Genomic DNA, 550,546 nt, shown 5'->3' on the forward strand with positions numbered 1-550,546 from the left:
CGATGTGAAGTTCTAACAGCCCTTTCACACTAAAAAGGTTCACTCTTTCACAGGTTGAGACTTTGACAAAGATTTAACAGAAATACTATTTTGGCATTCGTGCTGCAAAACAAAGTGTTGCCGTAAACCTGGGTGGAGGTATCACAATTATATCCTTCATTCATAAGGGCTGAGGAACACAGTGACTCAGAATCTGATACCAACTCATACAACAGCTCCTGTATCAGGTGGGTCAATACAGAAAGCGTACCCAGAAGGGTTGCAAAATCATCCCTCGCTTTCAAACTTTAAATGCAGAAGAGGGAGACTACTTTATTCTCACTCTGTAAACGATAGAGTTTACTGTTTGAAGATATGACAGATTTACTCAGAAGTCCTGTACAATTCACTGATGACAATTACATCAGAGCTGCAGCAAGTCCCAATTTATAAGGTGCTTCTGACCCTGTAAACTCTACATATACACTAGTTTTATAATGTTGTCATGGCTTATTAGTGCATAAAAAGGATATTTTTAATGTGTAGTTCAGTAATTTTAATCTTTATTGTTTGTTACAAGACAAACGTAAATGTATTCTGAGAAATATAGCAATAAATTGAAAATACTGTCTTTTGCTGATATAAGTTACTGTTCAAACACCTGTCAGAATATCCAAGGCTCTTCCTGTGACGTTTTCACTCTAAGGGAAACAGTGTTACAAGTAAGGAAATCATGTTGCAATCAAGCCAGCTAAGAGTTCACGGTATGATCTATGATCTCAAGACTACTAAGCTGCCTTCCTTCATAGATCCATAAAAAAGTACCATGCTATTGATTAAGTACCTAAGAAGACAGTTTTAAGACACATTTCAAAAGTCATATGGTAAAACTTCTTTATACATTAAATATGGCAAAGTAAAAGGCAAAAATAAGTACATTCTGAATATTTGTTAACTATTCAACCTGTGAGTGCTTTTCAATTTGCATCAGGCCACTAATATAGCTGTCACGAAAATGTAGCCTCTCTGATTTGCCTTTCTGAATCATAACATATCCACAAAGTTTCTGCTTGCTTAAAGCTGTTAGCATGAATTGTTTTATTCTGTCTTCAATTGCCTCAATATTATTTGTCGCTTAGATCTTCTTTTTTGGGATATATATATCTCCACTACTGAATAATCAGATAGAATAAAGTATAAATAAGTTAAATGATGTGTCAGCTGTGGGATTGTTGTTCAATATACTTTTGTTTGTTTGTTTGTGTGTGCTTAAAGATAACTGAGTGACGGGTAGGAAAACTGAGCCAAACAAACAAGGCTGGCTTAACAATTTATCATTCTGGTACAACAGTAGATGAGCCAATTAAACTCGTGTCTGTTATTTGGTATCAGTAATCTTTAATGTGTTTACATTGATGTCATTCCAAAGGAAAGCTAAATCATAACTAAACAATAAAGTACAACATGGAACTAGATATGGTTCAATCCCCTGTATGGGCCATTGACTTCAGGGTTGGACTCAATGATCCTTGTGGGTCCCTTCCAACTCAGAATAGTCTGTGATTCTGTGAAAATAGTTGAATCACTTTTGAGGCTGTATGCCCTTTATAATCCCCTTCAGTCATTTGTATTGTTTTCTGGGACTGTTTATTAGCCCGTACCACTTATGTATATTGTCACTAGATAATTTCTTATAAAATACAGCAAAGGGTAAGCTGTTAATGGCTTAGAACCATAAAATAATACTATTTTTGGTACCATCAGTGGAAGACAATTGCAGTTCCTAAGAGACTTGTAATATCCTTAAAATGATGTAATTAAAACTTCTAACACTCTTTTATTGACATTACTTGAAAGTAACAGTTAAGATACTAATGTGTATTAGATAAAAATATAAAGTAAGAGACCTGTATATGGCAACAAAAACCATAGCAAGAACATACAAGTCTGTTCACTGTGGTTTGCTACTGTTCAAAAATCCTCAATTCCCACAATTCTTTGTAAATTTAAGATAGACACTTTTTTCCTGGGGTGGGGGATGGATTCTAAGCAAGTCTAACAGATTTTTTTAATTATCACAACTTTTGCATTTGCACGTTGATTTTGGAAAAGCATGGAATAGTCCAGCAACATTTATGCATTTATAACGCTTATAATAATGCAGCTTTTGAGGTAGTTTCCAGAGAGGTTGTGGATCTACCTTAGAAATTGTCTTAGCATTTTTGTTTGATTAACTTGTTTTAGGCAAATACCTCGAGCCAAGTCAGAACAAAAGAAAAAAGAGGTGAGGGTGGGAGGAAAGAGAGGTCTAGGAGGCACACCAGAAAGGGAAGCAAAGCCACTGTGAAGTACAGCAAGGGCCAGCTTCTCCCTAAGAACCAGGGAGACAAGGAAGATCCCACCACTTGCAAGGCAGGGACCTTTCTGGCCCAAACCCACCTGGCAGTAATTGAGCAAGGAAATCTAGAAAGGTTCCTAGAATCCTCCAAGAATCTAGATCAGGCAAGTTCACAATGATGAGGCAGGCTTGGATCAGAAGGATTCATAGCCAAATCAGGGTTGTAGCTGAGTTGTAAACCAGCATCCTACAGCATTTATAAGTGTAGTAGCCCCAGGGTGAGTTCAAATAGAGTCCAGGCCCTTGGGTGGGGTTGGTGAGTGGGTTGCAGGTGGAGTTGCTCCAGGTTTTTAAGGCTCAGTAGTGCACTCAGGGACCTAGCAGCTAGAAGACCAAGAGGAGGAATTCTAAGGCACAGTAGGAACAGGCTGCTTTATAAAGAAAGTGGAATTGAGAATGATTAGTAGTCAGGTAAGGGTCCCATATACCTGGCCAAGGTAAACAGAACTGTACGTAGACTAGATTAGTTCAGCTGGGAGTCTAGATAGCTAGACAAAACCCTGCCAATAAGGTAGGCCCAGCACCAAGCTTGAAAAGCAGTCATTAGGTCAGATCTTGTAACAGTGTCAGTGCTGACCCAGCAGTCACTGGGGAAGCCTGTGTTACCAAGGTAGGTCCAAAGTCAAGCAAGGATATCAAGTTTGCGAGCCAGGACCTGGGTATGGCTGCAATACCATGAAGGCAGACACCAGGTATAGGAGTCTCTTATAAAACACAATTCTTGCACAAGGGAGGGGAAATCTCACTTGTGGTTTCTTAGAGCTTGTTGTCAGCAGTCTGAATCCAGAGGAGTTTTGCTCTATATCAGGATGCTTGCCTGGAGCACAGGCAGACGATCTAGAAGGAGGAAGCATCCATTGTTGTCAGTTAAGAAATAGTAGGAAACAAGAAGCGCAGTTAACCTCTACTTAACTAACAGTGTTTCTCTTTGGAAATCATCTCTTGCTGCCTAGATGCTAAGAAGTAGTAAGAGTCTCAGAACTGTTTTCCAGAAGAACCTTGTGAGGCAAAGAAAGAGGTAGGACAGCCTGTTGCAGAAACAGCACATGAAGGAAATACAGCTAGTGTTTACTGAAGGAGAGCAAGCAGGTAAAGCATGCCATTGGAAAATAGCTTCTCCCACATCAAGAAAAATATGTATCAAAATGCAATGAGGTAAATAGACAAGAAATGGAAAAGCTAGTTTTTAATTCATGGATAATGTGATGTTGTAGCTAAGGAACAGGAATTTAGACAAGAAGAAATGAAGAAATGTTGTGGGGAAAATACTGTATGCCCATTCTGGAGGTTTCAGCTGAATATTTTTGGTAGCTGGTTTGTTTTCAGTAGCTAATGGAGATTTGCTTCTGGAGAAACCTGAATTTTGAAGTTGGCAGCATACCCTTGGCTTGGATGTTTTTCTGGCTACAGTGTATGTTTATACAATGAAACCTTAGTGTATGCTCAGTTCTATTTCAACTGTTCATTCCCAGATATTAGCTCTCCTAAGTATTCTCCCTTCTTATATGTCTGCTTTGAAAAAGATTCTTTCGTAACTCCCCATATTAGCTCTGTTTTGTTGGTTTACTGTGACTGAAAAAGAGACATTAGGCAGAACACCAAACTATTTTGACATAAAGCAAAGTCATAAACTATCCTGAAAGAAAATGTCATCAATGGTCTGTAGAAGAGAGCATTACTATTACTATACATCTTTTCTGTTCTCCAAAGAAGAAAAGTACTTAAAACAAGAGAAAGCAAGGCAGGTAAGGAAATGGACAAACCTTTACAGGGAGAGCAGCAAGTGAAATTATTATGCAGGCATAAAAAGTTGCAGAAATGCAGTCTGAAGTTGGAGTCACCCCTGAGATCCCCCCATGAACTGAAATTGATCTAAATCAAAAGAAAATGTGTCAATGGGAAGAATATTAAATAAGAATGTGTTGGTCAGAGGACATTGTCTTTTCTTTGCATTAGGGTTGATATGCTATCTCTTTAAGGTAATAATTTTTTGTCCTCTATTTTCTATTCCTCTGTCACAAAAATGAGTGTAAATATGTAAATCTTAGATGGTTTTATTTCATTCAAAATTCACTTAATTCTATGCTGCAAACCACTACAAGCTAGGAAACTGAAAACTAGGACTGATATTCTATGTTTTACATACCCTGTAGGCAACCTAAATGCTTAAGAGAGTGCTTTGAGAGCAATGTCACTTTTAATTTTGTATTGCATAGCTTCTGACAGTTTGTTAAATACGTAAATGAATTATTTAAAAAACACTTATGTACATATTTAAATAACAGTCTATTTGTACATCTTCAGCTTGCTGTTTCAACACGTATTTATGTACTATGTTTTTCAAGATTTTTGGATTATGGGATTTTCAGATAAGGAAGGAGTGTAGACCATGTATAATTTCTGAAATAATTACCATACATCCTAGTTAATAAAAACCAATACAAATTTCTGCTTATTTTCCCTGATACACCACCAGGTAGAACTCCAAGTTTCATTTCTGTGAGTTCTTCCTCAATAGGAATGAGTGGGTTTTGTTTGGTTGTTTTTCTCTTTGGATACTTTAAATATAAAAAAGAGAATTGAATTTAACTCCATAGTTTTTAAAGCTATTTGACAAGCTGTTTCTTTGAGTGGAAGTATTGTATTCTTTTTAAAGAAAGACTCATATTTTCAATATGTCAAAAGCAATTGTTAAGATCATAGTGGATCTAGTTTTGGTCAGTTGCAGCATTGAAATAATTGAAGAATTTTTACTGTTACAGAAGATAGAAAAGATTTGTTTTACCTGCTCTCAAGATTTCATTTAGAATTATTTCTATTAATTCATATTACTTCTGGAACTGCATGATGCTTTTTAATATTTTAATAAAAATCTGCAACAGTACCTTCCGGATAAAGCAGCTCGCTGATTTCTTCCAGTGAATTCAGGAATCTTGGTTCTCCTTGAATCTACTTCCCTTCACTTGGAAAGTCCTTTGGAAGGCAGTGGGCCAAAATACAATGTTGTTCAGGCACATGTTTTATATGGGCTAGGTAAAACCTGAGGCTTCTGTTTCTCAGGTGTCTCGTGGATGTAACCTGGAATTTCACCTTTTGAGATTCCTCTGCCATAGACAGGGCCTCAGCTGCATCACAGGCACCAGTTGGTCCACAGGCCCTCTTTTGTTGCTTCAGAATACCAAGAAGGGAAAAGCTGCAAGTCATGACTGTCACTTATGTACTGTACCTGCAGAGATTTCACTGAGGTCTCCTCAAGCATGCACTGATGCCTGAGCAATTTCTACTCAGATGTATGTCAGAAAGAAGGGAAAGACTATTGGTCTCATCAAAAATATAATTTTAGGCCTGTGCCAGATGACCCATTATGTGTGTGTGGGTACAACTCAACCCCAGAGTTTTCTCTGCATGCGGAAGTTGGATAATCCCACTATAGCCTTAGTTATTTAGCAATATGTTTATAGGAGAGGAACAGTGTGAGTAATTCGTTCCATTAAAAGAGACCTTGATAGACCTTTCTGTGGGAGTCATGAGCAGAAATTTCAAGATTTGTCTTGATGTTATTAGTATGAAAGAAATACGGAGATATCAGAAGCATCAGCAAAATGGGGGAGGGGGAAAGACCTACAACATTTTATGAGTGGTGGGAGGAAAAAACCCACCCAAAACTAATTGAAATAATAAGATTCACAAATGATTTCTAAAATAGAGCCTCTAGTTACCAAAATACCTAATTAATTTTCCTTACTATGTTGTTTATAACATTAAAATACTACTTTCTCTGAAATATCACAGCAGCAAACATTCAGAGAGCCTAGGTAGATCTTTTAAGTAAGTTGCAGTGGCTAGAGGAGTTAAATTTTGTTATTAAGAGTGGAAAAAGTAATTGAAAAGGTTTCTTGTGGTTTGGAAATGCCTTCCAAATACTCATTAAACATTTAAACGACTAAATTTGCAGAATATGTTCCTGACATTGGCACTGGTTCTGTGGTATTTCTCCCATCAGATGGAAGTACTGTGTGTTATGCAGAGTGCATTCATGCATAAACAATATCATTTTCATAAATTAAAACCTCCCCTGCAGAAGGAACATCTGTGCCTGCCTTTGAATAAAAGATGGTGGCATGCGAGTTGCCCCTTGACTGACTAGAAGAATCCTTATGTGTAAGAAGAAAGCACATAACCAAAAGGCAACCAGGCCTGGGTCAGCTTTCTCAATTTTATCTGAAAAACTGTCATTTATTTACCCCCATCTCGGGTTATCTAGGGTACATTTAGCTGTGTTGCCACTGACTGAGAAAGGTTAATCAGGTGCTTAAAATTACCTTTTGCTTTCTTTTCATATTCAGCAACAGTTTTTCAAGCTGCGGGCTCGGGCGAAACACAGGGAGATGCTGCAAAATGCATCATTTGGTGTTGTCATTAATTTTTAGAGTACTTTAAGCAGGGAAGCCTGGCAGACCGGTGTAGTGCACTACTAGGACAGGTTTGCCATCCTTACGCGTTGGATTTCCGTAGCTATTAACACCTTCAAAATAGATGTCAATGGCTTGGTTTCTCCAGGAAAAAAAGCCCTTATCCATAGGAAAGCCTGTTCACTTCCTGCTGGGTTTAAGTGAAATATTTATGAAATACCTCCTCTTTGTGGCAGGCTTCATATAAAGTGTTTCAGGTAACTTCATAAATCTGTTTCTTATGGTCGGAGGCAAAGACCTGTTGATAATTGTTCCTGGTCATTAGGGGAATTGCTCTCCCGCAGATTGTGTCTCCGGGTTTCTTAAGCCTCGGAATAATCAGTGAAGATTAAAGAAACACATGTTTCCCTTCTGGGAAGAGGAGGGGACGGTGAATCGATGTCGCTGGGTCTAGGTAGGTGTTGCAGGGAAAGGCGCACCTGCTGCCGCCGAGCCGAGCCGAGCCGGGGCCGCGGCGCGCATTCCTGGTGTGCCGATCCCGGCCGGGCGCGGGACCCCCGCGGGACGGGACGGGTTGGGAGTCGCCCCCGCGGCCCGGAGGGGAGCCCTGGGAGCGGCAGCCGCTGGGCTGAGCTGCCCGTGAGGCGGCGCGGGTGGGTGAGGAGCGCCCGGCACCGGCAGCCGCGGCTCCCGAGCGAACTGCGTTTCTGCCCCCGTTCCCCTAATTCAACGAATCAGCATTGCAAATAGTAGAGTTCGCTGTAAACAAACCAGTACCCCCGCCGCCTCCCCCTGGTGCTCCTCAAGTTAAGTAAAGAATCCGTGTCCTTTTTTGAGTCCAATTTTATTCTACAAATAGTAAATGTTGCACCTTTCATGAGCTATCCGAATAAAACAATAATCCCATAGGAATTACTTACACTAAGAAAAAAATAAATCACATTTAAGGAGAAATGCAACATTCGACCAAATGTTCAATACTATGTTGTTGCCAAAGGATGGATAATTTTCTAAAATCCCAGTGTGCATTACACCATAATATACAGGATTACAAACAAAATTCAGTACAGATTGATTCCAGTTGAACCAGCGTTACATTTCAAACAGCACTTATTCTGGACTGCATTGTACATGCAATAGCTATTGTTCTAATTACGGGTTAAATGGTTTGAATTTGTTTCAAGCTACCCTACTAATCGACTACTATAGGTATATAGCCCGACTTTAACAACCTGATTAGATTTCGGTTCCGATTTATAAAATGAGCATATGACAACCATGGATTTTGTGAACATGTATAAAATCATGCATTTATATCGCCTGGAAACATCAACATCTTCAAGTTATCTTAAAAAAAAAAAAAAAAAAGGAAAAAACCCCAACAACCAAAAAACCGGAAAAAACCAAAACCACGGAATGCCAAGGGATTCAAAGACTAAAAAGAAACAGTGCAAATTGTATGTGATAGTCAAGCAGCTTTCGATTTAAAAAGGGTGTTGGCATTTGCTTATAATCTTTATATACAAGTTTGTGCAAGTAATGTGTTGAATTAATGTGTTCTGATAGAAATTAAGTCTATCGTTCTTATATCTTCTCAAGACCTAGGGGATATGGTTCTTGTACGGGGGAAAGGAAAAAGAAGAAAAAAAAAAGAAGAGACTTGCATGGGAAAGAAATTGCCCGGATTGTGCATTTTTTTATTTCTTCATCTATTTGAAAAGGAAAGAAGTGCTAAGGCAACATAACTTCTCTAAGCACTTTTCTGCTGGTTTAAATTAGTTAAATCATTTTGTATAAATTAGATATAATTCTACCTTTCCAATATGTATAAAAATTGATGAAGCTGCATGGTTTAAAATAGGAAATTCACGTTATAAAAAGTCATTAAAAATTCTGTACAAAATCACAACAAAATAATTCAGCATGGGAAAGGTAACAAGTAGTAAAACGTTGGTTGAAAAATATAGATTTCATATATATTTTGTAGTTGGCCCATCGCTAGTTTAAAAATTGCATAGATCCTAATTATTGCTTGTGATTTTGTTATCCCGATCAGGTAATTGACGCGATCCCAATGCCCCTACCCCAATTTACAGCGTCGCTCGGAGGAGCGGCAGCAAAGACAGCGGGTGAGCGGGGGGGGACGCGGCGGGACCCGCCGGGCTGCCCCCTGTAAACAAGGCGGTGGCGGGCGGCGGGGTGCGGCGCTACCCCTGCCCTCGCTCGGCGCGGGGAGGCTCAGTCGTGGAAGATGGCGTTGAGCTGCGCGCTGAGGACGCGCTCGTGGTGCGGGTGGCCCTCGTAGGGCGCCAGCCCGTCCACGGGGATCTCGCAGCGGGAGGCGGCGGGCGGGAAGATGGCGGCGTGGGCGGGCGCGCCGGCGAGCGCGGCGGCGGCGGCGGCGGCGGCGGGGTAGTGCATGGAGAAGGCGTAGCTCTTGTCGAAGTCGGCGGCCGGCTCGTGCTTGAAGGAGAAGTTGCCGTTCACGCTGAGGGGCGGGCTGAGCGGCCCGTCGAAGGCGGGGCTGGCGCCCTCCGCCAGCCCGCTCTCGAAGAAGGGCTCCAGCGCGGCGCCGTAGGCGTGCGGCGGCTTGAGGTGGAAGAGGTGGGAGCTGTCCATGGTGCCGTAGGGAGGGCTGGGCAGGCCCGGAGACTGGTACGGGTAGGGATGCGCCGGGAAGGGCGCGCCCGCCGCCGCCGCCGCCACGTGCGGCGGCACCTCCTGGCTCTGCTCGGGAAGGAAAGTCCGCGGGTTGAGCTGCAGGCAGCCGGCCACCAGGTTGGTGGTGGGCTGTGACAGACCCTTGCAGAGGGTCTGAACAAAGGAGACCAGGTCCGGGCTCTTACCCGAGCGCAGGATCTCGGAGAGCGCCCAGATGTAGTTCTTGGCCAGGCGCAGGGTCTCGATCTTTGAGAGCTTCTGCGTCTTGGAGTAGCAGGGCACCACCTTGCGCAGGTTGTCCAGGGCCGCGTTCAGCCCGTGCATGCGGTTGCGCTCCCGGGCGTTGGCCTTCATGCGCCGCAGCTTGAACCGCTCCATGCGCGCCTTGGTCATCTTCTTCTTCTTGGGGCCCCGCCTCTTGGGCTTCTGGTCGTCGTCTTCCTCCTCCTCTTCTTCCTCCTCCTCTTCATCCAAGTCGTCCTCCTCATCCTCTTCCTCACCGTTCCGCAGCGAGTCCTCCTCGGCCTCAGCATGCAGACCCTCCAGGTCCTCCTCCTTCTTGTCCACCTCGTGCTCCTCGTCCTGGGAGCTGAGGCACTCGTCCGTCCAGCTCGGAGGGCCCTGCGGCTGGGGCTCGCCCATTAGCCCACTCTCGCTGTACGACTTGGTCATGGTGAGCCTCTGCATCGCGGAGACAGAAAAGAGACGTGTCAGCACCTAGAGCAGCGCCCGTGTCCCCGCGCGGTCGCCCACGGGGAGAAGCCGCCGGCCCCTCACTCCGCCCCGTTCCCCCCGTCCCCTCCTGGGTGAAGCCCTGGATTCCCCACCGTGCCAGGGCAAACTTTTAATTGTTTTCGAGGTCCTCTCTTATAATCAAGTTCACATATGTTCAAATGCCATTATATAACTCGGCGATATTAGCGAGGAATATAAACAGATTATGCGTGAGGGAGGCAGCCCGGGCGGCACGACGCGAGCGGACCAAGAGTAGATTGGTTTGGTTTGGTTTGGAAAAAAACCCTCAAACACTTTTACTGAGCAGAGCGGGTGGAGAGAAACACACAAGGCACCCGCAGGGACGGATGGCCGTCCGTGGCGCCTGTCCCCGTCGCTCTCCGTGGCTCGCCCTCGCCGCCTCCTTGAGCGAGGCTTGTGCTGCCCCAGCGAGAGCCGAGCACCTGCTCCCCTCGGTCCGCCTTCGGCCACAGAACTGTCGCTGGGTTCCCGCGGCGGTGCTGTGCCGGCCCCCGCCCGTGGTAACAGGTGCAGTACTGGCCCAAGCTTCACGTCTCCGTCATTCACTCCGTTGTAAAGGAGCATCATCCCCCCCTTTCCACGGGGACCTTTCGTATGGGGTTGCGACCGTCCCCTGGCAGCATCGGGCACACCGTGAAGAAACAATGCCGCCTGCCCTCTCGCAGAGGAGCAGCCTGCGATGGGACCGTGGCGACCGCACTACGAGGAGGAAAGGGAGCTGGAAGTTCGGAGGTGGCATAGGTGGAAGCACATCAACACAAGTGATATGCGTCTGTATAAATGGACGCACATATACATATGTGTGTATGGATGCACATACACATTTACATATATATATATGTATACACTTCTGCACGTGTGCCTGTACGGACGGATACAGGTGTGCCCTCACACACCGGCAGGAACGACCGCAAGTGACAATAAAAACCGAAACCGTTGCGGCAGAGGAAGATCCCGTCCGCTGCGACCTCGCAGGATCCTCTCCCACCCTGGTAGTCGCCGCCAACCCTTTTCCCGCGTGGGGAGAAAACCCGGGTTCCCGTTACCTTCGTTGCTCAGCCTCTCCTGCGCGGTGACGGTCTCATAACCCCGGCACAGCTCTCCGTGCGAGGGCACCGCGCGTGTGCGTGTGTGTGTGTTGGGTTTTTTTCCCGAGGTTGCGCAGCGCCGGGCTCCCCCCGTTATATAGCGGGGCCGAGGATGCGCGGCAGGGGGCCGGCACCGGGACCAGGGTACCGCGGCGGCCGCCGCCGCCCCGCGCGCCCGCGCCCCGCCCCGCGCCCCGCCCCGCCCGGTGGCACGCGCCATATGGCCGCCCACGTCAGGCGGCGGCGGCGGCGCCCCCCCCACGTGACGCCCCTTATTTGTATGCGTCCGCGTGCCCGCCCGCGGAGCCGCCACGCCCGCCGTGACCCGCCGGGCCGCGCCATCTGTCACCGCGCGGGACACGCCGGCGGGCGCGGGGCGCAACGCGGTAGCACCGCACCGCTCGGCACCACACGCACCCGCCACCCAGGGGCCGCCGGCCCGCGGAACAGCATTGTTCCTATTGTTCTGGATACCCACCGCCCGCCTTTCGCATCTCCTAACGGGCGCCTCCGATTCCCGGAAACTCGCCGTCCCAGTCTTACCCGCTCCCTCGCCGCCACAGACCACCCTCCCGTCCCGTCCCCGAATTTCCCGGGTGCTGGGGAAAATGAACGTCCCGGGGCTCCTGCCCCCACCACCCGCCCCCGATCTGTCCCTGACGCGTGGAGCAAACATCGGTTCGCTTTTCCCGAGTTTTCGATGGAAATACCGCCGGTTAACGGGAAGTTTGGAAGAAAGATGGCAAGAGTGGTGGTGGCTTTAAAGTCTTTAAACGCCTCGGCGGAGTTTGCAATCGCTGACCAAATCTTAGGGATGCACTTCAAGCGGGGAAATAGCCCTCTCGCATGATACCTGTGCTACAGGCTAGCGTTATCCAAATATTTAATCAATAAAAATAAAATAAAATTATTTTCGCCTCTTGAGTCTTCAAATGTAGAACAAATAATTCCGCGCTGAGGAGATGGTTTCGGAAGATATTTTTCCAGATCGGGTTATTTTTAAGATGTTTCTCCTCTTGGTGACCTACATAGCCCGGGGCCGGCGGGGCGGCAGTAAGGGACTCCGGGAGATACTCACCTTCCCAGTAATCAAATACCGAGGGCAACCGGCTGCGGTTTTTTATTTCCAAGCTGGCCGGTTCTCCGTGGGAAGAGAGGTCTAACAGCGCGGCGTGTGCCGCCGAGTCAGGAGAGCGGGGCTGGGGTGGGCAACCCCGGGTCACAGGAGGCTGCGGCCCTTCCCTGAGGGCACGGCAGGGAGGGAAGCGCCGGCTCCGTCCCACCGAAGGGCGACTCCTGTCCATGCCGAGCCCTCTCTAACCATAGAGTCGCCCCCGGGCCGGGAGCCGGGAGGATGCCCGTGCCCCGGACGACTGAGCTGGGCCTTCCACCAGGCCGACCGCCCCCTCGGGAGCGTGACCCGTTAACGGAGAGCGGCTGGGGCGGCAGCGGTCCCGGCGAGGACGCGTTTTCGTAGCTGTGAGTTTCGAACAGGTTTGGAGGGCGCAGGAGAGAGATGGGTTTGGTCCAGCACTGTCTCGGCTGCTGGAAAATGTCACCCATTTATAATTGGTTCAGTCTGGGAATTCACCCGGGAGCGTGGGGCGCTGGGGAACACCAGGCAAAAATACTGGGAGGAGGGCACTGGCAGAAAGCTTTAGCTCGGGGAGCGGTGAGAACTTTGGGATGCTTGTGTGCTTCTGGGATTGATCAACACAGTCATCTTCCCTGGGAGCAAAATAAAATCAACACTTTGTCGATAGACAGATGAGAGATAAATAAAGAGGCAGACAGTCGGACAGGGGGGCTTAAATTCGCCGAGCTCGGCGCAGGGGCTCGTTCCTCCTCGTGGACACACGTGGCCGTGGAGGACCCGGGTCGACAGGTACGAAGCACTGCGCCGTGGCGCCCGTCGGGGCCCAGAATGGACGCTGCGCTCCAGATGCGCTGGGGCTCTCTGTTGCTCCGTCGCTTCGCCACTGCTTCTCCCACGCAGTCGGCTTTGCCTTCCCTGCTCGGGCCATCCCTTGCCTGGCTCAGTGGCTCCAGTTTCCCACCTTCCCTGTCTCTCTTCTTCCAACCGCTTGATTTTATCGCTCCAAGCGTACCTTTTTTTTTTTTTTTTTACTCCCTGACCTACAGACTCCTCCTTCTCCATCTGGCTTCTAATTCAGCTTCTGGTTGTTTTTCCTCCCGAATGTTTTGATTTTCTTTTCCTTTCTTTTTTTTTTAATTTTTACTTTTGCTTTTCCTTTTTATTTTCCTTTTCCTTATCTTTTTCCTTTCTTCCCTCTCTCCCTGCCTCCCTCCGCTCTCTTTCCCCCCTTTCCCCCTCCTCCCACGGCGCGGCACGCGAACCGCACGCGTCCCAACAAAGCTCCAGCCCCCCCTGCTCCCGTCTCAGCTGCTGCCTCCCGGCCCCGGCAGGAGGAGATCCTCGGGGTCGGTTGGGGCCCAGTGGGGCGGGCGGTGCCAGCGAGAGCGGCCCCTCCGCGGGTCGCCACCGGGGCTGAACCCTGTCCCGGCCTGGCAGGAGGGAGGCTTGTTGCGAGGGGGAGCAACGCTGTGGAAACGCCTTGCGGTTGTCCGGGACGCGAAATCTGCTCCCGATGAAATCCCTTGGGTTTGCGGCATTATCTTAATTAAGATAATTGATTCATATTGCACCTGCGAGAGTGCGGCGAAAGGATGCCTTCCCAAATAGCTTAGAGCTATTGGAGAGAGGAAGCCGCGCTTATAATTGAGCGAGTGATTTACTGCTAGGGTAGTCTGGGCTGTTCGGGCTTTCTCCTTTCGCTATCACGTTTCCTGCTCCCCTTCTCTCCGGAGAGACACCCACACACACCCCGCAGGTTATCCTGAAAAAAAGAGAAGGGAAAACGTCCCTATTCGGTGTCTGTGTCCCTCCGTCCCACGCCACCATATCGCACCGGCGCGGAGTTCGGGCTAGGGAGGGACCGGCTTGGGTTTGCCCGCGGTTTTCCCCTGCTCTCCCACTTCCAAATGCTGCAGCGAGAGGAGAGGACGGAAGGAGAGGGCAGTCCCACTGCTCGGATCACTCGGAGCTGTGAACAGCCTGCTCTAGCTGCCGTGGCTCAGGAATCACCGGGGGAAAATAACGCTTTGAAGTGCCGCTTCGGTACCGGTTCGGTGCGGGGTGCATCTGTATTACATTTCGTAGTGTCTCTCTAGGATACAGTGTACAGCTGGGCTCGAAAATTGTACGACTGATTAAGGTGCATTTTCTGCTCTTTTCCCCCTTAAAACTCAGTGTATTAATTTCATTGAGCCTTTCCCCGTTAGGTAAATGCTGTTGTTTTAATTCTATAAATGTAAACTTCTATTTAGTTAATGGAAAATACATCACCACCAAGGTTTAATTATCAACCTTTAAAATTACTCTTTTAGTCAAGTGCACACAATTATGAAATCGCAATAGATTTAAAATATAATTCAAATTGATTAAAAAATCCAAATCAGAGAAGTACATACCATTAAAGCAAATGTCTAAATTGTATTGGTAGGCCGGCTACTGCCTGAGCTACAGTTTAAATAGCGTCAGCAGACTTTGCTAACAGTGTGAAACCACCTCTCTTATTAGGAAAAAGGATTCTTATCAGAAGGGATTTAGATGCTGTTATAACTGCAAAATCTAATTATTTTTGATCCAGGCATTTACCCCCAGAGTCCCACCTTGTTTAAATAAAGTGTTTTCTTTCCTCTTGAACAAATGCATTTCCATTTGAATTAAATATTGATAATTTGACCTTTTAGTTCCTTTAACTAATCAAAAGGAAAAAAATTCCGAATGTAGATCCTAGTGCCTTGCCCTAGTGGGTCTTTCCGCTTGAATAGACACTGAGATTAAATGAGTCAAACTTCCTCTTTCATTGCACCCTCTTTGCACTAATTGCTTATGCAAAAATGCAGATTTGTATTAATTAGTAACTCCACTGATTAGTTCGGTGGTATTTTCACGTAATAAATCATGCTGCAGACACGAATTTTGGCACATCCCCAGTAGTGGCTCAGGATGCAATAAGTTTTCCATATTAAATAAAATCTTAGCCTAAATCTACCTTTTCGTTGCAGGTACACTGTGTACCACCTGCTGTATGCACCTGCTACGGGAAATTACCTTCTGTCCCTGGCAAGCCTCTTTCCTTGATAATGCACTCCTCTTCACAGGGTGTAGACTTTAAAATGGGACACATGAATCACAGAATCAAAGAAGGAAAGAAATCTGACATTATTTTTAACCCTTTAAAATTAATAATGATGATTTTTAAGGGGGTGAAAGATACATATATCTGTGTAAGATACATCAATGTAGATATTTTTCTTTTCTTTGCAATGCCCAGCCACATTATCTCCTTTTACAGCAATACTTACTGCATGCTCAAATTATCCCACACAAAACCTTTTTTTTTTTTGTACATTTCTTTCTTTTTCCTTGATCTGCAGAGCTGAATTCTTACAAATATGACACTTGTTAACTGGAGTTCATGTCTTAGTAAGATACAGAGGCCTCAGCAGCCACAAGACTCCATAGCACCTGCAACGGTATCTACATAGTACCAAAAACATCTCTGCTTGCTTGTATCATGAAACCACTATAAAAACCTCCCCAGAACTCACATAGGCTGATGGAGAGCCTCCAGTAGCCGAGATCTACATCTGAAAAGTCTTTACCAAGTCTTTGCAAAATCATCCTAGATATTATTTTTCTCCCGGTTTCCCAGGGACAGAGGTGTCTATACTTCACCTTATTTCCCCACGTCAGGCAGCATAATGCATCGGTATGACTTGTGCCACAACAAATAATGCCAACCAGCACACTACATGTAAAAAATAACAAGAGGCTCCAGAGGAATATAAAAGATGATACAGTGGTATAATTTCCTCCTTGGTAACACTTTCAAGAGCAGATTCTGACAAACCTTTGCCCAAATTCTGCTAAGACTCTCCCTCACATAAGCAGGACAGTTGCCACAAACACACTAGCAGGATCTGGCCTTTGGCCTCAGTGTAAGCAGTGCAATGGGGTGGAAGAGCAGCAAATACAGGTGCCAGCAGATTATCCAAAGCTTTGCTGAGATTAAAATCTTGTCTCAATATGAGTTATTGCATATTCTCTAAATAGAAATCTCCTTAGTGGTGGCTTTAAAAGGTCCGGTTTTGTTTTTCTCTTAGAGAAAATAAAGGTTCAACCCCAGGCTATGCACCTAACAGCTTACACATTTGTTCTCTACGGCCATCCAATCTGAACATTTGGCTAATATTTTGCAGTTCCTAGAAAAAATATTGCTTCTGTTAGTGATTCTTTATTGAAGAAAATAAAAGTCAAAACACTTTTAACAGGGTTATACAAAAAAATGATCCTATTAATTTCAGAACATGGTTACTTGTTTTAGCAATGTCCCAAGAACAAAACAAGAAAGGTTAAATCAATGATCCACAGGGATGGAAAAACAGATTCAAATAATCATTAAATCTTATTATATAACACGGCTTTGTTTTTACCTCTTGGAGTGAGTTCACACCTGGCTTGTGCTTTAAGTGTTCTACAGTTAGCTGTGCATGACAGAAAAACATTTTCCTGTCACAGTACAGCATAACCTTTACAGCTGTAGAATAGAATTAGTCAGCTGAAACTCTTGCTAAGCATTTAAAGTGTATATGGGCATATTCTTAATTATGCACATCACCACATTTTAAGCGATTGCCTTCCTCTGCCATTCCTGTCACATCTCCCAGCTTACCCACATGATTGCCACTGGTATTTCACAACATTGTGTCAAATGCCCAAGAGTATGTGCTGTCACATGTGGCTACTTTTCAGAGGTGCTCCAGGAATGTTAACTACCCCAGCTATGAAAGTGCTTATCCCAACACCCTACTGACATGGTGTACTCTTCCTCCGTGTCTCAAGGAGGTGTCTCAACCTCTAATCCACAAAGCTTTGGATGAGCATCAGATAACACACTTCATTTGCCCTCTGTCAATGCAAAGATGCACAGAAGAGAGGACATACTGTAATCCAAAAGGTGTACTTGTTCTTATATCAATTCCTGTAAATTATTTGATTGCCCTCTATCAAAGGGGGGCAGTCTTAACATTCAACTAAATGAGTTATGAATATATCAAGACCCTAGGACTAGGATCAGACACAGAACAGAGATATAAAAAGCCTGCAATCATATTCCAAGGACACCCAATGGCAAGTGTGCATTAGGATAAAAATTATGTCTGAAACCCAAAATATTTTATTGTAAGCTCTTGTGCAAAAATAATTTTGTGTGGTTTTTCAGTAGGGAATATGCAAGGATCCATGCACTTGATGTTTGCAAGCCTTGTTGAGGTGCTCAGTGTAGTAGTACTGATGGCCATAAACTAAGTAATTGTGGGAGAAGGGTGGACAAGTTGGAAAAATTAAGTAGATGAGGAATGCTCTACACAATGTAGCCTGTCAGGTGCCCCTTGGAAAAAGGCTGGCTTTAGTGGAGTTAGGGCATGAGCAGCCAGTGATGCAAAGCTAAGGATGTTCTGGCTGGAGTAATATTGCAGGTGGACATCTCAAATGCTGAGCTTTAGCCCAAAGCAAGAGAGAATATTTCTGAGGTGCTGGGGCTGAATGTGCCATGACACAGACACACCTCTCTCACATACACACGTGGACCTCTCATCTTGATTTGTGATGACTCTTGCCCAGGAAAACATTGCTCTTTGTTAGTCATTGTCTGAGCCCGAAATATATCTTGAAAACCTGTAGCTCTCTCATTGGCTTAGTCCTTCTGTCAGACTTTTTTTTTTCTCATTGCTGAACCTATGCTTGGTTTATGCAGATTCCCAAGAGAGGAGGAACATGCTTGTAAATCACTGTTTTCTCTACTACTGAGCTCCAGTTACATGCCACTATAATAATATAAATATTTACTCATTTTGTCCCTCTTCACCTTTGTAAGTGGATAACAGCATCTGGCCCTTTGTTAGTAGTCCATTGTCAGCTTGCTAGAGCATCCACTTGTTTATGTTCACTTGTGCAAGAACACATAAATAACCCTCCTCTCCTCTGCTTGGCAGAGTGCAGTGGTCACTGTTGAAAGGAGGTGTTAAACCTTTCCTCCCAATGGGAGTGGGGAATTCTCATCTGATCACTCTTCAGTTGGCTTGCAGAGCTGTACTGTAAAATATGGAATATGAAGCAGTGGAGAAAAAAATCTATAATTTTTGCATTTTTGTGTATTCATCCTGACACTTCATGCTGTGATATTTGTGAGAGTATTTTGGCTACACAGAAAACCTCAAAACCAAAGACAGGGCAATAGAGAATGAGACCTAGAATCTTTTAAAATTGACTGTAAGTACTGGTGGAAACAGAAATATGGAGTACAATGTTAAGAGGTATTTTTTAAAGATCCATTTCAAACCATCATCTCTACTTCTTCTGTATCAATGCAATCTCTAGGAAGACTGATGTTCTGTAAAACTATCAATAAATGGAATGACTACATACATTTTCCAAAATTAATTTAAAGATTATAGTTGTCAAGAATTCAAAAGCAACTGTCAGCTGGTTGTTTAGTTTTTTTATGTTTTTTTAACTACAGGGTCAAACTTCACAATAGCGAGCATCTCTACCTCTGATACATTTGTATTTCTATAATAATTTATTGCTGAAAAAGATAAAATCCAGAGATAATTATAGACCCTTGGCAATGTCAGTTGATATCTCAAGGGTAATTTATTGTCCATTTCTTCTACTATAGATCCACAAGTAGTTGTTTCTTGGATCACCTTAATTGCAAATCTTCTGTTGAAATTTTTGAGCAGGTCATTCAATACCTGAAGAGAACAAATGTTGTAAGAGCTGTGAACTGGAAGCAGCAGTGGTGCAGAGTCAGCCTGCCCGCCAGGTGGCAGCACTGTTGTCTTTCCACCCTTTGCTTAAGGACATGATTCTGAGAAAAAGAGCCCGAGTGTGACAATGTGGGCTCACACTTCATTGGTAGGTCAAGCACTTGAGGGCTCAGTAAAACTGGCACGATTACTTGCACATCATCTAGTTCACAAGTCTACAGAGCTACAAGCATGTTCAGTCAGATAAATCTAACAACTTGCTGCTGTTCAGGGTGGAGGGGCTCACTCCCTTTGCCTACTTTCCTATTTCTCTGTTCCCTTTACTCTTGTCAGTGTAATCTGCTCCATCCCGTGAACCAAATCTAGTGTCTGTGAGACTCAGTTTAGAAAACTCCTTGTCACTGAACTGGTTACACTGACTCATAGAAGACCTGGCATTCACACATGCAGGGTAAGGGGCAGAAATTATAGCCAGGATCAGAATAAAGACAGGGAGAGGGGGAAAAGGGAATGGGAGAAGACTCCCAGTTTTTATGCTGCCATGTGGTTCTGCATCAACCCATCATGACTGGTGGAACTGCATAATTTTCTCCTCCTTGCTGAATCATCCAGGATGGACCTGCTGAAAATATAATTACCAGGCTGATCTGCTATGGGATCACTGTTATTATGTTTACATAATTTTGTCCTCCTCATTTTTAGATTAGTAGGAATGGTAAATGAGAAGTCCTGCCTATCCTAGTTTGGATACCTGAACAACTGATCTCTGAGATGTTTTCAGTGAGGCTGAAGTCTCTCTGGATGGCTTAAACCTGTGTCATCCTACCCACTGCACTACCCATCTGCAATGTTTCTTCTCACTCCAGTTCACCCTCATGTGTCATCTGTGCTTGTTCAGTCTGAAGAACAGACTCTTAGATTTAGATTTTCAGTTTGAAGAGATGACAACTTTCATTTATCTGGCCAATATAATTGTTTTAGTCAGAAACCAAACAAGAAACTCCATGGAAAGAAAATATCCAGTGAGATACTGATGGTCTTTAAGCCCAGGTTGGAGGGGGTTTTGTAAAACGATTCACAGTGTAATTTGGGAAGAAACATGTGAGAGTCTATATCAGACTCAGAGTAGATGGCATTCAGAATCTACTGCTAGTGACATAGGGCTTCATTCATCTACCATCAAAAGTTTGCTTTTAACAACCTTAATGCTAACATTTATTTGATGACAAAATGAAGTATAGTATTTTCTATTAATCCTTTCTACAAACAGAAGAAAATATCTTTAAATGCCTGGAATTGTTAAGTGAACCCTACGTTAAGACAATGAACTTAATCAAGGCTTTTGTTTTGTTTTGTCTTGTTTTGTTTTTTTTCTAGTGAAGTGCAAGAGAACTCATCTTCATTTCATTGCACTAAGACTCAGGGATAATATTCTTGACTGTCATGCGAGATGATTTACAACGGACTGAAAATAAGCCTTTAGTGAAATGTAGGCCTTAGAATATAAAATGAAGCAAAAAAAATTGATCAAATATTTTGTTTCATACAGGCAATAGAAAAGAAATGAAGCACCTGCACAGAAGTTCACTTGGTCGTGTTACTGCCTTGGTGGAAAGATGGATGGCAATGCAGGCAGTGCTGTGCAGATGAGTGGGAGGAGTGGGGGAGGCAATGAAACAAGGTAACTTAAAGCCATTTCTGTGCTCATTTGCCTCCTGCATTCCCAATCAACTTTCAAATTAAATTAGATAAGATGAAGAATGTCTCCAGCTTATACCAGCTGCCAGTTGCCTTGCACAATTAAAATGTGCAGAGGTACCACTGTGCTCCACAACCTGCAGTGGCCATGGACGCTCACAGCAGTCATTGGTGTCTCCTCAACAGTCTCCTCTGTTTGTCATCCAGGACTGTGCTACCCATACACAGGAGCAGGATTGGGTCTATGGAAGCTCAGTTCTGCTCCAGAACTGCAGTAATGTTTGAGCACAAGTTTCTTTTTCTCTCCACCTTTGTCCTCAGTTCAGCTCAGCACAGATGCAATTGAAGATTACACAGAGGGGTTGCTGTAAAGTCAGCAATAAAATGATGATGTATACTCAATAGAGCAAATATTTATTAAGTGGTGAAAATAAGAAAGCTAAATCCGCTCAAAAAATATATTTTCACATTTGCATTTCTTTGAAAAAAATCTTTCTCACATATTCTAGACATGAAGTAGCAATGCTCTATGTGCTCCATGTATTTGTATATAAGTAAATTCATATATATGTGTGTGTGTATGTGTGTATGTATTGAACCATAACAAGACATGGTACAATTTATACAAGTCATATGCAGAAAAAAAAATCTGCCACTGGATTGTGTCATTCCATTTTATAAGTTGCCAGAAATAAACACCTATATTGACATTTCATCTCAACCCTACATAAGCTTCACTGTCATGATCTTCCTGGTGATCGTGCCTATCAGAAGATGGCACTGAAGAACCTGTCCTACAGATATACCTTAGAAAGAAGAAAACTCAGATTCAAAACTGGCTCTGAGTTCGTGAATAAAAGTAATTCAAAAGGTATCTTTCCTGGGTAGTATTTGCTTTTAGGAAATACTTCAGACTTTTTTTTCATTTTGTTCTCAAGTACGATGAAGAAGAGGCTAAAAGTCAACCAACCCCTATACCTATTGAATGCTGTCTGAGTCTGCCTGGTCTAGCACGTTACTGTTTTCTCAAATAAGTCCTTTTATCAAACTGGGCACATGAACGTGTTCACCTCTTGAAGACTTAACTGATAAACAGTAAAGATCTCTTTGACTTCTTGCAGGATTTCAGTAAAAGCACAATCCTGTTTTAAAATGCAGAATAGTGATTTCAGATACATTCCTACTATTGAATGACAGCTGAAGGTGTGCAAGTCCTCTAGAGTCAGTAGCAGAGACATATGAAAAGAAATTTAGCATATATAATATTTTGTTATAGAAGGCTAGTTACTTAAGAAAATGTAGGGATTATAAGATGGAAACTTGTTCATATCTCTTTCTGTACAATAGCTGTAGCTTCAATGAAGATTGATGAAAATGTCTTCAACATGATCTAAATGGCATTTATGCCTCAGGGTTCACTTCATGTCTTTTGATGCGTCCCTGATCAGGCTTTGTTTTGGGAGGTGTTATGGTATAGGACCATTAACCGCTACCAGTAAGTGCTAATGTTAATTACATTAAGCAAAATCCTCCAGTTGGTCCATCTGTTACTCATTTTTTATACACTACCTATTATTGTTCAGGGTTTCTCTGCTCTCCAGGAAGAGATCTTCCAGTTTTCTTCTGGTTTTATTTAAAAGATGCTAATTTATGTATGCCTCATTGAAATACTTTTAAACATTTTTAATTTAGCTTTCACTTTCAAGAGGTTTTTTTAAGATTATTTTCTCTTATGGTTTAAGTGTTTAGTTATGGTGCTGCACCTGAGTGTTTAGCTTAGTAAACGACTTCAGCATCTTGTATTTCATATAGTGTGCTTCTTGAAAATAGTTGATCTCAATATACTTTTGGATGAATTTGGGCTGTGTTCCTCACATTTGAATATCAGTTTTGTCTTTGCTATCGTCACGTGCACACGTGCAAATAGTATTTGTTTCTGTCTCCCGTGTTAAATTTCCCCTTCATTTTCAGGTAAAAATAAACTGAAAATGTTATTTTCAGTATTATGCCTCTGCTGCTTTACTTCTTGTCGGAGCTCAGCTCCTCCACTGGCTGATACGGCAGAGGCAGGGACAGATTGCCATCTATAGCTATCAGCCCGTAGCGCTTCGTGCACCGCGGCTAGTTACTAAAAAGTCATAACCTGACATAAAGCAGTCCGATTAGGATTTAGATAATTGCAGTGCGTTCAGACTGGGGCTCCTGGCTGTTGCTGCCGCCCCCCAGGAGCGATCCCGGCTGGCAGGCACGGAGCTGGGGCATGGGCGGGCGCGCAGCTCCATCTCCTGGGCAGGCGGGGACCGGGGCGGGGGGGAAACATCCCCTGTGCCCTCGAGTATCCCACCTTTTCGTCAACCAGCTCACTGTATCGCGGCTGGACAACATTGCAGAAAATCCCAATAACTGGGTTTGGAACGGCTTTTAACCTGGAAATCTGAGCACAGAGAGCATCGTGAAAGTCAGGTTTGGGCAGACGCTTCTCTTCTTCCCTTATTTAGCAACTTTCTAGGAATTAAGCAGGAAACTGGCCCTAAGAACTTTATTTGAGGTTTCGCAAATCAAAAGGAGGGATTGAGGTTAAGGTTAAGTTTAGGATCCGGGGAAACAAGTGTTGCAGAAGCAGGTTTTCTGCTGGATTTGCAGAGCCTTGGGATTGGTACGGCCATATGTCAATGCCTTGTTAAACTTGGAGCAGTCATAGATATTCAGGCTCTTGTAGGCTGAGAGTTACCACTCAGTTGAAGGTTTGGAAAAGATATTTTGGAGGCATCTTACCATTTATATGCAAGCTAAGGCTGCCTGAGGTAAGGGCAAAGAAGGTCTGGAGATATTTAGTGGTCTTAGTCAAAGTACCTGAGCTACCAGGTAGTTCGGCTTAAGTTTTGGGAAATCAGATATCTGCAGCAGTTCCCTGTCTTGAGATGTCCTCCAAGACAGTCACACAGGAAAAAATTTGAATACCTTTGTCCTTTATTTCCAGCTAAGTCTTGTGTTCCCTCTTGTGGGCTTACAGTACAGACAGAATTAAGGGGACGTGAAATAATGACAAGCATATTTCTGTATCCCATCTGTAGGATACTCTGAGTCAAGGTCAAGGCTGAATTTGAATGTCATCCTCATACTTTGCAGGAATTGTGGGTCATCTTGAGCTTTCTTAAAGTCTAAGAGTAAGCATAGCACAAGGAGTTAGGACAGTAGGGTTTACTGTTTATTTCCTGCAATATTTGGCAAAGTTGCATGAGATCATATGGGGATTGGCTTCATGAATCTGAGTGCCTTATTCTTAATTATGAGGTAAGAGTAGTGTTGCCATGCTTTTGTGAAGGCTATAGCGGAGTATGAGACAACAAGGACTACAGGATCTGGTTTATGCTGTATTCTTGCAAGATCTCCTAAAAGATGGGAAAGAGCTGGTACAAAGTGAAGCTTTCATCTGAAGTTCTGGATACCTCTCTCCTGAAAATTAGAATCAAGGTTTGTTTTCTGGTAGCTATACAAGTAAATACCACACTAAAGAGAGGGGAACCTAATGTGATATTCTTAAATTTGGGTGTCTTGGTTTGAGATAAGCAACTGCCAACCCCCCCAAGCATAGAGAGAAAAGCCTCCCTCCTAACACCAGGGAAAGGGAGGAAAAGAGAGGGGAAAGAAAAAAAACACTTCAAACTGCATTTATACTAAATTGTGCTGGTTAGAAGGTGAACCAGCAGGGGAAATGAACTCACCACGAGAGAGATTATAAGTCAGACCTAAAATTTAATAATAATATTACAATAACAACACTGATACACAAGGGAAATTGCTTTCAACTCACAATACCCCAGCAGTATAACCCAGTGTCCTGGGGCACAAACCCAAGGGGGTTTGTTTGCCCTTGTGCTGAGACCCCTGTGGCTCCCCCAAGTCCAGAGCAAAAGGAAAAGAAAAACCTGTTGGTGCAGGCAAGGGCTGTGGTCTGGGCGAGAGCGGTGATCTCCTGCTGTCGAGGTCCTGCTGCTGCTCTGGATCCGACGAGAAGGTCCTGAGGTCTTCTTACACACCACTTATGTACCCTCAGGGAGCACTCAGTCCCTCCCCCTGGGCGGGGACTCACACAATGGGTGATTAACTCTGGGAGCCAGGGGTTGTTGAGCTGTTGATGGCCCATTAGCAGCTCCGCCCCCCTCAGGCTGGGTGTGAAGTGATAATGGCTCCCTGGGCAGCTGCTGCTAATGGCCCATTGTCCTTGGGGAATGAATAGAGGGGGTGGAATACACAGGTTTGATCACCACCACACAGGGTTAGCTGGTCCCTCCAGCTGAACTAGGACATTATCCACCCCTTATTCCACTCCATCTAGTCATTCCCAAATTAACCCCCTTTTTACCTATACATATATATACACATGTATACAATGAAACATTACAAACTCTTCTCGCTCAAAATTAGGTCCCCTTGTGGTACACAACGTGTTTCTCCATCTTTTTGCATTACCCACCAAGTGCAACCAGGTCCTTGAGCAAAGACAATCCCTCGGATGGGTTTGCCTTTGTTTGAGGTGGAACTAACCCAAACAGTCTTTCCTAACATACCTCTCATATGGACCACAGGGACTTTATCTCCATCTACAGTATTCAAGAGTTCTGATTGGGCAGGGCCAGCTCGATTGATGGAGCCCCGGGTGTTGACCAACCAGGTGGCCTTTGCCAAATGCAGCTCCCAGTGTTTGAAAGTTCCCCCACCCAACGCCTTCAAGGTTGTTTTCAGCAGTCCATTACATCGCTCAACTTTCCCGGCAGCTGGAGCATGGTAGGGGATATGATACACCCACTCAATGCCGTGCTCTCTGGCCCAGGTGTCTATAAGGCTGTTCTTGAAGTGGGTGCCGTTGTCAGACTCTATTCTTTCTGGTGTGCCGTGTCTCCACAGGACTTGTTTCTCAAGGCCCAGGATGGTATTCCGGGCAGTGGCGTGAGATACGGGGTATGTCTCCAGCCATCCAGTGGTTGCCTCTACCATGGTCAGCACGTAGCGCTTGCCTTGGCGTGTTTGGGGAAGTGTGATGTAGTCAACTTGCCAGGCTTCCCCATACCTGTATTTCGACCACCGTCCACCATACCATAGAGGCTTCACCCGCTTGGCCTGCTTGATGGCAGCACATGTGTCACAGTCATGGATAACCTGTGAGACACTGTCCATGGTTAGATCCACCCCTCGGTCACGAGCCCATCTGTATGTTGCATCTCTGCCTTGATGACCAGAAGCATCATGGGCCCATCGGGCTAGAAACAATTCACCTTTATGCTGCCAATCCAGATCTACCTGAGAGACTTCAATCCTGGCAGCTCGATCCACCTGCTCGTTGTTACGATGCTCCTCATTAGCCCGGCTCTTGGGTACATGAGCATCTACGTGACGGACCTTCACACTCAGCTTCTCTACCCGGGCAGCGATGTCCTGCCACATCTCAGCCGCCCAGATGGGTTTCCCTTTGCGCTGCCAGCCGGCCTTTCTCCAGCGCTCCAGCCATCCCCACAGAGCATTGAAGGACAAGGTGGATCAAGTCAGGTCGCAGAGCTGAAAGCTGTTCAGCTGGCTTTGGATATCGCCGAACGAGAGAAGTGGCCAAGACTCTACCTTTACACTGACTCGTGGATGGTGGCCAATGCTCTGTGGGGATGGCTGGAGCGCTGGAGAAAAGGAAAAAAAAAAGAGACAATTAGAAGAGAGTACAAATATACACTCACACAAGTCTACAACAACAAGTTCCCCACCTCAACTTCTTAACGAACACACAAATTCTACTGTCCTAACTACACATTACTTAAGAAGAAGCTTATTTCCCAGGGAGACAAACCCAAGCAGAAAGGAGAGACCCAGAACAACACATTTTACTTTCCTGAGGTACCCTGTGAGCCAGTGGTGGGCCTGGTCCTCTCCATCCCCCCTGGGACAGCATCGTGTGTCCTCCCAAGAGGAGGGCTGAGAAGCGACTGCCTTAACCACTCCCACACTGGTTCCGACTTCCCTGGAGATGATGTCATAATGTGGTATGGAATACAAACTTACTGGCTAGAAGAGGTCAGCTGTTAGCTCAGCCCAGCTCAAGTCAGCTGACAGCTTCGGCCTAGTCCACACTTCAGAGCCCAAATCTAGGCCCACCTAGGTGAACCCATAACATTGGGGTAGCTTAAACTACAATTTATCTTATCTCTTTGAAGGCTCAGGTTCAGTTGCAGAGTAGAAAGCTGTGCTACGCATTTCAAAGTCCATGTAGGGTTAGTACTGATAGATGTGAATGCCTTATGCTTCATTAATTTCTGGGCTTTGGTAAAGACTAGTCTTAAGGTTTGAAAATCTGCAGAAACAGATTAAGATTTACAGTTTACTTCAGACTTCCAGCAGGTATTAGATGAAGCCTGTTGCAGCTGGTTTAAAATCTGTAACTGGGGATTTAAAGAGCTTAATTTTTTGGGCAGCAGGTGGTGCTTGGTCTACATGATCACCAAGGGCCATTAGCCCTTGAACGGCTTGTTATGACATAGCATTTGGTAGTGGGTGCTACACGCTACTCATTTTTCACTGAGGGCTTTCAGCAGGACAAGTGATGTGATTACATGTGTTTGCTATGGCATAATTATTTGTGCGAATCACCAGGAAACGGGAATTTGTTGGAGGAGGGAATGCGTATGTGGTTGCATTTTAAGCAAATCATAATCAGGATGACTATTATCAAGAATATCAGAAATAAAAGGAGAGAGGATTCTTCCCCCTGCCTCACACAACTAGGAAGCTGGCTGACACATTCACACCTGAATCAATACCTGAAAAATGGGAAAGGGAATCCACATCCAGAAAGCACACAAACAAAAATCTGCAGGTGCCGCCGTTTTCCAGGCTCCTGTAGACATCCATTGGATGGACACCCCAAGGAAAATAAGCAGTTTCCAGCTTATCTTGCCTGGCCACAGCATTCTGAGATGGAGTTTTGTTCTCAGTGCTCTCCTACCCAGGGCCATGAGCTCTGCTACGATAATATTTTCAGACTTGTGCAAGTGACTTGGGAGCCTGCCTCTCATTTCCTAAGGTGACATAATTAACCAGAAGGACAAGGATGTGCTTCTGTGGCAGCCAGAGCAGCCCCCAGCCCAGTATGGACTGGGAAGCCATGGTAACATGGCACTCCCTCTTCTACCAGCTCTGCCAAGAAAGAGGATGCTCAGCAGGGGAGTGCACAGTACTGGCACTGGCATGAACAGCAGAGTGTGGCTGCAGTCAGGCAAGACAAATTAGGAAATGAAAATCACAGGAAAATAGATAGTGTTTTACTGTCAAAATGTGCAATGGAAATAGATGGGTTATGAGAGTTTCTTTGTTCTATCTTGAAGTGCAGTGTCTCTCCATTCCTGCTGAAGTTTTTCATTTCGGATCAATCAGAAAGGCCAGCTCAAAAAGTAGAATACTTCTTTGGTTTGTCTGGGTAGCATGTAAAGGCACTTTAGATAAATTCTAGCAGTAACAGACTGAGAATTTCAGATTACTTGGAAACCAAAAGAGCCATCAATCATATTTTTTGCTTACTATACCCTGAAAAATAAAGGTGTTGGTATCATAGATATGTAGAGCCTGACAGTTGTTGACAAAGCAGAAGCAAGTACCTGGCTTCACTGGAGCCACTGGCCACACTCTGTGTCCTCTGATCCAGAGCCCTGAGGGGACATCCTGACATTGTCAGCATGTGGCCAGAGGATGTGATTCTTGAGATGCAGGTGCAATTGAGTTCTCTCATACAAGAAGGGAGCTATATCTACAAGGTCCTGACACACTACAATAACATAACACCCTTAAACAAGCAAAAGGTTTTCACTGAAGCAGCATTCATTGGTGGTTGCTGTGTGCTATGCCTGTTCTTGTTCCATGAAGCAAATCCCCACTGGTGCTGAAGCAGTGACTCCTGCACACATTGCAGAGTACAAGTGGCTGAGTAGCTGGGGGTGTGCTTGTGCATACATAGTTAATGAATATGAACCCATTCAAAATGCAAAGAAGTTGTAAATACAAATTCCTTTTAAAAATTATTCTCTTGTTAATTTGAAATATATTTTGTTTTCTGGAAATACTAATGTTCTCTTGACACAACATAATGTATCTGGACACTTGGAAGAAGGCTTACATGTTTCAGACATTGACATAGATATTCAAAAATTAATTTTTTTCAATAATTAATCTATTTTTATTTAGATGCCAACACGTTTGGGCTTTTTGTTTTGAGTTTGTTTTGTTTTGTTTTTTTGTTTGTTTGTTGGTTTGGTTTTTTGTTTGTTTTGATTTTTTAAATGTTTGCTCTTATAATTCCTGCAGAAATGAACATTTTCCTGGTACGTGGTGTTATCAATGCTGACACTTGGTGGTGCTGCAGTTAATAGGTTCATATTTTTCTGCTCTAGTTTCTCTGCTGTGCCCGGTTCTCTCTTCCCCATCACTTTGCAGATACTGCTTGGGTCGCTGCAGTCCCTGAGAAGAAACATTCACATTCTTGAGGAACTAAACAATCCATCTTTCAGCAGTTCTAAATTTAATACGCATAACTGGAATAACAACAACAGCAACACAACTGCCTTTATGGTGCAGTTTCCTCTCTAAATGCATAAGCATTGTTCTAGTGAAAAAGTGCAAAAACAGGCAAGGTCCAGTAATTATGAATGCCAACACAAAGGGGCGGCTCCAAAAAAGGATCTGGAAAGACCATGGAGTCCATCATCTTCATGCAGGAACAAAGATAGCTGGAGGTCTGCCCAACCTTTTCTTGAATACTAGTGTAGGTTTTATGGGAATACCTCAAATGTATGTGTTTTACATGCACCTCTCCCACATGGATCCTTGCCTAAGTAAAGACATAGGTGAGGCACATGGTGTTTGGGTGTTTCAATCTGACAGGCCAGAAATAGCTGTATGTGCCAGTGGACAGCAGAACAGAGTTTTTGACTTGCTCCAGCATTTCTGTGGTGCTCATCTGTAAGTTCACAGATGCCAGAGGAACTGTAGGAGGCAAGAGGAGCTACATGGATGTCCTGCTTCATTGCTTTTTTCTGACTCCCCAGGTTTTCCTCACAAGACCCCAGAAGCCTGACATGCCCTCTGGCTTTCCCCCTGCAAGAGTGCTTAGAGATGTCCATGGCATTAAGGAAGACACTGCAGGTGATCCTTGCATGATCATCACCGAGCAGTGTTTTGCTGTGGGAAGGAGATGCATTCCTGTGTGGGAGGTGGGCAGTGCTGTGATGAGAAGCTGTCTCTCTGTTCCCACTCCTGCTGGCTCAGCCCTCCACCTTCACACAGCCCCAGCCTCTGTTTCAGGCAGGCAGTAACCTGTAGGGACAAATGATCTTAATTATTAGCACAAAGATTACTCGTTTAAGTGCAGAATCTTAGTCTTAAAACAAGAAATAATCAAGACATGTTGTTGTAATTAAATCATATCTGTTCTTTTCTCCCCAAAGATTTCACTTTAAATCTACTTTAGTATTTAGTTGGTTAATTAGTATTAAAGACCCAAAGAAATGGTAGTTCACCCAGTATAAGCCTGACCCAGAGCATGACTGCTATGAGGGCTTCCTGGGAAGCAGTCAGGTTACAGGCTCCAAAAAGTAGTGCTCCAGCTGATAAAATGCAGTGAACATGGAATGCAATGCATGGAAGCAGCAAGGTTAAAATGCACAATGAATGTGCTCCTGCTGAGAAGGAACAACGGAGGCACTAAGCTGATGTGGAAAAATTGTCTCCTTAGGCAGGAAAATATGTTCTTACTTGGTGGTACTGTGTGGTGAAAGACTCAAAACATATGGTAAGATCAATTTTGGTTTTGGACCCATGTTTTAATGCTTTTTAACACACAAGCTTCATATTTCATTGGTCTTGATACATAAAAGTGATCTGCTTGTCACATTCTGCTGCTTCACAGAGGCTGATTTTATATGTGTGGACTTTGGAATTGGGGCAGACGGAGGGAATCATGTGCCAGAAGGATAAAAAGAGATGCCCAATGTCAGATTGTGAAGGGGAGAAACTAGAACATATGCCACTTACTCCAGCTCTTAAAAAATCAAAACAACAACAACAAAAAAAGCCAACCAAGCCAAAAAAGCTAACAAAAAAAAAAAGGCTGGATGTTCCCTTGATTATTTGAACAGAATATTACTTTTTTTTCCCCTGAAGAAAATCATGTTTGTTCTCTTGTTTATTTTCTTGCTTTATACTTATTGTAGCTGTGATTCCCTCTTTCTGTTAATGTCTCAAGATTGGATACATTTTCTAAGAGAAGAATTTTTGTTTAACCTTTGCCTGAGGAATAAAGTTTGTTTTCTTTTGCACCCTGAGATCTGTCCTTTTTTACCAAAGGATTATATTACATATGATTTTCCTCTGGAAATTATAGAGCAACCCTGCCTCTTCGGGGAAGTGAGAGAGTAAAACCCAGTCTAGCTGACATATTGAAATGGTTTTGCTAAACTCTTCTTCAGAATTATGTTCTATTTTATTTTAAATCACCTTTAAAGCCAACATCAAACATTGCTTGAGTTCTTTTATTCCAGTCCACAATGTACCTAGTAAGTTGGGAGTTATTAATTTACAGATGCACTTGTAAATCCTGTTACTCTTGATGAAACTCCCTTACTGTGTTATGGGAAAACTAGGAGGATTTGACCTCTTTTCTCTAACAACATGTTTCCAGAATTAATTCCAATATTTTTCTCAGGAAGAAGTATATATATTTTTTTTTAAAGAAGAGTACTTTTTACTTTTATTCACAGAGAGATATATACCTGTTAAGCACAGGCACATAAGCACTTTTTTGTTTTCAGGAGTGTCTCATTTAGTCTTGTCAGAAAATTTGACATAGACACTCCTTGGTCTCAGGGTGGATATTGTCTCCCAGAGCTGGATGCAAGCTGGACCTTGCAAAGGAAACCAAAGCCACAAATCTCATTAAGAAAAGCAAGCAATAGTTCTTTGTACACTACATACCCTGTCCATACCTATCTTATCCCAAATCAAGCAACTCAGCAGACAATAAAAGCGGATGTTGCCCGGATCTCGCTCATCAAGCGGCCTGAGATGGCCAAGGTGCTTCTGCATTTTCCTGGTGTTGTTGTTCTGGAGAGAGCTTGCAGCTCCACCTGGGTTTGGGTGCAGACAGATTGTGTGTTTTTCTTGTTTTGTATACATTACTAGTCATATCACTGAATTAATCATTACTAATATTTGGGAAGAAAATAAGAATGCATGCTTTTAGACTTGAGAAGGTGAAAAGTATATTAAAAATCAAAGTTTATTAGAAAAAAAAATAGATAGCAAAACCAAAATCATTCAAGCTGTTCTGAATGAGACCTGTATATCAAAAGATATGATTCATCACGAATAAAGAAAAGCTTTCCTTAAACTGCCACTTAGTAATTACTGAATATAGAGTATATGCACTCAGATTTAAATAAAGATGAACAAGAAAGAGTGTGGGAAGGACCTTGGACTGAACCTTACTGTAATATTCTATATACAAATAATTTTAGTATTATTATGATGCAAGTCTTTCTTCAGAATTACAAGAAAATTGGTGTTCATTGGTAACTCAAAAAGCAGAAACCAACAGTGAAGAACTAAATCTTCTCTCAGGACAGACTCTATATTAGAGATGGTGTGGATTTGATAATCCCATCCAGAGCCAAAATGAACACTCCCTGAGGAAGCTTTGCTGACTGACAGATGATGGACATAGTGTCATGATCCTCTCAGGAAGAACAGCAATATTCAAGCCATCCTTTCCAGAGCTCCTGCATGCCTGAACACCTACATCTCTCTAGGTTGTGATCCTCTGCCCAAGTACAACATTTATGTCTCCACTTCATTCCAAGCTTTCCATGAAAAATGTAAAACAAGGCTGTAGGAGGCATCATGTCTGGGTGGACATGTAAGAAATACCTTCTGCTGCTGGAGCAGCTCTGGCAGCTGCTGACTGCAGCAGGAGCAGTGCCAGGGGTTCCCACGCTGACCCTTGCTGTGATTGCAAGCCTAGCCTCTTAATCCTGCTAAAGGAATAGCTGTGGGATACAAGGTGGGCTTTTCAATCTTGCTGGTGGTGGGGTTTGTTGGGTTTTTTTCCCTTAAAGGTAATTTCTAGCCTAGGCCCATGATTCATACAAATGGTGCTTGACAACCTCAGTTCACATCAGTACATTGATTTTAATAAATTATTCCATATAAATACATGTAAATATGGTGTTAAAAGGTTTTGGTCCCCAAGACATTACTTTTATTGATTCAAACAGAATACAATGCTCCTAAGCAGGGCTGGAAATAAAGGGGTTGACTAAAGCATATATGGCTCAGATTATGATGTTTGCCTCCTCCAGACTGTGCCAAGGCAGATGGGAATCTCTGCAGTGGATTAGTCTATTAACTGCAGCACTATTATTTTCCCATTTCCCATTTTTTTAAAAACATTCTGCTGTTGCCTTATCTGTATACCAACAACCTAAAAACTGACTTCCTGAGGGAGGTGATACTACAGTTTCAGTGAGTGGCAGCCTGAAAGACACAGAACATAGTCTGGGTGCTGCTGCTGAACAGTCAGGAGTTTTCAACAGAAAACTTTCTTTGGAAAACAGTTCTGATTATTTTAGCTTTAGTTCTCACTTCCAGACTGCTGAAGTTTACAAAGGGACTGTGGCCAAATACTTTCTTTGTGCTCTGTGCTCTGGCTGAACCTTGTAAACAAGTTATAACCCTCAAAGTAAATTTCAGTTTGCTCCAAACCTTTTAGGGTGTGAACCTTTCTGTACAATGATGGTTGGGCTGGTGCGGGCCTGTTGTTCCGATGTAAGGGTACCTGATCCCTCAGCTTGTACTGGATGCCCACTGCCCATTACAATCTCCTCTAAAAATTTGGTTTATTATAGCTTAAAAAGAAAATGTTCAGCCTTTTGTCTGTGCTGTGCTTGAAGCATATAGTATTTCCCAAAGCAAAATGAGACAACAGTGAGCCAAGACTGAGGAAACAACACATGAGAAGAAAACACATTTTGATCAAAGCTTCCTTACATACTTTCGGCAGTGAATTGCAGCTGCCAGTGCATGTGCTCAGGAACAGCTGAGGCTGCCTTTCATCCTGTGAATGGCCAAAGGGTATAGGGGTACCCAGGCTAGTTTGTGTAGAGAATTACTTGGGTCCCAGAAGAACTTTTATGCACCACCTTGGAGTCACTTTCCAGGTGACATATCTATTGGGCCAACATCTGGGCCACCATGGAGGAATTGCTACTGGTGCTGGCCCATTATACCTCTCCTCACCACAGCTGTTCCATTCCCTCCCAGAATGTCTGGGGCATAGTTTAGCTTTCTCCTCCAAGAGCTGGGCTGATGAAGCTGCCAGATCCTTTGTGACAGCGGCAGGCTGCCAGACACCAATGCATGGCATTGCCCTCCCAATGCTGAATGGAAGGAAGAGGTGGTGTGTGGGAAACACCCAGTGCTGCCGACACAGAGCGGGGGTGGTAGTGTGCACACCCCATTTCATGCAGCTTGGGGACTGAGAGGCTGCTCTCAGAAACTCTCACCGAAGTGAATGGGCAGCCCTTGCTTTTGCTGATCCCCTCTGTGTGACAATAGCCATAGTGATGGGTGTTGGATGATCCTAGGTCTCGGACTGCTTTGGTGGCTTATATGCCGTGTGCCTGACCTCAGCTCCTCTGGCTGTTTACCTGTGATCTTACAGTCTGTCCCTTCCACTTCTTCATGCAGCTATGGAAAATAGAAGGCTTTCCTCCTGAGGACTGTGATCTTCTGTCATTCAAAAATACTCATCTCACCACACATCACTTGTGCCACTGTTACCGTTGCTCATCTCAGCCCTTCTAGAGAGGCTCTGCTTGCCCAGTCCCTGCTGCTGCTTGATCTTAACTGGACAGACTTGCTGGAAAAGAGAAGGTCTGTGAGCAGTTTCTTAGACTTTTTTGTGTGCACTTGTGTCTGCTGAGCTGCAAGCTCCATTTAAAACAATTTTCCATGAAAAGGGAATTCAGAACACCCCTCTCCAGAGCGGCTTCTTGAGTGTCAAGCAAGGGGTGGGCTCTCGCTCCACCACATCTCTTGTTGAGGTCATTAATAGGCCTCTCCTCTTTCCTGTGTGGAAACTTAATTTTCTGCCCTCTTTTCTGAATGTGGCAGAAATAAGTCAGAGGCACAAAACCAGCTCAGGAAGGAGGGGAACAAGGTGATGGTGAGCACAGATCCTGGTTTCCTTAGGAAACCAGCCCAGAATCAGGATAAAGGTATATATAGAAGGACGCTTACAGTTTTATCTCCTTTATGATAAAGCAGTGCCATGGAACGTAGCTGGGTACAGGGAAAGTGGCTTTTCAGGACGTTAAGTTTCCTGCAGTTTGCAAGCAGGGACAATGTGGTTTTTAGCTGGGTAACAGGGCTGTTTCAAAAGGCCTTTCCTCCTCTCCAAAGCCTCACAACCCCTCCTGTGTTTCTGAGACTGCATCTGGAAGGAAACAAAAGATGCAAACACTATACCCAGTGTGCTAACTGAAAAAGATATTTTTTTCAGTCAAGCAGATGGTGAATAGAAACCTGCCATAGAAACCAGCTTACGCAACTCTTCCCAGCCCATGTGTGCCTGGTAAATACAAACTGCCAGATAAAACAGTGAGATAGAGCTGGGCACAACCGCTTGTGCTCTTAGAACAGTGACCCAAGGTGCAGACAGTAATTTATAATGAACTTGCAAAGCATACATGAAAGTAGGAACAAGGTGATTTAATCCAAGGGCTGATTCAAAACCATAAAGTCATGGTTTTGCTCATTTGTATGGCCCACCAAACCCTACAAATCACCACCAGTGATATGAACAAGCTGTGTGTGGAAACACCAGTACACCAGAGGTACCAGTGCGGCAGCAGCTGGAATCTGCACAGGCTGAGGTTCAGCTGAAGGCACAGAAAGTCAGAGCAAGCCAGCCACAACTTGGTTCTGCTCCTCAGTGGAGGGAAAAGCTGTAGGAGAAAAGATGAGGAGGCAAAGCTATGGGGCAAAGAAGAAGACAGTTAGGTTGCAGAGAGCACAAGGCAAATAAGCAGTGTGAAGATGGGGTTGCCCAGAGCCACGTGCCACAGTGCTGTGCAGGGAACAATTCAGAAAAGCATTTTTGGAACATGCTGGTCCCATGTGGACATCAGATGGCAGTGAAACCCAAGGCCAGGGCACAGACACTGCACCTGGTCCTGACTCCTGCAACCAGGATGGTCAGGAAATATGTGGGGGTGAGGACAGCTGAAGGAGAAGAGGCAGCCAAGAGATTTGTTAATCTTGTATGTTATAACATGTTAGAAGTTAATCATGTGGATTAAATGTCTACCACGAGGACCTGAGTTGTAAGGCAGGATTTAGCATTGGATGGCAGACAACTTCAGCTGAGGGGGTTCAGTGCATTACATTAGCTACCACCTATTTATTCGGGTCTCACCTAAAGATTTTGGGTAAATGCTGTTCAAAACAGCCTGGTTTAGCTCACCTGGATAAATATCCTCAGTTATTATGGGTAGGAAAAGATATACAAAGTTTGAATTTGTTAGATTGAAGTCTGAAATGCTAGAGGGTATTTTCTATTGCTGGAATAACAGGATTCAGTCTGGCAAAGACTGGCATTTAAGATTTACGTACTGTGAACATACCTTGATTTTACTGCTGGTTTCCTAACTCTCACTTTTTTTCTCCTAGATTTAAAAACTTTTATTTAAAACAGTCACTAGAGCCTCTCGCATGGGTTGCATATACTGACAGGAGCTCTCCCGTGTCTGCATCTTTCCTTCTAGAATCATATTTTTGATTGACTTTCATACAGCAGAAGCTCCCAGAGGAACTCGTTGAACCATATGGGTCCTATCTTTTGACATAACAATTATTGCCTGATAATAGCACAATAGCAATAGCAGCGTGTTTGGGAATCAACAGTGAAATACTAATGAATGTTAATGCATTGTTTTAATTTACTACATTTGTTTTGTTGATGTACTTATTAACCTTCAGGTCTGTGGTTAATAAGACATTCTATTTTAAGGCATTATTATCTGGGGGAAGAAGACAAAAACAGCACTGATGAAGTTAGACAAATTGTTCTTCATTTCATTCACATTTTGATTGGTAATTGACAGCAGATTTAACCACTGACCCATAGATTGAAGAGACATTGATGTTATTTTAATAGCACCATGACAGAGGGACAGTTTTAAAAAGAGACAGCATAGCTTATTTTAGCAGTACAAAGGACATTAAGGCCAGGAAATGCCACACATTGCATGAGCAGCCCAAGCACTACACTGGTCACACAAGCTCCACACTGTGGAGCAAAGCCAGTGGCCAAGATGGCCCAACTGCAGGACAAAAGCCAACAGCAAGCAGAGCATGAGGCTATTCCATAGTGCACAGACAAACACTTTCCATGGGACAAGGTTTCTTCCTCCTTGCTTTAAATTACTGCCTCACAATCCTTCTGCCATTTCATTGTCATTCTTCCTGGCTGCCATATTGATATGTAGCCCATTGGTATGCACTCAGCTTACTCTAAGCCATTTAACTGCTATGGGATTTGGGGGTTCTCAAGAGTGGACAGAGCAGTTTTACTGGGAAAAGGAATAATCCTGACCCCTTCCTCTCATCCCCCTTTCTAGAAATCTTTTATGCTCTGGATAAGATTTACAGATGCATCTAAGGGATATATTTAAGAGCACAGCTTTCACTGACAAGTACTGAGATTCATATTTCTAAAACATTCTGGCCTATTTGAAATTTTCCCTCTTAGTGACTTTTATTGCCATAGTACAGAAAGCAGTAACTCTCATTTACATGAGCAAGCAAAATGTCCTGAAAAACGAAGGATGAAGCCTGGAAATATAATTTTCCAAGGGCAAACTATGCGTATCTGTCAGAGCCGTTGCTCCACCTTAACAACCTTGATCAGCCCCATCTGTGACACCTCCTCCCCCCCCCCCCCCCCCGCCCCCCTCCCTGGGACCCTATTTAAGCACAGACAGGGAGCATTGCTCCTTCCTTAGCTAATGCTGTAGAGTGCTGGGTTTTAGGCCTGGTGGTTTCTGCCTTTGCACTGACCAAGACCCTTCCCCAGAAGAAATGTTAAAGCTCTTCAATGTCTTCTAAAGAAAATGTAAGGTAGAAAACAGCTTCACAATTTGGTTTCCTAAGTGAATCCTCTTTCTTCATGGGTATGAAGCTTGCACTTTAGGTCTTGATTTTTATACTTATGCTGTGTTTTTTGAAACAGCTAAAGCACACTTGGATTGTATTAGAATTTGGATGTTTAATACACATTAATTAATTTGGTGACCTCTCTTTGAAGCCTTCACTTTAATCAACAATATGGATTTGGTGGTTGGCTCTCAAGTGTAAGTAGTCTCTGTTGTTCCCAGGAGAAAGTTCTGTGTTTATTTTCCATTGAGATTTCTTTCAAAAGATTTCATTTCAAAGAAAGGAAAAATTCCTTGCATGTAGAGTGATAGGCCTGGATTTTATATTGCTGTTTATAAAAGTATGCATATATGCAGAACCTGCCACTTTCAGTAGCTTTCTCTTGTAGTAGAGCAGCTGAAGGAAGGGGAAGAAAAGAAACAACAAAGGTAGGAGGGCATTTCAGTTCATTTAATCTCTAAACTGTTAGGGGCACTCAATGTTCTTTTTTCTGAAATGGGAAAGCTATATTCCTGACAAATCAGGGTGCTCTGAAAGATGTTTCCCTTTTCTTTTAGTCCATATTTGGATGTTTATCTTTAGTGACCGTGACTGCACGCCCCTATTCAAACAGCACTATGGACAGAATCTGTGTCCTTGTCTTAAGTTTGGAAACTCCACCTCAAAGACTGTTCTGAGTAATAGCCTCAGATTTTATACTAAGACTGCAGAGTTCTGGGACAGAAATACACATTTGGGGCTAAATAACATGCTTTGGAAATATTGGAGCCCACCAGTCTGTTAGTGACTCTATGCATGCTAAGACTGTTGTTTCTGTTCACAAGTGCCAGCAAGAAAATGAACAGGCTAAAACAGAACCACTTTATTCATTACACTGGACTCTCTTTTTGTATTATCCCTTCTCACTCCTCTTCCCTCTGAGGCAGCTGTTTATTATATACCCTGCTGGTGCAATTAATGAGAAAAACAAGTTCCACTTGTGCTGACTAATGCAGAAACCCCACAACTTTCCAACAGTCACAGCGGGAAGGAAAGATATCCATGTGCTTTGTCTCTTGGAACAGTGATAGCTGCAGCCTGACAGTTTTGGCTTTTGGTCTGTGCTCAGGAAGTCCACCTTAATCCACAAAGGCTGCCTATGTGAAAAGTAGTTGAACTGTCAAGTTACCATTCTTATTACAAATACATTCCCTCTTCAGAAAACTTCAGACTTAATGAAACTCTGAAGAGAGAGTTTGGTACAGAGCACAACTCTAAAATACTTATTTTTTTCCCATAGAGTAATCTAAAAGGAAATGTACAAATATTTCCTTTGAAGTTTTGTCGTTTGAGCCTTTTAGGTATTTGTATGATACAACTACAACCTGACTCTTTTCAGAGGTGTGCACACAGTACGTCGCTATTTCTTCAGAACATTTGATTTCTTGGAAGTTGTATTGATCCATGGAAGGAAAACAAATACAATTCAGTAGGGTTTTCTTGTAATTCCTTATTCATTTCCACCTAGATTCCAGTGCCTGTCTCCTACAAAGCACATTGAGGACAGACCAGCACAGTGTTCTTTCATCACTGTTCAAAGTATCCTTCAGGTTTTTGAAGATCTGACCTGAAACAAACAATTGTAGTGCAGTGGCAATATTGATTTGCTCTATGATATGTCAGGAGGACTAGGGAAACATTTTAAGGGCCATTTTACAGTGCTTAGAAAACAGATAAATTTATCAGCAGACCTTGGATAGCACCAGAAATGTAGCCTCATATCCATTTTTTTCTGCTCTTAATTTTGCTGTTATCAGGACTGGAATGCACAGGCTCTTTAACTGTGATCTTTTGTGCACAGAATAATTCGTTTCCTTCTCAAAGTATTTGATAAAAATGCTAGTCCAAATCAGGTCTTGGATAACTTTGAATAAAAGGGGGTTGATGTGTGGATTTCAGATTCATTACACTGCAAGGGAAAGGTATCTTAGTGAAGATCAAAGCTTAATTTTTTCATATTTTCTTTGAAGTCTGGAAGGAAATGAGTGGTCCTGATGATTGAGACAGAATTCTGCTCTCCAGCAGCTCCTCTGTGCATTTATGCTGCTCAGTAGTTGGACCTTCCACATCTTCCCTGGAAGAAAGTGTGGAGGAAAGGATTGATCACTTGCTTGGTCCTGCTGTGTAATAGTGCCCAAGTAATTTGATTCTTTCTTATTTTTCTCACTTGAGGAAAAAATCTGAGTGCAGCTCTAAGTACAAGACAACTGATATTTCTTAAAAACCAGTAAAAGGGCTCCAATAACCCAAATGGATTTATGCATATTTAAACTTCTGACAATATTCATCTGGTGATCATAGAGAGCTTGGTAGGTAACCAAGAGTTATTAAGCACAAACCAGTATAATCATGAGGGATGTATTGTAGGCCAGAGTAAAAACTCTACTCAAAGGAACTTCAGGAGTGTTGTTATCAAACAGACTGGTAAGGCCCTTGTCCATCAGAAAGGGATGTGACTGTGTGGCACTATTTTGTCATTCGCATCTTGAAAAAGAAAAATGTGTTGTGGCAGTCCTGTGACAACTCATCACCATTGCTATATATTAAGAACAGAAGTCATTCTTTTCACAACTTTCTCTGGAACAGTCAAATAAACTGGATGTATTTATAGTGTCTTGAAGAGTACAGGCAGTGGTATTTAAAGTGCAGTTGGTGATTAAAGGAAAACTGATAAATGTTAATTTCAGAAACAATGGCATGGAACGCTCCCATTGTGCTTCCTTTAGCTGCCTTTTCTTGTATCTTGCCTCTTAGTCATACATCCTGAAACACCCAGGGATCTTCCCTGCAGTAGGATCTATTTGTGTCATGTATATCAGTAGTCTTTTCAGATTAGTTGTTTTCTTAACATTGTACTTAATAAGCTTGTGAAACAAATACTTCTGTTTCTAAAAGATTAATTTTGAACAGCTCCACAGAGATGATAGACCAGCACCATCTGAAAAATTGCTGCTATCTTAAGTGGCATCTGCTTTGGCAGTTTTAGAGAGCTGTAGGAATTTTAGACATGAAAATAGTTTTTAACCCTAGGCTGGTCTTTGGGTATTACAGCTCAGGGGTTTTTTTGCTTTTTACCCCTTGTGCTGTGTCCATCCTGAATTAATGTAAGCTAATGTAAGAATGGGCAAACCAGAATCTTTTAAGCATTTAGTGCTGTGAAAAAGATGATTGTTTTCACTTGAACTCATTTCCTGAAACATTATATAACTTTTTTGTTGAGCAAAGATAAGAGGTAAAATACAGTTGGTACTAATATTTCCTCTAAATTAAAACAATGAGGAGTGGCTCCACAGTAGAAAGGGGGGAAGTTAGAAACTGTAATTCTTCAATTCAATCATAATTTCATTCTCTGAGTTTCCAAAGAGCTGTCACTAGCTTACTCCTCTGAATAAATGATTATAGATGGGGAAACAGGTATTTAGAAAAGGTCTGTTTCTTCAAAAAATGAAAAGAATTGGCAAGGTTGTGGAGATTTGATTCACATGGGATTAGAAACCACCTTTGTGTGCAACCTGCCCAGGAACGTGGGTGCCTGGCTGATGGATGAAAGGATCCATAGGGGAGCACTGAGGGAATGCTCTTTCTGGTACGTTTTTGCAGTGTATTCTCCGATTGTATGAAGTGACCTTTCCAAATCTTGAAGAATTTTTCTGGACTCTGAACTTCCCCATGTGGTGACTAAGTGCTCTTGCTACTGAACAAGAAGACTTTTCCATTCTGTCTCTTCTGTGGTTAAGGTGTAAAATCACTCTTGTGCCAAACTCATTAGTTCCCAGCCCTCTCAGCCTCCTGACACAAAGCCTGTAAATAAAAAATATGCCATGGCCTAGGATGTTGGGTTTTTCTTTTCATTTACTTGTTACTATTGCTTCTCCTGGGTCAGTTCCAAGAAATTATTTTCTCATAACAATTTGAATCTGTCCTCTGTTCAAAATAGGTTATACAAAGGTAGTATAATTGTATCTACACTGAATATGGTGAGATGTGCTTGATACAGTTATACCAATTAAGGATGTGGCTTCTCCCCACCAGCTATATCAAGGCAGAATAGCTTTCTGATAAAATATTTCCCTGAGAAGAATACTAAGAAGATGCCAGTGAAATTGCTAGTAGGAGTCTTAGCAGGATTTGTTGGTCTTGGAACTGAAATGGCTTCCACAATGCCAGTTACTGGAGATGGTTGCACGCAAGTCCTAGGTTGTGCTGCTGTATTTGCATGAGAGGAATGCAATGATGGCTCTTTCTCCACCGCAAAGCTGGAGTTAGCAAGATGAGGAAGGAGATTATTTATTGCACATAAAACATGTGTCTTGCTTTCAGTGTGGTGTTATGATGCCAGTAAACAGGAGCTGCTAGATCATCTCGGTTAAAACTTGGTTGCAATAATGCCAAGGTCAGGGGTTCAATCCCCTGTGTGGGCCATTGACTTAAGAGTTGGACTCGATGATCCTTGTGGGTCCTTTCCAACTCAGAATAGTCTGTGATCTGTGTGCTGAAGCATGAGACTAGTTCACACCACTGGACTCAGTCAGGACTTAATGAGTAACTTCCCAAATGTTAATGAATGTAGGAATTAAATCTTCTTTTGGGTACTGCTGTGGGCTGCATTTGACTGCTTGCTCCATCTGAAAATGTACCTGTTGAGGGTTAATGCAGTCCTAGCAGTGAGCTGTGCCTGTCAACTGCAACCCTTTGCCCTCCTGAGTCTGTGCCACTTCCTGAACTTGGATCGGAAATGACAAGGAGGTAATTGTTTAAGTGAAAGCTAATTATGTTATTATTGTGTTTTCACTAGTCAATAATATGCACTGCTTGTCATAAATAATGGGGTTGGAAAGGAATGCCTGGATCAATTCAACTCACCCTCAACATCAGACAACCTACTTTCAGTTTTTGCTGTGTGTGTATATAAATCAGAAAGCTCATTCCTTGAGCACTGTTATCTCCCTCTGTGTCAGTGTCTACAGGGAGGAAAAGAGAGGGACAGCAAGACCTGCTCAAATACATGCATGGTTGTTAGGAAGGAGAAGCAAGAATCTTGTTGCATTTCAATGTGAATTGTGAAAGGAGTTATTTTTATCACAAAAGGCTTGCATAAAAATATATTTGTAAGCATCTCTATTGTTTATGAACAATAGAATACAGCAAATAATGGAGGAAAAATTATAAACAAGTGTGAAGGGTATAGGTCTTATTTCTGCTCAAATTGTGTTTTTGTTTTTTTTTAACATACAGAACTTGCATATCACAGCAGAAGAAAGTTTTTTTGTTAGGGTTTCCCACAGAAAATTAAGACTCTGTGCCAGATCCTATTGGTGATAATTCTATGGTTTAATGGCACCCACAGTTTATGGATGCCAGTTGCAAATCTGTAGTAAGCCTGATATTGAGTTTTACTCATTGGCACTGGGGAAGTCTCTTGACAAAGATGCTTTATCAGCTTGGAAGAGATCCTCAGCAGCATGACAATCCTTTGAAATTTCTGAAGTAAAACCAGGAAACTCCATCTTCAGACAATGCTAGCCACAGTCTGAAAAATAATTTCGAGTATGCAGAAGTATAAACTAAGGTATTTGCCATACCACTTGTATGTTTTCCTGCGGAGGAAGTGAAAAAGAGCTGGGAAAACCATGTCTGACTTGGATAATATATCTCTTTTGGTCATCCAGGAGTTGTCTTCCCTCTGTGCTGAAGGGATCCCAACAGCCAGGCTGAGAGGTCATAGATATTCTGGCATAAGGTAACCTCTTGCATAAGCAACTCCGTTCTCTGTCTGCAGTGTAGGGAATTCTCCCATCTTTTCCAAGTGATTTAATTATTTCCATCTAAGAACTTCACACTAGATACATGTTGCATAAAATGTACGGTACATGGATGAGGGGTAGGTGTGAGGCAGGTCTCCCAGGGGCAGTTGAGAAGACACTCAGATTTGGGGTATGCCCAGTAGTGAGGTGCAAGTGCGAAAACAGGAGTTTTGATCTCAAAAGTTTACAAGCCTCTGAAGTGGCCTTGGGGCTCTGAGGACCAGAATTCTTCACTGCACAGAAGTGTGAGAATCTCAAACTCACAAGAAGTCACCTTGATTTTTGTTGATGTTTCTTACGAACTCATTCTTGCATTCATTATCTTTAGGGAAATTCCCTTTTGTGATAGCCTTCAGTTTTGGCATTTCCCCCTTCCACTGTTGTAACCGTGGGAGACGGGTTTTTGGACCTGAGAGACGACTTCACAGGAGTCAGCAGCAACAGGCCCCTTTATTCATACGCACACACTAATATACATCTTTAAGACTGTAACCTTCTGCAGGGTGATGATTATTGGCTAACAATGTTGTTTATATTACGAAGCCCCTCATAATTGGCTGACCATGCACATCTGCTGAGAAGGTCGGCAACAGCCATTTCTGATTTCATTAATTAGTTCTTAAGGCTACAGCACTAATTTACATAGGCAGTTCAGCATATGGCTTGCTTTTTAGGTGAAATACCATATAAAATTCCAACATACTGTAATTTTTTTCTTCACTGTTTTTGGTTCTTTTCCCTATTCTTGAATAGTCTTTTAGTTATTTTTTCTATTCTTTTCCCAACTCCCAACATCAAAAGTTAACATTGGAAACATTGTAGTTAGGGTTTGCTAGCTCAATTAGGTTAACTGTATGTCCTTGCTTTAAGAGTAAATCTGGATTTATATGATGCTAATATGTTGTACCAGATACTAGTTCATGGTGGGTTATTTTAATAAATAGAAGCACCAATATCTTGTTGAGTTTGTTTTTGTCCTGTTTGGATAATGAAAGGTTAGGCTCCAAACAAGTTTTTTGGAATTAATTGAAACAAACATGAAGTAGGGCAGATACCCGATATCAGTGCCCTACATTTACAGGTGCTTGTGTGAAATCAGATATGCTGGTTCTTGAGAACACTTTTGCAATTTACATAGAAGATTAGGAAAGCAGGATTGGATGTAGTAGGCCATTTGGAAAGATATTGTTAGTTGTGGGAAGTAATGTATTTCTTCTGGTAGCTCCTGTGTTGCTTTTACATTCTATTTAAGTCATGAAATAGCCATGAAGACCTCAAGGGATTGTCTTATGTGCTGTTTGCTGCCCTGCTTCAGTTTTCTGTGGGGAGTTATTGAAGTATTGTAGATGTGAATTGGAAAAGTACTCCCAGAAGAGCAGGATTTCTGCTTGCAATCATGTTTGGGAGTGATTGCAGTCCCAGACCTGTAATAGCAGATCCTGCTCTGTTTGTTTATCCTTAAGGGGTTCAGATAGACCAGTCTGAGATACCTGCTGATGTCACGAGATGGTACAAGCGTGGTGCAATGTTCACTGCTCACACAATACTGGCAGTGAGGAAAGCAGATGCATTTTGAAGGCATGTAGGAGAGCTACATGCTAAGAAAATTGTCCTCCTGGATAAGAAACCAGTTAGCAAGATAAAAACTTTTCTGCCTGGGAAAGCCAGTTGTACAATGAGTGTGCTTTAATGTTTATATAGTGACCATCAGAAGCCAATTTTGATTAATGTAAATGGCCTGTCTTTGGTTTGGAAGTGAATTCAGCTCAAATAGCAACATACGTTCTAAGTGAATTTGTCTGCAGAGGCAGTGAAGTGTTTCAATGGAACCATTTCTAACCAGCTCAAAGTGTGAACTGCTGTTACTTCTACCCTCCATGAAGAGAATATTGCATATAGACTTTATTAAATCCAAAGATAAATAAAAGCATTGGAAACTGTTAGCCTGCCATCAGTAGGTCTAACCCTTATCCCTTCTGTGGCCTTTAATAGATGTGAAAACTAAGGACTTTCTCTCCTCTCTTAGAGAAGAGCTAGAAGTTTAACAGTTTTTTTTCTCCCCGTGGCAAATATGTCTTTTGTCAATGAAAATAAAGCCTAAAAATATTGCAAATGTACTTTTATCTGAGTGCCCCATCATAAGCATTACCCTGAATAAGTATTGAGTGCTAAATTATTGAATGCGACTGACTATGCTAAGGATGTGTGTGATTTATTTTTTTTGTTGGACTAGCATTGATGTTAGTTGACTTCTAAAGTATTTCTCAGCAAAGGTGAGAAAGGTATATGTATGTAGTGAGATAAGGAAAGGATAATCCCTTAATAGCTGACCTACATAGCCAATTGTGTGTATGCTCTCACTACCTCAGTTACAGAACAGTGAGGTACAAACATAAATAAAAAAAGTAATATTTTTCTTGACAAAAGCAGACTAAGAAACATATATCTGAATTTTTAGAATCTGACACCTGGCAAATTGTTGGAGTTGTTTATGTGCAGAGCTGAGCAAACCAAGTGTTTTGTTTGCTTGTTTTTCACTTGGGTTGGCTGACCAGATATGGGGAGGGGAAAGGATGCCTCTGGGTAGCTGAAACTCTTCACTTTGATTTTTAAAGTCTGCAGCCATTAAAAAAAAAAGTAGCCAAATTTTAAAATAAAATGTAGAATTGAAAAAGTGGTTAAAAGTGCTCTACAGGATGATAGGGGTGGGGGGGCAGGTTGGAAGATTATTTTTAAGGAAATGACTTGACAGAAATGTGTAGGGAACAGTACTGAAACTGTTTTCCACTCTCAAAGTCAAATTAAAAAAATCTTTGCTGAGTTTTAGCATGTCAGGATTTCCCTTTCTCAACATTGATTCAAGTAAACCTAAATTACTGTTACAACTGATATTTTAATTGCTTTCATGTGCTTCGGCATGTTTCAAGTTTCTTTGCTTTATCATGCAAAATCCCTGTTAAAGAATATTAAATCTAATTTGCTTGAAATAATTTCTTTAACAATAGCTACACTCTGAGAGGAAGTGTAGCAACTAATTATACTTTTTACAGCTTTTTTTTCTGTTTTCTTTATGCTGTCATACGTATGCTTTAAGACTTTTCAGTGAATTTAAGGCCTAATCTAGAAATGGCCTAATTTTCCATACCGTGGGAAGAAGGGATAGCAGAGATGTCCTGGAGTGAGAAAATAATTAAAATGCTAATGAATCTGGCCTAAGCAAAGGTGTTTACCAAACAGACATGAAGGGAAGGAATGTAGTTCAGAATTGCATTAAGAGATCAAAAGATGTCTGAAATATGATTGCAAAAGGAAATTAAAATATGTATATGTTAAAGTGTAATTAATTTAATTAAAGGTTTTGTAAAACAGATACAACAGTAGGCACAGAAATGGATGATGGAGATGAATGAGATGAGCAGATGATGTAATGTTCAAACATGTTAAAAATATGGCAGTGGTTTTCTGCCAAGAATGAGGGTTTTTTTCTGTATAACTACAAAGTGCTGATCTGTGGAGACAGAGAGGGACTGCACAGAGACACAGGGATTCTTGAGAGGTGCATTTGCCAGAGTTTCCCTCACTACTAACGTGTCTCAACTGAGATGGGGCAAACCCTTGCTGATGAAAGGACAGCTCTCCTGTCTGAATCTCTTGGTGCAGAGCTCCTTACTAGGAGCTGCTGACTCTGCTAGAAGGAATGCATCAGGAAAAATGGAGGAGGGAACATGGCTTACTAATGTCAGGACTGGAACTGGTACCATTTGACTTCAGCTCACCTGACTATGGCAAGCAGTGACCCAGCAGCTGACAACACGTTTCTGTCACCAATGAAAAGTGACCAACTGCTCTAGAGTTGGTTGTATCCAAAGTCATGACGAATGGTACCTCCTGTGCATGAAATAGCTGTGAGTATGTCCTCTTCAAATCCTCAGGGTTTAAGCCAGTATTTTGTCACTCTCATGCAGCTGTGCCCCAGGACAGGGAGTTTCTACTTCTGTGCAAGGACAAGAAAACATTCGGCCATTTTTTTGCTGTTTGCATCTCAGCAGCTATTTTCATACCAAAAATGATGTGTGCACCCTTAAAGCAAGAAGAGGTGGTTTTGCCAAAATCAACAGCAGGTTTCAAAGTCTTCCAGGTTCCCTGGAACACAAAGGCTGACTCAGAGCTGTGACTCACCATCAGGAAGCAGAAAGTGGGACCTTCTTATCTGCTTTCATATCTGGGGTGTGGGAACCAGCAGAGGGGTGGGGTAGGGAGGGGTGTGTATCGGTGGGAGAGTAGAGGAAAGGTTAAATATTATGACAGCTTCCACTTCTTTGGAAAGCAATTTGAAAACAGTCATCTTTTCTTATGCCCTTCCTTAGCAGTAACTGGAATTGTTTTGATAGGGAAAGCATGTGAGCAGTGTAGATTCACTGAGAGTTGTACAGTAAATCAGTCCCTGGGTGAATTATTTATGTGCAAAGAAACACACTAATTCTTGAAGTTTTGGAGGTGATGAGAGTAACTCCAGGCACACATGGAATTGTTGTTGCTAAGTTAGTGATGACTGGGCTCTGTCAGTCTGCTCTGCCTGGCTCTATTTGCTGTCACTGCATCTTCCTGCCAGCCCAGAGTTGACTTGGTGAAATTGTGCAGGGCTTTTGCACCTGACTTCCAAAAGGCTACTTTGGTGCCTGGATAGCAAAATTAGAACTTTCACTGAGGCTTTTTAAAAGGAAAAAGCTGCTCCGGGGCCTGGGATATTACCAGTGAATAGTGAGGCACAGCATCTCTCTTGGCAAAGGTGCTGAAGGATGCAGAGAATTTCCTGCCTTTAGGCCTGTCTGCACCATGTACTTTTTTCAATCTTCCCTGGCTTTGAAAATAAAGTTACTTTAAGCTTCAGAAGATGCTTAATGGTTTTTCCTTTCACTTCCAGTGCTAGGCAACATCATCCAATTATTTCAGTGCTATCACTGTTATTGGCTTCCTGACAAACTGGCCAGCACCTGGTCAGCCCTCTGCCTGCAGCACATGTTCCTACATCCCTCTTTAGTGGGCTGGACATCTCCTTCCTCCTACCAGTACAAATGAAGGGGCTTTCTGACCTCATTACTTATAGCTCAGGATGAATGACCCTCACTCTCTGGCATGCACCGGAATAGCTGTGAGTGCCCAAAGTTGTGTTTATGGCCTCACTTGTGTTTTGCTTGCTTGGAGCTTCCCATGCACCTGTCTCTTCCCAGATCCTTTAGCTAGTCGGGCTGTGCCTGAGGCCCATTGCTAGCCTCTGTGCAAGCCTCAGCCTCTATGCAGGCCAGGCTCTCCCTTTCTTTCTCTATCTCACATAGAACTATATGTCTGGGATAAGAGAGGATGGTGATTAGAAAAACAATCACCAAAGTAACCTTTCTTCCCTTGGCTGGGACCCAAGGAGACGGATGTTCCTATGAAATGTCTGCTGTAGGGCAATCCAAAGAAGCAACTGCAGCTTATGTAGGCACACCCAAACCAGCTCAAAATTAATTTACCTGAGCAGCAGCTGAGCTCTAGTCCTGTGTGTTTCGCCCAGGCTGCCCCACTGACTGTGCTGTTGGAGGCCAGCTCCACTGCAACAGCCCCTGGTTTGTTCCCCAGCCAGGCTGTGATTGAAATGGGCCCTTAGGCAACCTTTGGGGCAGCTGCTCCCTTGGCTACCCCTTCCAAGAGGTCTTGCTGACTCTGCTGGTGAAAATGGATGAGAAAAAATGGAGAGGAAATGCCTGCTTTGTATACAGGACTCATTCAGCACTGTGTGATGCTTTGTGCAGTTGTTTATGCTGAGACGAGCAGCAAAGGATTTACTGCTGTTTTGTTAATAGTGAGCATATTTGGGAGTGGTGTAAATGGCTTCACAGGTGAAAGTGAATGGTGACTCGGCTCCCAGCAAAGTAAACTATAAAAATTATCATCTGTGCTTTCCCTTAAGCATCAGTTTTGGTTTGACAACACTAGAATTATCAGCTCATCTTCACTTAGTGGGTATAAATGTATGTGAGAATTCTAAATTTACTTGTATGTTTGAGATTCTGTCTCTGGCAGAATTTGAAGAATAGAAGGATGTGCTTTCTAGCATGAAGTTAATTTTGTGAGCTGTAAGGAGCCCCAGGCAATGCACTTCATGCTTGGGACAGGTATGCTCTATAATCAGCCATCCCAGCTGTTTGACTCTTTTATGCCTGGAGCAGAAACTAATGTCCTGTGTCTTTTACCCCTTCTTTGAATTCAAATTTTTAACAAAAAGATATAATATTGATAGGAGTCCCGTTGGGAGCAAGAAGAAATATATGTATTAAGAAAATTAGTAAATATCTACTTTTTTTTACAGCTGTTCCAGAAAGTTCTTTCTTCAAGTCTGATTTCTTCCTTTTCTTGATCCTTTGTTGAAGGTTATAATCCTGTGTTTATATCTGTCTGTTACCATAGAAATAACTGATGTTGCTAACTAAGCTTGAAACTTCCTTGAGGGATAAAGGAAAAGGTTATTCCCTGTAATTGTTTCATCTGTGTGAAAATAACAAGTCTCCAGATGGATCTCTTTTCAAAGGTCATGAATTTGAGCTTCTCTACCATAACATGAAAGAAGTAAGGTCCTTTCAGTGGCATTTTACTTGCTTTTCCTCAACCAGCAAGTCTAACACTGTGCTTCTGCATTCTGCCTTCCCAACCTGTTCCAGCTCTGCCTTAAAGGGGCTGAAGGATGAGCCAAGCTTTCTGCTCATCCAGGGTGTGCTATTGATAGCACAAACACTTGGGTTAGCAAACTACATAAAAACAACCATACTCCTTTGAGAAGGAGTGGTCAGTGCAGTGTCAAACACTCTTAATGCTGACTCAGCATTTGAACAGGGGACCCGCCAGAGGCTGTGAGGTGTGACTGTCCTGTCCCTGAGGCCCTCATGCTTCTTTGCTTCTGAAAGTCCTTGTTTCTGTATACTGCTGTGCCACTCTGCCTTTTAAAATCTGAAGCTAATGTATTTAGTTTGCCTTAATGCTCTGTTTGTGTTACTGCAAACAACCCCACCATTTAGATAAAGACCAGTTACAGTAGGGAAACCACCATGCTACTTGTATTTAATGTCATCCTTTTTTTTTTTGTATTCAGCTTATAAAAAATAGTTTTATAAAGGAGGGGCTTCTTTAACTCTTTTCCATTGTAGGGAGAAACAAAGCAAAGAAGCATACAAAACAATGCAAATTTCAGAGGGAGTGTGAGGCCCTTGGGAAAGCTGCTTTACATCCAGTGTAGTGTGTGCAGTGTGGAATACATGCTCATCCTTGGGTAGTACAATCTCTAATTCAGCAGCTACTTAATGAAATAGAGCAGTTGTAGCTGAACTACTACTGAGTAGCAGTAGAATCTCTGCTCTACTAAGTTTGCACAATCCTTGTCACTGTAAAATATATCAAGCCCCATCCTGATGGGCACAGGCAGTTGTGGGTAGCCCATTACAACACTAGTCTTTGGAGCACCATAGCAAAAAACTTTCTTCTTCTCTTCTCCTCACTGCTCTTTCCTGAGTTCTGCTCTGTATCCTCTCCATATGTCAAATGAAACCCCATCAGTTTTTTTTAACAGTCCACCTGTTCCCCCTTAATCTACACCATCTCAATTCTTCTTTAACATTTTTTTTCCTGAAAACACTTCAGGATCCGTGATGTGATTTCCAAACACCACTAGTTCTGCACAGCTCAAGATTTTTAAAAAAAGTCTTAGGTATAAATTCCATAATCATTTAGGGCGGTAAGTAAGTATCCTATATGTGGGTCAATGGAGGAACAGAAATTTTTTTAAAGATCATAAATTATTCAAAGACAATACAAGCAAAAAAAAAAGATCCCATAGGAAGCTAAACTTCTGCCCATACTAACCCCAGGTATAATTCTCATTTTGAATTTTTTTGCATTGTAGCAACATGATTTTCATGAATAAGGGAAAGAAGAAATGTGGTCCTTGGAAAACTGTTACATTAAAAAGCAGTATTGCACCTTGGATGGGCATGATAAACTCTTTGGATATTTCTCTTCTATTTTCATCTTTATTGTGCAACTTGACCAGTCTTTAAAACAGATACTGAAGGTATATGAGTCCATGTCCCCACACCCTGTGTCTAGGATCCTGTGATGTGTGCTACTTCCTTGGGTCTGGGATGGAAAAGCTTCTGGAGGTACAGCAAGCCACAGTCAGGGCACTGCCCCAAATGTGTAAGCATTCTGTTGTTCCAGGCATACTCATGCTCTTTTTTCTTTTTTTTGTTCCTCTGTATAAATCCTGGGATTTCTGCTTGTGAAAACTCTTCTCTGCTTGTGTCATCAAATATTTGCAAAATGGCAATCTTGATAGACATTGAACATGTTCAAAATTTTCACCACATCCAGAAGTATCGGTTTTACTCTGAGTCTTTGCTTTGCTTTTGTGTCAGAATTAGGAAAAAAACCAGAATGGAGGCAAAGGGATGAGAGGAGTGTGGAGGTGACAGCAGTGGTGGGAGAAATGCACAATGCTTCTGGGCTGGTTGTTTCAGTCTGTGCTCAGAGAGACCTGTCCTTGTGCAGAGCATGACATGGTTTTGCTGCTGTGTTTGTATCCATAACCATACTGACCCTGAAATATCCAGATGCCTCCATATTTCCTTAGTCTTACATCAACAGTGTTGGGAAATACTTGTTTTAGCACATGAGAGAGAGTAACAGTTGTTTTCCATAATTTTAAGTGACTGCAGAGCCCTTTGATATGTACATGTGTTCAAGTTTGGATTTTTTTAAAGTACTGACCTCTCCAGAAGTAGCAGGATGTTGGGATCCACCCTGATTCCTAATTTGACTATCAGTCACTGATTTTTTTTCAGGAAGTTTTTCATCAGCTATGTCATAAAGAGAAATCTGCTGTGACTTGATAAAAAATGAGTCTGAACAGCAGCAAGTGTAAATGATGAAAAGCAGAGCTGGCTCGTCTCCAGTTTGCCTTCCTGTTTTCCTCATTAATACTGATTTTTGAGTCATGTCTGACTCCAAAGCAACTTGAAAACATCACAGTAGTGAACAAGTCCAACAAGACCAGGTTTAAATCTTGTCCTGCATCTAGAGAGGGACAGATTTGTCCTTTCAAAACCTGAGGTAAGTGTGGAATGAGACCGACTTGGCCTGCCTGTTCCTAATAGTCTCCTATAAAGAAAACAGATGTTGAATACAGATTTTCTTGGAAGTGTAGTCTAGCAGTAATTTAACAGGATGGAATTTGGTTATAGCATGTTGACCTTTAGCAATCCTCTCACAATTTATTGTAGCTTTCTGGACCAAAACTTGCTTGGAAGAAAACTCACTTTTTCATTACCCCTTTTGAACTGAATACCTTTAAATGAATACAAAAATAAAATTTTCTGGGGGTTTGTGCCTTTATAGATTTGGTTTTCTAAGGAGCTACAAGAAAATCAGAGACAAACTTTCCCTGAGCTGATTAAAGCCTGTATTTAAATAAGAAAAGTTCTATAAAATATGCACTTGGAAGCAAACTTTGAGGGGAAAAAATATATGTTGCAAGCCATAAAATGAAACAGTTACCTCAGCTTGGAAAGCTCTGGGAGGATGACATCTGACTTGAGAAGAAATCCTTTCTTCTGCTTCCTGGCTGGACTCAGCATTGACTTCTTGTGGAGCTCAATCCTGCCCTGTGGACCGTCCTCTGACACGCAGGTTGGTGCCCAGTTCTTTGATAGTTGGCTTTTCACAATTAGCCCTTAGGACCTCCTTCCTCTCTCAGCAGCTTCTGTCATGTATATGTGAAATTTGCAGCTGTACAGCCAGGAGCTGACTTTCAACAAGCAATGCAGTGTGGCTTTTTCCTATGACTTTGGATGTTCCCAAGGTGCTGGTTGAGCTCCACCTGTGATTCAGCAGGGACCAAATCACAAGCAGTGACCAGCATGTTGCCCCACAGATTGTGGTACTGACCCTACATGGAAAATTCTGGGAGAGAGGAAATTCTAGTAAATACTTTAACTATTTTTCATTTCTGGAGTGGTGAAATGTTTAATATAGAGTAAATATTTACAATTACTTCAGTGTGGATCACATCATGAAATACCTTAATCATCTGGATTTTCACACTGTATCAATGCAGGGCAAAGGTTTGTCCTGGCTGCCCAGATTTCAATTTTAAATTCCCCTGGGAGCTTTAATGAATGTTATTCTAAGTAGGGAGATGAGCATTGAAAATGCAGTTCTTAATAATGGAAAACCTTTATTTAATTTCAGTGGATAAGATGTACCATGCTGGTTTTTAAAGCACCATTTTCAGTGGGTACCAGAGGAGCCCTTAGCCCCTTTGACAGCTGGACTCATAACCAGGAGTACGACTTGTGCTTCTGGTAATGGGCATGGATACTCACTGACCTAAAAGTGCCAGCTGAGAGTATGGTAAAGTCAGTAATTCATTATTTTGCAAATTGTTTTATGATTGCAATTATAAGAGGCGCTTCATTCTTCAAGCCTGGGTCACTTCATCACAAAAGTACCCTGAGGTGACAGGAGGCTGAAAAAGGTGACTTTTTAACTTCCTGTGCTTTCAGCAGTGACTTCCAACCCTGATTTACAACGCACAGGAGAAAACAATCTGAGGAATGTACTCAATGGTTATTGAACAAAACCCAGCTCCTTTCAATGCAAGTAACCAAGTAACACGGAAGCCCTCAGTTCTCCCCTTCCCTGCAGGCGCATGGGAAGAGCAGTCTGAATGGATGCTCTCTGCTCCTGCTGAAACCCCTCCTCAGCACAGGTCTCTCAGAACTCATGTATCCATTCCCCTTAAAAGGGAAGGTAATCTCTCTCCCTAAATTTGAAATATTGAAGCACTGGCTACTGTTCTGCATTTATTTTGTGTTGCTACTGAAATTTTTGGGCATACAAGAGTGAAAACTGATGTTGTATAGAAATGCTGTGTTAGCTGAGAGCTGTTGCAAGGGAGCTGCTGTTTGTGCTGTTTCTGGGAGAGGAGCCTGAAACAGCAGGGCCATTGCTGTGCTGGCATAGCTACTTTGCAATGCTATGTGTAATGTGACCTTGAGATCTTAGACATATAGTGTGAGATAAACAAATTAGTTCTTTTCTCTCCCATTGTGATCCAAATTGAGATAGAACTAGGGGTAATGGTTTTAAACAAAAAGAGGGTAGAATTAGACTGGATATGTGAAAGACATTTTTTATAATGAGGGTGATGAACCAATGGCCCAGGCTGACCAGAAAGGTGGCAGATGACCCAACCCTGGAAACATTAAGGTCAGGCTGGATGGGGTTCTGAGTAACCTGATTTAGTTGGAGATGCTCTGCTCATTTGCAAAAGGGTTCCACTAGATGACCTTTAAGGGTTCCTTTTATATCTTAAGTAGAAGAAACAGAAGAACATATGAAAAGCAAACACTTCAGTACCTGAAGTTAAATTGACACTACTAGAAATATTTAGAAGGAAGGGATGAGAACACTGCACAGCATAGGCTGAGGGGGGAGGTGTGGGGTGAATTTGCATTGGCAACATGGGCAACCTTGCATGGACTTTGCCATGTGCAGTGTGGTGAGCTAGAAAAAAAGGGGGGAAAGTCTTCCTGTGTAAATAGGTGGGGTCTCTGCTCTCATAAACTGGAGCTGAATGTGGTTCATTCAAGTCTTACAGTGGAGTTGGGAGCATGTTAGGTCAGTGTGAGAAATGTAATTGAGGTGTAGGATAACAGCATGCAAGATGCACTAAGTCAGTTTACCTAACTTGGAGAATGTTACAGCCATATAACTGCACCTATAGCTACCTTCTCACAGAGCTACTGCTTCTTTTGTCACTGTATGAGCAGAACAGGATTTTCACTGTTCAGAAAGGAAATCTGGTTTCATCAAGAAGTTAACTAGAGTTAAAAAGTTTATTGTAATCAAGTGTTGGACCAAGTTGTTCCTATTAGACTACCCGTGAAACTGGTATCTTTAAGCTGCAACATTAAGCAGAGGATTCTAACAAAAAATACGGTAAACTTGTTTAATTACCTTGGCATCTTCCCCCTCATGCAGTCCCTTTGTATTATTTGCACTGCATATGTATTGGTTTACACCCAAGATATGCTCTGGAGTAAATTAACCAGACCTCTATGTGGGCAGGGAACAGGTTTTTCTGCTTTGCTTCCAAGTGTGGACAGTTAGGATAATGTGCATCAGAAACCAAGACCCACAAGAATTCCAATTGCGAGCCAGTTTGCACCACTTATTCCATGGATCACGACAGGCCACCCCCACAAATTATGAAGACAGTGTAACATTAGCCCCTTGTCTGGAGTTGTCTGTGTAAGAGCATTAGCTGACAAACAGTGGTTGTGACAAAATGCACCAGAAATTCAAATTGCCTTTAATAACACACTGAGTGTGAGTGTTAGCTTTTCACTGCATCTGCAGCACTGACATGGCAGTGACTAAGACATTGCCTTCATCAGAGGCCATGTTATTATGCTAAATAAACTTAACTGGAAACTCCAGTGTCACAAAAACAAAGCTAAGTTCTGCATCTGGATCTCCCCCACTAATGCCCTTTGCAGCTGTGTCTAACCAGTGAATCACAAAGGAGGGAAACCACGGAGGTAAGCAGAGAGCAAGAGCTCTTCCAAACTGAGCTGCCTGCCAGGGGCACGGTGCTGGAACCCATGTGCTGGGGCTCTCCTGTGGCAGCTGGTCCCAGCAGTGGTGAGTGAGCAGAGCACTGTAGCTCTCAGAGAAGTAAAGGTCAGAAAATACCATCAAATATGTGGTATCCACTGTGCTGTCTGGGGAGGGAGGAGTAGTGCCAGAGCCATAGATAGAGCCTGGACACTTGACTTCCTGTGAAATTTGTGGATGCTCCCTAAGTGGCTGCAAGAAATTGGCTCCTGTGCTACTGAACTTCTGGATAGACAGATCTTCCCAGGTGACCCTATGGGTCCTACAGGAAGAACAGTCTTTGAAAGGGGAACATGGCAGAAGCTAAATATCAAGGAAAGATGGTGCAGCACAGTTAAGCATTGGCTGGCCAAATTTCATTACTGAGACATAACAGGGAAGATAACAATACCTAATCTGTCAGCAGAGGAGAATGTATTAAAACCCACCTGAACTAACTCGTTTGAAAAACAAAAAAAAGGAATGCAGGATGCTTTTGGTTAGTACTTTTGCCTGTCTGTCCTCTACTATTTCTTGCTGCTTTGGTGTTTTGAGCATCAGAATTATTGCCATATTCTTGAAGCTTAAAAGCAAATGGGAAATTAGCAGTCCCAGTCCTGATCTTATTTCCTGTGCTACAATGCAGACACAACCCAGGGGACTTTTAAGGTTAGTAAAACAGGCATTCTTTGTCCTTCTGTTTAGAGGAGTGTTTTACTACTTACTCAGCCTCAATATTGGCAGCTGGCACTATATGTATTTTATCATCTTCATCTCTGGCCTTACCCTCCATGAGCGGTTAACTCTGTAAATCCTGTCCTCATCCTGTGCACTAATATCTGTAGTTAAAAGCAACTTATCTTTTGCTAAGTGTGAAGGAAAAAAAAAAGAAATAAGAAAAAAATAAAAAGAAAACACCTAAAACCCAGTAGTATTTCTGTAAGAGTGCTCAGGTATAACAGGAGGAGAAACTGCAGAATGGCCTCCTTTCTCTCTTCCTGTTCTATCTTACTCTCCCTTTGGCTCAATGTTCACTTGTGCCAGTGATCTGTTGCCTGCAAAGCCTGACTCAGAACCTTGTGTTTCTCTGGCCCCATGTCTGGCTACACAATATGTATCTGTGGCTACATGCAGATGGTGTGATATGGGGAATGTAGCCCCTGTCCTGAGGGAAGATATCCACTGAGAACAGCATAAAGGGGAAATGTTGTCTTATTTGCTATGGCCAAAAAGTTTCAAGGAGCTAGAGTCAGATGAATATTAACAGTCAGGAAAAAGATCTTTGACTTTTTTTCACAACAGCCATCCTAGAACAGCATAAAACCATGTTTAATCCCAGTAAAATGAACTAATGGATGAGCTAAAAATATGTTATTGTAATATGCAATAATTCTGACAAGACTGATGAAAAAGTGATTCTTGATTTAATTGAATAAACTGTGTTTTCCTCACTGGTACTATTTTGTGCTCTACTTAAGCAGAAGACAAGGAGTTCTCCAGCATTTGTCTTCATGAGTTGCACATTTATGATCAAGACTTTTGAATTCAAACTTTCCAATTGGTTGTACTTAAGTGAAACTCCATAAAACTAAAGGAAGAAGCTACCTCAACATTTTTTACAGGAAATTTTAACGGTTGCAAATGAACATTATACTGTTTTATTCAGTAAATTGTATACTTTTACCAAGTGTATTGCTACCTAATCAATTTCCTACAGGAGTGTCTGGCAAGTCCTCTGAAACAATTTGTGCAGAACTTAACCAGGTTTGAAGTGCTGCACTAACTTAATTGAATTATTTGTAGTTTGGATAATTATTTGAAATCTCATCTATCTGGAATGAATACATAGCATTACTAATTTGATAAAGGTTGTATGGTCTCTCTTGAAATAGTAATTCTTCATTGTTACTTTTAAAGTATCTCTGGTAACAGACAAACAAATACACAAATTATGAGGTCACTTAAAGTAATGTTAATCTACTGGTCAGCTTCAGATTTTAGTTAAATATGTCTGGTAGCACTGGAAAAACACCTATTTGGCAAACTGTCAACTTTCTTCTGGGTCAATGCTCATAAAAATATCTTTTATTTACCAAGATTAAACAATAATTGTTTGTTTTCCATTCACTATCATAAAACAATCATGGAATGAAATCTGGTATATTCTGCTAAGAAACATAGGTCCAATTAGATAATTTATTTCTGTCAACTCTTTGTCCAGGTCTGCTTTTACAGCTTTTGATGGTTCCAGATTTATTTTTGTGGTTTCAATTTTAACTCTGGAGGCTGGAACAATCTAGTGTACAATCTATCACTGCAGTAATATTTTTTCCAAAGATGAAGCAAGGCCAAGTAATCTATTGTATTATATATTTGTTTCCTTTTAAAGAAATGGCAATTATATATTTACCTGAATTTGATTGATTGAACATTTCTAGGTCGTTACGTTTCTGGACTGAACAAATAGTTCCACACTGTGGATCCTCAGCTGAACATTTTCTTATAACAACTGATGTTTTAAGCAAGAAGAGCCTCAATGTGATGTTAACCAGAATATTATCTGTTTGGGTTACAGATTTTTCTTACATAATACCTTTTGCTGTTACTTCCAGAGTTCGGCAGCTGTTAAACAAATATTGTTCCAGAATGTCTGCTAATTTCAGTGTTTAATTTCCCCTGGGCTATTGTTTGTCATTCAACAAAATATACGTATTGTAAGCTTGATCAATAGGAAAAGAAAGTGGATTCATTAAAACAGGATCCTAGAAAAAGCTATACATTTGTAATAAAAGTTTTTTCTAGCTTTCACTCCAAAAAGAGGCAGTGTAGGAAGCAATAGTTATTCTTAAGGTAGGAAATACTTTTTTGCTTGATGGCATAATAAAAATATCAGGAGGCTCATGGATAGGCCAGGTCCATAATAGTGTCTGTGGTGTTCTGTGAGGAGCCCAGAATAGACTCTTGATGAAGATTTCTTTCCTAGTGAAAATTTGGAACTCCTGTGCCTAAGATATTATTTAAATGCTATTTACTTAATATTGTTTTCTAGGTAAGTAATGACTTTATTGTGAATTATATTTACTTTGTCTCAAGTGAAGTGATTGCTTAGTGCAGTAAGAATTTAAAAATGGAATAAGTGTATGAAAACTGTAGCAGGCAAAGAAGCTCTAGAGTATCAAAAAGCCATTAAGTAGACTGAGGAGAGTGCATCCCTCTTGATTCTGGAAATAAGCTGCTTTTAGTTGGAGAAACGTGTTTATGAGCTCATTAGGAACATTTGTCAACTATTGAACTTCACCTGAAAGGCAAAACTCTCAGCACCTTTGGGATTTAAACCTTAAAGTGAAATGAAAGCTCTGCCTGTGAGCTTTAAGGCAGGAGTGTGAAAGTAAGTGTTTCATAAATGTGAATGGGGGAAAGGCAGAAAAAGCACAAGGAAGGGAGTAATACTCCCGATCTGTGAAAACCAGAAAATACAAATATATAAAACTATATAGCCACCAAAGATGAAACACAATGCTCTGGCCAGAATAAGCCTTGAAGACAACACTGTCAAGTGGCCTTCCTAACCTTATTGCTGCGTGTGACTATTATTGAATGCATAAGCAAGTAAATATGTTTCAGCAGAAGTTCTAATACTCTGCCTTGAATTAATTGGGGGGGGAAAAAGGTATTTTTTCTTTTTCATAACTAACTCCACAGCAAAAGATTCTTCAGAAGGGAGAGGAAGTGAAATATGAATCATGGGCTTAAAAAAGTACAAATAAAATGTGTAGGCTATTAATTAAACCAGTTTCCAAATAGACAATCTAATCTCTTGTCTGTGTAATTTCATTATCAACAATTTGAAAGGGCTCAAATATTTCCTCTAATGTTTTAACAGCAGATGTGGACTAGACTGTGTTAATTGAGGTTGTTTATCCGGTTGCCAGGAAACAGACAATTTTCTTTGGGAATGCAGTGTTGTTCTTACAGCCTCAGCATCCCCCTGTTCTCCTGCAGGGTTTAGGAAGTCCGTGTTCTGGTAGCTGTTACCCCAACAGCAGCAGAATGAGCTCAGCTCCACTAATAGGTGGAGAGTACCAACAGGCAACAGCTGATGTTTAAACATGTTGAACATCAAAAGAGAATACTTTTGTTCTGCCAAGGTCTTTATAACTTCGGGAAAGGGAATTAGATTTTTCATGATGACAAGAAGAGAAGATATATAATTAAGTGAAGATTGCTGTTAAAAAAGAAAGGCTTAACAGACTAATAATAAATCTATTTCAAGCTGGCTGTCAGGTACGGTGGATAATTTTCAGCTCATGTTGCCTGAGTGCTGTGGTCATACTTTGAGTTTGTTCCTTGATGCCAGTGATCCTGCTCTATTGTTGTTGACCTATTTCTGACATAAGAATGTGGGCCAGGAAATCTTCAATCTTTAACTCATAAGACTAACATGCTAAGAATTATGATCAACTTTGAGTTAAGAATGTTTAATTGAATGAATGATGGCTGTTTGATAACCTTTTCTGACGTGGTGTGCTTTTTTATTTTCCATTTTGTAATGGAGGTATTTGTGATTCTTAAATTGCAGTCATCAGTTTTGTCAGTCATTCGTGCCTCCAGGTTCCATCTCAATCTTCTCGCTTTCCCACTTCTAGTGTAGCAGCTTGCTGCTTAAGGTACCTCTGCTCTGAGAGTCTGTACCATGGCCTCAAGGGCTGAACAGGGGGGACATACCTTCTTAAGGTGCTCATTTCTCAGCTTAATGTGGACCTTCTGCTCTCCCAACAGTCCTGGTGTTAGCTGGTGCTAAGGAATGAGAGGTTTGTGTGTACTGAGCAAGAAACTTCTTCCCCTCTCTTCTTGCTCAGCCCAGACCTGCCTCATTCCCATGGAGATGCCCAATGCCCTGGGCTGGGGGCTGTCACTGGAATGCCCTGCTCCCTCACTCAGTACAGTGGCACAGACCCTACAGCCACTGCCCAAGATGGAGCCACCAGCCCTTGTGAGTGCTTGTGCGCCTGGGACTGCTTGCCTGGAGAGCAGGAGAGACTCACTTTACCTGCTGTGTTCTGCTGCTACCTGGATTTTCAGCAGTGATGACAAGAGAAGTTTCCATTGAAAGCATTTGGTTTGAAAAGGTTTACCATCGGTTTTAAAAATATCTTTGCTTGGCCTAGTGGAAAACATGCCATCCTCTACCTCTCTGTGTCCTTTCATGCCTTTCAGAGAGGTTAGGCTTTCTGACTGAACAGTATTTCTTTTTGTGATGTACAGTCAGCTGTAGCAATTGCCCTTAGAAAAAGATGGTTTTCAGCAAACTTTACCCAGAATGATATGGAGAATTAGTACAACAGTCTGAGTTACAGACTGTCATGCTATATAAAAAAAACCCCAAAATAAAACCAAAAAACCCAAAGAAACAAATAACCTAGAGAGCTAAAGTGCAAATTAAAGGAGAACTTATTCACCTGCATCTAAGACCAGCCACAAAGAGCTCTGGCACTTACACATGTGGACATCCATAGGTATCCATGTTTTTGCCAGACAAGCCATGTAGGCTCTGTGAGTTGCAATTAGCCTGGTCAGAACCACTGCATTTATAAATAAGCCCCTCTATCATCTGGGATCCCTCACGCAGAGCCTGCCTGTGGGGCTTGATTTGTGAAATGTCTTGTGAGCATGAGTAAGATTCAGTGATTGAGAGGAAGTCAGCAAAAAGCACAGAACTCGCATTTGCGCTGTCATGGAAAAGTACAGTAGGTTGCAGAAGGGATCACCATTATTGAAGAACCTGGAGATGAAGTGGGATGTGAGAAATGAACTCAGCACAATTTGCAGATGAAAGGAACTGCAGGTTATGTTTTTCCCAGACAGGAAAACTTTAAACTCTGTTGCCCTTCATCTAAAGGGAATCCCTTTACCCTTCTCTGTGAACACGATGCCATGTATACCAAGAAGGTATGCACAGTGCCAAGAGAATCTGGCATTGTGGTCTCACCATAAGAGACATTTCCTCTGCGGGCACATAAAGGTTTTGTTTCTCATTGCTCAAGAAGGCACTTCTACATTTTAGCTGGGTGCTGGGAAAGTAGAAGTCCATCCTAGTACTGTACAAAGCAAACTCAGAGTCCCTGTCTTGTGTGCTGTGTTGCCATTGCAGTATCAAGGGCAAGCTTATTCTTCCCTGAAAAATGATGTAAACATTTCACTCTAAAGCAGACTTGGTCTATAATTTGGTATTTGGATGGTGCTAAAATCTGGAGAAGTTTTTCAGACATTTTCCATGGGGACGTTGTGCATGGAAACCACAGGTGCTGAAGCCTTTCACTGCACAGAGGATGTAAGCACTCAGTCCAGGCTTGCAAATTCCATTCCTATAGCTGAACGCCACCTGTACCATCAAGCGGAGCAACCATCCTCCACGCCTCAGCAGAATGTAACTGGGGCTGTCTTCCTAATGCTCAAATAAACTGAGAGACAGGTTAAGGCTGTAATACAGTAGGCCCTGGAGATGTGATTTGCAAGATAATGTAGTTATTCACTATAAAATGGAAGAGCATTCTTGGCATTTTGCAGAGATAAACATTGCAATTTGGCATTCCTGAGTGATGAGTTTGTGCCTGCAAACATCTCTATGCTGTATATCTTCTTTCAATTAGCAACTACTGGACAACTCAATTGAAACTCCCTTCCTTGCATTATCAAACCACAAGTCCACTCTTCAGAAAGCACTTTTTAAATATTCTGTGTAAACTACAGAATTAAATTCTCATGTTTTCTCTTCCTCTGACAATCTGTTAATCATAACAGGTGGAGACAAATATGCCCTTCGTATTAGTAATGATGTTTGCTAGTTTTACATTTAACCAAAGTAATTTTTAAGCAGCCTGCTGTGTGTTCAAAGTGTCCATTACTGAAAATCAGACATATTTGACTTGAAACTACAGTAGCTAAATATAAAAAGTGTAATATGCTTTGTTCCTTCACAGTGCTGGGAAAAACTCCAAAGGCCTGGGTTGAAGAGATGTCTTGTCCATACATGGGGGTAAAAATAGCATGAGAGATTGAATAGAAATCATACATTCAGCCTACAGCCATGAAAGGGAAACAGTAAGTTGAAGCAAATGCCTTTTGATGCTGTTCTTATGAGACTTCTCAGAGGTACTTGTTCTTACCCTGCCACTCACTATCTTCAAGCTGGGGTTATTCTCCCAAGCAAGGGAGGGGTACTTAATGCATCCCTGTGCCTCTTTCTCTTAATGCCTGCCCACGCTTGCCTTTAGTACCCAAAAATGTAGCTTGCCTAGCAAAGAACTGTTTACTGAATCAAAGCATCTCAAAGATTGATACTGTTCTACCAGCTAATGGCATGATTTTGTCTTGTTTTACAACAAAAACGTGCATCTCCTATTCTTGCATCGTTTCTGTCTGTTGTCTTTCTTTGACTGGTACTTGGCTCTTCCAGTTCATTGCTGACTCCTGTGCATCATGTATACAGTTGTTCTCAACCTTCAGCTACAGCAAAGCTCTTCAGGGACTACATTTTGATATTCTGAGGAAACTTTTTGTTTATGACTGTCATCTTTATGGCATTCCTCTTTTTATTGTGCTTAAGATAAGTAAAATTGCATTTACTTCTAGTTTTGACACATCCGTAAACTGTGAGAGCACCGGGCTATGAAACTATGAAAGATATCCTGTTGTTCACTTGTTTGGTAATTGGTTTGTCTTTTTTTTTCTTTAGCCATCATGTTTCAGTTACTACTTTTCATGCAGTCACCCCTTCTCTAAAGTGTGCTAAATGCAGCTGTAACATGATTGTAGCCAGAGTCTTCTCTGCAACCAGCACACACAGAGCAAGCTGATCTTGGTGGTGGTTCTGCAGTGGGGTACAGCTGCAGAGTGCACCTAGCCAGGGAATACAAAGGAAACTTTTCACCTGTTTCATTTCAATGCCTGGAATTACAGGATCCTGATCCTTTTCAAACTTTAATCAAATGGCCTTGATCTTCTTAAGAAGGAGTTTTTGGGCTTTGTTGTTTTAAGTTAGTTATGTCTGAAGGGAACCACATGCTCAAGTCTAAATTAACAAGCTGCAAAAAAACTTTCACAATTATGTGCAAGTAAACAGCTGTTTAAACCACCCAAACAATAGAAAAGCCAAATCTGACAGAAATGAAGTAGCAGAAATCATATTTAGTTCATGTTTATTCAAACTCCAGAATGACATTTGATTTTTTTACATTTATTCTACCCCTTCCACTCTAGGTTGAAATGATTCAGATGCTTTCTTAGGGAGAGGGGGTGGAGACCCCTGAGAAGCACGTAGTTTATGAAGAGGTAAGAGGTCCCTGAAAAAGATAAAAGCCAGGTTGCTGTTATTCTGTTCAAGATTTGTTTGCAGTTGTGCCTTCCTGTACACGTGTCTGTGTGTGAACCTTTGAAGATTGCTGCTGTTCTGCATCCTAACTTTTCCTGAGATTGTGATTATTCAGAAAGAAATGTGGGAGCGTGTCAACGAATTTACTGTATCCCGTTATTCACAGGATAACATTGGCCTCACACTGGAGTTGCATTTGGTATACAACATGCTTTCCTCACTATGACATTTGCATATTCTGCAACATCCATTTCAGCTGTTCTTTCCTGAAATGTCCTTGCTTTGCAGAGAAAAATAGTGAGGAAAGTTGTCCTTGTGTAAGTAAAAAGAGGTTGCAGAAATAATGAGCTTTTGCATTTGTTAGCACTATGACTGAAAGGCACAGAGCCACACTGTTCCCTATGGCTCTCTGCACATTCCATGGCTCAGCCCAGCAGCTGGAGTTTGGGTCTACTTCATCCACCATGTACTTCTACTATTCAAAATTGCATGTGTGACTGCATACCTGCTCTTTCTGTGCCTGGGATAGGTCCTTGTTTGTTTTGCTGAAGTAATATGGAAAATTATTTGAAAGCAGATCTCTCGAAGCCAGGCCACATTGGGAAGAGTCACTTCGCTTGTGCTCATCTTCCTCTTCTCCTTGAAGCTGTTTCTCTGTCATAGTCAGAGGACAAGGATCTTTAAGCTTTCACAAGCATTTCTGGAAACCCTGCCTTGGTTTGCCCATATGCAATGCTTTTTTGAGAAATAGGAAATCAATTCAAGTTATTTTAATCCTGGTGCTTTCATATAAATATGTACCATTACTTAAAAAATGTCTGCAGGAGGAAAAATAGTATGTCTACAAGCACCAAAAATTGTGCCTCCAGTACAAAATACAAATCTGAAAAATAGTGATAGAAACTTGATGCTGGCACATAGAGACTGTAGGGTAATGCCACTGATATTCATGTTGCTTTTCATTGGTTCTCATTTTTATTTCTTTTTCTACGTGTGCAAAATATAGAAATGTCTATGACATCTTTTCATGGATATTACTATTTGATTTTTTTTAAGGGATGGCTGTGTTGGGTAATTAAAGAGCTAAATAGCAGAGTTCTTCATGCCCTGCATCCTTCACACTCTGGTCTGAAGCACAGGCATAATCACAGCAGGAAGTTTGTTGAGAAGAAATGAAAGTAAGAGGGTAACATAAGCAGAATTTCAAGTCTCCCACTACCATAATTTTATTCCATCCAAATGCTTATATCAAGTAACTACAGTATGTTTCACTATAAATTTTATGGGACACATTAACTGCACATTAATGGCTCTTGCATAGCTGATGTATTTGTAGCTCTAGGGAAAGGAAAAGCAAGGCGACTTTGATATCAGTTTATGTAACAGAATTTTTTTTCTTGGAAGACTCAAGGCCATTAAGAATATAAACTATACTGGAATATGTCCCATATGGCAGTTTCTCAGGTACTGTGATAGCTAATCCAAGTTAATAATTAAAACCTCTTTCCTTCAGGATGCAAGAAAGAGCTGGAGTTTTTCTTTTATTACCATATCATCTTTTCCTGTGTATGTGATCCTGTCCTCATTACCACAGCATATTTAATATTTTATTGTGTATTAGTTCATCTGGGTAAATAATCAAAGGGAAGCAGGGTTGGTTTGTTCTTTAAGATTTATTTTTTTATATAAAAAATGAGCCCACAGTGATTGATGGAGCGCTGGCAGCCTTAGGACCCTATTTCCAGAGTAGTAGTAGAAAATGACCTCTCATTCCTTTCTCCTAGCTGCACATTTTGATGTTGATTTTATCTTGGTTTGTGCAGCCACAGAGTATGCTGTCCTTGTGCCCAGCAGCTGCTGCACTCAGCAGGAAATATTTTGGGATTTGTCCATGATAGAGGGACTTTCAGAGGGTGAAGGTATAAGAGTATCCACGAAAGGGAGACTAAGCTCAAAAACCTGGTTTTGTGCCCTTGGGACATTATCACCACTTCAGTTATAAAACATGAGGGTTTTGTCTGGCTGTCTAGCAAGACTGTGATCTCCTGACTGCTGGGTGGTGCAGCCCCTCCATCATCATGGCCAGGTTTCACCAACGATGGTTTGGGAAGAGCTCTGCCCACACCTGCTGCAAGTGTGCTGGTGGCCCTTTGACTGAACTCATGGAAGAACCATCAGCATTACAACACAGGAATTATCTGTAAATACTCAGAAATCTGACCCTTAAAAATTAATGTTCTTCAGGCTTCTTTGTTGGGTTTTTCGCCCAGTAAAAAATTCTGCTAGCTAAAGAAGTCCATGAGTAAAATAGAGAATATTCCTACATTTTTCCTCAGTATATGGGGATAGGTCTTTGGTGTTCTATCACCAAACCAAAGGAAAAGGTTTGGACTGTGTTACGTAAAATGTGAAAGAAAATTATAGTAACTCCCCCACTTGACAGGGCAGCTCTTCAGCCTCTCCTCTCCTCACAGGGGCAGGTAGATCTGTAGAGGCTTGCTAATGGCAGCTGAAATCGAGTGACTCCTGGATGTGATCACCAGCTAATCTTCATACAGACCCCACAATATCAACTGTTTGCCTTTGTTCTTCAAATGCCAGACTCAAAAAGTTTAGTTCAAAAATTCCAAAGAGCTGTTGCAGGAGCGACTGGAGATTCTGGAATATCTGCTTGTAGATGCTTTCACACACTGTCAGGAGTGGCGTCCAACCTGCTCTCTGGCATGTCGGCTGATTGACTTGCCCTGTGTTAAACATTTTCAATGTTCTGTGTTTTTTCTACTACATAACTGTCAGATAGCTTTGGAGGTCATGGTGGGAGCATTGAGACGTTGTGCAGCTGTTCCTGTTGCTCCAGCAGCTACTTTAAATCCCAGACAGGTCACAGAACAGGACAAAAAGCAGCTGTGCTGCCAGTCCGTGAATCACAAAACATCTTGCACCTCAGAAGAAAACTGTTATGTTGAGAAGATTATGTATCTTAATTCTCCAAAGTTACTTGGGAGATGCTAAGCAGTGAATTTCTACTTAATTCTGTAAATTGTGCAACTAGAACTATCTCATAATGCCTTAATGGGCAATACTTCTGGATTAAAAGGTTTTATTTCTGTATTTTCCCTTTTTTTACTAACATGAGAAAATAAGGAGCTAAGTTAAACACGTTTGCTAATGAGTGTGCATCTGACTTCACAGCTTCAGCAATGTATTACTGAAGAGGACAATTAAATAACGGAAATAGCTAACCAGACAAAACAAAATTAATGCTTTTTCTTAAATAATACTAGTTGATAGCAGTGTTTTGACTTGTGATAAAAGGAAACAAATTGGTAAATTTTGAATATCATCTCCTTCTGGCACAATTTTTCAGGTATTTAAAAACAGTTGCTTTCTCCTTTCAAAACCTTGAGTGTTTGTGGTCAGAAGATCAGATTTGCTGACATATGGGACCAGGGCTACTGCCTGTCTGAGCCACAGCGCAGTGTGTGCAAATCTGCATGGGGGTCACTGGTTTGTGAGATTTATGTAAAGCCTGGGAGATTTGCCAGGTTCCTGCCCATATCCAGTGCCTATTTGAGTGGGTGAATGCTGCACCATTCTTAAAGGGGTTTTGCTGAATTTCGTCCTTCATCTTGGATTAATGCTTTATTGGAAAATATATTGTGAATCTGTATAACTGACTGGTTTGGTAGTGCTCATCAAATAGCTTAAAATTCAGAAGCAGCAAGTGCACATGCTATTCCCTCTGGGGAGCAAACCTATCTGCAGGAATTCAGCCCATTACGTTTATTTAGCGGATCTGGAAGAAAGTACATACCTTTGATTTTTAATTGCTAGAATTTTTGTATTTCTTAGAGAAAATCAATAGTAGAAATCAAGTTACCCGGCATGTTTTACATCTGCTGAAACAACAGGATGCTGTACCTGCTCAGGAACAGCAGCTTGCTGCTTCTAGTCAGGAGCAGCACTGGCTCTCCCATAGCAGTTCTCTGTTTTTATGATGTCTGGACTTGTGATAAAGTTCTGCTATGTCTTGTTGGGAAACAGTACATATATATCCATTTCTTAAACACACCACAACTCTGCAGTTTTTGTAAGCTCTAGACAATGGGCTCATCTGAACTTCAGTGGTTTTTCCCTGAAGCTGCCTTCTCCTGTGAGGAGTGTGCCTGGATCTCTGAGAAGTCTTTTTATCCCTGCTCATTTTAAAAAGACAGTGTTACTGTGCCCAAGGACAAGTATTCCTTCCCAATGTCTGTCTGGAGTGCCAGCATGCATTATGTCCCCTGGAAACTGGTGGGGGCATTCCCTGCAGCCCTCAGAGCAATGCAGAATGTTCTCTCCAAAGCAAAATGTTTGAAAAGGCCACATTACTTGAAATCCCATTCATGCAGCAGACTGGTGCAGTCAAGAAAGACCAAGAAAGTCAAGAATCTAGTTGCTTAATATATTTTTTTAAAGGATTATTTGGCAATATCTCATTTTTATGATGTTTAGCAGAGGGACATGCTGTCTTTCACTTCCCTTCTCTAATCCATTTCTTATGTTTTAGCAAAGGGTAAAAATACTTGGGTACTGCACTACAGCTGTGGTGACTTTATATGAAGACAAATTCCTGAGGCTGGAATATTGTGACTGTTCTGAAAAAATGTTGCACATTCTTTTTTTTTTCATTTAAATAGAAGAATCATGGAAAGTTTGCAAAGGATGGGGGTGGAAGAAATGTTTTCTGTTTTCCAAAAGTGGGCGAGAGGTCGAAATACAATTGAAATGAGCTTGTTTGAATGTCCTTGATGATACAGATGAAGCTTGCTTGCATGGAGTTTTTAACTACTTCTGTTGTCTTAGTCATAGTTTTGGAAACCTCTTAGAATCTACTTAGAGATGAATAGGAGTTTAGCTGGAAGTCCATGCTGTTGCAATCCCAGTATCTGATATTCCATTAAGCAGTAAACTTAGCTGATGAATGTGTTCACAGCATAAATGTTATCACAGCACCAGTTTTTAAGAACCGATACATTAGGATACACATTGATGCACAAAAGACTTCTAAGTGGCTGCAGTTTGCATGTTGTGAAAAATGGTAATCTGTATTTTAGGGCAATCGATTTCCTGTTCTGACTGACTTCTGAATTGGGAATGCTTTATCAGTCTTTACTACTAAGAGCACTAGAACATTTTTTTTTCAGTAAATCAACTCTCATCTGGCAGAACTGGGTGAGGATGTCGGTTTGGACTCGGACAGATCCTCAGTGCTGGACTGACTCTGCTGCCTTTGAAGTCAGACAGAAAACACAAACTGATGCAAAGTAGGTTTTTTGAACCATCGTTCTTTGTCAGAGAGTATCTATTCCCTAAACACCATCTGTGTGTATGAAATAAACTCCCCTGCTCTGCTTTTATTTATTGCTAATGTGCTTTGTGAAAACCAGTAAAAGGGTGTTAACAGCTTAAGACTTTGCCAAGGCAGTAAGGCGGAGTTGCATGTGGGAATGAAGCCTTGTTTAATCAGGTTTTGTAATTACTTTGATACAATTTTAGCTGAAGCATGTTGAGTCAAGCAGTTCCTGGTTTAACACTTACTCTTTAGACATCAGTTGCAGATTTCAGAATTTACCAGAGACCTATTCAATAGCCATTTTTACTGTTGCACATTGGTCATCTATAAATATGCCTGTTGCAACTGTACATCATATTTTTATTTGTTTTTACTTAAGTAACCAGTTTTAGATGTCAAATCTCCCCTGAAGTCTACTACATTTTTTTTGAATATGTTTTAAAGATGAGAAAAAAATCAATCTTCAGCTTGAACTCACAATAAAGGCACACCAGCACAGCAGTAGCAGAGCTTTTCCTTCTCTAGTATCATGGGTGTGGTTTAGTTTTACAGTGTTTTCTTCAGTCTCCCATTAGATCTAGAGAAGGAGTGTCCCCCATGGTGAGGTGTATCAGAGGCAGGGCTGTTTGAATGCAGAAGCACCCAAGGGGCACTCTCAGGTGAGCTTGCTGGGTTAGGGAGGATTGGGTGTTCCACTGCACAGCAGCCTGGAAGGGTCACAGTAGGGACAGCCTCCTGTCAGGACACGCCTCACCTACTGGGAACACACGCAGAGGCTGGACAGAGTTCATAGCAATGGAAGGTTGTTATTTATAAGCAACGGAGAAGTTTATGCTTTTTGTTTGCAAGTGCAGCTGAGCAAATATACAGCAAAACTATATTCTTTGATCATCTTCATTCAGTTGTTAAACCACCAGGTTTCTTTCCCGAAAATCATCCCTGTTACTCATGATTTCTTGATTCAACACCTCTAACCAAGGCACCTATCAATTACTCTGCAAGTTTATAGATCTGTTGTTTTTGTTGTTTTTTTTTTGGGGGGGGGGGTGTTATACTTTAAAAAACAAACCCTCAAACCCCCCCAAACTCTGAGATGTTTCTGATGAAAAAAAGATTGTTTTTGTTTGTTTGGTTTGGTTTGGTTTTTAATGAGAAGGGAACATCTTATAATTAGGAATAACAAGGCATTCATATTTGCAACAAGTGATTTATAGCCTACAAAGCGGCTTGAACTTTTTCAGCTGAAAGCTGCTTTGGAAGTTTAACAGGGGATTAATTTTTTAAGTATGCCTGGACTATCAAGAAGTTGATCAATGGAGTGTGAACCATACCCACTTAAAAGGCACGGACATGAAAATCAGTGCATTCTCCATGAGAGGCTTTTAATGATTTCCTTTCAGAGAATGTGCACACTATCTTAATTATACAGGAGCCTACGTAAAGGTACCCTTGGATTGTATCCAGTGAAAGCCAAAGCAAACAATATGACAACAAAAAGGGCACTTGCGTCATTTCACTTTAGCATTTAAAATACAAACAATAACTAGCAAATAAAAAGCTTCTAGCCTTTGGTGTGCTTACCAGTGCCAGGATACTTACTCCTTCACATGTAATCTTTAAAACAAAGAACCCTATATTAGAAAAAGGTGGGACAGGCTTTTTTTCTTTTGTCTGCACAAAAGCAAGACCACATTTCGGCAAGGAGCATGTTTCCTGCGGTGCTTTGCTGGCTTCATGTGATTAATGACCTCTGCCTTTCACAGATAAGTCTTTCTGTGTGGATGAGATCTTCTGTGTACATAAGAGCACACAGCACTAAAAAAAAAGGCCATCAGAAAGGAAGGGTGATAAAGCTGGTGGTGAGACTGAGGTGCTGGAGCATTGCCATCAGAGATGCCATTGCTTACTGTAAAGAGTAGATTTTGAAATGCCCAGTAATGGTGATTAAAATGGTTTTCCTACATGGTAAGCCTGCCACTCTGATCAAATCCACCTTGTGAAACTAAAGCTTCTGTATCCATGAGATCCCAAGATAATTGTTTTGGAGACCTTGGCTTTAACATGCGTATTTGGCTGTGGCAGTGCACTGTTAACATATTTTCTCAAACAACTATGGGGAAAAATGGCCAGATCTTTGCACAATGTTCTCTAAAATGGTACAGATATGGCTTCAAATGTCAGGCCACTCTGACATTTCTCTGATTCTCTGATTGCTTTAGGTCTATTTTGGTGATGCCAAGTGTTTCCAATATGGCCACAAAAAAAATGTATCACAATATTACTTGGCACCATGACATTGCCAAACCACCTGGATGGTGTTGAGAACTTCCTTCAGAGGATGGAAGATAGAGGAAGGAGTTTTCCCTCAGCCTTTCTTACCTTCCTCTGACCACTTTGGGAGCGGTTCCTACCTTTGAAAACTTGAGCCTTTTATGGAAGGTGCAGAGTACTGAGGTGGGTTCCAGAGCCACCCCATCCCACTTCTGGCGACTAAGACCCTAGTGCAGGGTCCTATGCTCCTTTCCAAGGACACCCAGGCCTACACTTGTTGCTTATGTGGCACTTGGTTGTGTCCCCATGTGTTTTGGGGAGTGAAGAGCACATTTTCTGTAGGAAGACAGGAGCATGCACAGCCCTTCTGCAGCTTTGCATGAGTCAAAACCTCTCAAAGGGGTATTCTTGTGGCAGGACAGGCAGAGATGGAATGACCAGATAAATAGGTGTCAGCATGACAGCAGTGGCACTCAATGCACTTTAGAGATTACTGTACAATACATCTGGTTCCTACATCCACCAGAGTATAGTACAGAGGAAGGGAGGGCCACAAATACCATGTTTTTAAGTACAAAATAGCTACCTCCTTTCATGGATGGGTTAAAATACTCTTAAACATTAATAATTATTTTTTTAAAACATAATTAATGTTTTCCAGTGATAGTGAAGCCTAACTAATATATAAGCAGTGTTTTAAAACCAATTTCTTGCTCCTATCAGGAAGCTCTAATTTAAGATGCACTGATCCATTCCTTCCCATAGTGAAGTTAAAAGTCTGTTGAAAAGAGGGACATGCACCAAATAGACCATCACAGTCCTGTGCATCCTACTCTAGCAGCAGGAATAGAAACCTTGTTAACAAAAAGTCATGTTCTTATTCTTTAGCTCTGTTCTGTATGTCCCCTAATCAAACTACTCCTTACCCAAAGGGCAGAGTCCTTTTCTTTAACAGGACATTTTTTTTCTCACCCCTCAATATCTACTGCCCCTAATTTTCTACCTGTAAAAATTGAACCATTCCCATAGTACATGACTTAGAGAGAGGCACAGGTACTATAGTAAGTATGAGAGGGCTACATAACTGCAGGGAGGTGGGAAATAGTACAGCAAGAGCTCTGTGGGTTTAATCAGCTTTGTAGGGAACATACAGTCATAGACTCTTCCAAGTGCACAGCAAGGAAGGAAAGTTTTCCTCTGGCTGTCAGCTAATTTTAAAGAGATGAATTTATATTTTTGGACACTGCACTTAGCATTACAGTTAATATTTTAATCTATTAAATGGATGTGGCAATGGAAGGCAGAGTTCAGGGGTTGGAACTATGTGAGTTTGAATTAATTAATGCTCTCAAAGGCAGTATTAATTTTGCATCCAAGAGGGCTGAACAGATAAAGCCCTCTGATGATTTAACATCAGAAGGCTTGAACTTCCTTGTAACAGAATAATTTCTCTGAGCAGGACAAATTCTGCCTCCATTTATTTTTGGTGTCACATTTACCACTACCAGCTCCTTCTGTGCTCTCTAAGGAGCTAAGTTTAAAGTTAATGGGATTTTTGTGCACAAAGGGTTGGCCAGCCATAACCGTAGACAGCAATGACGTGCCTGATTAGTAAGAAATGTGATGCTTTTGCCACTTGGCCTTCTGCCCAGTGGGAGCTGCTTCTGTTGAGCACTTCAAATGAATTCACCAAAGAACTGCAGGCCAGGAAAGGCTGTTGGTTGCTACTGGATCAGACCAGCTTCTGATCAGTGAGCTAGAGAAATATCCTGTACTTCAAACAGTGGAGTATCCATTTATAAACATTTAAAAATACATACAAGATGGAGTTGTTAGACTGGAAAATCCTCTTTAGTATGATATCACCTCACCACTAAATATCTATGGAAAAGAGTTGAAAAAGCATAGTGACTCATCAAGGAGTTACTGAACTGTGTAAATAAATCTTTCTTTAGAATTTATTGATTGGTGTGGAACAGCTTGTGAAGTCTAATATGCTATTTTTCTTTAGGCAGCTTCACCCAGGAAATCTGGCCTTTACACAATTCTTTGACTATCCTTAAATCCAGAGTAGCTACGTTATGCATACTGCAAGAGAAAACCACTATTTTATTCCTTTTATTCCTGCTTCATTTTAATCAGATTATAAACTGGTTTTTTTAATACAGTAAAAAATTTTGTTTCCTTCTGCAACAGTTTTTAGTTGACAGTCTATTGTTGGCCAAGTGTTAGCTCAAATGAGCTGTACCATCTGAATCTCCTCCCTCCCATGCTCCCACTGCCGATGATTGAGTGGATACCCATGCTCTTCAGAGCTGAATTGTTTGAGCTAACGTTTCAGCACTAGTGAATGAGATTTATAGCAAATAACATGAATTTCTCTTCTAGCCCACCTTAGCTGTGGTTTTGCTTGGGAATTCTTACTGGTTTCTGTTTAGAATTTTTCTACCACTTGCCACAGCTATAGGATAACTTGGTCAATGACTCAAAGTAAATGCTATTATCACTCTGGAACTTCTTGTACTTCCCAGAGAAAGGAAATGCACTAATTTCAAAGTTGAGTCAAGCCCAGAAATGAATTAGTATATTGGGTAAATATCTGAGAGCACATTTTTATAAGTAACTAGTCACGCACACTGAGCTGTCCCGTTTCAGATGACAAAGGGACGTGTCCTCTGGGGTCACTTATGCACAGCCTTTGTATCAGCTTTCTGCATTTGGGGTTTTTGAAATATTATTTGCTATAAAAGCAGCAGTTATATAGAATATTTTCTTCTCCTTCTTTGGTCATAATTTCTGATCTCACTGCTCAACTTCAGCCCAAATCTAGAGAGGAAAAAGGACTCAGTGATGCTAAGTATTAATTATGTTTCATGCAATAGATAGTTGGAGATCTGAGTTGCAAAGACTGCACCATGAAGTTGCTCGTTATCAAACAACAGGCAATCTGCAGAAGAGAGGCACATTCCAAATGCTCCAATGATGGAAGACTTCGTGGAAGCAAAAAATACCTGACCTAAATCCATAAGCAACTTGACTGTCTTCATTCTGGAGCTGTATGGTATGTTGGTCAGACCTGGATGTGCTGAGTCCCCTTGTTTTGTCTTCCTATAGATCACTGTGAGTGTGGACAATGTAATGACTACTCTCTACCTCAACGCATTTTAGAAAGCTTAATCCTTATAAATACACACAGTTTTATGAGGCATCCCAATGAAAGCAGAAACAGAATTAAAGTGGACAAAATAATAGCACTTTTGAATATGAAAGATAAAGATCTTTTAAGTGCAGGAAGATATATCTCTCCTTTAGTTTTCATGTGTAGTTCCTTTATCAGCCATTTGGAACACACAAGATTGAAAACATAGGAGCAGGAACAGTATTTGCCAATTAAATACCATCTTAAAGTCATTCAACTGTAAAAGTAGAGAACAGAATGCTACAGTATAGGACACAGATGTATAAACACATGGCCACAATGCCATCGCCTTGTAAGGGTGGTGTTCAGAAACAGAATGAATACAGTTACTAAATTTAAAGAGAGACAGCATTGAATGGGAAAATGTACAGAAGGGGCTTAAAAATTAAAATGTCTTAATTTCATGCATCTGTGGATTTATTTTCTTAGCCTGCTCTCAAACAACAAAAATTACAACTACTCACTGACGTAATTCAGTGACATGAAGTATATTTGCATCTTGAAGGATTTAAAGCCACTTTTACTCTTTCATCTTCTCCATGGTGGGTTTTTCCATAGATTTATGTATATTTGGCCTCAGTTCTCTCCATCTGATTTGGTGGTGCAGCTATAATCCACTTCAGTACAGATATCCGGCTCTTCCTTTAGAAACTTCCTCTTGCTATGCTATAGCTCTTGTAAACACCCTGACGGAAGTGGCTTTTTTCCTCCTTTCTACTGCTGCAAGAGGTCGTAGAAGTACAAGTCACTTAACAAGCCAGACAACATTTGGTTTGAAAAAAGTCTGGAGAGATGCAGTTATGTATTAATTTCAATGCATTTGCTTATTACCTTATAGAAACACCATGCATATCACTCATGTTTAAACAAAATCACTGACAAAGCCACAGACACTGTCCTAACACTTTAATTTATTAGAGTAATACTGCCAGATTACTTTCCATCCTTTTTACTCCACATATTTGAGAAAGAACATCTGTCTGGTGACAGTGATGGTTCCAAGTCCAGTATATGGTTTTTCCTTTACAGAGAAAGATACTTGAATGAAATTCTAGATGTAATTAACTTGCAGCATTTCACTTTAAATATGTAATTTTAAAAATTAAAATTTCTTAAAAACATGGAATGCATAATATCATTGTTTCATGGAATAATTATTATTTATCATCTTATGCCATATATATTTAATAGGATACCAGAGACACTCTATTCTGCTTTAGCAACATAGTATTCTAGTTACTCAATTTGGTTCTGGCAAGACATGATGATATGAAATAAGTGACCTTTCCATTTTTAAGTATATTAAGAAAATCCCAAAGGTCTGAAAATGCAGGTGTTATGGGCATGAGGATGTCAGCACTGTGAGAGACACAAGATTCTCAAAGAACCAAAACAATACACAATGGCCTATGAGGCAAATAAAAAAGGAAAGAAAAAAATTAGGCTTTTCTATTGATAGAGAGAAGACAGATGCTATGTAGGAGAAAGAGGTGCTGGTCAGTTTCCTACTATCACTGGAATGCAAGGACGAGAGAGATGAGATACACATGGAGAAACTGGGAAGTTGCTGAAGCAACTTGAAGAAAGACAGCAACCCCTTCCCAGCTACCAACACTTGGGAGAAGCTCTGCAAAGAATGACTTCTAGGCTTTTGCTTTCATTTGCAGATATAGGATGTGTAATGGAAAAGCCAGCAGAACAAACTGCCCATCCCTATAGTGGGCTGTCTGAATAGAATATCACAAAAGGCAGTGGTGGGCCCCTTTCTCTTGACATGGAATGGATACTACCCATTTCTGGCCAGCTTGTCTTTATTTACAGCATAACAGAGGCCTCAGTAGACTTTTTTTTAAATAATCTTGGCTTAGAAAGAAATTGCTTAATTTAACAAAGCGCGTTTACTAAAACAGAGCTGTGGAAACTTTAAAGATGTGCATGACACTGGGTTGTGTGTTTCTTCATGCATTCTCCAGCTCTCAAACACAGACTCTGCCAAAGCAAATAACTGCACAGTATTTATCATAGTTTTGTTACTATGTAGGAATATTTTTTGTTACAATGCTTGCAAAGGTGAACTACTTGTTAGCTTCTCCTCCCTTGTCTGCCAGTAACATAGAAATCCAGTTGTGGTCATGAAGCATTGCTGACTTGTAGCCGCAAGTCCCAGGACCAAGCATACATTAGACAGCAGCATGGAGTTTATCCCCTTGTCAAGAACCAGTTCTACTGACACGTGAAATTCCAACAGAAGGTTTTTGTTGTATTACACTACTCTAAAATATGTGAAATTACTCCCATTTCTTCTGTGAAAGGAAGATGCTAGGCACAGAGAGAGTTTTGCTTTTTGGTTGTGGCAGTTTTATTGTTTCATTTTTATTTTGAACTATAAACCTACTCCTAATTACTCTGTCTAGTAGCTTCTGTATGTGTTACCCACTTGGTGGTCACAGTATCTCTCCTCAGTGGTGAGATCTGCCCAATAGGTCTTCGGTGGCTAGCTGGCAGCATGTTGTCCACTTGCAGATGGTCATCCTGATGGGGTGGTCTTAGCCATCTGCTGAGCTGGAAAGGAGAGGAAACAGCTTCCAAATCTGACCTGTCCAGACCTCACCAGCACCTCTCGATCCCATTTGCTTCCATTCTGAGAGCATCCCAACATTGGTTGCCTGTAGTTCCCGAGGAAGGAACTACAGCAGCAGCAGAGGATGAAGTGCAGGCTCTCACAACACTATCAAGAGTCCAGCTATGCAGGCTGTAAATATTTCTTTGGCTTTCAGAGACTTATCCTTATCCCTCTATACTGTATGGAGGGATATAGATAAATGGTATAATACTTCCTGAGCACTGGAGGATCTCTTGATATACAGATATGTCAGTGAAATGATCTGCTCAAAAGCATGGAGAAGACTAGTCCTAATGTAGCAGGAAAATGCTACTTACAATGTACTCAGACATGGGAACAAGTTCCCATGGGAACTGGTGGAAACACCTCATTTATATCTTTGAGTTATGTAGGAATGTATTTTTTTAGACAATGCTGCATCTAAAAGAATCCTCTGCAGGCTCTTCAAAGGTTTTTGCTCTTTTAAGAACAAAAGACAGTGACTTATTGGTATTTGTTGGGCTAAATTGTATTTCTCTGTGTGTGTATTTATACACACATTCATATGTTCAGGACCAACACCCAGATGACAAATGTGAGAGTTATTATTATTCTTAAAATGTCTGTGTGTTTTTTACTGTGATGCTTGGTATTGCTGCTAATGGTGCTGGGGCTATAAGTCTTCCCTTAAGAATTTATAACATAATGTAAAGCACAATTTATCCCTTATGTAATTACTGCCTATACAATGTTTTATTTGAATGGTTTCAAAATAATTTGGGAAAAAAGAAGTTAGCCTGATTTACATGACAGAAGACTTGACATGACTTTTTTCCCAATCAGTTATTTCTTTGAAATACAACTAACAAATTATATTCTGAAACAAGAGAAGCTTTTCTTATAGAACAAACTCACTTTTTGGTTTACAAGTATTAAAAGAAATAACAAGCCAGCTATTTTCCTAGTAAGTTATGCTTAGTATAGGATCTGAATTTGCAATCCTTACTCATAGAGTCAAAAAGAATCTTGCTAGGATGGTACAAAGGTGCAAGTGAGAGCCCAGTGCTGGCAGGACTTCATTGCAAAAAGCTATTGGCTGATGTTTACATTTCAGACGTTCTCTGAGTAAATGCTGTCACAACAGACAAGCAATTATAGACAATAATGTCAGTAATTTGTGGATTAAGAACTCCTTAAGGATGTACTGGCATGGCTAGACAATAGCAGCTTTTAGCTTGCAACTGTTCATCCTCGGCTGTGCCAGTGAAACTGTAACTTCCCAGAAGCAATTGGGCTCCCTCTGAGACAGTAGAACCATGGCAGGGGTTAAACTTCTCCTGGCCCTCCCTGCCTCCCTCACAGCCCTCACCAGGCTGCTCAACCTCAAGGAGCCATTTTTAATAGATATATCTATTTATGCACACACATAAAATGGAAATATTTGCAATTATGCCAAAGTAATGCTGTGCTAGGCCCTTGCCAACTAAGCCAGAAAAATCAGATTACAAGATTTTGGTACTATAAATACATCTGTGAGGAGTTTCAGCTGAAGTCCAAGCCCCAGTTCATCCTGGTGGAGGGCACAGGACCTGTACTGATCCTCTGACTTGCCCCCCAGGACACCCATGGCTCAGGACACACTCTAATTAGTTCATACAAAATATGTGATGTGTTCATCCAAAATATGTGAGGGTGATGAGGGAGCTGGCAGAAGAGCTTGCCTAACCGCTCTCCATCATCTTCCAACAGTCCTGGCTCCCTGGGGAGGTCCCAGATGGTTGTAGGTTGGGGAATGTCCCCCCAATCCACAAAAAGGGCTGCAAGCAGGACCCTGGCAACTACAGGCCTGTCAGCCTGACCTCCGTGCCTGGCAGGGTTATGGAGCAGTTCATCCTGAGTGCAATCACACACCACCTTCAGGGTGGACAAGGGATTAGACCCAGCCAGCACGGGTTTAGGAGGGGCAGGTCCTGTCTGACCAACCTGATCTCTTTCTACGATCAGGTGACCCACCTGGTGGATGAGGGGAAGGCTGCGGATGTGGTCTATCTGGACTTCAGCAAGGCCTTTGACACTGTCTCCCATAATATACTCCTGGAAAAGCTGGTAGCCCATGGCCTGGACAAGTGTACCCTCTCTTGGATTAAGAGCTGGCTGGAGGGTCAGGCCCAGAGAGTGCTGGTGAACGGAGCTGCATCCAGCTGGCGGCCGGTCACCAGTGGTGTTCCGCAGGGGTTAGTGTTGGGTCCAGTCCTGTTTAACATCTTTATTGATGATTTAGATGAGGGGATTGAGTCCATCATCAGCAAATTTGCTGATGACACCAAGCTGGGAGGGAGTGTCAATCTGCTGGAAGGCAGGAGGGCTCTACAGAGGGATCTGGATAGACTTGAGAGATGGGCTGATTCCAATGGGATGAAGTTCAACAAGGCCAAGTGCCGGGTCCTGCACTTTGGCCACAACAACCCCCTGCAGCGCTACAGGCTGGGCACAGAGTGGCTGGAGAGCAGCCAGGCAGAAAGGGACCTGGCGGTACTAATTGACAGGAAGCTCAACATGAGTCAACAGTGTGCCCAGGTGGCCAAGAAGGCCAATGGGATCCTGTCCTGGATCAAAAATAGCGTGGCCAGCAGGACCAGGGAAGTGATCCTTCCCCTGTACTCTGCATTGGTGAGGCCACACCTTGAGTACTGTGTTCAGTTCTGGGCCCCTCAGTTCAGAAAGGATATTGAGGTGCTGCAGCGAGTCCAGAGAAGAGCAACAAGGCTGGTGAAGGGACTGGAGCACAAGCCCTATGGGGAGAGGCTGAGGGAGTTGGGGTTGTTTAGCCTGGAGAAGAAGAGGCTCAGAGGTGACCTCATCACTGTCTAGAACTACCTGAAGGGAAGTTCTAGCCAGGTGGGGGCTGGTCTCTTCTCCCAGGCACTCAGCAATAGGACAAGGGGGCACGGGCTTAAGCTCTGCCAGGGGAAATTTAAGTTGGATATCAGAAAAAAATTCTTTACAGAGAGAGTAATCAGGCATTGGAATGGGTTGCCCAGAGAGGTGGTGGATTCACCATCCCTAGAGATTTTTAAATGCAGATTGGATGTGGCGCTGAGTGCCATGATCTAGTAAATGGACTAGAGTTGGACCAAGGGTTGGACTTGATGATCTCAGAGGTCTTTTCCAACCCAATCGATTCTATGATTCTATGATTCTATGAAATATGCCCTGTTGAGAAAATGCTGATTATTTTGAGGCTCAACAATATATATTCAAGTGTAGTTTGCTCTTTTTAAAGGAAGTACTGGCATTTAAAAATACCATCCTGAAACATGTAAGCAGTGATCATTTTCAGGGACAAATGAAATACAAATATAAGTCCTTTGTGCTACTGTTCTGGTTTAATTTCCATACAAAGCATTCAGAAAATTAGGAATATGTTTAGGAAAATGACTCGCAAAGAGGGGAAATTTATCTTAGTAAGGCTGTATATATGTGAAGTAGTGGCTTGAAGGGGTTAGGAAAAAGAAATATTTTTTTCTCATCAAGTAAATTTTTTATTTTGTAGGGGAAAAGTTCACAGAAATTCCTTTTAAGGTCTTAGCTATAAGTGTGGAATATGAAATGGTATTTACTGGATACCATTACCTTGGTTCTTCCAAAGGCAGATTTGCCTTTAAACATGAGCTATCTCATGTGCCTGCCTGTCAGCACTGGTTTTAAACCTCCAGAGGACTCAGGTCCTTTTTGTTGTTAGTGCTTACTAATCAGCATCTTTTCCTGAAGATGCTGCAAAAGACCTTTAACAGAAGCTTATTTTTCCCCGGGTCCACAGCTGCAGGTGAGCTCACTGGGTGTGCAGGGTTCATTCAGCAGTGGCTGGGATGTGACCATTTGATCCCATGCAGAAAGGCAGTGGAGTCCTGCTGCCCAGGGTGGGGTCCTGCTGCCCAGGGTGGGCACCGGCTGGCCCATCATGCCCGCAGTGATTGACTCAGCCATAGCAGCTGTCAGGTCAGATGCGACCAAGGTGGGCAGGGCACCTGGCACGGCGCTCTTGCTGCAGGGGCTTTGGCTGGCACCTCAAGCAGGAGACAGTGGTCGAGAAATGGTTCTCTGTCCCTGACAGTGAAAGCAGCCTTTTGTCTGGTACCTCCCTCCCAAATATGGGCACTTGTTTGTCTTTTGCCAGGTTTTCCGTTGATTCTAGTGGCCTGAGTACATCCTGAAGGAGATTATAAGGATAAGGGTTTCAAATGCATGTAAGATTTTACCAGGCCACGTTTGGTGCTGCTGCTGTCCCTGCAGCTCCTGCCTGTACCCAAGCAGAGGCTGATCTGATTTCACACCCCTGGAAGCAAGACAGAAGGCTATGTGTGCCCAGCCAAGTCATTACTCTCCTTGTGCCATCTGTCTTCTCGGCACTCCCGTTCCACGAGGATAAAACCCTGCAAAGACGCTCTTCGCTGCTTTGCACCTCTTATAGTTTGGAAACATCCTCTGCGGGCCCAGGCCATGGGCGGCACCTCCGAGCCCGGCCAGGCCCGCGGAGCCGCACCGACCCAGCGCCACCTGGCCTGACCCTCGCATCCCTGCCCGCATCCCTGCTGGCATCGCTGCCCCGTGGGGGCGGCCCGGCCCCGGCGGGAGGCCCCGCGATGCCGCCGGCCCCGCTGCCGTCACGTGGCCGCTGACTTTTCTCCCCGCAGCGGTATGAGGAAGTCAGAGCCGCCGCCGCCGCCGCCCGCAGCCCGGGCGGGCGCAGCCTCCGCCGCCGCCTCCCCGCGGCGCGACATGTGAATACCGGCGGGCAGCCGGACGGCGGCGGGGTCGGGACTGACACTGACACCTGCGGGGCCGGGAGCGCCCGTCCGGGGGCAGCCGGCGGCGGTGAGCGGCTCTGGGGGCGGGCCGGGGTGTGGGCGCGGAGCGGGGCGGGGGGGGGCGCTCCGGGGGGCTGCCCGGACGGCGGCCCCACGCCCCCCGGCGGCCCGGCCGCGGCCCTCGGACAGACGGACAGCACGTCTTCCCTCGCCCAGCAGGCTGGCTCTCCCCGGCACTCGCCTCCGGGTGTGAGACCCCCGGCGGCGCCGCCGTCCCGATGGAGCAGCCCCCGGCGGCGGAGGAGTGGCAAGGGGCGACCCAGAAGAGGAAGGCCTGGGCTAAGAGCCGCGACTCCTGGCAGGCGTCGGAAGCGGAGGATTTCTCGGCAGCGCCGCCGGCCCGCGGCGAGGAGGAGGAAGAAGAGGAGGAAGAGGAGGAGGAGGAAGAGGATCTCGCCGGCGGGGAGCTGCCGCTGGCCGCAGGAGCAGGTCAGTGCTAGGGGGGCGGCAGCCCGCGGGACACCGGGACCCCCGGGGGGCGGCCTCGCTGTTTCTGACTGTCGGCTTCTCTCTCCTGCTCTGCCTCGAAGGTTGTCACAGCGTTCCCAACGAGAAGATCGCGATATGGCTGAAGGACTGCAGGTGGGTGCTCCCGGGGCGCGGAGTGGAGCAAGTCCCGGCACGGCCCCTCCCGCGGTTCGCGTGGGCAGCGCGGCGGAGCCGAACGGGGCACGGAACTCGCCGCGCTGCGAGCGCCCTGCGCTGTGTCCGGCCGTGGTGCGGGCGGAGCAGCAGCGCGTATCCATCCGTGCGGCCAGGGAGCTGCCGGCACCGCGCCTCTCCTCGGTGTCTCAGTGAGCCTGAAGGCTTTCAGACACCGAGGGAGGAACTACGCCGAGGGTAAGGAAGGCAGCATTATTTTGGAAGCTGCACTATTTCCGGTGTTTCCTTGCGTGCTTTTTGGTGCAGATTCCACGGCAATAGCCTCTGTGCGTCTGGAGCCTTCAGGAGTGATGGCACAGTTTAGATTAACTTGATTTACCCGAGTCACTTAATATACTCCATACCTAACTTGAGTCGCGGTATATGTAGACCGTGTTTCTGTTACTGTTACAAAATAATCTTTGGTGTTTGGAACTGGCTGAGGGCATTACTTTTTTTCATCCTCAGTCACATAAAAGCATAAATGTAGCAGCTGCTTTTGTCCCACGTTTTTCTCCATTCAGCCCTAACAGCCCTTGGAGCCAGAGTTGATGGGAAGAAGCTAGCAATTAACTTTCCAAGAGCTAACAATGACATTTTGATACCTCTCCTACTTGTTGTTGCCTTCTCCTTTTGAGATGAAAATTTACCACTGAGATTATCTCTGCCTTTGTGATCTTTTGCTCCAGTAAGCGGCTGACTACTCTTATTCTGTAACTGAAGTGTGGGTTACTTTATAGCTACAGGGTCCTTGGCATAGGACTGGTGCAGATTCTTCAGATCTTTACAGGCTGTGCCTTGGAGGGGGTGTTGGGAGCTTCAGGCTTGATATACTGTATCCCTAAAATACAATATTAAATGCTGACAGACCATTTTTCCAAAATGCTAAAACGGGAGAAGATTTTTCTGACTTTACTTCAAATCTTGTGTCCTGTTGCTCTACCAAAGTATATCCTTAAAAATAAGTATTATGAATTCAGCGCTTTATTAGCAGTATTTTTTGAGTGGGGAGGGCAAAAAATGGAAGAGTGACGAGGGGAGAGGCCTCTGAGGAAGAAATTCTTCCTAATGCTGCAGTGCCACTTCTGTCTATATCTGCAGGATTTCTGTTTAGAACCTTCCCTGGTCCTATGGTCATACAGAGTTTAAGGAATATCACAAAGCTGCAAAATGAGAACGTGAACATCTAATAGCTGTCAAAAATCTCGAGTAATAACACAAAGCTTGCAGTTTTATTCCTGTGCTTTGGTAACTGCCTGTTGTTAAAACTGGTACCACACACTTCTCTGGAATGTGTTTGCATCTTTGGCAGTTGATTCTTAAAATACGGGAATCTTATTTTACGCTCTATTTCCATATTTTACACATAAGGAAATTAAGCACAAGTTTACTCTTCTACTAATACAGAAATGCAAATTTAGGTAACGCATGTTTGTGAAACCTGTGGCACTTCCACAGAAGTCCGTTAAAGCATAGCTATTTACCGTTGTAAATCTTTTCAGAAGAATCTTGTGTTTGTCTCAGAAAGATAAGATTTTAATTTTTAAAAAAGATTTCTTCAACCAAGCTATTCAGTCAGGAGTTTACCCTGACTCTAACATGCAGGGTGCCAGCATGTACAATTCATATCTGGGAGGTGCAATCCCAGCTGCCTGAAGTGGTGCACAGTCACTTATGTTTTAAAACTGCAGAATAGTTTAATTTTTTATGTCTAATATACATGCAAGCTGTACCTATAGCATGTGTAGTAAAGTGATAATTCAATTTGCACTGTTATAAGTGACTGTATGTATAAAAACTGTATGTATAAAAGCCTTGAACTGATGGTCTCTTGATAACAATGTATATAGGCAAAGAGGACAGCATTAGCAGGTGACAGAATAGCCCTGCAGATACTCTAGTATTTTATTTATAAAAAGCAGTTGTGAAATTTACAATTCTCCTCCCTGAAAATTCTTATTTGTTTAATAACACTGGTTTTGCTTGCAGCTTTGATTGCTACAAAGTGTGGGCATACACTGACAGAGCTTCTGTTTCTGGTTCATCACACAACCTCATTCTTGCCAGTTAGCTCTTTAACAATAGCCATTAACAAATAGCCATTACTACAGATGAAGATTCAACTACTGAAATAAAATATTTTCCTTGTTACATGTTTTCTAAAAAGAGTCCTTCCTATTTTGTCTGAGTTTCTGTGTTTGTGAAATCAGAAGAAAATTGACACTTTTAAAATCTCATTTTCTGGTTTGAGTTGGCAACAGCTCAAAAAACCTTAATATCAATGCACTGCATAAATAGATCTGCTTATAAGATTTATTCCTTTGTTTGTTTCTAAAAGCATCAATAGTGTTCTAATAGGGGAAAAAGAATGACTAGCTGTCCCTTGATATTCTTGTTAGTGGTTTGGGGCTCTTTTTACTTGGCATCACTGTTTCACATCTGCTTTGGAGGAGAGGAGGTTTCCTAATACCCCTTGTTATTCACCTTGGTAGACACATTTGGTTGTTCTGGTTTTGTTTTTTGTTTGTCTGATGGGTTTTTGTTGTTATTGTTTGGTTGTTTGGTGTTTTGATTTTTTTTTCCAAATACCAACTAAAAGCAAACCACTCCCCCTCAAAAAACCCCAAGTATTTATCATACTGTGATAAGAATTATGGAGGCTTAAGAAAATGTTACCAAAGGAAAATGTTACCCAAAGTCTCTAGTTGATTCATGTTTTTTGGGAATCGTATGCCTTTGAGAAAGGCCTCCTTTGCTCTCTCCCTGGTACTTTGAAAAGGCTGTTCAAAGTAATAAGAAACTTATAAAAGTTGAAACACGAGTGTTTGTATTATACTGATAGAAAAGAAGAAATTTTTGTCAACTCTGATGGTGACGTGTATTATTTTGATTGAGTATATTTAAACTGTGCCAGTAATACAGGGGATGTGGGAGGTATTTAGGAGCCATCTCCTGTAGATATGCAGGAAGTGAGTTCTTGAAATGCCTCACAAAGAAGAGATTTTTTGCCTCAAGTTTAAAATAAACATGGCTCCTGCCCAATTAAGGCTTTAAAAGCTGAGGTTTAAACACTTTCAAGCACAGTGCAAAATCCTTGTCCCGTTCTGGAAGACCACCCGACCACAACTGGTAGCTGAGCAAACAAACCCATGGGCTGAGAGGAAGCCCTGAGACTGCCTATGATCATCTTACCTGCTCAGTGCCTATGTCCCATGGCAGTGTGGTCAGCAAGAGTTCGTTCAATTCTTCTGCAGACCAATATTGAGAGAAGTTACTGCTATATATGTTAAAATACAATAATAAATGAGTAAAAGCAGATGGAAAACCTTAGGATTCTTTGATTCAGGCACATACCCATTTGCTCTTTACTGACTGCTTGTTGCTGTTGGCCTCCCTCCTCTGTTCCTGCTTGTGTCAAGGCTGCTGGGATGTGCTGGGGACCTGCCATGATGTGCCTTCAGCTGGGAGACCCCATCCTGAGGGCTCAGTAAGTGGAAGGGTTCCCCAGCCCTGTCCAAGAGGTGGTACTTGTCCCTCGTTTAAGGTCCTGTTGTGTCTAGTTCTTAACTGCAAGAATTGCAAAGGCAGCGGGTATACAGCAGCTATGCCTCTGTGCAACAGTGTAGGCAGGACAGCAAGCGGCGTTTGACAGGGGTGCTTTTCTGGTAGCTTTAGAGGCAAGGCACTTAATTTCCAAAGGAAAATGCCAGCTTTGGTGGTTGCTTTTACTTTTTTCTGCCAGCCAGGGCATGTAGCACTGACCTGGGCTGTCAAAGTCAATGCCAGCAAGTTTCTACATCAAAAATATAGAGGCATCAGAATAGCCACCAGGGAAAGAGAGGAAGAAGGTTGGAAGTGCACCCATCAAAGCCAGGGAGTAAACAACCAGCATAGTAATTACCTCAGAACATAAAGCTCATTGTTGCGTGACAGGTTTAGACAATATACCCTGTGTTTTTTCAGGCTCTTACTGGACAGACACACAGAAACACAGTAGATACGAGTCTCAGCAGAGTCTGTCCTTTCACTTGAAAAATGCTTAAGCTCCTGGATGCTCTAGCTGGTTGCCTTGATGTCCCATTGTGGTGGGGTTTTGCTTTGCTTTGCTAAAGGTGCATCAAAGTGAGCTTGCTCCATATCAGCAGGCCACACATGGAGAGTTAGCTCTTTTCAGAGGGGAAAGAAAAATAAGGTTGTGAAATGTAAGGTCTGTTAGAAAGCAGATGCAAATTTTCCTTGCTTAATTTGGCCATGGCACCAAAATAAATACTATATCAGAGGACTGTTTGCTTTCAGGTCTTTGGGCAGGTTTATGTGTTTGTCTAATTAAAAATCCAAATGAAACATACAAAATATAGCCACATAAATCATCTGCTTTCTCTTTCTTTATGAGTATTACATTTCTGAATTTGTTTGAGCCTTGAAAGTTAATGCTGTGCTACTTAGTAGTGTCAAGTCTTTGCTTAAACATGTCTCAGAGTCAAGATGTGGAAACACCTAGCTAATGTCAACAAGTATAGTGTGAACCCAGAGAGGAATTGGATCTGTCATTTGTGTGGGTTTTGCTGCTCCTTTGGAGCACCATGGGGTTCTGCAAATCCCCTGCCCTTCAGGCAACAGCAGTAGGAGGGATTGTTTAGGAAGTTATTGCCAGTCCCCAGATGCTTGTGCTTTCTGGAGGTGGAGGGAGGGAGGGCCAACTGCTGGTATCACAAGCTTGTTACATGCTGTAAGGAATGACATGAAGCAGCAAGTTTTTAATGTAGTATTAATCTTTTCTGTGGTTTCAGAACACCTTTGGGAGCCTCCCTGGATGAGCAAAGCAATCCTCTGTTGAAGGGTAAGGAAGGTCTTAACCTGCTGAAATCTCTTTTACTGGAAACTGCTTTTGTGGACATTCATCTGAGACCTCAGCTGTTTAGTAGGAGTACAAACCACAGCATGAGCAAAGCCATTCTCACAGTGTAGCAGCTGGGCCCAGGAAACTGTAGAAGAGGGAAAGGAACCTGAATAAAATTTCTGGAGATCTTAGTAAGCTCTAAAAAAAAAATCCCCAAAATGTGCTGAACAGGGAGGTAATTTTGCCTCCAAACTTGCAAGCATTAGGCAGTCTCTGCCTCTAATAACTGGTTGCCACACCTGAAAGTTTTACTGAGCAAGTCTGAATACTAAAGTTCAAAGTACAGTGAGAAAGTGAAGGTGGTGACAGGGTGCAGAGGAATTACTTGCTGTGCCTGGAGTCTTCACTTCATCCAGTACTCTTAATCCAGTACAGAGAGTTGAGAGGCAAATGCCCAAGCAGGACTCAGACTCTGGATTCCCCTGGTAAGATTTCTGGAGGATAGATAACCTGGCAGCAGAAGGCACAGATGGGCTGACTGGTATCTCCAAGTTCCTGCTTGCAGTTAATTTTCTTACGGACTGACACAGGGATGTTTCTGAGCACAAAACTAAAGCAGTGTTATAATTCTCTTTGAAAGTAATTTTTTCTGTGTTCTGAAATCTAACTTCCTAATGCATTTTTACTGCACGAGTAATGCAGGGATTGTAAATACGTTCTGGTTATATCTTGTATCAAATGAAGTGTCTTGCTAATATCTTTAGATAAGCCACTGGAAGGAAAACACTGGAGCATTCTAGTTGTTGAACTGCTAAATGTATGTTTTCAGGCATGCTGGTGAGAAATGGAGGAAGTTTTGAAGATGACTTATCCCTGGGAGCCGAAGGTGGGTGTGGCAGGATTATGACTTTTTCTAGCAAAAAAAAATTATGTTCAGTCATCTGAGTTTTATTTTGAATGACAGCATTGGCCAGAAAATCAGGATGAAGGACATAGAAAAGTGCAGGAAATCTGCTTTTTGAAGTTATTTAGAGTATTGCTGGTGTTAAACATTCTGGGTCTCTGACGCAAAGGTCAGAGGCAGTCCTGCCTTCTCATTTGAATACCCATAGCGACAGTGTAGCCTGAAGCACTCACCAAGGCTGTGAGAAAATTATTTCTCCTACTTGTTCTTCTTGTCCGTGGGTTACTCTTGGCAGCTATGCATGCCCCACTTCCACTGAATCCCTCGGGAGTGGCATCTGCGGGCTTTTGAAAGGAGGAATGAAATTCTATCAGCCAAGAGGCAAACCCATTAAGGGCTAAGTGCTTTTAAAAATGATATACACCAAAGCTGAGTAAGTATTTTGTATCAGCCACAGTATGCTTTGCTGTTGCTAGCTGCTTGCCTTTTCTTTCTCTTCCCTTTTTATTAAGGGGAAGCAGATGTGGCTTTTCCTGGTTTACTTCTTTGTAAAAAAAAGTTCAAGCCTTTCTCTTGGTCATAGATTAAGAGTTGTCCATAAGCAGACTAACAAAAGCACTATGAATTCTGTTCTAATAGCAACAAGTAAAATAGCAAAAGAGCTGTCTCAAACTGGGTCCTGGGGTTAACTGCAGGACAGGGGATATAAGACATTATCTGTTTTCAATATTAAAAAAAAAGACAAAACTGCTCTCCTGCTTTAGCTTTTAATGTTTTCTGAACTACAGTTTTTGCAAAGTGTCAGAACTTGTATGGTGGAAAGTCCTTTTTTTGCACATTAGTCTTGCTAATGGTGTCAAAGTAGTGGAACAAGGCCTGAAGGAAGGAAATATCTTTAATTTTTAAAGATTTAAGACTTCTAAGGAAAAAAGCTTAGCTAGTAATGATCTTGATCTGATAATGGTGGAAAAGCAGTAAATGAGTCCCTTACTGCTATAGTTTGAATAGGATTAAGTTTTCTTACTGACACTCTTTTTCACTTGTTAGATTGCCTGCAGTACAAAGATTTCATAGGAAAAGTTTCGTTGTAATAATAATCCAAGATCTGAGCATATGACCAAGAATACAAGAGTCAATACATTTTAGAACATCATGACACTTTTTTCTTTTCAATTTTTCCCCTTACAATTTCCAAGGACTTCTGGTTTTTATAGGGTTTCAGCATCATTTAGCAGAGGGTAGTTTCCCTTTTTCAGATGAAAAGGTCCCAGTACTAGAACTGATGGTTGAATTTTCTGGGTAAGGATATGGGTGTTTCTGCTGGGCTTTGCTTCCCATCCAAGAACAAGGGCACAACAGAACTGCTTGGAGCAGTGCTGCATGCCCTGCTAGACAGACAGCCCCTTTGAGGCTGGTATGAATGGCCTGCCCTTGTGCAGCTGTGACTGCCTGAATCCAGATATAAGCCAGAGCCCCATGTGAATGGTACAGAGGGCATTCGGCAGGGTCCCATAACCCCATAACACTGCTGAGCTGTTAAAACCTGTGGTTCAAATTAGTTACTGGATAATCCTTATAGATACGCTTACCTTCATACTATAGGCAAGAATATTAAAAAGATGTGGGATCTGTTTCATATACATTTCAGTTTCTTTGTGATGCCTCTGAAACCAAGAGAGAGGTTGTGTGGTTTCCATGTTCTGCTCTTGGTTGGTGACTCTGTACCCTGCTGGCACAGCAAATTGTGGTGCAGGGTTTTCCTGACAGTGTGTGACATCACTTTGCTCTTTACATAGCTGATTCTGAGGGCTGCTATAACGTATGTGTGCTCCTTGCCTATCTCCTGGGGCAAGATTGTTAATGCTGAGTTGCCTCTTTCGGGTTCAGTTCTGAAAGAATAATGCTGCCTGGGTGGTGGGCCAATCCAGCAGCAGAAAGTGCTGACTTCCCAGCCAGAGGCTGGTGAGCCGGTGCTTGGTACCTGGCAGCCTCCCTCCAGAGCCCTCTCAACCCTGAGCACATCCACTGGCCCCATCAGTACTACAGGCTTTGCTGAGCTCTTGTCCATGTATTGCACAGCTCAGGCAGCCAGGGCCATGCCCCACTTTGCTTATGAAAAGGTGAACAAATACAGTCTCAGCACCTGGCCATGGGGCCAGCTGCCTTTCATGTCCTCTTTACTTTCTCTACTGGAGCAGTTCCCGCGTGCCTGCTTGTCCTCCCATTCCCACCCACAACAGCCCTGCAGCTGGTAATTGCATCTTCAGTTGCAACCAATAAATAGTTTATGTAACAACTACTAGCTTATCACAATTTAAATATCAGGTTAATATGATTAATGACAGTATGTAAACATGTGTCCATGCAAGGTTTTATTTTAAACAGAGCTTGAATAAACCAGATCATCGTTATATCTAGCCATATACTAGAATCACTTGACAATCACATTTATAAGGAAAAAGAAAAATCTGGTTTATGCAGGAATATTGGTAAACATGCTCACTATCTGCTTCTTTGTACTCATTGTGGGAAGTGTCATTATGAAGAGGTCTGGATGTAATTTCTTCTTCCTTCTCTACAGCTAATCAGCTACGGAATGATACCCAAATGGAAACATGGTAAACATCTTTTTGTGTGTTTGTTTACTTCAGAGGAATAGTTATACTGAAGGGTGGGAGGGCGAATGGGCAGTGGAAGTCATGGGGGCTACCACAGAGCTAAAGCCTGCTCATGTCTGTTTACATGAGAGGGAAGGAGAAGATCCAGATAACACAGAAACAGTCATTAAAAGATGCAAAAAAAAACAAACCAAAAAAGTAGATTTTTATTCTTCCAGCCGACCTGATGTAGATTTTGGAGTAGCAGGAGTAAAACAGAGAAATGACAAATCTTAGTAACTTGCCATGATTAACATTCTTTGCCTCACTGGTCAGCCCCATTTCAGAAATTTGAAGGGAGGATTAGTTTTATCTGTCACAGCAGATATCCTTTGGGAGTGGGGAAAAATGAGATTTTAAGAGAGGAAAACTCCTGCTTTACAGTCACAGTTTCTAAATAGAATGTGTTGAAACTAGAATCCCACTGAGACTTCAGCAAATACTGCAAAGCCTGTATGGGCAGCAGCCTCTCTACTCCTCCTGAGCCAGGCTCCATAAATACACTCTTAGAAGAATCCTGTCTTCTTTGGTTTTACAGTGGCTGTTCTGGTGGGAGTGTGTGTATGTTAGGATTTATATGGTAAAATTCACCCTGAGAAAGTTTGTCCCCCGGAGAGATTGGCAGTAAAAGTATGTTTAAGCCCAGGGTACCACCTAATACTCCAGCAGCTTCTCCAGATGCTGTGAAGAAATAGTTTGGGATTGGGAAAGAAACTGCCAGAAGTTTGGGTTAGGGTTTGTCTTGCTTTGTTTCCTCCAGTCTGGAGCCTCCTCAGCTTGCCCAGCCTGGCTGGGGAGAGCTTGCAGTCTTGCACTGCTGGTTCGTGACAGCTGGGGGTGAGGGGAAGCTGGGTACCTGAGACAGGGAGAGGGTGATCCTGCATGGAGAGGTGGTCCTGAAGGAGCCAGCGGCACAGGAAAGGCAGGGCAAGGCAGGGCAAGGACACGTCTCACCCAAGGCTAGGCTTCCTTGCTGGAGGAGGGTGGGGTCAGGGAGGGTGGGGCAGCAAGGACAGATCAGGGATTTGTTTTCTCAGCTTGCATTTGCCTTCAAGTTCTTACCGTCTATGTACATTTTTACTGAGGCGTCCCAGGGTTTGCTTTTGTTACTGTATTTCAATAAATGACATGGCTAATATAAACCAGATAACACTGAAGGGGAAAAGAGAAATTCAGCAGTGCTGTAGGGTTAGCTTTCCAGTGAGACAGAGAATCGAGTCCCCAGATGAAGCAGGTTTATCACAGGGGTCTTCTCTGTTTGTGTTGACAGCAATGGTGTACTGGCAAAGGACAAGAGGCTGCAGTTCCACCAGAAGGGGAGAAGTATGAACTCTACCGGGTCTGGAAAAAGCAGTGCGACTGTTTCAAGGTAAAAAAGTATTATGCTTTGAAGGTCTGTTCTCAGTTAAATGACTTGGCTTGTTTTATGTACATTGTTGCATTTTGTAACTGAGATGGGAATTTTCATTTGGTTGCTTGAAAAACTTCTATTTGTTTTCAGCAGTGGTTTGCTGTAAATGCTAACAAATGAATCTAAACATTAGAAATGCTTGAAATTTTAATGGCATTTAAAAATCTGAGCTCTGCAGATATAAATTACAGGATTGGATCTGTGATGTGTCTGGACCAGTGGCTCTGGTAATGGGAACCAAAACTTCAAATGCAGAAGTCTCCACAATTATTTCCAAAAAGTAGGCTAAGCTGTAGGAGTCAAAAGTTCAATAAACCAATCTGGCTACTGGGTTGAATTAGCAGTTGGATAGAGTTGGATAGTTGTATCTTAAAAGGAGACAGGTAGATGGTAAACATCTTTCATTTGTCTAGTGTTTCTGAATTACTGGAGCTTTATGAGGAAGATCCTGAAGAAGTGCTTTATAACCTTGGGTTTGGAAGAGATGAACCAGATATTGCTTCAAAAATTCCAGCAAGATTTTTTAATTCATCATCATTTGCCAGAGGGATAGATATCAAAGTGTTTTTGAATGCCCAAATACAGCGCATGGAAGTGGAAAATCCAAGTTTTGCTTTAACAAGTAAGTATATTTTTGAAGAACAGTTTATTTATAAGTTTATTAACTATATAAACAGCTCCAAAAGAAGGTGCATATCTAATATTCTGGCAAAACCCCTTTACAGCCTAAAGGGCAATTCCATTCAGAATTCATAACGAAACTCTTGCTCGGTCTTAAATATGGCAAGAACTGACCATCAGGATTGTACTCCTTGGGGTGAGTGGAAGGGGTTTATAGTGGGAGAGGGAAATGAAAGGCATTCTCTAAGGTACGTTGCCTTCTGGTTTGTATCATTCCCATCTCCTATTCCTAAGATTGTCTTCTGTTGTAGCTTTAGAGCACTGAAACAAATAGCAATATCTCGCTGCTTCTTGTGTTCTTCACTTTCTGGGTGGCAGCGACCTATTTCTGTCGTTGTTGAAATCTGGGACAGTATTTCTATTGACTTGGACAGGAGCTTTGTTAGGTCAGTAATGAGTGTTGCTGAAATGAGGGCAGAGCTGAAATGTCCTCTTGTAGTTGTAGATGGAGAGAGCAACGCGAGTAACACTTTCTTCCTAGATTTTGTAAATTAACTTACACTCGCATACCTGCACCAATTTTTTTTTTATTTTGTGACAGCTTTCCATGCTTTTCCTGAGCATTTAGCAAAGATTCTTGCACAGGTTTTTCTTTTTTTTGTTTTCATAGTATGGAGTCACTTTCTTTTTACAAGAATAGTCAGCGTTCAGCCAGCCTTTGGGGCCCTTGATACAAGTAGCAAGTTTGTAGGGGTGGGCAGAGTTTGTGATCAAAATTCCCTCTTCAGTTATGAAGAAAGAGCTGTCTTTGAGAATTCAAAGCATTGGGTGGACATAGATCAACCGGTCTTGGATGTGATGACAGCAAATGTCCTCATAACCTCTGCCTTATGTTTCGTTCTTGTGCAGGTCGTTTTCGTCAGATTGAAGTGCTTACTACTGTGGCAAATGCTTTTTCTTCTTTGTATTCTCAAGTCTCTGGGACTCCTTTGCAGAAAATTGGTAGCTTGAATTCAGTGTCTTCCAGCAAAGAGGCATCCAGCCCTCCCCCTTTAAATCGCAGCAATACAGCCAGTCGGTTAATGAAGACTTTGTCCAAGCTCAATCTGTGTGGTGTGCAGCAAGCCGATGGTAGCAGCTGCTCAAGTCCTTCCCCTGTTGAAAAAGGGAAGAGTCCAGCTGAAGCAGGGGGTGAGGAAAATGATGCTAAAAATGAATCTAAATTGACAAAATATTCCAAAAAGAAAGACTCTCCCTCTTGCCTGGCTACTGTAAAGGAGGAGAATGGCAGCAGTCAGACACGTAAACCTGCACACCTTCCTGCTGTGACTGACGATACACGAGAGGGGACTGTGCCTCCAGAGGATGTGCAAGGCAGCAGGTTGGCAAGTGCCCAGGATAGACCATGTGAAGAATCTGGTCTTTTGGACTCGCCAGGCCTCAGCAGCAGTTCTAGTACATCCGACAGCAGTGTCCTGACACAAAGACTGTCCACAGCACCGTCAGGTAGAGACCTCTGCACTCCACTCACAAACCCTTCCGTAACGAATCTAATGTTGCAGCAGAAGGACTCCTTTGAGATGGAAGAGGTGAGTGAAGATACATGACTTTGTGCATACAGTTTATATTAAGTGCTGTCTGCCAGTAGAGAATGTTCCCTCCTGTGTAGCTGACAGTGTTTTCTCCAGGAATATTTTAAATTCTCTGAGTTGTTGCACTTTCTCAGCAGTTGTAGGCTGCTCTAATTGATTCTCTTAATTAAGTAACTTGGTACTACTGCTGCTGTTTTTGTTCCTGAGAGTCAGCAGGAAAAGTTCTCATTCTTTTTTTTTTCTTTTAATCAAGTTCAGGTAATTGGAATACCTGGCATAACTCCTAGGAAGTTTGCCTGTGTGAATAGATCTAGGTTAGGCTTTGCATATATTGAAACGTTTTGGGCTTAAATTTTTACTTTACTTAAAATTTTAGCTAGAAATCATTACTTTTGTTGCTTAAAAGTAAATTTAGTTTATTAACTGCTATTGATCAAGGATAAATTTGTGAATAAACAAGAGTGTTGCAGCATGAAACAGAAAAGAGCTCTCATGCAGGGTGAGATATTCATCTTGTGCAACTTTTGGTTTTGATAACAATCTACTATAAGTTGGTTTGTTTGTTCCCTGGAAATTAGGACACTGAAAGTCACTGTTTGATGTGACTTTGGGAATGACTTAGTTACAAATTCTGTGATAGCTTCCTTTTGATATGTTCATAAATGCACACATCCATTTTTTGATTGGTAATTGTCCAAAAGAGATTTTAATTTCCAGATTCCTGTAAGTGCCTTGTTTATTAGGCTAGTAAACATGCAGTCTACAAAGTCAAAAATGAGCAGATGTTTTTACATCACATTTCAACATGAATCTTGTTAAAAGTTCAGCAGTTAATTTTCTTGTCTATGTGAAATAGATATTTAAAATGAAGGGTTGTGATTTCATTGGTGAAATGAGGGAAGAAGGCAAGTGAATAGAAAATCCTCAGAGTTTTACAGCGAATGATGATGTGATGGTTTAGTAGGTACTGTGTCCAGTGTCATTGTCATTTGAAGCTCTTCTAGATCACCTAATGTTGTAGCTGAAGGCACTCATTAAGCAGAAAAAGGTAATACAGACCCTTGTGGTTCCTGCCACTTGTTTATGCCTGTGTGTCCTCACCCACATGTTGCGTGGCCATCTATTGAACCAGAACAAAGGACTGGTCCAGTTGAGAGGGCTAAAAAGAACCCAGTATTTATTTATTTATTTATTTATTCCTGGCTTAGTTTTCAGTCAGATAATTTTCTTGATCAAGTTTGTTGTGTAGTTACACGAATGTTTGCATTGGCACAATTGGAGGGAACTAAGTAGCAATGCATTTTACTGCATATCCCAGAGGAGACATCCATTTTTTGGCACCTTAGGGCAAAGTTGAAACAATGAATAGATTTTATATATATGTATGTATATATATTAAAAAGAGGAATGGAATTTTCCTTTAGTGTAAGTTGGACTGTGAAGTCTTGCTGAATTCTACACCAGTGTAATGTGTTTGTGAAGTTTTGGTTGACACAGTTTGTGCAGTGATGCCAGGGCATAAACACAGCTGTTTTGGCAAGATGACATGTGATGTGGGATGGGATTGTGGTGAATTTTTTGTTTATGCAATATAGCATATACATATCAACTGCCTGCAGAACCTTGGAAGGGAGGAATTCAGTTTTGCTGAAGACAATTTAGAACAGTTCCTGGCAGTGTGATTTTATTTTTGTGTGTTTCTAAGCAGAGTATAATGAACAATAAACTGTATTAGAAACAGTGACAATAACTCCTCCCCTGTTTTCCCAGCTTGGCTTGGAGTGCATTCATACACATAAGAAAGATGACAGATATATCAAGGAACTCTTTCCATGCTTACGAATGCCTTGGAGGTTTGAGTGCCCTTCGGAAGTCTGTGACTGTGAAGATAACTAGTGTGGGAGTGAGTCAGGGCAGGATTTCCCCCAAACACTCATGAGGTGGCCAATTGCAGTCCTCAAGGTTGTCTACCAGCATAAGTATTGGCTGAAGGGATGAGGAAAGAGCTCCTGCGTGTCTGAAGAGCTGCACCGTGCTGCGGATGCAGCTGGAATGCTGTCCCCCAGACAAGGACGGGAGGTGGGCAGTACTTAAATGAGAAGAGGCTTAACTGTTAGAAGGCTGCAAATTTAACCATCAGAAACTTGGAGGTCTGAGAGAATCAAGTCACCCTTCCTGGAAAGCCAGTTTGAACAAAGTGTCTGTAAAACTGGCTGTTCCTTGTTTTAAAAAAACCCAAACAAACCAAACAAATTTTTCCTAAACTTAAATGGTGAGCCCCTTCTATGGTCCCCTGCATTTGGATGAAATAAGGATTTACCCCTTTGGTATAGTCTTCATCTCCTAAAGGAACAGAAGCCTCTAGATTTCTTGTGCAAGATTAATGCTGTTCACTTATTAATGGTGAAAAGTTCAGGCCAAGTACTTCTCAAAACCCTTGTAACTGAGAAAATGAACCCTTGTGGTTGCTATACACATGATATCAATGTAAATATAACTCCTTTAGCCAAGTGCTAATTTTGACTTATAAACATCAGTATCTTGATTTTACATTTTTAATTAGATAAAAATGTAGATAAATTAATTGTTTGGTTATTTTGAAATTGGGTGTGCAGCCCATTAGAGGAAATGGTTGGGGATATTTGCATTATGGAATTGTGCACATAGACTTATAGTGATTTTTTCTGGATCACACTGAAGAGAAAGCATATTCTAGGTTTTGAACTAAACAAAGGCCTCCCTGTTGAGATTTTAGGCACATTTTTATCCTTGTTTGAATGGCTGCCTGAGAACTGCTTTCTTAATAAGGCTGTGTTTCACAAAGTTATTAAGTAATAGGATTCATTTCTATGTCATTGTAAGTTTCCCAGTTGAAATCTGTGTCACTCTGAATACCTTACCTTTGTTGTCCTGTACTGGAAGGCACAAGAAGTATTTCCATGAGTAATGGCATGGTGAAGTCTGGAGTAGGTTCTGGCAGAGCCTGGGTCCTTCTGTTGGAGGATTGGTGGCTTGTGGAAAATGGTAGGGCAGCAGATGACAGTCCTTGTGTGCTGACCTATTGATACATTTTTCTAAATGTATTTTACTTGTTCTTTATATTCAAATGAAGGGCCTAGAGTTCTGAATGGAAAAAGATGGTAGTGTAAAGGTGGTCAAAGGTCTTTTCATGCAGTAATTAAAGTGTTTTGTCAAAAAGGAACTGAAGACTCTGTGTTGTCACAGGATGTGATTTCCAGGTCTTTTTGTATGGTGAGTGTAACCAGAGGGTAGTCCTGCACTGTGGGTGGGAGGTGCTGCCCAAGGATCAGTGTTTTCCTGCAGGAGCATTGCTGAATACCTGATGAAAGGAGATATGATTTGCTCCTTCAATCACTGTAGGCTGTTAGACTGGAGGAAAAACCAAACACCAAAAGCACCTCCTGCATGTGCAGTGTATGTAGCTTGGATATTCTTAAGTGCCAGAATATACTCCAGTTGGCTGACAAGATATTTTATCTGCTCTTCCTGACAGATCCAGAGTACAGAGGGGGATTTACCACATGTTCCAGCTACACTCCAGCTAGCACTGACCAAGTCAAGGAAAGGTGAGTAGATTTCAACTCCTGGGAGACAGCAGACTGCTGAGTGTCCTTCTGGCTCAGGAAGGCTGATTGAGATATTTTAAACTTCTAAAGTTTCTTTTGGGAAAAAAAATCTGGGTTTCTCTTTTAGCTAAATCATAGAACATTACTACAAAAAGGCAACCAAATTACAGGCAAGACAACAGCTCTTTAACCTCGCTGGCTGTTCTCACTTTTGTACAATTGATGATAGTTCAGATGACCTGAAATGTTAATTCAGATTGTGTGGGACCTTTTTTTCCCTAGTAGATCCTGTAATTTAAGATATCCATTTAAGCTAAAATTACATTGTTTTAAACCTAAATTGCATGATACATGTAGATTTTTCTATGCACTACTGCTCTGTCTGCAGGCTGGCTGCACAGAAGACTGATGTCTCTACACCCACGTGGAAATTTTAGTCACTCAAAGGGGAAACGCTGTGCACTGGCTCTTGTGGCTCACTTAGTTTGTACTTTCATCTCACATTCTTAATTTATGTGTTTTGTGCTTTCATCTCAAAGTCTTATTTATATGTTTATGGCTTGGAAGAGGGGAAAAAGCTGATCTTTCAGTTAATTTTATGATTGTTGTTTTGCCCCATGTTGCAAGTGAAGTCTGTTCTCTAGCTGTAAGTGTAATTGAAGAAGAAATAGAGCTTGTTGCACTTAGTGAGATGCATAGCTGTGATGGTGAAACATGACTAACACCTCTACATGCTAAGGAGAGGCAGGAAAACCTGCCTTAAGAAGAAGAGATCATCTTAGTTGTATTTTCAAAAATGAGCTGACAATCTTGTGAGCTGTCAGCTGAACTGCATTAACATGGTTGAGCATGCTTTGGATTGAGGACTGCAGGTTAATGCCTGGTTATTGGTGATAGCTTATGCTACTAGTTCATCAGTGTTTTGCACCACCCAGCATTTTTCTCACTAGGCTTGCTCTAGTACAAACACAGGCCACTAAGAAGGCCTGCCAGAAACTGCATCTGTAACTGTCCCCAGTATTTCTCCCTGAGCTATATTTTGGAGTTCATTACTATGTGCTGTGAGTACATGAAAAGAGATGCTCTCCTTACAGGGCAGGGCTCATGTTTGCCTGGCCCTGTCAGTGTCAGGAAGAGCTTTTCAAAGAACAGCATAAGGAACCAAGAGCTGCAGTCAGGGAGAAGAGAAATAAATCATTTTTCATCTTCTGAAATGATAGTTTTGTTTTCTGTTTCCAGTAGTTATTTTACCCTTTTCTTCCACTATGCAAAGGAAAAAAGTAAGATGGTCCTGTGTGCACTTGCTGAAAGGTACCAGCAGTTCCATCAACGGGACCTCAGTATGACAGAAGCAGAACCTGCTGGCTAATGTTTCCCAGGTGCAGTGTGTCCCACCCATTTCTGAATACACTTGGCATACCTTAGTGGTGACACTTTATTATCATGCCAGCATTGCCTGGAGTTTTCTGTGATTTACCTAACAAGGATATCGATGCCTGCACATTTCCTAAAAGTTTGTCTGGAAAATGTGGGAATCTTAGGACTTTTTTATGTGTAGGTTTCATTAAAATTGCCAAGAGGAAGGCCATTTGGTGGAGAACTTTGCAAAATGTTAAAAAACTGTAGCCAGTTGTTTTTTGGTTTCTTTTTGAAAGTTGTCCAACATAAGACAACATAGAGGTCTGTTTCTTCCGAGAGTGGATATTCACCAAGTTTAAAGGCAACCGAAGTTAATAGTCACTTATCAGAAATGCTGTCCATTGTGTCTGAATGTGAAATGCCACTCTCACTAGCAATCTCATGGGGTGGGATCAGCATGAAATTCAAGCACAGGTCGTCTGTTGCAATGTGATTTCAGTTGATGATCCCCATACAAACCCACCTCTTTCAGTGTCTTTGGCTCTACTGTGCATAAGCACCCAAAAACAAAAAGTTTGTTCCAGGTGATGCTTCCCCTAAAGGCATACTTTTACACTTTTTTTTTCCCTTTTCATGTGAGGGTACTAGTATATCAATTAGCAAGGTTACTGTCATTTGTTACAGACTATTGTAAACCTCACAGAGGGCTTATGGATGCTTTCCCTGACATTTACAACAGTTTGTAAGACATTTTAAGAGGGCCTTTTATATGATGTGAAGTATTCCAATGAAAAAAAAAGAAAAATTCTCCTTCCTACTGAAATAGTCTGGAAACTTAAGATATGCTTGAACAACACAGTCTGCTGATGCTTAGAGTCCCAGTTAGAGCCTGTTTCTTATTTCAGATAAACTTTGTTTATAAGTGGTAAGATTGGACTTTTCAAAGTAATTTGCAAATTATTTCTTTGCTATTAGTACTGTCTTATATGTTCAAGCCTTTACAGAGTATACAAAATATTCTGTATTGTATTGACTAGTGTTATGTAGTTTTCAGGTTGTCTTCCAAATCATATAGGACTGAACTAGTTTATACATTTTGCTCAAACCAGGCAGTCTGGTTTTTGTTGTTGCAGACCTCAAATGTAGATGTATTTTTGTAAGTGTGGGGGTTATTTTTAGGAATACAGTAGAGAAAAATGAAAAGCTTCAGTTCCTTTGCACTGTAAACATACAGCGCTGTTAAATGTTCACTATAAAGAAAAGCTTGTTGCAGTTATCTGGTAGAAAGTTTTGTTAGTTTGAAAACAACATTCTTCCTGACATAGTCATACAGCAGCACCTTTCATTCCAAAAAATTGCCCAACACACAAGACAAATAGAGGAACAATGCCTGGAAGACAGAGTATTCTCGAGGCATTGTAATTTGGATGTGTCTGGTTGTTGACATCAATGGCTCTGAAATTTTGAGTAGCCACAAGCCTGAGGTTTTTTTGAGGCATCTGACATCGATAGTGATTAATTTTGAAAATTTAGTTCTTGAAAGGGAAGAAAGCACATCATCAGCACTTCCTGTCCTTAATACATTGTTGTATTTATAGCTCTCTGTGGGTGCAGCTCCACAGGAGATTGAAGATGGAGGAGTAAGAAGAAAACATCTGGAACAGATTTATTATTTGTGGAAGTCTGTGCTTATCTGTCCAGATGCTAGGAAATACCCAGGGACTTGGAAAGTTTGTGCAGCAGGGCTTTCTCCTGCACTGGTTTTGTTAGTGCTGGGGTGCAGTGTGTGATCAATATGTGAAAAAGGAACAGATGATATTTAATCCCATAATGGAACACTTTGTAGCAAAATTGGGTGTGCTAATTTAATTAATTAATTATCTCATAAAATATGAAGTGCATTGGAGCTTTCCCAGTACTGAAGGTACAAGAAACATAAATGTTAAAGCTTTGTGGAGAGTTTCCACATATTTCTTCTTCTCCTCTGTGTGAGTGGTTGAGTGACACAGAAGAGGTGAGACTGATAGTCCATTGGTAAGTGATTATTCTATTAAAATGGATGAATTATTCAATTCTTTGTTGGGGATTCTCTGATGAATCTGTGCTCTCATGTTTTGTAAACCACAGGCTTGTTTCTTCATCATCTGTTCTTTCTTTAGAACTTTTTCAGCTTATTTAATATATTTATGAATACCCACATTTCTTCTTCACTGAAGTGCCTAAATATACTTTATTTTTTTTAAATACAGCTTAAAACAGCAGTCCAAGAGCCATTTTCATTTGTACTCTGTTTAACTAGGATAAGGGTTTGTTTGTTCCTTCTGGTTTTGCTCACTGTGGCTGGTTCCTTCTCCCCACACTTTCCATATTTTGCTGCCCCTGGCCTTCTCCCACTAGTTCAGAAGCTTTCCTCTAGGTAGTGTTGATAGCAGCTTTGGGTGGCAGAGTCAGTATTGTGTAGTGACCTTTTTGCAGAAGGTACAATTGCCTTGGTGGGGTTACACAGGGCAATGCACAATCCCAGGTTGACCCCTTCTACCCAGCCTTAGGTGCTGTTTTCTGCATTCAAGGTGAAGAGAGGGGAGCCATATCTCATTACAAACTCATAAGATCCTCCATTGAGAGGAGGAATTTTAATCAAGATCTGATTGTAACTCTGTAGCTTTTAAAAAACCGTTTTCGTATTTTCTACTTGTTTGCTTGAATCTGGGAGATATCCAGGTGCCATAGGGCAGGTTGTACGGCTCGGTTGAGTAGTTGGCAAGAAGGGTGGATGCCATTATGTATCAGTATATCCCAGCATACTGTTGGTATTTCCAGTCTTCGCAGAACTAAACCATGTCCTGTTGCTACTGAAGTAGTAGAGATTCCTGATCTTTATAAGTTTTGACTGCATTTACATCATAGTGGTACAGTGGAGAACTCTGACAACTTTCAAAAGGCAAGGGTAAGGTGTGGTAGAAGATGACTACTTATAACTTGGAAAATACGTCTTCTGTGATTTGCTTTAAAATGTTCAAAAAAATCCCAGCAGCTTTGTAACACGGAAAACAAGGGATGATTGTATTAAGGGGTTGCCTCCTTGGGTGGAACCAAGGCAATTTGAATCTGTTCAGACTATGCCAGTCTCTTGCCATGGATAAAGAGCATGAGGCAGGTGTGACTGCCTCTGCTTTATGCTGACCCCTTGACTAGCACTATCTGTGGTATAAAGCTGTCAAAATGTGCGTAAATAACAAAAGCTGTAGAAAATCATAAAATGGCCTGATTTTAACTTTAGTACAGTATCAGTGAGAAGAGGAAGAATTCATTTGAGGAAACATTTAGATGTAATTTTCATTTTTGTGGCTGAAAAGGAAATACTGATGAGGAGGAAATAGAAGGGCAGGTCAGTATTTTCCTTGAGCAGCAATAAACTCATGCATGTTAAAACAGATGCCAGTACACGCACTGGTGAATTGCTTTATCTGACCTAGCTGGAATCTCTTCCCTAAAGGAGGTTAAGGCTTTCACCAGTAGTGCTCTTTTCTCTTAAATTAAAATTCAGCAAATAGGAAAAGAGACAGAAAAGAGTCTAAACTAGGTAACTGTTCACCTTGGAGGAAGTAACAGCTTCCCACCAGCCTCAGCTGTAGTGACAACCTGTTCATGGCATGCTCTTTCAGATCTATTAATTGTACTGGGCAATTAATAATATCTAGTCCAGTTCTCAGGGAAGTAATTTCCATTGTCTTTACTGGGAGTTGGGTGGGGATGTCTGTCTTGAGGTAGAAAAGTTGTTTATCATCACAGGATATTGTGGCTACCATGATAACAGAACAGCAGCACAATTTGAAAGGCACTCCCTAAAAGCTGTGAGAAATCACTGATACAGAAGCTTAGTGGGCAGTTTGCCTCTCCTGCTGTTCACAAGTTGTGCAGGCTCTTATTTCTACATTAGCGCAATGTTCATCAAAAATAATACTAAATAAAATCAGTTAGGAATATCCAACAGTTTGAAAACAGTTTTCATAATGCATTCCAAGGCATTGAGCTGTGAACTGGGATTAATTACATGATGACATTTAAGTAGTTGAAAGAATGTGAGGCAAAATTCTGCAGTGAGCCTCTGAGAAGACAGCAGCAGGCTCTCGCCCAGGGGTGAGGGGGAGGAGGTGGCAGAAGTCTGCGGCCTACAGGCCACTGTGGTTGCTCCCTGTCTCCAAGCTTTTACACTTCTGCTGAGACCTAGAGGTGAGATAAGGTTGTTGCCTGTACTGCCTTCAGGCTAGGCAAAATGTTTATCGAGCCGTGAGATATACCCACACCTGGTGGGTGCTTCCTGTCTTCCACTGGGAGCAATATACATGCAGTAGTGTACTGCAGAGCTTGCTGAGATCTCCTTGTAGTTTTATGAGTGCAGTGCTTGCACCAGAGAAAATCACTCCTGGGAAGCACTGATTTTAGAGCCTCTTTAGGCTATTTTAACACTTACCTAATGTAAGTAGAAAGGAACAAGCAGGAGAATCTTATCTTGCATGTGTAAAATGAGCACTGGGAATGTGCTTTGGCAGATTGCCCATTGATGTGTAAGGGATGTTTTGTGTTTGTCCGCTAAACCAGCTGAGAGGACCATCTCCAGCAGTTGGCAGAGGCCTTCACATAGCTCTCCCTGCTCATGTGATGCGGTTCCTTTGGGTGTATGGGGTGGTGAGGCTGCTAGGAAAAGAGAGATCTCTTATCACTGTGATCAGAAGGGGCGTCAAATCTGTACTTGTCAACAAAAAAGCAACTCTTCCACTGCCTGCATGTGAATTAAACAGTGATGCAGTTTTGTGGAAGGAGAACTCCAGCAGTGGCACTATCTGCAGAGTGGGGTTTTTTCCACAGCGCAGGAAAGAAAAATGTAAAAGATGGTTTCTCTTCCACTGCTGCTTGAAATTTCACAAGCAGGGCTTTGTGTGAGAGAGGCTTTGCTTGAAACAAACAAGTTGTTTCTATTGTTCAAAGTGGAACTTGAAAAGGAATTGTGATACCCACTTAATGTTACTTTGATGTAAAAGGAAAGCACGTATTGAACGTGATTGAGTTTGAAAGGCTGTGATTTGGAAAGTAATTACAGTTGAGTTTTACTTGTTTTAAACAGATCAGCTGTTACGGACAGCGAGTCAGCACTCTGACAGCAGTGGCTTTGCCGAGGACTCCTCCACGGATTGTTCTCCATTTAATCAGCTTCAGGTAAGGCTGTCATGCTGTAGTTGAAATATTAACGATTATAGTGAGACAGTAGGTACCTGGGAGGACAGGAGGGATGTCGAAGTTTGACTGCTATTGTGACCGTCAGTCTAGATCCTATAAAATCATATATTTTTCAGAGCTGGACCTGCTGAGTCCTGTACAGAACTGGGTTCAAATTTGAAAGCCTTTCTGGTAGGCTAATGTGGGTGTAGTTGGGTCTGGAATAAGCTCGAAATTCAGTATGTCCTCTTTGCTGGTTTTGGTGTGTTTTTATTCACTATCTGAGGCTCCAGAAGGTAATCCATTTCTCTCATGCCTGTAGCGGGTAGAGATTAAGGTTATGAAAGGTTATAGCTGTTCTGCTGATCGTTTCATTTTGTGTCATTTTGCCATCCTATTCTTCCACCCGTCCCCACATATGTTTATTTTTTTAAAAAGTTAGCAATTGACAGAAGTGAAAACAATTTGATACTTACTTTACTGTGAATGTAGACTAATTTTAGTCAATCTAGAGTTTCCACACCATTTCTTGTTCCAGTGCCTTTGATCTTGGTCCCAGAACTTGCAGTGATACTGACCAGAGTACTGACTGCATGTCTCAGGGAAAGCATTTTTCCAGCATGGTGTTTAGGTGTCTGCTCAATACACATTTGAACAGCATTGTACCTGATATTTTGGAGCTGTTCCTTGCTTCTCCTAAAACATTCACACAATAATAGCCATGATTTGGTTGGCCTGTCAGCCTCAAGGTCATCAGCTGTCAGCAACCTAAACCACAGTCTGAAGAGAGAAATGGGTTTCTGGGTGCCTCCAGTAATTTCATTTCTATTACTTGCTTCTGCTGAACTGTTTTTATGTTACTGTATGTTTTTTCCTATATGGCACACCAAGCACTTTAAAAGCTGTTTGGCAGTTACTTGGAAGAGATTGTTCACCCTCCCCATCCATCAGTGTTGCTTTTCCATTTTGGTACTGGTATTCTGTGCTTTCCAATTTAGTAGTTTTCCAGCTGAGTACCAAAATAAAAGCCAAGACAGTGCTAGTCTTTGTGTCTCTCTTAAACATCAGCTGATGCTTTCCAAGAGCAAGAAAGTGAATTAAAAAAGTCATGAGCCTGAGTCTCTGCAAAGAGCATAGTAGTCCAAGATACTTGTTCCACTCTCTGTTAGACTGTGACTGCATTGAAGTTGACAGGAATGTTGGAAGGTGAGTCAGATTAGAGTTGGCCGCTCCTGATCTTTATATTGGTTGCAAACTCATTAATGAGGCCGTTAAAAACATGTTGCAGCTAAGTGGCCCTTCACTGGAGTACAGGTGGAGTTTATCTGTGTTGACTGTTAAGGGAACAGATTTTTCTGCCTTCTATTATGCTGTTTTGAAAAGCTGTATAGAGACTGCATGCAGTTTGTGCCATGATGTCACTAGGCTCTATTCTGCCACCTTCACTACTTTATTCAGATAAAGTGCTGAGCTGAATTCAGAATATACGGGTGGTTGATGAGGCTAGTGGAAATGAGAACTTGGCAGCTAATGAAGAGAACCTGTGAAAAGATGAAAGGGGATACAGAGGAGTTTATATTGTTTCTTAAAAATATGGTAAGTTAGTGCCATCTACTGTTAAATAATTGATTCTAGCAGCAACAACTTTTCTTTGAAACTCGGGAGAAAACTCAGAATTTGAACCTTATTATCTTCCATCTCTGATTTTCAAAAAAAAAGATTTCTGAGGCAGATTTTATTATTGAGATGAGATATTCTTCAGGGGAGTATCCAAGGAAGCTAGAAGAATTCTCTGTGTAAGTTCTTGAAGTCTTGCTTGCCTTATTCATAACTGAACAATGTGATGGAGGATTAGAGAGACAAATATACACACATGATTTCACCTAGACATTATAATCTTTAATTCTTATACTTTTAACTTGAAAAGTATCTGAACCTGCACAGTCTTTTATAATAATTTATGGCTGTCCCAGTGAGTGAGATGTTAAGTACACGCTTACGAAGATGACTTTCATGATTGAAATCTTCTAGGTGGTTGAAAAAGGAACTATTGACTGACATGCACCACAAGTAGTCTTTTGAGAAGGAACTAATATTTAATACCCTAATGGCAGTGAAAGCTGTAGAAATTAGAGATGGGAAAATTCCTAGTTCATGTGTCAACTAGGGTAAACTTTCAAGACTATACCACATACTCTTAGGAAAATGTCTTGTCCACTTGACACCAGGCAATCAGGCCAGCCTAAAGAATATGCTTTGCAATCCATAGACCTCTTTTTTCTTTCTTTCACATAGATGCTTTTCCTGTCATTGGTTATCTGTTAAATTATCAGCTCTCTTATACACATGCTCTGGTTTAAAATGTGATTTAGAATGAAAAGGAGAAGTATCAGGAAAAGGGAAGGAAGGAAGGATGGACTGATAGTACTGAATGCAGTCTTCAATTGAGATTAGTATCCTAATGTGAGATTTTCAGTCCTCAACAATTCTGTAACTTAAAACAGGCTGAGTTTATGGGTAGACTGGCTTTCACATTCTTATTGTTGTCCTGTAACACTAGTTTCACTATATTCTGCAGTTCTCCTCACTTCTCTGTATACAGTTCCTAATACCACCCTTCATTTCAGCACTTTGAACCTTTATATATGGAAGATATTATGTACCACACAGCTAGCCATTTGTCTTCACTACCTAACATACCAACATCACATGTTTCCTAGGTTCAGGAGTCTTTGCAGGGCATGGGAAGCAGTGCTGACAGCTGTGACAGCGAGACAACTGTGACATCGCATAGTGAGGAACAGAGGACACCCATAGCCAAGGAACTGACCTGTTTTGAAAAGTTTGAGGAGGAGGAAGAAGATGATGATGAGGAGGAGGATGACGATGATGAAGAGGATATTATATCTCAAGTAGAGAGACGAAAGGTAGGGGCACCTTCTGACAGCAGAAGGAGTGAAGATGGAAAAATTATTGACTATAAAACTGAAAAAAATCAAGGACAAGAAAGCAAGTCATCTCATATATTAGAGAGAGTCCAAGGAGAGGTTGGTTCTAAAGAGGAAGATACTTCCAGGAAGCAAAAAGAATTGGACCAGCAGGAGGAAGACAGTGTGTTTGAGTTTCCTCAGTACCACACACACCATATCCTCAAGTCAAGGGAGTCTCTGGAAGGTGGTGGCTCCTCCACGTCATCTGTAGATAGAGTTCAAGTTGCCTTGCAGAGAGCTGAGATGAGGATCCTCAGCTCATCTGATTCCAGGGCCAGATGCACTCTGCTTAAGTCAAAAGATCTTCTGAGGAAGCAGAGACTTTGGTTTGCTGAATCAGGCTATCCTCTAAGACGGTCTCAGTCTCTCCCAACTGCACTGCTGAATCCAGTGACAGTGGTGTCCTCTGTGAATGTCCAGTTAACTCCAGGAAAAGAGACACTGTGCAGTCCTCCTTCTTTTACCTACAAGTATACACATGTGGAGGAAGATGAGAAAGCGGCATCTGAGAATGACAAAAGTGAGGATGAGGCAGCCGTGAACCAGCCAGTGTGCAAATCCACTCTGTTTATTGCACCTTCATCCTCCAAAAAAGAAGTGCCCCAGACTGGGCCCAGCAGGCTGTCTGAGGAGCTCAGCCCTACCAGGGTACAGAGCTGCCCACTGCACACGCCGGCACACATGTCTCAGTCAATGTGCTCCCTCCACTCCCTCCCCACCGAGTGGCAGGACAGACCACTGTGTGAGCACATGAGGACGCTCAGCACCCACAGTGTCCCAAGCATCTCCAGCTCTTCCTTCAGTGCCATGCTTTCCCCTTTCAGCTGTCCCTTCTTTCCAAGGCATGCTGGAGTTCCTCATCGACCTCTTGCCATCAACCCACCTTCCACTGTGGAGATGCAGCTACGCAGGGTCCTACATGACATCAGAAACTCTCTGCAGAACCTCTCACAGGTAAGAGGAAGCCAAATTTTGCCCCTCGACAAAGGGGCTTCTTAATAGTTTATCCTTACCAAACCAAAATGATAACCCGGATATTCCTCTGTGTAGTTCAGCAGATCAGGAAAAAAAGACATTTTGTGCAAGTTTGATTTGCTGCTGTCTTAAGAGCTTCTGTTTAAAGTGGCAAATTTAAAGTGTTTAAAGTGGGTAGTTTTTTAATACTTTTTATTTTTTAGCTTTTATGGATATTCCTGGGTGGGAGGGAGGAACAGTATACTTTTTATGAGCCATTATTTTAAGATGAGAAAGATTAGCTTCAGATTTAAAAATACATATTTATGGACTCACAGATTGGTCTGATCAGTCCTTTGACCTCTCTTTTCTTTGACGTGCTTCCCATACAACTGATAGAAATGTATTTTTTCCTGGCAAGTTGCATAGATTCACTAGAAATGTATTTTTTCCTGGCAAGTTGCATAGATTCACTAATGGTGTCACTGATTGATCTCTATGTGTTTCTGTGCTGCTTCATGCCAAATTTTTGCACTTTCAACTCAAGCTAGTCAACATGTTCCTGATATCATCAGTCATTTACTAGGAATCAATTTTGTCAGAGCATGTGAAGTTTTGTCCATCTTATCACTCAGAGGAGAAATGCTTAGGAATGCAGCACATATATTTTACCAATTTCTGCTGCACCTTCTGCTCCTCCCCTCCTGATTGCCAACTGTCCCTCCCCTGACATCGCGGTACTGCTGTTCTCTTAGGTAGTGATCCAGCTTAGGAGCCTGCTGACTCCTGCAGGAGGCTGTGTGAGCAGAGCATTTCAGACTCTGTTTATGAATACATGAAGGCTATTCTGTCAACCCAAGAACAAACATGTGCCTGGCTGCACCATATTGCAGATGGTAGGCTGTAGTGGGCTTTTTTGGACCTGCTATTTTGTTAATTTTGCCACTTACCAAAAGTTAGAAGTGAGTCCAGTCTTCCTTTGCTTATGTCATCTGTCCCTGCTTCTCAGAGCAAGTTTGGTTCTGTGACCAGCTCTGCAGCAGAAAGGTGTGATCAGCTATGTTTTAAGTGTGTTTTAAGTCAGCCACTGCTCAAGGTAGTGGCTGGTGTGCCTGGGAGGAAGTGTTTCCAGAATTTAACCTTCTTTGTAGAATTCCCTCATGTGTGCCAATTCCAGCCTTGATTTGTGTAAGATTACGTTGTGCTACAGTACTTCTAACACACATACCATGGTAACTAAAGCTATTAAAGATGAAACCTCTGTATTACACCCAGAACTCAAGCTAGTTCAGTTTTAAAAAAAGAAAAGAAAAAAAAAGGCATTAGAGGGGTAATAACATCTTCTAGCCCACTTGTTCTGGTTTCTGCATATTTTGACAACATAGTTCCATTTTGGGGACTCAGCCCTTCTCATTGCAGAGATTTGTATGAAAATGTATTCCCTGCTTTTCCCTACAGCAGAGATTGAGTTTGGCACACAGCATACTCAGTGAATAAAGAAAAAGTTGAGATGTTTGAAATACATGATTGTGATTTCAGGAAGGAATAAAGAGAAGTAGATAAATTCCTTATGGAACAGGGAAGAGAGAAAACTGGCAGAAGGAAAACAAACCCATCCCCTTGATGTGATCATGTTTGAACAAAACTCCTCTGGATGAATGGACATGCTTCAAATTTTCCATAGCATATCAATAGTCTTTCAATTCTTTCAAAATTATATTAGACAAACTGTCTTTTTCGTGTTTGGAAAGGTAAAGGTAAATGTTTTTGCTCTTTCCACTGTTCTTTGTTGTGCCATGTCTCTACATGTAATAACCCCTGAATTTTATCTGTTTGCTCCATATGTTGTTGCAACATGCAAATAGAAATTCTTCAACAATCTTGTTTTCATGAGAGATCATTAACAAGTAGGGCTCTTTGGATGTAGGCAATGGAGTGAAACTAACAACCAAAATGAAAAAACCCCACTTAACTAAGAACCGAGGAAAATCCCACAACAAATGTGACCAATCATGATTTCAAAACAGGACAGTTTAATTTGCTCAGTTCTGGTTATGGAGTTGTTCTTTCTAGCTAAGACAATTGAGGCTACTGAGTTTTCAGACATAAAACACTTTGTGAAGAAAAACTTTGTTTTTGTTTCTACTCACTGTGTCAGACAGGATTAGTTTGGTTTTTTCACTTACAGCATGCTTGCATTGCAGAGCTTTGGTGCACATGCATTACTTAGGAGGTTGTTCTGCCATTTTTTAAGGTTTCCTTTCCTTTTCCTGACACAATACTTACATAGCAGAAATCTCAATACCAGAAAGGGTGTGCTTTAGCAGTGGTTGCTTTTGGAGTGTCTGCACATTTGAGAGAATGAGTTTGTAAAGGAGATGTCTGACTCTCCCATTTCACATCGTTTGTGTCTTCCCTAGTACCCAGTGATGAGGGGTCAGGATCTTTCAGCTGCTGGTGGTTACACTACTCAGAGATCATCCATTCTACCTCTCTATGAAGTAAGTGACTCTGTTTATATAGTGGTACTAATTCAAAATAAAATACCAAGGAACATCCTAAATATGTCACTTTGGGCAGTTCCTTTTCTTTGGTCTCAAGAGATAACAGATGGCTCCATCCTGCAAATAATGTTAAAAGGGAATTAATTTAAATACATAGAAACTCTTTCACATGTTTGCTTGTATGATACAGCTGAAAATGTTATTTTCTTGTGTAATTGTGAATGCACAACATGGATCTTCCATTGTATGCTGAAGTTGCTGAGGTGCTGTTAAATCAAAGGGCTCATTTGGGCAAATGTGGTTACAGGATCTGAACTTATTTTAATTGTTAACATGTAATAATGTTTTTTTCCCCCAGAATACTTTCCAGGAGCTACAAGTGGTAAGAAGAAATCTAAACTTATTCAGAACCCAAATGATGGATTTGGAATTGGCTATGTTGCGTCAACAGACCACAGTTTATCAGCATATGACAGAAGAGGAAAGGTAAAATGATCTTTAAAAAAAGAAGGAGGGGGAGGGGGAAGAGAGAGAGAGAGAGAAAATATGCTGGTGTATCAAGAAATGTGTTGCTGTTCCAGAAATCAGAGCAAGAAATCTATCAGCTGCAATTTGAACAGGATTAGAACTGACTTTTTCAAAACATTGTTTGCTCTTTTCTTTATACTTCTTTGTTCCAGAGTGTTTTACTTTGTTTCTTCTGATCTCTATTTCTATTAATGATGATTTTTTTCCTTCATCCTTTTTCAAAAGTGATTCTACAGCTGTAGATTTTAAGCACTTTTATGACAGGATACTTGAACATAGAATATTGGAGAGGAAAAAGTCTTAAAGATTTTCATCTTAGATCCTCCTCCCCCATGTAAATAAAAAATGAATATTGTAAAAGTCAGATGCTTTTCCAGCTTTCAGTGGCTACTTGGCAGGCTACAGATGGCATTCATATTCTGGCTCTGTGTGTTCATGGTCACCATAACATGCAGTAGCAGCTGAGCTGGAACAATTTTCAAAACTGCTTATTTATTTAGTTTACTTGAATCAGCTCTTGACCTCTCACTTTAAAAGTAAATATGATTGAAACCAGTTGGCCACCTTAGACGATGGCCTCCTGGCCAAAATGTAGCTGCAACTGCTGTGGAAACTCTGAGCACACAGGAGAAGGAAGATGTGATTATGTCATTGCTCTGAGGTTGTTCTTACTAGTTTTAAATTGGATTTGATTAGATATATGTATAAATGCTGATTTCTTTTTCTACTTGCACATATTTAAGCACTTAAAGCTCAAATTTTTTGAGAAATTTCTGGGATACACCATGTTATTTTGTTTTCTCCATGAAGTCATATGTATTTGCTGTCAGTGGAGAAAGACTTCTGTTCTATATAGGTGTTCACCTACTTTTGCTGTGAAATTTTTCCATGAGTTTTCTGTGTTCCATTTTGAATTCCCTTGTATGAAGTCCTTTATTTGTGGAACTGTCCTGCTCAGTTATCCCTTTACAGAGTGCAGCTGAGTGCAGTGAAAATTTGTCCTTTTTGTGATGCTCTTGGTGCAGATATGAAGCTGATCAGCTGCAGGGCCTGAGAAAGTCTGTCCGCATGGAGCTACAAGAGCTGGAGATGCAGTTAGAAGAACGTCTACTTGCTTTGGAAGATCAGCTGAGAAGTCTGCACATGTCTTCACCCTACAGACCTCAGACACATATAGTAAGTATTAGTTTTGCAACAATGTTACATGTTTTCTCAGTGTCATCACAGAGTCATGGAATAGTTTGGGTTGGAAGGGACCTTTAAAAGTCATCTAGTTCAACCCTCCTTCAAGATGCAAGGACGAATAATAACTCATAACTGTTAGATCTCTGACAGTGGGATGATATCTGAGGAATCTAATCATGCCATGTGTATTATCAGGGGTCATAGTTTCTAATTTTCAGTCAGCATTTTGTCTTGGGAAAAAGGTGTGTGACTTTCTTAGTGTCAGTATGTATAAATACATACTTTCTGAGGTTTTATGTCTGAGAGGCAGACCTGCTCTGTCAGTGCTTTCTTCTTTTTCCTTTTCCTTTTTTTTTTTCTGCAATTCTTTCATCAGTCAAACAAAAGAATCACAGACAAAAAGTATCATATGTTTTCCTGGGCTTCATTCCTCTTTCTTAGACAATCCTCTTCTGTAGAAACAGCACAGGCCACATCTTCCTCTTCAGTATTTTGTCATGGGAAAGAAATTGAAACCCAAGAACAAGAAAATATGGTAGTATTGTGATCTCAAGCCATATAAATATCCTTTTATTTTTAAATCCTTTTATAGAAGAAGGGCAGCTTTAAAAATGGCTGAAATAAACTTTCTCCTCAGTGCATTGACTTGACTTAATTTTTCAGGGTATGTATGGAAGCAGAAGTGCTGATAATCTGTCCTGTCCTTCTCCATTGAATGTCATGGAACCAGTAAGTAATTGTTGTGTACTGTATGTTTTACTAAGAAAAAGAACCAGAAGGGATTTACTTTAAAAAAGGTTGCAGGAGATTAATTTGACACGTAATTTTAGAAATACTTTACTCCCTTGAATAACTTTGCTGGGAACAGCTGCAATTTTCCTTAAGCAGATTTAACTATAGGTTAGGGGCAGAGTCTTGTTTGCTTTTAAGAGGAATATGTAGACATGTGATGTTGCTTGCATGTAGTTGATACAATGGTTACAGAGTGAATTTTCTAGGGAAAATTAACTCTTATATTTCTGTGCATTTTATGCTACTGAAAAAAAAGTAGTTCAAAACCTGCAGAAAGAGAAAAGAAAAAAAAAATCAAGCCTTTACGTGTGTCTCTGTAAATGGCTCTGGCAAGATGCATCAGTATTGCAAAAGTCGGTGGCTTGGGAAATGGCCACAATTTTTATTTACATTGGCTTTCAAAAAAGCACATTCCTTTTTATTATCCTCTTTGTTGCAGTCGTAAAGGCAAAACATATATTTATTTTATAGCTGTATTTGTTACATGGAGGGAATGAGTAAGTGATTAAAAAGATAACAAGAAAACATAGTTGTGTCTGAATGTGACTTTTGTATGCTTATTCAGGATTGCTTCTTTTCTGAATCCTTAGGTCTCTGAACTTATTCGAGAGCAGTCATTTCTGAAGTCTGAACTGGGTTTAGGACTGGGAGATCTTGGACTGGAAACTCTCCCAGCAGAAGGTACAGAGTCCGTATTCTCCCATGGAAACTCAGATTCCTCTTCAGTGTGCTCTGGTCATGCAGGTAGAAAAGCTGGTGTTGGATCCTCTGAACTAACAGGAAAGTCTAAGAGTCAAAGCAAGAAGTTGTACCGAGCCTCTGTTGCCTTAACACCAACTCCCCCAGTGAGAGCAGGCACTGGACAGCAAGTGGAAAGCTCTGAGGAGCTTGCAGACTCCAAGCCAGATGTGGAGCACCAACTTGAAAAAGTCCCTCTCATGCCTTCAGTTGAGGAAATCCACAAAACTGTGGAGCAGGAGGAGCTACAACAAGTCATACGGGAGGTGAGGAAGGGGGGATTGAGATATGGGATGTTTGAGCAGTGTTCACTGAAACCTAAACACAGGCTGGCTGTAACTCCTGTCCCCTGGGGTGTTCTCCTCCCTCTCAAGCCACAGCTCTATACTGTTACTGTGCTGTGTCTGAAGGCTCAGAACATGTCACTAGGTGTTTGAGCCATGGTTGTATTCATGTGCAAAGCAGTGGATGTTTTTTCAGTGATAGTGGTTAGCATATAAATTAATAGCTAGTTCCTACTATAGATCTGGGTGGCAAAGAGCTTTCATTTGTACTACTTGGTTAAGCAGCAGTATTTCAGATTCTCAAGGAAAAATTTCTGTCATTTTTGCTTGCTAAAATGCCAAGTCAGAGTTAATTTGAGTGGTGAAATGTTTCTGAAACAACACGGTAGTAAACATCAAACATACTTTCCCAGTGCCTCTACCCCAGCCACTAAGGACTGTAGGAGTGTGAGTGAAGCAAGCTAAAGGCAGATGAGAAGTTATTTCAGACTTTAAGACTGATGTTGGACCAATACTATTGGACTAGTTTTATTGGCAGTCAATGAAAGTGAAGAGTGCTTGGTTGTTTTTCCTGTGGGCCAGGTTAAAAACAGGACTAAAACTGCGTGCTTTGTTTGTTAATGGTGTGACTGAAAGGTTTCTGGCAAGTAATATAAATGGGAAGGGGAAGCCAAAGAAACTATTTGTTCTGCAAAGAAGTGCCTGTGAAAAAGTGGAGTGAACTCTCTGCTGTGAATACAGAAATGAGACTTGAAAACCTGTGGGTTCTATTCCTTCACCAAAGGGGGTCCACTTAGCCTTTAGCTGAGGGTCATTGGACCCTTAGCCTTTAGCTTGTCCCTTAAAGCTTTTCTATGGCTCTGCCATAAACCACTTAAAAGACTAGGCAAGGCGTCACACTCAGAAATGTACAACAGGCCAGGCTGTAACATGGTAGTACCTTCCAGATCTTCTTGTGTTCAGGCTGTGAATAATTGGAACCAGTTTTGCTCTAGCTTTGTTTTTAAACAGATGGCATGCAGGCCAGTTATTTCATGATAAAACAGAAACTGTAGTCCCAGAGGAATCTTTTGGCACACCTTCACCCCTCTTCTCTTAGGGCAGAAAGAGGCAGAGTGTACTAGACCATGAAGTAGCCTTTTACTCATCATTCGAGCACAAGACTGCCGGGTCTGTCTCTGTAAAGTGGAGATGTTTTCTTGGCTGACTCACTGTGGGCTTTGCTGTGTGTAGGTACTTTACAGTGAGATTGTGAGGCAGTAAAGTATTACTAAGGAGTCTTCTGCATAGCTGAAAGCATACAAAGATATTTACTTTGTTTACTTTTGAGTAACTATAAATAACCAGAGCTGGGAGGGCAAAGAATAATGTGTAGCCATGAGCATTAACCACCAGTCAACCGCTGGGTTTACAGGATGAAGCCTGGCAGTGAGGTGAAATGGAGATCAGCTTTTAATAAGTAGCCTCATGATGCTGAATAGTGAGTGCTTCGTCCTATCATTAGCCCCATTAGAATCAGTGAGATGAGTTATGGAAAGTGGCATTATCTTTTGGAAGGAAGGGTACTGCAACCAGCTCACAGTGAGGTACCACCAGACCAACGACCTGGCATTAGGAGCTGAACACATGGCAATCACTGACCTTAACAGTGCACCTTGTAATGCTGCAACTTTACACCTCTACTTTGAAAGCCAAGGGAGGAATGACACAGGGACAAATATTCAAATGTCTTATCTCTCCATCACCCTCCTGCTGCCATCTTCTCTAAAGTATCTAGAGTTGGAAGGAGTCTTGAAAAAGGCCTGTTTTGGAGATGTCATAAAATAGTCACAAGCATCCCAAATTCTCTCTTTCTAGACCATTCTTTCTTTCATGTCTTTTTTTAAAGAGATTCCTTGCCTAATGCTTAGAGAATTGCACATGAGATATTTATTACACCTTGCACTTTGCTGCTGATTCTGCAGTGAAGCCAGAATGGGGCATTTGTATGTGTATGTATACAGGCCATCTGTAAAATTCTGTGGGAAGGGTGTCATGGCGGAGAGTTGCTAAAGGAGAAACTGAGGTAGGAAGGAGAACTGTAATTCAAATGTACTACAGTAGCAGCAGTGAGAGTAAAGACAGCTGGAGCCAAAGGACTGAGTTACTTCAGTCAATATTTTCTCTAAGGTTAACCTGTGTGAAAGTTCCTCTTTATTCATTAACTGATAGCAAATAAAGATGTGTACTCTTTGCACAGTGATTGTTATTTGGGTTGTGTGGCACTGAGGACATTGTAATGCTGAAAGAATCCACACTGAACTGAGAGACTACTATTCAAAGATGAGCAATCAGCAAATAACTGAGCTTGACTCACTTTGTGAATGTTTGAGCACACATAGAGATTGTCCCTCAGTTTAAATTCATTGGCAGTGGGTTTTGGATCAGTGTTCTCAGCATGAGTTTTGCAGGTCAGAGTGGAGATGCATTGGCTCAAAGCACCTAGTAGATTTTGCAAAGCCAGAACGTGCTTTTAAACACTAGTCAGGAAAACCTTTTGTATTTTGTAAGAGCTAAAACAGAGCATAAATTGAAATACTCCTTAAGTAGCCCTGTTGTTAGCAAAGGAGTTCCAGTTTCATTGTCAAAAGAAATCTAGTAGAATGCATTCTTGATGTATGCGCTCACAAATATTAAACCCTTGCTTATTCCTCCCATTCCCTGTAGCTGAATGACCTTGTGTTGGGGAAAGAAAAGTCAGGCAGTGGGTGTGATATGCCTGGGTGGGCTGTAATGTGTGTGAGCTTTGACCTGTAACTATTTGCTGGCATTAAAAAAAAAACCCATGGTGTTAACTCTCAGCATTAATGGACTAACTCCCACAGAAAAGCATTCAACAACATGAAATGTTAAAATGCCAAACAGTAGCTCTCTTGTTTTGATGAAAATACAGTTTGACCTCCAGTGGAGCATCACATGAAGTACTAATGGCTGAACTTGTAGGTCACAGTGTCACTAGGACTGCCACCAGGCCCTCTCATTGTGCTCTTCTCTAGTTTAAAAGATGTGAAAGTTTAAAAAGCTTTCTGCTTAAGAGTGATGGAAGTTTTGATTTTGCTAATGGTTCTCCACTGTAAATTACACTTCATGAAGTTACATTTTAAAGGAATGTATTATTTTCCTTCAACAGCTGTTTTAAGAGGCTGTAATGAGTCTTTATGCGAGAGAGATGGTCTGGTAGAAAATCTTCCCTTTTTCATTTTCTGTTCAAATCTGTGTTAGCTCAACATTGATCCAAAGTATCTGTTGGTTGTTCATACCTCCACATGCAATGTTGGGTTCCTCATCTTACTATCTTAAGCATAAAAACTCATCAGCTGTTGCCGTGAAAAAATGGCACAGGAAGAAAATGGAGTTGAAAATAATACTTTTTAATTATAGAAAATGTACCTCAGAAGTATGAGGACCGTGAAAAGCCTCGTTCCCATTTTTCATTAGTAGGTGAAGAACACCAATCTCCAGAATGGCCACAGTGCACATTTCACTCTGTCAGTTCTTTTTTTAGCAGCAACATATTAGAATAATAATAACTCTTTCCTTGTGAGTAAGATCACTGGTTTATTGTTGTAAAGCTATGAATGTGGTACTATGTTGTCAATGCAATATTGAATATTAGTGTTGTACCAGTGTAGTTTATGTACCATAAATGAGTGGTTCTCTCCTCTTTCAAATGATCAATTTTTCATTCAGCTGCTAAAAATAACTGATTGACTGCTTTTCTGTCTTTTCTATGGAGGAAGCCTTGGCAGCGGGCTGTGTCCTCTGCAGAGCAAATAGAATGTGCACCTTGCCCTAAATCATTTGTAAGGGAAAAGACAAATATTGGCCATTGGTCATGACACGCGTGCTACTGAGTCACTGCAGGCTTCAGTGCTGCACTCGTCACACAGGAATGACCTTGCTGAGTCTGGAGCAGGGGGAGGAAGTAATGGCAGTGAAAAGAAGCGGTGGAGGGTGGCCTTGTTGCCATCCAGACAGAGAGATGAGAGGCAGAGGTCTCAAGTGATCTACCAAGGTCAAGCAAGAATTTGTTGGAAGAGCTGAGTATTGAACAGGAGCTGCTTTGCTTCCAGTCTCTTGTCACAAGACTGTCTGTCATATGATACCATTTACTTGCTAATTTGGGAAGCTTTTATCAATTTTCTTTGGAAAGTGAAGGTTATTTTTGTCTATCTGTTGAGAGAAGGGCACAGAATGACTGTTTTGTAGCATACTCACAGACCCACCCCATGTGATACTGAAGAAGAAAAGTGGAGAGAGCATGGAGGTGCAGGCTCACAACAGTCGCCTGATGGACATCTGGGGTGCTTTGTGCAGGTTTTCCTGTGCCCACATTTCTAAATCTCAGAGCCCTTACTACATTGACAGTGGTTCTAAAGCTTTGAACATCGGTGTGTATCAGCATAGACATCCCCTGGACTCTCAGCTGACAGTAAAACAGATCCTATTACACACCAGCTTCTCTTTTTTTTGCTGTTAATCAGCAAACAACCCAACTGGAAACCTGTTTCCCAATAACATTAAAGTCTCTGAATTTCTGCTTGATGCAAACTAGTAATGGAGTGAGGAACTTTGCCACTAATAGTTTAGGGATTGAATTGCCTGCCAAAGAGAACAAGGGATAAATAACCTGTCGCTAATGCTGCTGCCACCCTTCTGACGTTGTTGCTTAATCTTTTTGATGCACCAGGAAAAGGGAAGACTTACAAGAAAAAGAAAAGTGTGTTGCTTAACTGGGCTGATGAGTGCTTCTCTGTGTGACCCTGGGCCAGGCTCTGGCTCTTACCCTCCCTGTATCCTTTCACAATTGTCCTGCTCTATCCTTGGAACTGCATCTGACTTGTCTGTTTTCTTGTGTTTGTAAGAAGCCCATATTATTTTTCTTTGTCATGCCCTGCTTGTTTCCAGCATAATACACTCTTGGTAGGACTGTTTTGCTTCCTTTTCTCCTTTGTTTCCTTTACTGTAGCCATCAGTGCTCTGCTCTTCCTTTGTTCTGGTCTCAGCCACACTCAGATGCCTTGCTACTAGAAACACCTAGGTGTGTTTTATATAAAACTTGCTGGATAAATACTTTGTCACAATCCTGTGAAAAATAGCCTTTGCTTGCATAGATTACAGCCCAATGGTCAACTGACGATGTAAGCAACGTTGAAATTCTGTCTTTCCCACTGAAGGTATGCGATTAGGATTCATCTTCTTTTTAATTATATGAAAACAACAGTTCAAGAACTTTTTCAGGATCTTTTCTCCTGGGTAATCCATTTGTGAGGTAGATCAGTCCTGCCTTCCTTTTCAAGAGAATAACAACTTGTCAAAGAGTAGTGCATTGGGAGTGCTTTTGATGTATATATCCTGAAATGCTATTTTCAGAACTTTGTGTAGTTGAAATGTATTTTTTCTTAACGTAAAACCAGTTATCCTAAGTGTAAAACATATCTACCATATGGAAAAATAGAACTAGTTTGGTTTTCATTTATACGATTTGCAAGAACTTCAGAATTACTTGCAGCTATTTTCCCATTCTTCTGTTGTTCCATTTGCATTTTTTGAAAGTTGGCTTTTTGGTGGTGTATATTTTGAGATGTTGATAACATCAAACACATCTGCAATATCATTTAGTTTTATCCATTGGTTATATTACTTACTGACCTTAAAACTTTGGCTAATCCCTTTCAGATCAAGGAATCTATTGTTGGTGAAATAAGACGAGAAATAGTAAGTGGATTGTTAGCAGCTGTATCACCCCAAGGCAGATCTACAACTGCAAAACAAGATACACAGCCATGAAACTGGTACTACAGGTAATCTTTGAGCATCTGCAAGAACCAGATTTTATTAATCATATGAAATACCATTGTTAACTTAAACCTTGCTTTGTGATCAAAAGTGATCAAAATCAAAGTTCATTAAATACTAAGTAGGGGCAGTCCCATTTTGTAAAGGAGAGCACTCTGGATTCTGAATCCCAAGGACCTGAGTTCAAGTCTCAGTAGGGACCATCCCCTGGCAGTTCAATGCCTCCCTGCCATCTGATCCCATCAGATCTCAATGCCAAGCAGGGTCAGCCCTGGTTAGTACCGGGTGCTGTGACAGTCCTGAGGACTTCACTGTCACTGTCCAAGTTGCTCAGCCATGGTAAATGGACCTCAGGACTTAAACAGTGGGGCCAGTTCTGCACACGCTGTGCCTCACCTGAAAAATCCACTGCACAGGCTGGAAGGGCACACCCACATGGGGAGAGCCCTGCCCAAATCTGCATTTGCGAAGTCTGGACATACATAAATACATACAAATACAGAGAACACTGATAATCCTGAACAGCTTTAGAAAATCAGCTGGTGTGTTGTTGGTGCATTCTACTGTCAGATTTCATACTGTGGTCCTTGATTTTTAGTTTCAGTGTGCTCTGTGATGACTTTGTATATGAATGCAACATGCAAGAGGATTGCTGTAGTTTGTCTGCCTTCGACAATAATAATATAAAAATACATACTTTAACATAACAAGCAGGCTTACAAAAGTCCAATTAACATCTTCGTCTTGCTTTTTTTTTCTGTAAGGTTGGATGTAGTCGGAAATGCTGTGGGACTCTGCTTTGGGCAGCACGCACTGGTGAAAGTGTCAAGTTGGTTTTACTTCAAAAGGTGTTAAAGCTGCTGAGATAGGCTTCTGTGTTCAGCGTTTGGTTCTGTGATGTGTACCTTTCCTTGAGTTCATCTGTAAAGACTTAGACACTTTAACTAATTCATTACTCTCCTTAAAGCATCAACAAAATTGTGGCGCTCTGAAACATGTTGTATTTATTTGTATGTCCCTGTTGTAAATTTTTGTGTAGCTAATTTGTCTAATGATGCGTCATGAAACTTGAAGATTTCCAGACATAACCAATTTATAAATAACACATATGCGTTCAGCCTAGCTTTAAAAAAAGAATAGAAAAAAAAACCCACAACAAACCCTCCCCCCAAACACTGACCTCTATGAGGTATTTATTGTGCAATAACTGATCCACTTTAAGAGCTTGAAATAACCAATAATGGTTTCCACTGCTGTTACTTAGTGCCACTTCAGAGAAAGAAAACAATCCTGTTGTAAAAATTGCTGTTAATTCTTGGGGTGGTTAGTATTAGCAGAGTGGTAGAATGACATTAGGTTACTTAAAACTACTTTAAGTTCTGACACTGAAAGCCTTATCTCTGTGTAGAAGACAACTTTTAACTAACTTTATGTGCTTCCTTACTGTTTGCTCATCCCTCCATAGGAAAGTGCCTTATTTAAGCACTGGGTTGGGGGTTTTTTGGTGTTGACTGCTCCAAACAACTACTTCTTGTAGTTACACCAAGAGAAGTTCTCTTCTGCTTCATATTAACCAAAATGCAATAAAAGTACTGATCTTCTGAAAGCAATTAGGATTTGCAACTTAGAATGGATGAAGGACCTTGCTTGTATTATGGGGAAAATGGAAAAAAATCTCTTTTCCTTCTCCATCCTTCACTGAATATATATTTAGTTAGCCTGGTGAATATGCATTTGTTCCAATGGAGCAAATTGGAAGTCATTGGAATTTTTATGTGGTCAAATAGACATTTAGTGGATATGTAATATCCCTTTTGACTGTGCTTGAAATCTCTTTACTCCTTTGCCATTTCCATCCATTAAAACTCGTTACACTATGTCAAGGTCTTTAATCAAAAATGCTTTCAAATATTATAATAGTATATGAAAAAGTTTATAAAATTTTAAACTGTGTAAGGAAGACACACAAGGGCTGATTTCTTAAAAAAGGTGTATATTAAACCAATAAAATATTTATTTTGCTTATAATCTGTGTCAATGTTTTTCATTTTGCATGGTTTACTCTTAAGCAAAATAAGTAACATAGATTTGATCAAACAGTACACAGAATGGAGAACAGCAGGAAAGCTCAGGACTTGGGTTTCCAAAAGCTTTCAGGTGTTCAAGGGACCCTTCACACATAGGAAATGTGAATTGTAAATCTGAGAGCAATGTTGGCCCTTAAATGTTGACACTCTTAAAATAGTTGATCTCTCTTGTGGCTCCAAGAATTTGATTGGTCCTGACCTGCTCTTCTCAGAGTTTGTCCGTGTGAGTAGAGCCAGAGCTTTTTTGAATACCTTATTCTTCATGTTTAAAAATTGAAACATAAACCTTGACAGCACTTACACATGTCTATGAGATGGTAAGCTGCAATAGATGCCTGCTGTGCTTGGAAGCTTACATGAGTACAGTTCCATTCCAGAATTCCACAGGAGATCAGCTGGCCAGACCAGAGTGCCTGCAACCTTCCTTTGCAGGTGCCCAAACCCTAATCCTACTCAAATACTTGCATCAGAACTGCCTGTGCCCCCCAGCCAGATGAATTACACACTTGACCACTCGCGTAGGTCCTATGCCCATGTGCTACTCAAAGCAGCTTTCCAAGAAAGGTGGCAACTGTGGCTCTCATAGAGTGAAGGAGAAAAGCACTTCAGGAGCTGGTGGCAGTGGCTGCCAGCAGCATCCTCCATAGAGGCAGCAGCCTGACTTCCTGCTACTCTGACAAGACCAGTCACTTGTAGGTGGCAACCTGGAGTATCTGAGGCACTTCAACTCACAGCAAGTCAGGGCATTTGACCTCTGCTGTGCAGAGCCTAGTGTTTAATATAGATGGAGAAATTAAAAAGAGTGCCAAATTTTCATCCAGCTGATGGAAAGCAGATATCTGAGGATTGGGCATATTTTAAAATAAAGACATTTCAAAATTACATTTCTAAAAACTATACTAAAACTAATTAATGTAAAAGGATCTATTTTTCCATAATCTGGGTAACAGATTTTTGCCATTCTTAAAGACACTTCCAGCTAATATTTTCGGAGTGACATTTATGCTGATATAGGAATGTCTATAAAGTTCTGGTTTAAAAAGAATTATTTTAGTGCATTTCTGTCATATGGGTTAAGCTGAGCTGGTATCAACCTCTACTGACAATTCTGCTTGTGTCTTAGGAACAGCCATCATTATTATTGGACACTCACCTAACCTGGATGGCTTATCGTTTAGTAATATCAATCCAGCTGTAATGATTTTCTGAGCATGGACAGTTTTTCTTTTGTTTAATGACTTAAACTGCTACCTTCCTTGCAAATTAGTCTTGTCCTATTTTTCTGCCAGGCTGGAATTAGGTGTGAATTCTATGCAGATTAAAACATTTTTATTAGTGGCTGATAAATATTGGTCAACCAAATTTGCTGTGAATAAAGCCAACAGTAATTTCAGAGATATTTTGGATGCTTTTGTAAGGTTCACTATGATAGTGGTCTTTGTCATTTTTAGTTGGCTGAAGGAATAACAGGAGAGCTCACCTGATCAACATGTGGCTTAAAGATTGGTGGCGTTGATGAAATTATGGCTTTTTCAATCATGAGTTGGTCTATATGGCACCAGGCCTGCTGGAGATAGATGGAGATCACCTGTCTAAAAGGAGGAAAAGGATTCTAGCCAATGAGTTGGCAGGGTTGATTTGAGATGGCTTTAAACAAGGTTTGAAGACAGGCTTACTAGAGTCTAGGGGTGGCATGCCCATGTTGGGGGGCAAATCAATAGCCCAGCTGAAGTGCATCTACACCAGTGCATGCAGTGCTGGTAACAGACAGGGGGAGAGTGGTCATCATTCCATGTCACCATCATGGAAACATGGTGGGATGACTCACATGACTGCAGTGCAATGGATGGTGACAAGCTCTTCAGAAGGGACAGGCAAGGAAGGAGAGGCTGGCAGCAGGGTGGCTCTGTACATTAGGGAGTGTTAAGACTGTTCAGAGCTCAAGGATAGGGATGATAAGGTTGAGTGCCTATGGGCAAGATTCAAGGGAGACTAACAAGGCAGATATTGTGGTGGAAGTCTGTTACAGACCACCCAACCAGGATGAGGATGAACTATTCTATAAGAAGCTGGCTGATGTTTCATGATTGCTGTCCCTTGTTCTCATGGGAGCCTTTAATTTGCTGGATGTCTGCTGGAAGATCAACACAGTTGGAAAGAATGCAGTCTAGGAAGTTACTGGAAGTGTGGAAGGTAACCCTTGCAGAGCTGGTAAGTGAGCCTGACAAGGGTGGTGCACTACTAGACCTGCTGTTTACAAACAGAGAAGGGCTGATGGGAGATGTAGTGGTCAGAGGCCGTCTTGGACATAGCAACCGATAAAGTTTTTGATTCTTGGTGAAGTTAAGGAGGTGAGGGCCAACAAAACCCTACCTTGAACTTTCAGGAGGAAGACTTTGGCCTGTTTGGGACACTGGGTCAGAAAGTCCCTAGCAAAACAGTCCTTAATAACTATGGAGCCCAGAAAAGCTGGACATACTTTAAGAAGGAAATCTTAGAAGTGCAGGAGCAGGCTGTCCCTATGTGCCAAAAGACAAACCTGCAGAGAAGAAGACAGGCCTGGCTGAACAGGGAGCTTTTGCTGGGACACTGAAAAAAAGAGAGCCTTTGGAAGAAGGAGCAGGCCACTAAGGAAGGGTACAAGAATGTCATTAGGTCTGGTAGAGAGAAATTAGAAGGCCAAAGCTTAGCTAGAACTCAATCTGGCCACTGCTGTGAAAAATAATTAAAAAAATGTTTTCATAAATACATTGAGAACAAAAGGAGGGCCATGTACCTTACTTGAAAGACTGGAGAGCTGTGAGTTTCAGAGGAAGAGGAGATTAGACAGTATCAGTTCTTGTATGCTCAGATAAAGTAACTTTAAACTGATCCTGATTAAATCTGTACTGCTAAGAAATTATTATCTTAACTAGAAAAATTGTATAAATAGAAATACTTGCATTTTTTAACTTATCTAGATTTTATATATCCACATATATATAGTTAGTACCTTACCAAGTCCAAGCCTGATGTTCTGTGAATGAGAAGTGGTGTAGGGAATTGGGGTTAGGCTGTTATCAGGCTCTCCCTGAATGTCCTACTGGCTCTGTCACTGCTTGACAGAACTTTCTGTTCTTTTTCTTCACCTGCCTGTGGCAGCACTTAGTATTCACATGACAGATGTGATCTGCTCCCACCCTTGCAGATTTTAAATTCTTTGCATTTTCTATATATAAATAGCAGACTGTGTTTCCAGCAGCTCAGTGGGAGTCACCCTGTTTGCAATGCCTGTTGAAAGAAAAATTTCAGGATTATTTTGAATATGTTATTTTTCATTCTTGGAAGGCTTGCATCTGATTTTAGCACCTATGAGAAATGCACAGTGCAGAACCTGAAGAGTTATGATGTGCATGAAGAGTTGTGGTGGGCATAGCAAAGTCCAGGTCTGTGTCTCCCTCTCTTCTTCTCATGACCAGCACCAAGAACTGGGAAGCTGGTGCCTCTGTATAGACAAAGGCAAGGAAGAAACTGTTCATCAGTTTGTTAGAAAAAGTTGGAAGGAAGGGGCACACTGAGCTCCCTTTGGCTGCAGCAGAATGCCAATGTGCTCTGCAGCATTTCTTCCCTGCTGCTGCTGCAGCTGCCCCATGGTATGCTGAGGACACGCTGCTGTGAGGAGAGCCCAAGGAAAGCTCAGATCAGCATAGCTTTGTTAAGGCTCTCACATACCAATGACTGCAATGGGGATTAAAGTTGTGTCCTAAGAGACACACTAAAGAAGTGCCACTTTCAAGCTGAGTCCTTGCTCTGCAAAGGCAGCCTGATGGATCAGGGTACTGTAGCTTAGTGTTTCACTGCATCTGCACTGGTGAATTTAGGAGCCAAAGCCTTAAACAGGTTGGTTTTACAATGAACTCCAGCTCTCCTCTGCTCTCTCCTCTCCTTTCGAGAGTGATGTTGCAGTAGGTCCCTGACCACACCAGAGATGCTGAGGTAGATCACAGCCACAGCAGAAATTGTGTAAGAACAGTGCAGGACAGACACCCTTGAATTCCCACCTCAACAGCCTTGTCTTTGGCTGGGAACAAGATATAAACCACTCCTAAGAAACAGCCAAAATATCCTAAGCAGAAACTATGCTGTGGGTGCTCTGATAGTTCATCCAGTATGGTAGGATATATTAAAAGGCAGTGCTTCATACCAGAACATAGTGAATGACATAGGAAGGAAAGATTGTGGACAGATATTATTATTTTTAATTCCATTATAGTTTTAGCTGAATCACGAAGGCATTTGAGACTTGGTGGGGAGTGCACTAAAAACAGAAGATGAGCTAAAAGTACTTGGCAGTACTTAAATGTGTTTTAGCTCTTCCCTACACTATGATGATGTCTATAGAAAATGCAAGCACACTTTGCCCAGAGACTTCTAGTGCTGCAAATTAGGTGTAAGAGTGAGCTGAAGTAGTAATCCTGAAATTCTATATGAGTGCTCTCTGAAATATTTCTCTTATATTATTTTACAAATACTTTTTTTGTTGTAGGGCATGTGAAAATTGTTGAGCAGCCAGCTCCAAATAGGCACAGAGAGGAGAGCTGCAGAAAGCAAATACCTCCACATCACATTGTTGGTAAGCCTCTCTCCCACACACAGCAGCCCCATTAGCAATTTATCCTTGTGTCTTATTCTGTCCTGTTGTCTGGCTCCCTTTGGAACCTGCCAGGAAGAAGTTTTGTTGGTTTGTTTCTTCATAAGGTTGTTGAGCTTTTCTCTCATATAGAATTCATGGCAACGCATTTGAGACATGACTCCTTTAGACAGCAATGTCCAGCAATCTAGAGCTGAAATACGCCACTATAATATTTTCAGAAGTTAACATTTTAATAAATGTTCACTATCTGAAAGTGTTTTTTTCAAACTACTTTATCATTAACATAAGAAATTTTAAGCCTTTGTAATAATTGCTCCTGTAACGTATACTATAATTGTAATTGCACAATTTAATACATGAAGTTTCATAGACAGCTAGAATAGATATTTTATGTAACTCTGTGTATGTATGTATGTATTTGTATATCCCTGGTAAGTCTGAAGCTGTCACTGAAGGTAATGGCATGTCTGCACATGAAGGACTTGTGAAATTGGATTAGTGTGTCCTGAAAACAACTCTCTAATTGCAGTTAGTGAAAGCAGCATATGCCTCTCTTACTTTAGTGTCCTAGACAGTTGCACCAGCAGAACTGGTACTCTAATTTTCTGTGGAAGTCTACAAAGCAAATTATGTTTTGTCTTGGTAGGAATAGTGAAGGCTTAAAAGTGATCATATGAAACACTGAACATCAGTATTCTGTGCATCTCTTTGTTTTGGTAAATGAAACTGAGCATTTTACCTTAGCACTGAAAATATTCAGCACTCAAACAGAGAGGGCCCCGAATAACCTTATCCAGGTCCCTGTTTTGAGCAGCAGGTGGGACCAGGTATCTCCAGAAGGCCATCACCAAGGAGACTCTTCTGTGGTTCTACAGTTCTAAATTAATGCCACCTAAAACTATCCCAAGAAATCAAACAGGAAAATTGGCAGCTACTAGCTGTCAGCTGGAAATCATTACAGTATACAGCAGTTTTGATTTGCATGAGGAGGGGAATTTCACTGAGAATTATTTTTGATCATGGAGCCAACTGGATCCTTAATTTTTAGTGTATCCTCACCTGCTGAGCTTTATCAGGTCCTTCATAAAGCAGCTCACTAATGTGCTTGCCTCTGTCCAGAAATGCCCTGGTGTTCCAATAACATGTCACAGTTTTCATTTGTAAAAATCAAAACCAAACAAGTATTCCATCCCCGGCTTGCTGGTTTGTTCTGCTTTGTATGGCTGGTGCATTGTTCTTAGCCACAATGCTCACTCCTTCTCTTCCTCCTCCACTGGCACAGGTGGGAAAATACTCAGTGACTGAATAGGCTTATGGTGAGCTGTGAAAATTCTTGGTGCTCTCAGTGGCCTGAGCAAAGAATGCATTTTCAAATTCCTCTGAGTTTTACCAAGGAGTAGGTTAAGTCAGTGGTTGCTGTGTATTGTTTAACACACTTCTTTTGAATTAACATGAAATGATAAGTGAAAATAATTATATTCACAGAGGAGTACTATTGATATGCTTGACTTAAATATTTTCCTGGTCTTGGAAGAGGGCACAGATTTTGTGTCTGATGTAGGATTTGGCCTCTGTATTTTATTCATCTAAAACTGAGATAACTAGAATCATCTTTCTTTTTTTCTGAAGTTAATGGAGAGAAAGTGTAATCTTGAGTAAACACTGTATCCCACCTTACTAGGATGGAACGAAATGCCCATTGATGTGCTTAGCCCAGAGAGCTGGTGCAAATGTGGATGCTCTCAGTATACTGGAGCCACGTGATATGGAGCCCAGCAAAAGAAACAGGCTAGATCTGAAAACCCAGCCTAAGGTGCAAACCCACTTACCACATCAGAGAACCTTCATGGAAGTGTGGGCATCTGTGTAGTATCATCATCAAAAAATCTTCCTGTAGGATTTAGAAAATTCTAAAACTGTGAGGTTTAAAAAAGATTTGAAAGATCAAAGGCAATTGTTTGATATGTGAGAAGAGGAGAGCTGTTCTGGCATACTGTAACAGAGATTGAATTATTGCATCCACCCCTTCTGCTACCTCCACCCCCAAAATCTGAAAACTTCCTGATTTGTGTTCATCAATAATTAAGAGCCCATCAGCAATACTCAGAGGGAGCTTGCATTGCACTTCTGAGCAGCCAGTTAGTAATATACGGTGGAGAGATCCTCTTTTTCAAATCCCAGGGCTCCAGGCCGTGCAATGCTAGTATTGCATTTTCAATTAGCTTCTGAGTGAATGCTTGGCATATGTAGAAGTGAGCTGCTACACAATTAGCTTATTGTTCCTTTCAGCTTTCTGCTGAGAGGATCTAAAGGATCTGAAGGAGAGGGGAGAAGGAAAAAAAAAGCAAATAGCCAAGCTAGTGGCATCTCTGTGGATGTGGAAGAAGGGAGTTGCTCGACTCACGCAGACTCCGGTGCTAAGTTGGGAGTTACAGCTGTTCCTGTGGAGCACTCAGCCTGGCTGTGGGTACGGTGCCTGGGGACAGGCACACATTCGGGCTCAAGCTCCAGGCTCTTCCCCCATCAGATTCACCTCAGCATCACAATGGAGCCCAACAGCCCCAAAAAAATACAGTTTGCTGTGCCCCTGTTTCAGAGTCAAATAGATCCCGAGGCAGCTGAGCAGGTAAGATGAATTTCTTTTGCTGTTTTGAGGGAATGGGCTAGGAATGAGGGCAAGATGGGTGGGGACAGGTAATGCTCGTGGCCTAAATGCTTTTCTAACTTACATTAATGGAACTGTAGATTAAATGCTCTGGCGGTTATAGCGATGCCTGGATATACCTAAAGAGGAAAAAGAATATATCCTCTACCCAGAATAAGGCTTCTTCGACTTGGGTAGGTTTATTTAGCATATATTTGTTATGCTCTTCTGTAACTGCACTTGTATGTACACTTCACATGAGTACATATTCTCAACAAATCAACTCAAGTATATTAATTGTACATAAAGAAAACATGAAGCTGATAATAGGGACCTAATGGAAATATTGGGCAGAAAATATATCATTCATTTTAACAGGAGAAAACACAAGTTTTGTTTTTCATTATAGTCATTACTTCAGTTACTTCCTGTGTTTCCCATGATTTTTATACAGTCTTCTTTGTGTATATACAAATACAGAAATATGCCTGACTTATGTGTCCACATTTAAACTGTGCATGTGCTACTTTAGGTTTTGATTCACTCCCAAAATATATACATAATGATGTGTGTGTGTGTGTGTGTGTGTGTAGCAATACAGCTGTCTATTACTGTGTAGATATGCATAGATGTGCATAAAAAGAGTCACAGGGAGTCTTGTGAGAGGAATTGGATAAATCGTAATTAGGTGACCCAGTATATTTCTTTCAGTGCATGTCCTTCTCAACATTTGCTTCTATTTGTGTGAGTCTAGTTTTAGATGATACCAGGGGAATATTATAACCTTGAGTGTTCCATATCATTAGCTATGAAATTCTTTGCACCTTTAGGACAGGTATCTGGTTTCCTTCATGTTCTGATGTCATATCTCTTAAAAGGCAGATACCTTTGCCAGAAAACATTGAGTTGTGAGTGACCGATGAATGCAGAAATATCAGAAAGGTGCAGAAGAGAATTGCTGTGGGTCTTCATTTTGCCCATATGTTCTTCTGAGCTGCAAAATGTCCATACCTTATTGAGCAGTTCAGCAGTGAATTCAAGCAGAATGTGTGCTAGTATTTTTCTGAAGTCAGTGAGAACCATAGGATTAGGATTTCCTGGAATTCCCATGGCTTTTGAAATGCTGTGGCCCAAATTCTGCCTGGTATTTATGGGCAGCCCTTTTTTTGTGTGTGTGTTGTGAGTTTCATTCCAAGTGCTATACAGTTTCACTGAGGATGTGTGATGAAATAGAAATAGTAAATTTTGCTGTCAGCTACAATTCCACTAATCTGGAATAAACCCATTAACTCTGATGATGTAATTTTCCATTTACACCTCTAAAAGCAAAATTTGAATCCAGCTAAACACAGATGCTGGATCAGCAAATAAAAAAGAAAAAATGCACTGACATTGAGGTTTTCTGTCAGTATGGTTTCTAGCTTAAATACTCTTGGTCCCTCTCTTAAATTCAATAGAATATCAAGCCTGGAGGCTTTAGTGAAACAACACAAAGCTTTCAATGCAAATGTTTGCATTATAGAAGGACAGTCCAATATCATGCAGTTCAGCCACTGTTAATGGAACAAAAGTAGATACCCACACAAACTCTGAATAAGAAACATTGCATACAATTCAGGATTGTATTGGCATGTAAAGATCTGCTGTATAGTGTTTTCGGAAAAACTCTTTTGAAAGTCTTAAATACTGGAGTTTTTTTAGTTAAAGAACAATAGTAAGACTTCTGACCACAGTTTAGAAATGTAAGTTCATTGGAAGGCATACCTGTATCATCTACTCTGAAGTGCACTTGCAAAGTATTGCTAATTATTACTTGTGAGAGCTATGACAGTACCAGGTATTTGCACAAACAAGCTCACAAACTACTGCAATCATCTACCTGATACAAAGATAAATGTCAATATTTTAAGATATGACTGATATTTGTCAGCAGTATTTGTCTAAAAACTTAAATGAAAATGATTAAAAATTCTAAAGGTATTTTGGAAAGCTCTCCCCATGCCTTTGAGATCCCTGTACAAGCAAGAGCATGACCCTGATCACTGTAAGACCAAACAAACTGTCAGTAAGACAGTGATGTGTTGCTATTCTTTAAATAGTTTCTTTTTTAACTTTGCCTGGTCTATACTCAGGAGAACACCAAATGGATTTTTTGCTTTGCTTTGTGTGTGGAGCAATTAATAAACCCTAATGACTCTCCTTGCCTTATGCCTGTTACAGATTAGGAAAAGAAGACCTACACCAGCATCCCTTGTTATCATGAATGAACATGTGCCCCCAGGTAAGTGCCAACATACTTTCTAAACCATTGAACTTGTTTACACAGGATTGTCTGCAAACTGGTTTTATTAATGACATGATTTTAAAAATCCAGCATTAATTTTGTAGCACTAAATATCAAATTACAAATCTTAGGACTGTTTGGAGTAAACCCCATGAACACATATAATTCCTGGTCTTCAGATAATGTCAATACTTCCACAATTTTATCCTCCATATAAATCATTTTTATATGTATGAGGAGAACTAATATGACCCAGATCCAGTGCTTCCATCCATGAACATTTTCTTTCCCTGAGTGGAGGATTTGAAGACCCACAAAGTCCAATCTCTAGAGACGTCAGGGTGGCTCCAGGGCTAATTCAGCCAAGGGAATTACTTCTACAAAACAAGTTCTTTTGTAGTTTTCCAGTGAAACATATAATGTATGTTTTCATTACTCCTTTTCAACTTATCTTCATCCAGGGCTTCCCCTCGAAGATTTTCTGTGGGATGGGATGACTTGAGGTTGCAACATACTCTGTCATATAAATGTGACTTCAGAAAAATTATTTAATAAGATGTTTAGGGAGTATTATAAGCAAAAAAAGCTCTGCAAAAATGGAAAAATCTTCAACGCATAATCCCCTTGAGACAAAGAACCTGCTTTATGCCAAATTTTTTCTTTGTAGTGCTTTGCAACAATTTTTCCTGTCTTATCTCTTAATCACCTGAATCTTTTTTTAAAAGCAGTGCAGGCTTTTTCTCACCAATGTCTTTCTAAGGCCATTACTTTGTGCATTGGCACCTCAGTGAAACAAAACCATCTCAAGCCTTTCAGGACCTCCACTTGCTTCACGTGCTGCTGATACCCAGGTCTGATCAACATCATCAGTAGCTGAAGTTTCTCAGTAACGTACAGAAGGAAGCATTTAGAGAGCTGAGCTCTTGGAGTTTAGGTCCTTGCAGCTCAGCACAGAGATGGTCAAGTGTGTCCCATATGGCTAAAGATTTCTCCTGACATTGAGTGTAACCCATGTAACCCCAACCTCAGTTTGCAGAGTAACTTTCAGGCAGTTCACCTCTCAGTAATGGTGCATAAAAAATCTGCCTTAGACTGACTTTCCTTACCCTAATGGGATCTACAGTGTCTGTGTTGCTAGGACTTAATTCAAAGCAAATTCACCTCGACTGCTAATCTCTTTTGCAATTCACTTTGTACACTTTGTACCGTCATGTTTCCTTTTATAAACAGATACTTGGTACAATACCAAATCAAAACCAAACAGAGAATAAGAACTCTTTAATTTACAGGAAATTTTACTGTAAACAAAGTGGTACATGTCTGTTATCACCTTTCCCGCAATGTTCATAATAAATCTTTAAATAAATCATTTTTATTATGAGTCAGTATTGCTGCAAGTTTCAGTCAACTTCCATAGAAGCCCACGAATTAGTATTAGTCTTCACTTATTTTTATTTGTTTATTGAGCTACTACGTGCTCTTTCTAGATACCGGGAACTAATATTAATGAAGTTATTCTTTGGTTAAATTATAACATCGTCTTGTTTTCAAAATTTTATATGAAGTCAGATAAAAATAAAAACTTTCACAGCATCTTCATTTTCCTGCCCCTCACCACGTGGTTCATGCATGAACATCTTCATGCATATTTCTATATGGTGTGCTTGATATGGGCAGGTGTTTTGAACAGGGTGTGCATATGTAGATGTGTAAACCTGCTGAATACAAGGCCTGTAAAGCCAGGCTGGAAAGGCAGACAGAAGGTTTACAATGGCAGTGCAGATACTAAAAAAACCCTTATGGTCTCAATCTTGCAAAGTGCTGTACAGCTGGAATTATTGTATAGCTTCATCTTTCAGAGTCAGCTGGTCCTAAGGGTTCTTGATGCCTTGATGATTACACCTCGAAATGCTGATCAGTTGTTGGATTATGAATATTATTCAGTGGGATGCTGAATACAATTTGTCTCCAAAAATAAATTCATCACTGCACATGGTTGCAGTTAATATAATAATAATAATAATAATAATAATAATAATAATAATAATAATAATAGTGCTAAGTTGATGTTCCAAAAAATTGTTTTAGAAGCATGATTCCCTAGATCAACAGACAAGCCAAACAGCAGAGAATTCCAGTGGTACTGTCAAAGTCTTGGTTTTGTTTTTGTTTTGTTTTTTTTTTTTTTAATTAGAGCTGGTCTAAACGGTAATCCTGTCTCTTGGATTTTTACCCACTGGAGTACTCCACTTCCTTCCTTAGAAGCAAACAGCTAGTAAAAGATATGCTTCCAAGAGTTTGAAATGTGTGTCCTAATGCAATTCTAAATGTTTAGATGCAAAGTTTACTCTAATTATCTAAACTTCTCTTTTTTTGAAAAACAGAGACAGGCATTTTCTAAGAATCAGACTTTTCTATAGCCTCCTTTACAGCTGCTTCTGAGTACACAGAAAAAAAAAAGCAGCATTTTTGTGGTACTCTGGTCTGGATGCAGATCCATCTGGAAATCAGAAGGCAGTAAAACGTGTTTGGACATTTCAGAACTTCATAATAAATTCAGTTTGAGTTCTTCTGTACAAAGATCTAAATGTTGTTTTCTTTTAAGTCTTCTCATCTATCACTGATGTCTGCTACAGCTTCAACAGGAATATGTCTTCACCCACATAGGTCAGATCAATAGTGCTATGAAGTGAAGATGGATTATCTACTAAGGTTAAGTAATTTTTAACCAATGGCAGCTACTCAAAAACTGTAAGAAGAGTCTGCTTGACTTCCTTGCTTCCAAGGAGACAGTGTTAGACCACAATGAATGGGGATGTATGTGACAGTAGGAGCTAATGTCCAGCCTGTGGCGTCATTGACTGTTGCATTTTCTGATGTTCACTATGGTTGGCATCATGCAACAGTGATTGCAGTGGATAATGTGAGTTTATGAGGCAAGACTCTTTGGGGGTGGTCATGTGCAGCGCTGAGAGTTGGACTCGATCGTCCTTGTGGGTCCCTTGCAAATCAGCATATTCTATGATAGCAATAAATAAACCCTTCAGTCTTTCTTTAAGTGCTCTGTAAAGTGCCCTTTGATGGTTTATGTCCCATCTGAGCAGAGAAGTTAACACTAACAAACTGAGTTACGAAGTTGCTTAAATCTCTTTTGCTTCATTTGCCACCAATGGAGCTCTGTTTTCTGAGCATCTGATGTTTGATTTCATAATATCTAATTAGTTTTACTTGTATTTTAAATTATATGATGCTTTTACTATCTGTGAAAGCAAACAAAAACTATAAAGTGATGGAACTAGAAAAATGAGCAGCATCTCATCCTGTGCCGGATGCTGCATGTGATACTGGTGTAACCCATTCATATCCTGCTGTAGCCACAGGTGCTCTATGTCTTTTATAAAAGGAACATAAGCACATGTTTAGTTTTAAGAACATATTTAACTAATATGCTGCACAAGAGTTTAATCCAAAAGTTGTTAAAGCTCTCCTGCTTTCTATTTCTCTTGCAATATCATTGGAGTCAACAGAAATTGAATACCACTATACCCTAAAAGCAACCTTTTCTGTTTATGCACAGCCTCCTGTCTCCTTACCAAGCACTGCAAAATATATATGAAAATCAATTCTTATTATCTGAAATAAAAGTCTGGCCATGCTTTAAACTAGCAGAATATCATACTGCAACAACTCAGGAAAAAGCTGGTGGCAAAGCAGAGAAGTGACAGCTGAGGGAGGAAAGCATGTCAGACCACAACTCAGGTTTAATACCATTAGGGCTCGCTTTGATCAGAAAACAATGTCAGTGTTCCTACAGAGACTGGTTTTGTCACAGAGCCAACACAACATCAAACACTCTGGCTGGCAAAGGCTGTTCAACTTATGTCAAAGTGTTCAGTCTTCTTGAAGCATTAGAATATGGGTAAACATTAGGATAAACTTCTATGTTTCTAAATTTTCTACATATTCTCTGTTTTCAGCTCCTGTTTCTGCTTTGTTGCCTGTTTTTTTCTTTCTTACTCGTAATGTAAATGTTACTCAGTGTTTGGAAATCAGAAAAACATAGTAATGTGTTCTGATAACTCCTCTCCAGAGCTGACTTTTTGTGTTTTCCAGATCTTATTTCAAGGCATAAAGGGTGTATTATCACTGCAAAAGCAATATAAAACATATATTCCCAGTACAACTCAGTACATCTGAGGTTACTGAACACTGTAAATCACAACTTGTTGTACGCAAGTTGTACGTGTCTCCAGACAAGGAACATTCTTGCAGCTTGTCTTTGGGCCTTAGCAGTTTTGCTTTCTTGTTCCTATCTGATTTTCCATTATCCATAATAAGATTCATGCTTTTCAGCTTCCTGCCACTTCCCCAGAGCTCTGCTGAGATGCCTCATGAGCAGCCTGAGTATTTATTTAGTGCAGCAGCAAACAACACAGCCAGGTGGGTGGTGGGAGATAAAACTGTCCTTACACCTGTATCAATTCCATGACAACCTAAAGCAGTTGAGATTTTTTTTTATTATTATAAATTGGTTTTACACACTCCTGAACTCTCCCTGCACAATGAATCTCATTACCATATGCAGATGTGCTTTCCTGGAGATGCAAACTGTACCAGAACCATATCCTTGATGGGATAAATACGATATGCTTTGCCCAACATTATTGTTTGTGATTAATATTAATTACATGATGCTTCTAGGTGAATTAATATGTTTGTTTTATGCCTAATGGTCACATATTTTTTTCTTCCAAGACAAAATAAACTGTGGTCAAAAAAGCCCTACTAAGTAGGAGGCAGCTGTTTCTGGGCATTGTCAAGCAGTTCTGCTATATTTTCTCAGGGAAAAATCTCACTGAATCTTGAATCAGCAGTGAAGTCTTGCTCTCAGAGTTCATGAAAACTGATATGTTTTTCCAAAGCTTGAGGTTCTGGTCGGACATACTGCTTACTTTGGTTGAAGAACTAGAAAGTGAGTAAGCCAAATAGCAGCTGTCAATCACAACTTTAGGCTTCCAATGTGGTAATAAAGCACTTGTACATTAAAAAAACCTGTCATTTACTGGGGTTTGTTTGAGTCAAAACAGTAAGTCTTTCTGTATGCTGAATAAGTATACCATTAAGTATGCTGTCTCTTTTTATATCAGTCTAGGAGGTATGGCAATAAACAGTGAAAAACCTTTCTGTCCCCTCACACATGCTCAATGTGCATTCTGAATGGCACCAGGATCTTTAGAGACCAGGCACTACTTGGCAGAGCAGTGAGGACCTTCATGTTCTTTCAGCTGGAAAGGAATATCTGATACAAAGAAACAATGAAATATATAAAACAACTGTTGCATAATACCTGGTGACAGGTGATAGGGATTTCAGAAAAGAGAGGAAAATGTCTGTGCTTGTAAATATCCTGCTGTTAGCAGGCTGATTTCTGACTGCAAATGTTCAGTGGCTATATCCCTCTTTCTTACCTATATATCCTATGCTCAGATGCTCTTTCATTTGGGTTAGTCTGAGTTTTCTCTGCAGTTCAGGCTCACAGAAGTCCCTGGGGCAAACCACAGTGAAAATTCCTCACTCCTATGCAGTGTGAGTACAGACTCCATGAAAACAAAAAGAGAAATTCAAGGACTTAAAAAAAAAAAAGTCAAGAACCTGTTCTTGAGCTGTTCTTAATGCCCAGAAGAAATGGCTTGCAGCTTTCAAAAAGAAACAAAGAATTTTTTTTAAAATAGTTGTCCTTAGCATCATTAATGATTATGTGCCATTTCATGAATATGCTCCATTTCTTGAGAGAGTGAGGATTTTAAAAGTCACTGGCACCACCTGTCAGAAGAGCTGTCATGCTCCCTCCAGTACAGAGGTCAAGGCTTGAGTTGCTGGAATGCACTGGGCACTGTTTGACCTAAACTGAAGATTATCACCCAAGCAGACAGCTATATTTTTGCCATTTTTAAGGTCATAAACATGTTAATTCCCAAATAGAAACATTCCCTGTGAATATTGCAATCATTGTGTTAACCACATAGTATGAAACATATAATGCCCAAGTCTGGACTGTCTCTCTACTCAGTAAGTAGAGCTTCAACAAGGCGAAAGGTCTGACTGCTACTCAGAGAAAGTCAAAACAAAAAAGTGTTTTGCAGGTTCCGGTCAAAATTAACTTATGTTACTCAATTTTTCATATTTTTATCCCTGCTTCCTTGATTTTCAGTGTTTATTGATGCCTGCACAGGTATATTTTATATGGCACATAGTCCCTGTGAGCTTGCTTGTTTCCACTAGTTGGCTGAAGTCAAAACAAGAATGAGTCCCCCCTGTCACTGGAGGCCCCCGTCCCTCTGCAAGACTGGGCAGTGCAGGATGCAAACAGCGCCCAAGTAGGCTCTGCTGGATGGAAATAGAGGCTGGGTATTTAAAACTAGGACTCAGCTTTCTTCCTAGATTAGAGAAGTGCTGCAGCTGAGAGGACATGAAGCCAAAAACCCAAAAAGTTTACTCGTACCCAGTATGGCTGGAATTGCATTTAGTCCATTTTTCTTGTTCCAGCCCTTAATACCCAACAGATGAAAACTGACATAGTTTATCAGTGCAGCTAAGCTGCTAATGTATACCTTTAACTTTGTACTAAGTACCATGTACTTGTTCCTCCTGCTCCCTACTTCCTGTTGGTTTTGTATTGGGAGAGTCAATGTCCCTGGAACTATCTGAAAGTGAACGAGGTATTTTTAGAGCTGAACCTTGTACTCCTCATCTGTTTTCCTTGTTCCTTATACAAAAGTACCATAGAAACAGCCTTCTTCCACCCCAGGAGATTATTTGCAAATAATTTTTAATATACATGGCTTCATGTTATAGATCTCCAGCTGCCTGATCATTCAACATGAGGACTGATAAGCTTTTGGAATGTTTACACTTGTTATCACCTCTGTGTATGTAGCACGGCAGAGCTGTGCCATGGGTAGGGAATAGCGACATGCAAGGCTGCCCAACCTGCTGAGGAGGGTCGTGGGACAGATTCTAACTTATTGCAGTCAGAAGGCTTAATTTGCTAGAGTAGCTTTTCACAGATTTGCTCTCTGCCAAGTGCTTATACACCTCATATAATTTCTTTTGGTGAGAATTCTGAATAGATGGTGAGCTTTCTACTTAAAAAATGAAATGCCTAAGCGTAATAACTGCTTCTTGCAGTCAAAATACTTAAGCCATATTTAACATAGCTACATGAGCATAGTTTGATGTCATTTAAAAAAAAATGGAGAAAATATGTCCGGTTTAGCCTGTGGCAAATATTCTGTTTGTATTTTGAGGGGTTTAATTTTTTTAAATGCTAAAATATTTCAGTGGCTATTTCAAATTAAGTCCATCAGACATTGTAAGACAAAATGTTTTGAATAAGAATGTCAAGTTTGTTTGTTTTGAGATTATATTTAAATCATACTTCAATAATGGGCTAATACTGGGGGGGTTTTATATTTTCGTAGTTTACATCAGGTAATAAATTGAAATCCATTAATAGATGTTTCAGTCTTGCTGAGGGGAAAAAATACAACACAGGGTTTTTCTGACCTCTACTATTTAGTACTTAATGCAGCACTCATTTACCATGGTGACGTATGCGAAATAAATAGATAATGCAGACAGATGAGAGTGAATCCAGCTTTTAGCACTAACCTCATTATGTTCAGAATATTGGGAAGGGGTTGCACTTAAAGCATCAATCAGGGTAGCCCATTTATTGAGCTTTTAGAAACAAAATTTAACTCTTTATGTGGCATAATTGAAGTTAAAGCTTTAATTCAAAATACATCAAAAGTTGGAATTTAATGAATCTGGATCTTAAGCTATCAGAGACTAAACAAATTGAATATATTAGTCATGAAAGGTTTTGCCAACTACAGAAGGCTGCAGAAACTCATCAACAGTGCAAGGAGGTGTAGAGCTTAGCTTTGCTTTCCTGTGAATCTGAGCAGCCTGTGTCATCAGCTGGTGGAAACAAGATCAGTTGGACCGGTCAAGTCTATTTTTACAGTAACCAAAGCAGTTTGGGGGTGGAATTAGGCTGTATGTCTGTTGAGTAGAGCTCTGTTTCCTTCTTCTCCCCTTCAAAAAGCTATTCCTCTGTCTGTATCTAAAATCACTTCTAATATTTTCCTCCTGTGACTTTACTGGAGGATTTACCATAGTAACAGAATGAAGCACAGTGACATGCTCACTCTTTGTTCATGTTTTTGCTATGATACCTGGCAAGCAGATGTACCACAAAAAAATTTTTGTCTTGGTATTATTCATCTTGTGAAATCAAATTGCACTAACAGAGTTAGCAGTGTTAAGTGGATGAAGGTGCATTGTAAAGGTTGTGTTTTTCACCTGAGGCCACACCTTTTGTTCTGATGATACAAGAAGAGATAGTCACATCATGCAGAAAATGAGCTTGAGCAAGGCAGACAGTTCAATAAAGCAGTGAGCTCTATTGCACCCCACAGTACAGTTTATCCTGGTGCCTAAAAATCCCATAGCCTAAACACTGCTGCACTGAGCCTCCACCAGTCAGTGACGTGTGGTGATAGTATTACCTTCAAGTCTTTCTGAAGTTCCCTGCCATAACTGCTCTCAGGCAATGGTAGAAAGCCAAGATTTGGATGAACCTGTCCTGCTCTTTCTTTGACCAACACCAAACAGTAGCATCTCTGGGATCAACTGAAGCATTTGCCCCACATTTTTTGTTATGTTAGGTTCTCCAGGACAGGTACAGAATCAGGGAGCAACTTAACCTAAAAGCTCAGCTGGTTTGAAAGCAACATGTTTCCATTACTAAGACCTATTTCACAACCTTTTCTCTTTGAAGTGGAATCGTACTGATGAACTAAAAAGTGATTGGGGGATAGAGGAGGAAAAAAATTCCCTTTAAAGAATTGCAGCCCAGAAAATTTTTGGTCCTGACCAACATTAGGTTTTTACTGTCCATTTCTGAAATAAAGTAAGTAGACAGCAGGGCTGCAGTTGTTAAAAGTGTGCCTTCAACCCTCCTAAAATGCCAGCATTGGTGTGTGACTTCAGTTTTAATGTGTACAGCATATTCCATAGGAAGGTGTGGAACAGTTCATTCCATGGGAATCACAGCAAGGTGCTTCTGATTGTGACAGTACAGATGGAGATGTATAAAACAAAACCCAGGGTCCCCTCTGCCTCTGGTATGAAGTGACATCAGTAGAAATTCTGAAAAATGCCTTTGGAATTTGCAGCTGACTTATTCTGAGCTAACAGTGGTTGCTCTGGTCTTTTCCGGCCCACCTAGTTGTGCTGAAGGCAAGAATGAGATGATGGAACCTCATTTTGCTGACCTTTGGAAAGTTTGGAAAAGGAAAAAATGAATTTACAAGAATGCTACTTGCATCTTCTTTTTGTAAAAAGGGTCCTAAACCCCCCAAAGAACTATTACTAGTAGTTTACTTGATACACATGTAAGATGATCCATGTATGTGAGGAGCTTTCTGTATATGCCTTCTAACCACAAGCAAGCCACAAGCACTTGGCTGGGACTAGCTTTGCAACACATCCTTACTGAAATCCTTGAGGTATTATTCCAAAAGGAAGGAAACTGCTAAGGCAGCAATAATAATCACAGGCTAAGGAAGAATTTTATTGTTTTGTATGTTTTCTTCTCCCTTGGCAAATGTCACTTTCCAGAATGTACAAACACAACTGTTCAGATAGGATTTTTTTTAAAACAGCTTTATGAGCTATAGCCTGCTAAGGAACATTTGGCTGTTTGGGGTGTTTTGTGGGGTTTTTTTGTTTTGGCTGCTGCTGCTGGTTTTTATTTTAGAGCTTAGAATACTCCTACAGCTCACAGGCAAGAAAGGAACTGCTCACAGTGATAGCTATTGCAGCTGTAACACCAATAGAAAGATCGTGATCAGTAGGTCAGTTCTGAGCCATTTTCCATCACAATTGATTCCTGCACATGAAGTTATTAGGAAATGGTTTAAATGTATATCAGGGGATTGGCTTGTACTATATTCCTGGTAACCACGAATTTTACTTCATGATCTTTGCCTCAATTGTATTTAGATCTTGATCCTCTACAGTCATTTGAACACAGGGTAAACCTAAAGCAAGCCAGGAGCTGGATTTGAAAATACTTAATAAACATATTAAGTCTTTTCACAAACTAGTACACTGTTATGGCTTAGTCAATGGACAAAGAGATTCCAAACTGTTTGGAAAGTTTTTGTGTATGTTTTGGGAACATTTGGTAAAATGGTAGCAATTATTGGCAAACTTTTAGTAGTCTAGCAGTATGTTTTCCTTGGGCATATTCATTTCAGACTCCTGTTTCTGCTCTGAACCTATTTCTCTGAGTATTTGCTGGCAGACACTCGACAGATCTGGTCTTCCTCTAACCTCTCAAAAAACATCTTTATCTCCACTGCTCCCCTATTTCCTTCATGTGAACCTTTTCCTTCACTGTCAGGTTTCAGACCCGGTGAGATTATGCTGTGAGTGTGGAAACTGCCCTTAATCCATACAACAGAGATGCAATCTTTATTGACATCTGCTGTTGTGTCAGAATAGATTCTGTGTCAATGTAACCTTACAGTGAGGTGAGTTCATGTTCTACACAGCTGGACAAACTTCAAGACACCACATTGTGATTTACATCCACTTTTCAGTCCTTGTTCTTAGCCTAGTTCCATATTTCTGTGAAAGTCTAATTTTCTTAGGTTTTCTTCTGCTTCACTTTGCTCCTTCAGCACTGCCTGGGGCACCCAGAAATGATGGCTGTCAGGTTCTGTTCTGGCTCATGTCAGAAAATCAGTTTCACCCTGGTTTACATTTATTTGTTGGAAGAGTAAGGGGTTTTTTCCCAAGACAGACTGTCCTTACTCAATTTAGATAATGAACAAGAGTTTTGACTGAGTCTATTTATGTATGGCTGAAGTTCTTTCACAGTTGCACTAAATCTAGAACTATTTTATTAAATGAAAAAGTTGTCTGCCTTTTGTCTCTTCTTTTTTTCAACTCCTGTGGGACTCCTTTTGCCTGAACAACACTCTGCTCCCCACATCACCAAGCCGAGCCGGGCACAGACAAACTCTTCACCAAGAGTCAGAGCATAGTGGGCACCCTGGATTTCTGATTGAGCTTAATTTTGTTGTGCTGGAAACTGAAAGAAGTATTTTGCTGTTAAATGGTATACTTTTGGAAGGAGTAAATTTCAGGAAGCTTCAAAGCAAGCTGGAGGCAAACCCTGATCTAGAGCTTCTGCCCAGAGTTACACCCTGTGGTCCTGTTGGAGGTTCCTCCCAGCTCTTATGCCAGTAGTCCACATTGGTCAACTGCAAAGGGCATGAGAAGTTTAGCTCAGAGTAATTCCTGATAATTTAGTAAGACTTTTTTTTTGGTCCAGAAAATATCTCATCTGAGAGATCAAAAGACAGAAATAAAGATTTCTACTTACCTTCTCCTAGTTCCTCTTACTTAATCAGTTGTTCTTTGGAAGCTGTCTCCATTTCCTTCACCTAAGAGCAGTTTGTGCTGCTTAGAAAGCAACTAGAAGAAAGCATCTTCAAGGCTAGCATTGTTTATTTTGTGAATTAAAGTCCCAAACAGAATGCTTATTTCAAGCATATTTCTCACTGGGTTCATTATTTTCCTGGGAAGACCTGTCATGTCTGTTATTGTCCCCATATCATAGATCCAGGACTCCGCATCAGGAAGGTCCATTCCCTGTGCCTCACTCACCTGGCCCTCATGGAGCAGAGTTGCAGGACAGGGCCTATTCTGCCATTAGGAAAAGAAGGTTCTGCATGGAAGTATTTTTTTCATGACAGGTTTTTCTACAAAGCCTGTTTTCTGTCCTGTCATTAAAAGCCAGGACAATATCAGAAAAAGCCTTACAGAGTTGGCAGCAGCTGCAAGACCACAAAGTCAGGTGGAAGTGCAACTCCAAGATGACAAGCAGAACAACTCAGTCCTTGTTCTTAAGAAGGGAGAAAATTATTCAATTTTAATTCTCTTCCAAATCATATTTTGAGAAGATGTATTTGATTTATGGAACTTATTTAGAATTTGTTTTATATTAATATTTAGCACATATTTTAGAAAGGGAGAGTGAAAAATTGAAAACAAAATCATTAAGAGAAGGATGATTCTTGTGCTGCTTGTAATAATTCGTGACTGCTCTGTGGTAAGGCTTGAGACCTGATTCATCACTCTTAGATTCTAGTTTAATGCCAGTAAAATGAGACTGATTTCCATGAGTCTGGCATGAAGATGGAATAACAAAGTAGCTGAATCAGGCACTATAATTCCCTCTGAGATTCATTTGATGCAAACAAATACATTTAGATTCACATTTGAGGTTTGTAATGTCTCCAGTTTCTTTCAAAATAGGTTATGGTACCACAATGCATCTTTTAAAGATATTTTGATCTGTGTAATTTTGGAACGGTGGTTTTACTTCATATCCTTATGGCTGTGCAGTTTGAAGTGGGTCATCTCTGTATGATCAGAGATATAGATACTATTTCAATCACATGCTGTTGTGTGTATTGAGAGTAAAAGAATGATTGTCCTTTTCATTTAGTGGCTGACTTTGAGCACCTTTTGGAAGGATTTGGTCTAACAAAGGAGATTGCAGCCCCTACTCTCAGGGGTAGTAATGGCTACTTGAATAATGAAGGTGGGAAATACTGATTTACATGGAAAGAAATTTCTAAGTGTCAGCTTCATCTGGCCTGTAGCATTTTATTGAAGTCTGAAGGACTGGTTACAGTCAGGAGCTAGTTGAGAAAATCTGTGCTGTGATCTGTGAGATGGAGTGACAGAGGTCTCTTGGTGATGGTGTTGTCAGCACAATGTGGGATCTTTCCCACGCTGCACACCTTCACTGCAAGTGCCTGATAACATAGGCATGCAAATGCCTGTGTATATAGCAAATTCCTCTCTCCCATATGTTTTTATTAATATTTCCTATACAAATCTTTTTATTAGTGCTCCCTAAAGGACCAGGCAGTAATTTAGATGCTGATTAGTGTGTGAGATGCAGCAGAACCACCATGTACACTCTCTCTTGTCAGCACTTGAGCGAGGAGGGGAGCAGACCTTCCAGCTATGCTCGCCACAGCAGCTGCAATACGGCAGTTTAATGAGGTGCTTCTGTAAGGGGAATATTTCCAGAAACACATACTCACTCCAGGAGTGCTAACCAGGATATTTTATTGTAATTAAATGTAATGACATATAAACTTGTAGTCAAGTTTTCATTGATAGATACTGGTAGATAAAAACTAGCAAGCAAAAATCAAACAATTAACTGCATAAACACTTTTTATGTTTGTCTGTTTCGAATTTTTTCTGTTTTCTTACCTCAGTGATTTAGTAAAAAGCAATGAAATGCTACATGATGTTGTAATGTGTAGTTAGAACTCCAGAAAAAGCAAAGCAGTAAGTATTTTTTGATCTTGCTATGTCTTCTGGAAGAAAGAAAAAGTAGTTGCGATAGCATAAAAACAAAATACTATCTCAGTCAATTTCTAAATCAGGTTTCAATGAGCTTATTTTACAAATACTAATGGCTAATACAAATGGTGGTGGTCAAACACCAGTGAGGCAAACTGGTAGATTAAAAAATATCCTTTTTTTTTTCTGATAGAGAAATTGAAATGTGAAATGACTGGAACAAAATTTTCAGGAAATTTCAGATTTTCTTGCTACTAAAGGGCACGGCAATGAAGAATTATTTAAAAAATTATCCATTTCTCTTCTTAATTCCTAAAACTGCATGAGTCTGTGCCATGTAAGTGTCAGTTTTCGAAACAAGTAGTCTGTCTTGTTGCACCAAGCAAGGTTGGGAGCAGAGCTCTGCCCCCACTGCCCAAGCACACAGAAGGAAGCGAGAGCCACCTTCCTCTTCATTAAAGGGGATGACTAAGTGGACCCACATGCAGAAAAATTATGTCCCTTTTTCCAACTCAGTGTCATCATTGAGCACACTGACCAGAAGTCAGCAATTGATTAATTTCTTTCACAGTTTCTGACAGCAAACTTTGCTCATGGACATGGTACTGCTTGGCCAGCGAGATACTTCATCAAAGCCAATGAAAAGGAATTAAATGGAACTATTTCATAGCACTAGCAGTATCTGATCTGTCACTAGCTTGGGGTGCCCTGCACTCGTTTGCATGTGAAAGGCTGGATCCATGACTCTATTCATCTATTTTGCTCCCTCCAGGGACACTGTATACACAGGGTCAAGTGCAGGATTATAAAGTGGCTCCAGACTAAACATTGTGTCCCTGAAGTCTGTCACCAGGCAAATTTCTGTCAGATTCAAACCATTCTTGTTTAAATAATTCTTTAACTAACACCTGTTACAGGCATGCAACTCACAGGCTATTCCCACCATCTGAGCAGTAAGACTATTGTTTTTACTAGTTTTAAGAGAAAATTTAGACACTATGACAAAAATTATTCAAATCCAAACCTATCAGCCCCACAGTGATTTTTATCTGAAACTGCTCAACTGTGTTTTCCCAATGAAAATTCCAAACTCTCTACAAGAAGCTTTCTCCAACAATTATACCAGCCTCTTGCTGAGTTTCTTTTGTGTAAAAGCCAGCCTCTTTGATCTGTTCTATTTCTCCAGTGCCTGGCTGAAACCCAACAGAAAAGGCTCTTTTATTTACTCTTGCCAGGGGGAAAGCAAACAGGGTACTTAGCTGGATGACATAAGCCTTTGCTGGATAAGACCACTGCAGAGCCCATGGCTGATACCAGAGGCCAAGGCTTTTCAAACAGGTCACTCCTTGCCCTGCAAAGCTGCTCCAAGTGCATTAACATTATTCAGTGGGAGAAGCAAGGCAGATGAATTTTGACCTTAGTCTAAAACAACCACAAAGCTTCCCCCAGCATGGACATGCCATTTGCACAGCAGTGGGGATTCATGGAAGAGTTATCAGCACCACCAAGCAGTTGTGATCCCAGCTGTAACCAACCTCCTTCCACTCCATTTGGGAAGCTCAGCTTACTGTATCAGCTGGGCTTGGTGGATGTTCTAATAAAGATCCAAAAGAGCTCTGCTAACAAGTGTTTGGGAGACAAATCCTCTGGGGTTTCTTCCACCTATTTCAGCAACGTATTTAGGCCAAGTCTCGCAGGTTTCCCTGTGAGTGGGTGAGATTTTGCCCTGGGTAAAGACTAGAGCATCCAGATCTAATGCGGAAAGGGGTGCAGGTAGGTGGGCTTTCAGAAGTGTCTCTCCTTAAAAAAAACCAAAGCTTTGTTTCAGAAAGCCTGTGCACATATCTGGACTGAAGGAAATATTGTTTAAACTGAACTTTTCACTGACTATTTACTTTTCTGAGGATATGGACTAAAGCCTGAAACCCTGTTTATTTTGCCAGGTGTTACTCCAGTCTGCATGAGGTAAGGATCACACTAGGCTCAGACATTATTCGCCCAGCACAGGGGAAAGTCCTCATCTGCTTTTTCCTCAGCACAGGTGTCAAAAAACCTCTAAACATAGCTCCAATCTTCTTTTTAGGTACCTCCACTTTCCAATACTTAGGTATGTACAAATCCATTCTTGGCTCTTCATATGATTTCTATTACACCTCTTTAGAACAAAACCACAAAAATTGTCTAGAAGTTACTTGAGTAATTAGATCCCTGTTAGCTAATTAGAGCAGCCGAACGTAAGTTTAACTGGATAAGTCATATGTTGAGATTTGGAATACAACACAGCTGTATTGTGTTCTGTGAAAAATGTTACACTCTGTGAGGGAGGAAAACAGAACACCATTAAAATTCTTCCCTTCCAGGCCCAAAAAGAGAGCAAACCTGTAGGGAGAAGTTATCTACTAAGAACTGGGGTTTTGTTTCATATAAAAGAGCAATAGCTGATCATTTGAATTCACATTCTCTGTGGTATAATTGCCTAGTTATAAACATAACAAGTGAATTTCTCATTCTGTATAACTATTATGTTTGTGAACAGAATCCTGCCTGCACAGTAGTCAATGGGAACTAAAGGATGCTGACAAACCAAGGACTTCATCCTGCCCTGGGAATCAAGTGATATTTGTGATTTATTGTCTGATTATTTCCTGACCCTTCTCAAGAGGAATTTATGCTCTAAGAGTTCAGTAAAGAAATTCAGCTTATAATTGTTGATGAATTTGAGGGTGGGAGATATGTGACTTGTTTGGTTTCTGTAGGTGAAAATGCCTGATTTGCAGTAGCTAACTGATGATGTTTTTTCTTACCTTGTACCTTCCACTCTCATCATAAAATCTGGTTTTCTACATGGTCTCTTGATGCCAGTACCAGCCTGTTGCAGTGAGAGCATTAATTCCTACTTCCATTGACTCTCACAAGGATACTTGCTTAGTGAGACATTCTTTCATTAATTTATTTAAACTGCTTTCAAAGCATTGTAAGTTACACTGGAAAACCACTATTTGTCCAAGGACAACTGTTCACATAATTATTAATGTAATCCTTCAGTTAGGCCAAGATGGCTCTAAGTATTTCCCCAGGCAGAGAGCTCTTGACTGAGCTCCAGCCTGCACTGCACTCCAGCTCTGCTCCCTGTCATCACTAAATTCCCCCTTTCACTGCTATAATCCCACTGTTCCTGTCTCTCATTGCTACCTCAGCTACACACAAACTAGTCTGTCTTCTTTCCAAGTCCCCCTTGCCTTTCATCTTTTCCTCCTCCTCAAGGAGTTTTTGTTTATTCTCTTCTCCTTGCCTCAGTCTATGGCATTCAGGAATCTAGACTTCCTTTGTTCCCTTTCCTTATCACCTCTCCTTTAAAATCTACACTCTCCTTTGGGTCTTATCCATCAAAATGCCTGTCAAAAGTATGCATGTGGTGCTCTTTCTGTCCTCAAAAATAAATGCATGTCAAAATGTACCATTGACCAAACTGCACCTCCAGACAGCTCTACCTTTTCCTTCATCTCACTTGAAACTTCATGGCTGCTGCCTCAAGTCTGTATCTTTCACTCCTTTAGATTCATTTCTGATCTCTACTGATTTGAAAAATTGTTTTTTTTATGTGATCTTGTAAGTCACCCTTAAATGCCCATGTTATCTGATGCTTTTCATTGGCACTATTCACCCTATGGATATGAATGATTTCTCTAACTCCATATGGTGGGACCAGTTCTTTTTCCTGAAGTTTCCTGTCATATGAAAGCTCCTGGGTGAAAGGCTGGAAACTTTCCAGTTCTAGTAGTTTTAGTGTCACATCACTCAGAACACTAAATGTGTGGGCCCAGAGGGGTAGAGTTGTGTACATCCTCAGGATCAAGACCTGAAACCTGACAAAGCTGCTTTTTTTTTTCCTTATGCAAACCTCAAATTGTGTTTACAAAATATTTTTAATCTGGACAAATTTAGAGTTTCGGGAAGGAATGGGATGTAAATTACTTTTCATTGTTCTTCACTGAAAGTTCCTGATTTGTTCAAATTTCAGCCTCTAAAGTAAAACCAGGATCCTGAGCTAAAAAAAGGAGTCCAATGTTGACTCACTGAAGCCTGGGTCTGTTTGTATACAACCAATAAGAAAGATTACAAGCACATAAATAATCACCCATGGACCCAGCCTGACTTCATACCTCAAAGTGTTTTATGGAATTGAAGAGACACTGCTATACTGAAATAGGCACTGCTATACTTATTTACAGGTAGGGAAGTCAAGGAGGAGATTCGTGACCTTACCGAAGTTCACACAAATGTCAATGGCAGGAAACTGGCCTCCTGATTGTCCTGTCTAATTCTGTACTTGTGGAATCATGCCTTAGGAATCAACACTATTTTCAACTACACTTTTTAACCTTGAGAAAGAGTGGTTTGAGAGTCTTTCAGGTAGAAATAATGGGAAATACATACATTGAAAAATCCAGTAAATCAATATTTGTAAGATGCACAGATACAGTGGTGAAGAATGCAATAGAAAATGTGATTCTGCTGCCTGGACTGGCTTGTCCCCTCATACACAGCACTCCACAAGCAGCCAATAGCTAGAGAATAAGTCAGATAAAGTGATATGGCCTAGACCTTATTCTTCTCTCAGACCTGCATTTACAGTTCTGCCACACCTCGGTGAAAATTACACACTGATATCTGCAAGTGGAAAATTTTAGAAGGGGTGTTGGTACAGTGAGAGATTGATGTCTCTGTTTTTAATGGCATCCTATTTTAGAGCATCAGACTACTCTGCTCAAAGGTCCTGTGTGTTATTCATCAAATATTTGTGAAATCACTGGCAGAAGACAGACACTTTCTGGCCATTAACTACAACAGTATAAGAGTAGAAAAATAATTTAGCACATGCAATGACTGGTTACATCCCATAGTTAGGAAGATTTTTAAGCCTCCTCTCTTTCATATGATTTTACTTAGTTGTTCATACAGATTCTGAGATGCTTATTTTGTTAGAAATCTCTAGTTTTGGCAACTCTACCATGCATATAATCAAAAGCAAATAAATTCAATGGAAATAAGAAGTTCCAAGAAAAATTTCAGTCCAGTAGGGTCATGAAATTTCTGAGATGAAAGATTACTCTTTGTTAAGCTTAGTTTGTTAACTTCACATATTAATGAAATGTGCTCTTCAGTACCTTTATTGACATATTAATAACTTGAATGAGGTGAGTTTATCATTTTTATTTGAGTGCAGTAGAGCCCTTTGTAAGTCTGCTGCACACCATTTGACAACCAAGACCTTTTGAACCACAGAAGAAAGTGCAGTCCCTGGGCACAGCAGCCCTGTGCCCTGACAGCCTCACTGACAAGCACAGAGCCTGCTGGCAGTCTGGACAAGCGACCTGCTGCTAAAGGCGCTCCATTGCTTGCTGTTTCTCACACACAAAAACAGGAGTCAAGTGCTTCAGATGAAGTTCTTAAGTCTAAATGCTAATCAGGGCCTCTGGTTTTCTGAGACATACAAAAGAGAACAAAAAGCTGTAAATCAGAAGGTTAATTACTTATTTAAAACAGTGCTATAGTGTTGCAAGTATTAGCACTGAGAAACACTTCTGTTACAATTTTTTCTTTCCATATTTTTCTCTAGAAAAAGATGAGAAGAGAACAAGCATCTCACAGGCAGAGGTAAGTGAAATATTACAAAAAAGAAAACAACCAACAAAAAACCAAAAAAAACCCAACTATACATACCACATATTTATTGTTAAAATAGGTCTGTCGTTAAAGCCCCTTTGAAACTCACTGGGTCATCCTCGTTAATATTTTTGTTTACATTGTCATGCCATCTTCACTAACACAGCCTTTTAAGAACCATCGTTTTCAAACCAGGGCTGTGTAAAGCTGTGTTGTGTGTCAGTTCTGCTGGCTCTCCCTTCTCCCTGTAGCAGGGAGCTGGGAGAGGCAAGCTCCCCTCTGCCTTGCTGCCCTGCCCTGCCAAAGCACAGCAAACCTGCCCCTGCCAGCTCAACCCATCCAAGGATTGCTTTGGATCTGCAGGTCACTGCTGGTCAACAAAACATTGCAAACTCCTCTCTACTCTATCACTTGCCAAGCCTTCAGCAGGCAGTGCAGTGATGTTGTTTGCACAAGAGATAAAAGTGGGGTCCTCCCTCCAATCTTGCTTTCTAGTCTCTCTTTGAATAGTTCCTGCAATTCCCTGATCTCTTTCTCCTTCACCCGTTGCCCAGAGCAGCAGGCAGCACTTTAAATAGCAGCAGTAGGTATTGATTGGTTCCAATCTGGACTCAAGCACAGACCTATAAAGATTTACTAAGGTGGGGATCAGCAACCTGTCCCATGGTGTGTATAAATATCTTTCTCTTTCCGAAGAAGACAATATTTTATTTCTAAATCTTATCATTCAATCTAATGTGATAAGGTAATAGGATTGACCATACTTGTGTGAAAGTGGTTCTCTTAAGAGCTGTCTCAAATGTTCCATGAAGAAATAGATCTGATTAAAATTCAGTCTATATACTAGACATTTTTACAAAATATTTGGGAAAATACAACATTGTTATGATCAAATATAAATAGAAATTGATTAGAAGAGGGAAAAAAACCAAAAACCTTGTCTACATACAGACTTTCCTTAAGCTTTTTGTTAGGAATGTGACATGATGCTAGCTATGGGTGTGACCTTATGTGGCTTTATTGTCCTTTGTATGTCAACATATTTCATGTTGGTATAATATGAACACCAATTTAGCTGCTTTCATTTTGCAAAAGTGCCCTGCTTTAACACTGAATGTATTACAGTTAGATTTTGCTAACTTAACATTGGTATAATTATACTATTATTACTCTATGTGTAATTTTACAACCATTATTTTGGAATAATTTGTCTTTTGTTCATAGGTGCAGTTTTGGGGCCATAAAAAGTTTAGCTGTGTCTAAATATAACTCTCAAATCAGGCTCAGTTAAAGGCTGAGTGATTGGCTGCTGAAATTATCTTAGATGTAAAAGAAGACACTGAAAAAAAAGAAAGGGAGAGATTTTCCCCTTATGTTCAAATGTATATATTGATAATTTCAGCTCTACTTTACCGATACATATTGATTGCAACTGATTGCACTGTTTAATTGGAACAGTTAATTTAAATCTTGCAACTATTTTATGTATCTAAACATTAATTTGCCTTATGAGAAACTATTACACAGACTATTAAAAGCACAGCTATCCAAATCTTATGTTTAACTATTTTTTTAGAGTGAAGGGTAATTTTCAGTAGAATTGGGTCTGTCTTGCCTAGGAGTCATAAAGGTTGTCCATTACATACATATTTTTGTCTATCTAATCTTAGTTTTCTCCATATACATGAAAGACCAGAAGCTGGCACCAGATGTACACCATCTGTTTTTCTTAGAAACTCCTCAGATGGGTGTGTGCACCCTCTGAAAGCAGCTGCGGGGCAAGACCCCGAGCTGCTGGGAACAGAAAGTTCTCCCTGTGCGCGTCTCTTACCGCGTCTCTCTGTGTTTTGTCCCTCCCCAGTCCCAGACCGCCTCTCCCAAGCAGAGGAAGCAGAGCGTCTTCACCCCACCTGCCCTCAAAGGTACAGTGCGGGTCCCGCCGCTGCCCCTCGCGTGGCCCCAAGTCTCCTCCCGCAGAGCAAACACCGGGGCGGGAGTGGTGGCGCTGCCCGCGGGCAGCCGGAGCCCCGTGCTCAGCCATCGCTGCCTTCACACTTTGCAGTCACTGTCTGGCACTGACCATCTGCCTGATCCTGACCATCTATTTATCCTCAGCACAGAATCCTGCTGCAGTGGTGAATTTATTTGTCGAAAGAAAAATAAAAGTTTTGCTACTTTTATTAGTTTGAGAACAGGTAATTCAATGCCAAACTTTGAAAAGAACCTTGAATGTGCAAATTCTATTAGTTCTCTGTTTCATATTTAAACCACTCCCCCATATTCTGCCTCCCTTTCCAGCATGTAGTGAAAAGGAGAAAAGGCAAAATTGTGGGCTAGGGATCTGACCCTAGGAAATGTGAAATCTTTCTTCAGAAGATAAGGAAAAATGAGAACTCTTGGCAAATGTTTCAAGGGCTAACATGTATTTTAGAAATACATATAAAAGCAGCAGGAATATCAACTGGGATTAGAACAACTACACTTAGGCCTTGTTTCTCAAGTAACTGCAGAGTTTGACTTGATGGTGCTTGCAGTGAAGCAAGATCTATAGTGATTCACCAGCATTTCCAACACTTGTCAGAGCAGGATTTTCAGACTGCAGACCAAGGGCTATTCTGCCAAGTGTCTCTTGATAGCTAATGAATACATAAATTTCCCTTTGTTTGCTTAGCACAATTTATTACCTGGCAGAAAAGGTGGGATGTCTGATTTGTTGTGTGAAATACTGCCAGTGTCATTTAACTGACCATGTCAGCCACTTCTATGGAAATAATTCTGTAGCTTCAGTTCTCTAGTACTTGTCTCAGGCGCAGTTAAAACATCACTCAGCTTTTGCAAAAGACTTTTATCTGTTTGTCAAATGGGCTAAAGTTTGTGGATATTAGAAATAATCTTATTAGAGTCAATTACAATAACTTTTGTGAAAGAAAATACTCTGCATGGATAGCAATAATACCTATTGATCTTGCTGCTGTATTATTTTCCTGTACAAGTCAAAACTAAATACTGTGCAAATGAAGTGCTGTGTAAAACAGGTTCTTATATCTTCACTCAAGGACTGCAGCCAATGTAGTGTTACCTGCAACACCCTCCTGAAACCTGGGAAAGTGCCTGGCATAGTTTACTTCTACATCAACTTAATTCTCAGGGAACAGTATAAAAGTAGGAGAGGATGTGATTCAAAAAGCTTCAGAACTAACCCAAAATATTTTGTAAACTGCATAAAGCAAAGCACAAAATCCCTCTCTTCCATACCTTAACACTCTAAACTACACTATGCTCACAGATACACAGGTGGACACCTGGAAATTGATAACTTTTCCTGTAAACAGGTTGGATTGCTCCATCTTTACCATACTGTTACTGTCATATTTTTTAATGTAAAAATTACCTAGTAGAAAATTCATTACTCTTCCTCTCCACTGGTATGAAAACACAAATATTATTTTGTTTTGTTAAGGGGTCAGGAGGAAAATATGTAGCAACATGAAATGCACAGTGCTATGAAACACACAAAGGCATTTCTACTCAGAAACGCAGAGTTTTTGCAATTATTTAAATTATTCTAGTTTTATAGCAGTTGAAAATAGCACTGTTCAACAGTATTTTCAGAACAACAGGCATCATAATTGCACACTGTTCTTCAACTTTGCATATATATATAAATACTCCCAGTATATTCACGATATTCAATATATAGTAAAGAATAAAATTCTGAATGCTAAACCTCTCTCCCTTATATGTCCCTTAGCTGCTCCATAGCCTCCAAGGCTGTAATTAAAGGAAGGTGGAATAGACTGTAATCTGGTACCTTACATTCAAAACTGGAGATAATAACTGTAGTGGACAAACATTTTCATTTGTTAACTTCTCTGGAATTTTAGTAGTTTTTAGCTGCTGTTAACTCAAAGTTCCCAGAAACAGGCCAAGCTGACAGGCAGTTGCCAAGCCTGAAGCCAGGACAGCAGCTGCGTGTGGAAAGCTGTGGGAGAGACAAGGGGCCATGGCAGGATCTTTGCTCTGTGCCTGCAGCAGAGAGGGGTCGAGAGAAACCGTAGGCAGAGTTGTACTTCAGCCTGACTCCAAATCTCCAGGTAGCTCTTGCAATTGTTATTTCTTCTTTGAACTGAGAATATTTTTGCTGCAGTTTTTGTAAGTGTCTTTAAATAGTTACAAAACTGGGTGAAAGAAAGGTTGCTGGTTCCTCAAGTGACAGCTAAATAGAAGAGAGAAAGGAAGAGTAAATTAAGCTGCATGTTGTGGTTATAAGAACCTGTATAAAAGAGGAAATTTTTAATATGATTGAAAAGAGCAGAAGCATATCAGGCAACAGTGATGACTAGTTACAATACTGGAACTATAGTACATGTTACATGGAATATACAAATACATGAAAATAAATGGAAATACAATACTGCTGAGGTTCTATGTGTCATGGTGAATATGTGGAAATCGGCTTCTTAGTTTAATTGCCCAGGGAAAGGATTGACATTGCCCAGAAAATTGTGAATGCCTCATCCCTGGAATTTCCAAGGTTGGGGTAGATGGGGTTTTGAGCAACCTTGTCTAGTGGGTGGCTCTGTCCATGGCAGGGGTGTTGGAATGACATGATCTTTAACATCCCTTACAGCCCAAACCATTCTATGATTCCATGTGCATACCTCTGATATGATATACATATAGACATATTTTTCTGCTCTGCTACAGCAATTACTAAACAAAAATTCAATGTTATGAACTGTTTATATTTCAGTTCCATCATTATGGAAGCTTGCTGTAGCTCAAGGCCAGGTTGTGGCTGGTGCACACACTGTAGCAAATCTGTGTGTCTGCAGAGCCTCTGTCACATTATAGTACAACAGGCAGGTTCCTATTACTAGATATCTGTGTGTACTTTGGCTCCCACTTTTATTTTCCTAAATGAAAATGCACCAGAGTTCCTACAGACAGAATAAATAGCTGACTCATCTCAGAGCATTGTTCTTTTAACTGGAATACAGTGTGCTTTAAAAATCAATGTGAGAGCTATTGATTTAAGTGGTAATCTGGAGAGGGATGCAGCCAGCCAACCAGATAACAGCTCAATATGGTGTGCTTCTTAGTAATATATTACCAAACCTAATGGAAGTCAAAGAGGTTTTCCATTTTGCATTCAGATACTCCTTTTTCTAACCTGCCACCCAGTGATTGTTAATTCCGTGCTCTTACATAGTGTGCAAAGTCAGTGCCTGAAGACTGCACCAAACTAACCCATCCTATTTTCTGTATGTTTTGATTTACCTCATCACAGTTTTCTCTAGGTGTAGTAGCACTCTTAACTGAGGATTCATCACTTCCAGTTCCCCTGTTTGTATCACCTTTTACTTCTGAAACTCAGGCTTTTATGCCTGAACTTCAAATTCTCTCATGCTCTAAGCTCTCTTTCTCCATGTCCAGAGACTGGCTTGAACCTCCCAAAGAAAACTACCATAAAAACAACCAGAGGAATGTTTGTCAATTTGAATAGTCAGAGCTTTACTTGGTGAAGTCTTTTCCAGGCAATTCTCATTGTGTAAGGCCTTTTTCTTCTATTGACTAATCAGCTTCTTGTTCTGCATGACAAAACCAAGAAGAATTCTTTGGTTCTTTTCCTCTGTACCAAAGTAGATGTCCAGCTGTTTTAGCACAAAGATCCCCCCATCTTTACACAAACATCATCTTTAGAGATATCTTCATTATTCTGCTTGGTGGGTTAGAGTAGCCCCTGGAAGCCTTCCTGGATTCTCACCCTTTTCCCCTCACACTTGCCAGAGCAGTCTATAACGGGATGATAACCCTCACAGATAGAGAGGAACCAAGCGAAGGCATCTCAGGCTGCCAAGGTAGCAACAGATTGCACTCATCCCAGGTAACAGTGCTTCCTTGATGTCTCATTACCCCTTGAAAATCAAGAGCACATTTGAGTCTCAGAGCTGCAACTGCAGCTTTCCATCCCAAGACATACTCTGTGTTGAGCCACATTGCCTTTTACCTAGATAGTCATGTTTTGTGTGGTATCTCAGCTCATCCTTGGAAGGAAATGCAGAAGGCAGTGACAGGAAGCAAGGTTTAGAAAGACAAGTGGCAGACAGCCTGACCTGTTCCCAAACCTGCATTGTTCCCTAGAGCTCCCAAGTCTCCACATTACCTACTAGCTATTGTTATTAATACTAGGGGCTATTTAAGTACTATCAAGGTCTCCCCTTGTGAAGGAAGTGCACGTTCCCAAGAGGTTTGAGGATTTCATTAACAGTAAGACTACTAGTGTGGATGTGCTAGAGGTCAGGGAAATAGGAAACCTTCACTCATCTTAGTTCACCCTATAAGAGGCTGTTTAGATCAGATCAAGATCCTACCAATTTCATCAGGTTTTAGAGAAAGTTTTTGTAGCTGTGTTCACTGGACCCCTTTGTGAGGAACAGCCATCAAATCATAATTAAAGTCTTTCCCTACAGAAGTGAAATGTATGTTTGACTCTTTTCCCTCTCAGCTTTTTGGGAAATGCATGCTTTAAATTCCCCTCTTAATATATTTTCCTTTGCATCAAAACTAAGACTTTTTCTTCAGTTAAGCCCCAGCTATAAGATATGAAATGGGATTAAATCTGAGTTGTTATAAATCAAAGGAATTTTCAAAGATATCACTTTGGTTTGAGTCATTAAAAGAGCCAGAACTCACTGGCTGTTCCCTAAGTGTTCAGATGCTGGGATTTGATACATGCATAATTCTAGTATTTACAATGATAGTTGATATTAAATGAGCTCTTTCTAGCTTCTGCCATGAATTTCAGACGCTCGGCTTGTTTAGTGCCTGCTTATTCTTCTCTCCAAAGGAAACAACATGCAGAATAAATGATTAAAATCATGATGTCCCTTCTGAAATATGTAATTTATTAGAAGCAATTAGTACAGTATGTGGCCCTCATCCAAATTTGTAACCCCTTAGGCCAGCTTGATGATGTCTGATGCATCTCATTACTTTGTGACTGAAGATTAGCAACAAACACGGGTAGAGTCTGGAGACATGAAGGATTATTGTTAGTATGGCAAGAACTGAGTTTAGAGCCCATGAGAATCATTGTGGAAAAAAAAATCTCAGGCTAAATTTACTTCAAGTGGCAGAGGAATGAAGTTTTTAAGTTAGAAACTTGTATTGTTTTATATGCTACCTTCTTACATGGCAAAGTCTGTGAGGAGTTTCTAGTTTTAGCTGAACACATCAGTGTAAGAACACAAAGCATTATACTATACAAGAAAGAAAAACACCATGTCTTTTTGTGGTTTCTGCTTCATACACTGGCTCAATTTAATTTTTAGGAAATTAATTTTAGCTACAGTATAAGATATCTTTCAGAGTTTTCTGAACATCTAGGCTGAGCTGATGCTTTGGCTTTGACTATTACACTTTCCCAGTCTCTCCAACGATGATCCTTTTTTTCAAAGATCTCTGTACTCAGATATGAGGCCAAAACAGGGGAAAGAGATGATTTTCAACTATCCTGTCAGTCCTGATGGTGTAGTTTGGACCACCTTTCTTTTCCAGTAGGCTAAAGGGCTGCGATAACTGGGCAGGAGGCAAGGGCTACTCCACAAAAGCAGGCATTGTCCAATAGCTGGAACAATCCTCAAGGTTGGGGCAAAGACTTCCTCTAACTCCTTAGCAGAGCTGCCATGTTCCTGGAGCAATATCTGTTCTTTAGCCACCCATTCTCCAATACCTTTCTTTTAGGTGGAAGATCTATTCCACTATGTTATTTTTTGGGTAACAGAAGTCTAAGCTCTGCCTCATTATTTGTGTGTACTGATCTTGTTTCTTCATGTGTTGTAATGTGACAAAATGCCATCAGTGCATTTAGTTTCTTGGGTGGAACACACACGACTGTCTGAACCTCCTGAAGGACTGGGTGTAGAAGATTTATGCAGCAGTCTAGTATCATTGTGTCCTTTCCTTTTTCCATAATCAGGTTAAAAAAAAACCAAAAAAAAACAAAAAAAACCAAAAAAAAAACAAAAAAAAAAACAACACAAAACCAAAAAACTCCATCAGTTTTGGTTTCAAAACTAGTTTTCGTCTTCATTTATACTGTTCTTACCCACATCTTTGTCAGATGCATCTCGATGCAACCGCACCACTTGATGCAGGATGGCCTTGAACAGATTACCTGGCTGTCTTTACCAAGATGCTGCCTTCCAGTGCCTGCTGTCTTTCCTACTCACTATACCCTTCTCTCTACTTCCTCAGCCTTGCACAGGGGGATGACACCAGTAGATACAATTAAAAAAAATTAATTAGTGAATCACTGAGTTGGTGATGGGGATATTAGATTGCTGCCATCTCGAGTTCAGTTGGCTGCCACCATTATGCTACTGCCCAAAACATTGGCAGACACTGCCGTAGTCTGTATTTAATTTCTTACTGTTGGCAGCTTTGAATACATTTCACTTCACACAGCTGGCGGGTCCTGCTTCAAAATGGCTCTGGTCTTGATTGCAATAAATATTGCAGTACCTATGGAGAGACTGAGGTGTTCAGCAGAGACTAAGCTTGACATCTGTTCTACAGCAAAACTGGGGTATTTGTGTTATAACTTGTCATCTGCCACTCTTACCTGAAGTGAAAAGGAAAAGGCTGTGCCAAGCATGAATGTCAGTCCCTGAATTACCACGTGCAGTCCAACATGGACTGAAGTCTGGGGGAGTATTTCCAACGACTTCATTCAGCTCAGTGTGAAGTCCACATATCAGACAGTTCCTTCTAATCTCTGTGCAATGAATGCTAAACTTGCCCCCTCCTAAGGGTCCAATTTCATTTTTATGATAGAAGCTAATCCTAGAAATATTTACGAAACAGCATTTATGACTTGAAAACAGTGCTATTAGACATTGTATTTAATACAGAGCAGTGTGAACATCATACTGTTTCTAAGCAGTAACAGAAAACCTTAGAAAGTCAACCTTTTAAGAGATAAGAATATAAAATATTATAGAAAGAGAATGTGGGAGACATAGTACATATTTTAAAATGTTAAGTAGAAAGACCAGGAAGGGCATTATGTGCTGTTCTGGTTACTTTATATCACAAAATGTATTTATGCTGAAATTACAAAGATTCTGGCAGTGTTTTGCTGTGTGTTGAAGCAGCTTTTGAAGAAAAGATAATGTTTTTGTAGGAGAAGATGTAAGGTTCTTATGAAGCCAGTCATTTGATAGGGCATTAAATTTTATTTCCTGGCTTTAATTGTATATTCTACACTGAGCGTTAACAAGCAAGCCACATGGCAGCCACTGACTACTATTGTAATAAATAATAATTGCCTCTTTGTTTCATCTAAAGCATTATAAATCTGCAATTTGATCCCAAGCAAGATAGCAGAATGAAGACCTAGATTACATGTTGCTGCTGCTGTTAGTGTTTGACATCTCCTGGGCTCCTGGAGAGGAGGTGCAGGATCGTGTGTACAGTGAGGGCAAGCGCATTTGTAGGGTTCTCACTCCTCCCTGGCTCTGTGCCAGGAATCAGCCCCACAGGGAGAGCACACTCCTCCTATAGCATTGCCAGGGAGTCTGCAGGTGGGGAAACAGTGGGGGAGCTGGCTCAATTTGCATTGGGGTCTTCTGGAGATAGAGATAGATGCAGTGTTTAAATTCAGAGATACCTCTCCAAGTATTATATTTCTAAAAAGCCTCCATAGTATGTGGGCTGCTGTTTCGTTTAATTTACCTTTAGAAGAAAAGCTTTCCTTACATTTGTGTTTAACTGCATATTTCTACAGTTCCTTTTTGTCTATTAGTGTTTCCTCTCCATGTAGTCAGGTTTCATTTATAAAAATCCCCACCGCCAAAAGGCAAAGCTGTTGACAGAAAGACAGAATGACAAGCTACAGGCAAGCTCAAGGTTAATAGTGAATTTTTGTAACATGAATGGCACCACTGTGCATTGAGCACTGGCATTAGCCTGACACAGCAAAATCATCCCATGACCTTCCAGCTAAGGTTCCACCAGCTGTTCTGGTCCTTACGAGCATGTGTAAGTAGGTGCAGCCTCACAGCCTGTCAGCAGAGCTCCCACCACCTGCACTCACTCCTCCCGGAATCAGGGCTGGGAGGTTTGAAAATCGCTTTTTCCATAAGAGTGACTCCTGCCCACAAGCTGCTCTTCCAGGGACAGTAGCTCATCATCAGCAGTTTTACTTCCTACCATCAGGTTTCACTGTGGCCTGAGTCAATGTCCAAGTAGTCCATTAGCTTTGTGATATCTCTGTCTCTGAACAACATGGTTCTTTTTTCTGTGGTTAGGCTAACCATAGAGAAGCCATGCTTCTGGTTCTTAGGGACCACTTGTGTTGGGTTTCCTGTGATGGGGATGTCTTCTGTTTCTTTTAGTGTTTGACTTTTTTCCCCTTTGAAGTGGATGAGTATTAGTCTGAATTTATTGAAAAACAAAAATTTTCTACAGAAAGCCATGTGGTTCTACTCCCCTCCATAATTTCTCTCTTTCTTCACCCCTTGGGATGCAACATTGCCCAGTTTAGCAAGAACACAGAGTTCCCAAAACCATCCACCAGAGCTTTGGCATGGAGACAAGAACATGAGCAGCCTGAAGATTTCAACCACATCCTTTCAGGCCCACAGCTAGGACTGAGCACTCTCATGAATTATGTGTGTGCCTGTGACCAGAAAAACACAGGAAATACTGCAGCTAGCATATGGATCTGAAAAAGGATTCATTTTCCTGTGAGCTACACTGCACAGGCAAGGAGGATGTTGTTTAAAAGCTCTCATCTGGTATGGCTGCTATTTTTTCTTGAAACAGAGGGAAGATACTTGAAGTTTCTCAGTGCTCCCCCAAGCTGTGAGCCAGTGTTATTCCATGGGCCTTTTATAGTCAGAAACGATGATCACCAGGCTTTGAGAAATCTACGAAGTATTTTTAACAATACAGTTAAAGGAATTGTGGGATGTAGTGACTTCTCAGAAGGAAAGCACACACCTGAAATGCTTGCTGTGATTCTCATAGCTCAAAGTGCACCATTACTGTGTATGCTGGCACACAGCAAGAAATACACACTTGTTTGGTAAACTCTGGAAAAGGTGCAGGTTTGTGGGCTATTATCTGCCGTGGCATCTTTCCAGGTGGCAGGGACACAGGACACACAGGGTTGCACCTGACTCTGGAGAGCAGCTGGTAAGGTGTAGGAAAACGCGAAGGCATCGACCCAGCCTAGCTGGAAGCGTGGCCAGCGTGATGGAGACATCAGCCTCAAAGAACAGGTCACTTCGAGGTAGAGCAAGGGAAGCTGAGCACGCTGCGCAGGGACTGTGGCAAGGGGCGGCGGGGCTGTGCCCGCCTGTACCATCCCAGCATAGCAGTGTCCACGGGCCAGCCATCCCCTCCAAAGGCAAAGGGAGGCAGCAGGCTCTTCTCTTTATTTTTTTTTCCCAGCAATGAGGAGAAATTATGTACATTCAGCTTTCAATCTCCTTCAAATCCGAAAGAAAACGGAGTTGTTAAAAAAAAAAAAAAAGTCGTGGCATTTTTGGCATGCAGGCTCCCCCTGGTGACTCTTACGGGCAGCTCCACTGTTGAACGGCAAGAACGGTTGTAAGTGGAATTATATTAAATCTGACTCATTTCGACTTAAAACCTATCAGGCTTTAAATGCCCCTGGATTAAAAATCCCTTTGTTTGCCATCCAAAGGCCCAAACAAACACAAAGGTGGGGTGTTTCACAGTTTTCACAAAGGGAATGGACCTATTCTCCTTTGATTATGGACATTTGTTTTTTGTCATTGTTTTTTTTTAATGGAACCTAAAAATTATTTTCTCCGGAAAAAAAAGGGTTGTGGAGAGGCCAGGCTGGAGAGTAAAAAGACAGATATTATTGTTATCAGTGGTTCTGCCAGCTAATATAATTTTTAAACCCTAATGAAAAATACTATTTGAATGGAAGTCATTCAGTTTGAAGTTAAAACCTATGGCATGAAGAAAAATTCACGCTACTATTCTGTCAAGTGCAACCGTAAGTACTTCACATCCCAACTAGGTGCAAGTCTCAGCCTGCCTAAGATCCAGATCTCAGACTCCCTCAATTCAGGTTCTCTAACACAGCATTTCCACCAAGAGTTAATTGCTGAAGTCAAATCCCTTACAAATGCTTAGGCATTTGCTTTGAAGACTGGTTTGCACAGCCTCAGCAGGAGTTTGGGACAAGAATACATTCTTGGCTCTCATTTAAAGACATAAAGTCTTGAATAAAACTGCTGTAGTAAGAGAAGTGGCCAGGAGAGCAGGTCAGAGATTTCCCATTAAGAACCGGGGAAGGAAAAATAAAATTTTTAAAAAGAGAAAATGTTCTTGGTTGCCACTATTGTTAGGAACAGATTAGAGGAAATGAAACTGGTATAACAGTCAGTTCCCTTTCTCACACATAAAATACCATTTAATATATTAACATATTGGGAGCAGAGCTCTTTTTTTTATCCTCTGCAAAAAGAACAGTAGCTGTGAACAAAGCATTTGTTCCTTATTTTTATATAATTGAATCTCTGGCATAAAACACAGACTTCAACATAATTCTGCACTTGATCCATATTTCAGGTTGAACAATGGCATATATATTAGAATTCAGACATAAAGACTTCTTATGAAAGTTAAGATTTGTCTAATTATTCTTAACTTTTCCCTTACAGCAGTTAGGATGATAACTTTGTTTTATTTTGTACATAGCAGTCTATAAAATTAAAATTTGTCTTGTTGCTACCTCTTAACAGACTTACCTGCTGTAACTGAAATATTGAGTATTATTTCACGTTGTCTTCAACATCAGCTTTCCCAACTCTTCACTGATGTGATTTTCTAGCTATAAAACCTTTTCCCACTTGTAGCCTCCTGCCTTTTTTTAAGATAGTCAGCCTACAGAGTGTCTCAGACTGGATACATAAATAGTCTGGAAAAGCATGTGGTGAATCATAAGAATGACAGAATTTACCTGGGAAAATGTAAGATGGTTTAATTCAAATAAGTTTATGCTACTCATAAACTTTCAAGGCCATTGAGTTCTAACACATACTTTATGACCATAGCAGAAATTTTGGCTTCTTCTATTATGAAGCAGCTGATTCGGGTTTGAAAATGTGGCCTTTTATTTGATGCTATTACTGTAATCCTTTGACATAAGAGAACAATTCTGTCAGTCCTGTGATCTACTCTTAGGTAGACAGCTGCCTGACTGAAAGTGATGCTGGTGCTAAAGGCAAGGGCTTAGCAATTCCAGCAAATAAACACATTGCCCAGTAAAATTTGACTTCCAGACAGCTCCTTTCTCAGAGGAGATTCTGACCAACTAACGAGCTTCCCAGAACTCATCAAAGCACAGCACCTTTGAAAGTCTGCCTGTGCTGCTTGAATTCAAGCACACTTATCAACAGCACTAAACCTGTCTCTGAGTTATGAAAAATTGGCATGAAAAGTGTCAGCCAAAAAACTGTAATCCTCTCCTGATTCAGCCTCCAGCTGCCAGTCAGAGTGGGGCCATGCAGGAGGAGAGCCTTGCAGTACAGTCCGGATTCATTAGTGGTGTGGAAATCATCCTGCGTGTTTTTCTCATCAAGTTGTTATTGAGGTATTTGACCAAGAGCCATTCCCCACAGAATCAGCTAAGAAGTATTTTCCGGCTTTCCAAAGGGTAATTAGTATTGGGCTGACATTGATACAGGCTGAAACACCTGCTTGGATGCCTGACTTCAGGAGCTTCTGCTCTTCATTTGAACTCTGAAGACTGGCTGACTTCTGCAGTCTGAGGGCTAGCACGGGAAGGAAGGAAGGAAGGAGCCAGCAGGACAAGAGTGTTACATACTAGCAGAAGTTGCCTGGGCCAACAAAAGTCTCTCTGTTTACTCTTCTGGCTACTGTATAAGTGGGAGATGCAGTCCCTTCAGCCACAGCAAAGCTGACCCCTCTCTCTGGTACATGTCCTAGCCAGGCTGTGGAGGACCAACAAAAGCCTTTCTGTGCTCAAGAAGCTCCTTCACACTACTCTTATGGAGCCAGTGGTGCTTCAAGCCCCTTCCGAGAAGGAAAAATGAAGTGGAAAGTGCAGTCTGAGAGAACAAAATGGAAAGCAGCCAGGCATTTGCAACACTATTTTGCTGCTCTCATACAGTCTTCATTGTGATAGTTTAACAGTGAGTCTTTTGACTGAGAGAAAGTAGCATCAGGCCCAACATTTGTCATTAAAAAGGCTCACCATGACAACTTAGTATTGTATGACTGGAGCTAAGAGAAGAGTTAGTAGCAACCAGCAGACATTTAGAGAATTAGTCAATCCTTGTTGCTGGGTTTCCGAATGAACATTCACAAACATCTGTGGGGCCATGCTGACCTGCTGAATATGCTGATGATCTGATCTGCTGCAGATCAGGTATGTGACCTACATAAACCTATCATATTTGCCAGTGCTTCAGATCATTTGTTTTGATTTAGTCATGCACATTAAAGAAAGAAAAAACAGTAGATGAAATTGCAAGGCTGAATAATGCCTTGGTCTTATAATCATAACATACATGAGAATTTTTTTCTCCTTCTCCGCCTGAGCTTAGGTATAAAAAAGTGTAACACACATGGGGTTTTTTTTCTGATTTATAGATTGCTAAAATGTCAGCATAGCTTAAACTGCTGCACTGATGCTCTACATTCTTTTATTCCAACCATTGGAGATTTACCATGTCTGCTGGCCTTTGAAAACTCCCTCAGCTGTAAATGACAGTGATAGCTTGACTTTGTTTTTTCTAGGATTATCTAAGCAGAAGTTTGAGAATATCTAGTGCACTTCCTGTCTCTGTCAGTTTGTGTCATATATCAAACTTTAAAACCACACACAACAGTAATTTATAGTATTTTACATACATTCATTGTAAATAAACAGTAGCTGGGGTTTTTTTCTTTACAACTGGAACTTGAGATCAATTACCAAAGCTAACTCTTCTTTCTTTAAAAACAGTAAGAGAAAATCTCATTAACCTCTGGACGAGTGAGAGACCAAGCTTTGTATGTAAAAAAAGACTGTGTTTAGACTTATTGTAGATAGCAGTGAGGATGACCTTTGCATGTTGGTTATCAAGGTTCAAGTGGTTAGTTTTCCTCCTCCATGATACTTTACAGGCAAGTGTACCAATCAGAGTCCTTTGACACAGTTCCACAGTGCACCATTTTTCATTCTTTCTCAACAAAGAACAGCAAAAATTTTCGAAAACTTTCAAAGGCTGTATCAAACAGCCTGTTCAAAGTTGCCAACATCTATAAAGCAAAATTTTTCACATCCATTTACTTTTACTTTGTCTTCCCTCCCTCATGTTTTTCCTGTTCACTCCCTCACACACATGGAAATTGTCAAGGTCTGGGTCTGTGTGTTTTATTCCCGTCATGTCACAGACAACTTTCTGCTGCTCTTTGAACTGTGGGTAGCTCAGAGACACCCAAGAGAGTGCCTGCCTTTAGACATGCCAGGGCTGCCCCCGTCAGCAAGGCTGGACTGCTGCTCTTGTTGCTGGGTCTGCTTGAAAACAGGACCAGCCTCCTTCCACAGATCATCTGGTGTGAATATTGCACACGAGTGTCAGCAGATAAAATAATAGCTGACAGGTTGTCAGACTGAAGCCATTCTTCTAGGTGGGAATTAAGAAACATAAGGAAAAGTATGAAAATGCATCATCTGTTTGCATACAAATAGCAGTCATTGTTTAGTTCTCAGTTCATAGTCAGTAATTCTTCACCGATCACTGCATGCCACAGTTCTTGTCTTACCATACTAATGTTAATGAAGCATCCAGGAACCCACACCAGCAATTAGGTCTGTGCCAGATAAGCCTTGTTCAAACATGTAACAGAAGCTGGTTGTTGCACCAGGGAACTCCATTTAGGGTGTAGCCTCAGCATTCTGGCAGCAAAAATGTTCTTACAGTGTTTATGAAATTCTACAGTTGGAGACTTTGAGGATGATTTGGAAATGGCCATGGAGGTTGATAGTTGTACCTCTCCAGAACCGTGAGAGAAAGAACGAAAACCATAATTTAAAAGCCAACCAATGTGAGCAGCAAAGCTGTATCATTTCCTGATTTGGGTGCCAATGATGCTCATAATATGTGAAGAAAATTAATCTTCCTTGAAAACATAAATAGTAACCATTACTCTGAAATATCTTGGGGGAAATCAATGGAGGGAACTCAAGGGGGAAAGTAGTGACAGGAGCAAAGGTATGTTTATAAAACTTGGAGAAGGAGATGTAGCATTAGTGAAGACCCCAAGATAAGGAGAGTTTCAGTGACTGGATAAATAGTAAAGACCATGTTGGCCACATTAAAATGTGCAAGACTTAGATGAAAATTGGGTATGAGAATTCAGAGAACACTCGAAATCGGAAATGTGTAAGCTTAAATGTCAGGAAAAAAATGATGGTGTTGGTCATAGTCAATGAACATCTTGGAAAAGACTACAGATCAAGAGCTTAATTTAGACCACTTTGAGATAATGTCTTAGACTTCCACAAGCTTGCATCAAAGGTGCACTCTAGAGTTTTAATTTGGACAGAAGTAAAATACTCTATCCATCAGAATCTTTATGAAGGTGTTTAGTATTTTTGTATTTGAGAAGTACATGGCTGAAGATTGGGAGTACTTGTAAGACTAGAAAAAACCCTTCAGCCTCTTTCACCCATCCTCAGAGGCTGGAGGGTAGGGGAAATGACTGTCAGAGGATGGCAAGGGGAAAAGCTAAAGAACAGGGGAAGAAGAACCAGGGCAAAGAAGTGTCAAAGGCAAAGACATCCACAAGTTGGAAAGGATGAAGCTGAAGACCACTAGGCACTTTTGCCAGAGAGCTTTCAGACTCAGTCCAAGGGTAACTTGATCATAGGAAGCAGAGGATGGGGGCAGGAGGAGTGATAAAGTGGAAGCAATGAGAATCATTTTTTGTGAGCTGAATGGTGGAAGGAGGAGTTGGACAACTGGGGAGGCAAATAGGATTAAAGACAAGGTTAATGGTTTTTAAGCATTACTAACAAAAGTATAAGCACTGAAGTATGCCTTGCATGCAAGGAGAGCTTATCTAAACCACCCAATTAAGTAAAAGTGGATTAAAGGTTTCAGGAACTGGTTGTACAGATGAGGGAGATAGATAACAGGTCATTTATGCAAAGAGGAAACAAGAGAAAGCTCAAAATAGGTTTTTGGAAAACTGCAACATTTTTCTTACTGTTTTGCTGTCCTACTCTTGCATGGAATATATGTCCTTCTCTATTTCAGCTGTTTAAAAGAACATAAATATATAGTAGGATTTAATTTTTATGCAGCCAATCTGACTTTTTCATCAAGAAAGTCAAATGCCTGGGATGAGTGTGTACAGGGAGTAAGTTTTGAGTTTCTCCGTGACCGGTGATGACAGCTGTGTATCTGATACCTTGTCCAAGTGGGGCAGAGGGAAGACTACACATGTACTTCTTACATTTAAATAAATTTGACAGTGTAGTTGGCATGCACCTGACAATGAGCATTTGAAGATGACTAAACCTGCTTTTTCTAAACTTTTATGAAGCAGAAAACGTGAGAATGGAGGCTGATTAAGCTGTATTCTGTTGAACTGAAGAAAGTCACAGAGAGAAAAAGTGTTTCATAATTACACAGCTCCTGTCAAAGGTTTCTGCCAGGCAGATGGTCCCGTGGGCACTGATGGCCCTCAGCTTCAGCCAGAGGTGGCAAGAGAAGGAAGCATTTCATGCTTTTCACAGGGTGTGCTCCTGAAGCCAAGGCAGAGTTGTGCCTGTCCAAGCTGGACTGCAGCACTCATTTCAGAGACCGGCCCAAGGCTCCCCTGCTGGCAATGGCCAGCACAAGGGAGCATGTTCCCTCACATGGAACACCAGATGCTTCTGGAAACATCTGGCAAAACATCTTGTGAAGTGTTAAGAGTCTGTTATTTCCATTGTACAGGTGTCTAGCTGAGCAAGAAAGAGATTTCTTTTGAGACAGAGTGCATAGGATTTGGGGTTTTTACTACAGGATTTTTTTTTTAAATCTGTTACTTCTGCTGGCAGAAAGCATATTCTTTTTACTACAATACCAGTCAGCATCCTCAGGCACCACACACCAGTAGTGAGTGACTGAGACAATGATCTGCCCCTGCAGGTGCAGAGGGAAGATGAGCCATTTCAGCAGCAGGCAGTGATGTGCCAGAACTCTCTGCACAGAACAGTCAGCTCCCATGCCTCCCTCTCAGGAAAACAGATTTTTTCTGTTACATTTCTGTGCACTGGGTCATGACTGGAGTGTGATTTCTATGTGAGATTTTGTCTCATAGGTGTATCTGTGACATGTAAGAGATGCTCCATGTTCACTGATTTTGGAAATACACTGGTACTTAGTCAGATGCAACACCTTAATCCAATTATTTTCATCCCTTGTGTTTGGAAACAATATGTAGCTCACATATATGTATATATAGATCACAATGGACTACATGACCTAATTATGAGTTTGTATGTTTTCCAAAATCAGTACAGAAATACTGATTTAGTCTGGTCCCCTGGTTTTAAGGAATGAAGAGAAATCTTCCTCCTGAAATCCATCTGACTGGTGTAATTAGACACTTTGTCACTTTTCCAGAGAAAGGAGTCATTTGAAACTCCCAGCTGGGTCAAAATGTAGCCCTCAATCACACAGTTAACGTTAAGACACTATTATAAACTGTAAGATAGATTTACTGAGTTTTGATTTCATAAAACCATACAGTCATTTCTATTACAAGAAACCTTGGGAAAGCCCATGGTTCAACCTTTAGCATCAGCAGAATCAGCACCAAATTTATCCAGGTTTTCCAAGGCTGAAACAGTACTGAAAACCTCCTTAGAGAGAGACCTCACATTTTCACTAGGAAACCACACCAGTGCTTAAAAACCCTCACTGAAATAAAACCTTCTTTTATCCAGTCAGAATACAGCCTCTTCCAAATCATGACTAGACATCTCCATCTTTTGAGTGACTTTCCTTGGCACAGGCAGGCTGCTGTTAGGTACCCCAAAGTTGCCCCTGATCTGATACAGCTGTTTGTTATCCTGTACCAGAATGGGCCATCCCTGTGTCTGGAGGAGGCTGCCCTGGAAGACCTCCCAGGGCTCTCGGTCTCTGACACCTTCACAAGCGCCTTCCATTGCATCCATCTGAGCCAAAGACCTCTGGTGGATGCTGATTTTAATGACATTAGTTTGGCCTTTTTTTCTGGTTTTGTTTGCTTGGTTTTGTTTTGGGTTTTTTCCCTGTTCTTGTTTGTGGGATTTTTGAGCGGTTTGTTTGGCTTTTTGGGTTTCTTAAATCAAGAATTCTTTTCAGTTGGGGAAAAAAAATGAGATATATCAGAAAAGTCAAAACATATTTGACTGATAAATGCAAAACAAAATGTACCATTAAAAAGAATAGTCTTCTTTTTTTCTGTTTAGTTCTGTGAATATATGATGTTTCTTTTGAATTTGCATTTTTGCTGAGGGAACCAGAACATAACTCATTAAGCATTGGCATAAAATAGACATTTTTATTTGGCTGTTATTCTCTTTGAGCAGGTTTGTTTGAATGATAATTTCAAAGTGATTCAAGTTCTGAAATGCTGAAAATCAGCCTGTTTTGGCTGTGGCTCAACTTTGCCTTTCACTGCTTTCTGAAAATCTGGAAATATGATTTTGATAGAGAGAGGATCAACTCCAAACCATAAAACTAAATACCCTTCAAAGTTTAGGGAATTCAAGCTGCCAAACAGACTTCAATCGTGAGTTTGGTAAATGTCAACACTCTTCCTTGAGCAGTGAAACGGGGTGAAGGAAAAAGTGTTAAATAGGATGGGGAGCTGCCTTAATTAAGTTGTTTTGGTTTTTTTTCCCAGGAGATACTTAATTCAGGGACACTTGGTTATTTCATATCTTCTGACACTGCTTAGCTTCTAATCTGTTGCTTTGGTCCGAGAGAGAGAGAAGCAAAAAGACAGCTGTTGATGAAACAGCATGGATGTTGTCATGTGACTACAAAAATGCCAGAAAGTTGTCCCATTCACACTCATGATTTATTAATATCTAGAAATCTAGAAATATGATTTGACACAATGACTTCATCTAAAAAGAATTACCAGTTCAAATTATATTAGTGCATGGCTGCTGAATATGACTTGGAATTATAGGTTTGCTTATCACCATTAATTGGATTAAATTACCTGTTTTGAAATATAAACCCTTTGAGGAAAAACAATTCCTGCTGGCTTTAGAAGTGTTCAGACAGGCTTTGTTTTAAAGCAGCATAAGGGTGAGTTTGAACATGCTGTGTGTAAGAAATGGTTGCCAGGGAGTGGTTAGAAGGGGCAGTGTTTGGTCTGGAAAGGGGTTTTTGCTGTCTGACCTCCCAGGTGAAGAGCAGAGCCCCATCTGGGGTGTGACATTACGGAGAAGTGGCTGGGCCTGGAGCAGAGGGGATTGGGAACTGGTGGGGACAGTGGGATGGCTGGGACCCTATGAGTCCCATCCACAAGGAAGGAGAGAGCAGGGCAGGGCACCCAGTGAGAGAAACGAAGCAGTGTCAGAACAGAGCAGCCACAGTACTGCAATAAGTGGAGGGTGCCCACAAATTCAGAGTTACCCATTGCCTGGAATAAGGGACATTGATGAGACAGAGTGACTCCATGGATCAGCATTTGCAGTCCTCCCTATTTGCAACTGATAGTAGGAAAGTCAGTTTAGTTTACGTGGAACCAGTAACTTGACATTTCTAACTTGGATGTACTCTTACATACAAACAAATCTTCTAAATATCCACCACATACCCCAAAAAATATCCTGGCTTTGTTTTGCTTTTTTGCTGTGAGTGGCATCTCGCAGTCTGTGTATGATGCTTATCTTTACTGCTACTCATCAGTGATCAGAAAAACACACCAAACTCTGAGAAATCTGAGGGCATGAACTGTGTTACTCGTGTACAAAGATTGAATAGATGAGAAGGAAATATTTGTTCTAAAAATTAACATTGCTATAGTTGTGGTTGTAAAAATGGTTGGGGTGCCCTGAGTAGTAAGTTCTCACTCAGTCTCCAGAAGAATGTAACCTTTCAGCAAGCAATTCAGGTATCGCTAAACACAGATACTGGGGATGAACAGATCTAACAGTACATCTCTTCAAGCAGAGCTGCACCTCCCAACCTGTTTGTCATGTGCTTCGTATTGACAATGGGCAGGGCAGACAGCCTGAATAACCCCACTGAACCCACACCAGAGAGCCACTGTAGCAGCCTCTTCCCTTGAGCTCTGGCTGAAAGTGCCAGTGTGTTCCTGGGCAGGCTCAGCTCCAACGCCTTCTGAGCACTTTTGGCAGCCCCTGTGGGCTACAAAAAATACCATTGCAAGATGCTTCATCATAGTAATTGCATATAATATGCCTTTTTTCTGTCCCTAACATTCCCTTTCTCATTTTTCAAAAACTCCTGAAAAAATTATTCACTCTGTCTTCTAAAAATTCCTGTCTGAAGAAGAGTAGCTCTCAGATGGGTACTGTGAATTGTGCAAGAAATGGATCTGTAAGTGCAGAGGAAACAACAGGAGGCAAATTTGCCTTACAAACACAGTATAATTTGGAAGCAAATATCCATTAACCTATAGTTAGGTGAAATCATATTTAAAGTGTTTGTCTTGCTAAAGGGAGTTGCTAAAGAGGTGATGTTAAGAGCTTGGTGGTAGCTGAGCACCTAAGTGTTTCTTCCTGTATCACAGTTACTTAATTGGAAATGGTTTGATTATTGCAGGGAACATTTACAAGAATTGTGGGTTGAGAGCATTAATGTATTTGCTTGTTTTACATGTGAACAACAGTTTCCTAGGGAAGCATGTACTGTCATTTGTGTGGAGAAAAAAGAGAGAGGCCCAGCACAGGGTAAGGGGCTCCTGTTAGAAGTGAAGCTGGTTGTTGTATGACTCATTCTAAGATACCATTTTCAGCTACTTGTAACTTTGTTGAACTGGATTAACATATGTTGAAATTTTTTCCAACTGCTGTAAATGGAAAAAAATCTATCCCATATTTTGTAGTGGTGTGGGCATAAACAGTGAAGTGTAGGAATCTCCAGATTAAGTGACACTGGCACCACAACTCTCAAACATACACCATCAGCAAGTTGTCCTACTCACAGTTAGGAGCAATCTGGATCTTGCCCTGTATCCCTTAAGGGTGCACCCCTTTTTGAAAACTGTGCCCCTACAAGTGCTATGACTCATAGGGTGCACTGTGGGGTGTTTAATTTTCTAGCAGTGGTTATCTAAAGCAGCTGGGGTGTAATTTCTCCTCATCACAGACAGGAAGTGATACAAAAGGGAAGCCTTTTTTCTAACAAGTAGGAATGGTGACTAGAACAATGTATGATCTTTAATGAAACCCAAAATACTTTTATGTTATGACAGTAATGACATCAGAAAACCTAATTCAGGCTTATGTTTTGTTGAAATCATGCATTTTTGACTAGCAGTTATGTTTCTACTTTGTTTTTCAAAAACTACAGGACCCAGAAGATAATCTTGTGTATTTGTTCTTTAAATCTGTTTGAAAATAAGAACCCTTCATCTCTGGTATCTCATATCTGTCATCTTTTTATCCTGATGTTACCTCCTTTTCCTGCTCAAATTCCTCTAGCACAGCAAGGCAGAGCTGAGAAGGCAGGATCAGTCCCATTCATTGAGGCCTGCTTGCTTGTATTGAACATGGGACAGAGAAAATAACTTTGTAATTTGAATAATTTTCATAGTGTCCTACTTTACTTGTTGGCTGAAACCAGCCTGCAGTAGGTACTTCATAACTTTCCTCAGACCTGAACTTCCAAATAACCCACGATAATTATTTATCCTTTTCATCTGGCCCCACATGGTACTTCTTACACATTCTCCATGTAAGTAATGATCCAATCTTGTCAGAGCTTTGGTGTCATCAGTCTCCTGTCAGGTGCAATGCTGTCTTGGCATAAGGACAGCTCTGCAGGTGGTGGGCAGGCTGTGGGACACACGCTGGACAACACCTCTGGAGCACATGGGAAGCTGAGATCACGGGGCACTGGGTCCATGCGAGCAATGACCTTCAGCAGATCAGCCTCAGGAAGGGGCTGCAGCTGAAAGTCTGGTAGAGTAATTCCCATGTATACAGTCTGAGCTTTGAAAACTTTTCACTGGCTTTACATGGGCAACACTAATCTGATCAAGGGTTGCAAAGAAGAAGCGAGGAGCAAATACTGTTCTGAACCTATATTCAAGGAAGAGAATATTTCTGTTGTAAATGCACCATAGTATTATTTGAACTAAGAAGTTTGTGAAAACGGGAGTCAGTATGGGCATTAAACTTGCTATTATTTTGATTTTCTGTTTGTTTCTTCCTTCACAAATAGAAAAAAAAAAAGGTAAATATAAAAAAAAGGCAAATAAAAAAACTCTGATGCAAGCTAATGCAACTTTAACCATGACTTTTATATTCCAGGGATTAAGCACCTGAAAAGTCAGAGTGATTCAGTGTTTCCAGAAGAAGAAGAGGGAGTTGGTGAAAGGGAAGAGGAGTGGGGCCATTAAGGAGGGTGCAGCTGTCCCGAGCCCCGTCACGGAGCGCGATGCACTGCGGGCCGTGCGTGCCCAGACCCTCCCGCACCGCTGTGTCCGCACCGCGCGCTCCGCCTGCCGCGGCACCGGCGTTCCCCGCGGAGCGCCCTCGGCTGGGCCCTACAGACACCCGCAAACGTGTCCTGTGACCCCTACGCCCCAAGATAAAACAGTTGTTTTAAAGTCATTTTTCTTTCATTTTCTATGACTTAGAAATGTAATTTGCAAATGTGTTATCCACCTGACGTCAGTACTGCCAGAGCTTAACTACTCCGCGTGAGCTGTACTCTAAGGCTTGTTGTAAATAAAACTGATTTAAAAGGTACAAAATAAATAATACATTAATTTAGACAAGACTGTCAGTTGTACAGAGGGTTTGTCTAGCACATAGAGGAATGGTCATTAAAATGACCCTTTCAGTTAAGGGCAGTTTTTACCAGTCTTGGCAGAGTTACTTGCAGCGATGTAGATGGAAACAAGGTAACAAAGTAAGCAGAGCTGACTCTGTCCCTAGAAGGTTGCACCCTTCCCTGTGTTCCCTGGATACGTGATCCTTAAAATACTTGTCTTGCATTTTCTGAGGCTGCCGAGTCACAGCAACCAAAATGTTTTCCCTACACGAGATCATTGCTATCTGGAGGCAGTAAAAAAGGCTTCAGTTTGAAAGTCAGAGGTAATCCAGGCATGTGGGACCTGTGAGCAGGGTCCACATACCAGCTGAGCCATGGGAAACACCAATATCCATCTTCAGCACCTGCAGCAAGTACAGGCATAGCCCTCTCCGCCCTGTGTTTGCCACAGTTTCAGTCAGTAAGTGACAGCGTATCAAGCTGCAGAAATTTAACTTGTGTCTGAGCCCTAGGTTTTCGTTTAAAGTCTGGCATGATTTATACCAACCTTTTCATTTTATTAGACCAAGTAAGCTGTATGGTATAAAATGAAATAAGGTGGAGAAGGAAAACCATGTTTCTTCAAAGTCACACTTCATAGATTATTTCAAATTTTTGTTAATGGCAAATTTTTAAATTAATTCGCTGTCATTTTGCATTAACTGTTTCCCTTTGATACAAAGTTTTACCCTCAGTTTAACTTTCCCATGCTTAAAGTTTCTTTTAAAGGGTTGAGCTAACAAAGAGGTGAAAAAAAAAAAAAGAAGTATATGAAAACACAGAGCCTTTTGTGTGTGCCTTGCATGGTGATTTCACTCTCAATCTGAGGTCTTCCTTCCACGAAGACCTGCTGAGAAAAGGATCTGCCAACAAGTGTTTCTTTATATATGAGAGCCATCTTTTCCTGTCCATCTCTGTATCTTGTCCTATTTCCTTCTACTTTCCATAGAAACACTGCAAACAGGATCCATGACTCCAGCTCAGCAAGGGTCTGCAAGAAGGACTAAAAGAAAGACTCTTCAGTTATACAGAAGCAGCTATGGGACTTGGAGGACTGAGAGCTTTTTGTGTCACAAATGACAAAAAGATGGAAATGACCCTTCAGAAATCATTTGAATGGCCCAAAGTTAGAAGTGCAGTGGCAGCAAGAAGATTTGGGCTCCAGGCCCAGATTTGCCACGGCTTTGCTTTTGCACAAGCACCAGGCTCTTCACATAATTGCTCACTGCCACAGTACTCCCAAGGCATGAATCAGTCATCGGTGTTTAACCTTACACCATCTCATCTAGCTAATAAAGCACTTGGGATATTAATGCCTTTCTGCTGGATATTAGCACCCACAGGCTTCAGAGGAGACCTGTCTGGGACCTGTGGACAAATGAAAATATGTACATAGTTTATAACAGTTGATAACAGGAAAAGGTACTGAACATTTTGACATCTCAGCATTTCAAAGGCAACACATAAAACAATTGATATGAGCTTGGAGCATTCATCACTGAATACCCTGTTTCAGGATGACTGTTGGACCTGAGTATGATTACACTTTAGGGAAAAAACACTACTCAGATTTAGTTTGAACTGGATCTGAGTGTTTCCAGGATTGTAACTTCAGCAATGAGAGAAAAACCATTCTGTTTCACAGCTGTGATCTGGATGAAGTGTCATGGTCCAGTAAGAGTTGTACATGGATATGCCAGTATTTAGATTCATCTCTAAATCCAGATTTTGTCATCTCCCCATTTGTGAATATTCCACCTTTGTTTTATCATGTTAAATTCCCATTCTTTCTGTCTTTATTCACCCAAGTTTATGCAAGGAGTTTGTCATGTCTGAGTATGGGAACAGACTCATCCTTTCCAGCAAAGGGACTGGACTTCTTGCAGAGATTTTGCTATGGATCCACCCTGACATCATTTGCTGGTGGGACCTCATCTGAAGGACAAAGTTAAGATGATCATATTTTTAATAAATCAGCCATTTTACTCAAAACGGAAGTTCTGTTTACCTGATCTTCCACATGTGAGGCATACAACAAGTGGAGCTGTGAGAAAAGAATCATTAAAATATCGGAGCCCAGAAAAAAAGTGCTTGTCATGAACCAGAGCTGAAATACTGCAGTGTACTGACAGTGAGCCCTGAGACAGAAATGTCTGGGTGTGGGGAAATCAGAAAGGAAGGTCAAGAAAAGCAGTCTGTTTACTAAACCAGGTATTTTCTGGGGTTTGATGTAGCTGCTGACATTTAAGAACAGCAGCCTTAGATAGAAAGCCTCCCGTATGCCTTGGTGTGGAACTGCAAGATCTGGTTGTCTCACAGCATGGTCAGCCCCACACAGGTGCACTTGATGATGCAGATTTCTTTGTGGGAGTCTGTGGTCCATCATTGTGCAATGCGTTTATGTCACCAAAAGCACAGAATAAACAAATACAAAATTCCATTAATGTTGTCTTTTTGTTTAGTGTGAACAAATCAGGAGGGCATCGAGAAAGTAAACAAAAAGTTAGGGAACACCAAGTGCCTCAAAGAAACTGCCAATACAAAAACATCTTAAAGAAAAATTGCAATGATGTGTTCCCTGTTTGAGCTGTCTCCTCTCACAACACCTGCTCCTGCTGGGGAGTCCTACAGGCTTGGTAGAAACAAGGTTTTTATTAATGAGTTGCATTAGTTTGTTTCCCACAAATAGGCTGATAGAAAAAGGAAGCAGAAAAAGACTTTCCAGGCAGGTAGTACACATAGTTCTTTCTTAATGAGCAACTCTGATTTGTGTATTTTTCCCCTTCCCACAACCATTTTCTTAAATCTACTGCCTTTACATGCTGTGGAATGTTTGCTGTTGCTCTGGCTTTCGAGATATCACAGGACATTATCTGCAGAATTGAAAGGAAACTGTCTCCTCAGACTGATCTCAGTCTGCTTCTGGTATCCCTCAACTCATTAACGTTTAGTAGTTTAAAAGTGTTTCATTATTGCATTTCACAGCCTTGTTTCTTATGCTACACTTGTTGTTCCATGACAGGTTCTTCCCTTCAGAGAGATTAATTGAGACATTGTGCTAATAAGTTATTTGGAAACAATTCCAATGTTTGATTTTTCAGGATGGTTTATGTTGTTTATACTCCAGGTGCAGAAACAGATAATTCTTAAATAGATATTAAGATCCAAGATTCAAAACTCCTTTCCAAAGCATAGTTTCCACTGAAGTCAAAGGAATTTTCCTTGAGAAAGGCTCCAAATTTCAGCCAACAACATACTTTGAGGAAATACAATGTGTAGTGTATAGGAAAGCTTCTTCTATCCTGCTATCGATTTAATTACTGAATTTCTTGCATTTTTTTATATTTTTGTTAATATTGCTATAAATTGTATTGAAGTCTTCAAGGACTTAGCCAGTATCTTCTACTTATGTAATTATTTCTCCCCAGTAATGTAAACTGAAAAATCACCATTAGTTCTTGCACTGCTGGTGTTATTTAGCCAAAATTCTGACAGCCAACACTACAGTTCTGACTCCAAGGCAGAGCTGAAAGAAGAGGTTCTGTTGCCTGTGCTTGGGCCAGGGATTCTCACAGTGTCCAGGATCCAGGCAGTCAGTCAGGAAGGGACCTCCAGTTCATCTACACTTCCTTTAAGAGAATACGATACCAGGGGTCAGGCCAGTGATGCCTTTTGCTCCTTAAAAGAAAATGCATTAATATTATTCCAGAAGGTGGGCTGTTGGCTGGCTGTCACAGTTCTCTCCAGAGGTGACCTGGGTAGGCTGCAGTGCTGTGGGTGGTTGGGGAAGGACCTAAGCAGGGCTTCTGCAGGTCTGTTTTTGTAGGAGCCTGGCAGTTGGCACTGCACAACAAAATGTCCCCAGCTCAGTGCAGGGATCCCTTTCTCATTTTTTTTCCTCTTGAGAAATGTTTGGGGGGGTTTGGTTTTTGTTGTTGTTGTTGTTGGTTTTTATGAGGGACCTTATTCCTGAAGTACACAAGGCATTGTCTGTCCACTAACCCTGGGGGACAGTGTAAAGGGGATATTTAAGACATGTTGGCCCTCAAGACCCCTTTCCTTCTTCTCCTATTGCATACATGTTGCTGCTCAGGCCCACAGATGTTCTTTTATTTTTTCTCTAGCAACTCAGTGCAATGATGAGCTCAGAAAGAGCCTCAGTTGTTCTGAGTATTCCTGACATGTGCAATCACATGTAACCTTTTCATGCATAGCATTATACTTGGAAAAAAGTGGATGCTAAATGTTTCCTATGCTTTGCCTTATTCTCTGCTTTATCCTCCAGTGAGGGTAGCAGCACTTTGAGCAAATCTCAAGCAAGATATTTTGCACCCTCTACTAAACCTCAGGCCACTGCTACTAATCTCCAGTTACATCAAAGTGGGCTGATGGAGTTTATACAAATTCCATATCTGTATTCTGCTACAGATCTTTTTGTTTTGTTTTATTTATTAAATAATCTGGGTTTCTTAGGTCAGATTTTTGTTTTGTAATACTGTTAAGCCAAACCTACTCTTACAATTTTTGTAATGATTCATTTGTCTAGTATATACTGACCCTTAGTGGTAAGCTGAGATTTTAATTGCACTGCCAAGTTTCTCAATTTTGCTTCTCTCTTTGGCCCAACTGTTCAGAAAATGGCAGGATATTTGCTGTGCATCAGGATAGTCTATCTATGTAAATAGCCCACCGTGTCTTCAACAGACATTAACAGGCACATGAAAATAATGTTGACAGGTGTTATTAGCTCCTCTGAAGGGAGGGCTGTGGGAAGCAGGAGTGTCGAAAGGTTATTCCAAAATGCAAAACAAAAACCTTGGCATTGAGAAGCAATACTCTCCACATAATGAGAAACAAATAAGAACTCAGTATCTGGCACTAACGAACACCTCAAGCTAACTGTGGAATGAGTATTAATTAGGTTTCCAAAATAGCATCTTTCTGAAAAGCAGCTGAGGTGTAATATTGCTCCTTATTAATCAAAGCAATAGGACAATGTGAACTCTGCAAAAAATAAATGGTTTGCAGATGGCTGTGTGCATCTTTTATAATGACAGAAGAACACAAGTTACATCTTTAAATGCCAGGGAGCCTTTCTGCATCTTCTCCTTTTCAGAGAGTGATATTTGCAGTTCTCAAGGCAGTGAGGAAAGTGTGTTGGTTTCTTATTACATTTTCCCTGCAGCATAAATTCTGTTGATGTGCTTCCCTAATCATGCTAATTATTCTGCCATATGTTGCTCTCATCTTTCTTTTTCTCTCCTAATGGGACATAGATTCTCCCTTTTGAATATGTCATTTGCTTATTACATTTATCAAGGGTTTTAACATTATATGGGACTTTTAATTGCTTTTCTAAACACTCAGCAGATTGAATATTAAAAACAGACATGAAGGTCAATTATAAATAATATTTAAATTGCTCATGACATTTTTATTCTCTAATTTTACTGGAAATATCAACTCTGTAGACATGCTCCTGTACCTACTATTTACTTGAAAATACACACATGTCCTCTAGAACTACTCTGGCTGCAGCCACAGTTCTGCCCTAATGCAAAGCACCTTGTGCCCAGCAGAATAGGGGTCTTTCCCAGATGGGAATGCTAAATTAAAGATGCATTTTACATCATGTTAAATGCTTGACACAAATATGCTGCCATTAATTTCAGTTGGGAACTACTGAAGTACCCCAAACAAAAAAGGTTCATTTCTGACTGCTTAGAAAAATACAGTTCTCTCTCAAAGCTGAGCAGTCTCAAAACAATAGAAGCACAACTTCAATAAAAAAAAAAATTTAAGATGACCTAAAGTTGAATAATGCTTTGTACAGAGACATTAGACCCTTAGAGTACTTTCCACTGCACAAAACAACAGTAAACCAGCTGAATACAGAGAAAGCAAGAGACAACCAATAATGGCACCATCTCTCCTGGCTTTCATGGAAATGCACCATAAGTGAATTTGACCCTTTGGCTCAGTGAATTTGGACTGAGATAATCATATCAAGCTTTATAGAAATAATTAGCAAATACTTTTATGTTACTTGATGTTTGTATTATGATACAAGTCCTAAAGTCCTTCTTGCAGGTTCAGGGCTGTTGCCTGTAGGTGCACCAGCATTAGGTCCTATATGGTGGTGAGACAGCTTTATAACTATAGTCCAAATAACTATGAAAAAAACATCTATTCGGCTTAACTATTCCATCTTAAAGCCAAGATTGTACCTGCCATTTTGATTTTGACCACCTTATTTAGGTATAACTTTATATTACTTCAGGTTTGTGATAATGACCTATACAGGATGTTGCAAATACACAAAACACATCAGCTTCAAAGTTCGTCATCTATGTAATCTGTTAGAAAAGCTTATTTGGTTAAGATATTATCTGTCCAATCTCAGTGAATGTAAAGCTCTCCCAAAATTCTCCCCACAAAGGCTGTAAGCAAAGGACTTGTCTAAGTACAAAGAGTATTTTGCAGTAAAGCCCAAAGCAGTTAAAATCCCATTTTTTAATAAGAAATTTTTCCCTTTATAACTCCATGGTTATTACTTGCTTCTTTGTTCTCAGGGGAATACTTAGACATCACAGTTTGATAAAACTTCTGAATGTTTGCCCTGGGTCATGGAAAAGGAGTCTCTGGAGACCCATTAAATACTTAAATGACCTGGAAAGTAAAATTATTCCAGGGAAGTAGCCTAAATGTTTGCACAGTGTTTGACAAAGGAGGCTTACTTTTACTCATAATATTAATGCCATTTCCACTCATTTTTCCATATAATTTTTCAAGGATGTGATTTTTTAAAAAATTAATTAAAAGGGATGAAATCCCCTCTCAGCCAAACCTTTGTTTGCTAAAGCTTAAATCTCTTTAAGCTGTTGTTGAAGAATGTTAGTCATACTTACACTTTCCTCTTTTACATATAATAATTGTAAAGTCTGTTAAAAATATACATTTTAGGCACTTACCACTAGTGATCTTGATTTAATTTGAAGTTATTTGTGTTACAGTAGTGGCTTCTTTGACTTCTGGCATCTCTACAACAGGAGAAAATCCTTTGTGTGTATAGCTCAGATAGCACTTGGAAAAAAGGAACTCCAAAGAATGTGGAATAAAGTAATCTTGATTTATTTCTTTCCATTTATTTCCAGTCTGAGTAGGAAGGCACCCTGTTTAATCCCAGTTACTCTGAATTTGGATTATAAAATTTGCCAGGCCATGGAGGTGTCTCTGAAAGTCAAACCCTTCCTGGGAACTGTTGCTAAAAGAACAGTCCCGGTGGTTCCTTCAATTTCAACCCACAGTAAGATTTTTTATGTGTGTAAAAAATGTTCTATTGGTTATATTTTCCTTCATGTGAGGGCTATTTTAGCCATAAATGCTAAGGAAAGGCTTGCTTAAAGTTTCCAATCAGGCTATGAAGATGCAAGTGAGTTTGTGTGGCAAACTGATATAGTTATGGGAAAAAGGTGAAGTCTCAAGTGGGTGAAAGGGTTGGAAACAACCATATATGCTGTCTCTTCTCAAAGACAACCATAGGCAAAAGGACAAACAAGCTTCAGGAAAGCAAATTTGGAACTAACACTCAGGAGCTTCACAATCCTTGCCCTCAAAGCAAATTTATTTGGGAAGATCATAGGAAATATGGACATATACAGCAGAATAAAAACACACAGTTGTAGATTGTCTTGTTGAAAATTAAATAAAAAAAATACTGGCTAGATCATAACCCATAACAGAATTACATAGTATATCTGTCTGATATCGCAAGATAAAAATATAAAATAAAACTCTTGAGGGCTTATCTACAGCTACAGCCCCTCAGTGCGCTCAGTGCAGGTACATGCCCATAATGCTGTGGGAGATGCAGATACAAACACCAGTTCTTATGGCCCCATGCAGTGTTTTGGTAGCGCAGCCTTACAGGTTTCAGAGATAAACTACTGCTCAGTGAGAGCTCTCCCAAGGCCTTTCTGCCATCCAAACACAAATTTCACCCAGAGTCAAAGCCTTAACTAACACACGTTGGCTGTATCAGTCATCTCCACCAAAGAAAATTTCTCTTCATCCAAACAACACACCATGCTTTGGGTCATATCCAGGTAAAATCTTGCTAATGAAGGAAGGAAGAAAGAAAGAAAGAGAATCAGCTGGCAATAACAAAAAACTAAGGACTCTTTTTGTGTTTCAGAAACATCTACCACTGTGATTAAAACTGAATACAAATTAGCAAATAGGATTACTTATACAAAAATCATACTTCCAAATTAATGAATGAATTCTGCAGGCAATGAGTGCCTCCTGTGCATTCAGGAGTTCCTTTTAGGTTTTACAGTGGGAGATCTTGGGGCCCACTATGACAACAGGACACTGGGAGCCCCACGGGATGCTTCAAGTTCTCTGCAGAATCTGTTATGTGATCTGCTTACATTTCCAGGTGAAAATTTTTGCAGAGTAATAAATTGTAATGGGATAGAGACACAATAAAAAAAGTCAAGTTCAACTACAGCAAAAATCTGGAATTGAAAATACAATAAAAAGATCAAATTCTGATTGTTCCAGACTTTTAGTCTCAGTGAATCATAAATTACAATGTTGAAAAACAGTCAGTAACAAATACTTAACAGGCCTAGTTTTTAAAGATAATAGTCATCTTTTGTTCTTTTCAAATTTGGAGGGAACTGTAGGTGCTCAATTTATCTGAAATAAGGTCCCAAGTTCTCAAATCTTAATCAAAAAGATTTTCCACTGCATATACAACTTACAATTAAAAAACAGTCTGTTATGATCATTATGTTTCTTCTCTTGTCATAAGGACAATAAGAAGCCATAAGATGGTTTAGATTTTATTACAAAGGAAAAAAAAAAGAGTCCAACATTCCCAAAAAGAATGCAAAGGCGCACAGAGTGGTCCAGGCTATTAATGATATTAATGATTTGCTCAAACACTAGCAGAGAATATATAAATTCTTAACTCTTAGCAAAAAATATTGATTGCGTTATGACATATATGATACAAGTTCATTTGTTAACATTTCATTCATTAACTTCACTGTACAGAAACTTGTCCATGCTAAATACAAGCCCTGGACCAGAAACATAAAACAATTTAAATGCATTTTTTACATCCTATATTCACAAACATTTCTTAAGTTAAAACTATGCATACTACTTATGCATAGCACGCATATGGCTTACATAATTAATGACAGGAATTCCACCTTTTGGCATGCTCTTAGCCCATGGCTCAGAGCTTACACTGTTCCCAGCCCAATTTTGATTGCTCTGCTCTCAGAAAAGAGACAGTCAACAGAGATGGACATGTAAAGGTCCCTCAGTCCACGGTGATTGTTTTATGGTTCCTTCTTCAGTCAGGACAAAGGGTATTCTTGTTGAGGTTGTGCCTGATGCCTATTGAGCTCTGGTCAGACCCTGAAGCAGTGGATGAACGTAGGTGTCAGTCCCCCTCAGCACAGGGGGTAGTGCCACTGCCCCATGAGTCCTCTTCAGGGCAGACCATGGCTGATTATAAAGATTTTTTGGTCAGTGAGGTAAATAACCACAGGGTCCAAAGAGGGGATCTGGGAGTGCAGCAGCCCGAGACACCCAAGTGCCTATAACTTGGAGCAGAGCCTGGAAGTTTCCTGGCAAATTCCAGCCAAGGGAAATGAGGTTGGCTGCAGCCACAAGGGACACCCAGACAAGTCAGGAGGGGTCACGTGCAGCTTGAGAGGAGTGGAGATGAAAATGGAGTTTCTTTCCAGGCACAGTTTGGGCTGGAGGGCTCATTCGGAGGCTTCTTGCAGAGGTAACTGCCTGTGTGCTCTGGTTTTGCTACCCCTCAGAAAGAAATAAACACTAGCAAAGATTTTGCAGGATGTGAGCTGTCAGCTTTGCATTTGAGATAAACCATGATATAAGGCCTCAGTGTCACTTTCCAATTCTGTCTGAGAGGCAACACAGTATTTTGCTGAAGTGAAGCAATTTTCATATATTCCTGTTGATGTCTCTTCTACCTTACAGAACAATAAGCACCATTGCTGATGTCTTCCAAAATACTACAGGACTCAGAATGTTTTAATCTTTAACACTGGATGCTATTAATTAATTTTAAAGAGACATTCAAATTCTTCTTTGCTCAACACCAGTTCTGTCCATATGGCAGCCACTGCAGTTGGGAAGAAACATCATCTCTTCAGGCTGGTCAGTGCAACTCTACAACTTCCCTGTACAGTCTGTTTATTTCCAGATATTTTAAGGAAACTAACAAGTAGGACTTTTATGTTGCATGCAGTATGATTGCATGAACAGGTATTCAGAAACACATTTTATTTTGACTTTCCATTTTTGCTGCAGTGACATGTAATAGCAATCCCAGGCAGATGATAAATGTGTTTTCACATGTCTTGTGGTTAACTGGAAATGTCTGGTGTCAGTGATGCAATGCAACAAAGCAAGGTCCAACTTTGGCTGAAAAAATTGTTTTGGCTAATTTAAGAAAGCAGAATAGAAGAGGAAATAGCAACAACAAATACAACTGAAATCTTGCAAGTTGTTAAATGCCTTGAGTTACCAGCTCAGGGTTTTACATTTTACACTTTTGAAGATTTTGTCCAATAAGTCTCCACAGTAACAGGATGATCCAAGAACAAGTTGACAGATGATAGCCTCTGAGAGCACGAGGTAGGACCAGCTAGAGTTCTTCTCTTCTCCTGCAAGAGAGGTCAAAAGAAAATTCACAAACAATAAAACTTTGATACTACTACTTCAAATATTTCAGATATTTGAATTGAGGATGGTTCATTGCATGATCACTTAGTCTGACATTAAGGATTCAGAGATGTGAAAGTACTGGTTTTCCCTTCTTTATATTCAATGGGTTTTATGCTTCATAGAAAGTGGGGTATGCTGTCCCCTTATTTTCTAATAAAACCACAACTGAGATAGAACCAAGAGGTTAATAATAGCACCAAATGAGCCTTTATAATATAAAATTCTCTTAATTAAAAGAAAGAAATGACAAAATTACCTGTCCTGCCTGAAATATCAGAAGCTTTTAAGAAATAGCAAATCTAGTTTTGTACCAGTGTTTCATTCTGCTCCGTGGCTTTTACCATATCTTCTGACTTCTTACAGTGTTTAGACTCACCTGGAAGATAAACAAATGTGACTGGGAACCTGAGTGAGGAAGTCAACCAAGTTAAGAGAAACTGCACAGCTGTACACAGACAAAATCTTGATCCTTAAGACTTTTTTAAGGTTAAAATGAGGTTTCAGTCACTGCTTTCTTTAATTGATTTCTCACCAGAGTGAGAATCAGACTGAATTAACTAATCATTATGGGTTATCTACTAGGATTTTGCCTACAATGAAATCAATAAATCACAGCATGAAACAAAGCTATGAAGACATTTACATGAGCGTTAATAAACTTTCTTCCACCTTACTGAAAAATCCTTACTGTTTAAATCCTCTTTACTGTAGGCTTTCAAATCAGAGTAAACTTCTCCCAGATAAGGAAAGATGCCAGAGTCAAGTTCTAGGAATTCAATTAATTCAGTCAGATTGGAGCAATGACACAGAAAGACACAAGTAGCTTTCAAACTAAGTGATACAACATGAATTTCAAACCAACAATCATACCATTAGGCTGTTGTTTAAACTATTCTTGCAGTAACTTTGAATAAGTTCAACTGAGCAAATGATACACTGAGGTGGTAGGCCTGGGAACAGTGTAGCAAACTTACAGTTTATAGTTAGTTATTTACTAACTATATCTAGTAACTTCTCAGTTTTATCCAGTGATCCAAGTGATCCCACCATTGAGAAGAAACACTGAACTGAAAATGTGAAAAAGGAAAAGCATAGAAGTCTCAAAAGTGGAAAGGATGAGCTGGGGAAGCATAAAAGTTACAAAAATAAAAACAGAGAAGGGAATATTTTTGAAAGCCACAAAACAAAGGTACAAGTAGCGAGAGGGAAAGCAGATGATGCATGAGCTGAAAGGAAAAATGGAAAGATGATGACCAGTTGAAGTTGAAGAAGAGGTTGACAGTTTAAAAAAGAGAATGAGAGGAGAGGAAAGGGAACTCAAGAGATTGAGGTAAGAAGAAAATTAATACCTGTGAATCTATCATGGCTTCACTGTATACAAGTAAAAATTGCTACTGATTTTACCCCTGTTTCATTGCCTTGAATGGTGGCAGAGTGGGTGCTGCCCACACTGTAATTCAGCCACCAGCAGATGGGCCATATTCCCCCAAGCAGCATCTTACACCATCCCCCTAATTTTACATAAATTTAGTGTAGGTAGAATACAGACAACCAATACTTCAAAGGCTTTTAAAGTCTCAAAATTGGACTAACATGAATTAGAACCAGATCTTTCAGCCTGTGGCTGTTTTTAGAGGGATTTAGTAGAACTTTATTAGCATTATTATCCATAAAAACAAAGAAGAGAGAGAATAAGCATGAAAGCAAAATCTATTGATCTAAATATTTGAATTTTATATGTAATGTAGAGCAGTTAGTAGTTTTAGAAGTGGGATAGATGTGGTTTGTGAAGCTTTCAAACAAAATCTTTGTATGTTTAAATTTCATAAAACTAAATACTAACTTCTAAGACATATAGCTTTCTTCCTGTTAGTGCATCAGGTTTTTCGTTTGATACAATCTGCCCTTTGAATGGTTGCTAATGGTTGTTATCTTATAAACCTCGCCCTTTTTACGAAGACATTTTTATGAACATGTTTGCTTTTTTAATCTAAGCTTCCCTCCATCCTTATCCCATGCATGAGAAGGGTGCCTGACCTTAGTGCCAGCACAGCAGTCCATGCCTGCCCTGCATGGACACAAAGGGCCCCACACTCTGCTGAGCACCACAAGGCCAGCACGGCACTGAGTGGTCACTAAGCATTGGTATGGCATGGATGATGACTTGGTGTCACCTGCACTACCATAAATCAAGCTGGCATGTTGCTGGTGTGGATCTGCCCCCTGCTATTTAACCTGGTTGTTCTCCAGAGGCTCTTAGTTCCTGACTGCTGAGGATGCTGAATGTTTTGCCCACTCGATGTGACTGGACAGTCCTCTGCTGTCATAGTTACTGGTGATCTGTTTTATCACGGATTTATTATCTCCCTTACATTTTGATACTAAGGATTAATGTAGCTATCATTACAAGTGAGAAGTTAGAAGTGTGCCAATTAGCATTTATAAATCATTGAAATGTAGAGTCATTTAATTAAACATAAGCAGTTTTTTAAATTAATGTTCTAATTAATAGATCACTCAGGAGAAAAGGAAAATCATCACTTAAAAAAATCATCTTATAATAGTTTCATTTAATCTTATGCCACTGAATTAAATGAAAATGAGATGCTGGAAAGGACAAAAGTATTGTGGAGAAAAACAACAGTCAGTTACAATTGCAGTGTTTCTTACAGTGACCCTCTGGTTCTCCCTTTGCACCGACCAGGACCCAGGGCAGAGCTATTCCTGTTACTGAAACGTGATAGTCTACAAAACTACACCTAGAAAGAGATGTGATAGAAGGAGAGGAAAACAGTCCCTTTGTAATTATTTTAAATGGGGAACTCCCTAAGGCATCATATACATCCAAACATTCATTGACTGTTCCCAAGAATGCAGACACATCATTTTCGCGTGTTCCCCATCTGTGTTATGATTGAATCACTTACTTACAAAAAACTTAACTGAATTTTCTTCTTTTTATACAAGGCAGAACAATGACAGCTAATGTGAAATTTCAATCTGGATAACCATGTTGCTTTTCTTCTTCCTTTCTCATTCCCCCAGCCCCAGCACCAGCAGGTGCTCACTTCTCTGCCCTGGGAGTCAGCAATCACTCTGGACATCACTTTAGCCTTGTGCCTCCCCATGCTCTGCACAGAACACACAGAAGTAAGAGAGTCTAGCATGGAGAGTGCTAATAATGTCCTGATAGATGTATAGTGTCTCTTAGAACCCTGAAATAACTCTAATGTGTGAAACAAGTTAAAAATGTAAGGTCATGTGTATGCTACCTTCTGCTTGCTTGAAGCAACATTCCATTGAATGTGTCTGAGCTTGGTTAAAAGAGTCCTGGCTGGATCCACTGGCCACCCACAGAGGTGCAACCATGAAAAGTGGAGGTGCAGCCCATGCTATATCTCCCTTCTGTGCTGAGTACTGCACCATGCACTACACACTCACTCTTGAGCATCTCAAACAGAATTTTACAACTGCTGGAATGTGTTCAATCAATGGCATGAGCAGTAGTCTCTACTTTTTACACACTTTTCACCAGCAGATTAACAAATTCTAAGAAATCTCTGTTCTCATTAGAAAGATGGAATGTAAAGATTGACAATGTAATCAAGTGAACTAATTACATGCTGAATTGTGTCAGCATTTCTGTTGGTCAGCCATCTAAAGACCCTCAAAGACAGTTACACCACAACTGCCTTCTGCAGAGTCTGAAAGATAAAAGATGCAGCTTTTCCTACTGTGTTCCTCATCCAGGAAACAGGGAACTAACTTTTCTAAGGCACTTAAATTTCAAGTTGGGCTTTAACACAAAAACTAGTGTAAAAAAGACATGTCAAAAGATAAAAAATGTCAGTTATTAGACAACTTCAAATGCTGTGAAAATAATTTTAGTGTAAATATTTTGATGTAGGACCCTAAATTAGCCATCTGTTATTTCTGATGGAAAAAACCTGTCAACAATAAAAGCATGGAGCCCTGGAATATGAAACCCTAGAATAAGTGGGAGTTCTCCATAAAAAGCATTTATGAGAAATGTGCCAAGACATATACTCATGTCTAAGCTCAGTCTTATAAGCACTTCAGTGTTGCTGCTCAGACAATGCCATACTTCTGGCACAGTATTGCAAGGCTTACTCTCCTAACAGCATTAATGAGTTTAGCATTTTAATTAAAAGTCAGCAATAGAAATGTCATTTTATGTCTTGATTGAGTTATTACTAGCCTAATATCTCAAAGCTTATTCTAACTACAAGCAAACTCATAAAACAAAATGAAAATGCACAAAGCCTTTCTCTTCCTTGGATATCATCTATTCTTATTGCTTGAGCATCTTGTCCTTAATATTGTGTTTCAATCACTAGATACTAAACATACTCATCTTATGACATAATTCTTCCACATTAAAAAACATATTCTGACATTTTATGGATTTTCTGGCCGTTCCACTTGTCCTGCAACTACAGGCAGGTGACACAGTCCCATGACTACTACAGTTAGCAAATTCCATCTACTTAAACTTTAAGTTCACACTACATTTGGTACAAAAGATGGGGTTTATAAAATAACAATCATACGAGGTGCCTAAACTAAGGGGAGAACATTTTAATACCACAATTACTTATTAAAAGAGAAAATATGAGATAGTTCTGTTTTGAAAGTTTACCTTATTCTCCAATAACAAGCTATTTAATTGCAAATACATATCTTTAAATTACTCTAAAATCATTCTTATGGTTCAATTAAATTATAGTGTGCAAAAAAATTCTAGTAGATACCAAATAGCTGATATCAAGAAGCTGATATTTGTTTATATCAAACAGCTTCTATTTGATGGTTTTAGGACACTACTTTTCACATGCCTAAAGAAAGTGGCTGGTGGTTTCTACAACACCTTATTTCAATATTTCACATTACTGTTGCTGTTTGACGGGGAGATACCAGACACTGCTGCCACTCGCCGTGGGCAGCTCCCTTAGCCTGGCTGTGCTCTGTGCTGAGGCATTACCATTCAGTGGGTCTGTGTGCTGGGCCTCCTGCTGGGCATCGCTGAGATCCTTCTGGTTCACATCAGAGTTAGTGCATTTTTCTGAGCTGGATTCATCACTCAGAGGAGTGTCCAAAGAGACTACTTGTAGGACGATGGATCTGGGAGGACAGGTTGTACCATCACTTCCCTGACTACTCTCATTTTGTATCCTTGTTGTCTCTTCCTGTAACTGTGCATCTGTGGAATTTCTGCTTTGGTCTTTTTCCTGTTCACCAACATCTTTCCCAAGTTCTTCTACAAAGAGGGAACAAAATAGGTGAATTAGAGAAGAAGGATAAGCCACAATTTTTTGATTTCAGAGTAGTGATGGATAGAGCTGCACATGGGGACACTGCACATGAGGGCATGCCCACTGCTGTGTTTAATATGGCTCAGATTCTGCTCCTGATTGTATTACTGCCACTGAACTGCAGTGGTCCTCTTCCTGGTTTGATGTACCTCTTTTTTGGCCATAATACAGAGCAAGGAGCATCATCAGACAAACACTATTCTGAAGGATGGGAGCAGGAGGACTCCGTCTGCAGGCATGTCCCACTGCCGTAGTGTTTGCCACCACAGGACTAGGAAGAGCACATCAGTTCCACAAAAGGAGAGGGCATGGAGGGGAGCACCTTGCTAGGGATGGGGCAGGCATCAGAACTGAAGGGAAGCCCTGAAGAAAATTGGTCCATCAGCCTGGAAAAGTCCAAACTGTCAGCTCATACAGAGCTTCAGCTGGAACAAGTTATAGGGGTTACACATGTGCTATCCAGTTCTGCTCTCACTATGGAAGGGCACACACAGAACAGAAAGGAAGAAACACGGGGAAATTGTGCTTCAGGAGAGGGCAGCAATACAAAAAATACTGTTTGTGAAAGGTTCTATTTCTTGCTGTATTGCAGAGACTTGGAGAACAGTACAAATGAAGTGACCCAGAGTAAAAGGAGACAGAACAGAACAGCATAGAGAGGTAGTACCAGGGTAGCTGGAAGATTAAAAAAGGTAGAAAAAGCAGAGAATGGAAAAGGTGGAGAGTCCAACAATAAAAAAAAAATAAAAGAAGTACCATCTTCCTGGAGGCCCTATCGCTCTTGCTATTAGAATCTGCATATCATAAAGTTAAATTTTAAAATCTGTACACTACCACAGAAGATAACAAACGCTATCAATTTAAAAAGTGAAAGCATTGCAGCTCCAATCAGTTGCACAAAACAGTTGCATAAAATTTCTAACTTGGCTGTGTACACTATATTAAGGAAGGAAACAAAGTATTTGGATACTTATTGAGGTCAACTGGCAGCTTCCAGAAACTCTGATTGTGAGTGACGAGCCCAAATCCAGACCAGAAGTGAATTGCACATGACAACTCAAAGATAGCCCAGACTGTAAGCACATTTTACCACATCAGCCTTTGGCACTACCTCATTTTTCTGAATCCAGAGACAAGTTCCCCCAAAGTACAATTTGGTCTGTGAAATAGAATGGAAAGGAAAGGAACAGCTCCAAACCTGAACGGATGTGCAGAAGCATGGAATAGCTAAATAATTCCCTTCTTTATACTTCCTAGTATACTTTTCAGAGCAATACCTAAATTGTTAAGCCATTTCCCCCCAAACTTTAGAGACTTGATTGTTTTGGATTCCAAATCTTCTGAAATTTGGACAGGTACTCTTTTTCTAAGACTTCAATGCAGCTCTTACAAAGAAGAGGTTGGGCTAAAGCCAGTGAGAAATATGTATATGGAACTTGATGCAAACTATGTTCAATCTAGATATGTTAATTAAAGCATTTGTCACTCATTATATATTCTATCTACATAAGCCTTTCTTTCCCAAGAAAGTGATTTATTTATATGCCATATTTGCCTCCAAATGGCAGAGCCATAAGCACTTTTCCTTAACTTCATAAAAATCCTCAAAGAAATTAAAAGCTAAAATATTTCTGATGCTGTTCAGATGTGTCAGTAGGTTAAAGAAAGCAAAGCTGAATTATAAACACACATAAAATTGTAATATTAATGTAGCTCACCCTGGTGAGTTTTTTTAACCAGAAAGGAAGTGAGAAGAGACAGCATTTTTCTCACTGAATGTTATTTTAGAGTGATACTAAAGAGAATTCAGATTTGTCTTGGTGTAACTGGATGGCAAATGAATTTATTTCATATTAGAAGGTTCAGAATATTCATACAGGAAAAACCTACTATTATTTTTGTAGTTCATAAAGCTGAACATTTAAACTTCAAATTGTTCTCATTCACTTCCTACCAAAATTAAATTGGCAAATGAATTAACAGTTTAATCATAACAATGCTGCTGGCTGGTTCTTGACTTATGTCATGTTGGTCTCTAATTTCCATGACCGCCCTTGAGACGATTGCAGACATGTCTGCTCAAGGGCACCAAAAACAGAGCCAAACTCTAACTCAGGACTATGCACTAACTCAGGACAGACAGAGCTTTGAAATGGAGTATCACTGCACCAAGACACACTGGATAGCATACTACTTAATTGTCATGCCTATTGCATTTAAACTGGCGTGAGACTATTTCAAAAGTCAGTAGAAAGGAATATATGAGAAAAATATTATCTTTTCTAAATGTGAAAAATACTGCAGAATTCTACAATCCATGGAGTTAAAACTATTGCTAAATGTCAGTCTTTTTATGATGATAATATTTTCTGTGATTATGATTCCATGGTGGCAAACTTTTAGTCATTTTTGGTTAAAGAAGTTTGAAGAAAAGTATCTTGTCCACTTGGGAGGGCTTTGTTCAGAACAACCCTAGCAGCTCAACTACCACGAGTTGATGGTAAGAGTAACTGAGACTGAGAAGCTTCAAGTGCAAAAACCTATATAATGATATCACAGCTGTCATTGAAACCTCAAATCCTTTTTCCAGATGTTAAGTCTCTCACTTGCTTCATGTCTGACTCTATGGTCTGACTTGTTTTGCTCCACTCAGCTTCAACCCCTATTAAATCCACTGTAAAAAGATTAAAAATACCGTGGATGTCAGCCACTTTTGAAATATGCTCTATGTGCTGGAAAAAATACAGATTTCTGCTTTCTGTAACAACTAATAATTGTACCCTATATTATACAGGACCTTTATATTGCTTATCATAATTGGCATTTTCTATAATTTCTGCTGTCCTGTCACTCTGATGAAACAAAATTATCCAGCAGTCTTTAAATGAGGCTGAGATTAGGACAGTGATCAAATAACTAAAATTCAAGCAAGACACTGATAAGTTATACTATCAGTGTAAGAGAAATGGAGCTGGCATGGTGTTTAATCAACACTGCTGCACAGTAAGAATTGTAATAATTACTGTGGTAGTCTCTATCTCCACAAATGGCCAGGACCCTCTGAGGGCAGTGGCAAGGCTGCTGCCCCTCACCTGACATTTGCAACATTGCCAATATTCAATAAGAACAAATAAATGAATGAGGTATAGAAGATTAAATAACCATCCACCTTGGCCTTCAGAAAAATCCTTCTTATTTTGGGTGGGGTGAGTGGCTCAGCGAGGCACTGACCAGCTCTGGGACCACCATATCCATTCAGACAAAGGCAGGCAGAGGTGTTTTGTGCAGTGCAGTGGACTCAAGAAATGTGTTACCATTGCTACTGGTTTTGCTCTCTGTGCTATCTCAGTAAAGGTGCCAGGACCCAGGCCTGTTTACACAGATCCAACAGTTTGGTAATGTTTTCTTTACAAGAATCCAAGTGTTATTCAGTGAAATTTGTGTGAATCCATCTATAAAACAAATGGCTTCTCCTAGCTGGTCTGTTAGGGGTGACTGCATCTTGCCCCTCTCTTCTGTATTTCTGTGTCATTTCTGAACTCAAACCTCAAATCACGGTCCTTTATGAGAAGGAACAATGACATTCAACACATAAACATGATACAAGTGCTGTGGTTCTTGTGTTTAGGCTGGGCAAAATAATTGTTATGCATTGCTTTGTTTGGAAAACTGGCAGGACTTATAAGGCAACAGCCAAATTTCAGAATAGCTGGCATTCCAGTACTGTGCTATGGGACTCTCTGGTCCCTTCTGCTGCTGCAGAAGCTCTGGAGAGTCTGCATTATAAACTACAACACTGCTTTCCCCCAGCTCTGCTCTTTTACTGCCTGTGTATGCAGTAACACTTTCAAGACATGGTCTAAGGGGTGAGGAAGCTTTTCTACATTTCCAAACTTTCTCTTCTGTATATGTCCAGACATCCATTCTTTCCTCACCTTTCTGTAATAAGGAACAGAGCATTCAACTACTATCACCTGCACAGTACAGGGCTTATAAATTACCTTTCTGTTTACAGAAGCTGCATCACTTGAGCATGTACTGACTTAACAAGAGTGGAGAGGAAAAACACAGAAGCCATGTGTAAGCAGGACATCTCAACCCAGCTAATGGCAGGGACTGGCACAGCACTAAACACCAGTAAAACAAGCATTTGCTGGAGCAGATTGCTACTTTCAGTGGCTGTGTTTAAAATAAGCTATCATATCTTACCCTTGCAGAAAGACAAAATGACATGAAAGGTTTAATGATTAGAAAATTACTGGATTAATGAGGAAAGCTGTTCATCTTCATTGAGAGTTAAATTATCTGAGGACTGTAATGAAGAATGCTGCTGGATATTATGGACTCTGTATACTACCACAAACTTTGATTTCTAAGTTTGTCTGCCTTCTTTTTTACTGTAAAACAAAATTCCAGAAAGCAGTGACAACCAACCAAAACCATGACAACCTGGAAGGAACTGCACCCTTCTAAAAGACATGTTCTCACATCAGCCATTTTAAAGAGAAGGGGAAGAGACCAGGACAAAGTATCACAATTATGCAGAAAATGAGAGGACTGATGCTGGTGCCTCTGAAATTTCCAAGTCTAAAGACATGTCCTAAAGTTCCCAATCAATTGTGATTTTCCCCAAATAATCTACTACTTTCAAACCCAAGAAAGTACTGCAGCAGCCTACAGTTATTTAAACACTGATTCCTTCCTCGTTCAACTCCTCACACAAATTTCATCACGGATGTAGGAGTATATAAAACCACTGAAAACCATGTACTCCAGTGGCACTTGATGTTACAGCATTATGTCATATAAAAAAAGTAGCAAATACTTAATTAGCTACCAAAACTTTTCACTAAAGGAATTAGTTGAAAATAGTTTGTGAGTTTCTGGTTTCCTAGGGTTGCTTACCTCCACCTTTTACTTCTCTTCTGCTGTTCATCTTTAAGCATAGGGGCTTGAATGCTGGAACTTTCAGGACAGGGAATGGAAGGGACATGCTGCTCTGAGCCTACTAAAGGGAAAAGGTGCCTTAAATCATGTAGACTGGCATGTGCAGAGGTGAGCCAGCTCTATGGTGTGTACCCCACAGAGAGGTAAAACAGGTTCCATTATCAGGCCAGTTATCATTCCTTAGTCTGCCGTTTACCAGGTATTGCCAATACCAAATGTTTTTTCCTACTCTTAGCTTAACCAGTTCATTGCACATACTCAGACTATCCTTCTTTTCTCACTGATCTAACATGTTTTTGAATTAGCTCAAAAACTGCTTATGACCTAAACATTTTAGCACTGCAATTAAAATCACTGTCACTGATACTAGATGGGACTCCTTTAGACTCCTGAATTAATTTTTTTCCAATATATTAAAACAGTCCATTAGAGTAGATTTCATGTGCCAAACTGTCAGTCGGTTCCTGTGCCTGTCACACACATCCTCCCACTGCCCACCCTTCCTAGCGGCTGCTAAATCACATTAACGTGCTATCAGATCATCACTCTTGCATTTTCTCATTTCGGCAGCTGCTACTCTCTTTTATTAGTGAGTCTGCAGAGAAAATGATTCAGACAAAATGGAACTGAACCCTGCGGTTATTGTGGCTGGAAGTATGCAGGACTGAAAGTGCCTGAGGGGGGCCGGCAGGTACCATGCAGAGGTCTTTCAGAAGAGACATTTGTTATTCAAAATTGCTGCCCATGGGGAAAAAAAGTTGATCTCTACTCCAAAGACGTAATAGTTGTCATCTTTCATATTTTTACTATCAAAATTAAGCAGAGGACAGTGTGAGAGACTCATTCAGCCTCGTATTTTTCATGCCACCTGGATGAGGTCAGTCATCCCAGGCACACACTTTCAAGCCATGCAGTCCAGTGCACTGCCACAAGGTGTTGAGGACATTTGTCACTGACTGCTGCTTTCCATACAAATAATGCCAGCTTTGGGTCAGGTCCTATAGTACCTAATTCTTTAGAAGAGTAACATAAGCATATAATGAGAACAAGTAACTCTGCTGTTGTATTATCCTGAGGATGAATGTTAGCTCATTTCAATGATGGGCCCATTTGACTGGCAGCTGGACTCGTGGTGTGCACATTGAATTTCTTTATGTTATTATATGACTGTCCTTACCTGTCTGTGTCTCTTTCTGTTCACTGTAAAGTGAAAATAATGATAATTATTCACCCCTGTAACTTTATTTACAATGATATCTACTGAACAGATGGTAAGCATGATTACTAGTCCATACCACTGCACTCTCTTAAGAGTACCTGAGCTTGCCAATCACTGATCAACTTTATTAGTAAACCTTTGGAACACTTTTATAGAACAATCTAAGCATGAAGAAATAAAAATTATAAGTATAGGGAATAAACATTGCATTTAAAAATATTAAATAATTGTGTTACAATTTTTCTGTATTCTAAGAACGGCACCATAAAGTATCTTACATGATAGTTAAATTTTCCCCACAGGTTTTCTGTTTCTTACAGGTTTCTCAGTAGGTCTATAACTTTCAGACCTTAAAATCCACTTAGCAAACAACTTCTCTAATGGAAGAACATCTCATATTCATCTGAGTATATTTACTGTCTATTTGCTACAACTACCATAACTGCAAACAGCAGCAGCCATCAACAGTATGTGTTGAAAAAAGCACAGGATGGAACAGTATCTTTATCACTGTGTTGAGTTAAATTAAGACAGATTATCTGGTGATTGGGGCTTGGAATATTAATTAAACATCAAGGCTTTCAAATTAGAATCCCAGATGTTTGATCATTATGGTAATTCCCTGTTAACAGCATTCCCTGAAAGACCTGAGAAACATTCCTCTAATTCTCCAGTGGTGAAAGGTTGAAGACCCTTAGGCTATAGAGCACTGAGCTTCTCTGCATCAATTATACAAGGCATGGCCTTTTTAGCAAAGTGGAGCCATCCTATTTATTGAGCTTTCTGTTAAGGAAGCTTTCAAACAGCTGCCAGGTAGAAAAACCCTTTCCTTACTAACACAGGACTTCCCAAAAACAAAGCACACTCTTCCTTGCATAAGCTGTTTGCTCTGTACCAAGTCTCAACAGCAACTACCTTTTCAGGGAGAGGTAGAACCAGCATCACCACATACCCTGTCAAAAACCCTGTCAGTGGGGCTTGGTCTGCCCTGGACTATCTGGGCATAGAAATCAGATCATCTTCTCCAGCTTTTGCTAAGGGATCCCTTGCTCCAGCTGAACTGCCTCCCAAACAGTGCTATGTGAGTAGCCCAATCCTAAAAAGTGAGAGGCTGAATTGAGTTCAAATCATCCTCAGGAAATTACATGGATTGTTTCTAGTTTCCTCTTTATATTCCTTATGCATCTGTGTACTACATTTTACAGCTTCTCCTGAGCCCATGAGCTAATCTGGGAACAATACACAGTGTTTGCAGAGCCCATTGACAAGAATGAAGATGGTTCTTCTAACAGCAGAAGTTGTGCTTGTCACAGTCAGTTCAGGAAGTGTGTTTGAAGATCTACACTAGCAGCTAACCTGCTTACTACCACAGCACACTGTCCTCAAACACATGACCTCCTCAGTGCGTTCAGCAATTCCTGACTTGGCACGAACTACCTAGCAAGGAACAACGACAGCAATGACAACAGTCCTTTCACTCAGCAGTGATTTATCTCTGTCATTTCTTCTCTCATATATGTTGCTACTAACCTATGAAGAAAACACAACTCCATACATATGCCCAGAGCAACCTGAAGACTTTTCATCAAGCAATAGAGTCAGAGAAGGTAACATGAGCTCCAGACAGGATGGGACTAATTATCTGAAGTTCAAGGTCTCAGGTTATTCACTTACAAGCTTAGTCAACTGGACTGTAATCTGAAAAGAATTTCAAGTGGAAAGCGGATGTATTGCAATATTTTTTTTCTTTACTAGATGTGCATTTTGCACAGTCTGATTAAGGATTTTCAGTCTTTGCAGGGTACAGCTTCAGAGCAGATATACTGGACCATTTGGGGAAGGTTTCCTCTGCCATTAAGTGATAAGGAACTTGTGTGCTACCTCAGATAGTGCTCTATAGATGGCTACATTCACTTAGTGGAAAACACCTTTCCAGCAGTCCTTAGGGCTCACATATGGACTATGGACTCAGATATTCCATTCCAAATGAATGGAAAATATCATAACACCTATATAATCACCCAAGCTTTTAAAAAAAAGCCCCTTACTATCTGTTTACTAATGTAATATAAACAGGTACTCAAAAGCATTGCATTATTCACAAGGTTCCTCTAGAGTCTAATCAGGCACCCTGACTTTGCCATCCTCCAAGTCAACTCCAGATGTTGCTGCAAGCAGTCTCTTTTTGGGAGCAGATTTCTATAAATCTCTTCTTCACACGGAGGTTTAAAATACCAGATTCAACCACAATCACACAGAGAATACTGTTCATCAGGCTCTGGCCTCAACACCAGCCATTTTCATTTGCCCATTAGCTTTCCTAACAGACATTTTACTGCAATTCCATAATTCTGTTCAGGAAGTACTTAGACATACTTCATTAGTCAAGTTGATGGAAGGAAAGAAGGTTAGGACAACCAAAATCTCAACAAAGTCTATGGAGCCTTGAACACTACCATCCTTGTTTTTCACAGTAGAAAGTACGTCCAGAGTTCCTGGGTTTTGCTGAGCTGCACATCAATAATGTCTGCATAGAGAAACAATTTATCCAGACGAATTCTTAAATCTCTTGCTGTGAGAGGCTTTATGTTTTCAATGGCTGTCAAAAGCCCAGTTAAACCGTACTAAATACATCTGTAATTTACAGAGCACTACAAAGCACTGGGAATGAAGGGGAAACAACAGTTCTCTTTGATTGCACTCTATACCTGAAAACAATATACCAGAAAGTTGATGTACTAGAACCAAACTGGCCAGTTATATGTAATTGGAAATGACAAACTTCCAGATAACAAGCTCTAGGTTCTTCCATATTGAAGGGCCATGCATGTCACTAGCTTAGGGCTGCTTAATCTCTGCAGGCTACAGCTAACTGGCCTTGGGCACTCTGATGGTCTGCTGTTATACTGATCACTGCAAATGAGCAGATTTGTCCTTCTGACCAGTTAGTATTAGTTGGGCAAGACTAAAAGAGGCAATTGGTTTTATGAAGCTGCTCATGAAGAAGGGACAATGTTGGTCAAGTCTTCTCCTTAGCTTCCTCTTCTACCTAACTCTCAAGTCTTTGTCCCAATAGATGCATGGAAGCTTGTTCTTAATATCCTCCTAATGAGAATATTCATTTGCAATTTAGCACTAAATTAGATTTTATCACTGTTCAGCACTGTTTTTTCTGTCTTGTCTGGCACCTCTTTGAGAAAAAAAAAGATGTTGATTTGGATGATGGAATTAAAAACAAGGCTGGCACTGGGTTCCAGGATATCATTCCCTGCTGTCAGTGTCAGGTCATGTGCAACAAGACCAGTCTCAGCAGTGAGATGCTGTATTGAAATATTCCAGGTACTTAGAAACACAGACTGTGGACAACGTGTTCCTTACCAGTATTCTCTTAATCTGGATCAAAGCTATAAATTCTGTTCAGCAATTGTCACAAAACATTCTACTCAGGTAGTAACTCCAGACAATTTTCAGGTATGGCTTATGAATTAAGATGCTTAATGCAGGTTTGGTTTTATTAACTATCTATTGACAAATGAAGAGTCACTTTTTGCCTTGTTTAGGCCTAATACATGCAGTGATTGCTCAAATATTTAGATCCACAGGATCATTTAAATAATTGCCTACAGCCTAGTCCCAAGAAGTTTGCAATACTGAATTTTGTTCTATACAGTGGGGAAAAAATAGCATTTCTAATAGCAAAGTGCAATTTTTATGTTTCTAGAGAAACATGGCAGCATGCACTATTTTGAATTGTTGATTTTGACATTTAAAGCAGATGTCAGTATCAGTTACAATGAAATGTGCAAGAATGAACATTCTAAACCAGACCTCTAAAGATAAGACAAGCAGCACTGAGCCTTATTGTACAGGCTATAGGATTTACTCTCATCCCCTAACCACCTACATACTTTTATGCCTCCTGGGAGAGCAAAACAGGACCATCTAAATAAACATTAAGACATAAAATACATGAATACAAGACAACTATATTTTTACAGGTTACATGAAATTAAAAAATGAAAGTAGGTGAGATCTTACGGAGTAACATATAAAAACATTCCACCTTAATATATCATACCTTCTGCTGCTAATTCTTTCCATCTTTCTTTATTTGCTTGAATGATTTTCATCAAGTTGTCCTTAAAGCTCCTTAAGTCTACAGTTGCTAGAGAATTTTCTGTGTGAGTCCCTCCATCACCTGTACTTTTAAAACCGGGTCGTCTTTGTGCTTCAGCATTGCTTACTACTCCCAAACTATTTTGGCTGCACAAGGAAAAAAAAACAAATTATGAACACAGTCAGGCAATTTTAATAATACACAAACAGATAATCTGAATCAAGTTGCTTAGGAACTAACTTGAAATAATAGTTTTCATCAGAGTGTGCCTAAGATACAAGATGTCCTACCAACCTTTTTCCAGAGAATTCTTGGAAAAAAATGTGACAGCTGAAAATACATTACTTGTACACAGATTCTGGAAAGAATGTTTATGCAGCCACTTTGGGGCAGCTTCGTAGCAATATTTTTGAACAGTGACTTGTATCTTTGGGGGTCACAGGAAAGAAAGCTGCTTGTTATTTTTTAACCCATTTAAAAAAAGGAATACATGAAACTGTATGACAGGTAAGTTTTGCCTGAGCTGAAAATTCTCTTCAAGTGATATGCCTTCAAGTGTAGTCAAAGCAGAATTTAGTACAGCAGCTTTAAAATCCACTAAATAGAAACTGCAGCTTCTTTACATGTAAGGTAAGGTAGAAGTCAAATTGATTACTCATATGTCACAGAATCACAGACTATTCTGAGTTGGAAGGGACCCACAAGGATCATCAAGTCCAACTCTTAAGTCAATGGCCCACACAGGGGCTTGAACTGATGACCTTGGCATTATTACAACCAAGTTTTTAACCAACTGAGCTAATCTCAGGCCCCTTTTTGTGTATATGTGTATACATGTAAAGGTGGGAAAAATAATGCTCTTTTCTTCCTTAGAATTAAAAAAATCATACCTATTTCCAACTTTATAATGGGTAATCATGTCATAATAGGTTTTGTTTACACAACTGTGCTGCACAGTTTATCCCACTGGTTTCACAGACAAATGTTAATATGCATACAAATGGTTTTCCATTAAGCAGAAAATACTTGCATTGAGAACTTCACAAGAAGAGTTAACTGTAATTTCCATGTGCTCTACAGATGTTGAATGTGAGGAAATACAAAGAATAGGCTATAACTCCAATGTTTTCTGGGCACCACAGTGAATGGCACACCATATTTTCATGTCATCCACTCAGTAGTGTTTGTGCAACTCTGCTGGCTCAGACTTGCCTGTATCATGCTATGGGCTCTGCATTCTCTTCATGTATGTGGCTCTTGATTCCACACTAAGAAAAAAATCCCTTCATCCTCCACCTCACATGAGGAAGTTTTTCTGGATGATGAGCCTTTGTTCACTTACCACTCAGTCATGAACATCAACCAAAACTGAAGCCCACTGAAGCTGCTAAGCACTTGCAGCTGCTATCACTTATTTGTGAAGAAGTATGTAAACAAATTTGTTATCAATAATACCTTAGTTTAGCACTGTTTCACAAAACACTAAGAATGCCATCATAAATACTTACTTCTAGTAAATTCTACCTTTAGTAACCAAAATAAAGAGGTAGGTTCACCATTTATGTTAATAAAATCTAACTAATGCCCAGCAATTGAAAAATTGCCCTGCAGAATTATCATATTAGTAACCTCAATGAAAGATAAAATTGCAGTTTTAAATGAAAAAGAAAATCTGGTAACAGAGGCAGTATTTGTAAAGGCAGTCTCTGCTTATCCATCAGTGCGTTCAGCCTGGAGCCACTCAAATTACGTTGTTTGTCATAGCTAGTTTGTTTTATATACAACTTCTATCATGATGAAAAATCACAAGCTTGATGAGGAACACCCCCCCCTCCACACCTCACTTATATGGTATTTAGTTTTTTCAAGTGGACTGTAAGTGCAATCAATTTTGTCTCAAGTGCATATATGGAAAGGTGAAGTGAGAAAGTGACCTACTGCATAACAAAGAACAGAAAAAACCTGAAACCACCTTCATCACCCGTACTTCCAATTGCCTCTCCAAAATGCAAGAATGACTTTTGGAACTGTCAGTTAAAATGATTCTGAAAATGGTTTAAGATAAGAGACCCAGTAACTTCAAGAATCTATTGCAATGATTTTATTTAAAAAAATGTAGAAAATCAATTGCATGATTTAATTGTGTTTATTCTGAGAGCTATTGCTGTTTTGCCTTTTTAAAAGCACAACCGTTCAGTCAATGGAGTAACAGCAGCTTGCAAATACAATGTAGCACCACAGGATGGCAATACTGTACAGCTATTTGTTTTACCTTCCCAACTGTTAAGATAATTCCGAGAATGACATTATTATGTGAGCTTATGTTAATTCAATAACCAAGCAGTGTATTCATACCTGGGGGTCCCAAATGCAGGACTTTCAGATTTTGACGCTTCCTCTATAAGAGGCATAACAATTTTCTCCATTGAGTCCGTAAGAAGAGAAAATGTTGGTTCTACTATGAAATCAATGAAACCTAAGGAAGAAAAAGAGATAAAACCAGGTTTTACATTTCCACAAGTCTCAAATCTAAAAGTACTCACTGTCAGGCTGATTTTCTAACTGCAGTCCCAATTCAATATAGTAGATACCACTTGCATAATCTTGAACAAAAAAGTACAACGGAAACAAAAAAAAAAACAACACCTGAAGCTGCACAGATGTAACTAGATATTAATAATTTCAGCTTTTCATTCTTTTTCTCATAAATTTTATGCACTGCAGAATACACCAACCATTTGAAATTAATATTAATTATTGAATAGAAAGGAAGCTACTGTTGAGCCAGAGTGGTAAAAGTCATGCTGTCTCTTTTACCATTCAGAGCTTCTTGCCAAGGAGTTAATATTTCAAATTGCTGTTTATTATTCTGTGGTGGTAAAGTGTTATTTCATAGTGTGTGGGAGGGTTCTGTCAAATCAGTGAAGAGAACAAGTAATATCCTTAGGAGACAGCATTCATCCCACAGTTCTGAGATGTCAGCTCTGAACAATGTCTTTTACATTTTAAAGTGCTCATCACGGTATGGAATGACACGGTGAGAGAATGAAGCATTATTCTTTCCTGAGCACTTAACTGAAAAAAAAAATACGTTAAAACATGAGTTAGCCATGGATTTCCAGATGTCTTCATACTCTAACCATGCAACACAGCACAAAGGTGAGCAACAGTGATTCAGTTTACCATTCAGCTTCTCTCCTGCAGAAGGCATGATGCTCAACCACATTGCCTTTAAAATTCCAGTGAAATGGAATCAAATACAGCTTGAGTTACAGATTGCAGTGGTCCTTGTCAACTCAGAGAGACTTGACCCTCTGTAGTTTGACCCTGACACAATGACAGGCTTAATTGTAGTCCAGAGATCTGATATATGAATTAGCTTTTAGTTGAGATGGATCTACAAAGTTGTACCAGGCCTTCAGATTATAGTAGGGACAGACCTGCAAGTTCTTGAGCAAGAGATAATCAGTCTGAGGACATGATCTACCAGACTTTAAAGTGTGTACAGTAGAAGCTGGGCTCAAGGTAATCCCTCTCTTACCCCTCCTTGGCATCACAATATGATGAAATTATGTCACATTCTTTTGAGATCAGCACATTTCTGCTGTAAGAGCATGTGAATTTGGTGAAGAGATAGGTGCAAAGAAATACCTTCTATATGATGGAATTTTGAACAATTAAAATTCAAAAAGAGTATATGAAATGTCCATGAGAATTCACATGCTCCTACACATACAAGAAAGAGGAAAACATAACTTGTCATTACCTATTTGGGACTGAGCAACCAAAGTGGAGTTGCGGTCACAGAGTGGGGAAAATTGAAGACCTAAAGCAGCTTCCTTGTCTCCCTGCAAACAACAATGTTTAACATTATAAGCACATATTTTATAAGGGGATAGAGAGACAAAAATATCTAAATATGCTTATTATTTACTCAGTTACTTTGTTCACTTACATTCCTAAATAAAAACAAGTCACAGACAAATCTTCAGATTTTCATTAAAAGTAATAGTCTAAATTCTAACTTACTTCTGACAATTTTCATATAAAGGAACTTACTGCAATCAAGTTCTCCTGAAGGCATCTGCCAGTGAGTTTCAATGTATATGAACTCCTTCTATATTCACAGTTTAGTTCTGCTTATCTCAGATGTAACGGGCCTAGAAATTCTTAGGCATGTTTGTAATAGTACGTCAAATGCTAAATGTTTCCTTCTATTACATTGGTTCATCCAATATGCAAAATTCCTTCAGTGAATTCACTCAGGTGAAGGGTATGAACTGGCTTGAACTTATTCTCACTAGCAGGCATGTATGTCTCTCTGCTGCTGAAGCCACTAAAGAAGTGTAAGCTCAGTTTCATTACAAAAGTGATTTGTACAACCAAGTTCTGAAAAGGTTTCAACTTTTAACACATTAGAAGAGTATTTTTGTTACAACAGTCTTAACAGTCAGGAGGGTGTATCACTATTTTCAGCACAGTAGACAAACAGATTTACAAAAGCTCAAAAAGAAAGTCTAGTGCACAAAAAAACCCCTGAAGAGACATCTTTCAAAGGAGGCTGTAATTTGTGTTTCCGGACAAACTTGACCTTCAGAAGTACTGCCATTATAGATATAGAAAAACCTAGTCTTTCAAGTAAAATAAAGTTACACATTACATTTTGTCATGGAGAGTGCTGTTTCATGACCATTCCAAGGGAAGCAGTACATGAACAGACCACATTCCCAAAGATCTCATCAGAAACTGATGGATAAAGGGGGCAGTATCAACCTTCCTTAGTCTTTTTATCACACACCTCTGAACTATATTTGAGGAAAGATTAGAATCATGATATCAATAAAACCAATTCAGCCACAGGAACAGACGTAGCTTGCAGATTGCATTTCATGTGAAAGTGGAGAGGTTTATTACTATGGCTATTAAATTTTACACATAAATGTTAATTATTTGATGTGGAAGAACACATGAACCCTTACTACTAGGAGAAGTGCTAGTAGCATGTCTATGTAAATACAGGAGCCAAGCTGTAACATATTATAAACTGGGGTAGTACTAACAATTTCAGCCAATGTTGAATTCAGCTTTTCTAAAGAAATATTGATTTTGTAATCTTCCCTTCACTAGGTATTAAAAAAGATAAAATTCCACACTAGTAATGAATGGGTTTGATTTTTTTTTGTTTTCAAGTTGGTCTTTACACTAACAATGAATTATTTTGCAATTATTATAGTAGTTATTCCTAAAAAATCCACTGCGCAGGCTCGAAGCACACACCTAGGTGGGTAGACCCCTTCCCAAATCTTCGTTCACAAAGCCTAGCCATGATAATTATAGTAGCAATTGATATCTAAATGTCATTTAAGTCTATGCCTATTGTAAATTGTAGTAATGGACATAGCACTGACAATTAAATTGATAGTTAAAGAAAGACACAGATCAAAGCAGTAAAAAAAATTCTTTGTCCAGGTGCTGAGCTCACTTTTAACACTCTTTTAGTGTTTTTTCATCTAATCAGACTGAGAGCAGAATGCTGTAGAAGCTGTGATATTTCTTTGACTGGAACTGTGCATTTCTTTAATTTTAAGGGTTTGAGATGGGTGGCTGTATCTCTATTTTAAACAAGTAGTGCAGATTTTCCTTGGCATTATAACACATTTTCTGCGGTTGTTGCTTTTAAACTTAAAGCGTTGTTTGGCTTTTTTCCCTGAAGTTAACACTGGTGCATATTTTAACCATTAGCTGTAGTTAACAAAGTTTTTGTCAAGGTGAACGTTCATCTTTTGCTGGTTCTCACAACTTTGAAAGCTGCCTATGGATTTCTGTCAGCTGTTTCAGACTCTGCTGCTTTTCCTGTAAGGCAGTAGAAGTAGTTAAATGCTTTCTCAGGTCTTTGAGTAGCTTATTTGGGATCCAGTTACTTCTTCTAATGAATGGATAAAAAATAACTAAAACATTAGCTGATCCTATGCCTTCAATGACCAGTGTGATACTCTTTACTGCCAACATTACCTCCACTTGACTGGACACATTCCCTCAGTGTCCCATAGGCTCTGTCTAGTCTGGCTCTGTGTGTTTAATGTGTTTTTACAGTTGGTCATTTTATGAACTTTTTTTCTAGGCCAATTTGATACTTCTTTTTTGCTCTCAAGTTAAAAATGCTCATAATTTCCATTTACAGAAGCAAACACAAAGTCATGGCTTTACTCACTATTTTCATAAAACTCAGTCCATTCATTAAGGCACCAGGATTGGATTAAGGCACCAGGTCTCCAGTCTGTCTCCCCCATGCAAAGCCCTGACAAGGATGCCCTGATGCTCCCTACTGAGAATTCATATGGAGAATCCCCAGGAACCGAGCAAGATCATTACAGGGCAGATGGGCCTGACAAATTTACAGTTTAACACACTGTCTTTTATTCTCTGATTCCTTTTTCCAGTGTGACCCACCTGATTTGAAAATGTCGACATGTAGCACAATTAAGACAAGCAAGCTGAGTAAGACATACACTATTCCCTTAACCAATTTCAAAACCGGTGCATAACTGTAGAAACTGTGTAACACCTAAACCAGATTTGATTATGAATTGCACTTCAGTTAACTGTTATGTTGACAATGTGCATGGTCACAAATATTGATTACAGGGAGAAATGTGGAGGTTTTCACCTGTTGAAGCGAGTTTAAAAATGGCAGTAGTAACACCAGCATCTACTGGGCTTTCTCTCTGAATCCAATACCTCACAGAAACGAAAAGACTTTCACAAAGGTGTGTCTTCATTTTTGGTTTAGGATATATGGCCAGTGTTAACAGGATGATACTGACTAACCTCTGGCTTTGGATCAGGCTGTTTTGAAAGCTACACCTTCACAGCTGTGTGGCATTCATGACAAGTACTAGCAAGGAAAGGAAATAGGAGGGTTTGCTGAAATGTGAAATGGAGACAACTTTTTGCCTTCTTCTCTGAACATGAATTCTTCCTATTTTCTCTAATCCTATCCTGCTGGTGCTTTATTTTAAACACAAAGCATATATAAAACTCTGTCTACAGAATGAAAACAGCTTGACAAGTTATATTATAATTGAAAGGAAAAAAAGACACTACAGCACTCAGAATTCTGGAATCAGCTGAAATAGATATAAAGCTATAATATTTCATCTTATTAACACACATAAAAGCTGAATTAATGACAATGGTATGTATGAAGAGTAAAGAATATATGCTGCTGAGTATGCTTGTCAATCACAACCAACAGCAATCTTGCTGGTAGAATTAGAAAAGTATTTAGTTGTGTAACCATTGCATCTTGAACTAGATTTATTAAAGGATTTTTAAAATGGCACCTGTCGAAAAAATTCTTCCATCAGAGCCATGGTCCACCGGTGGTGCAGTTCCCAGGATTTTGCTGGATGGCTTATGTCTGCTGCGTGTAGAATCAAAGACATGGCTTTGGCTTTGTCTACCCTGTCAATTCAAGGACATGCTCCAATTATCTCAAAACAAAAGCAACTATTTAAATTATTTTCTTGTATATGAGCTCATTGAAAGACTACAGATAATGAACAGAATGGAAAATCACCTACCCCTGTGTCTGCTGCAGAGTGTGGCGCATCGTTTTAATTTGCTGGAAATGACCCGACATATCTGTAGACAAGACCATCTCAATGACCAAGCTACGCAACTCCCTACGAATAATTAAAAGCAAAATGACTGATTAGAATTCATTTATTCTATGTATGGTACATTTGTTTAAGTAGTACTTGTTAATTTATAACTTTCAAAACAACATCATGGGTTTTATTATGTTTTAAAAAGCACTGAAATAAATTATTAACAACTTGAACATTGTATCCTAAAGGGATTCTGTGAAAGCAATGTACCTCAGAAAATGTACTCGGCAATCATTATTTCAGAGTCACACTGTTTTGTAAATCCTATTTGCTAGTGCACAAGCTAATATTACATGCAGTTCTCTCACCCATTATAAGTCTTTACTTATTTTTCCAGCAGTAGAATATTCAAAAATGAGTTGATCTCTGGGATTACCACCACACAAGAGAATACATTTGTGTCTTTTATTACTGTCCTCATATTAGTGAAGAGTGTGCCTAACACAAAGCCTGGGAAGAAGGCTGTGGAAACCCTCAGAAGAGTAAAAGGTATTACATCTGGAACACTATCAACATTATATGACCATAAGATCATTTTAACAAACTATCTTTCCTCTCAAAAACACTGCAATGCCTATTTAATGGTTCAGAACAAGTTTGGGATTTATAATTTATCTTGGTATTATGGTCAGATTATATTGCCTTGTCCATCACCTTTGCACTAAATGAATATGAAACTAGTAAAACATGCATCAGGAATCATGTAAGAAAGTGTATCAATTCTGATTGCATGTTAAATTAAGTTCATTTTGTTGATAAAAATTACTGACTGGGAAAATTCTGCTTCCTTGATGTTAGAAGGATTGGAGGAGTTACATGCAAGTGTCGCTTGTATGTATATGGGGAACAATTCATCACATTACAATAGTAGAATCCTATTTTAGTCATTTCCACTGATCTTTCACATTGTATTCATACCTTTGATTTACTTAACATCCAGTTTTCTTCAAAGAACTGTTTCTAAGAGGTAATTTGCAGTTTTCTTTAGAACTGTTAGAATATTTTGTTATAAAGACAATTAAGACTGCTTTCAAACAAAAAATTAATTACCTATTTGAGCAGATATTCCTCATTCATAATTTGCTTTGATGAAACTAGATAAAGACTCAATCCCCTCATTTCTAATCAATAACAAGCAGCCATAGCAACTTGTATTTAGAAAATGCCTTATCTTGTCTGACCTCACAGTAGATACTGATTATTTTGCATCCCAGCTGTTCCTTCTCAGCATTGCTTTGAAACTGTACCTTTCAAACACAGTCAAACCCACAAAAAACCCCAAAACACACAAAATCAAAAGAACAAAAACAAAATTAAAAAAAACCAACCCAAACAAATCAACCAGCCAAAAAAAAAAAAAAGCAAAAAACCAAACAAAGCTGACACTACATGAAAACTTAGGGCTATGCATTGCTAAATCCTGTTTTTGTAACACTGAAATAATTATTACTTCCCCTTTCTATGGGAGATTTTCCTAGGAACTTTCAAAGTCCAGACTTTTAAGGGTGATCAGAATACATTCACCCCTGCTCACAAGACTCATCACTCCTACTACACAAGTCACACAGCGAAGCAAGGCACTGCTATCAGTTTGTCATAGCAGCAGAAAACCCCTAATTCTTAGCTCCATCACCTGAATAAGGACCAAACAATGTAGCACCGCCCTGTCACACACTTCTGAGGATTTCAGGCCACTAAAAAGCTACTTAACAGCAAAGGAGAGACTCTCCACCTGCAGCTGATTCCTGCCTGCATCTGCATCCATCACAATTAGAGGGATTAAACATTGAGACCTGACAGGGATATGTTAAATAAAACTCTACTATGCTTTGTCTACTATCATTGCACAGATTACTCTTGGACTGATAACCATTACCCAGTTGCTTCCCAGGGAAAAAAAACCTCTCAACTTTCATATTGAAGGAGACCTCGGCTGGTCTCACAGGGAACTCCTGGACAGAAGTCTCTCTGCATCTTCATAAGCAGTCCAGAGCTCCAGGCACCAGGATGATGCAGTGAGTGTTGCTCCTGCTAGCATGGTGTAAGGATGCTGTACTATGAAGGGAAGTGGTAACAGTATTCATGTACAGCACAGAGTAGTTTTTCAGGCCCCAAATCATAAGACTACTGGTTTGGAAGATACCATCTCCACTTAAGTAAATTGTCATGCTTTCATCCTCTCTTAACCCTCCTACAGCCATAAGTCTTATGGATAGGATACTCTAAAAAACATAGATATAAGACTATGTGAAAAAATTAGATGAACAACGCTGTAATGAAGAGACCAGGAGTGACACATGAACTTCTCGGAAAAGTAACTAACCTATAAACAGAAAGCAGCTTTACCTGGATTTGTCCATTACAAAGGCATTTAGTCAGCTGGAAAATAATGAAAAAAAGTGCAGGAACAGACTAAGATGAGCAAAAGCAACTTGGGAAATGAAGATATAAGATTCATCTTCAAGTTATAGGAATCCTCAGACAGAATAATCATGAGGGAATTTGTGAAATAAATGCTATTCATTGTGCATTGTATATAATACAGATTGTTTTATTTGTCTTTTTTTGTAGAATCAGGCAATTTATCATTTTATGCCTTATGGCTGGAATGGTTTGAGACATTAACATTGCCTCACCACCTGTAACTGTTGGGGTAACACATAGGGTGCTAGGACACTAGTCCGGTAAATCAAAGGAGAAAGGGGGAAAAACAAATACTCTTCTTTAGTTATTTAGAGGCGCTGAGAGAAACAAGACAATATCAATAACTGGAACATATTTTCAGAGTTGAGAAAACACTGAGAAATTACTATGACTGTCACATGCATCATCCATGGAGGACATCATCCTCAGAACGTTGGCAGTGTTTCCCTGCTCAGACCCAAAGCCCATATCTTAAACTTAATTAAAGTTGGCAGTTTATTAGTACATTTATCTTCTTAACATTAACATGCAGAAGAGAAATGTAATACTATAAAGTCATTCTCAATCATTTTGCTTCATCTTGCTGAAATAATTAGCTGAACCTCAGATTAAATAGTCAGCAGTGTTAAATTTTTCGAAAATACAACTAAACAAAATAGGTATGGGGGTAGTAAAGAAATTTATCAATGCCATCAAGTACATTAAAAAGTTGAACAAATTATCATTTAAATTTACTGCCAACTTGACTCAGTGCAGACTTTAAAACTTAGTTCAACAGCATGAATTTCAATATGGATCCCAGAAAGCTCACTGGAGTAGGAATTACAAAATTGAAGAGCTTCTGTTAAGTGGCTAACAGATCCATCACTGCACCAACGAACAACTGTACCTGATGACACAATAACAGGAATTTCTGGATATTAGGAATTAATACCGGGAAACTATCATTTCTATGATGCACCCTCTAAATTGAAGTGTTAGACTTGAAAAGGTTGTGCAGGTTGGCACAGACTGGCACTTTGGAATGCACTGTTTGCTTGAAAGTACAGACTGTAATTGCCTAGCTGAGTGACAAAACATGGAACTGAGTGTTCCAGTTTAGTTTCTTGAGCTTCTTAGTCAGTTCATACATCTCTTCTAAGTTGTACTGAATAGACCCTAAAAGAGATGATAAATTCTACTTTCTCTGGCTGCCAAATCTCACCAACTTCAAGTTAGCTGCATATAATAGGATCTGTGTAGCCACTCTATACAAATAAAATTTGCAAAACTAAAATGAAATCTTCTAGAAAAACACAATTGGGTTTGAGTGAGAGGAGGCTGAAAAGCAAGTGTAAACAGAGCCAGTGTGGGATTGAGCAACTTCCAAAATAGCGTGGCAGTTTATCACAGGTTCAAAAACCACAGAGAAATGAAATGCAACAAAAGTTAGAGAAAATGAGCAGTAACTGAATTGGACAAAGAACTGTGGGAAAAACAGACCAAACAATCTATGCAGAGAAGAGTGTGCATCAGAAATGTGAGGAGAGCCTATTACATTCCCCCTTTTAGTCTGTTGCAGTCGACCTGAGCAGTATGTATGAACATCACACACCCAGAAACCACAGGCTCCTCTTTCCATTGGTAAAAAACTTTGTTTCCAACCTACTACCGTTTTCTTCAGTGGCATAACAAAAGGGAATGGCTGGGACAAACAGTACTAGCTGGCAGACTGGAGCCACTGGATGTTGCTGCAGGGATTCCCAGACTACACTACTAATTTATGATGGTCTCTAGTGACAAAGAAGCCAGGACTGGGGAAGCACACAGTTGTTTCCAAGCCATCCTTGACACACTCCTGAGCTGAAAGACTTGCTCCTTTCTACCTGGAAGTATTCTCTGGTAGGACTCTATATGAAACACCACTTCAAAAAGAAACATACTCAAGGCAACAAGTCTGAAGATTTGAAAATCATTTTCTCTCTAAAATGGTGGTTTTAAAGGCAGAATATCAGCCTCTGGTGACTGTTTACTGGCACAATCACTTTCTCCATACTCAGTAGTTAATACAAGCAAAAATAGGGTCACAGAGACCTACCAGCACCAAAACTATCAGGCCCAAAACAGTTCAAAGAAGAGCAAGGTTGGCTCGTGTTTCAATGAAAATCTAAGTGTATAGACACTTGTTAAAATTCTTGCTGAAATTTACAGTTTATTTATTTCTCCACAACTGAATTTACAACACAAACTTTCTGATAAATACATTCAAATGAGTATCCTCTGAGAATAATTCTTTTAAGAGAATAAAAGCTGTATGCTTCCTCTCTCACTTTGTATTAAATAAAAAATCAAAAATACTTCTAATATTGTGTTTTAGAAACAGGTACAGAAAAAGAATTAACTGAAAACCAAAAGTGCCGGCAGACTTACATTCAATAAATGTTTTATTTAGGAGTGTTCTCATCATGTAAATAAGTAAAATCATGTAAATCTACCATGTAAACCAGTCCTTCATCTGTAAATATACACCACACCAATATTTGATCTGACATTCACATATTCCCTTATAAATGTATAGTGTTGTGAAAATATAAATTAAGCAAAGTATAGCTTTGTTATTCATGGTAGCATCATTCACAGTGGGAGACTTTCCCAGAAGCACTACATGTTTCTCTGACTTCACAGTCTACCTGTTTCAAAGGGGTTTTTAGGATCCTTGAATAATATCTATGTTTACAGAAACACACAAAAGACTCATATTTTAAATGTTACATGTATGGAGCAAAAACAGCCAAAGATAACATGTCCTTTTTAATAATGGAGAAAGTCTTAGTCTAACACCTGTTCATTTTAGCCATACAGGTCTTGGTGTTTGGGATATATCAATTATGACCCTTAATCTTTCAACTGGCCAAATTTTCTTCAGGAATTACACTAAAATTAAGTAGTAGAAAAAATATTTCTGTAGTGCTTCTGGGGCTTTATTATATCTTTATTATTTCACAGAATAAATTTTTCAATGCTTAACGAAGCTGTGCCTGTGGTGAAACCCCAGGGGCAGTAGTGCTCAAGCTGGCAGTAATGTGACTCTGCACTGTGCTTTTAACTCACTGCTGGACAAAGATAACCTCCCTCAAGAGAGGCAGCATTGTGGGTTTCCTGAAGAGCTGTCTCACCTGAGCCACTGCCCACACAGTGCAAACTCACTTGGACAACAGCATGGAGTCTCCCAAACAGTACTGATTTAGCACTGCAGCAGCGTTCCCTGGGCTCTAAACGTCCATTACTCTTTTCACTGGCAGCACTACTTCCTGTAATTTGAATTCTTAAAATAGACTCCACAGGGAAGGCCTGGTGGTTTTTATTATTTATAAATACTGGAATTATGGTTGAACGTCACAACGAGTCTTACCTCCAGTCATCTTTGTTTAAATTACCCAGGATGTTCATCTCTTCTTCTTGCATGAGTCTATAAGCAGCACTTACATGATGATTTTCAAGAACAGAACGATCATTGTACAATATAGCAACATCTGACCTAGTGCAGGAAAAAAAAGGCAGATTTTGTAATAGTGTCCCCATGATGGCACTGGGAAAGGTAACCCTATGTATTCTCCACGAGAACTATTGACTCTGTGTATGTGTGTGTATCAAACTATGTTTATTTGTTCCTATTGTGTGAAAGACTGATAAATTTTCCATCTTAGATGCATAAAAAGTTGTCATTATACCATGTACATACTGTTTATGTGTGATATTTTATTTACATGATCAAAGTGTGACAAAAATTTTTGAGTTCTTTGAGCTTCTTGACTGTAAATAGAATCATAGAACAACAGAAATGCTCTAATTAGACTACTTAAGAGAACAATTTGGCAATACAAGCATTGAAAATGCAACATGTTCACCAACAGCATGAGCATTAAGAAGTTACCACTCCTGTTCTGAGAGATGTGCTTTGGCCCATGTTGCTCATTATCAGAAGCAGCTGTAAAAAATAAAATATTAAAAAGCTTCAATTTCATATTGTGGGCTGATGGCCCTTGATGAGGTGAGGGAAACACCTCAGCCCCCTGGAGGGATGCTGATAAGTGATGGTGTTACCAAAGAATGGAATGTTATTGAATTAGCATGGCCTTTCTTTGCCGCACTCTGTGACACCCTGAAGGAGACCCAAGCAGCATCTGTCTATCACCCCCAAAGTATTGACTTTAGTCACACAAAACCACCTAAAAAGAAAAAAAAAAGGTATAAAAAGAGATTAAGGATAAACTAAAACTGGGGAGAAACACTTGCACCTCCCAGAGGGCAACCTACGAGCTACCCTGTCTCCTCCATCCCATCGGATATTGCAGGGGTGAGCAACCAAATTCTTACTTTATTTTCCTATGCCTTACTAATTATAATTTGTTATAGCTCACTGGGTGTATACGTGTAAATGGGAAGTGGCTATATTTTTTCCTGTTGCTTTTCTTTTGGGTTACTGAGGGTGTTCACATGTGGTGTTAAAATATTGTGTTTCTGTTTAGAAATCCTCTGCTAGTTAAGTTTGTTGTGGGAGGGGTATACTGATGGAGTTGCCTGTAAAATGCCTTTTGTGCTGGTGTCTATTGGGGTCTTTTGTACAATCCTACAGCTAAGTGTTATCACTGACTAAGTAACCCGTATTGTCATTGTCACGTACTTGTATTAATAAATGTTATTTTGGGAGCTGTCATGAGGAAAGTTCTTTTCTTGCTATTAAGTGTGGTCTCATATCAGAGGTCAGAAACCCTTTCAACCTGTGTGCTATCCATGTCATTAGGCAGAGTTGGGAACATAAGGCTCTGATTTTCTGGAGGCACTTATTGCTATTAAGTTCTCCCTGGCTTAAGTGTGGTCCTCACAGGGAGGTCAAAAATCTTTCCAGCCTGTGTTCTGTCCAGTGCCATCAGGCAGTGATGGGTTCATCAAGCTTTGATTGTTCCGAGGACGCTTATAGCTGATAACTTTATATTAATACAGTGTCCTTTCCCTCTTAAAGACTAATGTACTATTCAAAAGTTGTATTGAGATTTTCACAAATTTTGATACGGTGTGGATTTATCACACTTTGCTTCAAATGTCATTAATTCTTGGGGAATTTGTTTCCCCAAGACCTCATCTGACCTGCTAAGCAACCTCAGATCTCCCCACTGTGCTTCACTTCATTCTGATAAAACTCTTCCTGAATTTTTTAACTTGGTCAACTGAAAAGTCTATAGTAGAAGAAAGTGTGATGATTCAGCACTGCAGCTCCCTCTGACATAAATAAGCTGAAGTGAACCTTAAAAAAAATTAAAATAGGATTGGAAACTTTATTTAGAGGGAACAAACCATAACCTGCTAAATAATCAGTATGTTTACACCCATAATCCAACTGAAATCATGGGAAAATCTGTGTTGTGCCAAATACATATGTCTGTGAAGCTCACTTTGATGGACACAGCTCCTTGTGGCTAGGATTAGCAGTGCTAAGATTTGCTGTGATTATGGCAGCCATTCCATCAGCTCTTCTCAGGCAAAAGAAGCCTGGAATCACAGCCTGGGATGCCACACTAGGGCCAACTTACACTAGGAGAGAAGAATGAGCTATGTTACAAAACAAATACCTGTTTGCAATATGCCCAAGTAAAATTCAAGGCTAACAGCTTAATTAATTTTCCACTTGCAGTAGATCAGAGCAAAATATTAAAGACAAATATAGAAATGTGGAAAACTTGGAACTACAAACTGAAGTCTATTTTTAACCAGATTGTGCTGAGGACAAAAAAGAATTATGTCCTTATTTCAGCTGCTAAGACAGAACTTGTTAATTATCGAAGGACACATCCTGGAGCACAAGTGTGTTACAGATTTAACTTAAATGTTACCACTGGGCACTTTATCTATGTAGGTGAGTGTGAGGATGTTTCTGTTCCAAGTAGTCATATTTCTAGCATTGAGCTGTTTTGTTAGAATATGTCAGTGCTATGCTGAATTTTACTCTTTTTTAAGACAGCTAAAGCGAACTCCTCAAGTGAGGATGCTAAAAACAAAGTATAGTCTACCGTAAGAGAACAACAAGGTCCTTTGTAATAGGTTAAGTATCAGGTATATCATTTATCACTCAGTAATGGATTGGTCAGGGATTTTCCTTTGATAAGTTGAAAATATTTTAAGGGGGAGGACTGTGCTGTTGTACAGGACCAGCAGCTGGAACAACATGCTGCACCTCCATGAGAATACTGTTAACCTAATTTTCAAACTAGATTCCTTTCTAGATTTCTTTTTCAAGCCTCCTGCAGATGCTGCCAAAACATGCTAGGAGAGGGCTCACAGAAGGTATTTCTAGAGCTGTAATTGAAGGTTTGTCCCTCTGCACCAGGACCCTGTAAGTTTAATACACAACATGAAACAAAATGTAGCCCTGAAGCATGTCCAGGCACATTGCTGGAAGCAAGGTGGTATTTTTATGGGGATGTGGTAGAAGAAATTTTTGAGTCAGAATTATCAGCATTTATGTGAACAAACAGAGGAGTGAGGGTTTTCAAGTCCACGTTCTGAATATCTTTGAAATTTCTCTTGACATACCAGCTCCAAAATAGAATTATTTCAAACACTATGGAGCTATTCCTTACTTTTCCACACTGCCTTTGTTCATGTGAATGTTCCATTTTACTGTACAGAGGTCACGGAAGCAATTTGCAAAATCAGGAATGACCTGGTTACTTCCTGGCTTTATTAGTAAGAGGTATGAAACAGTTCAGACCAATGAACAGCAAAATCTAGATATGACTCTTAAGAGACCACTTTGCTTACCTTGTCTGAATATGAAAATTGTTTGTGGTCCCAGTGTGTTCATAATCATGGACGGCAGCTGCAAAGATCATTGCTAAAATTTCCAGTTCTGTGAGCCAGTGCTGGGAAATGAAAAACAAATCCTAGTCACATTTTCTATAATGGCCCAACTCAGATTACACACTGCAGTACTGAAAATGTTTTGGACTACCTTTTACTGGAACAAACTTTCTGCTTGTCTTATTCTAGGTAACTATATATCCATAGCACTTCAGTATTATACAGTAAAATAAGTTCTTGGACTTGTATTATTTCTCAGAGACCAAGTTAGCTCCATTTGGTCACTAGCAAAGTAAATATTGGCAGCCAAATATATAAGAAGTTATCGAGAGAATTACATGCTATACTTCACAACTGTTTTGAGTATCTAATCTGTTATTCCATATATGACACTTGCCAAATTATGGTATATTAATCTAAAAGCTTGTTATGAAGTTAAGCTTATAATTTGTCTTTTAGTAAACTATGTATACAGTTCATAAAACATTCAAGGTACAACATCAGCATTAACCGTGTTTTACCAGTGTACATAGCACTAAAATTAGGTCCATGGGAGACTTTTCTGTTCCAAATTTTATCATAGTTTCTACTGATTAAACCAAACCAAAACAAAACAAAAAGGTGCATAAGGTTAGTATGCAGTTACACAGAACAAAATGTAACACAGGTCACGTATACAAAATAATGCAGACCCTGGAGTTTTGTGCCTTTTTATAACTCTTACTAATTGGGGCTGTTCTGTATCACTCAGTTTGTAAAATAACCTCTATTATCTACTTTCAATTTCTATTTCTTGAATGATAAATCATCCTTGAGGAGAAAATTTACTCCAGCTAAAGATGGGGGCAGAAAAATCTTATGATAATTAACTCCCACAGTCATAGGACTGATGAAGTCAAATGCCAGTCAAGCATTTCCACACGCATTTCAGATGTTTTCGGAGTAGCAGTAAGCTTCTGTTCTAAAGGATCAAAGAATGAGCTCAACTTTGGGCACCTGAATATGCACATACATGTGTATGAATGGATATGAGAGGTATAAGCTGCCAGATACAGTAAAACTTCCCAATAGCAGCACTTCTTTCAAAGAAGAAGAAAGGAAACAGTCAATATTCATAAGTAATGTGAGAATAATAAAACAGGTCATTCAGCAACAAAGTAAGACTGCTGAGGAACAAGTACTGGCTGTTGGTGAAGCAGTACAGAATTTAAAAGGTCACAACAGAGGAGAGAGAATGTACTCTAATAAGTTCTAAAAATGGAAACTATGACCTTCATAGTATTATGTGTCACAAGAAACCAGGCCATGACCAGTCCTGGCTTTCACAATATTTTCAACATACCAAATAGAACAGAAACACAGAAATTATTAGTTAACTAAACATAAACTTTTTCTTCAAGATGCCTTTTCAAAGGTCAGCTTTTCTGGAAACCCAAATAGTTGTTACACAATGAACTTATTAAATAGAAGAACATTCCTTACAAACAATATCTATGGGCTACACAGAGACTTCATACAGCAACATATGAGAGCAAGTATCCTAGAAACGCAAGCTGTACAGTCAAAACTGAGATCAGTATTCACAATGGAGAGTCAGAGAACTATTTTAGCCTAAAGATTTTAAGGAAGTAGAAAAAAATCACTTAGATGGACAGTTAACAAATGTTTTTCTCAAAAGGAGAGGGAAAAGCAGATACCTGAAGGCCTGCAAGACTGTGAAGAGCTGAAACCTGAAAGATACTAAGCAATGGAGGTGTAACATCTAATGTAAAACACCTCTTCTATCAGATGTTTTCTAGTATTGGAAATTGCTTAGAAGTAAATAGATACATGAGCTCTGTTTGAAACTATTTTTGACAGTGATGGATTAAAATCTGAATAAGAAATGGAGTCTCACAATTCACTTATTGACAGTAAAGACATTTTTTCCTTTACTTTGAGCAATACAGGTACGTGGGAGGAGAAAAGGGATGGTGGGAAGATGATCGATGAGTCAAAAGTTCTTTACAAGATGTATTCCCTGGGACTTGGTTTCTTAAATCTTTATGAAGATGAAAACTTCATAAATGCAAGCTTAAGTTATACATTTCAGTTGTATCTTCTGGGACTTAATTTCTTGGGAAGGCTAATATATTGTGTGCCATCTCTAACTTTTTAACACATTGTTCTGAGGTAGCTGGATTTTATTTCTTAAGATAGACAGCAACTTTTGGAAAATATAAGGATAATTTTATTCCTTTAACTGTGACTCTGAATATGTGTTATTCTTCACTGGAATCTCTCTAAGGGCTTGTGGAGAAGCATAAACTCTGACCAGCCAAATTCTTTGGCAAATGGTGAAAAACAGCTGTTTTCCAGCTGTCTATAAAAGATACAAAACACACGACTTCAACAATTGTGAAATGGATTTTCTATGACAAGAGTTTCTTGAAACATTTGCTTCAGTATGCCTTTCAGAAATGAACAAGGAAGATGGCAAGCCTTTGCAAGATTTGGAGTCAGTATCAGTTCTTGATACAATGAACGCTCAGCAACTTCAAATTGACACCAACCTGCAAAAATACCCCACTGGAATTTGATCTGCAATTGCATCAATTTTTCTCCAATCCAGGTATTTGTTAGAAATACAGCGGAGTTAAAAGAGGCGTGCAGTGAACATGCTCTGAAAAATATCAGCTTGAGGAGCAAATTTTAAATTGTTGAGTAGGATTCTGGAGGCTTAACCAGGCAACAAGAAAAAACCCCATCCAACAAGTTAAATAGAACATTCTCATGATACTGATGCATTCTCAAATTGCAAGTGACATTTGGGACAGAAATACTTTGCAAGCTGCAGAATCATTGGGCCTGCTTTCAACACGGATTTCCATAAATGTTCCTTCTGCCTGGCAAGCTACATCTGTTGGAAGGCCCTCTTGACTCAGTGTTGTCCTAGTTCTATCGCAGAACCATGGAATCATAGAATGGTTAGAGGTGGAAAGTACCTTAAATATCATACACTTCCAATCCCCCTGCCATGGACAGTGAAATATCACAACTCAGTGTCATAATTTGGCAAATAAAATATGAATTAAAGCTAGCCTAATTTTTTAGAAATATTTTGTAGCAGTGTTGCAGCATTAAAGAGGTTTTGCAGCAGAGAAGTCTAAACGTTTTTGAAAACAGTTGTCCAACTCATATCAAAATGCAACTAGAAGGTTAAGATGCTAATATTGTAAAGCTACTGTTGGAAATATGAATATGAAATATGAAACAGATTCCTTCAATCAGTGTTCAGAGACACACAAAGTGCATTGCAAAATTGTTTAATCAATGGCAAAATATCCCAAATTGACAAGGACAGCTCTGAAAGTTGGAACCTTGTCCTGGCATCACAAAGAAAATTTGAATGCTGTGGTGTTTTTTGAAAAGCAGAGGAGCACAGATACAACAGGTCAAAGGGATGTTTATAATGTATAACATAATAGGGATTTCCCTCCCTGTTAAATTGTTGGCCCAGGTGTATAACTGCAACAAAGACATGTCTCACATCACTTAACTCTTAGACAAGTTAAGGGTAGATTAGGAGCCATGATCTAAAGTCTTCAAGACTTTTATTAAATATGAGTTTGATAGGTGAATATTGTATACAACAACTTTGGTTTGGACTCATCTTGGCAAGAGCTGTCTGGCCTCTGCTTCAGTCTGATATGGGAGTCATTAATCAAGAAAACATCTCAATGTGAAAAGGAATTTTGGCTGATGAAGACTCTGGGCTTCACTCAGAAAGTAGGATTGGAGTTGAAGCTTTAAAAACGTGATACCTAGAAGCACAATACTTCAAACAGTAGAATAAAACTTGCAATGTGTTGGGTCCTTTCCTTGCCCCCTCTGAAGCCAAAGGCAAAGTTTTAAGTGAGAAAAGGCTTAACATAAGTGACTGACTGATATTTATTGTATATATATATATATGAGCACAAACATCCAGAGTCAGCCCTAAATTTTTCCTTTCCAAAGTCCTATGGAATTGTTTCATATCTCCACAAAGAGAAAGCAGACACTGTCTTTTTCCAGCTGTTTTGCTTGTTGGTTTGAAATTATTAAAAGGTTATTGACAGCAATGTCCATTTTCTTTCAGTCAGTGTTTACTTTTGCCTAGCAAGCTGATAGTGAGGAGACTTCTACTGCTGGTATTAAATTTAAGATAAGTGTTTAGAAATAAAAATGCTTGCACAAACTCATTTCAGTTCCCAAATAAATAATAAAAAATACTGTGACATTGTAAGACAAAGGGAATATCCTGCCCACTATAGGCACGTACAGTTTGCAAGGGCAGTCCTAAAGAAGGTAACAAATTAGAAGAAAAAGCAGTTGCAGAGTGCAAGGTCAGGCTGGATGGGGCTTTGAGCTGCCTGGTCTAGTGGAAGGTGTTCCTGCCCATGGCAGGGCAGTGGGAACTAGATTGTATTTAGGTGCCTTCCAACCCAAACCATTCTAAGCTGCTGTAGTTCTAAGCCTGCACTGATTCAGTGTATCTTCCAACAGCCAGGACCTCAGCAGATACTAAAGCTTCCTTGCCTGATCACACCTCCCATGCTGTGATGTGAAAGTAAAAATTTCTCACCTACCCACTCCTGCAAATCTATCTCTTCTAATATGATATGTAATACCCAAGTCCAGGTGATGAAAAGCAAATATTTAGAAGGATTTTTTTTCCTCTTTTTTCCCTCCTCATTGGGGAGCTTCAGCCCAAAAGAACTGTTAAAATGCCATAAAGTTCACAGCCTGAATGGTACTTTGGAATCTCTGCACAATTTTCACTGAAGCCTTTTCCTTAAGAAAAGACATATGTGCACATTTATTCAAAACAGCAGAATCTGAGAAAAAAAAAAGTAAATTGAATTTCACAACATTTCTTACCATGATACCAGTGTGAATCATTATGTAATGCACAGTTTGAGTAACGTCAGCTGCATGGATCAAATTGTGATATGGATTTTTGTATTTGCTATAACCAACTTCAAGAGCTTCAGCAAATGAAATAAGATTGGGAACAGGAATCTAGGGAGAAGAAAACATTAAAAGAATTGGGGGGTTTCCTACAACAGCTGCAAAGTCAATCATGCAATAAATAAACCACAAGCAATATACCATAGAATGCAGTTAGCAAACAACAAAAGAAAAAATTGAAGTGTAAAGGTCTAATATCATGCATGCATTGGAGAGTCTTCAACCAATTTTTGTAGATGTAATATCCCTCTACATACAACCATGCACAAGAGACTGCAGAGCTATCAACGAAAACATTTTCAAGATATGCCTGTCTGCACCAGGAATGCATCAGTTGCTCACATAATACAGGCATGACAGATGGGAGTCAATGTTACTTGCTTGAGGCAAGGTTTCCTTTATCTCACAGTATGACTTTCTCCAATGTGTGGAGTACAGGTACTATCAAGTCCTTCACTTTTCCCATTGTGCTGGTTTTTGCAGGGATAGAGTTAATTTTCTTCATAGTAGCTACTATGAGGTTATGTTTTGGATTTGTGCTGAAAAGAGTCTTGATAACACAGGGATGTTTTAGTTACAGCTGAGCAGAGGTTACTCAGAGTCAAGGCCTTTTCTGCTCCTCATCCCACCCCACCACAGAGTAGGTTGGGGGTGCACAAGAAGTTGGGAAGGGACACAGTGGGACAGCTGCCCCAGCTGGCCCGAGGGACACAGCACACCCTGTGGTGCCACGAGCAGCAGCAGAGCTGGAGGGAGGCTGCCTGGGCTGCCTGGGCATCGCTCAGGTGGTGCCAAGCAATTGTTCTCATTCCCTCTCGTTGCCTCTTGGGTTTATATGTCTTTCTTTTTCACTTTTCTTCTCATTAATTATATATACTATTATTATTATGACCATCATTCTCATATTATCATTAGTAAACTGTACTTATGTCAACCCACAAGTTTTCTCACTTTTACGCCTCCAATTCTCTTCTCCCATCCTGCTGGGGAGAGGAGTGAGTTTATTTGGTGGCTGAGGTTGAACCACATCACCCATATTATGAAATTACATTTTTCATTAGCATTTTTTCTTTATTTAAAAGTCCTGCAAGGTAAACAGTGGAATTGAGAATGGGCTTAAGCCCACTCTGCCAGTAACATTGTGTATTTCATGTCTGTATTGTTAATGGTAGCCCTGGTGTGGTTCCAAGACTTCAAGCACATACAGTTTGCTGGGAAAAGATGGGTTACCAGTTACAGTGAAAATCTTCAAAACAACTACAGGGTGAGGCAGACACTTCAAAAGGAACATGGAGTTTTGCAGTGGAGAGATTTTGAAAGTATAAGAAAACTTTTATTTGGTGCTATTATAACAATATATATGGCATTTTGATCTGTTTTTTTATCTCAACCTTTCAAAGATGGCTATAATACTCCATGTTGTATTGCAAATACACCCTGCAAACACCATCAAAAAGGAGCTTTCTCTTTATATATCTCTCGAAGCTGTTGAGATAGGAAGGTTCAGCTGAAGCCCCTCCACAATAGTAAGCAACATACTACAATCTAGTCCATGAAAAGACTACTTAAAACTAACTACAGTTTTCTGCCTTATTAGTAATCTTTGTTCCATGAAGCTGGGTCACTGGTTCAGTCCTGCTGAGTAAATGGGCTCTCTATATAACCTATTTATGTAATGCTTACAGATTACATGACATGGGTCTCCATGGCTTTCCATTTTTCCAGTTGCAGTAGTTCCATTTGGTAGACCTATTGGTATATTACAATATTTGCCATATTCTTTGAAATCCTGAATTGCATTGTACAATAGAAAAAGACATCTCAAACATATGCTATCTTGTATTTTAAATTTGACATACGTATTTTTGCATACATATTTTCGTTTGTGGCTAGTTCCTGACCTTGAAACGGCTCAAAAGGTCATATCGGGTAAACAGCTCATACATCATAAATTTCAGACTGTGCTCCCCACTTGCTTCATTTAGGGCAAATACGTCAAAAGACCATTTATCAACATCCTGTAGATCAGGAGAAAAGAAAAGCAAAAACAAAAAACATAACATTTCCATCTGTTTAAGCAGGTTTCCAGTTAGTCATTGGAAGAGATACTTTGGAGGGATTTTTTTGGAGGGAGAGGAGAGAGTTTGGTGTTCTTTCTATAGTCCAACTCTTTCAAACTCCTACCATAGATAACACATTAATGACTACTTCAATATTAATGATGAAAACAGTTGCATCAGTTATGAATAAAATACTTGTAACACGACCTAGGTAACTTTGCATGCTTTGAATCAAAAGCCTTAATCTTTCAGTTTTAAATTTCTGCATACAAATTGTCTAAAGAAGCTTATGGAGGGCACGTGAATAGCATCCTTGGAACAGGTCATTAAAACTGATGTCATTAACCATAAAGAAATTTGAGAATAATATAAGTGTTTGACTTTCAGGGGAGAAGCTGAGGTAATTCATTCTCAAGAAATACCAGATTTTAATTGCATACATAGACATAAGAACTCAGCTCTCCATAAAAGATCATCTTTTGTGTGAACTACAGTAATGCCTTAAATTCACAGCAAATACTTGTTCCATAAGCTTTGGCTACTTTTGTTAGCTCTATCCCAATACTATCTCCTTCTTCTTTCCTAAAAAGGAAATGAATACTCCTGCCTGAGACACTGATTACCATTCCACTGGGAGCTGTTAAAACTACATCTTACATTTCTATAAAATTTCTATACAAATTTCATCTTATTGCTCTAATAATATGTAAATGAAACCACAATTAAACAAAATCATATCCTATTTTTGAATTTTGAACTACTAATTTCTCTGTTCTGCGGGCTCAGATTTGTAGTACTAACTATGGCTAGGGTATGTTCAGTACAAAATTAATTTCATTTCATCCTAAAAGTCACGTAACATAAGTACAAATACATTCAAATTCCACAATGATTAAACTTATTTCACCTTAAATGTGACTATCACTTCTGATGGGTAAGCCAAACCAACCATGCTTGAAGTTCTTCGGTACATCCTAAAAGAACAAATGAAATATCAAGAAATAAAATTCAATTAAAAAGTACTGGAACAATTTACCTTCTTTAATTAATTTTTCACAGTCTTTGAAATAATATTAAGTGATTTAATGGTCTGATCCCAAAAATTACATAAATCTTTTTATAACCTTATGAGAAAAGTCCCTCTGATGGTATATTGGCTCTTGTATGTTAGAGCAGTCTTTGGTACAATTTACTATAGAAATTGCAAAGCCTTTGAGTTCATACCCAGAATTTTCCACTGTTCTGGAGATTTTACAAATCACCTGGATTTCTGTACAGAAAAATTAAGTTATTGCAGAAATTGAAGCACAATTTCTGGCTCAAAGATTTGCTTCAAGTTCGTTCCACCACTTACTGCACCTTCAATGGTAGCCACTGTGATCAAAAGCAGTACTTGCTGTGATAAAAAACCCAAGCTCTCACCTTTCTACAAAAATCCCAGCCTGAACAGCATGCACAATGCTTCGGAATTTGGGCTTTTCTTCAGGTCTCCTCTTCACTATTCCCATTTCTCTTGTGAATGTAGAAGCCAACCAGTCCCGCACTTCCAGCGGGACCGAATCTGACTGGATGTCAGAGAGCTCATCCTCAGTGTCCAAAAGTTTCCTACAAAAACATTAACACAAGGTAACAAACAAGATGGCAGACTCAGCAAAGAGGAGCACGGAGAGGGGAACAGGCAAAAGAACTTAATTGAAGAGGAGCTGAGGTTGTGAGTGAATCGACTTAGCACATCACTAGATGTCTGCTCTGGGAGACAGACTGAGGCCAGTGGGAACCTGAGCACAGCACATTCCTCTCTCTCCCACTGCCCATGTTCCAGAAGGTAAAAGATATTAAAATGCAAGATATTCAATGGAAGCCAAGAGAAGATTTTTCTACAAAGTTGTCAGAGCAGTGGTGGATGAAGGTGTAATCAATGAGCTATAAAATCCCAAGATGTCTAAAACAGTTGACTGACAGGAACATCTATAGAAAGAAGGGTTGCTGCTGTAATTGGGAATACCAGTGGTTCATCTGATCTGTCCTCCAAAATGGTACAAAACATGTATTGATACTTAGATGCAAAGTAAATGATATAACATAGCAATGCAAAGGTGAATGCACATCAATGAACACCCTGTATACATGCTTGTCATGTTACTCCAGTGCAACAAAAGTTTTAAAGGGAATCAGTTCTTTCAATAAAGACAATTAATTTCTTCTGTGTAGAGATCTGTACTCCTATTTGAAGGCAGGGTAACAAAATCACAGCAATAAATATATTACTCAGGATTGGATTGCAAGTCAGCTTTCCCACCTCTAAGCAGTTCAAAAAGCTAGAGAAGGTTACATATAGCTCTTGCAAAATAGAAAAAGTATTAAAAAGAAGATTCCCTTGAACAAAACTGAATTGGAGGTCATAGGTTTATTTAGAAGAAACCTGTAAATAAATATTCTCTTAAAACAGATTCAACACTTCTGTTCCACACTTCTATAAACCTTTCTTTTTGCTGTTATTTGCCTGTGTCCCTCAGGCTGCTGGCATTTTCCAAGAACCAAATCTCTTATTTAGTTATATATGAAGTTTTCCTTCATGCGATTATGCAAGAAATGGAGAGTCTGACCTGAACACATGCAAAGTATTCCACCTTTTAAAATGTTTTGCTGAAAGTGATACTAATTGAATTGCATTATTTCATTCCATAGATCCATTTCTCTCGTGCAGTCTTTCTGAAACTCCTTGAGTTCATGTGAATTGGACATTAACTAATGGTAGACAAAGTATTGCTGAGTGTGATTTTCTCATCAGACAATCTGCTTGTCAAGATAAAACATGGGCCTCTTCTTCGAAGTGAACAAGATTCCTTGGAAAAAAATTTGGTGGGAATTCAGCATTTGCAGATGGCTATTTGGGAGAGGAAAGTTATCACTTCCTTATCCATTTTCATGTTTACACCTCTACCGTTGTCTTTTCTTTCTGCCTTTAGCAAAACTGTTAACCCTTTTCCCTGTTTGTGTACTCTCTCCTCATATTCATTCGAGATCTCTTTCACTCCTTTCTTTGATTCTCTTCAATGTTTCAATACCTTGCCTAATCCTTGTTTTCTCTGGCACATTGAGAAATTGAGCAGCAACACAGATGATTAAGAAAAGCCTGAATACAGTGTAGTTCAAAAGAATCCCCACATAAATCTCAAGCTATCCGTGGGATTCTAGGAAGATGCCTGGTAGGAAGCTTGATGTCAGAAGACTCATAAAAATTCCTGGTGAACGGTGAGCATAGTGTGTTTTTGTTCATCTGCTCTGTTCTCAGTTTCAGCAGCTCATTTGGCTGGCAGCATATTTTGTAATATTTTTCAACTGGTGTTTAAAAGAAATATTCCATAAAATGCATCCCTCATCCTCAGTTTACTGAAAGAACAGCAGAAACAATCCTATTTTTCAGAGTAATTGAATCATCAGACTGGGAAAATTCTTGACTATGGAGTGCAAGAAGAGCAGAATGGACAAGAATTATGAAATTTTCTGAAAGTGGGACAGGCCAAAAATGAGGAATTTGATTTAGAGGAGCAGGACTTCTGCAGAAGAAAGGATTTGGGCAAATTATCTTGCAAAACTAAACTGTGCATAGGCCAAAGGTCTGAGACTGGGCATAGGCCAAAGGTTATAAGTTGGATTTATTCCTTAAATTAAAAATTATGTTACACTCCACTTAAATCCATACTAGTCTAACTGTTACTCCAATGAGATTAAAATCCTCCAGCCATAAAAGGGCTCTGGGCTCTGGGATGCCTCAGAGCACACAGCAGGATATCCCACATCCCCTGTGCATGAAGAAGCACAGCTCTACATCAGTTTGCTACAGTCTGATGCAGGTCCGAATTTGGGGCAACAGCCTGAGCTCTGCAGATATGAGCCACTGCAGTATAAATCAGAGTCAGAAAGACACACTGCAGGTTCTCCATGTTTTTAATCATTCATCTGTAAAGGAGGATTATTCAGTCTGTAAATGACAGTAACAGAAGTTTCTTCATAAAGATAGAACAGAGAAAACAGTATTTGAAAAAAATATTTGAGTAATTTTCATGAGACCAGTGCTCTCGGCTGAGAGATGACTGAACATGCCAATGGGAAGAGAGACTTCCAGTGCCTCTCTCTCCAGTTTCCATAAGCAGGGAAGCAACAACAGCTTAGAATTACATTGCAAGTACAAAATTTTGCGGCTCCCTCAACCCATAAGCTTAATAACTTCTCAAAGACAATTAGTTTCTTTAAAACCTAACTGAAACTACATTCAGGGAGAAGAAACAAGGGAACAAGGGCTAGTAATTCATCTCACAACAGTGTATTTTCTATATTTTCCTGACCTTTTGAAGAATAAGAACTATATTGGGGGAAATTACTCATGGCATATGCATTGCTAGAAATGGCCTTTGAACAAATTCACTGATGAGTGCCATTCTGCTGTAATTACAGGGACAGGGCTCCTACATGGGTCTACACATCTGAATAAATGGATGGTTAGATGGATATACAATTTGATGGAAATTTTATCTAAGAAGGAAAATAAATTAGACTATATATTGCTTCATACAAACTATGCTTAATTATCAAAAATCCTTTGAATCCAATATTCGACTTATTTCACAGTTTCCAGCTTTTGTCAACTCTTACTCATCTCTTTTCACTTTGATTACAAAATACAGTCTTTCCATTCTATTTCCAGGAGTCTAAATATATATGCATTGGGAAATATATCTAATTGTACACCTTTTCCTCACTGATTGTGAAAACACTTCTTTAGAATCACCTGGGGATATCTCATTGCAACCTTTCAGTACTTCTAGGGGGCTTATGAAAAAGAGGGAGAGCATCTTTTTACACAATCACTTAGTGCTAGAACAAGGGGGAGCTGTTTTCAACAAAAAGAGGAGAGATTTAGATTAGATGTCACAAACAAATTCTTTACTGTGAGGGTGGTGAGGCACTGGAACAGGCTGGCAAGGGAAGTTGTGAATGCTCCATCCTAGGATGTGTTCAAAGTCAGGTTGGATGGAGCTCTGAGCAACCTGGTCTGAGGGAAGGTACCCCTGCAAATGGCAGGAGGGTTGGAAGCAGAGGATCTTCAAGGTCCCAACCCATCTCATTCTATGATTCTGTCCCCCCCGACCCCCCCAAAAAATATCAAAACAAAACAAAACAAAAAAACAAATATAATTTATAACTGTAAACTGCAAAATGTAATTTGGAAATTGTAATTTAATTTCATGACATTTTGAAATATGTAAATTTCTATATGGGTTTAAAAATGTCACTGGATAAAGTAGTGCGCAAGTGACCATCACTGTCAAACACAAGTCTAGAACCTCTGACTTAGAAAATATTTGGAATGAAGTGACTGCAAGACCTATAACTTCACCCTCCAAATCAATCAGCCATAAGATCAGAGATTGTGGGCATTCTAAAGCAACATAGTTGTTACACAGAGTCAATCTTACAGTAAAACTATTGAGATGAAGTCCATTTAACTGAGAGGCATGAACTCAAATAGTGTAGTTGAATTAAATAAATGTATATACTAATATACATGAAGGCACTCACTTCAAATTTTCTACTATAAAGCTAAGGAACACCCAAAAACGCTAAGAAACAAAACAAAAAAGGTTGTAATAAAACGTGCTACAAAAAGTACTTTTTTTCAACACAAAGTCAGAATTTCAGGGTTACATATATCATTAGCTTGTTAAGTAGATGCAATAGGAGGAAGTGATCTGCGTGGGAAGGAGAGGGGGAGGCTTGACTTATTTAATTCTATTCATTCCAGGAGTAGAACTTCCATTGACAGTTGTGGGAATAAGTAAGACATGGCCCATGGCATTTCAGCTTAGCAATCAATTAATATTGCAGTCACAGTAACTAATAACCTGATCTTCTTGTCACAGTACTGTGTTTTTTTGCCAAGAATAATTTTTCAAAATTCAAGCGGTGATAATTTCTAGCTCTCTTTTCATTTAATCAGAATTTTAAATATAGTAATGGACTAGTCAGAAGTATATTTCTTTCCCCTTAGGAATAAATCAGATGTACTATCAAGATGAAGAAAGAAAAGAAAATGAAAAAAATAAAATTAGATAATGGCTATGGGGGAAAAAAATCCATCAGTGCTGATCACTCATGCTGTCTAACAGAGGTGGTGAAAGATCTCCAGAGGAGAGACTGAGAAGGAGGCATTAGCTCTTTGTTGATTAGTGAATTAATCAAGCCCTAAAGACTGAATAGAGGAAAGTCCTCTTCTAGGTCCACAATGCAGAAGAATTTATAACCTAGTCAGTTCACATTTTTTACAAATTATTTAGTTTTATTATCTCACTATCTTCCTAAATGAGCACGAATCAGTATGTTTAATCAATATTTACATCCTCCATAGTCCATTACAATTTCTACTGACACCCACAAAAAGGTTGTCTTGACTCCCACTGAGGATAAACAAATTTCAAAAATGAATGAGGTGTATTTTTAGTCCACAAAGGTCTTTCTAAAGGAAGAAATGAATTTACTGACATGTTGTACTCATAAAATTAGCACATTCTTAGAAGAATTGTTCTTATGCAAGGAATTACCCATTAATTAAATAAATGAAAAATAGTCTGGATGACATACAGGTATTCCAACAGAAAACAAGTAATGTAGAAAGGACCACTGTTATTGGAAACGTTCACTTCTTGATGTCTGCTTCGTATTTGGAAATCCAGAGGTATAAACCAAAGGCCAAAATCAATCTTTAGATTCAGGTCAGGATACTCACGATTAAGAAAATATCATTTTACAGGAGTATGGTTATGAGCCAATGTATTTTCTTTTGTTCTCTCTCTCTCTTTTTTTTTTTTTTTAGTTCAGCTGCTTTAATGTGGTACTGTGTGAATTCTGTAGGGCTGGGAATAACTCAGGGCATGACTCAAAAATAAATTGACAGCAATAACTTTAAGACAGAAAAATTCAATAATTTCAGGAAAGGGATGTTGGCCATTTATTAAATACCCTAACTGAAGTGAGGAGTTTTAGTTAGAATTTGATAGATTTTCAGTGATTTTAAATGGGTTTTTTTAATATAACTTTAATACTGTTGTAAGCCTTCCTCTCAGAAAAAAAGCCAAGCCTTTAGCTTAATACAAAAGGTTTCAAAGGCTTAATTTAAGCTTTTAAGGATGGAATATACTGCACTCATCTTAACAGAACAAGCTTTTTCTTAATAGCAGCTTTTGCAAAAGTATCTATTGTAGATTCCCTTAATGGATAAAGTGAATTTTCTACCTCAAATGACACATTTGTTCTGACAAGGTCAGGAAAAGTACATTTAACCGCAAGCTTGCTGTGGAGGCCAACAATACACACTCACGGCAAACTTGACTGAATATTCAAGATTATAATTTAACTTCAAGCTTAAATAATTGCCACTTCAAATCTCTCCTCAACTAAGTCAGCTCAAGGAGGAATCATACAGACCATATTTTTCATCTGGCAAATTACCAAATAGGGCATCCCATTCCACCTGTTTTACCCTTGTATGTCTAGGCAGAATATTTTCTTTCATATTAATAGATTTTTCTCAAAAAGGCAATTTTGAGGAGAAATATTTCCTAGATACTTGAAAATTAATTACATCATTGGCTGGATGCCCCACTGTTCTGTGAATGAAACAGTCACCTTCTTGTATAAATGAATAAATTAATCTGTCTTTTCAGGTAAAGAGATTATGTTTTTAAAAGCTTAAAAAATTATCCAGGTCTCTTTGACATAAAAGAATTCAACTTTCTCAGTCCTTCCACCATCAAAGAGATTTGCTGGTGTGACTATCCCTGCTGCTTACCCTGAATAGACAGTGGTGTCTGCATTGGCACAGTTCCTTCCCTATCCAGAGCCTTACAGTCAGTGAAACCACATGACTCCCAGAGTCAGCTATGTCTGGTGTGCCACAGGTTAAAACAGAATGCAAATGGCCCTGCAAGGTCAGCTCACAGATTCCTGCTGTGAGATGCTCAGCAGCAACTTGTGCAGCACCAGCTTAGAGCCCTGAAACACTAATAATAAAATATGGCTTTGGAAATTAAAAGAAACACAGAAGATGGAGCCTTCAGACATTTTGCTCTCATTTAAAAATAGAACAAGCTGCTAAACATATATTAATGGCCAGAAGAGAGTGAAAGAAAGCAGAGGATTGTCAAATAAGTGTCCCAGTTTATTATATTTTGAGATATTCCTTCCTAGCCTGAGATGGAGTAACTGCCATGGACTTGAGTTCTGTTGCAGTATTGAAATTTTTGAAAATACCAGGGAACAACCTTCCCCAGCTTGCAAACATAACCAAAACTGTGTACTCAAAGCTGCCCCACAGCAGGCTATACTGACTGTTCCTCACCTCAGGAATTCCTGGAAACAGGAGAATTCCATTTACTTGTAGGCCTCTTGCTAAGCTCCATTCCACAACACATAGCTCTGAGAGCATCAGTATCCAGTCAAGAATTTGCTCCTTCTTCCTGTGGCTCGATGAAACAAAGAAGCACATGTGCATGTTCCTATCACAAATGTCTCTGTGGTGCACCAGAAGGGTCACACAGACATTTGGTGAGATGAAATGACAAAACTCTTTGGCTTGCAATTTAAACTATTTGCTTTTTGTCCACTGTTCTAGGATGTGATTGTCCCTGTTTAAGTCCCAAAAGTGCAGGAATATTTGGAGTATTACTGCAGCAGTACTCTGGAATGTCAGTGTAGTCCAAGATATTTATTTCAACAGTAATAACAAAGTTTGGATCTAATGAACTCCTTTTTAGCTAACATTATACATATCACAGTGTGTACTTTTTTTTCCTAAATAAGGCCTTTTTATCAAGAACTGTATTTGCCATTATAATATCATGGAAATACCTCCACTGTTTCTAGAGCTCTCATGTAAACATATAATATTATAATGCCACTTAGCCTTAATGAGATTTCCTTTCACTTCATGAGCCTGTATTTGTTAATTTGTCTCGTTGAACCAAAAATGCTCAAAGCAATTTTCAGCTATATACAAAAGAGCTACTATATTTGTTACTGAAACACCATCTCTTCTAAGGAAAAAGTTTACAAGATGCTAAAGGTTTTTTAAAAGGGCATTATACAGCCTGAAACAAACTAAAAGCCAAGATGGAATTTAAACTACACAGATAAATATCCTCCTGAAATCAAGTATATTTTCTGAAATATTAAGGCATTTAAAAAAAAATACTTAATTGGAATAAAAATATACTAATTTTACTCAGAACCATCTAAAGGTATTCTTCACAAGGTTGTTTTTTTTTAATTTAGCTCTGGAATACATTTTTTTAATCTTGTCACTTCCATCTAGATTTTATTTGATTTGGTTTTTTTCTTAGCATGAATGAAGGACTGTGTTTACAAGGAATAGAACAGCTGTCATGACTAAATTATCAGGCTGTATTTATTTCCTGTTTGACTCTAAATATCCGTCTTCCATTGCCTTGAGCCAAGTGGCAGGTACTAAAGGGGAAAATTCTTCAAGATTTGTCAAAATTATTTATAACACCTATCAAGTAAGTTTGAACTTCTTCCACAGAGCAGATCCGCTGAGGGGCTGGAGCTGTGAGAGTTCCACTGGCTATTTTCTGCTGCCAGTAAACCTCTGCTCCAACTCCTGAGTGTCAGATCTCCTGCATGGAAGTGTTTAGTGCAGCTTTCAATTATTCAGCCCTGAGAGATGCAGCAGTCCTAAAAACCTGTTAAACAGGTTTATTAAGTGACATGGGGCCACTGGTAAGGAAGCTCATAGGAAAGCATCACTTATGTTGCGCCTGATGTCTGTGCTTTCCAGCTTTCCATCAGCTCAGAACCTTTTATATGGAATATTCACAGTCATTGGCACAAGCCAGTTTTTCCTCATTTTGGAAAGTTATCCCTACTGCTTTACCCCATTTTAAAGAACACTGGTCTCAGAACTTCCTAAATAAAATCTGTTTTGTTGTTTCTCTGCCTTTCCCCCAACCTAGTTGAACATAGTTTTAGAAAGCTCAAGTATGGAAATTAGTATGTGTACAGAGTTATAAAAAATGCTCAGGTAAATGACTATAGCATAGATAAACACAGCAGCAGACAAAGGGAAAGTCAGAGGACCTGAAAAAAAAAAAATCATCCTCTGCTATAGGGTGTGAATTCTACAGCTTTTTTTCCAGCTGATTGTTGCACTATAAATAAAGATTCAATATGCCATCAGCTTACACATTTGCATGTACTTCTGTGTGCATACACAACTCCATAGTATGATACAAGAAACTCAGATTTTAAGTAGCACAAATGGTTTCCTGGAGCTCTGGAGTGGGCTCTCCCTTGGTCCTTGGCTACATTATTGAAAAGATGCTGTGAGATATGGCATAGTCTCTTTATTGACCTTAGGTTTGACTTTTCTTTTTGCTTTTTTCATCTCTATTCTCATGAGGAATTGTAGGAGGACCTTCTGCAAGAAGCAAGTGATCACTGCTGGGACAATCTGACTACCCTGGTTAACAGGATACACGTCATAACAGAAAGATGAGTTAAGAGGATGCTCAAAATGAACTCTCTGTTTGTTGCTGTTCCTAATCTGTCTGAAGAGTTATTTAAATGAGCTTTCCCTCAGCTGATACTGAAGGCTGTCTTCCAGAAAGCTGAGGAAGAAGAGACCATTACAGCCAGGATTCAATTTTAGGTCACTGGTTGAAGCGGAGGTCTGGCTCTGCTTGGATACCTAAGCAATAGGTCAGTAAATTCTTCAGGTCAAAATCCAGGGCTCAAGAATGGGCTTAAAATAGAAAGCATTTGTATTTTCATGTGGGCTTCAGACACTAACTGAACAGTAATTCATGTGTAAGAAGCCTACTGAAGTCATTTGAGGTTTGTGATGTATAAAATTGTGTGTTCAGGCTCAGCAGCAATGGGCCGTTTTGCTTATGATCCAAACTATTATTTCTAATCTACTAATGAGTACAATTAACTCAGTTCCAGAGTCTCACAGAGTTCTGAGCAGGATAAAGAACCTGTATTCTTTGATGGGAACAAGGACAAATGCAACCACACAAGCTACTTCAGCCTCCACTGGCATTTGACTCAATGATACACTGCTTTTGTTCCTTTATGGCCTCTATTATGGTAATATGAGCCAAAAGATAAGTTTGTTGAAAATTTCAATACACATAATATATTAAAGATGGATGGATGGATGGATGGATGGATGGATGGATGGATGGATGGATGGACGGACGGACGGACGGACAGACAGACAGACAGATAAAAATCTTACACCCTATGACTGTAAACTAATGTAAATCCACAAATCAACCCTTAATTTGATATAAAAGAAGCTTGATTAATTTAAGTTAGTCAACAAAAATGATATAAATATACCCACAGTGGCATATTAATTACCAATATGTTAAAATATTTACCTTAAATTCATTCAGTTCATCTTCATAACACATGTGAGCCCTTTGAAGTTGCTGAGGGCCTTAATGCTTTTCAGGCTATGTGTTTAACTTGGCATCATGAGCCACACTTTTGAAAAGTTTCCCTGTTACCTTACTCTGGTTAGTCAGCTTTTTGCAGAATTAACATGCATGCCCCCTTAGAGCAGGACACCAGTGTAAGTGATCCTGCCAACCCAGTGTGTATGATCATCTTTGATGAGGGACCACTGGTACCAGCTTCATTTGCTGTGGTTTTCAGTCTTCCTTTTCTCAAATGGATAGGCCTTCTAGTGCCCAGTAGTAGGTGCTTCAGACTCTGGACAGGCAAGTTTTAGTGTTTGAATCACGAGTCAAAGGAAAAGAAACAGCAAAAAGTTAAAGCAGTACTTCAAGAACATCAACTATGTAGATTTGCAAGGGTGAGGCAGGGGGATGGACACACACAGAGATACAGTGCTGGGTCCATGAAATAAGTCTTCAATGTAGTGTAGAACTGACATAGACGCCACACACTCCAGCAGCACTGAAGCTTTGGCAAACATCTTTACAAGGCCATTGTGCCTAGAAAATAGACTTGAAGAGGTCACCATGTGAAAGGAAAAACTGTGAGTTAGCTCGGTAATGTCAATAAGGTAGATATCTTAAAATTCTTTTAAGGAGCCAAATACTTAGGATTTCTAATCTAATTGGAGTCAACCCACAGTATAGATGATTGCCAGTAATACTGACAAGTAACAATAATCACACAAAGCATCAAACAATATAAAATAAATCACAGCTTTTCATGAATTTATGTATTTACCAATGAGATTACAATATTCTGACTAATTTCTTTGAGCATTTCTCTCCAGACAATTACATCTGACCTTTGAAAACTTACTTGCTTTAACCTTGTCACTTAAAGATCTAGGAGCCACCACATAAGCTTCTTCTAGTGTCCAAGACCTTCAGCTCACGTCCCTCAGAATTGCATGCAAAGACCATATTTCTAAAATTCAATGCGCAACATATTTTTCTTTTGGTTTTTTTTTCCCTCAGACTTACCTGGTTTCATCGATATAAACTGCCTCCAGAACAGATGCCGCATATTCAATATTCTTTTTTAAATCCACCACATTAATGTCACCCTTCTCCAGCTGCTTTACCAAGCATCTTAATCTGTCAGAAAAAAAAAATCAGTGTGATGCTTTTATCAAATTTGATTGACTCCATTTTCTATTTTAAATACTGAAATCTAACACAACAGCCAATGTAGAGCCAAGAGACCATCATTCCACCTCTTGTCTTGTTTTAAGAAAATCTGGTTTTAGAATGCACATAACAATGACTGGTTGGATGTTTTTATATCTTGCTAAATTTGTAAGATCTACTAAGAAAAAAACATATACATTGCATAAAGTCAGAGAGGACTCATTAACCACCATCAGACCAATTTCCTGTTCATTTATGATGTTACTGTTATGTCTGAGCCTCTAATTTTTTAAAAATAATAAGTAAAATTTTGTTGTCTTATCATAATTTTTCTATGCTTAGGTGGTTAGTTATACTTTGTTTTCATGTTCACTGTATACTGGTTTTGCATCATTTAAATGTCTTTAGGCCTCCAGTATGTTTTTACTGCAGAATACGTATTTTTATTAGTGTGAGCTAATATGGAGGCCTCTTGCTTTTGTGTTTACAGAAAACTCATCATTATACCAGAGGAAAGGCAGTGTCTCTGTCATTAGAAAAATCTGAATTTTCCCAAGTGTGCTTTTAGTTTTAGTTTTGAGAATTTTGTTTTACAGTACAAACATAGATTTTGTAATACATCAACTCAAGCCTCTGTAGCAATAGACTTCTACAGATAAACTCCTTGAGTACCAGATTTTTCCTGAACTTCTGATGACAAGAACACACTTCTGACACTGCTGAATTTAACTATACACTCAAAGCACTGGAGTGAAATGAAAATGTTATCAGCAACTGCACAGAGCTGTGACTAAATGGATGCTTAAAGTATGGGTATTTTCCTTATTTCTGTGTGGTATCTCTGAATAGAAATAATCTACACTTTTGCATCATATAAGATAAAGATTCCTGTAATTAAGGATACTTCATTATTTTAACATAACTTTCATTGAATACTGTTCTAATGTGCATGAAAAAATTGTGAAACGAGCATTTAGTTAAAAACAACTGAAATTGAGTTAGCATTAGGCTACTTTCAGAAAAGATCATATATATTTTTATGAAAAAGCATATATAAAATTTGCAATATGTTACATATATACTATATATTATTGGTATTGGGCATGTACAATATTTGGACCTAATTAAAATACATGAATAACAAAAATGCAGTGATATTCAAAACAAATATTTTATAAATGAAAGTACTGTTTGGTCATAAAACCACTTTCATGTTTTTCGTCATATTTCGTTGGCCCAAGTACAATTATGTTCAAGCCTGTACGGATAATTTTAGCAAATGGAGTTTGCCTCCTCAGTTATCTAAAGCCTTAATTCAATTCAAATTAGCATAGAATACAAAACAAACAAGGCTCTTAGCAACCTTATTTACTCAGTATTTTACAGAGTGCATGTAATGGAAAATGTAGTGTTAAAATATTTTCTCAGAGAAATGAAGTGGGAGGATGAAATACTCTGGGAGTGCATCTCCTGCACAGAAATAACCACATGCACGGGACACAGTTCCTGTACAGAACTTCTGCTTCAGAGGCACCTACAGACCAAAGCAGCTTATTCACAGACACTCCCCTGGCAGTTCCAACACACACACTGGGACTCTCAGCCACGCACACAAACACAAACAGCCCCTCCTGCACCAGCCCCACGATGCTCACATGAGTCTGGCACCGTCACTGCCACTACTTGCAAACAGCCCTGGAGTGTTTCTATCACTTGCACTGTTCCCTCCAGGTTTGGCTGAATTTATCTTTGAATCCTACTTTCCAAAAGTAGGATGTTTCTGAAATGGAAGTTTAAATTTATTTTAAAACATGTTTTTAAAGATACAAAATAAGTTTGTAACACTTCACAGCAGGAGGCCAGGCTCTGGTAGAATAGTATTAGCTCAAAACGGCTTCAAATCCCATGATTTCCAGTGGTTCCACATTTTCTCAGGCATAGAAATTTCAAATGATTTTTATGCTTGCAGGAGGAACATAGTCCTGGGGGAACCTTTAAGCCACTATGACCTTGCAATAGCTCACTGCATAGGTGACAGTCAGCTGATGTGACTTGCCCTGTAGGCGTAGGTCATATTGGAGGAGGAATGCAAAGCAGAGTAACAGACTGGGCGATCTGGAAAAGCTGCTCAAGCAAAGTTGAAGTGATTCTGAAGACATTACAGAATCAGAAAAGGACACAACTTGTGTCACCAGTGACCTTATCACCTCATGCATCCACTCTGTAGAGATGTCCTCAGGAGTCCTCAGCTGACCCAGAGCAGATCTACCACAGCAACCAAGGATAATTTTGGTTAGAAGGGACCCCCACCTGATAAAAGTTCTTGCTCAAAACAGGGCTAACCTCAAGGATAGGTATAACTTTAAAGCTACATAAAATTACTGAGAGGTATTTCTGCTCAAGCTCTGAATGCATGGAGATTTCAAACACAGCAAAATTAAGTGGTTTATAACAATACATGAATGATCTGAATATACTCAACATCATATGCATTAAAGTGAAATAGACAGAGAGTTTATGAGCTGATGTTTCAGTAACGAAACTAATACTTTAGCAAAGAATAAATACACCAATTTATAAGCCAAAGCAACAAGTGTTAAAATACTCATACCTCAGCATTCCACAAGACAAAAACTTGTAAAAAGGACAAGAAAAAGTAACAAAAATGAATTATTGCCCCAACTGTAATAGTCAGGGCTTTATTTATTTGTTTGTTTTCTTTTAAATAAGTGTGATAAATTGAAAACAAACTTAGAAATACTATTAGAAATCCTGAAATGCTACTTAAAACTGGAACAAATTATATTATCTTGCCTATGAAATATGCTACTAAGAAATAATAGACAGCAACAAGAAAAAACTGGAGGGGCTATTTTGTGAAACAGGAAAATGAAGTGTTTGAATTTGTTTAAGGTGCAAAGAAAATGGTATGCAGAATTAACATGATATAACATGAAAAATATTAATTTATGTAGTAAAGAGGAACATTATTTCTCTCGGGACACCTGCAAACTGCGTTTTAAATACCTTGCAGCCCCAGCCCATAAGGGAGAAAGAGACACCTGCAATTAATAAAGCGAGTGGGTGGAGGACTGTCCTCAGCCCTTTTGGGTGCACACCCAACAGGGCTGTGGGGGTCGATGCATTTATGGACAATGCAAATGCCCCCTGCTCCCCCCGCTCCTAACAGTGCCCTCTGCCAGGGCACCAGGGCCTCTGTGCCCTGGGCCCCTCCTCTCCCTGTAGCTGATGCCAATGGCCAGCTGTGGGCAATGAGCTCTGAGGCCCATCCAGTAGCACAGGAAAATCGAAGGAAATGAGGTTTTTACTGGGAGATGAAGTGGCATGTCCTTGATTAACATTATTTAAATCACAACTCAGTTCCCAACTTCCTCATCACAGTTCTCCCAAGTCAGAATTAAAGTTCTTTTATACCTACTGTAACTTTTTGGGATTGCACCAAATTAACTGAGGATAGATTTTGTGATTTTATGTTATTTAAGAAAATTTCCTATGACAGTTTCTGTAAATACAAAAAAAAAAAAAAAAACAAAAGAAAGATAAGGAATCAGTGATAAAAAATTGCTTTTTGCTATATCCTCATGAGAAAACATTTTTTCTATGGAATCAAGCAAAATTCAGTGAGAGAAATGTTTGGAAACATTAAATAATCATCCTAAACATAGGCTAAAATTACAACAAAGAAAGGTGTGGGCGGTGGGGGGTGAATACCTAAGAAGGGAGATTTTAAAGTAGGGAGGCAGAATAGTTGGACAATTTCATTTTCAGATTAAAGATTGTTTCTTCTAGTTCCAAGGCAAAATAATTTACTAGTGATCACTGCTATAAATGAGAGTTAAAGGTTCAGCTTAAGATTCTTCAAGAACAAACAGAGGAAAATTCAGCCTGAAGTCAACTTCTGAATCCGAGAAAAAGTTAGAGCTTTCCCAAACTGTCTTTACTTGCTATGTCAGTCTCCTCACCAACAAGCACTGCAAATATACAGCTTTCTAACTAACACATCTGGACTTCACTTAAAACTGTTTTGGAAATTTTGGCCAAAACCAAATCTGGCTTTTGCCACAGAGCCTATTAAAGGGGAAGTGAAATAAACTGTATAAAGTGTAAACCAACTCTCCTTCCTACTATATTTTGACTCAAAGTCACCGTTGAATATGGACAATGAACACACAGATAATTCTTTGAAAATAATAAACACATGTTAATGTTAATTACAGAGAAATAGTTATTGATATCAATATTTGGTATTCACAATGCCAGTTAAGAAAATTATCTATGTTGGTTAGCTCATCTACAAGTTCTAAGTCATTTAGTTCCCATGAACAAGTTGAGAAAAGCCTAGTTGTTAAAATCATGACAATGCATGAAAAAGTTTAAGGGCAGGAAAAAAATAATAATTTCTGTAAACAAGTGTTTCATGTTCTGTTTGGACTACTCAATACTGAATAATAAAATTAAATCAATAATTGCAAACTTTATTTTAAAAATTATTTGACCCTCTAAATGAACATTGCAGAGTAAAAATGGGAGGCTATGTAATGTGAAATTAAAACTAAAGAGGAAGAGAGTAGCCATATTCTGACAATATGGTTAGTTAATTTAAACACCACTAGTTTTTCAAAACTTTGGAGAAGGGGAGACTTTTAAACTATTTAGAGTTAAAACCATAAAGCAGTTTTGCCACCTGTAGTAATTCTTGTAATAATGTTGACTCATTTTCCCCTGTAGAAAGCACTGCTCACCCAATAGTTCCTCAGCTTTCAAAGGCAGAGGTTACATCCTCCCTCAAACATGAACACTCTGAAAAAGTTTTACACACGTACATATTAGAGATTCAGGAAAGTATTAGCCCAGTTGTTTAGAGCCTGGTGCTAACAACACTGAGGTTGGGCTCCTTCCCTGGATGGGCCATTCCCTTGAGAGCTGCACTCAATGATCCCTGTGAGCCCCTTACAATTTAGGATATTCCGGGATTTATTCTTTCTGTGATTGGAATGCAGAAAAATCCAAAAATGGGAACAGCAAGCCTCATCTTGGAAAAGTCACAGCAAATGAAACATATCACTGTTTCACTTGAATTCTAAAATTCCCTACATGAATTGCCCAAATTCCAATTATTTTTTATGTTTTATAATTGGTATCATTTGAATTTCACACTCTTCTATTAAGAACATGCATGTATAAAATAATTCTTTACCTAAATACACCATTCCGTCCAACAAATATTTCCAATGTAGGTCAGAAATAAAAAAAAATGCAGTAATAAAAATAAACCATGAACAAAGTCCATGCTCTCACTTTTTCAAGTGAAAAATCACAATGTACAGGTTACTAAAAAATCTTCTATTATTTGTTTGTTTTTCTGCAAGATGGAAAAAAATACTATGGAAAATGCAAGTTCTAAATACAGTTGTAACATTTGTAACACTTGCCTCTAAAAGACCAGACCTGATCATACAAATGGATGAGAGATACTTGAAAAATATACATAATATAGTAGTAAAGGTTCAGGAGTGATCCCTTTGAGTTGCCACTCCTGTTTCCCTGCTCCTCCTTGCAGTTACAAGTGGGCAGCTGTCATGACTTAACAAATGGCTAACCTTTACTCCAAGGCTTTTGACATTGTGGTAGGAAAAACCAAACTAATTTAGGGACATTCTGCCAGGCAAGGCAAGGCAAGGCAAGGCCAGCATATCAGTGGGGAGTAAGGGTTAGAACTGACAGCTGACCTTGATGTGTGTTTCACTTCCCTGAAATCACAAAAAATGCAGTTACCTAATATTTCTTTTAATTAGAGGTGCTCTCAATAAATTCTGACACTGAGAAATGCAAGAATAATATATCACACTCAGTGCTACAAATGTGTTTTATAAAATGACTTCTCAGTCACTGCTGTGTCTGAGCATATGCACGAGAAGCCTTATGGCTGCTCAGGGTTGCACGAATCATATGTATTTCATGATTATTTTAAGCATATGAGTGGTACATGCTGATCTGTAATGATTCAGTCATTAGAAAATAAATATTGAATCTGCTGATAATTCAGCCAACATTTTGATATACCTAAACCTCAATCTCAGATTGAAGAATTAAAATACAAGTTGTACAGCTATACAACAATGCTGAAATTTATATTTTCTTAATGATGAAACTCTGCATTTTCATGGTAATAGAATTGCCTTGGTTGTTCAAATACTGGTCATTTTTATGCAAGATGAATTGGTTTTCCTTCAGGCAGGCATTCTCTAATAGGCTTCAATTCATTTTACTTTACTCATCCTATAAATTTATTATTTACCAGTCTAATACTGTAAAATACCACCCTTTGTGTCTCATTTAGAAACAGGTTCAAGTGTGTTTAAAAAAATTAGTCAAAATTCCTGTTTCCTTTAGCACCTAGCTGAAATCACAAAACACCATGTTTCCACCAGTTTCCACCTGAAACCATGAACCATCCGAGCTCTCTAAAGCAGTTTGAATTTTTGTAGTTCTCAACAAACCTAATCAAACAAATTGCAAGTGTCCGAGAAGTCTTAGTGTCTTAACCTCATTAATACTACAGGGCTCTTAACAGCAGCTTTTAACTTTTCACCATTCTCCATCATCTCCCCCTGATGTCCTGCAGAGACATCCCAGAGAAGGAGGCTCCTCTGGGATCCTGTTGCTCCTGCTCTTCCCTGCTGTTCCTCTTGCCTTCCCAAGTTGCTCATTCTTCCCTGAAAGTAACTTGAACTATTAGATTTCATATATGTCATCAACATGAATTCTCACACGTGAATTTCTCTCACCTTCCTTTGTGCACACCCAAGCTACACAATGAAACTCAGCCAAGTTTTGAGTGTCTTTCAAAGAGTTCTCTCACTTCTGCTAAAGAACCATGGTCAATACTGATTTCTTTCCAGGTTGAAGCTCAATGAAAAGATCTTCAAACTTCAAATTACTTGCTATGTACATACATTCAGGTGTTTTGCCTGTTTTCTCTCTGTCCTTACCCTCAATTCTATGACTGTTTCTATTGCCTCAGTGTCCATTTCCATTACCTGACATTCCCATTTCACAATCAATCCATGAAATTAAAGACAAATAATGAAAATCTATAGGGCTGATTTGTAAATTGCAAATTATTCTTTTAATGGCTTTTGCTGAATATTTATTTTTGTCTGAAGATTGACATAAGGTTCCTCTGAATTATGCATGCATTATATAGAGTTCTAGCTAAAATTGTTTCATCTTGAAGCTGCCAAACACTTCACGATGTCTCAAAGTCTTCATCATAAACTATCTGAATCCACTATCAACAAGCTGAGAAATCAAATGCAAACTCATCAACTACCAAAAATCATGCATGAAGATGATGGCAGACCTTCAGTATATTTATTTGTTGGAGCTAACGTGATAAGCACACAGAAAAGGCTCATAAACCCTTCTTTCCTGTCCTTCTTTAGAGAGCTTTATTTTTCCTGCAAACAGCAGCTTTGAGCACAGTGACCAAAGAAGTTGCTAAGACAAAGATTATTCCCTTCATTCCTTGGCACCAGAAAATGTAGGTTCACAAATGTTGATACTCATCCTTTGTAAACAAGCATCGACAGAGGTACAAAATCCTTTTAGAAACATTAAGAACAAGCTATCACATAAAAAGTCAACTGATGTTCTTTGATTTAAAACTACATTAACCAGAACTGATAACTTTGTACTGAAAATATTTTCTAGACTAATACTAAGAAAACATGTTGCTGCCATTACTTTTAAACCCTTTTTGGTGCAATGTCTGCAGTTGTTAAGGACAGAAGATTAGTAAGTGTTCAACACTAAAAATAACATCATTGCCCAATAATCAAAGAATCAACTATGACAAAACAAGTATCCTTTCCTTCACTTGATAAAGTCACATATGAGCCAAAACTCCAGGAACATTAGTACCAGTTTGCTCTGTGATTTCTCTGTGGAATCAAACTACAGTAAATATTATATAACCTGTATATAATTAATATTTTTCGTTTTCCCAAGACTGAAATTAGAACCAAGACAGAATTTCCTTACTGCATACCACAGGCCAGCATACATAAATGTGGATAAACCTTAACAGATAACACTTCTGGTAACTTTTAAATTCATTTAATTGTTACATATTTTTTTGACATATCAAGCTGTAGAATCTGTATCCTGGTAAGTAATCTTAGTCTTCTGTGTTTATTTGCAAATTATTTTATATCTGATAGAAATCATTGCCCCTCACGGCCCCATATCTGATAACACAAGTAACATCTTCAACCTGATACAGTCAAAACAACCTAATTTATCTTCAAGATACTTTACATTAGTTCTGCTGAACTCTTTCCACACAATTCCATTACAGGGCATCAGATGAATCAGGGTAGCTGGTTGAGCTGCACTAACAATTCAACACAGCAGCCAAGATAACTGTACTTCGATCCGAGCTGTAACTCATCATTTGATTTAGAAGTCCTACTTTCCTTCTTCTAATTAAACTTGAATTCTTGAAGTACCAAAGTATAAAAGTTTCACCTTTAATGCATAATCACACCTTCCAGATGGGATGACAGAGCTAATTTGCCTTGAATTTTGTTTTTAATATCTATCATGGGTTCTGGGGAAAAAAGTACAGACCTGTATTTTTGGAATAAAATTGTGACATGTAAAAAACCCAAATACTTGCATTATAAACTATTGCAGACTATTGCATAAAATATTCAAACAATTTAGGAGTTAACTTAGCCTGCCTAAAATATTGTTGAAAAAATACCATCACATTAATTCAGATGTACTTTGTACTAAATAATTAGCATCTTCAACAAATCTATTTTCTCTAAGAGGATTTTTCATTCAAAAGAAAGAGCAAGACATAAATGCTTTAGCACAACAGCTGTAGTAATTGCAGTACAATTTTGCTGTAAAATCATTACCATCTCAGTGGTTCTGAAGAAAGGATATAGTACATGTAATATATATGACATTGTAAAAATATGAACAGTGCTTTTATCTAAAATCTCAATACTGCAATTAAATTTTTTTAAAAAATAGGAGATGCTAGAATTCAGCACTCTATGTGTGAAACTAACTTCTGGCATTTGGAATTGTTAAAAATAAATGTTCTGCTGAAGAATTGCCAAATAAAGTACTTCAAAGTAGGTCTTGGTAATGAGAAGTAGGACATTAGAACAGCTTAAACACACTTGAGAGCTGCATAAATGTTTAAAAAGGAAAGAAACAACCAGGTGAATTTTTTCCCTATATTCTTTAAGAATGGTCATAAACAGGATGAAATGTAACATGGCCATTCTTATTGAGAGATGAGACCTTGATTTAGGATTTGTCTACATGGGAAACCAAATCTGAGTCAAGCTGAGCAAAGAAACTGAAATTCACTGTCCTTGAATAGCTCCATCTTTGAATACTTCAGGATCAGTGAATTTAAAAAGTCCTTGCAGCTCATCAGGAAGAATATTCCAAAAGAAGTAATTCTTGAGCAATATTATGTTAAATCTATTATCTAGCACATGTGGTCCATATGCTTATTGGTTTTCTGGAAATACTTGTGGCAGGAATTGGAACAAACCAATGAAAAACCATCTGTGGCCAATGCTGGTACATGGCTGCCATTCCCCTCAGCCTGCACAGTGCCTGCCACTTCAGCACACAGGGCTCAGGCTCTGCAGGCGTGGGAGGGAAAACTGCATTAAAGCCTTGGTGCTGCAGTTTGCTTTGCCTTAACTCCCCCAAAGCACAAGTTTCTCCCACAAGCCTGCAAACTGCAGCCCTGCTCTAATCCAGAGGACTCCATGGTGGGACAGGCCACTATCCCTAGCAGAGAATTGCCCAGGTTTTTCTATCTTGCAATCAGGATTTTGATGAGTTTGTGTTACACATCCCACACAGCAATTCAGCTCAATAAAATTTATTAATTCAAATTGCTAATCGCAATGAAAACACACTATTAAACCAACCTGATTATTAGTCTATTCTCTAAAAAGTGACAATATTTTCAGAGCTTCCAAGTTGTTGATGTTCCAGGACTGAGGCACGTATTGTCCACAATCTATTAACAAAAATGTTACTTATGTCTTGTTTTGTTTAAACTAAGAAAATGTAGCAAACGTAGGCTCTAATTCACCTCCAATATATTATTTTAAGCTTCTGTTGCTCGTCGTATATGTAGCTGACTTAAATTTGCCTGTTTAGATACACTTCATACATATGGTAAGCAGATTAGGCTGAAAATTCAGAATCTAGTTCTGAAACTGATTATGTCAACATTCAGACAAAAGTCATGATCAGAATAAAATGGGGATTACACTCATTCATCAACAGTTTTGCCACATAGAACATTTTACTTCTCTGAATCTCCAGGTGAAGGAAAATACAAAAAAAACTATCAGCTTGAACAGACTACAGCAGAATTTTTCAGAATGTGTCATGTTTCCTATAGAAAAGATGTATCTGCTTCTTTCTTTTAGAAAGGATGTTCTTTAGTTAATTATCCCTCAGTACTAAGGACCTAGAGCATTGGAAAACTGGAGCTGCTCACTACAGCATGAGATGCACCATCCTATCCTAAGGTAAAGTACATGGACTGAGCCTTATAATGCACCTCTTGTGCCCTTTTGGGAAAAAAAAACAAAAACACTAAAAATAATTCTCAGAATTTCTGTCCAACACAATGACCATCTTTCTTAGCTGCTAAATGATACACTGCTCCATTACCTTCTAAAAAAAGGCCTACAGTGATCTAAAAATTAACTACATAACTAAATTCATCCAGTTATATTTAATTACTTGTGGAAATGCTTCAAAATGTTCTGTTTGTTCCATACACAATAACATAAAGAGCTTTTATCTGGGAAATTACTGGGCTTCTAGAAAGCATTTGTTTATAAGAAAGTTTCAAACTCAGCATCTTATAACATAAAATTCCGTCCTTAATGTCTGTCTCTCTAGGACTCAGAAATTAAAATCTGACTTCTTCAAAGTGCTGAAACTACAACATCCCTAAATGTACTTACCTACGGATGTGAAATCTAACCTGAAAAGTTCAACTCTCTCATGGTCATGACTAATATAATTGCCAAATTTTCTTCCTTGTTCATAGCTCTACTGGATGAATCACTATTCTTCAGTTTCTCTGCAAAGCCTTGACATTCCTTTCCAGATCCTGGCTGCATTTTAATTTCAGAATAGAAAACCAGTAAGTTCTTGATTCAATGTTACAAAACAATGTTTGTTTACACACTTACTAAGGAAGAACTCTGTGTGTACAAAAAAAACAAAACAGGCAATAAACCAGTTTGTTAGAAAGTGTAACTACATACTGTGATTTGCCTGTCATAAACAACACATTGTTTTCCATTGCTTTTCAGATCCTTTACTGCAGCATGTTTTTTATTGGAATTCCCAGTTTTGACATCAAGTTACTCACTTTAATCTAACATTACCCAGGCAGGTAAGCCTGTAGTTTACTCACTGCAAACAAACCAGTTTACTCCTGTAGCAGAGTCCCAGCACTGATACAAGGGAGTGCTTGCCTGAATGAAGACCAGAGAGAAACACTGCAGCAAAGTATACAGCAGTTAAAGTTCCTATAATGAATGCAAATGAGGAAGGGCCTTGTTCAGCAGTCTCCTACCAATATATTGCTTTCACCTGCAGATATCTACATGATGTCTTGAATATGCAACACAGGATGTTCCTGAACGGATAATGGAGAAAAGAAATCTAAGTGCAATGCTAATTAACAGTTTGGTTCTGGTGAATGTGGGTTTGCATGTATGCCTTAATCAAGCAAATCTCAAAAATAAGAGCTCAGGGTTAATTGAGAGTGTTTACAGCCTCTTTGATTGTGATCATTTGGATAAAAGGTCTCTAAGATTTAATTGCCATTTTAGATTGAGAATGGGGAGGTCCCGTGGTATAATGGAGAGCACTCTGGACTCAGTGGGGACAGTTCCCTGGCAGTTCAAGCCTCCCTGCCATCCCATCCCGTCACATCTCGGATGCTCAGCAGGGTCAGCCCTGGTTAGTACCGGGTGCTGTGACAGTCCCGAGGGCTTCACTGTCACTGTCCAAGTTTGCTCGGCCGTGGCAGATGGACCTCAGGACTTAAATGGTGGGGCCAGTTCTGTGCACGCTGTGCCTCACCTAAAACATCCACTGCACAGGCTGGAAGGGCACATCCACGTGGGGAGAGCCCTGCCCAAATCTGTGTTCACCAAGTCAGGCCATACATACGGATTGAGAATAGACACATTGGCGTGCAATTTCACTCTGGGAAGAAAATGTGCAAATGACAGTGAATCAGATGGATATCATCTTTAGGGGCAGCCAACACCCTTTCCAGGTCAGCAAATGACAGCAACTGCTGAAGGCTGTCTATGTGCTTATGTGTCTGGAGCACCAGCGAGGTCCCGGCCGCTGCTCTGCAGTGTCCATAACACTGTGTGTGACCAGACTAGGAAATGAGCCTCTAAGCCATTTTATATATATGCCAGCTCATTATTTCTGTGGGGTTTGAGGTTTTCTTAATGCCATATTTCATGTTTATTGATGACTAAAAATTCAATTGTAAGCAACATTTAAGGCACTTGTGGACTCTGTGTGATTTTTAAATTGATTGAAGATTCAAGGACGTAATTCTGAAAGATGTGTGAGAGATTTCAGTGTCAACATTGGCCAGAGAATTCCATTTTGTGAAGCAGTACACATAAAGAAAGAAAAAAACAACTCACAATTCTTACCAATGAGATGATACACCTGAAAAAAATACAGCAAACTATTGCAAAACACACAAGTGAAAGGTAAATAAATAGCTAAAAACTTTGCTTCAGGTTACTAAAAACTTTTTAGTGCCAGAGTTATTAGAAGTAATCCCATATAAAAATGAATTATAAACACAGTGAAGCAGAAAAGGTGCACTCCCAGTGATGCTGGAGGGTCAGATCAAGCAATGAAGAGATCTAAATCTGGCTTTTTAACATTTAAGGCAAACACAAGAGTTGTTAAAATTTGGATTTGCTTCCTTTTTAGGAAGCTTGTGATGAAATGCCTGATTGATGAACTGAGAGTAGGAAAGTCAAGTTAAAGACCTCCTCTAAAATAAAAAGCCAGGGAACATGAATGAAATGTGAAGAAAACAGAGATTTAATATAGTAACTACAATAGCAAAAATGTTCACGTATTTTTATGAAGAAGCTTGTGCAAGGCTCAGCAACATTAAATGAAGGTGAGATATGTGCGAATAGCTAACAGCAACAAAAAAGCAGGTACATGTGCACCCAAAATAGAAAGGTATAATCCATGGCACAATTGTTTGGAGATCTTTGAAATTTCCTGTCTGACAAATGTGATTCTAACTCTGCATAGCTCAGAATACATCTTAAAATCTTGCTGATATTCTACTGTTGGATACACATTAATGTATTTTAAATGCAAAAGAAATGTAAGTAAAAGCAATGTAATAATTTTCTTCCTGTAGATCCTAGATCAGGTATTAAATAAAGGCATTTGTATTATGATGAGTCAGATTTAATGTGCAGTTAATCCAGAGTCATTTAAAGTATGCTTTGCCATAAAATAACTGTTGTCTACTCTTGTTTTCAAAATGCACTACTATTTCAATACTTGCTTAAACTCCTCATTCACTATGATTAGTATTGTGAAGTCACATCAGCTGTATTCAGTTTAAATTTTAATCCAGAATAGTTAATCTCGGAATCTTTTCTGGAATACGCTTACTAAAGTTCAACTGGGAGGATCACTAAATGAACACAAAACAGCAGAGTAAGATAAGTCTTCCAGTACAAAGAAAGAAGTCTTACCACAATGATCTCACAAAATGACAACAATAACACTCAAAAAGGATTAATCAAAATAAAATCTAATTATGTTGTGTTAATAGAGTTGGAGGTGCTTACTCAGCCACAGGTATTCTGCTCGATTCTGATCTATTGAAACAGAGATCTTGGCACCTCCACCACAAACATGACTACAGAAATGACACTGAAATTTACTAAACTTTCACAACTTCATTTATACTATCTAGTTTTCTGACATGGATTAAAATTATTTTTGCAGTAGGAGGAATTAATTAATTTCATTCAGAGGCAGAATAGTTTGACATGCAGATACATATTTGATTATACTTGACGTGAGTCCCCAAATCTGACAACATATTATTTAATCATGAGAATAATTACTTTGTGAGGAGGATTTCTGACTTTTACTCCACTGACTTTTCTCTTCTGATTACAAAGCAGACTGTCCTAACATTTTAAGGCTGAAAATCCAGGCTGTGATTCTGTATCATTAGTTGCATTAACCTCACAAGTCTAATTGCATGGTCCACCTGCAGTCCCCTTTCTTCAGAAGCCATTGAAAGCTGCTGAGTTAAGAGATGCAGATTTTTTTAAACACCAGTACTCATTGTTCAATTTATCCCAAGGATAGAGAAATACTAGTGCAAAAACTACAGCAACAAAATCTGTATCTTTTCATCTGCTTTGCCATTCATCTTCCCACTGATTCCTCTGGCTCTGACTGGGCACAGGCACTTCTCTGCTCTCTCCACCTTTTTCTGCAAGAGCTCACAGATGCTCACTGTCCACTTCCATGTTCTAGTCGTGCTCCTTAATCTCTGTAGCATTACCTCTGATGTTAGAGCCAGGCATGTGAAATACAAACTTTGTCCCTATACACTTCAGTTTCTTGATACTTTCATGCTAAACTGAGCCTGCTCCTTTACAGTTTGATTTCTTGATGTTCGGTTGGGTTTTTTTTTCCTGCCATTCAACTACCTGCACTCAACTAGGCATGCCAAAGAGATAAACTGAGTGGAACCATCTTTAAGAGGGCATTTTCCCTCACCTTGCCTTTCATTTACAAAATATACTACAGCTAGCTGTACAGTTCCCATAGGGAAGAATTTTATTAATACACAGCTGCAGTGTACGTCTAGATGTGCTATTTGATCAAATTATTTCAAATGTTTACCTACAACCGTACAAAAGAAACACACTTGCAAGTATATAGCAGTCAAGTCACTACGTAAGGCAACCTTCTGCAGATTAATCTTGTGAGTCCTATTGTAACAATGATACAGGTATCTATTTTCAATATTGAATTAATGCAAAGCAAGTAAATATGAATCCACATTTGTACTGTAAGACTGAAGGCAGCTGTTTCCTAGATCCTCAGGACTCTACAATATAATGCTGATGTCAGGAACAGTGTTAATCATCACAGGTTAGAATTTAGGTGGCACAAATCCCACAGAACATGGAGGAGTTACCTTAGTTACATGAGCACACATGGTTTCAAATGCATTTTGATATAATGGCATGTAAAACAAAATGAGTGTTTTCTAAGTGAAGAGTATCTGCACTGATTTCTTTTTTTTTCGTTCATCATATATTCAAAGTTTCATTACAAAGTCATTGAACAACTCCAGTTATGAAGACAGATAAGAGTAGTTTAGAAATACGTGAATAACTCATACATATAATAAAGATGCATAGATTAACAGTTCATGATGGATATTTCACTGCTGTCACCAATGACGCACAATTCATGCTTCAAATGCACTTGATTCATTTGCAATGCTCTTCAGAAACATTTTAGTCCTGAAAAAACCTAAGGCAGCTGAGCCAAGCGACTGGTGTCAGCAAGGTGGGACTCTGGGACGTGCGAGACACAACAGCTCTCCCACGCACAGAGGGAGGATTCATTACACAACTATTGCTCAAACGACACGAGCACCAAGCTGTCTCCTACTATATCCATGGCTACACATCCAGATTATTGGAACTTGGCACTTAGCACTAAACTGCACAGGGAAGAACCTTTCCTGTCCTCACCCCATTCTTGTTACATACCGAGAATCAACTTGATCAGGAAGGTTTCTATTGAAATGCAGATTAGCCTCTTCCAAGCTCCAAATTATAAATTTGGTACATGCCAGAATTATTTTGAAATGACATGAAGTATTCTAAGAGGGAAACACGTAGTTTTTAACAAAATAATTATTTGATTTTGCAATCTTTTTATGCGCACTTCATTTAACTCCAACAGATTTCAAGAAGAAAATACCAGTTTTAGTTGTGTTATGCAACAATCCAAATTTTCCTTTTATTGGCAGTGGAATAAATGTTACTTTAAGCCTCAGCATGTTCTTTCAGTAGCATCCCTTGTAACACTGCAAATTTAATACACATTAGGCCTAGATGTGTTTTAGAAATTATAATTACTTTTTCTTCAGATTTGCTCCAATGTTTCTTTGTGATAAATAAGGTTGCTTTTGAGCTGCCTTTCTGAATCTTGTCAGCACTTCTAAATCCTGTGTTTGCAGAAGTGTGGCACTTTTCCAAAACATATTGTCTCATAAATCTTATTAAAAAAAAATCTTTAAACAGTATTTTGCAGACCTACATCAGTGAATGAACATGGAAACTTTTCTTTTATAAACAGGATTATAGGAACTCCATAAAAGTCAGTTAGGAGGTTTTTCAGACCTTTTAGAGATTTTGAATTCTAAAAAGAAACTAAGATAAATATGCCATGATAATCCTGTTCACTGTGCTTACAGATTCTCTATTTATTAGACCTGTCATTGCATTTAACTAGCTGCTCACAATTATTATACAGATAAGCACTGCTGTAAGATGGATTAATGGTTTTGCATTCTCTCTATTAATAAAAAAAGAAAAAGTCCCAGCACTTCCTCTACTGTTGGATTAAACAGCATAATTATGTGATCTGCAAGATCATTTACAGCATTCTCCTATGGAACTGGACTGTTTTTATTTAGCTACTGGATTCAGCTATGCTTCTAAAATTTAAAATGAGAATGGCTAATTTTGCAGTAATGTTACAGCACTTCTCTTGAAGTCTCACATTCTATTCCATATTCAGATTTGACATAATCTCAATATTTGACATTTATATTAACAATTCATACCATAGTCATCCATATCACTTCATACAGAAAAAAAGCCCAAAAACTTTGCAAACCTTTCAATATATCCCAATAAAAAAAAACCAAAAAACTATTTCCAAATAATGTAGATTTTATTAAAGTAGGCTAAGAGCATGGATGTTTTTCTCACACAGAATTTCACTGGAAACTGTACAGTATCAGAAAAGCTTTGGGGTTTGATTAATGGGCATTTTCTTATGAAAAGCAAGCCTGTATTTTGCCAAAAAACTCTTAAAGTAGAGAACAGAACAGTGGAAGGATTTTGCAGACAGGTTCCTTTTGCTGAATGTTCAGGGTGGTACCTGACAGAACAGCTTTATGTTTTCAGCAGTTGATTCTCACATGCATCATCAGATAGGGACCATCTGATAAGGCCTGTTCTGTTGCTCTCCATCAGTAAGTACACAGACCTCTGCTTGGCTGACACAACTGTGGATCAGCCAACTCCTGCCTGGCTGTTTTAGCAGGGGACTCTCAGCAGCACAACAACAAAGCACTCTGGTCCTTGGTCCCACTCTTAATGGTCTGAGAATCTGCTTCACTCGGACTCTCAGACTAGGACGCAAGAACGAAATAAGAAGCAGGAGGCCCAGCTATGAAAATAAGCATTTTAATTCGTGATTCTGTGGTTTCTTTGTGTGCATAATTAAGGCAATTAACTCAGTTTTTCAGAGAGGAGCAGGAAGTATAACCTTGACAGAGAAGGAGGAATAAAAACCATCTCTGTAAAAATTCACAAGAAAAATAAATGGACCTATTAAGTTACCACTTAATAATCATTAATAATACAATAATTAATTAATTGTTATCAACATTATTTTAAATCACTGTGAACATATCTTCAGCTTCAACAAAGGGTGCCAAATTCCTCATTTTTTAAGCTCAGACCACCTACTAAGAGCTATTTGCACATATATATATTAGAACTATAATACTTAAGCAAGCTCCACTTTCAAGAGAAGGTGGAATTATATCAATAGATTCAAATTTTAATTTAGTGATCCAGTTGACTCTATGGAGCCAGCTAGACAAGACATAAAATTGTAATCTCAGAACAGAAGGGATGTCTTGTGCAGGAGAATTTTGCCTTGTACAAAAGTACCTGATCTAAAGATCTGCTCAACCCAACAGATTTGGATTTCTTCATTTTATACCTCTTGCCCAGAACCACACTAAATATTAATTATTATATTTAGCAAGTATTGTTTTCATATTACCAATGTAGGTTTAGAAGTCCAATTTCCTAGACTGGATTATTGGATGGATTAAAAAACTATAAGATTCTGGAGAACTGGAGCATATTCCTTCTACCAGATAAGAGATGTAAAGGTTCCTGAAGACAGACTGTTGATTCTTGTTCCTGTTTTGTTCAGTTATTTTTTGACAGAATCATAGAAAATTTCAGCTTCAGTTCTTTGTCATTCAAGAGGGACATATCAATGGAAAAGGTCTATAAACATCAGAAACACTGCATTAAACTGCTTGAAGAACTATACCTCAAAAGGTCCCTTGAACCTTAACCTGTCAATACAGATAGCTGGCCATAGGTACTAGCTGGAGAGCTCACAAAGCTGAAAATGTCTGGGACCTGTCCAACCAAAAAAACCCCAAAAAACACAGAGATAAACAATGCCATAGGAAATTAATAATTTTAATTTCATGCATTTTCTCTGAGATGTATGTCTACATAGTACTGTACAGGATGGACTTCCAAGGAATTGCACATCCCTGGTGTACTGGAGGAACTGGCTTCTTCCCATGATCCAACAAACTGCTAGAAGTCACTTTGCTGCCTGTGTGTTTCTCAAGTGAAGTTAAAGGAAAGGAGTCAACCTACAGAGCAATCAGCCTATCTTCAGGTTGCAGCTTTGGCATTCATTTCAGCTCTGATATTACAGTAAAAGAAAATCTTAAATGAGACTTGAAAAAGTATTAACAAAATAGATAATCAACCATAGATATGGGGGGGGGGGGGGGAAGAATGGTATTCATAATAAAGCCATCATATACCACAACTGCTACCAATGCCCATCTCAAGGGTGGAAATGCTTAACTAACAATAGAAAGGTCCTTCTTACACTGATTTTGCTCTAAATCCCCCAGCATTTAAAGCTATGCAACAAGTTCAATCTGCAACAATGCTGTGTTTGAAAGCCATCTCATTGAAAATGCTTTATGCCTCTTTTTCTGTCTTGTTCTCTGAAATAGAAGGTAAAGAAATACAGGCACAGAACTACAGAGAAGATTACAAGCTGATTAAATGTTCACAGAATACAATAAAAGAGACAGATTTTCCATTTCCAACAGCCAAAAAAACAAATCAACCTCTTAATAAAGCTGCTTAGGTCATCTGCAAAGCTTCCTATATAGTAAAGAATTGAATTATGGCTTCCTGTTCCATTATTTGTTGTCTTTGGTCACTACCCAGGTGCATGGAAAAGTTTTTGAAGTAATGTTTATCCCTGAAAAAAGAAAATTCTTGAGAGCTACACACTGGCTAGCTCCTTTAGAAGGAAGAAGAGGATTTGCTTAATGTGCTTCTGGCACACAAAACATAAATCTGGTCTCAGAAAAAGATGCTATATAATCTAGTCTTTTGCTTCTTTCACAAATTATTACTGCCAGAATTGACAGAAGATTTTAGGATTCCTAAAGTGCAAAGCTGTCTGTGTAAAAATGTACATGCTTATTTTTAGTAATCAGCTCTAAATGTTGTATGGCTTTGTTTTAGTGCTGTGAATAAAACAAATTCTGAATGGTCCTGTCAAGAACAGCAGCTGCATAGCCAGAACCGGAGACTGGAGAGCTCGGTTATGTACACTTTACCCAAAACAGTAAGCAAATACATGTACAAGCAGTTGCATCAGCATCCAGAGGAAGATGATGTAATTAAACATTTGTACAACTTGGCCTCAGAACAAAATAAAAACAAAAACAGGAGCTTAATTTCTGATCAGTCATTGTATATATTAAATATACATCATCCCCAGAAACAGGAGGCTCAAATCAGTTATCTAAGACAGGCACCTCGGGCCATCGGAGATGCCCTGGAGTATCTCACCTGATCGCCAGCTGCTGCTCCAGGAGAGCGCAGGTGTCCTGATGGTTCTGTGTCATATCTGCCAGCCCTGGGTGGATGTCTCAGGCACCCCTGGGTGTCTCAAATGGCACTAGATACCTGTATTTGAGTGATGGGTGCAAGCCTGGGCTGCCAGTTCTTTACAGGTAAAGCAGACACACGCTCCTTCAGACAGAAGATATTCAGTTTAGAAACCACTGAAATGTACTTGAAGATAAACGGGAGAAGGGTTACACTTCTTCAGAGACAGAGAGTGTGTGGGATGGTGCTACTGCTGCAGTATGACATAAAAAGCCTGGTCTCGTACTTGTGTTGTGAGAACAGAAAAAAGAGAAAGCCAGAGAGACGGAGACAGAGAAAGTACACATATACTGCAGTCTCCTGAGATGTCAGGAGCACAATTACCCCCTGTTATGTATGATTTTTCACCTTTTGTGACTGATTATAAACTGGTTTAGCAGAGGAGGCCTCATGATTTACTACTGTGCCCAGATTTCGCCTCACTTCTCAGTCAAGCATGACGTCTAAGTGACAGGCATAGGAAAGCAACAGACATTCTCAACCCCACGGTTTTTCACTGCACTGCAATAGTATTAAAGGAGCACAGATTAAATCCACTTCCACTGTTGGGCAAGTAATGTACCTGCCACAACATAAATGGAACCAAACCAATCAAATAAAATGTATGGTAATGTTTTTGTTGTTCTCTTTCGAGGTCAGCTCTGTTCTGTAGTCCTAGCTTGGACTCTGTGCTGCTAATCCAATTGATTAGTTACTAGGTCTGACTACCAGGTTACCCAGGGAACATGTGAGTGCTCCAGTGTAAGAATCTCCCTCCTCCTCTTTCCAGGCTCCCAGCACTAAATCTTCCTAGTGACTTCCCTTGCCCTTCCAAACCGAGGACACACACTGTGTTTCCTGGGAAAAGACTGGCTAAAATGTGTTTTCTCAGTCAGCTGTGTGAGATGATATCTGCTCCCAAAGAACAGGACTGACATTGCTGCTTACCAAAAAAGAAGCTCCCATTCAGTCTTTCACCTGTCTTTCTCATGGCATCAGCTCATTTGGTCTTAATGTCCCCTCAAATCATATCCACATGTTTTTGAGGACAGAAAAAGAACTAAAGGACAAAGTTGTTTACATGTGATGGCTATCCTAAAGATAATTTTCAGAAATGAGCTAATAATAAAAAGCTATATAAAATGACAGTATCTTAAAAAATAGTTTATCAACATACCCTATATAAAAAAACCCAAACAAAATAATGGAAAAATAAGTGTGTCATGATCACTTACAATTTCTAGGCTCTACAATTGTATGTGAGGTACAAAGCATCTAATTTACAAAATGAGAAGCTTTTTAGAGAGTTCAAATTTTATAAGTAAGATGGATACTGGACATTCAAGATGTACATATTTTTATGTCAAGCTAACACTTATAGTTGGAGAAAAAGACAAGAAACAACTGAATGATCATCTAAATGGCTAATTACCAGAATTCTGACTGGACTTAGTGAATCTACATCTGCATTGCTACTCTAACTAGGACCACATGGAGTTCAAACAGTCTGTCTTTCAGGAGGTACAGCTTAGCTCTCCTTAACTACAGTTGCATTTATACAAAATTATAGTCTATAATTTATGTATGATACTTTACACCACAGGGCAATAAGAGGAGCTTATTAACCCAATCATAACTTTCCTAGGCAGTTTCTGTATACAGAATCTACAGCCACCTCAACAGCCTCTTTGCTATTTGCCATGATCATGCTACAAATACCATCCTTAAAGTGATGATCAGTAATATCTACGACCTTTCTATTTCACAACATTCTGAAAATCATTAGAGATGCATGAATATCTTTATGCAGGTAAGAATGGACTCAGGGACATTGCACAAAACATCCTGACACATAAATTCTTAGTACCTTTTCCTTTTTCAAAGAGAATACTGTTTGTTAACACAATTTCACTTCATCTACTACAAACTAGAAAATTAATGTGTTCAGGCTCTGGAAGACATCTGTGGTATGCATGCAAGTAATTCATGTAGTAGCTTTATATGTTCACAAAGAGCCATTATTTTGGTCTTGAAATTCTCAGCAAAGAAGATGAAGTTCTGCTCTTTTATCTCTTTTTATTCAAAACCATAAAAAGTGAGATATAACCATCTCATGCTGCTTTAGAGAGCATCCAGCTACTATAAGTTATTGGACTTGGTTCCTATGACATGACTATTGCCATATAGAAGAAGTTTTCACCTAAAAAGTCATTGTAAAAGTAATATAAATAAACATATCCTCATATCTTTAGACAAACTTTCCCGCTAAAATTAGACTACTCACTTTATTTTTTAGGAAATCATCAAAACATATAAAGAGTCAAATAGACAGAGCAAAAAATATAGCCTAGCAACAACTGAGACATGTTTCACCTCCTTTAAAAACCCCAGTGGCCCTCTGATACTTCTCACCAACCCAAAGTCCCCAGAAGTGCCACTAGCCCCACACAGCACAGCATCTGGGGCAGCTGCACAGAGGAGACCTGAACGTGACTGTCACAGGCAAAATTGTTCAGTCTGCACCTCTGAAAACACTTGAACTGGCTCTGGTGCAAATCTATAATTGTAATATTTACAGTTTTCCAAAGGAAAGAAGTGCTATTTGTTAAATCATAAGGCCCCATTTGTGAACAATGGAAAATACTACTAAACTGTACTTTTCAAATACTGCCAGCTGTTTTGCTGTAGGATTGCACAGCATACCATATCACGTCACTGGAGCCGAAAATAAAACCTTCCCAGAAACCCAAGTGCCCTATAATACTAATTTTAAGAAATTCCAAAGTTATTCCAAGCAAATGGTTTTATCTAAATTTGGCTATTAACCCTCATAGTCAAACTGAATTTGAAAAGGACTGTATGTTTGGGGTAAACATAAAAAACAATATGGAATGAGAAGTTTTCTCTATGCTGTATCTCCCTGTATGTCAGCTAAAGGTAAAGCCAAAGGTTAAGAGGAGATTCTTTTCTTCTCTTGTGATTCTGCATTGGCACCAAACTCTCAATAACTATACAAACCTTCTTACTACTCACTGACCTCTGAAAAAGGTTCTCTGCAACAATATGTCTCTGAATGTGTTTCTAGGGGTTAAAAAGGCATTTGTCAGTCAGACAGGATCAAAGGGCTCATTCAGGACTCATCCAGCAGTCTGACATAGTCATTTTGTTATAGTTTTGCTTCTGTACCTCATTCTGTACTTCACTGCTGGCATTAGTGAAATTTTGTCACAATAACAAGGACCAAAAGAAATATAAATAAAATATAGGAAAACTTAAAAATAAAAAATAAAAACAAACTAACAACAAAAAAACCCCACAGGTGCATCAGCAGAGGAATATAATAATAGCAAAAATGCATGAAAACTCCCATAACTTTTCCTATTTTCTTAGAAAAACCTGAAAAGATCAAAGCCTCATCCTGTTGTTTTCTGAGATGGGAATAATTGCCACTGCTTAATTAATAGTTAACTGTCCTGCCACTTTTGACATCCTTTCCACTGAGAGATGCATTTATTCATTTCCTATGGCTGAGCCTGTTGGATTGCCTAGAAATCTGTTCAATTCAGCTGGGACAGGGCAGCTGCAAAGGCCTGAAAGTGCTGAAGTCTCATGAGTCCTCACAGAGGAATTCCCTTCAAGATCAGGGACAGTCATACCCTGCACATTCCTCAGCCAGAAGAATTTCATAACAGGAAGGTAAGATACAAAAAATTACGTTGGGAAGAAGCAAAAAACTCTAACGTCTGTATCTTTTAGTTACTAAGCAAGGACATTCAGCACAAGGGAAAGTTTTATCCTTTTCATCCTCACATCATGTGATTTTTATCAATTTGAACAAGGAGAAATTGTGACATTGAAATTAGGAATCTGAACTGATGATTTTCAAATAGAAAGACATAAACCTGCTTTGTGCTTGGTTTTAATTTAAAGATTATTTATGTGAAACAGAATAAAAAATGGTGATTTTAGGTTACACAGCACTTTTAAAAATAGTCTATAATTTTATGGAGAACGTCAAATCTAATTTTTGAATTTCCCAAAATCAAAAGTAAGTTTTGACTTGAAAGATGGTTTAAAAAAAAAAAAAAAGCAAGCACATGCTCACATAAGAAACATATGCTATGCAAAAGAAAACATTTTGTTGAAAACTTTCTAAAAACAGAAATCTATCAAATGGCTTGAAAGAAATACATTTAGAAGAAATCTGTAATTTGTTAAGTTTCATGATTTAGAATTACAAGTAAAAGACTTGACAAAATCAGCAACAAGCTATTTGATCTCCTTTTATAACCTGCATATTCTGCTCTGGCATCACCCTAAATATGTCATCTTGGAAAGGCTTACTTTATTGTCAATATAATATGAAAACTGATTCAATTAAAAATCTCTTTAAAATTTTACAGAATCATAATAATTTCTTATCCCTGGCTAAAGAAAGGGGGTTTTAAAACTTCCTGCATTTTCACAGAATCACAGAATATTCTGAGTTGGAAGGGACCCACAAGGACCATTGAGTCTAACTCTTAACTGAACGGCCCTTACCTGCAGTACAACCTGTGACCTTGGCTTTACTAGCACCAAGTTTTAACCAACTGAGCAAGATGCAAACTTCAGTACAAACCTGCTGAGCAGAGGTGCCTGAATTTCCATCATTATGATGATTTGTGACAACGCACTCAATTTCTTGTGAGTTGACTTCTTCATTTTTGTAAACATGGATTATTTGCACAAAAATTAGCTGTGCTAAAATGTTAGGACACAAAGCAGAAGGGCCTGGTAGTCTGGGGTTGTATTTAGTAGAAGGGATTGTATTTTCATAGCACTTTCTATCCAAGGCTATTGTGACATTTTATAAACACGCTGAGACTTGCACACCAAATTTTATCTCTGTTCTACAAATAGGGATACTGAGGAACATGAGAAGATAGGTGCCAGGGGTCATGGGAAATCCAGCACAACTTTCTTGGCTCACAGCCTTACTCTTGCCATTGTATGCCTTGTGTTTCTCCTGTATGCTGAAAAACCAGCAGGCACTTACATTGCCCAAAACTACAGCCTCAAGACACCAGTGACCGACCACTGAAACTACCTGACTGGCCAAACCCAACTGTTAAACAAAGCTCAGAATGTTTCCTACAGGTTCCAGACCTATGTTTGCATTCCAGCTTTAAACCATCCTTCTGCAATACTCTCTTTTGTTTCACATGGTCGCACTACTCTCTAGCGTAAAAAAACATAAAAACCAGTTTCAGATGAGTTGATTGATCCAAATCTATGAGATGGAAAAATCAGAATAAAAAGCTAATTTAAAATGCCAAAAGTCATTGCAAAACACAAACTTTCATTGTGTCACATAATGTACTTATTTTCTTTCCTTCCTGAATAGCTCAGACCAATGACAAAACCAGATCATTTTGTAACTGTTACAGTACAATGGATCCATATCTGCAGGTAACTGACTTACCTGCTGAAGAAAGCACAATACTAATATTAGTTATGAAAAAATGAGATAAAAGGTTGACATTTTGAGTAAGGCACTTGATTGCAGCAATAATTTCACCCCCAGAGAGTGTTGCTTAATGTAGACTTTTTCCAATTAAAGCAATGATCAATGAACATCAACTTTCAAAAAAAAATGTTGTTTTTGTTTTGACTTTGCTTGATAATATTTTTTTGCTTTTCTTTAAAATACAGTAGTACAAGTAGCCCAAGTAAGACAAATTTATTACTCAATGCAAAGAAACTTGAAGGATATCAAATGCACATGATAATAATCCAATTGGAAACTGTGATATATTTTCATTCAATACATTTACAATATTGAAAAATCTGCCATAAATCCATGAAGTCAATCTTTCACTGTAAGGGAAATACCTTCTTTATCTTTCCTAATTCTTAAAGAGAGGGGATTTTAGAGTGCCAAAAGCCATAATCATTCTGACAGAAAAAGTATTGATTTTCATCTGCATCATGTTTGAAATGATCACGAGATGGTGCTTCAGTTTCCAACAAATTCGTGGAACTAATGATAACTCTCCAAATTGTAAAATTCAAATTACACTTATGAAAGCTGGGGTCATTTGAAGACTATTTGGAAAATACCCTTGTTTCCAAGGGACATTTAGCTGTGCAACTCAGTGCTGCTGTTTGTTACCAAAGTGACTTTATTTGCTAGTAAAACAAGCAAGGATAATAAGATTTTTTTTTCATCTACTGTCCTAGTTCAGCTGGAGGTACCAGCTAACCCTGTGTGGTGGTGATCAAACCTGTGTATTCCACCCCCTCTATTCATTCTCCAAGGACAATGGGCCATTAGCAGCAGCTGCCCAGGGAGCCATTATCACTTCACACCTAGCCTGAGGGGGGCGGAGCTGCTAATGGGCCATCAACAGCTCAACAACCCCTGGCTCCCAGAGTTAATCACCCATTGTGTGAGTCCCCGCCCAGGGGGAGGGACTGAGTGCTCCCTGAGGGTACATAAGTGGTGGGTAAGAAGACCTCAGGACCTTCTCGTCGGATCCAGAGCAGCAGCAGGACCTCGACAGCAGGAGATCACCGCTCTCGCCCAGACCACAGCCCTCGCCTGCACCAACAGGTTTTTCTTTTCCTTTTGCTCTGGACTTGGGGGAGCCACAGGGGTCTCAGCAAGAGGGCAAACAAACCCCCTTGGGTTTGTGCCCCAGGACACTGGGTTATACTGCTGGGGTATTGTGAGTTGAAAGCAATTTCCCTTGTGTATCAGTGTTGTTATTGTAATATTATTATTAAATTTTAGCTCTGACTTATAATCTCTCTCGTGGTGAGTTCATTTCCCCTGCTGGTTCACCTTCAAACCAGCACATCTTTTGGCGCCCAACGTGGGGCACGAGAGAGAAGTCAGAACTACAATTTCATTTTGTGTATTTGGGTACAGAAACTCCCTGACTACCATGTTGCTTGATGTATTCATGTGGATGGTGTATCTGGGCCTGTTCATATTCCGACACATGGGGAACCATGTGCCTGTTTTGATGCTCTCTTTAATACCAGGGAGAAGGATCAAAATTGCTTTATTAATATACTACGTTTATGTTGTCATAACATCAGAAGCAATGAATTTCATTGTGAATGTATATTCAGTCTGGTCTGCCTGTCCTGGTTTGGGTTGTTACCTCTGGGGTCTCATTAAAAATAGCACCCAGACTGTGGGGAAAACAGGCGGAGATGGTTACTTCCACCTTTTCACCTCTGCTACAACAATCATTGAAAATATTGAGCTTCCTTTTGATGTTAGGGACAGCATAATCCTGCTGTTAGTGCTGTTAGTGTTGCTTTGTCTCCTCTGTACTGTATACACCATGTTTAGGGTCAGAACTGGGCTCTCTAAGGAGACTTGCTGGAGGCCTGCCCTGGGAGCGGATGATGTTGAGTGGCACGGGAAGTGGGAAGATATGGGCCAGTATTTGGAGACCTTCTCTCCTCAAATGATCTGGAAATTCACCCCGGAACAACTGCAGGACCCTGCCAAAATGCTAAGCTATGTGAAAGGAAGATGCTCTGGTAGTCCCAGAGATGTGCAGCTCACAGCAACCTGCTGGGCCCTGGCCACTGCCTACCGCACACTGCTTGGTGTGGTACAGCATCATCAGGAGGAGGAGAAAAGGAGCAAATCCACAGGCACCATGTCCACCCAGACCATGACTGAGCCAGAGAGGAAGAGAGATACATCAACTAGCGCCATGTCCACCCAGACCATGACTGAGCCAGAGAGGAAGAGAGATACATCAACTAGCGCCATGTCCACCCAGACCATGACTGAGCCAGAGAGGAATAGAGATACATCAACTAGCGCCATGTCCACCCAGACCATGACTGAGCCAGAGAGGAAGAGAGATACATCAAATAGCGCCATGTCCACCCAGACCATGACTGAGCCAGAGAGGAAGAGAGATACATCAACCAGCACCATGTCCACGCAAACCATGGAGGAGCCAGAAGGACAACAGAAACCGATAGCAGTTGCCCCTGTCCAGAAAAGAAAATCAAAGACCAAATCAGTTCGTATAGTGCATGACGAGGAAGAGTCAGGACCTTCATCTCAAGCAGAAGAAATGGAGCCAGAAATAATCACCCGGTCCCTATCCCTGGGAGAGCTGCGTGAGCTCCGGAGAGAGTTCACACGACAGGCAAATGAGTCCATCTTGACCTGGCTACTTCGAATCTGGGATGCTGCAGCCAATGATACAATTCTAGATGGGAGTGAGGCAAGGCAGCTGGGATCCCTGTCTCGAGATGTTGTCATTGATCAGGGCATTGGAAGGAGACAGGAAACTCTCAGCCTCTGGCGGCGACTGTTGTCAAGCGTGAGGGAGAGATATCTTTGTAAGGAGGACCTCCATGTACAGCAAGGACAATGGAACACGATGGAACAAGGTATCCGGTGCTTAAGGGAATTAGCCGTACTGGAGATAATCTTTTCAGAGGATGAGAGATTCCCTAAAAGTCCAGATGGTGTCCAGTGCACATCCCAGATGTGGTTAAAATTTGCACGACTTGGGCCAGAAATGTATTCTCGCTACCTTGCAACATTGCAGTGGAGAGAGGGAGAAGACAAGGTGGGTGCACTGGTCAGCAAACTCAGGATTTATGAAGACACTGTCACTGCTCCATTACGAGCCCATGTCTCAGCTGTGGAAACAAAACTGGCTGAACTGGAAGAGAAGATTAAGGAAGGACTCTTCCATATCTCTCCAGAACAAACAAGAGTCTCCGCCATCAGAAGCAGGCGTCTCCCAGCTAAGGAGAAAGGGTACACTCCACGCGGCAATCTGTGGTTTTACCTCCATGAGCATGGAGAAGATATGAGGAAGTGGGATGGGAAACCCACCTCTTCCTTAGCAGCTCGGGTACGTGAATTGCAAAGAGGCACAACTAACACAGGCAATTCTTCAAGGTTGAAGGCTGCTCCGGTCTCTCGTGGGCAAGGCTCCAGACAGTATAGGAATGATGATGTTATGCCCGATCCTCTTGAAGGAACCTCCCGGTCATATTCACAGGGAGAGCGCAGTGAATACCATGACCAGAACTAGGGGGGCCCTGCCTCTAGCCAGGTAGAGGAGAGGGACAATCGGGTTTATTGGACTGTGTGGATTCGGTGGCCTGGCTCATCAGACCCACAGAAATACAAAGCTTTAGTGGACACTGGTGCACAATGCACGTTGATGCCATCAGGATACATCGGGGCAGAATCCATCTCTATTTCTGGGGTAACAGGGGGATCCCAACAGCTGACTGTACTGGAAGCTGAAGTCAGCTTGACTGGCAAGGAATGGCATAGACACCCCATTGTGACTGGTCCAGAAGCCCCATGTATCCTTGGCATAGACTACCTAAGGAATGGATATTTCAAAGACCCAAAGGGACTGCGTTGGGCCTTTGGCATAGCTGCTGTGGAGACAGAGGAAATCAGACAGCTGAGCACCTTGCCTGGCCTCTCAGAGGACCCTTCTGCTGTAGGACTGCTGAAAGTTGAAGAACAATTGGTACCGCTGGCCACAGCCACAGTGCACCGTCGGCAATACCGCACTGACCGAGACTCTGTGACCCCCATACACAAGATGATTCGTGAGCTGGAGAGCCAAGGGGTGGTCAGCAAGACTCACTCACCCTTTAATAGCCCCATATGGCCAGTACGAAAGTCCAGTGGAGAGTGGAGGCTGACGGTGGATTACCGTGGTCTCAATGAGGTCACACCCCCCCTGAGTGCCGCTGTGCCGGACATGCTGGAGCTTCAGTATGAGCTGGAGTCCAAGGCAGCCAAGTGGTATGCCACCATCGACATTGCCAATGCCTTTTTCTCCATTCCGTTGGCAGCAGAGTGCAGGCCGCAGTTTGCTTTCACCTGGAAGGGGGTGCAGTACACCTGGAATCGACTGCCCCAGGGGTGGAAACACAGTCCCACCATTTGCCATGGACTGATCCAGACTGCATTGGAAAAGGGTGAGGCTCCAGAACATCTACAGTACATCGATGACATCATTGTATGGGGGAACACAGCAGGGGAGGTTTATGAGAAAGGAAAGAAGATAATCCAGATTCTCCTAAGAGCTGGTTTTGCCATTAAACGAAGTAAGGTCAAGGGACCTGCTCAGGAAATTCAGTTCCTAGGAGTGAAGTGGCAAGACGGGCGTCGTCAGATTCCAACAGAGGTGATCAACAAAATAGCAGCTATGTCCCCACCGACCAGCAAGAAGGAAACTCAGGCTTTCCTAGGCGCCGTGGGCTTTTGGAGGATGCATATCCCTGAGTACAGTCAGATTGTAAGCCCTCTCTACCTTGTGACACGGAAGAAAAATGATTTCCAGTGGGGCCCTGAACAACAACAAGCCTTTGAGCAGATTAAACAGGAGATTACCCATGCAGTAGCCCTTGGGCCAGTCAGGACAGGACAGGATGTGAAGAATGTGCTCTACACTGCAGCCGGGGAGAATGGCCCATCCTGGAGCCTCTGGCAGAAAGTACCTGGGGAGACTCGAGGACGACCGCTGGGATTCTGGAGCCGGGGATACAAAGGATCTGAGGCCAGCTACACCCCAACTGAGAAAGAGATCCTGGCAGCGTATGAAGGAGTTCGAGCTGCCTCAGAAGTGATTGGCACTGAGGCACAGCTCATCCTGGCACCCCGACTACCAGTGTTGGGCTGGATGTTCAAAGGAAAAGCTCCTTCTACCCATCACGCCACTGATGCCACATGGAGTAAGTGGATCGCTCTGATCACACAGCGAACCCGGATAGGGAATCCTAATCGCCCTGGGATTTTGGAAATCATCACTAACTGGCCGGAAGGTGAGAGTTTCGGATTGTCCTCTGAAGAAGAAGAGGAGCAGGTGACACGAGCTGAGGAGGCCCCACCATATAACCAGCTACCAGAAGAGGAGAAGCGATATGCTCTCTTCACAGATGGCTCCTGCCGCATTGTAGGGACAAGCCGGAAATGGAAAGCAGCTGTATGGAGTCCTACACGTCGAGTTGCAGAAGCGACTGAAGGACAAGGTGGATCAAGTCAGGTCGCAGAGCTGAAAGCTGTTCAGCTGGCTTTGGATATCGCCGAACGAGAGAAGTGGCCAAGACTCTACCTTTACACTGACTCATGGATGGTGGCCAATGCTCTGTGGGGATGGCTGGAGCGCTGGAGAAAGGCCGGCTGGCAGCGCAAAGGGAAACCCATCTGGGCGGCTGAGATGTGGCAGGACATCGCTGCCCGGGTAGAGAAGCTGAGTGTGAAGGTCCGTCACGTAGATGCTCATGTACCCAAGAGCCGGGCTAATGAGGAGCATCGTAACAACGAGCAGGTGGATCGAGCTGCCAGGATTGAAGTCTCTCAGGTAGATCTGGATTGGCAGCATAAAGGTGAATTGTTTCTAGCCCGATGGGCCCATGATGCTTCTGGTCATCAAGGCAGAGATGCAACATACAGATGGGCTCGTGACCGAGGGGTGGATCTAACCATGGACAGTGTCTCACAGGTTATCCATGACTGTGACACATGTGCTGCCATCAAGCAGGCCAAGCGGGTGAAGCCTCTATGGTATGGTGGACGGTGGTCGAAATACAGGTATGGGGAAGCCTGGCAAGTTGACTACATCACACTTCCCCAAACACGCCAAGGCAAGCGCTACGTGCTGACCATGGTAGAGGCAACCACTGGATGGCTGGAGACATACCCCGTATCTCACGCCACTGCCCGGAATACCATCCTGGGCCTTGAGAAACAAGTCCTGTGGAGACACGGCACACCAGAAAGAATAGAGTCTGACAACGGCACCCACTTCAAGAACAGCCTCATAGACACCTGGGCCAGAGAGCACGGCATTGAGTGGGTGTATCATATCCCCTACCATGCTCCAGCTGCCGGGAAAGTTGAGCGATGTAATGGACTGCTGAAAACAACCTTGAAGGCGTTGGGTGGGGGAACTTTCAAACACTGGGAGCTGCATTTGGCAAAGGCCACCTGGTTGGTCAACACCCGGGGCTCCATCAATCAAGCTGGCCCTGCCCAATCAGAACTCTTGAATACTGTAGATGGAGATAAAGTCCCTGTGGTCCATATGAGAGGTATGTTAGGAAAGACTGTTTGGGTTAGTCCCACCTCAAACAAAGGCAAACCCATCCGAGGGATTGTCTTTGCTCAAGGACCTGGTTGCACTTGGTGGGTAATGCAAAAAGATGGAGAAACATGTTGTGTACCACAAGGGGACCTAATTTTGAGTGAGAAGAGTTTGTAATGTTTCATTGTATACATGTGTATATATATGTATAGGTAAAAAGAGGGTTAATTTGGGAATGACTAGATGGAGTGGAATAAGGGGTGGATAATGTCCTAGTTCAGCTGGAGGGACCAGCTAACCCTGTGTGGTGGTGATCAAACCTGTGTATTCCACCCCCTCTATTCATTCTCCAAGGACAATGGGCCATTAGCAGCAGCTGCCCAGGGAGCCATTATCACTTCACACCTAGCCTGAGGGGGGCGGAGCTGCTAATGGGCCATCAACAGCTCAACAACCCCTGGCTCCCAGAGTTAATCACCCATTGTGTGAGTCCCCGCCCAGGGGGAGGGACTGAGTGCTCCCTGAGGGTACATAAGTGGTGGGTAAGAAGACCTCAGGACCTTCTCGTCGGATCCAGAGCAGCAGCAGGACCTCGACAGCAGGAGATCACCGCTCTCGCCCAGACCACAGCCCTCGCCTGCACCAACAGGTTTTTCTTTTCCTTTTGCTCTGGACTTGGGGGAGCCACAGGGGTCTCAGCAAGAGGGCAAACAAACCCCCTTGGGTTTGTGCCCCAGGACACTGGGTTATACTGCTGGGGTATTGTGAGTTGAAAGCAATTTCCCTTGTGTATCAGTGTTGTTATTGTAATATTATTATTAAATTTTAGCTCTGACTTATAATCTCTCTCGTGGTGAGTTCATTTCCCCTGCTGGTTCACCTTCAAACCAGCACATCTACAAATCATTTTATAAGTATTATGCTCAAAAACACAATAATCTGTAACATTTCACTTTGCTCAAACCACATGAGAATAATTGTCTAACATTGTCAAAGTTCTTCAACAGGATGACATACATACTTCAGTATCATTAAATGACACGTATCCTAATTTTGTTTCATATTCTTTTCTATATTTGTCTCTGTTACACAATGAGTGAATGCCCATCACCAGTTCCACTGCATCTCAGCAAACAGCAACACTGGGGGATCATTACGGCCTATGATTTATTGAGTAGTTACACTGGTTGCCATATTTGGGGATAGATGTTCAGAGATGTATCAATGCAAAGATTTCATAAAGTAAGACACAGTTTTGTTATGTAGAAATAAAATTGCTTTGAAAGCCCCTGGGAGAGAGACCATATGTAATATTACAAAACTTCTGAGAAAGAAAGAAAGAAAGAAAGAAAGCCATTTTGCTGGGCAGTTTTACAGCAGAGAATAGATGGATGGTGTTTCCTATGTGCAATATTTACAGTGTTTAAAATTATTTACTACTAACCTCATGAGGATTCTCAATGCATACTTTTAAAAACATTTCCTTTCCTTGCAGTATTCACATGCCAGTGACAGGAACCCCTCTGAAAGGTATTGATGAAGAAACTCAGCTTTTTTTCTTTTGAAAAATATCCACAATTGATTTCTCTCAAATCTTGTCCCCATCTATATATAAACTCCACAGAACCAAACAGAAAGAGCTATCTTATTTCACTGTGATCTTGAAAAGTTTTTGTACCTGAAATAAGATATTTTTCAGCTCAGTTAAGATCTCCTGTGATAACTGCTTGTCCAAAATCCTCATCTGCTGTGCAGATGGGGAAACTCCACCCACAAGAAATGGTAAAGGCATATGAAGCCACCAGTGGAAGACACAGTTTCCTGAAACTATGAGAAGTCTCCCACATGCCTAGGGAGGAACAGGCAAAGTACTCACAAGCAGATGCCTTTTGCCTTCTTTTCTCTAATTCCATCTGCCCAGATGCTAAACACATTCTTCCTGCTATGTCAGATGTGCATATTGCTTGACAGAGAACTTCAAGTGCTTGATTACTAAAAGTTCAACTTAAATTCATACCTTTTTCTGATGTGCAAATCAGAGCAGCTATCAGCAAGCAAAAGTCAGAATTAGTCCTTCCACCAGCAGGCTATTCAAGCATGTATGCAGTTACAACGTCATGACCAGCCTATTGAAGCCAACACCCCACTCCCATGTTTAAACTTCACAGTTCTGAGTGTCAGAGCAGACAACTGAGCTTACCTACTCTGACAAATTGCATAACATTTTGCAGCTGCTCTTGCCCAAACTAAACAGGAATCACCTACTCTTTCCAGCCTCCTTCCTCCTCTCATCATTTTTTTCAAGCAGTGATATGATGGGGTTTTCTTGGGGAGTTCCAGCAGGGCCCTGGCAGGCAGAGCATGGAACCCTGGCAGCTCCTGGTGACAGCTGCCACACACGGGTACCTGGGGGCATATCAGGAGAACCTCACAGAAACACCTGACTGCTGGCCATTTGCATATCAGCACCTCAGTGCCCTCTCACTAGATCCCCACAACCAGATCCACCAAGCTCTGTGACACAAATGACTTGATTTTGAGAGTTACTCGATAAAAATCAGTGGTGATTGTTATTTTACACACCTTCCTCAACTTTAAAAATACCATGCTGTAACTGCACAGTATTTGAATGGATTATTCACAATATCATAGGGAACTACATGCAGATTGTGAAATATTTCTAGTTCTTCCAGGAGTTTTTTGTACAACTTGAACTTTTGGAGGATTTATTTCACAAGCTGCAGTGTTTAAACCTCATTGATTTACGCTTTATGGTGCAATTGCTTTTGCCCAATTGTGTTTTTTTCATTATCACACAAGAAATAGCCAAGCTTTTTCAAAACAATGTTATTTTCCAGAAAGAGAATCACTGTACTTCTTCCAGAGGTTCATGCCCCAGAATTTAGTAAGCATGATGAACTCTCTTACATTTCATGGCACTGTATCAGCTAATGTGTATTACTAATTGTGAAACAGATGATAGAGCCAGTTCTTTAGATATTGATAGATTTTTTTTACAAAGAGTAACACTAAATTACATTATCTCCATCATTGAACTCCAAGAGTGGACTCATTTTTTCCAAACAGCCAAACAATACCCTGCAAAAATCTCATCACAGTGGGCTGTGCTTTGGGGGTGAGGGTAGAGGAGGCCCCCAGATGTTCCTTCCAACCTGAATTATTCTACATTTCTATGATCTGCAAAACAGTAAAGGCCATTAAAAACCTTTTCCTTCATGACTATCAGATCAGTTGCTAAATTTTCCTTTCTCACTTTGTAGTTGCCTTGCTGAGGGAAAATCAAAGAGTAAGCTACAATAACCAGAACAAGCTTGGAATGTTGAAAAAGAAATCATGAAACAGCTATTTATCCACTTAATTGAATGAAGTTAAAGATGTGCTAGCTACTGATAACTAAGAGATGTGTTAGAATTTAGGTATCAATCACAGTGGACCTCCTAAATCACCATGTGGTTCTTACAAGCTTCTGCAGACTTTAAAGAGCTATGAATCTTGCTCACCTGATTATGTTGCTGGGTAAATGCCTTGGGTCTTCATGAGATTTAGATGTTAGATCAAATATATTTTCCTAACTCACACAACATTGGTCTCTTGTCTTTCTCTTTTCCTTTCTTCAACCTTTATGAGCTTAGCAGCAAAACCTGATATCATATGCTTTTATTTTCATTCCTGGTAACATAAACACAAAGTCCCTCTAGCTCAGTATGCAGTTTTGAAAACAGCCTAATGGAGATGTCCAGGGAAGAGAAAAAGAGCATAAGAAGTACACAGTGATATTGGATCCTCTCCTTGCCTCTGGCCATGTGGGGATCAAGGACTCCCTGACACAGAGATGGCATCTTTGTGTCTAGAAATATGTAACTCTTTTATGAAGTTTTTCAGTCCCTTTCTGCACCCATGTAAACTTCTGCCATCCACAATGTCCTTTGGCAAACAATCCCTCAGTATTTTGTGGCGTTGTGTAAAGGACCATTTATCATACATTTATAAAATGCCATGAGAATCTCTTTTTTGTTTCTTCCTTATTTTGTTTCTTGCTCCTAGTTATTCTGAACATACTTATAATTCATATTTTGAAGCCCTCTTGGCACTATATGCAGCAGCAAATACTTGTTCTTTTTAACCCACAGTCATCTATGCAAGTCACCAAAAGGTTTTGCCTGCAGAATACAGAACTGTGTGCAATACATTTAAGAGGGATTTTGGTTTTTAACACTTAGCTTTCAGGAAAAATAGAAAGCTCACAATGCTATCCTAAAAATTGGATTCCTACAGAAAATTGTACATTCCTTTCCATTAGAAGAAATTAGTTAGGATACCCTTAAAAAACAAAGCTTTTACCTTTGTCTGTCTTGTGTGTGTCAGGAACAGCTCTGCCATAAAGATCCAAGTTGTTCTTTTATAGTCTGCCTTTCATTTGCCTACTTCCTTTAGTCCCAAAATAGTTCCCTGTTACTTTTTTCAGCTGCCATGTTCTTAAAGAAACTGTTTTGTTGTCCATAGGGGCACTCTGGTGATTGCCACAGCCAGTGCTCTGCTGAGGGAATCCCTCAGTGCCACGCACGTTCATCAGGTTAAGAATTCAGCGTCTACTCAGAGGGTTCTTCTTCTGCAGCCAAGGAAGTATTGACAGGATTGACATAAAGGGATCCATGTCTAACCAGAACTGACCAAACACATCAGAGATTTGCATAAACCTTGTGTATGTTCACTGGGTCCAAGAATTTCAAAGGCAACAAATTCCACAGCACAGCTGCTTAAATTACACCAGGACTGAGATAATGAACTTCTCTGTGTGCTCTGAAGGTAAGACTTACAAAAGTTTACTAGGCATTGAGGTGGTCCTAAATTAGCTGATTACTATGAATGCCAGGATACAAACAGATGCATTCTCTCCATCCACCACTCCTTTGAAGCTGGACTGATGACCAAAGTCACTCTCCTACAAGCACTTCCTGAAAGCAAGGTGTTTAAGTCTTACCTCTTGTTAAACACAATAATCATGATGAAAAGATTTACACAGGAAAGAGTTACACACGTACCAATGAGGGCTCCAAATATGCCTATGCAGGAAATAAGCAAAAAAAAGACAAACTCCAAAAGCTTGCCAGTATACTGACAACCTGTGAAAAGCAAATGTTACAGCTAAATGAAGTAAAATTGTAATGCTGGTGGCTATCAACGAGTCATTTGAACTTGTATGTCTCTTGCAACTGAGAAAATACATTAAGAAAATAGCATACTGATTAGCTGGGGAACTATGGAAACATGAGCAATTTAGCTTTTTGCTTTTTGTAAAGACTGAACCAAGTAATCTCCAGGGCCTTCTTGGTGAAACAGTAAAACAAGTAGATTAATGAAGTAGAGTAGAAATTATATCACCAGATTTCCAGAACAATTTAGATATTGTAATATCTGGAAATGTAGTTCAATTTGGCTCACTGTGGAAGGTAGTTTTGAGAAATGAAAATTGGCATGACCATCATAAACATCGAAACATCAGGATGCGATGCTGTATCTTTGTTAATATCCAGGACTAGAACCTTGTTTGTTTGTTTGTTTGTTGTTTGTGACTTTTTTTTCTTTGGCAGGGGGGTGTTTTACTTATTATTCCATAATGGAAAAACATCAGCAGAATTTTCAGATTTCAAGTGAGGAGAGAAGAAAGAGGATTTAAAAGTTATTGTAAATGCACAAGAAACAACATTATGAAAATAATCTCATAGTAATGGAGGCTAAGAAAAATGTGAGAGAATATATTTCAATATGCATTTCAAGGGGAGAGAAAGATGAAAATGGGCACTACTAAGACAGACTTCAGGAGACCAAAGATTCATGCCAGCATGTCATTAAAAGGAATCTTGTAATTTGGAGATATTTAGATACATCTTGGAAAAGAAAGAGGAGCATTACTTCTTGTATTACTTTGGTATAAGAAAAGATGAAATTAAGTTTTCCTATAACAAAGCAAACCGATGGAAAGTAGAAATTGCTCAGAGACAGCATTAACTGGGAACTTTAAAGACTCAATTAAAGAGGAAAGTTAAAAATAATTGAACATAGATTGGTTCACATATGACTAGACTGACAGAATCTACAAATATTTTAAGACCATAAACAAAAAGTAGAATAGCTATTCAGCATGAGGATCTCATATTAATAGCCTGAAATTAAACATGGAAAAATTGAGGCTGAGTATCAGAAAAGCTTCCTGGCAGTGAAACAAACTGGGCTCCCAGGGGAAACAATGGAATCTACACAGCTTTAAACTTTTAAAACTAGACTAGACAATAACAATCAGTGTAGGGGAGTATTTTTGTATTGGCAAAAGTTAGGGCTGCATGACTTGATACTGGTAGGTCACTGCCTCTCTGGTTTCCATAATTTGTGAAGAAATACATAAACCCCCACTGCAGACAATCACAAATCCAAAAAATAGACACATCTTCAAAGAAAACATTTTAGTTATTCAAATGAAATTCACAAAAATCACTCAACACATAGGGCAGAGTCTGAGTTCATGTTTGTTGTGCTCTACAGCTTGTTCCTGTACTAAGATAGAAAAAAAAAGAAATTATTTTAGGTGAAGTGGAATAGTCCATGTCCTGCTGCCTTGATGTATTAGTTTGTAAGCTAACTAGGCTGCCAAGGAACACCATTATGTGTTTTGTGAATTTAAGTTGTTGTCATGGTGACTACAGTTTGTCTATAGGTGTCTTTTTCTGTTTTAAAATCTAAAGAGATATTTTTAATAAAGCCAATGGAAAAATGTTTTTAGTTTAAAGTTTAACCTTCCTGTTAAATATTTCCTCTTAATAATATGCCAAAACTTTTAAAACCCACTTGATACTCATTCCTTTCTGCACAGACTGTTTTCTTTACAAACAGAACATTTCAAGTTTAGTGCCATTACTGATCTTGCTTAACTTCCATATAAACCTGACTGACGTCAGCAAGAATGAACAGGTGTCACTGTGCACAGAGCAGCAACTCCAAGGTGGCTGTAGTGAGTTAAGAGGTATTCTAAGTACTGATATCCCAATAAATATCATGATTGTCCCAATTCAGAGTGTTTTAACAAGTTGCACAGTTTATGGATATGTCTTTGCAGATACTTGCTTTCCCAATTTAAGTCTTTGAGCTAACTGGTAAGAAAAAAACTTACCTTGTATGTCCTAAATGAGGAAAAATATGCCTGGAGCAAAGTCATTCCATGTGTTATTTATGTCGCAAAGAAACAAAAGTTAATATTCATTTACTGGCTAATCTTTGTAACATGGAAACGTTTTGCTTTCCAAAATTAGGTAGTTGATTCAGAGTGAGTTATAAAATCCTCCTGTTTGTTTGAGAAACAAATCTGAACTGGCAAAATATTTAAAGTGGTGTTCAGCAACTATCATGAAACAGGATTACAGAGAAAACAAATCACATAACAGGAATATATATCCCGTAAAAGAGAAAAAGTTGTTTAGTAAGAAAAAGCCTTTCATTCTGAGGCAATTAGGAGGCAGAGTGTTGTTGCAATATGGTTTCGTACCTTTTAAAACTGTTGTAATTAACTCTGACATACTAAAACAGTACTACTGGTAGAAAAAGTAATAGTGAGAAAGTGCTAATAAATCCAAGGAAAACATGATACTTATTTGTGAAGCAGAAGGTTTGATGGCTCTGTAGTTAAGGGTACCTTGTGGCTTTCAGACCTCTGTTTATATTTCCAATACACCACACAAACTTGCTTCAGCTAAAAAAAAATGCAGGGATGAAACCGGGTGGAACAGGCCATGCTGTGAACAGCAGCTCCTGATACAGACATTACAGGGTCACGTCCCTTGAATGGCCAAGAAATGTACAGTCCATCTTCCAAAGTTCTTTTGCTGTACACAAGACATGCCCCTCTCTCCACAAGGCAACATAAACGTAACTTGTCATTTAGGGGTGAAAGTAGAATTTAAATGGTAATAGGTCTCCTACTCACCCTAACTTCACTACAAATTGGTATTTCAGAGTTCTCAGCATAACTAAATGCACAAGAGCAGTTAAAATAGTGATGCAGAAATGATAAGGCATATACAGGGCATCATCCTTAAGATCATTTCCCAGCCTTTACTATTAAAAATATAGTGTATCTATGTTAGTTATGGACTATAATGATGAATCTGGTGTATCAGGACCAACTTTTGCACAGTTGTTTTACACAGAACTGCTCTCCATTCATTCTGACAGACTTAACTTCATATTCCACCAAAAGAGGGCAAAAGTGACTGATATCCAGTGGTGACTATACTATATTCTCTCATCATCCACAGTCTCATTTCAGTTTCTCCAGAAGAGCCTTGGTAGGGGGCCACAAGGTGAGTCACTTAAGCACCCTGAAGGAAATGAAAGCACTCTTTGCAAGCCAGGTAAACAGAACATGGAATGGGGCTTTCCCCAGCTCACCTGCCTAGACTGACTCAGCCCTTGGCTACTGCTGCATCCTGCTGGGACAGGGGGGGGATGGAAACACAGCCAAGAAGACCTCAGTGTAGTGTAGGTGTAGCCTGAGACTTCACTCTTAATAGCACCACAGGGTGTTATTCCTGTCACAGTGAAACATAAAATAGGCTGTTTCTTATCAAAGTTATGCCTATGACAGCACAGACAGGTTGTTTTCCTGAGCAGAGCATGATTTCTAATTACAGCACAGGTAAGAAGCCGTGTGTGTGCGTGTGTACGTGTGTGCATGTGTGCGTGTGTGCGTGTGTGTGTGTGTGTGTGTGTGTACAAGGTCATGTGACTGTTGTGACCAAATAGTTGTTTTCTTTTGAATAATTATCTACTTCCCAAATTCATATGACAACCAACCAACTCACTAAGAAACTGGGAGGTGTTTGTGGCTTATGGGTCATCCAATTTGAGACCTAGTCATCTTCACCTTACCCATTAAAGCAACCTTATACATACTCTGAGAAGTCTGTTTACTTCCAGCAACAGGTCCAGATTACTGTGTGTTTTTGTTCAGTTCTTCTTTATACAAGGACTCAGGAGATGCCAGTAAGTTTAGATACAGTCAGAAATTGCATCTTGAAAGGAAGTACAACACTTTGAAAATCCTCTGTGCAAGATCATACCTAACGTCAGAATGAGAAAATAGTGCATTAGCTGAGTAATCCTTGTGATCTCAGTGGAGGAAAACCTCAACAGTGAATGTTTTCAGTGCTAGCCTTGACATATTTCTTTTCCATACCTATATTTGTAGAAAGACTCTTTAAGTAAACAGAGATGTGCTCACATGCAGGACTGTCTCTGTGTGTTCTGTAGCTTAGAATAGCTATTAGGCCAGTTCTGCCAGGACAAAAAAAGGTAACACCGAGCAATATACTAGATTGATGAAGCTGGGGCAAAGGAGAAGCTGGTAAATAGATAACAGCAAGGAGAAAACCCTAATAGTAAGAGAAAGTACCAAATTTTAACCAAGACAAGAAGGACTTAAAATATGGACAGAAAGCTGATTAAAATCAATGTGACCAAAGGGACACTGTCAGCAAAGTTTATGTAAATTATGTAAGAAACAACAGATGCAGGTTGTAGGACAGATTTTTCCTTAACAAGTCTTTTTTAGTATATGGACCCTCCTAACCAGGTGACATTGGGAGAAGGTGTTTTGAAGTACAGGCTAATCTACAAGTAAATCTGCTTCTCTATTTTGTATCTTTCTCCTCTATTCTGGGAAAAATTCAAAACTGCTGACAGGCCCAGCATGGAAAATCATTCCTTAGTACAGTTTCCCACGCAACTGTTTTCTTACCTGTGCATGCACTAATGATCAAACAGAGTTCTTGACCACACTACTTTGAAGAGGGTTGCACAGCACTAGAGGCAACTTGGTAATTTATATGAACTATTTGCAATCTTGCACCCTTCATGAGCAATATTAGCTTAAACATAAAAAGAAGAAAGGTAATAGAATTAAACCCTTCAGAAAACGTTTTAAGTCAAAAAGTATCTACTTTTTACATTGTTTATCATCTCGTTGTTCAACATGTAGAGAATGATAGTCCTTATTTCTAAAAGCATATCTGAAGACACAATCAACACTTTAAAACCTCAATAACAAACTGTCCCTGAACATGAACATCTACATTTACACAGAATAAGAAGCAAAGAAGAGAGTTTCAGACTTGTTTTCAGGATAATCAATTTTTAGGTCACAGCCTTAGTTCAGACACAGTAAAACTTACAGACAGCAGAGCACCCAGAGTCCTCAACTGTTCATTCACTGCTTTTTGAGTACTCCTTGCAGGGGATCTGTGCAATTAGCAGCTTTAAATGAAAATATAATTCTACTGAAGAGCTACTTTGAACCCACAAAATGAATGTTTTGCTCTCCTTTTTCAGAATATATCAAAATCCCAAAAGACCTTGGGCACACTCAAAACTGAATAATAAACACAATAAAAAGATGATGAGGAACAGCTGAGGCTTCAAAAGCTTTGTGATTTCTCTTTAAAATATGCAGTTTCACAGAATTATATACACTAATTGAATCCTTTTTGTAGAGTGAAGTTTAAGAATACTTTATTGGGAGGAAGGAAAATTAAATATTTTTTTATATATCAAAAAGTAACAAGATCTAAACAAACTGCAGGCTGATCACCAGTTCTGTGTCAGACAGAAATTCCCAGACTACAAAGCTAAAATGTCTTAAGAACATATCCCTTTTCTATTTAATTTTTTAAATGAAATCCAAGTTCCCCTTTTCCATCAAACAGAAAGTTTACTGAATTAATTTTATGAATAATTTTACCCTACTTTCACAGCAACTAAATAATTATACTATGTCAGACACATTTTACACAGATGAGAATGGAAGACTAACAGTCAAGAAAAATAACAGAGAAAAGGTTACAAAAAGAATTTTCCCATGAGCTTTTTGCTCCCTGCATGCTATAAACCTTCTCATCTGAGAAAACTCAAATAGTCACATCATACCAAAAATTACCAAGTGAAGTGGGGGTAGGATAGTAAGTGACTTTGCCAAGCCATGACACTGTTTATGCACTCTTGTTCCCTTGATGACAGTTCTGTGTTCTCATAGTAAAACAGATTTTAGAGGTTTTCCTTGCAATAACTATTGAGAAAGTAAAAGGAACTTTATGAACTAGTACAAAAAGAAGCATAACTACAAGTAATACTAAAAGCAGAATTGAGTATTTCTCCACATTTTTCTGATTCATATACTCCCTGAGAATGCAAGATATTCTCATTGTTTAGTAGAAGTCCCTCAATAAATTTTATGTTCTTTTTTTGCTTCTCTTTAACAGTAAATTTTTAATACCTTTTTTGGCATGACCAGAATGTATCATGGAAATATTTAATCGTGATGGTTTATGTTTCACTTTGTTCTGTTTCTACACAAGTCTTATGGGGAAAATAGATAAATAAATAAATAAAATAAATAAATAAATAAATAAATAAATAAATAAATAAATAGATAAATAAATAAATAAATAAATAAATAAATAAATAAATAAATAAATAGATAAATAAATAAATAAATGAAAAAAAGAAAGAAAGAAAAAAGGAGCAATGTTTGCTTCTGCAGCAAAAGTAAATAGGTAACTACTGTTTTATGAATGCAGTGCATGGCAGGACTTCAGCTGTAAGGTATTAAAACAGAAAAACTTGGCACAAAAATGGGCCAGCATTTCAACTTTCTGCTTTCTGAACTAACTGCACTATATTGTACATGGAGCTTTCAGAGAAACAGCAACCTGAATACATGATGAGATTGTGCTGGCATCAAAATTAAGATGGTTTTCTCTTTTTTTTTTCACATGAATGTAAATAAAATCCAGAATATGTGAAAACTTTTGATTTGCTTTACCAAGCAGATTCTTCCTCAGCATTATATAGCACTTGTAGCCCTAATTCTTGACAACCTTGAATTTTTGCCCTGAGCTTCAGGTCTGCAGGAACCAGGAATCTCGTAGCCAAATTGCTAACAGAAGCACTCTGGAGAACAATGTGACTCTCTTGGAAAGTCCCCTAGCATAGCTGCTTTGGAATTTCAAACCCAACCCAGTTGGCACAGAGGAGCTGTGAAGACAGAGTCACTCTGAGCAGGACAGAATCCCCTGGGGGCTGTGCTTAACAACCCTAGCAAGCTAAAACCCAGTCTATTAAAATGAAAATTTGACATAAATTTGAGATAAAACTTCAAGAAACCAGTAAAAGACAAAATGTAGTTGATCAAATGATCTCTCGGTCACATTTCAAGTACCAGGGAACCCAAGAACCACTTAAAAGTTGTTCACCAGGATTTTGTTCATTTGGAAAACAATATATTTTGCCTCGCCTCAGAAATGGCTCTGCTTTTCTGCCTAAAATAAGAGAAAATACTTGAAAAAAATCTAGCATGGAATATTTCACTGTAGGTTTGACAAGGTTATAAATGAAAATAAAGGTCTTTATAACCAGAGTGCAAACTTTTAGGCAAGTTTCACCCAACTGCATTTTGCAATTTTCATTACTTCTATTCCATTTATATCTTTATGGTCTTTATTTCCCACTTGAACTGTATTGTTGCCCAGAGGCCCGTCTGCATGTAAGAGTTTATTCTGCTGAGCTGCTCCCTCCCCCAGCCAGGAGCAAACTGCTCCAGCAGTGTCAGCAGCACTGCACCAGCACCGAGCACAGCACAGCCCTGAGATTTGGCTCTGATTAAGGCTGCAGATGGGGCATCATTGTCTGAGCAATTACAACTTCCCATTCAAGAAACGGCATTCAAAGGAAATAAATTTGTTTAAAGTTAAGATATTTTTCATTTCCCTTTAAACACTGTTTTCTTACAAACTTGTTTTCCTGTGCTATTCCAGCTCATATTCACATTAGCAATGTGGGTCTGTAACTGCTCTCCAGCTTACTACATTTTTATGGTGAAATATTTTGATTAGGAGATAGAGCAACTCATCTCGAAAGCAAAATAGAAACAACAGCCTGTATACCCTTTAAATGAGACAAAGTTTTCCTGTCCACTCAGTTTATCACAACAGAAATCACTGTACTTTGCATAATATTTCATAAATATTTGGGGGGGGCAGGGAAAGAAAGCAACTTACTTACATCTATGCAGCATTTGAAACTCATAGATAAAAAACTTTCCAGGAAAACATAAACTTATAATATTTTACATTTAAGAACCGATTTTTCATACATTTTCACTTACCCCATCAAAGAAAAACACTTGACCTAAGGTCAGATACTGTCAAAAATTTCCATAATATGACTTCAGCTTAAGTGACAAAAGTGTTTTGAGATGCCCTTCCGCACAAGTGCAATAAAAAGGGAAATGTGTTGAGAGGTATTCAAAAGAAAAAATGCTCTGAAAAGAAAGACTACAGACATTCTTAGCCAACTTTATATGTAGCTCCAGAGAGAGATTACTTATTTTAATTATAACTTGACACATTTTAAATTAAAATGCAGTGATAAAAATAATATATGATTTGCCATACTACCTATATGTAAATAAATTTCAAGTTCTGAACATGTTCTAAATGTCTCTACAGTTTCTTTGTAAAGCTACTTTATCACTTTAATTTACTGCCAGGAACACAAATTTTTGTAGGAGTTACTGAGGGGTAGGCAGGAGAGGTTTCTTTTGGAAGGAAATGTGAAATGTATTCAATAGCCAGAGAGTGCTCACAGAAATCACTTCAGTCTCCTCTGCTGTTCCTCGGGTGTCTGACTCAAACAGAGGCAATCCACAGATCTCTGAGCAGACCAGGGCTCAGCAAGGAACTCCTTTGTATGAACATTGTTACTGCTCTACAGTTAATTTTTTGTGGTTCATTCTTTTCACTCCTGCTCAAGAGGGAAGCACTTCTGTACATCAATCTTGTTCTACCTTATGGTTGTCCACATGTTTATAGTAAAATACCTCCAAATAACGTTATGCCTGTGAACATTTCTACAATTGCCTCCAGGAGATCCATCAAAACTAAGAACAAAATTTAAACCTCAGAGTCCCTGTGCCTTCTAGGTTTTTATTGCAAAAGCTTATTGGGTCTCATATTTTCCTCCTCACCTCTGGTATCTTGTATCTGATGCCACTATGAGATCCTCAAACATTTTTCAATTTTTCTTGAAATCCAATTTTCTGCAAACAATTTTAAAGAAATATTTTCAAAATCCTTAAGGAATGTTTCTCCTTTGCACCTTTGAAAATCCCATACTCTTACAATTCAATAGAAATATTAGTACCAAATATCTGAAGTAAGCCAAATATTCTCAAAGCAGAAAATGGAAAGAACTTCTAAAATTAGTAAGTGCACTTTACACAAAGTGAAGTGCACATTTCCAGGCCTGATTTATGAATTTCTAACAATAGTTTTCAATTCTTAGTCTCAAAGATGTATAACTTTTTTATCCTAAAAGGCAACTTTATTTTCCAACATCTACAATTTTGTTGGTTTCTGCTCAAATTAGGAACACTTTTAACTGGAAGACTTAAATATCAAAACTTCATTGACAAATTTTGAGTTATACAAAATGGATCTCTGTTACAAGATTTCAAGGGGGAACCTCTTGGTGCTGAAACTACAGGTCAGTAGTCATGTTTAATGACCACTCTAGAGAAAGGAAACACTGTCACAATTTTGCCTAGCCTTAATTTACATCTTGAAAGTTCAATGAATTAAAAACAAATAAACAAAACCACAAATCACTCTTCCTACAACTGACAGCAAGTTTATCTAGCTAGAACTAAAAAATTAAATCTACACTTGTGAAGTTGCAATAACCTGTTTCATTATGTCAGACAGAAGTTTGGTACCAAAACCAGTTTTATTACCATAAAACATTGTTTTCATACTTGTAAAAAAAGTATGTCAAACAAAACATGTTGCTGTTTGGACCTGATATTGCACACATGGTATTTCTTGATGCAATTTGGGTCTGTTTGATCAGACTTCAGGTTTGGCAATACCAGAACATTCTGGCTTTTTGTACAGCTGTTATGAAATTGGTAGAATGGTAGTTCTTGCAAAAGCTTTTTATTACTTTACCCAAAGCATTTCATATGGATTTGTATCACTGATACAGTTAATATCCTAGTAACTGATCTGCGGGAATGCAGGCCACAGGGATTGGTGCCTATGTTACTATGCTGAGGAGGTGCTTGGTATTTCCAGACCAAGGAGGAAAACTACTACACAGTCCCGTGAAGGGCCACGACATGATTAAGGGACTGAAGCAAGTCTCACACAAGGCCAAATGGAGACCCTCCCTAAGATATTTGTGACATCATGTTCCCAACTGCCCCTTGATGATGAGGACCTGACTTTCAATACCCTTACCATTCCATTGGGATCTTTTAGGTAAATTTAGGTAAATTGTAAACTTTCTTATTTTTTGCAGTAAAAGTGAAATCCTCAAGAAATATGTGACCTGTTGCAATGGATATGAGAATCTAATGAATCAGCACAAAGTGTCTTCTTTGGTGATGTTCTGCTTACAAGCTGAGTATCATTATTAATGGACTTAAAACTGCCTTTGAAGGGGGTCTGAGAATTTTGTGTTGCAGTTTATACAACAATTACATTTGGAATCTTATTTATGGAAGAGATTTTGTTTAGACTTTTTGTTCACTTTCTCCTCCATCAGAAAGTCCAGCAGAGGACAGATAAAGAACTGCTCACATGGAGGCCGACACTAACAACATGCTGCTCTCTTGAGATTGGTGGTAAAGAATCTGCAGCTTGCCAACAGAGTTTCACCATGTCCAAGACTTCTTCACCAGTGGGTAAAGCTATCCATCTAGGCACAGCTGTGTGCAATACACCCAGCACTGTAAGGATATTCCTGGACAGCTTCCACATGGATGTCAAGCAACTTTTCTCAGAAGACTTTGGAAGAATTTTTAATCATCTAGGATAAAAGAGTATGATTAAATGATGGCTGGCTCAGCTGGTGCTGACAAATATACAGGCATCTGCTATACCTCCTCCTGAAAATTCTTTTCCAAGGGAACCAGATCAGTAACTGACTGAGAAATAAGAGGAATAAATATATCTTTCATGGTCTTTGTGATGAAACCTTATGGAGTTTAGAGATATTCCACTTCTGAGGCCCAGACAGAAGGATCCCCGTAAGCAGGAAATTAAGAATGTCTGTTGCAGGGAACTTCAGAGAGAAAGGATCCATGTGGTTTGAAGTGCAAAGTCTCTCTGTTGCCTTGCAAATCTGATGAGTATTGCAATAAACCTAGATCCTTATGAGGGTACCAAGGTAGGCACCAAAAAACTACACACAAGGGAGTCCAACATCACTGTGTTTTACAGAGATGTGTTGACTGCCACATGGTGTTAAAAGGCTGGATTATATAATCACAGAATATTCTTAGTTGGAAGGGACCCTACAAGGATCATTGAGTCGATCTCTTAACTAAATGGCCCATATGGAGATCAAACCCACTACTTTGGTGTTATTACAACCATGCTCAGTTGAAATTATTTGTTGATAAGTATTTTCTTTTAATTAATAAATTTTTAATTACTAAAATATGACCAAAAAAAAGCATAACTGAAATGACAGAAGATTTCATAAAGTACTTAAAACAATCAATGCAAGTTTAAACCTCACCTCACCATTAAAGTTTGCAGTTGTCCAAACCTTCTCTCTGTTGGATTTACAGGAGAGGACTCGAATACCTTATGGAAGTGTCCTAATTGTTATGCCATAATACAATCACAAAGTGGATCTTCAGTCACTGTTTTGCTGAGTACTGAAACAATCACAGAACTAAGTCTGAAAATAGTTATTTAACCCAGTGACTGAGACATTATCATGGGAGCCATAAGCTGGAATTTGTTTCTACCCTAGTAGATACTAAGTTTAAGTGCTAAAATACGAAAACAAGACACTGTGAGGCCAAGCCCAGAACACCTTTTGATCCAATGGTTAGGTAATTTTATATCAGGTCAGATTATTTGAACTAAGTAATTTTGTTTGAGTGAATAAATGTAATAAATCTCTTTTTCTGTTGTTGTTAAGCTTTCAAATAAACAGATAAAGATGCATATACACATGCAACCTTGCTGAGGTATCATGAGGGATACCAGCCAAACATGAGTCATCTGAATATTGTACTTAAAAGGATTAAAGTACAGTTTTGGACATATAACAAGGGAATCTTAAGTAGATGTAGAAGTGATAAACCTCTGTGTTTGGCCCTGGTGAGATCAGCATTGCAACACTGCAGTCCAACCAGATGTTCATAATTCTGGGAAGATTTTGAAAACTGGCTATACTACCGGAGAGAAAAGCCATGAATATAAGGGAATGAATGCCTTATAGTAAAACTTCTGGAGTTATATATGTATAAATATATATAAATACCCTGTTTAGAGAGTTTCTAACAGAGAGCCTACAAGCCCTAAGTAAGGGGCAAAAACTCAAAAGGACATGTATTTCAGTCTAGAAGTGGATAAATCAAGCTTAAATCAGAGACAAGAATAATAGAGCTGTCTATATAAAGAAAATAATTACACACTAAAATAATTCACAAAAAGTATGGTAGAATTTTTATCAGTGATTATTTTACCTTTTTTCCCCAAAAAAAATTTTATTTATCTAATAAATGTTACTGCATTTGAAGAAGAGATTTATTCTGAGTAACTATATGTACTCTATTAGCATGAAGTCAAGACAGATATAGAGTTATCCCTTTTTGTTTGTAAAATCTATGGATGCATAAATTAAACCAAACCAGTATTTATAAATAAATGGATAAACAATCATTTAACCATTCCCAATTGTCATTTGCCTGTTTTGTTCACTTGTAAATTCTACATAAAAGAGGAACTTCAAAAGAATTGATTCTTGCTTTTCGAGCAGTGAAAATTCTCTAAAGCCATTTGTCATTTTTTTTAATTCCTGCACACTGTGAAACTGTAATATTCAGATTCCTTCTGCAGTGTATCATCTGATACTGAAGAACTGCACCACATATATGATAAAGGTAACATTAGCAATAGTGTACTGTTTCTTAACTGGTCTTCACATAGAGCAGCATCAGCCCTGAGAGATGTGTAGAATCTGTCTCAGCTGTTGGACTAAAGCTTCTGTACAGCTACATGATAGAGCATTAAAATTAAACTATTAGCATTAAAGAAATGTTATCTTGCAAACTGAATCAATAAACACTGTACATATCATGCTTACTCAACCTTTTGACTGCCTGCCCTTAAAGAGAAAAATTTATGAGTATGTCCAGGTTTGCTGACATTTTCTTTACATTCTAACTTCTTACAAATATGATCCTTTTTATGTACATGCAATGTGATCATCACTCCATGTACTGCAGACATCTTAATGTTTTCCTTTCCATTACTAGGAGAAATGAAGTAAAAATAACTCTATTCAAACCAAATCAGTGTCGGATAAAATATTTATTTGCCTTGTACTAAATGATACTGTGAAACCCTAAGTGTCAAGTGTAGTGTTTTCTTATGTGCAGTTTCCTTGATTTCCTTAGACTTACAATGACTACAAATGGGCACAATTATTTGCAGGATTACATGTTTACTTAAGTAAAGAAACATCATCAAAGGATAATCAGGGAAAATATATATGCCTATAATGAAATCAACCCCTTTTACCAGACCTGTTTGCAAGTTTCTGTAAGTGCATGCTTAGCAATCTCAGGTGGCCACTTCACTTGGAGGTTTCAAACATCTGTGCTGTAGCCTACAAAATACCACATTAATGGGTCTGTTCAGGACCCACACAACGTCTTGGGACAGTGATTATGGCAACCCAATTAATCCAGTCACTCTATTCTGTGACTATTTACTACATAAAATGAGAGTTTTATGTATGGACATTTCCCCCCTCTTACTGTAAACCAATACTTGTAGAACAGCAGGTGTGCTTTTAAACATGTAAACATGAAGAATTTGTAATGTATGTAACCCATGCTGTTTATCTGCTAGTTTGTCTACTACTTAATCACATAAGATACTTCTCTAGAGAGTCTTCAACATGGTTAATTCATTTTGCTTTCATTCCTGAATTTATTCGCAGCTTCTTTAGCAGCACAATAGATACAAATTTGCATTTGGTGTGTTAGTGCATACTAAGCTGAGCTGGAGTCACATTCCATCTTTAAACGAGAGGTGGTAACTCGTGGCTTTTTTGCCCATGTGAGCAGTCCTTGCAGTGCCAAGTCAAACACTAATTTCAACCTCCTTTGACAATTATTTAAACTAATTTATTTGACTGCACTATAATGAAGGAGAAGTTACTGCTACTGGGCTTCCTCTGGGAGAGGATTCCTAATAGCAAAGACACAGTAATCACCTTGTAGTCTTCCAAGTCTTGCAGCTGGAGACCTGGCTCAACCCTTGTGCTTACACTCAGTGCTGCAGCCCCAATCTGCTTCCTCCCCCGCGTCGCAGAGCTTTCAAACACACCAGTCTGCAGTGTGTGTTCTATGGCATGGTTAGGCCCTGCTACAGTCTGCAGGTCTGTTGAGGATAATCACAGAGGCATATCTTTCCATTGCTATTTCAGATGCTACAGAGACAAATCACAGTGAGTGGAAAGCAAAATGAGGTCAACAGCCCTATCTCCTCTTCAGCACCTGCTAAGTCTTGGCCCATAAAAAGATCCCTGGGGACATCCACCCTGATGTTGATAACCAGACTGTAGTCCTGCCAAAGAAAGCTGAGCAGAAGTACCACTCAGTCTGGGAAATGTCTGCCAAGGAAGTCCCTCCATAGTTCAGGAGAGCAGCAGGGGGGCTCTCCTGTGAATGTGAAATTTCATCAAGATGAATGTAAAGCATGGATTGAGGAAATGAGCTAACTAGTGAAGACTGCAGTTAAATCAGCAGCCACATAAGAGCAGCCACTGTCTACTCCCGTGCCAGACAGTGTTCTGGCTTTGCTGCAAGCTCACTATCCACCAAGATCCCAGATCTTCTATCACCTCACTGCTCTGCTGGGAGTCCTCAGTGCAAGATCACTATCTGTCAAAAAGCATTCTCCTGCCTGGGACGTGATCAATTCTTGCTTGGTGCTGTTCCCCCTTGGTCACTGATGGCACTGCCACACACAATCCTCTGAGCCACGAAGCAATCAGCAGCACAGCAAGCATTCTAAGTCCTACTAAAGTCCCAAAAGACATAAATAAATATACAGACAAATGGTGTCAGGCAAAAAAGACTGGAAATATGTAGAGCCTTTGGGAAGAAGTAGCTTTATTAAATGACTACCACAGAGACCAAATAATGAAGCAAATTAACAGAATATTACCAAGATGGGGAAGTACAGAAAATGCCAAAAGCACAGAAAGATAATGAGACAAGAGCTCTGAGGGGGGAGGTGAAAAAATAAAGCAGAGCACATAAAGGATATAGGAAGGACTTGGAGATAACTAGTTGCTTCAAGAAATAGAGATATTTGCAGAAGGAGAGGGATGATGAACCATTATTTCAGTTTTATGCACAATAATAAAAATATGATAAAGTACGAACAAATTCTGCTTAAAATGTTGAAATCTTTAGTGGTTACAGTTACAGGAAAAGGAAGGAAAAAGAAAGGAGCAGAAGAAATACAGCATGAATGAGAACTAAATGAGAAAGTCTGAGGCATAAAATGAATAAAACATGAATGAAATTCATTGTTACATGCTTAAGAAATTAGTTTAATCGTGCTCTCAGTCATTAGAGCTTCATAAACTAATAGGGAGGGTGTATTAGAGGACTGAAGAAAGGCACATGGTACCTATCTTTGTGGAGGTAAAGAACAACTTGGGAAATATATCTGGCCATTTACCTGAGATTCACTGAAAAAACAAATCTCATCATTAATAAATTCATTTATAAGAGCATACATGTTTAAAAAGTAATCAAATACAGACAAAATTAATTTGCCCAAAGCAAGTCATGTCAAAATGCTTTTATTTTCTTCTTTGTTGGACTAAGTGGTCTAATATGTAAGGAGGAAGTGCTTATGTTTTTATTGACTTTAATAAAGGCTTTCCTGCTGTTCTAATGAGCCACTCACAGAAAGAAAGAAAGAAAAAAAATACAACTTCGACAGAATTACCTAAGATGACAATATGTCTAGTTGAATAAATAATTAGCAATGTTTAACTACCTAGAGAAGGAGTACATTTCAAGCTGTGTACCATAAGACACCAGCTAACATATTCTCTTGGATAAAGAAATAAAGCTCCGTGGTAAGAGATTGCAGAACTCACCAGAATGGATAAAGTTGCAAGTACCTGGGAGGTTCGGTAAATATTTAATTTGGAGTAATGCACCTCACTAGACAATATGACATTTCACATAAACAATTGAAAAATGTTACAGCAAGAAGACTGAGACAATTGATGAAGCAGCAGCAATGCAGAAAACAATGTGGAAACTCTACTGAAAATTATAACATTGCTAAGGATGGATGATATCACAAAAATGCAACTCTTGGCAAGGTGATTTAGGAGAGAGTTGTTTATACAATAAGACATTTTACCAATAACTAAGCCCTAAATAATCTGCTGATGGAACAATCCACCCATTTGGAAGTATAACAGTTTGAGGAAAGCTGTGGATATACCACAGACTGAAAAGAAAAACAATAATAAACCCCAGAAATTTAAGAAACATCACCTGGAGGACAAAATTCATAGAATAGAATCACAGACTCATAGAATATCCTGAGTTAGAAGAGATCCAGAAGAGTGCTTGAGTCCAACTCTTGACTGCAGAGGACAACTTCAAAATTCAAACCACGTGCCTGAAAGCATTGCCCAAGTGCTTCTTGAACTCTCTCAGGCTTGGTGATGAGACCACTGCCCTGGGGAGCCTGTTGCAGTGCCCAACCACCCTCTGAGCGAAGAACCTTCTCATAGCACCTAAGATAAACCTTCCCTGACACAATTTCAGGCCATTCCCTTGGGTTCTATCACCACAGAGAAGAGATCAGTTCCTGTCCCTGCCCTTCCTCTCACAAAGAAGTTGTAACTGCAATGAGGTCTCCCCTCAGTCTCCTCTCCTCCAGGCTGAGCAGACCAAGTGCCCTCAGCCACTCCTCACATGCTTCCCATCAAGGCCTTTCACCATCTTCATTGCCCTCCTTTGGACACTCTCTAATGGCTCAATATCTTTCCTATATTGTGGTGGCCAAAATGCACACAATATGCCAGTTGAGGCTGCCCCAGTGCTGAGCAGAGCAGGAGAATCCCTTCGCTCACCCAGCTGGTGATGCTCTGCCTGATGCCCCCCAGGACATGGTGATCCCTCCTGGCTGCCAGGGCACTGCTGACTCATGTTCAACTTGCCATCGACCAGGACTCCCAGATCCCTTTCCATGGTGCTGCTCTCTGACCTCTCATCCCCCAGTCTGCACACACATCCAGGGCTGCCCTGTCCCCAGGGCAGATTATTGAAGAACTGGATTAGTTTTCTTAGGCAAAGAGATGCCTGAATGGCAGAAGGTACACATTGAAAAAGTTCTTATTAAGAAGTTGATGGGAAACTACTCCTCCATACACTGAGGAAACAAACTTTTCAAACAGGGCATATTTCTACAGCATATCTCACTGTAGTGCACGGATATGAGAGAACATGCAGAGGAGCTGAGTCAGGATGTGGAAGCAGCAGCAGAGTGGAGTTCAACCTGTGCCAAGACAGACTTCAGGATTCCTAAGAAAAACTTTACGTCGTCTGGTTTTACATCAGGTAATAGAATCATTAAAGCTGTTTTTCACATTCCAAGAGAATGGAATGTAAAAAGGGAGACCTGGTAACAGAAGAGTACATTTTAATTTAGGCCCTGAAGGGGCAATCATTCTGGCTAGATCAGTCTTGCTGAAAACTGTTTAAAATCTATAAATGTTTTTGTAATTTGTTTCTGTTCGAAACAGCAAAATACTGTTAATTATTAGAAAAAACATCCTGGTTATTTAGTTACTAATTTAATTTTTATTTTTATGAAACATGTTATAGTGCTGAAATCCTTTCTCCAGCATTAAGGAAGCTATTCATTTCGTTCACAACAATGTTTAAACAACTCCTTGTAATTGCCCATTATTAACAGAGAAGGTTAGCACAATACATTAGTTTTACACGGATGCATGTTACATGTTTCACGTAAAACAAAAGTTCTAGTCTGTATCTATCCAAAGCCACAAGAAAACGTGATTAGTTTACATATGAGATGTTAACAGGACCTGTTATTCTGGTGGTGAAAGCTAGATTTTCTAAAGTTAGGGGATTAATAATTTAAGAAAGATCAGCTCAGCACAAATGGCTTCTCAGTTGATGCCACTAGGAAGGAAATCAAACTAATTCTCTGAAAAAGTACAAACATTTACCCATAAAGTCTGTAACAATCACCATGACAAGGCAAGAGCAACATGCTAAGGTCTGAACATGGACTGAAAACCTTCAGCTCCACCAAGCAGAATGGCAGTAGACAAGAACAGAATCAAAGAATCATTTAGGTTGGAACAGACCTTTAAGATCATTGAGTCTAACTGTAAACCTGACACTGCCAGGTCCCACTAAACCATGTCCCTAGGTGCCATTTAATTTCAGAACCAGACAATTTCTCTGTGTTGGGCAACATTTCAAATACTAGAGGAAGTTCTGGATGAAAGCTCTATATCAACATTTCTGGTGATCAGGAAATTGCTTTACCTAATTTTTGTAAACTGAAAAAAACTCAACCCTTTCAGAATCTGCTTCATGAGTGGAGTTTTCAGATTCCTTAAAGTACCTGAAATAGTGAGGCACTTCTGAAAATGAGAAATATGACAAAGCTCACTCCTGCCAATTGGAAAATGACTCAAGTACTGATCTTGTAGTGTCTCATGAATTCATCATTAACCTTGGAAAAGTTTGCTTGGGAATAGTACAAAACAGCACACCAGCAGTGTCCCAAACAGACAATCAGGCCAACATTAAATATTTAATATATTTCACCAGTGTCACTATCAGTGGTTTACCTACAGATAGCATAGAATAATTACCACAATTTATGTTTTAATGTATTAAGGGATGAGTAGGCATGTAAAACTGCAAATGACCATATTCTCATTAATTTCTGTCAGCTCACCACCTGCTTATCTTTACATTTCCACATTACTCATTATATTCTGTTACTCATTCTCTTCCTCTTTTAATTTTGCTTTAATTTCTTTATTTTGCTTTATTCTCTCTTTTTTTTTCTTCACATTATTTCTATATAGTTTCTCATCATCATCCCTTTCTCAATTCCAAAAACTCCTATCCAGCTTCTCAGTGTTCCTCTGCCACTGAAGTCACTCACATGTAGAGCAGCTGTTAAAATAGAAGCCTGAGTGTGAATGGCACAAGGATGGGATACACAAATCTCTCTAAAAGATTGCTTTCACAAACTGTTCACATTGAAGAGGAAAACAACCATCAGCCATATTAAACACTATGAATTGTGAAGAGACTTCTGACTTGAAAAAAGGTATAGATGAAGTACAGAAATTTGAGGCAGCAGGGAGAGACCTTGGAGTGGGAACAGCAACACTCCAAACCTGGTTTGACACTTGCAGAAGTTACCGTGCAGTCATTGGTGCAGCTCGTGGGGCACCTCAGGGGCTCCTGAGGCACCAATGAGCACACACAGCATTGGAGAAACCATGGCAAAGTTTGTGAAGGTAAGGGAATGAGACTTTTCTGACTTAATTTACAATGTAAACTTACCCTAACTTGCTTACACCATGCCCCATCTTCTGACTAGTCCCCTTTTCGTTGTCCTTTCCAACTCAAAATCACCAGCTATTCCTTCAGCCTTCCCAAAACCCAGGTCTTTTCCCTTCCCACTACCATATGCACTGATCAACGTCAGTTAATGCCAGCAAGGCTTGACTCCTCCTCATTTTGTAACTATGGACTGATCTTCACCTTCAGCATCAATTACATCCCTTGCTTTCCTTCTCCTTAACCCACTGAACATCCATCCACAGCCAGACCCCTGAGCTATCTCCACCTTCTGATGACATTACTGATATTTTTTTTCCTTTTTATGAATCAATTACCAAAGTGCACTGACAGTCTCTATCAGTACCCCATTTAGCATAAAAGGGTCTCAGGCTGGGCTGAGCCTACTAAATGGTAACATAGTACAAAAACGAGTAACAATTTTGGATTTACTCTTATTATAGTAAAGCATAATCTTCACGATCAATAAATTGAGGTCATGCTTTTTTATACAATGATTTATAAACGACCATGCTCAGAATGAACTTCTTATGGTAATTTACCATGGATTTAATTTTTACAAATATTTGATGAATAAATCATATTTCCATGATTTTCAGTTTCTTTGCTTACTCTTTTAGTAATTATCCAACATTGCTGACTTATGTCTCCTGGTATTATAGTCATAATTTCAAAGCTTAAAGATGAAGAAATGAAAAATATTTTGTTTTCTGCATTTCCATGCACATGTCTTGCTGAAAATAAACATTTTCTTAAGTCTCCACAACACAACATAATGACTTGCAGAGACACATAGGGAAGCTGAAAGTGAGTTATGCTTGATACAAGAAGAAAAACCTGTATTTGTCTGGTTAGTTTTACACTGGACAGGCTAACTTGACACTGAGATCACAGGATATAAATGAAAAGCCAGAATTTTATTAATATCTAAGTACAAATTCATATATACTAGTTAAGATGTTAATTGAGGCTAACATAACTGAACTGCTTGAATTAGTCAAGTAATTATTTCCAGATGATCCTTAATTATTCATGAAGTCCTTTGCATTCTTTCTCTCTCCCCTGCTGAATTTCAGGTTCCTGCTCTCTGAATGAACAGATTGCCAAAAAAGTGCTATCATTTTAAACATAGTGTTGCAATGGCCAGCTAAGTTCTTGTCAGAGAACATACCAATAAATCTATTTTTGCACACCAGTAGCTGAGCTCATAAAATCACCACAGGTTTATGCCAATGCAGCCTATGCAGTTGTCTATAAAGGTGATCCAAATACATATTTTTAAAACAACTTTAAAATCATTCTTGAGTGGACAACTCAGAAAATACTTGGGTATAAATTTCAAAGTTTTATGTAAACCTTTTCTCTGTCCGCATTTTGGTTTTTCTAAGTTTCTTCATGATTTTGTCATTATTGCCTCACAGGCAGCACAGTCATGTCAAAAAGTTAGAAATATTTAAAATATAAATTCTTTTCAATGCCTTGCCAATTCTTGTTTTCACCTTCAAATTAATTTAAAAAGTAAATCATACAATTATCATTCTTAGGTGGGTAGACAACTTCTATCATTTTTTTCCATTATCTGCCTTTTAAAGTATATAAAAGGAGAAATTTTGAAGAATTAAAAAGAATGCTTGCAAGTGTAAGCTTGCTTAGTGGAAAATTAAACATTTCAGAAGTCAAGAGTCCTCCATCCAGTAATAAACCAAATATTGGTTTGGACTGTTTTTTTCTGGTTTCCCCTGATTTGAAAAACAATTTTTAATTACATTATTCAGTAGGTCCTTAAGGGCAAGCCAAAATACTTTTAACACAGAAGTTACTGAAACACACAGTCTGTGGCAGGGGGGGAAAAAATCTTTTAAATATCATCTCTTCCTGACATACCCTGTTTTCTTTCTCCTTTTTACTTCTTCATTCTGCCTCCAGAATAAGTTAACTCCACCCCAGAATAAACTGTACTTTCATTCTTGATTTTTCAGAGAAAAGTAGGAGGAAAGAATTTTCCTCACCAGGGAAAAAATTCATTCAGCCTCAAATCTCAACAGAATTCAATTTCTTTGCTATTGTCCTTTTTGTTCTTTAGGATGCCCAAATTGTCTGCTTTTGAAGCAGCACTAGCACAAAGCCAGGTAGCATCTCTATGGTTCCTGCTCCGCACTCCTGCCTCTTCAGGGGTATTGGGAGAAGTTACACTCTCCTTCTTCACTCCTCTGAAGAGCAACTTGCTATGTCTGAGCTGCTGCTGCTCTTCTGCCTGTCTGAAAAATTCCCTCCTTGTGCTCCTGGTTGAGGCATAACCTGACTTTCCTGAGATTGTCCTTCCAAACTGTGCAAATGACACTTTTATTTCCTATGAAATTAAACTAAAAGTAATCCTTATGGATGACGTTGTTAACCTCTGAATGCCCATCAATTCTCACTTCAACCACTCCTTTTCAGAAGTCTTTGATCAAAGTTAGTGTTAAATAAGTGTGTGTTAAGTAAGTTCTTGATTAAGAGGGAATAAAGTAAAGAGAAAGTTGTTAGAAAAGGCTTAAGATCCATAGGCAATATTGGTTTTCATATGGTCTGTTCCCTTAGAAAATAAAATGCATTTTACCTAAATAAACAAGCATGCCCTCATTAACAAACTGCCTTAAGTCAGGAAATTTAGCAGACTAAAATCTATTTTTAAAAAAGCAATCATTCTTGTCCATCAAAAGCTTTTGTTTTCAGCTATTGAAATCCCCAGAACAAATCATCTTTTTTACATGTCTATTCTTACAACCAATAAGGATTTTCCCCATCACTGGGGGAGAATGCCACTACTGGCATGGCTACAAACATTCTTCTTGTTTCCAAACTCAATCTGGTGATGGCAAACCTGCCTATGTTATAGACCACGCTGTGCTATAATGTGGTACCAATTCATTTCATTTCAATCAGGTTGTCCTTGCTGAAATTTCTAAAATGTACTTATTCACCTTCTAGTATGATTAAGGTGTTGAATACTAACATTTGGAAGGCTGTTCAAACATAGCTGACCAGTTTTAAGCTACAAAAGCAATGGTAAGACACTTGTTCTTTTTATTTTGCATTTCTAACATGCTTGGTTCTGTCTCCTTTCAACTACTTACTGAATAAATATGCATCATCTGTCTGAAAACTGGATTCTCCATACTTTCCCCCTACTGTCTCTCCTGCCTTCTTGATTAACAAAATACCACCTGTTGTCTATTTTTTTATGTATTGCTTTACCTTTTACCTTCCTTTCCCCTATCTTCTAAAAGTGTCATAGCTGTCAAAACCAATGTAATTTATTAACCTGATTTTCTAAAAACTATTCACATCCTTTATAACACTCTGGATACTTCTCAAAAATGTCTTCCCTTATTGCTTCAATCAAATTCTTTTTTCATAGCTTCTTCTCAGGCTAGGAGCAGATGCTCCTGTCCTCTCAGCCCTCCTGCCAAAGCCCCATTTTTTTCATTATTACTTTTTCACACCAATCTCATTCTCATTGGAGTTTTATAACTCAGCTCTTCCAAGATACAGCCATTAAAGAAAAAATGCTTTAAATCAGCACAACTATGTAATATTTTGGGGCATTTACCCATCAGTGTAGCCACTAAAGCCACCCAGGAAGAGGTAGAAGGAAGCACCAAGGCAGCAAATACCTTTAGCAGCCTCCCTAACAGGATGGCCATGGCTGTGAATGACGTGTAGCTTTGCAGGAGTTGCAGCAAACTTTGCCATTAGGGCAAGGGGCAATCAAGAAACAGACTATGATTTCAGGGTCTTCTTGTGGCTTTGTGTTTTTACATTCCAGCCTTTTCTTGAAGCAAGAAGCTACGGACAATGGCATCTTCTCCTTCCTGCCCACCTTCCTCCTACACCACAGGAATAAATTGTCATTCATTAAATTGATACACTGCATTAATTTACAATTAAGCTATCACTAGCAATAATTAAACAGAATGTATGTGCACCATAGTTGCAGTGTGCAATTCAAATATAAACCGCTCAAAATTTCAGTATGAGCTTTGATTAGCAACTGTGTAGATTCCTATGTTAACAGAATTCATAGAAATTTGAGAACTAAAACACCTATTATGTCATCTAATCTAAGCAGTTGGCAGAGAACAATTTGTTCCCTAAAGAGTATTTAATATGGCTTTATTCAGTTCAATTTTAAATGTAGGAGCTATGAAGCTCCCCCTGCTTTGAGAAAGCTGATTTGTTTACTGTTTTAATTATTTTCACCGTCTCCAGTCATAGCAAATATGCTCGGGATGCTGTTCTTAATAAAAATGTGGAATGTCCTCAGTAATTTATGTTGGCTTCAACATGGCCAGTGAATCTCTAAGTTGTTTCTGATGCAATTAAAAAATTTCATCCAAATTGATGCGCTTTAGTAATCAGTTCAATGTGCTTCAGAAGCCTCACCTTTTATTTTTTTTACACAGTTATATTTTTAATTAATTTTTCAGTTATTTTCAAGGACTATTGGATAGCAAGTATCAAAAGCTACACTTAGTTCCCACTTTGAAACACAGTATCTATCCTACTCTTACATAGATATTGAAAAAATTATTTAGAATGGATACTTGGCCTAATTTTTACATTACTGATAAGGCAAGACAATTAAAAGTACAGATCCACTGTAAACATAACTTTGCTAAGTACAAAGATACTCATAGGTACTTACTAAATTCTAACCCAGCTCCCCAGAAAGATATGTGTTTTAAGAATAACTATAATTAGTGTTGGCTGCAGTCAAAAGCATGGGTAAATATAACTACATTAAAAAACTGAGGTAATTTTATATTTTCTTTTTAATTTTCAACCAGTAAAACTGACTAGACTGCCACTTCAGTTACCGTGACCTAAGATTTGTGCCCAGTAAAATCATTTCACCTACACGGACAGAAAATCACAGGAATAACAGGACTGAGGCTAAGTCTGCACCATTCCAGCATAAGAACACTTTTTCACTAGAGAAATAATTTACAAAGTCATAAGGAAAATAAGCACACATTAAAAAAAATCCAGCTCTTTAATACACTAGGATAGCATCTGTATTTACTGTACATGATACAATCTTCATGACATACAGAGATTGTCTTTCTGTTTGAGCAGCCTAAAATATTATGCTGGTCTCGACCTTGGAAATGTTTCTTAAGCATTTACTGTAGTATTACAGAGATCTTTTGCCAGAAGAGTCACTGCAGAGCCATGGACTCTTTGGGGGCTTTCCATATTAGGGGTTTTCTTGCTCTGTATTAAGCATGCCGACAGTATTTAGTGGCTGTTCCGTATTTAGAACTGATTTGCAGGAATGGATTTTGGTAAGAAATGTTGAAACTTCTTGTATTTCATTGAGTTAAGTTCACTCCCACAGGACAATTTAGGGAAACATCCGTTAAGAAAGCTCTTGCAAAGTATCCAGTGCTACACCAGCTACAGCGGATTTCTATTGCAGATTACCAACCTTGTCAGGAAATGTGCATTTATTCACCCACAATTCTAACAACCTCAATAGACTTGGAAGAATGTGAATTTGAAACTTGTAATTTTTTAATTATAGCTTATGGAATATTTATCACAGATCCCTGAAAATAGTTATTGATGTTTATATAGAAATATATTCAATTAAATTATTAACTTTAAAACAAAGGTCTCACTTGAAGAAGATATCAAATGTCTTAATTTTCTGTCATAGGCTTTCTGTGAAAGAACTTTTAAGCTTCTCTTTATTAAAGTGCAAAATGTTTAATTTAATTTACTACATAAATTGCATAGCAAAGACACACAGAACATTTAAATTTAAGGTAACAGTTAAGTCATTTCACTTCCATAGGAACCTTTTAATGTCCAGATCCTCTTTCTGCACTGTAACTGTAACACCACTGAAAGATTTCTCCACATGTAATATTAGTAGGACATAATCCTGGCTTGACTACCTGACTTAATCTGCTCTGGAGCTGCAATACCAACTGTTACTGCACTCCCATAGTATATGACATCAGTAGTTGTGATCCACTAAATAACAATTTGCTTTGGGACCATCTATAATCTTATACTTATTTGTCATATTGACACTGTGGTTACAATATCCTACTAATCTCATCCAGTAAGAGTTGGGGGTTTGTTAAGGATGTCACCAGCCATAAACAAAAGTGTGAACTATTGCAGGATTATTTAATCTTACAGCCACTGCATCCTTCTTCATAGTAGTTTGAGAAACATTATTTCCCACTCAGTGTCACTTGGTCTGAAGTTAGGGCTTGACAAAGGAAAGAAAGGAGTCTCTCGTGGTAGAAGTCATGAGTAAATTAGATCTAATCCTGATCTGTAAAGAAATTTTACAGTTGACTTTAAAATATAAAATAATCAGAAAGATGTTTCATAGATCAAATTAATATACGTAAGATGCTGTGAAGAACCACCTCACTAAAATTCCAACTTACAACTCTTTAACTTCTACCCTTCTGTCAGAAGTGTCTTACAGATTAGTTATACTTCAAGCACTTGTCTGCACATCCCAGCAAGCAAGCTACTTTATGAGAGGTGTATCATTTCAAGTATTTAAACTCCACCATCCAGACACAATCAGCTAAAGCAACCAAGAACCATATTTCACTTTTAAAATTTTATAATTCCAGAATGCACTGAGGGACTTCAGAGCTGTAAGAAAACAGAACTCACCAAAAAAAAAGTTTTCAAAAGCTACTCTGCTTCTCTTTCATAATGAAGACAATCACACACAGAACTTCAGAGAATGCAGATGACAAAGAGGAGAAGAAAAATAACTTCTACAAAATCTCAGTACAAGTGAAAAAAAGACATATTCTGAGGACCAAAATCACCTAATATGTTACCAGGCTATGCAATATTAAACCCTTTCTCTTCAACAAGTTTTTGTGTGTTTGTATACAAACTTAAAGTTAACAAAGAGAACTTAGGGAGTAAAGTTAATAACATTTTCAGTTCAAAGTAACAATAGCATCACTTACCTAAAGATCGGTCTTTGGAGATGCTTTTTCTTGATTGTAACACAATCATCCATTTAAAGTGGGGGAAAAGACTTCTTCCAGCAAATAACTCCAAAGAATCCAAGGAGTAATTGGGAAACTTGTTCTTAGCTACTCTGCTGCAGAGAGCACACAGGATGGTATTTTGGTGCTGGGGGAAGCTTCCCTCCCTCTTGCTGACAGTGGAGCAGAAAAGGGCCATAGAGGCCACAGGAGCCAGGCACAGCCGTGCACTACCAACTCAGGCAGGCTGAGCAAAGCTGGAGTCAAGTTGATCGAAGCACAGAACTGTACTGGATCCCTTTCAGTTGTGCAAGAAAAAGGGGGAGCTTTGCCAAGTGCTACCCAGGTGAAAATATGTTAGATTATTCCAGCCATGACAGCACTTCTTACACATACTAGTCAAAGTCTTAAATGCAGAGTCACTCTCTCTCTCTCTCTCTCTCTTTCTAAAACACAGTGTTCCGAGGCTCAACTTTTTTTTCTTCAAAATAAAAGTTGTGCAGCTGTTTCAGCATTCCCATGCGAGTACCTTCAGAAAATTGGTTCTGGTAAAACAACTGTATACAAATTAATGAAGACGGATGGATCTGGGCTGTGAGGCTGGCTCCACTTCAAGAGATTGTAATTCTTTTACAATCTGGCTTTTATTCTCTCTGGATGATGTGTGGATATAACTATGCAAATTAAAGCACTGCTCATAATTTTTAGCATACATAACCTAATAACCTAGAATTGGCTGAAGCAGAATATGTGTTTGCAGCTTGTAGAACCACAACTACATGAAACAAACCAGTCCTACACCAGCGAGGAAAACAAAAATGACCAAGTTCAGATGGTGACAGTAGCAAACGGTTACTGTTTGCAAGATAAGATTTCCACAGAGATCCAAACTGAGAAGCTTGCTCTGACATCACGCTGACATAAATCAGGAAGAATTCAACCGCAGCGAACACAGGCTGTAAACAAAGCCATAAAGCAGAAGCGGCTGACCATGGCTCTGCGTGAGCTGCAGGCAGGAGCGGCTCAGGTGAGACACAGTTTCCTGGGCACGTCAGAGCCCATAACAAACTGTACTGGCACAGGCCTTCACGGGAAACATGGAACTCAGCCAGAGGAGCAGCAAACCAGCAGCAAGCCATCACCATGTGTGCAGCTGCATGCTCTGGAACCATGTGCCCCCTTCCTGCTGAGAGAAGAAAGGTCCTGCAGAGTTTCCTCCCTACATCCCAGTCCTGGAGCTCCTTTATGACTTAATTCTTGCAAAGCACTGCATCTGTGAAGAGGAATTCCTGATTTAGGACAAGTAGGATCAGGATGGTTGGCATTCCTCTCCAATTGCACTAGTAGTAGTTGGAGGGTGGAGGAGTAGATTTACACAGTTAAGTGCAGAACATTGGCATTATCAAAGTAAGTTTGAGGGACAATGTAAGGGCACACAAAAGGAAACATAAGGAACACTGAGATGTGTCTTAGGCTGTATACGACCATGAAAGTTTCCAATATATTATGCACAAATTATTATTAAGTTAATATTTTCACAAAATAATGCTATATAACAAACAGAGACAAAAATATTCCCTTAATATGTATTTTCACTAAGAAAAACATAGCAGTTTAGTGGATTCTATTGAAACAAGTAAAATCTCTTCCTAGAGCTAATATATATTGCTTATACAACAAAGTGATGGTGTCCAGTTTGGTTAGTCTGAAGGGATGCCACAAGTGATCCCCACACTATATGAAACTTTCCTTGAGACAGCCATGGAGTAACTATCTAAAGCAATAATTATCAGACCATTATCACCAGCTATTTTGTGTCACTTCAGTTTCATATTCCCCAAATACTCATTTCTATTCCTTTGAGAAGTAGAGAAAAGTACATCTTCATCAGGAAAACAATTACATTTATCAGAATACAAATAGTTTTATCCAAGATCTTGAAGGAACCTATTTTTAAAGGCCTGATCTTACCAGTTCTTGCCTGACAAGATTTCAGTTTTCCTTCATGTAGTTTTCTTGCTCTGTGTTTCAGCTTTTCAAAATAATTTGCTGCTTTTTGAAGTGTGCTTTCTCACTGATAATACACAAAGCTGAAAAATCACAAAGAAACATCCCTTTTCCTTTCCGTTTCACATTATAGGCATTTATTGCCATACTTCTGTTATTCAGAGGGATTATCTGTAGTTTAGGGTAAAAATATGGAAAGTTACAAGAGAGAAAAAATCTCCACATTCTCAGGGACAACTATATCAAATATGTGTTTCCACTGAACTCCTCAACCTTTTATCTAACAGTTTTATCAGTCCTGAAACTAGTACACATCTTAAAAGTAAATTTTTCTGGGTCTATGCAAGTGCACATTGCTCTTCTTGGGACTTCCATTCAAGCAAGGCACTGTAAAAAGTACTATTTGGGGGAGCTGAAATTTCTGCAGTGCAATTACTTTGACCACAAGGAATTTTTGAGCTGTTTAGGAAGAAAAAAAAGGACAGGGAAATAAAATATTAATAGGATATGGTAAGAGAACTTCAGAACTTCACTTGAAATTCATTGGTTTTCATCTTCCTAAGAGCTGTTTTTTACTATTTTTGCCATTCAACACAGCAACTGCCCATTGACTTCTTCTTTATAATATTCAGAAATCAAGTCTACATGTTAAACAAGTATTCACACAAACCCTTCAACAGAGGGCATTACAGAAAGATCAAGTAGACTCAGGCCTGAAGCCTGAGTACCACTGGGATTATTCCTGCACTGTTCAGTGAAAAAATCACATGTATAAAATCCACCAGCATGTAACTTTTTGCAGAATGCAGTATTAGAGCAAATTAGAGTAATATTAGTCAGTTGCAGGCTATACCTGCACCTCACGCCCAGAACACACTGAAGAGGTGCATTGTAATTATAATGAGGAAGTCTTTTGCTTGAAAGCATTACAGTAATGTTAAAAAGTCCTCTATAGATAAGCTTCATGGTATTTCTTGCTTCAGACTAATCCTTTTAGGATTAATTATAATGGTAAAAATCTATTTAAATTATGCTGTAAAGATACCTTATTTAATTTGCCAACACTGGATGAAACTCAAGCAGAAAACATCCAATTGTTGTTACTGGTTGCCCATTGCCGCCAATGACCACTGCTCTTTCTATGCAATGCAAGGTATTTTACTTCATCTCTCATGCATAAATTAGTGTGAATGAAGACCTCTGGAACCAAAAGCTTGTAATACTTCACCACGTACAGAACCTGATTTTCCCAAATGTCAGTACCTATAGCAATAGTTACGTAATTCGATATTTAATACTACATCTTAAAACAAAAGACTTCATATGAGGTAGAACCCAAAACATTTTATTCTGCTTGTTTTAATGCCATGTTTTTCTTATTGAGCTGCAGCTCTTTGCCAGAAGTCTAGAAATGTAATTATTTTTCCTACTTTAATTTCAAAGGTGTGAGCAATTAAGAGGTAAATTTAAAAGGCAGTAATCTGTGTGTGTCAGACAGTTGATACTCTCTGCTTTCAAGGTAAAATATCTACTGTATATGAAGTTATGTGTTGGCATTGCTGGTCAGGGTTAAGAGTTCTGCCTCTGTAGAAAGATAGATAGGTGGGAGGATCAAGACAACCACATGATCAACCACATATGGGAAAAAGAAACTACCTTATTAAAATGCTGGAATATCAGTGAGAAAAATAAATTGTAAACTGTAAACTGTATTGGAAGAGTAATACTTCTGTCGAAGTACAAAGATCATTTATCTAAGCAGCTTGCTGTCTCAAGGCCAGCACTATTCAATGTCTCTTCAATGGTATGGATGGAGATAGATGATATTCTTATTTCAGAACAATATTAAGCTACTAAGCTTTTCTGAAAGTCCTCAACAAACTGCAGAAATGTTCCGGGAAAAAAAAGGATGTAAAAAATACCAAGCTCTACATACAAATGGGAATAATCTGCTGGACAAGGGGCCATTGGCTAGGCAGTATTTATTCAGAAAATGCATGAGAAGCAACAATGAATCCTACACTAAACAAACTACTAGTCTTATGAAAATCAAGCATGACCCTGGCAGATATAAAAAAAAGCACTGCTCAGAAGAGCACCCTCTCATTCTCCGATTCTTACAGCTCACCTGGAGCTCTGTTTCTTGCTTTGAGGCAATATGAATCAGCAGACACATACAGGGCTACACCTTGATGAAACAGAAATCTAGACAACATCTCATATGAGTAAAGGCAGAAAGTCACATAATGTAGCCTAAAGAAAAGAATAAACAAACTTGATTAAAAATATTCCAGATTATAAATATAGCTGTTTAATTTATGGACTACTTTTCTTACCCCTGTGGTCAAGAAATAACAAACTGCAAAATAGCTCATAGGGCTGCAAGCTCCGGTAATAAAGATTCAATGGTGAAATTAATACTTGGAAAGTAATAAGCACATTAATTGCTGAGGGAATCTGTTCTTGTAATCACAATAAATAAACTGGGTAGATTTTCAAATGGCTATACAAACATGTTTCAGAAATCATTAGCCTTGCCTTGGAGGAGAAAATAGAGTAAATAATCTCTAAATACAGCATCCAATCTCATTGTTCTCAAATTCTTTGGTGGCCAACTGCTATTATCAGCTTCTAAATGAATCTGCTGTTTAGTCTGGGATTTTTGTGTGCATGAAACCATTTGACAATCAACTGTATAATTAAGCCTTTTGAATCTTTCACCTATTTGCCACTTCATCCAAATTTTGAACTTTGGTCCCTAATTCTGGCAACAAAGTGTGACTCTTAAAGCTTTCATCCATTAAGTACAATAATCCCTGTCTTGTTTCCATAAGAAAGCAAGAGGCTCTCAGCTATTGTCCAAGAGCAATATGAGAGCAAGTGGAGAGTTAAGTTTCATATACCCATTTATTTTCTGCACTAATGAAGTAGATAAAAAAAAGACTGCATACTTCTACATGCTCCTCTTCTTACAGGTTTCAAATACAAAAATCAAAAGCAGGACTTATGACAAGATTGCTACTATACTTTTCAGTAGAATACCTTGTACCCGTTCACTGTTTGGGAAATTTACAATGTAATTCAATAACTAACTAAAGCATGAAGAGGAAACTTTTTACAGTAGAAAGTCAATGTATATTGTGCAACTCCTAACAAGAGCTTTATTGAGGTATTTATAAGATTGCTGAATTAAATTTACTCCGTAAAGGCTGTATACAGTGTAAGGATTCAAACTTGATACATAAGAAACAGGAGGGAATTATGTGAAGTCTATCTATATCATCACAGTCACTTCAGCAACAGGCCCCTCCAAGGCTCTCCACCAGACAGAACATCTTCCATAGCCTTTGCATTTTAAGGAGAGGGAGAAGTCAGCTTATCCTTCCAATCTCCATGGAGAATATCCAAATCCGTCTGTATCAAGCAATTCCCCAGGTGTCTGATGTCCCCAGAAACAGGTTAAATGCTAGAGGAGAAGCTATGACTGCCTGCTATACAAAGAGTAGTTTTAATCACAATCGTGTCATGCTTAATGTATAATGCTACCTACTGGGACTGTGTTTGTGTCATGGTTTAAAGCTAAATTATAGTTACCCACATTCTTCATACAGATACTGTTTAGGATTAGGCTGAATGCTTTTTTACCCAACTGCTACGCCAGATTTACATTAAATTTACTGCACTCTGAGCAGCATAGGAGAGTCTCAACTTGTTTCTTCACATTGGCATCAGCAAAAACCACTAAAATTTAACTGACTGACTTCTCCAAGTTTGAAAAGAATTGTGAAGAGAATTGTGACTCATTCAGAATGCAGATAGAAAAGTAGGCAAATGTCACTGGATCTATTGTAGTACATGTGGAAAAGCTCTGTGAAAACAGTTGTGCAGGCCTTTAATTCTGGGTTTTCTTTTTATTTCTCCTAAGTAAGAATATTTATAAAATTGTTTTATTTTCCCTTACTTTCCCTGTTTACATGCACACACAAACTGAGCAGATACTTACGTCACTACCATCATGCAGGAGATTAATTTCCCTGCTAAGACTTTCCTGCTCAGACTGGAACACAGAAACTTGGCTTATGAAGCTTCCCAGTCCTTCACTTCTGCTTTTATATTTTACTACATCTTAAAAGTCCTAGAAAAAATCAAGCAAATAGGTGGAAATTACAAAAAAAAAAAAACTACAACTACCAATCTCTCATGGGAACATCAATTTTCCTGATAATAAAACTCTTCTACAGAAAATTACCAGTATCACAGTTGTATTTCAGTGGATTCTACCCAGTATTACTAGAATCTTATACCCTGCATCTTCAGTGAAGGGGAAGGAAGGGATGAGAAGGAAAGGAGAGGAAATGAGACGAGAGAAATTCCTTTGGGATATATGATGTTAAACTAACACTGAGATACACAAGTCAAAACATGGCATTCTTTGGTTTTGAGCCAGTACAATATTATTATTGGCCCTGGCTGATGGAATTTCAGGCTGTATTGGAAAACATTGTAATTGATGTGTCATGTGTTTTCTAAATGTATACATAAAATGGCAACTATATACTGGACAATAGAGTGACTACTGACTAAGCATACTGTTATTCTTTAAGGTGGAAAAGCATAATAAAATCCACAAGACAATACAGATGGGCTATAGAAAATCAAGTACAAAATAATGGCTAAACACTTTAAAAGGTAGTAATTAAAATGTGTCTTAGTATTAATGTTTGGTTGAAAGATAGCAAAATAACCAAATGTTTAGAAATCCAAAATTATCTAGAAAGGAACACATGAAAACTCTGCCATATGTTAAACATGGCTATTGGACAACGGCAAAAAAAAAATTGTTCTACTAAACTGCAGTTCCTCGTGGAAAACACATGGGCACTTAATAGGACAGAGGCTACACTAAAAGAAATAAGAAGAGATACAGTAGGCTACTCAGTGTTCTCTATATGCAACAGTTCTCATCTGGAAGTCTGGAATAAAGAGGCAAGAATCTATTATAACTACCTTTTCACTACAAAGGGTTTTATTCTTCTTAACACATATTCCCATCTGGTTTTAAACTTATGTGTAGGTGGCAGAGTTTTAAACCTTTTTTCTATTTTTTTCATTTTAGATTTCAAAAATATTTTGCATTGTCCTTCACCGTGGCCTTCAAGATCAGGTATTTCATAGTTTTCTGATACTTACTTCATTTTCATTGGTTAAAATACCCTGGTCCATGCACAGTTACTGAAATTTTCTGGGTTTCCTCAATACATTTCTGACATCCAGTTTGACTGACCCAGAAGCTCTCTGGAAGTATAAACACATCCATTTCCCTAGGGAATTAGCAGCATCTGGGACTTGTTGCCGTGTGTTTTCTATAAACTATTTGTTCTTTGGTCACATTGCCATTATCCATTGGGCAGGTACAGAAAAAGCTGCAACAGCAGAAACTTACAGGTGATTTTTTATCACCTTACAAAACTATTTATCTGAAATAGCAACAATAATAATACCAGATCTTTGCCTTCTGACTGTATAAAATTGCTTTTAAATAACTGTTTCCCCGTAGATGTCTTGAAATCTGACATTCATCATTTTAAAGTCTTACAAATAGTGATAAATGAAATTCTGAGTTCAGCTCTATCCTCAGAGATGTAACATGGCCATAGACAAAAAATGTCTTGTGCATGAGTCAGAAATCTATTATTCTAACACAATAACATTTTGATCATTCTGATCTTTCAGTTACAAAGATATTCACAAACCGTAATGCATACAGCAGTGATCTGAATTTTTTTCTCTTTCTATCTAGATTCTACTATGGTCTTTGCAATACACAGCACTGTCTTTCAACCATAATAAGACTTACAGAATTTTATCTTTTATTCTACATATAAATTACCTACATTATTTTCCTCCTTGCACCAGCTCACCATTTCCCCAGCACCCCACACACTTCTTCCCAAGTCTCTGTTTACTGTGATGACATTCTTCCAAGCATGCCAAGTATATGTGTACTCATGACAGAAGACTTGCAGGAAGTTTATCTCTTCTATCAAAACTTTACAGAGACTCAGAAGAAAACTCATCCTGTTCTTTGGCAAGAGCATTTCCAGAGAGGTAAAACAACAAGCAAAGGAAAAATATAAACATTTTGTATTTCAAATATTTTTCTCTCTTTCATAAAGAGACACCATAAAATTAATCTTTAATATGACCAAACTATGTAAAAAAAGGCTCTCCTGTTAACTGCTGTCTAGGTATGAGACAACTCTGAAACTATTTCTAATGCATCAGCATGTTTGATTTTAAAATTATGTGTGAAAGCCAAAAAAGGATCCTTCAGCCTCTTGCTAGAGAAAATAAGTACAATTATGCAAGTGTGTGAAATATAGTATATTTCCCACTGAAATCACTGGTACTGATCTTGAAGAAGGGTTCACTAGTGTGTTCATGTTCAAGACTTCTTTGGATAAATTTTGTCAGTTAATCTACAATGACCTTATCAGTATATCACTTATTTAGTCAACCAATTTTAAAAATAGAAACAGTGCTCAAAAGCAGTTTAGTGCTTATAGTTTTTATCAAGGGTCAAAAGTCTTCCAGCAATATAAAATAAAAAGAACCTGACTAGAGAATACAAAACACACCAAACATCAGAGTTTATAAAAAAGGAATGAATCACAGCTGCCTCCAAGGTGTCTGCCTAGATTTTTTTCCACTTGCCTTTCTTCATGGAATTACATCTTTCTTCATTCATACATTTAGAATATCATTTCAGAAAAAAATTATTTCAAAACTTTACTAGAACCACAAGCTAACAAAAAAAATGGAATATGCATTGATTTTATACCATAACCTGTCCAAACTCAAGGCTGAGGCACACTAATGTTGCTAGTTAAATTCTCCAAGATATTTGACCGTGGGCATAACATAGTTGGCTTTACTACTCATGCAGTGACTTTATATATGAATTTAGCATACACGTAATGGACTGTGCTCCCAGCTCCAGAGAATACACTGTTTCACTTATCCATCAAAAACACAAAGCACTCACCAGGACATTGTTAAACTCCTTTTCTATGGTCTACCCAGATGAAAGAATGAGTTGCTTTTTATACTAAAAATTAAAATTGAGCTAAAAGCAATAAAGAACAGAATTTTTAAAGATTTTTTTAAATGTTTTTAAATCTTTGTACTTGTGCCTTTCATGGAACTATTAAACTTCTCATTACTTACTCCAAAATGGTAAGTTAAAATACAATGTTCAGTAACCAAAAGGTTTTCCAGTATCTAAAAACCTCTGAACAAGAGCTGGAAAATAATCTAAATAACATGTAGATTAAAACTGACCATTGTATAACATTTTATATTCTCTGAAGTCACGGCTGGTTGTATTCTCTCTCCTTCAAAAAGGTGTCAATTTTGTAGCACTTATTAGAATTTTACCTTTTAGTTCCACTCATTTCCTAGTGGAAGGGTGAACAGTTTTGCTTCACACTCTTTCTGTCTGACCTTTTTATCTGAAACCTATCAAAAAACATGCTAAACTGTGTTACTTGTTATTATTCTGAATTATGTTATGTGGCACTTTCTGACTACAATCATATACCATCAACTGGCCATTTCCACTAAACCACTGAAACACAATTTCGATGTGAATCATTAATGCAAAGATGTCAAATTCTTCTGTTATGTCCCAGGAGCTTCATGGCTCCCCTTAGTCAGCACACTAAAATATTTTGCACTTGCATCATTTATTTTTTACAAATTCTCATGAGAAAGGCAGAAGTTGCCACTGCATTGCACAGTACAGTGGTCATTTTTATATTAACTTCATCTTTGACAAGTACATTTCACACTAGTATTTGGTTTCTTCCTCCTACCTATTAAATGTTGAACACTAGTAATTAATTTCTAATCTCATTTTTATGAGTAATAAAATCAGGTCCCTCGCAGTATTTCATATTTTCCCTTTAATATAAAATTCATATTTTCAACAGCTTTTGAATATCACTGCCATGAGCACAGTAAGTCTCTTCTGTTATACAGATTATTGTCAAGCAGTAAAGCATAATGAGACTAATTTGAAATTAATTATATAAATAGCCAAGCAGCAGATTTTTAATTATCTTGTTGCAGAATTTATTATTAAGCAGGGAAATCCTTACATTCATTAAAGCTATCTGCTACTACCCTGAGAAGGCAAGCTAGAACTGGAATTAGTATGTCCAAGATAACAACATCCAATCCAGTCAAACAATGTGTATCACACACTGGTGTCTTTGCTGAAGTCCAGTAGGTGTGCCATGGAGAATACTAAGCATTAGTGCCTCTGCTATTATCAAACTTCTATTTTGTCTACTACTCTATGCTTTTGAATATTCAAACCAGACCACTTGGCACAAGAATTAAACTTATACACAGAGAAAAAAAATATATAGAACTAGTTGTGATGTAAGCAGCCTCAACCAGTCACGATGGCTGCACATGAGAACACTTAACGCCATCAATTCATAGAATAATCATAGAACTGTTGATGTTGGAAAAGACCTTTAAGATCAGTGAGTCCAACTGTAACCTTAACACTGTCAAGCCCACCACTAAACCATGTCCCTAAACACTACATCTTCATGTCTTTTAAATACCTCCAGGGATGGCGATTTCACCACTTCCCTGGGCAGCCTGTTCCATTGCTTGACCATCCTTGCAGTGAAGAAACTTTTCCTTTATTCAATCTAAACCATGCCTGACACAACTTTAGGCCATTTCATCTCATCAAGTAATAGGCTTGTTACCTGGGAAAAGAGACCAACACTCACCTCACTACAACCTCCTTTCAGGCAGGTATAGAAAGCAATAAGGTCTCCCCTGAGCCTCCTTTTCTCAAGGCTAAACAACCCCAGCTCCCTCAGCCATTCTTCATCAGACCCATTCTCTAGACCCTTCACCATCTTCATTACCCTTTTCTGGACACACTCCAATACCTCAATGTCCTTCTAGTGAGGGGACCAGAACTGAACACAGGATTCGAGGTGCAGCCTCATCAGGGCTGAGCACAGCAGGACAATCACTGCCCTGGTCCTGCTGGCCACACTATTGCTGATACAAGCCAGGATGCCATTGGGCTTCTTGGTCACCTGGGCACACACTGGCTCATGCTCAGCTGGCTGCTGACCAGCACTCCCAGGTCCTTTTCCATTGGGCAGCTTTCCAGCCACTCCATTCCCAGTCTGCAGCACTGCATGGCATTGTAAATGTAATCCATTAAAATTAATTGACACAGTTAAACAAAATTGGATTAATTCAGTAGTTCCCAACATGAGTTGTAGAAGTCTCATCTTGTACATTTTGAAAAACAGAGCACCTTTCATTTACATCGGAGAGATGTAGTTGCAACATCAGTGCCACTGATGTCAGCAGCATTCACCATATGACTAACTCACCATCAGCGTGGTCCTCAAAGAGCAGATGGAACAATATTCATTAAATATGCCATATGTGGTAAATCATACTCCCAACAAAGAGACCTATCAGGTTATGGTAGGTCTTAACTAATCAGGACATCTGCAGTAGAAAATAAAAAATGCAATTTGAGATAGCCTTAGGAAGGAACTATTTCTATTCCATTAAAGAAACAGGTTTGGGGGCTCTTGAGGTAAACCTGTGACAAAGCACTCTTCACTAAACTTTAAAATTTTTCACCCCCAAGAGCCCTGAACTTGGATATGACCTGTCAGATATTCTTTCATATATGTCTGCAAATCTCACTGCAATTTTCCAAGTGAGGAATTACATCCTTTTAAGTAACAGCAGTATTAGCCATGAAGATGCTAAACATCCCTCCACATAGCCTGATGGCAGCACTAGCACAGCTCAGAAACAGAAGTGTTAGAGAACAGCCTCCAGGACTATCACACAGCCCTTAGCAGGGCACTTCTCCAAGCTTTAGACTGAGATAACCAGGCATGGGTCAAATCAACCCTTTAGCAGCCAATGCTCACCTAGCAGAGCCCTGTGTCTCCCTGCAAACTGTGCAGGCTGAGCTTGCACCCTTTTCTGAATCTGCTGTTCACTTTCTTGAGGCTCATTGCTTGAGGTTCTTTTGTTAAGTCTTGTGTTGAGATTGAGGCAGCTGCTCCTATGCTTCAGTTTTATTTAAAGTAACTCACAATACTTATTGGGAGACCACTACAGTACATTAAAGACTTTGAAGTCAATGACATAGAATGATTCTGGTTTGGTTCAGTGAGATGGCTTCACTCCAAAGAGACATTTACTCAAGAAAGTATTTAACAATGCTGAGCATTTAAGTCACACATGAAATGAAATGAGCTTGTTATCATTAATGACTGTATGACAGGTGCTGAAATATAATTGTTCATTTAACAGCCTTTCTTAAACAGTATTTCAGGCATTTATGAACCTGCTTTCACGCTGCTTCTATACAACCAAACATCTGTGCCCACGTGATATATATCAGTAAAACATCAATTATGACTGTGAATTTTTCTCACTTGGATCAATGCAGTGCTATTTAATTACCCTTTTATCCAGATTAGTTATAGGAATTCTTCCATTATACTCTGTGACCTTTAGGAAATGATTCTTTTAGTGATAATATAGAGACCAGATCAAAAACCAAAATTAAGAAAAAGATTTCATAAAAACCTAAGGAAAATATTATGGGCTGCTCAGGTCAATTCTGATAAAGCTGTTTTGATGTGATTATTTTTAGAAAAGAAACACAGGGAAACACATGGAAATGTCAGTAACATGTCTATAAAAATCAGGTTGTTTTCTATTTCTGGTAATGTCTATCTTTCCTTTCCCTATGGAAATCAGTGTTTTTGTAACTTGGATTTCTCTGGTTTGAGGAACTGTTTCTTCAGGGAGGAGGGAATTCAAACAGGGATTGTGCTGTGCGGGCGCTCTTGTTGCATGTCCATGGAGGAAAAATGATCTGGGATAAGGATCAGATTTCCAAGTGGCTCAGGTTATCAAAAGCAAGAAACATGACTGCAAGAAGGGAGCCACTGAAAACTCCCAGAGAGCTGAGGCTTTCTGGAAACATCAGGAATAACCGCAGATTTAAATAAAGCTTCACTGGTCTCCAGCAATGGCTGCCAGCCATGAGGAAATGAGACAGGAAGTAGCTTTAGTTCTTAGAATAACTAGTTCTGATGCATTTCACAAAATCTCAGCATTTTTTGCCTCAGATCAGGCAATGACACTACTTATGGAACTGTATTTGCAAATACTGAAGAAAATTGCATTCCAACTAAAGCTGAAAATTTTAAAACTGCAAACATATTCTTGAAAAGAGTAAGAAGTCAGATCCCTGTGACAATGTTCACAAGTGCTAGCAGAGATTATATCTCTCAGCATGATATTTTACCTGTTTTCATAACAGCAGGACACTATTGACTTTTGTTCAAGTTTGTGGCTACCTCCTGGATCCTTTCCTGTGGTATTGCAATGCAGCTGGTTTTTCCCCATCCTGTGTTTGTACAGATGATTACTGTCACCTAAATGTGGCAGAAGTCTGGCAATTTTACTGCATTTTTGGACAAGGACCATATTGAATTCTAATTTTGCTCTCACTGTATTTGCAGCTCTTGCTGTAGGGTAATAATACTCCAAATAAAACAATAAAAATGTAGCTGTGACAGAGGTACAAGCCACCTCTTCAGAGCCAGTGGAAACACCTTCCTATTCTGACAAAAAACTTTTGATAACTCTGCCAAATATGTTTTCCACACACTGTATGATTCTTAGAAAGTTGCTCCAAGCCCTAAAAGCAATTATAGGGACATGTTTCTGAAGGAACCAGAGAACAAAAGAAGTGATGAAGCAAGTCACTGCATTCATTCACAGCAACCACAGCAGTGGAAAACTATGTCTAAAAGGCAAATCCACCACACAGCAAACAGGTCACACTTGCTCTTGTATTTCAACCAAGCAGTATCAAAAGCATACCTTCAAATTTGCAGGAAAATATCCTCCTACTGGTAACTGTTTTAAGGAATGACCCTTCCTTGGACTCCATCAAAAGTAATGTTGGCAACAAAAATTTGAATATAAATAGGTTAAAAACCAATTTAACCAACTACAAACCCACCTTGGTAACTACACTCATCATGAGTGGTAAGTATGTTATCCTCACAGTTTTTCTTACCTTAACCTAAACTCAGGACAGTGAAGTGACATCTGAATACACAGGAGACAGCTTTGATTTGAACTGAGAGTTAGCTTTTTATTGCTAGTACTGTGCAGTCTTGCACACTTATGCCATAGTGATGGTCGAAGCTGATCACTTCACAGAATGTCCTCAGTTAAGTGAATTTAATATACATTAATGACAAAAATAACCTGGTTATTTTTCCTTCTTGTACAAATATAAACAGTGTGGACTGACAGATAGGACTCTGGACTGGGACCTAAGAGCCCTGAGCTTTTCATAAGGCCATTGGCTGATCTTGGACAGGTCACCTTCAACTCAGACTGCCTAAGTTCAACACTGAGAGCTGATGAAATTTATTCCTGACAAAAGGTGCTTTCATTTTTATGAACTAAAAGTCTTCACAAGAACAAGGTATTCTTTCTACCTTTGGGATTTTTTCCTTATCAAGCAACTTTGCATTTCAGTGACCTGGTAGCAATACCTTTCTCTGAAACACCTTTCCTATGCACTCATAATAGTGTCTTTTTTTGTCATTTCTATATATGAGGTGCCCTAGTCTCATACTGATCTTGTTCATTGGTGGATATGTAACTCAATATTTCTTACTAGCACTTGTCACAAATTCAGTATGTCCTTAGGTCTAAGCTTTAAGGAATTGTTTTACCGTTAGAAAAAGCAAATATCTACTTGTTCTTAAGGTTTCTGCTTTGTTAAATCATACTTACTATTTGGAATACTGCAGCAATTTCCTACTGGTACTTTGATCCAAGAATATCATGAGCTATGCAGGTGGTTTCTGTCACACTGTCATTCATATTTTTGACAGATTTTGAGTCTGCATAATATTCCCTGATAAACTTCTTAATGTTATCTGTGCCAGGAAAGAAAAACATGTTCTGCCAGCTTGCTAACAAACCCTATCTAAGATATCAGACATTTGCTCAGTCAGTAATGCAAAAATAAACCTTCAAATCACAGTGAGAAATACTAAAGAACCTTGAAGAAGGCCACTGCACTTGACCAGGCTGACTCACTAAACCACAGAGTTACACATAATTTGTTGTATATACATAATCTTGGTTTTTCTAAAAAACTTTTTTAGTCCAGTCTGGAGTTCAGCAAACCCACCTAGCCTCTCCCATCAGCACAATGCAATGTTTCAAGTTAAGCAACATTATGAGGCAAGAATAGCATCTGTAATTAACTCCCCTTAAGCTGCAGACACAAAACCAAGGCAGGCTAGTCCATTTCAGCTTCTTAAAGAACTCTTCACTGACATCTTTGACTCAGGGAAGAGTAAGGAGAAACAGTACTGAAATTTGACAAGTCAGCCTCATGCAGGTTTCCTGTTGAAGTCAAATATAACTATTCTGGACTCTAAAGAGTAGGTTGAAACATATGAGGTGTTCAGTGCCCTCCCCAGCTACCTGATTACTCTAATGAAGAATTAAATGAAATCTGCTTCAATCTCCAGCACTTTTTGATACTATGAAATTTTAAAAGGCAAATCCAAGATTTTAAATTGAATATCACACTACACAAAATATCAGTTCATTTTCCTGATGTAAAAGTACTGAAATGTCTACATTTTGATACAGTCCTACTAGACAGACAATATATTCATTCATTTTAAAGGTGATTTGAAATTTGAAATGCCGTTTTGTCCTCACATAATTAATTGGCAGCTGGGCATAGTGATGGCAGATATTTAGAGGATAATGTGAGCTGGGGCCATTCCCAAAGCTCTCACTTCTGTGGTGTTTTAGGTTTTTTTCTCTCCCTTACTACTTCCACTGAAATAATTTCCTCCTCCCCCTCTTCCACTCTTCAAACTTCTTTTGTTACACACCATTTGATTCCTCCATTTTTACTAGTATTCTAGCATGAGATACGTTTTGGGAAGGCTTTGATTCTAACACACAACTATACAAAATCACCTTCTGCTAGAGTTGAACACCAGAGGATCAGAGAAATAAAGGCAGCTCTTTGCACCTGACCTCCCTGGGTATGAACAGAGCACAGGTGACATGCAAAAATAAATGTTGAAATACTAAATAATAGCATTTAATAACTAGGTAAAGACTTTTCACTAGCATAGCAATCATTCATGACAACTTGGAAGAAATGTTCCTGTACAATTTTTAAACAACTTATTTTAAACATTTGTTTGCTGTGATACTACCCAAATTTCACAGTGGTAGATAAAGACAGCAGTGAGTAGTTGCTACACAAACAGAACAAAAAGCTCATTGCTACCCCAAAGATCTCACAACATATGTTATGTGAGAAATGAGTACATTGATATGTTACCAAGTCTGAATTTTGTTTTAAACTTTCAGCAGTGACTGGTGAGAATGCATCCCACAGTAGTTTACTTATAGGCAGAATCAATTATGCTTTGAGTCATTTTTATAAGGTTCAAAATACAGAGAAATTACAACCATACCTTGTTAAAATAAGATTCTTTGGTTATAGATCATCGCCACAGAGCATCTAAAGGAGTGAAGTTACAAGTGATTTGCTTAAAAATGTATTTTTAAAAAAAATGTGAACTGAATACTGCACATAACTGCTGTATCCCCAATGTCCCAGTCTAGACAATGAATAAGTGCTTGGGGTCCTGGCCAATGGCAAGTTGAACATGAGCCACCAGTGCCCTGGCAGCCAGGAGGGACCACCATGTCCTGGGGGGCATCAGACACAGCATCGCCAGCTGGGCGAGGGAGGGGATTGTCCTGCTCTGCACTGGGGCAGCCTCACCTTGGGTACCGTGTGCAGTTTTGGGCACCACAATGCAGGAAAGACATTAAGCCATTAGAGAGTGTCCAAAGGAGGGCCACAACGATGGTGAAGAGCCTTGATGGGAAGCGTGTGAGGAGCAGTTGAGGGCATTTGGTCTGCTCAGCCTGGAGGAGACTAAGGGGAGACCTCACTGCAGTTACAACTTCTTCTTGAGGGGCAGAGCAGGGGCAGGCGCTGATCTCTGCTCTGTGGTGACCAGTGACAGGACCCGAGGGAGCAGCCTGAAGTTGCATCAGAGGAGGTTTAGGTTGGATATCAGGAAAAGGTTCTTCACCAAGGGTGGTTGGGCACTGAACAGGCTCCCCAGGGCAGTGGTCACAGCACCAACCCTGACAGAGTTCAAGAAGTGTTTGGACAATACTCTTGGGCACATGTGACTCTTGGGAATGATCCCGTGCAGGGCTAAGGCTTGGACTTGATGATCCTTGTGGGTCCCTTCCAACTCAGCATGTTCTGATTCTGGGATGAGAGGTGATTCTGGTTTCCAATTTGTATAGTCAGCTTCCAACAATGACAAACACAAGAGCTAAGCCAGTTGAAATATTTTGCTTTGTATAGCCATTACTCTCACCTTGGTATATACCATTTTTACACAGATGCAACACGTTTCTGCCGGCCATTGTAAGGAAGGCAGCTCTGAGAGTCCTGTTTAAAGCACGCACACCTGTGATAATCCAATTTTTTTCAGTTCACTCAGTTTAAATGATAACTTTCAGAACTTACAGTAATATTTAGCACCTCTTTCAAGGGTGCAAATAGATAGGGAATGGTGATTGCAGTGATAATTACACTTGCCAGGAAGTGATGAATCATTTCATACTCTTATGCTGGTTTTATTTTAAAACTAAGAACTTGGCACTTATCCTTCTTTTTATTTTGGCATATGCCCAAAAAGCTGCAGCATTTTTTCCAGACCAAGGGTTAAAACAGACTCACAGAATATGAGTCTGAGCACAGAATGCTTTAACTGCTAGAATAAAAAGCTTTTCATAGTGGTATAGGGAAGAAATTTAGCATAAAGCACTAGAAAACAATTGCTGAACAAGAACTGTGTGGAGTTTTAAACTATGGGTTATGATGAAAGATCTGCAGAAACCCAGTTACATGGACCTAAGAAGAGGAGAATGAGTAAGAAGACAGTCACACTTGGCTTTTGTGATAAATGGATACTTCAGTGAAATAATTAGTGTTATGTCCATTATGCGAGCAGAATCTTGTAATGGAAGAATTTATTAGCATCACAGATTGAGACAAGACTATCAAAAGTCTTATTAAAAGTCCCATTAAAGTTCTTTGCATAGTTTCCATCAAAAGTTCAGGGCTAGGCCCTGAAACACCCTAGTTATGTCCTAAAAGTTCAACCTTCATTTCTCCATTTTATCTGGGATTTAATTAACAACCAGCAGTGACTTCTCAGCATTGTTTCTTAAGTCCTGCGCAGAGTTATGCTCTTCACTGAGGTAGACCAGGGACACAATGTTTAGAAAGTTTGATTAGAATAGGTATACTGAAGCAAAGGGGCATTTCCTATTTTATACAATTATTGCTTGAACAGACAAGTAAAATCAGCAGTGTCTTTTAAATAAATATAAGAAATATCAGATATAAAAAATACTTTCTTCTCCATGATTTTTCCAAAAGCCCTTGAGCCCTGAGAATCATATGAACACTGAGAGGTTCCTGGTGAACATTTTGTTTAAACATTTTCACACTCATGTTGTGCAACTGCCACTGAAAATAAGGTGTCTTGAAAGGCTTAAAAGTAGCAGGCAGCATTGTTTGATTTCTCCATGCATTAGTCTAACAAGAGGTTAGAAAGTTCAAGCATCTGCTCCTTACCCTGACACAAAAAACTCCACAAAACTACAATAAAGAACTTCTTATTAAAATGTCTGCTTGGAGTAGCAGTAAATGCTAAATAAAATGAGTACTGGCAGCTTGTATAGTCATATATGAATTGCCCAAATATCTTGCATTTAAGTTCTGGGTTTGGTTTTCTTTTCTGATTATCAGTATTCTGCATTTCATCACGTTTGTCAGACTGACTCCCAGGAAGAAGCAGCACTAACAGTGCAGCCTAACAGCTAACAGCAGCCTGGAGCTAAACAGCCCAGAGAATACTGCCCAGGAAACTCTAAAATCTTTTGACATGCTATACTGTAAATAATAATAATGACATGTGCTTTTAGAGGACCTTAATGATCATACTTTTGTTTTACCTATGAAATGCCTTCCTGTTATATTCTGCATTAGCAGTACCTATCAGCTGTGGAGACTGCATTGCCCTACTTTTGATGCCTTTTTAGTTTCTAATTTTGGTCTAAAGTATCAATTTCATGCCATGATTTTTTATTATTTTCCCACTACTTATTATAGATCTAACACTATTTCCATCTGGAAAACTCACAGAAAAAAATCCAAAACAAATATAAATAGTACATTTTAAATTTATTTTAGCTTTCCAAAAGTGCAGAGATGAGTCCAGCCTCTCAAACACATGTTTAGCAATGGCATGCAGGGGGCTACATCTAAGGATTATTCTTACATTTTCTTAAGCAAAAGAAAGTACCCAGTTAATTTATTTCTCCATGGTTACTAAGGGTCAATTGGTTTTGGTGACTTGATACTGGTGTATCTAACCCTTGTATACCTAAATTCTCTAAAGCATTTGAGTTTGCCAAAGTAAGAATATGTGAAATAGTATCAGTCAGATTTGACAGGTATTTTGAAGGAAAAAATATCACTATTAGTAAGAGGAAATTTCACAGCTGACTATGAAAAATATTAAGTATTTATTTTATCAGCCAAAAGTATAGTTACATAAGAATCAGCAAAAAGGAGATGATAACTTTCTGTGATACATGAAGGCAGCATGCTCATCATGACATTTACGCCTACGCAGATGTTCATCTGGGAAAGTCATATTGACAGCTTAGTACTTGAAGCCATCACTGTTCACAGACACATACAATTAATTGCTAGACAGTAATGAGATGTAAGTCTACGGGAGTATGCAGAGGGTGGAAGGTTGTGGTGCATGCACATATACCCACTACAAAAGCTCCCTTTTGCAAAGACTGTCTTTATAAGCAGATCAGAAAATCTCAGACTAAAATACTATTTTTGTGAATCCTGTTGAGCTACTTTCCAAGTCTGGCCACTATCCAGAATCTTTCGGTTGAAGGCTGAAAGTAAGGGCATGAGGAGAGGTTTCAAAACTTGCTCTCCCTGCATATCACCATCTTTAACAAGACAGCAATCCCACAAAATGGGGACTTGGGCAGGTCCCATTACAATAAATCCCTTGAACAAATCTATAATCATTTGTCTGGGGTTCTTACTGAGTTCTCAGATTAACTGACTGCACAACATATAAGAAAAGTAGAAGATGCGTGAATTTTCCAACCTGAAACAGTTTACAATCTGGTAAGAATTTAACATTTCTTATTCAATAGAGATTTTAGCTTTTAATCAGTTCTACCAGTGACTCTGGATTTCAGAGGCCTCAGAAGTTAGTCCAGAAAAATTAATTGTCATGCAGGCATATGTCAGGAAAAACACTGAATAATCCAAAACTGCAGAGATCAGCAAGAGCAGAGATGAAGAGAATTCAATATAACTTTCTTGTCAAGTGATTTGGTTTTCTTACTTCTGAGATGAAAAAAAAAAAAAAGAATGTTGGAAGTCTTCTTAAGATGAAAACCCAGCACAGATATCAACCCTGACATTGCAGATACAGGAATTATCTAGAGAACACAGCCCTCAGCTATAGCCATCACTGCTCACCAGCTCCAGCTCAATAGCCCCACACATGTGATTAGGTGAATCCAGTAAGAACAGCAGTCATAGAGATATATCTCCTGGTGGTAATATGAACATCTGTAACAATTTCTTTGCTGTTTTCCTTTCTTTCTTAAAGCAAAATAATAGGAATTTAATATAACCTGATAATCTGATATACATTTTAAGTTTCCAAAATACATTTTCCTTTCTCCCCTTTTTTTATCTTAAATATTCCTTTGAATTACCTTTTGTGTCAGGAATTAAAACTGTCGACATTTTGGTCTGTGTTTTTGCCAATGCCACCTGTGAAAAGATTTAACCTTTTCCTGCCAAGTTCTAGGGAACAAAAGCTGATACAGTGAAGGCTTCATCCTTGAAGAGAGACTTTGCATAAACTAAAGCTACTTCAGCCTCTCTTCTCTCTTATTGGTTTGACAGCCTTGGAAGGAGAGGGGGGGAGAGCAAGGAGGTAGAGAGAGAGAAAAAAGCAGGGTCTGTGACCTCTTTCTGGGGGGGGGTGTGGCCTCATCCCCCCAGGCAGGCTCAAAAAAAGATGAGAGGGTTCATGCCCTTGGCGTTGGTGGTTCTTTCCCCAAAAAGACAGCAGGGACACTGCTGTCTGCCAATGCTTAGAAGATGTAGCCGCTGCCTTTGGGGGAGTGTTCTGAGTTGGTAAGACAACCTTACGTGAGTAACTCTGGTGACTGGGGTGCTTACACTTTTGGGTTTAGTGCTTTAGTCTCCCTCCTTCTCTCTCCCTTCTCTTTGGGTTCCTGCTATTCAGTCAGTCCTGTTTTTCTGAACTCTAGACAGTGTTCAGCCTCACTTTTCCAGCAACTGTAGAACCCATCCTGTTACACCTTTCTAATACTTTTGTTCTTTCAAAGACATTGCAATGAGTCATCCACCCTAAAAGTGCCCATTTCCCAAAGTCCTATTAACATACAAAATGTATTAAGTTTACTTACCAGATTTTGGTATTGAAGAAGCCCCTCAGCACCACTAGTCACTCACATGACTTCAGCCTCTTTGTCCCTGAGGTAGTGTTAAAACAACTTGCTAGCAAAACAAGTCATTGTCAGTGACATGACCAAAATGGAATTAATTTAAACTAAAAGCTAAGCTTTTATTCTAGGTCTGGTACTTGTTCACTCTTGCTCTCAGAACAGCAGTTATCTGCTTAATAGTCCCAGATTCAGTAAAGTTTTTGCGCTAGTGGAGCTTGAAAGACAGTGTAAGCAATACAGTTATAACACCCTGGATGGATGAGGGGAGAGCAGTGGTTATTGTCTATCTCAGCTTTAGCAAGGCTTTTGACACCGTCTCTCACAGGCAAACTCAGGAGGTGTGGACTGAAAGAGTGGGCAGCAAGTTGGACTAAGAACTGATTGAACATAATTAGTGGCACAGGGTCTAGTTGGAGGCCTGTCACCAGTGGTGTTCCCCAAGGTTCAATACTTGGCCCAGTATTTACTCATCACTGAGGTGGATGAAGGGGCAGATGCCCACTCAGCAAGTTCCCTGGTGACAGAGCTGGGAGGAGTCCTTCAGAGGGACCGTGATGGATTGGAGGGATGGGCAGAGAGGAATCTGTGAAAACTCAACAAAGGCAAATGCAGGGTCTGTGTACCTGTCCAGGCTGGGGGCTGACCCGCTGGAAAGCAGCTCATCAGAGAAGGAACAGGAAGTCTGGGCAGAAAGCTGTCCATGAGCCAGCAGTGTGCCCCTGTGGACAAGGTATACTGGGGTGCATTGGGAAGAGCATTGCCAGTAACTTGAGGGAGTAGATCCTACCCCTCTATTCAGCCCTAGTGAGGCCACTTCTGGACTGCTGTGTCCAGTTCTGGCTCCTCAGCATGAGAGACAAGAAGCTCCTAGAGCAGGTCCAGCATAGGGCTACAAAGATGATTAAGGGACCGGAGTATCTCTCTTACAAGGAAAGGTTGAGGGAGCTGGGCCTGTTCAGCCTTAAGAAGAGAGGAATGGGAGGAAACCTTGTCAATGTATACAAATATCTGAAGGTGGATTGTCAAGAGGACCAGGCTCTTCTCAGTGGTACCAAGCAATAGCACAAGGAGCAGTGGGGCAGGAACTGATGCACAGGAAGTTCCACCTGAATATAAGGAAGAACTTCTTTACTCTGCATGTGACTGAGCACTGGAACAGGTTGCCCAGGGAGGTTGTGGAGTCTCCCTCATTGGAGATACTCAAGAACCACCTGGATGCAATCCTGTGTCGTGTGCTCTGGGATGAACCTGCTTGCGCAGGGAGGTTGCATCAGATCACCCACTGTGGTCCCTTCCAGCCTCACCCATGCTATGAAAATGAACTATAGCAGACAGGAAATACAGCTGGAAACAACATGACAGGAAACAAGAATGTGAAACAATGAATGTGGAATAATTTTACCAAGTGACACCAACTACATGTGAGTTCAACAATTTGCAACCTTATAATTCTGTAACAAGTAGGACAAAAAGTCTGGGCATATATTTCAGTATATTTTTTAGAAGTTGAATGATAAAAAAAAAGAAATTAAAAGCTTGCCTTTGAGTTTAGCTTGAGAAAGAAACACCTTAATTGTCTTGAGCATCACAATACTTCTTAATGCTAATGAATGAATATTGAGAGAAAATTTATTTGTATTATTAGGTCTGTTTTGCTAGAACAAATTCATTTTGTAAGGATTCAAGAGAACTTGCAGTCATGTCAGGATTTCACATTGCATTAAAGTAACTAAACATGGAACGTAGCATGCATCTTTCAGCAAAAATGGGCGGGGATGACAACCTCTTTCATCAATATTGACATCATCTACTTTTAAAAAATTGACATCACCTACCTTTAAGACTAATTTTTCAAACATTAATAGGAAGAGAATCAAATAACATATTTAGAAACAAAAACAAGTGCATAACCTTGCAAGTGAGTGAGTGGTTTCATGAAAGGAAAGAAACCACTCTCTTTCTCTGCTGCTTTCTCTTTGTGAGTCACACTCTGGGAGTGGTACCAGAATGGCTTGTTGTCCTGTTTCTGTGGAAAAAATCCTTGAGCGAGTTCATTCTTGATTAAGTTCGCATGGTGCCAAGCAAATGTAAAATGCTGCATCTTTGATTCCGTGGTTTCTATTGTTCCCCTTGTGCTGGGGGAGGGAAGCAATCTCGTGGCTTTAGCAGTGCTTCATCACTGGCATTGCTGTGCAGCACTGGGGTAATATTGTCTGTGTTTTGCAGCTTCACTGAGGGAAAATCTTTTTGATACAATTTAGGGATTTCGTTTCTCAAAACACCAGTTTCAGCAGTGAATTAATACTTGCACCCTGGCTCTGACAACTCATTCCCCCTCCATGCCACATCCATTACACATGTAACAGTGTCAATAAGTCAGACCCTTGAAATTACCTGGATTCCTACAAACCACCTGGATTAAAGGTAATTCCTCTTTCCAAAAAAGACTGTGGAAGTGAGAAGAAAGTAGCTTGTCTACTGAAGCAAGCACGTCACTGAATCCAAAGCTGTGAACTGAAGCTGACACATGTGAGATAACTCCCAGTGTTAATAATTTTTTCCACAGTACAAATGTGACCTTTTTAAGCCTACAAATGTTAATGTGAACAGAAAAAAGCTACCTTCCATTGAAGTACAAAGGCCTGAATAGAAGTGTTATAACTGTATAATCACATCACTGTAATTGGTAATGTACTCTTTCTCAGAGAATGCCTTTGCTCAATTTCACTTTCCTAATTCATTTACACAGCTAAGGCAATCTGAGCAGCTGCAATCACCTACATTGGCATTGGTGCTCTGAGGATAATGAAATTAAAAATTAAAACCAGTAGCCCACATTTGCTCCTTAGCAGTCTACTTTTGGTAAAGCGATAGTTTGCTGAGTAAAACATCTCTTTTACATGTGTAAATGGTGAGCTTAATTCTTTACACATGAAGGAATGGCAGCTTCTAAACTCACAATGTTAGGCTTTCAGTGTTAATTATGAAGAGAAGCATAGGGAAACTGAAATATTTGCAATAGGAAGTGACATAATGTAAAAGGGTAATAATGCAAAAGAAAAGAGTTCTTTCAATGGGGAAGGCTGGATTTAATCATGAAGTGAAGCAACAAAGGCTTTTGTGCTTCCGACACTTTCTACTGAGGCAACTCAACAGAGAAAAAACGAAACTTCTAACTTTTGTTAACACTTATAGAAGTGCTGAGTGTATACTGAGAAGCCTTCAGCTACAAATGCAAGTACAAAGTTTAAGACCTCATGACTTAATGGGGCAGATAGTTCTGCTATTATACCACATACTGCACAGTCTTATGCCCATCATGCTAACTGAATGATGCATTAGAAGGCAATGCAATATAATTATTTGGTTTGAGTGTGAGTGTTATTAGATCAAATTGACCCTTTCCATCTATCTGTTCCTTTTCCCTGTTCCCATTCCCCAAATTATGATAGAAAACTGCCAAAATAAAATTTTAGATGATGCTGTACAACTGTTTTTTCTTTCAAGGTCTAATTCCCCTCATCTGCAGTCAAAACTTCACAGTTGCATTAAACATGGTGAGATCTATCTGTGATAATCATAATACAAATTACAATCTGCTGATTTTATTGGTAAAAATAAATTTAATGACAAACTGCGATAAAATCGAATGCATGTAAGCCGAGAAGCCCATCCTTAATTTGTCTGTCTGAAACAACATAGCTCATTAGCGAAGAGTGGCAAAAATCCAAAATCAGAGTAATAAATAGCAAATTCAGTGCAATCTGTTTCTGTGTTACTATTATAGTGGCAGCCAAGTGATAGACAAAGGGAGGTAAACATGTTTCTTTCCTTTGGGAGAAGGGAAAAAAAAAACAAGGAGAGGGGAGGGAAATGAAGCTTCAAGGAATCATTCCTGTCCTATCACGGGATTTGTTCATTTAGCAATTAGGAATATAAGAATCATATCCAGTAACAGCTAATTCTGAAAACTATAACATACTTGACATAGTCCAGTGTTCATAAAAAGGAATGACCAATAAACCTTAGCCAAATTCCACTGCATCCATGAAATACTGTGCTCTTTTGTCACATTAAAGTAAATCTGGTTTGAGGTCTCATTTATTGTGTTGTAATCCAATAGTGTCCAATTATCCTGGTACAACTGAAAGCAGAACCAAGCTCATTTTATTAGATTATGGACTTGATTGAGAAATCACAGGCTGTAGTTCAATGTTTTATGCTCAATAGGCACATCAACTGCATTATCTAATTATACTCAAAAAGTACTACATATCTTTTATTTTCCTCATTCAAAAAGCCCCAAATCTCTTTCACACCATTCGTTTTCAGAAAAAAAATCTCTGCTAAAACACCCACTGTACCTGAAGGAACAAATTGATTGTTGGATCTTGATAACTTCTTACCTCTCTGAACTGCAGCCTTGCAAAGTTACAAGATTCTCAGGCATTTCAGGCTGACCCACTAAGCCCCAGTACAGTCAGGAACTGGAGTGCCTTTAAATATTTTTAGATCCTAATGGACTGGATAAAAGCAGGTGACTCAGCAAGTGGAACCCAAAGCTGGGCCATGAAGTACTTCTTGCAGAGATACAGAATTGCATTATGCAGCAGCCCTTTTTTGAAAATCAACTGATTTTCAGAAGTGAAGCATCATATGGAGACTTTTGTACTCACGTCCATGTAGAAAGCTGGGATTGATCCCATCCATGTGGTACTCTGCCAACTTCAGTAAGGCATGGGTGCCAGCTAAAGACAGATTTAATATAGCTTGTACAATGAAGAAAAATTTCAGTTCCATGCCAAGAGGATCATCATAATGAGAATCGTTGTCAACTGATAAGAATGCATTTTAGTGTGAGAAATCACATCTGTTGTCACTTTACATTGCTGTTATAGAGCTTTACACAGTATTTTTTGAGTCTGTTTCAATTTAGAGTCACCATATGTAAAGCTGCAATACTGTTTTTCATTACTGGAAATGAAAAGAATACAGTTAATCTCTAAAACTTCTATGAACACTACCTTTTCCTCAAGACATTTTTAAGTTCTGGCACTTTGGGTACAACCTTTTGTCCTAAAGAAAAAAAATGAGCACAGTACTAGAAGGCTAAATATGATCTCATAGTAAGACAAGGCTGAGTCTATTGTGTATCCAGAACTTATCTGGTCAAAGCAGACTGTAAGTGAAGGGAGAAACATAGATGACAGAGGTGGCTAAGCCACCTAAGCCAACTATTTTTTTCAGGAATTGTTAATATCAAAACCTTATGGCATGTTTGTTACAATTAAAAGATCAAGAAATAAGATTTTCCATAGGAATGCTAATACCATTTTTATTATTTCCTCTTAGTACATATGTTGACATAGTTGTATTAAATCTATCACAATTTAGTCTTCTAAAATGCTCTAATTATTTAAGCACAAAGTTTGGATTGGGCTCTAACAGTGATGGGAGCAACTCAGAAAGTGTGTATTGAGTAAAAACTCTCAGAAAGCCTCATAATCCTCTGGGATGCTCAATATACTGTGTTTACCTCATATCCAGATCTGAAGCAGACTTGACACTGGTTTACACTTACATTTAAACCTTTTTGTCCCTACTTGCTATGGAGGTAAACCATTTTTCTCCCAGCTAACATGCAGTTTCATGTGAACCACATTCAACACATTTGTGGTGAAGGAGGAGTGAATGGTTTGCTATATTAAACAAGAATTAAGAATCATACAGCCTAGGCCTTAAGTGTTCATGAGTTGTCCATTTGGCATTCTTGAAAATCCAACTCCTATCTCACAGGACAGAAATATATTATGAATCTTTTATGCCTTATCAAAAAGCCTCTAACTATGCATCATACTTTTTTTTAATTACAAAGCCAATAATATGAATAATTATATAGGTTCATAAGTGTATTGAACCAAAATGTTTTAACACTTTCATGACTAATAACTTCACATTTAAATATTTCTGGAATGGTAGAGATTTTTAGCAATCAAGTAGAGAGGAAATCCCTTTTTGATGTGTAGTTCACACAAAGTAGAAAAGGGCTAACTGAACTACTCAAGAGAATAACTAAACATAAAATTAAATATTTCTCTCTTGAAGGCAAAGCTTCCTCACAGTTATCATTAAACTATTTACATGTGTATGCTATCACTATTCTTCATTTTGACATGTCTTTGACAAATATTTTTTAATATTTCTAGAGAAACAAGCAATATTAAATCAATCTGCTTACAAAGGAACTTCAAAGTCAAAAGGCCCAAATAAGCCATATTTTCTATTTACCACATTTTAATTTAGAAACAAGATTTACATCAGCCAGAAAATATCCAGTAGAGATAGACTCATTTTTAAGAGTCTAAATTTTTTTCACTCCTTTCATACATACTCTTGCCACTGTAGGCAATACTTCCTATAATCTAAGGATTGCAGTTTTCCTTCTAGAGGTAAGTGTACTATTTCACTCAATAAATCAGGATAGAAAGTTTTGAGAAGTCTTCATGACAGAAACATCAAGGAAAGACTCAACATGTCCCAGTGCAATATAATAATGGGCCACTGCTAGAAGCATAAATATATGCATTACATGGAGAGATGGAGACATAAATTTCAAATACTCAAAATAAATTAATTTAAAGTGTTATCATCATTCCAATTATTTAAAATGAAGACTCAAAATATCTGTTCAAGAGAGATGTAATACTAAAATAGAGTTTCCTTGTCACAGCAGTATATGGCAAGGAAAACTATCTCCATTTTACTGCCATTGACTGTTACAGGACTCTCATAAACCTGTTTTGTAAACTAACTGACATTACAGCTGATGAAGGTATCTTGGTAGTCATCAAAACATTAAACCTTTTCTGATACTTCAGCAGTTTTCTGTGAGAGAGGAACATCGGATTTTCAATTACCTTTGAAATCCAAGGTCTTTCTAATTGAGTTGAAAATAAGTAAATCAGAGTTGATTGGTAATTTTCTAATTGAGCTTCTCCAATAGAAAATTTCAGATTTCATGCTCAGCTTACTTTCCTTAAAAAACTATCTCTATCTTGGAGATTTCCTCACTAAAGACAACTACTCCTCTGGGTTGCTCAGAGCTGTCTCCCAGCTCATCTTGGCAGCACAGGGACTAGAACAGCTGGTGCTCAAATAACCAGGTTGCTGCCACCTCAGCTTAAGGCCTTGGAAGTAGAAAAAATCAGAAAGACCCATATATTCAGAATTTTTAAAAGACATTTCAGAATATTCATTCCTCTGATTATTTACCTTGGTAGCCTTTTTCAAGGTTTTTTTTAATAGATTTAATTTGCTTCAGAGCAGGAATTTCTGCATTCCAGCCCACCCTAACAGAAGTTAGTGCCAATGACATAATGCTTTTTGCAGTACAGTTGTCTGTGCATCAGAAAATGCACACTGAGGATCAAAAGGGACTGTCCAAAAGGAAGAACAATTTGCAGCTCCAGCTGAACCTGGTATGTTTGCCATCTCTGCCAAACAGGTGTCTCAGTTATCTTAGGTGAATATATTTGAGGTTAGGAAATTCAGTGATATTAATAAAAATCTTCAGTTTAGAGGAAAAAAATTCACACCTTCATCAAGTCTATAGTAAAAAGGGAAAGGAAAGCTACTGAGTTAGACTAAGTGGTGTCTGAGGTATTACTAAATAAATAATTTTAAAAAAAAGAAAAATAAAAGAAACTATTCAAAACAAAGAGTAAATAAAAAGACAAACACATAATTTCAGGTAAGCATGATCTTAGATGTAAATTTGTCAATAAATTCTGCAGACAACACAGAAGAAAAAGATTTTTTTAAATGTAATTTCAAATTTTCAAGGCAGATGAACAGTTCAGTATTGTAGATGAACTAAAGAAAGAAGTAAATTCTACCCAGTAGTTTGTTTCTCAGTATCCTTCTGGCATAAATTACACTAACAGTGAACAATTCAAATGTAACTGCCTCCAAACACTATTTATCAAAGAAATTCACAACAATTAATGTCTGCATAATATTTATGGAGGCTACTTGTTTTCCTGGGGGCGCCAAAAGTCTGGAGAATGGTTGGGTCAAACAAACTGCAGCCAATGTCAAACAACAGATAATGGAGCATAAGCACCTGTGTAGACAAACATCTTCCTTTAGATCACCCCCCCGTTAAGTAACACTCCTTCAAATAATATCTGCATTTTTCTTGGAAAGTTGAACTGCTGGAATTCAGCAGTGTCTAACTGAAAAACTCATTAAATAAATAGCAACAAAATCAGAAAGAAATGCTAAATTGTAATGATTACAAGCCTCTAGTTATGCCATCACACAGCAGCCATGAGATCAGTGACAAAAACAAGAAAAAGCTAATTTCTTCTTTTTTTTTTTTAAACATGGGTGGGATATTTGAGAACTACTACCTCTGGAAAAAGCAAAGCTTTAATATACATCTCATTTTAGTGTTCTTCAGTAGATGATACTTCAAGGTATTCTGGTTTCTCTGGAAGGTCTAAAGTCAAGTGAATTTGCCCAAATTATCAAACAGATAAGCAATTTAGGAATGCTTTCTGTCATTTCATGCCACTGACTCAGATGGGCATTACTTCCCCTACTCATTGGAAAAAACCCACACTAAATCTCATTACAGTCCAGCTTTGTGTATGGACCATAAACAGCACAATGGCAGTTCAGGGCATCCATGTCAAGAAGAATAAAAATTTTAATGTAGCACTTTCCAACTTGTATTTTTTTATTTGCAGTCAGTATATTGCCAGTGGTGGCAAAGAGCTTTACACAGCAAAGGCAAACAATAGGCCTGGGGGGTTAGATCACAGTTCTGTAAGTGCTAGTTATAGATTACCTGGCAGTACTTAACTGATTCAGCTGAGGTGCAAATATGTGACTACAATGGTCCTGAATTAGCCAAAGTACACCACGCTGATGTTTATCCTGGCCTTCTTTCAGGGCAGCTTTCTGTAGGCTACAGAAGCACAGATGTTATCTGGTGCATCATAAAGCTGGAGCGAAATGGGCAGCAGTTGATCTTCATAAAACTTGCTAGTTCAAAGTTAATATTTCAAAAATATTGGAACAAAATTGAACCCTCCAAAGTTCATATTGGGTCAACATTTTCTGTCATGTTTTGATACAATACTGAGTACCCTAATATTGGTTTAACAGTATCACAGAATGAAGAACTTAAAAATTACGTATTCAAGATTATAATTGTTTTGTTAGAAAGCTGCTGAAGCAGGACCATCTCCTTTAACTTCAGGTAGTCCCAGCCTCAGACGTCCTCCATTGTCAGGATGCAACTAGGCATAAAAACACAGAAGGAATCCAACCTAGGAATCGATGAAGTTTAAATTTATAGTAGGGGTTAAAAAAAAAGGCACTATTGCTGTTTTTACCACAGAAGAAAACCCTGGATGGCATCAAAACCAGCCGTACTAGAACAGCTGAGGCAGCAATGAGAGTTAGGAGGCATGAATGAGTCATGGGCCACAATTCCATCCATGATGGCTGCTGATAAAGGTCATCTTTTAGGAGCTATGCATCCAACAAACTCCCTCAGCTCACGGAAAACCACTTTGGAAATCACTTTTCTAGCAGAATTCACAGGAATAAATGCAACATCATTTTAACAGTATTTAAGTTCACTTATGAAATTATTTGTGCTGCCAAACAGCCAGAATCCCACAAACTTTTAGAAGCAAGTCACATACTTAAGATCACTACTCCTTGCATGAATGTATTCAGGAAACGCGTGTGTCTGGTCAGAGGCACAGACTATGCTGTAACCAGTTGCAGCCTTTAACAGAAACAGAATGTAGTAGAGCTTTACAAGCCTAAGCAGTTTTGTAAAAGAGAGGTCAGGGAGGAGGCTGTGCTTCCTCAGCCTGCAACACTGCCTGGCTAATTGCAAAGCTTTATGGACTGTAAAAACTGAGTCATTTCACTGTCAGCTGTAACTTTATAACTGATGTACTCAATTTCTGTTTAGCTTCCCTAACCACAGCAAAGGGCAATTTTCTCTCCTTTTAGTCACAACTGCTCAGTTTTCCCCATCTCCCTAGTAAAATTAAAGGATTGTCTTCAAAGTTCTAAGTGCCTCTTTACAAAGCCTTGTTTTAAAAGCTCCATAAATTGCTTTGATGAACTCAAGTATGTAATGAAATTGTATGAGACGGCAATATAGGAAAAACAAAAATGCTACCAAATACAGAGAATAAGTAAAGTACTCCATCCCTCTGCAGCCTGTGCATCAAGCTTAGCCCATTTGGACTTTGGTGAATTGGTTGGTTGGTTGATTTCCCTTTCTTTTGGAAGGCTTTGAATGTCTTGGGAGGGAGGATGTTGACACAAAAAACCAACCTACAGATTAGATACAACAATATAGTACCATTGGAGGACTCACTTTTGAAGTAGGCCTTAAACTTTTTGCAGTCCTATCTGTGAAACAGTCTCCAGTAAATGGCAGCAGAAATAATTGCAATAGTTTTGTTCTAGCCCTCCTCCAGAGACAACACCATGAGGAAACCAGATGGGACGGGAAACACAAACAAAATGGAACAGTACTAAATGAGTTCACTCCTAAACAATTATTTTGACATCTTACAGTAAAACTGCTGCCAGACACAATTTTGATCAACCTGAGGTTATGTTTCTCTTTCAGATGTATGACATGAATACCTGTTTTTATTTTAACTTCCACCAGTAACTATGTAATTTCAGTATTTAGGCATTTGCATTTTTCTAACTCTATATAATTAGCAGGACAAAAGAGGTTTCTTCCTATTCAGGTATTTTGACTTCCATCTGTTGTGGAGGTGGAGCAGAACCTGAGAGTTACATGGGGGAGGGCAGTATGGACTCTGAGCTCTTGACCAGTAGCTCTCAGAAAATGTGGCAAACCAACATGCAACTGCTAAACTGAAGAACTGAGTTTTTGAAGGAAATGTTTATAATAATTGGCCAGTCTTCAGGACAAACAAGGGCAGCTGCACAAGGAGGTGGCAGGAGTTCAAAATAGGAGGAAAGTAAGTATTTGTGTAGTCAAATATATACAGTCTCTTTCTAGGCAGAGATCTGAATGGAACACTTATAAGGTAGAGACTCACAGAAAGCATCTTTTAGGAAATCTTAGAAGTGTTGGATAGAGCATAAGTAGAATCAGAAGTCTAAGCTAAACAAAAATACAGCATATAGAAGCTTTTGAGACTTCATTTAACTGCAGTTTAGCAGTCAGCTTCATAAAATGTTATCTTTAATCTCTTTGCATTGCTCTTAGATACAATACTTATCTTTAATTGGATGCATATATCAGGGGTGTATTTAGTTGTTCATTTAAAGCTCTAGGAGGGAATTTCAATATTTTATTGTATTATTTGGGGACCATGAGACCTGTAAAGACATGCTGGTACTGTTCTTACTGATATCATAGGCAAATTATGGTTTGTGCACTACTCCTTAAATTTGCAATCATCTCTAGTAGAGCCGTCTATAAGCACAGCAATTCACCTACTCACAGTAAATTGGAGGATTAACATTTACTCTAATCCACCAACAGCACTGGAACATACCAGAAAATGCAGAAAAATATTGGGATGAACCTGAAAATTGATTCTATGCCTCCTGTACATGATAATAATGGGAACACCTTTCTAACTAGCAAAATAAAACCAGTATTCTAATATGACTGGATAAAAGAGTTGTCTAAATTTTTAATGCTAAGCAGTTAAAATATCTAGACTTACTGAGAATTCTAAAATTTATCATATTGTACATTTAGTTAGATACATATTTATAGGCTACAAAGTTATAATTATAAATTGCTTATTTGACTACTCAGTTGCAGAAACAGACTTTGGTTTCAAAATCAAAAGCTGTTCACAATTTCTAATGAAACTATTCTTACTGTAATTATAGCACTAATTAGATACATAGCAATCAACAAGTACACCATTATATAATTTTTTCAATTTTCTTTTCAGAGCAATTCTGAAAAAAACTTTAGTTTTAAAGCCCTCTTAGAAATATCTGTCATTTGGATTACTTATAAAAGTTTATGATTTTCCTAAGAAAAGTTTTAATTTTACAAAAAAGCAAAACCAGGCAATATTACAAGTAAGAACTACTTGAACTATATACCCATTTGTTCCTGATGTAGCCGGCAGTACCTGATAATCTGTCCTGCTATTTTTTTATCAGTTATCTACCTGTAATTCTACCTCTTCTAATTTGTTCAGTACTTACAAATTCATAAATCTTAATAACATAATATGCTACGTTTTGATAATGATAATCTCTTCAGTTCAGCTTTACTGAACTATCATCATTTAGGCAAATAGAGCACAGAAAAAAGGGCAATAAGCAAACCCAAGCATCAAATACAGTACAAAAAATGTGAACAAGAAACTTAGAAAAAGAAAGGAAAGACCTCTTTGTCATATCTGGTTTTGGACTGTTCTGTAGGTCTCCCACCAGTATCCACAGACCTACTAAAAGAATGGCTGCATGTTCTGGTCCCTTTGGACCTAACAGGCTGCTCATCTGCATTCTATTTGACGCCTTTAAAAGAATTCTCTCTTCTGATAATTCAGCAGGTGAAGAGGAATCCATTTCTCTGCTTTCCTTGACATCAAGCCAGATTTCCTCAGATCAGTGACTAATGCCCCATTTGCCTCTACAAAATGTGTATGCATCAATTTGTCACTGCAGCACTGCAGGATCAACAAACTGGGTCTACAAGTACATCCCTTTAGTGTGTTAAAGAGTTTAGACTCTCCTTTCTGGTCTATTATGTTGGCTATGGAGGAAAAGAAAGGGAAGAAGGTTAGGAAAGAAGCTTATGCTTTATGATGTTCTGGCTTCTTAGAGACAATTCTAGCAAATGTGCTTATTGATGAAAACTGAGTCTTTTCTGACTAACAAATTCAAATCTCAAAAATGGAACCCACCTTTAACATTATGTTCAACAGTGATAGGGATACAAGAAGCTGCTTGTAAAGAAGATGTCTACTAGCAAAATCAAATAGATGGCAGGGGGATGTCTGACTGTTCTGTGTTGACATTGAGTGAAATGGCAGACAGACGAAATACACCATAAACAGACAGCACACGATTGCACATGATGAGGAACAACACAGAGTTAGGTCAAGTCTACCTGCAGATTAAGAAGAATACCAAACACTGCAAGGGCAGCAAGCATAAAGAGTTCTGCTTTAAATCTGGTTCTCTGCATTCCAAATCAAAACGTTTTAAAGAACTGCTTCTCTTTCTGAGCTCCCTCCCATGCTCTACCAGCAGCTGAAGGCAAACTCTCCTAGTCAGCAAATTCTCTGGTCCTATTGATACCAGAATACATTTAAGCTGGCAACATAGTTACTGCCTATAGTAAGATTCCATCCAAGACAGAATGAAAGGATGAGGTGGAAAAAAGGTGTAATCAGTGGCATTAAATGGCCTGAGAAGGAGCCCCTTGGCAGGACTGCGACAAGATGTCTTCTGAAGTGGAAGGTGCACAACACTCCCCTCCAGTCAGGCAGCTGCAATTCCTGTAGGGGCTTGAATGGCTTTTGGTTTTCCTCTTCCACACAACAAAGAATTATAAAAGCCACGTATAATATGAGTTATTTAGCTGTCCCTTGTTATTTGTTTTCTCCATGAAATACAAAACATTAGAAGCTTGCAGTCTGCATACTGAAAATACCTTAATTCAAAGACCAGAAGCTACAGTCAAGACAGAAACATACACGGCTCATTTTCACAACTAAGTTTTGTTTCAGTGAGCTTGTGTTTTATACACTCAGGTATCAAAAATACCAGCACCAATGCTAGGAATCATGTTATGAAATTCAAATTAATACGAAGAAGATATGAAATTCCAGTAGAAGATACGAGATTCAATTCTCTGCCAGATAATGGCCTTAGCTGCTGCATTGCTGCCATTTCAATGTAAAGAAAATAGATTTGTATTTTCACTTGCCTTACAGAAGTCAGAGCTTGGCTGTCAGGCTACCTGAACCCAAAAAAAGTTAGGTATCATTTTTATTTTATTCAAAACATCCCAAACTTTATTGCAGCAGTTAGGTTAGCAAGGTCTATGCCAAACCAAGGGTAGAAAATCTATTAAAAACAAAAAAAGAGATAGAAAAAATATAAAAGAAAATATAAAAAAGCCTTTTCATTCAAGCTTCCACAATACCCAGCTTTCTTATTGGACATTCAAATAAGGATTTTCATTTAGCTTTAAGCATATTCAGCTCATCTACCTTATAGGACAATCCCTATTTCACAAAAATAGATGAAAAAAAAAACAATGAACCGACAACAAAAACACCCCAAAGCATACAAGGATTGAATGTATATGAAATTCTGCTGCCAAATCCATAATTAAAAGTCTATTATGTGAAAAGCTGAAATACTAACAGAAAATAAAATCTAATTTAAGTAAGGACTGTACAGCTTTTAAACACTATCCAGATAGTTACCTAAATGAAATCCAATGTTCTTTCAGAAATAATGACCCGCTTGAAAAGAGGTAATCAGCACTCTTGACTGGCAAAATACAGTAAAATTGAAATCACATGGCAATTAGGTAGGTCTGTGTACTCTATTAGCAAGAAAAGATTCAGCTTCATAATTCAAACCATTAGGTCTTGACTTCAGTGTAGATATACTATTGCACACTACTTTAAAAACTCCATAATTTGGCATCATGCATACTCAGTTTCATTAACAGTTTCCATGCCTAAGACAAACCAATTCTCCTCACTGACAATTTATATTTCTTCCCAGCTCAGATTATCTATGGCACTCACACTTACCTGTCCCTCTCCCCTACCACATAAAACATGTTTTACTTTGATATCTGTGCATTAGCAAAATGAATCCTTTTCCCTAATGACTGAATCTCAGGCTGAATCTGAGCACAGATATCTGCTCTGAAAAATTAAACTCTTTGAAATCTCCCCATATAATATCTGTAATATTGACTAGACAGTGATTTCCAACTGACCAGTGAATAATTACAATTAAATCACTGGTAAGTCTGAAAACCAGTCAGCAGGGCACATATCTATTACACCCAATATAACCTGATTTTTCAAATGACAAGCATTTTAGCACCATCTTGTCACGACAGTCATGAGGTTGGCACCAACCTGTGGGAGATGCATGGTTTTCAAACACTTAAGCCCCATTTGATTTTGATATACCACAAACTCCGAATACTGTTTTAACTACTCCTAAAAAAGCATGAACCTTATTTCCTGGAGCTCTTGTAGTGAGTGTCATTAAGGTTCAGTTTTTTGTGTTAGTTTAATGGTACCATCCCAGAGGCAGCTGAAAGGAGATGTTTCCACACAAGAGTCTAGTGTAACAGAGAACTTCCAGAACAAAGAAAAGCAACACCTTAGTCCCTACGCCAATGGAAATCTGCACAAACTGATGGAGGTCTCCAGCAGGGGAAACTCAGTGGTAAAATGTATGGCATCAGCAAATGAACAAAATATTTGCTCTGCTATTTGCACTTTGGGGTTTCTAGTGGAAAATATTTTCCCAAAGTGTGAGAAAATATTCAAAAGCATATCACAGAGAAGTTATGATAAACCCCAGCCACAACTGAAAAGTGACTTTTCAATGAACCAAACCAATTTCTCCTGAAAGAAAGCAGATGATGGAAACCCCCTTCCCCACAGCCAGTTTGAGTCTTTATGCACAGGGGAAACAGGCAGTGCCATAGCCAATGCTTCATAATCCTCAGCACTGTAAATATAGCTGAGGCACTATATAGCATCTGTGGAATACCTTTAGAAAACCAGTATCTCAAATCTTTCCAGCAAAAATAAGAGTCTTTTTCCTTGCTTCCAAAGCAAAAAATGTAACATGTATTTATTTGTAGCATCCTTACATCAGGTTTCAGAGCAAAAACCAGGCAAATACTTAAAAGGAGGTGTTGAAGTTTGCAGTGTTTAGGACACATCAGTTTGATAGAGTTTCTCTCCAACAGGCTGCAGATGTTTATGTACTGATTATTTCCACCAAAAGTCTACAGTGAAAATTACATTTGAGAGGAGTGGATTAGACACAGCAGGTGGATAGTGGTCCCTTCAAACAATCCTTCAAATCAGTTTCCAGCATTATTGAACACCAAAATAATGGATAAAAAACAGAGACACAGAACCCTCCTAATAGTTAAGCATCTTTTAACATGGACTTCTTTATCTTCTCTCTCACAAGCCAAAGCATCGATACTTTCTGTAGAATTGCAAGAATTTACTTACCCACACATACTGACAGGAATGATGAAACAGCTCCAGAAATGCTGATTCTGAAGATAACATTTACAAAATCGTATCAGAGCTATGGAAGTGTTAACCTGAAAGGACTTACCTGCACTTCAGTTTGGATCATAACTCTCACTAGTTATACATCTTTTAAATGAGATGACTGAACCTTATACACGCTGACATTAATTCTAAGTACCATCCTAAATGTGAACGATGTACTGTATTATGAGAGCAAATACTATTCACAGCTTAAAGATAACTCTCCCATTTGCTAATTAGACATTTTAACAAGCAGAGGAAAACTATCTTTCGCAAGGAAGAGAACAAAAGCCAAGGAAAGAAGCTACTCACATTCCTTTGAGCCGTTGCCACATTTTCTCTGCATGTCCTCCTATTTGATACTTTGCAGAGGCGCTTTCCAGTTCCCGAGTTGTTTCTGTCGCTCGAGCCCCCATGGTTATTGTCCTACAGCAATACAGTCACAGTCAGGCTCAGTAGCAAGTGAAAGCAGTCTTTAGTCCACTCCAGATTTCAGAAGATCCACGCATGTTAGACAGTAGCTGCTGTCATATCAAAACACATCAGAATTACAACAGCTGAGGGACGATCCTGCCTGAATAGCTATTCACTTTGACAGACAAATCCACTCTTCCCCCCCACAAGCACGGAGCAAGTACACACAGCTCCTCTGACCTCACGAGTCTAATCCATACGGGTGAGCCAGCTACTACACTACTGGCTGCTCAAGCTCTTTTCTCATGCACTTTTTCTGCTGTACGAATACACAGAGAAGCACAAAAGATTCCTTAAAATGGACTATAATTCATTGCCATGCAGGATAAATGTGAATGGCTTTAACAATCCAGAAGGAAAGAAAGGCTGGTTTCTGCTCTGCAGGTTGGAGAAACAGGCTGCAATAGGAAAGCAGATGGTAGAAGCCAGTATCAGCCACATCATCCTACAAAAAGAGTATATGTCCAAATGCCAGAGCTTTCCTCTTGTTAGTTGATCCTGAATTGTTTCTTAGTGAATAAATATCTACCAGCCTCTCAATAAAAATGACTGAACAGATGCTAAGTCTGTAGCAAAGACACATATAAATCCCTGCAGAAGAGAAATCAGAGAACGCTACAGGTTGTTATTGAAGGAATATGCTGTAATGATGACTGTTCACCTTCTCCTAGCAACTCCACACAGTAGGTAACTGTCAATTTAACTGGTGGAAAATGCAGCAGCTGCAAGACAGCTCGCTCTGCAAATCCTTTGGGACAGCAGCATGTGTGTGTCAAAATCTGATGCTGAACTGTGTGTGTCTGCCAGCAAAAAACAATTCGGTGCATGCAAACAGCAAAAGGGTTGAGGACTAATCAGTACATCAGCCATGCAGCAGATTGCCTGCTCTGCCTTTCAAACACAAACCTCATGAACCTAGTTGTACAGCCAAATGCGGGTCTGGAAAGGACAAAGGACAGGATTTCCTTGGTGCTTCCTCAGTCACAGACTGGGGTTTGCAGAGTAGCTTCTGCACTCTGTAAATAGCACCTGTCTTGCTTGGTGAGTCAGTAACAATCTTCATTTCTGAAGCAGCAGCCAAATAATCAAATATACCCAGACTTATCTCAGTGATCATGTTTGTTTCAATCAGACTAAGAGCTGTGCAAGAAGCCAGGCAAGAGGAGTGTGCCAAGTGGGAGTAAAGATGTCTGAGCATTGTCAGCTACTGGTGCCACTGCCAGCTGGGAAAAGAGCTTTGGGTCCACAATGGAAAAGTAAGGATCAGCATCCTCAGATGGTAACTGGAATGAGCCTAAGGGTAAGGGACGCGTATCTCAGAATGGCTTTAACTAAACAGTTTTATCTGTGTTAAATTTTACAACAATGTGAGATGATGAGAGGTTCCCATCTAATGTAATTGGCAGAACTAGATAATACTACTAAAGGTACTCAGATTCTTACACAAAACCAGAAAGAAGCTCACTGCTTTGAAATAATCCTAACATCCAGAATTTCCTAATCAATTGTCTTTCTCTAGGATACCGTTTATGCACATTACAGAGATAAAATACACCTTATTATAGTTATAAACCAGTTTGAGGTGCATCTTCTGCACACTATTTTCAGATGGACAATTAAACAGCATATTTCATTTATTTCTATGGATTTAATACATACATAAATTTAAACTACTATTTATTCATGGACTTTCACCACAGTATTCCTGACCCCAACGTAAAATAGTCAGTCACATAAAATTCACTAGTAATATCTAAAAAACAGTCACTGGATGAGCGAAGCCACAATTTTCAAATAGCATCATAAGACAGCAATGGAGGAACACCACCACATGTTTTTTTCAAAACTGTAAAGCATTTATTCAGTCAAAGGCTGCAGTAGTATCTTTGAACCATTTAAAAGCTTCCAAAGTTTCCACTCCTATTATGCATGGATTCCAACCAAAGTTTGCAAGAAAGAGTATAAATATCCTTCCATGGAATAATTAATGAGAACATCTCACACTAATCTGGACTCTTCCCTGACTTTTATCTTTCCTGCCAAATATTTGAAGCAACATAAAGAAATTAACTATTTATAGTAACCACATGAAGCTCCAGGGACAGAGGGAAATTTTAAAGGCCTCTTTTTTTTTCTCATGAAGTATTTCCTGCTCTTGTTGTCCAAATCTATAATGAAAAAAAAACAAACTAGTGTTTGTAAGCTGTTCTCTCTCACTCACAAGGAAATCAGTGTTGAAAATATATTGCTTTGATTTACTCAAGAAAGATATAATGAGAAGGCAATATCCTTCAGGAAGGAAGGAAGGTACAAACTGCCCAAACAATATCACTGTAAACAGAGACACACCTGCTAATGTCACCAGAGCTTCACAAAAGAAAATTGTAAAAACTCTGCTCCCTGAAGCACCATGCCACTGCAACAATAGAAATTCCTACAGCAAAAGCACCTGACATGGCTTAAGGAAAGGACAAGCCAAACAGCCTCTAATCCAAAGGTTTATCCTGACAGTCAATATAGCAAGTCATCAGAGATGACACTGAAGGATGAAAGTGTATCTCTGAAAACGAGAGAGCAGGAAACATTTAGATAGATAAGGCATGTGAAAATTAAGGAAGTTGCCAGAGAAATTGTCTTGTATGACCCTAAGGAGAGTGAAACAAACCATCTAAAACAAAACATAACCACAACTTCTAGGTATCCTGTTGTCTTGAAAACATGAGCAAAATATCCTCATGGAAACACTGGGAAAGGAAGGACCTTTCATCCTTTTAGGTTCTGTGAATAACACTTGGAGAACGAAGTAGATGAGCCTTTACCCTCCCTCGGGCTCAGCAGAAGGCTGGCTCAGGCAGCACAGGATGGCAGAGCCAAAGCAGTGCCTACACACCTCTGGCTGCAAGCAGGGACATGGGGCAGAAAGGACAGACTGTGCCACTGGAATGCAGAACAGCCACACGTACAGCCTGTACATAGCAACGAGGGGATCAGGGCAGGAATTACAGACAGCCTGACTTGCTCAGAGATACAGATCTGTGTCCCTACAGTACAAGTAGGGATAACAAAGATCTAGAATGCCAAACAATAAGCAGCTGCTTTAGGAAGCCAAGGCAATTGGAGAGATAGCACCTGAAATTATAAATTATTCTTAATAGTTGTTGTCTTTCCAGTTCCTGTTCTAGTTCAAGTTTACTATCCTTGCCTTACATAACCCATTGTTTTTGCTACAGTCACACCAAGTTGCTGTTACAGTCCACCTTCCTCCTAAAAAACAAAAAAACTTTTTTGCCCTTTGCCCACAGCTGTTTCTATTTTTTTAGATTTCAGCTTAAAATTCCCACACTGAAGTCAACGCTAAAGGAAAGTCTCTTTTAGTCAATATGGAGATATATTAAAATATAAATCATTAACTTCTTCCCTCTTAATGATGGCAACAATAAAACTGTCCCAGTGCCACTGAATCCTCAGATAGAAAAGCTTACACTAAAGTCCTTTCATCTAAAAATAATTCACTTTAGCAGTAATATCAATGCAAAGGAATAATTTTAAAATACACATACCAGTAAAGAAATCAAGTTGGCTTTCCAATATTGAGTACTGAGAGACATTTACAGTTATGCTAAAAATCACACAGTTGCAGTGAAAAGAACTTACCTTGAAACTGGGAAAATCCTGCTGCTAGATCAGTTAATTAGCTATAGACACAGGAAAGGGATCGTGCAGGTTTTGATGAGGAGAATTAGAGCTTTTTTAAAAATAAATTCTCTGCTCCTGATGGGAAATTAAATATGCTGCCTTGTTTAAAATTAATCTTTAAAATATCTAACTCATGACACATGGAAAATGAGGAAGTATCAAGAGACCTGCAGGGTGACTTGTCAAACTAATACTCATCCTTCCAAACCTGACAACACAAACCTCCCTGTGGTGGAACTGCAGGAGAGCCATGAACCAATTAGGAAATTTGAAAACCTAAGTAAGAAACCAAAACAAAACAAACCCTCAAAAAGATAAGATAAATTTAATGTAAATAGTGACAGCAAGTATTAGACTTGTACACTGTATGTCCTGGCCCAGATCTACCCAGAACTAACACATATGTAATTTTAAGCAGGTACAGCACTGCATTTATTTGCTGGGTAAGACAAAGTTCAACAGCCTTGTATATAACAGGGTTAAATCACTGAAGAACTGCCTGCCAGCACACTCAAGTGCTGGTAACATGGTGCTTTGTGAACAGAACCTAAGACAGGGCAGACATCCCTTCACTCCAATTCTGCCCTTGCAGAAAAGGAGTGGTTTGCTGGACAGTGTCCTCCTGCCTCCTCCTGCGCTCACCACTGTCTATGACATTGGCACTTGTGAAATTACGTGCAATCCCCTTTCACAGAAGCAGAGTTTCCAGCTTGCTTACAATGCCTAGATGTATCAATTATAATTCAGTAAGAAAGGCAGCAGAGGAAGAAAAAATATTTGGTCTTATTAAAGTTTATGGACTTTATTTCAATATATAGATCTCCAGCAATCTGGCAATGGCAAAATATTGATTATACAGTAATCTTGGATTTTCAGATTCTCCACAGAACATATTAATAAAATTAGTACAGTTACATAATTGGGGAATAGCAACTTTAAACAGTTATGCATATGGTCTACCAGTGCATTGGCATTGACTCAATCAAGTAGGTATAAGAGTTGATTGATATACTAACAGTTCTTAGATGATCTAAATAAGGAGATCCAATGGGGAACATTTTCCCTTCTTTTTTTACTTTAGCATTTTTTGCTACATCTGATTTATTGCATTTGAGGCTTGTTCATATAATCACTAAAGAATATATATTCATTCATATGTCCTGCAAGTACCAATTTTAAGTATAGCAAGGAGAAATAAATATATTCTATTTGTTCGCTATGTGCATGGCATCTCATATTAGTAATGAACATTGTGTTAGACTTATCAAAGCTTTTAGGCAATTAAAAATGAAAATACCCATGAAAGTTTGCATGCAAATTAGCTGATAAACCTCAGGGCACAAATAGATATATATTTGCAGACCTACTTATGATAAATTAAGACCTTGTCACATTTGATTGTTCAATACTGCCCCTTATTAGAGGTCACCAGCACCAAAAGTCTGTCATGACTCTGTGTGAGTGTTCACAGACCAATTCAGTGCCAGGTTGGGTTTGTTAAAGCAGATGTCTTAAATCTGCACTCGTCTAGGACCTCACTGCAGTCCACAGAATTTAAATTCCAGGTGCCTTGTTAGACACATCTATTTTTAAGTTTACTTTGAATGTGATTTTTCACTCAATTTAGAATCAGAATCATTCACTTAATTCAGTGAACCGAGCAATCTGAAAAACTCTAGGAGATGGAGAGATAGCAAAAAATTAATAAATGTCTAGATGTGTAATGCATGAGAATCGTGCTATGAATAATCCAAACAAAAAGAACTGCAGAGGAAACTTGCTACTGCATCATAAGCAGGAAAACAGAAGACAAAGTGAGTGCTTTTTAAGCAGCTGGACCTGGAAACAAGCCTTAGAAGCAAAGTTTGAAAAGCGTTGAAAACAAAGACAGACAGCAGTCAATCGAAGAAATCAACCGTTCAGTAGAAAGTGTCTTGCATGTCAGTGAATAAAAAGAAGTAAAGAGTGGTTCAAGGCAGGGTGATTAAAAGAACATCTTAACCTGCTTTGTAAGACAGATGCTCAGCTGGGAACTTCATGCTACATCTTTCTCCAGGTATTTTTAAGTTGGTCTGCAGAAATTCACTGGTAGTTTAAGCTAAATGGTAACTGTTTCATTCAATGGGGGGAAATGAAGAAAAGAATGAGGAGTACAGAATAGTTATGAGACTTTCTTCAGTCTTAATTCCCCTTAAAAGTGACTCTTTTATAACTTCTCAGTTTTTAATTGCAGTACTTCAGAAAGAAAGAGGGACTATAGAGAACCATTGAAAATACGATTAGGTTTTTCTGAAAACAGCAATTGCACATAGCTCATACAGTGACACAGGGCAATCAGCAAAGCCTAAGAAAACAGATTATAGATTTTTAAGGTTTTGTGACTTTTAACTTCTTTACTTACAATGAATTGGCAAACTTGTTTTGAAAAGCATCAGTTGAAGCTGAGGAGGAACATTCATGCAAAGAACACTAGCTTTTAGGAACTTCTTAGGAAACAATTTGGCTACAAAACTATATGGTAATTTTTACTAATAGAGGAAACCATTCTAGAATCAGCAGCAGCCTTGAAATAAGAGGGATTGAAATTGCCACAGAGAATCAGAAGGCAAATAGTGTACTTCATAACAACACGAGATCGCTGCTTTACAATGTCAAAAAGGGCAAGACTGCCCCCATAGTGAAGAATAAACAGTTGCAGAATAAATAAAAATGTTCCAGGCTAGTTGTGCTCCTTTTATCAGTGCCCACTACCTACTTTATCACTTTTTGGATGTATTCAATCCCTTCTTTAGGAGGTATTATACTTTCGATAATCAGGCACAGAAGTGGTAGTGCTAAAAAGTCATTTGAACACAAAAGCCATGGTTAATTGTGAAAAATTGTAACTGCCAATTTACTGGTATTTGCATGCAACTAGAGAAAGAAAGAGAGAACAAGGAATATGAAACAATAGGAAATCTAGATTTCGCAAAGCATTTGCCAGTTTATCCCACTGAACTACATCTGCTGTAAAGAAAATAACTAGTCCATGGTGGCAAGATGTATAGACAAAGACAACATGGAGCAAAGTCATTTCAGCTAATTATTGTCTAAAAGAGGTTATTTCAAGCATTCATTTTTAGCAACTCCACAAAAAAAACAAGAAAATCATTCCCTTTTGCTTACTTACACAAGGACCACAGCAATAAAAAGACTCTAACAGAGCAGTTGCCAGCAGAGAAAAAAGTCTTGTCATCTCAAACTAAAGAGGCAAACGGGACTGTACTGTGGCCATAGCTAGTTTTATTGTACAGAGGCTTTCAACTAGTAGCTGACCCCAAACAAGTGGAATCAAACCATCATGCCCCACACAGGATTCCTTTCAAACCTGAAGAGCGAATCTGAGCTTTCAAGAGAGAAGGGCAGAGACACTCCCTTTGAGACATGGGACCTTCTGCATCATCACCCCAAGTATGTCCAGTACATTTGGTGTTGTTCTCTTGCATGTGCTGGAATGTGCACAATAATATCTGGTTCAGACTTAGTCTAGTCAGAACCTCTACACTTCAGGGAACTGCTACAGAACTTGAAAAGGCCCTTTCTTAACGTTGACCTTAATTTCAGCAAGATGTATTCCAGCTTTTGGCTTTTAAATATCTTAAAAGTCAAATGGAATATTAAACTGATGGTAAAAACTGGCAGCACATTTTAAAATGAGTTCAGCAGTCTAGAATGCAAAAAGATTAACGACAAGAACAAGACTCTGCTGACAGATGTTTAGCATCACTTAAGCCTGTTTGAGATCACTGGAATAGGCAAGTTCAACCAAAGTATAAAGGTAAAGTTTAAGTTTCAAAATTGTTCTGGCAAAATATATCTCAACCGAGTTTTACATATCAACCCATGATTTGGACTCAGTGTCTATGCAGATATTTTTCAAACAAAAATTAGAAGAGAGAAATATATTAATACAAATATAGAACCATGTAAAATTATGAGTTTGCAAATAAAATGTTTGTTTCTTCAGTGTTAGACAGCTTAGAATGACAGGTTCTAAAAGCATGATTTAATTACCTAGCTTATTAATTTGTACTTTATTGACCCTTGAGCAACTGAAGATTAAACATATGCTGAAAGGCTGATTGTTAGTGGAGCCCAGCAAAAGTGTTCATATTTACAGTTTCAAACCAGAGGAGCAACTGAACTATTATTAATGCCAAATGCATTACTGATGGACCAGTCCTAATGTACTAATAGCTAACAGTACAAAACAGTAAGTTCTAGCTGGTGCTTCACTCAAAATGAAAATATTTCTGACCCTTCAGAAAGCAGCTATGGAAAGCAGCATGTGCACTGTCTATGAGCTGACAAGTACATTGTTTGGTCCAGCCACGTGCATTGCTCAACTCAGACTAACGCCCCAGTTTCACCAGTTCCAAATCACTTTCAAGAGCAATGGCATCACTGAGGTATATCTTTACAAAACACTATGTGGTTTTATTTTACTGATTAGAGTAATAGACGATAAGAGAGAACCAAACTTAAAATTATTCCAGGGTTTAATAATTATCTTTATTAATGAACTTATGTCTCATTTCCAATTGGTTTAGCTCCAACTCTCAGCAATAGTATCTTTTTCCATTTTCATCTCTTGCCTTATAAACCCTCTCTGCAATACCTCTCTTCCTCTTATCCATACCTAAAGATCATATTCTAATCACCACATAATCTTGATTATAAACTAAAGAGTTTTTAATTCCCCAGTGAAAAGGTACCTTTGTCACACTTTTACAAAATAAAAACAATTTTCAATGTCATAACTCCTTTGTGAAATTAGCCTGAGTGTCCCAGCTGAGCTCTCAAATAGTTCTTTTTTTTGTGCTGCCACAGTTGTTTTCTGTGAAGTAACTGAATTTATCATCAGAAAGATTAAGTTCATAAATACTTTAATTTTTTTTTTAATAATTAGAGGTCAGCTATGGTTGATGGCTTCCAACATTGATGGGTTCACCAATCGGATTACTTATGTGACTTTTAATAAATGATGAGTAAAAGATAAACAAAAAAGTTTTCTTATTTCAGGCTACAAAATCACCTGATTGAACATCTAAGAAAAAAACCAGTAAAACAGGATAGAAAACTACTGTTTGATTGTTAGTTCAGAACTATTTTAAGCATCTTTACACTGTTAAACAATTTCAGGGCAATATTTGATGTCAAAATGACGACCATTAGGGCAGTTATCTGACTATTGTTGCAGAAAGAGAAAAGCTGCAATTGTAACTCAAACTTGGCTGCTTTTTTTTTTCTGGGATAAAGGAATGACAGCATAGTCTCTGAAAATTCAAAAATCCCAAATTCAGGGAATATTTCAAGTCAAACACATAATTGCCAATATAGATAGAAAAGACATGCAGTGTTTATATTCTAATCTAACAGCTAGTTTTATCAACCATCACTTGGCAATGTGGCCTTTTTCTTGTTGTTTTTTGTTCGTATATTTAAAAGATGACTGTACATTAGGATATGAAAAATATTTACTATATTGTGATGGAAAGCGACAGGAGGAAGATATGACATATTGGGTTTGTGCAGCACATTTTTGGTAATAGGGGAGCTACAGCCACAGCTTCTCTGAGAGCTGCCAGGAGGTTTCCCTGTGTCCAATAGTGCCAATGCCAGAAAGCTCCAAGGTGGGCCTGCCACAGCACCTCTGGGATAACAGGTCTTAGAAGATAAAAAAAGCCACTGAGCAGAAGCAAATTGCAGCCTGAGGAGCGAGAACATGTGACAGAAACAATCCTGCAGACACCAAGGTCAGTGAAGAAGCAGAGTGAGGAGGTGATCCAGCCTCTGGAGCAGAGATTCCCCTGCAGCCCATGGTGAACACCATGGGGACTCAGGCTGCCAGCCTGCAGCTCATGGAGGTCCCCAGCAGAGCAGAGATCCACCTGCAGCCTCTGGAGGACCCCATGCCAGAGCAGGTGGATGCCCTGAGGAGGCTGTGACCCCTTGGGAAGCCTGTGCTGAAGGAAGCTCCAGGCAGGATCTCAGAGAGAACCACGCTGGGGTAGGTTGGCTGGCAGGACCTGTGACCCTGTGGGGGACCCACACAGGAACAGCCTGTTCCTGAAGGACTGCACCCCTGGAAGGGATGCATGTTGGGGCAGTTTGTGAAGAACTGCAGCCTGTGGGAAGGACTCAACACTGGAGAAGTTCATAGTGGACTGTCTTCAATGGGAGGGGCTCCACACTGGAGCAGGGGATGGACTCCCCTCCCCCTGAAGGAAGCAATGGCAGAAAAAACTTGTGATGAACTGACCATAACCTCCATTCCCATTCTCTTACACACCTTGTGGGAAGGGGAGCAGGGGAGGATGTAGAGAATTGGGAATAAAATTAAGCCCAGGAAGAAGGGAGGGATGGGAGGACGTGTTTTTTTTAAGATTTGGTCGAGTCTGTTTTGCCCATGAAGGTAACTGCAGAGTGATCTCTCCCCGCCTTTATCTCAACTCAAGAGCCTCTCAACATATTTTTCTCTTCCCTGTCCAGCTGAGGGGAGCAACAGAGTGTCTTTGGTGGACACCTGGTGTCCAGCCCAGGTTAAAACCAACACAGACACTTAGTAAGTCATATTTTAATACATCAAGATCCATTATAGGTTTCAAAAGACTTGTAAAAAATTTTGAAGTTCACATGTAACATTTGTTTGCTTGGTATAAGATGTTAAATAATATATTTTTATTTCAGGCTACAAAATCTGTAAAAGCAGACCATTTGAGGACTAACAGGATGTTCTCACCACCAAATATATCTTCCTCAAAAATTTAAAGCCACCAAAAAGCAGTTCATTTACCTTTCATGTAGAGAGAATCTTTGGTGAGTGCATACTGATTTTAATAAATCTGCAAATTTAAGTGTTCTGCTTTGGGCTTTTGCTTGGAAAAGGGGTAATATAACTTGGACAGTTTCTGCTGATTGAGCTCTCACGGAAAACTTAAAATTGGGTATTTTACTCACATTTAGCAAGAAAAAAAGAACAAGCTATTGAACACTTCCAGCATGCTCTTCTAGTTCAGTCTCTTATGCATTCCATCACAAGGATTTTGTTTCATTTTCCATTTGAAAAACCTTTCCAGAACATGAATTACATATTGTATCTGGTCCTTGAATTTGGAAAAACTTGATTGGACCCTATGACCTATTTTAAGCTGAAATCTGCTTAATATTGCAGTATTAGAAGATAGCTCTATTCCTCTATGCTGATCAGTCATTATAGACTTTAAAATCTATCTGAATCATTGGTGCATTATTCAGAGAATTTTGGAAACCACTGCTTTTCTGTAGTTACACAACTAAGTTTTCTGTGAAATACTGTGTTTCATAGAGAAATAAATTTACTTTGCAAAAACATTAGATATATTTAACAAGTTTGAATTGTATTCTTTGACGATAGATGTTTACTAGTGAACGTAATTGAAACTAAACAATGCAGTTCTATGCAAAAAATGCTGATTTAGGATAGGAAGGAGCCTAAACCTCTCAAATTACAAAGGTAAAAAAATTACAAACTTTTCCTTTTCTGTCAACAGTATTGGTATTTAAAAATTATACAGTTCAGGAGTGAGACTGTCACTGGGACAATTGCAAGCAGCTTAGCAGTTCTCATGACATTTCAGAAGACAGGTCTCTGAGGCATCTCTGTTTGGTGACACAGACACAATGAGCAGCAACACTGTCCCACACATCCCAGGTGGGTAAAGTACTACTCCTTCTCACATTCCACTGACAAGTAAAGAGGTTCACAAACCCTGCTTTCCACTTTTTAGAGAAGAGTTTACAGTCAGAGCTAAACTGCCACCTCTCCGTCAGGAAAAAACAAGACCACTGCAGGGGTCACAATTTGAGTTGCAGCAGAGAATTAAAGCATCCTCTGTGCATATATCCAACAGTAGAGATTTCCCTCTTTAGGTGAAGAAGCACATCTAAAATATCGTTGAAGTGTTGTGTAAGCAGTGTGGTCAGAGTAAAACTTCCTCACCATGAACTCAGATGTTCTATGACATATTTGGAAATCAGTTAAAATGTGACTAAATTATGTGACTAATGATTTCTGAAGTGTTTTTGGGGCTAAAAAGGGTGATTGCTCAAGAGTGTTGCTAAAATTAGCACAGGTTTACACAGTCCTTATGCACCTTTAATATAACTTTACCTGTCTTTTGAAAGGCTTGATGAAGAGAAATTAAGCAGTAGTGGGTAACATAATTTCTAATACTGTTTTAATATATACTCACCTTGTATAAAAAAGCAGCTACAAGGTACATGAGAACTTCGTACCCGATGTTCTGAATTTTGTAACTTGTGTTGGTGTGGAAAGTTATATTGAACTATGAGGCAAACAGAAGGAAAATAGACCAACAAGCAGAAATCTAAGTTATCCAAGTGCTGTGACAGGTATACAAGACAAAAACATAGGAGCACAGGCATAACAACTAAACATGGCAAATGAATTCCATCTTACACTTGTCTTCACAAGCCAGACCAACATGGTTCCTGTTTTTCTAAGAGAGAGAAAGACTAGTCATGTATCAATTCTGATATTAAAAATATGAATTACATTAATTACATTAGGAAACCTAGTGAACATTTTCTAGCATCAGCAACATACTGCTTGATATTTTTCACATCAGAAAGTACCACTGTATCTAAACTTGTTTAAAAAAATAGTAGGTCAGATCACACAAAGAACCTTTGTACAGGCAAAAGTCTGGGAAAAGCAGGATGCAACAATAGGATCAAGACTTCCTTTGTACCTCTTTATTTCAGCATTATGCACCAGTGAATCCTCATGTATCAATATCCCACAGAACAGCAGAGACTAAAGCTACATAGGTGCAACTCAGCCAAACTGGTTTTCTGCAAGAATAGGAAACCTATTCCCCCTGCCTTATCTGACTGGTCTCAGCCAAGAAATTCTCCCAGTACGGAGATAGCTACCAGTGCTGGTGAAAGAGGGGTGCATACATAGGTGAAGATATGATCTGGAAAAGAGGAAAAGAAGGGATGGTAAAGATTCCCAATGTCTTCTTTGGGAGGCATTTAGAAATAATAGAAAAGAGCACTTTATTTGTCCATGGAATGACTTGTCCTGAAGTCTTCCCAGTCCCTAAGCCTCCAGCAGGCACCATGGGAGTGAAGCAGCACACGCTGTAGAGGGATAAAGGGAAGGAATCACTTCAACCTGGACACAGGCAAATTCATGAGACCAGTTCAGAGGCATCCAAAGGTGCTGAGGGAGCCAGACAAGGTCCTTGTGAGGCTGCTGTCTATCATCTATGAAATATCAAGGGAACTGGGGACCCCAAAGTAGAGAAAGCACAGAGGAGTCCTTATTATTCCCCTGCTGCAAATACTTAGTCAAAGAATAGAGAGGAGATGCAGGGAGGTACTTCTCAAAGGCACCCCTTTATAAGCTAAGACAATAGTCAAGTAGAAACATGAGAAATTCTGGCATTTGGGGGAGAAAATTATCATGAGAAATTCCAATATATTGAAAATTATTTTCATCATGAGAGTAGTTGAGTACCGGAAGATGTTGCACAGAAGGGCTGTGGAATTGCCATCCCAGAGTGTCTCCAAGGCTCAGCTCAACAAGTCCCCAAGTACCTTGATCATGTCTGACTACAGGACCTCCAGAGTTCCCTTCCCTTCCAGGTAAAACCGGGGCTCCAGGATTCTAACACATATCAAAGTACTGCCACTAAAGCTGTATGAGAAAAGCTGTGCTTTGCACTCCAGTAAATTGGGACTTTTCATTTCCAATTATCTGAAAGCTCTTTTAAAGAAGTACTTGAAATTTGAACACTTCACATTGTTTCCAGAAGCAGGATATAGACAATACAATTTACCTGCAGAATTCATTGCTGCAGGATGCAATTTATTTACTTATGTTATTAAGATTTTTAGCAGATTAAGTATAAAAATAACAGTGATATAGGATCCAAATTAAAAGGCTCACAATCTTCGGGCTTGAGTCAGACCATAAGCATATCACCAGACAGAACAAAAGCAAATTTACCTGCTTACAATAATACAAAATTCTGGCCGGGTATATCTAATACAAAATACTATCAGAAACAGAAAGATTAATTATTTAACTATTTTCCTACATGTTATGTGCTGGCTTTAATATTAAAGGACTTGAAGAACTCTTTTGTGTGTTTGATTTTCCAAGGTAAGTAACAGACAATACTGCACCTCGTTATTTCTCTGCCTTTTCCTTTAGGCATTTTTCCAAAATATAAAAGAACAATTATGCTGGTATGCAAAAGACTGATAAAATATTGAACACTTTACTACTTACAAATTATTGTTGAAACATGTGTTTACTAAATCCATGTTTTTGTGTGCAAAGGTACTACAAAACAGATTCCAAATTTAATATGTAATAATCCAAAATATAATGGTTCATGAGGCCCAAACAAAGGCTAAAAACATTAAAAGGCAAAAGCCTGGAAGAATTATCTGCTTTGTTTTAAAAACACATTTAAAATGAAGAGACATTAGCAAATTTAATCTGCTATAGCTGACATCATTCCCAGGCATTGATTCAAATTCCAAATTTAATTCTGGTGAAGCTTTACTAAAAGTAATGCCTTCTGCAGCTTCAGAGCCATCTGACTGAAGTTATGTACTGATGACAATAAAAAGTAACCAAACCAAACATGGTTTCTGTAAATAGTTCTTAATATTAAGGATAGACAAAATATATGTTACATTGGCCTGGTACAACATTCTATTGGATGCTGCTTATTATTATCAGGATTTATGCCCTTCCAATTAAGTACCAGTATAGACTTTAGAGTTCTCTTAAATGCATTTTTTTTTTCAGATAGGCACATGTTTTTTAATCACAATTTGCTGACTTTTGATACAGTAAGGTGAAAATGTACTTACTACTGAAAAGAGATGTAAGACATGACTAAGCACAAAACAGAGAAAAAGAAAATCGAAGCTGGGGAAAAATCGCTTCCATAGGCATTCATGACATTCAGCAGGAATTTAAATTTGCGACAATTGAAAAATGAAGATTCATCACTCTGATCACACTGACACAGAGACTTCTTACCCAAAAAACTGTCTTCAAAAAAAGTATTACCATATAAAACAATTCTATAGCTTTTTATGGTAGATATCGAAGTATACTTAGTTTTACCTTTTACTGACTTCACAAAATTGGCAGGAAATTGCTCAAGTTGAAGCTTTCTTGGGAAATCTCAGATTCCAAATTCACTCACAAAAATTATCTGAAAGTACACTTGGCAGAGGCTTCTATAATCTCACAAAAGGCCACACTGGAATTTGCTGGAGACTGACAGAACTCCAATCACATGTATTTGCATATGCAAAAATCATTACTTGCATGAAAAAATTGCATTTCTTCCTACACACTGATATTTAGCCAAATCAATTAAATACCAACTTACATAACATCTCATTAATCCCCATTAGTGAGCATTTGTATAGTTCCTATGGTATCTATTTGTAAGTATCTGAGAGGGTAAATACTTTTCAGTTGCAATGAAACACTGAGATGCTCTATTATCTTCTCTTTTTTCTTTTAATTACGGCTTTTAAAAACACACCCACAAAGGTGCCAAGCACATAATATTAAAATCCTTCTCCATACCCTTTTCAGTTCCTCAACTCCTTCCCTCATAGGAGTAAGTGCTTAAGAATACACCTCAAAATAAAACTTTAAGAGGTGAAATCCATATCCAGGAACTTTTTTCAAAATGCTTTCCTACTCCTTAGATTAAAGGTTAAAGAACCCCAAACTTTGACTCTCACTCAGAGCATCAGGTTATTCAACACATCCACAGCCTTCGAGCTGACCACTGAAAACAGGAGGTACTCAGTGAAAAACCTATTTACATGTTTTCTTAGTTTTACATTGCTAATCAATAAACACCTTCACATTAAATTTCAGTTTGCAGGAATAACACAGTTCACTATATACTACAAAATGCTATTTTAGAAAAAAAAATATTTGAAAGGTACAATAATAGATACATTCCCTTTGTGGAGTATGAATATGCTTTGTGTTAACAAAGCTACTGAACATGGTGAAAAGGAGGGCTAAGAAGGCAAACACAGTGCTTTGTGGTTTTAACAGAATCAGTGTGGAATCACAGAATATTCTGAGCTGGAAGGGACCCACAGGGATCACAGAGTGCAGCTCTTACGTGAATGGCCCACACAGGACTGAACCCACAGGATGCTGTCACTAGAACCATGCCCCGACCAACTCAGCTAATACAGTCATCTCTCAACATTGCCTCACACAATTACTACCACCTACAAGCAATCCTGCCCATATTACAATGAATTCCTAAATGCTCTGGGCTTCTATTTTGATAATTTTTTATTCTGTGTTACCTTACCAACAGCAGTAATGACATGTGTTTTTTTGTTTGCCTGGTTTTCTGTGGCTCTGTTGGTTGCTTTTTGAGGTGAGGTTTTTGGTTGTTTGGGGGGCTTTTGTGGGGGCATTTTTTTAAAAAGAAAAAAAAGAAAAGAAGATAAAACACAGGGTTTTAGATTTCCTCAGGAAATCGTGAAAGTTGGGAAGATGATAGTTGAGACTGAGTTTCAAAAGCAAGCCTGACCTACTTGATCAGACTTATTTTAAAGTGGATTATAGTCTTTGCTGAATGCAAATGAACTCCAGAAACTTGTCTTACAAGTTATTTTTTCCAGACATCAAAGCCCAACCATGTCAGACATGAAACAATCGATTTTCTTTAAAAGTTGTGGATTTTGAGTTGCAAGGATTTTAAAAGATGATAGCACCCACCTTCTCAAAGTTTGTCCAATACGGATTTCTTGGCAGCTGAAGGCATGTGGAGCAGCATTTTCTTCCATGAGGAAAGGCAGGGAAGTTGCCCAGGGAACACAATGGTAGGACATAAATGGAGAAGGTAACCAAGGCCATTACGGATAAACTCACCCCATCTGTAATTTACTGCATCTGTAAGACACAGATCAGGACAGGAAGTTAGTACAAGTACATCCTTTTAAACTCTTTTCATAATACTCGTTGTAGGTGAAAGCTTATTATTCTAATTCAAATCTTTATGAATGTGAAATACTTGCTATCCCACAGTTTACATAAAGCTCAGGAAAATGTAATAGTTTACAGCATGTGATAAAAGGGCTGTTTCTGGCCCAAAATAATGCAGAAGTAGTGATGGCCAGCTGAATGCCCTATACAGTACCCTAACTCCAGGCCAAGGCACCGAGAGCTGCCCAAACAAAACTATGCTTTGCACTGGGCTAAGTTTTAAAGAAATGTGGCCTTTTATAGGAAACAAATATTTTGTTCTGCAGAATCCTTTCAGTCTACCATTTCTGATTCTTCTTACTTGCTGCATACTTTGAATAGCAAGTATCAGATGGATGAAACAAAGTATTTTTGCTAAAAAATTAAAAAGTATGCAGTATCTCAAGTTTCTCATAATCTCTCTGTGTTCTCCAAAGCAGCTCTTTGTTTCATTTTGTGTACAAGGTTTCAGCCACTTGTATGAACACAGCAGCCCAGAAAGATCTTTTGTAATGCACTAAAAACAATAGAGAAAAAATTCTGTAAGGTTTATGTTCTACGTTCTTGCTGCAAATTCAGTGTAAGTAAAAGTAGACCTAATCCAAAATCCATGTAAGTCCATGGCTTCCCAAAGGATGCTACAAAATATTTACAGACATGCTGGAAAGCTTCAGTTGAAAAGAAAGAAAGCAAAAATAAACAGACAATAGCAACAAAAACAAACAACAGGAGACAAAACCAAAGCACTCATCACTAAGCTAACAGAGATTTTTTTTTACTCAAAAAACTGTCTTGGAAAAAAAACCCCAAACCTGTTTTTAAAATCTCCTAAAAAACATGGAGTTTAAGTCTAAAAAGAACTCTTCAATGAAGAGTTTGTGCTTTCTAAATAATGAGTTTCTAATCAGATTGGGCATTTTTTTAAAAGCAAGAACAACATGAAGAATAATAATGAACTTAAAAGACTAACACTTTAAAGAAATTAAATCTTTGCATTCGATCCTCCTACTCATTTCATTTTTATCCTTCTCATATAAGAACATTTAGGACTTAATGACACAGAAAACAGTTATTTGGTGCCAAGCCAAGAAATTTGAAAAAAATATATATTAGATTTTTAATTAACTGATAAAACATCTCGGAAATTTGCATTAATTACACACCAAATTTTAGAAAAGAAAATAATAAAAAGTGCCATTTGTGGTCCTACTTCAAAGTATTGAAGACAGAGCATACTTTGAAGCCATTACTATGCATTTGAGGATGGCTGCATGGACAAGAGTCTGTTCATTGAGCTGCTGAGCCCCAGAGCAGTCTCCCCTGCAGTGGCTGTGCCAGGGCACTGCCCACGGAGCTGCCAGCAGGGGCTGTGGCACTGAGGGCCAGGGCGATTGTGCTTTGTAATAGCATTTTAATAATATTACCGGTATTACTAGTAATCATCTAATTAATATGTTGCAAAATTAGAAAGCAGAAATTCTTCAGAGTTGCTGGTTTGGGACTTATCCCTAAATCCAAAGGAGCTCTATTTTCAATGTGACAAGTCAGGACCTTCTTGTGCAGTTTATGAACCTGATTCTCCGTGATCATTAAGCACTCCAGCACAGCTGTGAGAATTTCACAGACATACAGCCATGGGTGCATATTTAGACAGAGCACTCATTTGAGGGTGGATGCTCTGGGACAGACAGTGTACAAGGGAGTGAACCTGAGCTGACTTGGGAGTTTCTCCACTTTGTATAGAACACAAAAGTATTTTTTAAAATTTTGTTATATGAAATATGCAGGATCTACATTCTGCTTTTTTAAAATTCCTATTGATAAAAATAATTAGTATGTGACATAAGTACAAACCATAGCAACGTGGGTCCTTAGCTAAACCTTTGACTGTGCAGAATTAAATGCTGCTGATTTTAGGTGTCTCTGAAGATGCTTTATGCTTCTGAAAACCATTAAAAATGGGTTCTATATGTCACCTTTTTTTATATATAAAAAAGATCATCTTTCTGTCGCCTAGAATTTAAAACTGGGAAGGAACACAGATGAGAAGAATCCTGAAAATGAAATTATAATAAAGCATGGAGTATATTCAATGCACCTTTATCCTAGAAAACAACCTTTAGGATTCAAAGTTACTAAATGAAATGCATTCTAGCAATGGAATGCTGATATCCAAGTTCATTTTAACTTCAGAGTTGTGAGTCTTTCCTTATGTGCAGCCTCATTTACATGACTGAATACAGTCTCCATGTTCTCCAAGCACCAATATTGCAATAAAAAAGTCCCAGAAACTTGGCTTTTTCAATAGCAAATGCATTACATTCAGAAAGTTCTTCGATGTAAGTTCTTCCTTATATAGTCTTCAGTGAAGACCACAGATGGGAATAACATTTGCTCACACTTATTGCAGTGCAGGCTATTTAATAATCGACGTGTCGGAACACTTCATTTTGCTTAAAATAAGTAGCTTTTAAAAGAAGTAAATTCCAGGGGATAAAATTCAAAGAAGTTTCTTTCTTCTTTAAACACAGTATGGAAGTTCGACAAATGTGCAGGCCAAAATCCTAAAAGACTTCACAGCAGTTGCAACTAAATGTAGATGTACTCATCACTCTGAGCAGGCTGAAGTTCTAATGTTCTTCTGACTAATTAACACAAATGCAGTGTTGAGGTTTAATGAGAGCAGAAATTTAATATTCACTTGACCATTGAGAAGTGAACAAACTGATGCATCTGCAGGGACAGGAAATCATCCATGTGCTATTTTCTTTATACAAACTATACAGAAATGTGACATCAACTGACACTTACCCTCTCCCTGCTATAACAATAAAACTGTAAAGGAAAGCTAAGTTGTGTCAGGGGAGGATATTAGAAAAAGGTTCTTTCTTCCCCCAGAGGGTGATTGGGCACTGAACAGGCTCCCCAGGGCAGTGGTCACAGCACCAAGCCTGTCTGAGCATTTGGACAGCAGTCTCAGGCCCATGGTGTGATTCTTGAGGATGGTCCTGTGCAGGGCCAGGAGTCGGACGCAACAATCCTTGAGGGTCCCTTTCAACTTGAATATTCTGTGATTCTGGGAGATGAACTTCTCTTCCAAACAAACCACTAGATATTTTTTTCTACTAGCAAAAGTAGTGTGGCAACATTTTAGAACTGTGCAAGAAATACAATCTGACAGGAAATACATTTTAAAGGACATTCACATAACAGGGCACCAGCGTTCTGAGGTTTGAGTATGCATTGCTTTCTGCATGATCAGCTATTAAAATCAGTGCAAGATGCAACCTTAGAATCATAGAATATCCTGAGTTGGAAGGAACTCACAAGGATCATCAAGTCCAATTCCTGGGTTTTGCAAATACAAACCCAAAGCCTCTGTTACAAATTGCTTGCACTCAGTCACCCCTACAAAGACTACTTGTAATCAGCAAAAACGTGATTTTTCTGGGGTTTGTTATGTTGTAGACAGGGCATGTTCTACTTAAGTCCATTCTTTTTAAGTACATTTTTAATTGTGATATATAGTTTAAAATGAGAATATTTATTAATCTCAGATGACTGATTTTATCACATACCCACTCAAGCTTCTCTTATACTTCACTAAGAATTCCTTCTGGTACAGAGAAACTGGCTGTTAGGATAACTGTATGGATGTTAAGCCTCTGAGGAAAATGTAAAAGAATTTCTGTATCTACTCATATTTGAGAGAACATGAAAGAGTATTCCTCTTGATTTTTAATAACTTTTTGTAATACTCAAGTCAAATGATTTTGTAAGAAAACTGTGATTGTGTAACCCTCCTGTGTCTCCACAGACACTAGCCATTCAAATAAAATTCCAAGTTCTAAAATTCCTTATTCTTAGATTCCTGTATCTTGATAAAAAGATGCTTTTTTGAAAGAATTGCAGTGTTCTCCTTTCCAAATTAAAAGATTTATTAACTTTACAGAGTTATTATTAATATTTAAATAAAACATGTCACATATTATAGTTTGGTCTGAATTACCTGAAAACAAAAGGAGATATACTGAAGGTTCAAATGAAGGAGAGTTCACCCTTAGAGCAACACTGTGAAAAAGAGCTAACATGACTAAATTGTTTGGGGGTTTTTTTAATGAAAAAGTTTCTTTCTTGAAGAATGGCTTTGGCAGATGAAGATTCAGCACAATTTACAATTGTCACAATAACTATACAATTATAAACCATTGTAATTCAGATATAGATTCATACACAGAGTTAAGAAATTGTGAAATAATTTGTCAAATAGATGTGATGCCCTAAGAGTATGTTCTGACTTTTTTTTTATAAAATTTCCTTTATATTCCCTGATACAGAGACCTGAACTTGGAATTGCTGTGATTCATTTTTCTGAAAGGAATAATTATATATTATTATTATATTATATTATATTATATTATATTATATTATATTATATTATATTATATTATATTATATTATATTATATTATATTATACTGCAGTAAATCGTTCATATCTGCTAGATTTAAAATAAAGGACTATTTCATTTGTAGTTGGTTTTGTTTATACAGTAAGAATGTAACTTTTCCCAGAACTTAGTAATACTCTCATCTCTGACCAAAATTTGTTACAGAAACACCATTAACTTATCAGGAGCATTTTTAAGAGTCTGCTCAAATACCTCATCATTTCAATTTTTACATGTTACAGTGACACTATCTTCTCAAAGACATTTGTCAGTGATGGGCACAATGGAATAAAGTGTTGCTGTAAGAACACCAGCCTTAGCTTCTGGAGGATGATCCATCTTTGTCACACACTGCCTGTGTGACCTTGCCTAATTTGCTCAGTCTCCCCATGCCCCAGACTCCTCTTTGGTAAGCAAAGGCAAAGCATGTGCCCCTTGCCATAATAAGGTGTAATAGTTATTTTCATTTATTCCTTGACATGTTTCTTAAATAGGGAGAGGGGAAAGCAGGATGCCAAAACAACAACAACAAAAGAGCATTTTTGCAACTATCTGCTCTGTATTACATCTGGAGAGGGTGTTGATGTTTTTCAGTTTCTTGGGTGGTGGGATTTTTTTTTTTTGGGGGGGGGCATGGTTTGTTTCTTGGTTGCTTTGGGGAGCTGTGTGTTGGAGTTGTTTAAATTCACAGTGCTAGAAATCTAAATACTCTCTACGGTAGAATTGTTCACCAAGTTTTTCCAAGTTTCTGTATCCCTTGTTGTAATTCAATTTGTGTCCCTCCAATAGAATTCCACTGTGAAACCAACCCAATATTGTCTGGAAAATCCAGACATTCGTAGACATTCAGCTTCCCAAACTGCACACATGGTATACCTCAAGGGTGATCTGGAAACACTCCTGCAAACTCTCATCATATCTGGAAGTGAATGGAAACAAAACAAAAAGTCTTTCTCAAGAAAAATTCTGCTGTACCATCCACTAAGGAGCACTTTGCTTCTTATGGCTGGATAAAGCATTGTATCCTTCACAAAGACTTCTGCAGATGATGTTATATCACTCTGTACTGCCTCTACACGAATGTTTTCCAAACTCAGCTGCCCATAAATTCTAAAATAATACTACACTGCAAAAATATTTTAATCTGTGTAAACAGTTCCTTTGACATAAGTGAAAAGGTGTAAATTCAGCAAGAACTATTGCAATAAACTTGGATTCCTAACTAAGCTCAGTTTCTTTTCAAGCAAATAAACATTCACACTCCATCAATGCAATAATAGCAGTTTTAAAATACCTGAAGTTTTATGCCTTCCATGGGACTTTAAAAAGTACTAAAACATGCAAAGGTTCAGGTATTTCTCTTTTGGCAATTAATGTTTCAATTATATTGCATTATATCTTAAATATATCTTGAGACATACATTAAATGTTTATTTTTGTATGTCTTTTCATTTATTTTAGTTTTCTGTGTTATGTCACATTTTCTTCCAAACAGGTCTAGGCCAGGTCAAATTAAGGACCACAAAACCCTAAATAAACATTCAGATTCTGTTTACAAGATGGACCCAAGTAAGAGCTCCCAAGGTTGACTCTCACCAGTGGTATTTTACTTCTAGAAGTTTCTTTTCCCCTAGAGCACAGAGTACAGGCAAGAAGCATGAGTTGTAAATGAAAACCAAATTTTGCAATCGGTCTAAAAGGGACACGGTCACAGAAGAGCTCCTGCAGCCTCTCTCCAGCTGGTTTCACAAGGAGCATGGAGGGCTCTGCTACCACACTTGCATCATACTCAGATACTTTCACTGGCCCTAGAGAAACGTATTTCACTGGGGGGAAAAAAAAAACAAAACAAACAAAAAAAACACCACAACCTTGGTAAAACTCTGTTCCCTTCTGCTCTTGTTACCATAAAGGACCTGAATTGTAAGATGTTATACTAATATATTACTAACAAATTTGAATATTGTTACATTTTCTTCATTCCCTTTGCTAACAAATATTCTTAATAACACAGTGAAGATAATGAAATGTAAAATCTACTTGCTTCCTTGGCTCCTTTCTTTTTTCTAAGGAAAAATGCCCTGTTCAGAGCTATTCTCCTGGGAGTCATGGATTTTTCCTCCAGTCTACTCACAGCTCAGTTAATTACCTCAATAGATTGCAACAGCAGTAAGTCTATAGAGCAGAGGGCACGATGCCTCCTCTCCCTGTGTGTCAGGGGGATTTACTCCAGAGCAGCTCTGCTCTATTCCCTTGGGACAGCCACCATTTAGTGGGTGGAAAGCAGTGTGCATTCCTGGAGCAAACCCGATTTACCTTCACCCAAACGAGATCGAGTTCATGTTCTCCAAGACACATTTGCAATGTGAGTGGAAGTGTCATAACTGAGGAAGGTTATGACCTTCTCTGTCCATCTACAGGATCAGAGGTGAATTAAACTCAGTCACTCATTTTCATTTGCCATTAAAAGAATGCAGAAGTTTCCTGTGTTTGCTGTAACAATGGCACATGAAAATGGATGCTTTGAACACATCAAACAGTAACTTGTAGGAGTCAGTAAAGCTGAGGGAAAAAAACACCTTAAAGACTAGAACTTTTAATGCCAGGAGCATTCCTACAATTGCCATTTGTTAGCTAGCACTTTTAGCTGGAAAAGTAAAATGGGAAAGAAATTCCACATAGAGGCTCTCCGAGAGAGCAAAATCAGTGGTAAATTTGGTCCAAATACTGTATATTATCCACATGTAAAAATTTTATTTTCTTTTTACAGCTAATCTAGAGGCAATTCATTAATAATATATATGATTTAAGTCTTCTGTGGGACATCTCCTTAATTAAGACATGGCAATTCACAAGAGCATCATCATCATCATCATCACAAAAAAAAAAAAAAAGAGAGAGATGCAGTGGTTTACACAAATATAATTTAACTGTATTCCAATTATACATTCTTTTATTTGCTAAAAAGAATGCTTAATTGGAATACAGTTAAAATGTTAGGATTCCACATATCTCATTGCTACAATCCTCTTCAGACCAGCACCGCCCTGAGTTTTGCTCTGAAGACAGCTGCTATCATTTTTAAGACCAGCTAATCATTTTCCTTGATCATTCCTCACAGACGTAAAAGCTATTTTCCACACTTTGTTTCCATAGATACAGAGATTTTTTTTATTAATCCGAATGATAGCCTGCAAATTGCTAAGCAAACACATCATCAGCAAGCAGTTAACGTTCCACACTGTGTCTGTTTAAACAGGGTCCCACTCTGGTCACATTTAATTTTGGACACTTGAGGCAGAGTGGGATGGGACAATATGATACTTGCTAAATGGGGATTTTAACACTGTGGTGCAAGACAGAAACGTAGGTCAGTAAGCACTTGACCACAGTTACAGAGCACACTAAGAAAAGCAATCAGTTGCTGCTTCAGGGAGGAAAAATCCCTGTCAGGAAGACCAAATTAAAGCATCATTTTATCCAAGTATTTGACTAAATTGAATTTTAATCCAGGAAAGCTAAACAGATAAATCAAATACCAGAGGGGAAACTGTGTTCTCAATCTATTAAGTTAAACAAAACAAATCTGGAAACATGCATCCAAAGAGAGGCTCCAGTATCTTTTGCAGACAGTATTTGGGGTTTTTTCTGTCTGTCTGAATAGGGCAGTGAAGCTAAACAGACAAGCTAATAATTACTGCTGGGCTAAAGCTGCTACATTAGTTTTCCAGGGCTGTAAAATCTCAACCTTGCAACTTTAGTATGTATATACATTAAAGTATCTGAAACACACTGAAGAAGTGGGAAGACTCAAAAGTATTCAGAATTCAGAGACATTTTAAAACAAAAAAGATAATTTAAAATCATATCCACAAACATTCTCTCTCTCCTTTGTCTTCTCCAAATATCTGAGCTTCTGAAAAAGGAAAATGAGATTATATAAATATTTGCAGCAGGATGAAGAAAGAAAATAAAGCATGGGTCCATAATAAAAGGAGGGGGAAAGAAGGGTGGTGCAGAAACACAGTATTTAAACTGGTCCTCCCTGAGCAGTGTTCATGAGACAAGTATTTGATTCTCATATTAAATGTCCAGCATTGAAATATTCCACAGTATAAAGCACAAATGTAAGGTGCAAATTTGGTTGACTCTAACCAAGAGAAGACAGTGGTGTTATAGACAAAAGGTACCTCTGTGTTGTATTTGTCAAATACAGCAGTCGAAGGTTGGACTTTCCAAAAAAGACATGTAACTAGGGAAGACCCTAAATGAGATTAAGCTTCATTTATGTTTCTGACAGAAATAATTTCCAGTTTCTTGCTGTTGCTGTGGCTAATGTATCTGTCATTACGTTAGTCTGACAGTTGTTTTTATTGTAACTTCTCAAGCCAGTCCACCACTGGTGGGCAGATATTACTATGGCAACTCAGCCCAAGTGGAGGAACTGTTCTGAAGCTGTTGGGCAACACGATGCCATCACTGCTGAAGCTGCTCAAGTGTAGTGAAGCTCATGTCATCTGGAGTCATCTAACTAGGTGCATCAGAAAAAGCACATTCAGGAAAGCAGTGTGAAAACAAGCTGTCTCTGTTATAAAAATATTTTAAAATTATAATACAGAGTTAAAAAAAGAATACAACAATGGTTTACATTGATCTTTCGCAAAATTCAATCTGATTTAATAGGCTTTTTAAATGTAGGATGTGTAATTCTTAATAACAGTTAGTTAGTTGAAAAAATATATTGCCGAATTTTTTAAAAATTTGTAAAACAAAAATTTTGAAAAATATTATTTTATAACACTTTCAGTTCCTATCCCTAAAATAATTTTAATTTGGCCTGCAGCAGTCTATGCAAAACTCATCTTGGCAACTTTCCTGATGAAGAAAATATTTTACATAGTTTGAAGAGTGCAAGTCATCTGCAGAACTGCCCTGCACTTTGGCTATCACAAACACTAAGCAGGTTACAGAAATAAGTGCTTTATCTCTCACAGGGATGGTTTCTGCAAAGGAGGGAAGTGCCTTGCCAGAGGAGGGTGGACAAGTCAAAGTCGCTGCTGCTGCTGCCTGCCATGTGCTGCTACACGGAGGGAAAAATACCTTCATCCTTTTTTTTTGGTGCAATGGAGCCATAAATTCAAACACAACATCTAAAGCAAGGACTAATCAGTGAACTACAAATTATTATCCACAGATTTACTGTTCCATCTGTCTTCTCTGTAGTGAGTTGAGTATATGCTCATAGGTTTGGAAGGAGGACAGAGACACTACTAATACCTTGGAGAAGTGTTCCTCTACATGCAGAAGGAAATCCCCTCTGACAACACCCAGTTTATTGCTAATTGTCAAAGGAAACAGAGAACAGGTAACATCACAGAGATGACTGGAAAAATAATTACTTTAAATATACAGTGCAAAAGACTGAATTAAACTGCATGAAGATAGTTTGGGGTTTTATCGGGGTTTTTTAATAGTTTTCAGGCATGCAAATGACTTTAAACTGCTGCAAGAAACATCAGGTCAAACTATCACACAGAAACTTGTTTTGACACTTCTCATTAAACATGGCAGGATTTCTTTGAGCCTAATACAACTAAAAAAAGTGAGTGGTTTATACCCTGAAAGATGCTAGCACTACCCTTCTGCAGAGGTGAGCACACAAGTACCAAGTGAAGACAACAGCAGATGCATCTGCCTAACTCTTCAAAGTGAAAATTCGAACAGTTACAGCAGTTTTAAGAACTATCTCCTGGACTAGGTGTAACTCTCACATATTAGACGCCTTCTGTCCTCAACCCCTTGAGGGCTTTAGCTCTCCACTGCTGCAAGTTACTCCTAATACTCCTGCAACATTACTTGTGTTGATTTTACCCAAAATACCCATGGCAAAGCTCAGATGTCCCTGCCTGAACAGCTGGAGCTCTCTAACAGGAGGATTTTGCCTGATAAACCTCCAGATTTCTTAGTGGAAAGTGGCAATTTATGGGACATTTTCTGTTGCAATATTTGAAATACAACAGCAGACATGGAGAAAGTAATCATTAATGTAATACTAAGTGTTATCTAAGATAAAAGCTATTTCAGGTTACAGATCCTGGATGCCATTCATGATATTCTAGCTCAGTCCCATCTCAACTCTTTCTTTTCACAATTACTGTCTATTGGAGAGTTATCTACCAGCATTAAGTTCATATGAAAGAAGAACTTCAGCTAATTTTCCCTTTAAGCAGGAAAATAAAATAAACAAGGCTCAGAAAATTCTTTTGAGCCAGAAAATGATCCAAAGTATAAATACCAATTAACTTGTAAAGTCAGACTTCAACAAACGGTAAGGAACCATATGGGAAGTTCCTTAATTTGCTGGAGAAGCAGAGGGTCAGTACAATTGCAAAATAACAAATGAATCAGTGACAGGAAAGAGGATTTGTTTTAGTGCAAGTGGGACTGACAGGCCACAGAGGTGCCCAGCATGTTAACATTTCAGTTACTACTTGTAGTTTGTATTTCATTAGTTTTACTAGTTATGATGTGAGTCATGTAAATCTATACACGTTTCACTGATGACAAAACCTGCTGAAATGTAAAAATGATGAGAGTTCTAGCCCCATTTCTTTATAGCATCATTTATTCAGGCAAAGCAAATGAAAGAAATTCATGTAATAAATCTTTTCAAGTTAAACCAACACTGAATCTAAACATCTATTATGTTTTGTTTAGAGTTCAAAAATTAATACAGGAGGATCCATTGGCATAGCCTGTTACTGGAGACTCTCCAAACATTTACATTAAAGATGTGCTTTTACTTGGCATCTTGTGCTATTGAAAATATAAGTGAAGAATATAGAATCACATGCAGTATGTGTGATATTAACTGTCTTCTCCTACCTTTTCCTCCAACTTAAGTAAAATGACAATAAATAACAGTAAAATTACATAGTTCAGAGACCTTTTTCTCTTATCACTTCACAAGGGAAGTAGCTATTCTTGATCAGTTCTGCAAACCAGATTTTCCAAAGGCATCTGCAAAATGCTAGACATCAACATGGATATTCTTGGGTTCCTTCCTGACTCCATTAAAGCCTACAATGAAATGTAGTTCTGTTAGTGGTAGACAAATTGAAGTACTTAGTTGGAAAATTGCATTTTAGAGAACAGTCTTTTTCAAGCTATAAAATCTGCAACAAGCAGCATTATCTCCAGGGATGCAAAAACCCCTTCTACACACACTGAAGGTACTGAATGACAGCCACAGAAGCATGTAACACATATACATTGTTTAGCATGCTGAATTTAAACATTATAGTTTGCATACTCTTTTTTCTCTGACAAGCAAGGCCTCAGGGTGCTGAAGCACATAAAGATTAACCAGCCCCTTCCCCAACAACACTGAACCCATTTTTTGGGTACTCATCTTGACTGCAATGACCTCAGCCAATATACTCCTGGGAACGTTTGCTTTTTCGAGATTTTATTTCTTGTGCCTCCCACTCAACTAACAGTCCTGATCTGCTCACCCCTCCCAACTCATGGGCCTCCAGGTTCTAACAGAAATGTCTACCCATAGAAGCATAACCTTATCTTTCCCAATAGTAAATTTCCTATTGCTATTATTTTGTCTCCTAAGGTCATGAAATTGCTTTCATGCAGTATGCTTATGATCACCCTCACTCTTTTGTACCTCCTGACTTTGTGGCATGAATAAACTGAAAACAGTACATTCCTACCTTTTGTGCAATGCCTATTAGTAAGACCAAAGTGCAAGACCAGGTTGTAGGTTGATGTTTGGGATTACTACCCAGTAACCTTGCTACCCTCACTGCTTTTACTTGGCCTTGGCCCATTTTTGTCTCTCTTTTCCATAACTGCTTGTCCCCAAATGTGATTGCTTAATTATTCTGTATTTCAACAATGTGCTTAGGAGGATTTTTCATTATTGTTTTGATAACAAAGGGGTCTGCACTCTGTCTGTTTCACTCCCTTTCTTCAAGTTCAGTTATTTTAAACATCAACAGATCAAATAAATTTTTTAAAAAACCTTTCACATTCCATGGCTATTAGGTATCCGCAGAGGAAATAATTTTATCCCTTTCAGGTGATCATATTAAAATGTTTTGGATTTCCCTCCAGATGTAGAAATCCTCATTTTCAGGCAGTTATTTCTGTCAACCATCCTTTTTTGCCTTTGCATTCTTAATAAAAACTGAAGCCAAGTATTCATTTAAGTTTGAGAGCAATAGCTACATGATCTTTAAATCCAGTTAGAAAATACCTGCTGACAAAGGACAAAGTCAAACAGAAAATTACATTTCTATGAGGTATTTAATTTCAGATATAGATGGTGAAGCAAATGGTATTTCTGGTGGTGAATCCTTAACCGATCACAGAGCCATCAGGAATGGATGCTATTGAGATGTGATTTTAGTAATTAGTGAGGACATACAAGACATTGCTTTAGGGACAAAAGAATGAGCTGAGGAGAAACAGCTATTTAGTTCTAATTAAATGGAAAGATAAGTAAAAGGAGTTATAGAACAAAGATTCAGTTTTAAGTGTAGAAACTTTGATATTAATGGAATTATTAGAAAATAAAAAGTTAAAATATGGAAGAGACCTGACATTTCTTTCAAGTCGTGGTTCCTTAAACTCCCTTTGCAGTAAACTGTCACACAGCACTGAAGTGTAGAACTAGGCCTCCTTACATAAGGGGCACATCTATAAGACTGGCCATATGGCTGGAAAAACTGTAAGAGACATGAGTTGCTATTTGCATCTCCTGGATGTACTATCTGCATTTTTCTCTATGGGAAGTGTACATTTACATACATTTTTAGCTGTGATACATCAAGAATGTGCATATATATATATGAAGATAAGTCCACCAAAAATTCTCTGCCATCCTTTTAACTTTTCTTTATCACCTGTAGACTCCACTAGCAACTTCAAGAGTAACTTAAGCTCACTGCACAAATGCAGGTTGTTGCTGCACACTTGGGTTAGAGCACAGGCATCCACAACCAGGGTTCGTACTGAACCTGCACTTCAAACACAGAGCCAACATATAAAGACATGTCCAGAATTAAAACAGATCTAGTACAAGAGGTCAGGCCAACTCTATCTATTCATTGTGCTCAGGGAAGGAATAACAAACTGGTAACCCTAATTGTTCCTACTGCATGTCCTCCAGCTGAAGGTAAGCCTGTCCCCATGCTGAGGCTCTGGGTTAGACAGCCATGAGCATGCTCAGTCACTGACAATGGCAGACACAGCCACCAGAAAGGGAAGGTCCTGTCCCTGCATCACCATGTCCTGCAGGAGCACTGTGTGTGCCACAAGCACTTTCAGGAGGCTTGGTATCTGGGCTTTACCTACACTATCAAGTTCATTCAATCCATGAGGCTGATCTCCATCTCACAAAGTGACAGTACTGTAGACAAAACTAAAGGTCTACTTAAATCAGAAAAGTCTCACTAAAGCAGCAATTGCATCAATCCTGAGCTCCGGGTATTTTGCTTTGGAAGTTAAGCCACAGTCCCCAGTATGGGGGAGATGAGATGAGAGCAGTAGAGATCAAGTACTCTCGAACAGCAAGAGTCCCTGAAAACATTCTATGTGAGTCACTAGGAATTATTCTTAAGCTGAGTGGAGAAAATTGAGTCATAAATGACTCATCCACTTACCAGATGGGAGGAAAGCATATATGAAATTTGGGACTGCCACGTAGTGAACACCATGAGCCACTACTGCTCACTGGGCTTCGCTGTCTGTCACAAAACAGGGAGCATACAGAGTGATGGAGGCAGAAGCAACACACAGCTTCACCCTCTAGCTAATCCCCTTAGTCTGTCACAAAGGAACGGTGTCTAGACTATAACTTCCATCTCCATCTAGTTACTAAGCAAGCACAGATGTTAACTAGCCTTATCCAAACAAAGCTCATGTTCTAACTTTGACACACCTGTAAGAGGTAGAGATTAAAAATACAGGAGATTGAAAAGATTTAGTCATGTCTGCTATGCTGCAGGGAACTTCTTAGCTAAATAAACCTAGGTATTGTGCCTCCAAAACCAAAACGCTCATTAAAGACTCGTGAGCAACAACAGAAATCTGTAACCTTGCACATCTTAACTACTGCAACAACAGTGGAAAATCAAGGCAGCAAGAAAGCAACAGCTACTCATCTTCACTGGTGCTTGCCAAATTTCATGATTATGCACTTCATTTTTCAGAAGCAGAAATTTCAAAAAGCAGAAAGACTAACTTGAGAGTGTGGATTTATAGTGAATTTCAAATCCCTTAATTTGACCTCCCATTTTCCACAATGAAAGCCTCTCTGAGCTGCCTGTGTACATTCTGAAAAGTCCAAAGCACACAATCCAGTCCTTGAAGCCCTAAGCAGTTTGCTCTGAGACTCGAAAGCTACTATAAATCAGCTTCAAGCTGACATCCAAAAATACAAAGCTCACAGTCACCCATTGCTCCTCTGGCCTGACATCTGACAGTTCAAGGTTAGTCAAGGGCCCATCAGCCCTACCGTATATATTTACTTACTAATGTTATAAGTAGCTTAGTCAGACACAGCTGTAAGGGTTTTTTTCTTAACTCTTACAGTCCAAAAATTCCAGATTTCCAACTGACCAACTACAGCAGCATCTCTGACAGTGTGTTATTCTGCAGCTTTAGCAGAACAGGGTTCACTTGATCTATACTTTCACTCGAAGTTGAAGATGTAGCTTCTATGGCAATTAAAAGCATTAGGAAATCAGGGTTTGCTAGGTACCACTGGACCAGAATTTAAACCTCAGCTGTGGTTACTCTATACATTGGTATGTCCTTCCGGTCACGGTACAGTTACCCTACTATCAGAATGGCATGGATTTTCATAATTCCACAGCCAAAATCTCCCCATTACTACTTGTCACAGCCACAGAAATCAGTTTGACCAGTATTCCAGTATGACCTAATACACCAAAAAACTGACAATATTTGCCAGAATACCTTATGCAATTCCTGATACAAGTATTAGCACTAAATAAATTCAGCTATGGAAGACGCATTCACAGTACCTGAAGAAAATTCATATGAGAGTTTTTGCTGATCTGTGGCACTAAGTAGCACTGCATATATTCTAACGAGGCCAAATTACTTCCCAAGGAACACCAGCATTGTTACATGTCATTTTTCTCTTCTTTCATTGGAACATATGCAGAAAAGTCGTGTTTGTATCTACTGGTCCCTCTGAAGGCATAGCACCACAATAAGGTAATGGGTTTCATTATGTGAGAACAAACCCCTCACGGTACCAGGCTGTCAGCATCAACACATAACAGGAAATTTGTGTATGAGAATAAAAAATAAGAGATTAAATATTGTCAACCATAAAATTATTCTGCTTGGGAAAAAACTATCAACATTTGAGGTACAAGTATTGCTTCTACCCTACATTTAATAAATAATGATTGAAGTCAAAAAAGTGTTAGTATTATTATCAGTGATCCAACCATATTCCTGAGCCTTCTCTTTCCTTTCTTTCATAGGGACAAATCCAAACCAGTGGTTTCCATGCTAAATACTTGAAATATTTGAGTAAAGTTCAAGTCAACTCTCCATTGTTTTAAATGTCTTTATTCATCATGTGTGAAAAAAATACAGAGATTTTCAGCCAGAATAAGAACTTTGTTAAGAGAAATATAATCCTGACTGAATTATTCACTTTCATTCTTGAAAGAAGAGCCCTACTACAGTTCTCTCCATCCACTTCTTTAGAAGATGGAATTTCTCTGTTGCCACAATTGCAAATCTGAAGCTTAAATTCCAATTAATTAGTTCCTCATTTCCTTGTGGAGGCTAATTTAAAAAATGCAGTATGCAAGGTCTGATGGGAAGAAACACCTCTAATAATAGTGTTAAATAATGGTGTTAAACACAGCAACCTTGATGAGAAAATTCCAGGTAATTTTTCCTTTTACAACTATTGGACTCATTTCAATCTCTCATTCCAAGTCTTTCTGGCTTGAGATCCACAAAGGGACATAGAAATATGATATTGGTCATATTTATCAAAAGTTTATTTCACTACCAGGCTAAGAGGGACAGGTGACCCTAAGCACTCATTTAGTGTTTTCATAAAAGATGTTGCATTTTTTGCATAAAATAATGAGAAACAGAACGTACACAAGAACAGCCTAACTTCCTTACAAAGGAGCTGGCAAAGTCCTTGGAGAATAACAACTGCATTATCACCTGTGTTCAAATATTTGCTTCTGGTGTTTTGTAATAACACAACGAAACAGAACATGCTCAAATATGAAGAAGTGGCGAAGAGATTTCAGACAGGTTTTCCTTCCTCTTCAAGGACCCGGATAGTTCCTGACCACCTGAAATGTGATTTTCCAGCCATTACCATTGTGTCAGGACTATTGTCTCACCTTGTGTTAAACAAATATTTAACTTTTTACCTTAAAGGACTTGGGAATCAACCTACCAAATGTGAAGCATTAAGGCTGTTTATTCAACCTCAGATTCAAGCAGTAAGTTCCCCTAAATTGGAGTTTGCTTAGCAGGCTTCTGCTAAATTATCCAGAAGTGTGGTGTTTGATTAAAGCACAGTCCTGGGAGTCAAAAGATCTGGAAGGTATTGCTTTTGTACTCTCTCATTGAGGCCTACAGTAAAGTAAGTTATTATGTTTGTGCTTTGCCTTCTTTTTCTGTGAGAGACTGAACTGTAAAGCAATTCAAAACTGTATTCGAGAATTTCAAACCCATGTAACTCTTGGGAATGGAACACAAGGAGAAAGAGTTCATACTGGTTTTGTGCGGGCTGTTGTGGGGAGGTTTCCTACCAGTCGTAGGAAAGGGAGATCGGCCCCTGCTTCCTGAAGCCCCGGGCACGCCAGGAGGATCAACGAAGCAGGGCATGACCAGGAGCGAAGGTGAAACAGGAGCCCTTTGCTGAGGGTGGAGCACTCACTTATATAGGGTAGGGGAGAGAAGCTTCCAGAAAAAGGGGTGGTTCCCTGATCCCTATTGGACACTAGAGGGATTGAGAAACGCACCAATCAGAACATGGGGATAACAACCAAGAGACGAATGCATTTAACGACCAATAAGAAACCAGATACAACAGCCAATAAGAAATCACGATGGACAAAACAGTGGGGAAATGCCGTAGGGGGTTATGGGAAGAAGAAACTGGGAGGGGGAATGACTAAGGAAAAAGTACAATAGGATGCCATTATAGATTTATCTAAACTGCACCATAACTGGAAAACGTCCTTAAGCAGACACATTTTTTATTCCTTTCGTCATTCCTTGGCACAATGTCCTTTAGATCTATATTACCGTCATAGATCCACCTCTAAATAGTCCTATTATTGTTCCTCTGGGCATTGTCCTCTAGTTCTGGGTCCTCATCGTAGATCTATCTCCTGAAATGACTTTTCCACTGATTATATCCCTGGTATTCTCCCACAGTTTTGAACTGAATGTTTAAAAACATTAGAAATAATTAGAGATTTAGAGAAACTGTCACAGTAACAACTCACTTCTCTTTGCTCAAAATGCTAACCTAGTTAAAATGTTTAAAGATTCATTGAAAGACATAATTTACCTCAGAAAAGTGACCCCTGTGGCAGAAACAGAGACATCAGAAATATTGGGAAGAACTGAAGTCTGGCTTCCTGAGTCAGCCTGCTCCTCTCTCTTGTACTAAAGACAATCCAGTAATTACTGTATTTTCCTCACTTTTACTTTAAGGTATCAGAAACTGAGTGACTCTAAAATGAACTGGAGATTCTTTAAAGCCTGGAGTATGTTTTACGAGAGAGCAGGTACTACAAAACCAGACAGTGGGAGCCAGGTTGCCTCCTATAGCTATCTGGAATGAACATGTGGTGCTCAGATTAAAGGCAGTCCTTGATATGGCCACAGAAGATACGTAAAGCTACAGAGATCTAAGGTCTCCTGCTGTTGGTAATGATTCATATCCTGCATTTTTCACATAAGACTGCAAGTTCCAGCTATTTATGGTGCAGCCCATTAAAAATTTCTTTTCATGAAGAAAAAATGCTGTCACTTGCCATTCAGGAGTTGATGTAGGAGGCCAGCTAGCATGTTACAAAAATTATCAGAGAAAAATACCATAATCACAGAGCCAAATGTTCCCTCTTGAGCCCTTTGAGATAGCAGATGCATAGTCATAAGCAGAATCTTTGGTCTTTGAAGATTTTGTTCATACACAGATCATCCAAGAAAAAAAAGAAGGGTAGAAAAATATAGTATGAACTATTACAGTCCACTCAGTTGTATGCTGTGTATCTCATGGACATATCAACTCTTCCCCACACTTTGCCCCCAAACGTAGGATGGGAACATCCTTACACCACTGTGGAACTAGATGGGGAAGGAGCAGAATGTGTGCATGTGCCTGATGCTGATTCACATGGTACTCAACACCTGGCAGGCAAAAGGGGAAGGAAACACTCTTTAAATGCAAAGCTACAATTTACATTAGTTTAATTAAAGCGTTAACAGTCTAATCAAAGAATTATTTGTCCCGTGTTACTGTGTTACTAATATTATAGTTCAAATTTTACTGAGTCAAAATTGGTACACACAAGCTTACCACTATCTCCCTATTTCTCTCTGATGTTATCTTCAGCCTTTCACTGCCCCTTTGGGCCCTAACATCAGACACTTCACTCTAATGGAACATAACAGTGAGACCTCAGTGTCCCAAATCCTCACCGAAAGAGCGTGCTGGTGGTGAGAGGATGGGGAGAATCCTCTCTTCTGCAAGGAGCTTGAGATTACATCGATGATTTTTTCCTCCTCGCCCTACTTCAGACTGTTTTTATATATTTTGTAACATGTTTTTACACCTTGTTTTTCATGAGGTGTTTCTACCTGCTAGTTATTTCCTATAATTATTTTAAACAATGGGAGAAGATCAACTACAGAATTACTACACTATAGAAACTTAAAAGAATACCCACAGTTATTGCTGTCAAATTTCAGTTGTGAACTGACTCAGCAGTGTCTTACAGAGATTAAAAAACATTTCTAGGTAAAAGTGATGTCTTTTCCCCATGCAAGTGGAATAATTTTAATAGATCCCTTGTTTATTCAGTTATAATTTTTGACTAATTTATTGTATCCAGATGCTAAGCACTTCATATTTCACTATACATATAACAAGAGCTCCCAGTTGTACAATGTAATTCCTTTCACAGTAGTCCCTGATTACTCAGGGATGGTTTATAAAATAAAAATGGCCCTTTAAAAATATCACCAGGCAGTAAATTTTACAAATGCAAAACATCAGTCACATAGAAAATTAGGGGTTAGGAGACTTGAGTATGATATTGATTGATCTCTCCAGAGCCATATTCTGCCATTACTCCCCTTGGAGTCAGCAGGAATTTGGAATGAAAAATCAATAGCAGGATATTATGTCCTGATTAAATGCCTTAGGGATGATGAATACAGTGAAAAAAAAAATTGAGATTATTCAAGAAAGGTTATTGACAGCATAAATACAATCCAAAACAGGAACTACAGTTCTCTTGTTGAAAGCAAACTTTCACAGAATCACAGAACAGTCGAGGTTGGAAGGGACCCATCAATATGATCCAGCCCACACAGCATCACCTGCAGCAGGTTGATCAAGATCTCCTCCAGTGAGGATTTGAATCTATGTATTATGTCTATAACCTCCTTGAGCAACCTGTGCCAGCATGTGACCACCAACTTCATGACAGAAGTGCTTATGAAACTGCCTATTCTTATTAAGAATCAATCTTTATAGTAATGCCAATGAGAAACAGACAAAGGTATTTTTCAATAAAACTACATATGAATAAACTACACATGCCTGTGCTGTCAGACATTTGCCCATGCAGCTTCAAAGGGGAAATTTTGATTCTTCATTGTGAAGTAGTGAAGGTCAGTTCTGATACGCTGGTTTTTGGAGACATAAAGGAAGCATCTGCAACCTTACAGGTACAACCTCTGATCAAAATATAAGTACCTAGAAGGGGTGAAGATTGAAGATGAATGACAGGAGATTTCACTACTTGCCAATGGGTCCCAAGGGATGATTACTTTATGAGCACAAAAAACATTCGTTGCTTTCGTTAAAAAAACCCAACAACATAGACTCAAACTGCAAACAGGACAATGTAGAAAATGCCAGTGTGTAACCCAGGGTCCACTTTTCTGACTGTGATTCAAAGCTAAGATTATTCACGTCAAAAGCTGCAATGAAAGACCAAAGGAAGAGACAACTGCACTACTCAGTGAAAGAAATACTTCTGTTGTCAAAGGGGGCAGAAATCAGTTCTCAAGTCCACCTATGTGACCACTCTGGTTTCTGGTATTCTGCAATATTCTTGTTGCTGGAATGGTCCACAAGGAAAGCATTTCCTAAACCTGAATTCCTGCAGTCCCATTTTTGGGAAAAACAGATCAACATAAGAGTTGGGGGATGGAGGAGGGGAAGGAGAGGGTGGGGCGGCTTTAGGAGGTCTCTAGTCTCAATTCCTGCTCAAAGAAGGGTCAGCTGTGAGGTTAGGTTGCTCAGAGCTTTATCCAGTTTAATTTTTTCAAAATTAAATTTGCAAATGACTTCACTGAGGTACACATATATCAGCAGAGAAACTGGCAAACTCCCAGAGTACAGTTCATTTACAACCTACTGCTGAACTGGAATAGATACGTGGAAAATGACAGCACTGAGGCCAACAGACAACTCAGGATTCAAGACCCTTGTGAACCACCATGAACCTTCCTGGATCGTTGCTACAGCATCTAAACATGGGACAATAAATCCCAATTAATTTTTGCACAATGTTGGACTCTGTGGGACATATTTGAAATACCAGCACTGTGCTTCAGAGAACTCCATCCTCTGTCATAATAAGAAATTTTATTGCAGCAATAAAGTAATTCATATGGCTTAGACTTTAAGGTTCAGACTAAGGTTTCTTGCTCCAAACAGATGTGCAGTCTGGTCCATAGGGAGTCTTAACCTGATACTCTTCTGCCACACTGGTATTAATCAGAATAATGTCTTTACTAAACTTTTTCTGAATCAGATGTTTGGCCAAATCATATTCAGAGCACAGCACAAAAGCAGGAATATGACAAAGATGTTCTGCCCAGGGCCAAAAGTGCTGCTTCTTTTTGCCACATCATTCAGGAGATGTAAAACAAAATTATTGCATAGCATCTGGGAATCCTAACACATACCCATATCCTACCAAAGACTAATCACTTGATGTTCACATTTAGAGAACATCAAGTAAGCAGAAACAGAAACAATTTAAAAAACATTTAGTAAAAATCCTCCAGAAAATTCCAAAACTAATAATAGCCCCAGTATTAAAAAAATCAGGCAGCATTTGAAAGTTTGCAAAATCAGTAGGCAGGAAAAGTCAAAACAGTTTAAATAAACAAACAAACAAACCCTCCCCAAACAAAAACAAAACAACCAAACCAAAACCCAACACAACACTTTCCCCCCAAACAAACAAACAAAAAACCCCAAACCACAACCCACACCACTCACTGGTCACTCCAATGTTTCCAGATGTTCTTGTACCAAGTTTACATGAAAAACTTACAGTTTTAATGTTCTAAATTAGAAAATAACAATGAGTGGATAATTTGAGTCATTTCATTTCATTCATTCATTCTTTATTGCATGTGCTTCATAGAAACCATCAGCAGCGGCCTAGGTATTATTATGCAACATTTCTATGAGGAAACTTGTGCTCCTGTGCTGGCAACGAAACACCCCAGTGCTAATGTGCCTCCTGGGAGCAGGCAGGCAGTGGAAACTGCAGCATGAAAACTGTGCATGGCCCACACTAAGGGCTTTTGATAAACCCCTGCCTAGTCAGTTCATTTCTCAACTACCTCAAAGCATAATTATATTAATAGTTCCTACATTTACTGATTATATAAATAAGGATCAAGCCAATGGCCAAAGAAAGGAGAATAGTCCATTACTGAATTTCAGTTCATTTGGCCTCAAAAGAGCATCCATGGAAACTCAAAAGAATTAAAACTAAAGTTAAAAAGAAATGACTCAATAGTTCTTTGTAAGTGTCCCCAAGTTCATCTCTTCAAAGGTATGAACACACAGAAAGGATACATTTTTAGCAACACTTTGAAATCCATGTTCCAGAGAACAGTTGGCCAAGTGTGAGAGCGTGCCATGCAAAAGACCTTTCTTTTCATCCAATTAATTAAGAAACTGTATGAGCTTAGGCAGCAACTGTCTCTCAAGCACCTGGATTTAATCATCAAGATATTGCTCACATTCTCTTTTGTTCTACTCTTCTTTTATTGTTTGTTGTTCCTATTACAGAATTCTGCAATTCTAATGACAAAATTCAGAACTTAATCTTCTGAAATGTCTGTCATCCAAAGCTCACATTAATCTCAAGACCAGAAAAGCTGATAACATCTGAAGGTTGGGGAGAGTATAACAAAAAAAAAATAGGAGAAAAGCATCCTGGCATAATACCTAATCTAAGATTTGCTACCAGGCAAGTTCAGAATATTTGCATTTCATCATGTATCTTTTCACTTGGCTCTGTCTAACTTTTCACATGTTTGAAAAATGAAAATAATAGAAACATTATCCAGCAACAGCTGTATTAAAAATAATATGTATTTCACATAGACTGGTGATAAAATACATACTTTGAAAAATTGTTATTGCATATATGGGATTAAGGTTTTTTTACTTGAAAGAATTATCAAAAGTTACAACAAATACTGCCTTAAAAATGCTACCTGAACTCAGGCATATCTAGGCTGCTTTGTATTGCTCTTTGGTTAAACTGAGGCCTTCTTATTCTTCTGACCAAAACATAATCATGAGTCTTTCATCTTAAAAAAATGTAATTATTTTTATGTCTGAGCAAGGTCACGTTAAAAGAATAAACACAAAAAATCAAATGAATTATAGATTTGGCAAAGAACCAGGAAGTCTTAGAGGACTTGTGGACAACAATAAATTGCTGGTTGAAAAAGAGTCAGTTACATATTTGTACCACACAAATGTTTTGACAGAACAAAGACAGTAAATACTTCCTTTTATGTAGGATTTGCTTCTTTTCTACCTGTTCTTAACTTGGAATTCAATCTCCCCACATTCAGTCATGTAGGGATGAAGACCTTCATAAAACATTAAATTTTGCACATTAAAAAAAAAAAAACTGAACCACAATTTAACTCTAAAACCCCTCCAAATACTAACTGAGCAACTTTCCACTGAGAACAGAAACAGCCACTGGCTTTAATGATTAGAATAAACCTTTCAGCATCTTTTGCTTCTCCTGGGAAAGCAGCAGCCCAAGCAAGGAATAAGCAACTCTGCCTGGCATTGTACCTGCCACAGGTAAGCTCTGCAAATAGAGGCTATCACAGAGCAGCAGGAACAGAGTAAAAACTCACAGCCACAGAAGGCTCTTCACCCACTCCAGCTCCAGCTCCATTCCACCACACGTGGCCACAAATTGGTCAGATTGCATGTGGCACTTCTCCATAAAGAGAGGTTCAGGAGGTTGAAGGGTGTCAGTTTGAGTGCTCTGTATCTTTCTTGAATCTCTCTTTGTCACTCCTAAAAGCTACTGCTCTGTCAACACAAAATTAAAATCCCACTAAGAAAATCATGAAGTTGGGATAAAACGCTTCTGAAAAAAGAAGCAGTAGCAAAGCTCTACTGGCAGATGGACTGAGAGACCTGACTTGAATGTGCATCTCAGAAAGTGGATGATAACTTGCATGCCTAAAACACAGGTATTAAATTGCTTCCTACAAGAGCTGGATACTTTCAGAAGAAAAGTTTTCTGAGGATGGAAAGGAGCAATTCTTAAACAGGCAAGAAAAATGTCTAATATAGGAAATCTCTGTATCAGCAACCAATGACTGAACTACTGATGGCATCTGCAAACATCCTGAACACTGTTACTGGCAGAGTTTACCTCTCCTGAAGTCAGCTTGCTTTCTTTTTTTCATTACAGTTTCTCAGCATCACTGTGTTAGTGGCTGACTGTTGCTGCAGACAAGGTAAACAACTTTGCACACAAGACCATGCTTTCCCTCACACAACAACAACAGCAGACCTTTACTTTTAGGGAAGGAAGAAGTTTTCAGGTGCCATGCTTAACTGTGCATCAGCCACGCAGTCCTGGCATAATGGACCTCCCAAGGAAAGCAGGGCAGTGACACTCAAAAAGGTGAGAGACACTTTGAAGGACCCTAGACATAAGTGATAACACCCACATAAGTGGAACCACTTTAGTATAATTCTTTAATGTCAGACAAGAAAGAATATCCTTTAATGGACCACATCAATCTGATTAAGGACACCTAAAGGGATAGGCTTCTCCCCCTTCCCCTAACTGGTGTCTGGCTGCTTCCCTTATGTGAGTGCCAGCACTTCTGCAGCACTCTGGTGAGCTTATCAGAAAACTGATTTGGATGGGAACTAAGAAGCAAAACAGAAACTATAAAATATGGATCATTTTCAAACAGCATGGCTCCTTGCTCCAGCATACTGTGTGCCTCCTTGGCAAGAGCCCAATGGACAGGGCAAAACACATGGCAGAGGATGAAAGGCAGGATCTCTTTTTTTAATAAAAGCACTGACTTCAGAGACATGGTATAAGTTAAACAATCTGAATGGAAATGTAGCTAGCCAGGGACTGTACATTTCCTATCTTCAGTTAAGATGTACTGTAAAATAGATCACCATTTCCTTAGAGATTAAAATCAGTAACACATCTTTGATTATAGAGGAGTGCTTATGAGATCTTTTTAAGCACATCAGTCTACTGAAGTGAAAAGTAACACTGTTCCTGTCTTTTTAGAGGTGAAACTCAGTATAAATGGTGCACACTTCTTAAAACAGAGAGCCTGCTTTGGAGACCAAAATAGTAGCTCTGCAGTCAGTGCTCCAAAACACGAAAGCAGTGGCTGGGTACGCTGTTAAATGAATCATAGGTGGAGAGTGAATTAATCAGTGTAAAAGCCTCAGCGCATAAAGTAGAGAAAGTAACAATTCAAACTGCAGATTCTTTAATTTCACTGTCTCTTCAATATATTTTCATGGTACAGCCACTCTTTCATATTATCTTTCTGAGGCATCGCCATTGCTCAGGGTTCCTCAGGGGAACTAACCACATCTGAACCACATTAGTTTCACATCATTTGGATATATCTGCAAGCAAAGCTTTTCAATTTCATTACTGACCAAAAAACACAATCTAATTTCTTTAATTCTATTTCTTACATAGTCACAGTTTTATGTGTATTCAAGACCAACATGATAATTTGTCAGGCAGAAGTAGTTATGCAAAACCATCTCTATTCCTACCATAGAGGGTGCGGGTGAGGGAACTAGTGCCTTTCAACAAGAAACTTTAATGCAGAAAAACACAGTTTATATTAAAATGTCATTCCTGTGACATTTTTGCCTTTTTTGGAGATGCGTGGCTTGTTTAAAAGATACAAGCACTTTGGAGCCCACAGCTCCCCAAGGAAATGGAAATGGGAGTCTGATTCCTTGCAGTTGCATAAAAGAACACAATCCTTAAGCATTAAATCTTAACTTTTTCTTTGATTATTACTGAATCACAATTTTAGGATCTTCACTTTTTGAACGACTTCTTTTTCTCAAACAACTTCCCCTCCTAAAACATCCTATCAATGAGACTTCTCATGAAGTAAAGCCCATCTTGTTCTACTGAACTTGCAAAGCTGCAATGAAGAAGTATTCTCAAATCTTATAGCTGACTTAGACTGCTAAAAAAATCCTTTTTCATATGTCACAAAACCTGCGATTACACCAACCCCATTTGTAGATGCTTGATTGCAACTGAAATGAAATTCAGGAGGTATTCAACTATGCATAAGGATTTAATTAAATCCTTACAATACTTGACATTATAGATATTCATAACACTGAATTTTGATCCCAGAATTTCTTGCATTTCAGCTCTCTGTGCCTTGAATGGAAGTTCAGTTACATATTCAGTATTAGACATGAACGAAAACAGGAAGAACTACTAGTGTAAGTGTCTGGCTATGGAACACCCCGCCTTGAAAGGGATGCAAAAGGCCAATACAGACATTACCGAGCTCCACAACACTGACTCGTGCAGGGCTGCTGCAATGCCACTACCTGTGCAACAAAAAGGAACACCTTTGAGGAAATGCACGCATTTGAAACTATTAGGTAGGCATACCCCTATTTCTTCCCATTCTCTAATTGACAATGACATTTACTTGCAACTGGAATTTTCTCCTTTTAGAAAGTGGCATCTCCAACCTTATGGTAACCACCCAGAACTCAACAGACAAAAGAACTGTCAGCTAGAGGCCCTACAACTACATATTCTTTCCAGATTATAAAACCCTATTGGCATTTTGTTCTTTAGTGCAAAAAGGGCATGAGTTTGTCTTCTCCCACCAGTCTACACACAGGTTTTCTCCACATCTTTGCCCCACTCATTCTGATTCAAGGGTTCATAATAAAAGTGACCTTGGTTACTTCCACAATTTTAATCTCACCAGTCCAGTACAAAGGTGTTTTTAACTGTAGAAAACTCCCATTTTAAAAATCGCGTGTTTCTAGTAGTCTCACTGTACAACACACTCAACTCAGACCACAGCGGCAAAAAGGCACATGTAGGGAAGGTTTGGCCTTAAGCCTCTATGTACAACCCACGATCCAGGGGCTGACAACCAGCCAAGGTCACAGCGACCTTGAGCCAGCCACGAGGCAGGTAAACAACCTCGAAGCCCAGGAAAGGCTCAGCCTTGGTGGCGCCAGCCCTGTGCTGACAGCCTCGTGCACACCAGCTGTCCACCAATCAGAGCAGCCTGCTGCCTCGTGGACAGAGCCTTCCAGCCTACGAAAAGTTGTTATTGTCCACGTGTTCACTCCAAAAAGTTATATAACCTGTTCACCCCCCAGTAAAGTTGAATGTTCCTGCTTCTAACCTTTAGCGCACGGCTCTATCTCTATGAGAATATGCACATGCGTCTAGAAGCCCGAATCCGGGGTACCCTCGGGGCTGGCGGGCGAGGGCACGAAGAACCTCTCGCAACGCACCCCTTTCCCCAACAGGCACACCTAAAAATGCTTTACAAAATTATACATAACCTGTGCATTAAGCAAAATGGGCAAATTTTGTGGAATCTTTTTTTCATACCTGTTACCCTTTTGTCTTCTGAGTTACAGAACCATGTAGGGTATACGAAATTAAACTTCTACAGGAAAATGAAACAGACTGATCTTACCCTATTAAGAATGAAATGGTAAAATTATAATGCCCATAAATCCATTATAGAAACACAGCTGCTTTTCATAGGTTAAAAAATATTTTTTTAATTCTAAATGGAAAAAAACAGCCTTTATCATTGCAGCACAACTGAAAGAAGCAAATTAAACACAAGTACTGATTCCTGTCACCTGCAACATCTAATGCAGCACTCCTCTCTCCTAATTTAAGTACTCTTCTGCTGTTCTCTGCTGCACCACTGTTAACATTAACTTCCATGTGATTTCTGTATCTACAGAGACACACACTCATGTTACTGTGGTTACTCTTGTTAAACAAACCTGCACACCATCAAGTCACAGTTCTGTAAAGGGTGTTGCAACGCTTATTATCATCACTTATATTTAGAAATGATATGGCAATTCAAGTTATAGCTAAAAAATAGGATCTCTTTTGTAAAAAAGTATCAATGATTCCACAAAAAACAGAGGACACAAAAAATTCTGTTGTCCATCATACATATATACACATGTATATACACATGTACATATGTGTGTATGGACATGTATTGCTAGATATTCCAATTTTTTATATCCAATTGAATTGGGATTCTCTAACATATTCCACAGATGAATAAAAGGATAAAGATTCCTTGTATTCCACATTTTTAGTAGATTGATTCTATTTTTAGAATGACAACAATGCAAAGAGATCAAGCCAAGACTAAGATCACCATAGTCTGAGGCTGAGCTTATGTACATCACATTAATCCATACCAGCCAGACAATGCTGCACTGTCTAAAGAAAGTACTTGCTCCATTTCTGTATGTGCATTAACCTCACTTGCAACATATTTGAAAGATCAGGCTTTATCTTTAATGGTTCCTTTTTGAAAAACAGAACAATTATGTGAATAGCAATTTGCTTGTGCTGCAGTGGCACAATCTATCTGTCCTTTCTAGCAAACACATAACACATTTAATCAAGTAACCTTAGACCACACTGTTCATCAGCACTGGAATATAATTTCTCAGTACCCATTTCGAGTTTCATGTGCAGAAATATTTAATTAGCTGATGGAATTACAATTATATAAAGGAAAACCTATGTCAAAATTATCTGTCAAAATTAACACTAGACATAGCTCTTATTCATCTTTGGATACATAAGATTATCAAAGAATTTCAAAAATCAGACATATGCAACATGCCTAAAGTGAAAAATTAATGTCCTAATTCGGCAAAGAGATCTATTTTTCTAAGACTCTGAGACAATCACTCACAATTGTTGCAGTGCCCCACAAGCATGGGCTGGAAAATAAATGACTACATGAAATGCACATGGCAAACAGATTTGGAAAAAAATTATAGGTTTTGATTGCATAGGTAGCAATGGGATATTTCCTACATTTGACAATGAAGAATCCATCTGCCAGCCCTAGCACTGGGGACATATGATGGAGGACATAAAACATAACATATGGCAGAAGGTTAAGGTTTAGAATATATTGAAAGTTTTTGGTCAAACCATGTAAATAGGAGACTTGCTTTAGTGGAATCAAGATTCCACATGAGGGAATAAAATCAACAATCTTTTTGACCCCATGAGTCATACTGATGTTTGTTCCCAGAGATTCAGAGTATTTGCTAATAATGTTACCTAAGTCTACAGTTACTGTTCTGCAGGGGACAGTAGCTCATGCTTACAGAAAGCTGAAATTACCTTTAAAAGGGTTCACCCAAGTATTCCTCATGAGGCATGAAAGGTCATTAGAACAACAGAAGCTGATCATTGTTTAGCAGGATTGGGCCTTTGTTTCTTAAATAAGAAAGTTAATATTTTAAGTAGCCAAAACACAACCTAATATGCAAGACAGTCACAGAAAATGTTACTTTTACAAGTCCCTAAGTTCACAGTCACCCTTACCTTGTCACATCTCTCTTCCACAGATTCACCACCCTCTAGCTTAAAGTAATTTTAGTTTTGATGATAGTACTCCTTTTCATTAGGCTAAGACCATAGAACTTTGTACAATGAGATATTACTGTTCAGTAAAGTGTAACAGCCAACAAAAAGCATCTGCCTAAAGATAAAAAAGACCACATCTGGTTAAGGAATCAAGAGAAAAGAAAAGAACTACTTTATAAATTCCTTAGGATAGACTAAATGTGTAACTCACATCTAAATCACAGTATTTTCTTTCTTCTTTCTCACAAAACATGAAGTCATCCTCACATGAGTGATATTTCATTGAAATTTACTCTGCATACCTCTCAAGAATAATATTTACTATGTCATGTATTTTCACGATTATACTGATATCAGTAACAAAAACAATTGAGTCTCTCAAAAATATTGCCCTGAAAAGAATAATAAACAGTTGGTGCAGCATAAATAATTGGTTAAAACAAGTATATTATTATGGAATTAATCTTTTATTATAGACATATAGTGAAAACATTGATCTTTATTCAAACAGCCTCTGAAATGCAGTCATGGACATTTTATTATAGAAACGTGTGCCTCCATCACTTAAATTAAACCAAGTACTTTACCAAAGTTTATGTCCAGTTTGTGAATCATCTAGAAAAAGAAATATACTGGACCAAAGCTCATCATCTGTTTATCCAATGTATCAGACATGCTGGCCAACATGCTGCTCTTCTTTAAACACAGCCCATTCTTGAGAAGTTGTGTTTACTCACAGTACTTAAAAAAAAAAAAAAACACCAACCCACAAAATTCTTCATCAGAGTCCAGCCAAACAACTTCAAGCCCACATAAACTTCCCAGTTACTACACCAGGCAGTAGAGAGCACAGGACACACTATTTCCACCATACATCTTTCTGTAGCTGTGCTTAAATACAGATTTCCACCAGTGTATTATTTCTCTTTCCACATCTTCAGGTCAAGATAACTAGTAGTAATAACACAAGGTTTCTACCAAGAGACCTCTTATTGCTGTTGCAGCTGCACCCTTTCACATACTTCACATAGCAAAGAGAGAGAATGCAAACAAAATATTCCTCAGTTATTGTAAATACAAAAGAAATATCATATTAGGAGTTTTCTTCACATAAGAATAGACTGAAGTGTACATGGAACAAGTAGGCAAGTGCTTGGGACTTGACACAAACTACCATGTGGCAAGTGGAAAACCCCTGCTATTCACTTCTGCAGGTTAGCATTCACCTTTACTTCAAAAATTTAAGACAATTTTCTTTGAAGGGCACATTCAAATTTTTATCTTAAAATACAATTCTATACATGACTGGAAGCAGAGTCACCAATTAATTTTCAGTTTCTTTCAAGCTTGTTATTGATGTAAACAATTACAGAAAACTAGAATCCTTCTCTAAATGCAACAGTATGGTGCATATACTTAGCTTAGTGTAATGGAAATGTGTAAATTGCTACTGATTGAATAGTCAATCATTCTAACAAGTAAATGGCTTTCTTCCTCCAAATTATGCTTTCAAAAGATTTTCACAGCTACTTAACCTCACTTCCTCACTATTTGTGAGTTGTTACTTCTGTTAAAGTCCTTTCTCTCTCTGGTGTCCAGAAATCTTTATCACCAGCTACTGGGAAACTTCTGAGGTTCAGCGGTCTGTGCATTTCTCCAGACTCTCTGAACCTGGATTTCGGAAATCTGGCAAGCACAGCCTTCCACCAACACCTGAGTACTGTTTGAAACATCAGTCCCAGCCAGGCCAACTGTTGTCTGAAAAACACATAGAATGTTGCCTCCACGGCCAGTCCTTTTGAGAGAGACTCCCATTTGAGCTTGTTCTGCTCCACGTCTAACAGAAAAACTACCTGACCAGTTCTACCCGCTGCCTTTTAGTCAAATCCCCCAAGAAAACAGATAAGTGAACATTGAGAAGGCAGGGAACTGACAAAATCAAACTGGGATTCACATGCCTTTGTGGAGCAAACACAAATCTTTTTGGTAATGGAAAAGTAGCAGGTAGTTATAAAAGATTTCCTAACATGACAGTTTGTTAAGCTGTAAGTAACTTGCAAATTTGGGACTAAGTTCTCTCCTTGGTGGCACCATGTTAGCTGAAGAGTTAACAGGTCAGTCTGTCCCCAGCTGCTTATTGTTCTAGTCCCTGAAAGAGGGTGTCACACTTTACAAATCTAATGTCTGTGTGCTGTGTGATAACATCCCCTGGCCTGTTCTAGTAAGAAAGAAAAGTTGTATCAGAACTATATTCCTCCTGTTTAAACCAACTCAGCTTGGTTTTATTCTAAAGGGTAAGAACCTATTTATGTGACAGACATTCAGGGAAACAGGAGTGCTCGTGAGCTCTGTCAGTACAGGTGGAACTAGCACAAGATCTAGGCTTAATGTTCAGTGTCAGACAGCTCTGCAGTTCTTGATTTTTTTCCTTAGAGATGCACATGAAGTTACCTGTTACTCCAGTACTGATCTGAGTATCATATTTGCCAGTTTTAAAACGGGGATAGAAATATCCCTTTGCTACAGAGCTACGTTGTGAAAATCAGCTGGTTGGAATTTACAACCCTTGTTGTACATCCATGCGAAAAGATCTATAAAATTAACACAAAGACCTATAAAATTAACAGTTCTGTGTTCATGCTGTCCTACAAACACAGAGCTTTAGAAAAAGCACTAAATACTCTTCAAAAAATGGAAATAATATTAATAACATCTTTGCACTACATGTATACAATCTTTCAATTAATATATTTTGATATATTAAAGCACGTATAAAACATCTGTAACAGCTGCTAATTTTAAAAACTCACACAAGCAACTGAGATTTTTAACCATTAGGAATAATTTCCTATTAACATTAGCAGAGCTACTTCAGCCAAGTTCTTTGTGATTATAAGGACAAAACCACAACAGTCTGGGAAAAAGAGTCTGAGGCAAATCACAAGTATAATGCATAGCGGCAAATGGTATACACGCTGAGGAAAGATGTTTGGGTTAGTATTTTCTGTTACAGAGCATTCTAAGAGCACAGAGTAACAGATGGATAGAGAGTGTGTCCCAATAAATTGCATACATCTCTGCTCCTATTTGAATTGTAAATACCATGTTGATACTAGTTACCCTGTGAATAAGTTGCAGTGCACACTTACATAATCTTCTGCTAATGTGAAGTGTTGAAAAAATGCTTGCTGTTAGCTAGAATTCTGCATGACAAGGGGATCTGAATGCAAGTAAAAAGCAGTTAATACTGAATAGTCTTTGTAAACAGATCGTGATGGATTTAGCTCTAACGTTTATAAACCTGAAGACTAAACGAAAGTGCAATTGGGATATTGAATATCTTCAGTACTGAATCCGCTGCAAATTGCTACATGAAATAGGGAAGCTGTCCTCAGATTTAATAAATACTGTATTTCAGTATTTTATAAAAACAACTGGATTTCTCCACTAGTCTGTATTAATACAAATTTTTGAAACATTACATCTTGTAGTTCCTTGAAATAAAGATATTCAGCAGTGAATATAAGGCTGGGCAGTTGAAATTAGAAACTCCTTTTAACTCTCATCCAGGCTTTCACTCTTACTTTGGGTGAAGTCAGCGGCATCCAGACTGAAACTGGGAATGCTTCCCATCTTGTGGATTTCAGTGTGTATTCTGACTGCATAACAGAAGGAGGAGGCTGGGTGGGCACTGTCACCTGGAGTGTCATAGGCAGGAAGAACAGTCACAGCATGGAAAGGACGTCACGCAGTGCAGGTGCAGCCTTAAGCAATTTGTCTTGAACAAAAACTTTGCTAAATTCTGAACCCTCTTTATTTACTGAGATAAAAATGCAATCATCAGGTTAAGGAGTAATAGTTACTACAGCCATGACCCATAAGCTGCTGTAACATTACACAAGGTCTTTTGCCCAGTACCCACTGACACACAGTTGGGCTGCTTAGAAACAGGGACTAAAGAAGTTATTTCTGCATGAACCATATTTTATGTGCTCACTGACATGCGGCAGGAAGTTATATGCAATATACAGGCATGCAAACCAAATGTGAAATTCTAACAGTCTCAAAAAATCTCATGTCTCCACATTGCCTGAACAAAGAGAATGCCACAACACATATGTACTTAAACCTTTCCTCTGTGTTACTGCACTCACAGGTCTTGAGAGTCCTTTAAAAGAGAACTGTCATAAATTGCTTTCTATTATATAAGCACCAGAAAGAAGCTTCCTCTATTGTATTCCCTTCGTAGTATTCATAAAATGCAGATAATGGTAAGGCAGAACTGACTGTGAATTGAGAAATTTCCCAAAATATTTGCAAATAAGTGTCCTGCGGTACTGTGAAATTTTTTTTGTGTGTTGCAAAGCCAGAAGAAATTTTACTTTAAGTTATTCGTTAGTAGAAATAATTTTATTACGTTTGTAAGGCCATTTCTCTCAATGCAGAAAACTGTGATATGGGCTCCCTCTAGAGTCTTCTCTCTGACACAAACTTGGAATTGTAAGATTGCATAAGTCATTTATATGTACCAACATCCTACCTAGTTATCTTCAAAAAAAAAGTCCCTTTAGTAAAAAAAAAATCACATTCTCTGTTAAGTAGGCTTATGTATTTGTACAGATCAATTACATTCTTAACACAGTCTAGTGAATTTTGCTCTTCCATATAACTGTCACAAGTTTTAAATATTGTATAATTATGCATGCAATTTTGCACTGAAGCATAAAAAAGGGTAAATATGACATCATATTCAGTTTGAGATAATTCAAAACCTGAAGCTAAGCTTAGAAGCAGAACCCCCCACCTGTATTTAAGAAAAAAAAACAAACAAAAAACAACACACTTTAAATAAACGCCTTATGTATATGGAAAACTATCCCTTTCCCCTTGAACAACACTTCAAATGGTTTCAGTAACTCAAGGAGAACTTACAGCAACCTGGAGTGTGATCTTGTTTTACTCAGGCCAGTGGATGCTTTCCCACTGAAACAAGCATGAGAACATACAAGCAGAATAACAGCTCCACAATAACTAGAGCAGGGCATAAAAAGGACAACTTTTGCCATCAACTAGTGAAAATTGTATTATAACCCATACTAATGGAAGACTGAGCTGTCTTCTTTCCCCCACCAAATACACCAGAGAAGCAGAACAGAAGCAGCAGATGGGGGAATAGGCTGAATGAGGAAAATGACTGGTATTATTTGGCAAAGGTAAACCACATTGTCAATCTCAGGATACAGTCCCTGATACAGTGCCATGAGCAGCTCCATGCAAATATTTAGTACCTCTTCTATCACCTCATACAAGCAGCAGTGTTGAATCCTACAGACAAAGCATATAAGAATTTTGCAACAATAAGCTAACTGTTTAATTACATTTTCTATAAACTGCTAAAACAAAAGAAATAAATGGGGATGGGGGGGAGTGTATTGTAGATATGACAGCCTCTTCTAGAACAAGAACGTTACTTCCTCATGAACCTGATAATTACATGGATGCACTTAACAGAGCTGCAAATATATGTTCCAACCAAAACAAACATGGATTAGAATCTCTCATGGATAGAGATACAAAAAATTATAAATTCTTCCCTCAATTCCTTATGCTAGGATTCATCCCCTTGTTTTGCTCTACAGTTCTGGATCTAAGTCTCATATTGTACTTTTTTAAAAAGCTAATACAAAACAAATCTTCTAGCACATCACTAGATTAAGAGGGCTATTTAGTTTTCTTCAGAACAATTAGGAATAGTTTTCAGATTTTTTTCCCCGCCACTGCAGAGTATTAGCTAATTTACATTTTTCCTTTGCAATTTGCTGGGTGCACTGCATTGCTAGGGCTGGTATCATAGCCATCCTCTGCAAAGTCACAGAATAACATGTAATGACAGTATTTTGAGTTGGAAGGGACCCACAAGGATCAACAAGTCCAACTCTAACGTAAATGGCCCATACAGGGAAAAGGTATAATGAGAGTGATGCCTTAACTATTTCAGTTTTTCTTAAATTCATCAGCTGAGCACAGAAAACTGTCCATACAATCTCTTGAACAGTAGCAGTGCATAAAAGAAGATGTTAAAGGGCATCGTGCATTCCCTTCGGCTTTTGGTACGTGTATTCCAGAGTTCAGTCAGCGAACAAGACTGCTGGCTTAGAGAGCAACTGTATTCTAATAAAGTTTCTCATTTTTTAAAATTACCTTACATTAGGGTGTGAGAACCAAGACAAATAGAAATAAATGCATTAGGTCATATTTTCTTTTCTTCATTGTTCAGCACAAAATTATGTGTGTAATTGCATCACAGATTTTCATTACTAATGCAGTTAAGACTTCTTTTTAGTTTTAACAATTCATAAAACAAGCTAGCATCTGTTATTATGGGTTGAAACTGATTGTCAAATATTACATACAGCATCACCTAACTTTTCAAACACAAAATTAATACAGGACCTTCTACAAAGCTCATTTTGCCTTGAATCCCTCTTATGTCTTTCACAAGTCCTACAGCTTCACACAAGCTGGGAAAAGAATGTCTTTTTGGATTGGTTTTTTGTTTGGTTTGGGGTTTTTGAATGTTTTTAAGGCAAAGTTTTGAAAAATAATCAAAGGAATAAATCATTATCAATTTAAGTTTCTTCAGGGTGAACTCCTTTTGGTAGCTCCATATTTTATGTAAAAGGGTTTCAGTCAACCCTCATCCCCAAAATGGAAAATACTGTATCCCACAAGACACCATCAGAAAGCACAGTAATTCTGTGATTAAAATAATTTTATGAGAATATCCTATAAAAAATAAGTCAAAACATGAATACATAGTTACTCAAAAACTGAATGTACAGAGAAGGGCAGTGAAGCTGGTGAAGGGTTTAGAGCACAAATCTTCTGAGGAGTGACTGAGGGAACTAGAGTAGCTCAGCCTGGTGAAAGGGAGGCTCTGGTGGACTACAACTACCTGGAAAGAAGTGGCAAGGAGAGGTAGAGGTCTGTCTTTTCTCCCAAGTAACAAGTGAGAGGATCAGAGAGCCTTAAGTTGGGCCATGGGAGATTTATGTTGGATATTAGGAAAAATTTGCAGTCAGACTTGATGATCTTAGAGGTCTTATCCAACCGCAACAGTTCTATGATTCTTAATGAGTTGTCTATTGAGTTCCTTAGATAATCAGCAGCCACAGCAGCCATCTCACTACCCTACCTCTAGCAGGGTAACTTTGCAGCTCCAAGCTCTTCTTGTAGCTGGTCCAGATGCAAGTAACTGTTTGGCCTGGGGCTGAGCCAAAGCTAATATTCCTAACCCAAACCAAGGCAGCAGTTTTGGGAGCTCTGATTTGTACAGTAGATAGGACAGAAACAAAGCAGAGGCAACTGAGCATTAAATTGCCACATCCTATCTGAGGTGAGGGCCATGTTTTCTTCCTTCTTAGGCAGCAACAGTTAAAACACCCCTTCAACAGAGCTTGGTACCTTCTGATCTACCCCCCTCCTCACTACTATTGCTCCCCCACCCATCGCTGAGATCAGAGAATTGCAGCTGCTGCTCACTGCAGTCCATTTCAGACACATGTCTGCACTCACAGCCTCCGCACAGTGGCAGCCCCAGCTGCAGAAGGGCAAGTCCAGAGGGCACCTGAGCCTGTGTGAGACCCAGGTCCCCCACTAGTGGGCCCAGGTGCCACTGCAAGGCCACACACCCTGGCACTGCCCTCCTCCAGCAGAACTGGGATCTGTACACACCTCGGCTGCGCCGCACCATCCCCAGCACAGCCACCTTAAACTGCAGCAGTGATTGAACGCTGATAGTAAAGTTATTTACTCTAAAGGCAACTAAAGCTCTAAGTAAATATGGCATTTTTGAACAAATGCCAAGAAGCTAAAAATTGCCTACATATTTACAATAATATCAAAGGCAGTCAGGATTGAAGCATGTTGATTTGCAATGTATGAATGATAGTTTACATAACAAAATGAATCACAGTAACTGGCTTCCACAATATTCTGATGAATTCTTGGATCAAATGAATGCATTATGGCATTTCTATAGCTGGTAAATCTATGACCTTGATTGTACAGACTTAAGTTCTGCAAACATTCACACACATAAACATCCTCTTTTTTTTTTTTTCTAGTATAAAGCCCTTCACTGCAATCAGAGGTTTGGGATTTTTTTAAATAAATGCACGTGAATGTAAAGCACCTACAGAACTCAGACCATGTGTGCTGAACAGCTTCCTCTTACTTTGAATAGTACTTCTTTCATAATAGTGCTATTAATATCCCTATAATTTGCTTATATGAACTCACATATTTTATTACAACCTTTCACATTAAACATAAATTGAGGACAGTTAAAAAATCAAACACAAGTACTTTTTTTTTATTAACTCAAACACCACTTACTAAGGAAGTTGAAATAAGATGAGATGTCCAGAGCTGTGGAGAGGACACTGAAAATTCTCTGGGAGTTCAATAAGACTACACCAGTTCATACCACAAGGAAAGCAGATCAGGATCCAGCCCAGCAACCAGACTGGGCATCCAAAACACTGGGTTTTTTTACTTTAGCATATATGTTTATTGCAAGAGTGTGAAGTGCTAACTGAATTGATAGATGCTTTTAAAACGTCATGTTTATTAGAAATCCTCACTTTATTGCAATTTTGCAATAGAAGTTATAACTGCATGATGATTCAGAGCATGAATTAAGAATCTACTTATGGATCATGAATCTAACAGGAGCACAGGGAACAATTTTAAAAGGAATACAGATAAAAATAATGTCATTAACATCAGTTTTACATTAATGAGCTCAGTTTAGTTGGTGATCATTCCTCAGGCTCATTAAAGACATCTAAATGTGAATCACAAGAAATTTAAAATAATATATTTGGTTTATCCAATGGGGGGTTTAAACATTTTCTTTTTATCAGAAGTTAAAAATATAATGTAAATAAAAGAACAATGCAAATAAATCTGTTTTAAATTCTTTGTACTATCTCATAGGCTTAAACAGCAGCACCCTGTACAGTCAGATGCATAAACAATGATATATGACATAACAGCAGAAATTAATGCTTTTTCTGACAAAGCTGCCTTCAGAAAGCAAATGACTCACGATATATAATGCAAAAGCCTCACTGTACTGTAAGACAGCTACAAGATAGGTGGCAGAAGTCATGTTAATATAGAATGTAAGTGTTGGCAATTTGCTGTTTCATTTATTCTAGAACATGTCCATAATGAACCAATATCTACCCACAGAGTGGAAAGGGCAGCACCATCACTGCAAACAACAGCAGCCAAACACCTATTTCACTCCTCAATACTAAAGTACTAAATAAAACCAATGGAATTACCTATGTGCCCAAAGAGGGGATGATTTTAATTCTCAGTGTCAACGGAACAGTTGTGTTTCTTGTTTGCCAAGAAGCTGCCACACAGTTTGCTCTTACTGGGTGTGAGAATATATAGGGATTCGTTGAAGATGTACAGTTTCCACTACATGTTGCATGTTATGGTTCAGGTTGGAAGAAATGCAGCAGCCATGAGGAAATACTGAAGGACAAAGACAACAGAATGCAATTCTGACAGGCCTGTACACTGACTAGGGGAGGTACCCTGAATAAATAGCACCATACAGCCTCATTGGGAACCTGTTGCTCTGAAGATTCAACCTACAAGAATAATGCTCATGATATCAAAGGCTATCTTTGTGAATAAATGTTCATCAGTGACACTAAAAGACTACAATCAATGTCATTAATAGGAAAAAATACTGATCTTTAAATAACTAACCCAATATGACTGAGCAGTCACTTTCACTGCCTTCAACAAGCATGATTTGGTATCTCCTAGCCCAAAAACATCCAATTTGCATAATCACTGACTCTTGTTTCTCCTTCTTAATTTTGCCTCTGCTTCCTGTGAGTATAGTTTTGCCTATTCTGAGTAGCTGAATTTGGACCAAAGGGTTTACAGGGACATTCTGTGAAGAGCACAGCACCAAGGTATAAACCCATGAGTGGGGAGCAGAAAATGCGGGCTTTAGCCTGGAGCAAATCATCCAGCCACACATGTGCACACACAACACATACACACCCCACAGACCTGACATGAAGCAACAAGACTTTGCAGTTAAAGGAGGAAGCAAAAGAAATAGACTTCTCTCATTTCATCATCACTCATATCATCAACTTAAAGGCAACAATTTGATTTGCTGTCCATGGGCCATAGCTTGTGGTTTGTGAAGATGGGAAATCTATATAGTGCACTAAGAATGCTGTGCTTTGTTTTGCTAGCAAACAGGTCCAGACAGCTCAGAATTGCTGAAAGGAGCCAGTGCAGAATGCAAAGGGACAGTAGGTCAGCAGAACTGGAGCAGGCTGCTAAAAATTTAAAATGCCCAAAGGGAATTTTAAAGCATAAACAAGAAGAAACACACCCATCTTACATCATACTGACTAAATACTGTGAATATTAAGAGCAGCTTCCATTTGTTGGCTTTTTTTTCTTGTACATTGACAGAAGATTGCCACTGCTATTCTCTCTGAAATGACACATCAGTTTACAAAGTTTCTCTTTGGTTTTAAACTTTCTGAAGAGCTGCACTGTTGTTATTTTTCAGTTTTCTTTAATAAAAACTCCTTCAAGGATACTCAGACACCTCCACCAGCTGCTACACTGCTGTGGATTGTACACTCCTCTATGTGAAGTCTCACTGCAGATGCAGAGCTTTTGACGACTCAGTCATGCTTACCGATGCCTTGGACACAAATTAGTCAGCCCTGTCCTTACATTCATACTGAATTAGGAAAAACTGTTAAACCATGACAGAGTAAGGGAAGACAGGAGTTTTGGAATCAAATCTTGTCAAAATTTTTAACTTCTTAGTGAACTACAGTGAAACCATCTCTGAACACCTCTTCACCTATAAAATACTGGATCTCAAAGATTATTTGTACAAAACAATTTATCCTGTTTAGACTTACAAAAGCATTGGTGTTAACACTTTATGTTCTTATAACAATGTCTGTACATATTAAACTGTACATCAAAACAGTTACAAGGATTTTTGTGAGGTTATTAGGAAACAGTGAGGCACAAATACCTGGAATGTACAAGGGGCAAAAATACTTTATAACACCATAATCAGGAATTCAAAAGACTGACTGGCAGACAAAGTCAGATAGAAAGCATATTTTTGTGTTCACGATCTGTAAAGAAGCCCCTAGACTGTGAAGTGTATGTTACAGGAAGCTTCTGCCCCCACAGCCATACCTCACTTTATATCTCCTCATCTTTCTGAAACTGTCGGAAACTGCCGATCTGCACCTTGCAAACAGCTTTTCAATCGCCTCACGGACTCTCCAAACAAACGTGGAAGTTACAGACAAATACAGGTCTGCCTCTTCAATACCCCACACTCCATTTATAGAAGGTTTTGAAAGTTTGCTAACAAGGCTATGGAATTCCTAGTGAGCTCTTTCGAATGCTTAGGGTTTAATTTGGCTTTTATTTGTGCCAGCATTGCCCAGGAATTGTGCCCCTGGGAATGACTGAAGAGATGCACCCCTTCTGCTCACACCCCTTCTCCTGCCAGCTCCACATGACATGGGTTATGATTCTCATGAGTTCATGGGGATTCTTCAGCAGCTTGCAAAGGAATTGGTTTGCAGCATCACGGCAAAGAGTCACAACCCATGACACTTTCAGCCACCAGGTATCCACGAAATGGTTTCCAGAACAAGGCCCCAGTGATGAATGAAATAAAATAAAACCCACTTCCTCCTAAATTATCCACCATGCATTGTACATAAAGCTTCAAACTGCAGCAGCCTACTTTAGTTTTTGATCTTCTTTAAACTGCTAGCAAGAAGGAAAAACTTAAAGGACAAAAATTGATATGTTTAAGTTCAAAATGTGCTAAAATGAAGAGAATTTCTGTTCAAAGTCCTCTTCATTAACAATCATTGCATATTTCACTGCAGGAAAATAATAAGCAAGTCCTTAGGAAAGCTAAATGCTAATTCTAAAGCAATCAAAAATGCATAGATGTTTTAAATTACAAGAAATGGCTCTCTAACATCTTGACTATTTAAACAGAAGCAGATGGTTTACATAGCTTCACTGCTTAATTAAACATTTTATATATTCTATTAAATGGTATTTGATGGCATTCTTTCTGACTGGCTTTCTAAATATAAATTACAAAGTAGTTTTATGTATGTACTGTATTAACCATAATAATTTAGATTTTTCCCTTTTTACTCCCTTTACAAAAACAAAACCAGCAAAACAGGAAAAGTAAGATGACATTATTTTATGAAAACCTTAAAATGAACTCCAAACAAGATACAGGTATGGATGCTACTATGACAGTAAAACACAACTACTGAAAGATTTGAGATAATAATGAAGAAGGTTTAACAAAATTCTGTAAAAAAGCATTTCATAAAAGAAAGACAACTAGGAAAAGGCCCCAAGTCCCCCAGGGGAAAAGAAAATCAGGTTACATAGTTCTACAAAGCCACAATCACACAGTTGGAAGAAAAAACAGGGATGAAGAGACAACATAGTGGGGAAAGTCTTCATAAAATCTTTACCAAGTACAAATTTCATGTAGTAATTCCAGCAAAAGGAAGGGTTAAATAATTATATTAAGTTCCTGGCATGGCTTTTCTAAAGCTGATTCAAAACAAACATAGTAGAAGGAGGAAACAGATAAAACAACAATATAACCACTAGGCCAGGGACTTGTTTAACTGTGTGACTACTAAAGACAGCCTTAGATTAGAACAAACTTCCTTCAGTTCTCCTGCCCTAGAGTCCAAATTGGTGAGGAAAGGTACCACAACGCGTGCACAAATGGCCCTGCTCAGTTACACTTCAATACAGCCCTCATGCAAGCAGAGGACAAATGCCTATCGCAAAGTGAGGCGTGAATTAAGCCACTGAGTCATGTGAAGTCATTAGGGACGCGAGTCATTTCACCCTTCACATAAATCAAGGGCTCCAGCATTAGGGTATGTTGCATATTTTAAGCTACAGCTTTTCCTGGTTCTTTCTGGGCTCTTGTTCACCACTCTGAAGCTCAGAACTCCACAGAACTTTGAAGCCACCCCAGCGCCTATTGACTCAACACAAGCCCACACCAACAGCAGTGGGTAAAACCAAGACACTCACAGACATTCCTTAATCGATGAAATGCAGATATGCCACAGCACAGTTCTTTATACATGACTAGGACAGTGTACAAAGAGAGGTAACTCTATTTTTCTATCCAGACATGCAGACATGTCATTGCATAAATACAGCAGTTATAAAAAAAAAAAAAGACCACAACAACAAAACAGAAAATTGAAGCATTTGATTGAGTAAATCAGAATATCGTCTTGAAAAAAGAATTGCAGTAATATGGTAAAACTCAAATAGCTGTTTAAATGGTCAGAATACTTAAGGCTATATAAAAGGATCTCCTCACCATCTTCTTTAACACTCAAATTAGGCATTCAAGGCCACTGATGAAAAGAAGAACAGAACAGCTCACTACCATTAAGAATTACAGCAAATATTTGAGTGAATATTTTCAGACATGCACTGTTTTCAAAGACATAACATTAATTTAAATTACGTTAAAGTTATTATTTAAGTTTTAATCATGAGTGAAATGCCTCTCCTTGTATTCCTCTACCTATACAGGAAAGTTTTTCCCGTTTCACAATATATAGTGCACCGCTGCATGTGAGTTCAGAGAGAGAATTGATTTTGTTTATCTAGCAGTTGTTTATATTAATCTAAGTAAAGACATCGGAAAAAAGGAAGATACACTTGACAGATAGTTACGCTAAACTAACTTCAGACTGACACATTTCCTATGTTTTAGCACACATTCTTTTCTTAGTACCCCTGAGAGACTTTGTGTATCATCATGTGCTAAATGAACTCTTAACGATTGCATGTCAATATCCCCACCCCATCCGAAGTCACTGAATATGCACATAGAGAAACAAAGGTTGCAACAAAAAGTCAGTCCTTCTATATGCAGCCTCATTTAAATCCTGAAAATTCAAAATTAGAAACAAAGGAGCCATCCACTAATCTGCTTTGTCACATAACCATTAGGAAGGAAATATAAATGTTTCAGTAGATATGTTTTTCACCATTACACCAGATGTTTTGGTTGCTGTAAGTTTGCAATAACACGGAAATTATAAGCTAATTTCTCAAGTACATTATAGTGTACTATATTTTTGTATTTTCTGACTAAATAGGTTTTTTCACCCAAATATTTCACAAGGGAAATGCTTATGAGGTGGATGAGACTAAGAAGGAAACACAAAAGAATTGGTGCCCTTTCAGCAATGAGCCTTAGTACTCCTGTGTCAGTCTGGCATCACCTGGAGCAGTAGTTGGAATTCCTGATTGGTTTCATGTACGTAAATGAGAGCAAGTTCAGAGAGCGAACCATAAAACTTTTTGACATAATTTCAAACAAAGCAAGTGCACGGAGGGGCAAACTGCAAGAACCTCTGGATTACAGGCATTGCAATATAATCCAGAATCACTTTTGAAACAGAAAATTCTTGCAATGTCTATGCATTTGAGAACCTGCTTTCCAAGATCTGCACACAAAACCATGTATGCTTTGTCCCCACAAACAGTAACAACTTGTTATTAAGAGTTTAATAGCTGTTAACCCTATCTGAACTTTTAAAAGAAGTACTCCCCGAAACACCTATCACTGCTCAGCCCCTTCATCACCTCCCTCTGGGCTCGGCTGTCGCCCGCCCTGGGAGCGGCGGAGCACCCAGCGCGGTCCAGGAGGGATCGATCCCGCATCACGGACTGCTCTTTGCGTGCCCTTCGCTCCGCCGCCCTCTGCTCTGCGCCTCGGGCCTGTTTGCGGGCATTTCTGCCCCTCTGCACCTGTGCCAGGGAAGCCGAGTGAGCCTGCGGGCAGATCCGCACACAGCGTCCCGCCCGCCCCAGGACGGCTCGACCCCCACAAAGGCCGAGCCGCGCCCCGAGCTGCGGGAATTGCCCTGCGGGACGGGCTTTTATCGGCGGGCACTCGAGAGGCACCTGCGGACGGGGCTGGCGCTCAGGACACGTCCTGGACGACAGCCTGGGGCGGGCTCTCCTCCTATTCCCGGCCCCCTCGACCCGCCGGCACTGCCTGGGAACGGGGCGGGGCAGCCGGGGCGGGCCCGGGGGCGGACAGGGTGGGCCCGCGGCCAGGGCGCCCCGCCGGGAACGGCCGGGAGGAGCCAGGAGCGGCCGGGAGGAGCCGGCAGGAGCCGGGCCCCCGCCCGCGGCGGCCACGTCAGCCCCGGAGCCGCCCCGCCCGCGGCCGGCCCGCAGCCGGATCCGCAGCCGCATCCGCCGCCCTTCCGCCGGGGCAGCGCTGCCCTCCCATCCCAGCCTGCCCCGCGCCCGGCCCGCGCCCCGCAGCTCCCCCGGGCCGGCACCGCGCCCGCCGGGACCGGAGAGCCAGACCCGGCACCGTCCCGGCAGTACCCCATCCCGGCACCATCCCCGCACCGGCACCTCCGCCCTCCGCGGCTCCATCTGCTAGGGCCGTCCGTTCGTCCCCTGCGGGCTCGCAGCCATTCGGCCCCTGCGGAAGAAATGCTCTCCCTGCGCTGCTGAGGCTAAGTTGGAAGGAAAAGTGAGCCCTGGGAAACTCCCCTTTTTAAATGAAACACAGGTGAGTGGCATTTAGAGCCATTCAGGGAAGCTTTGTGTGATTACCTCATTCACAATAAGGAGATGGTCTGTCCCTTGCGTGGTCGCCAGAAAGAAGGTGATGAGCTGTGGAGAAGCGTATTGTTCACATGTAGTCTGGACAAGATGCTAGTGGGGTTTGATACTAACCTATTCTTAGCGATTAAGTATTACTTCATTGTTTCTTATCTCTTTTAGGTTGTAAGTTTTGCAAGATTCGTGACATGAAGTAGAACAACCAGCATTTTGAAGAGCTCTGACAGACATACACACCTGTACCTCTGAATGTTGGTGGATTCACTGGACTCTCTTCCCAAAGCCTTCCCAGATCAGAACCTGTAAAACTTCCAAAAGCTTCATAATGGAGTCATTAGCGTCCAAAGGAGATTATAGTAGATATTTCAAAAGGTCCTTATTGCTAGTTTTAGTATGTGTGGTAGTTCTTGTGTGCACTGATCAGGACTACTATAGTTTACTTGGAGTATCCAAAGAAGCAAGTAGTAGAGAAATACGGCAGGCATTCAAAAAGCTGGCATTAAAGTTACACCCTGATAAAAATCAGGTAAGTTACATCTTTAACAAGTCAAAGTTGTTGATTTAATGGAGTTCAGTTGGTTAGAGCCTGGTGCTAATAATGCCAAGGCTGTGGCCTCCATCCCTAAATGGGCCACTCACTCGATGATTCTTGTGGGTCCCTCCCAACTCGGAATATTCTGTGATTTAGTCTGTGATCTTAATATTTAAACAGAAAGTGGTTTTAATTCATCTTAAACATTTCTTTGTTACTGTGAACCAATGTAATCACCTGATAACATAGTTCAACTCAGATTTTTAGCAGAGAAAATTTACAAAAATTTAGTTGTCATACATAGTTCTGTTGAATTTGGGCTGGATTAAAGTGCTGTAGTAAAAAGAATCAAGGTTTTTTAATTCTAAGTTATATTTTTGTAAATAGAGGAAAACTTGTATGTGTACCATATTACTTTGTTGACAAACTGATGAGTTTCCATTTAGCTTAGGGGAACTTTCTGCTTCCCTACCATCAAGTGTCATCTAAATAGCAAATAACAACAGTCTGTTCTGAGACATCAGTTTCCAAGTATCACATAGGACAAAACACAAGTTTAGGGACTGCCAAGGCATAACAATGGAGGTTACAAAGAGCTCTAGGCTAGAGAAGTCTGGGAACAGCTCAGTCTGTTCTACTGTATTTCTGAAATGCAAAGCAATCACTTTTCAAGTTAAACATCATAATTTTTTCCTCAAAATTATTTGAAATAAGCAGAAAATCACCAGAAATGTGAGGGTATAGATCTTTATATGTAAAACTGCACCTGCATGGAGCTCCAAAGGACAGCAACATTGCAGGGCCTGCCTTCACAGACTGTGTTTGGAGCATCTAACAGAGCTCAAAGAGAAAGGGAAACGTCAACAAAGTTAGAAATGCCAACTGGTACCTATTAACTGCAAGTATTGTTTTCCCTGTGTTGATACCTTCAAAATAGTGACATTTGGGTCACATTCTGTAGTTGCCGAGTGTGCAGGTACTACTAAAGATTTTTCAACAGGTTATTTTCAACACTAAAGATGACATACAGAAGATAAAGCCATTAGACAAATTGCATAGTGGTAGTGAATGTCCTGTGTATCGAAGTAAGTCAAGAAAAAGTGTCTTTTGAATGGAATGTGTAAGCAGAAGTTGAGAGAGTGGGAGAGTGTGGCAGATTTTGTGCACCACTGTTATACTGCACCAGCACAGAACCCAAACAGGTTCAAACTATGCCTGCAGATTTTTCACCATTCTAATTCCAAACTACCTAGAACTAGAATGCTTTTTAAATAAAAAAGGAGGCATCTGTCTACACTGTAAGTGCAGAAGGGATGAATCTGTCCTTATAGCAGAGATTTTTGACTAGAGAAGTGGGGATTGTGGGGGAGTGGAAAAGATTATAGAGGAAATGGTAGGTCTTCATTCTTAAGTAATTTTTTCTTCCCCTGAAGAGAGACAAAGGATCTCACAGGAGATTGTTACAGCCTCCTACCAGTTCACTTTGTATTTTAGTTGGTACTTTAATGAGGATGAAGAAATAAGGAGAGAACATATCTGGCTTCAGGAAAGGAAAACTTTAGTATAGTTTGTTTGGAGGTTACTGTGCAATGTCTGCTTCCATCACAAATGACATCTTTAGAAGGGATATAAAAATATTTCCAAAGTTTATTTTCTCAACACTATGTGCATAGTATGGTTTATTAATTAATTACTAACGATAGTTTTCCTTACATAGAATGATCCAAATGCACATGAAAATTTTTTGAAAATAAATAGAGCCTATGAAGTACTTAAAGATGAAGATCTGCGGAAGAAGTACGATAAATATGGAGAGAAGGGTCTGGAAGATCAGCAGCAAGGAGGCCGTTATGAAAGCTGGCACTTCTATCGCTACGACTTTGGTGAGTTACAACGTGTTTGTCATTTGCTTGGAACAGTCACAAATAAATGCAATATTCAGATCTATATCAGATCTTTTTTGTGTTTCTGAGGTATCCTCTCCAGATTTCTGTCTGCTCTGTAGATGTCACTTTCTCTCTGCTGACCCAATATTTTATTTACCCTATTCATGGCTAGCCAAAAATGTAATAATCTATTTCCCTAGCCTTTTGTTCCTACTGCGTACATTTTTATGGGTCATCTAACTTCTTGTTTACTGTTTTTAAAGTGTGAAGCTTTTTTTTTTACTTAAATGTCAGGCTTAATGTTACATCAGGATTCCTTTTAACTTTTTAATGCAGGAAGACCTTTTTTGTTTAGATAAAGTATTCTGCTAGTGGATTTTGAGAGGAGATTTTTGCCCTGGCAGGCCTGTTTTATATGCAGTTACGAAATTAGAGATCACTAAAGAGGTAGTAGAAAATGGGAAAAAAACCCAGAATCAGACGTAAAATGATCTGGAGACAAGTTATTTACTAGTTGTCTGAATAAATTTTAGGTACTTGTAGGGAAAGGCTGTGATAAACCGTTCTCAGAACTGCTGTAAACACAAATAAGCTAAAATAGGGAGCTAAGGAATATGGTTTGACTGAGATCACAGAAAGAGCTGAAAGGAAACTCCACCTTGGCAACAATTTTTTCTGGAGTAGTTTGGTTTAATATGTCTGTGCAAATTGAAATTGAATAAACCAGTGGACCAACTAGCACAGGAAAGTATAGAAATTATCCTAAAACTTCTTCAGATAACAGATTTAAGAAATTTTATCTGCCTGAAGTTGCACATCCTTAAATGTCTATTAACGAGTCTTTTGGAGAGCTTCTATCTTTTTATGTGTGTGTATATATTAAAATATATTTTTATTTTTACATGTATGTATGGGTGAGTGTATGTATTATATTACATGAGATATAAATGGACAGTAATGTGAAAAGTACTTGTCACCTGCAGCAATTCATCTCTCTCATTAATTATTTCTATTTAATCCTTGTAAACCTCAGGTGAAGTGACCTCTCACCGTGTTAGGTACTGTAAAAGATCTGTAACCAGAGTAGCATAATATAATGCTGTGTAATAGTCTTTTTGGTACCTCTGCGCTGCCTTTCTTGTGTTGTTGAAGTAGTAGGTGTTTTGTAGAGACACCCTAGGTAGGACTGGTTACCTTTGTCTTCCTGGCCTTTATTCTGTCCACTTCACTGCACTGTATTCATACATTCTGTTAGTGGAAAAGCTTGTGGCTGAAGCACCTTTGTGATCTAAATGTTTAAATAACCAGAGGATGAGAGAAAAAGTGAAGGCTTCTGGGCATTGAATAAAGCTCTCAGTGAGAGCTGAAGCTTCTTGAATTTTAATCTGACAACTGGTTGATGTTATTTCTAATACCCTTACCATAACTGCAGTAGTTTTGATTCTCTGCTGGCTCAGTGGTTGATCTGCTAAAACCCCAGTTCTGTTCTGATAGTGGCTTTTGTAGCATTGGAGTGCAGGAGTTGGCAAGAGGTTAAACTAAGGTTACATATTACTAAGTAAATACAGCATTTCTGTAAAAACTCTGCCAGCTTAGTATTTCAGCTTCAATCTGCTGTCTTCTGTTTTTTGTTTTGTGAATAAGATGATAGTTTGTTTCTTTGTTTTAAAGATGGAAAAATAAAATTATGTTTTTAATAGGTATTTATGATGATGATCCCGAAATTATAACATTGGATAGAGGAGAATTTGGTAAGTTTTAAATAAATGGCTAAATTTGAGAGATGCTTTGTGAGGTCTATAAAAGGAAATTATTTTAATTAAAATTTTGTTTCTCTAATTTATCATTAATATTTCACTTGTATAAAAATGCACTTGATAGAACTCTTCCATTATTCTTTTTCTGTGAAATCCAGTCAATTTTGTCTTGCACAAGAGGTTCAAAAGCAAAAGGGGATACCAGACACTAAAAACATAGCTAAGTAAAACAGTGTGGAAAGATGGCACTTTCAGTGAGGATATCATCCATTTATTTTCTTTTAAAATTAAAGCTAAGTTCCTTATAAATAAGAGACTAGAGAGAGAAAATACTGTATTTTGTGTGATTTTTCCTCGGTATTTGGAATGCAGTTTCCTTTGTACAGACTGGATGTCCATGTTGAACTAGTTTTGTAAATTGTTCCAATAGCAGACCTTGATGATGCTCTTGCTGAGCACCTGGCCTTGCTTTCATTAAGTTGCAGGGCCTATGCATTGCTTAGTTGTCTTTTTTGTGAGGATATTTTAACACAGGCAAATATAAATTAGAAAATCCAGTAGAAAAATTATGTCCAAAATTGAAGAAGCTGAAAGCCATATAATTCAAGCTGGTAACTGCTCTGAGTGTATATTTTGTTTCTGTTGTTTTCTTTCATAAGGAAGAGTATTTAATTATGTTTCCTTTGAATTTTCTAGTAATCATATTAACTTGAATTTTTAAATTGCATTTTCACCTGTTAGACAAATTCTCTGTAAAAAGATTGCCAGGTGGAACCCACTAAATACATAAAGTTGTATAAGGAAATGGAAAGTTCCAGGGGGTAAAAACCTTCTAAAACTTGTATTTTGTAACCAGGTGTACACTATCACACATTTCAGCTACATTGAGCTGCAGAATACTTTTTTTATTAATTAATAGAACAGATGCTGAAAATAAGGTGCCTATAGCTTCTGAAATGTGGGGTTTGTGCACCTGCCTGCAACATGAGTATGTGCAAGTGACACACAATCTTTATCTCTTCTGAGTTACTGTTACTGTGCCTGATATTTAAATACTTAGTACAGCTTTTGGGGAATACAATATAGGAAAAATGCACATTCTAGATATACCTATATTGTAGATGTGCATTACTTACTTAAAATTTTCTTCTCTCCATCTAGATGCTGCTGTTAACTCTGGAGAACTGTGGTTTGTCAATTTTTATTCTCCTCGTTGCTCCCACTGCCATGATTTAGCACCTACGGTATGTACAACAAGTAAATGAACTCTGAAAATTCATTGGGTTTTATAGCATAAAACTTAATGAAGTGGATTTTTGCACTCAATCTGAAACTAAAGACAACAATTCAGAATGCCAGAAATAAAACATATGCTCATTTTCCATTATATCTTTATAGGAAAATAGCCTCTTTTTTTTTTTTTTAGTGGCGAGAATTTGCTAAGGAGATGGATGGAGTAATACGCATTGGAGCTGTCAACTGTGGAGATAACAGAATGCTTTGTCGAATTAAAGGCATTAACAGTTACCCCAGCCTGTATGTTTTCAAAACTGGAATGGTGAGTGATAAAATTTCAAGCATTTTTAGAATGAAATCTGGAAATATTTCTTTGATATTTATTCAATCATAGAGATTTATGTAAAGATCTTCCTTTTAATATGTTACTTCCTGTAATAAATTTAACCTTGAACTAGATATATTTATTAATATATATAATTTATACTATATGTATGAAATGTAATATATTTTTACAATGTTTTTTTCTGAGTAATTTTTCTGTGCAACATATCACTTCTGATTTGGGAAGATACTGTTGGCAGTGGGGCTGTGGCAAAGGAACAAGTGTCATTGAATAGTTTCTCTTAGAGTGTTGTAATGGACTTTTAAATACAAAGCATAGTCTGTGGTTTTGAGTCTAAAGAATATAACCATATGCCTAAAGAAACCTGGAAATGCCTTCCATGAGATTTCCTCCATGTTACATGCATTGTGTACGTGGCTCTTTACAGCTGCTTGTTCAGTCGTGGTGCTGGGGTGGAGTACAAATTGCACTGGGAGAGATGGGTACATTTTATCAGTGAGAAGTTTTGAGAGGCTGAATGCTAAATGGAGTGATGCAAGCAGGTTTTATTTAAATAGAAATGCCATCATTGGGAGTTGCTGTTTCTAAGACTAAATTATCCTTGTGTTGCTGCATTTGGAAAGAAATCACATTACAAAATTTAAATTAAGGATAAATTTCAAACATTCCAATATGAGAGGGAGAGAACAGTGAGAGGTTAGGAGGGGTGGTAAGGGGGTTGGTCCTGCAGTTGCATAAGTACTGTTATAAAAACACAGTAGTTTTGGGATGGTTTTTTTCTTTTGTTTTTTTTTCTTAATTTTTTCTTAATTTTATAAACTTTCTGTCTTCTATAGCAACCAGTGAAATATTATGGAGACAGGTCAAAAGAGAGCTTAAAGAACTTTGCCATGCAGTATGTTACAAGCACAGTCACTGAGTTATGGACAGGTAATTTTCATGGATTTTTCTTGGGAGCCTGTTTTTAAAATCACTTTTACAGTATAAAATATGGCAGAAATTATATATATGACTGAATCTTTCAACTGTTGCTAAGTCTTATCTTTGAGTTTAAAAATAGTTTATGTGATTTGCTAATACAAGTATAAAACCTTGTTTCATAGTCACATTTAACTAGTCACAAACTGATGCAAATTGTTTCACCCTTAGGAAATTTTGTTAATGCCATCGAAACTTCATTTGCTTCTGGCATTGGTTGGCTGATCACCTTCTGTGCTGAACGTGGGGGTAGGTGTAATAAACACTTTTTTTCTGTTGTCTTATCTGAAAAGTACTTTTGTTGATAGTGGCATAATCCCTTTTGCTTCTGAAAAAAATGATAAAACATCTTAGATGATCACAGTATTTGGACCATGGGTCATTTAAGCTCCATTTTAGAGGCAGTTTGACAAAAGGGACATTAATAGAAAAATTATGCTACTGTGCTTCTGTAATGTCCCATGAGTCACTAAAGCAGCATTCAAGTGTAACTCATCAGGAAGGGAACTGGCAGAAAAAGCTTCTACCTTCAGTTTCCTCCTCAAGCTCAAATGCCAGATACTGCACAGGTACATGCCAGCTTGTCATGATAGCTGAGTAGAGAAAGGATGCATCTCCCCTTTAAAAAACACCAATATTCAAAATTTAGCTGAATAATTTCTCTGAAGTTAGGTTTGAACATAGTAATTGGCTCTTTTCACTGTTTTCATGTCAGAGTTTAGATCCAGGTTATTTTTTGTAGCTGTTTATCACTGGCTTTCTTGGTATCAGTGGTGGATACAGTATAGGAGAAAGTTACCCAGGTTAGCTGGTAGAGCTAAGTAAATGCACTACACCTTTGACAAACAAGGATTTCTCAGCCTTATGAAGAGACCTTTGTTCTGTGAACTGAATAACCAGAGCTGCAGTCTTGGATTTACATTTGTAAATAGCTTGATTTCAAGTTGCAGCCCTTTTACTAAGTTTTCAACTTTGGTTCAGTTAAGGAGATGCATCTTCTTATTTCAAATAAAATTCTGCCTCCACAGGTAACTATTCAAAGTCTGAATCGGTAAATAAAGCATATGATGTATTTATTATTATAGTGAGTTGTTACTTGTATCACAGAAAATGGATATTTCCAGTGAAACATCATTCCAAGACAGTCTGTAGATACCTCTTGGATTTATTTTTTTTTAAACATTGATTAACAAATTTTTAAGGTCAGTCTTAATATAGCAAATAAAATAGTAACATTTTTAAAGGAGCATTCTGTGTTGAAGCAAGAGAATGTTATTCATGGGTATTTTAACTTAGAGGAGCCAATCGTTAAGTGCTAGTTACCAGATGTTACAGCTCCAAGTCACTGAAATACTGGATGAACAGCCAGGAAGCATTTCTTTATAAATGGTTACATTTGTAGGGAGGAAAGGGGTCCTGCTAAGCAGGAGTAGGTTTACTGCATTAATAAGGCAGTTTTATGTTAGTAAATAAATCATTTTTATTTTGCAGATTGCTTGAGTTACCAAACACGCCTTAAGCTGGCTGGAATGTTGGTAAGCAGTTTCACTTTGAAAGCATTACCTGTCACATTTAAACCAAAGTAACAGAAGTGAAAGCATCAAATTGTAGCTAAAATTCTTACTGAGTTTAGTAGAACCAAGATTTTACTCATTAACTTTTAGAAGAGTAAAATACTTTGACTTAGTAGCTATTGAAATAACATTATTTTTTTTAAGAATTTTATAAAATATAAATGAATATTAACTAATGAATTATGTTTGTAGTTTCCTTCCATTTTCTAAATTTTGTATATAATTGCCTGGGATTTTTAAAAGCATTTCTGAACCTGAAATTAAAAAGTACTTTTCTTTAGTTTTGCATTTGTTTTTGTTTTGTGCTGTTTTTTCTTAATTACAGGAAGGTCTTGTTAATGTAGGCTGGATGGACTGTGGCACCCAGGGTGAGCTTTGTGATAATTTAGATGTCTCATCTAGTACTACTGCATACTTTCCACCTGGAGCCACTATAAATAACAAGGAGAAAGGAGGTGTCTTGGTATGAGCTGTTTTTTGTTTTGTGTTTAGATAAAATAAAGTGATAACCATGTTAAAGGGACATATAAATCATTTTCAGACTGATTATATACAACTGAAAGGATGCTTTGTTCTTTTTCCTTCTAAACTTGTGTGCTCTGCCCTGCGTTTCTCTCTCTCCTGTGTTCTCAAGCAGTGATTCTGGAGGTGGTTCCCAGTGTGCTGAGGGGTGCACAGGGGCACTGCAGCAGCACCAGCCTGGAGCTCTGCCCAGCCACCTCCTCAGGAGCCTCGTGGGGTAGCAGGTGCTCTGTAACAGGCCCAAAAGCCAGTTCTAAAGCTCTTACCCAGCTATCCTGGGAAAGTAAAAAGTCAGAGGACAAGAGGAAATGGCCTTAAGTTGTGCCAGGGGAGGTTTAGATTGGATATTAGCAAAAATTTCTTCACCAAAAGAGTTGTTAAGCCCTGGAACAGGCTGCCCAGAGAAAGTGGTCAAGGCAGCATCACATGAGGTATTTAATAGACATGTAGATGTGGCAGTTGGGGACATGGTTTAAAGTGGTGGACTTGGGAGCCTGGGTTAAGTCTTGGACTTAATGACCTTTAAGGTCTTTTCAGGCTAAAACGATTCTGTGATTTGCCATGTGCCCCTAATTTTTTATTCCAGAAAGAATATGCCCCAGGTATCACAAGTTTGAGAAATGCTTGTCTGACATGTGTGATAAAAGCACTCCTACAGTGTCTGTCAGTGTGGATGTTACTGTTCAGCTCTATTCTAATATTGCAACCTCCTCCTACATCTGCATCATAGTTTCAACTTCCTTAATTGATGGGAGACATTTCTGTTTGAAGCACATCTTGTTCCTTTGTTGTCACTACTGTTATCTGTATCTTTAAAAGGAGGAAATTAAACTTGTAACCTACCTGCTTTGAACCGTGTAACTTACCAACTCCAACTTACTGATTTGTATTACTTCTGAAATTTTACAGATTATAGAAACTTAAATATCTGTACAGTGCACTTAAGGAAGGCTGTAAAACTAGATTGGAAATCTTGTAAACTTGATTGTTGAGTTTGGTATGAAATTTGAATTTCAGACTTTTAGCCCCTGTCTTGACAAAGTTTCTTGAGTTTAATATTATAGGCAAATGAGCTAAAAAGCATAAGGGTGATATTTGTGAAATTAAATATATGGAAAAGAAGTTGATCAAATAACATGTTATTACTGCATCCTCCAGTTGATGGAAAGGAACAAATCAGAATAATTTCCCTGACACTTTAGTACCAATCAACAACAATCAGGTTGACGTTTGTAATTCCTTGTAATAAAGACAGTTAACTTTCCATCCTAGTTTCTTAACTCCTTGGATGCCAGAGAAATATATCAGGAAGTAATGCAGCATCTACCAGACTTTGAAATGATTTCTGCAGCATCATTAGAGGTAATTCTTGAAAAATATGTTAAGATTTCATAGTATAAATAATACAGAGTGTATATATATATATAATACATATATTAGATAGTATAAAAATAATATATTTTTATACTTTTTTTTACAGTTTTGAAAACCTGTTGACACAGCAACCAGTATTTAAATGAAAATTACTTCTTTTTCTCTCTACCCAAAATTATTTAACATTGTTTGTCTACATTTACTTTTGTAGTTTAGCAAAATGAAAGTAAGGGGGAAATTGCATAGGAAAATAAAAACCAAGAAATTGCCATTGCAGCTCACTCTGCAACTGTAACTTTCTAGTTATTTTTTAAATCAACTACATTTTAGAGAATTTTGTTTTAAATGCATTTTGTTCAGTAATGTAGGAAAGAAAAAAAATATGTGTTAATCCATGATAAATTATGTATGAAATGAAATTAGGAGTCATAAAAGTAGCTCGTGTCTTGGAGGAGAAAAAAGGAAACCTCTTTTCATACTTGTTGCACATGGCAGCATAATTTACAAGAAGAAATGCACATGGAAATAAATAGTATAGAGGGCAGCTTGTAGCCAGCTTGTTCTCAGATTTTTCCTCTTTGCTAATTATGGTGCAGTAAAGGAAGTTTAGTGGAAGGACTACAGGAAAGAATTTGTTGAGGAGGTCACATGGAGATTAGATGGATAACTGGGCATTTCCCTTTATAAAACAGAGAAGAACTTTACAGGTTGGTATAGTTGGGATTAATTTTTTTTTTAATCTTGCTTTTTTTTGTTGTTTGTTTTTTCCCCTTGGTTTAAAGGACCGTCTGGCTCATCACCGGTGGCTGCTTTTCTTCCAGTTTGGGGGGAGTGATAAATCAAATGTACAGGAATTTAAGAAACTTAAATTTTTACTTAAAGATGAACATATCCAGGTGAGACTGCTCACTTGTTTAGTGTTAAATACCATTTACATCCTGAGAACAAGTCAATATGGTGTTCCCTGTTAATAGCTATTGCTACCACCTGCCACCTCTGGTACTGAAAGATGTATTGTAATATGGTAGCTCTGTAGTAAAGTTTTTTATTCAAAGCAAGCAATTAAGCTTCCTGTAGAGCTTGAATAATTTAAAAACAGTTAGGAAAGATTGTCTTTTAACTCTGCTCTCTAATGGGAAATGTTGCTGCAGATCCCACTCAGTTAGCAATTACACATTAACACTTCAACATCAAATTTATGTACGTGGAACTGTATTTTAATTAGTCAGAAAACCCTGGGATCATGTCGAACATTTTCTTAAAAAGAAACCAAATTCAAACTTTGTACTAAAGGCCTATGGAGTGTCTTCTATAATGTATGTATTTTTAAAAAAAATGTTGCTTTGAATAGAAAAATTTTAGCGTCACATATTAATGTCATATTTTAGGTGTCTTTTTGCTTCCTTGCTGGTTTAGAGAGAGGAAAAAAGGGGAATTAACTTCAGGATTTTGTCCCCATTTTGGCCTTTAAATTAAAAATTAGTAAGCAACCTGTTGTGCTAGTAGTTTTCTTGAACATCATAGTTTGTCTTAAAACCTCTGTTGTTTAGAAAAAGGCTAATACTTTTCTATATTTTTACCTTTTTTCCTAACTTTTACTGACTTTCAAAATATGTTAATTGATACAAATAGGCTACTTTAATTAAATGGCACTGTCTGTTAAACAGGTTGGCAGGTTCGACTGCCTTTCTTCACCAACCATCTGCAACAAACTGTATGTCTATCAGCCTTGTTTAGCAGTCTTCAAAGGAAAAGGAACTGGAGATTATGAAATTCACCATGGTAAGAGAAACTTTGGCAATTCTAAATCATGACATAATCACTTTGAGATGACAAGATCTTTGGCAAACTTCATTTGTTTTCCCAAAGAATAGTTTTGTAGGTTTAGTATTTGCTATTTTTCCTCTGACTGTAATGTAGCCTTGCACAAACTTTCCTTTGGTTTTCTTTATATTTTTCCTGGGCCATCAGATGCCCAGAGATGTATTTTGTCTTTACTCTGCTGCCTGTTTCAACATCATCTACATAATTACATACAAATTAAATCTCAGAAGCTGATCAGGACAGCTTCTGCCTTGGGTAGGGTAACCAAAGAATGCTGTAAGACACACCCTTCATAGAGGCGTAACATGCTGGTTACACAGTGCAGCCAACTTGAGAAACTTGGATTTGGTTTCACTGCAGGAAAACTAGTTCCACACTTTGTTCACTCCCTCCAAGAAAAAGCTACATTGAGGCTTTCACCACTTACCTTCATTTCCAACACAGCAGTTTCCTTTCAGGAAAAGTTGGAACTATGTTACTATTTACTGCTGAAAGGATTCCAAAGTGCTGTTTGAAGAAGAACGGAGCCTGCAGCAGAACTGTAGCTTGCAGTAATAGGTGTGGCTTCATCCAGAGTGCAGCACAAGGCAGTTACACAAGGTGAAGTTCTCATTTTTCAGCCTCTGAAATATCAGAAACTGCTTGGTAGAATTAAGTCAGAACCTCAATACTGTAATAAACAAGAAAGGAAAATAGTTTACTAGTTGGAAAAGATTAGACTTACATCAGGGGAGAGACATGATCCCATACATCTAATAATTGCTGTCAGAAAAAGCCTTATATACTTTTTTCAATTTCCACTCCCTCAGAGAAGCCAAGCAAGGGTCATATCCATGCAGCATTTTTATAATGGTATAGATTGCAGTGTAAGAGAGGTACATTGGACTGCAGTGCATACATTTTTTTCTAAAGGGTTTGGTTTACTTTTTAAAAGATAGATGGGATGTAGAATATTTACATTAGTCATCTTGCTCCAGTATTTGTGACAAAATAACACTCCAAAGAATCAGGCTATTTTATATGCTGTGTTGAAGGGCTTCAACAGTTTAAAATCTAAGAACAATAATAAATCTTAGTAAGCCATTGTGCAGTGATTTCAGATTTGATTCCCTTGAAGCTTTTATTCTCAGTTCAAGACAAAGTCGTTTCTACTGACAAATATACAAAGGGAATGAAGAGACTTGATCTTTGCCCACTGGAGCTGAGTGAGCAGGAACTTCTGTTACACCTAAATAGCTGTGATTTATCAACGTCATTTATTTTGCTTGGAGTTTTTATTGTGTCAATCCCTTTGCCAAGTCAAGTGTATCTAGAATAGTAACTTTTGCATTCCAACAATAGTAAAATGGTAACACAGCCACAAAATTCAGTCATTTCATTTGACAAAAACATGTTTTGTCTTGGATAAAACATTTATTTGGCTAATATTTTGTAACTACCCAGTTTAATATTTAGCCAAATATCAACTATTGCCTATAGTATGTCTTGCTTGTATGTTTGGACAGTTTAACACTGTCTTCCTGAGAAAAAGCAAGTCAGTACCTGTTAAATTTATTTAAGCAGGCCACGTTTAAAGATTGGACAAGGGAAGTGAAAGACTCCTGTTGCTTTCACAGTTTTCTAGTGACACCTCTCAGAGGGAAAAATAAAATTTCCTTTCTATATTGTTCTTTGAAGGGAAGAAGATCTTATATGACATTGTTGCATTTGCCAAAGAAAGCGTGAACTCTCATGTCATCACACTGGGACCTCTGAATTTTCCTGACAAAGATAAGGAACCGTGGCTTGTGGATTTCTTTGCACCGGTAAATATTTAATGTCTACCTTTTCCTTCTTCTAAAATCTGTTCTGTGACAGGTACTGAGGAGTATCTTGAAAGTGCCCTTCAGCATCGTGAGGCAGTGTTCTAATTCCTCATTCCTTGACAGCAGCACTAGTTCCTAGACTGAGTTTTGTGTTTAGTGGAGTCTGTTGTCAAAGCCGCATATTATTAATCTCAAACATTCTCCTGAGAGCCAACTGTGGGGAATGCAATTGCACTTATACTTGCATTTTGTTTTCTAGTGGTGTCCTCCTTGTCGAGCTTTGTTACCAGAGCTGAGGAAAGCATCAAAACATCTCTATGGTCAGCTTAAATTTGGCACACTAGACTGTACTGTCCATGAAGGGCTTTGCAACATGGTAAGCTGCAGGAACTAAAGATAAAGAAATATGATCCTTTCAAAGAATATTATTTTCTTCTAGTTGGGGGTAGGGGGATAAGGGCAGACAATGCTTGTCCTTTAATGTTACTTTCTAAAAGGGTAGTAAACTGAATAGATAATCGTATCATAATTTTTTTTCAAAGGAGCAAACTATGTAACTGCAATAGATAATATATCAATGCAAAATACAGGTCACAGTTTGTTCTGATTTTATGGTGTTACTGGAAGACACTAGAAGTCTCAGAATGTAATAATTCCTGTGGAGTTTTTCTTTAATGTCTTAAAACACATGGAAAATGAGCAAAAAAGGACAAGCTTGTTTATGTTTTCTTTAGATGTGTTTACACAACGAAGATTTCAAATCATGGAGCATCTGTGTTCAATAGTAAACAGTAGTTATTCATAAGGTACAAACATTTCCACCTGAGAACTGGGAATAGCTTTAAACTTAAGGTTTAGATGGTCCCTGGATTAATTCCTGCATTTGTGGAGCGCAGCAAAATAATTACTGGCTGGTTTTAAATGGAGAACACACTATGCCATCTCCAAATACAACTGGCATCTTCTCAGTACTGCTTTGTAGTAGTGTCAGGTTCCCACCTGTGTGTAAATCTGAGCAGTTGTACTGTACACACTGAATGGATGAGCAGCTGTGAGCCCCCAGTCACAATGGCATTAGAGGCAAGTACAGCAAACCTAATCATGCTGTGCAATTTCTTCCTGTCTCTTTTGTCAGCACAACATTCGAGCTTATCCAACAACAGTGGTGTTCAACCAGTCTGATGTTCACGAGTATGAAGGACATCACTCTGCTGAGCAGATCTTGGAGTTCATAGAGGTATGTAAATTGCAATGCTTGTTGCAGTCTTGCTCTGTTCACGGCTCATCCAAAAATGTGTTCTTTAGTTGGGAGATTCTAAGATTTCTCTTTTTTTTAATTAATTGGACTAGGAAGATTAAGGGAGAAAAAACCTTGAGCAAGAAAAGTGATTCAGCAACTGTCAGTCAGGGACTTGACACCCAATGGATTCAGTTTCCTACTCTGTCAAGTAATTTTTCTGAGATCATTAGCATATAAATTAAGATCTCTTCCAATCTGCAAGTAATAGTAATGATTTCTGTCTCATAGTCAGGGTAAAGTAATTAACGTTACATCACTTCATACTTCTAAGGTGAAAATGCCTCACATACACACATTGACACAGGAGGAGGTTCACAATTTTGTCAGTTAGCTTGCTGCTCTCTACATTTCTCTGCTGTCCTTGCAACTTTTAACTCACAGAACTAACTGCAGATTACTGGTACTGGTCATTTGTTGTTGGTGGAGTTCTGGCACCCAGCCTTGCTCCAGCATTCAGGTTCTCTTCTTCACTGCTATATCTGCAGGCTGTTTTCCACTCCTTGAAGAGACTGTTCTCTCCAGGTAGCTCAGCAAAAGCAGGTTCAAGAAACACATGCAGAAACAGGTGGAAATTAGTCTTATCCAATTGATAATCTTCAGAGGCCCATAGTGCACTATACATATTCTGCATTCCAGTCTAGGTAGCATGGCTGAGTTTCATAATACCTGTTCTTGCCAGGTAAGCTGAATTTATTGCATTTTACCTCCTTCTACTGAGAAAAGGAGAAAACCTTCCGTTTGGATGTGGATGTATTTTTTGACAGCTTTCCTCAACAAATCAGGCTATATGATTTGTAGCTTTTCAGTGGTGTGGAGTCTTCCCTACCACAGCAGCAAGCAAATTTCACAGAACATTCTGAGAATTTGGTGCAGTCTGTTTGTATATGGTAGCATTAGGTATGGGATACACTGTGCAACAATGAGGTATGTCCATAAGTTGTCTTTATTTAGGATCTTAGGAATCCATCAGTGGTCTCCCTAACACCAGAGACATTTGTGGAATTAGTTGGGAGAAGAAAACGAGAGGAAGTCTGGATGGTGGACTTCTACGCTCCGTGGTGTGGACCTTGTCAGGCTTTAATGCCAGAATGGAAAAAAATGGCCAGGGTAAATAACATTCAAACATTTTTCTGCTTTTGTTTCCTCTTCTGGGGAATTACTGAGATGAGACAACTGCTTTCTTAAGAAAATTGTCAGCTGAGAAAATCTAGAGATTAATATTGCAGACAAAACAGACAATTCCTACCTGTTTTATTTTGTTTTAAATACAAAGTTTTGGGGTTTTTTTTAAGATTCAATACACTGATACTGTAATTCAGTTTTTCCTGTTGGTTACAAATGTGTTTTCCAATCTCTAAGCAACTTTAACTAGCTTTTCTTGATGCTTAATGCTTTATATAGGCAACAGCTCTGCATTTTTTCAAAACAAAGTATGACAGATTTATCAATAAATGAGATAAGAATTGGTGGAAATAACTTGCCACTTTATTCTCAATATTCTTTCTGATCATTAGTCACTGAGACATTGCTGCCACCTCTGACTTGAATTTCAGATCAAAGGAATTCAGTCTTGCCAATGTAATTCCAATATTAGGAAGACTTTTTTTCCCTTACGATCTTGTTTTCTTCCCTGAAAATTACCTAAATATTATATACTTTGCATGTCAAAGCTGATCATCAGTTAGCTGAATTACACATACTTAAATATGGAATTTTGGGGTTTGGGGAGGGTGTTTTTCTTTTGCAAGGTCATTACAGTGTTCTCTCATTTGAAAAAGTAATACTACTTTCCTGACACCCATTCCTGGACTTATTTCCAGGAAATTGAACTGTAAACTTTGGAGAAAAAAATAAATAGGACTTTTGAAACAAGCCCATAACTTTGAGACATTTAGAACTCAAATACACTGGGAGTTCTAGCCAGGATTCTGTTTCTGGTGAAATGTCTGTGAAGTATTAGTAGCTCTGTAGTACAAGTTCAGTAATCATCAGCTTCCCTGCTCATGCCAGGTCCTTTGGGCTTTTGCAACAAATCCAGTGTGTTCAAGACACAGGCCAGCTGTGTCACTGACAGCACATCTGCCCTGTGAGATCTGTCATAGTTACTGAGCCCATGATAATCCTTTTACTAAATAATCCCACTTGTAGGTACCTTTGAGGTTTAGGCAGGAGCCTGGTGAGCCATGTGCATGCAGCTTATACTAAATACATGTGCATGATGGGAGTGCACCTGGGTGGCTGGTTCTGATACCAGTAATCCGTTTGCAAGTAGAGAAAGCCTTGTGATAATCTTGGTCCATTTTGTTGAGATTTTGCCCCCCCCCCCGCAACTAAGTGATTAAGACTTGAATTCTGAAGTATTACTGAAATTGTAGTAGTATTGATTAACATATTTGATTGTAGGTTTTCTTCTTTTTTTTCAGATGTTAAATGGATTAATCAGTGTAGGCAGTGTGGATTGTCAAAAATACTATTCTTTCTGTCACCAAGAAAGTGTTCGGGGATATCCTGAAATAAGACTCTTTCCTCAAAAATCAAACACAGCTCATCAATATTAGTGAGTACATTGCTTCAGTTTGGGAAAACATTTCTTGATGTGGGACAAAGCAAATACTGTTGTGTATTAAAATCATCACATCTATTAAAATAGATGGTTATGATATTACTGTACTGGATGCCATTTGCTTTGTTCCTTCAAACTAGTGTCATTTTATTTTGCCATTTCATTTCAGTAATTTGAACTGACACAGGAATCTTAATTTATATTTCTTGTTCTTTATTGATGACCTTTCTAAAAATATTACTAGGCATAATTGATTGCAGCTTTATTTTTAGAGAACAGAGGGATGTTGCTGTCTGATCATCCTCCCTGTCAGCAATCCATTAGCACCATTGCAAAAACTGTCCCTTGCATGTAGTCATCCATTCATGTCAATAGTGTGGAAATATTAATAATTTTTTAAAAATCCTAGTGGAAATAAAATCTGTCCACAAACAAACTGCCTCTCCCTCCATTTCACAGTACAGTTTGAGGTCCAGGGATTTCAGGAAGCACATACGTATTTAAAGACAGACAACCATCTGAAAGCGCAGATGTGTTGCTTCATTATTTTGCAAACTGAGGCTGCTTCATCATGGTGGATAATAGCAAACTTCAGTAGCTTTCAGCATTGCACTGCTTGCTTTTATGCAGTTCTTCTAGAAAAAATTTCTCTTGAAAGAATAATTTCTTTTTCTGGTTTAAAACAACTAAGTTGAGGGATATGACTGTTAAGTGCCAAATCATGAGTCAGCTATTTCCTGCAAAGGTGTGGAAAATTTTGTCTTAAAATAAAGATCACCAAGAACTATCAACATGAGATTTTGACCAGGTAACTGTTGAAAAATAGTTTGTTACCAAGTTGTGGATTGTATCAGTGGATACAAGACCATTCACTGATACCATTCATATCAGTGGATATGAATCCTGAACTAATCTTTCTAACCTGACACTGGAATTTCAAAACTGAAAGTCCAAATCCTTGTCCCTGTAACTGGTTTTGCCTTTTCTGTTGTTAAATTAAGGGAAATGTATGTAAGTAATAAGTGCTTTACTGTAATGAATGAACATAACTAGAAAATATCTTCCAATATTCCAGTTTAGCTCATGTCTTTCTTAGAGCTTGCAATTGAATCTGGAGTTATTACCAAAAATACTTAATCCAAAATACTTCTAGCTATCAAAGCTTATGTGCTTCCTTGACATAGAATTTTCTTCTCTTTCTTCTCCTGATCATCTAGTCCTTAATTCTGTAGGTTTGAATTCTATTTACAAGACTTGTATTTATTCAGATTTGAAAGCAAGGTAGAAATACATCCTAAAACATATGCATTTACATTCTTTATTTATCTCCACTCTTCAGAGTGAGGTTGTGCTTTTTTCCCCAACATAATTCAAACTACTGTGCAACTGGATTTTTGTTTTTTCTTTAAATTGTTTTACAGTAGCTACAATGGATGGCACAGAGATGCCTATTCACTGAGAGGCTGGGCACTGGGGTAAGTTACTGCATTGAACTTAAGTTTGTGAGCTGCTTATATAGTTTGCTTGCTAGGAGATATAAATATTAAAATACTATGTAAATCAAGAACTAGAAAAACTTGGATATATGTGTTGCTTAATTTAACTTATTCTTTTAAAATGTGGAGAAAGAGCATACTCCTTGCTGTCCATGCATTTCCTGAAAACCATAGTATTTTGTCTACCACTTTTTAAACATGATTCTCTCATAGTACCCAACGTGAAGTAGGGGATTCCAGACTACTAATACTCCTAATTTCAGAAGGTTTTTTTAAATGGAGTTTGGAAATTGTTTAAAGTTTTGAACATGTTATGACTGTTACTCTTCCTTTCTGCAGATATTTACCCCAAGTGTCTGTAGACCTCACTCCTCAGAGTTTCACAGAAAAGGTTCTGAATGGGAAAGATCACTGGGTCATTGATTTTTATGCTCCTTGGTGTGGACCTTGCCAAAGTTTTGCTCCTGAATTTGAGATCCTTGCAAGGGTAGGTGTTTAACTACATTAGCAGATTGTTGTAATGGTTAACATGTTATTCCTCTGCACTTTTATTTCTTAGCAGTCATCCAAAACCCACAACACTCCAGTAAGCCTCCTTCCAAGCAATGGTGCACCTTCAGGTCCCACTTGCCAGTGGGTGTTGTCTCCTGCACAGACAGACACAGATCCTCTTTTGAGACAGATTTCAGTGTATGAGGGGGTGCCCTTTGGAGCTGTGATGTGCTTTTGTGCTTTGCCCTGAACTGAAGTAGGAGTGCTCTGCTGACCACACAGAGATGCCTGATATGAAGTGAACAGTGTGGACAGCAAGCAAGCAATTACTCTGAAATATTTAAAAGATTTGAGCAACATTTGTTTTGTTCACTTTTAGCTGCAGTTTAGTTGTTTGCTTTTAGTGCTGGCTTGTTCCAGTTATTTGTTTACACTCACCCATGAAAACTTGAAGTTTGTTTCTAATAAACCTTTCTTTTTAGGCTGTTAAAGGAAAAGTAAAAGCTGGAAAAGTAGATTGTCAGGCATATGGTCACACCTGTCAAACTGCTGATATCAGAGCCTATCCAACTGTCAAGTTTTACCCCTACCAAGGAACAAAGGTAAAGTGTCACCTGCTGTTGAGCAGGTACTATTAGTAGATGTGTTTCATTTCACATTAACACTTAAGAGAATACATATTACAGTGCATTATTTATAAATTTTGGAGATACAGTAATAGTTTCAGTAATACTTAAAATAGTAGGACAGTGATACAGTAATAATAAACTGCAAATTAATAGAACAGTAACTAAAATGTGGGCTTAACCAGAACCATAGTTTAATTTTGCAGGGGTCTCAGATGACAAAATGTTTTAATTTTAACTTTTACAACTTCTATCACCAGTTACCCAAAAGTAGGCAGTCTCTAAATGAAATGTGGACAACTTCATTTCGGCTAAGGAGAAGCACAATGAAATCTTGTGAATTTATTGAAAGAGTAATTTTGACCTAAATAATGTATTTTAAGATAGAAAATTAATTTAAAATATATTAAATTTTGATAATATTATAGCAATCTTTTTAAATTTATTAATGCTGAAGAGAAAGTATTCAATGATTTCTGATAGTTAAGGCAATTCTCTTAACTATACTTTTCTTTTTTAATTGAATCTTCTAGAAATCCTCTCACAATCCCACCAAATTCAATGAGATTTTCTGTGGTAAAGAGTAAAGGCTTTTTGGGTCTCAGAAGTAGTGACTCACACTGACAGATTTCACAGACAGAGTACAAAGTCGCAGACCTTAAATATCACTGCATAAATGTAAGCACATTGTAACTATTTCAGGTGTCTTTAAGGATCAAGACAAAACTTGTGTAGTTTTAAAAACCAGCAGCTGAGAGTGGTTCTTACTATAAAGAAAATTAGCACTGTTTAAACAGACAGAAATATATCCATAAATCAGCCTACCAGAGCCATTGTATTCTGCCCTGCATTCCTCTTGAATTTTGTCTAAAAGTAAACAGATTTCTGTTCAGTGTCAAATTGTAGTATATGATACCCATGCTCTATTATTTTTTTTTTAAAGAAAAATGTTCTTGGGGAACATATAGACAGCAGAGATGCAAAAGGTATTGCTGACATTTTGAATGAAAAATTAGAAGCATTGCAAAATAAAGGAAAAAGAAAAAAATCCAGAAATAAGGTAAGAACTTACTATGGGGCTTATTGCAAAAGACTTGCTGCAAAGAGTAACTGTTTAAAATTGTTAGTATTTGGGTTTTATCTGTATCTTCAAATAGTACCAGGTACATTTTACTTTCAGTCTTGTTTTGGTTACTGTTCCATTCAAACTCACTTCTCCGGTTGTGCAGCTGTAGCAAGAGAACGCTGCAGTTGTAACATCAGTTGTGGCAGGACTTGGTGGGCCATGGACAGGGCACAGCTGTGTTTAAGATCCATGGCTGAGCTGCACTGCATCCCTAAGTGTAACCCTTGCACAGGCTTTAGTAAGCAGACACTGACATTGCAAGATTGGGATCAACATTTTAACTCAGAAGATATTAACACACAGCTATTAGTACCCTGAACTCTATTTGAGAAACATTTGTCCAATTGAAAAATTAGTACTAACTTTAGAATGACAGGAAAAAATATTTTTATTTGTACTTTTAGAAAAACCCTATTGTTTATTTTCTTGTCACTAGGATGAACTCTGAGTGGTACCGAAGGTAAATACAATTCAAAATATTCTGAAGCTGTGAATATAGAAGACACCACAAGAAAAATATAAGGATGGTTACTTTCATGACAGGACAAGAGAGATGAAAACAAGTTTGAGTTCACAGGCATACATGACTATGAATTCTGTTAGACTGTGGGGAGATGAAAGCATTTTGGTTTTGGTGGAGGCATTCAATGTTTCTGCATGGCCCTCTTCTGATATACCTTCTTCCTGGCCAAATAGCAGAGTTGACCAGCAGTGTGAACTGTATTACTTTTGCCTACCCATTTACTAGTTCCTTATATTTTTTCAGTCTCTTTTCAAATGCTTTTTGAATGTGGCACTCAGCCTGTGGCTGAATATGCACTCAAACCACTCTGCAATGCAGAAACGTAATGAGGGATTGTCTATTTGAAAGACAAACAATTGTACCTGATGATTATTCTGCTTTGGGGTTGCATTATTGTCTAGTCAATTGTTAAGAAATAAAATCAAGAACTGGGAGCAGGATATGTTTACTGAATTAAATTGCTCTTGCCCTTGAGTGGATTACTCCTCTATGGCACTCATGGTGCTGCCTGGATGAATAAAACTTTTAAGAGCTCCTGTGGTTGGTTAGTTTGGTTTTGGGGTTCTGTTGTTTTCTTTTTTTTAAGTAAGGAAGAAAAAAAATAATTCAAACTCAGTGTTTCATTGACTTTCAATGTTTAAGTCATGAGATCATAGCTTTTGTTACTGTATTTTTAAATATTTAAATATGAATGTATTTGGTGGACATAGTTAACCTCTTTTGGCATTACCACTTCCCCTTCCTCTGCAGACATGTTTTAGGTGGTTGGTTTGTTTGTTTGTTTTTTGTATCATCTTTAGGCAAGCAGGATAGCAAGTGCCTTCTTTAATTTAATAATGAGCAATGTACATTGCAATGTCTCCTCCTACTTCTTAATAGAATTCCAACTCTAAAGAGTAATATTTTTTATAGTTTCTCAGTAGACAAGAAAAATTACAGAAGACAAAATGTCTGCAAACAACCCTTTCATGTTTTCAATAAAATGCTGCTGAGAACTTGTCAGAAGGACTTTTTTCCCTGGTCTCGTTATATTTAGATCTGGCATGACTAGTCAGTGTACTTTGAATTACGGATTTGTAAATACATTATTATCTACAAGTAATTTATTTCATAGAGAAGGCAGCAAGAAATGAAGAGATTCATAGAGACACTCAAATGTTTTTTCCTTCCCTGATGTTCACAGTTGCCTCTGTTTGTGGGTCTGGATCTAAGAAGAGAATGTATTGCATTTTTTAGTAAAGCAGACCTACCTCTATCCAAATCAATCATAGAGTTCTGGTCAGTTTTTGCATTTCACTCTACCAGCAGTTCCCACACTCTACTCTCCTCCTGGACACTGAGGTCATGGCTACACACTCTAGGGTTCTACTGTTAAAAACCTGCTAAAAATAACCTAGTATAGGCATTGGTACAGTTTCTTCTTTATGCCTGGTTATACACAGTTTCTCTCTTATTTCTGCTTACTGGAACAGACTAGTAAAACAGTCTCCTCCATAAGATGCCTGTAACATCAGAACTTTGTCTCTGCTGTGGCTTTACATCAGCTCTTCATAAAAAGTTACTTTATCACTTCCTTCTGGTTCAGTCATTTTGAAGCAAAGATAGGGAACTACTATGAAAAGACAACAGTACTACCCACATCAAAACATTCTCTATCCTGACTTACTTTGGGCAACTGGTTTTGAAGCTCATTTAGACTGCGGAGAAGAGGATTTTGCTTAAATATCAATAAAGTTCATTTTTAATTCTGTATCAAGAATTGTCTTTGCATCCAGAGTTTTAAATTTCTAAGCTAGAGACCAAATGGTTTGTATGGGGTAAAATAATCTTCAGAACAGAAAGAAAGCTGTAGATTATGTAGGTTTCTAACATTTCCCAAGTTTTCATGGGGTTTTTTTGCCAGATACCCTTTCTGAATGTTTTTAGCATCAGCCTGGGGGGAAAATGTAGTGGGTAATTAAACCTTACCTTTATTCCTAGCCATACAAATAAATAAATAAATAAATCCTTCTATACATAGCTGCATCTCCAGCCTTCTCTAAGGACAAATTCACATAGTTATATGACCTGATTTTTATTAATCAAGGGTTTACACTGGTTATTCAAGACCAGTGAAGCATCGCTATTTTAGAAGAACATTTTGAAACAGCCAAGTTCCTCAGTTTTCTCCTGCAGAATCATGGATGTATCAGCATTGCCTCATTCTTCCAAAATCAAATTATAATAAAAACAAAAACTCAACCTACTAAAAAACACAGTAACAAACAAAACCCCACCAAGCCATATAGAACAATCCAAATCTTCTCAAAATGCAATGACAAGCTGTATTGGTCAACAAATATTTTTAAATATACTCCTCTACTCTCAATACCAAAAAGTTGGAAACAGATTATAGTCATATGTTAGTAGCTGTTTTGATACTTCAATTCCAAATTTTAAAAGAAAAACCTTCAACTTCACATATCCAAGCAATAAACCAAGTGGAAGATGAATCTGTAACAGTGCATGAGTGAATGCTCCAATTTGAAATAATGCTCCACCATTCTTTAATCGCCCTCTCTCCTCCCTAGGGTGAATTTCAACTTTACGCTCACTGTATAACCAAGATTGTTCCAATTCTCCCTGTAGGGGAGTGTTTATCACCCCTTATTCTTCACTTCCTTTCCTCAGTCTTGAGTGACTTGTTCAGCTGAGTGGCCAAGAGTAAGGACCTGTGGGCTCTGACTTGAATGACACAGTGGCTCAGTCAAGTCAAAGCAGGGCAGGAACACTCCCCAGGGTCTCTGCTGCTTAGGACTGCTGGGATATGAAGTAAACTGGAAGCCTTGCCCCATTTCTCAGATGACAAACAGCACACCATGAGGCTGGTCTTGACCTTTTCCTTCTCATGTTACTACACACTTACAAAGAACAGGCACCACATAACACAAAATAGATGTGTGCTGTACCATAGGTGCAATAGTAGATACAGAAATCAAATGACTTTTAAATTTATCTCTACCATCCTATCTTAATTAAAGGACTTCTAGGGCTGTTTAGTGTCACTGAACTGATTAGCTATCGTGCCCTATCCAAAAACAATGACTTCCCAAAAAACATTTGGCTCATTGAGCTTCTACTGCTGCTAAAAGGCATAAAAATAGAATATAGCAAAAGTTTCAAGCAACATATTGGTTTTATATGGTCTGCAGTTGGAAAGATATGTTTTGATCAAACTTGGCAAGTGTGACTTTCCATTCATGGGCATGCTTCGCATTTAATTAGTTGTGGAACTTCAGTATATTTTTCCAGTTTATAAAAAGACTTAAATGTTCACTTACTCTATTATCCTATCTTTGATCACTGGATCATTATGTCTTGAGCAACCTGGGAACTTTGGTTGTAGCGCTCAGTTATTCTGTTCAGGCTTGAGGCTGGGACAGCATGCAGGACCTGTGCACCTGGCCAGCCATAGAGCAAAGATGTGCCAGTTGATGTTCAGAGGATGCAGTACCTCCTATTTTGCTTTGTTCTGCTTTAACCCAAGCACACTCTGGTGCAGCTGCAGCTGTTCCAGTCACTGCTGTTAGAAAAAGGCTCATGCAGAGAATTACAGCTGTAGTAATGTGGGTCTCTGTGTTACTCTGTTGCAGAACCATTAGTAGAGCACAAGGATCTAACAGGCTAAAAATAACTAAACATTGCAATGTATATATAAGTAGTAAACAAAAAGCCCTTAAAATTTTGGACAAGTGAGAGATACAGATTTAATTGTGACATCAGGAGTCCAGATTTATTATGAACTACGTATTCAGCTATTATGGGACTTCAATCCTCCAGCTCTTCAGAGCTGGATGCCCAGCACATTTAGAGAGCGGGAAAACAATACAGAACTCTCACTAAGATCATATTTTCTCTTACAATTTTTACAACCTGTGAGACAATTTAAGCCCTCACTCACCATAGATGAGCTAAGACCCGGATTGCCAGCAGGCGGCAGCAATCCTTCACCAGGCGTTGGAAGTCCCACGCGAGTTTCAGGAATGCTGTTCTGATAATCCTGTGTTTGTGCTTCTCAATGCAGCTTCTGGCTTTGGGCCAGAAGCCCCTCAAGTCCCACCACTCAAACTTACACAGCATAAGGCAACACTGCCCCTGAACTGAGTACACCACATTTTCCTGGGACAGTCTCTGATGCAGTTTCATTCTGTAGCAGATTAGAGAACTCAAACTCATATGGCAAAAAATGGTGATGGCACATAATACAGGTAAAATCTTTAAGTTGTAGATTGACTTTTATATTCTAGGAACCAACAAATCCCCTTCCCATAACTAAGCAAGGACTTCAGTACCAGGCTAATATGAAGCAAACGAGATGACATACATTTTCAAACCTCCTTGGATTTTTTATCTGGTCCATTTAAGACTATGGAAATACCTGGAATGTGTTCTACATCTTGGAAGAAGTGAGCAAAGGCACACCACCAGCTGATGGACTAAACTGGATCAGCAGTGTGAAAAGCAGCTGGGAAGAAAACAGATTTTCATGAAAGGTTATTTGCACATTCTACTGCCACTGCCCTGGGAGATACCTGAGGTGCTGCTCCATTGGAGGAGGAGCTGTGAGGCACAGGCGTGGCAGGCAAGGCTGGCACCCTCCAGAACAGCAATTGTGCACAGCAAGCAGCAGCCTTGAGCCTGGTCAGGAAAACGGGGTGCTACGAGACCTAACTGCTCCACACACAGAACAGACTTGAGCATTTATATTTTAGTCAATTTATTTGTGTCTATATACATTACATTTTGAATCTCCAGGTAGTCAAGGCAGTTATTCTCAAAGAGTTTAGTACATCAATTTTATAAAATACAGCTGAACCAAGGTAGAATAGAAATACATACATTATGGTACATTAAGTGCTTTGAATAACGACTAGTCTGGCCACCAGCTAGCAAGCAATTAATTTGGTTTGGACATTCTCACCGAGTCACAGGTAACTCCCCTGAGCCCAGAAGAACTCATTTACCAACAAGAGTCCCTCATTTGCTTTTTGGGGACAGAATGCATCCCTGGGCAACTACAAGGCATTGTGCTGTCTACATGATGACTCAAGGCCATTGCTTCTAACAGGGACAAGATTTAGACATTTGTCACAAGGCCTCAAATCAAAACAACAGAATAAAAAGAGACAGTGTAGCCCTGAAGAATGCAGTCCTCATGTTTGCAATTGGGATTTACTTACCCACACATATATAGCAAACTTGTGTTGTAAAGAAAGAAATAAACTGGCCAAAGGGTTCATCCTTAGGCATTCTACAGGGACACAGACCTAACACAGCCTCCCAAGGAACTCTCTTCAAGATCTCTCATGCATGAAGTATTGCTCTTCTGAGAAAGTCAACGCTGCAGTAATTGAAATGCCAGGACAACTCTTATTCTGAAAAGGGAACATTTGAGAAGACCCATTCGGCTGCTGGGATTTGAACTAGAAATGCTTACAGCTTTATGTCACACAGCACCCAAAGATATCCCAATTCCAGTTGATACTGCAGCTACTGTGTTACTCATGACCAGTGGTTTGCTATTTAGTCCAGTCTAGTCAGGACTAGTCTGTCAGCCACATCCTAGCCTCACATCAGCAGCTGATGCCAGCTCAAGGTCACTCCTGCAAAGGTCACAATGCATATCTGTGAACACATACAGCAAAGCAGTGGAAGGTTCTCTCACTTCGGCAGTGCTGAGGGCCTCATGCTGTCATATACAGGGGTGTATTAGCTACTATCAGATGATCCAGTTGCTTTAGAGCCAGCTGCTTGGGACTCTGGAAGACAAGCAGTACAGAGCAGCCACACATCCCAGGAGTAGGGCTACTGGTGACAAGATGGGGCTAGCACGTCACAGCTCTACATTAGCCCAGTGCACACGCCATGATGTGCTCCATTAACCAATCCACATGCTGACAAAGGTGGAAGACAACATCATTAGCTGCTGTTGGGTCACCCTAGCTGAACAGGAAAGTCAAGTTTTTTCCCCTGTAAACTTTAGGAAGGGAAGAAGGAGAACATATGTAAACTTCAACTGAGAGTGAAACAGATTCAGGTTGCATGGCATGTTCTTTCACATGGGTGAACTAAGACAGAATGTAGAGGCCACAGAAGTGAGAGCAGCACTGAGCTGATCGACACTGACCTCATTACACAAGGTCCCACACACAGCTTAGCGTCCTGGGAGTACGTGTCAACAAAGGAGGCAAGATGTATCCCAGAGGTGATCAGCACTGTGCTGGACTGAAGGAATTCTGGGTAAACAAGGAGTACTGTATCATCACACATCACTGCACCCCCAGAAACAACTATTACATTGTACAAAGAAGGTGAAATACTTTAATTTCTGCTGCTTCAAGGCCAGCATCTCTGCTCATCCTCTAATATGGTTTTGCAATGGGGTGTGGAAGACTTCTTCCAACACAAATGATTGTTGCCTCTGGCAGCTCAGATGTGAGCTGCACTGGTTGGTTTTGGAGCCAAGAGCACATTTCTCCCTGCTGGCCTTTTCCTTCTCGTTTTTGCTCAGCTGTCACTCCTAAACAACCACCACCATCTGCTGCAGAAGAAAATACTGAACACAGGAGGATTGACCAAAATGCACATTTCAATCCACAGTTACAGTGAAGAAGGCATTGTCAGGCAACTGGTTAGAACAAGCAAGTGATCACAAAGAGCTATCCTGTCCCAGATTCCATGTTCATTTGAAGTCCTTCCATTAGAAACTGGAAGTCAAAGGACACTATACTTGTCTTTCAAACTCATAAAAAATCCTCTTATTTACTGGCCTATATTATAATGACACTAAGAAGTAAACTCATCACCTACAAAACCAGGTAAAAATTAATAAAAATGGAAAGAAGTGCTTATTGTCGTAACATAGAGATTCACAGATCTCTGCACATCTTACCCATCATACAAAATACCTGTTAGTTCAGGTTTGTCTTTTTACAGAAAACAACAACTACATTCATCACAGTGACAAAAAAAAATATTCAGGTCATGAATGCAAGAAAAACATTCTCCCGGAAAAGCTTCACCATGAGGTAAATACATTGCTTGAAAGTCCAGGGGAACTGAAATGGCTTTGAAGTGATCTGCCAGGAATGATAGCTGCATCAAGGAAAAAGCTGGGACTCTAAAGCAGTATCCTTCACATTGCCTAGCAACTTAGTGCCTTCTACTAAGGAAAGAGTTAATTAATCAAGTTTTGTTAAATTAAAGGGTATCTTTTTTTAGTTACCTGTTTCAAGGGACTTGGGCAATGTTCAAATCAAAGTATTGTTTAGGACTGAAGGGATATGTTTTAGAGTTGGCAGTATGCTGATGACTGACAACCCATTTTTATGGAATTCAGCTAAAATGAAATTAGGACAGATAAAGGCAGAGCTGTACTACAGTAATATAACTTAAAAGATGGAGTCATAGGGCATTATAGATGTGGAGCTGCCTTAAGAAAATACTGTTTACAGAACTCAGGAAAAATTGGAACTATGGAGGACAAGCAGGATGAGTTATTAATGAATCCTACACAGGTCAACTACAGACCACTGCAACAATAGTAGAACTCAGGAATTAACTTCATTCATCTCTCACCCATCCACACACGGGGCATTTATTTCACATTGGCAGTACCACACATCCACTACAGAAACATGAGCTGCACGTATTCAACACCATTTTGGCAGTGCAAGGCTTACAGAGATCATGTACTTCCACACCACCAGGATCTGGATAGTAACTCATTTCAGCACTCTTACAAGGAGTAAGAGGATCACCTTCCCTACTGAGAGAAGGGAGATCTCAGCAATGCTGTTCTGTGGTACCTTACAGCTTACATCCTTACCGAGGCAGGTTTGCTTATGATCCTCCAAAAGAGGATTAAAGTGCAACGAACAGATTTCACACTTCACAACATGACGCACATGGTCAGTGTAGACATGAAATTGCAATCCTCTTGTTTACTGCTGGATAGACCACTGAAAAAGAGTGGCCTATAATGTCATTGTCACCTTGTGCTTTCCCAATATGGGCTTTAGCTTAGCAATTCAGGCCCAGTCCTGTCCAATGGTCTGGCACCATCAGGAAATACTTGTCCATAGCTTCACAAAATCTGGTCCTGTAGAGTTCTGGAGAGACGACAGTGGGCATCTTACCTAATGTGTGAGAGTCAAGAGCAGTTAGAAATGGGCTAGAGAGTATACTGCAGGACAGACAGATGTCACATGAGATTACACCACTAGACAGCATAAACATGAAGGCAACAAAACAGAACCTTATGAAGTTCAGCAAGGACGAGCACAAGGTCTTGCACCTGGAAAAACATAATCCAAGAGCCCAGCAGAGGCTGGGATCTGCCTGCTGGGGAGCAGCTCTGTGAAAGGGACCTGCGGTACTGGTGGACCAGCAGCTCAGTGTTAACAGAGCTGCTGCTACTGCCATGGCAGGGAAAGCAGCAGGACACTGGGCTGCATCAACAAGGGCATCAGCAGCAGAGGGACATAAGTCATTATCCCACATTATTCCAGCATTATCTTTCACCTAGAAGGTGCCATTTTCAGGCTACACCTGGAATTCTGTGGTCTGTTTTGGTCCCTGATACACAAAAACATATGTGGACAGGCTGAAGAGGGTCCAGACAAGAGCCACAGAGATGATACAAGGACTGGGATGCCTGCCATCTGGGGAACTGCTGGAAGGGCTGCGTTTGTTCAGCCTTTGAAAAAGAAAGCTTAGAGAAGATCTTATCACTGTGTTCCAGTACTTATACGGTGGCTACAAAGAAGATGGAGACTTCCTTCTTACCAGGAGTCACATAGAAAAGATGCAGGCAATTAATGGGTACAAGTTATTCCTGTGCAGATTCCAATTAAACACAGGAATAAAATTTTTCACAATGAAAACAATCAGCCATTAGAATGATATCCCCAGGGAAGTGATGGATTCCCCAATGCTGGGCACTTTTAAGATTCAGCTGCACAGGGTGCTGAGCTATCCTGTCTAAACTGTGCTTTTACCAAGAAAGGTTGGATCAGGTGATCCTTGAGGTCCCTTCCAACTTGGTATTCTACAATTCCTTCCACTGTTCTGGACAATTTAATCTACTGTTGCAAATTTTAATGGTGGGGAAGCTGTGACTTTATTAACACAGTTAAAGAAAGTTTCCAGGTAACAAGGAAACACACTCAAGTTTTGCTTTCATTCTGGACTTACCTTGTCCTCCCAAGATGCCAGTTGACTTCACTACCATTTCAAGCTTCTTGTCCCAGGTAAAAGTGCGAATATAGTCTGTTTCAATGACAAAAAAAATGCACACACAAACATGTTTTAATTGCTATACTGCAGGCAATGTTGTTTTAAAATGTATCTATTTCCCACCAAAAAGGGCAAGAAAGCAGTAGGCTTTCAGTCAGAGCTTCAGTGTTTTCCCTATCTATTGCCTCACTTTCTGTAGTATTAATTATAATTGGGTAGGGTGAATATGTTGCCTTAAAAGATGCAACTACAACTACTTCTAAAATCTATAAAAATAAAAAAAATAAAAAAACCTCCAAGGCATCAATACAGTATCTCAACAGCCCAGCAAGAGCACAATCAACTCCTCCTATATCTGCAAAAACAGACAGCCCAGGCATGCCTGTCTTTATTCATGTTAGTGTCAAGAGCTCCTTTACAAGTCACTTAAGCTCACCCTCATCTCAGGAGCAACACTGCCACAGCAGCTCCCACTGCTTTACTGCAACAGCCAGCATCATCAAGGCTTGGCCACCTCTCCATCTGAGCCAATATTTCCATCATTGCAGACATCTACAGGTTTGATAACAGAAAGCAAGTGCTTTCCACTTCATGTTAGGGAGGACTGGACGTGGAGGCTGCAAGAAGATGACTTCAGAATTGTTTCCAATCCCCTTTCCGAGAAACCATGCACAGTGACTACAAGCACAAGAACATTTTGGTCTGCAAAGCTGAAGCTGCAGTTTTGCATTACTGGATATCAGTATGTCCTAACATTTGAGTACAATTGTAGTTATACAATTTTGCATTTACTGTTTCTAGATTTACAGAAGGCCACAGTAAGTCTTCATATTTCATCTCAACTGTGCTTGACACAAGCCCATCCAGACTTGGCAATCTTAAGACTTACCCATTCATCTGAATAGTCTTTGAAAACAATCAGAGTTTTTGGAACAGATATCATCAGTTTGTGCACTGAATACTGTCACTTCACATCCCAAGACCCACTGTCCCACACAACAGGGCCTACAAATAAAGCCTTCAAAGCTTTTCACAGACCTAACTCACATGTTTCCTGTATCACATTAGGATCTAAAATGGGTAGAGATACTGACCTTAAATTCTAATGCAGTCCAGGCTAATTGTTTATAGGTCCAGTCCAACACAAATTTGGCTTGAGCACTTTTTAAGTTCTTGGAGTGCCATTTATAGAACATTGTGATAGCCTGATACAGCAGGCATGTTCTCTCTCCTTGAAGATACTTGTTTTCAACAAGTTCCTTCAGATATTTTTGTTAAACAGTGAAGGAACAATTGGCTTTAAACATCATATGAAATATACTCTTTAATCAGGTAAGACTTGGCACAAGCCACACATACAGAAGGCACACTTATCCTGTTTACCCAAATATTCAGGAGTCTACGAAACAAGCAAATAATAACAATTTGCAGTTCTTTGTAGCTGAGACTTCAATTCTCAGCTAGAAATGTTATTGAAATGGCTTTCAAGCTTTATCAGAGTAAGAGTAATCCAGACTTCCTGGCTTGAGATCTCATCTGGAAGCATTTCTGAGCTGGGATTAAAGACCAATTAATTTCCACGAGTCACTTCCATATCCTGCAAGATGGCCTCATCTCCAAGTCTTTTATACAAGTTTGTCCGTCTAAAGATGAGGCTCTACTTTTCCATCACAACGCAGAGAATGCAGCAAGGTAATTACTCCATTGCCACCCATTTATCCAGGTCAGTTCCAGTGATCCCATGATGTTTAACTTCCCCCTTCCAATCCTACCAATACTATTTCTCCTTAGATTCCCTCCACACAAGTTAAAGTTTAAAAGACTACATAAACATGACTGAAGTTTAAAGACTAAACACATAAAAGCATACAAATAACCTTCCCGGGTTCAACTGGAGTCAAAGTGTAGGTTAAACACCAAATTGAGTGCTTTTCCACTACCTGTGAGGCCTCCTGCATTTACTCTTAACCATGCAAATGCTAATAAGCATATACAAGACCTGGAAAGAAGACATCCTGCCCCCATTCTGAACACCCGTAAGAGGATATTCCACCACAGAGAAGACAAGATTTCCTGACACACATCTCTCTGGTGGTGGTACAGTTCTAAGGGTACTGCAAACACCTAAGCCAGAAGAAAGTTGATTCACCATCTGAAAACAAGAAAATACGAAGGAGAACCTACCAATGATCCCAACAACCAGCTCATTGTTGGTATCATCACGACCCACCAGCAGGGAATAGTCAATGATGAGATGGCTGGAGAGGAACTGCGAATCACTGTGTATGGAAGCTCTCAGCACAGCTTTGCAATGGGAACGAATGTACAAAGGATTGTCCCGAACCATCTTCAGAAGGTTTTCATCCAGCAGAACTACATCACAAGTTTCCTTGCCTGTTTCAGTTTTAACATTCCTATTCCGGAGGGAGCCCTTCAGGTCAAACACCTGCAAATGGAAAATAACACTGCTTTGTTCCATTCCTCTCTAGGGTTGAAGATTTCAACATACGTAACTGAGAAGGCGGCACAGCAGAGCAACTGTTTCCTTCTCTGCAGGAGGACGACAGTTCACAAAAAGTACTTTTGTACCACAAAAACTAATTTCCTGAGTAGAGAGTAGCATTCATGCCTAGGTGGAAGCTCTGTCACCTCAATTCGCAAGTTTTAGGCAAGTTATTTCATTAATATTTAATCTAATTTAAAGGGAAAAAAAGGTGTTCCTATTTTTTATATTGTTTAGGTAAACTCAGCTTTCCAGACAGCTTCTACAGAATCAATTGCTAATAAAAATAAAGCAAATTAAGAGGGAGGTAGGTCATGCACAAAGCACAGTTCAGCATCTGTTAACACTGGCAAGGCAAGAGACATCATTAGGTTGGAAATGATCTCTGGAGATCTCCATTCCAAAGTCCTGCTTGAAGCAGGCCCTGTTAGAGAAGATAGTTAAATCTTGAATGGATAGAGCTCGAACAAACTTCAGCAAGAGAGTCCACAGTCCGGATTTCTGTTTTCTAGTGCCTGAGCCCTCCTCATGACTGAAACAACAGACAAACAAAAAGAAACCCCAGAACATCCTTTAAATCTATGTGGAATTCCCTCAGTTCATTTCCTTCTATAAACATCCCCTGTTTGAGGTCAGGCACTGGGAGGTAAGGTGGAAGGAATTGATACCACCTAGTTTTAAAAGTGAGGTTTATTTGTATTTCCTTTTCAGCATCAAATCTCTATTAGAAGAGAATATCCCTCTATTCATTTTAAGGTCTTCATTCTACAGCCTGATAAAGATTGGTTTTCCTTGACTAAGAGCCAAGACTGAATTCAAAATCTTGTCCCACATCTGAAGTGGTTCCAAGAAAGAACAGTGGGTTAAAACTAGTATTTCCCCCACTACAGTAACACTGAGTGAGGTTCTAATTCTAAACAAATTAGTCTGTAATCCCAGTTGGTTCTTCTGAAAGCTTTGCAAAGTAGTTTCATAATTTTCTAATTAGGTTGGTAATGCTTTCCCTCAGACACCAGAGATACCATGAACTACACCTATTTGAACTAGCCAATACAGAGGCATCAAGTTACTGAGGATCACCTGACAAGCAGACAGGCATGCCCTGTCATCGTTGAGCAGTGCTACATCCACACAGCACATGCAAAGTTAAAAGTTGCCTAAATTGCTACTGGTGACCCTGCTCTCCCCTCACAGTCACAACTGCACTGCAAGGGAATAGAGCACTTCGTTCTTACCTGGGCCATTTTCCTCCCATAGAAGAGGTTTTCCATGACAAGCAGATCCAGCTTCTTTTCAGTGTTGTTTTGAGAGTTCTTGTAGCCAATCCGATATACTCCAAGGATTTTGGCCAGTGCTGTGGGCTTCTGATGAAGAAAAGACATGAAGATCTCTATGCAGAGGCAATCACCAGTCAAGTATTAGGGCACCACTGTTCTGTCTGTGTATTACAGCTTAGAAGACCTAACAAAATTCCCACTTTATATCCTAAAAACACACTCTTAGTGTACATAGCCTCTGACATTTTCTTTTACTTAAATGAAAAGTATTCATAGAAACTGTTATTAGTCTGTAAAATACAGAACACTGCCTAAAATAAAAGGAACTTTTTTCATACCTTATGCTGAACTGCATTAATGATGTAAGTGAAGTAGTGTGGAGCAAAGTCGAGGAATGACTGGACTTCCAGACGAGGCATTTGCTTCAAGATGAATCTATCATCTGTTTTAACATCAGACAGAAGCAACAGGGTTACATATTGTAAGTGTTGTATTATTCACAATTTCTTTAGGACTGTCACATAGCTGAAATAGTTTGCAAAATTGAAGTACTAAATTCTCTTAAATCCTTGCCTACAGAAGCTCATTTCTAGATTCTTTTTGCCTCATATATTCTGAATTTCAGAATTTCCATGTCTTGATTTCAGCCTTCTAGTAAACCAGAGAGAAGAGACTGTCTATATTAGATCTACCTCATCTACATGGGCTTCCTATACAGACAACAGAAACAGCTTACAGACACTTCCATTCCATACTTGTTTTAAGTAGGGGCCTAGAAACAGACGGAGTTTAAAAAAAATTTTAATTAACTATATGAGATTAGAAGAAATATAGCATCTTTAATTGAATTATATTCAAGTTTTTGTTTTCTGAAGCCTGTCCGAAAGAGTATAACCCTTCTGCTCAACTGGCCCTCCTAGCTGCTACTGCTGAAAAGCACAACTGTGTTTTTTTCTTCTGCACATACAGAGAGACAAATAATTTGATATTGAAGACCCCAGAACAATACACTTAACTTTGCCTTCTGAGTGGCCACTTCACAACCAGCAACCCTCTGGACAGAGGTAATCAGAGATTAAAGGACACGCTAACCACCACCATCATCCCCAGATAATACCCTGTAATTATGATGGGGGGGAAAAGTTGCATTTGCATATATACCCTCAGTCACATAGAATGCAGCTCCAGATTTGCCACCTCGTGCCTGCCAGGGCATAGAGTGAGAGAGGGATCGGATGAAGTCCTCCTCACTGCTTCCCAGGATCACCTCACGCATCCTGTGAAACTCGCCAGCGTAATAGATCCGGCAGTAGAACTTGGCGTTTGCATCTGAAAACTCTGCAAAAAACAGTTTTCCTCAAAAACGGCATGCAATACTCACTGACTAAGAGATGACACTTAGATATTTTACTGATTAGAAGAATATTACTCTGCTAAACATGCTTATATCATCAACTAATAGAATTTACAAGGAAAATTTACAGAAAAGTCAACTCTGTTTTAGCTCACAGTGTATGACATGGGAAGGTGTTCAGACAAAAGATCAACTAAACAAATGGTTTATACAGTACTTTTGCAATAGAGTTTGATTACAGTAAGTAAAAATTGCACTGCTTTTTTCTTGCTTTGTTTTTCCTTCATGCCGAATACAAAGAAAAAAAATATTAACTTCAAGATTTCCATTACATTTGCATGGAGAAAGGAGTTGGTCAGCTAAGACTAAGTTATGATTTACAGCTACTTACGGAGCTCCACATGGGGATTCACCAGCTGTTTCTTCTGTCCATCTCCTGCATCTCCATCATCTGAGGGCATAAAGGGGCCGTTCTGTCAGGGCTGTTCATTATATTACTGAGAAAGCCACATCAGATACTATTTGTAAACTAACATTACAAGAAAAATGTTTTCTTTTTTTTCAAGAATAGAGAGAGAATGAGAAATACAACTACAACTGTGTGATATAATGCATGCTGGATGGTTGGACACGTAAGTCCAACCTTTCTCTTTCTCTTCATTCATTGAGCTGAAACAAGGAAAATTAAACAGCAAGTGAGAAAGAGAGACTGGGCTGCTTAACTACAGTCAACTCAATCCAAAGACATTCAAGCCTACTATAGGGACTACTCAATGTCTGTATGGTTTGGATTTGAAAGATCGTATTTCCCTTATTACAAAGCAAAGCAACACCTTTAGGAGGAATCCATATTTGATGTTCAAGTGATTAATTTTCAATGCATGCTGAGTAACCTCACGCCACTGAAAAAGTATGAGCAGGAATGTATTCTGCACCTTACATGTACGACTGAGGTTTGGGAGAACTAACAGTCCAACAGAGAAGGTGGACTCAACAGTCCTGTACCTTGAGTCTCTGCTCCTTGGTTTTCTGTTCCCTCTTTGCCCATCTGTCCAACCTGGTAGTAAGCACTGTCAGCACCACGTAAGGTCTCTTTCTTCTGAGAAGACAGGTCTGGGCTCTTCCCTCCCGTGCCACGGAAGAAAGACAAGACACTAGATGGTTTCTTTGCTACAGTGAAAAGGAATAAAAGATGGTGTTGGCCTTTCTACAGGCAGTTTAATAAAAGCATAATTCATATGAGCATTCCCTATTCATTGTTCTAACTGGGGAAATTATGTCATTCAACTGTGATTTAGTGTTCTGAGTAGCACCCTAGCATGCAATCATTTGAAAACAGACTAAGCATGAGCGTCTTTAACATAGTAAGAACTTCATAACTCCATTTCAAAATATTTTAATTGCCATCTTTTTAAAGAGGGTAATGCCAAAAGAGGGCATCATACGCCACCAAACAGGCTAGATTCAAGAACAAGGCCACATATTAAATCAGGGAATGAGTCTGATTTTGTAAGAAACACATAAAGCCACAGACCAAAAATCGAAAACACACCCCGTCCCCTCTCACATTTTATATGAAGTCACCTATAAGACTAGTTACAATTTAAACTCAGAATGCATTTTCTTTTTTCTAACTTGACTTCCACAGCAGCTGGAACCCAGGTTAAGCGGAATCAAGTCCGAGCCAAGATTAGCATCACAGATATGATTGTGGCAAAACAGTCTTACGCTGTTCTGTTTCTGCACTGCGATTCGAAGGGCCCATGCTGGCCTCAGGCAGGCGAACAGGGCTACTGCTCTTTGGTTTGCTGTCTGACATGCTGAAAGGACAAAGAAAACTAAGTCATGACCCCAAAAACACTGCCACCTGAGAATGCTACTGCTTTACACCTGGGCATTTATTCCTCCCCCATGCCTAATGCTATGTACTGCTAAGGGAAGACAGTTTGAAGTTTTAATAGTGTGAGACTCTCCAAAGTTGTCCTCCTCCACCTTCCTAAAAAAACCATTCAGGGTCTGTAGCAACAGATCCATCCATCACCACAGGAAAGGTAAGCAGGCCCAGAAATCCTACCATGCGCACAGTCAAGGGATTAGGTGATTAGGCATGGCCCCTAACATGAAATGGAAACTCATATACTATGTGTTGTTTACATGGAATGTATCAGATTCCATCAGAAAGCAGAGATCCTAAGAGGGGTACATTTGTTATGTCTTCTCCATCCTAGTTTTGGCCTGTTCACTACAACCAGTGTCTTCACTCTGTGTAGTGTAGTTACTGCAAGTAACCTGTTTGGTTGCAGTACTTCTTCAGAACTGTTCTTCAAAGATGCTTTGGACAATTCATCCAGGGCATTTCTGTACTCCTTGCAACTGAAGGGGAAAGGAAAATAAATTAAAAAAGAAACAAATAGGAAAAAACCAACAGAAACTAAAAGAGTTAAGTGTTGTCTTTAAGACTGTAACACCAACCCAAAGATTCAGTTCAGAGACAACCATGAGAAACTAAAAACCACTACAGAAAAACTTCTGCTTTGTTTGTTCTTACAATTAGAATACATTTTCTTTAGAACAGAAGCTGCTCTAATACTGCAAGAAAAATCTTCCCTTGATTCTCCCCCCCCACCACCAATTTAAGAATGCACTTCTTCAAAAATCAATTGCATTGTAACACAAACTCCAAGGTTTACTGAAACAGCTGGTTTGGAGAGCTGAGTATAGCAAGAGCTGCTATGACCAATGGTAGGCAAGGGACAGACTGTAATATCAATGCCAGCTGTTGTTCCCTAACTCAGTTGGACTTCCCCGGGCTGGAGAGGCTAAACAAACTATAGTTGCACTTCTTTCCCTAATAATATCTTATTACAAGGAACACTATGCAACTAATTTATTTTTGTGTACTAGAGTTTAACATCCCAAAACCTAGTTGTAAGCTGGAAAACCTAGTTTCCATATCTCAGTAGTGAAAGCCGAGAACTTCAGCTCTGGCAGAAACTCTCAACGTGGCTTAATGAAGAAATTCTGTCACGCTTGTTCCCTACCACTATGATTTAAATATTCCTTGAACACAAAAGCTGTAAGAGTACAAAGTGTGTCAGATGAACAGCAAAATCACACCAGTACCTGAGAGCAAACGCTATGATGGAGCTGGGTTCTTTCTCACAGACTGCGATAGGAACACGTTCATGCTCATACATTAGGTAGTGCTTATCCGGGTCACTAAATGAAAATGGCAGAGGGACTGTTAGTAGATCATAAAAGTTTGTGGAAAGAAAAGAAGCTTTGGTCAAAACCCAAATTTCATCACTGCACTCCCAGGCAAAAGCTGCAAGTCTCAGCATGGAACCAAAGCTCCCCAGATCAGCTTCTCCCAAAAGACACATTCACAACTATGTGGTCAATTCTAAATGGTAGTGTGTCAGGGCAATCAGCATTTCAAGCAAGCTGCTTATATCAGAAGACCAGCTCCAAGTCAGAATAAGAGTCTATGTCTGTTTAGCAGCCACTGTTCCTAATGGCACCAAAACCTGCCTGAGTTTGGTTTGACTGTCCTGCAGCATAGGCTGCAGAGAGAACTAAGGGGACAAACCTGGACTCTTTTCTGAACAAGCAGTTTAGTACAGAAAATTCCCCAAGACCTGGGTTCCTGTAAGATTTTCTTTACTTATCTGTAGGGTCCAGTCCTTTAGCTTTTACCTCATTAGCCCAAGGTCTCCGCTTCTACCCTGGGGGTAGGATTCAGAAGTTAAACCCAGGCTGCCAAACGTTAGGCTCACCTCAAATGAGAAACACTACAAAGCTCGCAGACCGAGTAGCCTGCCCATCTTCACATGAGAGGGGGACTTGGGGGCACATGCAGTAGCCATTGAACCTGACCTACACCCAGAAAATGTCAATTTGAGTCCAACCCTTGGAAGAGGTCTGGAAGCAAAAACAAGAGGGAGGCATGTAGCTATAGTAGGTCTTTGCTAAGGAGGGACATTTCCACTCCCTCCCTGCAGCAACAAAGTTTAGAAGGAACCTTTCTCCCCTTCTCCTCCACCCCTTTTTCTCCCAGAAGAGTTCTGAGGAGACATCCCTGCTAGGTCAAGGAGAAACTGATAATGTATTTACACAAGGGTGGATCATTAATAAGAAAGGTGAATAAACTACAAACACCTAGAAGGCACACACAAAACTTCCTCCCTTGACAAAGTTCTATAACTTATTCAGAGGCAAGCTCAAGTAATGACTTAAATTACATACTGAGCAAAGAAAGCATGCACAGCTCTGCCTGCAATTTCACCAGGCTGCTAATCTTTTTCATTACATATATTACACGGTACTTACAAGGGAAATGGAATGGGGTTATAGTTGTTTCCAGGCAAAAAGTTAGCCAAAATAGCTTTCATAGTAGACTTCTCCTTCACTTGGCTGTCTGTAGATCCCAATGAGTGTCCATCAAACACATCTGAAACAGAGATAAGTTAAGTCTGTATCATAATATCAAACTTCAGAAGGATGACTACAGACCACGGAGTCACCAGATTTGCTGTTTCCTAAACAGATCTTACACACTTGCCACAGAAAAGCAAGAGAAAGAATACAAGATCACAAATGAACCATACCTTCTGAGCTGCTTGTTGTATCCTGTTCAGAGAGTGTGTTGGCACCAGTCATATGCTCTGATACAACTTCTGGAGAAGTGGGCAGCTGCAGATGGGTGGAGCCTGTGGAGCTCTGACTTGATAAAGTAGTCAGGAAACGATCCTCTGAGAGTACCAGGACAGTTCAGGACAGAAGAAAGCATTTTACATAGCTGTCAGAAGTGATATTGCTTGCTCCCAGTCCAAGTTATCACCAGTATCTACTTTCAAAGTTTTTACTTAGAAAGCCGGTATGGCCACACAGAGCAAAGGACTGGGCCAGATAATCAATGTAAGCACATAACCTCCCGAAAATGCATGTTCTTATAACTACTACCTTCGGTTCCCAAAAGCTCTTAGTATGCCTCAAAGGTAAGAGGTCTCAGCATCCATAACACAGAAGAGGCAAGAGGTATTTCCCTAATTCCATGTAGTTCTTCAGTTACTTAGAAAGACTCTGAAAACTCAAGTTCAAAAGAAAACAGTTGCTGGCCAATTTAATATCATTAGTAATTCAGCTTCATATTAGAAGCAGATGGCCAATTTCTACCTTACTGTTAGAAACAGCAAATCTGACGCAGTGGGGATTGACTGTTTCCCTGAATTATCAAACTTGACTAAAGCTCCCATGCTATGTCAGGGAAAGGGTTACAGCAAGCTTCTCTTATGAAAAATAAGTGACAGACCTTTCTCTCCATTTTGCAGTGCTGGTGCAGCATTGCGTGGGGAAGCATCCATGCTACTGATCTAGGCAGAATAACAAAATACCAATGTTGATGCCAAGCTCTCTCCAGCTGTATCCCCTCCATTGTGAAACACTTGCAAAAGCAGATGTACCACAAGAGAGCACTCCCACCCACTTCTCAGCCTCTGCACTGTCACTGTACCTGTTACCACAGGAAAAAGACAAAGCAACAGTAACCCAGGTTCACAAGATGCTTATGATGGCTATCATCTGTGAATGCTGCTTAAAACACTACACTATCCCTCTATATGAACCTACTTCCTGCCAGGACAAGGTTAAGTTTGTTTTAGCACCTAACAAATACATGGTAAGTGTAAAGGGGACATGTATGCACGCAGCAGAGCAAATCCAGGGTCTCGTGAGGTTTCTTAGTGCACCTTGCTCTGGTAGAACTATGGGGAGTTCAGCCTCTCTGTGTGATGCTTCTATTGGACTGCCTTGCAGCCCAGACATTTTCCTCAGAGTACCAGCTCCCCAGAGGGTGAATGTTCAGCATTCTGGCAAGTGTACCTTTGGACAGAGCTCTTAAGGCAGCAGTCCACAATCATATGGATCTCAAGTCAATTCCCACATGACACCAAAAAGCAGGGATGATCCTGCAAATACATTATCAATCCTTCCTGTATCATTTGCTCTGCCACTCTCAGTATTTTTTGCCTTTTCTTTTTCACAAGGGATACACATGATAGGCAGTAACCTAGAGCCTACTGAGATAACCCAATTCCTACCTAGGCATACCCTTGATGATGACTGCAGCTCTCTGCTGGTAGTGTTCATATCAACACTATAAAATATCACAGAAAATCATCAACTCCTATTCATAACTAGTCTTCTTCTGGACAATATGGATCTTAGTTCACATCTTTAGGAAAAGATACATATACTTAAATGCAATTTAAGCTTTTACAGCTGAAAACTACAGGATGCAGTAAAACCAGTTTCCTAATTATTAAAGTGAAATGAAGCCACTCTTAAGACTATTGTATCATCACAAAAAAAAACCCCCAAACAACGTTTAAGAGGCTTCTAAGCCGCTACTCATACCTTGCTTTCTTCACCTTGCCTCAGTCTCCCAGGGCTTGGGGGTACTGATGGACGTTTCCTCCCTTTCTCTTGCTGGAAGAGATCCTGCAATCTTAAATTAAAAAAAAAGAAATTAAAAAAACAACCAAAAACAAACAAACAAAAAAAAAATCCAAAACCAACCCACATAAAACACTCCACTAATTAAAAAATAATCAAAAGATAGGTTACTGGTATGACTTCTGAATGACACAAGTTATAAAGTTTCTCCATACTAGAATACAGCCACAGCATCACTTCACAAGTCTTTACTGCAAACTCAGATTGTTGCTAACATGTGCCAAAGCAATATTACAAATGGCCAAAGACAGCACATTTTCTTCACCTTTGAGATAATTTCACCCAAACAACTGGTCTCCCATGCTCCCCTATTTACATCTCTTCCATCTTTATTCAAACAACACTTTTTTCTCCAAATGCAAGTTGCACTCTACAATACAATACTTTTCTTATATGGCCTCAAATGATTTTCTGTTCCAGTCAACCGCCTTAATCAGTAGAAGACATTCAGCACAAGCTATAAAGAGCAATGGTGCTATGGGGAAAAAAGGTACAGCAGAACCTCTTCTATAACCAACAAAGCATCAGTGTTGCCCATGATTACAACACTTGTCCTCTTACCTATTATTCCAGGCTTGTAGCATCTCACAAAGTCCTTGCTTTTTAGCTATCAGGGACTCAAAAACAGATTGCAGCTGTTGAGGTGTGTCTAATGATGATGAAAGCAGCCTTGCTTGGATTTTCTCAGTCCAGTTTCTAAATTCCCCTTCTTCCATCTGCCAAAAAGAAAACTGTCAGTGTTCTGTCACCTGAGACGATACAAGCTCTAAGTCCCACACATATTTCTCTGCCTATGGTCGGTCTGCTGATGTGAAAATAGTCTATTACCTCTTTTTGGGCAAAGAGGTCTTCCATCTTCTCTTCCCTTGTTTTACTGAAAGTATCTGTTTTCAGAGAAGCAAGGCGATCATCGACAGCAAGATACACTTGTGACACCCTGTCAACAGGGATACAAAGAGTTAAGCTGTGACTACTTGGAGCATCTTCAACGTTCTTTAATAAAAGTCTGAGCATGTTTAAGGCTAGCATTTAAGAATACAAAAGACAATACATGAGCACCTTCCTGAGCAGTAGGCTGTCCCACTGAATTTAAAGAGAAAGTTGGAAAAACTTCACTAGCAATAGCAGAAACAAAAAAGTTACACACACTGATATTTCTGTTCACAATTTAGTCTTAGCAGTGGAAGCTGTCAGAGAGCAATACAAATGTCACAAACACATTACTAACAAAAGAGAACCGTTGTGTCACCTATGCCTAGGAAGAATCTGGGTCTGCAAGATACACCTCCACCAGCAGACTCAGAAATAATGAGTACTTCTATTTCAACTCTAAACACAGCTCCACAGGTTTTCAAGTCAGGTGGTCACAGAGACATCAGCCATACAGGAATGCTGCAACCAGGCAGAACAGCAGCTGGGCTGAGTTTAATAATCAGGCCTGTCTTCCACCTTTTTGTTCCTGCTTACAGAAGATGTCTAAGCTTACTGTAGTTTCCCTTAGCCTATAAGAAACTACCAGCCTGCGTGTTGTTATCATATTCAATAGCTAAAAAAGCAATGACTCTCATAGACCAGAGAGTTTAGTTACCACATGACTAATAAAAGAGAACAGTTCTGTTTGGACAATAGGTCTGAGCAATGTGTTTGCAGTTTTTTGGGGATGAAGACACAGTTTAAACTCAGAAGCCCTATACAGCAATGTTAGGTTAAGGATACAAACTATTACCTGGAGTTTTCAGATTAGGTCTTTTAGGACCACCTCCTCCTCTGTTTCATTTTTAGCATTACAGGGAGTGTTGTAGTTTTGGATGTTAAAGAAATTCTCTCCCTTCCACTAACAGAATTCAAAAGCTAATGCCCAACCCTCATGCCACTAGTTAACAAAGGAGTAGCCAAGTACTTTGAATTCCAGCTTGATTGCTGGAGTGAGGGCTGGGGGGGGTGAAGAGGAAAAACCCCCTCACTGTTTCACCAGACTGGTGTTTGTGGGGGAATTGAGTTGCCCTGGTCTTGGCCATCTGTTGCTCTGTGCTGCTCGTCGGAGAGAAAGGGAGCGAGAAGAGCTGTGCCTCTGGTGTTAGGCCCTTTGCTACAGATCTTTATTTCCTGGGCCAGCGTTCCATTTGCAAGGGAGTGAGCATAACCATCATCGACTCCCGTCTCTAGTCTCTCATTTCCTGACCAGCGGACAAGGGAGAGGACTCTACACTGCCTGTCAGACGGTTCTACCCCACCCTCTTCTTTGGCCTCCCTTGCTCCACATGAGTGATTCAAAGGAGTCAGCGTCTCCCGAGCCGACTTTGTCTTTGCCTTACCAGAGAAAACCGTGAGTCACTTCGCTGCCAGCTGAGGCGCGGCAGCGACCCCTGCTGTCTGTAAATAATGATATTATTTAACTAATCTTACACTAGAAAAAATAGTTATGTGTTCTACTAATAAAAGTACAAAATACAAATAAGATGAGGAAGACATTAAAAACAAAGCTTACTTTTGTGAGAAATCCTTGAGATCCTGCAAAATAGTAACTTTTAATGGAGCCTGTCGTTTGATGTAGATCTTGGGGAGTGGGACACACACTTCAAGCAGCCTGATTGGAGAGTAGCTGAGAAGGCAACACAACAGCTATTATCAAGACTCACACCCCACAGTACTTGTTCTACACCATATTGAGGTTTGAAGCCCTTATATGAAAAGGGGCACTGTCAATGTGTTCAGGGCTTTAGTTACTTTTAGCAGCAATAACACCCTGTTCATGTCTGTCCTAGGCAAAAGAAAAAACCACAGATCATACTGCAAAAACAAAACTCTGAAAGCTTCTGGAATTAAAGTGTTTCCCTTCTGTAACGTGAACTGGAACCATCTATTCTTAGAACACTGCCCACCACATCCAGGACAGTGACTGTCCTCTGCAAACCAGCACACAATCCTGCACTTGAGTTTATAGTGCAGTTATGCTGTCCCATACTGTACTCACAGTGAAGGACAGAACTGATCAGTGCTTACTAGAGCTATATGCTTCACATAGTACCAGAGAAAGAAGGAAGTTCTAGCAGTGGAACTCACCTGAAAGATGCCACCATCTGATTATAGGAAAAATACTGGTGATAGTCATGATGAATGGAATGACCACAAGGCTCTACGTTGGCCCTTCGAGTGTACTGGTACCCATAGAACCTCAGCTCAAGGTATTTTGCAAAAGACATTGACCAAGAGTCATTGGAAAGGGGAACAACCGGTGTCACCTGAAAAATTGAAAGCCAAGCATCTCGATTTCATCCTTCAAACAAGATTAAGGATGGGCTAATCTAGACATCAATCTAGTATTTCCAGTACCAGAAGCACCCATGACCCTGAAACATACTAAACAACACAGACAGCATTTATGCAATGCTAAGGTCAGCATAGTTAAAATAAACCTGATAAACAACACTAGTTGATGATGACAGGTGCTAAGTTGGGGGAGTCCAAACATATCCTTCATGGAAGCCCATATCTGGAATGCTATTTCTCTGCATAGAGACAATTTACAGCAACCCAGCCAGCAGCAATGGTTACACTATATGCTTTTGCCCTGATGATTCTTCAGCTACAAATGCATTGCTTTGTGGTGCATTTCAACTTCAGCAGTGCTTGAAAGCTTAGAGCAGACACCGCTTTACACACACATAACAGCCAAAAACATATTAGTGTTTACATGAGCATGCAGAAATGAAAGGTCATAGAGCAGGTGTGTACACAGCAGTGCAAGCCTTGCCATCAGCATTTATGTTAACTTCCTCCAGGTATCTTAAACATCCATGTTTAAGTTAGCATAACTATCATCCACATGGATAATTGAGATGTTTTACATTTCAGTCACCACATGAATCTTTTTTCATTAAGTTTTAGTCTCGTCTCTTTGAAGGCTCGTAATGTTTAGCTAGAGATGCAAAGCCAGTAAGCAATGTTTTCTTAGCTAAATTACAGAACAAGTTTCAGATAATACACAATCTTACTATCTTGTGGGCTTTTTTAAAGCAATTTAGCATTCCTCTAATGAAGATGTTACTTTCTAATGACTCCTAAAGGAATTCTAAATATCATGTTGACACAATGCAGGCTGTTCAGTCCACAGCCGATAAAAGAATGCCAAGTGGCTTTAGCCAGTTACTAACCCACTAGGTCTTGGCATCTGCCCTTCCCCATACATACATCATTTTGATGCTCGTACTGATTCACTCCAAGGAAGGGACCATACTCTCCACCTCTTAGGAGAGAATTGCATTTTTTCCACTTAATCTATCCTCTCAGAGTCAATTTTGACATTTTCTAACAAGACTATCTCACACAAGATGTTTCACCCTCAACAGCCCCAATTCTACAAGAGGAATTTGTAGGTAACATGAGAACATCTGTACCAGTAACGGGTTTTCTGTTAGTTTAGCCATAGCTCCAGGGATGAGCACCTTGAAAATGCTGCCTTCCCAAAGCCAGTCACAACAAGAATACTACACTGGAACAGCAATGATTCTTAAGTCCATGCCCTTACCTGTTTGCACAGTCTGCACCAGGAGTAAGTAAGGATGGTGTGCTGGTACCCAGGGACTGGGGACTCCAGTTCCTTTAACACAATTTGCACACAGCCTTGCCCATGAACAAAGCGACGAATGTGGTGCACCATTGGTGTTTCACAGAACATGCTGGGACATTGGTAGGAAGGCCTTAGAGAGAAATAGAAACACTTATGATTGATCATATACTAGGCACTGCTGAAGAACCGATTCAACAGATCCAATATGCCTTTTAATATCATGGTATTAATACCATCGTACCTTCACTGTAAAAGTTTCTAAGCCTTTAGTGAGGGCTGATTCTTCAGAATGAATTGTACTCATTTAGAAGTAGCGTATAAGGAAGTTTCACTGCCAGCAATGGTTGTACAGGTCCCAAAAGCAATGACTGGACACTGCTTGCTATCACCTTTTTACAATGAATCACTTTCTACCAACATAGTATACATAATCTACAAAATAAAGATCAAAGCACTTGTGGAAGTGCCAGGCACCAAATTAAAAGACCACTTTGGCAGTGTATCAAAGCAAATGCTACCGAGGACAAAGATGTGACAAAGAGCCTTCTAAATGGCAATGTTTCAGCTCCAGAAGGAACAGGTGAGCAAAATAGTGCCATATAGCCTCTTTGAACAGTAAAACTCAGCCTTTCTTTAGATGGGTTTAAGTCAGGGAAGAAATACCAATATAAGAAAAATAAAAGCTGAATTGTCTAGGTACCAAAGTGAAATAAGGAATTCTTCAAAACCAGAAAGAGCCTGAAAAAAACCAGGTCCTCCTTGTTCATATATAAAAATAAAGAATTTTAATTACTGAAACTATGGAGATTGAGAAGCATTCACTTCAGCACACACTACTTAGTGAGCAGAGAGAAACAAGAACTTAAAAGTGCGCAGCTAAGCTTCTACTCCTCACTGATCACCATAAGGCAAAATACTTGTTCCTCCAGAGAAGGCTGAACATCAAGAGCGTTTTGCTACTGTAAGTGGCCAATGGAGAGAACAGAATAATCTTGCCTTTTGAGGAGCCACAGGCTTACCTATGCAGCTTGACAGCCCTCCGAGACCCTGTACGGGGTTATGGCAGCACTAGTTATTATGGAAACAAAGAACTACACCTTCGTGAGATGAAATAAATTACACAGTACTTTGCCTGGGCTAAAAATGTTCTGGACCATTTGCATTAGCCACCTTGCACACATGACAAAACCTTGCTCTGAGATGCTAAATGAGTAGTTTTTATCCAGAACTGGTATGATCAGTACAGATGCTTGTCTTGAGAAACAGACAATCAGAATACATGTTCAGACTCTTACCAAGACCCTTAGAGTCCTAATTGATACAAAAACGTGCTGAGTGAATACATTGGTCTTTATGAACTTAAAAATCTTGTTTCATAATCTGTTCCACTTCCTCATAATGGAAAAAAGGACAGGGCTAAAGTAGGAAAGCAATGGATGTATTTGTTTGTAAGGCGTGAGCACAACTAAGTGAATTCGTAATTCCAGTTCCTGTTTACTCTATCATGACAACAAATAAAAGAGAGCAACAGATCGAAGTGGTAAGCTTTACTAGGACACAACCAGCTCTGCAGACTGGCATGCTACTCTCCTAAGTGATGGAGGGTGGCAAGTCAGCTTCATAGAGCTATCAAAAGCTTTGGTTTTGTTTAGAATGAAATTTGGAATAAATTCCTCCTCACCTGAAACAGTAGCGCTCCAGAAAAATCCCTAGAGTTAGGTCATTTTTCCCATAGAACTCCATGGTCACAATCCTAAAGCAGAGGAAAAAAAAGCTTTAGAAACTGGATGCTGCCACACCTGTGCAATGGCCTTCAGGTACACAGATCTACATCCACTGCTGGCTTGTTTACAGCCCCGTACACCTTCTAAGACTTTTTTTCTCCTCCTGACTACCCTTCCTAGATCCCTGCTGTCAGGTTTGCTAATAATGAGATCAGAGTCCTACTAGAACTTTAAACTTGACATTTAAGTCTAATACAATTCAACAGCACTTATGAAAATCATGTTCAAAAATATCTAGGCACAGAAGTCTAGACAGCCTGAAGCTTCAAACACTAACATTTAAATAGCTACAAAAAGGGTACTTCCAGAATATGAAAAAAAGCTTAAGAAATCCTTACTCTTCCAGAATATTTAACAGCAACTTTTGTTGCCTCAGAATCTGAGGCAGCCAAGCCATTTAAAATGTGTATCACTCTAAAGTGTCACAATTCAGATATCTCAAACATCACTACTTTACATACTCTTATAGTTGCGTCTTCTTTGGTTCATTTCTAAGCTTTTACAGGAACTCTAGACCTTTCCCTGACAAGAGGACTTCACTTTATTTTCAATTGAGCTAAATGATTAAACACCAACACCTGTCCTGTTTAGTAGAGAAAAAAATGTGTCATAAGTAGCACAAAACAAATGACAGCCCCCTAAGCTGGAAATAAAGCTCTTAATACTAATGACTATAATATGAGAAAGGTAGCAACATATTCAAATGCCACTCCTAGAAAATACAACCTACAAGGACTCAGAGAGTCTCTGAAGGCTCATTTTTGGGCTTGGACATTGTTGTGTGTGTTCATTTACACTAGAACTCTTCCCCACAAGACTGCATGCAGTGCTGCCCCCACACAGACATCACTCTGCAGTGAAAGACCAACTAAGCATTTGGTTTCAGGCTGGGCTTTCTTGCTCATGCCTTACAGAGGTTTCAGAGTCTATGCAATACTGCTGTGGAGTCACCTGAGACCAGGCAAGGCAAAATTCTCTTGGCAAAAGTTGCTGTTAGAGGATGGGTACAACCTACCAAGGAGTCCTCAAAGGAATACTGCTACAAGGCAGGCACCCACCTTGACTTCAGGGAAAAAAAAAAGATAGCAACTGTATAAGCTTTAGAAGAGTAGTTTTCATACCAGGGACTAACACAGGCACTTGGAGCATTGCTGGACTGAGCAGAAGAGCTACTGAAGAGAACACAGAGCCTCTGATGGTTTACTGGACTCAGGCAATCCACCTAGTTAGAGAGAAATCAACTCATTCACTGGTTACAAATATCTCCATTCACACACAACTTCTCTTGACAAAATTCTGTTCTAGTTGTTTTATTTAAAGACAAATCTCTGCTTCCTCCTTTTGTACAGATTAACTTGGCATTATCTCCAAGTTTCAGGTAAACTCATACTATGTGTAATTTGCTGCCTGCCATTTTGAGAACAACATAACTGTGTTTCTGTGGAAATGAAGTCAAGAGGAACAACAAAAGCCCCCAAACAAATATCCAGAGCCTCTAAATCACTGTACAGTTTACACCACCTTGCATTCAAAACTCTGCCAATATATTACATCTCAATTACTCATTCAGGCTATAGAAAGATTTCCAGATTTATGTTCTCTATGAAGAGATTTACTGCACTGCAGCAGGAATGGAGTTGTTTTCCCTTCCACACCCTGCGGAACTATGAAGTTACCAAATACTTTTCTTTGATCACTGAATAAATTTAAAACAGCATCAACCAGTCTGATCCAAAGCAAAGGCTAGTCTTACAGTTTATGGCCTGTAAAGCTACAGATCTACATTTAAGCACCAATTAAAAAGTGACTTCTGCTCATGAATATGGGAGCTGATTGTCTTAGGGACAAAAATGTTTGGCTACTGCAAGAGATGAGTTCTGCTACTCTTGTTCACAGATTTATTTTTTCCTGAACAACTTACAATTCAAGAGAGTCCCAAGATCCTTATACCCAAAATCAAGCTAGTTACTTTCATGGTAGTTTACCAAAACTTTAAATACTTTGATTACAAGCACATACTCCCTTGCTTTGAAATTTCAAAGAACATTCCTCCTCCTCCATTATGAGAATCTCACTTTTCTTTAGACCTCCAAACTTTCAAAATCAATCAAATACTTTAATGTCATTACATCTTACTGTTTGCTTCCATGACATTAAGCCCCGTCAAAATGAAAATATTACACTTCTGCAAGGGACCAAATACAAGGAGCAAGAAAGCTCAGTTTAAGAAACTTCTTAACATTTGCTCTCTCTCCATGGACTCATTTTCAGAATCACTTAGGTACAGCTGAGTCAAACAAGCAAAGTAATACACCGATTCTGGGCTGACACTGCATTTCTCAGAGAAATTTTGCAGTCTCTTGTTCTGAATGACTGCAGAGCATTGCAATCTAAAATACAGTTATGTCCCAGTCAAGACAAAAAAAACCAAAACTCCCCCACAATCAAACAAAAAGAAACAGAACAAAAAACCCAAATCCCTCTGGTTTAATTTGAGACCTCCACATACCATGAGAAACTGATGCAACTTGGGTTTTCAGCAGCATATCTCAATCTTACCTTATGAGACCATGAGGATTCACTCTGAGTCAGTCCCTTCTCCTCCTCTTCAGTTCTGCACCCAGTTTTTCCAGTAGGGACACTAGACACATCCTTAATCTGGGCAAAGGGATCTGTGCTTTTCTGCAGTATCCTCCCTCCTCTGGCCCGATAGTCAGCGAGCATTCTGGCTAAGCTCTGGCTATCACGCAGATGTTCTGCTATTCTGGTATTAACCAGCTCATGAGAAGGTAAGATTTGGATAGCCTTGGCTTGGATACTCCCATTCCTTCCTTGTAGTCCAGAGAGATCCCGCAATAATTGCCTCTTCCTTCTGCTTTCCAACTCCTTGTATTCCTTATTGAGGAGAGGAGACCAATAAACTTGCTCAGGAAAGTATTCCCGGGCAGGGCATCTCATGCCTTTTTCAGTCAAAAGAAAAGGTTCACGGAATGCCAGTACTGGAGAAATACAGAGAATGACATCTTTCAACTCCTGCTTAAATGCTGCAGAGTAAGTCTTGAGACGATCCTCAGAAGAGGTTACCTCTTCCGCGACATATAAACCAGTATCATCCTGGAGAGGGTCTCTGAAGACTCTCATCTGACTCTTGGACTCCTGCAAATCATCTGTCTGTTGAAGAGGCTCTAGTGACTGGCTATCCAGAGTGACCAAGTGCTGGTCCATGCCATGGAGGGGCAGCAGGGATGTTTCAGGTATCGCAAGAGGTACAGAGCTGAAAACTGTAAATGGTGACTCCACTTTGTGGTGCTCTTGCTGTTTTGAAGACACTATTTCCAGTTGATTGTTCTCTTGGTCACCTCTCTCAAATAAACCTCTTGGTTCAATCAAGCTGACCTCATCAGAGGACACTGACTCAGAGATTACAGGCAGCTTTTCACAGGGTAGTTCAATGTCTTTGACTGCTGTGCTGAACTCCTCACCATTGAAGAGATTCTGTTGTTCACTTTCATCTCCTGGCTCCTCAATAAGGGAGTGAAAGGAAGTGTTTTTTGTGAGAGTAGGGGGCATAGCAAACTCATCCATAAGAAATGAGATTTCCAGCTGGGAATGGTAAGCCACACAGACCATGAAGATGAGAATCTCCTTCACACGAGCCAGCTCATACTCTGCAGCACCACACAACTTGATAGTGCAACCCAGGTGCTGGGGACACCCTTCAAAAAACATCAAGGGTTTTGTCTGATCTAGAATGAAAATAAAGCATAGAAGTTAAAACAACAGCTACAATTAACCTGCTTTTAGCTATCTCACACACTGAAGAGATTGTAACAAAGTGCAAGTTACATTGGTAGCTACAGAAATTCCCAGCACTGCACTAACTTATTTTTGCAAGCAAAACAAGCATTTGCCGTGAAACTTCTCCTGTTCTGTAAAACTAAACCACCATAAAGTCTAAGTGAAGGACATATAGAACACACTGGCCTAAACAGCATACTCTAAGATCACTGTAGACTGCAGCAGTGAAGCAAAAGAACCACTGTCCTCTCAGGCACATTTGTTCATCCTTACAAGTCAAAAGTCTATGACATTTTGAGGACAACTGAAAGGCTGGAGGGGCAATGGGGGAGTGGAAGGAGAAGTTTTTAGGGACAGATGGGATGGAGCTTGGAGCAACTTGGTCTAGTGGAAGGTGTACCTGACCATGGAAGGGGGGTTAGAACTAAATGATTTTTAAGGTTCCTTTGAACCCAAACCTTTGTACGATTCTATGAAGAGATGCAAAGACTGCACCTCCACAAAGATATACATCTAAAGCATTTATGTGTGCCTCCACCACTGGTAACCTGTCAGGCAGCATTTCTTCATCCTTCTTTGGCAGACATCCACTGCCTAGGGGAGTTACAGAGAAAAAGGAACCTCGTCTCTCAAAGGTGCACAACGACTGGACAAGGGCCAATGTGCACAAATGGCAACAAGGTAAGTTTTGATTGGGTATGTTAAGGCTGGACCAGATAATATTTTGAAGTCCCTTCCAACAATGGCTGTTCTGTGATTCTGTATTTCAATGCAGAAAAATTCTTTAGAGTGAGGATGGTGCCCAGACAGACTATACAATCTCTCTTCTGCAATATTTTCAACAGTTGGCTGACAAAAGCCTTAGAAATCTGATGCTACATTGAAATGAATCCTCCTTGTTTTGAACAGGACATTACAAACTACAAGGTGGCGGGAAGAGGAAAAACAGTTTAGGAGAAAGAAATCAGTTTGATTAAAATCTATAGTGTGTTTCATCTTAGTAAGATCATGCTTTTCTGTCCACACTGTAGTTTCAAGAGGTAAGAGATGAAAAATGAGTACAATACTACTAGATGACACAAGGCACCCAACAGCTCAGAGCTATTTAAAAGGAGCAAAGCATTTATCATTTCACACACAAACTAAGACACATCAAGCTTTACTCACCATTGGGCAACTGAAAAACTTGCATGTAAAATTTATGACAGGTTCCCAAACGTGGTTTGGTCAACAGTTGATCCATTGACATCACTAAGTCTCCCTGGGTCATTCGACTTACCCGGTCTAACACTTGCTGTAAAAATAGAAAGAACAATAAGAATCTACAATGAAAAGAGGACACTGGCATCCTTATCTAGGTCTTAAAAATAAGTTAAAAAAATCACCAGTGTGAACCAAGAAATCTCTCATACATCCACAAAATACAAGAATCTTAGAAACACAGTTGGGTAAATATTTCTGGTGAGAGGTAAGATGGTGCTCTTCCTTGAACTTTTCTTGTTTGAATAGATCCAGGTACTGCCAGTAAGTGCAGTGCAGTCAGCACAATGCTGGTTATGCCAGAAGCTCACTCAGCCAGGTTCCACAGCTACTGTGTGTATGTACCCTGCCTCACAGGGACAGAGGCTCTCTGCAGTCTCTAAGGACCCAGGCATGATCTGCTACAAAGAGGTGTCAAACTAGAACTAAACCAGGGTACCAGATCCTATCAAACAAGACACAGTAGAGTACCTATGAAGAGCTGAGGAAAAGTTACACTCTAGGTTTGCCTGTGTTGCCCTCTTGGAAGAGAATTACCATTAAAAAAGAGCCTAGATTTGCTTAGAGGAGAAAATGATACAACTCTGCTTTCTCTAGGGAGCTTGCTACAAGGAGATGCTAGAGATCTACCAGAAGGCCCAGTCTCTGACTGGAAATGCTCACCGGCTTGACATTGATGACCAGAGTGATGCCATGCTCCAAGAGCATGTCCTGGGCAATTCGGGACACAGTCTTCTCAACAAGGACCAAATTAGGCCTGACATCAACTATCCGCTGCACGTAGTTCTTCAAGAACTCCCTTTCCTGCAGACAGGAACAAAGCATGGCAGTTAACTACTGCAAACCCACCTGAAAAAACTCACTTTAATGCTTAATATTACTTTTCCCTTCATTTAATACTGGCCTTTCCTATAAAACAGGGAATATGGCTATCCAGAGAGCACCATCAGTTGCCCACTGTGCACGTTTTCTCACTCCCACAGCCCAACACCCAGTTTATCAGTAATTTGTTATAAGCACTAATAGCACATGAGACTGTAGCGCAATGACAGTGTGAAGTCAGGGACTTGCAGCAGAACCCAAACATACATACATGCACCTTACAACCTCACACATTAAAAGGCTTTATGTTCAAAAGGTGCTAAAACTAGAGCTCGTAAACCAAAGGAGTTTCCAGTATTATGTTCTTGACCTTCTGATACATGCTAATGTTGAGTGATACTCCCATTCAGGAAGAGTATGATCGTGGTCTACGCCTCTATAAGTCTGTAGACACACCTCAGTCCCTAAATTTGTACTTAGGGACAGTGCTCCTGGAGTCCCACACCAAACGCCATGCATTGCGTAATTGCTTTTCTATCCATATCCACCTTGTAGCTTCATCTCATTCCCCACACACACTTCTATTACCATGCACAGAAAGAGAAATGAGGCTGCAATGCATCAGAAATAAAGGTCTACACTTCTAGAGGGAGGATACAGCTTCCCAAGCCAGGTATTCTCAATTGTGTTATTGCAGCTCACATCAGTCAGGTTTTTAAAGTTCTGTGCAATATGCAGATTCCACAAAAGCAGTTTGACAGCTGCTCAGAACACAAACATTCATGTTAATGTAGCAAAGATAAAGCTCTTACTACAAGATAACATTTTCAATTGAACTAGTACTACTGTAGTATTTTCTCTTCTACAGGATTTTAATGAAAATTCACAATTATCTATAATTAGTTCTAAAGCAGACACTGAAATAATCACAGAGACCAATATTTACAAAGTATTTCAGATACTCCACCCCATTCAGACAAAAGAGCAGGTATGAGTTTAACCATTTACTATAAAACCAACCCATTAGGCAGGTAAGTTTTATTGCTAAAGCTCTCCTACCTGTCATACTGTCTATTAATCACCAAACAGAATGGTCTCAAATGCATGCTAAGTAAATAGTCAAACACAGAAACAAACTCAGCAGGTCACCAAATACCCTTGTTATGAGTATCCTAGCAAACACCTGAAGACCAATTTTCAGACAAAAATGCAGTGTGTTAAAGAAAAGGTCTCTATATGTCAGTGTTTTCATACTTAGGGCATGTCCCTGTTCAGAGGGGCAGGGCACCTGTTCCAAAGTGACATTTTCTAGTTCCTCACTTCATTAGGTCAGTTTTAGTTCCATTTTTTCAAGCTTGACAAGAAATAACATGGGTGTGACCTAACCCTAACCTACACTAACTTTTCAAATATTTCTTCACACACCTAATCTTATCTAGCTCTAGCACTGCATAAGGAACACACAGTTCAGAAGTATCTTTAGAAACAACACAAGTTTTACAAAATGCTGCATTGTGAGGATCAAAAGCTCTTGGCACATGTAACTCGAAGACAAAAACCCTCAGTGGAAGACTACAAGTTTGTACTGTATTTACTGCAGCAGTTATCTTAGCTAGCTTACTAGAAGAGGAAAGCTTTCTCTTTTCTATGCAATCTCAGTCACTCAACTCCACCTTACATACTGAAAAAAATGCACATCATGATTTTGGGGTTTTTTTAACCAAGAACAAAAGCATATTCTCACCTGAAGTACTATAGGCTCTATGCAGGTAAACTTCGTTTCTTCTCTATAGAGGTACTCAATTGAGCACTTCAGCAGAAGAATTTTGGGATTTTTTAAGCAAGAGTTCATCTAAGAAAGACACAAAAATACTTAAAAATACAAACACCTGGAGGGAAGAGGAAGAAGTACATAAGAAAAAGAGATAGACTTCCCACAACTGGTGTCCCTGTCTGTTACTCCCCACTCCCTTAAGAGTGTCTCAGCTATTGACCCCATCCCCTACAGACCCAACTACACATTCTTACTCCTTATGAAGTTGTTCCACCCAGTTGTTGGAGTTTCACAGACACAGTGCAGTAAGCAGGCAAAGCTACAGTTTTCCAGTCACTGCTAAGAACCCTGAAGTCTTGATACATCCAGTTCACTTCTATCTTGCCCTCCTGCTTAAAGGCTTGTTTTACTATACTATTGTAACTCAGAATTACAAATAGTTAGAAGCTGAGGTAGTTATTAGATGCCTTATGTGGTGGTAGGAATGGAAAGGATGTCATGTATGAGTCAAGTTTCTCCCCTAGAATCTTGGGCTAGGAAAAAAGACCAGCTTGGAAAAGAAATGCTTTAAAAGCCATTCTTTTTTGGGGTCTCCAACTAGAGAAAACTCACAAAACTCCTGAGTGATGAGAAAAGCTTCACTACACAAAAAGCAAGTCGCTGCACACTTGTTTCCACAGCAAGCATTATTGTAAGCACTCAATCAAGCTGCGTTACCTTTTTGTGTGCAACATTCTTAGTGCAAACAAATCCATTCACCACCATGGAGTCAAATTTCTTTCCACCAGGGATCTAACAAAGCAAAGAACATTTTTAGAATTGCCATACACTCCCACATCTTCTAGTGCAGTAAACCCAATACATGGAACACCTATTGTAAGTGACGTGCAAGCTTCACCCACACCCTCAGGTATCACCTGAAAGACCAGATACAGTCATGCTGCACAGAGAAGTCTTTTCCTTTAAAGCCTGGCAAACTAAGGACAACATGAAAACAAGTACTACATTGTAGGATTTCCATATTTGTTAAGCCAGGTATAATGTGGAGCACAATAAGGGAAACTAACTTTGATAGGCCACGGGTAGCACGCATCTTTGCACATGCCGTTTCTATTAACAACAAACAAATTGTAAGGAAAGGGAAGGGGGAAAAAAAGAAGAGAGAGAAAACCAAACAAACCTCTACCTACTATTTGAACACATCAAACAGCTGACGAGTGTGCCTACAGCCACAGGCAATCACAGGAGTAATAAACAAACAGGTTTCTGAATAGTATGTTTCAGAGGACATTTATAATACAAACATGTGAAAATACCAGACAGCTATGAACAGCTTTCACCTCTGAACAACTCTCTCTGAACTGGAGTTTCAGGAGAAGCAGGAACAAGTGATGCTGCCTGAAGAGATGTCACAGAGCTACCACTAGAATCATAAGGTTCTCCTCGTATCTTACACAGCTTTCAAGCAAAAGAGTCCTGCTGAGGTGAATTTGGCCAAGGAAAAATAAGCCCAAATCTTCAATCATCAGTCACACCAGCTCCTCGGCTGTTAGTTTCACATCAGACTTTCAGAATAAAACTTTGCTTGCCAGCCTTACAGTTCAACAGTGTTAACACTGGGCCATCTGGCAGAACCGGATACACCATTCCATGACAATTAAGTTATCCTCTTGAAGAAAGTCATTGTACTTGGCATGAGAGGAGTTGAATCCTCCGTAATGGATAGTTACAGGGCAGCAGACTGCTACACTGAGTCCTGCAAGGTACTTATCCAGCATTTGGTACATCTCCAGATTCAAGCACAGAACAAGCAGAAACCAGAAAATGAAGCAAGTCACTACAGAGGTGCTACTCTTTACTAACCTCTGGAGCCTACAGCCTGAAAGAAGGTCAGCTCCAGGGCATTAAAGCACCTTTCACAGCATGCAAAGTTCCGTCTGTGCAACTTTTTCCAGAACCCCACCTTATCCAAAGGCCACATTGCCCAATTACACCACTGAATATGCTGGGGGCAGGGGAAGGGAACTATTGTCAGGGGAAGGGAACTATTGTCTTCAAACAATGGGTGCTGCCAACAGCTGCACCCTTTTTCTTTCCTACATCCACTGCTTGAAACTTACTTTTTTGATGTGGACAAACTGGCGGATATCCATGTCATCATCCCTGTTCTTGACATCAGGCCGTACTGTCTGAACCACCTGGCAGACCACAGGTACAATGATATCCCTCCAGGACAGTGACAGGGACTCATTGTATAGAAGCTGCTGAAGCAGCGCCATCATGTGGTTGTGATTAGCAGACCTGTAAAAAAGGCAAAATAAATACATTTTTCTTAAAAAAAAATACAGCACAGTGATTAGCTGAAGTCACAGTTCAGAACAGATTTTATAACATTTACAATACAAGAAGTCCTCTCAAGGAACAGCTGCCTAGAATGTCCTACAGTCAACTCTGGTCCTGTACTTCAATATATGAAAATCACAAGGAAAAGAAACCAATCAAAATATACTGCAAAAATGCTGCTTTCTCAATGCAAATTAGTTCCTTGCATTATCCACTGTACATCAAGTCCCACTGAAAGCTGATGGAACAGAGGAGCGGCAGGAATTTTTACTCAAGATATGCAAATTCCTTTTTCTACATGTTTCTTACAGCAGTCTTTCCATGGCTTGCTTCTCCCCATTCTCTTCTCTCAGCAAATCCAGATTACTGTGGTGCCAACCCAGCGGTGTGAAAAAGAGTTCTTTGGACTTCTCCTCCACCCTCCTGTTGAATAATGACTCTGCAAGAGACAAACACATCTTGTTAATATAAGGTCACGGCTGAATGCCTCTGTCTTTCTGAAAGGCTGCTTTGACAAGGAAAGAATTTACTCACACATAAATCTAAGCTTCTTGAAATACTGAGTTTAAGGTAGATGTCATAGTAACATGATGCTGCAAACAATTCTACAGTGCACTGTTGTACAGAATCCTCAAGGATCTTCCGCCAAAAATGTGGCATAAGCTTTTTGAAACATCTCAACACATCTTCTCATCTCCACCCACCTAACCATCATATACACAAGTGTCGCTCTGCTATAATAAGCAGGATGTAAATGATGTCTGAATCCACTGAATATAATTTTTAAAATCCCAAATGTCAGCACTAACTATAACCATTTCTGATTTTGGAAACCGAAGGTATGTTTCAGTTTGAGGAGGCCTGCCACTTTCAATTGCTATATTGTGTAACTCCTTAGAATTGTTCTCTGTTTTGAAGTACCAAAATTAGAGGTTATTTCAGCACAGTTGTCTCTGCTTTGAAAGAGTAAGTAGGTCATTTCCCACACAGGCATTATGATATTATAGAGCGAAGTTATAAACTTTGACATTCTCATAACAGCTGACTATATTTTAAGTCTTTTATGCTAGTAGCATATAAATTTTCATCAAGCAAGTATCTAAGCCTTCAGAGTTCAAGCCTAAAACCCTGAGGAGTTTTAAGCAAAGTCCTTAGAAAACAGTAATCTAAGCAGGACTTTTGGAAAAAAAAAAGACTCCTAAAAACAACAATTAACTTCTTCCAGATGCTCCATACACAAAATTAGTTGTGTAGAAGGTTAACAGAAGTTATGTTGATTTCTCCGTTTCTCCTGCAAAAGCTCAGTTAAAAACTAAGCATCAGTTTAATCGAAGACTTCGCTTTTCAGGCTGCACAGACACTGGGGTTTCTCACAGACTTTCTCACAGACTATTCTGAGTTGGAAGGGACCCACAAGGATCATCGAGTCCAACTCTTATGTCAATGGCCCACGTAGGGGATTGAACCCATGACCTTGGCATTATTACAACCACGGGTTTTTTTAACCAACTGAGCTAATCTCAGGGTTTCCCCCCTTTTTCCCCCTTACTTCCTCCTCTTAGGAGCTCACTAAAAACAACAGAACTAAGTATCAAAAAGAGCCCCCAAGTACATCTGGCCATGACATCAGAAGGCATGACAGCTTTAAAATTCATAACCACGTGTAATGGCCTTTCATTTCAGGAGTAATAGTGGTGAGGGTGGTGATGACAGGAAACCCAGAGAGATTTAAGAAATGAAGCTTTAAGCTACTCTGTAAAAGCAGTGCAATTAATCATATTACATCTTCATTTGTTTGCACAGAAAGTTAAAAATTGGTTACATAAGTTTGTTGATTAACAAATTGTGAACAGACTTGCCACTTACATTCATTTTTTGAAAAAAGTAAAAGCTTTTCTTTGAGCCCTTTTGAATGAAGAAATCAGAGAAGTGAAAGAAGTATAAGCTTTAGAATGCATTCAAAAAAGTCAGAATATAGTTTATACATCAGTCTTTCCACAGATAAGTTCAGATTTACTGTCAAGTAAATATTTTGAAAGGGTCAGTGCCCTGTTAAGGGAGAATTAAAAAGTTTCCAGCACTACAAAGAAGAAATGCACAATCACAACATTGGAAGTTTTTCCTTACCTTTAATAAAAGCGTCACTTATGGAGAACATCTGCTGCCCTCCGTTTTCAGGATTCAAGTACTCTGAAAGAAGAGAGAGGAGGGAGATAGGCGGAGCCAAAAAAAAAAGAAAAAAAAGAGACAGGTTACACTGGTGTGCCCGTGTAATTACAATGTACACGCCCACACCAGAAGAGGCAGCATTACTCATCTAAGTGTTTAGTCACCAATTTAGCAACAGCTTGATGAGTAGTTAAGACAAGAATATTCTCTCGTTCTATCAGAAAGTTCTATAACAACAAGAAAACAGTACATATTAATGAAAAGAAACAAAACAAAGTAGACATGAGCAAAAACTGAACTAGGAGTTAAGAGTCTGCTTTTCCCAGACCCAGACCACCCTTTTCTAGACCTGAATACAAACGTGCGAAGACGCGAGCAGACACCACAGCAATGGTCTCCTCACTCTGGTGTAAAAATGCAGCTTCAGAAACCATTTTAGTCTCCTACTCCGCTGAACCATCTCAGATTGAAGGAGACCAGACACAAAATTTATCTTATACAGTGAAGGAAACAAAAGACAGCCTACCTTTAAGAGCTAAAAGTCTGTGGTCTAGAACAGTTCAAATATTTGGAGGAATTCATGCTGACAGAGGTGGACTCTCAGCAACAAAGCAGCGCAAGAGATATATCACTTTACATATGGAAAATAGGATGCAACTCCATCTATTACCCTTATTTAGCTTGCTAGATTTTGATTTTTCATGACAACTGGCTACAAAAAGCTTGTTTTCTCTAGAGGCCATTAGGTTCCTGTGCCTTTAGTTGGTTCCTCACTTTTACAAAAAGGGATTCTATGGTGGGAAAACAAGAGCAGTAGCCCAACTTCTTATATAGCATGATTACCTGGAGCTCAAAGTTAACCCTTTGTCACCTTCCCTGACAATGGTCCAGACCTATTGCCGCAAACAGAATGCAAAGCCAGTCTGCTTTCAGCCACCAACAGAAAGCAACAGAAAGCTGACAGGACATAAGCAATCACAAAGCTCTGAACAGCACCACTCAGGAGTTCCCTTCCATGACACCATTTAAAAAGTTTGAGCTAGTGTGCAAATAGATACTCCATAGGGGATCACCATATGAAGGAGAAGTTACAAGATTCCCTTGCAGCTTGCTGGTTATTTGCAGATTCTTTTCATCTCTTGCTTAGTTTAAGAGTTCAGCATTACAATAAACTACTGCTTAATGAAAGCTGACTCACCCTCAGCATTCATTCCCCCACAGCCCCACTGACTACCTAGAGAAAGTCATGCAATGCTCGAGCTCCACAAGAGCTTGTATACACGCTCCTCTATCCCTCTCCACCGTGCAACAGCCTCAGGGCAGAAGTTCTTACTGTAAACACACTCCAGTTAGGTCTGGCACATACCCCTGACCGGCACAGCCAAAGCAGAAGTTATCCCCAGCTGAAACCTAAGCTTAGTTATGCTCTGGACAAAGACAGGCAGCACCTTCAAACCAGGAACACTTCTAGATTTCTAACAATTCAGATTCTAGACTACTGAGTGATTTTTAAGGTCACTTCCAACCCAGACCACTCTATTACTCTCTTCAATACACCTTCAGCTCCTATAAACTTTACTTCCAATTGGGCCCCAGGGAAGCTCCTGACAAGGTGAGATTTCATACCTTTTCTTAGACTAGAGAGATAACACACTCAAAGGTGTGAGTCTGAGGTGGTTAGAGCGGCTAACAAGCACATTTCTTATCTCACATCATCCCCACATGCATCATGCACCACAAAATGGGAAAGGGGGATGGGGGATGTTCCCGTAGCTTATTTTCTAGCCTGAAAACTGAGGCACATTCTCAAAAGAAGAACGAAAAAGGCTCCTGGCAACAGCACGCTAAGCCTTGGCAAGCAATGGTGATAAGGAACTGTACATGGAACTTCTTCTCTTTCCCACTCCTTACTAGATGCAGGCATCAAAAACTAACTGCCCCAAATACCTACTACCAGGATCAAGGCTATCTGGCTGTAAAGAAATTCAGAAAAGAAAGTGTTAACTGGATCTCTTTAAAAAACAGCAACTAAACCCCACAATTAAATTTGCCACTTAATCTCTTCCCTCAATTTAAATGCAGAAAACAATCTTACTTTGTTTCCCATTCTGATACATACTATAAAGTACCTCTGTCTTTAGGCAGATGATACTATAAATGAGTCACTATTCTCAGCTAACATGGAGTCATCACTCAAATTTCATGGAAACACACCAGACATTAGTCAGCCTAAAACACCATAGAAGTTCTGCCATTAGACTATACACAAACCACTCTGTTCCAAAACACAGCTGATGGATACATCACCCACCCTTGCTTCAAAGCAGCTGACCTCTGTGACTTGGAAATTGCACATCCCTTAATCATTCAGAGAAACCCACTAACCTCTTAGATTAAAGCTGACCTGCACTTCTAGCACTTCATGTTTTTTTATTGCCAGTCCTCCCCCCAGTGACTGTAATTTACACAGCTATGAGGAAATTACAAGCTTCAAAAGGATGGTGTGATCTTCAGTTTCACCTTATTATTTCAAAGAAAATCAAGTCACTGTCACCCAGTCTAACAAGAGACAATGCCAACACATCAAGCTAAATCTGTATGTCTGTAAAAGCCATAGGGAAGTTGCTGATCCTGACAGCAGCAAACATACCATGTCACTGATTAACTATAGCAGTCTGTTCTTAAAATAAGCATCTATATAAATGGGACATGGTTTCCAGTTTCTGCTGTCTAACCATTGTGATACTCTAACATCTTTTTTTGAATACAGCCAACGTAAACATAAAGTCTCTGACTTCAGTATTTTCAGAACAAAGGTTTAGGAGTCATGTATTTCACTACCCCAGGCACTGCAGCATGCACTGTAGGGTTTTGTCCCACCTAGTACTGCCTACAAAATTTCAGTCTGCCTATTGTCAATAAGTGTTTCTTGCTACTCAGGATATTGTTGCTCCCTGATTAAGCCTTTTCTCTAGGGATTCTCATGACAGGAATTATAAAAGAAGAAAAAAAAAAGGTACCCTAAGTTCTCTGTATTTGCAGAGCATATAGATTTTTCCAAAAACTGCAGGATAATACCTACCTCTCCATGATACGTTTTCATGGCACAACTCCACCCTATCCCAGTTCTGGGCATATTACTGATACTATCCCCTCAAGAGAAATCCATTCTCTCAGAAAGAATTGTTATCAGTTTTCTATTAATGAATTACACTTCTACAGAATAACCTGGTTAAGAAACCACATGCTTCAGGAACAGATAAACACCAGCAGAGGTTCACCAATCTAGCTGAGTGTTGTCAACACCCATAATTCAAAGTCAGAAGTCTTTCTCCCTTCAGTCACCTCATCACTTGCCTTTTCTGCTGATCTTCTCTAAGCAGTCCATCATCAAAATCTTTCTCACAAGAGCTCCAGTTCTGCCTATGACCAGCCTTGAATTGGTCAACAGCTTCCGAGAGGGGGAGGCTCTCTTACGTTTCCCCTTCATCGTGTACTGTTTTTTGTATAAGGAGATAAAGACTGAGATATGTCTAAAACCAGGACTAACACTTTACAAGTCCTCTAACACTTGCCAGAGCCAAACTGACTGCTGCTGACTTTACCGCCATCACACACTGGTAAAGATAAACCTGTTACACCTGTAAATTCATAGGATACTGCAGCACACCTGGGCCTGTTTCAAGCTCATTTAATCCAGTAACCCTCCTTCCTAAAAGGAATTCACTGGTATATTTACCCTCTCCACAGTTTCCTTCCCTGTAGATGCATTAGCTTTTCATTGATTAGGGCATGAGCTGGAAAAAAGTTGAAAGGAACCAATCACAAGCTGGTGTCAGTAGTGCTGACAACCCATTCCCACTGAGTCATCTGACATCAACTCAAACTTTTGAACCTGTTCTGCTTCTCCCTTTGGGTGAAAAATAAGCAGTTAAACTTTCTTTCTTCTAAACATATTTTTAGCAAATAACAAAAGGTGACTACAAAAGGCACCAATAAATGCCCCCTCTAAATTGCTTCACTCTATGCCCAACATCTAACATATTTTGAAGGTCAGCTGTGACCACCTTTCCTCCCTCATTCTGTTCAGTGACCATTCCAGTTTCAGAATATGCAATGTGTATGCATTCTAACCCAGAACAACACAAAAGATCTGTTAGACTTTATAGATGAATTAATTTATTAGGAGTACAAATTATTTAACACTGAATCATCTTTTAAAGTTGAAAATACTGAAGAGGTGGGGTGAAACAATAATTAAAAATAAGAAACTTCTTAGAAGCAGCCAAAGATAGAAGTCTACAAAGCTGATGCAACCTTAGGTAAGGAAGCAGAGCAAAGACATGAATTGCTACCCAGACGGCAAAGCAACTAGAATACATCAGACCCAAGCCAGTGCCAAGCCCTGGTTTCAGACAGCCCTTGTCCCATTTAGAAAATGCAGTTATCAATAGGCAGGCACATTATTTTTTCCATAAGGATTTTGCCTGTAGTCTTTCAATTTAGTACCTATTTAGGGGAAAAACTTTTCAAAAGAAGTCTTCAACATCAAGTATTTGATTTCTTCCTACTTCATTTAAGTGGGTGATCTCTTTTGAACAAATGTTGTATCTATGGCTTAAATTCAGCCTTCCTGCTTATAAGACAATTCTGTAAAATGTAAGCTTATTAAGATACAATTATAAGTCAGTACAGAACTGTTCCGAGTTCATCTTGTTCTTTGCTTGCTTTTTTCCAGTTTCATCTCAGACTATAGATACACCTATCAAACTGTTTCACATGTGGATTATTTTTCCACCCCAGTTAGCCAGAATATACACGTGGAACTGCCCTATTATGTATGGGTAAGAGACTTTATTTCAACTGCAAAGAGAAAGTCACAGGGGAAGTTACACACTCTGCAGAGAAGGTGTTTCAACAGGTCTGAGCGGTCTCAGAGGTGAACATACCAAAACTGCAAGCAAGTGCCAGTTAAATATTGTATTTTCCCCTCTGTAAGACAGCTACGTAAGTAGTGTCCAAATTGGTCAGTAACATTAGGGCCCAGCTCTCCATCATGTGCAACTCCAGCTGGTGACTACCTCGTACCTTTTTGGTCGGCAGGGTGAGGGGGCACATGTGGGTACTTGGAGTGCTTCTTGATATGGAAGTTCACGTTGTCCAGCTCCACGTTGAGGCTGATGGAGGCGGCCGAATCACTGTCCATTGTGGACTGGAAGCTGCTGACTGAAGTGCGCTTGCTAGGGCTGGCAGAGTCTTTTAGTGTGGGGTGAGCGGGAAGATACAGGGAGGAGAAGGGTTCAAATGGGTATTATGAGGGTACCGGAGAGGAGAGAAATTGTCTTTAATACATAAAGACCAGGGTGCAATACTACAGGAATACAGTATTTTCATAGTTCTAATCTTATCTTCATGTGGGCATGCTGGTATATTGGACATTCTTTAGTGCACTACTATAGGGCCCAAGTCAAGAAGTCTGCCTGAGAAACAGAAGGCAGCAATTTCCATGCTTCTCCTTCATTAGAAGTATGAAGCTTTACCCCTTCCACTAAATACAAAATACTGTATCCATTTTAAGAATCAGGAAGACTAGTCAGGTTGTAGTTTGCTTAGACCTTTACAGCCCCATGCACGCACATAGAAACACACATACATAAAGCAAGACAGTTAAACTACTAAGTCCTGAGGGACTAGGGACAACAGGGGTGAAGAAAGGCAGTGAGAAGAAGATTCAGCTGAAACTCACTGGCTAAGTTATCTTCTCCTTCATCAGCAATCTGCTCTGTGTCACTGTCATCAAATTTGATGTCTTTGAACCAGGATGGCTCAGAGTGTCCCTCTACAGAGTTCACAGAGTCACTGTCTGGAGATGGGGTTTCTGAGAACTCTGTGCTCTAGAAGACAAGGAAGAGAAAAAGTGTTGTTAAAGTGCAGCTCTACTGAAATATGAAGCAGCCTGCAGACATTTTAAAAATCAGAGGATACCTTCAGTGGGGTGAGCCAAGTTAGTCATAAAGTCGGCCCCTTGGTATGAAGTAGGAACTCTTTGTGACAGGAAATAAGCATTTCTTTACACTTCTCACATACTTAGTCTCTGCCCACTCCCCCCTTCTACATAAGTGACACTAAAGAACAAGTTTATTCTACTGCACATTTTCTGTCGCCACTAAGCAGTTTTGAATGCTTGCTATCCCTAGTCAGGGTGGGTGACACCCGTATTCTTTGTCCAGAAATCAACACATGCAGCTTCTGGTGGAGCCTAATTCTAAGTTACTGGAGAAATTCTTCGACTGACCAAAGTAGGCCTTAGAGTTTCAGTCACAAGTTAAGACTCTAGCTGGGGCTACTGTGTTAAAGCCAAGCCTGGCCAGAGGGCCAGAGAGCCTGGAGAATATCTAAGCAATTTCCACCAGCCATCCTGATGCCTCCAGACAACTCAAGAGGAAGTCCTCGCTATCATTCCTTTGGCTACACTGAGTGCAGCAAGCAACTGACTCAATAATACCATTTCTCCTGACTCTTGTCCAAAAGAAATTAAATCAGACAGTGCTTTCAGATGGTAAGAACAAGAACTGGCTTTAAACATATAATAACATAAACCTCTCACAAATAGTTACAAACAGGGATCTGAAGCACTTGCTAGTTAAGGGCAAGCTTTTACTAGCAAACTGAGGCAGTACAGTTGACGAGCTAAGATGACAGATGAAGCCCAGAGCAATTTCAATGGAAGACCATATGACTGCATCCAAGAGCTGAGACATTCTTCATTGTAAGAAGCTGCAGAACATGAAAGACTCTCAACTGAATGCTTTCAGAGGTATCTTGTTCAAGCTAAAAAAACCAATACACTCACTCAGGCCAGTGACTGCTCTTACCCCTCAGCAAGTCTGATTGCAATGAAACAGTAGGATAGCATCCCTGGTGACTAGGTCTCTGCCTCCTCCTCAGGTAATTAGCCCTGTTTGGGAGGCACAACAAAGACCCCATCCCAAAATTACACCAGGCAGCTATGGTACTGGATTTCTTATTACTGCCATCACTGCAGAACAGATGAAGGTTACCAATACATTATACAAGAAGATCCAATGCTATATAAGACATTATAAAAGAAGATTCAATACTGTATAACTAAAAGATCCATTTGGATTTTCTTAAGAAATTTGGAAACAGAAGTAATCGGCACTGTCTCTGTCACCAGTAGCTGCACACACATTGTAGATTCTACACATGACAGCACAACTGCCACAAGCACAGACTGTACCATCTCGAGGCCTCTGTGGAAGACAGATGACCACCATGAGAGGCATTGGCCTAGACTGAAGACCCTTTCCTGCACTTCAGGCAGCACTACATGTAACGACATCCTCCACAGAGGACAGCCCCAAAGATTTTTGGGCAAATGAAACCTCCTCAGTCTTTAACCCACCAGGGTAAAAGGTCTGGATCTTTTCTGTTCAGGAGAGCTGACTTGGAAAACATACCATGGCTGCTGAGAACAGGATTGGAAAAGATTTTAGTCATCAGCCAAAGCCAGCAAGAAGTATAAGTTTCAGCTTTCCTATTCCTTTTACCTGTAATGGTCTGTAGAGAGCATACTCATCTCTGAAGAGCTGGTCATGATGACTGACACATTCTAGCCAACGTCCATCAACCAAAGCCTGTCCTATTGCAATGGCTTGGACCCTGCAAGTGTAATAACAGAGATGTTTTTTTAAGTCTAGTTCTAAACACACAGTTTATGGTACAAGCATGCTTCCAAAGGAAAGAGTCATCTGCTATCTACTATTTGACTCATCAGTATCCCATTGCCATGTTTAAACAGACACTAGTTAAAATATTATGGTGAGGCAGCAGTGTTGACACTACTTCAGGTATGGAGGTAAAGAGACTGCCAGTGCTCTGAACTCAGCTGAAGTGTCCAACAGATGATTAAGACACATTTTTTGTGATCCTCCAATATCATTAACTTGAACTATGTTTACTGAGTATCTCTGAGGGAGGACTGTTGCCCTACACTTAAGAACCATCTCATTTTTATCCTTTTCTCACAGAGTTAAATACACCAGATTCTTTATATTCATTTACAGTTAAGAGTCTGCCAGCTCCACCAAATATTTAGCTATCAAACACTATCAGTGATCTCTGATCCCAGGGGCAGACTTGCTTTTTGGAGTATCAGGGAACATTTTTGAACAATCTTTGAAATACAGTCACTGTTCTCCAAGTGAGTAATGCTTGTCCCATAAGAGCTACCTCCCATACTGGCTTCCAAATCAGACAGCTCCCTGTGCCCTGTTGTTTTGGGCCACATGGACTCAGAATCCTGCCTTGTCTGGTAGGTAGTAATGAAAAGATCTGAATTGTCTTTGTCATCTCCCTGCAAAGGAGTCTCTCTCTGCAGTCTAAGGTACTCTGTAACAGCTCAAACTCACAACCTCCTCTCACACAGACAGAAGAGAGTAGCCATCCTAAAGCACCACAGTTACCTTGTGGTTATGTGTCCATTTCTGATGAGCCAATTGACCAGCTCTTTTCCCACAATGCAGTTGGGATGTGTCCGCAACCAGTAGCGATGGTCTTGAAACTCCATCCCACTGTTATGATGGCAGATTTTCTTCCACAGATCTTTCAGCTGGACTGAGTCCTGGACAGGGAGATGTGCAAGTAACTTACCAATCTAATCTTAGCACTGGTTTCAAAGACATCAACCTGAGCCTTCAGGTCAGCTTCTACATCAAAAGCCGTCCACAAACAGGCACAGAATCTAAGCTATTCTGCACAACCTATGCAAAGGTGCAAGCAGAAATAGCAAACAGATATGAGATCAGCTCCTTATGTCCTTCCATTTATATCCAGATGAGAATAATGTGAAAACAAAGTGGGTACCCTCAGAGTTAAGGGGGTTTTGATGTAACAACATTTTTTACTGCCTACAGGATACTTATATTCTCACTACTGCCCTCTGGCACCCTATTCTTAAACTCAGGTGGTATGAGTAAACATAGAAGACAATGAAAATTCATCCTTAGGAAGAGGGTTTTTTCCATATTTTCTGTGCTCAACCCAGGCATTGTAAAGCATACTAGTCCAACATCAAGCCCAGATAAGAAGAAAGTACTTGACATGGCAATGCACACTGCTGTGCTCAAATTCTAGGATATCACCTCTCACTGACAATCTATTTCTTTATTGTCCAGTGAAAAGCCTTCTTTTAGACACTGTTAGCTTTGGCCACTAAGAAAAAAGTTTTGTTTTCTCCAAACTCAATTAACCGTTTTTGAATCCATGAACCTCTTCCCCTCACCACTTGGAACCAGGGTAAACTGGATTATTTTGAGAAAGCAGAACAGCCCCTCAAGGGGTGGAGAAGAGACACTGCAGCTCACTTTCAAATGTTTCATTCTATTTTTGTGTAACAGAAAAGAAAGCTTTAATTAAATTTTAACTGGTTTCAGCTTGACAGTTAACTGCCAAACCCACATTACTGCACTTCCCCTGAGATCCAAGAGCTTTGCTCCACTTTTGTTACTGGACTGGCTTTCTGCTTTTAGTTTCAGCAGTGTCTGTCCTGGGTATTATCCTAAAACCAAGGTCAGCAGCTCCTCTTCTACACCAGGTAGAGAGTCAAATGGATCAGTAACAGAACACATGATAGCATCACACAATTCGATGCAACTGGGCGATTCCATAGTTCAGTTGCCTTGTACTCGTTAATACAGCAAATCCTTCCAGCTCAAGGATTTTGACCTCTATTTCACAGACGTATGTGTTTACACCAGAGTATGTACAACTTTCCCCACCTTTACTTCAAGAACAAAGTTCATTAGTCTTCTGAATTGACTAGGTTAAACTTTAAATTAACCCCCGATACAGGGTCAACTCCAAATGCTAAAGGCATTAAACAGTGGGAATGCACAGAAAATCCTACATTAACTGACACTGTGTCTTCTGCTCTTACACGAACAGAAGCGATTACTACCAGTCCTCTTCTCCCTCAAGGAAGAAAACGGACAAAAAATTAAGCAATATGAAGCTGAAGTGCATTGGGACTTGAAGGTCTTGGTTCAAGTTGCCTTCACTGCAGTTTAAATTTCCATTTTCCTGCATTAACTTTTATGCATGAAGCAGGGAGGTATAAAGACATGCCTTAAACATGTCTCTCTCTCTCATGTGGTTATCCATTTACAGAGCAACCTGGAAAGGAGTCTTGCAGCTAACCAGGAGTTAGTGTTACTACACCCTCAGAATACTTGTATGCATCCTGCTGACAGCAGGCAGAGCCTGACAACACAGAACTAGCCTTCCTGATTTTAAATTGGCAAAGGGGAACAATTTGGAATCTTTTAATGTGTGAAAAACATTGCCCTCCCTTCTCTGCAACTTCTTTGCCTCATTTGCTGGAAACACCGTACCTCAAAGAAAAGACAAACTATTTTTTACTGAAACTAGTACAGCAACTGCAATGTACAACACTGCCTCTGTGGGGAAGGAATAATAGGATTACACAGAACACTGTTGCACATTGATTTTTCTTTGAAAAAGTCCATCATTACAAACTTCTACAAAATGATTTATTCTGAAAACAAAGGGAGGGGCCAAGTTATGTTTTGGCCTAATAAGCTATAACAGCTTTAGTTCATTCATCACAGTGCAACTATTTCAAAGTAGCCATTTGAAGTTTCTGATTACATGGCTATGAAAGGGAAAACCTCAACTTGGAGAAATACAGAATAAGGTCATTGCATTTCAGCTCCAACCCTGACAAATTTAATCCACAAGGAGCCATCACACACCAACTTCACACTGTGGAACCCACTCATCAAGACTAAAACTGTAAAGATCTTCATGCAAACACCACAGGAAACTATGATCTGTTTCAGGAAGACAGTAACCTTCAAACCGACATTAATATCCTCCATCCCTGCTGCATCTGGAGGAGAGGTTCAGGTAAGAGTCCTAAGAGAAGAGCCTTTAAAGGCAGCAAAACACTCCTGCATGACACAAGGAAGTCAAACCTCATTGCCTTCACAAAGCAAGGCAAACAGAAGCCTGAAAGGTACCAGAAGGATTTTCCGCTCATCCTCGCTGGTCTCTGCCTTCATGTGAGTGCGACTGGCCTGGGGGCTGACCGACGTCTCATAGGCAGGCACCATGGGCGAGCCTGACCGATCCAGGGACAGGTTAGTGATGCTGGCTGATCTGCAGTGGGGGAGAGAAGATTGAAGGGTGTTATTGGGGGGTGCTTCACCAGAGCAGGCCTACCTCACAGCATGCTAAAAAAAACCTTAATCCTGTGACATCTTTTACTTTCATCAGTACAGACTCACTGCTTAATGCTTGCCTCCCTGTCAAATCAGAAGGAAGGATCCCCAGGAAGCAAATGTATTGCTCTAGAACTTCTAAGTTAAACATACTTCCATAAAGCTCCTTGTATGGAGCAGTTAGAACTAAGTTTAGGCACACCAACACATGCCTGTATCTGAATAGACTGGGGAAGAGAGCGGAGGTTGTGTAATTAGAAGCTCCAGCAGTCTGGAGGCAAGGCAGTTGTCAATATGGGCAGCCAACGCCAGGATCTCTGCAACAGAGCACTGAGATTTCCCCTTCTCCTTGGCCCATTTAAAATGTTTTGTCCTCAACTCTCAAATACGTAACTGAGACTGCACAGTCTGGAAGATTGAGTACTTGTTCCCCAGAGTGGCTAAACCATCTTCAGAAGCTGGAGGTCACTGGAAACCTTCCTTGTACTGTGATATGGAGCTCCTCCCCTTTATCTAAGCCCAGTTGTTGGGAAATCTTGGCTGTGCACTCCAGTACAAACACACAGTTTTGCAATAATCATTGCAAAGTTATAAATGCAAATACAAGTTCCAGATACCCTTTGCACCATTAACACACAACTAGACAGACTGAAAAACCAAAGTACAACTTCTCATCACACAGCAGCAAAAAGTACACAGTGTAAGCTGTTAGTGCTAACAGCACTCTAAGCACTGAGGATGGAAAGCACTTCTGCATACAGCAACAGGGAAGCTCGAAATGTCAGTGTTGAACTGACTTGAGAGGTTTGCAGCAGTCTCAGTGATGAGTAGCACTTAAGGTACAATACACTCAAAATCACTTTTTATTCCTCCTCTGTTTCTTGAGGATAAAGGGGTTTAATTAAATCCTTTTAAGTCATATGCAGAATCAAAGGAAACTGTTGGCCCATATACATCATGGGGTGATAAGCAAATCTTTGTGTCATCATCAGACATTCAAGGCAGGCTAAAAGTCTGTACTGTTCAAATGCTCTCAAGTTGAAGTTAGAACTGGCAGAATTATGCAGCTTAACAGAAAGTATTCTTGTGTGCAAAATGAGACCGACAGGGAAGTCCATCATTAACCACTCCTCCCAGCTGTTTTGCAACAGGTGCTTTAACTGTTGCCACCTACCTGTAAAAGCAGCAGAGATGTTTTGATTTGGGCATTAAGCAACAGAACAGTCAGATTTCATATCTGTGTCTTTATCATCAACAACTACATCTGTGACTTTATTGCATGTAACTTTTTTTAAAACAGAGGATGAGATTCTGCAATGAAAATTCCTATGCCTTAGAAGGACCTGCAAAGGAGCAATTTCAATCCCTCTGCTTGCAACACTTGACTGTTCTGCTGGGGTTTTAGCTCTCATAAATAACAAGACTGAGAACAAACAACACATCCCCCACTCACAGAGAAAAACAAATAGTAATATGTAACTTCTGCTACCTGCATCTTAATGCACTCAACCTGCATCTTCTTTGCTTCATCTCATCTGGAAAGAGGCATAGTCAAGCTTTTCTCAAAGAAATGGCTACAGCTGCCTTGAGAAGATCTAAAGGCTAACATTGCTTAGCCCAAAGCAATAGCTTTGTTTCCCCAGGTTCAGAATTTTGACAGAGATACAAAATACCTCACCATTACACACATACAGCCAGGTGAGTACCATGGCGAGCCCATGAATAGCCAGAGAGTTAAAATGTAACTCAAATAGGCAATTTTGGCTTGCCAGGTCGTGGGAGCAAACGACAAAGGCCTTTTAAAATAGCAAACATCAATTCAGTTAGTAGGAGACCATCCTCAAGGTTTCAGACATTTCTGGACATCACTGCAGTTATTTAGCATTGAAGTTTAACTCCAGACTCCTTTACACATTTGCCCAGAACTCATTTTTGGTACTAGTCTATTCACCAGTATTTTGCTCCCCCAAATGAGAACTTTGTGTCTCAGCTCTACAGTCAGTATGCATCTCCCCCTAGCCATCCTCAACACAAAGAAGATAAAAGCTCCAAGCAGTCCATTCTCCAAAAGGCACACCCAGAATCCTTCTCAGCTCAGTTCCCTAGTGTTCACTGGTCCTGCCAGACCCCTCCAAATTGCCAAATATGCTCCATTACTGTAACACCAATGCAAAGAAATCTCTGAATGTCTCCTGATTCCAGTTTTGAAATCTGGATTATCGTTGCTCTGTTCCTCACATCCTTGCCTGACCTTTATTTCCTCAATTTAACCATAAGAGAAATATATAACCAGTACCATAGCAGAAGCACTGCAAAGTCGGAGGGAGCTACCTTGTTCTTCTAATACTAGCCGATTTACTGGGATTAAGCTCAAACATTCACAACTTACACCAAAGCTCTTGTGGACACTTTAAAGTTCACTCCAGCACTCTTGCATAAAAGGTCTATGAAAGGATTTTAGCCCAAGGAAGCCTGGTAACTCCAATGAGATTAACCTCAATGGAAGAGAAGAGGAAGCAGATGGGGGGACACACAACACAAACAAATAAAACCCTACGCCTCTGCTCCTCCATTACCCCACTCGTTGTCTCCCATTACAACATATGTGTTCATTATCATGGCTGGGCTTTGCAAACAAAGATTTGTGTGGAGGGCTCTCCCCACGTGGCTGTGCCCTTCCAGCCTGCACAGTGGATGTTTCAGGTGAGGCACAGCGTGCACAGAACTGGCCCCAGCTTTTACTCCTAAGGGTCATCTGCCACGGCCAAGTGAGCTTGGACAGTGACAGTGAAGTCCTCAGGACTAGAACCTACAGCCCCTGGAGATCTCCTATCCAAGTACTAACCAGGCCTGACCCTGCTGAGCTTCCAAGATCTGACAGGATTGGGTGTCAGAGTGGCATGGCCGTAGTTTACAACATAGGTGTTACTCCCTTATCTTCAGCTTCCTCAGAACTGTGCCTTTCTTAGCTATTTCTTTTCCCTTCTGTCCTCTTCATCACCACTTCTGTTTGACTGACTCAGCAGCAAACTACAGGTTCTTCAAAAGCAGGACATTTATTCATATGCATATGCACACAAATGGTCTTTCCTCACCACTACATATGGCTAGTGGCATGTTCCATTTTAGACATGAAACAGCACACTCAGTAAAAACAAGCCCAAACCACATGCCTTACAGCAAAGTGTGCTAGGAGTGCATCCAGAACAGAAAATACTCAGAATTTATTAGTTTACCTGTTTCTAGCTGGTGACTTCCCTGCATCCTCCTGGACAGAGCCAAGACGTGCAGACAACGTGGTAGTTGCAGAGTCTGGGTGAATCAAACTGCATGGAGAGGAGCATGATAGAGATGTTTGAGAGATTTGTGACATACAGCAACGTCAGAACAGCTGTAATTAAAGTACAATTAATTGTCATGCTAGCTCTCACTCACATCCATGATTGTTTAATCAATGAGGGAATAGGGAAATCTTTCCCCATCTGTAGGCCAGTGATACCTAGAAGACAGCGCTCAAGTCTGCTCATTTCAGATTCAAGTCTTGGACAATACAGCCCCTTCCCATTTTTTGTACTATCCTGCCTTCCCACTCGCTTCTCCTATATGCCTTTCTTACACAACCTCCTTCTTTACAGGCTGCTATTCATGCTTTGGAGGTAAAGACATTGCCACAACCTCCCCAGCACATCACCTTGGCAATCCAAGCAATGCTATCTATAGGTACTGTTAGACAGCTTTTACCAAGATAGCCTGGCAACCTTCTGTAATTGTTTAACCTGATCACTACCACCTTTGCCCTCCTTTTACTTCCAGCCCAGGAGGAAGGACAGCAGATGTTCATACACCATCAATCCTGTTGGCAAAACCATACCAGATACAAGTCACTACCCGCCAGTTGATGCAGCCATATTGCCACCATAAATGCTACCAGTGTGATAAATGCTCTTGAGAAACCGTGAGCAGGACAGCTTTGCCTGAGTAGCTGTACTTACCCAGAGGACACCACTCCTTCACTTTTAAAGGACATGGCCCTTCAAGTTAGTTAAAGCAGGAACTCTGTGTTCTAATTCCTCAAACGGTAGAGCAGTGTCTGACAATTTAATGCAGACTCAGTTCTACACGTTTTTCCCTGTGCTTTGCAGCAGGAAAAGCAAGAGCCTTACCTCAGATACACTGTTTCAGAAAGAGACTCAACTCCTATGTTTTCCTTTAAAACAAACTATTTCCCATACAGAAGCAAAACATCTGCTCCATTACAAAGCTGTGAATTGCCAGTTTCAACTGTGGCACCACTTAAATTCAACATCTTGAGTTTAAACCTCTTAAGGTCAATCAACCAAACACAGCACTCAAGAAAAGCCCTGTAGTCCACTGCGAAGTTTTACACTTTAAGAGCAACCACTGAAGAAAATGTTAATCCTCTTAACCAACAATAAACAACCAAATTTCAATCTCTTTTCCTCTCACACACAAAAGCAGCCTACATTCACTCAGTGTCTCCCAACAAGACAAAGTGTTCTATTATAGAAAGTTATCAGCCTTTCAATAGCTGGATTTTTTGAGTGCTGAAATAAAAATATAAATACTTGCTTTCCATGTTCATGTCTACAAACAGCTGAATTGCCATAATAAAGATGCTAATAACACATCAGAAGACAAAACTAACGATACCCTAGTTATTTTGTACACCTGAAGAGAACACACACTTATTCCCCAATTAAAAATTTGGTCATATTGCATAAGCATTGCTACATCACTACTTTAAATGACCATAACATTAAATCAGAAGTACTTTCCTTTATGTAGGCCTAAAGCTGATTATTCAAGGGCTTCCACACAGGAGCACCATACTCTGAAAAGCATTATGCAAAGTCATGGTACTTTCTAAAGACAGTTGGGTTTCTGATTTTTCTTTTCATAGTATCAGAAGAGCTCTGCTGCGAGGCACATACCACTCACACTACCTCTCTGTTAAAGAAAGGTTCTGACTCAAGACCTCCTCAGTAGTTTCACATCCTTCTGTTCTGTTTTTAGGGAAACTAGCACAAATACCACATATGATTATTTCCTCCTTTCCCAACATCAAATTAAATCAAAGTCTTCAGAAACTGGCATACCACTTGAGAAGTACAGTGTTCTCATACTTGTGTTCCAAAAACAAAGATCCCCTCATTCAAGAACAATAGGAATAAATATACTTTAAAAGGAGATCAGAGAACCTTTATAGCCATCCTTTCAATTCCACCTCATTTGAAACAGGTGGTTACTTTCACAGTTTCTCTCTTACTTACACAGACAGCATTTCTTACATCCTCTTGCCCAATCAAAACCCGAACAGGTAAAGCACCAGTGTTACATTGACTTGCCTCTCAATACATTGGTGGCTACAAAGAATGATTTTGGTTTCATCTTTTTATATTCTGAAGATGAAAGTCTGCTCTGTCACTGGTATAGAACCACTGATTCACTAGGTTGAAGGAAGAACTGCAAATAACTTAAAACTCCACTACAAAAGTTTCCATATTTCAACTTGAAAAGAATACTGGAAGCAAGCATAGGATTAAGTTCTTTTTACAGGTGATATACTTCTGAATTTCCTAAGTGGAAACCACCAGGTTTTATCTAGATAGCTGTCAGCCTGAAAACAGAGTTAAGGTTCTGGAGCTCAACATGAAGCCAGGTTCTTTACCTTTGCCAGGTTAGATCCTCCTCCAGGAAGATGTTACGGCTGGCTTTGCGGCTCCCAACCGGTGTGCGTGGCTCGCCAGGATCCAGCACTGACACAGCACATGCAGAATCGGACAGAGCATTTAAGTCTTCTCCAATGGAGTTACTGTCTGTGGAGTGTGCATAGCTTAAGGCTATTTTACGGCAGTAAGTGCAGGCTCGGAGATCCCCTGCGGAAAGGGGAACCAGAGAGTGTGAGCGAACAGGAACAAATGGTACTCTGTTCCTACAGGATCAGCGGTGCATAGAGGTGAAAACAGAAGGATTTTCTGTTTCAAAACCTCTTTGCAAATGTAAGTCTCATTCTTATATTCCCTTAAAGGGCAAAACCTCAGGTAATTACACACTCAGGGAACTTTTCCAAGGCCAACAAGGTGTAACACAAGACCAGTAAGAAAGAGACAGATTGTGGGAGGAGAGGGCGGGAGAGGGAGGGAGGTAGGGAGAACGCACATGTGCAACTAAAATGGTGGTACTATGATAGCCAGAAATTACATACCAGCTGGTGTCTGGAAAACATTACTTCCATCAGGAGAAGTCTAGAATTTGGTAGCTGGTATTTGAAAGTTTCCCTCACTCTCGACTAGAATATGTGGCTCATTACATTTTAAAACTATTAACAGCAGCTTTTCCTTGAGCACACTTTTTGTAGTGCACACCGTTGTTAAATAGTTTTCATATTTGTTTTGTCATGATGCATGTACTGTGGTAAAAATAAGCAAGCATGGCATAATCCACCACTGTCCATAAAGAAATTGGCAGAATTAGGTCCTGGGATTCTTCTTGCTTATTTTTAAGCCTACTACAAACCTGTACAGCATTTTCTAGCAGATGTCAGGATCTAAAATGCAGTAGCCCAGGAAGAGCTGAGCACACAGAGACTGTTCTGCTCCTCAGCAGATAAACTCTACCTGTGTAGCCCATGAATTTTCCAGGGATTTCCTGATTGCAGCATCGACTACAGAAGATCTGCCCACAAAGTCGACAGTGGTGCCTCCGACGGAAGGTGGTGAATTTCTCACTGCAGTCATAACATTCTTTGCACTGGCTGTCAGGCATCCAGTATTGTTTCAAGTCACTGTCCTACAAAAGAAGGCAGCAGATAAAGGGTTTCTTTGGTAACTAAAAAAGCATGTTTAGTTTCATGACTGCTTTGTAGACTGTATCATACATCCATATATATGTGCATGTGTGTACACACTCTTGCATACAAGCACACACGTGCACAGAAAGGATTTTTCATGTGCTTTCATAGGGAGCCAGAAGGCCGAGAGCTCTGAACTCAGAGGAAATTTAGTAAGACTCTGCCTCCTTGATCCAAGATGGAAGCAAAACACATAAAAACTATCATGAGCTGTAGATAAAGGGTAAGATAAAGATTGCTCTTCCCTCTCATTTGCCCCAGCACATGAGAGACCCTCAACTAGCACAGTTAAAAAAAAGAAAATATTAAAAACAAACAAACAAACAAAAAACCAATAAAACCCTTCAAAACCAAAAACAACCCCCAAAAAACACAGCCCATCCCATGTTACTTGAAGTCGTTATATAGCAGGAACTCAAGCTATCAGGAATTATCAGTACAGGAAGATCATTTCAATAATTAATATTGGGATGTGTTTTGAAAAGGATTATAATACATGTAAAAAGTTTTGTTATATGATCAAATTCTTCAGCACTTTAATAAATAGCTGTAAAAGCCTGTGTCCCAGACTGACATTGTTTCAAACTCCAGATTAACTCCTATGTGAAGACAACTGTAGAATTCACATTCAGCAGACAACAACATGTATTGATTTACAGCACTGGTGCAGCCACAGGAATTTTTGTCTTGTTTTCATCTTAAAAACAAAAAGTTAAAAATTCCATTTGGTGTTGAAGCTGTAGACCAAAACAAATCTCTCAATTATGATTCTGAGCACATCAGTTGCAACTACCATGGATGGAAAAAACTGCTAATGGCCACATGACAGCCCTGACTGTGAAACACTCTGCAAGAGTTCAGTTCTGGCAATAAGCCTTTTCAGAGGGACTGAATACTCCAGGTTTTTGTTTAGGAAGAGAAACTACTGCAAGTATTTTCTCAAAGCAATCGGAGAAGAGAGTAACTACACAGAAGAAAAGTGATCCGTGCTCTGATTTTCACATAATCAAAAAAAAAAGCTCGTACCCTGAACTGGGGTTTATTTTTAGACATTCACAAAGTAAAGTTTGACACAGCTCCTAGACCAATTTTGAAACTAAAACAGTTATGAACAACAAGACAACACCATGCTGTCATCACCCAAGAAAACTCGTACAGAGAGAAGTGGAAGACTGCTCAAGGCAGTCTGGTGTTTTAGAGAATCCAGAAATTTTTAAGATGAACACTAACCTTCAAGCAGGGAGAGTTGCAGTGAAGAGCTTTGCCAAGGAACTGCTGCAAAGCTGCAGGGGATGCCGACTAACTGTTTTTGCTGAAGCTCAGCATGATCAGCCAAGTCTCTGGTTCTACCACAGAAAGAGTGGGTGTTCCAGGCAGAAGTGCCTCTGCCCCACTTGCATATGAGTGTATGTCCAGAAACCCAGACACTGCTGATGACCTTCCACTTCTCTGCCTTCCATGTCAAAGACAACAGCCATGGCAAGAACAGCCTACAAGGAAGGGTTCAGAACACAAGTCTGGCCCCCATTAGCAGCAGAGGCTCATTAGAACAACACCTTCCAGAATCTGAGACAAGCTTTCTACAACAGTAAAGTGGCCTTCTGTACAAACAGGTCAAGTCCATGGTAGGAAGAAACTTCTGCCTAGAGTGACTCAAGCAAGACATGTCTGCAGTCAAAGGCAGTGATGCATTACCTTTTGTACAGGAGTCAGCATGCTGACAACCAACATGCTGCTGCCAGATAAAGACCTGGTCATATTCATTTACTGCTGCATCCTGCCTGTTTTAGCACTTTTCCAATAGCTTCAAAGACGTCTGGAAATCTCAAGGGCCTTCAGAAGCTGCCACAAACTGAATTATTAGTAGGGGCCACATTCAATGCCCTGCTTACTGCAATGGAAGGCTTCTGCTTCACCCTCAAAAATATTGCCCTTTTTACCAAAGCAAACTTATTCTTACAAGCAGAATAGCACTGGAAGATAAGTAAGTTTACTCAAAATCTACCTGTAAAGGCTATCAAGCCAAAAGCCTTTTTTCTCCTCAATCAGTTCAATTAAATGTACTTTTGGCTGTTCATGTCTTGCCCACAGACATAGCTATTTATACTGCCACTTATAAATAGTTGTGGCTTCTTTCCTCAATTAGATCCTCCTCTTAAAGGTATGGTCCAGCTCAGCAGATGGAGGTGAAATCAGCAAGTCAGTAGCAACCACCAGACTCTTATCTAGCTAGATCAAAGCCGACTAACAGGACAAGCCCTTCAATCAAATATTGCTGACTAACCATTACCACAGTAAGTAGCAGAACTAATTAATTCTCAAAATTATCGTTACTGTTTTGTGACAGTCAATGTGTTTCACCTGTCCATGGTTAGCCTCCCAGGGAGAAAACCACCAGGGAATACTAGATTAGGTAATACATAAGTTGGAAGGAGTCTTAAGTGAAAGCATCTGGTCCAAGCACAAAAAACCCAGTAACTGCAATGATTCAGCTTTACAATACAACAGATGTTTGACAAGTCAAAAGTCAACCGAAATTGTTTCCCCTGCATTTCCACAATGCTTTTTTAGTTTATTCACTATCCTTCAAACATTAAAAAAAACCAAAACACCAAAACACCATGATGCATTTATAAACAAACATTAGAGAAGCCCAGTAAACAGTTCATTTTCTAAATAGTTTGGCCTACAAATGCTTCAAAAGAAGTACCTGGCTCTTCCCCTCCATGATTTCTTTGAGGCGTTTTAGAACAGTGCTGAGGCTTCTTAACTGAACTGCTGTTCGAGGATCATGACCTCCAAGAGGTGGTTCTACTTTCCTTCGTGTGTCTGAAAGGGAAGGGACAGTAGCACTTATTTTCTTCCACGATACACCAGCATTCCCATCACAACACAAAACCCCATTAGAGGAAAAAACATTCCCATGTATATTACACTACCTATATTGCATTTTCTAAAGTTAACAGTGTGCATCACTTCTTGCCTTTGCTCTCTCTTTCCCCAAAAGGAGCTTCTGATGCCAGACAGCTTGCTTTGATTGACATTTTAAATACCATCCTCTGTGTTTACAACAAGCCACCCAAGTTCTCTGAGAATGAAAACATCTTTTAAAGAAGTGATTTTCAACCTACTATATGGAGCTTGTAGCAGTCTTTTACAAAGCACTGAAGTGTTATTTTAAAAATGCCCTCTAGGATATTAACTCTTAAAAAATAATTGCAACAATATTTACATTATTCTAGGAGCTGTATAAGACAACGCCTTAACCTAAACTTACTTATAAATGACTACAGTGAATGTCAGGACTCAATTGCTCAGTTTCTATTAAAAGCAGTAGCTCTGAATGTAATCCATCTGGAAATTCACATATTTAAGGGTTTGGGGGTTTTTTTTTGTTTTGGGTTTTTTGAAAGAAAAAAGGCAAGTTATTGAGAATTTGCACTGTCATTCTTGATAAACTATAGCAAAGAGACTCCTGGATAAAAAGGTAATGCAGCTAATTTCTCTCCTATAAAACTACTGACTACTTCGAAGCACTGCTGTTTGAGTTCCAAGTAGGATCCTTGCAACCAGAAAGATTTGACAACACAGGTCTTTATTTACCTAGGTATTTAAACATTTTTAGAGTCCCTTTTCTATATCAACAACTTTCTGAATACTTTAAAGTTTCTTACCAGCTTCGTTGCTCTCCATCTGACTCGTGTTTTATTTATCTTGCCCCAGTACAGGAAGAACAGACATGGCTGCTTTCTGTTTACTGCCTGCGCTGCCACTGATGTCAGCGGGAATGCTGAGGGAATGCTGACAGCCCCGGCCCAGCCTGTTAACTCTTGCCGTGCAGTCACCACCAGCCCATTGCTCTGTGTGCACACCAAACCCCTTACTGTAATGTGACTGAAACCGTGCGAGTCCGTGCCTTCTCCTCAGGTTCTTAGGAGATATTTTTAGCTAATCAGCCCACAAATAGCTACTATGTACAATAAGAAATTTTTTTAAGAGATTCTAGGTTGCTTAAATGCATTTCTGTGGCTGGCCACTCCCAATTTTATTTTTTTTTTAATCAAACAAATAGACTTCTGGCCACCACCAAGCTGAATATTTTTAAGGTGATTAAAGGGACATTCATATTTCAAGAAAATATTGATAATACCATAGAAACCTCTGGCTCCTCCTCACTTCTGTCACAAAGAGCTATTTTGCATTTACTTCCTTCATCTAAATTCAAGAGTATTTCCTTTCCAGGAATGTTGCTTCCAATTTTAAGAATTATTATCAAATCTCCTGCCTAACCAGCTACAAATCTTGTCAGGCAGATGATTCCCAAAACACAAACATAAGCAGCAGATAACTCCACACTGGTTCTTTTTAGTTAAATGCCCTTTTCTCTATTATATGAAACAGTAACAAAAGGGATGTCACCTACATGAGAAAAAACATGCCATCAGCAGTAGCAGCACTTACACATCTACGTAGTGGTTAAGCCTTTTTGGTACTTCTGAAACAGTAAACTCAGTATATGCCACTAAAAGAAATAAAAAACCAAACCCACACACAAAAATCCACACTACACAGAAAAAACCCAAACAAAACCAAACATAGCCCACCAGCCAATATTCAAGTCACACATAAATTATATTTAAAAGGAAACTTTAATTAAGTGTTATTTAATCTGTAATGACAACCAGATCAACCCCACAAACTTTTCCTTGTCATTGCTAGATCTCAGCCCTTAAATATAACATAACAACATGAGTGTGGAACACACCTTTCCAGGAATACCAGTTTATGGAGCTATTGTGGGTTTTCCAACCATTCTCTTCCCATCTAAATGTTCACTGAACATAACCTCAATATACCAAATGGACTCCATACAGATTTCCAAATTGACTTATTTCTAACCTATTTATTGTTCTTAAGCTAGAAATTAACTCCTACAGCTATTAAAAAAAAATCTCCTATTTCAACAGTAACCCTCATCCTTCCCACATGTTTTCATGGCCACTGCTCTTGGTAAAACTATACATCCTCTGAATCATGGAAATATGTTTTTTGTGGAGTTTCTTTCATCACTCTACAGTATTTTAGCATTTATTTTGCAGTGAATGACAAGGCAAGAACACCATATAATTATTTCATTGTGACTTAACTGCTAGTTTCAGTTTACAGGAAGAGATCTGACCATACACTAACCCAAGAGCTATGGAGAGCTTCACACAGTTTCAGCAACAAAAAAATATCCTGTTAGGGATGTCACAGTTTTGTTAATACAAGTCAACATGAATTGCTGTCTAGTTATTTGCTGTTAAAGCATATCATTTCATATTCAAGTTCACTATTACAGTTCAAACATCAAATCTTCCTCAAGTCACTGCCACATAAAGTATTGACATGAAAGGTATGAAAGTTGTCCTTAACTTCATTTTACAGCATGCATTTTCATGTTCCAAAATCTTTTTCATTAGAAAAGATGCTCTGGTAGTAATTCATGTTCCACATGATTGCCAGTAACCACTACACGCTTTCCTCAAGCCTTCTTCTCCCCATATGATCATTGGCCATCCCTAATTCCTACTAAGCTCCTTTGCCTTCCTTATTACTGCCAGTCTGCTACAATTGTCTACCATTAACAGCATTATCCTGTGTGACAGGCTAACTAGCTACAAGTGCTTGTACTACCAGTGCTCCCTCTCTCACGTGTCAGCATCTCCAGTCCACCTTAACAGGATTTGCAAGCTGTGACATTATCTCAGTGACAATGGGTTCATTATCAGACTATTTTGACTCTAACCAGCACCTCCAAATCCCTCATCTGACAGCTCAGACACAGTGCAGTCCAATACAACCAGCTGGGCCCTCTGGCACTGTAGAAGACACACCCGCCTTGCAGCATACGGTACATGAGGATGCAACAGATTACCCAAGAGAGGGGCCACAGAAGTCATTGCAGAGTCTCAGTACTGCTTTTTCAGTCATACAATCCTCAGAGCATCTCTGACACAACCCAGGCATCCACAGCCTCTTCTATTTTCACAAAAGCCAGTAATGTGCTGTTATGTTTTTGTGTAAGCAGTCCTGAAGGGAAGCACACAACTGAAACCCTATATATTTGATGCTAGACAGTTTCCTACAAAAGCCACCATTGCTCCATGTTGTGCCAGTCAGCGTGGTCTCTGAACAATGAGAGAATCCACTGCACAGACAGTGCAAGCCAGTGGACAGGTGAGGGGCAAGAGTCAGCATCTTCAGGAGCAACTTCATTCCATTGCTATTTAGAGGTAGTAGCAGCAGCCTTTTATTTATTCCTTTCAGTTTTCTTGACATATTATTTAAGATCAAGTAGGCTAAAGATCTTTGTGAAGTACTTACACATTTTCCTGCCTACACCGGCCGATGTTATGAAGCATCTGGGTAATGGCAAAGCCTTGAGGGACATTTACAGGCCTGCAGATACAAGGCCAAGAGAAAACTCAACTAGATTCGACACTTCACTGTCACTGAACTGAGTGGCTGAATCATCCTACCAATCTAGAGGTTTATATAAATCACATCACTTATTGTCCTACTTTTCATTGTTTAGATATGAGAATAAATTCTAAGATTATTTGGGCAGACCAGCATCAGGTGCAGTAGTAGAAGTAAAATTCTCCTCTGCTCAGTGTTCAGAAATCCTTAAATATCTGGTTATTCAGCACCTTTAAAGGCAAATGAAGGAAAAAATAGTTTCCTTAAGTTTGCTTCAAAAAAAAAAAAAAACAAAAACCCAACACCTGATTTTTAGAAAAGGACAACGCAAGTATTCTTCTCCTCTTCAAATAAAGTGAGATGGCCTGAAAACTCCCGCAAAACTCCTCACCAATCCACTAAACTTTTACTTGCGTTAAACAGAGCTCATGTTTGTTCCCAAGATTATTCTGGGAAAAATACTCGACAGGGAGTCAGGCCACTCAGCACACAATATAACAGAAATCTCTTCAAAAATCCAGCAATGCCTGTTTGGTCTAACTTTACTTCTTTCCAGGCTGATTCATCATCACATTGCAATCCAAATCCAGGGACGTGAATGAAGGTCCTGAAAAGGAGCTGGAATAATACAGCAACAGTTCCTCCCCTACATATTAAACTAAGTTTTATTTCCCAGGCTGCCTAATCCCAGTGGAAGTCAAACAGCAAGATTATTTCTGCCTTCTGAGTATCAAACAACATACCTCACCTAAAGGTTTCTAACCTCTAATCTCCAGGCAATTTCCAAGTGATTTTACACAAGGTAATTAAGAATAAAGTAGATTGGCAGATCAGCCAAGAGCACATGGCTGTACTTAGAACATTCAAGAAAAATCTTTTTTAAAATCCCAAACCTTAATTGGTTTGCTGGGACAGGCACAATTAAATAGAACAAACAGTACTAGAAGGCAAGGAGGAAGATGATTGTTCAACTAAGCATGCAAATGACTTAGATGAAAATGTTAGTTATCTGTACTGGACTTTTGTCTTGTTACCAAGACCAGACAATTTTCTAAAAATCCCATACATATCATCAACATTTAAGATCTGATTTGTTTGCACTAGGTACCAAACTCCTGGAAATACTGTCTTGCACAGGATTGTTACCCAGCTTAGCAGTTTCTCAAAGCTATCCCAAACAGCCAACAGTAACCAGGAAGATCTTAAGAGGGACTTCTGGAATCTCCTTCCTAGCTTTTCCAGATCTTCATAAAGCCATTACACAGTTTCATCTTTAAAATTACATTCAAACCCCCAGTCCAGCTAAAAGATTCTGTATGGCATCTGACAACAGTTCCAAGGTTAAGTAGGACTGAAAAAAAAATATTTAAGCACAACTTCCCATTCAGTTCTCCTCAAAGCAGCTACAAGCAAAAACCTGCATTTATAACTCCCTTGAAGAAACAAACATCAACTCCATTCAGACTAAGCACCAAAGCTGCATGTGGATGTTAAGAAACTGTAACCTCTCTAGACATAGCAGAAATTTTTAGGATCAAGGTTCAGTGACTTTAAAATGTTGCATGTGTTTAGTCAGTCTCTTCTGTTCCAGATTGCCTTTTAATCGAAAGAGCAGAGCCTAAATAACAGGGTGTCTTGCTGGAATACTAGGAAGGGTGGAAGGAACATGTTTCTGAGGTTAAAGTGAACCTCACTAACAGAAGCAACATAGCCTGATACTAAATTCTGCTATCAATCTAGACAGTCAACATGCCTTTGCTCACCTCCTTCCACCTCATCCTGGCTAGTACAACACTGCTTATAGCGCAAAGAGCTGAAATTACCCAGAGTTGCAGAAGATCTTCTTTGCAGTTCACCAGTCAGTTGTTTTTTGTAAGGAGTCGGTGACCTCAGAGACTGAGCCCTGGTGGGATGCTGAGGACTGGACCAGCCACCACTCAATGCCTGTGGATCACTCTGTCCTGCCTCTCCTCTCTCTGCCGGGGATGAAATCCTGCCATCATCTAGAGTTGACAAAAAGGAAGAAAACAACTGTTCATACAAGATAAAGAAAGCCAGTAATGCATGCAAAACTAAAGGTAAAAAAACTCTCACAAATAGCTCTTCTCAATCAGGATTAAGCTTAAAAAAACAAGTGAAAAACAAATCATGAAAACAGGACAGTATGTAGAACTTCTCTGTCAAGGCTCAGGCTATTTCAGAAATACTGCTAATGTGAAAAGTGTCAAAAAAACAAAATTGGCAAACATTAAATATTCTTGCTATATGGAACAGCTACACTTGATTATCAGCTTCTTTGTTGAAAAGGGTTTTTCAGTTATTTTAGCAGCCAGTACTGAGGTCACACTGAAGCTATCCTAGTCTTTAATTTCTATCAGCAGATAGATGAGTTCTCATTACTTCCAGTAACATGCCCACTTCATGTGTTGTTTCAAGGTTGTTTTCCAGTTCTCTCAACACAAGACTCTGCTGACTCCAACTACATTAGTCAGAAACAAACAAGAGAAAGCAAAATTGACAGCATCTTATGTTCCCTTCCATAAATGAGCAATGACAGGTGCTACTCTACTATGCAAACTAAGAGCAGTCATAGCAGGTAACTATTTTTCATTCTGCATAAGAAGTGTCTGAACAGATCGGTTTGCTGACACAAAAAGCTATCTTGGCCCTTTTACCCCAGTCCAAACACTGCAGCAGTAGGCTTAGCAGAGCTGGATAACAAACAGACTAAACAAAAGCAGCTGACCAGTCTGCCATCTTCAGCAGAGATATGCAGACTTTGCAAAAAACCCAAGGTGCATTCATTCACCACTCTTTGCAGGATATTTCTTTGAAACAAACTCATGTAATTCTCTTAGAGCTTGAACCGCTGAGAACATATTTCATGATACATACAGCACAAAGGCCAAAATCAAGTAGTACTTTTTAACAAGCAAAACTTTCACAACACTTCAGATCTCTTAATGGAGAACACTTAAGCCATGAAAATTAAGGGTGAGCTTCCTGTGAATGCACTGGTTTACTGCAGCTCAGATGTCACCCAGCTGAAGGTACAAGATGCCCAAGGTGAAGGATGGAGTAAGTGGGATAAGAACTTGCATTGGAAGGACAAGCACACATTTTGCTCACACAGGCTGGCAGAAGGTTATTCCTACTTTCAGCCAGAAAAACCTTCATACAGGCAAAGGAAATTCTGATGTCAAGCTAAGAATCTATACCATACTATCTACTAACTGGCTTGTCTTTGACTTCTGTGGGCAGCCCCAGATTTCTAGGTGCAAGAGATGCCAGCTATCTTCTCCCATAGCAAAGCTCTCCTGTGTCACCCAAAAGCAAGATACAACATCCCTTACAAAAGAATTGCCCCACCATCAGCCATCTGACATCATGCTCTTATATTCAGAAGTGTTTTTACAAGTTTATGTGGCACCAGAGGACACACCCCCCCCTTACCCCAGCACTCACCTTTGCTGAAACGGAAGAGATTTACAAATGAACTGTAGGCTGATTTAAAAGAAGGCTCATCCTGGTCAGGAGTCAGGGGTTTGAAGTGAGTGAGATGAGATGGACTGCTGGAAGAATGAGGTAGGTCACTGGCAGAGTCCAGTGTCGGAGAGCGTTTGTCATCTGCAGCCATTGCACGCACCTGCAAGGAGTTCAGCAATACGTGTTACACAGGGGTGGAGAAAGAGAACCTCTTCAGTCAACTGAAGAGGAGGTGTCTCACCAGATCCTAAAGGGGAGACACTCACCCAACTGACCAACGACATCTTTTATTAGCAGAAGTCAAGAGTGCCAGAGTTAGGAGCCCATGTCCCCTGGCCAGGCACTGCCACGAGGCCAGCACCTCCCCAGAGAGCAATTCAGAGCACCCAGTTAAACATCCAGAACAGTAAAGTACCTAAACAGCATCTACACCAATCACACACTCCAGCTGCAGTTTTATGGGAACTTTAAGTTTCCAGATGGAGACTCTGCATGCGTATCCCAAAGCAGTCTTAACTTAAGATGGTTCTCTTAATGTTGTGACTTCTGCAGCCCTTGCAACAATAAAACTGAAGACAGGCATGCCTGAGCAAGCATAAGACAGACTTGATGTTTGGCCAGGGTAACTTGAGAATGAGAAACAGAATGAACTACAAACAAAAGCAGGACTGAAAGATTAAGCTGGGTGGCAAACAGCTTTCCCCTTCATGTTACAAGAGGCCACTGTGCAAGTTACCAGGGAAGCAACACAGACTGTAGTATATTTGTTGTCAAATCTAACACCTCCAAACTTCCCTGTTAAAGAAGAAACAAACAAAAAACCCCAATGACCTTCTGTATCAGGAGAAACCATACTTGTAAAGTCTATTTTCTGTGTACCAGAGCTCTGTTACAGCCAAGAGCCATACTTTCCCACAGCCCATATTCTTCAACCTCAACAGACACCCAATTTCTTACACACCTCACTCAGCCTGCACTTCTAGCCTGCTAGGCCAAGGTGCTTCCTACTTTCATCTCTGTTTAAGCAAGACTTAGTGAAATGTTTGACAGAACAGGAACATGGGGAGCTGATGGAACCTGAGTGATGGCTGACTTTTACCTCCGCCAAGGACTCAAATGCTGTACAAGCCTACTTCCTGCTTAGCAGCTGATACAGCTCCTTCATGAAAGACCAGTTTCCAGTTTCCACAACAGTTCCCTGGAACCAACAGGCATATTTTGCCGACTAGAATCTTTTCTTTCAGTTCTAAGAAGTCACACTAAAAAAAAAAAAACTGCGCAGTCCAGAGAAAATCCACGTGGTTAACAAGTGACACTGGAAGGGCTAACAAGTTCATGGAGCTCATGTAGCAAGGTTTGACCACTCCTACAAAAAATGCACAAAAGATGATATCTGCAAATCATTCACATGCTTTCTCAGTGGACTTCTGCATGTTGCTCTGTATGGCAAGCACCTTTAGCTCTGATTTGCTCCTCTTATTCACATACTCTTAGGAAAGAAAATAGAGAGGCATCATTCACTAAATTTCAAGAAAAACTTTGGTCAGGTTCTTCATTTAAGCCTGTGGAATGCTTCAGCATCCCTCTCCCCTGTAAGTCAGGGTAAGTTTTGTTGTTCATTTCAACAATATTACTACAACAGGTGATTTCAACATGCTTAAACACGAGAGATGATGGAAAATTTTCCTTCAAGAGCACATCTTTGCGTAAATTTGGAATTGTGTCTTCAATCTTAATGCAACTAATAGTTTCTTAAATGTTGAACAGTCAACAGGGTTGTGCTCTCACACACACTACCACATTAAAAATGCCATTATAAAGTCAATGAGAAGTTTTATAGGAAACTCTGTTCGTATTTCAGCAACTGACTGGAGTCTGGCAAGACAAAAATAACAAGTCTCTGAACTTGCATGCAATATATATATATGTGATTATAGAAAAATAAACTTTAGTTTCATGGGGCAAGTAATTGCTTCTGTGACAGCAGTACTAGCCTAATTAAACCAGACTGAAAAGAAGAGCACTGTACTTGACATTAGCTCCACAAACGCCTGGATTTTCTGTGCTGCACAACACATTAACTGTGGAGTCCATCAGCCTTTCTTGAAGTGCTTTACTTCTCCCACTAAGGCAAAACAGTCCACTCTTGGAGTCCCACTGCAAGAAACAGGGCAATACTCACTTATTTGTATATTATGGGAAATCAGAAAGCACGGTGCACACGTCTGCCAATACGCAGAAAACCAAAGTACGTCTCGCTCTGGATCCTCACCAGCAATTATAGCGAGTGCACCTAAATCCTCCTGAAGCTGCAGCTTCAGCCATCACCAGGTCATCACCGACAAAACAGAGCTCAAGCCTGGCTGTGAGCCGCACACAGGTCCAGCTGCTACACCCGGAGCGGCTCCGGCGTATCCCGAGTCCCGCAGAACTGACCCAAGGGCGCAGTAGCAGGAGGGTCCGGCCACCCCTTGCTACACGGACACCACCCCGAGGCACCTGAGAACAAACTCGGGGGCCCGCGAACAGCCCCGGGGGCCCCGAGAACAGCACGGGCTGAGCACCCGCAGTTCAAACGCAACTACGTGCCAGGGGCGCTTCGCTCCCGACCTCCGCTGGGCTGCCCCGCTCCGCCGCTGAGAGGGGACGGCAGCCCCGGGACCACCTGCGGCGGAGCGGGGAGGGCGCAGCGGAACGCGATGCCCCGAGAGCTGCCGGCAGCGCTACCGGGGCCGGGCCGGACGCCCCGGGAAGGGCTCGCGCAGCAGGGAAACCACCGCTGCGCGCCCGGGAGGCCCTGTCCGGGCGGTGCTCACCTGCCGCCCGCAGGGCCGGGTGCGGGGCCGGGTGCGGGGCCGGTGCCGTGCGGGGCGCGCCCTGGGCCGGCACCGCCCGCTCTTCCTCCTCCTCCTCCGCCCGGCCCCGGCCCCGCCGCCAGACCCGACCAACCGCCCGCCGACCGCGCCGCTCCCCGCCCAGGCATCGCCAATCGAAACCCCGCGCGCTCCACCCGCCGGCCCCGCCCCGGCCTCCCCCGGGGGCCGCTTCGGAGAGTCTGCGCCCCTTGGGAAGTCATAATATATTATGTAACTTTAACATTCCGTTCTGTGCCGCCCTCTCCCCGGGCTTCCTCCCCGGTCCCGCTCCCCGCCTCGGCCCGGCCCCAGCGGGGCGCCCCCTCCTGCCCCTCAGGGCCCGTGTCCGCTGCGGCAGGCGCTCCGCTGGCCGCCCAGCTGTGGCCGGGACGCTGCCGCCGCCCGGGCGCTCCCGGGGCCCGCGCGGGTTCCCAGCGGGGCGGGCACAGCGCGGACCGGGCGCGGCGGCGGCACAGCGCCCCCTGGCGGCCGCGTGCCCCGGAGGAGCGCCCGGGGTGGCCACACCGGCCGCCAGGGGGCGCCCCGCGCGGGGCGGGGCGGGGGCGCGGCCGCACAAATAAAGGGCCCCGCGCACGGCACGGCCCCCCACAGCGTGCGCGACCCGACACGCACCGGCACCGGTACCGGCACCGCACAGGGAGCCCGCACCGCCAGCGGGACCGGCACCGCTAACGCGACCCAGCACCGCAAAGGGAACCCGCACCGCCGCAGGTAACGCGGATCGGCACCGCCACGGCGCCCCGCGGCCGCACCGCACGGCACCCTTTGTCCTTGCTCTCCCGCCCCGCAGCGGCGCCCCGGGGGGCGGGTTTGTGTTGAGGGGCTTCTCTCGGTCGGTCCGGGCGGGACCCCCGAGGCCGCGCCCCACCCGCCGCGGCTGTCGCTGGAGGTGCCCGGGGAGCTGCAGGCGCTGCAGAGGTGTCACCCGGCCCAGCCCGGCACGGCTCCTGCCGCTCTCTGGGCGCCCTGGGCAGTCGGTGGCGGCCCCAGCGGGGGGCCCCTCGTGTGTCCCCTCCTGGCACGGGGAGCGGCCGTGCCGGGGCCGGGATTGCAGCCTCGGGGGGGGGGGGGGGGCACGTCCCGCTGTGTCCGGAGGGGCAGGGCCGGGGCGGGGCGGCCGCACGACAGCCGAGGGCTGTGTCGGTGACAGCGACCCTCCGAGGGCAGCTGCGCCAAACCGGAGTCAGCACTTGTTGCAATAGTTAATTGTTGACTGTAGGCCCCGAGCCTTTACTTAGCACCAAGGAGTATTTGGAAATACACAGGTTCTTCAAAGCTGCCTTGGCTACGTGCCTGCGTTAAGCATATTGAAAAGAGGGTTGCTGTAGGCTAAAAGACCTTGCTGGCTTTTGGCTGTCCAGTATAAAATCAAAGGGGAAGAGTGACAGAGCTGAACTCCAGGGAATGTGTGCTCTCCAGAGGAACCTCTTGGCATGTTGATTCTGGTGTGCAGAACAGGAAAATTACTGCAGTACTGCCCCTGTTCATGGAGAAACTGGGGACATCAGTGTCTGAGAAGGGGAAAAGTACCAGGGCCATGATCAAATAAAAATGCTGGATGCTGTCAGAGTCGTTGAAGAAGCTGTTGTTCCCAGGTATCAGTGCAGATGGATCTCAGTGGAGGTGTGTCTCACCTGCCTTTGTGTTCTCCATGTGACAGCAGCAGCAGCTGGCTGGGAAGCCAGCTTTGCAAACCTGTTGCTATGACTGACATAGTCTGATTTGTCTTAGTTAAGTAGAACCAAACCACAAAAGTAGCAATGGTGAGTTGGTGCCTGTCTACATTTCTACTTAAATGAATCACACTGTTTCTCAGACTCAATGCCAAAAGGAAAAATGCAGTCTCCTGAGCAGTAATTCTGTGCCTAGGCTATGGATTGTGACACAGTCCTTATTTAGACAGTCACAATTTAAAATTGGGCCCAAAACACTTGCATAAATAAACTGAGTTCAAACAGAGAGTGGTCCTGTGAAGCTCAAATTTTCCATGAGATGCCCAGTATAAGCCAAGATACCATCTTTGTTGGGAATAGAAGTGCTAGAAGTTAAAAAAAGAAAAAGAGAGAATTTGAACCTAGAAGTAATCTCCACGTGTAGCCTGGGGCCCCTGCACTGCAAACCTCACACGTCTGAGTAACTTTGTTTAGATGAACAGATTCAGTGGACATTAGGACCTTTCATTCTAGACTAAGTCATTCATGGCCCTTGGGATCTGTGAGACTGCAACCTCAGGCATGAGGCCTTGGTATCTCACTGTAGTATCCCGATAGCTGCACACAAGAACGGGACTGTCTTGGAAGGAGGAACTTGCCAAGTCATTTCTCTTGCATAATCAGAGCTGAGAACAGAGAAACTGTGCCTGTTGGAAGCAGGGAATTGTTAGGAGCAGTCCAGTGGCTGGTGGGGGTTTTTTGACAAAGAACAAAGTGCAAACAGAAGGGCAGAGTTCAAGTTTTTTTTTTTTTTGAAGCTTTGTTCACAAATATCTTGGGAAACCTCTGTTCTGTACAGCAAACAAATCTGTCCAGTATTTATTTTAACAGTAGAAATAAAGCTTGCCACGAGAAAGTGCTCTTGATGTGTAACCCTTGGATTTTTCTACCTGTTTCCTGCCTTCCTGTGGGAGGAAATTAATAAAGAAGCTGACAATATATTAATCTTCATAGCGCCGACAATACGAGCTGTCATTGCAATCATGTTCATTAACCCGTGTGTTTCAGAAAAAGGTGGAGAAACAGGCAACTGGACTAGAACTTGTGAAATCTAAAAATAAACAATGCTTATCTATTTCTGTGGAACTTGGGTGGGAAAATTTATCATCTTTTGTACAAGCGTAATCAAACCACATGCCCTTAATTCTCAGATATTAACCTTTTTATCCTCACATAGATCTTCCTAGACTCTAAGGAAAATACCAGTTAGCATGAAACTAGGGGTAAACTCTGGTCATTTTCAAGTCTTTTGGGAGAGAATCTGTATGCTATGTTGGTGCCTCTCCTAGCTGTGTTGTAAAAATGCAGGATACACATATTTGTCGTTTTTAACTCAGGCTGGGCTTCTTTTATGTCTATTGCAGCTCAAGATGTCTAAAAAAATCCGTGGAGGCTCAGTTGTGGAGATGCAAGGTGATGAAATGACACGGGTCATCTGGGAACTGATTAAAGAAAAGCTGATTTTTCCTTATGTAGATCTGGATTTGCACAGGTAATGGGTCTTTATGAGACAAGACTGCTTTGTACTGCAATTTCCATGTAGCCTTAGGCATTGATCGTGTTTCACTTAGCACTGAGAGCAGCCCCTCTGGGTTTCCTCACAGCAGTAAGCAGTGAATGCTTAATTATGAGTTAGTTTTTTTCCTGTGCTGTACCTCTAAGGGTGGTCTCTCACAGACATGGCCTGTATTTTTATCTTCCCAGCACCTGAGCAGTCTGCAGGACTCCCCGTAGCCTAAACAATCAGAAACATGGGGTGTTTCAGCCACTCCCTGACTTGAAGCCTGGCCTGTAGACCCTGAGCAGGCTTTATGGCTTCTTGCCATACCTGTTTGAATATCTGTCCAGAGGACAAAAGGGTGGGCATAGACTCTGCCCTTATGTCTGTAAGCTTGAGCTCTGCTGTTGACAGTGTGTGTTAATTGTTGCAATTATTCTCCAAGCCTAGACTGTGTTCCTGCACTCTCTTCTGGAAAAACCAAATACTAGCAGCTGGTATGGCAAAAGGGACGTGCTGCCTACAGCATCTGGCCAAGCGGAACAAATAATCTCTTCCCTTTGTAGCCACCAAGCTATAACTATTAGAGAAGTATCCAGCTACGTTTCCCCTTAGCCATGTGGACAGAGGCTTTCAATGGTATCTGCCATAATTAAACCCACAAGTCTGACCTCTTCCCCTGCTACTGGGGTCATTTGTATGCCACCTACATCAGGCTTTCTGCTTGCTGGTGTTGAGAACCAAGCGAACAGGAACCCAGCAACATAATACATGCACACAGTCTGGAGAGCATCCCTTTTCAAAGAGGGGTGGGAGGAGGGAAAGCAAACCCCTGGCTAAGCAGCACAGTGGTTAGATTTATGTCCAGCTGGCCATGCTTCAGGGCTGTCATTCTGGGCACCCGTTGTTCTCCAAAAGCTATTCAGACAGGGAATAAGGGAAATGTGCTTCCTCTGACTGCTTGAGGGGAATATTGGCAATTTTTCTGCCAGAGTAGGATTGCGGGTCCATTGTCAAAGCAGTTTTTAAGCCTATTGTAGCTTCATGTGCTCAGTACATGAAAGAAGCCAGAACCCTCAGCATAAGAGGTTTGAAATAAAGGCCCATATTCATCTGGGGATTGTGCTGCTCCATACTATGAGAATGCTAGATTGAAAGCTGCTGTTGCAGGAAGCTCAAAAGGGAAGGCAGAGAAGACACTATCTCATGCTGGCAGAGAACCTCAGCCATAACTTGAAACTATCCTTTCTCTAACCTCCAACCAGCAGCAGAAGTGTCACTGTTTAAGTCCATGTTTTCTTCCAGTCCAGCAGCATTTGCACTGGAAGAGGGATAACTTCAGTTATGGCAGAATGCTGGAACTACACTCACAAGCACATTTGGGGTCTGGTTTCTTTCTTAGACGCAAACAAATGTCCTCGGCAGTTCTGACCATCTTTGTGGGTTTGTTACAGCTATGACTTGGGCATTGAGCATCGTGATGCTACAAATGATAAAGTAACTGTGGAAGCTGCTGAAGCCATAAAGAAATACAATGTTGGCATAAAGTGTGCAACAATCACTCCTGATGAGAAGAGAGTGGAGGAGTTCAAGCTGAAGCAGATGTGGAAGTCTCCCAATGGGACAATTAGAAACATCCTAGGAGGCACAGTCTTCAGGGAGGCCATTATCTGCAAGAACATTCCCCGGCTGGTGTCTGGATGGGTAAAACCCATTGTCATTGGCCGTCACGCTTATGGGGATCAAGTGAGTCACTTTAGTGCTTACCCCTCTTCTTATCTTACCAGGCTTAGTCTTGACTGGTATAGAGCTTCAGACTTAGACATCCCTGTGCTCCTGCTCTGTCCCTTGCACTCCACCTGGGAGCAGGTACTTGATAGCACTTTGTTAGTACTGTACCTGGCAAATTATGGGACAGCCTGGTTCATGCCCCTCTCCCTTAGACAGTGTCACTGTATAAACAGCATTCAGAGGCTTGTGCTTGAATTGGGTAGGTCTGTACTTAGACACCGGGGATAACTCCTCTAAATTACTGTTCTTCACCTCTGCAGAACCCTCCTCCCTACACAACATCTTTAGAAAATCTCTTTACACTACCCATCTTCTTACTTCTCAAGACTTTCTGGGGTCAAATGTTGCTCACAGCAAAAATGGATCCAAGCGAGTGATTTTTAGAAATAGGCAAAATTGCCTTCTGCATAGGGGTATGGTTTGGGATTTTTTTTAACTGGAATCTGCTGCTTAACAGGCTTAATTTTGCAGAGTTGGTATCTGTAGTGGTTGCATCAGGATGTGGTACAGGAGTAGGGAAACATCCTTTATGAGAGCTTTCCTGTCAGAAGCAGTACAAGGCCACGGAAAACCCTAACATGGCACTACTTTGGGTATCCCAGAGGACAAGAATCTATCGTACTGTTCTCCATGGGTAATGATATGCTGTAAAGCAGCCAGACGTAAAAAAAAATTCTTCTAGAAGAGCCAAGTGCTTAAATACATGAGTAAACCTGCAAGTCATCAGATGCCCTCAGATGGGAAGGTAAAGTAATAAATTTCCAAGAGGAAAATAACTGCAGAACCCTGACACTATAAAAGAATGGGATTCAAAATCCTTAGCAGTACTGAATAACTGAGAAGGTCAAAATAATTGAGAAGGTCAAAATAATAATAGGAAACAATGGATTAAAGGAAGGATTGAAACCCTGCCGAAGGATGAGATTAAAGTGAAAGGGGGATGATAGAAGAACATATAAAGGACACATGAGTGAGACACTTCCATAACTTCAGAACAGCTTAGGGAACAGATAGGAGGGAAACAACATGAGAAAAGGATAACATTTCAAGGAGATGTAACCTTAAATAGTAGTGTTCATGACCATTGGGAAGATGAGACATCATTTAAAAACTTGAAGTACATGTTTGCTTTTCTGATTCTGTGTATCTGAGAGGAGCAAAATGCGTATTCATGTATAGAATGCAAAGAATTCTTACTACAGGTTAGACTTTCAAATGTCACTTGGTATGATATATGAGCTCCCCTTATTTATGAGATCAGTAGTTGTGATATGAATGGCTTTTTTTTTGAGGCAGAGAGAGGAGCCTTTCTACACACCAACCACACAACAGTCTGCACTTTAAAACTTCAATGCATCTGCAAAAGAACATCCTCTGCCAATTGATGGGGCCTAAGAATCTGAGCTTTTTCCCTGAAAAGGAAGGATGCCTCCTGAAACAGGCAAACTCTTGACTACTTAGGGACAGAGTTTAGTGGTGCACTTGGCAGTGCTGGGTTAGCTGTTGGACTTGATGATCTTAAGAGTCTTTTCCAGCCTAAATGATTCTATGACTCTGCTTGTCTTTCTAATCCCTAGTAAAATAGTCCAATGGCCACATGGCTGAATAAAGAGTCTACTTACTGGTTTCTTTAACACAACTGCTTTTCTGCACCCTGCCCTCACAAATTAGGGTCATCTTTTATGTTTCTGTTTTGCTGATAGATAAAATCACCATGGCTTTTTTTTTTAACAGTACAGAGCAACTGACTTTGTGGTACCTGGCCCTGGAAAAGTAGAAATGACCTACACTCCCATGGATGGAGGCAAACCAGTCACATATCTGGTCCATAACTTTGAAAGTAGGTATTTTCTCTAAGTATTGATTAAAACTGATATTTTGGGTTTAATTCAACCTTGAATTGTCAGTCAGATCTGATGGTAAATTATCAATCTGATGGTAAAATATGACTTTGAGGTAGAGTGGGGGAAAAAGTTAGTCCTTCTTCATTTATCTGTCAAGTACTGAAAGTTACTTGAAATCTTCCTGGGATCAAAGAGACATATCAAACACACAATCGTACTAGACAAGGCACCTGTTGTGCTCTTTGTATGATGACTCTGGTAGCAGCGAGTATGTTTTTCTCTCTGATCAGAGGGAAACGTGCTGTGTAAACACGGCTTAAGCAAAGAGGAGGTTTATTTGAGAACAATTAGTGTATAATTCTTTCTGGGTTTAGCTTGTCCTACTGGTCTCTGTATACCTTTGCAGTTTTTGCCCTTCTGTATGAGGCAGTCTTTTTTTTTTCTCAATAGAAATGAGAATTAACTCTGCAAGGGGAGAAGGAGCTTTGGCAAGGATGCTCATGACTCTGTAGGCTCTAACTGTTTTAACAAATGCATTCCCAAAAGTTCTGGTGTCCCTCCCACCCATATTGCTGTGCTGGTTGTAGACAATGCTAGGCTTAGGATAGTCCCGACATTGCTGGGCTTTGATGCATGGGAACAAGTACACACACGTTGCCAGAACTAAGGGTGTTTTCTCTCTGGGTGGGATTCAGGAATATATCACACAAGTTACCTCTCTTGTCTGTCAGTGATCAAAGGGTTCAGGATTTGAAGCCTTATGGTGACTTACATGTGAGTGTGCGGTGTTTTGGTTTTAGTTACCATAAACCTTAAGTCCATGTAAACCACAGAATCCTAATTTATGTGCAGTTGTTTGGCAAACAGATACCAAGACTGATACAACCCTCTTTTGTAACACTTGATTTCTCTGGCATTCTTGATAATAAGAGCCTAAATCTTTACTATCTCTTGTTGCACAGCCTTTTTTCTGGTGTTTTCCTGCTTTACTACCAGTCCTAATTTGTTTTCATTTGATAGGTAACTGGTGAGCCTGTATTGCAGCTGTCTGGCCATCCAGCTGCCAGTCTGAATTGCTGCTCTGCTTTGCATTAGCAAGCAGTAAGCAAGGAAGTGCAAAGATGGCAGATTACTGCTGTTGTTCTGGGGAACTGCCCTCCTCACAGATAACTGTTGTGCCAGCATATCTCCACAATGCATAAGGGAAGCTTGTCTAATTGCAATGCTATTATGTTCAACAGTGACACTGAATCAAAAGGTTTTAGCTGGCAGTAGGATTGTATGATTGCAATGAGGAAATTTTTTTACCTATATGAAAATAACTATTTGAATAAAACTTAATAGTTGTCATCCAGCAACCATGACTCCAGAGGACACTGTCTCTGTAGCTGATCAGACCCTGTTCCGTCCTTGACTGACTAGGGAAGTCATGGGGACAACATGTATTTTCACTGGTAACAACAGGAATTTCTCTCTGCCAATACCAACTTTAAATGACCTTGCTATCTTGGCAAGCAGATAAACCTCATCTGGCTTCCCCTCTTCTTTCTGTGTGTATGTCCATCATAACCATCTGGAGGTAAAGACAAGTGGATATTAGGAGATGCTATTTAAATAAAAATTTGTATGAGGTGTTTCCAGAGCAAAGATCCCTGATTCAGGCACTATACAAAACCTAGAGGGGTGGTGGTAGTGAGGTGCTTAAAATTGAGTACATGGTATCTGCTTTTCACTAGAAACACAGAGGTGTGCTCTGAAGATGACAAAGCTTTTTCATGAAGTTCTAGACCCTACTTTCACCCACAATCAGCCTCTTCCATGATCTGAATGCTCCTTTCTCCCAGGTGAGCTGGGCTGCAAGTTCAAAGCACTTCCGTTCATGATACAATCATACCTGCATTAACAACCCAAGTCGTGTGAGTGTTGATAGTTCTTCAGAGCTTTCTCAGGGTTTGCCTGAGCACTCACATGATGGGCACATTCTTCCCACAGCTTGCTGGAAGTGAGTCTGAGCAGGTGAAACAAAGCTGCAGAGTAGACCAGACACATGTGCTGAAAAGATTGCAGGAATGCATGTGGCAACTTGTTTACCTGAGCTAGGCAAAGCAGTCTTTGAGTGCTGGAGTCAGTTCTGCAGTCAGAGTCTGAAGGTGCAAAGTATGTAAGATGGAAGCAAATCCATTTCTGGCTTTGACTGAGATCCCTGCTCCAAACTGCTGCCTGCTGCTTCAATATAAAAGTACTGTATTGCTTAAGTGGCTAGTAGGAGTTCAAGCATACTCATTTCTGTCACAGTTTTGCTGCTTAGGCTGAACTAGGAAGAAATTTCTTAGAGGGATTAAATCACAGTATTAAGATGTACTTAGCTATAAAACAAAACCACCTTCCTATCCATGTGTCACAGGACTGCTGGAGCTTTGAGCTGATAGTGCAAAGAGAATCTTTTCCTGAGAAATCAGCCTTAAATTGAAAACTAGATCAAGACATCTGTGGATAGCACCAGCCTGCCTGCCAGCCAACCAGCGTATTCTATGGTGAGAATCTCAAGTTCTTAACGAAAACTAAGTCTAGTTGATTTCTATCTGTGCTTCCTCCACTAACAGGCTGTGGTGGTGTAGCCATGGGAATGTACAATCTTGACCAGTCTATCAAGGATTTTGCCCACAGTTCCTTCCAAATGGCACTGTCTAAAGGCTGGCCCCTCTACATGAGCACCAAGAACACCATTCTGAAGAGATACGATGGCCGCTTTAAAGACATCTTTCAAGATATCTATGACAGGTAACTAGTTGTGTATCTCCTACTGCAGTGCCTAAGTCTGCAGCAGGAACATCCCTTCCAGACTTGTGAGTTCCATTTTCAGACACTCAACATAAGTCTGGAGGGATGGGGAATGCCTTCTCTGTCACAGGCCCCCTTGTGTCCTGCAAGGCACAGTACTCAATATTTAAAGCTCTGCTAAATATGGCTGTGGTGTTTATCCCTTCTATTAGTCACAAATTTTCTGCAGGTGCATCAGTAATTCTGAAGCAGCCTTGCAGTAGCCTAGCAAAGCAGACAAGGGAAAAGAGATTAGAGAGGATGAAAATTTACTTAAGGTTTTCATTTTGTGCATCTCTCTATGCACAAATTGTGCAATCCATGTTTATATGACAAGGTGTTCTGTTTTTTGTTTCCCAGAGAATACAAGTCGCAGTTTGAAGCCAAAAAGATCTGGTATGAGCATAGGCTCATTGATGACATGGTTGCCCAGGCCCTGAAATCTGAAGGAGGCTTTGTCTGGGCCTGCAAGAACTACGATGGGGATGTGCAGTCTGACTCTGTTGCACAAGGTACGAGAAGCTTCCTGTGCTATGCTGGAGTGGCTCAGTGGCAGTCTCATGGGACCTTCTGTCACATCTTCTATTATGGCCCAGGAGGTGGTTTTTGGTCTCAGAACTTACATTTCAAACCTGTGGCTAGTCATGGAGATATCAGGCAGTCAATTTTCTGATTTCACGTTTTCAAGGTAATGTATGAAATTGTATACTGTGTAGTTGTATTTATTTACACAAGGGAGGTTCCTACCAACCTAACAGCTTTCTGTTCTAATGGATGGTATCCAGACAGCTGGGACACTGTCACTGACGGCTTGAGTTAAGCTGACTTGACTGGTGATGAAGGTACTGGCAGGTGCTCTACTGATAAGTAAGAAAACCTTCAGGACCTAAAGCTACCTGTCAGGTGTAAAGAGTTACTGATAGGTTTAACTTATAAACTTGGAGTGCTTGATCCAAATCTTACATAAGCAAGATGCCCGGTGCCAATCCCACAGGATTCAGTGTGGCTGTATGTAAATGCTCTTTCTAAAGCAATGCCTTCCACAGAACAAGGATGTGTGTCTGACTACTAAACAAAGAAGCTTTCCGAGATGCAGATCTCTGAAACCTACAGTTAGAAGTGATGTGAATGTCCAGTTTCACCAGCTCCTGGTTGCTTTCACTAGAGCAGATGCTTTGTTAAAAAGCAGGTTTGTTTCCTATCACCTGGTGCAGAAGATAAATAGCTCAACACTGCTTATTTAGGACTTTTTGTTCTCTTACTGTACCTTTTCAGTAAAAGTCTGTCCAGCAAGTTAGGTGAGAACTTGAAATGCTTGAAGTGCTGCAGAATGTCTGTATTTCTGTATCTCATAGTTCAGCAGCACTTCCTGTTCAGAGAGCTGTTATTTTGATGTGTTACAACTAGCAAGTTCGTTGTAGCAACACTGCTGTTCAGGGATACTCACATTAAGGCTGGGAGGGTGTAGGGGGATTGGAGAATATGGGGATTAAGGAGAATTTAGGGGACCTGTCCAAAGGAGACACTGGACTTTCTAAACTTGTATTATTCTGTAGGCTATGGTTCTCTGGGAATGATGACCAGTGTGCTGATCTGCCCTGACGGCAAGACTGTTGAAGCAGAAGCTGCTCACGGCACAGTTACTCGGCACTACCGCATGCACCAGAAAGGCCAAGAAACCTCCACTAACCCCATTGGTGAGCTGCCTTCTGCCCTTCAGTGACCTCTACACATGAAAGAACAAGTTTAGAGTGAGAACATCTGCATCCTTTCTGCAGAGAATTGCCTCACTGAAACTGGCAGTTCATAAGGCATTTTTTTTCCATGGAGACTTTTACGACCCACCTTTAAGTGAAGGAACCATCTAAGATTCATAAATGCTCATTAGTCAAAAGGAACAACAAAAGTCAGAGGGTCCACAAACAATCAAAGTTTTGATAGTAAATTACACACTTGACATGGAAATTGGTATGTTAGTCCCTGACCTACTATATAAGCACACACCAGGGTTTTGGATAAAGGGAAAGGATGGAAGGGAAAAGAGACATTAAAGAAGGAAAGATGAATTAAAGAAAGGAAGGAAAAGAGTGAGAGAAAAAGAGAACTAAAAGAAAAAGAGGAGGTCCTCGGTGGTCTCAATCCCACGCTATAGTCTATGCCCACTTCCTGCCACTCATTCTGTCTCACAGCATGTTAATACCAACAGTCTTTGGTTGGCTCCACAGGCATGGGTTATCAGTGCTTGAGCCATACACCACAGACAGTGTTTCTAATAAGGTTGAGATGGGCTCAGTCCAGACACAGTTCATCAAGGCTAAGACCCAATGAACATTTCTCAGATCATAGTGTGGCCTGAGGGGGTGGGTAGGGGCATGTGGCACCACAATCCATCACCAGACTATAGTCAACTGTCTGTGCCTCTACAGAGACAGCTACAGCCTGGAGCAAAAACTGACTGGAATGGAGTGAGTGTGAGGAACAAGCTAGATCTAACCTAGCCTTTGAGACATGCACTCACTCTTCAGCAAGGAATTGGTTTATAGCCATAAGGGCCTTAAGGTTTAAATTGATTGGTTTTTATTTTACTCATCGGTCTGATGCTCCAAAATACCCAGCCGTACACTTAAAGTGTAAGTGCACTTAGAATGGAACGTGAGGGAAAGAATCCTTTAAAACTGCATAGAGACTGCATAATACAGTAGTAGGAAGAAGACTGCACCCTTCTGTCACAAAGAAAATGTTCTCTATAACCACAGAGTCCTACCACATGTCATTCCTTCTGCCTTGGGCAGGAACAAAGTAAGATAAAATGACATGCACAAAGAGATTATGGGAGGCAGTGAGTTGTTTCTGGGCTCTGTTCTTTTTTAGAGCTGCACTAAAAGCAAAGGATACCTAGATGAAGATAAATATTCTCTTTCCCGTACTAGAATTTCTGTCTTTTTCTTCCATTTTCAGTTTTATTAATATAAAAACTCTAATTATTGTTCTATATCATGATTTAGAACAATTTCCAGGGAGTTCCTGAAGGATAGAATAACGCAGTGTTCTTTCTCAGCCTCCATCTTTGCATGGACAAGAGGACTTGCTCACAGAGCTAAGCTGGACAACAACACTAGCCTCAAGAACTTTGCAGTTGCCCTGGAAGAAGTCTGCATTGAGACTATTGAGTCTGGCTACATGACAAAGGACCTTGCTGCCTGTATCAAAGGCCTACCTAAGTAAGTGTATGAAGTAACCAGCTGTGCTTGGAGGAAGCTGTTTCACTTGGTGGTTCTGAACAGCATTTGCTAAAATGTAATTTTAGGTTGGTGAACAGGAAGGAGTCTGTCTCAGAACAGGACTCACCTGTACCCAGTGCTGTACAAACAGAACATCAGACACTCTCTGGCCCAAGTGCCTTAGTCCAGATTGCTCGGTCCCTGCTATTGTACCAAATGAATGGGGACAAAAGGAAAGAAGGAACTGTGAAGACATTCTTGGATGACGGTCTAGCTACACTGGCCAGATCCTGCCTTCCTCCTAATGAGGAAAACCTACATAACTGCAAAATATCCCCCTCTTCTCTAGAGCCTTTTGGTAAAAACCCCCAGGTTAATGCGAAGGGGATAACTCCTTTGGTTTTAGAGGCAAGACCTAGAATTCTTTGAAAAATCTTGCCCTGTTTTGATCATTTGAGAATCTGTATAACTAATGCCTGTCTTGTTTTGTTCCCCTCCTCCAGTGTCAAACGCCCTGATTACCTGAACACCTTTGAGTTCATGGACAAGCTTGCTGAAAACTTGAAGCGGAAGCTGGCCTCTATGCCCAAACCTTAAGGCATGGGTTCTACTCAAGCTGCTCTAACAAAGCATCTCCCACTTACATGAGAGTGTAAGTGGCACCATATCATGCTTCATCTGGCTCCTTTTAGGCTGTTCTTCAGCTTTGACCTTTCTTATTTTCACAGTCTTTGGCAGATACTCCTCATCAGAATCAACTCTTTGCCTGATTACTCTAGTTCTTCTGTTAGTTTTCTGTCTGATGCTCTTTTTGCTCACACTTGAGTCCTCTTGTAAAGCACAGGCACTGGAGGTCTCTTTCCCAAAAAAAGTGAATTTTGTGGACTGAAATCATCTGAGGGAACTTCATGACTAGAGTAGCTGTGAACTGGGCTTTTCAACAAACTCTCTGTACTTTGGATCTCAGAGATAGGTCCCTCCTTAATGTGTTGCATTAAGTCACCACTTTCAAGACTGGACAGCTGTGCTGGATTTACCACATATGTACCTTCAAGATCTTGGGCTCCATCAAGAGAATGGGAATGGTGCTCTACACCAGTCTCTTCTTCCTGTCAAAAGCCCCCACACAAGCCTTTTGCTCCACCTCACAAACTTCAGACTCATTAGAACAACAGGTTGCAACTTCCTTTGCATTTTGAGCACACTCTTCACTTTGAGATATATCAGGACTACTTTCTGCATTGTTTTTAATTGCAATTGTTTTCTTTTTCCCTGTGCTTGCTTTTTTAACAGTTGTTTTCTCCCCAGTTTTAGGTTTTCTTAAGTGGCTCCCTCAGGGGTATAAAAACACTCACCCACGATTGCTCATGCTGTACTTGCTGAGTTTTTACAGACAGTCTCACTCCCCCTACATGTGAAACTATGCTGGTATATGGATGCTATTCTAATTGGAGGAGATTCCCATGAAAAAGGTGGGGAAGCAGCAGCAGTATGGGAAGCATTATATGAAGCAGAAATGAAATTCCACCTGAAAAATGTCAAGGACCAAGTAAAGAAGTAACATTTTTGGGTACTTGGTGGGTAGCAGTCAGTGCAGTAGTTCCTCCAAACACTTCTAAGGAAATAAAACATACAGATGCCCCAATCAAAGAAAGAATTACAGTAGTTAATGGGAACTTAAGGATATTGGAGAAAACATGTACCTGGATTTTCTATCATTGCTTGCATACATGGCACTTTATCATGCCTTGTTGTGTAACATTTTAAACACTAGACAAAAATGAACATATACACTTTTTAGGTTTTTTAAAAGTCTTGTTTTCTTAAACTCCTTGAGCTGTTGTGCCAGGCCCTACTTTGGCAAGCAGATGAACGGGAGTGTTCATGCTCACTGTGGGTCTGGATTCCTAATTTTGTTCACAGCAGCCCTGAGGTTTCTCTCTGTGACTTTGACCTGATGTGTGTGTCTTTTATCTGTCTCAGTCTGACAGTCTGTCTGTGCCACAGCTCTGGTCAAACCAGTGCTGACCTTCTGTCAACTGACTTTAGAAATCAGAACTATCCTACTCTCTCCAGTACTGCCCACTGAATGTGAGTTCACAGGGCTATGCCAGGTCTAGTCCAGCCCCTCTCAATTTATCTTTTAGTGCCAACCAGAGCATAGTATTCTGATACTAAGGGATTTAGTTCCATTGCTATGGTCAGGACTGGAGCATTCAAGAAGCACTTAGTAAATGCTGGAAAAAAGCCTTACAGGCTAAGAGCCTATAAAGTCATGCTGCAGTGTCTAAATGCAGGCCATGTGTTTAGTTATGCTCCTTCTGATGACTGGTTGTAAAGCGTAGAAACTGTTACCTCTTGTCCCACCTCACAATTCTAAAAGGTGCAAAACTTCTCTCCAATTGTCTGGGCTATTACTTACCCTTTCTGTTGTGACACAGCATCGGATCTTGACTGTGAAAAACTATTCCATCCATGGTTTTGTTTTAGGGTTTTTTAAGGCATATTCTTAGTTCAGACTAAAATAAAAAGCAACTAACATTCTTTGTTTCTGTCCTTCCATTGTGTGATTAGCAGGTATGGGGAAATTCTGCCTCAGAGAGACATTCCAGTAGCTTTTGGCACAATCCCATACAGGCTGGGACAAACTATTTGAATGTGGCATAAGAAAAAATAGTATCTCCCTTAGAATAGAATTTTAATTTCTTTTGACCCAGGTAAAGCTGAGATCTGTAGAGTAGTGGTAAGCATCAGGCAGTGTACAGGAATTTAAAGGTACCACTTCCAGTGAAATTTTATTCTGGGACTAAAAGAAGCTGACATCACCACTCAGCAAAACAGAAGCTGGTTACATGGTTACAGGCAGGTCCTACTACAACAGCACCTTGAAGAAAGTCCCTGTTATTTACTAGCTCCCACACAGCTTCCAGAGTTAAGAGTACTAGAGAAAGCTTGGTACCTTCGAGGAAGATGAACAAATAAGTAAGAGGGCATTTTTAAATCTTACACTTTTTGTTTGCTAGTTTTAATGACTTAACAGTATAGCTTAAGTGTGAGCAATGTAGTAGCATTTACCTGACTGCACATGACACTATTTTCCCTCTGTACTAATGGAGTTTCCATCCTCTGGAGGACTTGGCAGGGTACAGCAAGACCCAGTCTATCCTCATGAACTGATGGATGTTGTTGAAGTGCTAAGGAAAAGCAGTAAGTGTGGTCAGAAGAACAGAACATCCTCCCTGCTCTGCTATAAATAAAGAAACCATTTTCCTGCTTCCAAGGAGGGACATTTCCTTCCCTTTAACTACCACTAATGATCCTTTCTTTTCCCCACCACTCCCTCAAACATTTACTATCAATAACCTTCAAAGGTTAGACATCAGTAGACCCTAAAAAAGCTGGAGGCCAGTGGGTGCTCAGAGTATGGGATTTCCTGTAACACAATTGACCCCATCTGGAATACTGTGTCCATCTTTGGGGCTCCCAACTTAAGAAAGCCATGGACTTGTTGAAGCAAGTTCAGAGGAGGGACACAAAGATGATCAGAGGGTTAGAGCACTTCTTCTGAAGACAGGCTGAGAGAACCAGGACCATTCTCACAAGAGTGGAGGCTAACAAGCCCTTAATTTTGTACAGTACATTTCAGTAAGTTCTCAACTTCCACCACAAACTTCTCAAAGGTACTGGCTCACAAGCCCCAACTCACCTCAAGCTCCCTATTCCCACAGTATAGTCAGTACAGAGTACAGGGTAGAGTATGATACCCATGCTTTGCCAGGCAAAGAAAGGGAACTAAATAAAGAGTATCACAAATCCTTACATCCCACATTTGTCCTGCCAGGTGTATGGGGTTGCAAGACAAAGAAGCAAGACAGAAGAAAAAGTGAGAAAAGAGTTAAAAAAAAAGGTAAATGGCAGCTCTAATCTGCTCCCTTTTGTAGTTTACACCTCTTGTGTAAACTAGATTTTCCTTGCTTTTTCGTTCACATGGGCAAAGCCAGCCCTTCTCCAGGAAGTGAACTGGGGGGAGGGACTCAGCACAAGTCTCAAAGCAGAGCAGGGAGTTGGCTCAGAAAAGAGCTGTCCCACCTCTGCAGGACCCTCTCTCCATTCACCTTCCCTGTAGCAGTACTTGGAATGAGACAAAGCATGCTTAGGCCTGGTCTTCTACATCACCTCATGGCTAAACATTCCTTAATGTTGGTTGGTGTCACAATTTAAGCTCAGAGGAGATCAGGCACCATGCAGCCACTTGTTCAACTTCCCATTTTTCACCCCTCTCCGCTCTGTGGAATGGGGAAGAGGATCAAGGTAAAAATTGTACATTGAGATAAGAATAGTTTAATAATTGAAAATAAAGTAAAATACAATAATAATGATCATTAATAATAATAACAATAATGATAATGAAAATGAAACAAACAAGTGCTAAATAATGCAAATGCTCAGTTCAGGTCACCGGTCCCAGCTATGCTCCCTTCCCCTGGCAGAGCATGAGACAAGGAAAAACAAGTCCTTGACTTAGGATAAACACAAAAAACCAAAACATCAGTGTGTTGCAAACACTACTCTCATTCCAAATCCAAAACACAGACCTGTGAGAGCTACTAAGAAATTAACTCTACCCTAGCTAAAACCAGGACAGTTGTGTATGGGGCTCATATTCAGCTGCAGCGAGCTTTACGTAGCAGACAGAACAGGAAGGAAGCAGAAGATAGAGAGTGGCTAATCATACAGAACATAAGAGCCATGTCCATCATTACAACAGACATCCACCCAGTTTGTGTCAACCACCTTCCCCATCCCATGAGTCCCAAAGATGTCAAATCAGAAGAAATCTGCCATCCGAGGCTCAGTTCATCAAATCAGTCCTTTGGTTGCATTGGTTGGAATAGTTCAGCTGTCTGCTCAGCATCTCCACCTTTGCTCAGGCCTCTTCAATTGACGTAGCCTTGTGGCCAGATGCGGAAGCTTCTGGGAACTTGGGGCCTGCCTATTCAACTATCATTTTCATCCTGACTCCTTTCCATTGTTACAAACTTGACTTCCTTGGCACTGGGACAGCCTTCAGGAAGCTGTTCTTCCTCTTCCATCTCCTGGGTCATTGCCTTAGCTTTAACAGTTTTCTTTCTTTTTCTGGGGTTAGGAGAATAGTGGAGGAACTTGGTGTCTGTAAATGGGTCACCCCTCCTCAGTTTACTGTGAAACAAAAAGGGTTACATTGAACAATCAATTATTTCTTGAAAACATGTATGATTTTAGTCACTGAAGTTTCTGATACTACAGCAATGCTTCTTCTATAAGATGATTGAGTGGTACAGTGTTTCTTGTCCAGTACAGAGTACATTCTGACCAAATATAACCAGCTATTCACAGAAAGTTCAAACTGTGACACTTCTCAGGGAAAAAGCATAGTATTACCCAGTAGCATAACAACAAAGTCATAGTTTTAGGAGTTAAATGATTCTGTGCAAGAGCCATTGGATGTACTGAATCTACAATTTCTTAGGGCAAAGATGCAGCTATTTGTTTAGATACTCATATCTGCTAGAAAAAGTGAATATAGATGCAGCCTGCTCTCAGGAAGAAAGTACTACTCAGAATGTAAATGAAATCAAGGCTTTTGCAGAGCCATCTTTCTCTAGCCTATAATTTATCCTTATACTCCTGCCTCATTAGCACTGGAGTACCACAGATGCAGTCTGCTAAGAGATGTGCTCATTTCACAAGGGGAATGTTTTTGGTAGCTTGTTACCAGAAGCCTACACATCCGTTTATGCTGATGCAGAATTTTGGCATAGCCACATTGTGGTAGAAGAGGAGGATCACAGAACACAAAGGGTAAGAGGAACTTAAAGCAACAAAGCAACAATGAGCACATCAGAGCAGGGGTTGCAGCATGGGAACAGTCATTAGAAGGAATAGTTTAAAGCCCAACCTGTTGATTCTTGGCTCTTTATAGCAGGCTGGGTTCCGTCTCCGCTTGGAGGAGTGCCCTGATACTCCTTCCGAGCTGGAGTAAGACAGAATCCTGGCATTATTCAAGTCCTGGAGCGGCCTGATCTCTGCAAAAGGAGACATTCACATGAGATGATCAAAGTGATTCCAAATCATTTCCAGATATCCTAAGAAATTACAGCTGCCAGATAGAAAGGGCTGCATTACCAGGTTTCACTGAACACTGCACAGTCCTGAATCGAAATCACATTGTCTCTAAACTCAGAAGACCATTTTATTCCAAAATACCAGACCTGCTCCTCAAAAGTCAGCTCATAAACCAAGTTAGGTACCTCAGTGAAAAAACACAGATCACTAGATAGCATCATGTACCCTGGTGTAGTAAAAAATTATATAAAAATTAGTTGATAGTTGTAATGCCCAGGAGCTTACAGCCTGGAGGGGAGAGCAAGCTCATGGCACAGAAACAACCTACCAGCAACCTACCAACTTCCAGCAAGATGCAGGACCACACCAGTGTTCATTGCAGCTTTCAAAGTCAGCAAAAGGGGGAGAGCAGGAGAACAAACTTCCTCCCTCTCTACAAAGTACAACTCTAGTTGTAGCAGGCCTGTTTGTCAACAACTACAGGAAGAAAAACACCATGAAGCTACTCTCTTTACAGAGCATCCATTAACAGTAAACTCCTCAAAAGGATCAGCTTTAACTATTGTATTACCAGGCGAGGGGTACACCCTCTAAATCCTTAAAAAAAAAAAAAAAAATCAAAAAAAAACCCCAAACCCACAACCAAAATAATTTAGGTTAGCTCCTGCTTGAGTTCCAATGAAGATACCACCTAGAGGTATCAAATCTGAAACCTTGCAGCACTAACCATTCTGGACCAAAAAATTGCCACCTTCTTCATATTCTGTGCCCAGTAACGCTGACTCCAGTAGGCAGATTCAGCATCAAGTTAGACTATTCAACTGCTTCAGTAATTGATTTTCTAACTAGGTATGCCCTGTAGGTAACAAGGATGGTAAAACGAGACTTGCCACACATGCTGCTAGTCTCTTCCCAATATCCACACATGGACAAAGTAGCCAGAAACTCTCATAGGACTGCTGCTAAACTGGAAGCAAATGCAGCCACAGAAATTACTGGCCAACACAAGTGGAAGCATAAATGATCAGACTGGAGACTGATCTTCAACTCTGGAAAAAGAGAGAAGAAATAAAATACAAGCACTTGCTGCTTGGATTTTTTTCTTCTCATCTCCAAACACAAGTACCCTCCCCAGCTTACCACCTACCAGGTTCCTGTGAAAGTGAGCTCCAAGAATTTGATTGAACCTGGTTTCTTTCCCCAGGCATTTCCTTGGTAGTCTGTTCTTTAAGTGTCAGGGAGCTTTTGGGCTGGCATTCTGTTGTCCCACCAGGGAATTTTGCTGGCATTCTGTTGTCCTCAGTACTCAAGCTCTTGGAAACTGGTACTTGTGTAAGCCCAGAGCTAACAGGCAAAGCTGCACAATTGGTCACAGGGGAGAATTCAAGACTGTGTGGAAGGTCCAGAAGACTATTTGTAAGTGGTATCTCAGGTATCTGCTCCTCCAGGAAGCCATCTGGCTCAGACAGCAGATCTGCAATGCACAAAAACTTCCCCATCAGGACAGACTGCTTGGATGCAAGTTCTGTTGAACTTCCAATGGGAACCTTGGCACTATCACTTTTTCTAGCCAGGGAATCAGTCTCTAAAGGTCTAGAGTTTTTCCTCTGAGGCTTGGGTTTGCCACAGGCCTCTTTTTTTAAATCATTCAAGTTGTCAACATTAGCTTGCCCCTCTTTTTGAAGGCCCCCTGTCTGGTTTTTATTGTTCTTGTGACTGCTTTTAGCAGCTCTGGGGATTTTGCTACCTTTGATCCCAGGAACAGACCTGGGAGGTACATTTTCACTCCCTTCAAATTCTGTCTGGATGCAATCCAAGTCTTCTGAAGGATCCAAAGGATAGACAATGTAGGTTTTCCTGCTATGTTTAAGATGACGTGGCAAATCCTTTGTGCTCTCCTTAGCTAATCCTTGAACACTTATACAAGGCTCAAAACTAACTTCATTTCTCTGATAATTACTAAACCTGACAGTCTTCTTTCTTGTCTGACTTCTTTTAGGCTGTTCTTCAGCTTTGGTCTTCTGTATTTTCACACTCTTTGGCAGATACTCCTCATCAGAATCAACTCTTTGCCTGATTACTCTAGTTCTTCTGTTGGTTTTCTGTCTGATGTCCTTTATGCTCACGCTTGAGTCCTCTTGCAAAGCACAGGCACTTGAGGTCTCTTTCCCGAAGAAAAGTGAATTTTGTGGACTGAAATCAACTGAGGGAACTTCATGAATAGAGTAGGTGTGAACTGGGCTTTTCAACAAACTCTCTGTACTTTGGATCTCAGAGATAGGTCCCTCCTTAATGTGTTGCATTAAGTCACCACTTTCAAGACTGGACAGCTGTGCTGGATTTACCACATATGTACTTTCAAGATCTTGGGCTCCATCAGGAGAGTGGTAATGGTGCTCCACACCAGAGTCTCTATTCTTCCTGTCAAAGGCCCCCACACAAGCCTTTTGCCCCACCTCACAAACTTCAGACTCAGTAGAGCACATTGCAGCTTTGGGCTGAAGAAGTGTCTTTGCATTTTGAGCACACTCTTCACTTTGAGATGTATCAGGACTACTTTCTGCATTGTTTTTAATGGCATTTGTTTTCTTTTTTCCTGTGCTTGCTTTTTTAACAGTTGTTTTCTCACCAGTTTTACGATTACTTTTGCTTTTAACTTTCACAGGAACAAACTCAGGGACTTGGCTATGGTTGGGGTCCATTTCAACATCACACTCAGTTTCTTTAGCTTGTGGCTGATCACAGAAAGTCTCTCTATGCACAGATTTTCTATCAGAAATAACAGTGGTCTGAGCAGGGGAAGCCAGGCAGCTGGGAGATTCCAGCTGCTGTTGTGTGTTGCTCTTGCTGGAGCTGCTGCTGTCCCTTGTGATACTACACAAAGCTGCCTGAGTGGAGCTGTCACATGGGAAGATGCCCACGCCAGGGGATGAAGAGCTTGTAGCAATCAGGGTGGAATGTTTCCTCCGCTGAGTAACATGCCCTTGTGAGAGATGATCGAAGAAACGTTTTGCCATCTCATCAGCCTCATATGGAAGAGGATGACTCTCCCAGGCAAGTGCTGGCAAATCGTTGGGATTTTGTTTGGTGGTGCACGAGACCTCTGTGGGAAAGACAAAATCCATTTTTAAGACAGAGAAATGCAGCAGACAATTGCCAGCTTTCCCCATACTACAAAAAGCCCTGTTCCCCACACTGCCAAAAATCCAGAGCATAGAAAAACATCATTTTGCCTCTACAGTTTCTTCCCAAACTTCCTGTGTAACAGAATTGCTCAGCTGGCTTCCCTTTGAACAAAAAGGCAGCCCAAAGCAAGTTCCCTTAACCAGCCATAACATTTAGGAACACACATGATACATGTAAAAGGTATTATTTCTATGGCAAATTCACATGCAAAAGTTGTGCATCTAGTCAGACTCACACATTTCTGAAAATTTTTGTAAGCTCAGTGCCTATTACTCAAAAAGCCTCATTTGCAATCTTGAGCTATTGCAAACATGCCCAGCAAGACAACCCATTCTGGGATATGCCTAACTACAGCAGTAACACTGCCAGTGAAACATGCAGCTCCTACCTGTCATTAGGAGCTACTGGAGTGATGGTTAGGAGTTAACTGGAGCTCTGGCACTGCACTCATGCGTTTCTGAGCACAGACACACAGTCATACCAGAAGAACAGCAGAAGACGCAAATTTACCTCCAAAGATGTAAGAGTCATGAAAAGCCTCCTGTGTTTCCATTGCTTCAGTGAACGTTTTCCCATTCTCTTCCTGGTGAGACTGAGGTTTCTCAGCTTGCTGTGGTGGCAAAGTGTCTTCAGAGGTAACAGGCACGATTTTCAGGGGCTCATTAAGTGCAGGTCTCTGAAGTTCTCCTGAGGATGTTTGTACTGCTGTGGAGCTCTCACCTTGCTGTCCTGCATCACACAGCTTGGAAATAGGCACTCTCATTGGTATCCCTGTAACCCTGGTGAGAAGGAATAACAGCAATGGAGCATTTCCATATACATATGACAGATCCCAGAATCCAGTAGAGTAACTAGAGCTTTCACTTGCAGCAGGAGTTGAAAAATACATTTCTGAAGTCTTCAAGTGCTGCAGAATACTTCAGCCTGTCCTGCCTAGGCAGGACAGATTCCCCACTTTTAAGCAAGTACAACAGACACAGAAGTAGGAGAAAAATACACTGAGGCAACGAGGAAGTAAAGGCCTTTCAGCACACAGCTCATAACCACATGTTCACTGTGCTTTGGAACACCAATGCAGCTGCTTGGTGTTATGCATGTGGGCAGCTCCAAGGACTCCTCCTGTATTCAGAGGGGAGATTAAACAGAGTAGAAACAGAACTTCAGATATATTTTAAGAGATCCTGCTCTGAACATTTTTCCAGAATACAAGTTTACATCATACAAGCAGGTGAGTATTAAGCAGTTAAAAAAACAAACATCAATGTGGCCAGCTATGACCTTCACTCCAGGAAATCTTGCAGTGCTCACCAGTTACAAAGGGAAAACTACCTAAAAGCAATGTGCTCTCAAATAACGGAGGCAGAAGGACCAGTCTGTGCATAAACTTGGCATTATATCAGACAAGACAAGGAGTGGCAGCAGAAAGACACAGCATAAAGGAAAACATCAAGCAGTGGTGGTTCAGAAAAGACATCTCACCTAAAACTGGGCACACACGTAAAACACAAGAAATTTAACATACAGAAATTCAGGGCAAGCTTTCTGATATCATTTTAAGGCTCACCTCAGAAGCTGACCATCTGCAATATCAGCAGCCCAGCTATCTTCAGTTATGCTGCATTTCTGGCCACTGGACAAGGATACAGAATTTGTACGGAACTGAAAAGAAGAGAAATAGAAGAGTGGTTTAAAGTTCTTAAAATCCTTTGTGCAGCCTCCAGCACAGAAACAGCAGAAGCTCAGTTTCACTCTGGAAAGTATGTAAAATACTGCTGGTGACCCTCTCCCATTTAAAATTGCATAAATTATGGAATAAATTGCAGCAGAATCGGAGTCTGTCTCCTCAAGCCTAAGGATGAAGTTAAACTAGTTCAGATAATCTGAGACTAAAAGCAGGAATATTTTCTCATGACACAGGACAAAGGAAAAGTGTGTAATTCCCTATCCCAAGATGCCGTGGCAATACTTTAAAAAACAAAATGAAAAGAAGCCACAACTTGTCAGAACAAAAGAGCCTACTGGCCAATACAGCCAATGATCCAGAGGACAACAGATTAAAAATTTAGCCCTTCCTACAGAAAAAGTTACTCCAGAAATCCTTAACGCTGAGATGAAAACAAGGATGTAGCCAGCATAATTCAAGCAAACAAAACCAGCTGAAGCATCAAACACTGAAGTGAACAGGCAACACAAAGCAAATGACAAAGACAAACAGCCCCCTTCCCAGAGCAGAGTGCTCATGTTTCCCTTGATTTACCTCAGACAGCTCGGCCATCTTAACTGCAGCCATAAGATTTTCAATTTCTTTCAAAGTATTACCCTGTGTAGAGGTAATAAAGAGAGAGAAGCCATGAAGACATTAAATCAAAACATATTCCAACAAGGATACTGGTAGCCAGAGCAAGGCAGGTTCTGGGGAAAACACAGCTTGGAAAAAATTAGCAAACAAATAGTTGTAACCGGGGGGAGGCGGGTTTTTGGACCTGAGAGACGACTCCACAGAAGTTAGCAGCAACAGGCTCCTTTATTCTTCCGCGCACACACTAATATACATCTTTAAGACTGTAACCTTCCGCAGGTGCTTGACACTTTGGCACTCATTATTGGCTAACAATGTTGTTTATATTACGAAGCTTCTCATAATTGCCTGACCATGCACATCTGCTGAGAAGGTCGGCAGCAGCCATTTCTGATTTCATTAATTAGTTCTTAAGGCTACAGCACTTATTTACATAGGCAGTTCAGCACATGGCTTGCTTTCTAGGTGAAATACTATATAAAATTCCAACAAATGGTGACCTTTTTCATATGTTGAGAATTTGGACCATCAGCAACAACTCACTCCTCCCAAGCCTGAGATGCTACTGCTGCATACCTTGCCCAACACCCCTCCCCATGCCAGCCACACCGCTAGCGCCGTACCAGGAAGGAGAGCCTGTGCCGCAGCACAGCGTTTTGGAAGTGGCACTGCTCCACCTCCTTCTGCAAGAGGGTCTTCTCCTGGGTGAGCCGCTGTGCAAGGGCTTTCTCTGCATTGAGGGCCAGAGCCAACGCTTTATTGTTGTGCTTTAGGGAGACTTTAATGGTAGAAGAGTTGTCTGTAAGAGATAGAGAGGTATCAGAATCAGCATCCAAGTTCTCATCTATGTCTCTTCCCCCATCATACTTCTTCCTCTTTCTAGAATAACCTTTCTCAGATTCAGATCTCTACAATTTCATAGCCCTCACCCAAAATCGGCAGAAAAATTCCTTCCAGCAATAGAAGTCTCCAGAGAGTAGCAGGAAAAAAATTTCCATAATAATCTGAAACACCTAAGACACCATCCCCATCCTCAATGGGTCATGCTAAGGTAGCAAGCTACTGCTGCAATTCTGAATGAACAATGGCATGGTTCAGATACTGAGTTTGAAAACATGCTTCTGGCTTTGAACAAGTCACTTATAATGAGTTCTCATCTTCCTCCAAAAAGTGGGAGAAAAAACTCTTTTCCTCTGTAGTTTTCCTTGAGCAGATTTGGAGCCAAGTCTCCCAATTTCAAAACAAATAAAAGTAATAGAAATATCCAGCTTTTTCAAGGTAGTCCAAATTCTTTTATGTGCTATCTTTGCATTATATCCCCCATAAAAACAAGTCACAGTTGGGCTAGCTTCTGCACAGGATTGCATATACACTAAAATACTTTCCACACCTCTTGGCTCTGCTGCTGAGACCCTGAGGACTCAACTTCCCAAACACAACCATTTGAGATGCTGCTGAGCAGCCTGCAATGCCCCTAGTTGCTGCTGCTGCTGAGATTTTGTGTTAAACCTGCTAGTCACAGATAATTCAGACATCTTTGGGCACCTCGAGGGGCACTTGACACTCATTTGCAGGGCACTGAACTCCCTGGTAAGCCGGAGGCAGGGAAGTTGCTGAGCCCCTGGGCGAGGGGCCGCCGCTCAGCGCCACGGCCAAGGCACGGCCATGAACCTCTGCACGCGCTGCAACGTCAAACAACTCACTGATGATCTTCGTCTTGATTTTTGATGCAAGAGAGGCGTTCAACTTCGCAGTCCTCAAGGCACCCTTTTTCTTCTCCCGCATCCTCTCTCTGACGCCGCTCAGGCCGAAGAAGGACGTCTCGTCGGCCTCCCGAGATGCCATGGCTGTGGAGAGCGACACCGATCAGGGTCAGCGTCCGTATTCCACTCCGACAAGCCCGGAGAAGCGGCCTCGCGGCCCCTCACGGCTCCGGGCACAGCCCGGCATGGCATGGCATGGCATGGCATGGCACAGCCCGGCCCGGCCCTGCCCCGCCCCGCCATCTCTCCGTCGGACCCCAGCTCACCTGCAGACTCTGGCCACGACCGAGGCGAGAGGACAGGGCGTTCGGAAGAAGCCAAAGCCGTGCCCGCCAAGCGACTTTTGAATGTAAGCAGGGCGGCGGGCAGCCCGCCCCTCGCCCCGCCCCGCGGCTGGGCCGGGGCCGCCCCTGCCCGCCCTGACGGGAGCGCGGCCCCGAACGGCCCCGCCCGCCCCTGCCCGCCCTGACGGGAGCGCGGCCCCGAACGGCCCCGCCTGCCCCACGGGAGCGCCGCCCCGAGCGCTCCGAGCGACCCGCTGAAGGCGCCGCCGCCGTCCCGGCCCTACCCGCAGGGCTGCACCGCCCGTGGGACGCCTCAGGGAAGCCGCGGGGCTGCTCCGGAAGGAGAATCTCACCCAAAAATTAGTATCTGTTCGTCCAGAGTTCAGCATTGGGCTTGCAGCTTTAACCTGTGAGAAAGTCACGGTTTACTGTCTATTCTTGTGTAATGGACGCTTCCGTCCAAGTTAATGCACTGTTTTCTACACACCCCTGAATGTGCCCTCAAGAAGCTGACATTACGTGTGTTGGTGCAATGATGTTAAATACTTAACAGAAATGACACATAAGGCAAAAGCCAAGTAATTTGAAAAACAGTTTACGGTGGAGGTGCTGAGGGAATCAGGCTGGTGAAAACGTGTCCACCTGTTGTCCCAAAACAGGTTCTTTTACCTGGTGTGCAAGAGGCCGATCCCCACACAGTTCTGCTCAGAAAGGGATGCTGCGTGTCAGACCCACAAAGCCAGCACGACGATTATTTATACATTTTCACTATTTATACATTGCAGTACACAAAGGCATTAATGTTCACTGGCTACAAGTTACATAGTTATTAATTAGTATTCTATCTTCTATTAGTTAAATGATTCCCTCACTTCTTATACTGAGTAGTCCGCATGCTTTTCTTTTGAGTTGGTGGGTTTTGTGAGTCCATGGTCACGATCTGCCCTCGCCACAATTATCTTCTACCCAGTTTGGGCTGATTTCAGCACAGTTGTTGAGTTGGCTTTGTTAAGTTCTTCCTTATCTTGGGGGTTCTGCCAAATGTCCTTGTGGTCTGTAAATTCTGCATTCCTTGTGTCCACTATCAGTAGTACATCCTTCTCTCCAAACTTTTTTAATGTCCCACTGGAGTTGATATCATTGAAGCATGTCAAGCCCTAAACCTTAGTAAGGCAATTCTATCGACAAGTAATTTATCTTTGTAACACTTGGACATTATACCTGCTGCCACAGGCATGTGGATGGTAAGTTTTGGTAAGTTCTAAATCCTACTCCTATTTTATGTGATAACTGGTAATACATTAGCTGATAAGCATTAAATAGTGCCAATTATTAAATAAATTTAGTCATTCCAACTTAACTAAGTAGCAGACTGAGAAAACACCATACATACCCTGAAAATCAGACCTGCACTGGGTAACAATCCTGCAGGCACACACACTTGCCTGTAGTTATTTCTTGCGCTGGGGAAACAGACTGGCATTAAATGTGCTATGGTGTGGGGAAAAGACATAAGTATCCTCCAAGACATATTCTATGCACCATGTGTGACAAATTCCACATTTTAAGGGCCCAAACTTGCTTTACTAAGTTTATTAAGCTACTTTACTAAATTTACTAAGCGCGTTGGTCAGCAAATTAAATTAACAGTGGCATCTTAAAAACAGAGACTCTATTTAAACAGAAATCTGTGCCAGAAGATATTGCAGATGTGAATTACTCAAAATTTCAATATCACTTGGACAAGTTTGTGGGTGTTGAAAACAAGCAAGGGCTATTAACTACAAAGGCAACACTTTTTGCTCAAACAGGTCCTGAACTGGAGAACAGAGTAATACACTGAGAAAGTCTGATGCCTGCCGGCACAGCTCCTCCATCTCTGTCCCAAGCATCCACCAGTGGCTGCTATTTTATCTTTGCCTGGGACGAACACAGCAGCCTCCCCTGCCTCGCAGCGATACAGAAGCATTTCTTGATTCTGGGGAAATGGCAGAGGTCAGTTCACTTGAGAGCTTAGGGACCAGACTCATTTCAGGAAAGCCCTTTTCTTCATCAAGGTATCACTGCTTGCTACGTAACAGGAGAGGGGCTGGGTTAGCATGACCTGGGGGCAGTCCTGGCATGGCTATGTTTACTTTGTGAAGGTCACTCTTCCCTCTCACCTGGCCACACCAGTAGATAAGCCCTGGGCAGGTGTAAGTAGTGGAAAGTCATACCTGGCAGACAGTAGATCCGTGTTTCTCAGGGCAAACAAAGCTTCAAACATGTTTGCCATGATGCCTGCAACGAATTCCTCAGCTGGAATGAAAGGTGAGAAGTGCTAAGCCTGGTGCTCCTTTTGCCATAGGATAAATGAGAATGGCAAATAAAATAAGGAATCAAAAGCACAACACAAATTCTATAAATGCCAAGTACAATTCCTGGAAAGCATCTATGACTCATTATAATACATTTCCTTCTATGTTTTGTTAGACCATCACAAAGAGAGGCAACATTATCATCATTGTCATAAAATCATTCCTACTTCTTTTAGGAAATCAGTTAATAACAGGAGAAATGCATTTCCAAGAAGAGGGATGGCTCATTCCATTCAGAGCTACAGCCTGCAAACTTTCCTAAGCTACAATTCAACAGTTTCTTACTGACTTGCTAGTCATCATGATACATTAGCTACCATCAGCAATCCCATGCAACATGTGCCCTGCATCCTTTGGAAGGACAACAGCGGGGTTTGGAACACCATGTTGGAATTTCCATTCAGTGGAATGCTGAAACAGTAGAAGCTTATAGCTTCTTTTACAAGCAATTGGATCCATCAGAAAAGCTGTTGAATAGTCTCCCTTCTTAGCAAGTCTTCTATGTTTCCAAGTAGCCACTCAGCTGTGAAACTCAATGCCTAGAAGTGTAATAGGATCATCTAACCTGAAACTGATAACCCAAGATGAAGGTGCAGGTTTAACCTCTCCTTTGTGGTGGTTTTGGTTTGTTGTTTGGGGTTTTTTCCTTTAGTTTCTCTCAGCTCAGCAGCATTGTTTCTAAGCAACACAGGAAAGCAGCAGTCCTGCATGGAGTCATAGCCGAATTTTCCTGGCACAGAAACTGAGAGGCAGAGGCAAGAAAGGAACAGCAACATCAAGAGGAATTCTTCCTCATGAATACCTGAAAGTCAGAGAGGCTCCAAACCCAGATCCTGAGGCCTATTGCAAAAATTGACACAGGTAGTGCATGATTTCTTGTGTACATGTATGAGAGGGAGAACAGGGGGACAATACTCAGTAACAGAGAGCTTTATGTATGAGGGAGCGAAGGAGTGGAGCATGTGCTTTGATGTTACAATAAATTGGTGGGCCAGTGCTGCCTTCTCTCTTTGCTATTACTTCATCTCTTACAACCTGTCCTGTTCCCAGTCCACCCCCTCTTTCTACCACACAGATCTGATTAATAGACACACAGTGGGGAGAGCAAGCCATGTGCTAAGAAACTCAGGATGTGGCATTTTATGAGACTATACATCACTGTGTTGGGGATGCAAGCAACTTGAAAGCTGATGCTCAGGGTTGATGCTCATCTTAAATGGGCTCATTCTGCTCATTTCCCATTACCAAACTCCTTACCCTCACTTTCAGTACTGTTGGTGTTGTCTTCTTTCTTGACTAAATTTTTGTGTTTCTATTTTAATCCTACCTTGGAAATGGTTTTGGCTAGATTTTTGTAGGGGGTTTCCAAGTGTCCCACATTCATTATCTGTTTTTAAGATTTGCTGCACTGGCAGAGATTTTTAAGATTTGCTGCACTGGCACTTTGTCGTAGATCCCACTGAGCTTATGTTCCAATTGCAACTAAAATATGGAAAGAAAATGCCTGAAGAAAGAGATTGAAAAACTCCTGTAAGTAGTAACTGCCCACAACTGCTTTCACTGCACTTGAGGTTAGCTTGTTTTCATTGCAAAGGGTTGTATGACCTGGGTGGATGACGACTCTCAAACTTTAGTCTCCTCTTGCTGGAAAGTATGAACAGACTTCTTTTGACATGCTCTTCATTTTCTTGCACACAGTCTGCAGTGTGGGGCCTGACCACACATGTGACAGTAGAGTCGCCACAGCCCAGAACTTGCTCAGTGGGAGCAACCTGGGAGATGCAGATCTCCTCCCTTGAAATGCATCCAGGGCAGCTGCTGTCTCTAAGGGGGGTTTCCTAGTTCATGCAGCAGCATCTTGTGCTCTGCAATGCAGGATTGCCCAGCAGACAACTCCTAGGGGATGGAAGCATTGTCCCCTTTATTGCACACAAGTCCTGTGCCCATCTTCTCTAGGAATGCTTGCATGGATCAGTAGTACTTCACTCAAGGAAAGAGATTGCAGAATTAGGCCTCCCTCCCCTGAATGAGAAGAACAAGCACCAGTGAAGCATCTCTTTCATTCTCTTGGCTGTACAGTGAAATTATTCTGTGAGTCCCCAGACTTTAAATAATTGTTTCATATTTGTATTTATTCCTGTATTTTGAAGCTTTTGGAGAAGACGGCAGTGTGGTTTGAAGGAAGCTAATATTAGCAGAGGTGCAAAAAACTAACAGCTTTCCTACTTGGGAACTGTCTGTGAGAAACTCTGCAGCAGATTCCTAGCCCTGAATCACAGCAAATTTAGCCTTGGTCTTGAACTAGCTTTAAAGTAATCTATTACATTTCCTATGCACTGGTTTGCTTAGAAGCAGTTGTAATTTAGAGTTATTGCCTTGCTTTAAGGGAAGATTATGTTGGCATCAGACTACGAGAAAAAGAATTTGATCCAAGAGGACAAAGACCACCCAGCTCTCTAGATGACATGGTAATCATCAGACTTCCTACTTCCTATCCTCTTTACCTGCAGGGCTACTGAGAATTCTGAAAGATGGCTGTTTGGTATGGCTAAATAACCTATCCCTACAATGATAAATAGCAGCCCATTACTGAAGTGAGTACTTAAAGAAACTGGCTGTGAATAGCATCCGGGTGTAATATATCCAAGATAATTCAAGGTTTTGCTGGTTTTTTAGCAAGAAAAACCTCATTCACAGAAGGCATTTGATGTAGTTAAGTCAACTAATCAAAGGTTATTCTTCACAAACCAAGGCTGTTGGTGCATAACAAAACAGAAAGTCTTTCTGGATGTGTTAAAACTCCTCAAACCTCATCAAGTATCTAACAACAAGTGAGGTACCCAGTTAGCTGAGACAATATTGGGCTACAGCTCATATTTCCCTGCATTACTCTGGTCTTTCAGTCTTCCATCAGTCAAGCAATTATAATCAAACAAAACACATAAGGTCCTTCTGCTTTTCCAGGTCCATTACAACTTAGCCCTCAGTGTTGCTTTGCTGTGGCAAAGTGATTTGGATGCTCCAACTGCACTGATGAGACAGAAAATGTGAGTATTGCAAAGCTAAGGACCTGCCGTTGCAGTGGGTTACACCAGTGTGAAAATGGGGTAAAAGCAGCAGTGAAGTGAGCCTGGGACTACTTCTTGCATTTATAACACCAGGATAATAATCTTCTTCTTCAAAACTTCATACAGGAATTTTGCAGCTCGCAACCAACACACGTATCCCAACCAAACTGAGAGAGAAGCTATGATATTATCTTCATATGCTGGAATATTAATGGTAAGAGAACAAGAAAGATGCAATGTCTTTTATTCTGTGGCACATAGAATAGAAAAACTCCCTGTACCCCAGGTGCCTTTTTTCATTGGAAGTGCAGTACACAGACAGTGCAAATATTACAAATCCCTGTAATTTTTATCAAGCAGCCATTAAGTTTTGCTCATCCTTAGAAAACAAAATAGGCAGTTTCAGTAGGTGGTCCTATGCATGTGGGTACATTACTTAACTTGTTTTGCCCAAGTGCAAAATGGCAAGCAAGTTTCAGGACCAGGTCTCAATAGATTTGTACCAGCAGAATGTAAGAACACCAGGAGTTCATATGAAAGCTGTTTCAAAGACCAGAGGAAGGGGATATGATCTGGATTTCACTCATTTCCTTGAAAGAATATTACTTCTGATAGCTGAATCTCTCTTTTACCTGTCTTCATAGAACAGCATTCCTGTGGAAAAGATCTTGGAGATTTACAGCATGAGGCCCTCAACACACTGGCAAAGCTCTGCAAATGTGAGTGGTGTGTTGTTCTTTTAAGCATCTCTAAAGGAAGGGATCCTGTAATATCTGTGCCTTTTTAAAAATATACTGCATTTTAAACTGAAGTAACTTGCCCCTTTGGCCCCAGTAGTAATAGCAAACAAGCTCCAGCCCTCTCTTAGAACAGAGCAAAAAGCCAAACTATTCACCACCTCGCCCTCTGCCTTACAGGGAGAGGCAAGAAAAGGGCAGTCCAATTACTCACATCCTCACTAAGATGTAACACAACTCCTGCACCTTTGCCATAATGCTTTACAGAGGAGCATTCCCACCAGTGTGCTCCAATGACCACTAGTGTGGAGTAGGGAAAGAGGCTGTGCTGGTCTGAGGAGATACAGCCTGTTTCACAAGGGCCTTGACTGTGTTTAGAGCAAGTTTCTCTAGCAATGTATCTTTAGTAATATAATTGCCCTTTAAAAAATAAAAAAGATATTATAATCTTTATTTTGTGACTCAAGTCACAGGAAAGTATTCCATATCACCCAGCTTTATAATAAAAAAGCATTTGTGCTGGAATATATATATTTCAATAAGACAGACTTTATTGATATTTCCCAAGCAACCATTAAAAGTTGATGTGAAAGTGCAGTCAGACTATAACACGATTCACCCATAACTCACAGTGTTTCTGGTGCACTTCCTTTTTTTTTACCTCAGTCATGCTTAGCTGTAATATTGACAGACTGCCACCCGGTGTCCAGAAAGGGCAGAGCTACACCAGCTCAGTTATATACACCAGAACAGCCTTGGCTGTAACCTCCCTTGGTTGAATTCTTCCATGTCAAGCACCAAAAGTGTCAGTAGATGCCACGTAGGGGCATTTCACAATATGTTATTTAGAAGGAGGAATCTTCCTCTCTGTGTCTGGGACAAGTGGGTGGATCAGCTGTCCCTCCTTTTGCTGTGAACATTACACTGTATATTTTTACTGTCTTGCTTCTTACAGACAGGAATACTTTTCTCTAGGAATTTCCAACCAGGATATTTTTAGAAATCTCTATTTCAAGTGCTCACCATACACTGCAGTGGAGTGATGTTTTCTTGAAAGGTTTCCAGCTCCTTATGCTGTTTCCCATGGTGGGATGGTTGAGGTTTTTCTTTGGCTTTTGGTGGGTTTTTTATTTTGGGAGGAGGGGATGTTGATACAGTCTTTTTTAGCTTTGATTTATATTCTGATGTTATGCAACCAGAGACAAAGAACATAAATAGTATTTCTGTTCATCTCATGTTACTGTGCACTTGCTCAGAGATACTTCCTTAATGGTCACAGGGCAGCAAAGTTACAAAAATGGGATAAGCCATTGTTATCCGGATCTCCAGTTTCTTTTTCAGCCAACAACACTGCTTCATTTTATTCATGGGCTTAAGATCATTCCCACCCTGTGAGAAAGGAATGGAAATGCTTTGCTGAGCTAGGAAACTAAGGATACTTTATTTTACAAAGCCCTAATTTGTTTAAGAGGTTTAAAACTACTGTTTTAAATCAACAGTAACTTTTGGAGCTCAGCTTATGCTTCTTTAACAGTCTTAGACTCAAAGAGCTGGAATCCAACCCACCTGAAAATTCAGTTTCTCCAGATTTTTTTCCCTACTGAAGTAAAATGGTGGAGATTCCTGTTAATCCCTCATCACTTTTGAAGCTTTGGTTTAAATCTCTTTGTAAATTAAGCACTAGCTTTACGAAGATATATAGATACTGAGAGAGCCTAAGTCACACCCTAATGATATTTAGCATAGGATTACAAATGGTGCTCATTTATCCATCAGGAATAACTGCTGAAGTAGTTATTTGAGTTTCTGCTGATCAGATGAGTATGCCCATTGTCTTGGCACATGGTTTTTGCCCATATACTAATCTGTGAATTGTTGGCCTTTCAGAACCACTGGATTCAATCTTTCAAGTTCTCCCTGCATCCATTTGCCATGCTGACTGCCCCTGAAGCTGCAGAGTATGCCTGGAAAAAAAGTGAGCACATTTCAACCCAATTCCTATAAGGCCAGGGCAGGGGAACACAAAGCAGCACCAAGCCCAGCAGAGCCACCAAGTTACAGACTGCTGAGCTCCAACAGGAAAGGATGGTGTAAACCTTGATCTGTACCTCTTCTCTTGTGTGGTGGGGTGAGGTACAGGTGCTTTCTCATTGTAGCCTAGAAATGGCATCTAGCTTATGCTCCTGAAGTTCATGACTACAAAAGTTGCATTTTGCACAAGTTGAGGTAAAAATAAGATTGCATGTTTCCAGCAAAATCAGCTTTCATGTCTGCCAATCACTTGTTTGTTCTTAAGCTTGGACTAACACTAGAACTTTTGCAAAGGTCATTTGTGTGACTGGCCAGTAAGAGCCACCTACAACTTGCCTGTTTCTTCTCCAACTGGAGGAAAAATGAGAGTCACTTCCATAGCATTAGAGAATTTGAAGCTGGAACCCCTTACCTCCAACCATTTACAGATCAGTAGGTCTGTAAACCAGCTTGGTGGCACTCTGTAAGCCCAAGATGATACGAGGTTCTTTCTCTCTCCAAAGGCAGGAAATACCAGACAGCAACAGCACATCAAAAGCAAGGACCTTGTTCAGCAAGGAGAGCTAAAAAGGACCACCAGAAACTGAACCCATGGACCAGAGGAAAACAACAGGCTGACAAAGTAGGTCTGAAGAATTCAGGCAAACTAAACAGTTTTTGCAACACTATCACTGACTATTGGCAAGCTATTGGCAGGAGGTGTCACTAGCGAGCTGGAAAGTCAAGTCCAGTAATATTCAACATACACATAGAAAGCACTCTCCTGGCCTGAAAAACACATTCACTACTATCACTTTTAGGTAAAAAAAACAAACAAAAAAAGCCTATTTTTAAAAAATTAGCAAAACCCTAATTCCATAAAGAACCCAGTAATGTCAGATCAGCCCAGCATGTTCATGAATTAGGTTCTGCCTTTCTATTTGTCCATGATTTGCTACAGCCTGCTGTTTGCCACAGCTCCACTGAGCTGCAGAACTAAGGAAACATTCCAGCAGCAGGGCTGGATTTGACAAACTAGAGTAAGGGGGCTCCCCCACAGCCTTGATTCAGCTTGCATCACTTGTCACGCAGCAGGAGGGAGGCTGATCTGCCATGCAGTCCCCATCTCTCCTCATGGATTCAGCCTTGCCTGCTGTGTTTGTGCTTATTAACATTTGCATCCTGCAGGGAGCTGCAGAAGCAAAACAAGGAATTTCAACAAGGAAGCCCGGAATAGATTCAAAACTGAGGAATGCAAAGGAAGCAAAGACATAACAAAAACCTAAACTTGGTGTACCTCACTTAGTTGTAGGTGAGCTAACTGATGTCTTCTACCTTAGCTTGGGTAATACATTTGCAGTCTTTGCTTTGGTTGATTTTTGGGGGGTTTCTCTGTTTGTTTTTAAATCTTAACAGTTATTCCTTTCTTCCTTCCCACTCATCATATCTCACATCCAAGACATTCATTCTTCTTCCCTTAGCCAGTTCTCTCGTGCTGCCCTGAGAGTGTGTGGGGAGCTTACATTTTCCCAGCACGTCTTTACTGATTCTCAATGCACCGTGGCACTTCTACAGAGGCAAAGAGAAGATGCAGCCCTTCAGGGGCAAGGAGTACACATTTCCCCTTTTCCACACTGCTTTGCAACTCCCACACATGATCCATTGTTGGGCAGGAATGAGCTTCCCTGCACGTGACATGTGGGTTGTGCCTCTCAGGATGATCACACTTTCTTCAGCTCTCCCCTCTAACCATCCTGCTTTTCTTATTTTGATAAGGGCTCAGCTAAAGAAAAAGCCTCTCCCTGCAGTGCCAGTGTAGCACTGAAGTCTGTCTTCCAATCCCCACTTGTAGATGTCTAATGGTTTGCCTATTATGTCTATGCTGTGCTGCCCCTGTAGGAACACTCCCTGTTTCCGAGATGGGCTGTTAACTTTCATCCTTGTACTAACTCTACCTTGGAATATGAGTTGGATGTGGTTCTCCATCCACATCCCTCTCTTCCTCTGTCAGGAATCCTGAGCACACAGTATGGGGTGTTGGTGTAAGACTCTTTTCATAGAAATTTCAGGGCTCAGTGGGTTAGAAGTATTCACTGCTGAAAGGTGTGTTTAACTGCAGGGTAGAGAGACTTGATTAGAGTTCTTCACATATAAAAATTATAGAGCTGAAGATTCCCAGCTACTTGTAGCCAAGGGATAGACAGTTATCCAAAGTGTAGTCAGATATGGTACAGCTGTATTAACCACCTCTTGGAGACAGTCCTGTAGTTTAATGCAAAGAATCTGCTAAAGGAAAAATACAACAAACATTTGTGATGCAAAACAATTTATCTACTGTTCTCCTTTCTGCTTGTTCTCAGTCACTGAGCCTATTTATGGAGATGCCAAAAGACAGCACAACACAAGAAAGCCTGGGAATGGGTAAACTTAATAAGGAATTAAAGGGTCTTTAAGAATTCCTCATGGACTCAAAGTTTGCTTTCAGCTTACCAGGTTCACAGCTGGTTTGTTTGGGTTTTTTTGTTTGGTTGGTTTTTTTAACATATCACAAATTTCCTGTTAAAATCAGTTTAAAATAAAATGTAGTGGCTGCAAACACCTGTCCTTTCAATTCTGATCTCTCCATGTGAAAAGGCTTAACCACAGCTTGATACATTTAGAAATTACAGATTAACCAGTGAATCTTTGTGCTGATATCAATGGGGCTTTTCAGGCATACCATGCATCCTCTCACTTTCCTTTCAAACTGTGTGAGCCAAAATTCTAGGCCTTAAGAAGTCAGGTGAAAAGGCCAGGGCGGGCCTGAGATAAACAGCAGCACCACCTTTCATTACATAGCAACTCTTGAGGAATTTGTGCAGCATCAGCTGTTTTGACCTGGTTAGTTCACTCTGCAGGAAGTGAGATTGCTGGAACACACTATCCAATCCTATCTGGCAGTTTCTACCTCTCCTCCATTGCCTCTGTTCACTGCTGGGACAGGTCTATTCTGCCATATTCAACACTTGCTTATTCCTGGAGCTCACAGCATCCATCAGCTTCTGAGCAGAGGCTTCTGTTCTTGCAAACAAATTCATGGAACAGTAAACCAGTGACAGGACCTGAACACATTACATCCCAATTCAAACAGCATCAGTTTGACCCCTTGAAACCCAAAACAGAGAGAAATTGTACTTTGAAATGAGGTCATTACAAGAGGTGAGGAGGGGATATTGCTACTGAGCACATGAGAGAACAATGGCTGGCGGGTGGTTAAGATTAAACAGCTAGAGAGATTAACATCTTATGACTGTTTTTTGTTCACTGATCTGTAATAAAAAAAACAATAAGACTAACAAATAGTTGATTAGTCTTGTTATTCTAGTGCTGTTGCTATTAAAGTACTGCCATGGCCTTCACTTTTCTTTGGCTAGTATTTCCTGGTTTCATAGGTAACACAGGTGGAGTTAAAAGAAGTAAGCAACAGAAATCTTACTATGCTAATAAGCATTAAAATGGTGTTTTATTTTCAGATTGCAAGTACCTGCCCTTTTGCTCTGTTGGCTGGCATCTGATTGTCTGCACACAAAACTCAAGCCCAGATGAGATTGTTTACTGCTCATGTTCAGACAGCCAGAATTAGGGAGCTGAAGGGTGCTTGCAGATGTGGGCACTGTGGGATTGATCAATGACAGCCTTCTCTGCCTCCTTGACTGAAAATTCCTCCTTTCCTGAGCTATACTGCCTCCTGAATAAACAAGGCCTTGCTGCAACAAGAACAATTAGTCAGGACAACTTCAAACCCTTTTCTCAGCTATGCAGAAAGCAATGGACATGATTCAGAGCTCAAATGCAATGCAGAGCCATGAATTTGTTCTACAAGACCCAGAAGAGACTTCTGATCATATGTGCAGTTAGCACCAGTTGTCACGTACATACATTTGGTGCCTACCATTGCACTGCAATACTATCCACAGTGAGAAAAGAAATAGGCCATTCTTGGTCTATTCTAAGTATCTGAAATCATGGTACTGAGGCAAGTGGTGAACTAAACTAGGCATTATCCACATTTCCTTTGGCAATTTAAGAGCCGCCCATTGCATTCCAGAGGTTGACTTCAGCAGCAGAACTCATGGTGACAGCTTTGGGTTGCAATTCACAGCACAGTTTATGACATTGAAATCAGATGATTTCCCTCTAACACCCTTGACTGAACAGCACAGCAGCCAAGGCACAGACATGGTGGCTGCTGGACCAGAGATGCTGACTTCTTAAACTGCTCCACACAAGTTTGTGAGTCAGAATCCTTAGACCACAGCCAGAGTTACAAGAGCACTGCCCAAGCAAGCAACACCAAATTTCCCTCTTGTTTCTGCTACAGTAATCCTGACTTGAGACACGTCACTACAGATTCTCTAGCTAGTCCTGAAGATTCTTTCTCATGATGGTGAAGAGCTTTTTCCCAGCCAAATGTCATGTGGGAACATCTAGCATTCATTGTAGAGTGACAAAATATCTGCTTTTTTCCAGCAGATTGGTTTATCTGTAGGACAAAAAAACATAACCAATGTGTTCTGAAAAGCTTTGGTTTTGTCAGACTGGAAAACAATGTATCAAGTGCATGGGACTATTTATCTTTGAGAGGCAGCCAGCAGCAACAGCAAATACCAGAGTGAAAGCTGTGGGAAAATCAGATTTACTCCATCTCTGTAAAATACTGTAAGAGATGTTGGCCTCACGAGGGGAGAATGGTTAGGAGGTGCTCAAGACAGAAATTAGCCCAGGCTGGCTTCAAAAGGAAGTTTGTTTGCAGCAAAGCAAATTCAGAGAGAACACCAATCACCAAATTCTGCACTGACTGTCACCAGGTCGTCTGCTGTTACAGAAGTGATCCATCAGGTACTTACACACAGGTATTTCCAAAACCAGTGCCAAACACATAGTCCATTCAAATAAAGCAAGTGTGTGGTGTGGCTGCCAAAGGCATCCAGGGCTAGACTTCATGGCCTTTCATGGGGACTTACCAGCAAACAAATGTCAAGCTCTAAATAGTGCACATACAGCAATATCAGCAATACAGAAAGTCAAATACAATATTCAATCAAACATCATGACAAGAAAATCCAGCAGAATGAAGGCATGTGGTCTGAGGTAACACAAAGTCTGGGAGAATAGGGCTGGATATACTAAACAGGACAGGAGGGTATCTAACCTGTTTTTTTAATGATGGGTGCACATTAGCTCCTGTCATTTAATCTGGATACAATTAAAAACAATATCAGTTAAGTGGTTTGTGATGGAAGGCCATGAAGGGGGAGGTTTAATATTCTCCCCATACATTTCCCCAGAATACACTCATCTTTCTCTTTCCTTTCTTGCTACAGCACTGACAGCCCTTTTCTTTGGCCTGAAATCTTGAAAGCAAAGCTGCACCCCACTAAGCCTCCCAAACTATGGCCTGCCCTCCCCTCCTTACAGCCACAAACACTCATTTGTTCCATTTGAGGTAGAGACTATGTAGTTGAAAATAGAGCTCATTAAATAAATTAGACCTATGAAGGTCTTCATTCTGCATGCCAAGTTACTGATGAATCACGTTGACAAGATCTTCACATGCTTGAATGAGTTTCCCCAAATAAATACGATTATAAGTCTGGTTTTGCAGTGCAGTAGCTTGTTTTGATCTGAAGCCTCACCTACTGGTGATATAAGACATTTGTATAACCAGCTTTGCACATCACATGAAGCAGTTTGTTTTTTGGGAGTCTAAGATTTAGGTACAAGAAAATGATAATCAGAAGAGAACAAGTCAGGGTTTGTTCCAGCCCTGCACCAAACAAGAAAAAAAACCAGATGAAAAGTTCCAAAACAGAGAAATACAAATTTCTGTCACCTACTAACTGTGCTTTAGTATGTGCTAACTGTGCTGGAACCTTTTGGGTTTCAGATAGAGGACAACTTCAGTTAAATGTCATTTGCTCCCTCTGAATTTTTAAAACAGGCTTTCAAAGAAAAAAACCTGGGCCAACTGACCCAAACTGATTTACAGTGTTAACCAGTAGTTCAGATACACTGACAAACATCCAGTAAGGGCCATTTGATTTCAATCTTGATAGTCTTCAAGGATGCAGCAGTTAATCACACACCAGGAAGAGATTGAAATTTTAATCACAATTTCCTCCTAACATGTCTGGGTTAAAATCTGTACACACAATAGAATGGATTAGTAGGCAAAAGGTAACAACACCATGTGAAATGGAAATGGAAACTTTTCCTGTCTCCAGGATAAAACATGTGACAAAGTATTGAAATTGAAGTAAAATTAATCTGCTCTCAAAAAAAGGGAAGGCTGCCATGGGACAAACTTAGGCAAGAGGTAATCAACAGAGAGTGGAGAAGGAAAGGAACAGACCCACACCAGGAACTCTTCAGGTCTAATTAGTTCAACAGCTTTCAGACAAAGGAAGTTCTGTAAAAAAACATTCTTACACACTTTCTTGCACGTGTCCTGCATTGGGTCAGGTGCACCACATGAAACTGTTGATAGCTTCTGAGTTACACAATAACTCCCTTGCACACAGCAACAGCACAGGCAGCACAAACCCCAGAAAACACTAACAGTCCTCCATGGCAATAAATGCCATGTAATGAATGCCATAACTGCAATAAAGACAAAACATGAGATCTCTCCACATCTTAGAATGATCTCTTGTGCACTACTTTTTGCAGATGCAGCATTAAGAGTATGGTGTATAAAAGTAGCCACAGTGTCTGTGTCTGCTCACAGCTCTCAACTTTCATCTCGGGAAACTTCAGAAGTGGAAAGATAAGTGGAAACCCTGTATGTCAGTACCCTGCTCTGACACAGACACCAGGATGGACTGTAAGTCTTTGCAAATGTTTATATTGCAGATAATTTTCTTTACAAAGACATGAGCTCCTGGGGCCGCCGCCTTGAGTGCAGCAGTGACCACCTTGGCCTGCCGCCCTCTGTGAAACAACACAATTCCATCCAGGTGGAAAAAGGCAGCTAGATTATTTACATGGGCCCCAGTTACTCAGGACATCGGTACTTCTTAAAAATGGAGACCATCCTGACTTCCAGAAGTGTTTCAGTCGCTGCAACTCCATCACGTCTTGCCATGTAATGCTACAAGTGGGTTCTGCTTGGCAGCACATCACGTTTAAGAAACTGGGTATAGTTTATCCTTTAAGAATACAGTTACAGTCTCTTCAAGCGACTCCAGAGACAGCCAAAGTTCAGTAAGGCAATGCAACGTTTTGCTGGAGATGAAGAAAATAATCTGGTCAATATCAATGCTATTTCCAGGGCCTTTTCAGAACTTCAAAATGTTAAAAAAAAAATCACATCACTATTCCTAGGTAGAGAATATCTTCACATCACCTAGGGAAGGGCCAGCTGATCTAAACTTCTGCTGTGGGCTGATGTATGCAACTTGCTTACGTCCATACTATGTTATAATTCAGTGACACCAGAACATGCTAAATCAGATTTTCACTGGGTACAGCTTTGTTAACATAAAAGCTGTATTGGTTAAAATGAAGCAAAGGATTAATACTAAAGTACTTCTCTTGTTAAGATATACTGCACAATATAAGCTGTAGCAGGAGGAACAATGCACATAAAAACATAGCTCAGCAGTTTGCCACATTCATTTCATGAAGTAAAATAAAATTAAATTCAAAGATATGAAATAAAACTTCTTTAATTGAAATGAAGTTTAATGAAATTAAAAGTTGTCATTTCATTTTATTTCATGAAATAAATTTCATTAAATTGTCCAGTAATTTCAGAATTTGTTACGTTTCTGTCTTTCCTACATCTTTGCCATGTTTGCCACTGGACAATTCTGTCTAGCACAAGATTCAGCTCTGTGAAAAAGAGGAGCCCTAAGGCCAAATGTTGGAGCTCACTGATATTTGTCCCAGGTTATGTCCATCTCCCCAGGATCTGCTTCTTCAATGTCTTAGGTGGCTCTTGGATGTTGTATGAAATGCCTGACTTTAGGGCAGACAGAATTTACTGAAACCCAGGGAATACAGAGGTATCCTTGACTGCAGTGCAGTAAATGCCAAAAGCTGTCTCTCTGCAGAGGCTGGATGACTTGCACTGAGTAACTGCTCACATACTAAATAAACAGAGAATGCATTCCAAAATCCTGGCTCAAACAAATCTTTCTTCAGTACTACAAACAAATTCAAGTTCTGCAGTCCTGAGAGAAATATTATTTCTTTCACATTTTAGGTGGAGAGGGGGAATACTTTTAAAAAATATTCACAGTTAGCCAGGTGTTCCACAGCACATAAGTTAAATAACTGTTAAAGGTCTGACTGTATGTTGCTCAACCTGGGGGAGGCACTGGGAACGGTCTGATTCTTTCGTCTAAGTTCTCACTAGCTTTACAAATTTTGATTCAGGAATAGATTCCAGCTCTATACTTACCAGACATGACAAAATGCAGTTGGATCTCTAACAGTCTTTTAAATTATCATGTACTGTAGAACAGAAAATTAAATTGCATTAATAGTTATATCCAGTGAATTACTGAGGAAGAAAAGGAGAGAAGAGTGTAGAAGAACCCAGAACAAGGTGAACACTGTATTTGACATCAAATTCTTCATGCAAATAAGCTGTTCCACTAGTGCTACCACCAGTCCAGCAAAGCTTTCTAGTCTTATTCCAGCTGATTCCTCAAAAATTAAATTTTCTGGATCCTTAAATCACACCACCTTATATATAGCATGTTTTAGTGAACATGTGACTTCATGACCAAGATGTTTAGCTGGTGTCAGTCTCTCTGCCTCTACAAACTTCAGACCTGCACTGATCTGCTGCAAGAGGAGCTTGAGCCAAATTGCTCAATTGCCAGGCTACTCTGCATGCAAAAGGAATTAAGCACACTTAACAACATCTTATGCTTGAAAACATCTATTGCAGATTAATTATCACTCAAGCAATTATGTATATGCCTACTATTCATCACCAAATCCTGTGCCAGCAGGCACCCTGTGCAGTAATGAGTAAGAGCCATAATAAAATATAACAAAACACAGGTAAGGGATCTCACATCTCAACATACCTCTTCTTCGCAAACATACCACTGTTCTTCAGTAAGGTTCTGGAGACTCTTGGAAAGAGCAGTACAGAGAGCACAGAACTACTAGGACACTCTGCAGCTTTATCTACTATATGTTAATTTTAAATAATTTCATCTGGGCTTTAAATGGTAGGCTTTGGTTTTGTTTTGCCTAGTAAACATTCTGATAATGGAGCCCTTGAATAGAACCAAGCAACTTTTACAGCAGTGAGGTAGACAGCTTAAAACTCACATCTCTGCTTACTAATGTCAGAGACTTCATTTAGCCATTATTTCAAGCTCACGTGACCCATCAGTAATAGCCTGTTAGTGATCCTCTCCAGCCTTTCCCTGACAACACTGGAGAGGAAAATAGAACTATTCTTTGACCTTCTCGTCCTCCTTTCTTTTGTACATGGGTGTGCTGGTTTAAAGGTAAACTGGCAGGAGAAAATGGACCAACCACAAGAGAGATTATAAGTCAGAGTTACAATTTAATGAAAGATATCACAATAAATACACTAACACAAAGAGAAATTGCTTTCAACTCACAAAACCCAGCAGTATAACCCAGCGTCCTTGTGCTGAGACCCCTGTAGTTCCCCCAAGTCCAAAGCAAAAGGAAGTGAAAAAACCTGTTGTTGCAGGCGAGGGCTGTAGTCTGGTCGAGAGTGGCGGGCATACTCTCATCAAGAGTGGTGGTCTCCTCCTGTCAAAGTCCTGCTGCTCCTCTGGATCCAACAAGAGGTTCCCAAGGTCTTCTTACCCACCACTTATGTACCCTCAGGGAGCACCCAGTCCCTCCCCCAGGACGGGGGCTCACACAGTGGGTGATTAACTCTGGGAGCCAGGGGGTATTGTTGAACTGTTGATGACCCCTTTGCAGCCACGCCCCCTCAGGCTGGGTGTGAAGGTGCTAATGACTCCCTGGGCAGCTGCTGCTAATGGTCCATTGTTCTTGGGAAATTAATAGAGGGGGTAGAATACACAGCTTTGATCACCCCCCCCCACAGTGATAACTGGTCCCACCTGTTGAACTAGGACAATGGGACACTATCTCTGCCCTCCTGCCTGTCCTTTACTGCATGAAGTAGGCTGTCCAGCTGCTGCAAAGGTTTGGTGTACATAAGAATACCATGCTTTAGCCACAGGAAAATGGAACATGAACAACTCATCTCTTAGGGCAGACGTGTGAAAAAGCATGATTCCCTTTGCTCACAAATGCCTAATATTGTGCACTTTGAGGAACTGACAGTGTAAGCAACATGTGTGTTTGCACACTTAAGTTAGTGTGCTAACCCAGGTTTACAAAATAACACAGCAATTCAGGTACAGTATCTTCTTGTTTGCTTAGAACAGGGAACCAAAATATTTCATTTGTCTTCAGCAGGAATAAAATAAAGAACAGAGCAGTTCTCCAGACAGCAATTAACATATGCCTACATACTGCAACAAAATACCAACTAGCACAATTGAGAACTCAGCTATGTAAGTGATGTGTAGATTACACACTGGCATTCCTTTGGTCAAAGGCAAGAACAAACAGAAATAACCATTCAGAGATCAGGGTAAGAGCAGGATATCTGGCTTCTAGACTCTGCTGCATCCTAGACTTTGGGGGTGGCTAAACCTCCCCAAAATTTCTTCACTTGAGACAGGAATGGTGGCAATTCCTAGTTTTCAAGGACCGTTGAGGGGCATCTCTTGCTCTTCTTTGTAAATGCTCAGAGAATCTCAAGCAGACATAGGAACAATGGTGCTAGAGGAGAGGAACATCAGGAATTCACTGAGAGAATCCAAGTTTTTGCTAGCAAGTCTTTGAGCTTCCTGCAGCTTGCTTTATGGTTGGTAGCAGGCACTACATTTGCTGGCATGCAGGCTACGTTTCTCTACACAAATGCTGCTATTCTGAGATTACTCCTATGCTTGAGTTTTTCTGGGGGGCAAAAGCAGTCAATCTCCACATAAAAGCAGCTGTCATTACAGCATACTAGTGAAGGGCACTTGGAACAGATGTAAATAAGGAGACTTCTCAGTCCATGGGTACCTTTTGTGTAACAAGATACTTTAGCTACAGAGTTTAAGAACAACTACAGCCCTTCCTGCGCAGCACAGTCATCTGCAGCATGGGATCCTGGGAAGTGAAAGTCGATGGGATTCAAGGAGAAACTGGATGAGTACTTGGAAAACAAATCCACTGACAGTTATTACCCAGAAAGAAGAAACCTCCTGCTCAGGAAACCTCCTGAGCTAAAAAAGCTTGAGGTCTTGAAGTATGAATGAAATGATATATATTTGCTTCATATCTACCCTTCCCTCAAGCGCCTACTCACTGTTACAGTTGCTCCCAAGTTATGTGACTACCTGGACTGCCCATCTGACACCAGACTGCTGCTCCATTCATAGCTGCAACAAGGAATTCACACTTCACTGCCCCTACTCTGGTCTCAAGTTACAAATTTCATTACAAGTCCAGTGCCCACTGTATTAAACTATGAAGGACCATGTGGGATCCCAAAGACAAGCTGGCTTCACATGCATGATTAAGACAGAACAAAGTGGGCATGATCACAGACAGAACAAAAAAAAAGTGGGACACTTCTGAGCCTGTCAAAGATCTTTGAGAAATATAAGCACAGGCCAGGACATCAAAATTGTTCCTGTAAGTGAATTACATTCCCTGAGCATTAACTATCAGGAAAAAGTTACTTTTGATCCAAAGAAAGCATACAGGTATTCAGAAGAAACTACTAGACTCAAATTCGAGAATGACAGGAGTGATACCATTTACAATACCCATCAAAAGCGCAACTAGAGCTGGGTAAAAACAAGATAGCTAAAGATTTGTCCCTGAGGATTTGTAGCTTCATGAAATTACCATACAAAACTCTAATGAGTTAATTAACTTTTATTTTAACAGCATGTTTATTATTTCATATATATATAAATAAAAGCACTTCACCAGCCTTCTAAAGCCACCATGGCTATATAAGGATGTTTAGTACAGAGCTGAAAACCAAATCACCTCTCTCATGCACAGTCAATGCTCTTTTTCATGACAGGCAAAGTTGGTGACTACACTTACTGCTGAGGAACTTGACACATCCCATTGTAGAGACACCACCATGTGTTTCAGCCAAAAATGAAGGCGTATTTGCCTCATGATAGATTTTTTTCTGAGTACTTCAGCTCAGAATAGATCTGTGTTTTTACTTTCTAGACTCACTCTCTGGAAGAGTTTTACTCAGAGGGGAGAGGTTGCCAAGATGTGAGATGTTTCAATACTCACACGTAAGACTAAAGATAGGAGATTTGGCCCAAGTATAGCCTTGATGCTGGAATATGTTCCTCCAATGTTCATGAAAAATAATGTTCATGAATAGTGTAAGCTTTATGTACAATTTACAGTTTCCCTGTCCAGTAGGAGCTACACAGACCACCACAGCAAGTTTCCAGATACATTCCATCTGCATAGGATAATGCAGCTATTTTTTCAATGACCATAAAGAGCAAGATATCTCTGGCATCCAGGGAGAATTTAAACATCTCAAAAGCTGTTGTAGCAGACTTGAATGGGGAATGGACAAAGGGTTGGGAGAAGAGATTCCCCTTTGTTCCTTCCCAAGGGTCCGTACTATTATCACTGAATCCCCAGAGGTAGCAGCTTAGGTTGCGGCAGGAAAACAGCCTGGAGAGCACCACCCACATGACATCCAAAGGCATCGAATTCATGGCACCATAAATCCAGAGTAAGAACTCAATAATAATTGCGGCTATTTGAGTTTTGCTCATTGATTTGTTGATAAGACTTAAACCTGCCGCTCCTTTTGGCATGAATTTGTACCAACAAAAAGCCAATATATTATACAGGATGGTCCTGATGAACTCTAAGCTCAAGACCCACATGGTGCCACAAAATAGCAGTTATCCTTCTTTGTTTACAAGCCCCACACGTTGGGCGCCAAGAAATGTCTCGGTTTGAGGGGAAAAACCAAAATGTTTTACCCACAAGCAGGGGAGGGGCCTCCTCCTCAATAATCACACCACTCTTTATCAAATTTAAGAAAAGGAATTTTAATACAAGAAGGATAACTGCTATATATATATATATATATGTAAACAGACTAGTGCAACCCACTTCCCCAACACCATAAGAGGAAAAAAAAAAACAACAACAAAACCCAGCAGGTTTTCCTCCGGGAGAAAAGGTTATACTTAAGTGTCCTTGTCACAGCCCGCTGGCTGCAGAGTGAGTTTCAGTCCCTCTCCAGCGAAACAGACGAGCAGTGGGCTTTCAGATGGACTCAGTCTCTTTCCCCTGTGTTCCCCGTCCAAGAAGCAGACAGGTACGAGCAACCAGCAGCAAATCCAAGGCAGGTAGCAGCACGGCAGGAAAAAGTAATCCGAAGTAGGCAGCGGCAAGACAGCCAGGGAAAACCCCAGCAGTAACCAGCAGGGCAGCCTGCCTCCTTGGAGCCCCCACTCCCCCGTTCCGCCGAGCCAAGACTGAGGAGAATATCCAAAAAAAAAACCAAAAGAGACAAACCTGCCCCCACCCCAGCGATCACAGTTAACTACTTCTTTTGTTAACCGCTGGCCTGGGCAGTTAAGTGGCAGGGGAGAGAATTTACATAATAATCCCAAACTACAACAACTTGAAACAGTTTATCATCTTACAATATGAAAAGAAAAAAAAATATGATCAGAAACATCTCCTGTCTCATCCAGTTATTACACCAACATCTAGGAAAACTGAGAACACAGCACTGCTGTGAGTGAGGCAATCCAGGTGTATCACTGAGTTTCTTTCTTACCTGTATATAGAGTTGAAGTGAGGTGAACTTGGAAGGACCTATTTCTGCTTCCTGCCCTGGCAGGTGCATTTCTGCTCTCACTGGAGCCGATACTATTATTTCAGATCTTTGAGGAAAAAATTAAATACATTCTTCATTTATAATAATGAAAAACCAAAATTCCACCTGTAACTGAGTCCGTGGACTAACTCCATGCTTGAATTGACTACAAGATGTACCTTTCATCTTAAATGGCCCCATAAAAGCAATGGTCACAGATTTCTTGTGTGAGTAGAATGGCAGGTTCACAGCAACAGTATCATCATGGAAATACTGCATACCAAGCCTCCAGCTGTGACATTAGATGACTTAAGACAGAGCAAAGCATTGACAATGTTTACCAAGTTTATTAATAGGAATTATTTCGGACAATGACTATTTGTAATGCTACAATGATACCAAAATAGATCTTTCAGTTTCTCATGAAAAAGTTATGAAAAAAAAAATCAAACAAAACCACAACACCAAAAACAAAAAAAACCCCAGTCCTGGTGCCCATTAGTTCCTTGTGCCATTTGGCATCAAATCCAAATATGTGCACAGGATTGAATCGCTTCCATTTCCAGCTCAAAGCCTACACTATGCTCTTTTGTTTAGCCAGGACCTCACACCACTTGTAGACGCGAACTCATGTTGACCCTCCACAGCACAAAGAAGTAGCAGCGTTCTCTGGGCCTCTGGGGTTAGGAACCAGAAGAGAGACCCATTATGTTAAAGATTCTACAACCAGTTCAGTGTGCAAGTGGGCCCCCTAAGTGTCTCCCATACTCTATAGCACCCTGTTTACATAACACTGCAGAATCTTTAAAACTCAGCTTCAAGTTTTACAAGACTAGCCATCATTCAGATGTCTGTACCCTTTCTGTGCTCAGGAGCTGGGCTAGCCAAGTCCCTGGAGTATTCACAAGGGCGCACCTTGGGTTTCACACCCTGCTCAGAAGCAGGCAGTGTGCTGCAGCCAACACCTAACTCCTGGAAGGCTGTGATGCTAATATCATACAAGAAACCCACCTCTAGAAGCAGCTGGAGCTTTTCTAAGCCCACTGCCCTTAGTTACTTCCCTTCATTTGCGTCCTTCCCTGAACCAAGAGAAGTCAGGCTCCAGCTACTACAGCAGGCATGCCTTGGGACAACCTTTCCCTGTCAGAGGGAACTCAGTTCAGGCAGATCACCAGAGACCACTAACCCCAACACACCCTTCAACCTTGGTTGCTGCCATGTTGTTTTGTGGTTTGTTTTTTTTTTCTCCTTACACACTCATTGCTTTCAGGAATCATGCTGCAGATCCAGACTGCTGAGCACTGCAACACAATGAAATTATTCATTAAACAACTTAACTACAGCAGAATGATTTGATTCACTGATCACTGGCAGTAAGACTGAACAGTAAAGAATGGCTTACTTTGAAAAGTCAGTTTGGTGAAGGAAGGAGAACGCTTATGATGCAATCTTGGGCAGCAAAAACTGGTGTCTTCAGGCATCTGCAAAAAAAGACAGCTGTAGCATAAGATTGCACATTCTAACTCTTGCATAGCTAACCTCAATAACAGCAAAGGAGTGGGGCAGTTCTAAGACTGAACTCCCCTTAATAAATTTTTGCTGGCTGATAGAGGTTTTAAGAACCTAGGCACATCAAAGCATACAAACACATATCATATATTTAGTCTGAAAGAGTCTTTAAGAGGAACCCTACACAAGAACATTCCCAGCACAGCTATGAACTTAAGGCATACTATAAGGGAGACTGTGCTACAAAATAAGGGAGCAGAAGAGATCAAGTCACTGCCTGGGCCGTTGACAACAGGGGAGTAATTATATTGAAGGCCCCCTGTGGAAACAAGTGGAAAGGATAGAGAAGGACAAAAACACTCACTACAGTCCCAGGCTACCCTGGGGTAAATTCCTTTCTGAAATTAAGTCTGGAGAATGCTTTAACACTGCATATATGAAAGCAGGGTAGCAAGGGGCCAAAGGGACTTAATGCTATTAGCCAGACCATCATTTCCCAGCTTAGCTATGGCCAGTCTCCAGCACTTCAAAAGAAAGCAAGGGAAATCCCTAAACATCAGTTGTATGTCAAGGATCAAACAAATTCCTTCCCATTTTCACATTTCGCAAACAATTAACAAGCCCTGAACTACGTGGGGTACAATGTGAATATAGTAACAGAAAGAAAATTAAATGCCAAGTTTGCTGATTTAGCTAACAGAATAATTGCACACATCTGGCAATCACAGTCAGAAAAACTCAAGGCAGCTGATCCTGTGCTACCCTCAGCAAAACACCATCACAGAGGCCTTGGCATCCTGCAAGGGCCAGCCTGCCCCTTTCCAGTAGCTGCACCAAATACCATCTCAAGTCAATTTGGCTTGAATATCTTGAAATTAGCATCCACAAAGTCCTAATTCCTTACATCCAGCAAAAGGTATTTTGATAGTGGAAACTTTACACACAGCTACAAGACTATTTGTTTACTTAGACTGTAAAGACTACTCCTTACTTCTGTGCAAGGGTCTGTTTGTAAAGAAAGATGGAAGAATTGAGGGATAGGTTCATTTCTAAGCTAATTTCCAAGTCCGTTTCTGTTTCAGTTCTTCATTGTTGGTAAGCAGAAGCATTAGCTCTAAGACATCAAGAAAAACCTCAGCTGAAAGCTTTGCTTTATTTCAGGATCATTTCTGTTAGTCTGGGGCATGGTCTCAGTGGAAGCCTTAGGACCAAACAATAGGTTTGAGAATATGTAGAAGTTAAATACAGATTTTTGTCTCTTTCATTTGCTTTACAGAAAGCAAGTATAGCTTAACAAAAGCAGTACTATAAGGTATGTGGGTTTTTTCCTGCCACTTCAGAGGTTCCCAGACTCGAAGTTGCAATCCAATGCAGTCCATTCCTTTATTAAATTGTTTCTTTAACTCAAAATGCATGCTTTCTCCTTATCCACACTCTTCTTTCTACCTGTTCCATTACCTGAACTTGCAGACTGACAAGTTGAGTCCCTAGTAAGATCACTAAGTTACTAAGACACAGCTACTGAAGAGAGAAGTCAAAAACCCACAAGTAACAAACAAAATGTGAGAAATAATCATTGTTAGAAATAGACAGTTAACACAAGATACCAGCTAAGGAACAATGAAATACAAATGAACATTCTCTACCTGACTGTTTAAGGTTTGTGAAACAATGGGTATGTAATTATGGAAGAGAAGGTGATGAAAAGTCTAACAATTAACTTCAACAACCGAACCAATCCAGATACACTCACATTTTAAAGCACCCAACACAGCTGGCAATGCTTCTCTTTACTTCTTTGACTTCTAAATCCTTAGCTGAGTCTTTATAAAGATAAGTACACAGAAATAGAAACTCAGCTAGAATTATACTATACCTGCAGAGACAAAGTTGTTACTCATCTTTTCCACTGACCTCTCCCTTTACTGCTCATATTTCTACATAAGAAAAAGGCTGCCTGTCTGCATAGAGAGGGAGAGACTAAACTCGACCTACTCGCAGCAATGCAGACATCCAAAAGCAACCTTGACACTGTTACAGTGAATACCTGGCTTAAGAGAACCTCTAGAAGGTCAGATCAGGAAAGCACTTGTCATCTATAACACTGCAACAGACTGTCCCCCTGCAGAACATAAATGCTTTCCATCTAGAGCACCTACATAAGGCAAGAACTGCCTACTCAGGCAGCAATGATTGCCTGGTCTCCAGCAGAGTGGGAAATGGCTGCTTTATGGTCTGGGAGCCTCTTAATTACGGAGGCGGCAGCACTTCACGAGGGAGGAGTCTCCCATTTCTATCAATGGATGTTTTCTCGTTGCTTCATTGAGCCTGTTGCAGGACTTGTGTGTGTGGGAGCAGCTGCTGTCACTTGCAAGAGTCAGTAAGGCAAAAAAGCAGAGCAATATCCGAGGAGAGGATTGGAGTTTGTGCGTGGGTTTGCTTGGGCGTGACCTCTTCAAAGGGAGCAGTTGTAAGAGAAATTTGAAACAGGCCATTGTTTAGTCTAGAGAAGGCTGTAAAAAGATGTGATAAAAGTGTGTAACTCAAAAGACATGCTACAAAGAGCTTCCTTTTGCCACATTACTGTGGAAGGGCCAAATAATAATGATTTGCATTTGCTTAAAGGGTTAAATAGGTTGGCTCTTAGGAAGGAGCTCCCAGTAGTAACTCAAGCCCTGAGGTAAAACCCTCAGGGAGGAGGCAGGCTCTGTTTTTTTCCTGGATGCTGTTCACTAGAGGGGTCCAGAGTGGTTTAAGCATAGCAGATTCTGCCCTGGGGACAGATCTAGACTCTGAGAACTTATTTTATTCTTGATGGGAAAAATTGTGTTCTATCCACAAGGCAGGAGACTATTGTGGCTAGCAGCAAGTACCAGAGCACATGTATCACACGACTAAAAATAATTGTACAGTCTCATTTTTGTCAGTGTCCCTCCACCCGTGCTAGGAACTATGTTTAGATATTGCAGTAAAAGATACTTCTCCCACCCCCACACTGCTGATCCACACATACAACACTGAGCATAGACTAACTCTTAAATTTTGCCTGGGAAACTTCACTGACTTTTTAAAAACAAAACAAATATGCAAAGGCCTGTTGCAGAAACATATTACGTTGTCTCTGTGCTCTTGGTGGTACTTATCCATCCCTAGAAAGTTTTTGTAGCAGACAATATAATAATATTGCATAGTAAATTCCTTGGCAAAGGATTTCCAAACCTCACATGAAATCATTGTAATGCTGTGAAAATCCCCTGCAAAGTCATCAGCTGTGCAATGAATGTCAATGAATGCTTTATCACAAGATGCCGTATGAGAGTTTGGGTGAGGAGACGATCCAGTGGCATTTCTGCAGGGCTGTGGCCAGAGGTTGCGGGATTGTGAGTCTCCCAGCAAACTAGGGAGATGGCCGGTGTCTCACTAAATATTCTCCTCCCTGCTTTGGAGTC

At 39.9% G+C, this 550,546-nt stretch overlaps 9 protein-coding genes and 1 pseudogene across 21 annotated transcripts; 6 read left to right on the forward strand and 4 right to left on the reverse strand.

Annotated features, from left to right (window-relative positions):
- Nucleotides 1–7,620: 7,620 nt before the first annotated feature.
- NEUROD1 (neuronal differentiation 1) lies at nucleotides 7,621–11,373 on the reverse strand. Of its 2 annotated transcripts, XM_071562788.1 has the most exons (2): nucleotides 11,253–11,373; nucleotides 7,621–10,131 (listed from the first exon to the last, which is right to left on the reverse strand). In XM_071562788.1, exon 2 carries the CDS (start codon nucleotides 10,120–10,122, stop codon nucleotides 9,028–9,030), a length of 1,095 nt encoding a protein of 364 aa, XP_071418889.1. In that variant the 5' UTR covers nucleotides 10,123–10,131; nucleotides 11,253–11,373; the 3' UTR covers nucleotides 7,621–9,027. The 2 variants fall into 2 exon arrangements, with proteins under 2 accessions (XP_071418889.1, XP_071418887.1); XM_071562786.1 differs by lacking the exon at nucleotides 11,253–11,373 and having other exon boundaries at nucleotides 7,621–10,137.
- A 71,698-nt stretch (nucleotides 11,374–83,071) lies between these two features.
- On the forward strand, nucleotides 83,072–122,861 carry ITPRID2 (ITPR interacting domain containing 2). The gene is made up of 19 exons (XM_071561644.1): nucleotides 83,072–83,276; nucleotides 83,429–83,698; nucleotides 83,800–83,851; nucleotides 88,702–88,751; nucleotides 89,581–89,637; nucleotides 92,237–92,273; nucleotides 93,583–93,681; nucleotides 94,137–94,345; nucleotides 95,254–95,933; nucleotides 99,451–99,523; nucleotides 106,008–106,099; nucleotides 108,820–110,043; nucleotides 112,464–112,544; nucleotides 112,906–113,033; nucleotides 114,101–114,251; nucleotides 114,924–114,989; nucleotides 115,643–116,056; nucleotides 121,793–121,917; nucleotides 122,677–122,861. Exons 2-18 carry the CDS (start codon nucleotides 83,488–83,490, stop codon nucleotides 121,901–121,903), a joined length of 3,735 nt encoding a protein of 1,244 aa, XP_071417745.1. The 5' UTR covers nucleotides 83,072–83,276; nucleotides 83,429–83,487; the 3' UTR covers nucleotides 121,904–121,917; nucleotides 122,677–122,861.
- Nucleotides 122,862–130,979: 8,118 nt separating this feature from the next.
- PPP1R1C (protein phosphatase 1 regulatory inhibitor subunit 1C) lies at nucleotides 130,980–176,699 on the forward strand. The gene is given in 6 exon segments (XM_071562312.1): nucleotides 130,980–131,121; nucleotides 131,124–131,258; nucleotides 133,497–133,557; nucleotides 152,645–152,682; nucleotides 154,553–154,613; nucleotides 176,240–176,699. Coding segments are annotated over 6 exon segments (498 nt in total). The 5' UTR covers nucleotides 130,980–131,007; the 3' UTR covers nucleotides 176,329–176,699.
- A 7,222-nt stretch (nucleotides 176,700–183,921) lies between these two features.
- On the reverse strand, nucleotides 183,922–367,838 carry PDE1A (phosphodiesterase 1A). 5 transcript variants are annotated; one of them, XM_071562123.1, is made up of 19 exons: nucleotides 367,777–367,838; nucleotides 358,892–359,065; nucleotides 342,199–342,312; nucleotides 341,842–341,888; nucleotides 239,638–239,751; nucleotides 228,539–228,721; nucleotides 228,024–228,090; nucleotides 226,958–227,074; nucleotides 224,967–225,107; nucleotides 220,029–220,129; nucleotides 216,622–216,747; nucleotides 210,720–210,821; nucleotides 210,480–210,600; nucleotides 206,903–206,984; nucleotides 205,492–205,612; nucleotides 203,098–203,282; nucleotides 192,523–192,798; nucleotides 187,832–187,896; nucleotides 183,922–187,459 (listed from the first exon to the last, which is right to left on the reverse strand). In XM_071562123.1, the coding sequence occupies exons 2-19, from the start codon at nucleotides 359,027–359,029 to the stop codon at nucleotides 187,340–187,342; spliced, it is 2,220 nt and encodes a 739-aa protein (XP_071418224.1). In that variant the 5' UTR covers nucleotides 359,030–359,065; nucleotides 367,777–367,838; the 3' UTR covers nucleotides 183,922–187,339. The 5 variants fall into 5 exon arrangements, with proteins under 5 accessions (XP_071418224.1, XP_071418225.1, XP_071418226.1 ...); XM_071562124.1 differs by lacking the exons at nucleotides 341,842–341,888; nucleotides 358,892–359,065; nucleotides 367,777–367,838 and having other exon boundaries at nucleotides 342,199–342,916; XM_071562125.1 differs by lacking the exons at nucleotides 341,842–341,888; nucleotides 342,199–342,312; nucleotides 358,892–359,065; nucleotides 367,777–367,838 and adding an exon at nucleotides 303,773–304,379.
- Nucleotides 367,839–404,201: 36,363 nt separating this feature from the next.
- On the forward strand, nucleotides 404,202–427,572 carry DNAJC10 (DnaJ heat shock protein family (Hsp40) member C10). 2 transcript variants are annotated; one of them, XM_071561901.1, is made up of 23 exons: nucleotides 404,204–404,551; nucleotides 404,767–405,130; nucleotides 406,854–407,019; nucleotides 408,723–408,773; nucleotides 409,941–410,023; nucleotides 410,206–410,337; nucleotides 411,198–411,291; nucleotides 411,511–411,588; nucleotides 412,831–412,874; nucleotides 413,239–413,376; nucleotides 414,708–414,797; nucleotides 415,592–415,705; nucleotides 416,477–416,591; nucleotides 418,311–418,438; nucleotides 418,698–418,814; nucleotides 419,574–419,675; nucleotides 420,690–420,845; nucleotides 422,162–422,295; nucleotides 423,723–423,776; nucleotides 424,137–424,284; nucleotides 424,772–424,891; nucleotides 425,859–425,975; nucleotides 426,478–427,572. In XM_071561901.1, the coding sequence occupies exons 2-23, from the start codon at nucleotides 404,930–404,932 to the stop codon at nucleotides 426,487–426,489; spliced, it is 2,394 nt and encodes a 797-aa protein (XP_071418002.1). In that variant the 5' UTR covers nucleotides 404,204–404,551; nucleotides 404,767–404,929; the 3' UTR covers nucleotides 426,490–427,572. The 2 variants fall into 2 exon arrangements, with proteins under 2 accessions (XP_071418004.1, XP_071418002.1); XM_071561903.1 differs by lacking the exons at nucleotides 425,859–425,975; nucleotides 426,478–427,572 and adding an exon at nucleotides 425,449–425,842 and having other exon boundaries at nucleotides 404,202–404,551.
- Nucleotides 427,573–431,303: 3,731 nt separating this feature from the next.
- On the reverse strand, nucleotides 431,304–497,154 carry PIKFYVE (phosphoinositide kinase, FYVE-type zinc finger containing). Of its 7 annotated transcripts, none has more exons than XM_071562763.1 (42): nucleotides 496,904–497,154; nucleotides 494,067–494,247; nucleotides 492,425–492,604; nucleotides 486,850–486,968; nucleotides 483,907–484,078; nucleotides 482,958–483,165; nucleotides 480,505–480,594; nucleotides 477,068–477,206; nucleotides 474,494–474,651; nucleotides 473,579–473,690; nucleotides 471,754–471,901; nucleotides 471,096–471,263; nucleotides 465,966–466,028; nucleotides 464,148–464,277; nucleotides 463,616–463,796; nucleotides 462,213–462,287; nucleotides 461,466–461,573; nucleotides 459,563–459,703; nucleotides 458,807–458,933; nucleotides 456,401–457,587; nucleotides 454,963–455,063; nucleotides 453,739–453,810; nucleotides 452,016–452,187; nucleotides 450,551–450,729; nucleotides 449,976–450,089; nucleotides 448,316–448,424; nucleotides 448,049–448,203; nucleotides 447,389–447,479; nucleotides 446,286–446,346; nucleotides 445,582–445,725; nucleotides 445,304–445,424; nucleotides 444,098–444,193; nucleotides 443,264–443,347; nucleotides 442,703–442,794; nucleotides 441,980–442,144; nucleotides 441,366–441,425; nucleotides 440,782–440,958; nucleotides 439,959–440,062; nucleotides 439,579–439,707; nucleotides 438,025–438,286; nucleotides 435,799–435,873; nucleotides 431,304–434,741 (listed from the first exon to the last, which is right to left on the reverse strand). In XM_071562763.1, the coding sequence occupies exons 2-42, from the start codon at nucleotides 494,236–494,238 to the stop codon at nucleotides 434,626–434,628; spliced, it is 6,357 nt and encodes a 2,118-aa protein (XP_071418864.1). In that variant the 5' UTR covers nucleotides 494,239–494,247; nucleotides 496,904–497,154; the 3' UTR covers nucleotides 431,304–434,625. The 7 variants fall into 7 exon arrangements, with proteins under 7 accessions (XP_071418864.1, XP_071418861.1, XP_071418862.1 ...); XM_071562760.1 differs by having other exon boundaries at nucleotides 494,354–496,992; XM_071562761.1 differs by lacking the exon at nucleotides 471,096–471,263 and having other exon boundaries at nucleotides 494,354–496,992.
- Nucleotides 497,155–497,527: 373 nt separating this feature from the next.
- Nucleotides 497,528–512,393, forward strand: IDH1 (isocitrate dehydrogenase (NADP(+)) 1). Its single transcript, XM_071562374.1, has 9 exons — nucleotides 497,528–497,674; nucleotides 500,040–500,167; nucleotides 501,628–501,919; nucleotides 503,699–503,804; nucleotides 506,412–506,589; nucleotides 506,989–507,140; nucleotides 508,185–508,325; nucleotides 509,687–509,849; nucleotides 510,353–512,393. Exons 2-9 carry the CDS (start codon nucleotides 500,046–500,048, stop codon nucleotides 510,444–510,446), a joined length of 1,248 nt encoding a protein of 415 aa, XP_071418475.1. The 5' UTR covers nucleotides 497,528–497,674; nucleotides 500,040–500,045; the 3' UTR covers nucleotides 510,447–512,393.
- A 245-nt stretch (nucleotides 512,394–512,638) lies between these two features.
- LOC139675128 (uncharacterized) lies at nucleotides 512,639–523,570 on the reverse strand. Its single transcript, XM_071562373.1, has 9 exons — nucleotides 523,469–523,570; nucleotides 523,143–523,286; nucleotides 522,063–522,238; nucleotides 521,398–521,460; nucleotides 520,705–520,799; nucleotides 519,651–519,919; nucleotides 517,102–519,057; nucleotides 515,788–515,914; nucleotides 512,639–515,048 (listed from the first exon to the last, which is right to left on the reverse strand). The coding sequence occupies exons 2-9, from the start codon at nucleotides 523,282–523,284 to the stop codon at nucleotides 514,847–514,849; spliced, it is 3,030 nt and encodes a 1,009-aa protein (XP_071418474.1). The 5' UTR covers nucleotides 523,285–523,286; nucleotides 523,469–523,570; the 3' UTR covers nucleotides 512,639–514,846.
- A 3,762-nt stretch (nucleotides 523,571–527,332) lies between these two features.
- On the forward strand, nucleotides 527,333–534,143 carry C8H2orf80 (chromosome 8 C2orf80 homolog). Its single transcript, XM_071562978.1, has 9 exons — nucleotides 527,333–527,373; nucleotides 528,230–528,311; nucleotides 528,808–528,890; nucleotides 529,038–529,125; nucleotides 529,556–529,630; nucleotides 531,536–531,623; nucleotides 532,183–532,301; nucleotides 532,847–532,970; nucleotides 534,019–534,143. Exons 1-8 carry the CDS (start codon nucleotides 527,333–527,335, stop codon nucleotides 532,931–532,933), a joined length of 663 nt encoding a protein of 220 aa, XP_071419079.1. The 3' UTR covers nucleotides 532,934–532,970; nucleotides 534,019–534,143.
- A 4,426-nt stretch (nucleotides 534,144–538,569) lies between these two features.
- LOC139675364 (gamma-crystallin D pseudogene) lies at nucleotides 538,570–539,762 on the forward strand (annotated as a pseudogene).
- The last annotated feature ends 10,784 nt before the right edge of the window (nucleotides 539,763–550,546 follow it).

The sequence above is a fragment of the Pithys albifrons genome, chromosome 8, assembly GCF_047495875.1.
Source record: "Pithys albifrons albifrons isolate INPA30051 chromosome 8, PitAlb_v1, whole genome shotgun sequence".
Lineage (NCBI taxonomy): Eukaryota > Metazoa > Chordata > Aves > Passeriformes > Thamnophilidae > Pithys > Pithys albifrons.

Excerpts from the sequence above, each read along its gene's own strand:
- LOC139675128 (XM_071562373.1), bottom strand. The coding sequence starts at position 523,284 with ATGGCATCTCGGGAGGCCGACGAGACGTCCTTCTTCGGCCTGAGCGGC. Across the intron at positions 520,800-521,397 it reads AGATGGCCGAGCTGTCTGAG|TTCCGTACAAATTCTGTATC; the intron begins GTAAATCAAGGG and ends TCTTCTTTTCAG. Across the intron at positions 519,058-519,650 it reads TGACTCTTACATCTTTGGAG|AGGTCTCGTGCACCACCAAA; the intron begins GTAAATTTGCGT and ends TCTTTCCCACAG.
- DNAJC10 (XM_071561901.1), top strand. The coding sequence starts at position 404,930 with ATGGAGTCATTAGCGTCCAAAGGAGATTATAGTAGATATTTCAAAAGG. Across the intron at positions 416,592-418,310 it reads AGATTATGAAATTCACCATG|GGAAGAAGATCTTATATGAC; the intron begins GTAAGAGAAACT and ends TGTTCTTTGAAG. Across the intron at positions 420,846-422,161 it reads AATGGAAAAAAATGGCCAGG|ATGTTAAATGGATTAATCAG; the intron begins GTAAATAACATT and ends CTTTTTTTTCAG.
- PIKFYVE (XM_071562760.1), bottom strand. Across the intron at positions 458,934-459,562 it reads TGGTCATCAATGTCAAGCCG|CAAGTGTTAGACCGGGTAAG; the intron begins GTGAGCATTTCC and ends CTATTTTTACAG. Across the intron at positions 450,090-450,550 it reads CAGATGGTGGCATCTTTCAG|CTACTCTCCAATCAGGCTGC; the intron begins GTGAGTTCCACT and ends TTGCCTTCTCAG.
- ITPRID2 (XM_071561644.1), top strand. The coding sequence starts at position 83,488 with ATGGAGCAGCCCCCGGCGGCGGAGGAGTGGCAAGGGGCGACCCAGAAG. Across the intron at positions 88,752-89,580 it reads AAGCAATCCTCTGTTGAAGG|GCATGCTGGTGAGAAATGGA; the intron begins GTAAGGAAGGTC and ends GTATGTTTTCAG. Across the intron at positions 99,524-106,007 it reads ACTGACCAAGTCAAGGAAAG|ATCAGCTGTTACGGACAGCG; the intron begins GTGAGTAGATTT and ends TGTTTTAAACAG.
- IDH1 (XM_071562374.1), top strand. The coding sequence starts at position 500,046 with ATGTCTAAAAAAATCCGTGGAGGCTCAGTTGTGGAGATGCAAGGTGAT. Across the intron at positions 507,141-508,184 it reads GTCTGACTCTGTTGCACAAG|GCTATGGTTCTCTGGGAATG; the intron begins GTACGAGAAGCT and ends ATTATTCTGTAG. Across the intron at positions 508,326-509,686 it reads AACCTCCACTAACCCCATTG|CCTCCATCTTTGCATGGACA; the intron begins GTGAGCTGCCTT and ends GTTCTTTCTCAG.
- NEUROD1 (XM_071562786.1), bottom strand. The coding sequence starts at position 10,137 with ATGCAGAGGCTCACCATGACCAAGTCGTACAGCGAGAGTGGGCTAATG.
- PDE1A (XM_071562123.1), bottom strand. The coding sequence starts at position 359,029 with ATGGCCTTGGTTACCTTCTCCATTTATGTCCTACCATTGTGTTCCCTG. Across the intron at positions 342,313-358,891 it reads ATTGGACAAACTTTGAGAAG|GACAATAACCATGGGGGCTC; the intron begins GTGGGTGCTATC and ends GTATTGCTGTAG. Across the intron at positions 187,460-187,831 it reads CGGAGCAGAATGAAACACTG|GAGAAGAGAAGAACTCTAGC; the intron begins GTACAAAACTAG and ends CCTCTCTTGCAG.
- C8H2orf80 (XM_071562978.1), top strand. The coding sequence starts at position 527,333 with ATGGAAAGAAAATGCCTGAAGAAAGAGATTGAAAAACTCCT. Across the intron at positions 528,891-529,037 it reads GCACTGATGAGACAGAAAAT|GAATTTTGCAGCTCGCAACC; the intron begins GTGAGTATTGCA and ends AACTTCATACAG. Across the intron at positions 532,302-532,846 it reads GAAAACAACAGGCTGACAAA|GGAGCTGCAGAAGCAAAACA; the intron begins GTAGGTCTGAAG and ends TGCATCCTGCAG.